This window comes from Ochotona princeps, chromosome 21, assembly GCF_030435755.1.
Source record: "Ochotona princeps isolate mOchPri1 chromosome 21, mOchPri1.hap1, whole genome shotgun sequence".
NCBI lineage: Eukaryota > Metazoa > Chordata > Mammalia > Lagomorpha > Ochotonidae > Ochotona > Ochotona princeps.
This window is the reverse complement of record NC_080852.1, coordinates 15481244-16057959: the sequence shown is the minus strand read 5'-3', so window position 1 is coordinate 16057959 and position 576716 is coordinate 15481244. Positions and strand designations below refer to the sequence as shown.

The 576716-nt window shown below is 40.9% G+C and overlaps 3 protein-coding genes across 5 annotated transcripts; 2 read left to right on the top strand and 1 right to left on the bottom strand.

Moving 5' to 3' along the window:
• Nucleotides 1-105764: 105764 nt before the first annotated feature.
• Nucleotides 105765-395108, top strand: SYNPR (synaptoporin). Of its 3 annotated transcripts, XM_058678721.1 has the most exons (7): nucleotides 105766-106006; nucleotides 106116-106181; nucleotides 276396-276520; nucleotides 341208-341406; nucleotides 386410-386601; nucleotides 393611-393776; nucleotides 394942-395108. In XM_058678721.1, exons 1-7 carry the CDS (start codon nucleotides 105989-105991, stop codon nucleotides 394974-394976), a joined length of 801 nt encoding a protein of 266 aa, XP_058534704.1. In that variant the 5' UTR covers nucleotides 105766-105988; the 3' UTR covers nucleotides 394977-395108. The 3 variants fall into 3 exon arrangements, with proteins under 3 accessions (XP_058534703.1, XP_058534704.1, XP_004581643.2); XM_058678720.1 differs by lacking the exon at nucleotides 394942-395108 and having other exon boundaries at nucleotides 105765-106006; nucleotides 393611-394882; XM_004581586.3 differs by lacking the exons at nucleotides 105766-106006; nucleotides 106116-106181; nucleotides 394942-395108 and adding an exon at nucleotides 235436-235734 and having other exon boundaries at nucleotides 393611-394882.
• A 28375-nt stretch (nucleotides 395109-423483) lies between these two features.
• SNTN (sentan, cilia apical structure protein) lies at nucleotides 423484-440693 on the top strand. Its single transcript, XM_058678400.1, has 4 exons — nucleotides 423484-423593; nucleotides 426056-426090; nucleotides 436615-436754; nucleotides 440535-440693. Exons 1-4 carry the CDS (start codon nucleotides 423484-423486, stop codon nucleotides 440691-440693), a joined length of 444 nt encoding a protein of 147 aa, XP_058534383.1.
• A 53961-nt stretch (nucleotides 440694-494654) lies between these two features.
• Nucleotides 494655-575893, bottom strand: LOC101529182 (cadherin-related family member 3). Its single transcript, XM_058679164.1, has 20 exons — nucleotides 575859-575893; nucleotides 572882-573030; nucleotides 568477-568673; nucleotides 563917-564088; nucleotides 561725-561813; nucleotides 542511-542605; nucleotides 539793-539900; nucleotides 538816-539012; nucleotides 531775-531952; nucleotides 529130-529292; nucleotides 525618-525720; nucleotides 520548-520646; nucleotides 512788-513020; nucleotides 508838-509009; nucleotides 507103-507344; nucleotides 505921-506120; nucleotides 502038-502057; nucleotides 501869-501933; nucleotides 499410-499458; nucleotides 494655-495197 (listed from the first exon to the last, which is right to left on the bottom strand). Exons 1-20 carry the CDS (start codon nucleotides 575891-575893, stop codon nucleotides 495085-495087), a joined length of 2679 nt encoding a protein of 892 aa, XP_058535147.1. The 3' UTR covers nucleotides 494655-495084.
• Between the last annotated feature and the right edge of the window lie 823 nt (nucleotides 575894-576716).

Sequence of the window (576716 nt, the reverse complement as noted above, 5' to 3'; positions counted from 1 at the left end):
TGGGAACCTAAGTAGACAGGTATGTGTGAATAAAGGAAGCTGCAAGAATTTTTTTTTTTGTAATTTCTATGTTACACTGCATTGTAACTCCACTCTTTTGCCTGTCAATCCAGTATGCCCACTTTTCCATAATTCACCTATTTTTCACCCAGGACCAAGACTGATTGCCTAATGTGAATTTAGCAACAAAGTGAAGATGTTACCCACTAAACTCCACCTTATTTGTGTATTTAATTAGTATATTTACTCCATACCTTATTAAAAGGGTAGATACACATTGGAGTGTTCCTTTGGGTGTTTTTGGCTTCTGGACCTTGGTTATGGCTCCTTCCCTGTCTTACTCCCACGATCTCCCTCACAGGCAACTCTCTGACCCATTGATATTGGCTACTCCTCCTGTGGGCTTTCTTCTACTCTTTGTGCATGTATTTTCACTCTCTCAAATAGATAAATCTTATTTATTACTATTTACTAGCTCATTTACTAAACAAATAAATCTTGTCATTTGCATATTGTTATTTATATCTCTGCTTTGAACTCATATCCCTGTAGGGGCAAGAACTTACAACAACATTGAGATACTTATGCACATAACATATCACCACACAGTGGCTCAACAGGCTAACCCTCTGCCTGCAGCACTCACATTCCAAATCAGCACTGTTTCATGTCCTGGCTGTTCCACTTCTGATCCAGCTCCTTGTTTGTGGCCTGAGAAAGCAGTGGAGGATGCATCCATGTGGGAGATCTGGGGGAACCTCCTGACTTTGGATAGCCTCAGCTCCTGCTATTGTGGCTTTTGGGAAGTGAACTAGTGGGTGGAAGATCTCACTCTCTCTTTTTTTACTCTCCCTTCCTCTCTGTCTCTGTAAATCTGCCTTTCAAATAAAAATAAATAAATGTTAAAATAATACTGCCAAATACAAAGATCCAATGGTCTTGCACTAAAAAGAGTTTATATTCTCAGTGGGGTAAATGATCAGCAAACATTTTATATCTCCATCCAAGACCCTATTCCCACATCTTGCTTTAAAGGCCCTTGTATTTGCAAAAGGTCCACATTATATAACCATTGTTCATAATAAAGAGTAATTTCCAAAAAGTGTTTTAATATTCACTATTCCATTTGAGTTTATGAACTAGATCAAAGAAAACAAGGTCTGGAGATAGTACAGATCGTTTTGGATATCAGACAACTGTTGAGTCGCAAAAACATGGAACCAAAACTACGTAATATCTGTAAAAGCAGCAAGACCAGGAATCAGATTCTCGTGGAGGTAGCTGCCTCTCCGGCCACCCAAAGCTATCTGTGTTTCTCAGCGCCAGCTAATAGCACATGGAGAGCTTCGGAAAGCCTTGATGCCAAGTTATACCCTTGATCTTGGAGACAAAAATGAGGCCATCGGTATTTTTTAAAACTCTTTAGGTGTTTAAAAATAAAGCACATTGTTACTTGGCTGCAAGATGGTGGGGAGTTCTGGCTAGAGACAGACCATGAAGCTTAATCAGGGATTTTATCTACACATGACTTACTGAAGAAGATGTGTATTTAAATTTGCATCTTCTGACACTAATTTGGGACTCTTGTGTCAGTCTGGATTCCCCCTGAGAAGCAGACACTAACATAAAATTAGTCATGCAAAAGCTTTAGGAAGAGAGCAAGAATTGACATAAGTATAGAAAGCATATAGATTATGACACACGTCTAAAGGAGAGAGAAAGAAAGGTGGACAAGTGAGGCTGGGTAAGAAGAGCCCTGAACCTCAGTGAGGTTTGAAGAAAGTCTGTGCTAGGCCAGTGAGGAGTCTGTGAACAAAGTGATCTAAGAGTGCTGCTGCAAGCACAGGGGATGTTGGCTTACACAGCTCTGCTGTGCAGTCGATCGGCTCAAACAGCCAGAGAAAGCAGAGCCAGGGGAAGTCACTGAGGCTGTCAGCCTTCCTACAGCAGCCTCTCAGGGAGAACTGTGGGAAACCCACCTTCACACCCACCACCTACTAACTCCACATCCCCAAACCTGCACCTGCCCTTCCTCTGGATTCTTGGCTGGGTCATGCAGATATGGGACTAATCTAGACAGAACTAGAGACTCACTATGGGAACTGTCAGTATCAATTCACAGGCCACAGGCACAGCTTCACTTAAAAAAAATTACGAAGAAGCTTGGCTGTGATGTGTGTTTTCTCTCTAGTGAATAAACACCGAAAGAACAAACACCATCAAGGCTCCAATCAATCTGCCAGGTGATTGTCTTCAGGGATCTGCCATTTAGAAAAACTGGAGAAATTTGAATTTATTCATTCTGTTGTTCACACAAAGCTGTTCAGTAAGTGCTTTTCTGCAAACCAGACACTATGCAATGCCTAGCATGCAGGCAGCAAGATCTGATTCATGTTCTTGTATTTTAGTGAAGGGAGACAGCTTAAAACATAGCAAATGTATAACTAAATAAAATAATTACAACGTGTTACAAATGTTTAAGAAGGACCTCTCTCCACTCCCACCATCAACTCATTACAGTATATAGGTTGGGGAGCTACGAAAGACAGATTGCTAGGGAAAGCCTCAATGAACAGATAGACATTTACACAGAAAGCTGAATTTGGGGGCCAGGGTAGGATGGGGAAAAAAGCAGAGTGTTTCAGATAAAGGGAGAGTCCTCAGTTTGTGCTAAGGGTTGGTGTAAGACTACTGTGCCGGGTAGGGCACACCCAAGCACAGATAACTCTGGGTAGGCAAAAAGTTCATGGAGATCTTGTAAGTCACAGCAAGGAGTTTGTATTTTAAAGCATGTAGGATTGCTTAATGCAGTGGCACTGGTGGGAGTATAGGGGGCATGGACTAATTTATATTTTAAGGGAAACATTTTGGCTGCTCTGTGGCCCATGATAGATGGGAGAAGAGAGGACAGGTAGAAAGCTGACATAGCAGACTTCATCCTGAGATCTCTTGTTGAGTAGATGATCCTGAAAATAGGTAGCACATGAAAGTTTCCATTATTAGTTCCCTGTGGCTTCAGGAACAGCAATTAAGGTTAAGACATCTATTTCACAGTGTGTTGGTAAGTAATATCTAACTTCAGAGTACAAATTAAAAATATTTTCCAACACGATCTACATTTAGTTTTTTACCTTGATTTTTACACTATGACTTGAATTAGATATTTATACTAAAAACCACTTTATAATTCATTATGTATCATTGTTTGCAATGTTTCCATAGCTTTAACTCTCAAACACTGAAAGCCCACTGTGATTCACTAAGTTCCTACCATATATCATGTACTAGATAGTGATATAAAGATAGGTACATATATAAACGGGTACTTCAAAAAGATCATGGAACATTGAATTGGAAACATGAGGCTTTGGGTTAGAACAACAATGAAACTCTGCATTATCATTGCATCATAGTTATAATAATAGTGAATACTAAAATTTAGCTTTAAGAAGCATTATTTCTCATCATGTTCAATTTACAATAAAAGCAGAAGTGCTAATAGAAACATGCTAATGAAAGTATCTGAATAATGAATGAATCAATATAAAATCTCATAAGAAGTATGAGTGTCTTTTGACGCAAATTTTTTTGATACAAAAGTTTTTCTGTTAATGCATGGAAATGCATATTATGATAACATTAAACATGAATTTCAAAATTTTATGAAAACGTGAAGAGCTCTTTTTCTCCTTCCTTCTGTCTCAAATACATGCATACATACAGAAACACAAACAAAAGGGATTTTCAAAAATTATACAGAAAATGCATATCATGAAAAAACCACGAATTTCAAAAATGTTTTGCACCAACATAAACTCGTCTTTTGATTCATTTTTGTGAACTTGCTGAGTACTTTTCATATCTGTTTTCTTTTTCAATTAGGAAACCAAGACTTTGGGAAAAGCATGGTGGCAGGGTGGGTTAAGCCACCACTTAAGACACTGGCAGCCCAAATCATAGTACCAGTTGTTGTCTTGAATCCTCTGCTTCAGATCCACCTTCCTGCTAACGTGACTAGGAAGGAAGTAGATGATGACCCAAGTATTCGGGTATCTCTCATTCACATGAGAGGCCAACAAAATGTGAGGCTCTTGGCTTTGACCTTGCTCCTCCCTAGCTGCTGGGGACAGCTGGGAACTAAACCACCAAATAGAGGAGCATCTCTCAATATCTCTCCTTTTCAATTAACCAAAAAATAAAACAAAATAATGTTTGAAAACTGAATTTGTGCTTAAAAAAGAAAATTTAGGCTTAACTGGTGGAAAACATAAGATGCTGCCACTTACATGAAATAACTAGGATCTGAACTCCCACATTCTACATTTTTTAAAAACTTGTTTTACATCACTAAGCTATAATGCCTGAAGATCTTTCTGCACATCTTGTCTTGAATTCACACAAGACAACCTCTCCTGCAAACGTAGACATAGCACTGCCCTCCTTTGCTCCAATCTGATTCTGTTGCATTAATGAAAAGTCACACTCCTAATGTGGATCTCTGCTTCCGTGAACTGAAATTCAGCATTGGAGATCTTTCTTCTCATCAGATACTGACAGATTTTTCTTTGTCATAGTAAGAAATGAATCTCAATATCCCTTGGGATAGTCCTCAATATTCCATGCCACAGACATGTTCTATGATTCATTTAAAACGTGCTCTATTTCTGCCCTAAATAAAGCTAATTTCCTACATGTAACTCATATTTGTGTCATGCATCACAGCTTGCGAGAATGGTTTTGCTTTGTATCATTTGATCAGCGGGTGGAACAGACAAACAAAGCAGAGGTATCAACCTATTTTAATAGAACACATGCTGAAAAAGAGATGAAATAACTTAAGGAAATCTCTAGATCCAAGAAGGGTAGAGTTACGAAGAGGCCCTAGATAATGGGCCTTTCCACTTCCACAAACACGTAACAGAAAATACGGAAATGGCAAAACTACTCTTATTTACAGTATGTTTATGTTGTTATTGCAAAATGGTGATTTCCTTGATTCTATGCATAAGTTCCAGGAAATGACTGAGAAAGACAGAGAAAATGAAGAAATAATAAGCTACTACGTAGTCAGTCTATAAACCCTTTCTTCACCCTCCCTTCGTCTTTCCCTGAGGCTCAGTTCTGGTCATTTCTCTTTCCCTTCAAGGCTGCTTGTGATATTCATGTGACCTGATTTCTCCTGTACAGTGCTGCGACTGAAGATTACTAGGCTTGGCTTTGCCTGCCTTTGAGATGGCCAAGATGTTCCTTGCAGGGAGTCTTACTTTCAGCAAGAACACGCAATTGTTTTACTGACCCAGCGTGTAGGGAGCTGCCCTGTCATTGACAAAGTCTCCAGCCAGTGCAAGAACTCTCTGCTAACTGGGAATGCCAAGTAGCGAAGCACAAGGCTGTGCAGCAATCCTTCCTCCAATGCTTACTGCCTTGGGCCAGATCCCAGGCATTGCAGCAGAATCTCTGCATTAGACAGTTTCTGGGATTATCCCAGGAAGAACATGACATTATGAAAACACCAAAACAGGAAAGGGCAGAATCTGATTGGCTGGGTTTCCTGAAGTTCAATCTTTGCACACTGATTTCAGCCTACATTCTCTGCAAATATATGAGGAAAATACTCAAGTTCTAGCATGCTGACAGGAAGGGACATTCTAATACCATGGAAAGATCTTGCGGGTATTTCTAGTGAGTCTAATACTTACTAATTGCCTATGAATTGCCAGGCTCATATATTATACTATATGTGATTGCCGCAAATACACCCGAGTCCCCATGAGCCTCTTTTGAGCTGTGGAAGTCCAGTTGACGTACAGCTTTCTCTCACAGCTCCTTCAGGATTTGGTTTAGCTGTCGAGCTGCCATCCCCCAGGTCACATCATTCTCTGCATACCTAACCCCCAAGACATGATCAAGGTGTGACTCTAGAGGGGTTGTGCTTGCCCAAGACAGCTTCCCTAGGTGGCTGTGACTCCAAAGTTCCCTGTAGAGTCAGAGAGGCTGCTATTGGACCTAAGCAGCAAAACAACATTTCCTACTACCCCATTATGCTTCCATGATTTCTCTTCAGTAGGCATTTATCCCAAGTATCCTCGTTAATAAACATACTACCTATTAAACTTGGTCTCAGAGTCTCCAATGAGTGCTCAATCCATGACAAGAAAGATGGACAGAAACCCTGTGATGGGAGGTTACCTTTCTCTGTTTTTTCACCCCACCTCCCAAGCCAAATAATTGTGTACTTGCCCAGCCAGTTTCTCCTCTATGTTCACTTTCTGAAGTGTGTCCTACCATTACCACAAAATACAAGTGATGGAGAGATTGATTAGGGATATTGAGGTCTACTTTTGGTGATTGGAGAATAGTTGAAAAGTGCTGGAAGAGGTTGCTTCCTCCATATTCTGCTAATTGTCCCTCAAATAAATCATTTGCTATGCTGAAGTAGTTGTTCAGGTTCTAGACTGTGTTTTTAGGCCACGACATGACTCTTAATTAACCAGGACTAGGTAAATCACAGCTTCAGTGGGGTTACAATTACAGTAACCTTCAGCATAATACATTATTATTATAATTTTATAGATAACAAGCTGAAATGCCATGACATTTTGCTTCTATGTGACCACGAGTTATTCAAATTTCTAGGGCCTTGTGACTGGTAAAGGCCAAATGAAGGAAAAAACTAAGCTGCTAGGGTTTTTTCCAAATATAAGATCCTGAATTCTTTATAGGATTAGTATTATAAAAGTACTTGTTACCATATTAGTTACAAAACAATGATATGAAGTTAATACATTGATTATCAATATTGCTCCCTTAAACCACACTATTTCCTGTAGCCTGGTGTCCTTGTACTAATTATCATTATTCCATCACAAATTGCCTTCAAACCTCATGACTTATAGTAGCAGATGTTAATAATTTTTGACTGTTCCTGGAATCAGTCGACTCTTAACTAGATAATTTTGGCTTCTCACAATACTACAGTTAGGATGCCATGTAAGGCTGTGGTCATGAAGCTTGACTGCAACTGGAGGCTTCTCTTCCAAAATAGCACACTCTCATGGCTACAACTGTAGCCTTCATTTCTTACCTTCCATAGGACTTACCACTTTACCACTAGAGTATCCTCACTACATGGCAATTGACACCCTCACAAGTGAGCCATCCAAGAGGAAGAACATGGAACAAGCTGTAGACCCTTTGCTGACCAAGCTGAAAAGCCACACACCAGCTCTTCATCCACATTCCATTCAGTGACAAAAGCATAAGTACAGCCCATACTCAAGAGAAATGGATTAAAGCTTCAAATCTTCAAAGGATTTATGGACATAGGTTACAACTTACAGAGCCCTACTCTTGACAGGGCTTAAAATTTGCTACTACGGGTGAGAAGTGCTTTCCTTCCAGGAAATTCAAGCCAGAAAAATGAAAAATGAGATATTTACACATGCATCACATTGGATAGCAGTTTAAAAGTCCTTTTATTCCTTTACCATGGTTGGGTTATTTTAAATATTCAGATAATAAGCATCAGAGGAGGGTAAAGGCTTTTTGCCTGCCCAGAATGTACTCATTTTTTTCTGATTTTTATTTGTGGAAACTCTCATTCATACTACTTATGCCACATGCAACTGGTGATTTCAATCCATTTCTCTTCTAGAAATGAAGGCTGAGCTGCCTTTGAACCTCACCTGCTTCCGATGGTCCTGAGTCTGGAGGGTGTGGTTCAGCTAAGCAGCACTACCAGCGGCAGCTGGTGTCTGCCAGTAAGTGCACCTTTGGAGTCAGAAACCTTCACCATGGGTGGTAGACAGTGCACAGCTATAATCAAAAGCTGTTGGTTTGTACTCACCTCTCCCACCAATGCTATGTGGACTCTGGGTTTCCCTCATCTCGGAAAAAAAGCCAGTAGGGAATATTTCCAGGGTTGTGGAATGCAGCTTAGTAAGTGGCATGCAATGGTGCTTGTACACTGACCTGTTCCAGACACAAAGGATGGTTGGCACTGCCTTTCTAAAAATCATATTTCCTTGAAAGAAGTTTCTTTCCTAGTTAGATTCTCAGTTCTATTTTTAGCACTTTCAAAAGTCACCATCAAGACACTAAAAATTATAATAACTGTGTGAAAGGCAGAATAATGGTCTAACAATGTCAATTTCTGAGTTCCTAAAACCTGTGATTATGTTATAATACAAGAAGATTTAAAGTTGCAAAAAAAGGTTAATTTTGTAATTTTTTTGTAATTTTCTAACCTTAACAAGGGTCCTTAAATATGAAAGAGTGAGGCATGAGATATTTTATAACATGACCCCAGGGACAACAAAGGTGACAATAGATTAATTGTTTGGTCTTTTTCAAAGAAGCTTCTGTATAGCAAAGGAAACAGGCATCTTTGTGCAGAGACAGGTGGCAACACTGTTTTATCAATCAAGGAATTAATATTCCAAAATATAAGGAGCTCAGCAGTAAAGAAATAACCTTATTATAAAGTAAAAATGGTCAAATGATCTAAGCAGATATTTGCCAAACAGACACACAAATGGTTACCATTTATAAGAAGAAATGCTAAATATCACTAATCAGCAGGTAAATGCAAATGAAAACACCAACAGCATATCATCTCACCTCCAAATTGTTACTGTTAAAAGAGGATACAAGCTGTTTCAGCTTGTGCAAGTTACACAGCAACCCAAGAATGCTTTCTTAATGGCAAAAGGAGGTTGATTAGAATACATCCAAGACCCAGTGTGCTGTCTCAATTGTCTAATCCTTACTTTGCAAGTGCCAGGATCTCAGATGGGCACCAGTTCTTGTCCTGGCTGTTCAACTTCCCATCCAGCTCCCCGCTAATTTTGTCCTAGGAAAGCAGCAGAGGATTACCCAAGTCTTTGGGACTCTGCACCCATGCGGGAGACCCAGAAAAAGCTCTTGGGTCCTGGTCAGATTGATTCAACTCTGGCCGTCGAGGCCACTTGTGGCATGAGCTAGCTGATGGGAGATCTTTCTCTCTGTCTCTCCTTATCTTTATAAATCCATCCTTCCAATATAATTAAATTTAAAAAATTAAAAATAACTACAGGAAGATTAAGGAAAACTAAGCACAATAATGATTAGCAAGGGCTTTGCACAGCAGCTGCCTTATGATAAATCCTCCAGAAACATGACCTGCTTTGCTATAGTCCATTCCTGATGGAAACGAAAGAACTGAAGCACTTTAACATGCTAAATGCCTGTGAGATGACGGGCAGAGCATGATCAGAGGCAGTGGGTGAACCCCAGAAAACGAAAGGCAGTGGGCAAAATCAATCAACTCTGACTGCTGGATGATCTACATGGGTCTGACTCAGTTCTGATGAAAGGTTTAGTCATTCACCATGCCATTCTTTCCAGACTTTTCAAAACCTGTGTTTGAAGAACACCCAACTATGTGGTTGTGTACAATGCACAATCATTAAAAATCATTTGTAGCTCTAGGTGCTGGTTTATTGGAACACATCTTACTGATTTCCTGATGTTGATAAAAGAGCCTAAGAGTTCTATCAGGAGTTCGCATAATTTAGTGGATGCTGCAGACCTTTGGCATCACATATTTCAAATTCAGCTCCTGGTGCTGTTTTTGCTTGCTGCCCCCATTTCTTTGTGAATAAAGTGGAGATAATGTAATCTACTGCCCAGAGCACTTTTTAGGACTGACTGTGATGCACACGTGAAAGACTTGAATATCCCCAGGTTGCCTTGGATTGTACTAGTTATTACAAATTACTGGTATGCAAATATGTTACTGAATTCCACAGGTTTGACTGCAGTATTATTTATTTTATACCATTACACCCTATGTCCTGGGGAAAACTCTAAATCAATCCTGAAGTTGTTCCTCCTTATATACAGACAACATAAAGTAATGCTACTGCTGTATCTGTCAAATGGAACACTCAGAAAAATTTATGCTTACAGTTAATTAGAAAGTAAAATTTTCCTGTTATACAAAAATGCCTGATGCCGTCATTTCTTTCTAATGCCGGCCTATCACAGTGCATGATACAACCACCATGTGTTGTGTGATAGTGGTACCATCTCGCACTTTAAATCTCATGAACACTTCATAGGATAGCGCTTAGTAAATAAGTATGGGACAGGTTTGGGGAAGTTGAGGGAGGAGGCAGCAAACAAAACAGATACAGGTGGACCTGCCTGTCCTTCTGTGCACCAGGCAAGACCATCTTCTGGACTCCACCAGTAGAACATGGGCCATCATCCAAGCCCCATAAAAACCTGAAAATGCCAGGCACCAGCCAGGAATTCATACGCACCAGATACTAACTCACACCCACAAATAACCTGCTAATTTTTTCTGACCAACTTACAAATCATCTCCTCCATCTTTAAAGAAAACTGAAACACAGAAAAGCATCAGGAACATTCTACAAGGCACAAGCATAGGCACTTTCTTAGAAAAGACAACAAAAGCACAGGCGGTTACAGTCAAAATAAGCAAACGAGACTACCTGAAACAAAGAAGTTTCTTTACAGAAAGTCAAAAAGGCAACAAATAGAATGAAAGAAAATCTTTGCACACTATATAACAGATAGTGGATAACATTCAAGGACTACAAAGAACGTCAGAAACTCACTAACAGCAAAACAAATAAACAACTATTAAGAAATGGGTAAGGGGGCCTGGCGCAGTAGCCTAGTAGCTGAGGTCCTTTACATGCATGCGCTGGGATTCCATGTGGGCACTGGTCTGTGTCCTGGCTACTCCACTTCCCACCCAGCTCCCTGCTTGTGGCCTGGGAAGGTAGCGCAGGATGGCCCAAAGCCTTTGGACCCTGAGTCCACATGGGAGACCAGAAAGCGGTTCCTAATTCCTGGCTTCAGATTGATTCAGCTACAGATCAGCTCAGCTCCAGCTGTTGCAGACACTTAGGGACCAAACCGGTGGAGAGAGGATCTGCCTCTCCTTCTCTCTGTGGATCTGACTTTTTAATAAAATTAAATAAATCTTTCAAACAAGAGAGAGAGAAATGGATGAAGGACATGAACAGATTTTTTCTAAAGAAGAAATTCAAATGGCTAATGAACATACAAAAAAAAAAAAGCTGGAAGCAGTCACAGTAATTCATTGACATATCCAAAAAAATTTTACCTGTCAAACCCATTCTGTAAAAACAGGAAGATGTGTTCTACAAATGCACAGACATTTAAAAAAGACAAGAAACAGACAGGTCTTCAACTTCTCCACTAAAACCAAATGTTAAAAGAAAACCTCTATGAGGAAATGTCCTGGACACTGGTTTTAACAGTGATTCTTTAATTATGACAACAAAAGGACAAGCAATAAAGCAAAAGCAAATAAGTAGGAGTTAATCAATTTAAAAGTTCACACACATCAACAGAAATATCAAGCAGAAGGCAGTCTATGGAATGGAAGCAAATGTTTGTAAAGTATACATTTAATAATATGTGAAATACATAAAGGGACTACTCAAATCATTAGCCCAAACAAAAGTTTCCAATTTAAAAAATGTGTAAGACTTTATATATTTTGTGCCAAACAACAAAAATACGAATGGCCAACAAGCACATGAAAAAATATTTGGCATTACTAATTGTTAGGAGAACGCCAGGATTTCACTTCCTATCTGTTAGGATGGCCCAGGACTGTCACTGGAATTGTTACAGAATGCTTGCTCTCTAGCACTTCTGTTTGGGAAATGCTGCCCTTTCATGTCTGTATTCTTCGTATCTCTCCCTGATGAAGCAGAGCTAGGTTAATACCTAATGCTTAAAGTCTCCCAACTGACAACCTTTAAAGTTTAGGACGTTTCTTTTCCCAGAACTCTTCATTTTTGAGGACTCTGAATAGAGCATAAACCAAGTGTGAACTGCTTCCAAGACAGAGTTGAGCCATTGGTGAGTTGAACTAAACATATGAATAAGAATGTTCTCATGAATTCGAGGAACTTGACAAATCAATCTCCTGGAAGAAGAAAGGGGAATACTGGTTTTTAGCAACTAGATCACTGGCAATGCTTTGGGGAACGGGAGGGAAAAAAGTTAGATCAACAGCCCCAACATACACTTGGGTGGGAAGAGTTAGTTTTGATATTATACAGCCTATTAGAGAAACTATGAGATATTTCAAAATAAATGGAAGAGTGCAGAAATTTCCAACATATAAAAGTACTTGATCTTTGAGAATATAGAAATGCTAATTATCTTGATTTGATTATTATACATTGTATGCATGTATTAAATTATGCTGCATGCTATAAATGTGTCCACATGTGTTAACAAAGACAACATCTAAGGCAGGGGTTTGTTTCCTAAAGCAATGTACAGCTTTGTAGAAACTGTGCTCCTCACTTCATGCTAACAAAAATAGAAGAAAGTAGTATAACATGGTCTTGAAATGTTAGAAATGTGAATGATGCTCTGGGAATATTTCAACCTGGAAGAAAATTTTAAGCAGGTATAGCTTCTTTTATCCATTCTCAGCTGACTTCATCAACTAGTTAGCAAACAAAATGCTTGTATGTAGCATTTGTTCCAGGCTAGTTAAAGAAACATCAGGAGTGTGTATTCCTAGCCCTTCAAGACTGTATGATGGTAATGTTACATGAAAACAAACATTAAAACAAGAGTTGTTGAATTTAAATATTCTTTTAAAAATATAATTCTAATTAATGCTCAAAGCAAACATTATTTGCTTGGAAATATTTCTTGCTACTTAAAATTTATTTGCTTGACTTCCAGACTTAAGACAACTATGTAAACTCAATTAGAAACCATTTTGGGGTCAGCACAGTGGCTCTACTGGCTAATCCTGCAACTCCAAGCACCAACATCCCATGTGGGCCCCAGTTCTTGTCCCTGCTGTTCCACTTCCCATCCAGCTCCCTGCCAGTGGTCTAGGAAAGCAGTGGAGAATGGCCCAAAGCCTTGGGATCCTGCACTCACATGGGAGACCCAGAAAAAGCTCCTGGCTCTAGGCTTTGGATCGGCTCAGCTCTGGTCATTGCAGCCATTTGGGGAGAGAGCCAGCAAATGGAAAATAGTTCTTCTTGTCTCTCCTTTCTGTAAATCTTCCTTTCCAATAAAAATTTTAAAAAGTTAAAGAAACACTTTCAGAACATCATGGAATATAGAAATATAAGCTCCATCTTATATTTGCCACTAAACTAAATATATAACTTCCATCCATAACATACAAAAGCAGGAGGCATATGTAGAAATGTAACAATGACTGTCATTGACTCAGGAGTCATACCGTTCTAAAGAACTTCATAAAAGTTTAGGAAGGCATGTAGTTTGCTAGAGGGCCCTGGGTAGTGCACAGCAGACATGAAGTCTATGTAAGGAGTAACAGAACCTGCATATATTCAGATCCCAACTTTCATGGCTCCTTACAAGAAAAAATGAATGATATCTAATAGGATGAACCCAACAGAATTACGATCCTAGACACAGCAGATGATAGGAAAGATAACATAAATGGAAAGATTGCAAAAGAACCACAGTTTCAAAACTCTGTTCAATCCCAAACTCTTGCAAGTCAAACAGTATCAGCTCAACTTTAGCCCCAAGCATAAGATCCACAGATCATTATCTGGAGAAACTGAAAAACACCCAACTGTCTATGAAATCTACAATCAGACTACTAGTCGACCAGCTGCAACCATGTATTTGAGTTTCCATTTATTCTTTTACTATGTAACTAAAATAGTCAAAGATCACCAAACATTCGGAAGAAATCATTTAATCTCTCTCTCTCAATCTCACTCTCTCTCTTTCTCTTTCTGTGTGTGTGTGAGAGAGAGACAGAGAGAGAGAGAGCAAACAGATACAAGTAACAGGAATAATACAAAGAGGATAATTCAACTTTAAAAAAAATCTTCAAGTTAATGAGAATAACATGCATCCATTCAACAAAAATTGCCTAGAAAAGAAATAAAAACTCTGATAGTACAAAATTGGTTAAAGGATTCAAACACATCTGCAAGAAAATGTCTCATAAAATTAACAACAATGGCTACACTGGGTGGGCATTTGACACAGCAGGTATGATACTACTTGTGACAACCACACCCGATAACAGAGTACCTAGACTGCAATCCCATTTCAGCTTCCTACTAATACCCAACATGCAAAGCGCCAAGTAAAGATCCAGGTAGGCGGGTCCAGCTCCCAGTTTTGCTCTATAGCCCAAACCCAGCTGTTGTGGGAATCTGAAGTGTGAAAAACTCTACAGACTATATATTCATATTCTCTTTTTCTCTCCTTCAAATAAATGAAATGCAAGATACTTTTATTAAATCAACAGCAGCATCAGGCACAATAGCCTAGTGGCTGAAGTCCTCACCTTGCACGAGCCAGGATCCCATATGGGCGCCAGTTCTAATTCCAGCAGCCCCACTTCCCATTCAGCTTCTGGCCTGTGCTCTGGGAAAGCAGTTGAGGACTGCCCAAAGCCTTGGGACCCTGCACCCATGTGGGTGGCCCAGAAGAAGCTCCTGGCTCCTGGCTTTGGATTGGCTCAGCTCCGGACATTGCGGCTGCTTGAGAAGTGAATCAACAGCGGAAGTGCTTCCTCTCTGTCTCTTCTACTCTTTGTGTATTTCACTTTCCGATAAAAACAAATAAATATTAAAATAAAATAAACAGTAACAAACAATAAAGGGTGAATATTTAGAGGTGCATAATAATAAAGCCAGAAGTATTATCAAGCACTCCCATCAACTGATTGATTAAAATTCTAGAAAAAGAAACTTAAGTATATAAGAGATACTGTCTTGTTTTTTGTTTGCTTGGAAGTTCACTCATTGAACAGGTTTAAGGTAAATCATCTTGAGAAATGATTCTAGAAACACTAAACCAATGACAGAACTTTGAGACAGGAAAGAAAAACTAATACAAGATAATTATGGCAGGTAACAGAGCTCAATCTAGTAGGGAAATTTTGAAAGATTGTGTAGGACACTATATTACCAAAAGAACAGGAAAGCATGGTATCTGATTTTCAATTCTCTTATTCTACTGGTTGAAGGTGCCTAAATATCTAAGGATATTTAGCCAAGTGTGCTTTCTATGGTCAGGAAAAATGTTCCTCCTGTATGCACAGAATCACAAGAGTTCACTATCAGTAGCTTGGTAAATTTCATTGAGAAATCTTTTTAAAGATTTAATTTATTTTTATTGGAAAGTCAGATAGACAGAGAGGAGGAGAAACAGAGAGGAAGATCTCCCCAAGCGACCACAACGGCTGTAGCTGCGCCAATCTGAAGCCAGAAGCCAGGAGCCTCTTCTGGGTCTCCCACACGGGCACAGGTTCCCAAGGATTTGGACCGTCCTTGACTGCTTTCTCAGGCCACAAGCAGCAAGCTGGATGGGAAGCGGGGCTGCCAGGATTAGAACCGGCACCCATAGGCAAGGACTTTACCTGCTAGGCTACTGTACTAGGCCCTGATTGGCAAATCTCATCTTTCATAGTACAGGAAGCTGGCTAAGAAGAGCGCATGGGTAGGATTACTTCCATTTGAAAATTCTGATGAAGGAATCATTCTGTGTCTCCCACCTTCTGCTGGTTCTTGGCATTTCTTTGGCTTTGTCAACACATCAACCCACTCTCCACCTCCATTATCCCATTGCCTTCCCTGCATGTCTGCTCCTTTTTAAAATTTTTTTTAAAGAACACAAGTCATTGGATTTAAGGCTCACACTAATCCAGTAAGACTTCAACTTGATCTTTAATTATATTTGCAAAGACCTTACTTTCAAAGAAGGTTACATTCTGAGGTTCCAGATGGTATTAATGGTAAGGGGACACCATCCAATTACTTTCACAGACATTTTTTTCATGGGCGTGAATGCCAAGGCGTTATGGACCCAAAAATATCAGCACCTGTTACAAAAATCCACCATGGTGGGAGGGTTTAGGGAGGGGTGGGGAGAACCCAAGTACCTATGAAACTGTGTCACATAATACAATGTAATTAATGAATTAAAAATAATAAATAATAAAAAATAAAAAAAGAATAATAGGAGAAAATTCCCAACATTTTAAAAACATGCGTCTCTGATTTAAGAACTAAGTATTTATCATGATGGATGTAAACAGATCCATATAGAGGCAAATCACTGTATTTTAGATCAGGAATAAAGAGAAGATCTTGAGCTGCTCCAAAATGAAAGGGTGGTATCTCATACTATATATATTTATGTATGTGTGTGTTCACATATAACAGGGATCAGAATGAAATCAAGATTCTAATTTACTATATTAAAAGGCTAAGTGTGTGGGTATGGTGGTGCAGTATGTTATGCTATTTTGGGGATGCCTGCAACCCATATCAGAGAGCCTGGAATTGAGTCCCTCTTCTGCTTTCAAGCCAGCTTCCTCAGTCACATGGACTACCAAGACAAATTCCTGGCTCTTGGCTTTTTCTTGACCCAGACCTGGAAATTTCAGGTTTTGGAAAGTAAATCAGCAGATGAAAAATTGATTTCCCTTCTCTCTCTCATCAATGGATGGCCACAGACATGACACTGTAAATTTTAAAAAGGAGGTCGTAAGAGTATTGGTAATTTTTGTTGCCCTCTTGGAATCTAGATCACCTAAAGACAACTCAGCAGGTGCAGCTCATAGATGGGGAACTAAATGGATGGAGAAAGGAACCCAACCAACTCCTACCATTTCTCCCATCCTAGATGAGGCACAAGGTACACCTGTAAAACTGTCCTAAATGCCCAAACTCCTTTTTCTTAAATTTTCACATTTAGACATTGTCCACTGATTTCTTCTTTTGAGAGGTGCAGATTTGGGGTCCATTACATTCTACCCCCTTGCTTTTACCCCTTTCAGTATAATTATACAACAGTCTTTGATTAGCTACACATTGCTGCTTTTATTATGACTATATAAATATTTCTCTCTGCTCAGATGAAGTGCTTTCATTACATTTAATTTTAAGCCACTTTTGCCTCACCCAAACTTTAAACTTACTTCTGTTTTATTGTTCAAAATTTAGGTAAATCTATGAAGTATTTTTACGCCTTCCAATAACACATCAAAACATGTTTCTAGACAATTTTTCAAGTTTCACACCTGGAATCTCCTGCTTTCCATATACTCTTTAAAATGTTTTCAGATTTATTTATTTATTCAATTTATTTATTTAGATGATTTTTACATCGTTAATTAGGGTGATAAGGCTCAAGGGCTACAGGAAGGTGGGTGAGATCACTATTTCCACATTCTCTTGTTTTTTCCTTCCTGTATCTGGGGGAAGAGGTGGGGAGATAAGGCTTCCTCAATGCCTCTGTACCCTGGGTGGAGGACAGCCACCTAACACCACCCCAGGGTCCCCAATACGGGGCATACTCCAAGGATCCTGCTCAAGACGTTTTGATAGTTCAACAGTACACTGTTGCTGCCAATCTTGCCACTTCAATCACGATGAAATCTCTCCAGAATCCAGTGGCTGACATAGTCCACCTTAAAGTCTCCAATTGCCCAGATTTTCACTGTCAACAATTGGCTGGGGTGGTTGATCCATTTTTTTTTTCTGTTCTCTGTGTTCTGTTATGATACCAGGTGTCCCCTCTGCAGACTCCAATGTATTGCCATATCCTCCATGTGCACCTGGATATGCTGTTCACTGCTGCGTCTTAGCCACTGAGGAGGCCCAGCTCTGACACATGCGCTCCACAGTCAGATCATGGAACCTACAACTGTCTTCATGGTTGGGGTTCTGAGTACAGCAGTTCAGTTGGGGGGAATCCCCAAAGAAATTTCATCTGAGTTGATCTCAGACCTGATTCTTGTGTGTGCTTGCCAATACAGGGTCTGGCACATTTATTCCCCTGATCAGCTTATGCACTTGCTGGTGTTTGCAATTGCTGGGTCAGTTATGAATTCAGCCCTGAATTCTACACAGATCAGTGAGTGTTGCAGTGCAGCCCAATCTGGCATACACACATCCAGCCCTCATGCAAACCAGTGGAAGCTGCAGCCTAGTCGGAGTTACCCACAACAATTCCCACCAGGCCCTCTCACTGCCCTGGTTCCTGTGCTCACCAGTATGTACAGCAGACTGCTCTAGTCTGTCCCATATTCCATTCAGCACTCATACATGTTAATGGGCATTAAAGCCTACTCAACCCAACCAGCCCCACTATCCAGCCCACACACATGCCAGTGGGTGCCATTCTCTGTCTAGCCATGCCTGTCCCCAGTCCTGGTTCTCATGCTTACCAGTCGAAGTGAGCAACCTAAGAGGAAGGTGCCCACTGTTTCCCTACTGAGCCCACTCCCAATCCTGGATCTTGCATTATCCAGGTCTTTCTGTATTCTAACTTTACAGGATTTGCCCCCATGCCAGCATCTGCCAGCTAATGCTGTGGCAAAGCCCAACCAATCCACACCCACTCTGGCTTATGCATGAATCTCCTGTTTTCCACATACTCTTGAAGACACTGTTCTTTGAACCCACTGTTTTGTTACAACCTGTACCACCATCTCTCTAGTATACCTTAAACCTTGGGTTGAAGATGCCCTTAGTCCCCACTTCAAGGATTCCCATAAACTGGGCTGGTGATCCCAGGACTTCAGTCCTCTTAGTCAATCATTATATTTTGTCAGAGCAAAGAAAAATAGCATATTAAGGGTTAATTTAAAATATGGTCACAAGACCAACTCACATGCAAAGAGAGAGAGAGAGAAAATAGGTGTTTTCATGTGTGACCACTTGCATTCAAGGATGGGAGAGATTGCTGATGTCCATCTCAACAACTCACATTTGTTAAGTCAATCATTGGGTGTGGCTAGACAAGATTAGCCCGTTCTTAAACTTTTGAATGCATGCAATTAATTTTGTGTATTGGGTTACCATTAGGCGAGTCAAAAAGTGTGATTAGAGGGTAAGCACCTTGCTTCTGAAGTTATTTTAATTCCTACGATAAAAATGAATGAATCCATCCATCATGAAACTTGAAGAGCTATGTTCAGTCACAGTGCTGATGGATTGTTCTACAAATTGTAAGATAGCTGATCTTGTAGAAAACTAATGAGGAAAAAATTACGTAATCCTGTGACAGCAGGAACTTTTCACAAAAAAATTACATAGATGAAATCTCTGAAAATATTAACTGTCTTCAGCTAAAATTTAAAATAATGCCTGTGTTTAAAATAATTCATTATATATATACATTTTCTGCTGGGACATCCTTTTTTCATGTTAATGCTTCAGAAAATGCAGAACTCTAACAGAATAATGAATGGATATACCTGCATTTTAGACATGTCCATTATACTAATTAAAATCTAGTATGGCCACAGCTTTTAATTACTTTCCATCATTGCTGCAGTCAATGTAGCTAGCTTTATTACATGTGATAATGCCTCGCTGGCAATAAATCTTCATAAGACCTAAAAAGAATATCTAATTATGAAATTCCAGGGATGGGCTTTTGTTCATAGATTTTGTAGGAGCAGAATGCATAAGCCAGTTGAAGTTGCTTGCTACTTAATAAGACAAGCAAAAGAAATAAATAAGACTAACGAGAACTTAGGCTTTCACTGTCTTTATTTAAATCTTTTTTTCTTATATTTCAATATATTTTTAATTTATTAATAACACTTGATTGCCTGGATAAAGGAGTCAAGAAATCAATTGAGTCTGGAGAATGAAAGCAAAACTCTGAAGTCTTGAGTTCTAGTTGTAGTTGTGATTCTGTCACTTTCTTGCTGTTCTTAAACCTTAGCTTCAAAGCCTTACATTCTCCAAACCTATTTTCTTCAACTGCATAAAAACGGACTGAGGGTAGCTTCTCTGATGAGAGGAAGACAATAAAAGGGTTTTGCAAATAAATCTCTAAGCAGATAGAAGGAAAGGGACTTACGAAACAATAAATGAAATTACAGAAACCATAAGGCAGACCTGGTGACTCATTCATTTACTCATTTGTATTTATGAAGTGTCCTCTACGAGCTCAGTTCTTTACACGACTGGAGATAAGTGATGAATGAGGCTGACTAAATCCCACTCTGTGGCCCCCAGCCACCATCTTGTAGTCTAGAAGGGGAGACATAAATGAAATAAGCAAACACCTAATAACCCTACAGTAAGTGCCATTGAGGAAAAGACAGGAAGGATACTATGAGATTGAGCTGACATGGTAAATGTCACTAGTATGCAAAACTCATCTTGGAGGGTAGGATGAAGTCTGACCAGCAGTTAAAGGAGTATACAGAAAAGTCCCATTCAGAAAGTCACTCCTGGAAGACCAGTGAGAAGTTGGCTTTGATTCAAAATGTCAAGGCATCCAGTGGAAGACTTAAGAAGGAATGTTTGGATGTGACACCGTGCTTTACAAAGATAACTTTGGTATATATCACACTCTTGAGCTGTGAGGACCCAGGATGGAAAGATCATGGTGCTTGATACAGCTGTTAAGACCTGCACATCTCATATTGGAGGGAAGGAATTCAAGTCCATGCTCCACTTTGCATTCCAGCTTCCTGCTAATGAAAACCCAGAGAGGCAACAGGTGACAACTCAAACCTGCTACATGGGAGGGAGGCCCAAATAGAATTCCAAGTTCCTGGCTTCTGCCTGGCTCAGCTCTGGGTGTTGCAAGCATCTGGGGAGTGGATCAACGGTTGGGAGATGTTGACCTCTCTATTTCCCCTGCCCCTCCTCTTCATCCTCCCTCCTTCTATCATATTCATTCTCATTCTCTCTTTCTCTCTCTCTCTCTCTCTCTCTCTCTCTCTCTCTCTCTTTCCCTGTGTATTTGCCCACATTTCAAATAAAATAAGTTTTAGAAGAATGAAAACAGAGGGGCTGGCACCAATGGCTCAACAGGATAATCCTCTGTCTACAAGCACCAGCATCCCGTATGGGCACTGGTTTGTATCCCAGATGCTCTATTTCAGATCCACCTCTCTGTTTATGGTCTAGGAAAGCAGCAGAGGATGGCCCATGTTTTTGGGACCCTGCAGCTGTGTGGGGGAGTCTGGGAGGAGGCTCCTGGCTTCAGATTGGCTCAGCTCTGGCTATTGTAGCCACCTGGTGAGTGAACCAGTGGATGGATCTTTCTCTATCTACCTGTCTTTCTCTCTAAAAAGCTGCCTTTCAAATAAAAATATTTACAATGAAAAGAACAAACACAAGAAGCTACTGTTGAAGGCCAAAAGAAGAGTGATAACATTTAAAAATTAACACATTAAATGGATGCAATATGTTTTTTAGAAGTGGAACTGACTGAATGTATTACAATTGGAAAGAGGAAAAAGTGAAGCTCCAAGACTTTTAGCTTGAGCAATCAGAGTGTGGTTTCTTTTACTTACAGGAATGGGGAAGCTAAAACAAATGTGTAAGGAAAGAATATATGTTTGTGGAATGGTCATTATGGCATCCAAGTGGAGCCATTAGGGAGGCAACTGGGAATTGGCATGGGTTGGAGAACTATGAAGGTCCTGAGAGAGTACATCCAAGCTTCTAAAACCCACTGGTATTGGTTGGGTGCAAAGCAGCCAATCCTTGCCATTGCTGTGCTGCTATCTTTGACACACCATACCTGTGCCACCATGTGTAGTATTCTTTCCAAGACTGGACATCATTTCGAGTATCCTTATCTATTTCCTCTTGTGTATCCTTATCCAAGTTTCCAGCTCTGTCCAGATACCATGAACCTTGAGCGTAGGATAATTTTCAGTTAAATGCAACATTAATGTGTTTGTAGAAAAGGCAAATGGTAAAGCTAATTTTTTCTTTCTTTTTTTTTATTAAATTCAGAGATAAAGAATGATAGATTTTTGCATAAATCAAATATAAGCTCTGAATATTTACCTTAAAGACATAGGCATAGAATGCAAATTTCAAAAGTTTTTTACTTTGCCCCTTAAGTCTCCATGTTGAAGTGGTAAATAATTAATTGTAACTGTCTGCACTTCTTTGTCTATGGATAGCACTCAGTGACAGTCTGCATATCACTTTCTAATATTATTTCACAACAAATTAAAGAAAACGGGTTTTTGTTGTCATACAGTAAAGTTTTCACATTCCCTTTTCTTTGTGATCCAAGTAACATTGATGCTGTAATTTCATTGGATGCTGTGTTCTATTGGATACTGCTAAGGTCTTAAATGACACAGTAATTTCCTTGAAAGAACTCCAACAGGAGCCAATCTGAATGTGAAACCACATTTCAGCATTTACAATCTCCATGAATTTGAGCTCATTGTTTATTACTTGTCCTTATTGTCTTATTTGTGAAATGGTGATAAGAACCTGATTTTTTAAAAAAAAGGAAATGGAATGTACATAGTTTTAGCATAGTGCTGGGTAGAGCAGTAGGAGGTTGTAGTTATTACTATCATCAGATGGAACCAAAACAGTGCAGTATCAGGGATGCATATCCTACAGTATTAGAATCTCTAGTGAAGAACACAAAATTATCAAGTTAACAGCTATCAATGTAACTTGGGTGCTATTGTGATGGGAATGATGTGGACATAGAATAAGGTAACAAAGGAAGTTTAATATCCAGAAAGTCCAACTTGCACAAAGTTTCTAAAAATTTTCCCCAATGAACTAACTTGATGCATGGCCTACTTCCTGAAAGGCATGAGACATACTGAAATCAAGTATTATTTTCTAGGATTTCACAAGTTGGATGGGTGTCCATATTCATCAAGAAACTCTCATGATCTCAGGGAGACCACACTCACTTTAGATGAGGATAGGGTTGGAAGGAGAAAGAAAAGTGCCCTGATAGCAGCAGCCTATGGAAAGAAATGGCAATGACTTGGTATGAGCTATTGCCCTCTGCACTTAGAAGCACTTGAACATGTGTTCATGCCTCAATGTTACACAGTGGTTTTCTACTCCTACTGTTGTTTTACTCACAGGAGATCTTCAACCATTTACCAATATTTGCTCATCACCTTTTCCATAGCTGACTCCAGACCTCACCACAACTCTGGGACACGGCAAATGTTGGGGAAAGTGAGTCAAAGAGAATACATTCCCTGCTTACCAGTACCAAGCCTATTTGCAGTTGTTTTGTGTTTGCCCTGAGAGCTAGTTTAAATTAATTTGGGACTAGACTAAATGGAAGACCATCAGACGCCAAAGTTATCATTTGCATTTCTGACAGTGCATGAGCAGCTTAAAGCTCCATAACTTGTAAATGTGTGTGTATACAGGTGTCCCTGGGCATATTCTGGAGTGGCTTCCAGGACTGCCTGCAGATACCACAATCTGTGGATGTTCAAGTCTTTTACATAATGTGATGTAAGATTTGCATATACCTTATGCAAATTTATGATACACTTTAAATCACCTCTATATTATTTGTAATATCTAATAAATGCTATGTAAATTATTATTGTATCATATCATTTAGCGACTAGTGATAAGAATAAAAGTCTGTTCAGTTCAATACAGATGCGATTTCTCCCCACCCCACAAATGTTTCTGACTTATGATTAGTTGAATCCTTGGATGTGGAACCCATGGATACAGAGGGCTGATTGTATTTTAAGTTTGCGAAGCACAGCTCTGAATGGCTACAATGCTACTGTGTGGGAGTGTGTAAACAGCATAGCTGTTGTTTCCGCCTGGCTGGATCCTATTCTCTGTCCCACAGGAAGAGACCCTTGGGTGTGCTTTGGGAAATGTGCCTCACCTGCTGGAGGCTGCCTCAGAATGTGTCAATCTAGGACCCCGCTCTCCTCTGAGAAGTGTCTGGACACATATCTCAAGTTTGACCTGATAGACTCTCTCTCCACAGGAATTCAAATATTGAAGTAAGAGATAACTGGACAAGGCCAGCATTATTAGAATAATAGGGTAATCTTCTGCCTGCAATGCCTGCATCCATATGGGTGCCAATTTGAGTCCCGGCTTCTCTACCCAGCCACTCCCAGCTTATGATCTGGGAAACAAGCAGAAGATGGTCCAATTTTTGGAGCATGGAGCACCCATGCAGGGACCCAGAAAAAGCTCCTGGCTCCTGGTTTCAAATCGGCTCAACTCCGGCCATTGCAGCATGTGGAGAGTAAACCAGCAGATTAAAGACCTCTTTGTCTTGCCTCCTGTTACTGTATCATCTTCTTTTTAAACATTAATTAATTCATTTAAAAAAGATATTTGGGGGCATAAATTGTTGATAAAGATCTAGCTCTTCTATGTATAAATCACTGAAGATGTTATAGACTGATTCCCATTACTTAGCAGAAGAGTTACCAACCTTTATCTGTAAATATTCTAACAGTAAATGTAATATTCTTTGTGGTTCATAAAATCCCTGTCTGAAATATTTAACACTGCTACCGTAAATGCAAAACAGCCATGGACAGTGTACAAAAGGGACTGAATGGCTATAGCTCAAGAAAATTCTATTTGTAAATACCATCATCAGGCAAGATACACCACTGGGTCAAGATTTGAAAACCTAGAGCTTCAGAACTTACTTCAGTTCCTCCTGCCATTTCCTAAATAGAGTTTTACAACTTTTTCTCTTTTACTTTGCAAGATCCCTGCGTAGACAAATAAATTACTACCTTGTTTAATGTTATCAGAGTTCATTTCCTTTGCTTGCTAACAAAGAACTATCATTCCACTTTCCTACAATCTTCAAGTATCCATCTATGTGATTATTGCAGCAACAATACCAAGTAGGTACAGTTTCCTTCATGCTGAGAGGAGAAATCTGGGATTTCTTCGTACAATGACAGCTTAATGATAAGCTACAGAACAGAAAATTTGAAATAATCTTGAGCTAGTTCCAGAAACTACATCCTTTCTGTCTTCCAAAGCCAAAATCCTGTCCCCTTCAATATTATGCTCTAGCCTGAGCATGCTCTGCACTTTCACCATCATCCTTCTAATGAGCACTGAGTATAATAAATGTACTTAGCAAATTCTCTCCTAGATCTCTCATAGTCAGATCAACCAGAAATCAGACAACAAATCCTGCGACTAAAAATCGCAACCTAGTCAGACCAGCAACTGGAGAAATAAAATGAGGCACACAGATAATAATGGCAGACATCCATGAGAGAGCATGGCATTAAATAGCTGCAATTAGTGAAAATGAAATGTGGGGCAAGTCTACACTGCTATTAATGAAACTGAGAAATGGAATATTGATGTTTCATACCAATACTGAGAGCTTTCCGGTTAATTACATTCCTGGATAAAATCAGAAAAAATAATGTGACACATTTTTGTTTTCAGAGAACACAGTGATTTTAGTCATTCTCTGAGAAATGGGCTCAGCTCTGCAGCATGCCTGCTCTCTGCAAAACATGGAAGAGCATTCTGTTGACTGTGAAGCCCTGAAATGTGTGGTTCTGATAGGTCCTTTGATAATACATTTATTGAGCACTTGCAATGTGCTTGGCTCAGATCCTTTATAAAGCTCATGTTTGATGAATAAACACACAGACATCTACATCTTGGCACAGAAAAATTATCAGAATAAGATTCCATGTCCTTCCCCATCATTTCTCCCTTACACTGCATAGTTTTATAGTACTTTGGGAGAATGGGAGAATTAAACATTATATATTTAGTTGCTATATGTCTACTTTCTATTTCTCAAAACAGAATGTAAATACTAGGGAAATGTAAAGCTGTGCTTCTTGCTTTGTTTCCAGTACCCACAAAGTTATTGAGGCTCCACTCTCACAAAAGTCCTTTCTCAACAAAGCCTCAGAAACTTTGGTTGGGATCTAGTATTTGAATGTCAACTAATTACGTTATATTTTCTTTAAAGACGAATGAATACCTCTACTTGCTCTGCTCATCATGCAATTCATTGGCCCTCTCAGTCCCAGTGCTGTAGTAACACACCTTTCATGGAGAGGTTTTATTAACCTAAGTAATCAGACAGGGTTTGAGAATGAATATGGAGAAACACAGGTTGTCTCTAAGTGTGTCAAATCTATATTCTGTCACTTTCAGCTTATTCTCTTTCTTTTAAAATTAGAACTGCTTTTTAATGAGTGCCAAGCTGATTAGAGTTAAAACTCTTGTTTTCAATTTAACAACCAAAACAGAAATTATAAAAAAGGAACTGGAAGAATACTGCTTTATCTATAGAAACTCAAATAGCTGGGTCTCTCAATGATTCGAAACAGACATTTGAGATTCAAGCACATTCAATCTTTGAACCTTTGGGTCCACACCTTTCTGCCACCTCCCATCCCTATTTGTACCTCTGCCTCTGATCTAGACCCTTCTGTTTCTTTCTCTGTCATTTCTCTCATCACCTACCTGCAAATTTCTCCTTTTATTGGCCTTTCACTCTCTTTCCTTATTCTCTAATCATCTTTGTTTGCCTCTGCATGCTATGACAAGCCATCCTCATAACCCTCTAGATACTGTATCCTCCAAAGAGGGGGATCTGACTGGCCCTGACTGGCCCTGCCTGAACCTAGTAGCATCCTTGGTCCAATCAAGTATGAGCAGTTACAGGATATAAACAAGACGAGAGTAGCAAGGTGCAATGCAGCAATCCCATAGAGCCTGGGGAGGATTATTTTTCAGAGAAATGAGCATAGGAATTAATATGTGTCTACCTCTTCCAAGTACAAAATTGTGATAAGAATTAATGGATGTATTCTAAATTAATGCTGGTTAATAAACAAAGATTGATGAGAGAAATTCAGCAGTTCAAGTGGAACGATTCTTGCTATGGAAAGTTATTTAAACTTTCAAGAAGTCAGATCACTTCACAGATTTGTAGTCCCAACTTTCTAGAAACACAGCCTCTTAACATCACCGGAAATCAGACAAAGCTCCTATGCTGGCTTTACAGAGCCAGGATCCCATACAAGTACCAGTTCAAGTCCCAGCAGCTCCACTTCTAATCCAGGTTCCTGCTAATGCGCCTGGGGAAGCAGTGGAAAATGGCCCAAGTACTTGAACCCCTGCATCCACGTGGGAGAACAGGATGAATTCTTGGCTCCTAGCTTCATCCAGGTCCAGGTGTAAGGACACTTTGGAGAATGGAGCAATGGATGGAAGGCTTCTTGCTTGTTCTCTCTCCCTCCCCTTATATTTCAAATAAATAAAGTCTTTAAAAAAGTAGAGTCACCTGAGCTAATTCCCACAGACACTTCTCTTTCTTCCAAGTCTCCCATGCAGGTGCAGGGGCCCAAGGTTTTGGGCCATCCTCAACTGCTTTCCCAGGACACAGGCAGGGAGCTGGATCGGAAGCAGAGCTGCTGGGATTAGAACAGGAGCCCATATGGGATCCCAGCATGTGCAAGGTGAGGGTTTTAGCCGCTAGGCTACCACATGGGTGTCCTAGTTATTTATATCTCTCCCAATAAGTTCTTGTGATTTATTAATTGATCATCCATAAGATGATGGATTACTTGTAAACACTTAAGATTGTAAATGTCCATTTTAACACTGTTTTGCTACATGTCATGAGTAATGAAGGTCTAATTTTTAATTGTTTTTTAAGGATTTATTTATTTTTATTACAAAGTCAGCTATACAGAGAGGAGGAGAGACAGAGTGGAAGATCTTTCGTCCGATGATTCACTCCCCAAGTGAGCGTGATGGCCGGTGCTAAGCCGATCCAAAGCCAAGAGCCAGGAACTTCCTCCGGGTCTCCCAAGGCTTTGGGCCATCCTCAACTGCCCTCCCAGGTCACAGGCAGGGAGCTGGATGGGAAGTAGAGCTGCCGGGATTAGAACCAGCACCCATATGGCATATTGGCACGTTCAGGACGAGGACTTTAGCCACTAGGCCACCGTGCTGTGCCCCTAGTTTTCTATTGTAACTCCTTCAGGGTCACACACTAGCACCTGTTCCTTCAAGAAGGTTTCCGATCCCCATTGTCACCACTCCTGCGATGCATTGTAATTTTTGAGCATGTTTGTCAACTTCATGATGATGAAAATTTATTATTTTCACCCTGTTGTGGACTGTACTTGCTAGTTCTACATTTTAGGGGATAGATAATGGAAATGTAGCCTGGCCTGATACGTTCAGATATGGAGACAAAGTGCTGTATGCCACTATGCATACGGACCAAAGATGGACAGCTTCCTAGTAAAGAATTGAATACATCCTATTTTAAAAAAAACTGAGTACATCCTAACAGTATGATGATGGACTCTCTGACATTGTCCATGCCTACATTGCCGGGAAACACTTCAATAGCAGTATGATGGACTTGTGATTGTTCATGAAAGACACCCATTGTAAAACTAGACGGGGATTCAATGAGTTTGTGGGGGGAGGGGAATTTGGGAAGGGCCAAGGGCAACCCCCTAGCCTATGGAACTACATCATAAAACAAAACATTTTTAAATGTAAATAAAAGTAGGGTCCTGGAACTAATGTCACTATATGGAAGAAAAGGTATCCATTTGCTGGTAGGTACCTGTGCGTGGCTGGTAACCTCTTTGCAATCATCTGAGGTCTGAGTGACAGGCTGTGGTTCTCAATGGAGGCCTCTGAGCTGGAGTTCTGGGCTGCTTTGGGAGGAGTTGCCTGCATCATCACAGCTCACAGAAGCATCTGTGCTGCCAGGGCCCCTGAATCCTCCATAAACCATGGCAGCTGAATGCAGGAGCCTATTTTTATTTTCTAGGTAGTCTGAAATTAGATTTGCCGACTTTGCAGCTCCTGTCAGATGTCTCTTTCTCTGAGGAGAGATTTTTCAGTCTTTGAGCAAAGGATGTTCAGCTCCCAAGGACAGTGGTTATCTTCATCACCTCCCAAAGCAGGACTCTCCACAGCATTTTGACTTCTGAGTACGGACCCTGGGGTCTTCTCCAGCTGCTTACCGAGGAAGGGATGAACCACAGTGCCTAGCGTCCTCCTTAAACAGACTGTCAGCAGAACCCTAGGGCTGCAGGTTAAGCCAGCTGTGAAAAGCGAAACAAGCTCTAAACTGAAGGCTGTACTTAGATATGACTATTTAAGTGGTGTCGTGATTATATTCATAGTTATCTGTGCATTTGGCAATGGATATGAAAGTAAAGATGGAAAAGGAGTGGAGATGCTGTCAGTAAGAAGGCATCTTGACTTCGTGTCCCTTTCTTGGAATGCTTTCTTTACTCTTCAATAAAAACTCTGGAGTACCCTCTAAGTTCCCAGCCCTCCCCTAAATTGGGGAAGTAGAAATACAGACAGGCACACGGGTCTGTCTCCAGAGGAAGCCGACTAACAAAACACAGGAGCATTAGACCAGAATGGGTCAAGGAGGTCTATCTGTTCCACCTATCTTCCTTTGTTGTTGGTTTCCATACATTCTTACTGTGGGAGCCCAGATCACAGAAGGGAAAGTAATGGTGTGAGTGGTGGCAGATGGTTGATTGGCATTTCTATGCAGTTTTGTGTTCTATGCAGATTTATCCCACTACTGTCACAGTCAAGACATAAAATAGCTCTACTATAAGGTGTTTATAGTATTTTAGGTAAAATACATCAGCTCATAATATAATATAATATTTAATTTGAAAAATGCACCATGCCAACACACACCAAACAACTGTGGTTCTAAGTTAAACATTGTCATTCACTGAGTTTCTGATCTTGAACAACTCCCTCTGCCTTTATGATGGATAGAACAGTAGTTGACTGAAATTGGCTTGAAGTGCTTATTTGTTTTCTCCAGACAATGTGTTTACATAGATATTTTTAGTTACAAAACTACAGGCATTTTGTATCAGGCAAAGGTATGGTTGTACTCTCTTACTTGTAAAGCATATATTTTAGGACCACCCCTAAACTCCAACATATCATATAATACTGAACTCCACATATCTACATACTATGTTGTTGCCTGTACACACATATGTGTGGTAGAGTTTGATGTATAAATCAGGCACAGTAAGATCAATACTAATAAGTAACAATACAGCAATTTTCAGAATATTCTCACACTTTAATAAAATTGCTGTTATAACTACTCCTGTGCTTTGGGATAATTAATAAGTAAATTGGGATTCCTGAAAACAAGCATTATAAAACAACCCATCTAATAACTGGGAGAGTTACTTCATGACAAGGCAAGGAGCATTATACAGTGTGGATATAATGAACTAAAAGTGCCTGATTCATATCTTGAGCAAGATAATACAGAATGATGTGAGATTCCATCAAGCTACTCAGAATGGCAAACACTTAAAAACTGAGGAATTTATTTCTGGAATTTGCTACTGACTATTTTCAGACTGTAGTTGACAATGGAAACTGCAACCTTGGAAAGCAAAACCATGAATAAAGGGTGACTACTGCTTTACTGTGTGAATGTTATCTTGTACATGCCAACACACTTCTCTTTGTTATGATTTTATGAGTTAAGTTATCTCCATTTCCTCCAAGGAAATAAAAAAGGATTTGTTGTGAGTTTCTATCACTCTGAAGTATTCTCAGAGCAACCAGCCTCCCAGTGCCATTCGTGCTATTCTTTCATGAAATGTGCATATTCTTCACAGAGGTACTGTGCCTGCTGCCTTGTACATGAGACATATCTTCCTGTACAGATTGGATTTTTTTCAAAAGCCCATGAAGAAACAAAAGAGGCTGGCAGAATCTCCTGAGGGACACACAAGTCATTTTTTCAAGGTCAGTGCCCTTCTTCTTTGGCCTAGCTGTCATAGAGGGCAGGAATATGCTCTCCTGATCCTCTCCTGTGGCATCTGTAGAACCCACATGCTGTGCTCAATGCTCCCTGCACCTGCTCCAAGTATTACTGCCAATAATGATGTCCTTAAGGAAATGCACAGGCTGCCTCCAAGGGCCTCTCTAAAAGCAGCCAACCACACTGCTTCTCTCCATCCTTCCTTTTGGATGGTCCAGAGCACAGACTGCTGCTTAAGCAACGGGAGACACCTGGCTACAATGGAAGAAACCTACAGTCAGGAGACCTGGACTGCGGACCCTGCTCTGGCAATCCAACCTTTGCCAAATCACATAGCCAGTCCTGGCCCCCAACCCTTCCCCTGCCTAGGGGAAGCTCATGTCTGAAGCAGTGTTTTATAGCATGCTTAGGATCTGACTTACACAGACATGTGTTTAAATCCCTGCTCCAACACCCATATAAACTTGGGTAGAAAGCTCAATTTTTTTGTTTCAATTCCTAGTACTAATCCACAGCATTGTATAAAGGAAAATCTTACATAAACAAAATCGTTTATTTACTATTTCAAATAAAATAGTTGCAAGAATTTTCCACCAAATTTGGATCTTAAGTTAACTAGATAATCTGATTCAATACTGAAGCTCTATCATGTATACATAATTCATTTGGGGGCATGCTGGGGAGCTACTCAGAAAGAACCATCATCATCTTCCCAAGCATCTGAAGTTGAAGAATGAGGTATGTGTACCCACTGAGCTAAGAGACGTGCTTTGTGAATTAAGAGAGCTCACAAGCAGACTACAACAAAACAATCAACTGTGGAGTGTCAAATATGAATTCAGATTCTCCAGGGCAGAAAAAAAAAAGCAGATACAGATTTGTGATTGCACTACATTGCCTTTGAGTATCTTCTCACGACATATTCCGGGGAAAGATGTGATAATGAGAACCAATACTTACTGGGCATTTATTGTATTCCACACACTCTAAGTAAAATCTCTTTTACTCTATCACCACTGGAAGAAGTTACTGTATTAGCCATCCATTCCAGAGAAGGAATTAGCACACATACTTATGTAATCCTGAAGGGAACAGGAAGTTAAGTAAGTCCCTTAGCACAGCTGGTTATACAAATTACCCAGCACAGTGCTTGGAAATGTAAGGACTTAGTATTTAAGCTGGTTAGCATGCACTATAGTCTAATGGCACCGACTACATAAAATAGTAGCTGTCTGTGCAGAGAACTAGGATAGTCTTTTGATTTTGTGCAGATTCAGAAAAGACTACACTGAAATCAAGCCATGGGAGCTGAACCCTGAAAAAAACAACAGGATTTTCCTATGAAGAAAGTGGGGGGGGGGGTGTTGTAGAACCAAAAGGATAGCAGAAGCAAAAGTAAAAAAGCACAAAGTACAAGACACTATTGGAGAACTGCTAATGGCTTCATGTTGTAAGAGCTAAGCACATGAGGCACCAGGCCAGCCCCAGCTGCTCACAGACCTCTTGGGAATAGCTTGGAAAGAACGTGAAATTTGTCTTGTGGGTCAAGGGCTATATTTGGCTAATAAGTCTTTTATTTGTATTACCTAGATTCTATCCTTTCCAATTGTGCATTTCTATTATTTACAAGTTGATGTTTAAAGCTAAATATCCAACTTTCCAATTTTTCTTTTTCGTTTTCTTAAAAAAAAGAAAAACAAAAGGAGTTCTTGACCCTACTGATTCTCCCTTCAATTTGGCAGTATCTTTTGGCACTGAAACACCACTGGGTCCTTAAGACAGCTTCGTATGTTGCCACCTTTCCTTGTGTGACACTGAGGAAGCTTCTTTCCTTTCCTTTAGCTGTTCTTTTCTTGAATCATATAGACTGGCAATGACAGCTTTGAGCAATGATGAGTAATGGCCACATAGCAGTTTGTCATATATTTATGTCTACCTGTCTGCTGGAGGCAAGGTGCTAAGTTATAACTGTTTTCATTAAGGAAGTCATATTTCGATAGTGGGGTGGTTGGCATACTGGTCACTTTCCCACATACGATTATTTCAAATGAAATTAAATTAGAATTTGAGTTCTTCACTTGTACTAACCACGTTTTAAGCACATATAGCTAGTTTACTGTATTACACAGCACAGATCCAGAAATGCTTCTCATTACACAAAGTTCTATTGGATAATGCTGTTTTGCTATTTCAGTCAGAGATGAAACACAGAGGAATATACAACAAAAGGCACAAGCCACTTGGCTTACATGGTGTTGGGTAGGATGGGAGAAGATGCCTATTGGTTCCAGTATGGAAGAAAACACAAGCAAGCAGAGGAATGATCATTATGATTAGACCAGAGTAGAGTTTGTATTGCCACAGTTCCTGAAACAGAGGTTCATTCTGAAGATGGGTTTGGGCAGTGGGAACCAGAGCAAGAAAGGGCACTCTAGCAATACAATCTGAAGCCACTTTCCACCTCCTACAGCCCTGGGGAAAAAAAACAAGGAGGTCACATTTTGAGTAGTGAGGCCGGCAGATTTACCTCTGGGAATAGCTGGGTGGTTCTACCAACTTTAGAGATGCTCCAAAGTCGCTGTGTGGCCTTGTTCCTAGACCTTCACTCCCCAGGAAGCAACTGGACAACCAACCCTGGCTGGTTTAACCCATTAAGGCCCAGGGAAGCAGAGGAGTAGTCCTCTTCACACACCCTCCTCCCAAAAAGCAGTTGAGCAGCCTCCTCTGAATGGCTCAGTCAACTGAGGCCCCTGAAAGGTAACTGAGTTTCCTTCTCACTTTAACGTGACCCCAAGAAACAGATGAGCAGCCCACCCAGACAGCCCTGGCCCATTGATGTCCTCAGACCTAGATCTCTGGCCCCTATCCCTCTTCAACCTTAAAGGTCCCATTAATAGAGCTGTGCAGCTATCAGAAACTGACAGATACTCCACTGGTGCAACAGAGCATCCCTGTCTTCCCTCATATGAACGGCAGATCATGATGGGTACCCCGCACTCACAGCCTAGTACACCATACTAAGAGATGCCAACAAAGCTGTCCTGCTTAAGGGAACTGCATTCCACCTAGTGCTAAAGTCCCACAGCCTGTTCTGCCTAGACCATTAAGACCTTTTCAGGTAAGATCAGTGTTGATTACATCTGAAGAAGCTACAGGGACAACACACCAACGTATCCACCTACAATGAATGTTGGTGGCATAAACCACCAACAGTCCAACACACATCACCAGCAGAAACTCTATTACTGTCAAAAGCATCCCCATGAAATTAGCAGGAAAAAAAATGGCTCACAAAATTCACAAAAACCAATGAAAAAACACAAAAAGCATGAAAAACAAGGTAGCATAATATTGCCAAAGAACACAGTAAGCTCTTAGTAAAAAAGGCCAAAGAAACAAATCAATGAGCATCCTAATAAAGAATTCAAAAGAAGTATTATAGGGCAACTTAATGAGATACAGACAGAAAATTCTATGGCACTATAAAGCTAATTTATGATACAAATGAGAAATTCAGAAAAAAAAGATAGAGGTGATAAAAATAAAAAAAAAGAGCCAGCTACAAATTAGAAACCTCAGTACATGAAGTTTAAAAGATATGGTTGAGGACCTCAAAAAGAACAGTTGAACAGGGAGAAAAACTAATTTCTGAGGCTGAAGATAGGCCTTTTGAAATAATTGTCAGAAAAAAAGAGCCAAAAAAATTTAAAAGAAAGCAAAATTTATAAGACTTATGACACCATGGCTATCATGAGCATTCAAGATGGAAAACAGAATGGAAAATGCATGGCAAACACATTGAATAAAGCAACTGTTGAAAGCATTCCATGTCTTAGAAAGGATGTGGACATATAGGTCCAGGAACTCCAAATGACCACTAATGTTTTAGAAAGAGACTGTATGGCAAAACAGCAAAGAAAACACATCTAATCACTTATAATGGAATCTTCATCAGATTAACAGCAGACTTCTTGTGTAAAACATTATATGGAAATAGAGAATGAAACAATCTTGAAGGAAAAAAATAACCTCCAATTACACCGTAACCAGCAAAGCTATTCTTTAGAAACAACAAGTTAATAGACTTTCCATGACAAAGAATATCAGCTATTCCTACAGTAAACGCACAGACAAGAGCTGCATCATGTAAATGAAAATACATTTACCTCTCCCCACCTTGTAATTATTCTTATGAATCCCTTACCTTCGGATAACATCTCCGTTTTCAAGACAAAAAGTATGAGTGTATATGTATATAATACCTATGCTTAAGGTAGAGGTGACAAAATATTTGAAAAGCATACTTTTTAAAATGTAAAAATTAAAGAATTACAATTGCCATAATGAAAACATGTGAAATCTCAACAATGGAGCAGATATTAAACAGAGACATAAACAACTATTTAGATTTGCTTTTATTTCTTTTCTGGATTTGATTTGCTGTATGCTAAGTTTCTTAGTTGCTTCTTTTTTAAACTGTATTAAGTAAGTCTATAGCTCTATAATTCATTACTATTCATTACAAATGTTTTACATCTTAAAAGTAGTTGAAAATCATTTGAGCATTCTCATTTTCTAAAAAATACTAATATGCTATTATTTCTTCTTTACATGTATATTAGAATTCACTAAACTACTTAGATCTGTAATTATCTTGGAGGGTAAATTTAAAAAATGGATTTAATTTCCTGAAAATACATGGTACTATTCCAAAATTTAAACTTCACCTGCCAATTTCTGAATTTTGTGGTTTTTTTAAAATAAGTATGCGCAGTTTATCTAAATTGTCAAAATTGTTTTCAATCCTTTATGGACCAGCAGCAGTGGATGGAGCCACCTCTTCCGATGCTGGCATCACAGCACCAGTCTCAGTCCTGGTAGCTCTGCTTCTAAGACAGCTTCCTGCTAATGTACCTGAGAAGATACCAGAAGATGGGTTCACCCATCTGGGCAACCCAGACAGAAATTCAGGCTCCTAGCTTCAGCTGGCCCAGCCACTGTAGCCATTGGGAAATGAACTAGCAGATGAACACACCTCTCTCTCTTTCACATAAATAAGTAAATCTTAAAAACAAAATATGCAACTCAAACAACTGTATAAATAGAAAACAAGCAATCTGGTGTCAAACAAGCAGCAATTCTGAATAATTGTTTCTTTAAAGACAACAAAAAGTCATCAAGAGATATACGAAAAAATGTCAGGGCTGCTATTGTAGTATAGTGGGCAAACCATCAGCCTGCAATATTAGCATCCCATATGGGCATCAGTTCATGTCCCAGTGATTCCACTTCCTATCCAGCTTCCTGACAATGGCTTGGGGTAAACAGCAATTGTCTAGGCCTCAGCCACACACATGGAAGACTTAGGTAAAGTTACTGGCTCATGGCCTCAGCCTGGCTCAGCAGTGGCCACTGTGGCCACTTGGGGAGTGAACCAGTGGATGGAGTATCTCTTTCTCTTTCTCCTTTTATCTCTTGCTCTCCCCCAATACCGTAACTCTTTCAAATAAGTAAATAAGCCTTTATAAAACTGCCAGCAACACTAATCATTAGGGAAATATAAATTTTGACAATGGCTTTACCTTACATCTGTCAGAATGGCTATTGTCCAAAAGATGACAGTTTTAGCAAGGATTCAATTAAACAGGAATCTTTACTCACTATTGGTGACAATGTCAATTTAACATAGTCACTCTCCGATACTGAATGAAGTTTCTTTTTAAAACTATAAGCTGTGGGCCCGGCAGCATGGCCTAGCGGCTAAAAGTCCTCGCCTTGAAAGCCCCGGGATCCCATATGGGTGCCGGTTCTAATCCCGGCAGCTCCAATTCCCATCCAGCTCCCTGCTTGTGGCCTGGGAAAGCAGTCGAGGACGGCCCAATGCATTGGGACCCTGCACCCGCGTGGGAGACCCGGAAGAGGTTCCAGGTTCCCGGCTTCGGATCGGCGCGCACCGGCCCGTTGCAGCTCACTTGGGGAGTGAATCATCGGACGGAAGATCTTCCTCTCTGTCTCTCCTCCTCTCTGTATATCTGGCTGTAATAAAAATGAATAAATCTTTAAAAAAAAAAACTATAAGCTGTATTACTGTATGATTCTCAGTCATAATTGTGAGTACTGATCAAAAGTTGCTAATCTAGTATGTTGAACAGTTGCCTGTACTTTTAGGTTCAACCAGTACTGTTCACAACATGAAAGTAACACAACAAAGTGTCCAAAACCAATGAACAGATAAATAAAATAAGGCAAATACACACAATGGGGTACACTTTAGCATTTAAAGTAAATTGTGTCATTTCAAACAACATGCATAGATCTGGAGCATATTATGCTAAGTGAAATAAGTCACACAGAGAAGATAAACAACATACACAATCCCACCTAATTGTGAGATCGAAAACAATCAAATTCCAAGAACCAGAGGTGAAATAGTGACCAAAGGAAGCAGAGGTGGGGAGAATGGAGATATGATGCTCAAAATATATGAAGCCTGAATAAAGAATTTTTTCTTTAATATTTGTTGCAGAGAATAGTCAATACATTAAATACTAATGCTTTCCTTGTGCTTGCTAGTACATACAAGAATCTGGTCTGGGGACACCTCAGACAAAGTTTCTTTGGGGATCCCCTCAATCGAGCTCCCGGACTCAGAACCCTAACTATGAAAAGACAGAGGACAGAACAAGTCAATCAACCACCTCAGGTTGGCAATGAAAATACTGGGCAAACAGAGACTCTATGATGGACTATGTCAATCAGTGGATTCTTTAATGACCTCATTGTGCTTGGAGTGGTGAGAGTGGCAGCAATTCAGAACTGTTGAACTATCAAAACCACTTGAGCAAGACCCTCAGAGTATGCCCCACATCAGGGACCTGGGGCGGTTGGGAGACTGGATGGGGCTTCTCCCTTAAAATCCCCTTTTACATCAGATATATTAAGGAAACAATACAGAACTAATTGTCTTGCCCATCTTCCTGTAGCGCTTGAACCTTTTTACCCTAATTATGTCAAGATTGTAAAAAAATAATAATTTTTAAAAAATTGTTGCAGAGAATAGTCAATACATTAAATAATAATGTTCTCTGTATCTCGAAATTGCTCAGATAACAAAGCTAAAAAATGTTCTCACCACAAGCATAAGCCTTTGAGATGGTGCATGTTACTTAGGATGATTTACATATTCCACATTGTAATCATTTATCAAAGCATTACTTGGTACTCCATAAAACTGTAGCTACAGTTTATAAACCTAAAATAAAGGGAAAAGATCAACATTGAGGAGTCTTTTTTTTTCTAAATTTTTCTGATATACACACACACAATTACAAGTCACATATATTATAGAATAAACTGATTTTGAAATTCATGAGCTAATCTCAACATCAGAGAAAACATGACAAGTTGCATCCAGTTCAGCTATGCATTCTATGAATGTGTAATTTGATGCTTGAAATATACTTACTAGCTCACTCTAGGTGATATACTATCCTACTGCTGATCTTGGGATTCCATTACATTTTTAATGTTTAAAATTTTAACATATTTCTGATATTTGTTGTGTTACTATATGTCAAAAGGATAATCAAATGTTAATAGTTTCTTCCCACAATCATTTCAAAAACAGCTTAATCCTATTGCTAATTGTCTATTATTTATTTTCATTTGCATTTATTTATTTTCATTTTATTTGAAAGAGATGTATATAGAGCCAATTTCCATCCACTGGCTCACTCCCTCACTGCATGCAAAAGCCAGGGCTGGGCAAGAATGAAGCTAAGAGTCTGGAGTTGAACCTGGAGTTCTTACATGAGTAGTAAAGGTTCAGTAAATTTGAGCCATCACCTTATGCCTCCCAGGGTGTGCACAAGCATGAAGCTAGATAAAAAGGACTGGGGCTGAGACTCAAAACCACACATTCTGAATTCAAATACAGTCATCCCAAACAGCATCTTAAACACTTCACCAAATGCCCACCCCCTAGAATGAATTTTATTTCACAATCAGCTGATGCTCCAAAGATTCATTATAAAGTTAGGAGTTCTGTAGTCAAATAGTTCTTGAATATTTGACTGCAAATAAGAAGTGTAAAGTTGAAGAAGCATGATGGTGTATCAGTTCATAACAGACAGCCAAAAAGACACTCTCCTAACAAACACATTGTAGTCCCAAAACCACATAATAGCCCTTACTCAGACAGCTTCTGCTAAGATACAGATTCTCATTCTCTAGCACAAAATAACTATGGGCTCCTGTGGAAGGAATCCAGAAATTGGAATACTGCTCCAATGATTGTTTTGCAAGGTGTCCTCAGACCTGGATTCTAATTAACACATATATTCCCTTTTATTACAGTTATAAAGGACATCACTCAAGACTTAAAGGAAATGACGTAGGGACTTCACTGATTCGGAGAGCAGAATGAATTCTGAAAGGTACACATATGGAATATAGAATACATATTAGTTATTACTATAGGATATTTGATGCTTGTTACTAAAAGGTACAGACTGCAGCACATACCTTCACTGAATTCTATTTAAATTATATCAGACAACTGAAAAGCACCCAATTCCACAACTAAAAAAATAATTACTTAGAGGATATCAGCTGATTGGTTTTACAAATTAAGAGTTCCTACTTTGAAAAGTGACTTGGCCCTATACACCAGGGAACTTTTAATTTTTCTCTCTGTAGCAACAATTCTTACAGCTAGAAATTTCCCCTAAGGCGATAATCAGAAGTGGGCAAATACTAATGTTTAAATGCAGCAATTTCACTTACTGCACACTTCCACAAAATGAGAAACAAGCAAAATGTATCAGTAAGTGGAACTGTTTTAATAAATGGTCATCTATATACAAGATGTCCTATTATAAAGCAACTACTATGACATTTAAGACAAATACTATTGATGGAGAAAATGTACTATCTACCACTGGAGTGAAGGCTTTAACACTCAAGGAATGCCTAAGGCTTCTAAATTTGCTAGGCAAAACAAGTCTAAACAGGAAACTGGATTTTGCCTATTTATCAAAATCAAAAGTAAGCAGGATTTTGTTAGCGATTTTTTAGGTAGGGGAATATGAACTATAGAGAAAAAATTTAAAGATGTTAAGGCAAACATAGCAGGATATTAAGAAGGAAGGGAATTGAGCTATAAATAGAAGACCAGCCTACTTTCACCAAACTACTGTACACAGACTCTGAAGGCCTTAGCCAGTAGTTCTACATTTGGGGAACAACTTAGAGTTTTCTTAAAATTTCACATGCCCAGGCTCCATTAGACCCATTAAATTAGAATCTTTGGAAAGTAAGATCAGACATCAGATTGTTTTTGTTTTGTTTTGTTTTAAGCTCCTAGATGATGCCAGTGCAAACTCAAGTCTAAGAACCTGATTATGGATCCCACTGACAGCTCACTCCTCACATGGTACAAGCAAAGAGAGGACCCAGATCTCAATGTTTATTTCCTCCTTGTATCAGTCTAGGCCCTCTGTAAGAGCTTTGAAGCAGTGCCTGGAACCCTCCAATTAAAAAACTCATACACTTTCACCATGCTTCAGGTCTATGCACGACAAGAGTGTAAATTTCCTGAGTTATTCCCACTTTCGAAGCCCCCACATCATGAACAGGAAGCTTAAACAGAGCCCAGATTAATCTTCTCAAAAGCATCTGGAAACATCCTGGGGAATCAGGCAAAGCTGAAGTTTCAGCCTGCCTTTGGTGTTACAGCAGCATGGATAAGAAGTCCCCAAATTCCCCATTACCTTAGACTTACCAAACCAGATCACAGCTTCAAGGTGTGTCCTAAGCACATCCACAAGTTTGGAGTTCAACTATTTAAAACTCTAGGATGATGTAACCACTCGTTCCTTGCTTGAGAAGATAATTAGATCTCCTTCATAAGGAGAAACAGCCATGGCATCAGTACAAAGAGATACCGTAAACGTGTCTAAGGAGCAGAGTGGGGAAATGAATGAGAGACAGAAACCATAAACAAGCTTGAAAATTCACTGGAAAGTGATGTCCTTAAGTCCAACAAGCTCCCAGCTCCTTTTCTGGTAAGCACACACCATGCTTTCAAAGTTAGAATTTGTAATCTTTAAAGAATGAGTGCCTCTCCAGCCTGCTCCATCTCAGTTCTCACGACACATCAAAGCCATGCAAAGCCATGCAAAGCCATGTTCACCACATCAATCCCTAAATGATTTTCATGAGTGTTGAACTCCACTGTGGCTTGGTATTTTCAATTCTAGTTTCTCTACAAAGATGGGACACACAACAATAAACAAGGTGCGGAGTTTTCTGCCAACAGTTAAGTTTCTTAACTTTTCTTAAAGGAAACGGAGCACAGATTTGATCCGGTGAGGGAATTATTATTAGCCAACGTTGGCCTGAGAAACAACTTTCCAAATCTGCAGAAATTCATCCGAAGAAATTATGGCATTCACCAACAACAGAGCCTGCAGCCCCATCTGACACGACCCTATCAGAGAAGCAGCTGTTCTTTTCCTGTCCATAGGAGGGCAAGGCAGCGGATCATGAATAACTGCAGCAGGTGCAAGAGGCAAAGAGGGCCGTGTATTGTGCTCTTCTCCTACAAGGCGAGCCCACATCTCCTAGATGAAAATGATTTCACTTGAACATAGGTTCACAGCTAGAAGCAACACTGCTTAAGGAATACCGAGTTTGACATATTTTGTTTTGACTTTTGGTAAACCCATCAGGAAAAAAAAAAGATCAAATCCTCATCATTTTATTTGTTCTTTGTTCAGTAAATAAAATTCAACCTACATGGTTTGCAAAGGCAACACTGAGTCCTCACTAACAGATAGCAAAACACGGATGCATACATAAAAGAACTGAACAAATATTAGCTCAGTGAACCAATGAGACCTATGGTAGACCTACCCTCAGTCTAACCAGTGTGCTGAAGCATCTATACAAGCCAGCACCTGAAATGCTCCTTCCTTGCTGTAAGCAAGACCTGCTGTGTGCTTTGAGCAGAAAAGTTCCTTTCACTAGAGGAATATGTTTAGAAGAAGCAGGTTTTGAGCTGCACCTGGAAGGATAAGAAAATGTACAAATCACCAAGAATAAGAGTACAGAATATTTCAAAATATGAGCAATGACCAACATAAATTGCTATCTCATTAGAGAATCCTTTTAAAGTAGGAAACAAAATTTCACAGCAGATAATTCAGAGAATTTAATTGGAATCTGTACCTGAAATAAAAATAAATTACAAAAGCAAGTGTAAATGATATTTTACATCTTGTCAATGATGATCATTGTCATATTCTCAGTATTAAAATCAATGCACAAAGGTATTTGTGTTTGAAATCTTTTGTACAGCTGCATAATCAAATGACATGCCCTCTTTCACTTTATATTTGACCTTCACTGATGGACCATGAGAAAGAAGGTCATTCCTGGCAAAATATAAGAATTCCATTATTTTCCTCTATGTCATCTTTCTCAATATCAGAATATTGCATCTTTTGCAATGTAGACAGTTCCATATCCAGTCATTTCCTACTGTCTGTGCCTTGCAGAGGGAAGTTAAAGCACCTGACAATCCCATCAAAACCAAGAGACTTGAACAGCAGAGGGATTAATGGAGTTTGTTTCAATTTATAAGATTTTTTTCATTGACCATTTTTCTTGAATGAGACCGTAATGTATTAGTTGCATGCGCTCACAGTCCGGAGCAGAAGGAAATCTCTCACCACACATGGGCACAGAACTGTTGCATGAATGAGTGAACTAAATAAACATGGGCTTTTTGAGACAGGTTTTATAATAACAAGGCAGTGAGATTGTCACCTATTTCCATGCAGGGGATAAATCTGCTTATGCATGCGGTTTTGACTTTGCTTTCTAACAGTGTCACATTTTTTATTATTACTACTATTATCTTAGAATATTCATTATCACCTTCATCATTACTAGGAAAGGCTTTGATAGAAAATACTCAAGATCGCTTCTCGGCCTTTTGGCTAAGATCAAGTGAAAATACTCAAGATAATGATCCCTTGTAGTTGATTTTGATGTTGGAAGAAGTAAGGATGGCAACACTGATAGGTGCTTTAACAACAAGAAGACAGGATTCCTTATTCCTCAGCAGAAAGCCATTGCAGGTGTATGATCACAGAAGTGGGGCTATTCTGCAGGAAGATCTATCCAGCAGTGCAGAGAGGCCCCAAATCTGCACACCGTCAGGCAACTGACAGGATTCATCAACACGTGTACTGCCTTACAGAATGGTTGCCTACAGGGAAAGGCAGTTTCCTCATTTGTCAACACATTGTGTCCCCCTTTGACTTCCAATGCAATGGATGGTGATGCGCACCTTCATATACCTTGCTAGGAGGAGATGCTTTTCAGAGCCATTTGCAAGTTGTAAGCAACCCACACAGAGATAAATGGGATGGACTATTTGAAATAGATTGTCTTCATTCAGTTCCAGCATCATGCCTGAGGGGAGCAGGGTTAACTAACAAGGAAAAAAATCCTCCTCCCTGCTTCCTACCCCTATGAAAACTAGAAATTAATTTTTCATCTTGTGATGATTTCTTTAGGAATTAAAGCAAATGAAAAGGCTAGCTAGACCTTTTGTAGAGGCTAATGGCTTAGCGGAGTGCCTGAGATTAAGATCTGACACTATTAGAGAAACCATCTTTCTAAACCAATTTATGTAATGCAACTTTATGTTTTTCTCTTGAGATCGCTAATGAAGTGAAATTAGACCTTTGTATGGATGTTTTACCCACTACAGTTAGTAAACCCTGTTGGGGGGTGACACTGCAGAAATATGTGTCCCCTTTGTCCACCCTTCAGAAGTAAAGCATCTAGAACCAAAGGCCATTTCACCCTATCTCTGGAGATGGGATAAGACTAATACCCTTCCTCCACCATCCATTCTCCATTCTTGTTCAGGCTTACGGCTATTAACCAGTTTGAAATGAGGCTATTTTCCTAATCACCTGTGGGGCCACCCTTGAGTCGATATTTCATATTCATTAACTAATGAGCAGCTGGGAGGCTGGCAAAAGCTTTCGCAAGGCTGGTTTCTGAGCTAAGTCAATCCACTTCCTTTGATTCTTCTGCCACCTAAATGTGCATTTGGCTCTTTCCTAAAGACTCACTGCTAGACATTGTAGCCTGTGTTAACATTGTCAGGTGCCGTTGTGAGCCCCTGAGTTACGTGTGTTTAGGCTATTGGTGTGTATGAAAATAAAGAGAAGGTTTGTTGCTCAGATTCACAAGGGGCCCTGGAAAGCTTGAAAAGACCTTTTGTTCCCCAGTCTTTATTCTCCTTTCCTTCTCTTTCCCTTTGTTGCTCTGCTGTCTCCTGGCATACTCTCTCCCCTCATTCCTCTATACTTTCTTTATTCCTTCTTCACATTATATTCATCTCTCTTTCTTTCCTCCATCTGTCTAATTAAAATTTTTTTGGATGATCTGTTTATTTCAAGTCTATCCAAACAAGTGAAATGCCAATACCCACCTCTCAGGGCTTTGTAAGACATGAAATAAACAATTCATAAAATGTATGTGGGACATAGACATGGCTACATTACTGCTTTCTTCTCTGAAACTCCATAATCATGCAAAAGAAATAATTTCTGGCCATCTTTCCCCTAAATCACTGTGACAATCAAATTAGTTTATTTTGGGAGAATATTACATATCTGCAAAGTATTTCATTTTATTTGACACTCTGTCTTTCCCCCAGAGATCAACTTAGCTGCTCTTGATCTGAATCTCTGGTCATGTGGCTTGAGAGAACAATTTTAATTGCAAAACTGATCATACTTTGCTTTCCTGTGTGTGAAAGAAAGCATGAACTGTAACTTGAAGATGGTTTTCACAGCGACCATTTGCCACTACTTAACACATCCTTAGGGTGCCCCCTTCTGTTTCCTGAGAGTAATACTGTAGATTATTTTTATTGTAGTCTGAATTCAATTGTAAATTTTTTTTTTTTTTTTTTTGCAAGAGATGTGTGAAGGTAGGGTAGTGTGAACATCAATGCTGGCTAGTTGGAAAAGCCTAGGAGCTCTGGGATTTGCCTTGATGCTCTACGTAGGATCACACCTCTCATACTGCTTGTCAAAGTTCTTGGAAAATATCTTAATGACGTGGACCAGGTCTATAAAGTGATGATGCTGACAGGAAAAAGAAAAAAAAAAGGTATTACAGCCTCCTTGTTGCAGATGAAAAAGCTGAGTAAATTTTCCAGTATTTATAGGTCTTTCCAAATGAGAAGACTCTTAAATCTTTGCTTGTTGAGCATGGGTAGACAGATATTTTATTTCTTAGATATTGTATTTCTTAGAACTCACAGCTAAAACAGGGACTGTCTCACCCAGTTGCCCTCTGGGCTTTCTGCTGGTTTCTTTCTGCTTTCCAGCTCCTTCAGTGCCTCCAACTTCTAAGCTTGCCTGAGACCAGGAGGACTCTAGCAAGACTGCTCTTTCCTTTCCCATTATGAGTTTCTGGAACACACAGTTAGAATGCTCTCCCTACAGACAGGTGTCTGACTCTGAACCTATGTAAGCGGGAGGTGCAAGATGACACAGCAGAAATACAGAAGTGACCTCTGTGTTCAGTTCCTTGGAAAGAGTTCCTGAAAGGATGACCTAACAAGTGACATCTGAGTTACCACAGCATCTGAATGCGAACACCAGAGGGAAGCCCGAGAGTATTTCTCACTTGTGTCTTGAAAAGGACTTTGTGAAAACTATACCCAGCCCCGCCCACTACAGGCCAGCTTTCTAAATAAATAAATAAATAAATAAATAAAATAAACAAAAACCAATTTCTTGATAAATCCAGCCATTAAGGCTAAGGCCAGAGCCAGGGATATATTTTCTAGTTAGTAGCTATAAACTGCTTACCTGGCAACATGCTCCGAGAACTCTCAGAAGAACACAGACCATTATCTAAATCTGAATGATCACTGAAACGTTACCAGATCCTATCAAAGGCTGCTTCTGTTGATTCATCATCAGCTCCAATGTGGCTATAAATAATTATTACTGTTACTATTATCATTACTATGAAAGCAATACATAATTTCACTGTCTCAAAAGCCAATGCAAAGCTTTAAAAACAGCAGTTGAAAGCTTCCCTAATTTCTACCACGTTACCAAGAGACAACAAGTGAGAACTCTTGAAGGTATGCCATTCCAAAATATCTACCTTTGAGTACACAGAAGCATACATGAATGTGTGTTACAAACAGTCACATGCCTTTGTCCCCTCCTCCAATCAGTCACTTCCTAGAATTGACACAATATTTTTTTATCTTGGACATTTTAAAGTCATTACTGGGAGGTAGAGAGGAGACGGGGTGAGGGGAGGCTTACTCTTCCTACCTGGAAATCATAAAAGAAATGTTGATTTATTTAATCCAGAAAAAGAGGGGACTGTTCCCTGTCTTCAACTTTCCTGAGTCTCAATTTGGCCTCCACACCTGACAAGTAGCGGAATGAGACACCCAAGGGCTGCGAGGCCCATGACCTAGGCACAGCCTCTCCAAGGCACAGTTTTCAACCACTTCTACTCTTAGGAGTTCAGTCATCTTCAGGTTTTCAGAGGAGTCAGATTTTCCTGCCATATTTGCATTTACTTAACATTAACTATCCTAAATGTCAAAGAACTGACTTTCTTCCTCCAATCGAGCATTCTGTATTTCCATGTAATTCTACCACGAACAGCATTCACTTTGGATGATAATTCTACTTCACCTATCCTTTGGAAAGAACATGTTTTTCCATGAATTTAAAGGCAGCCAATTGAACTCTACAATCTTGCTTCACTCTATTTCATCTCATCTCTATATTATGATCAGTTAATAACATGACATTTATTAAATGCCCTGTGCAATATTACTAAAATCTATAGTTTTATGTGAATTATAACAGCTATTTTGGAAATTTCCTGTTGTGCAGACAGTATGCCAAGTTTTTAGCCTTCATAAGCATTGATTCTTAAAACAATTTACACATGAGGGGATGAAATTCAGTATTTGCCAAGGCTACAGAGATGTGCAATCCAATTGAAAAACCAAGCTAGTCACATAGGTAACACGTTCCAGAGACCTTTATGATTGTACTAAGAAACAAGTGAAATCAATTTTTTAAACTATTTTGAACTTAATTTGTCTGAACAATGACTATTTCAACAAGAAACATCAATTTTAAAAAGTGATGAGTTGTTTGATTTTTCTGCTTCAAGTCTTGCAGTTCACACTGTTTTACTTAGAGCATGTCTCAATTAGTCCTAATTGAGGACACATGCATTCTGATAGCTTTGCCTCACATTTAGGCCAATGATATCTCCTGGTTTGGGTGTATGCTTCTGCATGGATTAGAAGACAGTGGCCTTGGATTCCACAAGGAGAGGGCATGCAGAAAGCAAACTAAACTGATGATGCAATATTGCTGCTTGCCTCACACTGATGGGTTTCTTAATGCCGAGTTCTGAATCTGGTGCTTTCCACTGGGAAGTCTTGGGGATTGATCCTCCTCACATATCTGACCTCTCATTCTGACCTTGTCTTCTTTGATGAATTCTGGAAAAGTTTCATGCAAGAGTCTGTTTGCAACTATTTTTTTCCTACCAAACAAGGGCCATTTGCAAAGCCTGAGGTCAGGCAGGGTTTAAAACATGTGAGCAACTGTGACACACAGGTCACATCTGAAATGTGGAAACAAAGAGAAACCTCAAGAAAGTTGTCACAAGTCTGGCAGCCACACTCATCCGTTGAAAAGGGAAGAGGTAGCAACACCAAGACCAGAAGTACTCAGCCAGCAAAACAGGGAGACTCAAAATAAAAGGCTGCAGACAGCGTGTCAAGTGAGTGGCATCTGCTCTTGCCGGTGCTCATGGCTGTGCCTGGAGACCATGAGCACATAATTAAGGCCTGGGACAGCCAGTGGTGTTCAACCCCATGGTGCAGCTCAACGAAGTCCCACGCAGTTCATGAGGCTACTGCTCAAAGCTGCATTCAAGAAATTTCACTTCTTTTGGGAAGTCTGTTAACTGAGACATTTCCCCGTTATTTGTAATAAGTCCCTCATTTTAGTGTGTGACTTCATGAGTTTCAGCAACTACTATCACAATCAAGACACTCAGCATCTCCTCCCCAAATTCTTATGTCCTTTTGGTAGCAAACTCTAAAACCCATCATGGTCCCTGGCAATCACTGGTTAGTATTGGGTCATTACAGTTTGCCTACTCCAGAAAGTCCTATAGATTTTTAAAAGATCCAGCCTTTTGACTCAAAGAATGTTTCACTCAGCCTAATAGCTTCCATCCTTGCAGTAGTGTGTATTACCAAAGCCTTCCTTTTCTCTGCTGTATGATATTCCACTGGAGGGACTAGCCACATTTTGTTCATCAAAAGCTGAAAGAAATGTGGAGTGCTTCCAGTGTTTGTAAATTGCAGATAAAGCTGCTTTGTGAGCAAAACCAAGAAGTTTTGTAAAAAAAAATTTTTTTCAGTTCCTCAACTGCACAATATTTTAATTACATGTTCACACATTGAGTTACATAGAGATGTATACACAAACACTCACACAATATTTTAAAAGGATGTGCATCAATAGATGCCCTTTTAAAAAACAATGTGAAATAATTAAAATGTCTCAGTTGTTGCCTATTTTAACTACTAGTCCAGGATCAACAGCAACAAGCCAGGTAAGACTTTGAGTCCATTTACTTCTCCACAAATAATCTTCTCTAGTGAGTGTTCACACACAGCATTAACACAGCCTTGTAAGAGATCTACCCCATTGGTTTCATTACACATCATGCTTGTTTTCTGAGCCCTCTAAACCAGAGCTGAGCTGTTGATTCTTCAGTGACATGAGGATATACAGCCTTTGGTGAGTGGAAAAACTAGGATCCTCTTTTTAAAAGTACTTTATTTTTGCCCAGGAAACCACTGTGACCTTATGCTAGATGTTTGTCACTGAACACAAATCCAGGCATCTTATCTTTCCTAATAGTTAAAAAGAATGACAATGAGCAGTGCTATTATTATAGCTCTTAGACCAGCCATCTGGCTGAGAAAGAGACAAAACAACTTCTTTGGTAATGGATCTCTGTTTTTCTATAGAGGGAAAGCTGGCAATTCAGCTGAAATGAACATGCTTTACCAAATCACCCTTCATGAGTGAAGATTCAGAGCATGGACTCTCCAAGTTTTGGTGGGTTTCTTGACAGCTAGAGATGGTTCTTGAGATTTGCCTCAGCCCACTGATACCCACTGTATTATTTCCTGACTGCTTAATGGTGGAGGAGGAGCAGGTATCACAGAGGAGCATTTTCTTCTCCTTTTGTTTGTTTCTGTAGTCAGGCACTGGGTTCTTGACACACATTTTGGAGCACTGTGAAACTGAAGGTCTGTGATTAGCAATGAATCAGACTTGACCTTATGTGTCTAGAAGAAAAAAGATATCCTCAGTAATAATTGATAATATGTATTGCACATTGGGTGCTTGGCTGATACCATGAAGAACAGCATGTGTGCATTACAATATTTATTACAACAGCAACACCATCAATTAGATATGATTGTACAATCATCTTTATATAGATGAGGGAAGTGAGGCTCACAGAGGTTAACTACATTGGTTAAAATCACACAGCTCACGTAAGGGTATAGCCAGAGAAAGCTGTTACAGAGTTGTATATGAATTCATGCTGTTAGCCATCACATTTCATTGCCTTCCTGAGCTATCCAGCACCCCCACAGCTCTCTTATCTGTACTAACAACTAAATTAATATGGACTATATAGCATATGCTGGACTGGAATGGTTTGGTTTTTATCTTCAGTTTTTATTCCTAGACATAGCCCACACCATGGCTCTCTGTAAAATCCATTTGTTATCACATTTGTATTCACATTTTATTTAACCCTAGATATTACATTTATTTAACCCTAGATATTACATTTTATTTAACCCTAGATATTACATAGATTCTGAGTGATAATTTCTTTATGTTAAAAATCTAAGAAAAAAATCTTCAAACACACAACTGGCATATCTGAAACTAACCATCATGGAGTGAATGCTGGAGCTTAAGGGAGAATAGAGAAAATATAACAAGTATATAGGAGCTTCAATGTGTCACACACCACACAAGCAAAAACAAACTAGATATCAGTGGTGGTTCCATGAAACTAACAGTGATATCGTAACCATCCTTTGAGAAGTACAGGCCTTGCTGTTACCACGACAATATGCTTTTCAAAGCATATGGCTGTCATAAGGTGGCACATGAACTAGGCATATAAAACATCCATTGCCTTCCCGACATCTTAGAGTGCATACCATCATTCCAGTGTTCACAGATGAGAAAAATGATGTCCAGACAAATAAAGAAAGTCAATCCACAGATGCCAAGAGGAGCATAAGGTAGACTCTCATTTCTTTTTCAGATTTTTCCATCTTTTGCTACTTTGCACCAGAGAAAGGTTGTGTCTAACATTTGTGTGTTGGGTTTATTGTTAGGGGAGTGGCAATACTGTTAAGGCAGCTCCCTAAGCATTCTGAAAGATTTATCTGTTTGTGAGATCAGAGACCATTTGGAACTGAAAGTGCTTTAAGTGTGACCTTAATGGGATAATACCAATGTGTGATCTCAATGGAAGAAAGAAAATGGACAGAACAGGGTCATGCAAGGGTAGTCTACACCTACAGATATTTCTGCAAATACAATTCCCACTTAGTCTCACTGAAATTATATCTGGAAAAGTTGCATTCATGTATGAACTAGTTTCTAAAATTGGCTACTAAGAATCCTGTATAGAGCCTAATTTATGCCTAAAAATTCCTTTGAAGGGGGCAGGTATTTGGTCTAGTACTTTAGATGGCCATATCTCACACCAGAGTATCTGGGTTTAATTCCTGCAATAGAAACTAACTCTAGCTTCCTGATAATGCACAGCCCGGTGGCAGATCAAGCACTAGGCCACTGTCACACATAGGGAAGACTGGGATTGAGTTCCTAGTCTCAGATTCAGCAACTCCAGTTTAGAAGTGAATCAACAGATAGGAGAGCACACCCCTGCACACACAGCTTCAAATTAAAAAAGAGAAAGAAAGAAATTCATAAAGGAGAAAAGAAAATTAATAACTCTCCCAAGAGGCCCTTAGCCTGGCTATGCCCCTGATGTAATAATAGGTTAGTATTTCTTTAGCTGAGTACAAAGCAGTGAAGGAATCATACTTGACAATCACTTTCTTTCAGAGTCGTAAGATGCAAAACCCAAGAGAAAAAAACATGCCAAAGTCTCCAACTTTGAGCAGCCATCTGGACCACAGCCATCATTCGTTCTTCCACGTCCCACCACCCTGTCGGCAAATCTGTTGCTTAGGAGCAGAATCAAGTCTGCAAGGCATGCATCCCTAGGGCACCGCTGTGATAGAGCAAGTTGAAGTGTACTCCCACAAGTGCATTAATAAGGATCTTTAGCCCCTTGCAGGGTATAAAAAACAAAGATAGCAAGATGCAACTTTACACCTTTAGTGATGGGGAAGACCTTTTCAAACAGATGTATCTCTCTCTTTTTTAAGATTAATTTTATTTTTATTGGAAATTCAGATTTACAGAGAGAAGGAGAGACAGAGAGGAAGATCTTCCATCTGCTGGTTCACTCCTTAAGAGGCCTCACTGGCAGGAGCTGAGCCAATTTGAGGCCAGAAGCCAGGAGTTTCTTCCAGGTCTCCCATGTGGGTGCAGGGTTCCAAGCCTTTGGGCCATCCTCTACTGTGTTCCCAGGGCATGAGCAAGGAGTTGGAAAGGAAGTGGGGCAGCAGCGATACAAATCAACGCCCATATGGGATCCTGGTGCATGCAAGGCAAGGACTTTAGGCACTAGGCTACTGCACTGGGCCCATATTACTTTCTTATTGGATTGATTTATTTCACTCAGTCAGAAAGTATGTGGTGTAAAGATGCTTGGTTTCATTAAATTGACTTTTTTGATGATCCTCTTTATATTAATTGTTAATAGCGAGATCTGAATTCTGTCAGAAGTCTCATAAGTTTATAAAACTCCTCGGAAGGTAGATTTCAAATGAAAATAAGGCTGGAATTCAACATTCCTGCTCTCCCTCCATCTGCCAGATCCCCTCCACTGTGCAGCTCTGACATGGTCTCCGGGCTCTTCGGGACTTACTTTTTTATGAGCAACATGAATGTTGTGTATCAAATGACTTCTAACTTCCTTTCCAAAAAAGCATTCTATCAGACAACACGATCAAGATGTTGAAGTTTGGATATGCTTTTGAAAAAAACACATTTGAACAAACTACGCTTTTTAAAGTGGAATTTTAAAAAGAGATTCACACATATTTTCTCCCACCTCCTGTTTGTAGAACTGCTTGAGAACAAACAGGTCTCCCAAGTGAAACACAGATGAGCAAAAAGAAAGGGAGGAGATATTTGTGCTTCAAAATAATGATCACTTTGCAGACTATAAGCAATGTTCTGCAAGTGATCCATCAACACAAGGAAGTGAAATGCAGAGAAGATTTAAATTCAGTACTGGGGAGACTTTCCTGGTTCTCAAAGTTGAAAAGCAGAATGAAAAGGTATTTTTGAACATCTCTGTTCTATATTTCCAAAACTCAATTTTTTAGAATATGATCAGATGCTATCATCTATTTCTAGTTTTGATTTGGTCTAGAGATGTTTCATGATCAAACATCTGAGAATTAGGGTCAAGCCCTTTTTTGTTGCAGGACTTCTGAGAGGCTTTGCTGTGTTAATGAACACTGTTAGCATGATGTTAATGAAAAGATCTCAAGAAACTCGATCTTCTAAAATTGATTTGACCACAAAATACTTTCTGAAATAAGTTTTTCAGAACCAAGATACCAGGCATCTGGCACAGCAGTGAAGTTGCAGCATGAAAGACTTGTTTCCCATATTGAAGATATTGGTGCAAATCCTCGTTTCTCCACTTTCGATCTACCTTCCCATTAATCTGTCCCCTGGGAGGCAGAAGGCGATGGCTCAAGCGTTTGAGTCTCTTCTAACCAGGTGAGACCCAGATTGAGTTGTTGCTTCTGGCTTTGGTCTCTTCCAGCCCTGGTTACTATGGGCATTTGGGGAGTGAATTAGCAGATGGAGAGTCTTTCTGTATCTGTCTCTCCATCTCTCCGCCTTTCAAATAAAAAAATGAAAATTATAACATCAAAAAAAAAATAAAGAACCTGTGTTCCTTGGAATAGTTTGGTAAAGTTTGTCTTACTTGTCCAGTATTCGTGATTGAATAAAGTTTGGCTTGTACCATCTAGTCATTGGAATGAAAAATGAGACGTCATGGAGTGGCTAGTTTGAAACATCACTGATTTGGAAGGCCAGTTACCTGTCATTCTCTCCTTCCAATTTACTTGCTGAAGAAATCCAAAGTAACCATTCCAAAAAATAAATCTGATGTTTCCACACACCACCCAGCACCCTTGGCCTGCTGCCTTTAAAAACAAATGAGTTTGTTTTAAAAGAGCTCCCAGGTGCTGAGCGGCCTGACTTCCTCTACTACCCAGCCTTTTTCTACTACCCATCACTCTTCACATCTGCATTAATTTCCTCATGCTGACATTACAAAGTATCACAAACTGAGTGCCTTAAACTAGCAAAGAAAGAAAGAAAGAAAGAAAGAAAGAAAGAAAGAAAGAAAGAAAGAAAGAAAGAATTCTCTTACAATTCCAGAGGCTCCAAGTCCAAAGTCAAAGTGTTGGAAGCTCCATGCTTTTATGAAATCTCTAAAGAAGGGGCCTCCTCCCATGTCCACAGGTGTTCCTTGGTTTGTGGAAACAGTTCCAATCTCTACCTTCACCTTTCTTTGCCTCTCATCCGTTACACTGGTGAAAATCCAGTCAGGAATTTTAGTTCAGCTCTAAGGTTTTAGCGGGTGGTGCTGCGGCACAGCATGCTAAGCTGCTGCTTTAACACAGCACCTTGTACCAGAGTAGCTGCTTTTTCTTTTTTTCTAAGCTAGCTCTCTGCTAACGTGCCTGGAAAGCAGCAGAAGGTGGCTCGAGTACCTGGACTGTTGCTAAGCATGTAGCAGACCAAATGGAGTTTCTGCCTTCTGACTTCAGCCTGGCCCAGTCCTGGATGCTGTAGTAATATGGGGAGTAAAGTAGCAGATAGAAGCTTGCTCTCTCTTGTGTGTTCTCTCTCTCTCTCTCTCGTTTGATAGACCTCCAGAAAAGTTATATTTATCACAAGGAAAGGACTCCTTAGTCGCTTCACTCTGTACATCTTTTTCTCAATATTTTAGCTCCTGTTTTCTTTTCCCTTGTATAGAGCCATCCAAATGTTTCTAAAAATTTATGCAACCATTTCAAAAGCTTTTGCACTAAAAATTTAACTTTTAATTCCATTTTCCCACAAGTTTTTGAAATCCTTCATATTTATTCTAGCCCTGTGGTTCTCAAACTATGCCCACTTAGAGGTGAATTCCCTAGATAATTTGTGAACATCTCTAATCTTCATATTTCCCCCAGATGTTCTTAGACTTTCTGAGATAGAGTAAAAATAATTCTCATTGTAAATAACATCTATGAAAAATTTCTAGGTTTCCTAAAATTTAGAACTTCTTGCTTAACAATTACTAGTTTAGGGAACAAGCTATGCTAAAATTGTTCAGTGGATATTTATAAACACATAGCCACAGGGGAAAAATAGTCAGATGATATCTAAATTTTAAGTGCTTTATTTCATGTATTCACATTTTGCAGTATTAGAGATAAAACTTTTGAATGCGACACAGATGTATTTAAATTCATATGTGAAAAGGCTAAAAAACTAAGACATGAAGTTGGGGATACGGAAAAGTAAGGAAAAGTGTCCTTCAGAAAGGGACAGAATGAAACTGACAGACATACACAGAGAAGCATCAGGCTGTAACAGAGGAGGACAATGGGAACTGGCTCCTGGTTTTCCGACATCAGGAACAAGTCCTTGTGGCAGTGGAGAGTGTTTTCAGATGGAATAATTACACTTAGTTTTGTATTCTTGTCATTCCTGTAACCTAGATCACTTTTAATGAAAGCATAGAACCTAGTGGGCAAGTAAAGTGATAGGAAGGTTGGAAGATAAACAAATCCCATGGAAGGTTTTCCCTCAGCGGCAAATGCCAGGACCCATGGCAGTCTGGTGTGTGCAAATGTTCTAATTCAACATTGACTTTCCTGTAAGCTGTGGTCTAATTTTTCCTGTCACATTATATGATCAAGCTAATTTCCTTAAGAGTAGACTGTCAGTCACAAGCCAGAATATGTGGATTCAGTTTTGCCTTGAATAGCTTGTGAAGGCACTGTCACCAGAGACAATGATTCATAGGAAACAATTATCATTAACAAGATTAAACAATTTCATGAATATCCTTAAATGAATTTATGTACCTCATCTTCTTACTATGGATGTCTCTGAAATAAGCCATCAGTGTTTATTTTTTTTTGTCTCCATCTAAATAAAAGTCACAATGTCCACAACCAAATACAGTGTGAATGAATTAGATCTGTAAGCAACAGGATTCTTAAAACCAAAATAATTCATCAGAAAAGAAAACGGAGACCCAAAGAAAAGAAACATGGTCCATCTCCTATCGTCTGATAACCTAAATATCATCCAATCTCCTATCTTAACTACCACCTAAAACATTTTAGAAAACACTAAAAGAAAAAATTCCATTCAAATATACTCAAATCACAGCGTTAAGTGTGCTGAGCTTCAATGAAGCTAAAATCATAGGAAACCCAAGAGGGTTTTTACATTGCCCATCCCACCCAAAAGATGCCCATGGCCTTCAGTTATTTGGGCAATGTTTGGTTAATTTTATATTTGTTCTCCTGGAAGAATGTTTCAGAGATCTTGGTTTAGAGTTGGCCAAAAGGTGAAAGAACGGTTTCTCTGGTATTTCATGTACACACAGAGAGAGAGAGAGAGAGAGAGAGAGAGAGAGAGAGAGAGAGAGAGAGTCAGCAACTTGCAGAACAAGCATTTATATTCAAAGCAAAGAGAACCTATCTTAATTACTCTCATCCCCAGTGTGTCAGCCTTCTTTGAATTAAAATCACATCAGAATGGGCTCCAGCAGAAGACCTTGCTATTATATAATTGGCTGGAGGTTTAAACAGCTTGGGAAGGAAGACCTAGTCTGCCTCTGGGGTTGGTCTCAGCAAGGACGGGGGCTTCTGAGGCCCATCCTGAGAACTCTCTGGGAGCTGCTGTCCACCCTGGTTCAGGAAGAGTTAGCGTTTCTCATTCCAGGATGCACATGCTCTTCTGATGTTGCAGCTTCTTCATCTACTTTCAAAAGCCACATGTCATCTGCTTTTGTTCTCCAGGAAACATGACCTTTTCTGTATCATTTTTCAAAGGCAGTTTTCCATCTAATGAAATCTGAGCATTCTGGGGATGCTTTGTACTGATTCTTTCAGTTAGGATCAACAAGTGTTTCTCAACTAGTATTCCTCAAGGGGTAATCTTTTGCAAAATGTTCTGCAAATAAGGCAGAAAAGTCTGCTTCCCTCTTAGAAATCACAGTCCATGTTGCAAACACTATGGACTCTTTGAGGCCAGGGAATGTGTCTTTTATAGTTTTATGGTGTCCCTGAGCTCAGCATTCCAGGTTAGTAAGAAATACTGCCTTGAAAGAATAGCTAAGGTTCTGAGAAATTTCTCAGTAAGGTTATAAATCTGCCTTTGATTAACTTACTATTTTTGCCAAAAGCTTCACTTCTGAATTTTTAAATTTCTAAACAGTATGTTTCACGCACAGCACAGAATTTGCAGGTCGCTTTCTTTCCATTTTTCTCTAATCTACATTGTACTTTAAGGAAGGAAGGAAGGAAGTAAACCCTTAAAAGCTCAGTCATTAAAAAAAAAATACTTCTCTGGGATGGCATTGTGGTGTTTCAGGTTAAAATGCCACTCACAATGAACCTGGGAAAGCAGTAGATGACAGCTAACAAGTTGGGCCTCTGCCACTCACATGGGAGACCCACATGGAGTTCCAGGCTCCTGCCTTGGGTTTGGTCCTGCTCTACTTGTTCCAAGCATTTGGGGAGCAAATCAGCAGACTGAAAATCGCTGTCTGAGTCTCTCCCTCTCTATATAATTTTGCCTTTCAAATATGTATACTTGTTTCCCTTTAAAAATGTGCTACTGCTCTGGAAATATAAATATTATTTTATGTCTTAAAGGTCAAGCAAGTGTAAATGATGGAAGAAAGAAATTAGAATGAATCTATCCTTGTGTGCCAGAATCAACTTCAACCACAAAGTCAAGACTTGGATGATTTTCACGCTTACTGAACTAGACTAGTCCTTCTGAATTACTTGAGTGTCCAGGTTAAAATACAGCAATGAACATTTAGCCTACCTGATAAGATGCTCATGAACTACCTCTGAATGTTTGAGTTCAGTTCTCAGCTCCAGGTCTGGCTCCTAACTGCACTTTCCTGATAATGATAAGCCTGGGAGCAGCAGTAACATCTCAAGCTATTGGATTCCTGACACCCATGAAGTGCATCTCATCTGCCTTCTGGTCTCCTGCCTCTGGTCTCAGCTCAGCACCAGCCTCATCATACCTGGACTGTTGCTGATGATATGTTGGAGCTTCTAATTGATCGAGGTGACGCTCTGCTGGCTCTGCCTACAAACCTGAGAGGGCCTCCCTAAGAGGCCGTTGAACTTGAACTGGACAAGTGGGATGCTGGACTCTGTATGGTGTAAACTTTTAATTAGGGAATCTCAACGGAACTTGAGCTGTGGTTATGCATCAAGGTGAAGGAATTCATGATGGGGGAAGGGTTTGGGGTGAAGGGGGGGAATCCCAGTACCTATGAAATTGTGTCATGTAATGCAATGTAATTAATGAATAAATGAATATTAAAAAAAAGAGAAAACTGGTGATTAGTCTTCTAAACTGTTCATCTTCTCTCTTGCTCTCTCTCATTCTCTTTATCTCTCTTTCACCCTTCCTCCTTCTTAGACAAAGAAAAATAATTTTTAAAACAGTAAAAAAAGAAAATATAGCAACAGTCAGCCTTTCACAGTCTGTGGCTCTCTGCCAAACGTTCAGTCAATCCATGGATAACTTCCTTTGCTATTTGGGTCTCCCCACTCTGCCTCCCTCACCTTCTTCCAGAAATGCTGGCTCATCCTTATTTAGGGATGGTTAAATAAACTGCCTAAAAAGCTATTATCCCCCTCCTTATTCACTTAGTTCATTTTTCATGAACCTCTACCTGTGGACTCAGGCATCATTTCTTTCTTAGCAAAGAGGTCTCAGTTCTCTAACCTACACAATCCTAACTTAAACTTCTGCAAGATAACATTCATCACAATTTCAGTAAATAATTATCTAGGTAATTATTGGATCACATCTGCCTCCTGCATGGATTAAAAGCTCTTGCAAGCTCAGACAATGCTTGCCCTGCTTGCCCAAAAACATGTGTTTGGTAGGAGTATGATAATTACTTATTGGCTGAAATTTGGCTTCTTTTTATACTCAAATAGGCTTTGAAAAACTTCAGAGAGCCCATGTTAACTAAATAATTTTTTTCCCAGCAGGACATTGTTCTTACTAAGGCAAAAAGACTCAAATAAATCTAATTATTGAGGTGGATATTTGATACAATGGCTAAGCCATCAATTGCAATGTCCAGTCTTACCTCTGCTTTCCATTCCAGCTTCCTGCTAATACACCAATACTTGATATTCAACCTAATTATGCATAAAATGGTTATACATTTTGCACAAAATAATTATGCACAAAACTGATTATGCATAGGGCTTTGACTTATAATTTTCCTACCACTTTCTCCTGATTTGGGGACTTTGCTAAAATATTGCTTTGGGCAAAATTGATTTGGGAAGTATGATTTCCTAAATACTTTCCTTATTCCTACTGTCTTTCTCATATTTGAAAGATTTACTTACAACAAAGAAGAGACACAGAAAAAGAGATTTTCCATCCTAATTAACTTCTCAAAATCCCATAACAGCTGTGATGGGCCAGATTGAAGCCAGGAGCCAGGAACTCCATTATGGTATTTCACAGGGTTTCTGGGGGCCCAAACACTTGGACTATCTTCTACTGTCTTCTCAAGTGTATTAGCAGGCAGCTAGATTGGAAGTAGAACAGCCTGAACTTGAACTGGTGCTCAGATATTGGATGAATGCCAGCTGAATTCCACTCATTTTAGTCATTTTCCTAAGAAACACTTCAGCCTTTGGTGCGTCCGTCCAGACAAGTTAGTATCAGGAAAGTGGCTGAAGAACAGAAACGACAATGAGAAGAACAGACCACGGTAGCTGTTAGTGGAGAGAATAAGAAGTGCTATCCACACTGATTTTCTGTAACCTTAATTTTTTTTCTTCTTTCCTTCCTTCCTGCATAGCTTCTTGGCTTCCTTCCTTCTTACCTCTCATTTTACTCTTTTTTCCCTCTATTTCTCTTTTCTCCCCCATATTCTCACATGTCTTTCCTTCTGATTTTAGCATATATTTGGTGAGGATTTTAGTTGTCTCTTCTATAATAAGTAATACATTTTTTGTGGGTTCTCCAGTGTTTGTATGTCCTAGGCATATTTCCACTAAAAATGATCACTAAAGATGAATCACTGGCAAACTCACTAAAGTAGTATTTAACTTATACTTCATTGATTTCAATTGCTTGTGAAACAAATTTTATCTTCGGGGCACAGTGCAATAGCCTAGTGACCAAATCTTCACCTTGAATGTGTCCTGGTTGCTCCACTTCCATTTCAGCTCCCTGCTTGTGGCCTGGGAAAGCAGTTGAGGATGGCCCAAAGCCTAGGCATCCTACACCCATACTGGAGACCTGGATGAAGCTCCTGGCTCCTGGCTTTGGATTGGCTCAACTCCAGCTGTTGTGGACATTTGGTGAGTGAATCAGCAGATGGAAGATGTTTCTCTCTGTATATCTGCCTTTCCAATAAAAAATAAATAAATCAAAAAAAATTTAACTGCATTCATACTCTCCTTTTGCCCTGTGTTTTCAATACTAAAAACAATTATCAAGGCAGGAGCTCCTATGGGAGTGAATCAATAAAACTGGGAAAATGCCAACTCACTCAGGAAGCACCTTGATTTCTGTGTTACTGATCATCAGGGAACATCAGGCGTACATTGGAACTTCCCCAATGTTTCAGATCCACACTTTCCATTAAAAGGTTACTCATAAATCATCTAACATTGTGACGTCTAGAATCTTTTGAAGCAGCAGGAATGATTTACCAGAAATAAAGTTAAAATATTAGAATGACATATTGGCATGTTTGCATTAACATGAGGAGTACAGAGAACATGATTTACAGATCACCCCATCCACTATCACATCAATAAATCACAAAGTCCAGCAGGATGGACTTGGCAGGATGGCCACACAGAGGTGCCCTGCACTCACCTCTACAGTCCTCTGGAAGAATCAGAATCACAGATAAAGATGGGAGTTTCCAGATGAACAATTCTCAGAAAATTCAGAAAGGATCAGAAGAGCACAGAGGGTTCAACAAAATCAGGAAAACAGCTCATGTTATGAGTGAGAAATAAAGAGAGATCTGAAAAATAAAGAATTCAAAATGTCAAATAAAAATGCATTTGAAAGCCTCATTGCAGACTACATGAAGCAACGCATGGACTTATTGCTTATTCTTAAGCAATGCATGGACTTCAAGGCAGCTCTTCGGAAATATTCCAGATTGAAAAAAGAAACACAAAAGGGACACCATGCAGAAAAACAACAAAGAAAACTTACTCAAAGGAATTACTGCTGAAAATCTCTGGAATACTAGGAATGATTTGGGCATCCAGGTATAGGAGACCAATAGGATATAAATAACATAACCAGAAAAGACCCTCGTGTATAATATATTACAGTTCAATTACTGAAAGTGCAAAGCAAATTCTGAAACTGAATGAGCCAAATCACAAATAAAGAAACTTTCACTAGACTAACAGCAGGATTTCTCCGCAGAAATCTTACAGGCTAGGAGGAAACTAAATGACATCATATAAATTACATAAGAAAACCTGCAAACCAAGAATACCATACCCAGCAAAGTGATCCTTCAGAAATGAAGGGCAGGTCTGGTGTTGTAGTGCTGTTGGTAAAGCTGCTACCTGTGACATGGGCAAACTGAATGGGCACTGGTTCATGACCTAGTACTCCAATTCTGATCCAGTTCCTTGCTCATGACCTGGGAAAAGAAGTGGAAGATGGTCCAAGCGCTGGGGACCCTGCCACTTGGGAGACCTAGGTGAAACCCTGACTCCTGAATTTAGCCCAGCCCAGCTCTGAGCTCTGGCTATTGTAGCTATCTGGGCAGTGATTCCGGCTATTGTGGCGATCTGGGGAGTGAAGCAATCTCTCTCTCTCTCTCATGACTTTCAAATAAAAACTGAAATCTTAAAAATAGAAAGAAATGAAAGACAAACACAGAAATTTCAAGATGAGCAAAACCAGAATTTATCATCACCAAATTGACCTAACCAGAATGCATAAGGCAGTCCTACTTCCATGTGTAAAAGGAAAATAACTGCCATCACTAAAATACGTGAAAACATAAGCACACTAGAAGAGAAGGTTCACAAAACATACACATAAAGGAAAAATATGTATATAAACAAGCCACCCAACCACAAATAAGAAGAAAGAGAAAGAAAAGAACAAAGGATAATCAAACAACCAGAACAAATTTAGTTAAATGACAGGAGTTAAGAATTTGCTTCTCAGTAAGAACCGTGAATGTAAAGGTTCTAAATTCTCTAACTAAAATCAAAGAATGACAGAATGGATTTTTAAAGAAAAGATGTGCGAGAAACCCATTTCACCATTAAAAAAAAAATCATATATACTGAAAGAGGAAGGACTTAAAGGGAAAAAGGAACATTGGGAGTAGTTATACTTGTATCAGATAAAACAGATGCAAGATCAACTTAGCTATCCACTGACTACTGGGTAGAAAAAGGAAATGCCCACGCCAGGGGAGCCTTAGAGAATGAAACCCTGCTACTTGGAAGGCAATAGAACTGGAGGGCACTGTGGCAAGTAATATAAGTCAGACATAGAAAGACACATAATGCATGGGTTCCATCATGTACAGTAGCTTTAAAAGGTCAACTTAGAGGTAAAGTCATGTTACCAAAGGTTCTAAGGCACACTCAGCAGAAAGAAGCTCCAGGGCTCAACTGCACAACAGAATATGTGCTAAGAAGAACTAGATGAAGAAACTCAACTATCCAGGGGAAAAAATGGATGAGATGAAATTAATTATTCTAATTTAACGAATACATGATTTTTACATGGACTGAAATACTACATTGTGCCCCATAAATATGTGCAATCATTACATGCAAATAACATCCCAAAGAGAGATCATATCATATTATTTATTATTTCTAATACAACTAACAAAGATAAATCAATAGAGGACACCCTGTCCGTTTGCATCATATCTTAACACATTTATCTGGACTAAATCTGTAATAGGAAGCATACTAGTATGTCAAGAGAGGGCAGAAGTTTGGGAGAAAGCTTATTTCAAATCCATTTTTATTTTATGGTACTTTTCTAAACAAGACAAAGAACCATAATTTTCTTAAGTTCTCATTAACATTAAAAAATTCAGGTGCCAAACCCCAAAAAACAAAATGCACTTATTTTTTTATTTTCTACTACTTGAGTTTCACTTTGGTAATCCAACCTCATACTTGGCATTTTTATACATGCTTCTTTCATACCTCAAACTCAATGAGAAGCAAACAACTTACAGTCACTTTTCATCTTCTTCCACTCTATATAGCTTTTTAAAAATTACATTATGCTTCTGGGTGAGGTTTTACACTGCCTTCTTGTATTCTTTAGAATGATGCGATGGTCCTGGAGCAAGGACACCCAAGGTTATAGTCTTTCGCAGAAATAGTCCACTGTTGAATCCTTTCAAGCCCTTACACTCTCTCCATAGGCTAATCCTGCTGTTATTTTGTTATAAGGTTGTTCTCTTCTTTCGTTTTCCATCTGCCTTGGTAGAGGACAAGGACTTTAGAGCGCTCAAGCTGTTTTCAATTTGGGGGAAGGAGAAAAATTAGCCTGCCATTTGAGCTTCCTAGGGTCTGTAATGAAGCACTCCACTGAGAAGTCAGGTTTTGGAAAGTAGCTTGGATCTTTCTTTAGCTGGGGATTTATGAGGACAAATTCCTTCAAATGTGCTATAGTCTTAAAATGGCATGTCATTAAATGATAATTTCATTTAATTTGGGGTAGATTGCCCCAACCCACTGAAGAGCATTTATTGTATTCCTCAATATATGAAGTTATATAGGAGGAATTGTGCATCCATGCTTTCCAGGATCCTTGATGGAAAAAAAAAAATCTAGAAACCTCAATCCTGCTGCCTCCTCTCATTGCCATTCTCATTGCCAGTTAGTATATTCTTTCTAGTCATTTATTTTGGATGCATTCTCATTTTGGTTTTTTGTGTTTTTTTTTTCCAATTAGCTTTTCAATTTCAAGGGTAGGATCCTGTTTACTAGAATTGTAGAGATCAACGTCTTTCAAGGTTGCACTGATTGATAACACCATGCAATAGTGGTCAATGTAATCCATGCCAGGATTGTGATGTCCAGGTTGCTGTGTTATTCTCTGTAGAATGCTAGCAATTTGTTTCCCCAAGTAGATGGGCAAAAGCACCAAGGTGAACGCATTGGCTTTAACATTTACTAAAAACCCACTATGTGTTGTGTATCACTCTAAGTACTTTATATGTTTCAGCATTAAATATCAGAATTATAATCTTCCCTTTTCAGAAGACTGCGCTCAAATCTAATCACTTTATATTCTAACATTCTACTTCCTGTCTCATGTACACTCCAGCAGAAGCAGTTGCTTTTCACGTCACAGGCTTCATCCACTAGCCCTCACATAATCATCTTCTTTGCTTTCCTGAGAGGCTAGTGCCACATGGCACTCCCTCTGCCCGTGTCTGAACTACCTCTGTAAGCTTGCTTTTCATTTTTTGTTCTCTGAATCTGCAAGCATAGCTGTTGAGTCAATTTGTTTTTTCTTTAATAGCTTTGTACTCTTTGATTTATATAATTAACAACTCAATGACTAATTAATAATTCTTTTTAGATTTTTAAAAAAGTTTTTTTTTTTTTGGAAAGTCGGATATACAGAGAGGAGGTAGAAAGAGAGAAGATCTTCCATCTGCTGGTCACTCCCCAAGTGGCCGCAAAAACCAGAGCTGGGCCGATCTGAAGCCAGAAGCTTCTTCCTGGTCTCCCACATGGGCGCAGGGCCTCAAGGCCGTCCTTCACTGCTTTCCCAGGCCACAAGCAGGGAGTTGGGTGGGAAGCATGACAGCCGGGACATGAATTGGTGCCCATACAGTATCCTGGTGCGTGCAAGGTAAGGACTTTAACCACTAGACTGCCGCACCAGGCCGTCTTTTTTTTGATAGGCAGAAAGAGTGATCTTCTGTTTCACCCCCACAAAATGCCCATAACAATGGAGACTGAGCCAATCTGAAGACAGGAGCTGGGAATTCAATTGAGGCCTCTCATGGGGGACACACCCACTAGAGCCACATCTGCTCCCTTGGTAGGAAACTGGAATCAGGCAGCACAAGGGCTCTAATCTCAGCACTCCAGCATGAGTTCCACACCCCATCTGGTGCTTCATTACTATACCAAATGCCATGTTGACTATTCTTCATATTAAATAATCTCAGCTCAAATAGTTAGTATGGTTTCTCTCTCCCCACATAGTTCTAATCAATGCATTAGGACTTTTGATTTGGCCAATAAAAGAAAGATCGGAAAGCCTGTTAGAAAGAATGGTAGAGACATAGACTGAATGTAAATGGAGATTTGGATACCTGAAGTTTGATTTGCCTTTGGTAGCTATAAGTGAAGAGCTGAAGTAGGCACTCAAACAAATGTTGACACTAAAGAGAGAGTTAAAGTTGAAATATAATCTTGGAATTGAGGAATGCAAATGGTATATGCATTCATGGGGCTAGATGACTTCACCTTGCAAAAGAGTGCAAATGGATTAGAAAGCATTTAATCTAGGGAATAAATGAAAGAATAGTCTAGAATTAAGTTCAGTGCTCTTAGATTCATTGTGAGTCCCAAACTGTTACAGGAAAGAATCTTTTTTTTTAAATAATCTTACTTAGTTGATTAGGGTACAAAGGGTCAAGGAAAGTGGGCAACACCATTGTTTCCACACTAATATTTTTCTCCCTGTATCTGGGGTCAGGGGAGAAACAAAGGGAAAAGCCCCACCCAGCCTCCAACCCATCCCAGGTCCCCGGTGCGAGGCACGCTCCGAGGGTTCCAAGAAAGAATCTAACAGATGTTCAGAAACACTAGTCTGATCACTGAGGGCAAAGAATGAAAATGCACTAGTTGGCCCCCTAGCATAGAAGGCAGAAAGGAGTTTGGATAAATTCACCAGAACAGAATAGGAAGCTGTGTGATTTTGGTCCAATTATCCTGTGCTATGTTTACTCCAACCTTAAGTTAAGTAGTAAGTACTCAAGAGATTTACAGATCTGCCTGAACAGAGGACTGTTTCAGCACTTTCCATCTGTCCCTCCCAGTCCCATAATTAGAAGTCAGAAATATTCTTCAGTAAAGTGTATGGGCTCTTAAGTCATCAAAAAACACATTCGAATCCTGGCATTTTCACTCATCATCTATGTACTTGCATTTTCAGGAAAATTTGCTTTCTCTGAGATGCAGTTTCCTTGGTTATGAAGTAGCTAATGGATGTGTGATCCTTCCCCCACCACACACACACACACACGGAATAGCTAAAGTCTCTGCAAAGAGTTTAGCACTGGCCCAAGCACATTGTTGGTGATAATTAATGTTAACTACCATTGTAGTAATCTGCATTACTCAGGTTTTCATTACTACAGTGATGTAAGTCATACCAGCAAATTATGAAGGGAAGAGGTTTAACTTCACAGCTTTGGAGCCTGAGATCTCAAACATCAAGACACAGGCTTGGTGGAAGGCCCCCTGGTGGATGGTAGAGCTTGTAGGGAAGAAGGAGCACAAGGTAAACAAAAGGGCAGAGAGAGTGGATGGGCCATAGCTCAGACGTTCATGAGAATCCTCTTAGGATAACTCTACAGGTCACACAAGAACTACCTTTCCAGTACACCTCCCACCTGCTCCAACCTCCTAAAGATTCCAGCACCTCCCAACAGTTCCACCTAGGGATCAAGACATTGACATGTGGACATGTGGAGGATGCCCAATGTAATATCCAAAGCACAGAATCACAAAAGCAGTAGTAATGGAAGACTGCATCATATGCCTCCAGGCCAGAAACCATGCCCAGTTGTTTCTTGCAAAGCACTGGGCAGAGTGACTCCTTAATACACTTGTTGTGGGCAACGTGAGGTTATCCATTGGGTCCCTGCCATTTTAAATCAGACCTTTCAAGCAACATAATCCTCCTGATAGAACAGCAATGAGCAGCTAGGAACATTACTCTGGAAGAACTAGATCTACTCATGCTGCAGCGTACTGCAGCGTTCCTAAATGATTTATACCTTAGCCAAACTCTGATGGGAAATCTAAAAATAAAATAATACCATGAGAATTTAAAAGGGCTCATCCAGAATAGAGTAAGATTTGAATTTGAGTAAACTGATCTATTTGAAATTTTAAAATTATTTTCAAAGAAAAAATCACCCACTCTGATTTTTAACTCATAGTGAGAAGTATATAAATGACTTACACATCCCAGCGAGCAAAAGAAACAGGCCTTTCAAAATGAGTGCCAAGAAGCTCTTACTGTAGCTGTGTAGTCAGAATTATGTATCTGGCAGAGTAGGGCAAATTTAGGTAGGCAATTTCAAGATATTAACAGTTCAACATGTAAAAATGTATTCCCTGATTACCTAAAACTGAATGTAAACCTGACTCTTCCAGACTGCTTTGTTCCATGCAGTTACTCAGCAATGTTGTATTCCTACCATCCCAACTCTAAACCTCTGTATTCTGCGTATTTCTCAAGAAGAGGAAGACAGACCCTCAAGAATTATGCAGGGAGGTTTGACAGCATGAGTCTGGAAGGGACATGGGTCTCCTCCATTCCATTTCATTGGCTATATTCCCTTAGGATGTCTTTCCTCTTGTATTGCACCTCCATGACTCTGTGGCCTTTATGAATACAATTACTCTCCTTTAACAAAACTTTGCTTGACTTCCTAGACAACAGAGCCCAGAGCTGACTGAAGATGCTTATCACAATGCCTTGCTTATGAGAAGGGTTCAAACATACTTTGTTGAATAAATGAATTTTCCTTTCTCCCCAAAGTCAGTAGAAATTCCTTACCCTCAAAGAATCTATGGTCTCTCAAACTGTTAATATCTTGAAGTCGCCTACTTAAATTCGAATTCAAAGATGATTTGGCTTCCCAACTCAGGCAGATGCTTAACCCCCAAAGTCATAAGCCACTAGAATTAAATGGTGAATTAGCCAATGCTGAGGCAAAGGAGGTGAGCCTGGCAGTAGAGCCGGGTGGGCAGTGTGCCTTTGGAAGGTAAACCTTGAGAAAGGGTTGTTACAGAATCCTGAAACTGACTTTCTCTGCTACCTGGGGCATCATGGGATCTTTCTGCACCTGTTTCACCACTGTCATCTACCACACTCATCAAGGGCTCAGTCAATAGGAATGAAGTTCCAAAGACATGATAGAAATAAGCTTTTCCCTTTTTAAGTTAGTTGCCTTATGTATTTTGTGGAAGTAATGAAAAGCTGAATAACACATGGGAAATTGATTATGATTCAAAACAGAAAGAAATGAGTGTTCTTTTTGTGCAGGAAATGGGTAGAAGATGGGATTGATGTTGACCAGGAGAAGGAGATGGTGGAGGGGAGAGTTCAAATCAACAAGCTGAACTGCGTGTTATTTTAATTTGGGGAAATGTATGTTTTCGATGGTAGGTAAAGGAACATCCAGAAGTTCTGGAAGGAACCACAAAACTTCATACAAAGCTTAAGGAATTTGTATTCACCAAAATATCAAGGAACATGGAATCTGTTGAGCATTCAGATAAAGTAGATGACCTGGAACAAACTCGGGACTCAGCTCCCGTTAAGAAAACACGTTAATCCAAGTACCTATGAAACTGTGTCACATAATACAATGTAATTAATGAATTAAAAATAATAAATAAAAAAAAGAAAACATGTTAAGGAGTTTTGATTTTCTTCCTCAACCAACATAGGACTCTAAAGACACAGAGGCCTCTGGTCGCCATACCCTTGTCCAGCAGAGCCTGCTGGACTTGTCCTTGAGATCGGATTGAAGAGGGCAGCTCCAGGAGAATACATTTCTACTTGTCTTCACCATGGAGCTACTCCACTGCTTCATTATGAACAGGGTGGATTTGCAGGCCAGGATGGTGTCATCTGTTTTTGCCATTAGTCTCTTGGTACGAGATTCTGGACATCCCCAGACGATAGCCATCATTTGTCCTCCTTCTGTGACTCTCACTGTGTTCCTTGGCAGGAGTTTCACCTCTATATTTGCAAGACTCACAGCCATGGGAATGTGAATCGTGGCTTCCACATGTGTGTCATGAACTGCGAAAACAATCCGGGACATGGGTCTTCCTGCGCTGATACAGAACAGATGCCACTGATTTAGAATGTACCTCAGAGATGGCATCACTGAGAGGGTAATCTCCAGGCTGCATCATTGCTGTGGCTCCCACAGGCCACTGCACGGCTCTGACAAGCTAACAACCTCTGAGTGCCACAGTCTGGGAATCAGCCAATGGGTTCTTCACTCTCCTTTTACTCATCAACATGTGGCCATTGGGTGACTCAGTTTCAAAATCTCACCTTTTCATCTATTTTTCAAACTATTCTGGCACTAAGTCTGGCTCTCTCACCAAAAGGCTCTAAGAGGCACATTAGCATGCAGGAATTTTGCTATTGCACCCTTTGGGGATCAAGGTATTTAAAAGGGAAAGGAAAGACCGAGGTAGGGAAGAGAGCACAGTTGGGCTATGATGAGATAGCCTAACAATCCCACAGGAAACTTTGAAACTGGGACAGGCCTTTGTGGTTGTACCCTTTAGCAAGAGGACAGAAATAGCACATATAACCTAGACTAATTATGGTTCAAAAATGTCTTACTGACCACATCTGCATTGCTCCCCAAAAGGCATGCTATTATAAATAATAGGACTCTGTTCATGTGGGGAAGCGGCTTAATAAGCCCAAGATCCAGGAGCCATCAATTGCTAACCTTACCAGGAACTGGAGAAATAGATGCTTCAGTTTAAAAGGGAGGAGTCTGGACTATCTAGATCCAGCCATGAACAACATCTGGGATGAGTGAGGAGGGAAGGAGAGAAGAAAAAATGAGAAACATAAGATCGCTTTTGACAACTTGAAACAAAAACCAGAAGACAGCCACTTCATCAACTATAGATGGATTTTTTCCCACATTAAGAAAAAAAAATCTGCAGGTAGGCCATTCAAGCTGGTATCACATTCCACGCCATCAAAGTCTCGGAATCCCTTTATCTTTTTGAGCCCTCTATATTTAGCATGCAGGCTTTGACCTGATCCTCATGACATAAGAGCTCTATCCACAGGTATTGTGTTCCTATTCAAGGCTGGGAGGAAGGTGAAGGGTAAAAGCCCAGGCAAGCTGTGTCTGTCCTTTTCTAAAACAGTGGAAAAAACAGCTTTCCCAGGAAGAACCCATCAGTATTCTTCCACTCATATGTCATTAGCTAGAAATGGGTCATATGGCTACTCCTAACTCCAGAGGAATCCAAAGAATTGAGAGTTTGCATCTGAACCCATGCTGTCACATACACAATTGGAGTCCTGCTCATAGGGAAGGGACAGAAACTGATATGACACTGGCTAGTCAGCCAGCAGCGTCTGCTTCAGGCAAGCTGGGGTCAGATCACGCAGGATTCCTTCTGCCACAAGAAAGAGTTTGGATTTTACTGTAAATATAATGAATGGACACTGAAGGATTTTAAGAAAGAGAATGATGGGATGTAATTTATTCAGGCAATTGGATCAGCTGGATTCAGGTGCAGTGGGTTATACGTGGGAGGGAAGACAGACGGAAGGCTACTGTGATAGGCCAAGAGCAGAACCATGACTCCTTTGACTAAGACATCCATGCCCTAGGAGTGTATCAGGACTGGCTGAGCCATAGCCTGAGACTGTCACCATGACTAGAGAAACCCATTCTGCATATGACTCCATTGTCCTTGTAAAGGACAGATCACTTATGCCTAAATGTAGCATGAATTCAATCAGCGCTATCAGACCACACTGCCTCTGAGTAGAAAGCTAGATCAAGCAATCAAATTATGTTGTTTTTATCCTTGGGCAGATAACCAGTTACCATCTGCACTTTATGTACCAAACAGCTGATACTGAAAGCCACTATGCCACCACTTGCACCTACAACTTCAAAAAAGGAATTGGATGGATTTCTGAGTCTGGAACCTAAATTAATTGTTGTGAAGCTTTAGTGGGTAGTTTCTTCAATCCCCTTTTTAATCTAGTTAGTTAGCTTTTTTTTCCTGAATTTCATTTCTCCTTTATTTATTTAATCTTCAGTTTACCACACCTTCACAATCTTTGGACTCCTCTCAAAATCTTTTGATGGGTTAAAATATTTATAACTAACAGAAAGAGCAGGTCTTTATCTTTGCTTTAAATCTTTGTTGAACAAACTGATAGGAATTATATCGTTTTAATGACTATTTTCAAAAGATTTATTCTTTTTTATTGGAAAGACAGATATGCAGAGAGGAGGAAATACAGAAAGATCTTCTGTCTACTTGTTCACTCCCAAAGTGGCCAAAGCAGCCAGAAATGAACTGGTCCAAAGCCAGGAGCCTCTTCTGGGTCTCCCAATGTGGGTGCAGTGTCCTGAGGCTTTGGGCCATCCTTGACTGCTTTCCCAGGCCACAATCAGGGAAATGGATGTGAAGTGGAGCAGCTGGGATACGAACCGGCGTTCATATCGGATCCGGGAAGAGGCAAGGCAAGGAGTTAGCCACTAGGCCATCACAAGGGACCCTTAATAACTATCTCAAAACTTGCTTTATATGAGTATTGAATGTTTGATTATTGTTATAGCCCCTGTCTATTTTCTTGCTGGACTATGATTTTTCCTAATCTGACTTGCTGAATTGATTTGCTGAATTAATGGTAGTAGAGCCATTAATCTTTTGACTAAAATATAAATTAAAATATTTTATCTCAAAAAAATAGTTAATTAAATAATAAGGGAGAAAATACTCTTTTCTAAGTTTTTCTGCATGTAAACAAAAAATAGAGATAACTATTTGGCACCACCAAGTGGTTACTCCAGAAATTGCATAGGGGAAACAGCCCAAATTCTAGTTTTACTTTCTTGGTTATTTAAGCTCCTGGCAGAAAATGAGATACTAGCATGATTGCTGCCATCTGAAGGGATGCTATTTGCAGAACTTGGCTACACCATGGGTCCTCTCTTGTTGATTTGAGGGGGAAGAGTTACTGTTTATGTAATGAGGGAAAGGATTGTTTGAGATTTTTACTTGGATTTGACATATTCTTATTCCCTTATGTCAGAAAGAGATAATGAGTCTCCTAAAGTTTCCGTAAATTAACCAAGAGTTTACAGATGGTCAGCAAGACAATCAAGATTTCATCTTTTTGCCCAGTGTTCTGACAAATATGCTATACATCATTGTGGCATGTAAACAGCAGTGGTCAAGGGAGATGTGTCCTTTCAAGCACCCAGTCAGGCTTTTAGGTGTGTAACATTGGGCTGCTCTCACTGTGCTGTTTCATGTCATTCTCTGGCCATTTAGTAACCTCTGTGTGACAGGACTTACACCATATTCTTTGCAGCTTGCAGTGAAGCCAAGTATATCTCAAGCTACTTTGTCTAAGTAGTGTTATCCCATATCTGTGACCTACTTTCCATTTCCATTGTTCCAGTTTTATGTGTATTTCTTGAGATAAGCAGACAAAGATGGAAATACAGAAATTACAAAGTTCAATTCAAGCTATCCCTTCTCAGACTTCCTACATCGGCTTAGTCTAGTAAGCTGACAATTGGATGTGTGCTAATTGATACATGAAGCACAAATCCAAATGATTCTATGTACACATGAATAGCTATCAAAGTCCTGTGACTACCTTGGAAGCCTAGTCCTGAGAACAACTTTTCAGTAAGTGGCAGAAGATGCATTAAGGGATCTGGTCTGTGAAAATAGCACCTGCTCAATTCCAGCTTAATTCAAACAATTAATGACCAGCAAGGTACCCTATAATTAATTCACTACCATTTCCTTAAGCTCAGAAACTTTAACCTTACTAAAGAGTTTCTGAAGATCTGCTACTTATAATTCTTTGTTCTATACTTATGACTATTGTATCAAGAAAGAAACAGCTGTTATATCAGAAATAAGATGGTCTGAACTGGAATCCTAGTGTTATTATTTGTAAGATGGTACCCTAGCACAAAAAAGTCTTCCATATCCATGGCCTTCATTTTCACTAACTACATTTTAGAGTCACTCACACTTAATTTTTACAGACTTCAAAGATCAGCGGTACATGCAGTACTGAGCATGTATGTGATGTACACAAACACACATACATACAAACATACATATTACCTATTCAATAAATTGGAACAAGTCGTACCATTATTATCACTAATATAATTTCCAGAAGGAAAAAAAGGAACAATTGTTAGAGCTGGCAGTGTGGCAGAGTAGGGAAAGCTGCTACCTGCAGCACTGTCACCCCACATGTGCAACTGTTCAAGTCCCAACTGCTATACTTCTGTTCTAACTTCCTACTAATGTGCTTGGGAAAGCAGAGGAGGATGGCCTGGTCCCTGACCCCATGTGAGAGACCCAAATCAATCTCCTGATTCCTGGCTTTGGATCAGGTTAGATCCAGCCATGAAGGCCTTTGGGGGAATAAGCCAACAGATGCAAGATCTCTCTCTCTCTCTCTCTCTCTCTCTCTCTCTCTGTAACTCTATCTTCTTTTCTTTTAAGATTTATTTGTCTTTATTTGAAAGGCAGATTTTACAGAAAGAAGGACATAGAGGGAGGTCTTTATCTAGCAGTTCACTCCATATGGCCACAACGTCCAGAGCCAAGCTGATCCAAAGACAGGAGCCAGGAGCTTCTTCCAGATCTCCCACACAGGTACATTGTCCCAAGGACTTGGTCCATCCTCTACTGCTTTCCCAGGTCACAAGCAGTGAGCTGGATGGAAACAGAGAAAATGGGACATGAACTGGCACCCATATGGGATGCTGGCACCAGAGTAGAAGTTAAGGCTGCTGCACCACCATGCCAACCCATACATACAACCTTGTCTTTCAAATAAACAATATTAAAAATTATAAAAAGCAGTCATTATATTAAATCATAAAAAGGCAATCATTACAAGTAAGTCCTCTCTTTGCAGTTACCCTTGGGCTGAGAGATCATTTGAATGAATGACAGTGATGCTTCTATGTTTAGATATTCCAAGTCATGAAAAAGACTAAATGAGGGTATTTTCCCTCTCAGCATGCTCATGTAGCAGGAGGACTAATTAGGTTTCACTAATGATCTCCTAGGACTCCTTCTGGGATGTGCACACTTGCAACGTTTCTACAATGGAGGAGTTTTAAACAGTGTTAACTGAGAGAATGTACAGATTTGTGCTTTCTTCCTAATATAAGAAATATGACTTACTGAATAGGCATTTAGCTTTCTGCTAGTGCAGATCCTGGTAAGTAGTCAAGATGTAATTTAGTTTCTGCCACCCATAGGAAAAACCTGTATTAAATTTCCAACTCTCAGCTCTAACTCTAACCAAGGATTGTAGCAATCATTTTGAGAGTGACCCAGCAGATGGAAGGTCTTTTATCTCTCTCTCTCTCTCTCTCTCTCTCTCTCTCTCTCTCTCTGCCTATCAAATAGATAAACAAAACTTTAAAAATAAGAGTTGCAATCATATTTATCTGTGTTCTGGAAAATCTACAGTTAATGCAAGCACCTAGGCATTCAGCACACCATTCACCTGAGTAACTTTGAATTTAATTACTTTGAATTTAATTATGAATTAAATTCATAATTAATCCTAATTAATCCTTACAGTATCTCTGTGCTTTTGTGAGTTAGTCATATGTTTGCTGATAAGTACATTAACCTGATCTACCATTATTGTTGAGTATACAGATGCTGAACACCTTTGGAGACTTCTCCAACCTTCTAAGTGTGCACAGCCTCTGGAGGGCCCCCTTGATTTGGTCTAAACATCTCACTTTACAGTCAAAGCTACTTGGCTTATAGGTATAAAATAACTTACCCAGAAATCAGATCAAAGCACCTGGAGCCTCTTTCTCATACTCCCATCTCTTCCACAGAACATTTCTAACTTCTATCTGAAACTGTTCCACTAGTGTTATTATTATTTAGGTTAAATGTATGTTTGAATCTGACTTAGGTTTATTCAGTCAAAATTTAGCCTCATGGAACCAAAAACATAAAGATGGGAACACAGACTGTTGACTACAAGAGGCCGGGAGGAGTGGGAGGGATACAGAGTTTAGATTTAAAATTAGGGGAAAACGAGTGTAGCTTATGGTTTGTGACAAATATACTAACATAGGATGTTAGTATACAGGGAGGTGGGTGTGAGGCATTTCAAAATTGTTGGTACAACTCTGCAATTTGGTGCAACTGTGTTGTTTTATAAATTTTAAACTATTTGAAAACAACAACAACAACAACAAACTTTCTTAAAAGCCTTGTCCTAAGAAGTAGTATCATGAAATCACTGGTGTTAGATACCAGCTTTTTTTTTTCTTTTAGTAATTTTAAACCAATATATAGTTATGGAAATGTCTGAATAAAAATGTATTTGAGTACCCGCCGGAATCTTCTCAGATAACACCCAGAGCATACAGGCTATAGGATGCCCCATCCAGGCGACACTGCACTGCCTTCCTAGAGTAGGAAGGTTCACGTTTTCCTCTTCCCTCCATTGGCTTTGTTGTCCCACTGTACTACAAATGTGGGTACCTGCATTCATGACTCAGAAATGTAATGTAACCTATGAGAAGAAAGATAATTCAAAAAGCTTGTGGGAAATGCGAAGTTGATTTTGATGAAATACTTTTTCAAAGCCATGAGTGACAGCAAGTTTTCAAGAGGCTTGTGGAAAATGCATATTATAAAAAAAATTCTCTGAGTTTCACCATTTTGAGCACCAAAACAAAACTTACTTTAGCATTCCATTTGTTTCCAAACTTGGATGTACCCTAACAAAGCTGCAATATTGCTTGTCCCTAAGGTAAATACGCACAGCATGTCTCAGTTCTGGTCCTTTTCACATGTTTGCTATTTATTCCTTCTGTTTACAGATATCCTGAAGCAAGGATTTTGATCTGCTACAGTAAATAGAGCATGAAAATCAGGTCTGGTTTGCAGTATACCCTAGACATTAACCCTACATCAGCTTCTGCAGGCTTCATCTCACCAGGAAGGAGCAGTGAGTAATTAACTCTTTTTCCCTTTTCACAGTGGCTTGACCTTCAAGAGATTGAGAAACATCATGTAAATGTTCAGAAATAAATATGGCTTGCCACATCAGGAGTCACTGGAGACATTTCTCTGCACATGAATTAAGCATGAATAGCACGGTGAGGAAGAGCAGGCATTTGAACTTTGCCTGGACTGGAGTAAAAACTCTGTATCTCGGCGTCACTAACAGAAACATGGGAATTATAGCAGGAACTTCTGGGGCTGCCGTTGTGGCCCAGTGGAGTAAGCCACCACTGGCAACACTGACATTCCACCTGAGAGAATTGGTTCAAATTCCAGCTGCAAAATGTCTGGTTCACATGGAAGACCTCAACGGAGTTCCTGGCTCCTGGCTTTGGTCTGGCCCAGCCTCTAAAATTGTAGCCATTTGCAAAATAACCCGGTGTATAGAAGACTTCTGTCTCTCTTTCTCATTTGGTTTGCTCTTCAAACAAAATACTTTTAATAAAAGAAACTACTTCATAGAATCATTAAAAGGGATCAACCAGATTCTATGGGTAAAACTCTTAACATCATGCCTGGCATTTCTTAGGAACTTGGCAAATTTAACCATTACTACTATTTTATTGAGGCTAGCAGGCACCTCGGAGGTTCAAAATTGTATGGCCTATGTTTTGTGTAAGATGCTCAGAAGAGGGACAAGCATTTAGAATAGTAGTGAGGATGCCATTAGAGCTGTCTGCTTCCATATCAGAGGGCTTGGTTTGATTCCCAGCTCTACTTTTTTTTAAAGATTTATTTATTATTTTTTATTGCAAAATCAGATATACAGAGAGGAGGAGAGACAGAAAGGAAGATCTTCCATCCAATGATTCACTCCCCAAGTGACCCACAACGGCCAGAGCTGCGCCAATCTGAAGCCAGGAATCCAGAGCCTCTTCTGGGTCTCCCACGTGGGTGCAGGGTCCCAAAGCTCTGGGCTGCTCTCGACTGCTTTCCCAGGCCGCAGGCAGGGAGCTGAATGGGAAGCAGGGCTGCTGGGATTAGAACTGACATCGATATGGGATCTTGGCACCTTCAAGGAGAGAACTTTCAGCCACGGCACCGGGCCCCCAGCTCTACTTCTAATGTGCGCTTGGGAAAGCAACAGATGATAGCTCGAGTACTTGGCTATCTGCCAACAAAGTGAAACTCCTTGATTGTGTTCCTGGCTCCTAACTTCAGCCTGGCTCATGGCCCAGCTCTCGTCATCTTCCTGAATTTCAAGTAAAATGAAAATAAATAAATGACATTTTTACAAAATATGCTCAGAAGGTACCATTTGAAAGGGCATGGAATTAATCATAGTTTCCCGTTAAGGGGGAAAGCAATGTTCCCTTACTGCTTAGTGACTGCTTCTTATCACACAATTAGATTCTTAACTCTTCCATCTCTGGAAATTACTTCCATCATGATAACGTTACTGATTCTTCTCATGGGGACAGTACCACTGTTGAGTTGCCAAACTCTAGGCTCCACCGCAAAAGTGGTCAGCAACCTTCCTACCAAAGGCCAGTGTTTCTCTCCACGGCTCCCAGGGGAAGAGACTCATGCCAAACAAGCAAACGGCTTCACCAGATGCTAAGCCATTCTGCGAAGCAAATGTCACATGTCAGAAAAATAAACAAGAAAGTTCAACTCTTGCACAGATTTCTTTATCAAAGCCAAGATGACTTCAAATAGAAATCGGCTGCGCTATTGGAGCTTTTACACCTGTTCCCCTTATTGTAAGATGAACACATTAGGCTTACTCTGCCATTGTTCTTTTTCATCTTGACTTGTTTTGTCCTTAGCTGAAAAGCTTTATTTCTAACAAACTAACAAACCAGTGCAGAAGGTGAAAAGACAGAGGTCACATGATTATAACTGCAAGCACAATACAGTGGAGGGAAGAAAGAAACAGGGCACTTCATATGCAGAAAGATATGCCAGATTTTAAAGTCATTGAATAGGGTGATTACATATACTTCCCAAAGGCTGTTTCAAATGAGTATTTCAGATTATGGCTTTCATTAGAAATACAGCTGAAAGAATTGAAATGTGATAAAGTAACATTATTTTCTTCATTCAGCACATGAAAAATAATCAAACCTTTTTCAAGGCAGCCTATGGGAAATGACACCAGATGGGCCATCTGGGATCCAGTCCCAGCTATCATATTAAGTGTAGAGACCTGAGCTTGTTACTCTCAGGACCTATGTACATCATATGTAAAATGCAGAAGCAGGGCTTGCTTGTGTCTAATATCCCACATCTGCTATCTGTTATCACCTGAAATGACAATGTGTTCACCCTGGAAGAAAGAGTTGAGATTATTATTTGACTAAATGGGGAAAGGGAAAGGGAAAACATGTTCCAAAGAAACCTTTCCATTTTGACATATTCATGTTTTTTCTTTAAAAAAAATCACCATGTTAAAATTGCTTTAAACTCTCAGATTCTTTTTTCTAAAAATAACTATGCAATGAAACAAGTTTTCATGAACTCAAAATTTTGACATGCTACCCTCTAGTGGTGACTGGGCACTACTTCAATAATTCTACCTGGAAATGCATTCAGTTCTTCTATTCATAATACAAGGAGTAAGGAGAGATTTCATTTAAGTTTTAATTATAGGCAGTCCAGCACAAACGGCAGCTCAAAGAGCTGGGACTATGGATTTCAAATGCATGGTTTCCTACAGTCCTCTCCAAACCAACTACATCAGGCTCATTGAGAAAGAGGCCCCCCAAAACTGTGTGGTTTAACAGAGAACTCGGTGGACTCTTAAGCATGCTGAAACGTGAAATCCACTCTTGCAGCCTCCTGGAAACTTTAACGGAGATTTTAACTTTATCATAAATCTACTGTGTGGCTAGGAAGCTATCCTCTTTCAGCTGCAGAGAGATATAAGTGCAAATTCTATTTTCTTAATCTAAAGGTTTGAAACAGGTGCAGTAAACACACCATTTGTTGTTCCCTGTCAACTCTGGCATGCAGATCACGTTCTTCAGCACAGAATATAAGGCACTCCATGGTCCAGATTCCACATTTCCAGTCATCGGTTCTTCATAGTCCCACAGCCCTCTCTCTCTGCCTCCACTGCATACTGACACCATCATCATCACTATACTCTTTTCAATATCTAACAACCTGTGCAATTAGTTTTTGCATTTTAAAATATGCTACTCATTTTACATGGAATATTCCTGCACCTAGCTTACACTTTCTAGAACATTATTGTTTTCAATGAATACCAACAGAAATGAAGAAGATAACACTGCATAATGTTGAAATAACAATAACAACCAGAAAAAAAAGCGAAAAAGGTTTTCTTTTGCAGTTTAGCCACTTTCCCCAGGTCATCCAGTATAGCTATACAATCTGAATGAAAACAATTATTTTCGCTACACACGATGAGGCTACAGAAATGTTTACACTGGTCATTGCCTCTTCCAAACCTACTGGAAGCCCAGAAGCTGTTTCTATTTTACCTAAGTTTAGACATAATTGAGAAACAGAAGAAAGATAAAATTCAAATTGTCAACTTTATTTCTGACAAAACCTGGTTGGAGAACACAGCTTAGGAGGATGACGAAAAATGTTCCTGATAATATTTTTCCCAACTCCTGGGTCTTGGGTTCCCATCAACAGAAAGGTTAAGTGCTATAGAGCAGATGCACCAACTCAGAACTGCCGTCCAACATTACTTTGGGGTTAAGAGGGACTAAAAGGAGTCATATTTCAATTTTTGCAGTTTTTAGTAGACCAATTGTCCTCCATTTAGAAAATGAGCAAAGCTGTCTCCAGCAAACCCCAGCTGTGTAGGAATTCTGGCACGGCCCCTGTGTGGAAGTGATACATGAGATGAATAGACTTGCTAAGCTTCAGAATGTACTTTTCCGCAGCGAGAGTTTTTTGTTGCTGGAGTGCAGTCTGTTCTGCTCTGAGCTGGCGGGACTGGGTCCATCTGCTGGCTTCTCATACAAGATGCCACTTTGGACAACTAAAGAGGAGATGACACAGCTAAATACAGAAGTAAAACTTCAGTTATTGAAGAAACAAAGAGAGGCTCTTTCACTTTAATGACATTTTTATTAGACAATTATCAAGTCACAGGGTTGAACATTTTGCCTGTATTCTTTTTCAACCAGGAACGTTTGCCAAACTATAGTACCACAACCAGGATGCATACATTGATACATCCCATTGATCTTATTTCAATTTTCCCAGTTTCACTTGTACTTATCTCTACCACCTGTGTTGACACTGTCTCTAAAAGTAAAAATATTGTTGAAATATATATATATGTATTTCAACAGCACTACAGCCAAGACACTGAATCCACCACAACATGGATTTTTCCTGTTTCTCTCTGACAACCTCTTCCACTTTACTCTGGTTGGGATGAATCTGCCTTGAAGATATAAAGGATTCAAACCTATACATTAAATTCCAATCAAGGATAGACAGTCTTTGTAACAAATAACATCAGAGTAATTGTATGTCCAGAAGTAACCCGATCTCCTCGCAACAACTAATTTGCTCTGCATATCTGAATTTTGTTTTTAAAAGTCGTTGCTATGAAAACGAGTATTCTAATAAACACGAAGCTTGCTGTTAATTTTTCCTTTTTTTCCTTGTCACAGGACTCTCACATAGACCAAGTTTGAAAGTCAAAGTACTGAGTTTTGCTTTATTGACAGTGCTTTGGGTGTTAAATCTAAAGATACTTTCACCAGCCCTAGTTTGGTAATTTGATCTCTTCTTGTAAATTTGTGTTTTTCTCTTTTTTTTTTTTTTTTTGCTATCTATGTGCTTATTTATGTAAGGGGAACAGATTCAATGTATTCTGAGTAAAAAGTGTTAAGAACGTGATGATCATTTTTACTCTCTCCTTTGCTCCCAACTTGCCTCTTCCTTTCTTATTTTTCTTCTAAATTTTGTGATGGCATACTTTTAATTCACTTTATCATCTCAACGTTAATCCACCACTAAATAAACAATTCAACAATCGTAAACAGAAAGACCACTGCTCCTCAGGGAGCAATAAACAATAACAATAATCCAACCTCAATATATCAATTTCACTCATGCCCATTACATTTTTTGTATGTATTGGTTACCACAATTTAGAGAGAATTTACAACGTGTCTTTTGTGAACTGTCTTATTTCACTAAGAATAATGGTCTGCAGTGCATTCATTTTGTCACAAAAGACAGGATTTCATTCTTTAAAATTCTTCTCCAACTAGTCAAAAGAATCAAAAGGGACAGAATTCTCCCAAACTCCACTAAATCAGTAAGCATGACACATGACAAATTGAAAAATAAAAGCCATATAAATATCTCAATAGATGCAAAGAAGGCACTTGATGAAATATAACATCCTTTCATGATAATAAAAAAATAAAAAGTTTCAGCAATTTGGGTACAGATGAAACCTGCCTCCACACAATCAAGGCAACGTATGGCATTCCTGTAGCCAGCATCCTACCAAATGGGGAAAAGCCACAGATATTTCCACTAACAACCAGAACAAAGAAGCTTACTTTTAACATTATTTCTCAAGATAGTTCTGGAGGTATTAGCCTGGGTCATTAGGCAAGACAAAGAAATCAATGAAAAAAGACAAATTATTCCTGATTGCAGATGACAAGATCCTCTACATATGGAACCAAAAGACTTCACCAAGAGACTACCGAGACTAAAACAGATTTTCACAACGTGGAAGGAAATAAAGGCAGCAACAATCCATAGTATTGCACACACACACAAACTGTGACATGGCCATCAGCTGCAGGGAGATGCATAAATCTTGATACATATGCAAGATAACGTTTGAACCCACCATCATGAGAATGGGCAGGTGAAAATTCACCCCATCAGTATGGAACATAAACTCCTACTTCTGAAAGCAACACAGAAGCTGAAGTAAAATGAATGAAATCCACAGAAATTTAGAAAAAAGAACGTTAAAATAGCCCATCAGGGAAATTTTCATAACTTAATGAACCTACAGAAGCAACAGAATTCAGTCTCAGCCTAAGATGAGGCCCTGGTTGAAGATTCAAACCATTCAAATCACAGAGGGGAGAGAATTAGTGCCTGGAAAGTAAGAGAATGCAAAAAGAAAGAAAAAATCGCACATGGAGAATAAAAAACAATAGAATTGCCTGAAAAAGACTTAATTATTTCTAAATGCTTAATAAATGAAAACAAGTAGAAAAGACAAAGCATAAAGGAATATAAATAGAACAGATTAGAAAATTGACAGGAATCATTAATTAAAATTTGAAACGTACCAAAAAAATTTTTTAAAGATTTATTTGCTTTTTTATCAGAAAGTCAGATATTCAGAGAGGCAGAGAGATAGAGAGGAAAATCTGTCCACTGATTTACTCCCCAAGTGGCCGCAATAGCCGGAGCTGAGCCAATCCGAAGCCAGGAGCCAGGAGCTTCTTCCAGGTCTTCCACATGAGTGCAGGGTCCCAAGGCTTTGAACTGTCCTCGACTGCTTTCCCAGGCCACAAGCAGGGAGCTGCTGGGATTAGAACCATTGCCCATATGTGATCCCAGTGTGTTCAAGGCGAGGACTTAAGCCACTAGGCTACCACACTGGGCCCCAACTCACGTGTCGCTGCAATGGCTCTTAGCACTAGCACAGGCATGTCCACTCTCAGAGGCCAGGGCGCTGTGTTCTCTTCTCTAACCCTGCTGCCTGCTCTGCTCATCCACTCCAGCGTGGTAGTCAACATCAGTGTGAAAGAGGCACGTGCATCTGTGTGTGGATGACTGACTAGACCCCTCCTGCCATGCAGATACCCTGTTTCTTTTCCATCAGAATTGTGTTATATGCACTCCAGGACATGTGGACTTCACTTACGACCATCTTTCACAGAGCTTTCTGGAATACAGATGCCCTGTCAAATCTGCTCTGCCCACGAGCTCATAGTGAACTAAAAATAGCTTTTGCTGTCTGTATAGCTTTTCTTATTTGTATTCTAAGTAGAATCATTTCGGCAGCCGCAGGAAGCTCTTCCTATTTGCATTTATTTTGTCCAAAGAAAATATATGGTTCACATGACTGCTGTGCTTCAAAGGAATAATCAAAATACAAAATTGCTTGAACTATAAAGACAGGAGCTCCAAAAACCTATCATAAGGAAAAAAAACTGAAGGCACATTTGGAACATACATACAAGATTTTTCTACCATGGTTTGTATCCACTTTCATCACTAAAGCACTACTGGAAAGGAATTCTGAAAATAATAACTTGATTCCTTCCAAAATTTTACTTTTTTGACTGTGTGAACCAGAAACTAAGTCCATGTTGCAGTACTGTTTTCATTTGGGGTAGATAATAAGAACACAGAATATGATACTTTCGAAACTAATACTAGGTATTTGTCTTTCTACTTTCTGAGAAAGACTTTGGATCAACAACACCCTATTAATGAGATGAGAAGACTGTTGAGTCTCATTTAAAAAGCTATGGCTGGCTAACATATTGAGTTAACCAGACTTCTTACCTGGCCTTGATGAAGGCTTGTTGTTAAATGAAATATTATATACTTGGATGGACATTTTTGGTGATAGAAAATACATGGCTTTGATGGCAGTGTAACTGTTAACTAATCTACACAGAAAGTGAAGTAGATTTCATTAACTGGCCCAATTTATAAAAACTTCAGTGCTATCAGTAGGCAATGACTTTCATTTTTTGAACTGCTTCTGTTTGAGTTTTCTATTAAATATTCAGTCCACACAGTTGGTAACAATCGGTCAGTTATATAAGAACGCTTGGTGGAGTGTGTGTGTGTGTGTAAACTATTTCATAAAGAACGTTAGCACCCTCTCCTGGATCTTTTTTTGAGGCTGTAATGACACTATTCTGACCATCTTTACAATAAACAATCTCAATATTTGTGTCATTTGTTTCTAATGAAAGTACAACCTCTGCATCATTTAATTATTATGTATCTCTCAGAAGCACTGATAAGTGCTGGAAATAAACAGCATTTCATTGCCAAACATTATCCACTGGGAGTAGGCTTAAGCAAAAAAATGCTGCTTCTGCATGTCTCAGCATGCATGGCTCCCGTGATTTTAAAGCATACAGAGCAATGCAAAGAGGAAGGGAACACAAGGACACACCAGGAGAGCAGACTGGCACATTTTTCTCCCAGCTGCCAGTGCTTAAGAAAAATGTGCCCCCTTGAATGCTGTCATTAAATTATATTTCTTTACAAAAGCAGACATCTCTAAAACCTGACTCCCCAGAGCCCTCCTTGAGCTTTCGTTAATGCCATCTTATGGGGACAATGAGCGAAATGTGGTTGCACTTGTTTGATGCATTTACTCACACACTCATTCATTCATTTTTCTAGAAATAATTAATGAGCATCTCTACGTACCAGGCACATTTCTAGGTGCTAGACTGACAAGGAAAAGATTCGAGTTCATGAACACAGAGAGACCACATTTGCAACGAGAGGAGAAGTATACAGATAATATGTGAGATGATAATAAAATCTATACAGAAAAGTAAGAGTAAATGAGATTTTTTTTTTTTAAAAAAAAGTGTAGATGCAAAAGTAATGGTATTTTGGCCAGTGGTTAGAAAAGTCCTTTGAATAGACTTACAGATAGTAAAGGTTTTAGAGGTGGGGAAGCTTTTACCTGCCAAAGGCCACTTAGATATACACAATATCATTGGTGAGCCAAACAAAATGTTCAACTTAAAAACTTGTCTCCTATAGATTTATTGCACCTCAACTTCCACCTATGGTTGTGTTGGTAGGGCCAGACCAAAAGACTGTGGGCCTTATCTCATCACGAGCCGGAGAGTCCCCACCCGTGGTAGACCTTGCAGCTGTTTAGAGAAGGTGTACAGCAAGCAGGTAGAGAGAGCAGTGTGTGGGAGCCCTTGAGGCAGTACTCTTCATTTGCTGGAAATCCTCCCAGTGCTATCTAGGGCCTCCGTGTGTCACCACTGTGTGCAAGCCTCCTTAAGCTAAGAAATTCAAAAACTTGGAAGTAATTCTTTAAACCAGCCACTGGTAAGTTCTAAAACTGTAATTTATACACCATCCTTCGCTTCATCATTATTGTCAATGCTAGCAGAGATAACCATGCAGCACGGAACCTGCTAAGTTCAGCAAAAAGTGCACTAACGGAGAAAGGGGAAAATTATGTTTGTCAAGGAAACTGGAATTCTTCTTACAACATTTACATATACAATTGATCACAAGTATTGAATTGAAACTGTCTTCTAGTGCCCAGTGCTATGGCTCAGTGGCTAAATCCTTGCATTACAAGCACCACAGTCCCATATGGGCACCAGTCTGTGTCCTAGCTTCTCAACTTCCCACCCAATTCCCAGTTTATGACCTCAGAAAGCCAACTGAAGATTGCCAAAACCCTTGGACCATGGGGAACAGCCAGAAGAAGTTTCTCGCTCCTGGGTTCAGACCAGCTCAGCTCTGTCCATTGTGCCACTTGGGGAGTGAACCAGCTGTAGGCTCTTTGTCTCTGTCTCTCCTCTCTTGAGATCTGCTTTTCCAAGAAAAATTAATAAATCTTAAAAAGAAAAAGAACTATCTTCCAAATACTTACCAAAAAATTTAATGTGAATAGAAAAGCGTCATTTTATGTGTGGTCTGGAGAAACCCACTTTTCCTCTGCAAACCTCAGATATTGCAAAATGAAGGAATTAAGTAAATTAATATTTTAAAAATTTAAGCCCTCTGGGTAATCCTAGAGCTACACACCTTAAAAAAAAAGATCCTGATTGAACTGTAGATTTATTCTGTTCAGAACAACCAGGAATTTGACTCTCAAGTTTATTTACAGTTCACTTACAAAGTTGAGTAGTTAAGGCCTCTGTCTGTAGATGGAGTGCGACAATCAGTACACTCCATCCATCTTAGGGCTATCTTAAAATGTTGTACCTCAAGAGCATTGCTTTCCCAAACTCCTGACTGCTTGGGATATTTTCAAGAAGCTTCGGGTCTAACCCCATCATCTGAACCACTACTGGTTCCCTTCTTTAGCATGAAGTCTTTTTCCCTCCCTTCATTCCCAAGTCCCATTGGGTCCCCCTTTTCTGGGCCTCAGGGGAAAGTTATTTCCCAGGCTACCCCCAGCGAGTCAGCCTAAATATGATAAGAGGAAAGGTCAGAAGACTATGGGGTACAAGGCACCAGAACAGGAAGGAGAAGGGAACAGAGGAAATATTGCACTCAGCCAATCCTGGCATGAAGAGAAAATGGCCAAAAGCTGGGGCAGAGAAACAGGAATCCAGCCTATGCCTCATGTGGTTTTCTCTGTTCTTGAATTATGTAACAGTGGCTGCCTCACCCACCCTTACAATCTTTCATCGAGATTAAAAACAGCTGGCCAGAGCATTGAAAAGACAGCTATCCGCCCAGAGGGAAAGCGATGTCCCAGAGGCCTTCACCTTGAGAACTGCTAACAACAGTTTCAGCAAGCTCTATTCTAAGAAATGCCACATCACATAAAAAAAAAATTCTCCTTCCTTTTCTTTGCAGAAATTATCAGAATCCCAAAACATGAGAATGCTGATGCTGTAACATAGCAACATTGACTCTGGACAGTATTGTAACCTCTCAGAATCAGGGTTCAATTGTAAAATGAGGATGGGGATAAGCATCTTATACAGTTGCATGGCAGGTGAGATGGTTTCAGTACATGGCAGCAATTACAATCAAGATGAACATGAAGTGACTGGCTACAAGAAGCCTACAGGATATTTCCATTTAAAGGAGTGCTCTCACTGGAAAATAGTGCTCATTTTAGGTAAAGTATATATAAAATAGGAAATACATTAAATGGAGGAAAAGGTTTCAAGAATGAGAATTCCAATATTTCAGATATTATAGCACTGTAGCATTTAGATATTCAACACATTTATAGTGTGTGCTGAAAAACCTTAATCATACTCTTGTCAATAAGTCTTTGTTTATTCCTCAAGAAGGTCTTATAGAATTCTTACTGGAAACAAATCTATTCTGGGGTAAACTTCAAGGCAGTGACAACATAGGAAAATATATGTTTACAATATTTGATTCGTGGCCAGAATCATTGTGCTTATTAGCTACTAGAATCTGCCTAGTTCCTCAGGGTCAAGGGACACTCGCTGTGTCAGCTATCATCAGGTGAATACTGGAACAAATATCGTTTTGATGAAAACTACCTCTATATTTAGAGATCAGATGCCATTGTTGAAATGTAACTATTAACTCTCTATTAGTGAATGAGTTTTTGATCCTTAGTCCTGTTTGTTCCTCTTCCTTTATTCATTTGCTATCTACAGAGGTAGACTCATTAGTAATAACATGTGCACAGTCTACCTCCCCACACCAAAAAGATAGTTAACACAAAATTCTTGGGAAAAAAAATCTAAGTTTTTTTCTGAACACAGTCTTTTGGAAGAAAAAAAAAAGCACTTCATGAAATAGAAAATGAAAAGGAAAATGAAAAAGGCCAGACCATCTGTAAAAACATGTTCAATTCCTCTAATAAGTAAAGATACGGAAAAATCAAGAAATTTAGAGAGAACAGTTTCAGCTAGCAGATTAAAGAAATCCAAAATGAGTGAAAAAGTCTAATGAATGAAGCTGTAGGAAAACAGGCACTTTCATATAAGACAGTGGTCGTGTGATCTTTTTAAAGGTAACTGTCATGATTTTCATCAATATTTGAAAAAAATTGGGGCAGGCACTTGGTTTAGGAGATAAGACGCAAGATAAGAGGTGCACAATCCATATTAAGCTACCTAAGTCAGTTGCCCAACCTGAGTTCCTAACTGTGGCCGCCCATTCCTGGACCTTTGGAATCAACAATGATAGCTCAAATAGTTAAGTCCCTGCCATCCATACGGGAAATCAGCTTTTAGTTCTTAACTCCCAACACCAGATCCCACCCAGCCTCAGCCCTCCCTGACATGTGGAGAACAGATCACTGTGTGGGAACTCCATGTCTGTCATCAACAAATAAACTTTGTTCCAGAACTTACAATGCAAGGATTTATATTGTCAATACCCTTACCCAAATAAATTCTCGAGCACACTGGCAACAATTATTATATTTTGTCACAACAACAGCAGTACAAATGAACAATGTATATGACTGCTGATAAAGAATCATAAACAGTACATATTCACACATGAGAACATTTATAGTACTCTTCTCTCTTAAATTTCTTTTTCATGTGGTGTGTTGAATGCTTTGCTGCAGGGCACAAAGAATGCAGTAGAGTGCAAATAACAAACTATGGTTAGATTTTAGTTTCAAAAACCTGGACCCTGACATAAACAGAATACTTGGAAACCTCCGCATAATTAAGGGAGCCTTAGCTATCTGACACTATGGATTAAAAATGCTCTGTGTTGCAAGAGGGGAAGAAGCTAGAAGAAAAACAGGCACATGCCTTAGAAATGAACCTTCTAGGTAAGTGAATCCAAAGATGGGAGTCCACAGATAATTTTGCCAATGAAAACTTGCTTTTTAGTGAATTGCTCATAAAATGACAAGGATTCCAGTTTTGATAGTTTTCTGGTACAGTGCCAAGAGAGTAGAGCTCTGCGTGGTGTAACTAGAACATGAAGAGAGTCTGCAAGATGGTTTTCCAAAAGCAGGGTGCCGCTAACTTTCCTGTGTCTGAGAAGAACATAAGCTTATCAAGGAGTACACCAGGCTCTGATGGGACTGGGTGAGAGCCATGGATGACCAGCCATGGCTCAGCGGTTGAAGACCGGATGAGATGGCACAACCACCAGGGACAAGATTCAGCCCACGTCCTTATCTTAGTGAGTCTCAGGAGCTGTGGCTCAAGAACTGTGAACTGCAGAGATTAAGGTTCGACTCCCCAACCCCAAGGAGAACAGAATCATAAGATAAAACTAAGTTGCATAAAAGAAATAAAACCAATTAACTGTCTTTTTTATCTGAATTGATGAGTTGAGTTAGCCTGTCACTTCAAACGCAATGGAGTAACATGAAACTATTCAAGATAACAAGGCAAGTAAACACATTCTGATTACCAAAAAAAAAAAAAATCTGAAATGTGAAAAAGGCAAAATGAGTTACAATTTGAATAGTGTACCTTCCACTTTCATTACAAAAGGCAAAAAGGCATGTATTGGGGCCAGTGCAATAGCTCAACTAGCTAATTGTCTGTCTGCAAACAACATCCCATGAGACTGATTTGTGTCCTGGCTGCTCTGCTTCCCATCCAGCTCCCTGCTTGTGGCTTGGGAAAGCAGTGGAACACAGCCCAAAGCCTTGGGACCCTGTACACATGGGAGATGCAGAAGAAGCTCCTAGCTCCTGACTTCAGATTGACTCGCCTCTGGCCAGAGAGGTCATTTGGGGACTGAATATTGGATGGAAGATCTTTCTGCTGCTCCCTCTTTCTGTAAATCTGCCTTTCCAAAAAATGAATGCATCTTAAGAAAAAAAAGGCAAGTGTTCTAAATGTTTGAAAAATCTAAACAACACAATTAACTAATTTTCTATAGAGATTTAAATTATTCATTTCAGATCATTTTATACAGATTTCTTTCAAATCTAACACATGTATAATTTTTATTGTCCATAATAAAATATCCCTTTCATACATATGACATGGTTCATGATGTCTTACACTGAATTAGAATTCTATTTAAGTGGCATCTGTTGTGACAATTTCAGAAGAAAGACTGATAACATGTCTTAAATATTTTTACAGTGTAGCATAAAGCTGCCAAAAGGAATTCATTGTGTTTTCTTTCTCAGTTTTGAAGTGTGTTGCAATGTGCCTTTAAGGAAAACTTGATTCAGTCATTCTGTAAAAGTGGCTATTCAGCTTTTCTCACTACAAATGTACCAGAAAGCTTCCTAAAAATATTTTGATGATTGGAACAATAATGTATGACTTGAAGAACTGAATAATAACATGCATTTTCTTATGCCCCAATGTATGGGCATGTCTGCAGGTAACCAATTTTGAACAAATGACCAGAAAATACATAGGCAAGTCAGAATGGCTCTCTCAAACTCATTCTAGAGTTATCTAAGCACCCAAAACTGTTTGATGAGTTGTCTGTCGGAATTGCATGTGACACATTCTTTCAAATGTCCTAAAACAGATGCCAAGTAAAAACCTCATGAGGGTGGATTCAAATTTTAACAGAAGCCAAAGGCTATTTAGAATCAAATGCAGTAAATAAATAATTCAATTCAATTCAGATAATAAATTTACAGTGAACAAAACATGTCATAAATAAGAAAACAGAATTGCTTTTCAAGCATAAAAGAAACAATGGCATATCTCACCCCCTGCATATTATTTTATGCTTCATAACAATCTGCTTTAAAAAAAAGATTTTTTATTTATTTGAAGGGTGGATTTACAGAAAGAGGAGATTGGTGAGAGGGAGACAAAGCAGGGCAAGAGTTCTTTTATCTGTTGCTTCACTCCCCCAGAGAGCTGAAATGGCCACGGCTGAGCAAAAAGCAAGCCATGGAGTTGGAACTCTGCCAGGACTTCCACATGGTGGCAGGTGCCCAGTACTCAGGCAGTCCTCTGCAACTTTTCCAAAGTGCATCAGCAAAGGAGCTGGATCACAAGCAGGAATCTGGGACAGGAGCAAGGCCTTCAACTAGGATTCCAGGGTCATGGGCGACAGCTTACACAGTATACCACAACATCAGAGCTAGACTACTTTAAAATAATAATTCTGATGAAAAGGTGTAGTCTCTATGAAAACCAAGTGTAACTGACTTACCTTAGCATTTTATACATCATATTTGTTTTAAAAATACAAACTGCGGGATTTTTAAAGTTAGGGAACACTTGAATTGGGCATTTTTGCCACTGCAGATCAAGCTGTATTAACTGGTCATGAAATCATTTTAGCAACTGTCACCCACATTGTGAAAGTTAAAGGCAGGGTCTGGTACAATGGCTCAGTAGCTAAATCCTCACCTTGCGTGCTCTGGGATCACACATGGGTGCCATTTTGTGTCTCAGCTCCTCAGTTTCTCATCCAGCTCCCTGCTTGTGGCCTGGGAAAGCAGTCAAGGATAGCCCAAAGTCTTGGGATCCTGCACCCGCGTGGGAGACCAGAAGAAGTTCCTGGCTCCTGGCTTCAGATCGAATCAGCTCTGGCATTGCAGCCAGTGGGGAATGAAGCAGCCAACAGAAGATTTTTCTCTCTGTAAATTTGCCTTTCCAACAAAAACAAATCTTAAAAAATAATAAATAAATAATTCAATTAGAATGAAGTCAGTAGTGTGGAACCTAATCTAAAGTGGACAGTATTCTTACGATATGAAGAGATTAGGACATAGCCAGGGAGATAGGGAGGACCACAGAAAGACATAAGGAAGAAGGAGCCATTTGCACACCAAGGAGCAGTCACAGCAGAAATCAGCTTTAAGGACACCTTGATCTTGAAATTCTGACCTCCACAACCGTGAGATTCCGTTGTTCAGCCACCCAGTCTGTACCATCTGCTGTGCCAACTCCAGCTAATTTTCCCCTAGTACATAAAAATGGTGACACCCTCTCAAGTTGTGATGACCATGAGTAATGGAAGCCATCCCAAAGCCCAGCTTTAGATGACACAGGCAGTCACCAAAGCATGGGCCCAGCAACCCAGCATCCCTGGCACAGAGTCAAATGGTTCCCAGTGCCACCAGCAAGGCACAGGTCCGGGGCCCACTACACAATGCAGATGGCCTGGCTGAGTTGCGGAAATCACTCTGATGCCAAGGACAAAATCTATATTGAGCTCTGAGTCAGAAAAGGCAGGTGTACAAAATGCCTTCCCATTTATCTGACTCTCTGGTTGTTTATTTAAATAACAAGAAAGTTACAGTAGGTCAGAGTTTGAAAAATTAAACAATGGCCTGGGAGGGATAGAAATATAAATGGAAAAATAGGCTAGCTCTGAAATGTGTTGGGTTGGGTTACTAATGGAGTGAACTGGAGTGAATACACTTAGAATAGAGAGCAGCATTGCACACCATAGCTCATTGGTGCCTGGGGCAATGTGGCCTGAGTATTACTGGATGGGCAGTCTTTTGTAGGAGAAAAACTGGAACTAAAAATCTTCATGAGATGTGCCCATATTTATATGTGTTTGCTCAATGTATCTGAAAATATTTAAAGCCAAAGAGAAGACAGCTGTCAGTCAGTTGGATCACTAGCAGTCATCTCTCCCACTTAGTCACTAGGAATTTTTTTAGCTCAAATATTCTCTAGAAAATTGACACAAAAGCTTAACATCCTTTTTTTTTTCTCCAAGATGCTATTTCTAAAGTGCTTACTACATCCTGGAATTAAGTGAGCACTTTAAATCTATTACCTCACTGAATTTCGTTCCAATCAAAATTATCACATAATAAAGCATTCTAAACTCATTGACTAAGAACAATAATTTACTTAGTTCCGAGATTTACAACAGCAATCAACACGAACATTTGTTTGAGTTCCATGTGGTATCAATTGGGCAACTTTACTGCAGCTAAAGATTCACTTCTAAGATGTCTCACTTATGTGACTAACACATGGTGGCTAGCCGCCAGCTGGGAGCTCAGCCATGGCTAAGGGCAAGTAGCTCTAGTTCCCTTCCATCTGCGTCTCGCCATGAGATTTCACGACTTGGCTACATGACTGGGTTCCTAGAACAAGCATCCCAAGAGATAAGTAAATCCGCTAACACTTTACTGTCCAGAAACTGACATAGTGTATTCTATTGGTGAAGCTGTCACAGAGACCAGATGGAACAGGAAAGGACAACAATCTCTAGCACTTAATGAAAGAAATATCCAAAACTTTGAGAGCCACCTTTCACAATTGCTAATTCTTTCATCAACCACATGATATAGACTATTAATATTTCCCAATCTTACACACCAGGAAACTGGAACAGAGAAAGAATTTCTTGTTTACCTAAAGTAAGTCTGAACAATTTTTTTAGAAGAAAATTTCAATAAAATCACAATCAGTACCAAGAAAAACTTTAGACACTTGTTGTGGGCTGTGGAGCTGATTTACATTCCTTAAGCTGAGCACTCAGGAATCGGGCCTAAGGCAGTAGCACCTAGCCTTTGCAGACTCATTGGTGTCCTATTGTCCTGTTGATGGGCTTGGGGGAAAGAGGAGGTAATATGGTAATAAAGAGGCTTGTGGAGGAGGGCTCGAGGAGACGGGTCCCAGCACTTGTAACACCATCATGGTCTCCGTGTGTCGGTGCTTTTCGCTCGGACATTCGCCGTGCCTACTACGCCGGCTCAGCTAGCCGCGACAGACACTACATTAAGTACATGGAAATTAAGCAACTTCATCCTCAGTATTCAACAGATCAAGCAAGAAATTAATAAAGAAGCTTAAAAAATGTTCTGTAATAAATCAAAATGGAAACACAATGTTCCAAAACATGTTGGATACAGCAAAAGCATTACTAAGAGGAAAGTTTACAGCAACCATGGTCTACATTTGTATGTGTGTTTATGCCTTACAAATAAATTTTAAAGTTATCTCAAGTACTTGGGTCCCTGTCAATGTTGTAGTAGACCCCAGAAGGCTGGCTCTTAGTTTCAGCCTGGGGTAGTCCTGGCTCTTGCAAAAACCGGGGGAGTGCGGTAGCAGATAAAAGATCTCTACGTCTCTCTCTCTCTCTCTCTCTCTCTCTCTCTCTCTCTCTCTCTCTCTGTATCTTTATCTGCTTCTGTCTCTCTGGCATCCAAATAAATGGCAATACATTATATATAAGTATGTGTGTGTGTGCAGCTTATACATACACACATTCAGGTAGGAACCACCTAAGGGATTAAAATTAGGTTCAATATATGCAAATAAAAAATAAGACACAATACATAAAAAGAAAAAATAGCTATACCATTACCCATACAGACATAGAAAAAGCATTTGATAAAATCTCATATTCCTCCACAACAAATATTCTAACCAAATTAGGCATAGAAGCAGCACATATTCAAATAATAAACACCATTTATAGCAATCCAACAACTAACATCATACTGAATAGGGAAAAGCTGAAGATACTGAGGAGATTATTTTAAATGCAAAAATAAAACTATTTCTTAACCCAGAAATCCCACTACTTGTTATACATACAAAAAATAAAATCACTCTGTCAAAGAGAGAAGTTATTACACCACTATTAAATGGCCAAGAAAACAAACTACATGTGTAAAAAAAAATGAACATTTACATAATGGACTACTATTTAACCCTAAAATGTGTGAAGTATTGTTATTTGCAACTACATAGCGATAGAACCAGAGGTCACTGTGTTAGCTGATACAAGCCAAGTACAGAAAGACAAATACCATGTATTCTCACTCGTGGAATCTGCAACAGTTGGCCTTGAGGAAATTAAGAGTATAATGGTCATTATTTAGACGCTGATGAGATTAGGAGAGAGAGCGTAGATGGAAAAGGGTACTAGTGGTTATTCAGTTATAATTAGGAATAAGAAGTTACGATGTTCTACTCCACAGCAGGGTGATTACAGGTAATAATAATATACTGTAAATTTCTCTTTTAAAACATTAGACAAGAGGATTTTGAATGTTTTCACCATAAATACATGTTAAATATTTGAGGAGACAGATATCCTTATCATATTTTGAAGCTATGCCATATATACATGCATAAACATCAAATGATAGCCCATAAGCAATCAAAATTTTTGTTACTTAAAATTAATTTTAATATAGGCATATTCCTGAGAAAGGGTAATAATATTATATGGTAAGAAAAGTAAGCAATGGGAGAACAATTATTGTTTTCTAATAATAAAAATATGGGCTTCCGTATTGTTCAATACACTGGAATGTGATGGCAGCGTGGCACTGTATTTAATAATAGAGTTTCACACTCTGCATTGGCTGGCATCACTATTCAACCACAACATGATGGTATTTGTGGCTGAGTAATCCTTCAGTAAATAATTATTAAATGAGTGAGACTTTCATTCATGTGAAGAAACAATATTTAGACATAGATTCAATGTACACTCATAAATTTAATTCGTATTTGTATTTAACAAAATGTTTTACTTTTTCCCCTTAATTTCTATCAAGCAGCAGCGATATTTTAAACCTAGTTTACAAGTGAAGAATTTGAGTCTAGAAATGCAAAAATTCGTCCAACAGCCAAAATTGGTGAAGATTTCAAACAACGCAAACCAGGCAACACCCAAGCCAAGCAGCAAAGGACGTTGTAACACTCATTACCGACACGAATGGGAACATGACTACGCCTCATCAAACCAAAGATGTGCTCACATCCCCTAAGCTGGATGAGGAAAATTAATTACTTGTGATATCTTTCTCTTTTCTCGTTTTTCATGTATAAATATGCACATATATAAACATATATATATGTATGGTTTTCCTGCCGCTGTTTTCATATCATCACATCCACTATTTCATTTCACCTAACCCAAACCCTATAATCACCAGGGTTTTTACTTTGGTGCCTAGACCCCGGTAGGAGCTCCGTAGATTGACAATAGGAAGAAAACAAAACAAACAAACAAACAAAAAGTGTTGTCATAAATCCCCTTCTTATAATTATGCAACTCCTTCACAGACGGTTTCCCCACTAAACCTAGTAGGCCCAGTGCCTCCGGTCTATAGGGCCTTTAGGGGGTTATCAAGATATTTAAACGTCTTCCAAAATCAAAATTTTAAAAATGAATATTATTCCAGGTGGGTTCTAACCCTCTTTACACCAACACAACCATAACATCGATGCCTTTATTTTGAGTTTGTGGAGATACAGCCCACAAGCCATAGGCTCTTTCAGGATTCTTTAAGAACCAGCGTACAAAGTTACAGAAGCACACAGACTCCTTCAAGGCTTCCAAACATGAAACCGGAGCACCACACGTGTCAGGAAGCTGGCAGAGCGGCTGACATGGGGCTTTCCTCAGAGAATCATAGCAGGCTAGCTCAAGGGCCAAGCGAAGGCGCAGTTGGAGACACTGAGGAATTCTCTCTCTCAAAATGAAGTGGGGAGCAGGCCGCGGGAGCTTTCTTCACAGAGCACACTGTACGGGGGCACAGCGATGTCACCCTAAGGCCTGCCCTCCCGGCCTGGGGGCACCGGAGCGATGGCCAGAGAGAGTCATTCAGAAGCAAAATATTCTGAAGTGAAGCCATTTACAAGGTGCCCATCTGTGGAGCGCATTCCCGACCCGCAACTTCTACTCCATTCCTGTCAGAATGCTGCTAGCGACGGGGCGAGCATGGACCAGGAGGAGGAGGTACCACAGGGAAGACAGGAATTCTAACTGCCGTGGTCTAAGCTTGGGCCAAATATTCTTTCCTAAGTGCTTACCTCTTACTTGAAGAGCATTTTTAAGCGCAGGCACCAACATGGCTTAAGAGAGTGGTGAGGTTTATTGGGGTGGGGAGAGGCATACAGACACACTGGGGCCATGTTCGGGAGACGGTGAAAGCGTCGTGAGGCGGTAAAAGCGGAAAGGGGAGAGATTGTTACCTTTTTTCCCCTCAGAATCCAGGGTCCGTCCGAGGGCAGCAAGAGAGCCAGCAGGTATGAGCCCCAGAGCGCGGAAGTGCGAGCCCCTCCTCAGCTTGGGGCGTGGTTACGTCACCACCCACCCCACACCGTCCCCACCCCTCAGGTCCCAGGTACTGATGGGTAGGCGTCCTTGGACGTCCAGGTGGGCAAAAAGTATTCCACAGGCAGGGCAGGTGTGGCTTCTGAACTAGCTGTTCACCTAGAGCATATCATAACCAATTTTGATTCTAATATGATACTTGGAAGTACAAATTTTAGGTTCAAGACAACTGTAAGTGAACATATAAATGTTTTTGTTTTTAATAGAGTTGAAAGAGCAAGCGAGTCACGATAAAGGTTTCTTGCGAGGGTCTGGGGCATTTTTCTCTACTAAATACATTTCCAAGGAACTGAAGGAGACCAAAATGTACAGGCAAGGTGTCCAGTATCAACAGTTTCAACGAAAATTCTCTGCAACAGCTAATAGGACAGGAATGCTTTCACAAATACATTTTTTTTCCTACATTTGAATCTTAGTTGTTTTTGTACTGTGGAATGGTTACTGTAAAAGTGAGCGCGCAAATTTAAAGGAGCACAGGTGCTAACTCGTGGTTCTACTCGGGAAAACAGTCACAAAAACAGCTAGTGTGAGAGAAACATTAATTACATGACATTCAAACAACAAAAGGAGAGGCTGGCATGATGTTAAGGAAATCCCTGTTTCATGGTGCAGATTGATGATTAAATTAATTGATCATGTGTTTGATTTTGGTCATTTCTATTTACATGAAAATGTTCATGAGGAATATGAATATATGAAAAGTCCAGAGGACCTAATATTAAGCATCCTACATACACTGACCCTAGCAATTTCAGTTTCTAGGAGTGAAATACTTTCAAAGAATACTTTTTGTTATTATCTTAATGTTAGCAACAAATGACTGAGAATTCAGTTGTGTAGTTAAGTATCCCACATGCTTTGTTGTCCAATGGCGCAGAGTCCAGCATCCTACTGTCAGGATGTATTTAATAGTTTGACCGGGAGTCCATCTTTGGTCTGGATGCAGAGATGCATCCTGCAGTATGTCTCCACATCTGGACCAGTCTCTGCTACACTTCTGTACAGCCCCCTAAATACTGCGTCAGAAAACATAAATGTATTTCTTTACTGCTCTTTTGTTACTCCCTGGCAAAAGAAGCAGGGGTAATGGGTCAAGACTCCTATTTTTAGTGTATGTGGTACTAAATTGCTGGAAATTATATTTTTACTTCTATAAATTTTAGTAAAATGAACAGAGCAGAAAAGGTACCAAAGATGTTATTTTGTTTTTATTTACTCATAGTAAGTTCTCCATGGACACATGCTTATAGTATACACACATTAAACAAAAAAAAAAATCTTTAATTGATCTTAAGATACAGGTAAAAGTCAAAAAAGAAAATTGCATTTTCTCTTGTTGAATTTATAGAACATCTAAAGGAAAAAACAATATGTCATTTCACCAGATGAAAAATAAATATTCATGTTTCATTTGTTATTGTACCATTGAGTGTACTAGATCCTTAATGAGGGAAATAATAGAGGGAACAAGGGAATAATAGTGATTTGCTTTTTTTAATCAAACACTCTGTGTCATCTCAGGATTTAATGACTCGTAAGCCCAAAAACTACATATAAAATATATCAGCTGTTTTGAAAACAAAATGAATAGTACTTTACTTAATACAAAAGATGCTGTAAAATAATTAGAAGTAACATTGAAACAAAAGGAGATATATATATATATATACAGAGAGAGAGAACATATACATACCATTTCCTATATCTTATTAGGTAGTGGGGCTACTAGCCAAATAAAATTATCACCAATATTTTACATTCTAGACATGGACCTGAGAGACATATGTTTCTTGGATAATTGTTGGATAATTAGAAGGAACACAACTAGTTCCGATTCTCAAGGATTGTTGGCTTCAAGCATGGCTTTGTTTGCATTTAGTTGCATGAATGTAGATTAATAATTCAACCTACCTATGTTTCAGTTCCAATATTCGTAAAAAGGGCATGATAACTAATTCAAAGTGTTATTAGAAGATTATCAAAATTCCTGGAAAATGAAAAATTTTGAATAAAAACAGTTTACAAGGATGCTTTTGATGATATCTGTTAAACAGTGTTGGGACATAATTATGTTTCTCTCTCTTTCTCTTTCTTTCCCTGTCTCTCTCTTTCAAACATTTGTTTGAAAGGCATTTACACACCAAGAAGGAGATACAGAGACCTTACACTGGTTAACTCTACAGCAGTTGCAATGACCAAAACCATGTGTGAGGAATCCCGTCTGGGTGTCCCATGTGGGTGGTAGGGGCCCAAGCACATGAGCCATCTTCTGCTGCTTTCCAAGGCACATTATGTAGATCTGGGTAGCACCATCCCACTCACCTCCTTTTTCCTTCTTTCCTTCTCTCTGTACCTTCCTTCCTGTTCTCTTTCTAAGCGCTCGTTATTTTAGCCTAAAGTCTATTTCTGGCAAAGAATCTATGTAATTGTACCTTTCTTCTGGGTATTACTTGCCAAGCAGGTGTAAAACTCCAGTGCAATATAATTTAGTAAAAAACTAATTTTAGATTTTATTAGCTCTGTGTGTGTGTGTGTGTGTGTGTGTGTGTTTTCAGCAATGGCTTCATAGTCATCAAGCTGTGCAAATGTGGCTGAGCTGTTGGAGAATGACCCTGGAGTACCAAAGCAGTTAGTTTTGTAATATGTTGTATTTGAGTTCTTTGAATTTGGTTTTTGCTTACAGGTTTCAATTAGAAAAGAATAAGTAAATGAGTTTCTATAAATGTTGAGCAAGATAAAGTTTTCTTCTACCTCATTAGAAGCAAATACAAAAACAATTTTGTCAAAGTGAAACACAAAGTAAAAGATTTTCTGGAGAATAGCTGGAGAATGTAATAAGGTAAACACATTCCGTACAATGTGGCGATTACCTACTTTTATGATGTATATAGTAGATTATACCTGACCATTCTGTCTTCCTTATCTGTAAGCTTTTTACCTATAAATATTTCTTGTGTAAGATGAGAATAAAATGGTTTGTTCTATTATAGAATACCACATTCTTTAGAAGAACATAAAGATTTCTGCTGATTTCCATTAACAATCTTCACAGAAATCAACAAGTTGTATTATATACTCTTTTAAACTGTGGGAAAGTAGGTATATCTCTCCTCCCACCCCCCAAAAAAGGGTATTTTGAATGACTCAACACTTTGTAAACCCTCAAGGTAAAATGTCTCTCAATTGACAAGCTAGAGTTTTAAGGAGAAAAGAATAGAGAAATGAAGACCAAAAGAAGTTGTGGGTCCCAGCACAATGACTCTGGTTAAAGCCTCACCTTGCACACACCAGCATCCCATATGGGTGCTGGTTTCATGTCCCAACTGTTCCACTTCCCATCCAGCTCCCTGATTATGGCCTAGGAAAGCAGTGGAGGATGGCCTAAAGCCTAGGGACATTGGAGCCCCAGAAAAAGCTCCTGGCTCCAGGATACACATCAACTCAGCTCCAGTCATTGCGGCCACTTGGGGAGTGACCCAGTGGACAAAAAAATCTTTTTCTGTCTCTCCTTCTCTCTATAAATCTGCTCCCCTCAGAAAAAAATATATCTTTAAAATAAAACAATGAGACTTTTGAAAAGAATGAGTTTTCGAAAAAAAATTTTTTTAATGCTTATTTTGAGTCACATGACAGTCACTTGGGATTCTAGCAATACAGAACACTTCTTCAGCACTGTTGGCGGTCACTCTAATAGATGTCTGTATGAGCTTTTCTGGTGCTAGATAGTCTTCAGGTGTTTTACTTAAACTTAACACATGTGTTCCTTCATGTAAAGCAATGGGGTAGTAAGACAATTTTCTCTATTTTAAAGACAATGGAAACTAATTGACACAAATGTGACACACCCAAGATCATACAAATAGAAAGTGATAGAACCAGAATATGACAAATTCAGTAAACCTGATTCTAGAACTTGTGCCATTGCTGCTTGTACTACGCTTTTTTTTTTTTTAATGCTGGGGATAAAGACATAGGGAAGAGGCCTCCATTATTTGGGTTCCATTTACTTCATTCGAAAACTGCAATGAGGGGCCCAGTGCGGTAGCCTAGAGGCTAAAGTCCTCATCTTGCATGCCCAGGATCCCCTATGGGTGCTGGTTCTAACCCCGGCAGCCCCACTTCCCATCCAGCTCCCTGCTTGTGGTCTGGGAAAGCAGTCAAGGATGACCCAAAGCCTTGGGACCCTGCACTCACATAGGAGACTCTAAAGAGACTCCTGGCTTCTGGCTTCAGATTGGCTTAGCTCTGGCCATTGCGGCCACTTGGGGAGAGAATCAGCAGACAGAGAATCTTCCTCTGTCTCTCCTCCTCTCTATATCTGACTTATTTTAAAAAATAATAAAATAAACTGCAGTCAGTGGAGTACAATTAACTTCAAGCTGTTGTACTCTGATTCTGCGAAAACATGGGAGTGATCCAAGAACGTCAAAAATGATGAGCAGTTTGGAAAAACACAGCTATTCATGAAAGGTGAAAGCAACTGGAATCATTGAGCCTTGGAGGAGAGTGAGGACCTTCCTGGTAGAGTTCAAGGGTACACACAGAAGAGCTGGAGTAGAATATGGTGCACATTATCCTTCACTAAACAAAAAGTTTTGTTTATATTTCAGCCAACAAAAAATACCTTTCCCTAGAACTTGTGACATTTTCCAATTTGCAATAAATCTGTATATCATCTTCTCCCTGGAAAGTTATGAGAGTAGGAGGAAAACCCTGACTCTGCTATTTGCTCTTCACAAAATCTTAGCTGAGATTTTAAATTTCTCTAAGCCTATGTTTCCTCATTTACATAACGGGAGTAACAGTGGCACATAACTCATGATGCTGATGTGGAAACTAAATGAGTTGTACTTACGGAGGCATTTGGCATTCCATCCCGCAGCAACTTAATCCTTACTGTGTTGAGGGAGTCATTATTGTGACTACTCTTGCTACCACTTTCCCCTGGGGTCAGTGACAAATCCTTCAATGTTGATTTCAGTTCTCTAATTTGCATATGTTCAAGCTTGTTCAAATTTACAAAGATCTGTTTGTTTAAAGTGAAGATGGACACATACATGGGTAAGTTATTTGAAGGCATGAGTTTGCATGGGCTATCCATGTTTGCAATTCCATCAGACATAATCATTAATAAAAAAATACCTTGTTTGAACACTAGGAATTCTAACAGTAAGCCTCTAGAATCTTTATGATACAGTTTTAGGCCAAACATACACATATTCTCATGCACATCACTGCATCCATTTAAGATAGAAACATAAAGGATGGATTTTTTGATGTTTGAGTGAAGAGAAAATGTTGCGTTTATTGTAAAAATATGGGTTTTCAAAATATTCACACTATCTCCCATCCTTGTTAGCAAGGATCTTACTCAAACCACAGATAAATGCAGACATGTTTTGTTCCTCATTTTCTCAGTTGCTCACTCACTCATTAATTTCACCTAAGAAAATTTGAAAACTTGATTAGTGGCATGAGCTGATAATTAAATTTTAGCATTTTGATAGATTTCACCTCATCACTTATTTATTTTAGATTTCCTGATAGATCATGGTGTTTCCTCAACATGATGGTATCACAGATAAAACTGTGAATTACATTTTTCTCTTTTGTCATATACACACAGGAAAATGAAACCCTTAGAATAATAAAATGAAACCACAGAAAATATGTTTTCTTCTATGTTAATTTTTTTAATAATGCCAGTCCTTCTACTGCATCTTGGTATTTTATTGTGGTTTTTGAAGCATTGGTCCAGGACAGCTTCTCTTTAAGATTCAAAATGGTTATTTGTAACTTGATCTTTGTTTATTTGCTTTTGAAGAAAATAATGAACTTGTTAAAGTTTTATTTATTTTTGTTAGAAAGGTAGATTTACAGACGAAAGGAGAGACAGAGAGAAAGATATTCCATGCCCTGGTTCACTCCACAAGTGGCCACAATGGCTGGAGCTGTGCCAATCTGAAGCCAGGAGCCTCCTCTGTGTCTCCCACACAGGTGTAATGTCCCAAGGCTTTGGGCCGTCCTCAACTGCTTTCCCCGGCCACAAGCAGAGAACTGGATGGGAAGTGGAAGATCAAGAACATGAACCAGAGCCCATATTGGTTCCTGGTGCATGCAAGATGAGAATTCAGCCACTGAGCCATTGTGGCTTAAACTATTCCCACCAAAATATGGATAAACTTTGGTGAAGGCATGTTACAGAGCTATTCAAAGAACCTAGCTCACTAGCAGCACATGAGAGGAATTTAATTCTTAGTTGCCACATTACCACGTCTCTGAACCTTGGTACTGCTTGCATTTTCCAGGTAATTCTTTCTTGGGGGATGGGGACTGTCCTCTGCACGGCCAGGATAGTGAACAGCATCTGTGACCTGTATCCTCTGGACACCAGTAGTGTCACTTCATTCTCCAAAGTTGTAATGATCAAAAAAAGTCTAAAAATGCTGCCAAACATCTCTTGTAGAAAGGCGAATCTGAATCATCTTTTGTTGAGAACTACAAACACTGCAGTAAAGGAATTGATTGATTATCAAAGGAAGCCCTCACAATGGTAAGTCTGCAAGTTCTTAGCCCCAAACAAGACACAATGAAAATTACTTGATTTAAGCAATCAATATACATTATTAACATGGATCATTTATGCCCCCACCAAAGTCAACAAGATCACTGAGTCATCCTGGTAGGTTTATTACAGAATGAAAGGAAATTATCTTTCATGATCTTGGAGTAAAAGAGAAAATGTCACTTAGTTGCTGATAGTAACATTGTAGCAGTGTCACCATCATTTTTCTACCCATTCCCACGTAGTTTAGGGGATGCATGTTATCTCTAAGTTTGAATGTAGAGGTTCTAACCCAGAAGTCTACAAAACATTGAACATTGCAACTTTGGTATGTAACTCCGGGTTATTTTGGTGATGCAGCTGTTGGAAGCTCATACATTTCTGGAATGTGAAGAGCATCCTCTGACAATGTGCAATTGTTGTCTAAGCCATTACACTGCCAACTGTCACAATTCTGGCTTTCTTCACACAATGTTTGGAAAACCTGAGAAATATGCCACCGTATTAGTGAAGAATGTTGGGTGTGAAGAGAGACCTGGGGGAATAGGCTCAGTAATCACACTTTATGCCAAGTTCTCAACTCAAATGATATGTAAGTAGACAATATTTTAAATAAATCTCTGCCTGTCTAAAGAGATACAAATGATTAAATGACCTTGGGGGATGTTCTTAGCTTTTCTAAGCCAGGACATATTTCCTATATAGAGGAGATTGTGGTGATGCTTAAATGATATACATAAATCACTTATATAATGCCTGACAAGCAGCAGGAATTGAATTGATATTAACAATAATGGCAGTTGCCATTATTAAACACCTATGAGAAGTATTATACCTCAAAAGCTAGGAAACTGTGATGAACAGAATAAGGACACCATCCCAGAATGCAAGCTCAATGAGGTCAGACAGATGTAGGGTAGCATTTTGGTTCAGCTGCTTTATTAGCTGTGGGAACTCCAGTTCAAACCCATGAGCTTAAGTTACATTACACTGAAATAAAGAAGTTCTAAAATCTTGTGGCTTACTCTCCAAAAATACATTTTATTGCTCAGTTTCCTCTCTATCAACGTGCACCTGCAGCTCTGCTGCGTGTCATTTTGTGAAGGACTCTGGCTACCAAGTATCCTCTGCATAGATTTCATGCTCATCATGGTAGAAGGACATAAGGAAGAGAGAAAAATTACATAAAGATGCTTAAAACCTTCACCAGAAATGTGCAAATTACCTCTGCCTATAATGTATTGAATTGAGCAAACCAAATGGTGACTCTGACTCTGGAACGGCAAGGATTTGTGTAAGAGAGGGGACACTATTAAGCAATAGGATGATGCTACACTCTGCCTCTGATGTGTTCCTTTATGCCTTCATCTTGGCTTCTGTAGAAGCACAAATGCTGAGATGTGAAACTGACACCTGTAAGATTATGAAGTGTCAAATTCTGCCTCCAAATGTGATCTACAAAATCTTACAAGACTCTTTGCGTAAGAACCACATTGTCATTTCACAGATCGCAACAAACTGAGTTCCTAAAGTACCTATATGCAACTTCATCTCGAAGATCATGTACAAAAAGTTCAGGACACACACTAAGTATATGATAATGTTAATTCCCCCGTTGACCCACCTTATCCCTTGTGGTTACATAATCGTTTATTTTTAAAACAACTGTTTGTAATTATTTCATACTCTATGCGCATGTAGGAAGCACAGTAGAACAAAGCTAGCTGACTGCAGATGGTGGAACTAGCTCTGAGGAGTCCCTACTCGGTAAATTTCTAGTTTATCTCTAACAAATTCCATGGGCGGAGGGGACATCTACACTTTCTTACCCACTTTTGACCTGCTATTTCCCCCTCCCACATTGAAACTATTATTTTCTACATTTTTCTCTCATATCTAAATATTAAACCTACCTCCCCCCGACCATGCACACACATATTCAAATACACACAAACTCCAAACCAATTTGGCAAGTCTTTATAGTAAACAGATGGACTGGCTGTGTTGCTGGGAGACCAGCTCATACATGGAACTCAGTCCAAAGGAAGTGAGAAGGAAGGGGACCTATCATCTACTTAATATAGTGGCTATGAGCTCCTGTCCTCCTCCCGTCCCCTGCTTTCTCCCTTGTCTTCTTGACTCATTTTTTAATTCCGTTTTAGCTTCATTGTTTGCTAGTTGTAAAACATCCCATCTCTGAGCCTCGATTTCCTCTTCCATAAAAAAGGAATAATATCACTTACTACGTGAAGTAATGTCTATTAAACATCTACTTAACAGTTTCCACCTAAAAGAAAGAACCCAACTGTTGTAACTTTAGTTAGCAAGGTTTGCCCACTCAGAGGTGGAGTGAGGTGGTGGAGTCAACGCATTAACTTCACTGAGGAAAGAATTTGTAAAATCCTAAGGAAAAAATTGTGAAGGGAGCCCTTAGAGGTGGGGGAGGGGCTGGGGGGCTGGGAGAGGGGGACGTCTGGAACTTATCCAAAAGATCTCAGTAATAACACTCACACCATGAAAAGTACTTGAATTATACTGCCTATTTAGCCCTTTATAAGCTTTTTTACCTTGGCTAATTCAGCCTCAACAATCTGTGTTCTGCTTTATATAGCACAATAACTTGCACCTGCCCTTGCCTTGCAACCATCAGGTCTCATTAAAGGTGAATATGTTTCCCCTGCCTTAGTCCTTTCTAGGCAGGGTAGATTCACCTGGGAACCCCACAGTACCTGCCTTCACTCTCGACCTTATAATCAGGCTACATTGCCATTTTCTCTGCTTGTCCTAGGACAAGAGACAATGCCTTTTTTTGTGTATGTGAGTATCCCAGCAGCTGCCCCTGGGGAACTTTGCATTAAGGTTTGAGTTATGAATGTTTGAGGTCAACAAACAATCTTTTCCTGTGGTGTTCAGAAGTCAGTCAGGATTCATACACACGTGCTCCATATCACTTGTGGGTGTTCTTCTCTGACCCAAGAGCCCTTTTCTACAGGTGGGAAACCATCAAGCTAACAAACCCAACCTATTCTCGGTTAACCGGCAGCTTAAATTTTCCCTGGAGCTGCAAAGCACCGAGCGTGGCGGTGCACCAATGTCTGCAGGTTGTGCCTGGCGCACTCCCTCAGGAGCGCGGGGCTGTCCAATGACAGCCTTCCCCGAGCGGCGTGGGTCTCTCGCCTCCCCTGTTGCCTCTGCACGCGCCCCGCGTCCGCCTCCCGCCCCGCGGCTGGCTCGCCTCGCCTCGCCTCTCCTCGCCTGCTGGACGCGCTGTGTTCCCGGAGCGCACGGCCGGGCGCGGCGGCGTTAGGCAGCTGGCGCTGGGCAGCTGCTTCTCCCAAGTGCCCTGCCGGCGCTTAGTTGCTCCGGGGTCTTGCTCCACCGTCTTTTCCTAGGGGTCTTGTGACCCTGAGAACGGCGGAGTCCATCCAAGTTCATTCTCAGTGGGAACCGGCAACTGAGAAGCCCGAACGAGAGGGCGAGCTATGGATCCCGTGAGTCAGGTAGGAAAGAACTGGGCAGGGCGGTCAGCGCTCTCTCTCGAGCACTCCGGGATTTGGGGAAGGAGCCTCCAGCCCCTTCCTCATGCTGTTTCTTTTTTTCTGTTTCAAGCTGGCCTCAGCGGGCACCTTCCGGGCGCTGAAGGAGCCTCTTGCCTTCCTGCGAGCGCTGGAATTGGTGAGTAATGTTGGGCGGGAGGGGGGCCAAGGCAGTCAAGGATCAGTTGAGGAGAGGTCGGGAGGCGCGATCTCGACTCTGCTCACTCCAGAGCTGCCCCACTGCCACGGTGTCATTCCAAGGTGGTGGGGACAGAGTCTAGAGACTCTGCTTGGAGGCGACAGGCATGTGGAGGGATTTGGCGGGTCCTTAAGAGAGGTGTCGTCTCACCTCAGCGCTCGCGAAAGCTCAGGGGCCCCGTGTTGCTGGCTCTCTCTCCCGGTGGTGGGGAGCGAACCGAAGAAGCTGCCCCAGGACTTGGGAATGTTTACAACTTGAGAGCTTGGGAGGAGGGACCCGTGGAGTGGTTTGAAAGATTGGACCAAGCTTGGAAAGTTGGTCAGCACTGGGATAGCTCTTGGCTGTGGTACGCGGCTGGCCTGGAGCTGCTGCTGAGGTTGACCTAAGGAGTGGGTCTCCTTGCTTCTGTGTTGTAGTTTCTGTGCCACTCCCCTAGCGTTTCTGATACTTAATCCTAGAAACTCAAAAGGCTGTGCCGCGTTTTTCAGTGATTGGGATGAAGGAAACGATATTTCTCCTGTTTGGTTGCTTTAAAAAATAATGATAAAATGAAGCTGTCCTTGGCTATCCCATGGCAATTTGCCCTTGGACGGAGCAGGGAAGCCGAGAAATGGTTACTCACGGGGCCACAGAGTGTTGCCAGTGTTGTTGGTGGAGGTGATGATTATTCGGAGTGAAATCTGCAGGTCACACATCTCTTGCTGGGAGCTCTGGAAGGCAAAGTGAAGCTATTCTGAACAGAAAGTTCAAAGCCCGTCATGTAGCATTAATCACAGGCCCTAATATGGACTTGCTGGGACGTTATGTAAGTGCCTGTCTGTGTTTCCAGGCCTTAGCTCCAAGGGTTGTATCTGGTTTTGCCTGAACAACTGGTGTGTGTTGATATGGATGATCTATGTGATAATCATATTTGTTTTGTTTGTGGTACAAAAATAAAAGTGTGAATATATTAGCTTGATGTATATGAGGGCCCCTTTTGGATCGTTTGGATTGGGGGTTCTCAGCTGGCTATTCATGAATTGTTTTCCTGACAGGCAAGTTAAACAAAGCAAGCTGTGCTCATGTTCCAGGAAACTCTTCAGTTGACAGTGTCACAATTCTGTCCGTGTTCATGCACTTGGCATTTAATAAGCATTTTCTGTGAAATAATGGTGTTTTGGATCAAAACAAAACTGTTGTCACATTGGACTATCTTGAAACAAAGTTCAGTGATCTGACATCATTTTCTGACATAATCTGTCTCACATTGTCAGTTCACTGAAGTATTAGTTGATGTTCAGTCCTATTGGAGCGTTATTGTTTGGCACTATCCATCACATAGCTTCTACTGGGGTATTTCAGAATGTGGTCAAACTGTATGAAAATGCTTAAATGACAGAGTTCTTTTAAAAAATATTTGAGAGGCAGAGTTAGAGGGAGCGACAGATGACAGACACTCAAAGATTTTCCATTCACTGGTTCATTAGCCAGGTTGCCCCAGCAGGGCTGGACCAGGCTGAAGCCAGTTCTTGGTAGTCCTGTTCTACTTTTCCAAGGCACATTAGCAGGGAGCTGGATCAGAAGTGAAGCAACCAAGATTTAAGCCAGTACCCATGAGGGATGCTGGCATCCCAGGTGGTGGCTGTTTACCCAGCTACGTAACAGTGCCAATATGGTAGATGACAGAGTTCTAAGCACCCAAGATGAGTGCCCATGAGGCTGCATTTTAAACAAGCTCTTTGGGTAATTTGTAGGCATGTGAAACTGGAGAGCCACCACCCTAAGCTGTATCAGGTTTCTCCAGATCTCTAAGTGTGCTTGATATTTCAGTGCACACTGCATAAAGTCCTCACACATTTTGAGCCTGAAAAATTAGCTTTCTTTTCTATCGTAAGTGTTATCTCCTTAAGGAGGATTTCACTCATACTTATTTCTTACCCTTCCCTCTAACGCAAACTGAGTGATTGACCCTATTCTTTGGGCCTCCATTTCATTCATTATGTTTTTCCCCCCTGGGATTTTTTTTTCTTACACTGATTTGTATTCTCCTGTAGTTATTCCATTATTTATATCATTTATAATATTGACCATCTTTCACCTCCTTTAGGACACTGAAAAGCTAAGAAAGAGAGGTTTTTTGCTTACAGAGCAGCCAGTAGGCTCTGATTGGTGGTTAAGAGCATGAGTCATGGACAAAGAAAAGCTAAGGGGGCAGCTTAAGTTTGGTTGATCTACACTTGGAAGGAGTGAAATTAGAAACTTGAGAGCAGAGACAGAGAAGGCTAGTTCCTGAAAACATTTAAAGTAGTACATATAGGTAAACAAAATAAAGTTTGCATACAGTGGGTGAAGAACCATGGTGAACTACATTTTTTGGCTAGAGAAGCAGTTTTCTCTCATGGCACTTACTAAATAGTAAATGATTAGCAAAAAGTGTAAATTGGTAATGATGAGCACTAAAAATACTGCCGTTTTTCCTGTTAAAATTTTATGAAACAACAGAGTCTGCAACTTCCCCATCGTCAGGCACTCATCCTTTTGTTCAGATATTTAATTTGTGTGTGTGTGCTATAGAAATAAGAGTGTGTGGAAGGGAATGTGTGCCTTCATCCACTGGGGCTACTATAAGAAAACCTCATGAACTCGGTTGTTGGTAAATGATAGATATTCATTTCTCTTGATTCTGGGAGCTGAGGAAAGTTCAAGAGAAGGTGACAGATAATTAACTGGGTGTCTGCTGAGCACTCTCTTTCTGGCTCAAAAATGGATCCTACTTGCTGTGTGCTTACATGGCAAAAGAAAAGGTCTCCACTTTCTGTGGCACTTAATAGGAAATTTACACCATTTATGGGGCTCTACTCTTGTGGGATAATCACCCCAAAGGCTCAAATCTTAATACCATTACTTTGGTAATTGGATTTCAGCACGTAGATTTGGGAATATTGAGCTGAGATAATTTGAACCATAACAGCATGTTCAAGGATGTCTCAGAAACATCCTCTGGAGTAGAAAGAACTTGAAACAACTAGAGAGTAACAGCAAGGTAATTGAAATTTGAATCCTTTGTGGTGTGGAATATTACACTGCCATTTAAAACAGTGTAGCAGGTTAATGTGTTAATGTAGAGTTCATTGCATGAAATTTTGTTTGGGAATCTAATTAAAATACATCATATCCTATGTATTTTATAAACTTGCTTAATGCATAATCTGTTCTTTGAATCAATATCTCTAATTTATTTAGCCATAGTAAAAGTAACAAAGCATCTTATTTTTTAAAAATAGTATTTTTTCCTTTTTGTTTTAAATCTGTGTTGGCACATTCTTTCTTCCCTGTAAAATTAACATGAGTCTGGATATTTACCTGTATATTTGTGTGAAAACGAAAGTGGAAGACACCAAGTCATTGGCATTATTCAAGACAGCTTTGGTGGGAATGCAATGTCATTGAAAATATTAACTCCCCCAACGATATTTGCTTGGCTTGCATAGTTTTTCAGTACAATAGTTGTGTGTGTGTATGTGTGTGATCTATGTGCACACACAGTAATGCAGAGTTCAATACCATTGACTATAAAAATGATTTTTTTATACCGTGTAATTTGAGGTGAAGGTGATAAACAATGGTAGAGGCATAATCATAGACTTGTCACATGTCAACAGTTGTGCACATGAATAATTCTTTAAAACTAATCGTATTTTATTTCCTATGGACTGATCACAGGAGCTAATTTTACTTCTAAAAGGCATTCTGCTTGTTTGGATTCACAGCCTTAGGAGGAAAATACACTCCATTTGTATGTTCTTTCCTTCCAAAAGACTCATGGATTTAGTACGTTTAATATCGTAATAGTGTAGAGGCCAAGCCTTCCTAGAAAAGCTTTAGCCAATTTCAAAAACTTTGAAGCACTACCTCTGCGTCCTTAATCTCTGCTGAGCTGAGATTAGGGGACTTTTCAATGTCTTTTGGGACAAAATAAGAATTTGGAACACAGCGCTGACCCCAGTGGTCTGCTTCATTTATTCTGTAATGATAAAATAGCAGTGGGAGATCTCACTGGTGATGACAGGAAAACTGAGTTTTTTTGTTCTAAGACTTACTTTAAAAAACTCAGTGTTTTCCCATCTTTAATGGATGAGTCCTAATTTTCTGCTTCTGTACTTTTTCCCTTTCTTTAGAAAATGTTAGCATAGTACTCTTAACAAAATTCTAGCTTTCTACCTGTGGATTCACATGGAATGAAAAATGGACATCTCCAACCATCAATTTGCTGAACATCACATTGTTGCAGGTGGAAGGACCCTGAAGGGACTTAAATTCTGTCAAACTGCTGTTAACTTCATTTGTATAGTGCCCCAGCACAGGACAACAGATCCAAATTCTTCCCATGTGAAACCAACTTCTGGACCAAGTTGCCTGATTCCTTTAGTTATTTGTCATCCATCCCTAATTTTGCTGTCCATTTTTCTGCTGTAACCCTTGGACTTTATGTCTGCATTATGTGTTTCTTTTCTGCTTGTGTTCTTTTCCAGGGTTGTCAGCAGCTCCAGAGATTTGCTACACCTTACACATGAAGTATAGGTTGACTTAATTTAAATGGAGGTACTAGCATTTAGACATCTCTTATTCCTGAATCTGTATTTTGAGCTATAGTTTTCAATAAAACATCAACATCTTTCTTGATATGAATGCAGTTCATAAGTGATCTTAGTGATAACAAAATGGATCATGCTGATGCAGTAGAATAGCTCAGTGTTAGAGCCACCATGTCAGGCCTCTAATGACAGGCATAATAATGAACTTTCATTATGCAGACCCTATATAAGTCATTGTATTGTGGTGCTCTCCACATGTCCATATTGGATCCGTGTGACTTACTTTTCACTAGGACACTTTGGAATGATCATGAAATCAAGGGCAAAACTGTGGAAAATGGCAAAGCCAAGATTTAAACAGCCTCACTTCAAATTGTATTCTATTAAATGCTGCACTATCCTCTGCCTTCAGTGTGGCAGGTACTTGCTGTATCATGACCCTAATCCTCAAAGAAACTTTTAAAAGAGCATGTTATCTACTTTTCGGTATGTATCACATACACACGACATTTTCTGAAAATGCCAAAGATTGACATTGAGAGATGAATTCAGCAGGCATTCATTGTATATGTTTGTATAAGATAACTTTGTCCCTTAAGAATAAGCAAGATTGGAAATTCTAATGTAAAACTTTTAAATGAAGAGCAACAATCTGCCATTGACAGTCTGATGTAATTTAAAACTGTATTCATGTAAATTTAGCTATAATGTTCCAGATTTTCAGTTATTGACAAAAATCACATGCTATGGGAATATGAAGCAAGAAATAGACACTAAAATAGCAAGATCACTTAATGCTGTGTTGAGTTAATTTAGAAAATTGGTGTCTAGCTTCACAAGTATGGGAAAAGAGAGAATAGTGAGGAATGTTTCTTGGGGATTTGAATTCACATTTTATTCTTCTCCCGCTTGGTCTCCTTGGGCAAATTATTTAATTTATTAGGTTTCATTTTTCTCATCTGTAAAATAGAGCCAATAATAGTTCCTACTTTAGACACTTACTGTCATGATTAAATGACTTAATCCAAGTAAAATACCTCAGAGTGCCTGGGCTATAAAATGTTCTCAAAAAAAAAAGATTATAAAAGTGGTGATGAAAATTCTGGAGATTATGAGGATGGTGAAACAGAAGAAACTGTGAATCAATTCTAGGATAATTCAAGTTTTTTCACTACTTCTTGCAAATGAGACTCATTGAAAAACCTTAAAGTAAAAAATCGGCGTTCACACTTCCTCAGACCTTCTTGGACTCTTGCGTGGAGACACTAGACTTACTTTAACCATAGCATGAAATTTCCAGGGACTGCCTCCATGGAATACACTCAATTCAAGCAGCCTTCCAGAGGGGATAGTGTTGAAGCAAAAGGGTAGATATAATGGGACTGTTGCAGGCTCTTGACCCTTGAGGAACTTTTGGTGAGCACTAGAAGAATTTTTCTGGTCTTTCTTAAAGTGTAATCTGTCAATAATTTAAAGGGTTACAGTGTAGCCAAAAAAATCCCTCAGAGAGTAGGTGAGGTCCTCATAGGGTCAGCTAGAGCACTTTCTGGCATAACTATACACTAATGCTCAGATAGAGGTGGTCTTGAGAGCTTCCCAGAGAATGTAGGGAGAATTGTACACTGATGACCAAGTAGACGAAATTTCCTTGGTTCTGTTTCCTAGAGGATTTTCAAATCTTTGTGATATAATATTAGAAGAAAAAATAGTCTTGTGTTCATAGGAAAAAAGTACTAAAAGGTGTCTAAGGGGGATGGATACAGACCAGGAACTTGCTTGAAATCTTCTGCTTTCAAAGGCCTACATTTGATTTTACTCTATATGCAATTAGTTATGTTCACTAAATTAGTTTAGTATTTTCCTTATCTGAACATGAGAGCACTGCCTCTTGCCTATCTTCCAATAACATCAGAGATTAACTATTTTTGTGAAGCTGTTGAATGGGCTCCAAAAGTAACAGATGATTATAATTGTGATGATCCTCTATCTCTGGACAGAAGATGGTTGATAAGTAGAGAATAGGGTAATATATGAACTGTGAGAGCCTACTCTCTTCTCCTTAGGAGACAGAGTCCTACCCAAATCAATAGTCCCTATCCTCTAACCAATATCCTAGTCTTTTTGGATCTTACAAGAAAGAAGGATATTGTTGGTGAAGTTGGTGAATTATCAAAACTTGGAAGGATTGACATTCATCCTTTTTGAACTGTTACACCAAAAGGCGATTTATTTCTCAAAACACAGTCCATGTTTCTTAAATGTTTTGGGGGGTCTAGAGATGGAGGCTTTATAGTCTGGTGGACTTTTTCCACTGTCATTCCCTTTCCTTAATATAATGTCTCCTCCTGTTTTTGTGTAATTTCTCTAAGACAGTGATTTCTGGTTTGCCTTCAGACATCACCACTGAGAAGCAACTCTGCTATGGTTTGTTTATTAGTTTAGGAGTTGAATATCTTCCAAAGGCTCATGCATTGCAGGGTGGTGGAGCACCAAACTTATACTAATGGTATTATAGGTGAAAACTTAACCCAATTGTGATATCTAAAGCTTAGGTCATTGGAAAGTGATTGGATTAGATTCTTTCATTAGGGTAGATTCCCCCATTATTAAAACCTCATGGATTATAGACATAGTCACACGCATTCCATCTTGCCAAATGATGTTATACACCACTTGGGAGATGCAAAAAAATCATCCTAGGCTAAACAAGTGGGGATTACTCTGTTTTGGGTTGTAAACCTTGAACTTAAGTGAATCTCTTGGGACATGCGCATCCCCATATTGGAGTACCTGAGTTTGATTCCTGGATCTGCTATCAAATCCAGCTTCCTGATGGTGACAGCCCAACTATTTGGGTACCTGCCACCTTTGTGGATGACACATAGTGAACTTCAAACTCCTGCCTCTGATACAGCCCAGCCAAGGCTCCTGTGGGCATCTGGGAATGAACAAGTTGGTGCCTTTCAAATACAAAGGAAAAAAAGTCATAAGTTTGGTTTCTATAAGGGTTAAGCAAAATAATGTTAATAAACCCTCCAGAAGTATCTAGTCCATGTTACAACCCTCTGAGAAATTCTTTAAAGTGATAATATATCATTAAAAGATTAAACATTTCCACATATCCCTTTTTAAAATATTTATTTGTGTATTGAAAGAGTGAGAAAGAGGGAGGTCTTCAGTCTGCTGGTTCACTCCCCAAATGGCTGCAGTGGCCGCAGTTGGAGCAGTCTCAAGCCAGGAGCCGTGAGCTTCATCCAGGTCTCTCACATAGGTGCAGGTGCTTAAGCATTTAAGCCATCCTCTGTTGCTTTTCCAGGTACATTAGGAGGAAGCTGGATTAGAACAGCTGGACGTGAACTGGTGCACATGTAGGATGCTCATATTACTGATAGTAGCTTTAACTAATATGCTGTGGTGCATGCCCTAACATTTCTAAATTTTCCAGCTTAGTATAAACCTAAAGTATGAGCAGTGTAGTGTTGTTAATATTGATTCTTTGCATGATCTTCCTATAGTAGAACATTAGCTGTGAGGTAATCATAAACAACACACAAATAGTATTGGTACTACTCTATGCAATCACTGTACTACATGGTATGAATGTATTATTTCAGTGAAACCATTATTTCCCTTATGAAGAGCCAATTAATGCAGATGGGGGATCGAAGGCCTTGAGAAGCCACACTTTTTGCCTTGAGTTGTATAATTAATACGTCATAAAGCTAGAGATTTAACCTACACAAATAGAAGCCAAACTCTGTTCTCTTAATCATTCCTCATGTTTTAAAGTCAAAGGTTTCCACTTTAAAATATGGAAAATATACGTCTGTGGGAAGTGCACATCAAACATACACACAAGGAAATTTCACAATTTGTGGAAAGTGGAATTAAAGGAGAGACTTTTTGGATAAAATATTTAAAATTCATGTATAACTTTTCACAGTATGCATTTTTTTATGTGAGCTTGTCTGGATTTTCCATATGGGCGCAGGATCCCAAGGGCTCAGGCCATTCTCTGCTGGTTTCGCAGGTACGTTAGCAGGGAACTGCGCTGAAAGTGGAGCAGCTGAAACTTGGGCCTGTGCTCATGGGGGATGCTGGCATTGTAAGTGGCAGCTTAACCTGCTGTGCCACATGTGATTGTTTCATTGTTCTCATTCCTAATTCAGTTGCTGTGTTACTCTACTGTGTTGTCAGAGAACAAAGCAATATTTAAATGCCCTCACATTGGCAAGGGGTTCCAAGCCATTATATGGGCCTGCTTTGCTTTGTAAAATACTCTTTGTTCCCTGAGAAAGTTTATTTACCTTGTACATATCTTCCAAAATAAAATCATCTTTGACTAATCCATTGTAGAAAAAAGCGAAATTGTGGGGGTATGCTGCTTCAAATTGATGTAAAGAGATTTGTAGAATTAAAAAGGGTCTGCATATTTACTAAGGTTGCAAATACTTAAATTTCTCTCAGATACTGGGTAAATTATCAAATCAGGTTCTGTCAGAGGGGGATGGAGGTGCAAATGAATTTACCTTGTATATTTGTGTATGTGAGCTGCCATTTCTTGGATATTTTTATTTTGAAGGATCATGTGCCAAGTAAGAAGGCATACCTGCTATGGCTTTAGCAGGAAGTACTCACACATCCATCTGGTCTTTCATGAGACTGCCTGGCTGTGTGTTCGTGGGATGACTGCACCTGCTGATTTTTGCCTGCACCTGGTAGACAGTTGGCATACCTGCTGGAATCCTTTCTGAGGTGGGGCCCAGAAAGGCTGAGAAAGTGAGGGCTCTTTTGGAAAAAAGATAGACAATTTTTAGGCTCAAACCCATAATCTGAGCGATGAAGGAGATCTTAAGAACCATAATAGTTAGAAAGGAGGTTGCAGGATAAAAGGGTGAGTGGAGATTATGATTGTTATTCAAAACGTGCTGGATTTGGAACCAGCTCAGGGTGAGTTCACACAGACCCTGGCTATCCTCATGGCAAAACAACCTCAATGAAACTAAAGTTCTTCAGGGATTTTAGCTACCTTAAAGATGTGTTGAAATGAAGTGAATTCGTGCCTGAGAAACCATGGGCCAATCCTTTTACTTCCATGTCTCTGTTTCTTAAATTCTAAAATGGATATCAATATCTAAAATACAGAGTTATGGAAGAATGAATTCTGTAGATGATCCCCTCAGAGGTCAATTACTGCTGATTGACCATTAATCTAGGAAACCGCAGTTTAGGTATCTGGGGGTGCCTTCCTGTAAGTGCCTAAGACAATTCCTTCAGTGTCCATCCACAGCTGCAGTTGCCCAATGAAATGTGCATGGTGTATTTTCATGTTTCATAGACATTGACTAGAATTTATATAAGAAATGTTGTTGTCAGACCCATAGATTCTCTCTGTGAAGCAATAAAAGGCCGTGCTCATGGATGTGGTCAGTAAAATCACCGAGGGTGATATATATATTTGACATTCATTTTTAAATATAGGCTTCATTGTCCATGTAAGAGTGCATGTTAAATTGATAGTGACATTGCATTCTAGCTTTCCTGGAAGGAAAAGATGTGCTTGTAAGTAAATACAAAATATAAATGTCTCTCTGGCTCCCTCCCTCTTCATCCTCTCTCATGAGATACATGTGTAGGCAGATTGTTGGCTTTTGTGTTTGTGTTTGACTTTAGCTCCACCATTGACAAGATCTATGAACTTGAATGTGATCTCTCTGGAATTCTCATGGGAGTAGAAATAACAACTAGCAACACAAATTGTTACATTAAATGAAGTGACATTTCCAAGAGTAATAGCACACAGGAAATATTCAAACCTCATAGATTTTCCGTCTCCCCTCATCCCTAATAATGTTTTTTACTGTGGAGGAAGAAAAATTTAAAAATTCACTAGAATTTTTTTCTATACAGATTCTTTCTTATATGTGCCAAGTATGCACACATGCACATGCATGCATGTTCTTTAATAAAGATGTTAAGGAGTAGATGTATATAACTGTGGTGCGTTTGAGTAGGTCAGTAAGATTTAGCAGAGGTGGTTATCAGAAAGGAAGAACTTCAACTACAGTGTAAAGTTCTTCATCAGTGTCCTAAGCCTTGGCAAGGTCACCATGGATTTGTGAAAAGCTTTTTTTCTAAAGAAAATAAGATACTCCTTTATTTTTTTAAGAGAGCAAAGGCTCCGTTAATGATAGGTATTCACCATCTAGAAATTATTGGCTATGCTTGAAACACTGCCAATAAGATAGACTTTCACTCAAACCTTCTAAGGATTGTGTAAAACAAACTTGTTCAATGTAAAATAGTTTTTAAGTAACACAGCAGGGATTTCAAGCCTTATGTATGATGTTTACCCTCTGCTATCCCGCTGTGCTACTAAACACAAGTATTTTTGCACTTGTTATTAGGGTGGGGTAGCAATGCTAATCTAATTTGAGCCATTTTTAAGCACCAGTAATACAAGTAAAAAGTGGTAAATAAAAATAACCTAATTCCTTTCTATCGACAGATAATTTTTTAAATAAATTTTACAACTGATTTTAAAATGATTTCTTTTGCTTGAAAGGCAGAGAGATTCAAAGGGAAGAAGAGGGGTGGACTGAGAGAAAGACAGATATTACATTCACCAGCCAATCGCTGTGACAACCTTTGAAGTAAGGAGCTTAGAATTTCATCTAGGCAAGTGCTTGGACCATCTTCCAGTGCTTCTTATAGCTAGGAAGCTGGATCAGAAGCAGAGCATGCGAGATGGAAACTCATGTTCCAAGTGATAAGCCAGCATCACAGGTGGCAACTTCACTCGCTGTGCTACAGTACTTGCCCCCCAGAAGAAACGTTTAGTCATTTATATGAGAATGTGAATTTTATGTGAATGTTTTCCCTACAACTTTGTTAGAGTTGTAAAAGATAACAAAGATTCACAAAAAGAGTGCCTTATGTAACAAAAAGGTATTGTCAGGAATCTAACAGTTTAACATCAGGATGTCTCATTTGCTGGCCTTCCGTGTGGTAAATTGGCTTATAGATCACCACCCTGATATCAGACATGGCGTGACATTCTGTATGTGTATTTTCAAACTTGCTCTTTCTAAACGGCATCAGTTAGATTGAGTCAGGGTCTTTTCCAACTTAAGAATGACCTTACCTTAATGAAGCATATATACAGGAACCCTAATTCCTTGAAAGGTCACATTCCCAATTAAGGAAAGCAAGTCACCATATGAATTTTGGAGAGGGACACAATTCAACCCATATTAAACAGTATTTAAGAGGGGTTTAATAGTGCACCTAGTTTGTGCATCTTCCACTACTGTGAATTCTATTTCTTTGTCACTAGGTACAGTTTCTTTCTCTGTAACCTCAATGGTTACATCTTATTATACTCATGCCTGCCCTACAGGTTGTTTGATCCTGAATTTCAGCAGTTTTCAAATATATATTATGTTATTTACCAGATCTATAGAGAATTTCTGCTTAAAAGGAAGTGATTCTTGAAATTTTAATACTGTTAACTTGAGTTCTAAAGACAGAGATGTTCATCCAAAAGGCTATGTAGTTTCAAGGTATTTGAAAGAATTGCCAGATTGCCCACCAATGAAGTGTTATTAGCGTGAGATGTACATAAACCATCTAAACATTTTTCTGATTTGCTAAGTGAAAGTGATGTCTTGACTGAGTTTGCCCTTCTATAATTTTCCCATGAAATTGCATGATTTTCCTAGGCTGTTCAAATTCTTATTTTGATTTTAAATAAACAGAATGGATTTACAAAGCTATAGCTGACAATTCATGATACTGTCCACGTGGACTTTTACATAAGCTGCTGCCATAATCGTTCTAGGTCATTGTACTGTTCCTCCATTTGGAATTCATTTGCATTATTGTGTTCTGACATGGGCTGAGAGGCACATAGCTGAACCTGGCTCTCTGAATTATTATATAAGAATGCAAGTTATTTTTAGAATGTCAAAGATAGTTGCCATTAAAAATCTTTTAAAATACAATTTTATAACATGCATTTACTTTTCTGTTTATAAGTTTATTTATATTATAGTTTAAATTTATTCATCCTTAATGACTTACTGTTCTGCTTTATTTTAAACAGAACAATCTGATTTTTTTTAAGATTTTATTTTTGTTGCAAAGTCAGATACACAGAAAGGAGGAGGAGAGACAGAGGGAAAGATATCCATTGGCTGACTCATTCCCCAAGCAGCTGCAATAGCGGGAGCTACACCAATCTGAAGCCAGGAGCCAGGAGCTTCTTTTGGGTCTCCCACACGGATGTAGGATCCTAAGGCTTTGGGCTGTCCTCGACTGCTTCCCCAGGCCACAAGCAGGGAGCTGTGTGGGAAAAGGGGCCACCGGGATCAGAACCGGCACCCATATGAGATCCTGGTGTGTACAAGGTGAGGACTTTAGATGCTAGACTACCGTGCAGGGCCCACTGTTCTGCCTTTAAATGAGACTCATAAGCATTGGTTCAGATTCAGACTTAGTTGAAATTGTAGGTCATATGTAAATTTGGATGACATAGACACATGTGCACAAATTAGTAGCATACATGCTTTGAAGATGGATCTGAGGCCTACTATTTTTTGGAGGGAAAGATAGAATGGAGTGCATCATGTGAGAACTCAGAAACATATTTGGCTGTTTATTTTCATTTCATTTGAAGGGAGTTAGGCTGGAAAGAGAAGGAAGTAGACAGAAGAGGAGAACCAAGACTGAATTAGAACAAAGTCAAGAACTTGGACCTCCATCCAACTTTGCCATGTGGTTGCATGATCCATGTACCCAAGCTACCATCTGTTGCCTTCAGAGGTGCACATTACTAAGAAGCTGGGTTGGAAGCAGAGCAGCCAGGACTCTAACCCAGGCATGCTGATACAGGATGTGAGCATCCCAGCAGTGACTTAGCTGTTGTGTCAAACATTTATCTCTATATTTGACTTTTGATTACAGCATACCATGTCAATAAATAAATACAGTAACTACGTAATTCCAAGGGTGCTCTCTTTCTTTTGTCGATCCATTTTCTGACCACACTGGTTATACTGTATATAACGTGGTAGATGTTCTTTGGATTTTCCTCACAGATTACTATTTGGGGCCTCTATGGCCCTTTTTGAACTAAAATAACAATCTCTGACCTTTACTGCATACTTATACTCTAGATCCATTAGCAGTATCTTCTGCATGTTATACCAATGAATTATAATGGCAGTTTTTAAATGTATTCATATTTCTTCTTTGGGCAAAGAACCTAAGATGTAATCCCAGTTCTTCTAATATGCTTAACCTAGTAGTCACATAGAGCAAAAAAATCTGATCCTCTGTCTAAAGTCTGATTTTTTTTAAGAACCAGTTCTTGTTCAGGCAATATACTTCTCATTTGTCTCCATTAGGTTCTGAAGTTTTCTTCGTAGCACCAGGTCAATCTCTGTAAAAAGACAGAGGTGAGGGAGAGAAAGAGACTTATTTGAAATGCAGTTAGAGAGGGAGAAACATAAGAGACATCTTCTGTTCACTCCTCAACTGACCATAATGGCCAGGGCTGGTATGGTCTGAAGCATTATTACAGGAAATTCTGAATCTCCCGTATGTGTGAAGGAGCCTAAATACTTTGGCCGTCCTCTGTTACTTTACCAAGCACATTAGCAGGGAATTGGGTCAGAAGTAGAGTTGCTAGGACTTGAACTGGCACCTGTATGGGAATCCAGAATCACAAATGTCAGCTTTACCCATTACAGTATAATACCAGCTCCACAAAGTACTTCTTAAAACAAAATTTTCTTTTGAATATATTTGATGAAACAACAAATGAAAGAATGGTTTTGATTTTATTTTAGTTTTGATTGTGTTTGTGTAAATCGGAACCACAGTTGCCTAGCAAGTCACAAAATACTGCAAGGGAAGAGCCGGTGCACTCCAAACATAAAGAAAAGGAACTGGAAATGCTAATTGCCTGATATGATCAGCTTACAATTGGATCTGTGCCTTGGTGTATTGTACCACACCCCCTAAAAATGTACCAGTTTTACATATCAATAAAAGCAACTTTCTAAGCCCAGTGAAAAAAGCTCCTAAGAGTCATGGGATTTACTGCTCCCTGCTTTTTCTGTTCAGTGTTTTTTCCATAATGCTTCACCCACCCCCACCTAGTTGTGAAGATGGGAAGATCCTTATCCTTGTAAGTCTTTTTGCTTTATGGCCTTGTTTGGGGGAGATGCTCAGTTTCCCACTTCATGTTGGTTAGCCTGCCTTTGAAAACTCTAGATGATATGTTGAAGGCCATCTGGTCACAAAAGGCTGAGGACAGGATGCAAACTGGTGTGCTGTGGGATAGGCAGCCAGTGTGTTAGGAAACAGAAGACAGGCTGCCAGACACAGCAGCAGTGGCCAGAGGAGGTGGAGCACACTGCACCTGCTCCCACGGGATCAGCTGCCTCTGCTCTGATGAATTGGTCATCAGAAACACAGGCCCTGTATGTCCTGATGCTTCTGCTCTTCTTGAGAAAATAAAAATAAAGGTGTTGATAATGCTAATAAAAGATTTTAGTATCCAAATTTTTTTCCCTTTTTTATTCTTTCATTTTTAAATAAATATCCCTTCATTGAGAAACAAATATTACAGAGAGACAGAGAGTGCCCAATTCCTAATTCACCAAGCTTGGGACTGGATCAGGGCTGAAGACAGGAACCAAGAATATAATCCAAATTACTGGGATGGCAGGGACCCGGTGACTTGAGCCATATTGCTGTTTCACAGAGTCTAGACTAGAAAAGTTGGAATTAGGTGCCAGAGGTGGGCATCAAACCTGGCACTCTGGTGTAGGGCACAGTGTCCTAACAGGAGGCTTTACCACTAGGTTGGGTGCCTAGTCCATATTTCTTCCAGAGCCCTTCCTTTGCAGGATAAAGTAAATGTCTCTGGCTTGTGTCTGATGTGCAGCTGTTTGTTGGAGCTCTGGGAGCTTTTCCTGGTATCCGCAAGGACCTAGCCCAGTTCTTCTTATGCAGGAGGTTCGCAGAATCTGATGAAAGAATGGGAACTACGGTGTCCAGACACTAATTCTAACTAGACTCTTGAGATGATGCAGTCAATGATTCTTGTTTGCCTCCCTTCAGATAACATTCCCTCTCACTTCAGACCTGACAACCAGGAAGCCACAAGACATAAGTAGTGTATGTAGGACCCAAACGCTAATGGGACTGGAGACAGTGGCTGATGTTAGGAAAGAACGCTCTGAGTACCAGCAATACAAAGAAGTGACTTTCTCTATCAACCAGTGTAATTGAAAAGAACTAGATCCTCTAAAAATGTAGCTTAGTTGTTTGTGGTTGAAAGGACCAATGAATAAATGAATCCTAATGGAGGACAGCTCTGAATATTTATCTGTGGAGTAGGACTTTGCAGTAGAATATTCTGCAATAATGGGAATGTTCTGTATGTGGCTATCTTTGAGCAACTGAATTTTTTTGTTTGTTTTATTTACCAAATTGAACAGTGTAACTTTCTGTCAGATTCTAAACTGCAGCAAAAAGCTTATGTGGAAACAGGTTATCATGTGGTAGAAAAGTTCATATCCAAAGTTGTGGTGTCTAAGGGGTTCGTCTAGAGGAGACTGGGAACGTGTGATGACCACGCCAAGAAGAATTGGGGCACAGAGGATGCAAAGGCAAGGTGAACCAATGTTTTCTTTTTTGAGTTTTACTGGGCAACTTTATACCATGATTTTTGCAGGGGGCAAGCAGGCAAGTTAACTATAGAACAGCATACAAGCTGCTTCCCAAATTCACAAGGAATTTGGGAAACAATCAGCAGGTTTCAGGCAATAGGATATACAAACATGAGTTATAGGAACCAATACCAGTAAAGAAACAGATCTAAGTAGAAAAGAAACATAATAAAACTTTGTTTTTACTCAGATAATTTAGGCCACAATCACTGAAAGAGGAAAAGATAGTGAAGATGTTTCACAACTCCCCAGGCACGCTTTGCCAGCAAGGCCGCCTGCAGTCCCAGCAGGATGTCTTTGGGGTCCTCCGGACTCGTGGTCTGGTTTAGGGGGCAGACCTCCAACAATGGTGTGTCAAATTCAGGAGCCCAGAAGCTATTGAAACCTCCCACATGGGTAACCAAAGACTCAAATACTTAAGCCACTATCTGTTGCATCCCCGAGTGCATGTTAGCAGGGAGGAAGATCAGGAGTAGCCAGAAATCAAACCAGGTATTCTGATATGGGATACAAGCACTTCACACAGTGACTTAACTGCTACTCAAAATGTGTGCCACAATTGTCTGATCTTTAAAGTACTAACTTTTTTACAGTTCTTGTTAAACATGTCATTATGGTAGTGGCAATTCGTTTGTTGAACTTCTAGAAATTTGAGTTTCTAAGTTTTTAAAACTTGACCAGTTCTTAGCTTATGTTTTGTGCACTCTATTTGTTTCCATGTTTATACATTTTGTGTATGTGTACAGTCATGTGTTGCTTAGCAGTAGGATATGTTCTCAGAGATGTCCTCTTCGGTGACCTCATGCTGGTGTAGATTTCATCCATATTGAAGATTTGCACAGACAAGTAATTTTCTTCCATGATGAACTTATGTACAGTTTCCAGAAATCTTCCTGCTTTCCTATCGGTCTTGCAGACACAACAATTCTTGAACAGTTTAAACCGCTGACTGATAATTCAATATTCTAGTCAGGTCCTGTGTTTTCTTTCTGCATCTTTTACGGAGCGATTGTCATGATGCTGAGAGGGGCAAGTTTCTGGTGCTGCTGTTCAGTCCACATCATCAGCAGATTTCTCCATTTGTGATACAGGCCCTGCTTGATTTCTTACTAGTCTCATTGCCGTCTATGAAGTAGAAACTTCCTTCACTCTGTTCTTACTCAGGCTCATAGCTTTAGTGGAATGAGATGTGTTTGTGAAGCAATACCCACCACTGATTTTCCACCTCTCTAGTCCTTAATCACGCTTAATTTCATTCCCAGGTCAATCACTTGATGTGGCCTCTTCCTGGCAATGCTAGCAATAGGTTGTGTATAATCTGGGACCATGATGAACAGAACAACATGAGATTAATCAAACGCAGGGGAAATAGGGCAATCAAGGGGCCTGATCAACAAGAGATGTATGAGGCTGCTGCCTGCATAACAGAGTATTGTTTTATAATGAACTTTATAAAATAAATCCAAGGAGTACCATCTAAGACAATGATAAATGATATCAAATACAGAAATAAGTAAGCATAGTCATTTATTATTAGGCAGTATTTAATGTTCATAATTGTATTTCTATTTTTTTAAGATTTGTTTTATTGGAAAGGCAGCTAAACAGAGAAGAGGAGAGACAGAGAGGAAGATCTTCCGTCCGATTATTTACTCCCCAAGTGACCACAGTGTCCAGAGCTGCCCTGATTCAAAGCCAGTAGCCACAAACTTCCTCCAGGTCTCCCTTGCATGTGCAGGGTCCCAAGGCATTGGGCCATCCTCGACTGCTTTCCCAGGCCACAAGCAGGGAGCTGGATGGGAAGCGGGGCTGCGGGGATTAGAACCGGCACCTATATGGGATCCTGGCACGTTCAAGGCGAGGACTTTAGCCACTAGGCTACTGTGCCAGGCCCTACTTTATTTTTTATAAGACTTATTTATTTATTTAAAAGTTGATATCACAGAGAGAAGGAAATACATAAAGTTGGTTCATTCCCCAAGGGACACTGCAGCTGGGACTGGCTGATGCCAGGAGCTGTCTCCCACATAGACAGCAGGCACTCAAGTACTTTCACCATTCTCTGCTGCTTTCCCAGGTGCAATATCAGGCTGCAGAGGGGAAACAGAGCAGCCAGGACTCAAATTGGTGCTTCAACATAATTTGTAGGAATCACAAGCAGAGGCCTAACCTCTGTGCTAACAACCCTGACTGTATATTGTACTTTTATATGACTGGCAGTGTCATAGTTTGGTTTCCACCAGCATCACTTCAAACACATGATTAGCATATAACATTGTAATATTTTAATAGCCCTGGTGTCACTAGACAACAGAAGTTGTTCAGGCCATTATATACTTATGGGATCACTATTTTATATGCAGTCTATTTTTTTAATCAGAATGTTCTTATGCAGTACATGACTGATCACTTGAACTTCTTAAACACTGAATTAAAATAATCAGTTGCAATAACATGTCCAACATGAATCCATATGACAATTGTCAATTTTTAAAATTAATGATTAGCATGAAAATATTCCAGAAGTAGTAATGATTAATTTTCATAATAACGTGCATTCTATTTCAGAAACACAGAAAGCTACAAAGATTGTACAATACTTTGTGGTTCAAAAAAATTGAATAGTTTCATCAAGCAAAAAGTCATGTTGAGATCCCTGTCAATTCTGTGATTAGCAAGGTAGTCAAATAATATTTTTATAATAAGTAGTATCTTTGACATGCTAAAAATACATGTTGCAGAGGAATAGGGCTGTGGTAAGTAAGTTAAAGAGAGAAAGAGCATTACAGCTGCCTCACACATTATTGTCAGCCACATGAACTGGACTCTGGGATGTGAAATGCCATGGGCATCATCACATCCATGCTCCTCAAAAGAAATAAAGCTTTAGAGATTGCAAATTACGATAACTGTATCCCCTACTTTGGAGTCTGTAGAAAAACGTTAGACGAAGTGACCTAAGAAGTAACCTAGGAGGAAATAATCCCAGAGTAGGAGTAAGGAACCAGGAAGTAAAAGGAAACAACTGCAGAAGTGTCTGTGATAGAGTTGTTCACCATGCAGGAGGCTTGTTTTTGGTTGTGAGCCTGCAGAGTAGCTGCCAGAGCTACAGCTCCAAACTCTGCCTTGAGGACACAGGTGGAATAGAAACCACTCTACTCCTACTCTCTGTTGGTCCACTGTAGCCAATAGATGTCAACTCTTGTTTTTATTTACTTTCCCCAAAACAGACTTTGATGTAAAGATTAGCATAGTTTATTTGGTTAGTACCCCAAGAGACACTAGTAAGGGCATGGAAGATGAGACGCACGAGAATGGAAAGAAAGCAATAGGAAGTATGCTATCTAAAATGTGGTACTATATGCACTGGAGTTTAATCCCATATAGTGAGGACGTATGTAAAATTATACATTGTCTGTTTTGTTACCCTCCTGCCCTTGTCTGCAGAAGAAGCATAATATCTGGGCATGTTGACAAATCCAACAATATTTGATAAGGAAGAAAGGAGAGGGGGGGAGGGGAGGGGAGGAGAGGAGAGGAGAATGGGCTTTGGGGAAAGATTTCCCAATCTCTGACACAAACACACAAGAGATATGAAGAAATTAAGTATCATGAAAAGGTGGAGGGAAATAAGATGCAGGAATTGGAAACTCAGTGAAGAGTTTTTCAACATCTTGTTGGGCTCTATTAAATCTCTTCTTTACCTCTCCATGTGTCTGACTTCTAAAGTAACAATATCTGTTCCAAGCCTGATTCAAGTCTCACAGTTCCAACACTGTTTCTCTTGGTTCATTTCTCAAGGGAGGGGAAATGGCTGATTAAGCCTTACCTGCAGCAAGCACAGCTGGGTTCTTACAGCAAGATGTGGGGAAAGAGGCAGAAGTATATAGAACACAAAAGTTAACCAATGTGGGTATGGGGCTTTTAAAAATTGATTTGAAAGGCAGAAAGATAGAGCGAGAGAAAGGCTTACATTTGCTGGCCACTTTCCAATTGCCTGCAACAAATGGGATTGAGCCAAGGCCAAAATAGGGTATCTGGGATTCAATCCATGTGTCCCATATACATGATAGGGACCCAACTACTTTACCTCCCACTACTTCCTCAAACAGCTTGTGGAGTCTGGAGTTGGAACTGGGACTTGAGCCCAGTTACTCCAATGTGATAAGTGGACATCTTTTTAAAAGGATTAATTGATTTTGAAGTACAGGGTCAGATGGATCTTCCACCTGCTGGTTTCTTTACAGATGAGAATGGGATAGGCTGAAGCCAAGGCCCAGAAGGTTCGTTTAGGTCTGCCGTGTGAATGTCAGTGACCTAATACTTGGGTCATCATCAACTGCCCTCCTAGGCCATTAGCAGGGAGCTAGATCACAAAGGGAACAGCTGTGATACAAATTGGCACCCACAGGGGATGCTGATTTTGCAGGTGGTGGTTCTGTTACTGTGCCATGGTGCTTATCTCAAGGATGTGGGCATTGTAACTGCTGGGCCAAACGCCCACCGTGGCTTGGTTGCAGGGAATCTGATGCAAAAGACAACAGCAACATTGTCTTTTCTCACGTGAAAGAACAATTTTCATGCAGATAATTTCAGTGTGCAAAGCAAGATTTATTAGAATGTGAGAGGAGGCTCCTGCCATAGTGACGGGGTTAATAGGGTCGGGGGGAGACGCTCCAAGAGAGGAAAGACAGAAAAAATGGTGGAAGTGGTGTTTTTTATGTACCTTCTCAGGGAAGGGGACTCCTGCACAAAGGCAGGCTGTTTCCATGTCCGAAGGGTATGAATGGATGCTCCCTGCTCCTGTTCTCATGATAAACTGAAATCTCAGGCACCACCTTTTTGCTTCCTTATGATAAAAATTCAGAGAGATGCAAGGTGACACTTTAATCTGGTCAAAGAGCAATGAGACTTCTGCTCTTAAAAGTTTCAGGTAAAACTGGAACTCAAGGAGGTAGAATTCACATCCCAATAGGGGCTCCACCTAGCAGCCCCGTCACTATTCTAAAGTTAAAACAAGAATCCTGGAGGAGCACCTCTTTCCAAAGGAGACAAAAATAGGGGGTAAGCAAGATATAATATTTCCAAAAATTAACTTAATGGGCCCGGCGCAGTGGCCTAGCAGCTAAAGTCCTCGCCTTGAATGTACCAGGATCCCATATGGGTGCCGATTCTAACCCTGCCAGCTCCACTTCCCATCCAGCACCCTGCTTGTGGCCTGGGAAAACAGCTGAGGATGGCCCAAAGCCTTGGGACCCTGCACCCATGTGGGAAACCTGGAGGAGGCTCCTGGCTCCAGGATTCAGATCGGCTCAGCTCTGGCCGTTGCGGCCACTTGCAGAGTGAATCAGCAGATGGAGGATCTTCCTCTCTGTCTCTCCTCCTCTCTCTCTATATATGTCTTTGCAATAAAAATAAACAAATCTTTAAAAAATTAACTTCACGAGAGACCAGAAGGCCCTAACTATCAGCCCATCTGACTCCTCTTTCAGAAATGACATGGTTGCTCTCTGCTAACTCTACCCATTGATAGTTTCTTCAAATGTGAGAAAATGTCAGGTTTGTAAGCAAGAAAGGTCTGAGAAAGTTGGTGAATCACCAAGCTCACCGGCAGTGAGGATAGTGGTTTCACAGTAACAAGAACTAGCATATCTCCATGGGTGGCGACACTTAGCTGGAAGAGTGGCACCCCACTATCTAGCTATCTCCTGTATAACAGGATGAGACACTTCCTTGTTTTGAATGTAGCATTGTTGAAATCATTAATCATTAGAACTGCTTGATGTTAAAATTAGCAACAAATGGTGAGTGGCCTTGATTGCAGATACGTTTTTCATTTACAGTGCTCTAGAGTGATTGGGATCCATTTCAATAACGGTTTCAAGTTTGCCTGCCAGTTTCAGAAGAACTCTTCACATAGGGACTGGAGGGGATACAGTGATGGCAAGGAGGAAATGTAGCCTTCCTCTGAATGATGCTGTTCAAATTATGCTTTGGAGTTGACATTTTATAAAACTGCAAATGCTGCCAGGATTTGAGTTGTGAGTGTGAATTGTAGAAGAGAAACTTCATCACCCATATCCCCTCCATGCCCCTAGTCCATCCTAAGGTAGTGTCGGGATGGGACTACTGATTCAAAAAACTTGAGGTTAAGAAAGAATGTAGCATGGTCTAAGTGTTGGGCAGATCTTCAGGTGTGCTTTAGGATGCCATAACTGTAAGGAACTCTGTTGGAACTTATATCCAGATCCTTTACAAAGTTACCACTCAATACTCCCCTGCCCTGGATGTTAGGAATATTCATTGTCAGACGGGCAGAACCTACCCTTTCTAGGGAGTTACCTTTGATTGAGTGAAAACAGCTTCATTCTGAAGCTCATACCCCATTTCAGAAGTAGCCCACAGCCAGTTACAGGCCAACAAGGAGATAAAAAGTCTAGCTCTCTTGATCTAGGGTGAGATGAACTCGAAGGGGAATACCTGCTGATGTCAGCCTGAAGCTAGCCTCTACCTGACATCTTTCTAGCTACTTCCTGTGTCTCTCTCTGTTTCTGTCTCTTCTCAGTGCACTGTCCCAGCATATGGACAACACTAAATCTTTCAAGTTGTGTCCCTATAGAACCCTGTCAACACAAGGAATGTTCTGTATTTTTAATAGTCGTTATTTTCCTTTAAAAAAAAAAAAACAATTATTTGGGCCTGGCACAATAACTTAAGTGGCTTAAGTCCTCGCCTTGAACACAGCAGGATCCCTATGGGCACTGGTTTTAATCCAGGCAACCTTGCTTCCTATCCAGCTCCCTGCTTGTGGCCTGGAAAAGCAGTTGAGGATGGCCCAAAGCTTTGGAACCCTGCATCCATGTGGTAGACCTGGGGGAGCATCCTGGCTCCTGGTTTCAGATTGGTTTAGCTTCAGTCATTGAGGCTGCTTGAGGAGTGAGTCATTGGATGGAAGATCATCTTCTGTCCCTCCTCCTCTCTGAATATCTGCCTGTCCAATAAAAATAAATCTTTAAAAAAAATTACAATTACTTTGTTTGAAAGTCAGTTACAGAATGAGAAAGAGTTAAATATAGAGAGATCTTCCATTCCCTGATTCATTCCTCAAATGGCCATAACAGCCAGATCTTGCAGATCTTGGCTGGTCTGAAGCTGGGAACCAGGAGCTCCTTCCAGGTCTTCCATGTGGTTGCAGGGACCTGAGGCCTTGAGACTTTCCCAGGTACTTCAGCAGGGACTCTGATTAGAAGTGAAGCAGCTGGGATTTGAACTGGTACCTATAAGGAGTGGCAGAGCCCAAGGTTAAAGATTAGCATGATATGCCACTGTGCTAGCTTCAGGCCCTATTTTTTGTTTAAGTGTATCTTCAAAGGAAGATTTAGAAAATTGGAATGGTTCTGTTATATGCAATGAAGTAGGCTCAGTGAAAAGGTAATAGGATTTCAAAATCTAGGCTTGACTCTTGATTCCCCTACATTTAAACTCTGTGAACATGCACAAAAAACTCACTTTGTGAGTCCCAACTCCTCACTGGAAAAATGGCAATGTTAATATGCTTTATAGACAAAGTCTTTACTATGACACTGCAAGGATACTTTCATGCATTGCTAGAAAATGGACTTAGAGTTTATTTTGATGCAGAAATTATGAAATCTATGCAGGGTTTTCATTGTATGAATTTCCCATCAACTTGTGGGAGACTCCTATTACTGTGCTGTTCTGAAAAAATAAATGTGGACATTTAGATAGTATTTTGGGTGATCTCTAAGTATAAAATGTACTTAGCACTCTCCCCAATGTAAGAACTCTAGTAAGTATTGTGAATTTTGAGCAGAAATAATTAAATATCTGCTTAAAACAGATTTTAAATCATTGGATAATTTAAAAGACAGGTCTAGCTATAGAACAAAATTTCATTTCAAACACCTATTTTAAGTGAAGTTGTAATGATAGAAATGGATGAATAGAGTTTGTAATCTCATATTCACTTGGATGCCCAAACCTCAATATGCTATTTTCAAAAACCATGTTTTGGGCTTTGCCACAGCATCAGCAGCAAGCTCTGGGACTGGGAGCAGATCCTATCAAGCTAGACTGCAGGACCACCTGGAGAGTACAAAACTCAAGACTGAGAATGGGCCCAGTAGGGAAAATGTGGGTACCTCTCTGAAGGGTTGCAACTCCCACTGGTGAACATGAGAACCAGAACCAGGACTTGGTTAGACAAGTGGTGGCACCTGCCGGCATGAGTGTGGGCTGGATACTGGCATCAGTGGGGCTGAGTTAGGCTTCAAGGCCAATTGATGTGTACACAAGCTGAATGAAATGTGGGACAGCCTGGAGCAGTGTGTTGCAAATATCGACAGCACAGGAACCAGGGCTAGAAGCAGGCCTGGTAGGGATTATTGGGAGTCACTCTGACTAGGCTGTGGCTCCTGCTGGTTTATGTGAGGGAAAAATATGTAATGGCCTGGGTTGGGTTGGGTAGCAGCATCCAATGGTTTGTATTAGGGGTGAGGCTGGAGACAGAAATGACCTAGCAATTGTAACTGCCAGTGTGTGCAGACGCTGGTATGGGTAATGGACTGAGCCAGACCCTGCACAGGCAAGCACGCACAAGAGTCAGGTCTGGGATAGTTCAGATAAGGATTCTTCAGGGATTCTCTCAACTGAACTGCAAGACTCAGAACTCCAACCATGGGGAGAGTCACAGAATCTGTGGTTGGACCATGGAGTGCATGTGTCAGAGCAGGTCCTCTTCAGTGGCTTGGATGGAGTGATGGACAGCATTTCCAGATGTACATGGAGGATGTGGCAATCCATTGGAGCCTGCAGAGGACATCTGGTACTGTGGCAGGGGAAGGAGGGCAGAACAGATTGATCAGCTACCCCAACCAATGTCTGGGCCAGTTGAGGCTCTAAGGCGGACTGTGCCAGCCAATGGACCTTGGAAGGATTTCCTCCTCCCTGCAGGGACGGGATCGACAGCACTTGAGAGCTGTTGAGGCCACCTGGGCAGAACCTTCAGAACATGCTCCACACTAAGGACCCTGGGATGACATCCAGTGGCTGTTTCCCATCCCTGGGCACTGAGGCTGTTGGGAGACTGGATGTGCCTTCACCCTTATCTTCCCACTTCCCCCAGATACAGGAAGAAGAAAAAAGAAAATGTGGAAACAGTGGTTTCGACCATTCCCACCCTAAACAATTATGTAAACAGCATCAAAAGAAACAACTGTGTAAACAGCATCAAAAGAAAATTGAAAATGTTTTGTGCTGAAATGTAAGAATACTTGAATCTTCCAATGCTATTCTGTCACAAAAGCAAACGATTTGTAGTTCTGAGGATATGATATGAATCCTCTGAAGATGACATTGAATTTATATAGTTATTTCAAATGTGTAGTGCCTACAAGTCTGTAGTCTCTGTAGAGCTTAGCAGTTACTTGCAGGTGGATGCTTCCAATACTAATTTCTGTCCTTGCTTGTCATTCTTGGATTTTGTGAAGTTCCTATCTTGTCTTTTCTAGTGCTTAAGGGTGCACAGCCAGAGCAGTTTCACTCTTAATATTAAGTAGTCCCACAGGCTTCACCAGAATATGTGCTAAGAACAAGAACTTTGTCAAGTTCACCCCTGCAGCTCCCCAGTAGGCACCCAAATATTTCCTAGATGAATGGAAGTGTGAATAAATGAGTGAGTCATTTTCCCACTTGGAGCACCATTCCTCATAGACATTGGCCTTTCCACCATTTTCTTCCCAGTGAAGTTTTATCAATCCTTATAGGCCCATCTCAAATACTTAAAATATTCTGTTTGAGAGGTCTTCAAAAAGTTCACGGAAATGAATATTATGAAAAAGTTATGATTTTTCAAAATGTGCACAAAACAATCTTTTAATTTCATTTTCGCAGAAACTTTTTTGAAAGATTTATTTATTTTATTACAAAGCCAGATATACAGAGAGGAGGAGAGACAGAGAGGAAGATCTTCCGTCCGATGATTCACTCCCCAAGTGAGCCACAACGGGCCGGTGTGCGCCAATCTGAAGCCGGAAACCAGGAACCTCTTCCAGGTCTCCCACGTGGGTGCAGGGTCCCAAAGCTTTGGGCCGTCCTCGACTGCTTTCCCAGGCCACAAGCAGGGAGCTGGATGGGAAGTGGAGCCGCTGGGATTAGAACCAACGGCCATATGGGATCCCGCCTCGTTCAAGGTGAGGACCTTAGCCACTAGGCCACGCCGCCAGGCCCACAGAAACTTTTTGAAGTGCCCTTCCATTTGAACTTTGAGAAACTTCTGTCTTTTTGATGTGGCTGTGGATTCCTTCTCTTCATTCGTGCCAGTGCTGGTGTTTCCTCATTGAGAGTAGGTTTTCAAGCAAGAAAGCTGGAGAGAGATGGTGAGAGAGGAAAAAAAACCCCTTGTTTGCTGTATAAATACACAGAAGATCTGACTTTGGAAATACCCTGTGATTTTTAAAGGAAACATGTGAAGAAAATGTTCTTGTGGGACTTACTTTCAAGCCTCACAATTTTCACAATCCCCTGCTTGCACATACCCCTGTCTAGCAGGTGATATGAAGCGAGGGCCAGAATTTTTTCATCAAAACTGCTTAACGTGGATTCTGACTCTAACTTATTTTTAAGCCCTTTAGAAAACTGCTTCCATGTCTGACCTTCAGGGAATTGAGGTATATAAGGAACTCGTAACTATCTGCTCATCCCATTTGCCATGTCTTGAAGAGCACATGGTGTGTGAACCATGGAGCTAAGCATGCAAGTTGAATGTAGCTCCTTACATGCAAGTACGTATTTCATCCTATGGTCTTAATCAAATTCAGTCTGAAGTTTATGCTCAGTTATTTCCAGAGTGGATGAGTTTCTTCATCTCATCTGTAAAACCATAGTTCGAAGCACTTGCCATGTAGATTTATTATGACAGTGATGTCTTAATGTACATGTCACATACTGAGAAGACTGATCTCATGCACTGAGGAAAGGAGAACTACTATAAAGACTATTACCCTTTTAAAAATCCATTATTAGTTTGTAAACATGATGCTTTACACTCTCCCAGAGAGAGGTCTTCTGTGTACTGGTCACTCTGCAAATGACCACAATGACCAGAGCTCTGCCAGTCTGAAGCCTGGAATTTCTCCAGGGTCTCCCACATGAGCACAGGGCATTAGTTCTTTCAGAATAGCGCCTTTTGGCTGAAGTTTGCCACTGCAAGATGAAACAGCAGATGCAGCAAGCCATGCAGGGGGGGCTTTATTTGCAGCAGGCCGCAGGACGGGAGCAGAGGCAGAGAGGGAGGTTAAAGAGACGTTTCCTGACATGGTGGCATGAGGGGCTCGAAGGTAGGGAGGAGCAAAACAAAGGAGGACTGAGAAGGGCAGCATGTGAAGGGTGGGGACGCACGTCGGAGTAGGCTTTTCTGTGGCTGGGGTGGGCATCCTGGGTCCATGAGGGATTGGTGGATAGGATTGCTGGAGCCACAGGAGATTGGTAGGTGTGGCAGTGGGTGGGGATTAGAGAGAGTGGCTGCGAGGGATTGGTGGGTAAGGCTGTTAGACACAGTGTCATGAAGTTACAGCTGATTGGTGGGGATGGGTTTATGAGTTTACAGTGGATTGGCAGACAACAAAATTTGAATCTGAATGGCATGCAAATCCTAAGGTACCTGAGACCTAGGGGAAGCAGATTTTTAAAATGGTACTAAGTCCAGAATGGCAGGGGCCTTCAGGACTGGTGTGCGAGCCACCTTTCACATTCCTCCTTTTTATTAGATATGCAAAGGAAACGGGGTGTTGTTCTCCTCCATAGTTTGTTGAAGCTGAGTTTGGGCTTAGACTGTTTTCCAGGCTGTGTTCTCACAGTGGTTGGGGAGCAGTGGGAGGTCTGAAGAGGCTAGTATCCCTGGAGAAGAAGCTAGTTAATGGTACAATTAGAAAAAAAAATGTTTTGCATTTGAGTGTGGATGACATAGAAATGGAGGGAGGGATCACTTATCAGAAGTCCTTTTGAAAAGGTAGCTTGAGTTCTTCCTGAGGCTAGCAGGAATACAGGGGCCAAGCATTTGGGCCATTCTCCCTGCCTTCCCAGGTGCATCAGCAGGGAGCAGGGTTGAAATTGGGGCAGCCAGGACCCCATCTGGCACCAGTATGGGATGCTGGCACCACAGGCAGAGGCTTAGGATGCTGTGTCGCTGCCCCAGCCCTGGTGAGATTCTTTTTTTATACCTGTATAGATGTCTGGTGTTACCTTTTCTTCTTCCATAAAGCAAAATGGTCCTTTTGAGATTTACCAAAATATTACAGTTAATAAATTTGTCACCAGGGAGTAATTCTGGGCAATACAGGACCCCGGCTATACTGTCAACAAAGGCAGTAGAACTGATCCCTCACATAAAACTACCCTAGCTTTATCTTGAGACACTATTTGAATTCTTTAATGAGTGCTTTTGGTTTTCCTCTGCACCTTTTCTTATTCCAAGGACTGTTCACCAAGGCAGTGCATTCCACAGTTAGAGATAACATTTAAATGGCAAATTTTCCTTGGAAAATGTAGCAGCTGGGTTAATTTTGTATTGTGTTGTAAATGGATACCATCCCACTCTCTGCAGATCCTTTTCTGCAAGAGTTTTCCTGTAGGAGAAAGTACTTGGGGACTAGAAACTAAACAGAGAAGTCATCACTGATTGTGGAATTGTGCTACAGCTCCTACAAGCAGTAGAATTTTTTTCCTTGTAAGGATGGCTGAGTTTCTCTGAGCAAAATAAAAATCAGGCCAGAGAAATGGTACAACCTAAAGGGAATTGATCTTTTAAATTGCAGTGCCCATTACGTTGTGGTAAAAGTGTTTCAGGGTGCAAGAGAGATCATGCCAGACACAAGTGTAAGATGTACTAAGGAGTCTGTTAGCCAAGCTTACGGATGGCAGTGCCCACTACTCTAGGAATCACTGCCATGTTTGGCATCACACCTTCCTGATTACTAGCTGCAGGTACTATGTAACCATTCATCTGATGATAGCAGAAATTAGCAAATGAAAAGTCACAGTGGCAATCCAGTATGAAACCCTGAGAGGAACAAATGGCCATTACTGTGAAATCTGTGCAATGAACTGAAGACTTAAATTCTAGCTCCTCCAGCGATATAAATTATCCTAAGAGACGTGCAGTGAACCAGGTGGACACACTTACAAAACTGCACTCACTCACTTGTTTCTGACTTCTCTGCCCATATTCCATTAATGCTAAACTTCGCCTCTCTTGCAACTCTTGAAGGTACACAAATTAGAAATATAAAACATCTTAGTATTTGCTGACTCACCCAGGCAAGGAGCAGCAGATGAGGAAAATAGACATACATGGGCCCTGTTCAGGGGCAACCTGCCCTCAGTCTGTCCATGGGAAGTCAGAGACAAGCAGGTATTAGGGAGTCTGAGAAAGAGAACTGAAGAAGCATGCAGCCCGGAGAGAGAACCCCTCCCTGTCCTGGTTCTTTCTGGGAGAGTGGTTGTGCAAGCGTGCCATACTGCCCCCTCCTCAGGTTCCAGGTACTGATAGGTGAGCCTCTTTTGACTCACAGGTGGACAGGAGTGGTTACAGGGGTGGGGAAGGTGTGGCTTTTCTGAACTAGCTTCCCAAGACCATAATAATAAGATTTTGGTCTTTCAGAGGCTCCCAGCTAAAATTGTGTAAATTTTTAAATATTGCATATGAGAGTCATATGCAAAATATATGCAAAGTACTCAAAATTTCCTTTCTCTTTAGAGTGTAAGTATCACGGTCATCTTTGATTTAAATGAAAGTACTGTGTATCTTTCTCTGGAAGAAAATAGCAGATCTGTCATCAAGATCTGGCTTCTCTGAAAGTTAAATTTTGCCTTAAATTTAACATTAAGTTCACAATTTTACTGTTTAACGATGAGACAAATCAGTACCTTACTAAATACAATCCTAAATGATTTTGAAGTAGTTTTTTGTGAAAACTTAGTAGTTAAAATATTATATACAAGATATTTTGTATATTTGTATATAAAATATTACATGTAACTTATAGGCAAGATCAAAGAGATCTTGATTTTAGTTCTGATCTTCTCATATTAAGCAAATGGAAGAGAAAATTACACCCTGAGCCTCATTTTGCAGACCTGTAAGGTGAGTGAAGTTGGAGAATGATACTAGCTAGCTTAAAAAATGTCCAATGACTTTCTTGCATCCATTGCTTTGAAATTTTATTTATGTAATTGATTATTTACTTAGAGCAAACATTAAGATGGAGAAACACACCTATCTTCCATTTACTGGCTCACCCCTCAAATACCAGCAAGGACTGAACCAGGCTGAAGCCAGGAGCCTGGAACTAAAACCAGATCTTCCATACAGCTGGCAAGTACCCCAGGCTTTGAACCCTCACCTGCTGTCTCCCAAGTGAGCATTAACAGAAAGCTGAAATTAGGAGCCGAGTTGGGACGAGAACACAGGTGCCCTGACCAGGAAGTGAATGATATGGCAGCCTCTTTTTAGAAAAGATTTTATTTTATTGGAAAGGCAGTTTTACAGAGAGAAGGAGGGCCAGAACAAAATCTTCCATCTGCTTGTTCACTCTCCAAATGGCAATAATGGCCAGAGCTGAGCCAATCCAAAGCCAGGAGCCAGAAGCTTCTTCTAAGTCTCTCATGTGGGAGCAGGGCCCCGAGGCTTTGGGTTACCCTCTGTTGCTTTTCCAGGCCACAAACAGGGAGCCGGATGCGGAGTAGAGCAACTGGGACATGAAACAGCACCAGTATCTGAAACTTGCACTTAGAAGAAGAGGATTAGCCAATTGAACCAACACACCATCTCCCACAATGTATATTGTAGCATCTTGTTTGTTTACCAGTCCTATTTGTTTTTATTTTACATGATACAGTTTCATAGACTCCATATTGTTTTCTCCTATGTTATTATAATAGTATAGGCCTTCGGCAACAGTCACAAGTCCATCCTATTGTCAAGATATATTAACAGTTAAACATAGCATTTTAGTTACCAGATCACATACCTGCCCCAGATTTTCCTCTCCATTTATTTTTTCCACTCCACTACTCTGTGTTGTTCAGCTCTGTGCTGAGCCCTACAAGGCAGGGAACTAAAGCCTTCAGGCAGCAACAGTGTGGAAGCAGGCTTGCAAACCATCTCACAAGTGACCTTGAAAGTGCTTCTCTAGCTCCCCATGAGCCTGGGGATGATTGTGGCCCTGGCTCACAGTTTGATTCCATCTTACCAGTTGCCTAGAGCCTGAACCATTCAGGTCAACTATTCCGGAGTTTCCCAACATTCAGGAATGATGTGTGGTGGAAATGATTGTGTGAACTGGCTAATTGGGGGTGGAGGGGCTAGCTTGTTCCATACCAGTTGATAGCCCAAACATTGCTATGTTTTTACACTTTTTCATTTTGCTTTTTATGGTTTAATATGATTTAGAAGACAGAGGGAGAAAGAAAGGGAGAGAGAGAAAAAAAAAGCGGAGAAAGATCTTTCATATGTTGGCTCCATCTTCAAATGATCACAACAGTCAGGGTTAGGCCACTCAGAAGCTGTAAGTCAGAAACTTAATCTTTTTTTGTTTTGTTTTAGCATGTATTTGTTGTTATTAGAAAGGCAGATCAGACTTACGGAGAGGAGAGAGAAAGATCTTCTATTATCTGGTTCACTCCACAGGTAGCCACAAGGACCAGAACTTAGGTGATGCAAACCCAGGAGCCAGGAGCTTCCCCCAGGTCTCCCACATGAGTACATAGTCCTAAGGCTTTGGGCCATCTTCTGCTGTTTTTCCAGGGCACAAGCAGGGAGCTGGATGGGAAGTGGAACAGCCAGGATTAGAACTGCGCTCATATGAGATCGCAGTGCTTGTACGGGAGGATTTAGCCATTGAGCCACTGTACCAGGCCCCAGAAACTCAATCTGAAATCTGTCATATGTGTGGCAGGGACATGCATACTTAAGTCACCATCTTCTGGCTTCCATTAGTAGAAAACTGGATTGGAAATCAGAACCAGAACTTTCACCCAGGCACTCTGATATAGAATATATGGTGTGAGTATCCCAAATGGTATCTTCACTACTGCCTTTCTCTAAAATTCTCTCATAACACAACTTTCCCCCCACCCCCCAGTTTTTAGACTACATAGTGATTGTTAATCACCAGAACTTGTTTGACATACAGACACTTAGGCTCTATCACCTGAAATTTTGATTTAGTACATCAGGGGTAGGGCCCATCTTCATTTTTAGCAAGCATCCCAGAGGTTTGAGAAGCAGGTGCACTCCTCACATGCCACCTGTCTGAAGCCCTGCCCTTAAACTGAGCTGCTAGATACTCTCCAGCATTTCTTACATAACCTAGGTGAGGATTCATCTTGTTTTGCTATGGACCTTTATAACTGTAACACAGGAAGTCCTAATTTCCAAAGATATTTCAGTACTGGACTAAAATGGATTATCTAGCATCTTCCCATCCCAGAACCTGTAGCTGTAACGCCCCTGTGCACTCCAATCCGAGTATTTGTACCAGAATCTAATCCACTGTGAAAGGCCTTGTGTTTGAGCTCTGCGTGCTCAGTGGTTAAATCCTCACCATGCATGCACTAGGATCCCATATGGGTGCCAGTTTGTGTCCCAGCTTTTCCAGTTCTCATCTCGCTTCATGCTTGTGTCCTGGGAAAGCAGTAAAGGCTAGCCCACAGCCTTAGGACCCTGCATTCCTGTGGGAGACCAGGGAGGGGGTGGGGAGTGTAGGGGGAAGCTCTTGGCTCCTGGCCTCAGATTGGTTCAGCTCTAGTCATTACGGCCACTTGGGGAATAAGCCAGCAGATGGAAGATATTCCTGTCTCTCTATCTGTAAATCTATGCCTTTCTAAGAAAAAATAAATACATCTTACAAAAAAAAGACCTTGGTTTTGAATCTTAGGCCATTTGAATGAAAGATGCCAGTTCTCTCTCAAACTTGCTCTGTCATTCAGAGCAAGCTCTCACCTTTTTACAGAGTTTTTGAATTTTCAAAGCACCTTTTCTTTTATAGCAGTTGGTAAGAGTAACATTTGTAGCTTCTTTATCCTTTGTGAGTCCCTGGAGGCAAGAACTGCTCTCTTATTCACCTTATGAATGAGTGTCAGACTGCTTGATTCAAGGTGTCAATTCAAGTTCAGGTGCAGCTCTGAAGAGCAAGCCTTTACAGGAAGGAAGAAAGCATCTCTCTTCAGTGAGGCTTTTCAATACGTTTGCTTTCAGTATGTTTGAATGTAAAACAGTCTCACATCCCTCACTTCTGGAAGATTAAAGAGGCTGCCATTATAAACAGATGGCTTTGCCAAGGCATGTCACTGACTGCTTGTCTGAGAGCTTCTGTTTTTCACAGCAGAGCCCACTGGCAACCCACTAGGGACTTGGACAGATACGGGCATTACCTCTATCAGATTTACCAGTGATGAAAAACAATATTAAATTAGTTTATAGATAGTCCATTGAAATTTGCCAGCGAGTTAATTATAAGGCTGAACATCAAAGTAGCAAGCCATTCAATATGCTTAGTTATGATTTCAAACTGCAAAGACTTCAATCACAGTTCTCTCATGCCTGAAAAGGATTTCTGTGCCCAATTTCATTTGGATTCCATGCAAATGAAAGACGTTGCAGTCAGTGGACAGGTGAATTTAATCATAGGTTTGACATCCCTGTGGTGTAGACTTAGGAAAGAGGAATCAGTTGGGCTGAGGAAGGGCAGCAGGGTTTACTCTTCTTCAACTACCATCATTTTTATTGTATTTCTTCTCCTAAATCATGAGATTTATGCTCTCTACAGCGACAGCACAGTGGCTGGAAGAAGTTGCTGGCTCAGCATGATAGTTGTCATCTACTGAATTCTAGTCTGGGGCGGTGGGCTAGTTGGAAGCATCTCTCTTCAGTGAGTTTTCTCCATATCTTTCCTTCTAGTATGTTTGGATGTCAAGTGACTTGGCAATTTATTCACAGTTGAAACTTGCATTGTAAAATCTTAAGAAAAAAAAGAGAAGAAATGGATCAATTTTATCCACAGGGATATTTATTGGGTTCTTCCTATGAAGTTGATGTGAAGACTTAATCCTTGAACTAGATTTTTTTAGATAATAAATATAAGTGGCTAGAATGTCTCAGTTCTGCTAGAAAGTCTTCTTCACTTTCTAAAATTTCTTCTTTTTTTAAATATTCATTTATTTATTTAAAAATTATATCTATACAGAGGGAGAAACAGATTTCCCATCTGGTGGTTTACTCCACAGATGCTGCAACAGCCAGGGTTAGGCCAGGCTGAAGTCAGGGCCCAGGAGCCACATTTGGCTTTCATACATGGATGGCAGGGCCCAGACACCTGGGACATCTTCTACTTCTCTACGCTATTTTCAGGGAGAGGGATTCAAAGTGGAGCAGTTGCAATGTAAATGGATACTCATATGGTCTACCATCATCACAGGCAGCAGCTTTAATCACTACATCACAATCCCAGCACATCATATTAATTTATTTCTGAGATGTTGTTTTCTGTTGGGACACCATAAAAGGCTTCCAGTAAAAGGGAACATGTGGTATTTGGTCTGGGTTTAAAAACTACAGGATCTTGGGCCCAGTGTGGTAGCCTAAAGACTAAAGTCCTTGCCTTGAATGTGCTGGGAACCCATATGGGCATCAGTTCTAATCCTGGCAATCCACCTCCCTGCCTGTGGCCTGGGAAAGCAATCAAGGACAGCCTAAAGCCTTGGGACCCTGCAGTCTGGGCTCCTGGCTTCGGATCAGCTCAGCTCCAGCCATTGCAGCCACTTGGGGAGTGAGTCGGTGGATGGAAGATCTTCCTCTCTGTCTCTCCTCTTCTCTGTATGTATGACTTTCCAATAAAAATAAAGTAAATCTTTTAAAAAAACAAGGCTACAGGACCTAAACAGCTATAAATAAGAGGAAGGAATGTCAGCTGGTTATAAAAGAAGATTCAATTGAATGGACTCAATTTGCAAGAGAGTAAAGTAAGGGAAATACTGCCTGCTTTTCCTAAGCACATACTTCAAGTAGTTCTAAAAGTTAAGTGTCCTATGTATCTGCTATTTAATGAAACATCCTAGGTCAGATGTGTTGTATCCAATTTACTGAGAAGAATGAGGCCCACGTCACACATCAAGTAGAACCATCAACATTAAAACCTAAACTCCATGTGAAATCCTGATGCTTAACCACTTGTACAGCTTCCATCGGTAATTTTGGCTGGAATAGTGGAAAATAGGGCTGAAAATTAATCATAGACATCACCTGCCTCTAGGGGATTATTTTCAGCTCAAAGGTACTAAGCAAGACATTTTGATGTAACTTAATTCATGTAATGTTTGTGTATTATTCATCTCAGTTTAAGATAGATAAACTGAGAAAGTCACAAAGTTGATAAGAGGTTGTTAAGGAAGCAGTGGACTCTATCTTTAAACCAGTATTCCTACAGGAAAATATTAAGAGCTTATGAGCTGAGAGGCAGGTGGCTTGATTTGAGCTTTTCGATGATTAATTTGGGGTCAGCGCTGGATAGATTGCTGGGATTGCAATTCAGAGCAGAGAGACCAACAGCGGGACTGCTGTGCTAGTCCAAGGGAGCAGATTTACCTAGGTGAGATGTGCTGTCCAGGTGAGCAGTCCTGAAAGCCTATAGTGAACTCACGTAAAGAGCGAAAGGAAATCTTATGAATTACAAGTGTACTCTGGGGTGGCTTGAAATTTAGGTCTCTTTCTGGAGAGAGAGGCTGCCTGTAGTGAGGCCTGCTCCCTGGGCAACAACTTGAGCTAGCTGTTTAGTATGGAGAAAGCCTGATGACCAGACAGTGGGTTGCAGCTGCAGCCACCCAGAATTAGCCTAGCCAGATGGTGATGGGCGGCTGGCTGTTCTCCATGGACCACAGGAGGGAGCACTACACGTTTTACAAGCAAGAGGCACATGCTTTCCTGTGAACAAGTCAGAAAACTCATATCGTGAGTTGATGGTCTCTCAAAGCATTTTCCTCCTATTGCTTCAGTTACATTAATGCAAGTTGATAGTGATGATGAATACTTTCTGCAAGTGGTAATTTTTAATTTTTCACATGAGGTTGTCTGATGAATTCCCTATATATATGCCCTGATTTCCCTAAAATTTATCTAGCAGGTTATAAACTGGAAAATTCTCTGTCATTAAAGTAGTAATAGTATTTATAGCATGGCAGAACAGCCACTGCAATTACCACTTACTCAGTGGACAGAAGGCAGGATGATAAGTAGATATTACAGAGAATAATGATGACTGCTTACATGTATCAGGGACTCTTACACATGGAAGACTATAATGTTAGCATCCCTTGAGATATACAAGAAACGAAAGTGTAACAAAATAATTTGAACCCACAATCCACCTAGTGATCAAGAAATCAAATCCACAGTCTCAGGAAAATGCTAGTTCAGAACTGTGTTGGTCATTTCAGGTTTAGGATGCAATCAGATTATTCTCCAGTCAGAGTAGGTACGAATCTCAATATCTCTTCATCCAGCTAATAACGAGAATGAGCCAATTGCTTCTGTCAATGAATTCATGCAATATGGATGAAAATAATGCTGAACAGAATAAACCAGATATAATAGAGGATATGGAATATGATTCAATTCATTTAATACACATTTGGAAACTATATGTACTTAAAAGTCAGCATAGTAGCTAATTTTTGATAGGAAGAGAGTATCAGGGTACTACGTGTGTTCCCACCACAATCTATATCTACATTCAGGAACTAAGGAGAGAGGTGAGCTCTCATCATGAAGATGAATTGAGCTGTTTTATGCTTTGCCAAACACATGTAATCTATCAAGAAATTAACTCTAAAGGCAATCTGTGAAAGGGACCAAGAGAGACACAGATGGAAAAAGTAGGGCAAACTATATATTGTTAGCAAATTAATTGGACATAAATTGTAAAATGTTCTTCAAACTACCGATGCGACGCATGCTGGCTCTAAAATAGATTTTAGCAGCCCCGTCACCAAGCTCTAACATTACGTTCAAGAAATTTTACAAATCTTGTATCTGTCACAAGACCAGTTGTGTCATTCAAGATGTTCAGTACGAAGTCATTTGAAACATAGCATGCCCTCAGAGATACTGTGCTACTTGCCAAGTGAGAGTTCCTTTTCCCTTTCCCCTTCATTTCCAGGATTTTAGAGGCTCATTCCTTATTGCCCTGATTTATTTTATTGGAAAGATAAATTTACAGAGAGAATGAGAGACAGAGGAAAAAGATCTTCTGTCGGCTGATTCACACTCCAAGTGGCTGCAATGGCTGAAGCTGAGCCGATGCCAGGAACCAGGAACCTCTTTCAGGTCTCCCACATGGGTGCAGGGTCCCAAGGCTTTGGACCATCCTCTACTGCTTTGCCACGTCATAAGCAGGAAACTGTAGCTGCTGGAACATGAACCCACACCCATATGGGATCCTGATGCATGCAAGGTGAGGACTTTAGCCATTTGGCTACCACATTGAGCCTTCCAGGATCATTTAATCAGGTTGCATATTTCAATATGATCAGATGACCTGGCTAACATTCCTGGCCTCAATCTCTTCACTTTGTATTGAATGATATTGGTCTGTATTTAAAGGAAGCAATTTCAAATGCACCAGTAAGACCTGAGAGTCTAATCACCAGGTTGGGCAGAGCAGGCCCCACTTCCCCTAACATGCCTGTTGTTCCTGGAATTGACTCACAGTCACATGCTTTTGAAATGGACAAGGGAATGAGCATAAAAGCAAAATTGCTGGTGACTAAGAATAGTAGCCAATAGTCCTGGGAAGAACACAGTGCTTCAGGGCTTAGCCGCCAAGCTGTAGTCTATGTTTTGTGCTCATGCAGAATAAGCTCTGTCAGCTTGTGGGGTTGGTATGACGTCCAAGGAACTGGGTGGTCACAGCTCTGAGTTTCCCAGGACTTCGGGACTGGTGCTTGAATCCACAGTGGCTAGATAATCCTGCTAAAAGTGTTAGTGGCTTCATTTCGAATACAAATATTAGATGACCAAGCAGTGGTGGTGGCTTTATTTTTTCTAATGAGAGGTCAGGACTTTTTTTTTTTTTTTTTTTGCTGCCATAACCACAGGATTGAAGAAGCTACACTCTAATAACTACACAACAAGGTTTTTGATAGTTTTGACTGCAGTCTGTGTCAAATCCACACAGAGATCTTTCAGCCACAGATTTCATCGCCGAATATTTTCACCAGGCAGGGCCAAGACAGGAGTCAGAAACTGCATCTAGGGCTCCAACATAGATGACAGGGATCTAAACACTTGGGTCACTGGCTACTGCCTTTCAGCAGGAAGCTGACTCACAAATGGATACAGGATATGGTGCCAGGCACTCTGATACGGGCTGTGGGCATCCCAAGTGGCAGTCTACCTACTATGCCACAATGCATGCCCTTGGTGCTGGGATTTAAATACAGGGTCTGTAATTGCTTTTAGAACCAATCTGCTCTGCTAAATTTGACCTGAGTAACCACTGCATTGTCATTATGATGGGAGATAATAGAGTGAGTTTGTTCTTGAGCTGGATAATTGCCCAAATCAGATCAAATCTTTAAAGTGTAATGTGGTATGTTTCTTGTGGGAGGAACTGTGCTCCTTAATGACACACCAGTGACAGCTTCAGATGGATGGTAGAGCAGTTAATAGTGCCCCCTCCCACTCGCTCATATATGGCTTCTCCGTGAACAACAAGAGGTGTCTTCAAGAGATGGTGAAAATGCGTAGTACATAAAATCTACGTGTAGTTTTCAAAAGTTTTTGCACCTAAATTTTGTTTTAATCCCACTTGAGGCCATCATCTGTTTGTTTTTGCCAGAAAGTTCTAACAATTTCCAGTAAGGTTAATGTGTCTTAGAAGCTGTATGAAGGATGGGACCAATTGTTTCATTAGAGCCTGGAATTTGGGGATATAGATCTCACTGTTTCTTTGACTACACACTGGCAGTGCAGTGGTTTCTGGGTGATTCCCCAAGGGAGGTCCTTGCCTTGCTTGCACAGGAACCTGTTCTGTCTTCCCTTTTTCCTAGCTGGCAGTGGCTGTCACAGGCAGGAGGACATGTAACCCCTTGCTTGCAGTACAGGCATCCCTGCAGATATTTGCACATCCACTTGGCTTGGCTGGGCTGCAAGCATGCTATGCTCAGCCTAGTGCTGTCTCAGCTGTGCCTGGTGCTCTCAGGAAGCACAGGGACTCCCTGTGAGCTCAGAAGTGCTGCTTGACCCTTCACAAGCCTTGTCTCCAACAGGTATTCTATGGAATAAGGGCTGCATGGTCTCTTAGTTACATTTTGCTAGAACACATGCTTCCAAGGACCCATCTCTCCAAGGGAGTTTTGTAACTGTGAGGGCCGAGAGCTTCCCTCAAGCTACCTAAAGAAAAAGAAATACAACTCTACCATCTAGGTTCAGATTGCTACTCAGGGCACAGCTGGATCCAGCATTCATCCTGGTCCTCATTGAAGTACGTTGCCTTGCTGCAAACCTCACAAAGACACTGCTCTTTCTCTCCAAGGGCACATTTCAATCCAAAAATAGGGCTGCAACCAAACCAGGAAAAGAGAAGATGGCAAGCATACACAAAGTATTCTTCTATGCTAGTCACTGGTGAGTACTTCACATATTTTAATCTGCTTGATTTCTCCATGAGCCTTATGAAAGAAGAGTGATTATAATTACTGTCCCATTTTAAAGCTAAGGAAATGGAGACACAGAGAGATGAAGTAGCCTGTTTAAGATCACACAGCTTGGGATCATTGTCTAGTTGGTTGCTTTAAGGCACTCAGCAATCAGGTGGTAAATCACGGCTCCCAAGGTTCTTTTCTGGAGTCTTTATTCTCAAAGACCAGGAATAGTCAAAGATGGTACCCCTGGTACGTGGGGACAGCTAAGCATTTGTTGTGGAGACTGTCCTGTGTACTGTGGAATGTGAGCTGGGTCTCTGGCCTGTACTTGCCAAAACAATAGTATGTATCTCGCACACAGCCCCACAACTGTGAGAGCCAGAAATGTCTCCAGATACTGTCACATGTCTCCTGGAAGACAGAACTGTACTCTCGAAGCAACATATGAACACTGAAGCCATTTCAAGAACAGGATTTTTTTTGGATCCTTGAGTTTATCTCCATTTTCTTTTGCTCAATTCAAATCAAGGAGCTTTCAAAGTATCTGAGATCCTTCACTGGTGCCACCCTGCTGCTTTTTTGGGAAAGTTGCCTAGTAGCGATTCCCTACTTCCCCTTACACAGACTTCCAATCCCTACCCAGTGTAGTCCATCAGTGATCTGTTAACTTGAAATCCTCAAAACAAAAAGCCTCAAGTTTAAGACAAGAGAGGCAAAAGATGTGACTTCAAGAAAGAATTTCTTACCTAGTTTCAGGCTCTTCCCTTTTCCATCATGACAGTGACCAACCCTAAGATAGTCATGTCAGAGCAAATAAATCTGCCTGAATTTGATCTTTTCAATCTGATCCATTTTTATCCGTTTGTATTAAAACTGGAAGCAGTTTCTATGTCTATTCCCACTGAATGCAAAGGAGAGTTTATTAAAAGGTAGAATGTTTTAGATTTTCCACACAAATGACATGAACCATGAAGAAGCTATTGTGATGGAGAAATTGGTGACACCTGGTGGTGGGCCACATAATACATCTTGGAGTTAAAACAAGGTTATTATTATTTTAGAATACTTTGCTATTTCAGTCCCGTGCCCTAAAGTATTTTTGGTTCACAGATGCTTTAATGAGCAGGACAGAAGTGTTTAATTGCAAATGATTTGGCTGTGGGATACAGAATAGCTAATAGATTTTTTTTTTCCCTAGCACATAAAAGGTTTGTGAAACAGAAGCAGCAAGCAAAGCTAAATTGACTTGCCCATGATACCTCTCTCAGGAAAGGACTTTGACCCTAGACTTAACAAAGAAAAGTTAGTTCCGGGTGGGTTTATAATGAGGCATCCCACCCCTGCAGAAGAAGGTCAGGACAGGGTTGCTGTGAGAGTCCAGAGAGGTGGGAATGTGAGTCCTGCTTTTCTCCTAGGCATGAAGAGGTTTAGTCGGGAGAGATCAGGTGCATAGAAGAATGGCGAGTATCATAGCTATCTTTTATCAGCTCCTCCAGTGAAGTTCTGCATGAAATTTCCACAAATGGTTTCAGTATGGCAGTGGGTATAAGTGTGCATGGGCAAGCAGACGGTGGTGATTGCAGACCACACCACTGACTGAAGGCCCTGCAAATTCAAGCTCACTGCCTCAGAGGGAAAGTCCATTGCTTGTATCTTCAATCCTGGGTGGATTATAATTTATGTTTCTCAATAAACCCAACCTCTGGTTGGTGAAGCAGGTCTTTTGATTTTTTTTTTTTTTTGGTAGCTGATAAATTGAGTTCCACTGATCTATACTTGTCCAGCCTACTCCAAGTTTAATTCTAGAATGGCAGTGAGTCTCAAATGTGTACCCTGATCACCTAATGTCTGGGATAAGTGGGGACGGCCCACTGCCTTGGGACATCAAGTTCAAATTCAGGGGACAGAGCATAGTCAGGTTGAGTTGGGTGTTTTGGGGATACACCTCCAAGTGCATTGAGCAGGAAGGAGGCCAGGGCCAATAGAAACCCTAAACCTGAAAGGCCTGGAGGCTTCCATTACATTGACTAAGTCAGTGTCCTAGGAGTGGCCATGCCTTGGAGGAAGTCACTAATCAAAGGACCATTTTATTTTTTATTTTTTTTAAAGATTTATTTATTTTATTACAAAGTGAGATATACAGAGAGGAGGAGAGACAGAGAGGAAGATCTTCCGTCCGATGATTCACTCCCCAAGTGAGCCACAATGGCCGGTGCACGCTGATCCGAAGGCAGGAACAAGGAACTTCCTCCAGTCTCCCACGTGGGTGCAGGGTCCCAAAGCTTTGGGTGGTCCTCAACTGCTTTCCCAGGCCACAAGCAGGGAGCTGGATGGGAAGTGGAGCTGCTGGGATTAGAATTGACGGCCATATGGAATCCTGGTGTGTTCAAGGCAAGGACTTTAGCCGCTAGGCCAAGGTGCTGGGCCCGCACACTGTTAATGTCTTAACGTTAGTGTGAAACATTTAGTAAACTTGGGGAACCAACATCAATGGATACATTGGCATCATCTAAAGTTCATATCACACATTAAGGCCTGGCATTTCATAGTTTTTCAATATGGATTTTGTCAGATGCAGGCCATGTGTCCAGCTTCACTGTGTTATGTACATTCATTTAACCACTTTAAAAACCCTCGGTGAAATTCCCAGGCTTCCCTCCCTTCTTCCTTGCAACACTAATCCCTGGAAACCGTTAATATTTTATTGTCTCTATGGCTTCACTTTTTCCAGAATGTAATATGTTTGGAATTATACGATATACAGCCTTTTCAGACTGACTTCCTGCTTCTTAGCATTAAATCTTTAAGGTTCTTCTTGGTTTTGTGGTTTATGGATCGTTTCTTTTTATTACTGAACAATACTTCCTTGTATGGATGTGCTATAAGTTGCCTTTCTACTCAGTTACTGAATGTAAGTTTGTCTAATTGCTTTCAACATTGGGCAGTTAGGAATAGTGACGTTGTTAACACTGGCAGGCAGATTTGTGTGGGTGTAAGTTTTCAATTCCTTTGATTATGCACACAGGGACACAGCTGTTGGATCCTGGTGGGTAAGGTTGGTTTTGTGAGAAGCTGGGAAACTATGTTCCACATGGTGCCGGCATGTAACCCCACCATCAATAAATGACAGTCCTTGTTTCCTCCACGTCCCCATCAGGATTTGGTATTGGCAGTGTTAGGCATTCTAACTACTCTAATTAGGTATGTGGTGGTAGCTCACCCTGATTTCATTTTTTAAATAGATTTATTTATTTTTATTACAATGTCAGATATACAGAGAGGAGGAGAGACAGAGAAGATCTTCCATCTGATGATTCATTCCCAAAGTGAGCATGACGGCCGGTGCTGTGCCAGGAGCCTGGAATTTCCTCTGGGTCTCCCACACGGGTGCAGGAACCCAAGGCTTTGGGTCATCCTTGACTGCTTTCCCAGGCCACAAGCAGGGAGCTGGGTGGGAAGTGGAGCTGCTGGGATTAGAACTGATGCCCATATGGGATCCTGGCGTGTTCAAGGCAAGGACTTTTAGCCACTAGGCCACCATGCCGGGCCCCTGATTTTGTTTTTAAGTTCTTGTGACATTTAAATTTGAACCTATTGACTTGTATTTGCTATCTATGTAATTTCTTTAGTAGGTTGTGTATTCATACCTTTTGCCATTTTTTTTTCTTTCACTATAGAACTTTAAGAGTTCTTTGTAGACTTTGGGTACAGGTATTTCATCAGATATTCATTTAGTGAATGTTCCCATCCTGTAGCTTCTCTTTGTTATGTTTCACCAAATGTACTTTCTTAGTTTTATTAACAGCTATACGTTTCTTTCACAGATTATGCTTTTCTACCTGACATCACCTCCAAATTCAAACTTGCCTAGGTTTTTCTCTTGTGTTATCTTCTAGAAGTATTGCAGTTTATAACTTTACACTTAGGCCAGGATTTGTTTTAGGATGATTTCTGTGAAAATTATTAGGTCTGCACCTAAGATTATTTTTTAAAAATTCTGAATGGAAATCCAGTTGCTCCAATACCACATATTGACATGGTGGCATAGCACCCTAATGTTCCACCTGTGGTTCTGGCATCCCACATGGGCACCAGGTTATATCCTGGCTGCTCCACTTCTGATCTAGGTCTCTGTGTATGGATGGTCTGTGAAAGCAGTGGAGGAGCATGGCCCCCAAGTCGTTGGGTCTGGGACCCTGTACTTGTGGGAGACCCAGTAGAAGCTCTTGGCTCCCAGCTTTAGATTGGTATCTATTTGGGGAGTGAATTTCTTTCTCTTCTCTCTCTCTCTCTTTCTCTCTCTTTCCACCTTCATCTTTCTGTAATTCTGACTTGCAAGTTATATATGTGTATATATATATATATATATGTATGTATATATAGGTATGTATATATATGTATGTATATATATATATATATATATTTTCAAGACAAAAGAAAGCACGATCCTTTCTTCATTGAATTTTTTGTGACTGTATCAAAGATCTGTTGACTGTTAAATCTGTTACCAGGCTCTCTGTTTAATGCTCCATCGATGTCTTTTTCTATACTTTCTTTAATACCACACCTTGGATCATTGTGGATGCTCTTTATAAAGTTGAACAGATTCTTATATGTGAAGTAAATACCACTTGCTAATTATATTAGTCATTCTCCTGCAACATTGTTGACATCAATTTGTCTATGTTCTGTTGAAGATTTAATCTTGGGGCGGGCACTGTTGAGTAGCAAGTTGCTGCCTGCAACACTGGCATCCCATATGGGTGCCAGTTCGTGTTCCACCTGCTTCACTTCTGACCCAGCTCCCTGCTAATGGCCTAAGGACAACAGTGGAGGATGAGCAAGTGTTTGAGCACCTGCCACCCATGTGGGAGACCTAGACGATACTCCTGGCTTCAGCTTGGTTCAGTAATGGCAGTTGCAGCCACTTGGTCAGTGAACCAGGAGATGAAAAACCTCTTTCCGTGTGTCTCTTTTACTGTAACTGTCAAGTAACTAAATCTTTTTTAAAACTACCTTTTATCTTCATGAGAGATATTGGTCAGTAGTTTTTATTCTTGTGCTATCTTCAATAGGATTTTATATCAGAATAACATTGGCTCCCTAAAGTAAGTTGAAAAATGTCCCTTTCTCGTCTGTTTTCTTGCAGACAGAAATGATGTAAAATTGGTGTAGTTTTTCTAAATGTTCGGTATAATTTCTAGTGATACCATCTGGGCCTGAATGTTTCTTTTTTAGGAGCTCTTTGATTACACATTCAATTTCTTCAATGTTTATCAGGCTTGTCCAGATTGTCTGTTTCATGTTGATTGATACTGGGTGGTTTATTTTGGAGGAATTGATCCATTTCTTCAAACCTGTGTAATTTGTGCCTATTAATTTTTTTCTAGATTTCTGTTATTCTTTTGAATTTGCTCTTAAATAATGATAAATGTTATCAATTAAGTCAAACTATGGATGGCCAGGAAGGACCTCTCTGAGTATGTGATGTATGAACTAAGTACTGAAGGAGCCAACCACAGGAAACATAGGAGGAAGAACATTCTGGATAGCACAAGTTTGTACAAAGGCCAAGAGGGAGAGCCAAACCTGGCATTCTGAAGGGAGGATACAAGGCACAATAACAAGACTGGTTGTAGTTGAAGGTGGACAGGAGAGCAGGGGCCACTTAGTGTGGTGCCTCTGGCCTATGGCAGGCTCTCAGAAGCTGGTGTGTTGTGATGGGACAGCTTGTGATGATTGTAAGCAAGGTATCATCCCTGGATTTATATCCCCAACAGAGCTCTGTGCCTATTCCAAGGAGAGCCAAGAGAGCACCAGGAAGACAAGTTATGAGACTTGTAAGTGTTTCATGGCTTTTGGTTCTGATGGAAAGAAGGCAGCACCCAAACATGGCTAGAAAGGAATGTTGCTGACCCTTTCGCCCTACTACCGAACTCCTGCAGTGGAGACCAAGACCATTCCTTCCTGTTGAGCTTGAAATTCAGTGACTTCTTTCTCAGGCCATCTCAGTCCATGAGATTGAAATCCGGTTCAGGCTATCCACCACCATCTCAGCCTGCGAATGGGCTTTTCTTCCTTGGTATGAATTGCTGCTTTGTGCAGGCTCGTGATCACTGCCTAACTTTATTTAGAGGGTGTCTTGAGAAGGCTTCGGCCATTTGTTCTGTCAAAGGTTTGGGCCATTGTTCTGCCTGTTGAGAGATAACAAGGGTACTATTTAATGGGCTACAGATGTCTGGAATGGTGACTCAGGTTCCTGGCAGCAATCCAAGGCAGGAAACCTGCTGTTGCAATTCGTATTCTCTGTGTCTACCCCGGAAACAGCTCGAGCTGTAATTGCAGAGTTTATAGTGATGTAAATGCAGCCAAACCCCAAGTGAAGCTTCACAGATGCACCTCATTAGGAGAGCTCTGGGCCTCACTCGGTGCTGTTCCAAGGCAACTCATTTGCAATCAATTTCAAAGACTCTGGATGGAAAGAATGTTCTTTCCCTATTGTCTAGCTCAGTTGAAAATCTGCCCCTCCTGACATTTTGATAAAAGGTAAGAACCAAAACTCTTGTGTTTAGCGGACTGTGCTTATAATAACAAGCTTGACATTAACGGGGAAAAAATCGAAAACATCAACAGCCAGTTAGAAATGGAATGTGAAGCTTTCCATTGCATCCAGTTGTTAACATCACTTCTTTCTTACCTGTTTTATGATTAGTGAGGACAGATGCCATTGGGCTCCCAAGTCAGAAAGCCCTGGGCAAGTTGTGGAAGTGCTGTGTGTGTTTTGTGTTTTTCTTATTGTGAATACCCAAGAAAAATTTAAGCTTGATCTACTTAATTGTATACTGCCTTGGGAATATAGATAATTGTTTAACATCCATCTCTACAGTATAATTTATACTCTTGTTCAATCTGTTAGGAGCCCAATGCAAAGCAGAGGTATATTCAGGCAAGAGGGTTTCTTTATATGGGATTATTAATGAAAGTGCACGTTATTACAGGGGAACCATCCGGTATCAAGTGCAGGAACCCAGAGGGCAGTAACAGAAGAGCCCTACCCTGAAAGAGGTGGGAAAGAAACCCCTACAGTCCTGAACAAGGCAGGATATGGTCATGGGAGGAGGAGCAAATTGAAGATGAAGAGCCTGGGGAATCAGTACCCTGATCTGATGCTCCCAAATCCCCCTGATCACCTGCTGTACCCTCACTGGGTGACTCCAGTCCATGATGGACCCAGGGAGTCCACTCATAGTCTTCCACCCAGGTTGCCTCCTGGGGAGGACTGAAGAGAGGTGGAGAAGGAGGTGGAGGAGCAAGCTGAATTGCACTGAGAGGTGGCTGTTCTCAAATAGAATGCTCATTTAGAAGTGTTGACTTTGTTGACCTTGGTGCTTCGTGAAACTCAAGCTCTTTTCACACATTTCAAACTCTTTTTGTACATCGATATAATGTCTATAACTAAAGTCATTTGAATCAGTCTTTTTTAAAAAAATGCGTACACAGCTTTTAAATCTTTCAATGATCCTGTTACTGAATATTTTTGTATTTAAAGAGAAAATTTACAGAAATAAAAAGACAAAGATTCTCCTTCCACTGATTTACTCCCCAAATGGTTACTACAGCCAGAGCCGAGCCAGTCCAAAACTGGGCGTCAGAAACTTCTGATCCGCCACATGGTGCAAAGGCCCAGCAACTTGGGCCATCCTGCACTGCTCACCCAAGCCATAAGCTCAAAGTCAGAGGGGAAATGGAGCAGCTGGGACTAGATCTGGCATTCACATGGGGGTGCTGGTGCTTGTAGGTGGAGAATTGGCCTGTTGAGACACCAAGCTGGCCTCATGTTATTGGAATTTTTATCACAGTTGGAAATATACACATTTATTATTGACAGTGTATATATATTTATAGAGACCACTATATAACTAGTTACAATTTTTTACTTTACAATTTTTTATGATTTAAAATCTATAATTTATTTGTTCCTGGCAGTTGAGGGGTCATCTTAATGAACAGTATGATGAAATTCATATTTGATCTCTTTGCCTCTCTACCGTTTTCTCAGCTTACCTATAATAAGCATTCAACTTGGATTAATGAGTTCACTTTTGCTGTGCTGGGTCTGTTCACCTGGTACCTGTCGATGGAGCACCTGTAATTCGAGAGGCTTTTTAATGGTACAGATATAAGGTTAAGTATGTGTTTAAGGTCAGGAATAATTTCGTGGAGCAAAATGTTGCTATGAGGTCTATACTGTGTTTAAAAATATCCATACTTCCAGCTCCCCGGCTGTCAAATGAGAGCAATTGCAGTACTTAGTATTTTCTCATCTTCATTTGGTGTAAGTGGATTGTTTACAAAGTTTCCAGATAGCTGTAAGTAATCCACTTTCTTAGAGAGCTGTCTTAACTGATAACTGTTTCCTTTTCCAAATCACAGGCAGCATGTGCCTCCCATGATTTGATAATAAAGGAAAGCAAACGTTGTGGCTGAACATATTTTCCTATGATTACTTTGGGTAAATTCTAATACTTTGTGGTATTTCAGTAGGAGACAGGTGCCCTCTGGGCCGTGTGAGGTGATTTTAGAAGCTTGCTTATCTTTGGCCTGAACTCCACACATACCCTTTGCTTTGTGAATGTGTTACTGCTGAATCAATCCCTGAATCAGTTGCCACCTTTAATCTTCTTAGGCTTGAACACTGGAGGAGTTTCTAGTTGCGTTTCATTTGCTTTTGCCCAGGAGGTGGCAGGAGCAGAAAGGTTTCAGCTGCCCTTACTATCAGTACCAGGCAATAGGATTTGCCTTAACTGTGTTTCATTTTTGCTTTCTTTTATTTTTGTTCTTTCTTGTGAGGCTAATTTTCTCAAAAAGAATAATATATAGAATTTGTCCAAATCCATTTAAGTTAATCAAAAACTTCAAAGTTGTTCTTAATACCTGGGAATTATATTTCTCAAGTACATGTCTTTTGGGCAAATTTTATACTGAAACCAGGAATAAGAGCTAGCTACTATTCATGATTTTACATTTTAGGGACCCAATCTGTATTTTAAGAAAGGGATCCTTGATAGGAACAAAGTCTTCCCATTTATAATTACACTTTCAAGCAACAAGTAAAATATGGAAGTTAATCCCCCTGAACACACATAGATACAGGCATGCGTATACCACGATCATTTAGTTCTAAGTGAAGGCAGGGGTTTTTCTTGCATATACAGTGTGTGTAGGAAAAGACATCTGTAAGAAACCCAGACATCTGTCATGCTCCAGCATGTTCTACACATTAAACCCATAACACAGCCTGAGTTGAGCTTTGTCATCTGGGAATAGGAAAGGAATAGGAATCACCTCTCTGATTTGGGGCAAATAGGAACCTTGGAGTATGTCATCGTGGCGAGGAGGTGGCGAGAAAAGCTAGATTCCTAAGCTGAGACGACAGAGGTGTCATGCCATCACACCAAGCATCCCCACCGGGCTAGGCCGTGCTGTAAAACCGCATGCCTGTAGCCATCCCGCAAGCAGAGAGAATGCATGCAGCAGAGTGGCTGTAGAAAATCAGCAGGAAGCCGCACGGCATGCCACTGGCCGTCAGAAACCTGAGTGTGCCAGGTGTCTGGAGCAAGTTCCCGGAAAAATGTGTATGGTGGGAAAACCTTGCAGAGATTCCCAGTTTTTTTTTTTTTTTTTTTTTTTTTTTGCACCAAAATCGATTGACATTTAATTCTACTTTTTTGGGGGTGGGGTGGGGAGGTGAACTTTTGGAAGTGCTTTAATCTGTATGTGAGAGGCGGATGGTCTGAGACCAACTGGGCCTTGCTTGCTCTCCTGGCTCAAGTCGGCCCAGCGATGCATGGGTTAAACCGTGCCTGCAGCACAGTCAGCCCCAGAGCCCAGCAGTCCATGGCCTCTGGACCTCACACCTTTCAGAAATCCTTGCTGGTTTGACCACTGGGGATTTGGGGCTCAGTGAAGTTCCATGTAGGTCACACTCTCATTCTCCCGACTGTGTGCCTATTATCAGAGATCATGCTTCATTCCTAAATGTTTTTTTCTCTGCTTAATCCTATTTTTTTTTCAACTGCCCTAAAGTAAACAGTTGTTCCTAATCTTCACTGGTTTTAGGGGAATAAATGTGCCTCGGTGCCTCGAGAGCCTGATTCCGAGTGATTTGTCTAATTGTTCTTGGTGAACTGAACCTGAGAACAGATAAGCTCCATAAATACTGCTGAGTTATTTGTTGTGAGTCTTGCTGTTTTCATCTGCTTGCCTCATCTGGTTTCAGGGCTAATGGTACACTTGACACTCCCTGCCTAATGGGTTTGACAGTTTGAGTTCAAGTTGCAATATTGCATTTATCCAGTAGAGGGCAGGTGTGCTTTTCAAATTAAGAGTCAGCAAACAGGAGTCGTTTTTAGCTTCCTTCACTTTCCCATTAAGTTTCCAAGAAGCAAGAATTCTTGGTTCTTTGTTCCATGAAGGAAATATAAGTCAAGATTTCCTTGGATGAGGATATAGGACATTGAAAATCAGCTGTTTTTACTCTTGCAGGCAACAGAGATCAAACTGGATGGGGACAGTGGGTGATAATTATACTGAAAATGTAATCTGAGATAACAGATTCCTAAAGGTGAATGTGATATTTGTTTCCATTCATCGCAAATTGCTTGCAACGAAATAGTACAGTTATGATACTACTCAGACTATTTACTATTTATTCAATAGTATTTGGTAAAATAATTGTTATGTAGAACAGTGCTGTAATACAGTGAGTTAATGTGCTACTTGTAAGGCTGGCATCCCATATCAGGGGCCCATTTGCATCCTGTATGCTCAGTTTCTGGTCAAATTTCCTAACAATGTTCCTGGGAAAGCTAAAAAAATGACTCAAGTACTTGGGTTTTTGCCAGCCGCTTGTTAGACCCTGATGGAGTTCTTGGCTCGTAACTTCAGGTTAGCCCAACCTGGGCCATTGTAGCCATTTAAGGAGTAAGGTGTGGATGGACAACACCCTTTTCTCTCTGTTTCTCCCTCTCCCCCTGTCAGTCTGCCTCTTAAATAAATAAAATGATTTTAAAGTGAGAAAAAAAGGAAGCTAATTCAGGACAATTGAAGTTGTAGGCTCTGGGGATAGAGTCTAAGGAGACAGATCCCGTCTTCGCTGCCATAGAACTTAAATCCTGGCGGGAGAAGTGTAAAAGAAGTAGCCGAACAAATGCGTGATGGTCACTCTACATAGTAATGGCTGCTGAGGTGGACCTTGCGAAGAAATGTGGAGTGTGATGTCTGAGGATGCCCCATCACAGCTGACCCAGAACAAAGCAGTCATGAAGACCTTGGTTGGAGTTCCAGGCTGAGAAGGAGTGGGGTGGCAACAGAAACTGTGCAGGAACAGACGGAGTGTGGGAAAGCGCTGCCCAGAGAGGGACCTGCAAGTTTCCAGCGAGATGAACAGATGCAAATCTTGAAGGCTTGCAGGCTTCAGCAAGGAACTACTGCTTTGTCCCCAAACAACTGTGGCATTGTCACGTTGGGAGGGACTTTGGGAAATATTTCCTCCAATTGTCCTCCAGTACCTGAAGAGGTCTTTGAGGAGTGTGTCAACTATGGAGATTCTTGCCAAAAAATCTGATGAGGTCAAGGATGAAGTTTGTGGATCCACATCTTGGGGCTCAGATGGTTTATATGCAAGTAGAACAGGGGCTGTATTTGGAGAAAATAACTTTGGAGAAAAATTTGGTTTATCTGTTGGAGCTTGATCTGTGCATACAAGCAAGAGCATTCCAGGCCAGTGCAGTGGGAATATGGGAAATTTATGGCAAGGGAGTTGGTGAACAAATGGAGCAAAGAAACATTGATCAACAAGATGAAGTGGTGATTCAGGCATGTAGGTTTGCAGAAACAATAGAATAACTTTCTTGCTTTCCTTTTTAAAAGTTATCTTTAGTTGGCTGGTTGTAGTTGTCTTTTTGTATAGTGGAGAATATCTTCTAGGTGCTACAACCTGAAAATCAGCTCCACCCCCAGACAGTGCTGCTTGCTGCAGAGTTGACTTCTTTCACGAACACATGGTTATTTTTCATCTTCCAAGTGCAGGTAGTGTAACTGACTTGTGTGCAGTAATGAGCTGAGGAAGTCTGCTTCATTAACTCTTTCTAAATCTCTGTCCTCCCTTCTCTGCATTCATTCAAACATTTATTGGGTAAGTATTTTAAGCACTTATTATGTATAAGATGTGGGTGAAATAGAATCATAAAAAGGCATTCTCAGAAAATGCACCAGCTGTGAAGAAAAACAGAAGCTGGGCTGGCATTGGGAACTCATGGAGGACGAGTTTGTTATTGAGCCAGAAGGGTTGGGGCACCTCGTCAGAGAGGAGGTGGGGTACCATATGCCAACTTCCTCTCCCACAACAGACACCTAGTGGGGCTGCCTAGGACACCGCCTCCATTAGAATCCCTCAATTGGGTTTTGTAGATGCTGTGCTTCAGGTAGCACATCCTGCTCTTTTTTTGACAATCATGATGAATTATAAAGGCTTTGCCCACGCAGTCCCTAGGAGAGATTTGGGCATTAGCCAGGAGTTGGATCATGATGCAGACAGATCAATTGGATGAGTCATGTCCTTATCAGTAACGCCCCTGGCTTGAATCATTGATGACTCCAGTTCCCCTCATTTTAGCTCATAAAACTTAAATTTTACACTACATCCATTTTGGCAAATGAGGTAGGCCACTAAATGCTGAAGGTAGTGATATCATAGCAGTCCAGGCATGGGCGTTTTATTAGGAAGATAACAAATTTTTGTGAGAACTTTAATGCAGAAAAATAAAGGGCTGTGCATTCCTTGTTTCAGGTTTATTTGCTCTTCATGCATTGTATCACCTTTAGGAAAATCAACAGGTGCTTTAAATGTGAAGTAGTTGGCTTTCTTAGGAGGTTGTTTATATGAACCGACAGAACAGTCAGAAGTCAGGCTGTCTGGGAGCAAAGCCCACATCTGACACTTAGTTGTTTTGTTTTTTTTTTTATTAATTATTTAGCATTATGTGACCGTTTCATAGGCTCTGGGAATCCCCCCACCCCTCACCACGCCCCTCCCCCCTGGTGGATTCCTCCACCTTGATGCAGTATTACAGTTCAAATTCCATCAAGATTCTTTCCTTGCAAACATATACCAAGCATAGAGTCCAGCTACTTATTGTCCAGATGGGTTGAACAGTTTCTTGGGGAGACCATTTCTGGTCCAAAGTTAGAGCTGGTAGAATATCATCCCAGTCAATTAAGAGTCCCAATACAACATCAACAGCAATTTGTAACATTATGGAATTGACATGGTTTGCGTAACCAGTATGTTAAAAAAAAAAAAAAAGAAGCATGTTCTAACCACAACCTATGATTTGCTCATTGACATTTCAATTTTAGTTTGTACATAGGACCAGCTGCTATATACCTTAAAATGGCTATAAGGTACCATTCAGCTGTCTTGTGTCTATTTCATTTTAGTATTTAGCCATTTGTTGTGTTGAAGTATAATTTTGCTGATCTTGGCAGATTTTAGGATAATCTAGACTGGCTTGTAACTCTAACAAGACATTTGTCAACAGTTAAGGTGCAGAACATTTTTTTGGGGGGGGGTGTGTGCAGGAAAGTCCCCAACACCATGGTGAAGAGTGACTAATCTTCGTGTCCTACCCAGTGAGGCATTAGCCAATCCATGCCAGCTCTTTCCTGTCAGATTGCAAGCTCTACTTTTTGTTGTTTGTCTATTTATTTTAGGTTTTTTTAGTTTGTATGATTGTTTGTTTGCTATGAGGGGTTTTCGGAGCGATCCTGATGGTCATCGTAAGGGAGAGTGGGGATCCAGAGGTGGAGCCAGGCTCGGACCAGAGAAATCTCTCCTTCCTGGTCCCGATGGACGTCTATTGTTCTTCTGTTTCCGCGGATCACTCAGGGCTTCTGGTTGTTGACACTTAGTTGTAAGAAAGGGTTGCAGGACCTCTCCAGGTCTAAGTTTCCTCGTCTGAAACATGAATATTCATGAGGACAGCCATCTCTTAAGATGCATGCACTAATACTTGCCACAAAAATACTGCACAAGAAGATAAGCTAAAACTCAAAATCTTGAAACATTGACCTGTGCAGTATATAAATCAGGGTCAGCTGGATTACAGGAATCCAGCTGGGCTGGCTGTCTGATGATGAGTGTTGATTTACACGTCCCGCATCCTGCTTGGACCAGCCAAGTTACTCTTTCCATAGCAATAAAGACGTGAAAAGGGCAAGTGGAGGTACACAGGGATTATTAAGAGATAGCCTCAAAATTAGACTGCTATTCTGCCTTGTCCTATTTAAAGTAAGTAACATGATCAAATCTCAAATCAAAAGAAGGGAAATACTCTGTTCTTTGAAGAGGAGCTGTCATGTGGGGAAGGGGAGTAGATAAAGGGAGGAATAAATAATTTAGACAAATAAGCACAACACAGGCTAAAGTGAGTTAATACATTGATATGTGCAACAGTTACAATGCCCATATCTTATACTTGACTGCCTAGGTTAGAGTCCAGCTTGCTCTGCTTCTGATCCAGGTTCCTCATAATGTGTACTGTGGGACTGTTGCCACAGGTGATGGCTAAAGTGCTGCCATTTATGTGGTTCCTGTCATAGATGTGGGAGACTTGGACTGAGCTGACTTTCCCTCCCTGATCATTGTGAGTCTTTGGAGGGTTAACCAGCAGATGGGAGTATGCTTCTGTCTCTAAAATTCTCAACTACGTAGCAATGTACATATATATTAGATAATAGCTAGCCATCGGGTGGGTAGCTAGCTGGCTAGAGAACATGCTTAGGAAAATGCCTGAGACACAATAAATGCTACATCCGTATTTGTTTTTACATTATTCTTTTCCAAATGTCTTATCAATCTAGAAAGTACTACAGGAATACATATTAGTATTTTAAGCCAGAAGTGAGCCTGCCTTATGTACTATTGACATGCATGTTTGTAATAGTCACCTTCAGTACTTTTTTGAATGCCATGTCACTTCTGTTGTTTAATTTGACCCTCATACCAAGGCTAGGTAGCAGGCATGGTGTTGCCTTTTGCAGGTCAGGAGCCATAAGTTAAAAATGCAGAGTGACTTCCCACAGTGTGAGGAGTGCGCATTCTAGAGTTTCACCAAAGTTCAGTGGCTTCAGATCCTGTAGCAATGAGACCAAGACCCTGGTCTTCAAGCTGTTCAGGTTTCCTGAGCTGGGATAACTTCCTCCTGGAAGGCTGCCTTGATCTCCCTGGGGGTCAGTTGCACATGTTCCTTTAAGGCTGTCCATCTGCCTTCCTGGTTCCTGTTGAACCTGTGACCCTGTGCGAGTGTCATGGGAAGCCACATCTTCAGAGTCAAGGCTGTTCGCAGGAATGTGAGGTGGTTGCTCTCCCTGTCATGTTTTGTCTTTGCTCATCCTTGTAGGCTCCGGATTCCCTCCTCCTCCACCCGTCTCACCCAACTCCACAGTGACTAGAACGCCTCATCTCCCCTTCATGTTGCCTCATCTTTCTCCTTTGCAGAACTTCACACACTAGTCATTTGTCTTCACTGCCTTTTTTTTAAATAAAAATCTGTAAATCTGATAACCTCAGTAATGTCTGTCATGTCCAATGTATTTGTAGCAACTGGCACAGTGCCTGGTGAGGAACCTTGGCTTGCAATAGGTCTAACATCCCAAGGGATTGAGAGTGTGTTAATCACTTGGTTCTATTTGGATAATGTCCCTGGAGTTCCTTCCAACTTTGTTCAAGAAATCAGCCCCAACATGGCATTCATCAGGTACTCACTCTTATAAGCATGGTGCTAAGTGCGTTACAAACATGATTTTGCTCAGTCCTCACAATAGCCTTTTCACTGATCTGTTTTCATTGCCTGTGGACAAAGGAATAAGAATATGGGTTAAACCATTTGCTTCACATGAGATGGCAGGACCATCCTCCCCTCAATTCCAAAATTCACTGTTTGCCTGTCTGGCTTAAAAGAGCCAAACAGCTTCATTTCAGGTACACAGTAGGTTCTGAATGAATGTTTACTAAACATGAAATATATTTACCCCGATACAAACCAGTAAGTGTCTTTAGAAAAGCAGAAAAAATGAGTTTCCAAATAGATTTAGGAGCAAAACAAAGCAAGGAATCAGTGGATGTGAGGCATGCTGAGATCAAGCATTCCAATGCAAAGTTAAGCAAACCGGGCTCTAGAATCAAAATAATGGGTTGCAATGTGGACTCTGCCTGCGTGAAGTTGTCTGAGACATTTATCTTCTCCTAGCCTTTAATTAGTGAAAAATGGGAGTACACCCCAAGACTTGTTATGATGTTAAAATGAGTTAATGTGGGGGAAAAATCCTTAGAATAATGCTTTTAGTGTGAAGAATGGTGAGTGCTCTATAAACGTTATTACAAATCTTGTTTTTTAAAGATTTACTTGTAGTTTTTTGAACGAGTTCCAAAGACAAAAAGGGTGAAATACATCATCTATCTGCGGATTCACTCCCCGTTGGGCTGTAATTCTAGAGCCAGGTCAGGCCAAAACCGAGTGCCCGGAGCTGCTTCTGTGTTTTCCACATGGGTACAAAGGACCAAGGACTAACCCAGGCATGTCAGCAGGGAGCCGGATCAGAAGTCTAGCAGCCTGGACTACTCGAACCAATGCCTCTATGGAGTGGCAATGTTGAAGTCAGAGGTTTAACCTATTATGCCACAGTGCCAGCCCCCATTATTTGCAAGTTTTTTCTTTTTAAGATTTATTTTTTTTTTCTTGGAAAGTCAGATTTACAGAGTGAAGGAGAAACAGAGAAAGCCGTTCCATCCCCTGGTTGAATCCCCCAAGTAGTCGCAACAACCAGAGTTGAGCCAATCTGAAGCCAGGAACCAGGAGCCAGGAGCTTTTTCTGGGTCTCCCATGCAGATGCAGGGTCCCAAGACCTTGGGGCTGTGCTCAATTGCTTTCCCAGGCCACAAGCAGGGAGCTGGATGGGAAGCTGAGCAGCCAGGATATGAACCGGCACCTACATGGGATCCTGGGCATGTAATCAAGGCAAGGATTTAGCCACTAGGCTACTGTACTGGCCCCACTATTTGCAAATCTGGATGCCTTGGCCCAAGTGCTAACCATAAGTGCCCTCGTTTCTCATGTCTCTGGGACTGGAGTTGGGTTTCTTGGCTTTGGCAGTTTTTCGGTCTGTGCTCTCACTTTGCCCTGCCTTTACCTGTATTGGAGCACTGCCCTCCGCTCTCACACCTTCACTGCCTAAGAACCAGATATCACTCACACTATAGGCAGCCTCTGGCCGTGGTCTCAGGACTCGCTCGGAACCTCCAAGGCTTTGCGGCGCCCACACATTGGTCTGGCTTTTGCCTTTCAATGATGCTGCTTGGCTTCCATCTCAGCCACCATGGCTCTTGAGTGTCTGTGAATGTTGCTTTACTCCATTTCCTCTGATCTTAGGGATAATGGGATAAAGCATTTGCTCTGAGTTCCTTTCCACTCTGCCTGTATCCTCAAGATCCCCATGGCCTGCCCTCAGTTATACAGCACGGATGTGTGTGCTGGGACGGGGGTGAGGAGACTCATGGGAATTTTATGCAGTGATTAACTTCAAGACTGAAACGATTGAACAACCCTGTCCACGTGTCATCTTGAAGATTTTTCAAATGCTAATTCCTTGGCCCCTTACTCAGATTCAGCGTAAGGCTTAAGAGCTAACCAGCAGATGGCAAATCTTTCTCACTCTGTCCCTCCTTTTCTCTTTAAATTTACCTTTCCAATAAAAATATTTTTGAACATATATATAAATTTAATTCAGTATTAAATGTTTAAAAGTTTTTGTATCATTTATTTGAAAGTAGAGTTAGAGTGATAAGGAGATCTTACGTCCACTAGCTCACTCCCCAAATAGTTGCAATGGCCAGGACTAGGCCAGGATGAAGCCAGGAACCAGGAACTTCACCCTGATCTCCACATGGGTACAGGGGTCCAAGTTCTTGGGCTATCCTTGACTCCTTTCCCAGGTGCATTATTAGGAAATTGGATCAGAAGTGGACCAGCCAGGACTTGAACTGGCACCCATATGAGATGTTGGTATGGCTCAATCCATTATGCCACAATTCCAGCCTTTATATTTACGTTAAATATCCAGCATCTAATACTAACCTTAAATTAATCTTTAAATATTAAATTAATATTTTACTGACAACAAATTTTCAGAATTTGATTGTTGTTAACATACATTTTCCATGTGTTTACTCAAAATATGTGAATTAAACTTTTACTGAATATCAAACACTGTGCTAGGCTCTTGGGCAGAATAAGTCAGAGGAATGTCCTACCCCTCTGGGTACCTCTTGGCGGATGGCCTTAGAAAAAGAAACCTCAACACAGCATTTTTAGATCATGTTGATACATCTGGTCACATCTACCAAACCAGGGAACTTCTGAGCCTGTGAGGGTTTGGATGTGAATTAGATTTCTAATTTTAGCAGAAGAGCAATTGAGTTCCCCCTCCTTGTCAACTCAACAGCTCTATTGTTAGGAGGAGTCAATGAAGAATTGTTTGTATGTTGCAACAGAAACCAATGTCAAATTGCAGTGTGTTTCCAAGAAAGAACAGGCAACGTGCCCTGATGCTTTGAGATGCTGCTTAGAATTCCAGATTCACGACTTGTGCCTCTCCAGAGAAATGCTCCTCCTGTTTGAAGTCTGGGCCTCTCCTCTGCTTCAGTCGCTTTAAACAGTACCTTGTGCCTACAAGTTTTTTTGAAGGCTGCTTTCTAAGGAGACCATGTAAGCAACGGCTCTGCAGTGCACTAGCCAATCGTGTGAGGGGTTCCTGCCAATAGACCAGGCTTAGAGTCCAAACTCTGGCTTCTTCCCTCCATTGTCTGTGATTTCTGTCAAGTTTTTTTTTTTCTTCTGAGCTGCAGTGGGATAATAATAATAATATAATAACCAGTGTCTTTGGTTGCAAGCCACAGAAAATGAGTTTGGCCAATAGAAGAGGAAACAGAGAATTTATTTGAAAGTTAAGAAGGTGCAAAAGTTCCAGTGGCTCATGAAATAGCAATTAATAACTGTATACAAAGCTGATCACATCTTTGTCTCCCAGCCATTACATCTCTTCTGAAAAAAAATATATATACATATATATACATACACACACATTGACTGTCAGATTTGTTCTGCTGCATTTGTTCTGCTTGATGATTTACTTCTTAGAATGTAAACTCTATGAAGAGTCACATGTATTTGCTGAAATATCAATGATATGTAATGGGCAATCAAGTATCAGAATAAACCAATGAAGGCATTGGACTGCCCCTCCTGGAGTGTGCAGCTCCATTCTTGTGCCTCATCTCTTTGAAATGTACATGTCTCCAGGACCATCAGCAGCCTATGACACATTCTATGCCCATTCCTTGACTAGGGGCAAGCAAACATCTGTTACAATCACAGCATAAGGCTGTGTACAGTCAAGCATCTGTGATTACCTGAAAGTAGCTTAGAGTAATCTCATCAGGAGAAGGCTGAAAGGTCGTCGAGCCAAAGTAACAGGTGTTCAGCTCATGTAACTTCCTTTTAGGATTATTATGGTGCTGATATGAAATCATGTAAAACCATACCACCTAATATATATATATATACATATATATATATAGGCAACTATAGTTGCCGTTATAATTAACGTAAGATGTTAATTGACTTGGACATTATGTATCTCTTTCTAAGCATCCACACTACCACACAACCACACAAAAAGATTCCATTATTTTATAAAATAAGAAATCGGAGCTTGTGAGGAAGCTCCAGAAAAAATGGCTAATGTTATTCTGTTTCATCCCCTTTTTTGTAGACTAGCTGAGATGGTACTAATACTTGCTCATAGGTGATTCTTTAACATTGGAAACAGAAGGAATTCATTTGCCTTTGCCATTAAATTTGGGTTTTAATGATATGGCTGTGGCCCATAAAACGGGAGATATGATTATGCCTGTTCTTTCAGGCAGGAGCGTTTAAGAGCTGGCACATGCCATTCTGCTCCTGCCGTTAGAACCAGAGATGCTCCCAATGGCCAATCCATGGTCACAGTGCATCCCTGACTGTAAAGAACACTGCAGCATCTGATGGGTATAGAACATGCATGAGAAGTAAACCTTCATTTTTAAAAAGCTGGCTGAATTTGTTTGCATCTGCAGTACAATTGAGCCTATCCAGACCCAGTCAGGGAGCCCTGCTTTTCTTTAGCTCTTACTGGTGAAGCACCCACTATAAGTGAGAGCTGCCGTGGTAGTAAGCAGGTTCCAAGAGATAAATACAACAGCTCTCTTTCTAGTCTAGATACATAGGATGTACTGATTAAAAAGGAAAATTAAGTGCCTCCTGTGTTGCCAAACCTGACACCTAGCCCCAGGAAGAGAGAGTGAACAAGTCGACTTACCTTTCTCATTAGAGACCTTATGTTCCAGTGAGACTTACACTGAATAATCACACAAAATGACTCCAGAGTCACAATTGTGATGAATACTCCAAAGAGAAAAGGGGACCTAACTTAGTTTTGACGAAGGAGGCAGCAAGGGAAAGCTTCCATAAGGTGGTGACTTTTAGACTGACATCCACATAATGAGCTGAGATTACCCAGCCACTAGCATGAGGAGTCAATATAATGATTCAACTCTCTGAAATATAGTCCCTTGATTCCAAAATGGCTCCATACCTTCAGCCTCTTACTCCATAAATTGTAAGACAGAATTTCATGGAGAGCAGAAGTCATTACCTGCACGATTCTTGAAAAAATAGAAAATGAACTGCAGTAGAATTATTTTAAAAAAGCCTTGTGCAGAGAGAATGAATAGTAGGCAGTCTAACATTGGAGTATTTCTGTCAAATTCATATGCAAATAATCGGCAAATGCAACTTTTGCTTTTTATACTATTCAAAGTAATAACTGTGTGTGCGTGACTATTGAAAGCCAATAGCAACCCCCATAATTATTACTTGCCTTATTACTGTCTTATATAACAATTTAAAATTTTTAACATCGCACAGCATGTATAGTTTTGTAGGAAAATCATCCTTTTAATGTTTAGATAATTAACCATTTTCTTCAAAGAAAAAGTTGAGAGCTAATTGTAACTTAATGTTTTATTGTGCTTCCCAGTTTATGCGTTTTTTCCTTTGAGTGTTAAAGCCAGCATTATGTCTTTTGCTTTTATCTGTTTTTTGAAGCACTATTTAATTTTACTTTATTTGAAATGCAGAGATACAGCGAGGCAGGCAGGAATCTTCCTTGTGCTGATTCACTGTCCAAATGCCCACATCAGCGAGGGCTGGGCCAGGCCAAAGTCCAGTCACAGAAATTCAATACAGGGTCCCCACGTGAGAGGCAGGAACTCCTGTACTTGAACTCTGTTATATCCCACCTCTCATGGCACACCTTAGTGGGAAGCTGTATCAGAAGCAGAGCCAGGCTTTGAATCCAAGTCTCCAGTATGGAATATTTTTCCTTTTTTTCAAATTTGATAACTGATTTTATCTGGGACTTTATAAGGCTTTCAAGGTCGGCAGCTTGTGTGTAGTTGAACAACAAAGTGGAATTCATTCTTTTGCCAATTGATTTAGAGACAGATAAAAGCTGTTTATAGCCCGGAAGTTGAGATGTGAGTCTCATTTTCCTTATCTATAAGATAAACAAGGGTTTCTGACTCATGGGGACACTGTAGGAATTATACAGGGTCAGCTGCTGTGTATTGATGCGAATACTCCACTACTCCATTTAAATATCGCTGAATGCCAACTCTGGGGTGCTATGTAGGTACTTAGAATAGGACCCTGCATGAGGCAATCTTTGCCTTTTTGAGATGTGCAAATTGCAAGGTAACAGTAGAAGTGCCATACAGCTCCAAACTCCTTTGTATTAACCTCTTGTCTCTCTTCACTGCCTGTATCAAGTGTGGAAATTTGTCAGGATGTTGAGGAGAAGTGTTAAATATGAAAAGAAATTCATCGCCAGCACCTAATTACTTTTATTGTTACTAATATCCCTGCAGCTACAGATACTCTGGTTTGTAAAAATGAGAAAATATTAGCAAGTAATTATGGATAAAAAATATTATTGGAATTCACATCAGCGAAAGTTTTCCTGTAGTAAGTCCCTATTTTTCATGTGCTTATTCTTCCAAAAAGGGTAACCACTGATGTGACATGTAAGACACAGCCTGCTAAAGCTAATGAAGTTTCATACATGGAATAGAAATGAGTTCATTGTCCTATTCTGAGTGAGTTATGCATTCCTGTTAATCATTACAAGATCTCAGTTCACTAGGACATTGATTATGCTTTAAGAATCAATGGGCGATACATAGATAGTGCAACTTATAGGTGCAAGAGCTTGGTGTCCAGCGGCAAATACCAAGATAGGTGTATAAATGGATGGCTTGTAAGTACGTGTAAAAGGAAGCAGGCACATGAGAAGGAAAAATCGGTTTCACAAATTCTGAAAAAGAAAATAAGGTTTGGGATAAGTGCAGTGTGGTTCATCATGTTCATCTTCTGTCTGTAGCACCAGCATCCCACATCAGCAACAGTCCTGGCTGTGCCAGTTCTGATGCAGCTGCTTGCCTATAGGCTGGGGGAGCTGAGGATGGCTAAAGTCCTGTGGTCCCTGTGCCCGTGTGGGAGGCCTCCAAGAAGCTTCTGGCTCCTGACTTTGACTCAGTCCAGCTCCAGCTGTTGTGGCCATCTGGGGAGTGAACCAGAAGATGGAGGTTATTCGCTCTCTCTGTTTCTGTCCCTATCTAAGTCTCTCTGTAAATCTGCCTTTCAAATAAAAAAATAATCTTTATGAGACTTAAATCAGAAAAGCACACTTTAAACAGGTGTATCAGGATGTCTTGGGGGGAAGTCACTTCAGGTATTCTTGTTTTCAATATGAATAAGAAAAGTAAGCTAAACAAGCACAGTGCCAGTGAATTCTTGATTACTGGAACTGTCCAGTATAAATTATGGGCTGACATTCATCAGGGTTTAGATACTCTGTCCTTGGTCCTGATCCATCCACTGCTACCAGTGACTTGTTCTAAGATCTCTAGGGGGGGCGTCTGTCTAGGAAAAATCTGAGTCACCTGAGAACATGGAACAAATAGTTACTCTAATCTGTAATGTGCATGAGATGAGAGCTGGGATGTTCTGTTTAAAGAGCTGCCCTCCTCAATTTTGTACATGAAATAAGGTTGGAGGATGAACAAATACAGTGGGTGGCTGCATTGTGACCTCATGTGGCCTGACTGAACTGAAACTAAGGTTATGCAAATTATTTTAGAAATAAATGAAACTATCCACCTTGGAGAATCTGAAGGCAATCTGGCAAAGTGCATGAAGGGAGAGATGTCACTTAAGATGAGGGGCTGTTAGCTGCCTGTGAAGTCAACATGTGGTAACGGAGAGGGCACCTTAGGGAACCAGGTGTTTTGGAGAGAGTGGGGAACAGGTAGAGTTCTACATTCCCTTCCAGAAAGGAAGCTCTAACTAGACCAGCTTTGCTATTGCTACCTCTTTTCACATTCGAGGCAGCTGCATAAAGATTCATAGGGGGAAATTTCATTTTAAATTTGATTGATTAAAATTTAACATGGGGAAGCAGAGTTGCAAAATCACTGACAGGAGTGGCAGTCTTACCATTTGCTGTCAAAAATATCATGGGTGTATGTTTCCTTAAAAAAATACACTGAAAGAAAAGAGAGGCGTATTTTGTGCTACTCTCATTCAGTTGAGTTTAAGAAATGCTATTACCCACAGCAAAGAAGGCCTGTGTTCATTCAAAGGAGACATATATATCAAAGGATATAAATGTGTGGGCACACATGCATATGTGTGTGTGCAGTCGTGCATGTATAATTGGAAGGACAAATAGTCTTTTATTAAAGTTTTCATTCAACTGCAGAGCAGTGCCAAAATTTTAACCATCGGCACATTTGTGTGATGAGTCTATTTACAGATGGATGCTTCATCTTCTCGTTATTTCTTACATAAACAGGTGAGCAAGTGTTCTGCAAAAAATCTTTTTATATCTCAGTTTCTCGTTTCCTTTGTTGTGGCAACAGCTCCTTGCTATTTCAAATGATGTTGAATATTGTCTGTACAATTTATAAATATTTGCATTTGGTAATTATATCAATAAAAGACTTGGAAGACTGAATTCTGCTGGATCTATTTTATTTTCTGCAGAAGAGACAGAATCTTAATTAGCTTTATTTCTGGTACTCATTAACCCCTGTATAGTCTCTGATTATGTACTGAATTCAAGTAGAATCTAAATGTTTTCAAGTCTTTCTTGAGATAAAGCTGATGGATATTTTCCCATAGCTTTTCCTTGTTTTCCCCTTAAAATACTATTTTTTTTTGTAAATGCTTATTTTTCTCTAAATGAAAGGCAGAGAGAGAAGGAAAGTGAAAGAGAACCTCCATCTATTGGTTCAATGTCCAGAAATCCAGAACTCCATCAGAGTCTCCCATGGGAGTCTCCAATGAGAGGAGCCCATGCCCTTGAGTCATCCTCAGTTGCCTCTGGCATAGAGTAGCAGGAATCTGGATCAGAAGTAGGGTAGTCTGGACGGCAACTAGCACTCCTTGCGAACTTAAATAAAGGCGAGGGTGGTAAGAGGAGTATTTGTGATTTTAGGCAAACTTACATGATTTTTTAAAATTGATTTTGTTTTTATTCGAAAGACAAAGCTATATATGTAGAGAGGTAAAGAGATCATCCGTCCACTAGCTCACTCCCCACATGGCTGGAGTGGCAGAGCTGGGTCAGTCCAAAGGCAGGAGCCAGCAGCTTCTTCCAGGTCTCCTGTATGAGTGCAGGGGCCCAAGGACTTGAAACATCTGCTTCAGCTTTCCCAGACCATAATTAGGGAGCTGGATAGGAAGTGGAGCAGCCCAGATACAAACTGGTGCCCATATGGAATGCCGGTTGCTCGGGCAAAAGCTAAGCCTACTACATCACAGTGCTGACCCCTAGGTTATCTTAATAGAGCTGTAAGTAAGTAACTTCACCATGCTATGAAAAGAAAAAGCCTTGTCTTGGAGAACATGAATAGAAAAGACCGTTCTCAGAAACTTTCTAGGTCAGAACTTGAAGGATATGCATTTATATGGATAGCAGTTCATTCATAGTCATTCATTAAGCACTTTTTTTTAAAATGCTGTTTACTCCTGTTAAGAATGCAGAGCAAATGAAAGGTAGTTCCATCTTATTGGCAGCTCATTAACCTAGTTTCAGGAGTAGGAGATGAGTAGTTTTATGTATAAGAAACTTACTTTTATAATTTTAAAGTGTTATGATGAATGTCACGTTGGAGTCCAATCATAACTATGCCACGTGTTGTGGTTCACAGTCACAACTCATCACACCTCATTCTGAAACTGAAAAACAAAACTCCAAGCCACAACATGTTAAGAAACTTGCTCCAGTGTTACCCAGTTATGGCAACAGATAGAGTGGTGATTACATGATCTAATAAATGGTAAGCAATGGGCACTGTGCTTGGCACTGTGCTTGGTGACAGTAACGATGCTGTATATCTCTTAGAGCAACCTAATGAGCTAGTTGCCCAGTTTAATCCCAATATTGCAACTGAAGAAAGTTTCAGAGAAAATAAGTGACTTGGTTGGGGACACCAGGTATTCCCATGGAAAAGGAGGAAGTAGGATCAATGCTGCTATTTAAGTCTCATCAACTCTGTGATTTGGGATTTGATTTTCAGAAGGCTGGTAGACTCACAAATTTCTGCAAGGAATGTCATTGCTAAGAATGGTTGCCGAAGGCTTGGGTTGCCGGACTATTTTGAAGAGACATGATGATGATGGTGGATTAAGGTGAAGGTTCAATAGAATCAGCTTGCATCTTGTTAAACGCATTCCAGTGTGGTTAAATGGATGTTATCAGAAACCAGAAGCCAGTTTGAACAGTGGAGGATTTTTTTTTAAAAGAAGAGATGAGCTGAGTGATATCCAAAAGGAAGGATTTCCAGAACTTAGGGACAGTCTACTTGACAATAAAGACAGTTTCCATGATTCAAGAGCAATGGCGATGCTAAACACTGTTTCATTCATTGATAAATGCCTTGCCTAGCAGTGCTTCCTTCCCTGCATGTGCTCAAGAAGTAATTTGGAAACAGATGAATGAATGACTTCGTTCAAGCGTCGGGCCTGAGTGACCTGTGCTAAGGCAGGTAGATAGCACAGAATTAGTAGTAAGAGGGAAAGGATTTTGCATATGCTAAAAATAGAAACACAGCAGACCTCAGGTTAAGCCTGGACTCTAAACATAGGAGCAGAAACAAGGGAAGGGCAGCAAGAAGATCCAGAAGACATAAAGGCCTAGTCTCCAAGGAAGGAAACTATCTCCCAAAGGAGGCAACAATGATGGTATCCAGTGCTACTGATAGCAACAGAGAAGTGGACTGAGAAAACAGTCCTTGGGTTTGATATGGCATTGCTTTAGGTCAGAGGGCAGAACTTGTGTGTGAGTCACATGTCTCTTAATATTTGGACACGTAGCCTCCTACAGTAAAGTACATGTCGACAAAGTTCATCTACTTTTCTGTCCAAACCAATAGTGCTGAGACAAACAACAGTCTTTCCTAGTTTTTCACTGTATACTTAAGATTTTTCAACCGTGAGAATGAGTGGAATGTATTCAGTTGCCACCATGGGAAAATGTTCATTCAAAATTCATGCACTCAAGTTGGGGAGAGCAGACACTTAGACTCCATGGCAGATGAATGAGACAGGCTCCATCTTCTGGGTGATCATTTCTGTAGAAGTTTCTAGGTTGACCCAAAGACAAGACCGTTTTCCCATTCAACCTCATTTTAATTGGTCTCAAAAAAAAATTGATAGTTCTAACAAGGATTCTTGATGTAATTTCCTGAGAAAATGAAGGATTCTTGTTGTTAGATGTTCAACCAACATTTGATGAGGAGGGGTCTTTTTTTTTGGAAGGCAGAGTTAGAGAGAGAGGCGGTGGGAGAGATTTTTTGATCGGCTTGTTCCCTCCTCACATGTTTACACCTGCTGCAGTCTGAAGCCAGGATCTAGGAACTTCTGTATCTTCCGTGAGGTAGCAGGGGTCAAAGCTCCTGAACTTCTGCTGCTTTCCCAGGCATGTAAGTAGGGAGCTGGATTGGAAGTGGAATTGCTGTTATGGTGAGATATTTGAAATTTAACCTCCTGCTTATTTGGTAAGATATAAGACGATAGTATTGACTATGGTTACACTGCTGTGTTGTAGATCTCACAGTGTATTTTTTCCTGTTGGACTGAATCTTTTTACCTTTTGATGAATGGCTCCCTACTCTCTTTTCATCCAGTAGTAATCATTGTTTTATTCTCTACTTCTTACGAATTTAATTTGTCTGAATCCCACAAATAAGGAGATAATGTGTTTTTTTCTTTGAGGAATTATTTAATCTATTATTCCTCAAGATTTTTCTTGCAGTCATAAATGATAGGTTTTCCTTCTTTAAGACTGGATAGCATTCCATTTTATTTATCCTTTAGCCATTGATAGACACTTAGGTTGCTATTTCTTTTTACATTTTTTTTAAGATTTATTTTTTTTGAAATTCAGACTTTTTAGAGAGAAGGAGAAATAGAAAGATCTTCCACCCACTGGTTTTATTCCCCCAAGGATCCCCAGTGACTAGAGCTGAGCCCATCTGAAGCCAGGAGCCAGGAGCTTCTTCTGGGTCTCCCATGTGGATGCAGGGTCCCATGACTTTGGGCCATTCTCTACTACTTTCCCAGGCCATAACTGTGTAACTGGATGTGAAATAGAGCATCTGGCATGCAAACCAGTGCTCATATGGGATCCTGGTTCTTGCAAGGTGAGGATTTAGGCATTGAACCAATGTGCCAGGCCTTATTTTAAAATTTCTTAAAAACTAATTTATTTGATATGCAGATGGACAGAGAGCAAGGGTGAACTTCAAGCTGTTGATTCACTCCCCATGTGCATGCCATGACCCCTAGCCCACGACCAAAGCTGGCAGGCTGGAATTCAGCCTAGGGTAACAGGAACCCTTTCATATGTCTCATCACTACTTCTTCCAGGTTTTGCACTGGCAGGACCCTGGGGTCAGGAACAGTAGCTGCAACTTAAACCCAGATAGTCTAACATGATATACGAATTTCTTAACCAATGATTTAACTTCTAGGCCAAATGTCTTTGTTTTTTACAGTAAATGGAAGTAACTTCTGTATTCATGGAATATATTCAGAGAATAGTGTACCCTCCATTTCACATTGACATACCAATACCCTCAAAATATAACTGTTGGTGGCTGGTGCAGTGGCTCCACAGGCTAAGCCTCTGCCTGCAGTGCCAGCATCCCATATGGGTGCCAGTCCATGTCCCAGCTGCTCCACTTCCAATCCAACTCCCTATTTATGGATTGGAAAAGCAGTGGAGAGTGGCTCAAGTTCTTGAGACCCAGAAGAAGCTTCTGGCTTCAAATCAGCTCAGCTCCGGCTGTTGCAGCCATTTGGGAAGCAAACCAGCAGATGGACGATTTCTCTCTCTCTATTTCATCTGTGTCTCTCCTTCTCTCTGCGAATTTGCCTTTCAAACAAAAATAAATCTTTTCTTCCAAAAAATATGAATGTATTTGAAAGTTAAGAAGTGGTTAAGTTGCAAGGCAGCCTTTGTTGTGGGGACCTAAACCAGTCCTTGTAGTTTTGTAAGAAGGGGAAGAGAGGCGAAGCATGTGAAGAAGTAACAACAGGAAAATCTTCTGCAAACCAAGAGGGAGACCACAGGAGCAACCAAGCACACCAACCACCTGACCCAGGACTTCCAGCCTCCAAAATCCTGGACAGGCTTCTGTGGTGCAAGTCACACGTTGTACGGCATTTCTTTGGCAGTAGCGGCAAGCCAGTCGTATCTGTCAGACCAGGGCATGGAATGAAAGTGGAAAGCACAGTACTCAATATAGGCAAGATAGATGCCAGAGTATAAATGTGTGAAAAACAGTGTAATTTTAGAAATTCAGACAAAATCTTATTGCCGAGTAACTTAACCTAAGAAACATCAAAACATTTGTTTTTTTGCTTTCCCTAAATCTTTTTTTTTTTTTTGCAATGAATGGGCCAATTAAAAACTTTGTTACTTAGACAACTGATGTTCAATCTAAGATTTAATCTCTTTCCAACTTGTTGCCTTTTTTGTTGTCATTTGAAAAATCATTACCCTGTGGTGTGAAAGTGAAGGAGGGAGACAGTATTGCTCCCAAAGTCTTCCAGGTCATCTGTTTTGGTCTGATTATGCCTGGGATCATCAACCATCATCTGGTTTTGTATTTTACTAATGGTGTTCAAGCCCCTTTTGACCATTTTTGTTTGTTGAGGTGTGAGATTCTGAGACTGATTTGGCCTAACAACAACTAGGAAGGGTCCTCTTGCCAACCTGTGGAAGTTACAGATACAGAAACTCACAGCCTCTTGGAGTCCCCGACTTGCTCCAAGATTGCTTTGTGAAGAGGTCTGTGGAGTTAACTCATTTGAATCTGTCTAGAGCAGAGAAGAACATACAAAATCTATCTGTGCACATTGTTCTTGTGAACTACCTGTATTATCTGGCACTTTGAAAAGTTCAAACGAAGGATAAGTGACCAGACTGATGGATGAGAAGTGTAAGTGATGGTAAGTGTGTAGGGGGACATTTGTCCCCATTATGGAGTCAGCCTTCCCCAGTTCTAGCCCGACAGACCAATGATAATTTAAAATACTTGGAAAAGTTTCATTTAGAAAATCAGACCCTTGAGAGCATTCTGAAAGGATTGCCTTCACCTCTGAGAGTTATTTAATCCTTTGATCAGCTTTGAGGTTAGTTGTTTTTTTTCTTTCCCCAAAATATATTGACAAACTGTCTAGGGTGCCAAGAATGAATCTACTGGATAATTCCTTTTAATAGAACTTTGTAATCTCAACTTCTGTAGAGGTCCAAAGGATGGAATTCTTGCCCATCCATAAACATTATCCTTGGACTTAACTGGCAGTTGCACACTGTGGCATTTCAAATGGACAAATAACATGTTGCCTTTTATCTATGATTTATGGGCATAGCTGGAAGTTTCTAGGCCAGAGGTAAAACTTCATGATGGAACTTTCAGCACTTTGTGAGCACAGAATCAGCTTATCTTCTGCTCCTCACCAGTTTTTGATTAGAGAAGAAAGTAAGTGGGATTTAATATTTTATCCCATCAGGTTTGGCTATGAATTCATGAATGAGTGCCTCTTCGAAACTTAAAGTGCTGACTTAGAGAAAGACTCGCATAAATACTTACACAGAACATTCGGAAGCTCATAAAATGGCCTCTAAACTCCATGTTGAATTCAAATTTAAATATTCCTATTTATATTGTGTAATCAAAGCAGTTTTAGTCCCTGCATTTTCAAGGGCTTCAGAGTTTCCAGTTATACTTCTTCGATATTTTGATTACAGTTTGTGAGAATGTAAGAGTGTACTATCAGTTTGACTAAGATTTCCAATTTCTAGCTAACTTGTGTTCAAAATAGGCCCTCTGAAATGAAGTTTAGCAGCAATTATTTAATGTTGTAAAAATCAATACTATCCATCATAGATTTGCTCATGTCTGAAATTTCAGACATGAATGTGTGGTGGGTCCACCAAGCACTTCAGTATCTGGAGGCATCTGAGAATGAACATGTTCTTAAGGAGCTCTAGATTTCGATCTTAAAACCTGGGTCTGTAGTGTCCTCCTGTCAGGAAACACTTCCCACCACCTAATTCAACAAGTCCAAATCTAGAGGTGAGCCATTTGTTTCCCTTTTGTTCTCTTTCCCTTTTCTTATTTCATCAGCAAGTTCCACAAATATTACTTGTTGAATATGTTGCAAATCATTCTTCTTTCCATCTTCGCTACCCCTTCTGTATTCTAAGTCATCACCACCTTTCAAAAGCGCTTCTGCAGCAGTCTCCTAACTTGAACTTTCCAATTCTGCCACTTCGAGAACCCATTCTCCACACCACTGCTGAAATGATCTTGTCACAATTTTAATCGGTTCACATCGCAAGCCTGTCAAATTCTCTAATGGCTTGACCCTTTCACTTAGGATGAAATACAACCTCTCTCACAGCCTACAAGACCTCACGTTATGTAACTGTTTACCCTTCTTTCTAGATCGTTGCAGTCATCTATCTGAGTCACTTACTCTCCTACCATCCTGAGCATCTCCTGTTTCTGTTAAGGAGGAAAACTTCTACCCCAGGGTCTTTGCACTTGCTCCTCCCATCCTGCCTTGCACCTGCTTTCCCCCAAGGTCATCACTTGATTGAATCTTTCTCCACATTCAGGGATTTAGCTTAAGGACCAGGTTACGCCAAGTTACTCAGTTGCTATATCTAAAATGTTATTTCTATCTTCATTTTTCTATATATCTCTTTTGGATTTATTCAATTTATCAAAGAATAGAAGGAAAAGCAGTTTATGCCTAAATATTTTAACAAGATTCCCCCATTTTGTTACCAACTTTATAGCTAGTGGCACTCAAGCCTCCTGAAGTGAAAACAAATAAGGTTTACAATTCTAGGTTTAAAAGACAACTTGCTCCTTCCTGTGTTACAAGTCAGTTTAAGGTAAGAAGAGCAGTCTTACTTTGTACTTATCAGGTTTAAGTGAAACTGGCAGCCTGGAAAGGTACAATGAAATAGCTTTAGGACAATAGCAGATTTCAGTAGGGGAATACCAACCTATCATCTTTTGTGAAATCCTGAAGTTTTAGTCAGTCTCAAAGTTTACTAAAAATGTAATTAAAAAAAAGAATCAACCAACAAGGATGAAGTAGAATAAGACAGATGCATTGTAAATGTTTAAAAAAAAATCTCTACCTGTTTCATAAAGGCAATGTTTGGGAAAATTAGGATCTGCACTGTTGTTAAACAAAAGTGTCAATTATGTTTTTTTTTTTAGCAGAGCACTCAATTATTGTGATACTCTGTGTGTCATGATTTTTTTCCTCCTCCTCGTCGAGTTGAATTTTCAATGAAACAATTCATATGGCGAGGTAGCAGGTGATGGTTCAAGTACGTGAATCCCTGCCACCCTTATGGTTGCTGGTTTTGGCCTGTTCCTTGACCTGGTTATTGCGGGTGTTTGGAGAGTGAATTGATAGATGGAAAAGTGTCTGTTTCTTCCCTCTTTGTTGTTTTGCCTTTAAAGTGGAAGAAAATAAACATTCACACACACATACACACACACACACACACACACACACACACACACACACACACAAAAAGCAGTCATTAAGTACATGAAAAGATCCTAAACACCATTAGCAACTGGGAAAATGAAAGTCAAAACTTCAATGAGACAACACTGTGCACCCATCAGGATAGGTATAACATAACAATAACAATTGCTGGCAAAAATTGGGAGAAATCTGAAACCTTTGTACACTTCTGGTAGGAATATGAAATAGCACAGCCACTGTAGATAAATTGGCAGCTCTCAAAAGTTTAAACTTGAAGTTACCTGTATATGACCTGGAAATTCACACTTACGCTTATACTAAAAGAAATGAAAAAAAAATCCACAAGAAAAAAACTAGACAGATATTCACAGCAACATATTTGTAATACTAGCTAAAAAGTGGAAACAACCCTGAATCCAACTGACAAAAAGATAAACACTGTATAATATATCCGTATAATAGACTATATTGTGGCCATAAAAAGGAATAATTTACTTATGCAAACTACAACACAGGGGCCTGTCGTGGTAGCCTAGGAGCTTGGGTCCTCATCTTGAACATGCCAGGATCCCATATGGGTGCCGGTTTGTATCCAGCTCCCTGCTTGTGGCCTGGGAAAGTAGTTGAGGACGGCCCAAAGTCTTGGGACCCTGCATCCACATGGGAAACCTGGACGAGGCTTCTAGCTCCTGGCTTCAGATTAGCTCAGCTCCAGCTGTTGCAGCCACTTGGGGAGTGAATCATTAGATGCAAGATATTTCTCTCTGTCTTTCCTCCTCTCTGTGTATCTGACTTTGCAATGGAAATAGATAACTCTTTTAAAAAATGATCAAAACTACAGCACAGATGAGACTTGACAAAACAATGCTGTGTCCAAGAATCCAACCAGAAAAACATCATATATTAAATCATTTCATGGAAATTAAATATGTATAAGAATAAGTGGACATGAGGTTTTGTTTCCCTAGCAGGACATTTAACAGATAAACTATAGTAAGAAGTTGTATGGGGCTGGGCCATGGCATAGCCGTATAATCATCCACTGGCATTCCATATGGGTGCTGGTTCAAGTCTTGGCTGCTTCACTTCCCATCCAGTCCTCTGCTTTGTGATGCCCTAGGTGAGTTCTGACTCTTCCAGGGGCTTTTTTATTGCTCAGAAGTCACCAAAGTCCCGGTTTCCTGTAAAGCCCTGTAATAACATTTCTGACCAGCTGGACAGGAGGGAGGAGGGGGTTAAAGTTCCACTTAACATGGTGGATTTGAAATTCTAGATTTTTCACTGGTACAGGTTAAAATAGAGCCCCAACTATTCTCAGCAATATTGGACTGCTGCAGACTAGCTGTTTTCTGCAAGTTTTTAATCTTTCTAGTTTGTTTTTGCCTTGGCCTTTGCAGAAAGCAAATTTTTTGTTGGATCTTTGTCTGTCTGAATGTCTTGGTTATTTCACATTGCTGGCTTTAAGAACATACTGGAAACACGTCACTATGTCTTTTCTGCAGTGCCCAGGTTCATACTGGCCTTCCTTTTCTTTCCCTTCAGAATCTCATGTTTGTCTACATAGAATTTCCAGGGTTTGTAGTTCCACTTAGCAGGAAATGATAAAAACTACATGTCTGTCTGTCTGTGTATGCCACAAATGTCATTTTTTAGTTTTTAATTAATTTTATGGCATGTTTCCATATGCTGTGGGATTTCCCCCTCAATCCTCCTCAAATATCCTCCCCCCATTTGTTTCCCTCTATATTATTATAACAGTATAGTCCTTCAAAAACAGTCATACATCCATCATTCTGCTATTTGAGTGTATCCTGACATTGTAGGTACAGACATTATTACCCATTATTACAAACAGTTATTACCCATTATAGATGTTAATACCCATTGTCCACTCTCATTCTGAGGAATGCCCACAACTTGATATTCAATGGTGTGAATTTAAGGAGAGTTTTTGTGAGAGCAAAGTTATTCACTATACTGCAAAGGTCTTTCACAAGTCTTCCCTTTGAAGAAAATAACTCATAACCTGCATGTCACATTAATAGCACCTCTAGCTTGTCTCCCTGCTGCCACTAATTTATAGTTTTCTAAAAATCATCTAGAGAATTTATACATGATGTACTGGCTGGGTAATAGGGGTAAGTGGTTAGACTTTATTAAGGGTCACATAGGAAAACTATCCATTATTCCTTGTTTGGGGAAACATGTTGCAGTGTTTGCTCTTTTAATGTGGGAAGCAGCCAACAGGTCTTTATGTTGCATGTACTTTATATTAGGCATTGTACTGAAAGAGCTGAAATAGAGGTCTTAGCTTCACAGAACTAAAGGTCTGACACGGATTGTCAAAACGAGGAGACGCAATACAAGTTGCTAATCTTGTCAACAACTTACTGGATATCTGCTCAGTTATAGTCTGGGAATTTTGAGTAGCTGGCTGTTCAATTGCCTGTATTGCATATGTCTTATCGTAATTAGGTACTGCAGTTAATATGAATTATCTTGGTATTATGTAGTTGGCATAGACAGGGGGCTTACTATAAAAGAAACTTCATGATGCCCAGCAGCACATACCTCATGCAGTTCTCTGCTGTTCATCCTTATTTTGTGTGCAAAAATGTTTATAAAGAAGAAAAAAGCCCTGGAGAATGCACATGCTAAATGGGCAAGGAGGATTTGAACTCCTGTTCCATTTGACTTTATAGCCTCTGCCGTAACTACCGAGCCTCACTGTCTTACTTCAGAAATGAAGAAATACGATTCTTCCACCCTGTAGGAGACCATGTGTTCCCTTGCTGCCTGCTGGCTTCAATGACATGGGTAGTACCCAGTTCTGGAGTAATGACAAGGTGTCTGCCTTCCTGGTTTAAGGAGCTTTGTTTGAGTCGTTTAGATAGCATTCTTAACGTTTCTGGAATCTGTTTTGTGTTTGTTTAATTATAATATAGTCTGGCACTTTGACATTTAATTTTCTTGTTTGGCTGTAATTATCTTCTACAAGAGTAAGAGCAGAGTTGGATTGTATTTACTTCCTTTCTTCCTTCCTTCCTTTCTCCCCCCACCTCCAATCCCTTCTTAACATGCAAATTCAGCTGTGACTCAATCTATCCCAAGGAGCCCCAGGTCTGGGTCAATGACCTCACATCAGCTTTCAAGGATGTATCTGTGCTTCAGGCTGGCCTGGTGGGATCCAGAGGCTGGTTGTGGAGCCGACTGCAGCTTGTCTCTATGCTGGGTCAGCACCTGAGGGTGGGCCACAGCACCTCCTGGCTCCCTGGCTGTCTTAATGGTATGTCTTAGGTCAGAGAGCCTGGTCTGGACAGTAGGAACCCTGGTAACTGGCCTCTGCTCTCTGTTCTGGATGATTAGGATTGTTTGAAAGAAAGGGCAGAGAATTCTACCTCTCTGGAGTCAGGTTATGTTGGGCATGCAGTAAGATGGGAACCTTTGCCTGTGGTTGGGCCTGCATTGTTAGGTCTGGCCTTTGGGAGCACTCTTTGATCCCTCATTCGTTACCCCACTCTTACTATTCAGGTAATTCTGCTGGTAATTGCATGGAGGACCTTTTGGACATGAATAGCGTCTACAATGGAACTCCACCTGGTTACTGCCTTGCACTGGAACTCCACCAGGACCTGTGGCATTTGCTGTCTCCGCACCCTTTTCTCCTTCAACATCAAGCTCCAGTCTCTCATCTCCCACACTGCAAAGTTACTTCCTGGGTTTATTCTTCTTTATGGTAGTCTGGTATACAAATGTCTTCCTTGGTGTCATTCCTATTGATGAAGCCATATCTGTTCCTTACATTGAACCATTTTACTGTTCCCAAACCCTCACTTCGATGACCTTCTTCGATGACCCGCAGGCAGGTGTCCACGGTATGAGGTTGCCGCTCTCTGCACCTGGCTGGTGGTGCTGCATTGAGGAACAGGGTTGACTGGGGCTTGCTGCAGCAGCTATGGCTCCTCCTGGGGTATGATGGTAACTAGGCTGGTGGCATTACACCACAATTTCTTTATCCAGTCATCAGACATCTGGGCTGAATCCGTTTCTCAGTTATTGTGCATTGAGGGATACAGATGATTGTTCAGTATGATGATTTCATTTCCTTTGGGTAAATTTCCAGGAATGGAATAGCTAGGTCATATGATAAATCCATTTGTAATTTTTCTAAGGGCTCTCTATTCTTATACTGTCTTCTACAGTAGTTGTACTATTTTACATTCTTACCAGGAGTTGATGATGGTACCTTTTGCCCTCACATCTTGCCAGCACTTGCTATTTCTTATTTTTGGATGATAGTCATTCCAACAGGGGTGAGTTGAAAGCTTGTGGTGGTTTTTACTTGCATTTTCATGGTGACCAGTAATCCTGAGAATCTTTCCCTTGGTGTATGCTGTTCTTTCACAAAAGTCTGTTCATATTCTTAGCCCATTTCTTAACTGAATTTTTTGTTGAGTTTTGTGAGCTCCTTATATGTCCTGAACATTAGTACTTTATCAGATACATAGTTTTTAAGTAATTCCATCCATCCTGTTTGTTGCCTTTCACTGTGTTGAGTGTCTCCTTTGCTGCACAGAAGCTTTTCAATGTAATCCTATTTGTCTGTTTTGCCTTTGTAGTCTGTGCTTCTGGGGTCTTATCCAAGAAGTCTTTGCCAATGCCAGCCCAAATATCTTATTTTATATTCTCAAAGCAATGAATTGATATGTGCTCACATGATACAGGTTCCCATAAATGGGGAAGGAAGAAAGAGGAATGGAATAATGAAAAATGCCTTTTATTACATATTTTTGAATGGTCGTCGTGTTCACCTTCTAATTTGACTTGATGGGTCTTCTTCCCAGGAGATTCTGTCTTTAGACTACATTTGGACTTTGACTTTTATCAAAGCATATTTAGAAAGAACAGAGTGATGGTCTTTAAGGAGAAATAGATGAAAGAATATATTTAATTGACTCAATTTTTGTGCATACTACATTATGAAATTTTTTGTCAAGTGGATGGGATGTGAGTTAGGGCCTGAGTTTACATATCCAACCAAATTGAGGTCAGTGGAGGAACAGAGAATTCTTAGGCTTGACATGACTGAGGCACAATTCAAGTCTTAGAATTAGATGAACTTGCCTCTCAGGTTGGATCTACTGAAGATGGATGTTAGTAGCCCTGGGTTTACTTCATCCCAGCTTAGATCAAGAACAGGAAGGATGTTTCTTCTACTAGGAGTTTCTGTCAACTCTATGGGACTAATAGTCTTTCGTTCTGATTGGCTAGCTATATCATGTCTCTGTCCATAAGTCCCTCACTGTGGTTAGCAGTTATGACATACCACTGGCCAGGTGGGTGCTTGCCCTTACCTCCACCCCTATGTCAAAACACCCCATCTGCCAGCGTGCAATTGTGTGGATTGAGAATTCAACTGGAGTGACTTCCGAATGGATAACCAGCATGCTGCTACTACAAAATACATAAACGAATGTTAGGCAAAAACATCTGAGATCTACTATCCTTTCAGAGTAGCAAAGATTCTGCCTCTGTCCCTCATATTGGTCCCTCATATTGGGCAAATTATTTCTGTTTTCTTCTCCTCACTATTCATACATGTGAAATGCTGCTGATTTTTCTGATTTTGTGGGATTGTTGTAATGATAGTTATAAACGTGTCCATAAATGTTCTTTGGATCATAGGAAGCACTTGCTAATTTAGAGCTCATTACAGTCATTACAAGCATATTCTGGTTTCTGTGCTGGCATTTCAACAAGTATTATCTCACTTCAGTTAGGAACCTAACAATGATAACTTCTGCCATTTCATGGAATTTTTAAAAAATCATTCTTGCATCACAAAGAGAACATTGTGTGATATTTCAGCATTTTCCATCCTTCCACAGAAACTGGGAACAGGGAAATTGATCTCTCTCTAAAGATAATAAACAAATGTGTTTTATAGCTCCGGTTTGAATCTTAATCAAAATATCGAACAGAAATAGAATTCCCATCAGGCTTTCTCTTGAGTGTACATTTAGCAAGACTAGCAAGAATACATTCTTCAAATGCTACACGGGTGGTTGTTAAACAGATCAAAGGCAGGAAACTCCGGAAAGATGACTGAAATTCAAGTGCAATTGCTTTTGATGTGAGTAACTGGGAGGTTAGAGACAAATGAGACCAAACACCTAAAAGAAAGGGAAATGAGCTGACCCTAAATGAGATGATGGCATCATTACTGATGACTTCACTACTGTGGGAGTACCATGCCAGCAGCAGGTGGGAAGAAGCAGGGCATGCTCTTAGTGTTACAACCCAAAAGCCTTGGGTGTGTACTGTTTGTGAACTTGGACAAAATGTGTTTATGCCCAAGACTTGAGCTTTGCCATTCCTTCACGGTTTTTTTCGTCATGTTCTTGCTCCAGCTAGAATTTTTGTTTTCACTTATAAATGCACTTCTTCCCAGGGCCTTCTTCTGCACTACTCCCTAGATAAGTGCTCATTCCTAACTCATTCTGGGTACTCAGCTAAGACCTGCTCAAAAGTCACTGCTGGAGTTCATTAATCTTTCATGGCTTACTCTACTCCTCCAGGACCTTTTGTTCATTTGGACTGTGAGTTCCATAGAACCACGAGTCCTATGTGCTGTGTTCACAATTGTCCTTCCAGTGCCATGCAGATAGTTACAAGACATGGTAAACTTCCAATATTTTTGCATGTATTAATGAATGACCATTAAAATAAGTTTTGCCTGGTTTCACCTTTCTCAATAATAAAATTTCAACCTGTTTATGCAGGAAGATATTTGGAGACTGTTCTTCCATGATTTCTGTCCATCTTGAGTCCAGTGCTTGCCAGGCTTGTGATCCAATGGAACACCTGTCTCGCCTCATCCTTCCCAGTGGCCTCCCTGGGGTCCACAAACCCTAGGCTGATCAAGAAGCTATTGAATGAGCATGAGATTTCTGTAAAACTTATGTTACTGTGTCTTAGTGATCTTAAATTTCATAGCAATCATTTATTTTGGTTTCATGAGAACATTTGTGTCTGCTAGTTGAGTAATGAATGCCTCCTGAAGATCAACTTTGTGCTTTTGGATGGAGGAATTTTCTTCTGTCTGAATCTGCAGAAAGTCTCTTTCATAAGATCAGCTGTACCAGTAGCACCACTGGCATCCAGTATCATATCATAAACCGCATACTAAATTAAGAGCATCAGCAATAATTGCTACTGCATATGAGGATACATGTGCCCATCGAACACAAATGATGGTTCTTTGAAAAGTTTATGGCAATGAAATTAAAGGATAAATTTGGGTGCAAAAACAATTGAAATCCATAAAACAATATTCCTCAAAAGAATGTCATGGAAAATGGGTATTGTGAAAAAATATGTGAAATTAAAAATTTTTCTACACCAATGTAAACTTTCATTCTCCAGCTGTTTTTTGAAGTACATATAAAGTATACCCTTTTAATTCTCAAGAAAACTCCATAATATGATCACAGTTATCTCTCATATGGAAAATGGAGACAAGGAAATTTCATATTGTCTGAGATGGTACAGGAAGATAGATGCAGAGCTGAAGTGTGAACTTACAGGACTGGGCTGATCTGCGTTCTCCACACCTGGTCTCAGCCAAAAGGCCTAGAGCCCATTGGTCTGTGTTCTCAACTCCTCCTACCCCATTTGCTTTAGGAAAGTAAAGCTTATGGCAGTGATTTTGCGTGCTCAGAGTTTCATAGTTAGTATGTGGCAAAGGAGGAACAATAGTTACATGTGTCTAGGTGTAGCACTTGGGTTTTTAATATATTTAATTTATTTTTTATTGGAAGGTAGATTTACAGAAAGGAGAGACAGATCTGTTCTTTCATTCACTCCCCAAGTGGCCACAATGGCCAGAGCTGAGTCAAACCAAAGACAGGAGCCCATAGCTGCCTCCAGGTCTCCCTTGTGGGTGCAGGTTCCCAAGGCTTTGGGCCATCCTCAGCTGCTTTCCCATGCCACATGCAGAGAGCTGGATGGGAAGTGGAGTGGGCAGGACACGAACCGACACCCACAGGAATCCCTGTGTGTACAAGGCGATGATTTAGCCACTGAGAAATAGTGCCTGCAGCCTCATCTGAGGATATTCATTCTCAGCCGATGGGAGCAGTGAACCAAGGCTGCTATGTATAAACTGATATTCTAAGTAGTCCCAACTACAATAGGACCCAAAAAGGGACTATCAATAATTAACATTTGTGTAATGATGACTTTGCTGTGGATAAGACATGAGAGAATGAATCAGAGAGTAGAATATTTTGTTGTCCAATTTTAGTAACAGGTTTTCAGAAGTGATACTGCCCTCTGCTTAAAAGAAAAAAAAATCAAATAGATTCTCACATCACACCGTTACACACAAAGACTGCAAATTGCCATTTTCCCATCTCATGGTTGCACAGTAAGAGGGATGACATTTACCAAAAAAAGGACTTGTAAGATAAGGCTATGTCCGACCCTTGAAAAATGATCTTGTGTGTGTATATGGCAGTTCGTGTTATTTTGAAAATCTGCTCTTTCTTGTCCACTTGAGTATCATCTCGGGAAAAGAGCTACAACCTCATGGGGCTGTGGTAAGAATCCAGAGAGATAATGTGCGGGAAGGAAATTTGAAAACTATAAAGTGCTGAGCAAATAGAAAGCAGTATTATCATTATCATTGCTCCAACTCAGCTACAGCCCAGATTCTGATGGCTTAGCCATAATAACCCAAGGGAAACCATTTTCTTTTGCTGCAGGGAACTTGATGAAAAAAAGCTTCTATTCTTGTCTCACATGAAAGAATTTTTGTACAATGTCAGTAAGGAAAGCAAGATATATTAACAATATTAATGACGGAAACCTCCTGTTGTAGCATTAGGAGAGGGGCTCCAAGAGAGGACGATCTGATAAAATGGGGAAAGTGGTGTCTTTGAAGAATACTTTTGAGAGAAAAAGCTAGAACAGAGGCTAAGAATTGCAGGCTGGAATTATAATATGGTTGGTCTAGCTTGTACGGAATTAAACGGTCATTGGAAGGCAGTGCCTACAATCTCCTCTTCCCATCTTCAGGATTAGCTGAAATCTCAGGCACTGTTGGGCTTTCCCATGAGAGATGAAATTCACTTGCCAATAAGGGCTTCATCTAACTGCCCAGTTGCTATTCTTACAGTAAAAACCAGAAGCTAAGAGAAGCAAGATTCTACACTGCCCTCTCCCACCCCGTGCCCCTACTTTCAACCCTGCAGAAAATTTCACTTGAGGCCATAACCCTAACTACCCTTGTGCTTTTGGTGGGAGGAAATGACTCATGGTTCCTAAGAAACCTAAATACTCATTGGAAAGGTAACTTGATATTTCACAGGATCCATGTACCAATGTTTATTTTACCTCTTCCCCTACTGGTGACCATCCAGTTGTTTCAGGGTTTCTTCCTCCCGCCCCCCCCCATGGTATAGATAAAACTAAAATAAAATGTAATTCATCTCCTTATACAGACATATGTGAGTGTTACTCTAAGGTAAATACTAAGAAGTGTAATTATTGAATCACAAAGCTTCAAAGTAGCTGCTCATTATACATTCACTCTTTCATTAGAGTTAGACTAAGACTGCTTTTGTCTGTTACTGTTGTGGCATAGGTTAAGACTTAATATTTATTTCCTAGGTGCCGACATGGCTTACACAAGTGGTAAGGTTTATTCAGAAGGTGCAGAATACACACAGGCGCCATCCTGGGGGGCAGAATGGGCCAGCAAGAGAAAGAGTGAGGGAGAGAGAGGTGGCTACCTTCTGTCCTGTGTCCCTGCTGTAAGGAGAGGAAGGACAGCATGCTTCCCTCGGCATGGGCTTTTGGGGGGCTTGAAAGGGGGAGTGGTTTTATGTTACTACACCCCTCAGGTGCCATTGTAAGCGTCCTTTGACTCACGGGTGTGCAGAAAGGGTTACTTAGGCAGGGAAAGTATAACTTCCAAACTAGTGACCTTGAATTTGCTGCCTGTCTAAGACCATATCATTCTCACAAACTATGGCCAAATTTGAAATGTGATAATGTAATAATGGTGCTTTCTTCCTGTCTCAGGGCTCATATTCTTTGTTTATTTGCCCATGAAATACTTTTGTAATTAATTTGTGTTCTTTGTATATTTTGGTTTCTAATTTTTTGTCTGATATATACATATATGTATACTTTATATATTGTATGATATAATTTATATATCACATAATTATATATTATATATAATATAACATATATATTATAAATCCTTTCTAAGCAGATACATTCATATCATTTTATCAGAATTTAATTTCCCTGAGAATAGGAGTTTTATATCAATATGTTTTCCCAATATAAAAGTGTTAACACATAGTAAGTGCTATATATAATATTATATAATTATAAATAAAATAATATCTAATAAAAACCTAAGCTATAAAGTATATATTGTATATTTTATTATATAGTATTACAATATTATCTATAATATTTATATTAGAGCAATCAAATGACTTCTCTAATAAGACAGATCTTATTCCTATCTTTGATGATACCTTTTGTTAGGTAGTATCCCTGGACAAATCTTTTAACTTTTATTTGCCCGAGTTTCCTAACCTTATCCCATGTTTGCAATTCTGTTTTTTTGCTCACTCTTTCTTAATTTTTTTTATTTTGGATGCTAGCATTAACTCTACTCATCCCGACCCAGAATTTAATGTAAATTAAATTTCAAGTTGACCCTTTTCAAAAGATAATTATGAGAAAAGCAGGAAAACCCTATTCACAGTGAGATTCTCCCAGTTTGTCTCCTGAGGGCATTATGAACTGAAACTTTAAATGTACTTAACACTTGTTTTTTTGAAAGGCAGAAAGAGAAAAAAATGAGGTAAACATAGGGAGTGAGAGATTTCTCATCTGCTGATGCATTGTCTAAATGCCAGCAGTAATTGGGGCTGCGCCAGGTGGAAGGCAAGGGCCAGGAACTCAATCCAGGCATGCCATGCGGTGGCAGGGATCCAAGTGTTTGACCCATCACCGCTGCCTCTCAGGGGTCCCATTAGCAGGAAGCTAGAATCCAGAGCATAGGAAGCACTCAGATGGATTAAGATGCAGGAAACCCAAACATCATCTAAACTGATTCACTAAACACCGTCTTCTATACTTAACTTTTGTTCCAGCTTTCTGAAATTAGGGAAATTGTATCCCCATTTTTTTGGGCTTAAGGAAAAAGATAACCAATATATCAGACAACTCTCAAACTTTCTGGATAAGAGGGACTATGGAGCTTTTTTTTAAAGAAAAAAAAAAAAAAAAAAAAAACGCTTCCTTGATTTCCCTGGATAGCACATAGGCTGACTTGCTCTGGGCCCCCGTCATCATATAGCCTCAGAAAACCGAAACACTGAAAATCACTTCTCCAGATTTTAGTCTGAGACAATTATAAGCATGTTTTAAGAAACAATAATGTCATAGATAATCGCGCTTTAAAGTTTCCTTCTGCTAAAAGCAAATGTTAACCGGCAAAGCAATTGTAAGCGTTAGTATCAAGAGAAGTTTACAGTTATACTTATGGGACATAATTTAAGGAAGAAAAAGCTTCTGTAAAAATAGATGCAGCTCTGAAGATATACTTAATTATGCTTCTACTAGTCTGTATGATTGTATGAAAAGGAGTTCACTCTCACCATCAACCTGCAGTGGATTTGACTGCCTTGGATCCTAACCACTGCTTATCAAACAGCGTCTGTACTTGGGGGAGCTAAACATATGCTGGTTGCAGTTGCTAACTCGGGCTTCCTTGTTAGGAGAGAGTTGTTAGATGACTATTCTTTGCCTAACCCACGTATTTTTGGAGATACCAATAGTCAGTGCAGCTTACAGGATACTTCTTGAGTCTGTCCAATTATTTCCTTATACTAAATTTCAAGAAATAGACATGAGCCTGTCAGTGACTCTCGTTTTTTGGGGGGGTGGGGATATATCCTGTTATTTCACACATTATTCACATGGAAAGGTTGCACATATTTTCAGTGCTGTTGGCAAAATATGTGTGATAGTAATAGCAAGAATGAAAGATGAAGCATCTGGGCCGAGTTGTTGCTGTGTGCTAGGTACTATGCCAAGCACTTAATTTTCTTGTCTGGGTCTCAGTACAACCTTCTGAATTCATTCTTCTGGATTATGCTTTATTCAGATGCAGATGAGGAATTTCAGGCAGGCAGAGAGGCTAAGTACATCGCTTAAGGTCACACAGCTCATGTGCTAAAGCTCTTTCCCCATTACATATGAAGTAATGATAGCAAGCATTACATGTTTAATGTATTGCCAAGTATTATACATATGCATATTGCATACACTGTGTATACATCTTTTTTTTTTTCCAAAAAGAGTTATTTGTTTATTGGAAAGTCAGATTTACAGAGACAGGGAGAGACAGAAAGATCTGCCATCTGCTGATTTACTCCACAACTGGCCACAATGGTCAGAGCTGAGCTGTTCCAGAGCCAGGAGCCAGGAGCTTCTTTTAGGTCTCCCTTGTGGGTGCAGGGTCCCAAGGCTTTGGGCTGTCCTCTACTGCTTTCCCATCTGGGACAAGATCCAACACCCATTTGGGATTCCAGCATTTGCAAAGTGAGGATTTAGCCTTTGAGACATCGCACTAGGCTGCCATCCCTTTTAATAGATATGTTTTTTCACTCAAAGTTTACCTGAATTGTACTTTAAATTGCCTGGGTAGAGTTTTCTCATTTAGTGATCCAAAATCTTCCCTTGGGATTTGTTCATTGCAAAAATAAACATTTTAATGGTTTCAATTATAAAAATTCTAGAAATACATCCAAATCCTAGATCCATCCAAAGTCCAACTCTGTTCTATGAATCTCTCATAATCTCAGTTTTCTCATCGCTTGTGAAGACTGCATGAATAAGAATGGGTAAAACATTTGGATGAGTTCCTGACTTGTAGTGAACAGGCTAATCAGGTTAACCATTATATAATGCTAACCTAATCAAAACCACACAAGTGTGACCACCCTTCTGTCACTGAACTCCTGATCAGACAGGGGCCAGCTGTCCCTTCTTGCACACCCTCCTGGGTGATTGCACCTGCACATTGCATGGTTCCTTACTTGATGTCAGCTCTATCATTAATGAATTCTGGAGTTGGTGTGAGGTTTCTGTGAAAGGCCTTTTTCATTGCCCTTCAAGTGAGTGATTCATCCATATCACAGGGCTATTTGAGATTCTACTTCTTGGAAAAGCTGTCAGCCTAAAAATGAAATTTCGAGAGCTCCCTTTCTGACAAAACAAGGTTTGAGAGAAGTGAAAACCCCAGAAGAAAATGATAAAAATCAACTCTGCAAGGAAGTCAATATCCCCTGGCTATAGCACAAAAGGGAGCGGAAAAGCTTCCAACCCCCTCCCCGAGACATCCTAAAACAGTAACCTACTGAGAAATGATATTAGCTCAGGATTGCCTCTTTCAGCCAACATCTTCAGTTCCCAGAATTAACTATTTTTTCTCCTTTAACATATCAAGAACACTACTGAGCAGGCATCTGGGCTGTCAGGTCTTCAAGTGAAAAGCTGTGTGGTGGAGGCCCAAGTGCTCCCTCAAGCACAGAGACCACAAACACTCAAAATCTGATGTAGAGGCAAAAATAAAACTGAAACATTTCATGTCTGCATGTTGTTTCCTGTGCGAAACTTTTGCCTGTAATTTCTGGCTCCTCATGTTTTGGCATAATATGGAACAGACCGGTGCCTTAAAGACACTAACAGTAAAAATGTGGTGGAGCAGGGATTTTTTTCCAGATGGGAGGAGTTTCTAGAAGGTCTAAAGCCTTCTGTCAGAGGGGCAGAAGTGTCCCACTGAGAACAAGATAGCTGGAGGCTGTCTGGGTGGTGTTGTTTGTGGAGACCTAGAGCTAACCATTTAAATCTTCCATAAAATTAGATCTACAAAATTAGAGCTGATTTAAATTAGTAGTAAACCAAAAAAAAAGTAGTAGACTTTTTAAGTGTGGCAGAACCCTTAATATTAGTTGGAATTTTGAAATATTAAATAGATAAAAATGGTGCTGCTATGGTCAAATAGAATTTGGGGCCAGAGCTGTAGCTATGTAGCCTTCCTCTGTCTTAATCTTTTATTTCCTTTTCTTTCCCCAACCCCTTCCCCTGCGTTCTTCTATTTGGAAGTTTCTGAGTCACCTTTGAGGAATTTCTGGACTTAGGTTACAGTTTAAAAATCGGTGTCATTCCTAAAGTTTTGAAAGTTCAAAAGATCTGGGACATCAAAAGCCAGGTCAATACTAGGCCATCTAGCATGCCACAGAAGAAAAACGATCCAGTTTGAAATCAGGAAGATTTGGGATTCAGTGTGCGGTTTGCCACGGAATATTTGCACCATTTTGAACAAGCCGTTATGTTCTCTATAAAAATGTTCTACTCCTCTGAAAAATAGGGAAGGTAGTGGCTTGCTCAAAAGAAAGGATAATATCCCATGAAATTGTTAGAATATATTAGTTTGCCTTTCTTTTGTGCATTAAATTTTTTCTAGAAATTAAAACCATTGCTGAAATAGGCTCAGATAGCGTCAGCAGAGAAATCATTTCAGGCTGTGTTACGTACTCATGGCATAATGGAATAAGTCTCCAATTATACTTGGAGGAGAAAGAAACTGTACTGTTCTGAGGTGTGTTTGATGAAAAAAGGGGTAAGAGAAAAGAGAATCATGGGGTATGCAATGATCAAGTGTTGACAGCATGGATCATTCAATATTAGTTATTCTTGGTCTTGTGTAAACAGTCTTCCACATTAAAGACTTTTTAAGCCAACAGATAACAAATTGGCCATATAAATAGGGTAATGAGAGAAGCTCCTTTGCTTTCATAGTCTAAAGTGCAGAATTTTGAGTTGCTTGTGAGACAAATGAGACCTTAGTCTCCACTAACAAAATCATAGTGTCTAGAACAAAGAAATATGCCCTCTTTATTCTCTGTGAGTTCAGACATGGAGAAATATATATATATACACACACACACATACACACATATATATACATATATATATATAATTTATTTTTATTGAAAAGTCGGATATATATAGAGAGAGGAGGAGAGACAGAGAGGAAGATCTTCCATCTGCTGATTCACTCTCCAAGTGGGTGCAATGGCTGGAACAGAGCTGTTTCAAATCCAGGAGCCAGGAGCTTCCTTCAGGTCTCCCACATGGGTGCAGGGTCCCAAAGCTTTGAGCGATCCTCCACTGCTTTCCCAGGCCACAAGCAGGGAGCTGGATGAGAAGTAGGGCTGCTGGGATTAGAACTGGTTCCCCTATGGGATCCCTGTACATGCAGGGCTAGGACTTTAGCTGCTAGGCTACCATGCTGGACCCGGAGAATGATTTGAATCTTCGACTTGGAAGAATGTTTTCATAGGAATATATTTATGTGGTATAACTAAATGATGAAGGAATGAGACCCACATTCAAGGACTAGTGTTTCAGGAAACTGAATATGCTCAACTGGAGGAAGGTGGGGAGACCTGGCTTGCAGCTGTTTTCGGATATCTGGGGAGAAATTGCCTCTTTCCGGGTTCTCTTGGTACGAGCTACAAAACTGATAGCACAGGAGGACAGTTCCTGAAAAATCAGTTTCAGCTCACAACAGTGACAGGAAGGATGAAGGCTAAATCTTAGAAACAGGCAGAAACCAAAACTGTCATTGTGCTAGAAGGAAGCAAGAACAAGGGCGATTGCTGAACTTTAATCGTTTAAGAATCAGGGTCATGGAAGAAACTTCACATTAGATGAACCTGAGCCCTGATGCCTGTTGTCATGAGGGGCACCTTAACCCATTCAGGCTCCTTTCACAAAATGCCAGAAATAGGAGGTTTCAGAATGGTAGGGATGTCTTCCTACAGTTCTGGGGGTTATGAAGTTCGAGGTCAAGGTGCCAGGGGTTTTGGTGTGTGGTGAGGATGTGTTCCTCACAGGACATGACTTTGTGCTGTGTCCTGGCATGGTAGCAGGAAGGCAACTCTTCAGGACCTTTTCTGGGAGGCGCACAGCTAGCATTTGGGAAGGTTTTTCTCTTGATCTAATCACTTCCCAAAGCGCATTCTCAAGATCACTGGACATTAGGTATCCACATATGAGTGTGACGGATACAGACATTCAGACCACAGCAAGGGATATGTGAACCTGACTTGACATCAACTGGATTATTGTGCCAATGCTTTACGCACTCTGAGGTAACAAAATTACACCTCCCCAGTTTGGTGTACATTTTAAAAATGTTATTTCCCGCGTGACTTGCTTTACTGATCGCGTAAGGAAGAAGAAAAATCTTGCCAGCTCCCGCTCCAGACCTGGATAGTCTAGTCCTTCTCTATTTTTGCTTATTCTTTTGTGATTATGACATTTCCATGAGGAGAAAAATGACTAAGCTTATTGTTCAACGCAAATGGACATGGGGTACAGCCCCTTGGTGAGTGAACCCCAAGGTATTCTGTTCAGGAATAGAGCAAGCTCAACCAAATTCAGTAGAGCCACCCTTAGAGATATAGGGGAAACATTGCTAATATTGCTGTGAAGACAAGGTTTGTGGTTCTTTCATGGGTTTTTTTTTGTTTGTTGTCTTAGTATATTAGTTATGCAGTGTAAAAGTTGTATTTACTGCTGTCAAACAGATGAACCCTCCCCCCTAAAATAAAAGAATAGTGGGAATTTATTAGTCCATGGAATTCCCATAGGCCAGGAATCTAGAGATAGCCTAGCTGGAGGATGTAACATGGTATTTTACATGAGATGTCAGTCTCCTGAAGACCTGGGTGATCTACTTCCAAAACGGTGACTCACATGATGGTTGAAACTGTTAGCAGCAGAAGCCTCGTTTCCTTACCACCTGACATTTTCCACGAGGCTGCTAGTGTGTGTGTCACACGACAGGGCAGCCAACATTCCCTGCTGCTAGAGATTTTTCAAGAAAGATCCAGGAGGAAACCTTCTTGGTGGCTTCTTTGAGACAACCTGGGATGCTGTGCCCTATCGCTGCCAAGGCATTCTGTTCATTTGATGCCAGTTACTTAGCTCACCCTTAGGAGGAGGGTAATTAGACCCCATTCGAAGGTGGAAGTGTCAAAGCACTTGTAGATATGTGTTGGAAGCACCACAAGTAAGTACTAGATTAACTCATCACTGTACTGGACACAATAGGGTAGAGGGAACTTCCCCAAATAAGGGTGTTATAAGAAAGGAAGAGGGGAGACCATTGTAAGTCAGGAATTAAATCCGTAAGTCAATAAGAGTAGGTTCTGGGTGTGGAAAAGCAATACCAAGACAGAACTGCTTGATATCAGTGATGGCAGATACTGTGAGGTTGTGCAGAAGGAAAATGAGGTTCTGTGATACAGTAATCAATGTCAGGGTCAGGGTGGGCTGCTACAACTAGATGTGTTGCAAAACCAAAGAGGTTTAAGGATGATGATGACTAAGAAGAAGCCCTACTCTTCTTAAGAAGAGGAAGAGGGTTTACAAGACCTACAGGGCTTTGAAGCCTGTAATGTAGGTGGGTAGAAGAAAAGAGATGGAGATGAAATCTGTGCACTCACAAAGGTATTCTCAAGAAAGCTATGAAGAGAGCTCTAAGTGAGATGGCAAGGAAAGCTCCAGATAAGATAATTGGATTTGCTGATGAGTACCCTGCAGGGGTGTGTGTGTGTGTGTACATACTCCACAGGCTGGCCCAGAATCAAGTTAATGCTTGATGAGAGCCATTTAGTTAAGAGGAGGTGATTTCTATGGTCAATTAGAAGTAAGAAGAAAAGGACAGTGATGACCGTTATGTTTACTGCCAAGTAAGGTGTTGCTCCAAAGTGCTACTCTATTCTTCAGCCCGTAGTGTCAGGCTTTGCTACCTTCTGTGCTGTCGTAGGGAAACCAGCCTAAAGGCTAAGACTAAAGGGGAAGGAAGAAAATGAAAGAAAATACCATTTGTGTGCAAGCTCACACCAGTGATGCGTGGAGGTTTGGAGAGCACTGGTTAGGATCCCTTCAGAGACCCATTCACTGGGCCAGAGAAGAAAGTGATCAAAAGATAAACCCCTTCTAAATCAGAAGATAGGAGGAGACTTCAAAAAGTTGAAGAGAAGTAGAATTAAATGAAAGGTTTGTTTTGGGAATGAGCTTTGTGCTTTCTGCCTGGCCCAGCCCTGGCTGCTGTAGGCATTTGAACAGCGAGCCAGCTGATGGAGATGTGTGTCTCTCTCCATCCCTTGCTTCCCTGGCTTCTTTGTTTTCTATCTCTCTCTGTCACTTTGCCTTTCGTGTAAACAAACACACACAACTCTTTATTATTATTATTATTATTGGGAAGTCAGATTTACAGAGAGAAGGAGAGACAGAGAGAAAGATCTTCCATCCGCTGATTCACTCCCCAAGTGGTCACAGTGGCCAGAGCTGAGCTGATCTGAAGTCAGGATCTTCCTCTGGGTCTCCCATGCAGGTGCAGAGTCCCAAGGCTTTGGGCCATCCTCCACTGCCTTTCCCAGGACACAGACAGGGAGCTAGAAGGGAAGTGGAGCAGCTAGGATATAAACCACCGCCCACATGGGATCCCACCGCATACTAGGAGAGGATTTTAGCCACCAGGCTATGACACTAGGCATTTGTTTTAAAAAGTATATTTTTACACTATGATGTCTGCAATGCACGTATGGTTATTCCAGGGTCCATGATAATAGTGAGGAGGAAAATTGTGGAAATCTGTCTTTTAATTTTTTTGTCTGCATTCACCTCTCTCTCTTTTTAATGAGAGACTGTCTTTCTAACAACAAAAAAATGAATAGATCTTAAAAAAAATAAAGGCTGATCTTTATATGTTTGTGAGTATAGCCATGGAGGTTTCCACTCCTTTTGGTGTCTTCAGGGCAGGGGGAGAGGACAGGACCATGAGCTGTGATGTGGACAAAAGGAAAAGAAAACACGTGGAGTCCCAAGGCATAGGCCCACTCAGCCACCGGTCCCTTGATTCTGCTATTTCTTGAGGCTGGTGTACTCTTCCCTCACCCTGGAGAGTCTAGCTCTCTTTTATTAACTGACTGAGCTCAGTTCAAAGACACTATTTCAGAGAACCCCAACCCTCAATCACTCCCTAGCTTTTTATTCTATCCACAGGATTTCACCCCTGAATTAGTTTTGTGTTAGTTTAGACACATGAAGACACAATATCGCCACTCAGCAGAGTGCAAGCTCAGCTGGGGCCAAGACCCTATCTTGTTTTAATGGCTTTCTCTGCAGTGCCATGCGCAGTGGCAGCTCAAGAAATGCAGGATGACATCAGAAAGTTTGTGGACAAATGGACTGAAAAAAAAATTGACATTTATTTTGGTGCAAAAAAAATTGACATCCATATATACAAGCAGTCTTCAGAAATTCATTGGAAACTCATGTTATTTCTGCAAAAATACACTTATCTTTGAATTCCATTTTCGATGCGTTTTCTGAAGTAGCATCTTATTTGGGGGGGGGGGGGATGCTGTTGAGTTAATGTAATGTGTAGGTACAAAGCGCTGCAGAGGCTCGTGTCACAGAGATCTGGATTGCCTTGGACCTTAAAGGAAACCTCTCTAGAGGAAACAGCTTCAGATAAGACAGACTTTGGCCACAGAAGAGAGCATACAGTCAACATCTCTTTACACATACACACACATATACACATACATTCATGCACACACATACACTTCACACAGCAATTCCATGAAGTAGACACATTTGTTTATGCCAGCACTGTTAAAGAAGCCCAGACACACATACCCAGAGGCAAAACTCATTGTGTCCAAGGTCATATCAGTGATAGCGTAGAGAGTGGAGACTTGAAATTGGAGCCTCTAGTATGAAAGCTCACACCTTTCACCATCACACTAATGGAAGAAGACAGGGAAATAGCATATTCAAAGCCCCAGGATGTTGAGAAGCTGGAAGGCATCCAGAAGGCATTAGGCATTGAGATCAAAAACAGGGTAGCCAGGGATGAAACGAGGCAATAAGAAAGAACTGGATTAAGGAACACCTCATTGGAAGGTCTTGGAGATGTCTTTCACTGACCTCAGCTCACATGCTGCAGAAGATACACATCAGTACCACTGTGCCTAGAGGAAGGATTCCATTTCTGATGACCAAGTCCCCGTTTGTCAGTTGGTAGTGGTTAGAAAGGTGTTCTTGGCAGCTGTCTTACCTCCCACCACAAAAACACTGAGCCCAGGTGTTCAGAGCCTGGTTTGTTTTATTTTCTGAAGTAAAGGCAACAGAACATTAGCTTTTATCCTGGAATAGATGGTTTGTCCAGCTGTAGATGCTGTCGAAAGGAAGCTGAATGTTAATTAGATGTCAACAGTAATTATGGTGATTATGTTTTTTGAATAGCTATTGGGAATAGCTGGATCCGCATCTAGAGTGTGATGTGAATGACATTTCAACAGTTTTTAAAGGGAAAAAAACAGCAGACTGTTACTAAGGAAATTACTGTGAGTAGGATTATAGTAAAATAGATTTCTTAACAAGAAAAAAATTAGCAATGATAATAGTCTAACATGAAGTGTATGGTCTATATTGGAGGGAAACCATGAAAAAAAGTTTGTATAGCAGGAATCCTTATTTAAAAGGAAATCAATTATCTTAAATCTTTGCCTCAAGGTTTTACTGGAATGCTTTTTGCTATATCTTTGTAATTTTCCTTAGAACTAGGTCAGACTACAGTTTTTATAACCCCTTCATTTTAATGATATTTTAATTACATACTCTTATCTCCCATGAGGACCCAAGTACTGCAATAACCTGTATGGTCAGCTACTTGATATAATAACTGAATTTTATTTTCAAATAGAAATAATAATTTGGGGTATCAATATGTAAGTCAGATATCTGTCATATTTTTATAATGAAGCAATTCTTTCTATAAAATATTATCACTTGTTTTTTTAAGGCATCTGCCAAATGTGATTAAACATTTTACATGGATACCAGGAATAAGACAAGATTAGCATACTCTCTAGAGCTGTAACTTAAAAAAAAATCTACATGGAGTAGGTATTTGGACTAGCAATTAAGATGCTGGATAAAATACTTAGCTCTCCCATAATAGTACCTGGTCCAGCCCCAGCTCCGGATCCCAATTCCAGCTTCCTGCTACTGCACAACCTGGGAGGCAGCAGTGCTGGCTCAAGGAGATGGGTCCCTGCCATCTGTGTGGGGGTCCTGGATTGTGGTCCAGGCTCTCAGCATCTGCTCCGTGGGCTGCTGTAAACATTTCAACTGTTGATCAGCCAATAGGAATTCTGTTGCTTTCTTTGTCTTTCAAATAATACAGATCTATAACAGGAAGAGGTATTGCATTAACTCTTTATAATCAGAAATGCAAGCCAACAGTGCAGGTGAATGTGCAATGATTTAGGTGGTCATTTATTTAACAAGTATTTGTTGAGCACCCATCAGGTAGCACACATCATGAGAGCTGAGAAGGGTACAGCAGTCCACACCTTTAACTGGTGACATTCCTAAGGAGCAGGGCATAATCTTGGTGGGACTAGTGGCTCCCTACCTGTCAAGGAGATCCCCGTCCTTCCCTTTCACCAGTTGAGAAGTGAGCTGGACCTGCAGTGAGGAAGCATAGCCTCCTTGCAGTAGCCATCTGTAGAAAGTGACTTTAGAATTCAACAGGAAAATGTGAAATGATGAAACACATGGTCTAACAGAAGAGATACACAAAGCTATAAATCCCATAGAAAGTGCTCTGTGGGGGAAGGGAATGCTGAGAGAAGGCAACAAAGACAGCAGTTACAAAGGAGAGAGAGAGAGAGAGAGAGAGAGAGAGAGAGAGAGAGAGATATGAGTACTTTAATCCTTCAGGAAAACCATGCCATGTGGGCCGTGGCTTAGAAACGGCAAGGAAATCAAGACTGACAGCAGAAAGAGCAGCTGGAGACCTTGGCAGACCTGTGGGCAAGAGTTGGGCTGCTTGTGCTGGCATACAGAAGAGCATAAGCAGACTTGAAAAGAGCATCCAGAAACAAGCCACAAACCCTTGTTTGCAGTAGCTTAAATGCTGTATGACCAGGGCACATTCTCTAGTGCCTTCAACAGTGAAAGCAATCACAGCCACAGCGTTCATGAACTTAACTCTAGTCAGGTGCTTGATCAACACTTATGTCATCTTCAGATCGCCGTGAATTAGGCATACTCACTGTAACCTCCTGCTTACACATAGGAAAGTGAAGATCAGTGATGTTGACTTCTTGCCCACGGCTGCATTACTGTAGGTAGCAGAGCTGAGATTTGGGCATTGGCAGCCCAATTCCAGAGCCAGTGTTCTCCTGGGAAATAACTGTTCAAGAACAATAAGGAGATGAGTATGAAAGCCATGTCTTAAAGTATCTGGGTTAGAAATGAAGTGTTTTTTTCTTTTACCTTCTATATCCCTCATACTTGTTGGACCCAATAGGTAATTGGTTTCTGTTTCATTGAAAAAACATGGGCTTTGAATAAGAAAAAGAAATGAGGAATAAAGCAAATAATTATCACACAAACTTGGACTATGGATACACTGCATTTTTTACACCAGATAGTATGTTACTCTTCAGGGTGCTAGATGCTCAGTTTTGTGTTATTTTTTGTCCTCTCAACACCTGAGGAAGTAAATAATCATAAAATGAATTCAATGTTTGAGGCTTAAAAAGGTTGTCTTTCTGTCCAAGCATGTTCAGTTAGTATCGTCCAGACAAGGATGGTTTGATGGTTTCCGTACAGCACACTGTGCCTCCTAGAAGGAAAGGGGAGGCCCCAGCACTGCAGCCTAGAGGCTAAAGTCCTCACCTTGTGCAGGCCGGGATCCCCTATGGGTGCCAGTTCTAATCCTGGTAGCACTGCTCCCCATCTAGCTCCTTGCTTGTGGCCTGGGAAAGCAGCGGAGAACAGCCCATGGCCTTGCAACCATGGGAAAGAAGGGAATATTTACTGCTTGTAGAATGTGGAGTTGGACAGCCTTAAAAATGGGCTTTGTTAAAACAACAGAAAAGTTTTTGCTTTACATACTTATCTTCTCTCTCAATAGTAGGACGGTGTTCTGTTAACTTTTGTGGCCCACGTTGAGCTCCAGCCATCACTGTTAGAAGTCAGGACCAGAACATAAGTTTCATTCTAAATATTTTTTTTCTCAGTCTAGACATTTTAATTGCAAATACAAATGATGTGATGCCCTTTGGGTTGTCACATACTGGTCCATGTTGAATAATTGAGAGTCTAGGGAGTGTCACCTTACCTCTGAACCTTTTTGAAATATCTGGTACCTTGTGCTGATGGCCCACTTGTACGGTCCCAGGAGCTTATAATTGGAGGACTGACAATATCTAGCAAAGCACAGTTAACATTATTCATGCTCTTACTGTCATCTGGTGGTAAGGCTTTTACCTAGTTGTTTCCATTGCATATTGATTTTCCATGGAGAAATCACCTGAACAGCTTAGAACCATGGCAGTGATCAGCATTGAACCATACACAAGGGGAGGCTTTGCAGAGTAGTAATTCTGTGTTCAGTTGATTTCTTTACCCAGTGATGAAGTGGCTAAGCAAAGTAGTATAGTGATTATACCAACCAAGCTTACTCAGCTTGGTTCAAATAATCCTATCTATACGACACTGATGTTTCTTTGCATCAGTTTTCTTATCTACCAGATGGAGATAACACTATGGTGAGATATTTCATGTGAAGTGTTCAGGGACCTATGATGTAATATGTACTCAGTTCTTATTTGTCAGCATTAATAACCTACAAGTATAACCTTTTTTATTATTATTTATTATTTTTAATTCATTAATTACATTGTATTATGTGACACAGTTTTTAATTGGCAAGCTTGCATAATTTTCAAATGTCTTTGCTCAAGAGGGAAAAAAGAAATTATGCAAAAATTTCTTTGAAAGTTGAGTACAGAAGTGCACTTTGGTCCAACTGAGGAGGAAATCAAGAGTACTCAGAATTAGAATGTGACCTAGAGCAAGTGTCTTTTTTTTCCCAACCAAGATTCTGCCTTCAACATCACCATGTTGATAACAAGGTCTTTCAAGAGGATATGGCATCTAAGGCCATTTATGGGGCATTGGAATGTCTACTTGCATTGGCCTCAACAAAAATGGTAGACATACTAACAACATCTTTTATTTTATTCAACTTTTAAAATATATCTCTAAATATGTGCCAGTAATTTTACACATTTATGGTGTACAGATTGAATTTCATCACACATAAAGATTTCTGATCGAGTCAAGGTAATTGACACACTCACTGCATCAGACATGAATAATTTCTCTGTGCTGAGAATATCAGTATTTGGAATAATTCACAGGTGTCTTTAGAAAACATAGCTGTATCGGTCAGTATGAAGACATGTAATCCTCACCAAAAGTCAACAGAAATCTGCAGGTTTTAATTTGACTTTTCCTTAGCTGCTGCATTATTCAAGGCTCTCCAGAGAAACCAAAACAATAGAAAAGAGATGAGAGTGGAATTGTTATGGGAATCAGCGTAGCTGATTACTGAAGCTGAGGCATTTCCTGATGTGCCTCCTTCAGCCAGGGAAATCAATGGTATGACTCAGACCAAGCCTGAAGCCTGAGAGTCAGGGGAACCCAGCATGCAACTCTCAGGTGGAGGTTGAAAGCTCACAAAGCTGAGGCCATCTGGTGCAAATTCTGGAGTTCCTAATTCAGAGACCCTGGAGACTGGAAACCATGCCTGAGCGCACCTTTCCTTTGCCCTTTTTGTTCTATCTGGATCTGAGGCTTATTGAATGGGACCCACTCATGTGCCGAAAGGGTGGTTCTTCCTTACTTAATTCACTGGCACAAATGCCAATCTCTTCCAGAAGCACCCTCAGACACCCAGAAAAGAATGCTTTCCACCACTCAGACATACATACCTCAAGTCAATACCTAAAGTAACGCTCACAGCTTTCCAAAGGGCATCTTCCTGCTCCACGCTAACTCTGACCTCTGTTCTGTGAGAGGCCTCTCAGACCCCAACAGCCTCTCCAAGGACTTCCTCTCTCATCTCACCCACTTAGCCCAAGTGACCCTTGTGTTGCTACAGATAAATCAGTCTGTAGGTGAAGAGTCTTAAAGTCTTTTTAAAAGTGTTTATGCTGTATTCTGCTTGCTAATAGAATAAGGCTTAACATAAGTGCAACCATTTTAGAATAGCCGCCATGTTAGATATAAGTTTCTGTTTCCCCAAAATGAATTAAGTAGTATAAGAAAGAGGAAATTGTTAGTTGTGGTTTTGAAATAGGCCGTCAGAGTAAAACTAGCCAATAGCAGAAAAAGGTCAAGTTGTTTGTGTAAGTTTATGGTATGTGGTTTTGGGACAATAAAAACCCTGGAGAAATGTTGTTCGGGGCAGCAGCAGCTACCAGGAGTACTGGGGCGTTGCTGCCCATTCGTGAATGAAATAAACCTTTTGCTGTTGCATCCTTCGGCTGGTGTGTGCTGCTTCACCGAGCGACCTCACGTCCCGTTCAGAAGGCCAGGAGGCCAGGACGAGGAATTTGGCCTCGGTCTTAACATAGGGTGTGTTTTTCCTCCTTCTAATAAAGACATAGCAAAAACCAATATCCCTCATTCACTCCCCAACGCTTTTCAAAAGTTCTCAAAAGTTCTTTCTTCTCTCAGCAAAAATTATTCTGTACTGAAAGTCATGGCTTTCAAAACCGTTGTTTCTGTTCTGAGCATCAAGAACATATTTTGAATTCAGCATCCCTGGACATTGGTATTTTTGTCTTCTTTACATTTCTGTATTACCAGCATAGTTCTCCTTGGGGCAATGCCGTGCCTCTGATTGACAGGGAGAATAGGAAGAAAAACACAAGAGCAAATGCTTTGATCATATCTTGCTGTATTACATCCGTTCACTCTGAGTCCTACTTTAAAATGTCAGCTGACTCCTGTCTTTGACTTGTCGCTTTTGGTGATGCTGGACACTACTGTCTTACCCATATGGAGACATAAAAAGGACAATGGTGGGAAAGATCTGCAGAAATTTATGTTCTTATCATAATGTTTCCTGTGAGTTTCCATAATTTAAATATTGCTCCTAAAATACAAGTAATGAATATTATACCATATTCTCACCTAGTCTCACCGACAATCCTATGAAGTAGATATTATATTTGCCCCATTTAAAAAATTATATATTCAATAAGCAGAAAGACAGAAAGAGATATCTTCCATCTGCTATTAAACTCCCTGGTTGCCCTTAATAGCTGGAGTTGAGCCAGGCCAAAGCCAGGAGCCAGCAACTCAGTGCAGGGCTAACTTGTGGGTAGCAGGTATCTAAATACTGGAACACATGTCTGTGTCTTAGAATGGACATTAGCAGGTTGCTGGATTAGGAATGGAACTAGGACTCAGACCCAAGCGTTCTAGTATAAACACAGATGTCCCAAGTAATTTCTTAACTACTAAACACCCATTATTAGATATAAGGAAACTAACATTTGGAGAAGTTGAGGCCATAATTGCTGGAATTTATATTGAATACGATTCCTGTTAGATACTACTGTAACCCTTTGAAGTTAGACATACCCATGAAATGTGAGAAGTGATCAGTACCACATCTCATGGAGGTGCTCAGAGACAATGGATTGTCCACTATGCTCTCTTCTTCTGGGCCTCAACCATGTTCAAAGGAAGAGAACTACATTCATGAGCAGAATCACAAGCATTCCTGGTAAACAGGTAGCAACATGTGAGAAAGCAAGCTTAGTTTCAAGGCACTGAATTTTTTAGGAGCTGTCAGGCCAGGTGTGATGGAAAAAGCAAACTGGCTGAAACTTGCTATCAAATAGAAATGGAACATGCTGCTGTCTTCCCCATAATCCCTCTGGACACTGGCTGTACTTTATGCAGCACTTGTATCTTCTCAATAATGTCATGTTTACAGTTTGTATTTTTTGGTGATTCTCCAGATTGGCAGACTCTCATCTCCAGCCTCCTCTGCACCCATGGCACTGTGTGTGACCATAACCCACCTATGAAATGCATCCCTGCTAGACTTTACTTCAGAGATGAGCAATTCAAGGAAAGGGCTTAATGTGGGACCCATTTCATGGCTGAGGGGCAGCATGAGTCCTAAGCTCTGAGGAGGACAGTGACAGCAGGGATGAGCATCTGGTGCAGGATGCGGCAATGTTGACAGGCACTCCCTCAGTGGTGCCAGTGGTTGGGACAGCAGTGTTTCTTGTTGGTAGGCTATCTTTAGAGCATTATTCCTGGAAATTTGGCATCAGGCCCGGTTCTCTAAGGCTCTCAGCGTCTGTAAGCTACCCACTATCCTTTAATGAACTTTTTTTTTTTCCTGCTTAATCAGCTACACTCAGCTTCTGCCTTTTCAAGTAAGCAGGTTCGCTGATGCAGTGTGGAAGCTGAGTCAGAAAGTTTCAAGCCAGATCCTGGGAGAAGCGGAACAATAAATGGCTCATCTGAAGGTGTGTGAGTGGGTGGGAAATTAAAATCTGAGATCAAAAGGGAGTAAGGCTTGAAAAGGAGATGAGCTTCAGGTCCACCTAGAACAAACATGTGTGGGCATCATCCCTTGAGCAACCCAGAATCCTGCTAAAGCGCGTCGTTCAGTTACTCAGCAGATGTTTGGAGAGCACATACTGCATGCCTGGCCCAAAACTTAGGCAGTTGGGAATATAATGGTGCAAAAAAAGGCATAAACTCAGCCCTCATGTTGTTGACAATCTGATGTAGGGAGGAAACTTAGAGTAATTAAATCATCACCGTAATGAACAAATGTATAATTTCACATGCAATTTGCATTCTAAGTGCATAATATGACCAAACACATGAGGTCAGGGAGCTTTTCCAGAGGAAATTATTCTAGAGATGAGGTGTCCAGGGCAAGCAAAGGAGGATATGGCAGAGAGAGCAGAGGAATATTCATGGAGGTATGAGCAGTATATGCCAGGGCTCTGAATAAAGAGAGAAATGGTTATTCAAAGAACTGTGAAGCTGATATCCCTGAAGTAAAGGAAACAGTTAAGAATGGAGTGAGGTAAGGCTGTAGCGGTACTGGGAAGTCACAAATAAGCACAGGATCTTGAAAACCTATTAATAATTTTAATCTGGTTTCTAAAATCTATAAGAGGCTATTGAAGAGTTCCAAGCTATGATATAATCCTGTAATACAGGTATTCTAAAATGCCAGGTAAAACATAATGGAAAAAATGGATAGGGCCAGGAAACAGAATGAATCCAGGGAAGTGAATTAAATGCTTACTGCAATAGTCTAGGCAATGGTGGCTTGCTAGATCTTTATGGAGTAATATCAGGAATTTTGGAAAGGACTACAGTGAGTAGAGAGATATTAAAGATGAAGAATGTGAATGATTCTGTCTTTTGTCACTTGGAGAATTTAAACCAACCACCACTGGTATAACTTCAGGTTAGGTGGCAGAAAACTGAGGACAGTGTCTCCAGTCATTTACCTAGTGAGACTGAAGTATCTCTCAAGTATTACAGCTAAGACAAGCTGACAGTTGAATATGAGAGTCAAAGCTCCCAGAGAGAATTTTGTGCAAGAGACATGTTGCGATTGATCTGAAAAGCCGAAACTGCTAAAGCTAGAATCTGATCAAATCCACACTAATAAATCCAAGCTGGAAACAGCCATCCATTTATTCAGTGAAGTTTGAGTGAGTCTATACCTTCTAGCAAGCACTTGGGACAGACTCAAATAGGAGACACTGACCTAGAAGAGCTTAGGGTAGTATAGCTAAAAGCGATAACGGTCATCATACAAACATCATAAAGTTGATGGAGGTATGTGTGCTGCATTTGTTTAAAAGGTACATTGTGTAGGGTTGAGGAAGAAAGATTAGTTCCTGTCCAGAAAGAGGAGACAGCAACACCAAGACATAGGGGCAGAGAAGAGTGTATGATTATTAAGAAGTCTCCCATATTAATTGTGACCGTAACAGGAGAGTTGGAAGTTGGGCAGTCAGCAAAGGCAAGGCTACAGACTTAGGCAGATAACTGCTACCAGCAGTACTACACAGATTTGAATTTTTTTAAATATTTATTTGTTTTTATTGGAAAGGCATATTTACAGAGAGAAGGAGCAACAGAGATAAAAATTTTCCATCACTGGCTTATTCCCCAAGTGGCCACAATGGCCGCAAGTAAGCTCATCTGAAGCCAGGAGCTTCTTCTGGATCTCCCATGCAGGTGCAGGGTCCCAAGGCTTTGGGCCATTCTCAACTGCTTTCCCAGGTCACAAGCAGGGAGCTGGATGGGAAGCGGGGCCGCAATGACACAAACCGGTGCCCCAAAGACACAAACCAGCGCCCCTCTGGGATCCCGATGCATGCAAGGCGAGGAGTTTAACCTCTAGGCTACTGCACCAGGCCTACAGATTTGAACTTTAACTTGACAATTGTTAGTAGTTGCTAAAGCATTTCATGCAATGAAAGGATCAGATTTGTGTTTCTGACAGATAAATTGTAGAAATGTGCTGGGATGGTTTTCACAGGAGAATAAGAAGTACCATTCATGATTCAAAATCACTATCTACATCCTTTTAAGCAGGTAGATTTTGTATTTATTGATGCCTTTAGGGTTCTTAGTGTTCATGTCATTATCTTATCTCACTTTAAGCACAGCACTTGGAAAAAACTCCATTATACATGATTCTTTTCATGGCTAAATTAGATAACAATCACAAAATGGCATTGCTTGCTCACTTACTGGAAACCATAAAATAACCTTTCCCATTAAATAACCATTTCCTTTCATAAGGCAAGCTTGGAACAAAGTACAGTGTGTCTTTAATCTCTCTTTATTGGCATGTATTATTGTCCATCCTGTTCTGTAGGTGATTAGACCTGTGGTGGTCTCTTATGTTCTGAGTGTAGATTACTGGATCTGTGATAAACTTGGTAGGCTCTCCTGTTCTCGCTGTGGGTGATTGGACTTGTTATATAGCCTCTTCAGGATCTGATTGTAGGTGACTTAATTTGTTCTGCTGTGGGTCATTGGACCTTTGGTGGTCCCTTGTGTTCTGAGTGTAGATTACTGGATCTGTGATAAACTTGGCAGTCTCTCTCTCTTGTTTTGACTAAAGGTGACTGGACCTTACCTTTTGCTACGATTTGCCATTCAGAGAGCCAAGTAGAATGCTGAGGTAAAAATGTCATATTGTTTTTCTTTTTGGGGGAGGGTAGTATTAATTTTGTAAATAAATAAGAAAGAATTCTGAGAGAATTTGTAAAGGTTTATTTACTACATGTGAAAAGCAAGATAGGGAATTTAGTTCTACTTATTAATGTGAGTAATATAGACAAATTCAAGAAAATATCCATGGAACAGATATAGCCTCCTAGACCAGTTCATCTGAGAATGGTTAGGCTAAACCAGAGCTTTACTGAGCAAGGCTAAGGGTGCTTTTGGCTCTCTCTGTTCGCATCGCCATCAGCTATTTTACTAACTGTAGATAGCCCTAAGATGCTGGCAGTTGCAGAGAATGGTTGCTGATTTGGGAAGTGGCTCTGGAAAGAAAGATGCCCCAACTGTGTTTGCGCCATTGTCCAGATGCTTAAGGCTTTACTGCCCTGGAAAGATAATGAGCTGTTGAACACTGAACAAAGAAATGATCTGTTAAAAGCTAGGAGCTGCAGAAATCTTCAAAGAAGGGGCTTTTCTCCATTTATTTTCTTATCAACAATTGGAGGTGAGAATAAAAAGCCTCAAGAGGTTGTACGTTTCATCTGTGTCTGAAATAAAACAAAGACTGCTTCATTTGTTCTTTTTGAGGCAGTAACTTAGGTATCTTGATTGACAACCTCTGTTTTGAAGCCAATGTTGTGAATAAAATGATTAGTATGCGGGAAGAAAAGCCAAGAAGGCTTGTAGTGATTTAATAATAGCTTTCTGCCAGCTTGATATCTGAAAGCTTAACAATCTAGTTCATAGTAATTAGTTTGTTTCTTTCCTTGAAAACATAAAATATTAAACATCTCTTTGAAAAGCGCACGCACATAGGGACTCTCAGATGGATTCTTCATTCCTTGGCGTTTTATTAGAATGTGAATCAAGCTCCTCAGCTTGGGTTCCAAGGCTGTTGAATCTGAAGAAATGTGAGAAAAGACTTCGCACAGCGAATGGGCCAAACGCCTTCTGCAACTCAAACAATGACAAGGAGATGTGGCAGTGCTGCACACCTATCTTTATAATTTTAATTGAGAAATAGTGTAAATATTCAAATGTGTTTGCAGACCCTTGAGCATCTACCTTCACCGATCAAAAGAGGGGAGAACTGATTTACCGAATAACTTGGGTCAGTCAAGATCAAATACACTGGTTACTATTTTGTGTTTATTTAGCTGGAAAAAATTACTTGGGATTGTGTTACGTAGTCTGCGTCTGATAGCCAACTATAAATAGAAACTATGATTCTTGGGGCTTTCAAAGTCTTTAATTATGATCACTATATTTTGTGCATGCAATTAAGTTAATTACCCGTGATGTTTGTGACTGAGCCTTTTCTTCAACTGTATATTGTACATTTTGAAACTTTGCACTTTTGAACTACAATACCTATTGTACTTTGAGCTCTAATCAGTGCAATATTTACTGAGCTCACAGTATGTACTGCCACTGGCTTTGACTGGCTCACAAGATCCAATTGCTGAATTTTCAAGAATCTTATGAGTCACTTAGTGTGTTCCCTTAAAATGAAAATTAAAACATAACATTTTAAGTTATATTTAGTATCATAAGCACTTAAAACTCACCATTCATTATTTTACTTTTTATTGTTATTGTACTCTTGAAGTTGTTAATCTGTATTTTGCCTGTGTGAAAACAATACACCACAGCTTGCTACTACCTGTTTTTTTCCCCAACAGTGCTCTTGTTGAAGGCATGTTGGTAACTCTGTGTAGGTAAGAGTATTCCCACTACCTAAATTTGCAAATGCTACACAACAGATTATTGCTGGTCACCTAGTATCAGAGATGGGCAAATTATGATCCAAGAATCAAACCCCATCTCAGGAAACTAAAATGGTTTTTAAAACTGTCTAAAAATAAAAATAAATACAGGAAACAATGTATGACACGCATTTTTCTGTGAAGAGCTTGTGGGTTGAAAATAGGTTATCCTCTCTGAAACTCAGGTTACAATTGGGTCCCCTGGATAACTGTGTTGCACTATAGATGGGACCCTTTATGGGGATTTGGGTTTTTAAGAAGAATCAATGCAATTATTATGGGACTATGTTTTGTTACAGCTGAAGTGCAGCCACTTGTCCTTACTCCTTTTTGACATGCTATGCAAGTATTCATTTGATCTTGGACGTCCAGGTTCTAAAAATATGAGCCAAATAAACTTCTTTCCTTGATAAATTTCCCTATCTCAAATATTCTGTTAGAGAAAAAAAAAACAGACTCAGATGTTTTAAGTTTTCAGGCCACAGAGTTTCTGTTGTAACAAACTGAGAGTGCAAACAAAATGTAGGCAAATGGGCTTAGCTGTGTTTCAGTAAGAATTTAGTCAAACTCATAGCGAGGGGCCTGATTTGGCCTCAGAGCCACAGTTCTTCAACCAGGGCTGTATGCTATAAACAGAAGTTTATAAAGAGTTTTTAAAGAGTCCACGTAATCAATAAATAATAATAGAGATAATAGTTTTTAGATCTAGACGATGCCTTTAAGGAATTAAAACTATCAATGACCTCTCACTGCAGCAAACTACAGCACAGCTCATTTGAATCATTTTGCAGTGGCATTAAATGGAAAATTCCATCTCTGAAGGCACTTTGGTAAATCATGTGATAGCAGCTGCAAAATGAAGTTCAGAGTCCTTGAAAGTTGCTTGGTTCCCAAAGTTGCACAAGTAACTCTGAAAGAGCCAATGAAAGTTGCAAGCAAGACATATATTCTTAATCAACCCTTTGCTCTTTCAAGCAATCTAAAATCAAAGGTTTCAGTTAATACATATTTCACTTTCTAAGGTTGTTTTTTGTTGAATTGAGCTCTCATGGCTATTTGTAGCAAGGAAGTTATCATTTTATTCTATTTCATTCTATTTGTGTGAATAGGTCTACATGTAGTCTTCTATGCACGCCTGTATACAGACCATGTAGCACAATGACTAAAGCACAGTTGTTAACACTATGCTGTTTCTACCCACTGACCTGGCAAGTCTGTTCAGATTTTAGCCTATGAGCCTCTAAGTATTGCATGAACAGAGCCTTCATGGTCTATGTGCATTTTTATCCTCATCTTTAAGTTTTGTAATTGTGAGTTCTCTTTCATGCGCTTTCCCAGAAGGTCAATCCTCTCTCCCTTGTCAGATGAATTCTCCTTGATTGAGAGTCTCTTGGAGAGGCGGGCATATCCTGTCCCTTGCAGGCTTTGCCAAGTGACCAGACAAGGTGAGCAGTGGAGAACCTTCTGCATGTGTACTTTGCCTGCCTGAATTTAGTGCTTGGCCCTACCCCTGCATTACTGTGTGAACCTGAGCTGACTGCTTCATTGTATCAGCCTCAAAACTGCTTCAACAATCCAAAGTGAAGTGGAGTTAGACACAAGTTAATATCCCTCATACCTCAGATGCTATAATACTGGAGACTTAGAGGTAGAAAATGTTCCACACATGCCAGTACTGCCTGCCTACTCTTCATCAAATGAAGAAATATGTTCTGAAAAAGAGAAGTTTATCTGAAAAAGAGAAACTCAGCAGAAAGATTGTGGAAGTCGTTGTGTCATATCAGGACTTAAAGCTGTTTAATTTGGTCTGCATGATATGAAGTATTTTTTAAAAATTTATTTGGCAGGGCTCAGCACAGGTACCCTAGTGGCTAAAGTCCTCATCTTATTTGCACCGGTTCATATCCAGGGCTCCACTTGCCATCCAGCTCCCTGCTTGTGACCTGGTAAAGCAGTGGAAGATGGCCCAGAGCCTTGGGATCCTGCACTGATGTGGGAGATCAGAAAGAAGCTCCTGGCTTCAGATTGGCTCAGCTCTGGTCATTGTGACCACTTGGGGAGTGAACCAGAAGATGGAAGATCTTTCTGTCTCTCCTTGTCTCTTGTAAATGTTTTTCAAATAAAAAAATAAATCAATTAAAAATATTTGGCAATAGTTCAAAATCAGAAAATGTTATATAAAAATTTAGACCCTCAATTTTTCTTGGAAAAGATTTAGTGTTCTTCATCTTGCATATTTCTTAGGCACAGTAGCATTTAGAGCTGAGAACACCTACCCCCATACAGTGGGTGAGGGGAGTTCAGAGTACCTATATCTTGAACACAGACCATAGAAGGTAATCCGTGAAAAGCATGTGACATATGAGGGATTCTTTCTTCTTTCTTAACAAAGAAGAGTGAAAATATAATTTTAGACATCAATTCACAAGCAATACCAAGAGCAGATTCATCTTCTTTGTTGAAAGTAGTCCATTTGGTGAGATTCCAATTTCTTCTGATAATACTTTTCATAGGGAAATAGCTATGATGGTTTGTGTGAAATTTTAAGGCCTTCTCTACTTAGGAATACATTTAACAAAAAAAGTACAAGACTTTTATGGGCAAAAGAAATTGCAAAACCTTATTAAAGCATTGGAAAGAAGACAAGAAAAATGGTTAGAAATAATATGCTCATGGATGAGAAGACACAACATTGTAAAGATGTAAATTTTCCCCTCAGTTAATGCATAGTCAGTACAATTCTAGGGAAAAACATGTGCCAAAAATGTTCAGATATTCTGGTAAGTGAATTGTCTATTTTATTTATAGGAATAAAATCTAAGAATGGACAAGATAATTTTGAAACAGAAAATAACTCAGAAGTGTCATTAAACATGAGACTAGCAGCAAGAAAATCATAAATAAATAAAGTTGTTCCTATTGGTTCAGTAGTAATCAGTTACACAAGGGAATCAGAATAGACAGCTGGAAAATACAGCTTACACATACGGACATTGATGTATCTGACACAGCAAATCAACAGAGAATGGATGAACTGTTATATAGGATTCTGAAAATTAGCTTAATTTATGGTAGATGAAAGCAAAGAAGCTATTTCCTGGGTGCTCATTTTCTATTGCTGTGTGATGAATTACAATTCTCTTACAGACTTAGTGCAATCCCTCTTTATTATATCCCACATTTACTTCTATGTTAATTACTTTTCTTTCTTAATTTTAATGTTCTTTATAATGTTGTTTACATAGTTGAGAGGGGGTGAACACCCATGTGGACATCTGTTAGGGTGGAGAGAGTCGGGTATGGAGGAAAATGTATGGGACATAGGTTTCAAAAAATTTTTCTCTTCTCCTGTGACGGCAGGGGTGGTTGAGGGGGGCGCTCCTTTCTGTCAGACTACATTAGCACCTGGGGATGGGGGACAGTCATTTGGTGATATCTTAGAGACCCTGATGTGGGGATGAGTGTTCGTATTTCTAACAAGTTGCTGGTTTCATTGCTCCAGGTTTCAGAAAATCTTTCCAAGATCTGTTGGTTGACAAACTTTACTTTAGCGCATTCACAGACCCAGGAACATACTGCAAGGCTTGGCCAGGAGAATTGTCCAACCTGTTCAGCTTTCCATCCTCTGGTTGATGTCCCCCCCATTGGCCTAGAAGAGCTTGCTGTTTTGACCCCTGTGTGCATCTGGGCCTGCTGCACAATCATCAGCAACAGTCCTGATACATGCCCAGTCCTGATTCCTGCACTCCAGGGAAGGAGTCACCTCGGTTCTGTGCTCAGTCTGGATATGAGGCTGCAATCTCATCAGAGCTTTGGAGTCTAGGCTCAGTCTCTGTTGTTGGTAGAATTCAGTTCCTTGCAATTTCAAGAATGTGGCCCTAAGCTGCCTCTCATGGGTCTTACCTTCCTCTGCCACATAATACTGTTTGCTCTTTTAAAATCATTGTTGCTTTTCACTCTCTTATATAACTTTTTTTTTAAGAGCTCACATTATTAGGATGAATCCTGGATGACTTCCCTTTTGATTATTTCTAGTCAAACGCTTAGGGACTTCAATTTCATTTGCAAAATTCTCACCCTTCTGTAAGTAATGTAGTCTAAGCTCTGGAATGTTGTGACATCCTCTTCAAAGCTCACATTCACCAAGGCAAAGATAGTGTAGACCAGGAGGCAGGAAACTAATGGACCCCCTTAGAATTCTATTCTTGGCACCTGTTGTGTAAAGTTGAGCAGAGATGTCAATAGAGCAGTATACCTTATCAGGGTCCCTAGTATACTTTATCATTGTCCTCAACTGCTGTCTACATTGCATTGTTTTTCCTTTTTTTTTTTAAAGATGTATTTATTTTATTGAACAGGCAGATTTACTGAAAGACAGAAAGATCTTCCCTTGGCTGGTTCACTCCCCAAATGACTGCAACAGCCGGAGCTGGGCGAGTCAAGCCAGAAGCTTCTTCCCAGTCTCCCACGGGACTGACTAAAGCAGCCGGGGTATGAACTGGCTCCTATGTGACACTTCAGTATGGGCCATGTTGTCTTAGCCATCTCCTTAACCGTAAGAACAAACACCCACCTCTATTGCAGTTTGTTACAGTTATTGTGCTAGTACCTTGAGTATTACTGTTTTATTCATACAAGATTCATATTATCCAGGAACTACTTATTATTTTTTTTAAGAAAGAAACAAGTTTGAGTTGCCTGATGTTAATGCAATAGTAAGTCTCTCAGGATAGGTTTGCAATTTTTTTTTCTTTTTTAAAAATTTATTTATTTTTATTACAAAGTCAGATATACAGAGAGGAGGAGAGACAGAGAGGAAGATCTTCCGTCCGATGATTCACTCCCCAAGTGAGCCGCAACGGCCGGTGCTGCACCAATCCAAAGCCAGGAACCAGGAACCTCTTCTGGGTCTCCCACACGGGCACAGGGTCCCAAAGCTTTGGGCCATCCTCCACTGCTTCCCAGGCCACAAGCAGGGAGCTGGATGGGAAGTGGAGCAGCCAGGATTAGAACCGGCGGCCGTATGGGATCCTGGCATGTTCAAGGCGAGGACTTTTAGCCTCTAGGCCACTGCGCCGGGCCTGCAATTTCTTTCTTAGACAACAAAATACACACAGCATTAACTATCTCATTGACAATATGGGGCACACTTAGGGGAAGAGGAGCTGTTTGTGAATTATACATATAAACCACATGCTTAGGCAACAGAGTTTTCTCTCCTATTCTTCCTTAGACTCAAGCCAAACCTTATGGTTATATTCCCTAGCCAATGAGAGAAGAACATCCTAAGGAGGAAGAAGTTGTTTAATGGACAGTATCTCTCTTGTTCAAATTAAGTTAGCAGGGTGGGGGCAGGTGGTAGAGAAAGGAATCCAGGCCACTTTCAACACAGTGGCCTTTCCTGCGAGATAACATATCCCATCTCGAGTTCAGCAGTGCCTTCCAGGTAGCAGGATCAAGGAAAGGGGAGAGGAAGCCAGGCTTTGTCATTCTCTGCTGTTGCTGTCCAAAATGAACTATTACATCACAATGAAATCCTGTTTTCACAAAATACTTCATAATATAAGACAAATATGGTTATGATGTGATTATCAAGGAAGGGGGCATGGTTAAGTTTATTGAGAAGTGACATAATGGGAAAGAAAAATATTAATTGACATAGAGAAAAGATGGGAAAGATGATCTCTTTAAGATTTATTTATTTTTATTGGAAACACAGAGTTACAGAGAGGAGAGAGAGCCTGAGAAAGAGAGAGAGAAAGACTGAGAAAAAAGAGAGAATCTTCCACCTGCTAGTTCATTCTCCATATGGCTACAAGTGCCAGAGCTGAGTTGTTCAAAAGCCAGGAACCAGGAACTTCTTGGTCCCCAACATTGGTTCAGGGCTTCCAGGCTTGGCACCATCCTCCACTGCTTTCCCAGGATATAAGCAGGGAGCTGGATCAGAAGCAGAGCCGCTGGGACTTGAACTGGCATCCACATTGGATGCCAGCACTACAGAGAGAGGCTTAGCCTACCACTGCATGGTACCAGCCTCAGATAAACTCTTAAATAAAAGATTAGCCATCTGAGCAAAGATTCAGTAAACTTTATACATTTCTGTATTTTTTAGACAGTAGTAGACATTATTTACAAGAAGTGGTAAGATACAAGGCAAATTTAGTTTCATTTATTATGAGCATAAGTACTATAAATTATTGATGGCAAAAAGTATATGAATGTAGCTGACAGTCTCAAAAGGACTCCTCACATTTGCAAATGTCTCAGTTTACTCTTCTGGAAATGACAATGTTAGAAGTTCCAGTTTTAAGCTCTCACAGTAAGCCAAGCACACTTGCAAATTCTTGGTAGAATGTATTTTAACTTCAGGTTCTGGTATCAATCTAAGTTGAAGGTGAGACAATCTCTTATCCATGTGACTTTGGGCAGGTTACTTACTGAGCTCACTTACTTAGTAAACCTCAGTGTTTGCATCTTTGAAATGGGGATGAGAAATGACAGGTACCGTCCTGAAGTTATTGTACTTCATGTACTCATGGAAATAGACTACTTAAAGTTTGTGGGCAAATGGTAAGTGCTTACTAAAATCACTCTAGAAGTACATGGAGGAGCATGTTAAGGCTTGGAGGAGCTGAGGCTGCCTCTAAGGCCCTATGTCTGTAAATGGGGAAACATTCAAACCTTGTTGCCTCAAACACCAAGTGTTTTACTATTCCACGAGGAATTGCTATCGTTGTCAAGTCACATGAGTCCATGAGTAGTTGTCTTGGGCTGAACAGCTTTGGGGTTGACTTCAACATTGAAATTAAACCAATTTTTAAATAACTCAAACTATATCAAGCCTGCTAGGTCTGCCAAAATAAGAATTTTTCTTGGATATTTTCATCTTGATGGCTGCATTTCTTGACAAAATCAAACAACCGAAGTGTACCCCCAAATTTTGCAGCTCAGAAGACAAAAATATCTCATTCTATGTTTGAAAGGGAGAGTTATATAATGTGGCAAGTTGGCAAGTGTTGTATTTAGGAAAAATATTTTACAAAACCCAAAGAGACAATAAGATTTATAAGAATCTGTTAACCTTGATTTTATTTTGTGCTTTTTTTTAAGCTAACACTGAGCTGTGTGTTGATAGAGAAGATAAACCATTTCTTGTTACACTTCAGCTTGTCTGAAAGTCATTTACTTCTGGTTACATTTCAGAAGACAATCTTTCAGGGAATTGTATAAAGGAATGTATTCACATTAATCATTTCCCCAGCATATAAAGTGTGGATGTATGTGTCAGTTAGAGTGAGCAGGAGACTGGACTTCCAAAGAAAAGTTAAGTCTTTGGAGCAGAGACGTTGGCTGATTGGTTGAAGAACTCTCCTGGTGGTAAATCACGTGGAACAAAGGCTTGCAAGCCCTAAGGACAGGGATCTTCCCCCACCACAGCCACTGGTTAACTCCTCAATGAACTTCATGCTTCCCCCACCCCCACCAACCTATCTTGGCCTTGTTCTCCCACCTGTAAAATCAAAAGGGATAGATAACAAACCAAGGCTCCCCCCAAACTGATGAATTCCTGAAATTCTCCTGGAGAAAGATCAAGGGATTCTTGGACTCAGTTCCAGACACTTTGTAGCAGAATGCTTGGATGGATGGTTTAAGAAGGTGTAGATTCTGGGCCCAGTGCGGTAGTCTAATGGCTACAGTCCTCATCTTGCATACACTGGGATCCCATATGGGCACCGGTTCTAATTCTGGTGGTCCCACTTCCCATCCAGCTCCCTGCCTGTGGCTTGGGAAAACAGTCAAGGACAGCCCAAAGCCTTTGGACCCTGCGCCCATGTGGGAGACCCAGAGGAGCTCCAGGCTACTGACTTTGGATGGGCTCAGCTCAAGCTGTTGCAGCCGCTTAGGGAGTGAATAAGCAGATGGAAGATCTTCCTGTTTCTGTCCTTCTCTCTGTATATCTGACTTTCCAATAAAAATAAAATAAATCTTTAAAAAGAAGTTATAGATTCCATAAGCTCATTGACTCATTTTTTAAAATTTAAACAGAAACCCCAAGATATACTTATTTATAAAGTAAATAACATGGAATTTCATGTGATATTTTTGATAGCTGTGAGCTGTGTAATGTTCAAATTGGGATAAACACATACTTCTTAAAATCTCAGGTTATCATCATTCCATTTTTGCAAATGATGAAATTTGGATCGAGGCTAAGTTGGCCAATGTATAAAATTCATAAAAAAATACAGGATTAAAAATCACTATTAAAAGACCAATGGCTGGTGCTCTTTGTATTGCATTATTACCTTTCCTAACTGCAAACAATTTAAATATCTAACAGTCAGGGGAACATTTAAATTAATTACTGTATATTGACCTTATGACATGTTAGGCAGCTATTAGAAGCTTGATTTACAACATGATTATGACTCAGTCAGCTATTTGCATACATCTTGTTTCAATTATTGTTGCATAAGGAGCACATAAAACAGCGCTTAAAACACTGGGCATTAGCTCGACATGATATCCTAGAGGCCAAAGTCCTTGCCTTGTATCAGCCAGGATACCACTTCCAATCCAGCTCCCTGCTGTGGCCTGATAAAAGCAGTAGAGGTTGGCTCAAGGATTTGGGACCCTACACCCGCATAGGAGAACTGGAAGAAGCTCCTGACTCCTGGCTTCAGATCAGGTCAGCTTCAGCCATTGGGGAGTGAACTAGTGGATTTAAGATTTTTCTCTCTGGCTCTTCTTGTTTCTGTAAATCTGCATTTCCAATTAAAATAAAATGAATCTTTTTTTAAAATGGGCATTTATTAAAGCTCATTTGTCTGTTTACAAAAGGGGATCTGTTAATCAGCTGGACTTGCTTGCAGGTTATTCAGTCAGCTGTTGTGCCAGCCAGATGCTGACTGATCTTGGATAGCCACCCTAACATTAGCAGTGGCCAACTGACTGTGCTGGTGTGACGTGGGTCATGAGTGACCCAGCAGGTTAACCCAGTCTTACCTATATGGTGGCTTGGAAAGGTTCCAATAAAAATGAAACTTCAAGTCAACTTGAAATCTTGGCTCAGAGGGGGTCCTTCATTTCTGCTTGCATTCCGTCAGCCAGACATAGGTATGCTAAGACTCTGAATTCAGAGAATTGGGAAATCAACTCCGCTTGTTGTATTTAAAATTATGGTGAGTGTGGACACAGAAAAAGAGATAATCGGGTCTTCTCCATCACATATGTGAACAAGAACTAGAAGGCATATATGAATGTAAACATTGATGTTGGCAAATTATGCCTATATATTTTCTCCTTTATTATTTCATGCAGGTGGATATAGCTCTGGTGCAGTAAATAACAGATGAAAGAAGAAGCAATAAGAGGGTCTGTGGTAACAAAGGGTAAAACCTTTGTTACTTAGTATAGTGAAAGGGTTGTATCAATAATTTGCATATCATTAACCAGTTTAGCCTCCTGTTCTGTAAGTGCAGGTAAGTGGGAGACAAAGGAAAGAATTTTATATTGTCAAAACTGAGCAGGTCTCTAAAATATATTCTGTGGCCTTGAATCACGAATGGAATTTCACTGTGAGATACCCAGTCGTTCTTAGCACTTCATGCACTCCGTATATTACCAAGACTGGCACAACCGCGGGGCTGTAATACTTTAGCAATCTCCAGAACCTGTAGGAAACTATTGTTTAGCAGCCAGGACTTCTGCACATTGAAATTTTACCCTTTTAGGAAGCAATTTTTTAGTTTTTTAAAAAGAATCAGACTTGTTTTGAATAGCAGTTGTTCTTGAACAGTATAAATTGTTCATGTCCTTGTCTCTTAAAATAGAGTTGATAGAAAACATTTTAACAGTTTTGACACTATTGTTCTTTGCCATAACGCAGAACATCCTCGGAGCCTGTGGAGCAAAACAGGATTTCTTGGCCCTTACATAAAATATGCGATGCTTTCCGTTTTTTTTTTTTTTTTTTTTTTTTTTTTTCATGTCCTGTGTGCTGTCTTTGTGTCTCTCTCTTCCCCAGGGGAGTCTGAACGTGCCTGCCTCTGATCGTCTGTTCCATCTTACTTGGTTTCTTCTAATATTCTGCCAACTTAGAAAAACCAACCCTGTTATGGTTATTTGTAAAGTAAGAGTAATGGCTCTGAGTTGAAGGCTGGGTAACCACAGGACTGAGGGAGGTATACAACCTTTAGCATGTGGACTTTAGCTTGGTGATGTGTCCTTTCAATGATTATTGATTGGTTCTTGCTGTATCCAGAGACAAACAGCAGCCCGATGCTTGCAAATCCACAGGCTTGGCAAATTGTAAGGTGTGAAAGAGATCTGAATAGGAATAGTACAAGAAATGCATAAAAATACATTCTAGATTGGCAGGCTGGGCTTGGGACATAAAGCATTCTATGATCTTACTGTGCTAATAGTTTGATCCCCATATCCATTATGCAGTTTTACTTCTACAGTTTATTTTAGAGTACAGGGTGAATCTGTGTGCTCATTCTATGCTTTCCTTCATCCGCCACTACACTGAGGATATAAACACACAGTGACAGAAATCTTGCACTCGTGTAATTATTTTTTAAGATTTATTTCTGTTGGTAAGACAGTTTTACAGAGAGAAGGAGAGACAGAGAGAAATAGACAGAGAGAAAGACAGTCCACCCACTGTTTCATTCTCCAAGTGACCACAATGACCAGAGCTGAGTCAATCCAAAACCAGGAACCAGGAACTTCCTCCAGGTCTCCCACGTGGGTGCAGGGTCCCAAGGCTTTGTGTCGTCCTCTGCTGCTTTCCTGGGCCATAAACAGGAAAGTAGAACATTGAGACACAAACCAGCGCCCATATGGAATGCCAGTGCTTAGGAGTAGAAGATTAAACAGTAGAGCCATCATGCCAGGGTCCAAGAAATTCTATTATGTTTAAAAGAAAAAATATAAATACATAATTGTAGAGAATTAAAACAGTGTTATGAAACTGATTAGTCACTTTGGATGGATATAAGGTGAAGGCAGAAAAAGCCCCATTAGGCCTTAACAACCCTTATTGAAAGGTGACTTTTAATATCCAAGTAAGATAATTTTTTTAGCTTTATTAAGGCACTGATAGAACCTAAGTTCTCCAAAGCAGTAAATTACAAAATGGTGTGGAGGAACACATTGACTAAAAGAAAGAATCCTTTGCTGTTTGAGAAACCTGTATTACAATTTTAATTGAACTAGAATTTGTTTAACCTCAATTTTCTTTTCTGGCAACTGGAGCTAGTATCTGGCTTGTATTGTTATGTGACTAAAATAAGTGATGTATCACACATAAGCATGGAAAAGTAAGTATTTTACAAATACCAGCATCTTTCCTCTTTTCTTCTTCATGAATAGATTGACAATTGAGTTGGGTTTTGAAGGATGATTAGGAGTTCACACAGCAAACCACAAATTTCCAGCAAGGGGGAGTGGCTTTTTCAGAAAAGCCAGAGACAAAGATTGGGAAGATAATTGTTGAAAGCTTCTAGTCCTTTCCCAGCAGAGTACTGAGTGCTTCCTTCTTTATCTTTAATAATATCAGCTCACTGGTGTGGTGGATTTGTCAATTGATCTGTGCCATCTCGCTACAAAAGCATATTACTTGAGTTCCTATTTCAGTCCAATAGTGACATGGCATTTCTCATGATACAAGGGGCAGAGAAGTCACTGGGAATCAGTAACAGTGAAAAAACCAATAGGATCTTTAAAAATGTCAAAGAGGTTAAAGACATTTCTTCTACAACCATACGCCCAGGTTAAAACAGGTGGAATTGTTAAAAAAAAAAAAAACAAAACCCTCAGTATCTCCTTAGTTAGGATAGTTCTAGTCTTGTATTCAGTCGGTAATGATTGGGCACTTTCCATTTGTAAAATGCTGGAATAAGTGAGGGAAACAGGAGAGGCATTGCTTTGACACCTAGAGAGTGAAGTCTATAATGGAGCAAAGGCAATTTACATGGTCTTGGAAGAGCAGGCAGTCATGGCTGTCTGAGCAGAGGAATGAAAGTGTTCTGTGTGAGAACAGCCTCAGAAAGGACCACAGCTCCAAAGCATGTCACTGGCAAGAGAAGACGGAGCTCTTGCATAAATCACCAAGCCCAGCAAGCATCAAGAAAAAAACAACAATAAAACAAAGCTCTGAAGTAGAGCCAGAACCAACCTGATTGTTCCTTGGTGCCCTCATTTGGAAAGTCATGGTTTCCTTCTGTTTTTATTTCCTTCCCTGCTGTGACTTAGTCTTTCAGAGGCACCTGCTCTGTTACAACAGTCACTGAGGAGGCTGCGCTCGACATCACTGCAGAACTCACAACCTGTTACAGCATCCCTGGGAAGGGATCTCCACCTTCCCGGCCTGCAGAGTTTAGGCTGTCGAGTGGGACAGCAAGAAAATAGCAGAGATTTAACAACTACAGTAACTAGTAAGGGGAAGGGAGCTGGAAGATGAGTTGTACCCACTTTCTGCACCCCATGTGCAGTACCCCTGCACTGTGTGAACACTGGCTGCAGGATCACCTCCGTGAGACCAAACTGCAGTTATCTCCCATGGTCCTCTGCTACTATCACACCCTTGTCGACTTTCTTCCTTTCTCTGAAATCCTCACTCCCTTTTATCACTTTCCAAGTCAACTACTTTTGTGTATGTGCTTATCTCATGAGGAAGTTAAGGATTGGATAACCTAAGACAGACAGCTTAAGCCTGCAGGGAATGGTACCCAGGGAGCAGAGCTGATGAACTCACAAGGGCAGCACTGTGGATGACCTGAGGCAACACAGCAGAATCTGATTCTACAAAATGGTTCAAGGGAGAGTTAAGTTGGTCTTTAACTTTTAAATTTTTTTAAAAAAATGTGTATCTTGTTTAATTTTCATTTTTACAAAAATTTTTTGAGAGAGGTTTCATCTGCTGCCTCATTCCTCACATACCTCCTATGGCTGAGCCTAAGCCATGAGTCAAGAATTAAATCCAAGTCTCCTACATGAACGGCAAGAGCCCAGTTCCGTGAGCCCTCGCCACTCCCTGCTATGGTCTACAGTAGCAGGCAGCTGGAAACCAGGAATGGAGCTTAGAGTTGATATGACACAGGATCTAAGGCAGTCTGATGTGAGACATGGAGTCCTTCACTGCTAAGCTAAAGGGCCACCTTTCTATGGTTGTGTCTTAAAGAACACTGTGCTAATCCTTAGACAGTGCTTCAGAAGGGGGCTGCCACAAAAACACCAACCACTGTTACTGCTCTCACTACTTTTCATTTAGTTCCTTCCCGTTATTTTTTTCTGGGAGAGTGTGTTTCATACAGAATAAAGGAGGAAGCGTGGGCTCAAGGACTCACTGGTTATGCTTACGTCCTGTGACACCCATTCCAGCAGCCTCCTCTTTCTCCTCTGAGCCTTGGGGGAACATGGAGCTCACTTTATGTGACAAAGTATGGTGGCCTCATTGAGGGTGTCTTCGTATAATGAATATCTTCCTGCACTATGCAGAGGTTCCCGGTCCAGTTCCCTTCCACAGCTTGAATTTAGAAATCTCCCTACTTTCCTAGCTTCTGCTTCACTAGGCCTGGATTGGAAACTGGTCATCTCTGTTTTTATTCAAAGCTGCTCAGGTGATTCAGACCTGTTGTCAGGTTGGAGACTCTTGTTGCTGCTTAACTTTGATACCCAGGATCCCCATCACAGAGCAGTGTGGTGCCCTAACAGAGAAGGTGGACTTTTGAACTCTTTCTGAGCAGTCTGAGGCTTACTCACACTGCAGATGGTATTGCAGTCCCTCGCAAGGCAGCTTCTCTCTCTACACCAAGACCAAAAGGAGCTGATGTGCAGTGCTCTTGCAGTTGAGATTGGTGACATTCTGGAAATACCAGGATATCCTTCTTGAGACTGACTCTCCAGTTGTTTAAGAAGGTACCAACATTCTAAGGAAGACATTGCAGAAAGATTCTTTTTAAAAAATACGTGTAGGGTTAAGGGAGAAAAGACTGAGTTCCCTCTGCCTGAGTGCACATGGCATTTTGAATTGTTCTCCACAGGCTCACAGGAATAAGTAATCAACGCCTGAAGAAAACAGTTTCATCTTATGTTTATGAAGGGAGACAGTGAACACAGAAACTAGCCCCAAATCCATTTAGTCTTGCAAATTTTAATTCAAAAATTTTTTATTAGCTGCCTCATGCTACCATCACAGCTGCCCTGTGCAATAACTTGAGGCACAGCATGTATTTTTGTAGCCCTAAAGCCATATATTTGGGGGAAGTAAAGGGGGAATTAGCAATATAAGAAGCATTAGCCAAGTGGATTATGCCACACCACAGGAATCCAGAGACATCTTCAACATAAGGTCTCTCCCAAATGCCCACCATGAGCAGCACTGGGCCAAGTGCAAGCCAGAAGTCTGGTACTTAGTTAGGTGAGTAGCAGGGACATGCATATCAGCAAGAAGCCATAACGCAGAATCAGGACTGGATGCAAGGCATTCTGACATGGGAGTGGAGAAAAGTTTTCAGGACAAGTGTAATGGTGCAACATGTTCAGCCATGTTTGGGGGTAACCATGTGGTATTAGGGATTAGGGTCCTGTTTGAATTCCAGAGACTGCTTCCAGTCCACCTTGCTCTTACTATACCCTGGGAGGCAGCAGACCAATGTTGACTCAAGTTCTTGGGTTAGTGACACCCACCTGGGAAGGTTCGTTGGTGTTCTGGCTTCACGGCTTCGAATGGTCATTCCTGACTGTTGCAAGTATTTGAGGGAGTGACCCACTAGATGAAAGATCTGTCTCCTTCACTCTTAATCTGTCTCTTAAGTGGATGAAAATAAACACACGTTTTAAAGAATATTGTTAAATAAACGCTTGAAGAAAAGTTTTCATAAAGATATCATAAGCCCTCAAGTTAGAATATTGCTCCAAATCTGCTTTGAGCCAACTTGTTGCATGGCGTCGTTTGATTTGTCCATTAGATTGGAGCTGGAGGATGGGTGGGGAGCAGCACAGGGAGAGTGTTTTCAGCCAGATCTGTAATCATGTTAGGCATGACTAGACTGCTTGGAGTTCCATGAGAACACTCAAATGTTATAAATTTCATATTTTGTGAAATACGTCCTCTTTACTAACTACGCCTTATTTTTTTTAAGAGCTGTAATTTTGTCCAGATTTTGCAGACATATTTGTTTAACAGAGGTTGTAACTTGATTTGCTGTGAGAGAAAGAAAAGCCAGGCAGTTTCTGTGCAGGTGTTGGATGCCCAACTCTGTTTTGCTGTAAGCATTAGCAGAAGGAGCCTGCATGACACACGTGCCGTTCTGTCATCAAGCTCCTCTGAATGTTTTTATACAACTCAGGGCTATCATTACCATTTTTCAGATGAGGAAAATGACGTTTAGCAAGGCTAAAGGACATGGAATAATCTGGAAGGCATCATGTTATGGGAAAGAAGGTATAGAAAGACAAGTACTGAATGATCTCCCTTTTAGATATCATCTAAGACAAAATTGATTTCATAGAAGTAGAGAATAAAATAGTAGTTACCAAAAGATAGGATGGGATGGAGGAAGCCAGGACTGTGCAAGTGCTAGCCAAAGGATATACTAATTAAATAGGAGGAATAAATTCAATAGAGCTACTTTATACCAATTGACTATATAGTTTAAAAAGGTAAGAACATGTTGTATTCCTGAAAGCTGCCAGAGGAGCGGATGTTAGTGTTGTTGCCAGAAATATAACTAGGTAAGGTACTGTATTTGTTAAATAGCTCAGTATAATCATTCTACAGTGTTTACAATTTTCAAAAATGTCATGCTCTATGTTGTAAATACATAAATTTACCTGTCGATGTAAGAAGCCAAAAGAAAGGCTAGGAGAGACCCATACAGATACACAATTGGCAGTGACACCTTCCCTCATAGGAAAAGTATCAGTGAAAAGTCATGTAGCTTTGGATCTAAGTTCCAATTCATTTCTCAATATGCTGAGCCAGATTGTTGAAAATGGTCTTCATGTTTTGCTTCTCTCCCTCTTATTACAGCACTAACAAGTTTCATGTAAAAACCAGACCTCAGGGATTCTTTCTGATATAGAACCCCAATCCTCAATCATAATAACAGCTATTCATTTCTGGTTCCACGCTAGGCTTTAAAAAACTATTTGATAGGAATAGCCAAACTCTTAAGTCATCGATTTTCTGAGTGAGCTTTCCCTATTATCAGTATGATAGGTGAAACACAAAGAAATTGACCTTTGATATTCCTGATTAGAATTATGATTGTGAATCCAGAAAAACTCATTTTAATATTTTCTCAAAGACTCACTTAGTATCTACTATATAGACAAACAGTGTGTGCTATGCAAGACTGCGGAGTCGTCCAGTGGTTTGTGCTGAGATCAGCTTTAAAAAAGATTTTTTTTTTATTTGAAAGGCGGAGTCAGAGGGAGAGAGGAAGAGACAGCAGTGTGAGGGCAAGAGAGAGAGACTGAGCTTCCGCTCACTGGTTCTCTTCCCGAATGGCTGCTACAGCTGGGGCTGGGCCATGCTGAAACCAAGAGCTTTGAAATCTGTCTCTCCCACATGGGAACAGGTGCCCAAGTACTTGATCTGTATTCTGCTACTTTTCCAGGAACATTTGCAGGTACCTGCAACAGGACTAGAACATCTGACTCGAACCTGTGCAGATGCGGGATGCTAGTAATTACAGGCAGGGGCTTCCACTGCTGCACCACATCACTGGCCACCTCCATCAGAGCAGTAGTGGTAGTTGCGACTGAAATGTAGCCAAGCTTTTGATGTACAGCAGGTGTAAGCTCAAAATGCAGCAAGATCTGCCATATCCAGCTGCCCACATTTTTTTTTAATGTTTGTTTGTTTTAGAGATGGGATAGCTAAAGCTCTCATTTGCTGGTTAACTTCCCAAACTCCCACAATGGTTGGATCTGGGCCAGGCAGAAACTGGAAGCAGAGAACTCATTCCAGATCTCTCACATGAGTGGCAGAGACCCAATGACAGAAGGCATCACTTGCTGTCTCCCACGTTAGCAGGATAAGCTTCAAAACAACATTGTAAGAACATGTATTTTGTCTGTAACTTTCAGCTGGGAATCAGAAGCAGCACTATGACATGAACTTGGGTATTTTGATTCAGATGGCAGCCCTGCTACCAACATCTTAACTGCTTGGCTAAATGCCCTGCCCTTAGCTCCCTACATGATACTCCCTATATCAGAAACGAGTTGTAATCACCAGAAATTATTTGGTTGAAATGTATCCTAGCTTTTGATTTCCAGCATGCATAAGCTTTAATGGCAGCCGGAGAGGCACTGTCCAGCTGTGTACCTTGTACGTGCTCAGCTTGCACACATTAGTAAGGCTTTATAATGTGGGGAGCACAACCAGACTTCAGAATCTGACATTCCGGGTTCAAGCCCTCATTCTAACATTATCCCTCACAACTCGGGCGACTTATTAAACTGCTTTAACCTTCAGCTTTCTCATTTGTAAAATGACAATGCAGATTCAGGACATAGAGTTGGCTGATAACAGCCAGGAATAAAGATGGGCATCACTCTTGATATCAGAAAAGTCTATGGCAGGAAATCACAGTGCCCCCATGTTTCTATTAGGTTACTGCTTCTCTACAATTTGCCATTGTTCTTAAATGTGGATGTGTTGAGAAAACTGGAAAAAAGGGGAGAAAACTCTGGAGTATGCTGATTGAAGTGGAGAAGGGGTATGGATCCTTGGTTTCCTCGGGAATTCTTTACACTGTTGTCCTATCTACATTGTGTGCTGTGAAGCGTCTCCATCAAATCCCTGGTGTTGAGATTACAGACTGTGATTTAAAGGTTATACTCAGTCTTACATTGTAGGCTAGATGATTGGTTTGTTGGAGCTGACTACCTGTGTTCTAGTACCTGCCAAACTTTCATGGAAGTATTTGATGGTCTTATGTTGCAGTCTAAAAGTTGTGAGCCAAGCTAATATGTTCACATGGATCCTTATAATTAAGAAATTTATCATAGTAATTCACCATTTATTCAATAATTTAGCAAGAAAATATTGAGCACTATTTGTATCTCAGACCCTGATAGGTTCATGGCTTGTACAATGCTCAGAATAATCCTAAGTTCCTTTTGAGAGATAACTGTTCCATCTTTCTCAACACTGTATCCACAGAATTGATTGTGTACCTAGTATACAGCACATATTTCATAAACAACAATAGATCTGAGATTTTAGGCTAATGAATGATGGCCATTTACATTCAGCAGATAAACAGAACTCACGTGGATTAGAATTGTTCTTCCTTATTTGAAATAGGAGTCCTGAAGTAGGCTTTAGCTGTGATATATAATACCTACATCCTGTTCTTTTTTGGGATGCTGATGGAATTTTTAAGGGGACTTAGCCTTTCCTTCCTGATTTAAAATACTTGATTAGGAGAAAAATGAAAGCCTAAGGGTAATCAGGCTTTGAAGCTCATCATTTGGGGCCAGAGTAGTGACGGGGGTAAAGCTGTCTGCAACACTAACATTCCATGTGGGTGGTGGTTCATGTCCTGGCTGCTCTGTTTCTGATCCAGCTACCTGCCAATGGCTTGAGAAGCAGCAGAGGGTGGCCCAAGTGCTTCGACTCCTGCTACCCACATGGGAAACCAGAAGAAGCTCCCAGCTTCAGTCTGTTCCGTTGCAAGCCATTGTGATCATCTGGGGAGTGAATCAGTAGATGGAGGATCTCTTTCTCTCCATCACCCCATCTGTAACTCTGACTTTCAAATAAATAAACAAATCTTATTTTCCAGAGGTTCAGGGTCCATGGAGGGACAATTATAAATCCATGATTTGGCCATCCCAAGTGTCAGAATGATGCAGTTCTCTGCAGACCTGCTCTTTAGGCTGAGTGGCAGGGAGTATCACTCTGTGGATGGATGGATGGATGGATGGACAGACAGACATAATATTCATTATGCACATAAATATTGCTGAGTATTCATAAGAACCCAATTTTGTAGATGAGGGCATGTGATATGTTGCTAGTGAGGTACAGAACTAGACATTGAATCCACCTGTTATGTATGAATCAGGTCCCAGCTGACACATTAGATGACTTAAGGAAGCTTTGAAAAGGAATGAATTACAAAAGCGGTGGGCAAAATTTTAAAACAACACAAAGGGATATTGCAAGGGCTGGACTGTGAGGGTAGTAACTGATAGGAGATACAGTCACTCCAGGCCTGATGGTTCAAGGTGAAAGACGAGACTACAGAGACCCAGACACAAAGATAAAGGTGGGGAAAAATGGTTCTATGGTATAAAGAAGGCTTCTTGAAACCACCCGTGGCCTTCTCTAGACGAACCACCATAGGACAACTGAGGCAGAGCAAGGGAATAAATACCACGCCCTCCTTCTCCTCTCCCCTTGGCCTCTCCTCTCCTGGCAGTGCCTCCTTTTGCATTGCCTCAGAGAACAGGTGCTTGCTGATGCAGTCATTCAGTGAGCTTCATGGGTTGCAGAGTGAAGGGACAGTGGTTCTAGAGGGATGGAGGGAAGTTGCACAGCACAATATCTGCTGAAGGGGAACATTCCCACCATGTGATTTTGTCTGTCCAACTCTCCGCCAGGAGTCCTAGCTGGGCTGCTTTGTGCTAGGTGCTTTGTTCTATTATGTGGGTACAGCGCTGAGCCAATTATTATCCTGTGCTTAGAAAGCTTTGACTTGTGGTCTTCAGGGAGTGCCTCTGGAACATCTTTGACCTGCTGCTTACTGTGTCATTACTTCTTTCACTTCCTAGGCATGGGTGTATTTCACTCAAATATGCTAACTTTTCTCAGTCTTGGCGCCCTATGCTTAGGAGCTACTGAAGGAAGCCAATGATCTAAAAGTGTTCAAGAGATACCGACTTTAAAAAAAATCAAATTAGATCTTTGAAAATAAAAACAGCTGGAGAAAAAAAAAAACACTCTTTTGTACCAGGGGAATAAAAGACAATAGACCTAGAAAGTTCTGTCTTGACTGTACTCTGCTCACAGCAGAATTAATTGGATCTTACCCGTGTTAGTAGCTATGCTCCATCAGAGTAGGAAAGGCCCCATTAAAGATATCAAGGCCATCCCATAAGTGGGTTAGATGTAAGTGCTCTCATTGCTACAGCTTGATAGAGTTGAAGTTGCTCATGGAGCAGAAGTGAGGAATCTTTGCTAATTCCCTCACTCATTATTAGTCTGACCAGAGTACGCTTGTCTTTGATTACACCCCTTCTCCCGGTGGAGAGATTCTTGCAGCTCTGGAATTTTCCTCTCAGGCTTTGCGCAGTGCTTAAAGTGAGGCATGCCACTGCCCAACCGTGGAGCAAACAGGCCTGAAAGGATCCCTTTTTTGGAGGCCAGATGTTTAGGAATAGAATCTATCAAGACCAAGAAGGGAAGACAAGTTGCAATTTGCACCTCTTTTCACCAAATAAGAGGATTCTCAATGAAACTGTTCGATCTACTTTGACAACAGGATCCTAGGCTATCTAGCATTATCTATACCTATAAGGCAACGATGTACTAAATGGCAAAATGTTGGACTTGTGACCATCGTAGAAGGACTATTCTACTGTAACATCAAGGGAGGAAGCCAGTGTGCAGGGTGGAAGTGGGAATTCCTATGCCTGGGGAGCTATATCATGAAAATCATAATTAAAGAAGCTACAAAGAAAAGAACACTTGCTTTACTGGGAAGTATGACCTCTGAAGGGGAGAAAAGCCTCTCTGTTCTGGAAAAAAATAATATTTTGAATTGATCTGAAGGCCATGCTCCACTAAAAGATCAGAGTTGAAGATGTGGTCATGTTAAAATTAGCAATGCTAATGAAGGTTTCGTGGAATCACAGATAATTTTAATCCACTTAACCTTGTCTATAAATGCTCCACTTAGAAAACACTGTAGTTCTATTTTTAATAGTCTAATCATGGGTATGTGTTATTTTTAAGACAGTAGCAATAATGCTTATATAATGCCAAGAATAATCAAAACAATGGCATATTGCTCAATTTTTTGTCAGTTCTAGTTTTGTGACACTGTGGTAGCCAACTAATGAATTGTCATATAAATTGGAAAATAAGGATTGTCTAAGTCATTAACTGACATAACCTTTTGTCCTTTAATGACAAACTGAAAACTCTCTGAATATCACCTTCTCTGTGTGGGCCTAGGCATACAGAACACTGGAACCCAAATTTTTATAAAACAAAGGATCAGGAGCCCGATGCGATAGCCTAGTAGCTAAATCCTCACTTTTCAACCCTTGGGATTCCCATATGGGTGCTGGCTCATGTCCCAGCTGTTCCACTTCTATCCAGCTCCCTGCTTGTAGCCTGGGAAAGCAATTGAGGATGACCCAAAGCCTTGGGACTCTGCGTCCACATGGGAGATCTTGAAGAAGCTCCTGGTTTCTGGCACTGGATCAGCTCAGCTCTAGCCATTAAAGCCACTTGGGCAGTGAACCAGCAGATAGAATATCTTTCTGTCTGTCTCTCCTTCTCTCTGTAAATCTGACTTTCTAACAACAACAATAATAATAATAAAAGATCAGTATGGTTCACATAAGGAACCCTCTACCATCCTTATAGTGGCCTTTGTGTTAAGAGATACTGACATTGCAAACCTTCCAGAATGTTCTATAATGAAGAGTAAAAGCAGGCTGCCTTCACTTATATAAATGATATTAATTGCTTTTGTTCATTGGTTCTGTATTTCCTGCTTAATGTGTTTTGATAATGATTCATCGATTGCGTTAGTTTTTAAGTTAGAAAATGGCTACTCTGTACCTACTATGAGGCAGATACTTTCCTGAATATGGAGCTTATGGTGTTGAGTAAAACAAGCAAGGTTCTTGTTTTTATAAAAGTTATTTCTTAGTAAAAGGGAGATACAATTACATGAACAATAAACGGCAAGGATATATTAGGAAGTAAAAATATATAAAAGTAGAAATTACAATCAGTACAACAACAAAAAATATAAGGTAATGAGAGAGTGAGTGAGTGGAAAAGGAGGATTGTTTTCAGTTTAGGTAGTCAGGAAAGATGGACTGTAAAATTCAGAAAGCAGGACCACTAAATGAATGTCAAAGGAGAATGTTCCAAGCAGAGGGAACAGCAGGTGCAAATGCATAGAAAGCTAGCATGGCTGAAAGGTGAGGAAGAAGAGTACTGAAGCCAGCCAGACGAATTCATATGGAGGTGGGAGCCCCATCACATAAAGCTTTGGTTTTGCTCCAAGAATATTGGACATTGATTATAGATTTCTTGTCAAATAAGGAAGCGATTTAACATACTTTAAAAGATTCAGCATTAATCACATATGGGCGATGATTTATAGAAGTGAAAGTGAAAGCAGCAAGATCTATTGCAAGTCTGTGCCATGAAAGGTGGTGGCAGCTGTGTGCACCAGTGGAGAAGAAGTGTGAATGCATGAGGAGGCAAAAGTTCACCAGAAGATTAAATTCTATCTATTAGCATAAGAACCTTATCTGGTTAAAGTTGAGCAAGAAATCTCTTTAGAACTCAGTCCACTGAAATCCTTCCATGCAATGAAACATGAGAAAAAACTCAGACACATGTGGAACACCACAGCATTATAGAAGACAGCTTCCTAGCAAACACAAGCCTGGGCCTTACACTTCCTTTCTTCCCAGGTGTTCAACGATATATGTGAATTCATACAGCATCTGTAAGTAGTGGACGGGGACACTGACAGTTGGGTAGACCCTCCCCAGTTAGGAACTCACAGTGGCCAAGATGTGAACCTTCAAAAGTAACACCTGAGGGGCTGTTATAGGGTGCACATCTGTCTATGGATTAATCATACTGTTACACTAATTTGATAAAGGTATGAACACCACTATATCTCAGAGAGGCCTAAAGCTCAGACATTAAAACCCCACTAGGTTTGAATTTTGGCTTGACAAATTATTGACAGCATCCCTTGGGGATGAGTCATTTAAATCTTACAGTAATTTTGTTGTTGTGTGAGGACCCAATAAGGTGAAATAGCAAAATACACTGAGAATAGTCTCAGGTGTGAAGTCAAAGCGTTTGAGCAATGCACACTATTATTATGTAGAAGACATATTCCAAACCCATGAGAACCACTCCCTAGCCATGCGGAAGGTACCGTGCCGGGTGATTCTCACCTTTGATGACCATGCTGGCAGATGCAATGACCTTGAGCACAAAAAGTGCACTCCTCTGGCCAGCCTTTCATTCAGGGATGGTATCAGTGCATTCTGAGGGCTCACTGACATGCCCTGCAGCTCTCAACTTCCCAGCCCAACTTTTTTCTTCCCCCAGTATCGACTGTGCTCACTTGCTTGATTTACTTCTCTGAGTAACTCCTTGAATACACTGACTTTTTGACAAGCGGATCAGGGATGGACTAGGAGAGTCTGGAAGGAAAAGGTTCTTATGAGAATTGCAAAGAGGCCAAGCAGTACATAGAAGTAACCTGAAGGCTTATAAATTAACAGCAAGTAGATCAAATGCAGAGGCCGAGATGGAAGCTGGAGCTCCCTGAACCCACTGTGCAGAAGTGCAGCTTTGTAAACACTGCTGTGGCTTTTCCTCATCTCTTGCTCACGCCTCCCTGCCAGTAGTTCTATGAGGTGTCGGTATGTCCATTTAGAAGAAAGCAAGCTGAGGCTAAAAAGCTTTAGGAGCTCCCAACTCACGGGACTTGGTAGTGGAAAGTCAGGATTAGAATCCAGGTTACTTCATTGTGGTTAGCTAGTTGGTTTGCTTGGTTTCTTCTCCTGTTCTCCCCTCCCTGGCCCAGTTTATAATATGTGTAAAGGAAAAGGAAGAAAACAGAATGAGAGAGAGAATGAACTGTCATGATATAAGGGAGAGACAGACTAACAGGGACTTGAAGAAAGATGAGAGGCCGAGTCCAAATTAATACCTACCTGTGGAAATCATGGTTAACCTGTGTGAGTTTCAGTGGGGCCATCAGCAGCTGCACAGATGCCGAAGCAGAGCACCTGCACCAGCCTCCTGACTGGGGATTTTAATGACGGATCCCCACTGCGGATGGGCACTGAACGGATGAAGTAGGCAGGTGTCTTCCCTCTGGGTAGTGGTGCAGATCCCTCAGAATGCCAGGATGAGGAGCATGTGGCACCTGCAGGCAGGCTTTCCCTGACATGGTGCCAATGCCATGAAAACCTGCCCCAGGGTGCAGCGATTTCAGCTTCTTGCCTTAACTGAATCCAGTGTTGAAAAAGAAAGCAGATGCAGATCTTGGTTCAACCTCTAAAAGCTTTTTAATTTTGAGATCTTGGAAAAGGCCTTTAGGAACTGTGCTGTGATGAACCCAAGTTGTTGTTTGTCGTGCTACACAAGCCACCTCCTGAAATGCCCGTCTTCCACTTCCATCACATAAATGATTATTTATGGATGGGTTATGAATTTCCCCATTGGGGAACAAGCATTACATCTGTGCATTTCCATAAAAACAAGGACATTTAAAGAAAAAATATCAACATTCATATAATCTATGCAAATCTATTCAAAGGGATTGTATAAAACTACTGCTTCTCCCTGCACCCTCGAATGCAGAAATCTGGCTTTTTAAAAAATCTCTTCATGTGTTTTTGAGCTCTGTGGTTGAGGGAGGAGGGGGCTCACAAGTCAGGGGGAGATGAGCCACTGTTCACGACACAGGCTGCCTTTGCAAGGCAGTCCTGCACTTGCAGTTGTGAGCAGAGAGCCAGGTGTGGGAGTGCACCATGGTAGGAGCCAGCTCCCCACAAAGCAGGCAGCATTTCACCAGAGGGAAGTATCAGGTTCCTGTACTCGGCTGTGGGCTGTCACTGTCTACTAATATGACCGTTTTGCTGTCTCTCTGCAAATAAGGCAGAAGCTGCTACCTGATTGGTATAGCAGGCATCTCACTTTCCCTCCGCATTGATTTTCTTGTTCTCCTTTGCTTCACAAAAAGAGGGACAAGTGGCTGCTACTGTGGACACAGAAGCTTTATTTTTAGTATGAGACAACCTCTATTTTCTTTCAGGAGAGGGAAGTTGGATTATCAATTCTTTTGTAAATGTGTATGGTGATATTTGCTCCGGTGAGTTTTTAATCTATCTTGATTTATGCTGGCTGTGTGTGTGTGTGTGTGTGTGTACGCGTGTGCTTAGGTACGCCTCAGCTATACACTTTTTCTTTCCTTCCAAATAACATTTTTGGAATGTTTCAGGATGTTTTAACTTTTTTTTTTTTTTTTGCTTTCTCGCATTCATGAGTTTAAATGCAAGAGGCTGTGTTAGTTGACAATGTGATGTTTGGTTTTTACAACATATACTGAATTTCTTTTAACATAGTAAGGCAATGCTTAAGGATATTTATTTGCTTTGTAGAAATGTAATATCATTCTACCCCACCCTCAAGAGTGTATTCATTGCACTGCAACTTGCTTACTATTTTAAACTTTTTTCATCAGTGCCAGAGTGAGAATGTTTAAACTTCAAAACTGTCTACCAAATATTGTATTCTGTGTTCAAAAATGCATGCTGTTTTGCAAGAACTCATATCAAAGTAGAATAAATGGGATGCATCTTTACAATAACTGGGTTTAGCAGAAGTATTTGGACTATTAAAATAAATCTCCAACATTTCGTGGAAAGACTGACTTACAAGTGGCTGTTGCTGCTCTCCTGCCTTCGTTTTTGCACTGTGCATTTATGCCACCATCTGTCAAATACCCACCCGTAGCTTTTACATTTCTATAGCTGAAGCTAATCAGGAGAAAAATTGATGTTATTAAATTCAAACAAATGCAAAAATAAATGTCTGGTCACGACTGCTAATAATGATTTTTAATTGCATTACCTGGTTAACTGATTGGTCTGTTTTTCAGGAGTCAAAGATGCTCTGAATTCTATGTTGTTCATGCAGAAGTCTGGGAGAAAGTATATTAATGTAATTATCCCAGGCAGAGATGATAAGATGATTAACTAATTGCTCTAATGGAAACAATCTGACACTTTAATCTTTTCTTTTTGTTACACAAAGAATCTGTATAGTCCTTTTCATGGGGGAAATGAACAAGAGAATATAAAAAAAAAAAGCTAAAGGCACAAGAAAATGTGAAGGGGACGTCTATATATTTTTCAGAGACTTTAAAAGTAAAATTTGGACTATCATGCATGCCTTGAGCTCTGAGATATAGGTTCTGTTCCACAGCAGCAATTTTTCATATTCCGAACTGGTGTAATGGCTGTTCATAGAAACAGTGATGTGTGTATGGGAAAGTTGCAAAGCTCATGGACACTGCCTCTGGTTAATGCCATGACTCATGTACCCTGCAAACACTGGGATAGAGCTGTCTGTGCTGACAAATAGAACAAGTTTTGATTAATCTAATGCAATCTATCAATGGACAAGTCCTCTCAACCTATAAAAAATGAGCATATTGCCTTGTTTCTGGTCACAGGGTGACCCAATAATACCCATTGATGTTTGTGTACCTAGGCTGGAGCCAAGTGCTTCTGAGCAGATTGTTGGAAAAGCAAGCACAACTTTTATGTTTGGGAGCTGCCAGCTACTCCCCAGTGAATACATCAGCAGTTCTTCCACCTGTACAGATGATCCAACACCTCTTTTCTGTCATTGCCATTGTTCCAGGCTGGATATGTAGTTACTAGTTATTAATGGAGTTATCATCTGAGGCTATTCAGTAGTATAAATGAATGAACTTTGAAGGTGTGGCATCCTGCTTACAGCACAGGTAGGGCTGTCACACTCAGAGCAGGGGAGAGACTACAGGGCCTCTGCATCCATGACAGGTCAAGAGTTTTTGACTTAGTGACAATGTATGTGTTCCTTGGTAGTATCACTCCAAAAAAGTCCAAAATGACATAGCTAAAAAAATCTGTTGTAATCTATTTTGGGGAATACAAAATAATCTGTGCCATGTGGAAGAAAATTAATTGAGAGGTTTAAAAAAATTCTTTTCCCACAGTGCATTATCTGTTTTGTTTAGCAAAATGAAGAATGTGATAATCATTCCCGTTTAATAAATACTGGTATATGCCTTGCACTGGCTAACCATTTATGTGGTTTGTTTCCTTGAATCCTCCAAACAGTTCTCTGAGGGAAGGCACAAGGCCTTCCCATTTTACAGACGGGTGCTGGGTGCAGGGCAAGTATGACCTTGCCTGCGGCAACACAAGGATGAAGGTGAGAATCAGGCAGGTTCATTCCAGAGTTAGGTTTCAATTCATCAGAACAGTTGAAACTCTTAGACAAGATTGTTTTGGAGCGATTTCTAATAATGCATGGTATTTCTGTTATTTTTTTCCTCCCCCTGCCACTGACTAACCACCTTCTTCTCAGACTGCGCCTTTGTGACTCTTAGCTAATTACGTGTTTAAAACTGGAGAATGTGTGCTTTATTTCCATCCAATTTGTGCAGCTCACAGATGTGGATGTGAGGAAAGTGGGCCAGTCTTAGGAAATGTATATGCAGACGTGGCTAAAGGAAGGTAGCTTTTATAATTAATGCAAATAAATCTATTCCTTTGGCTTTCAATCTTTTGAACATAAAGTCAAAGCAAAAATGCCACAATGGCTTAGAAATATCAATATCCTAAGGTATCTGGTTCGTCATTAAAGCAAAATATAAAAAGCCATTCCAACTGAATTGATTTATTTGTGGAGAACTTTATAGAATTCTCAGGTTTCTTTTAATCACCCCCACCATGATTTTTCTTTCTGTTCTCTGGATAGCTGGAAAGGGGCTGAGGTGGCACTTCAGTTAGACTGTGGACAACCATCTGTGTCACCTGGGTAATTTAAAAAAATGAACACAGATGCTGACAAACATGTGGCGAGGCATGGCCAAGTGGCAATTTGGAATCTCCAAACATTCCTTTGCTTCTGTACACCAAATGCAATCACTACCCACTTGAGCCAGTAAAATTCACATGAATTTTACAAGGGGGAAAATGCATCTGACATAGAATCAATATGTTTGAAATTTTTCCTCAAAAGGCAGTTTACAGGCTGGTGGCAGGACACCCCAGTCTTGAGCTGAGACTGTGAAATGGTGCATTTCTCTTCTCTGCCATGAGAGAAAAATTATGAAAGAGGATCATGAGTGATGAAATTGCTTGTAGAAAATAGATTCTGGCTTGGGAATACCCTTGCTATATTGTCTTCCTGAAAACCAGAGGGATCTGGAAAAAAAGAATAAGACCCACCTACCAAATTGGGAATGCTAGCAGTTGGGTTTTGAAGTATTAAAACACTGAGGTTTCAATGTGATTTGTTGTGTCTAGTAAATGTTTGCTTTTAAAGTAGCATCTGCAGACACCCAGGTAATACAGCAGGGTTCAGAGCACAACACACAATAAAATAATTCCTAAATTGATAGTCATTTCTGCTGGAGAAAATCTTGGCAGTTTGTTGATTTGACTTTCTTTTCTTGTTCTTATAAAAAGAGTCATTGTAACCAGGTGGTTTAATCAGAAAGTACAGAACTAGAGCTAGTACTGATAAAGAAATATAGTTCAATTTGCTGTTTCTAACAGCATTTTTTGAGATTTAAGAATACAGAAAGGCACCAAATGAGAGCTAGCTTTAATGACATTTGTTGTGCTCAGCCTAGGACTTATCAAATAATAGGGTATGCCTTAAAACTAATCTTAGACATAATTTTCTAAATTCATCATGTTTTAGTCTTTAGCAAGAAGACACCACATTCTTCCAAGAGGTGATCCAATCCCAAATAAATAGTATGAGATTTGTACTTGATCTTACCTGTCTGTCTTTCTACACTTTGTTTGGCTATGTGTGTTAATGCATGTATTCAAACATACTGAACATCAAATGCTTTAAAATGCTCTAAGCGGTATAAACAGTAGCTGGTATTAAGATATAGTGAGTGTTGGACTGGTCTTCAATTCATCTTCAGACATCCTAGGAAAGACAGGCTGGTGTTCTTATGTGTACAAAAGAAAAACCAATCATTGAGTTATTTTGAGCATGAAAGCAGCGTGTGAAGCCCTAAGAGGCTTGGGGTCATCAGTGTGCCTTTAAATGTTTAAAGATTAGGTGAGTTGAAAATGGAAACACCTCAATCTCTCTACTCTGCAGACTAATGGATCTACATAATTAATATATTTTGTAGAGATCATTTTTTATCTCTGATTCAAGCCAAAAGTACTAATGGAAAATTGTGCAGGGGTCACTTAGAACACATTTCACTACAGTTCTGGCAAAGTTTATTCCTAGCTCTGGGAAGTCTGTTCACTGGGTGTGGACTGGCCAGCACGAACAGAGATGCATGTCATTGTGATCCTTTGGGGGAATGCTTTGTTGGGCATAGAAGGAATCTATTGATATCCCCATGTGGCTTTGGAAGCCATTTCCATAGGATATTTAAATTATCCCAAGTTCTATATATTGTGTCAGTGTAGATTTCCAGCAAATATGAAAAATAGTTGAGCCTTGGCTTTACTTCTGATAAAATATGGGCTTAAGAATATTTGTGTCGAATATGAATTGTTGCCACCCAGACATTTTATATTGGCCTCCATTTCCCAATCATAAACACATGTGTCTGCATTTCTCTAAATTGGCACTGTTAATATCTTAAAATTTTTCTATATTATTGTTTTTGTCACATGATTACATTATCATTATTTTTTGATGACACAAGCACTGAGATTTCCATTACCCTCTCCCTACATTCCCTCCCCCAACACTAAGATCCCCTATATTATTACTATAGTATAGTTCTTCATAAACAGTCACATGTTCTTCATCGTGGGCATGGACAATGGGAGAGTCCAGCATCCTGTTGTCAAGACGTAGTAAACAGTTTCACAGGAAGTCCATCTTTGATTTGTAAGTAGAGATGCATACTGCATTGTATCTTCACATCTGGATATGATAGTCTCCATTACACAGTTTCTATACATCCCCTTAAAAGAAAAGCCATAAAAGAAAATTGGCAGGAAGAATAAGAATTAAAAATGCCATGAAGTTAAATATCATGCTACTGAATTACTAATATGTCGCTGAAAAATGAAAAAGAAAATGAAGAACCTTCTTGAAGAAAATGATGCTACTGTATGATCTATGAGTCAGTGAAGAATCTAATGAGAAAAAAAGTGTTTTGAAGAAATAAAACTAAAAACAAAACATTAATCCATGAGTTATAGTTTCCGCTTATCTTTGTTGATGAGATGTGTCTCGTGTAGGCAACAATTAGATAGGTTTTGTGTTTTTAATCCAGTCTGCTAACCTGTGATGTTTGATTGATGAGTTTAACCCATTTACATTCAGGGTTAATATAAATAAGTGATAACTTAGTCCTGTCATTTAGCAATCGGTTGTTCATTGATTTAGTCTTCTGTTATTTTACTGAGATGTTCCTCACATTTGCCTATGGTTTTGGTGGATGCAATTCCTTTTCTCTGTCAAGAGAACATTTTTAAGTATCTTTTATAGTGCAGGTTTGAAAGAGATGTATTCTTTCATCTTTTCTTTACTGTGGAAGAATTTTATTTCATTTTCAAAGACAAAGGAAAGCTTTGCTGGGTATGTTATTCTGGGCCAACAATTTTTTCCTTTTAGAATCTGGAATATGCCAGTCAATTCTCTTCTGACCTGTAGAGATACCTGTGAGAGTTTGGCTGTGAATTTAATTGCCATTCCTCTATATGTCAACTAATCTTTTTCACATGCACATCTTTTCCTTGTGTTCAATTGAAGCAAGCTTGATTATCATGTATCATGATGATGATCACTTTTGGTCAAGCCTGTTGAGAGTTCTGTACCCCTCCTGGAATTTGTTTTTCAATTCTTTCTTTAGGGAAAATTTCCTTTGTTATTTCATTAAATATATTTTTAAACCCAGCTTCTCTTTTTATACCTTTTGGGACTCCCATTACTCTTATATTTGGCCTTTTAATAGTATCTCTTAATTGCAATCTTTATTTCAAATAATATGGCTTAATTTTGTTTCAGTGTTACTATATCCTGTGTGACATACTCCTTAAATTCCTTGAATGCTAGCATGTGCTTCTCATTGTTGATAAGAAGCTTTATAATGAGTTTTCTGAATTCTGTATCCCCCATTTTCTGAATGTATTCCTCAGTTAAGTCTGAGGTTAGCAAAGGCTTTTTGCTCCTTTGCAGGGGAACTTGAGTGATATTCATTGTGCCTTTGTCTCTTCTTTTGCTCTTGGTCATTGTACTTCTGGTTACCAGAGTCTTCTACATGTGGCAGATTTCTAAGCTGTGTCACCTACAGGTCTACAATTTGATTTTACTTATTGTAGTTGGTACATGGTTGGTTGTTTACAGTCATTTGTGCCATTCCCTCCAGCGAGTTTCAGATCTGGGCTCTTACATATGACTTCCGCCACGGTCTCCATAGACCCAGCTCCTAGCTCACCACTCTCAACCTCCTGTGATCCTGTGCTGAGGCTGCACTGTTGTCTGTACAGCCTTTCTCCTACTTCCAGTTGGAGCAGGTCCCAGGATTAGGGAGATACTAGGTGTCCTAAATAACTAGGTAGTTGGTGGTACTTATCTTGCCGGAACCTGCTAGGTATTAGATCTGAGAGCCACACTGACCTATTTTGAGTTGGAAGATGCCAAAATTTGTATTATTTTCCTGTGGGACCAGTACAATTCACTGAGCTCAGTGAGTTCAGTCCCAGCACTGCACATGAGGAGCTCATTGTTGTCCCAACAGTCTCAAAGCCTTTGTCACATTGTACAGAATGGCACCTGGTATGCTGCTTGTGGAGTTTTTGATCTGCTGGCTATTTGGTCTGGGGCCTAACAGGAGCTATTTTGGGTAGAACCTGTAGGATGCCACATTGTTGCAGTTCACTGACCCAGGTATGAGTTCATGCCCAGCTTAGTGCATGCAGAGTTCTGTTTCATAGCCTTTGCCTCCCTACTCAAAATGGTATCCAATTCAGCTCTAGTGGGGGTACGGGCTGTAAAATCCACCATGTTCCCAAACCGCCTGTTTGGGATCTGCTGCTTTTTCTCTACTCCTGGTCCAATCAAACAGACCAGCAGTACAGGCAGTTCTTTGTCTGGGTTCACCCCTTGAGTTCCTGGTGAATTCCCCACCTGGTTGCTGGTGGAGTTCTGGCTGCAAATGGAGTTCAGATCACTGCTCGCTGGGTTATCTGGTCACTGCAACACCACACCGTTGTCTTTGCTGCTTTCCCATGTCTGTCAGTCTGCAGGTACCCTCTGCAACTGTTATGTCCTCTCCTATTTCCCACCATTAACATTTTGACCCAGATAATGCATTTGGTGAGAATTCATTGTATTGCAGGTTGTTTAACAGCATTCTTAACCTCTCCCCACTAGGTGTCAGCAGCAGTCTCCCTCCCCCAAGTTGTAAGAACTAATGTCACCTCCAGACTTTACTGTCCTGTGGAGAATCACAACACATTTTCCCACTGAATTTATGTCCTTCTTCCTTCTGGATAACTCGGCCGCATGGTTAATCCTAGAGATTTTGGTTATTTCCCTAAAATAGGCTGGCACACAACTTGTCTAATGAAGATAAGTAAGGCATGTCCAAGTCTTTACCGTGTACTCTGTTCAAGGCTTTGCCACATTCAATTAGCTTATGTTATCTCATTTGATTCTAGCAATCAAGTGAAGCAATATTAAGATATTATGACCTTTATCAGATGAGTAAATGGCATTTACAAAAGTTCTATGCTGGAATTATTGAAGCTAATAATGGATAGAACTTGCATTCATATTCATACATCCTGATTGGGGAGGGAAAAAACTCTACTGTTCAGTTTTATTTGTAAAAGTATGTTTGGTGGAAAACAAGGGTGAGTATGTTTAAAGCCCTTGTTTTCTTTCTTTTTTAAATTTTGACTTTTATGGTACAGTTTCATAGGATCAGGGATTTTCCTGCCCCTTTCCCAAATTCCCAATCCCCCAACTGTATTTCCTCATATTACTACAATAGTATAGTCCTTTATAAGCAGTCACAAGTCCATCAGTCTGTTATTTAAGTGTGTCCTGAATTGCTGGTACAGACAATGTCAGAGTCCAGCATCCTACTGTCTAGATATGTCCAACAGTTTCATTGAGAGTCCATCTTTGATTTGGACAAAGAGATGCATACTGCATTGTATCTTCACATATGAATATGATAGTCTGTATTACGCTGTCACTATATATTATCCCAAATGAGAAGCCACAAAACAAAGCCAACAACAGGTACATAGTTAAAACAAAAAATTTACATCACCATGGAGTCGAAACGCATGCCACTGAATAACCAATGTATGGTTGAAGAAATGAAAAAGAAAACACAAAAGTCTGTTGAGTAAAATGAAGCCACTGTACAATCCATGAGCCAGTGATGAATTTGACAAGAGAAAAGAAACTATGTGGGAGAAATGAAAATAAAAACAAAAACATCAAAATACATGTGATGCAGCAAAAACAGTATCGAAAGGATTATTGATTTTACAGTTTGCCTGAAGGCTGCCTTATATCAGAGAGAACATATAGTATGTGTCCTTTAGGGATTGACTTATTTCACAGAGCATAATGGTCTTTAGTTGGGACCATCTAGTTTTCAATGGTGTAATTTCATTCTTTTTAATGGCTGAGTAATACTCCATGGAGTAGATGTACCACAGTTTCTTTAACCACTCCTCTTTGGACAGGCATCTGGGTTGTTTCCATGTCTTTGCTATTACAGATTGTGCTGCTGTAAATATAGGATTACAGAGCCCCTTCTCATGCATTTTTCATTTCCTGGTACAATCACTATGGAAATCAATATGGAAAGTGCTTCAAGAATTGCAAATAAACCTATCATATGACCCAGCTATCCCACTTCTAGAAATATAGCCATGTTTTCTTTTTAAGGGCATTTTGGACATTATTGGCAGCAGAACAGTGGATGGAGTACTGGAGGAATATACATCTGACTTATGTGTTAAACACATAAAAATGTTTACTGAGTGGTTTTGAATTGTCTACTTGGGAGTCTCACAATGGTTCAGGGGCTGTAGAGTGACACAGTGGAAAGCCCTAGAGCTCTCAAGCACAATGTACAGGGCTCAGAATTTGATGTTACATGCATTTGCTGTATGAATCAGTACTTGACAGGAACAGATGATCTTCTCAGACTGGCTAACCTCTTGCTGCTGACTAGAAAGCTCAATACCTTTAGGCCAGAAAGCTGATGCTCAACAGATGAGTTCGCTTGCCCAAGACCATAATGTACATGCATTGTATCCAGAAGACAACAGCAAAACTCAATGGCCTTCCAACCCAGTGAACTAAAGAACCATTTCAGAGGGAGGATGACCAAAGAATGAGTTGGAAATGTACCCAAAAGGCATGTGTTTGAATCATAAGTAGATGATTAGAAGCCTGAGGTAGGCTCTCTCCTTTTCATTGGGTGCAACCAAACATCTTTGGTGATTTGGCATACTTCAGCATTATTGAAGAGTATAGTGACTTAGGCAGTACTTCAACAATCTCAGAAAAGTAGCAGACATGGGACTGTCATTAAAAGCAGGTGGAAGGTTGTGATGGTGCTCATCATACATGCTCCAGAGAGAATAGAGTTGGAGTCTTCCTAGGAGAGGGAATTCACTGTGCATTGGTTCATATCTTTGGCCTCCTGATGAGCTGTTCAAAGAGTTTGCAACTCCTAAGACCCATGCTTCGTCTGCCCTCTCTAGGCTTCAGTCTGTTTATGTATAAAATAGAAACAGTGGGGTCCCTTCCCAGAGTTATAGAAAAGATTGCTGTTGCCAGTGATATGGGAAGGAAGGCTCTGGAGACCGAGAAGACATAGGTGATATCCTTATTATTATTTTCTTCCCTTTGTAGTCACAGTCCACTTTGTTACTGCTCCTCATTCCACAGTGCCCGAGGTTGCAGGAAATGATTTCCCTAATATGTCAGGACTAAAAGGACCACCAATATTAAAACAGTCATTAAAACAGTCACTCCCCTTTCAAGGAAGGATTTTTTCCTATGTTATGCATTAAGAGACAGCATCATCTCTAAAGAATAAGTATAATGATACCAAATGTGATGCAGTTAAAACCATTCTCTAGGGTCACCTGATCTTGAGGAACATCCCTGAATTTTCCTTTCTAGTCCCTTTCACTTGCGTCCATCCTGGCAGATGCCTCTAGAAACAGGACCTAGAACCTTGCCCATCTTCTACAAACCCTGTGTGACCTGAACCCCTCCTCCCTCCACAGGGTCCCTGGGACTCCTCAGGGAATTGACAAATGGTAATTTGCTCCTCCCAGAAGGCTATAGCTCAAGGAAAGCTTATTGCTGCCTCTCCTGGCCTCCCCATTAGGTGCTGCTGTGGGAAATTCAAAGACTTCGCATTGCATTCGTGTTTTATTTACCTCAGAGCCATTTCTTACACATTTGGTCAGGAAATTCAGTTAGCTCACATTTTTTTTGTAGAAACAGGGTCTGCTACCAGCCCTGCTTCTGGCTTCTTCCCTCAGCTTACCTCTTGTCTGGAGTCCTTTGAAGGACTCCTCCCTCCAGGGCTGCCCTAGAGCAGACCTGTGATAGAACTGCTTCCCTTATCCTGCTATCTCCACACTCAAAGGAATGTTACTCATGCATTTTTTTCTAGAAATCTTTTTTCAGGAAGGCAAGAATACTTTCAAATCCACTCACTCACTCATTCATTTATACATAATACTGGGAGGGATGTAGCACTAGGAATGCTGATAAAGATGCCCTCCTCCTATCTCTGGGTTCAAGTCCTGAATCCACTACAGATTCTGGCTTTCTGTTCATAAACACCCTACAGAGTAGCAGTTGATGCTCAAATATTTGAGATTCTGCCACTGACCTTGAATCCCATATTTAATTCCCAGATCTTAGCTTCAGCCTAGTGCAACCCTGACTAGTATAGCCATTTGCATAGTAAATCAATAATCTGTCTCTCTTCCTTTCAATTAAATACAGTTATTATGTTAAGTGTTCCTACTGTATTTCCTGAGCAGTGACTTTGTGCCAGGCACTGTGTTAAGATTTGGGATATGAGATTTAGTAAAATGTGCATTGCATATTCTCATATGATTTGCTTTCTCATGGAGAGAAAGTCAATTTAAAAATCCTGCAAAAGTGATTTAATTATTATTGTAGTAAGCACTAAAAATAAAAGCTAAGCCATCCTGGATACTAATTATGTGACAGGCACCGCTCCAAGTGTTTTATGCATATTAATTCACTTAATCCTTGGAAGAACTCTTTGAGGGAGTTAAGAAAAAGGAGTAGAGTCAATAAACTCTGAAGGACATGGAATTCTTTAGTAAATTCAGGAATATTGGAATAAGAGTGACATTGTAGGAAAATTGTTAAGAGTTCCCATAGCTGCCATTCATGCAGTACCTACTATTTAGCATTCACTTAGCTTTACACCTCAAAGGTCTTTACCCTGTACAGAAGCCCAAGATGATTGTGGTGATTAATCTAAAAAGGAAAAAAAATAGATGTGAAGAACCTGCACCCTTTATCCAAAGTTGCATATTTTATGGTATGTGACTCTAAGACCAGAGCTTAGGTGTATTTGATCCATGTCCAGCTCTTGCCCACTATTTTAACCTGTGAGAAGGTAATATAAAACATGGTTTACCTTGTCCATATCCTGAAAGATACTGGTAGGTAGAATAAATGGGAGAAGGGATCATTTTAATATCTGTCTGAGTACAAGCCACAGTGGTCCTTTCTGCAGGCAAAATGGAACTTGGTGGGAAGTGGAAGTGCTGAATCTGTAGCCTTTAAATATATTTCAAGGAAAGCAGCCAGCTGCTTCTACAACTTTCTATTTGAAAAGGCAGCTGGGGAGAAGAGCATTAGCCACACCAGGGAGCTGACTGGTAAAGAAAACACTTGAGTGCCTGGGATCCATGTTGAGCTGATCCCCCAGCCACAGTTAAGGAGCTAAGGTGTAGAGCAGAAGAAAAGACCAAGTGTCCAACCCTGGTGCTGATGGAGAATGGCCATTGTTTGACCTGCGCAGATTTCCTTAGTCTCCTCCATGGAGGTGGCCTTAGCCTCCCCACAGAAGAGCCTGGGACTATTGAGAGGAAGATTCTGGAAAGTCATGGAATAGTGTTTGGTCTCTGAACCACCTACACCAGAATCACGTGGGATTTAGTATTTTAAATGATGTCTCAAAAGCAGACTTTTCAGAATGGCAGTAAATGGCATTTATTGCCAATGCAATAGAAGATCATGTCACTGGAAATTTATGTGGCATACTAAACTATAAGTGGGTTTGGAAATTGAAGCAAGGACAGTGCATGAGGGTTATGTAATGTATTTTGAAACATAATCTTGGCTACAGGGATTTAACAACATGCATGTCACCAGTCTGCAGTGGGACAGACACTTGTGGGAAGTTGTCCCCACAGAAGCCCTTTTTGTGTGAAAGAATGTTATGGCTCTTGTGCATGGTTGCAGCTTTGGCAGTCATTTTAAAGCACGGTTCTTGTTACCAAGCACACATGAATGAGCTCTCTCCATGCAATCCTGGCTTTATTATTTTTTTTATTAGAAATTGGTGGTAGTGACTCCATTTTGATTGTGATAAGTTTTACAACACTATTAGAACAATCATTAAATCAGATTTAATTATTCTATCTAATTACCTTTTAGAAGCAACTATCACCACCATGGACTCAGCCCTATTTTTATTCCTGTTCCTCACTGACTGCCCACCTTTTGAGGGATCCACATTATTTAAATCTCAGCTTTTCTTATCAACAAAATAAGGAAAAAAATTCTCATTTTGGGGAGTTGAAGGAGCTGCTATGATGTTCTGGATAGTGCATACAAATACGTGGCATACAGCATTGTACTACATAAATCATAACTATTCTTATTGGCTAGTAAATAGAATGAAATTTCACAGTCATTGCCCTCCAATTATCTGTATTATCAAAGCCACAGTCATGAAATTAGAGATTAGTTGCTATCTATAGAAATCCACTTTAAATCTTTTTGAAGTAATGCTTAATTTAATTTAGCATATACATTTTGTTATTTTATTTATTCACTTATGCAAGACATGTTGATGACTGTTCTGCCAAATGCCAGGAACTTTCCCAAGCCCTAAGGATGTAGTAGTCTCCTGTGCAACTTCCGTGCAACTTGGCAGGGTGGGGAAGATGAAGCAAGTTTAGTTAGTTACTACAGAGAAATAAAACCATAAAGGATATGGGCCATTCTTGTACATTCATAATTAAATTAATTGATTGGAACCATGAATTGATGAGGAAAAGCTTACAGAAAAGTTTTGGAAGTATAATATCCATTTTCATCTTTGTTGGATTGTAGGGTTTTCTCTATCTAGGTTTGCTTTAAAATGGAGTCACCCTATTGGAAAATTTTAAAAGGATTCAGTGCTTGAAGACCAACACTTGATGACTACCTCTTGCGTCCTCCCACAGTGTGATGATAGCAGGTTTATGGCACTTACCATTTGACAAAGTCAGGCGTCGTCTGACATGATGCTAGCAGACTCCTGAAATAGATGAGTTGTCTTTTCTATCAAGTGATGGAAGCAGTGGCTCAGCTCTTGTAGGGGATGGTGCAAGGACAACGTATGTTGCCCCCTCCAAGTTCAGGATGGGCTGCAGACCTCCCTGAAATGCCTGACATTAAAAAACAGTAACAACAAAAAAAGATGAGGGATTCAGTTACCAGGGAAGTGAAGGCATCTATATGACGTAAAGTTATGAATTGTCTGGACTTGTTTGGGTTATTTTAGGTTCAAACCTTTATCTAAATATGATGGTGTTGAGAATGAAAAGAGAATAAATGATATAAAAACAAATGAAATTTCTGAGTCATGGATCATCAACTCAAAGACAACTTTATCTTCATAGATATAAATCTGGTTAGGCCATTATGGAATTTTCTGAAACCTACTTATTTTTTCAGCCTGAACTTTTAAAGCATTTACTCCGAATAAGCACTCTCTTAATACTTTTTGATTTAAACTTATGACCAATTTTGTTCTTAGTGGCTCAAAATTGAAATGATAAACCAGGGAATTCTGCCAGTTAACCATCCAATACGTACATTGAAAAGAGAAAATCCTGGGGCTGGTGTCTTGACATAGCAAGTAACACTACTACCTATAATACTGGCATCTGTTTTGGGGACCAGTTTGCATCCCAGATGCCCCACTTCTGATTAAACTCTTTGCTAAAGCCTGGGAAAGGCAGTGGAAGATGGCCCAAGGGGTTGGACCCCTACCATGTACATGGAGACTTGGAAGAAGTTGCTGACTCCTGGCTTCAGCCTGGCTCAGTGCCAGCCATTATGGTCATCTGGGCACTCAACCAGCAGATTGTTGGTACTTACTTCTGTCTCTTTCTCTCTCCCCTCCTCTTTGTCTCTCCCTATCTCTGTGTAACTCTTACAAGTAAATAAATAAAATAGAAAATCTTTCCTTATTTTTTTGTGCACCAGTGCACAAATATTGTGATGATCTAATAATACAAATGTTAGAAGAAATAGCACTTTTTGTTATAGGTTAACTCTTTAAGAATAGTCAAAACACAACTGGACTCCAGCTGACCTGTGTCCACCCATGGATTCTAAAACGACTTCATTGTCTTCTAGTTTCATTTCATTGAGCTTACAATGTACATTATATATTGTTCAAATTCTGATTGAAATAATTTCTAGAATAACAATAACATAATGTAATAAGTGGTCTCTCTGTCTCACACACATACACACACACACACCACATATACAAAAGCATAATTACATTATCTTCCTCAGCTCTGTAAGGAATATGATATTAAGAAAACGGTAGGAAGCATCCAAAGATGTTTGGCAATTCTGAGAGCCGTACAAACAGCTGAAGGGGTAGTGCAAATGGATTTCTAATGAATATGGTCCCTAAGTTCTGACAGGGCAGATGCTTTTCCAGTAATGCATCAATGCAAGTATAATTTAATATTGTCGATTAAAAAGAAATTTATTCACAAATAATATAACATGACCAAAGGGCAATTTTCCCTGCAATCCTAATTTTAATATGATAACATTCTGAAATTTTCTTTGCAGCTTTGTTCTCTTAGATTCTCAAAGATAAGAGTTATGGTTCATCTTGAGTTAGCTGTAATGTTGGCTACATGCACGTGGGTTGAATCCAGAGATAATAGCCTCTCAGGACCAGCATTGTGGCACAGTAGGTAATCGAACTGCCTGAGATGTCACATCTTGTATAGGCATTGATTCATGTCTCGGCTGTCCAGTTCTTGGATCCTGCTCCTTGCTAATAACTTTGGAAATGCATCAGAGAAGCCCAAATATTTGACCTCTGCCTCCCATGTGGAAAACCTGGAAGAAACTCCTAGCTCCTGTCTTGGGTTTGACATAGCTCTGGCCATTGTGACCATGCAGGGAGGGAACCAGGAAATGGAAAACCTCTCTCTCTTTTTACTTCTAGCTTTCAAACAAATAAGTATCTAAAAAGAAAATAAAATTTTAAAAATTGAATAACAACCTTTCAATAACAAGGTCAGAAAAGCATAATACTACTATGGATGTTCTTTTTTTATTTTTGAAGGATGTATTTATTTTTATTGGAAAGTCAGATATACAGAGAGAGGAGGAGAGACAGAGGGAAAGATCTTCTATCTGCTGAATCATTCCCCAAGTGACCACAACATCCGCACCTGAGCCAATCCAAAGCCAGGAGCCAGGAGCCTCCTCTGGGTCCCCCACACAGGTACAGGATCCCAAGGCTTTGTTCTGTCCTTGACTGCCTTCCCAGGCCACAAGCAGGGAGCTGGAAGGGAAGCAGGGCTGCCAGAATATGAACCAGCACCCATATGGGATCCTGGTGAGTGCAAGGCAAGGACTTTAGCTGCTAGGCTACCGCACTGGGCCCTCTGGATGTTCTTTACAAGTTCTTGATCATTACAATGGTTGGATTAATGGTTGTTCTTTAGTTGATGAATTTTAAAAAGCTATACCCATAATATGCTGAGTATCAGAGAATATTTATGCTGCCAAGACCTCCTCATCTATTGTCTCCTGGAGTGTATTACCAGGAAGCTGGAACAGAAGCAGAGTCACAGCTCCCAGTCACTCTGATACGGAAGGCGGATGTTCCAAGCCACAGGATAAGCTACCACCAAGCCTGCTTCTAAAGCCACTCTTGACCTGGTCATTGTCGTTTTGGGTTTTCCTTTTTCCTTTATCTCAGTATCCTTGAACTCAAATTCAGCTTGGAATAATTGTGCACTTCCCCTCAAATGAGGCAAGAGCACACACAGTACCAGTGAAAAGTACCTGTATTTTAAAATCTCTGTGGGAGGATACAGGTTACTAATGGACCAGTGAAAAGTACCTGTGTTTTAAAATCTCAGTGGGAGGATACAGGTTACTAATGGACCCTTCAACACTGCCCTCTGCTGGACTGTCTTGTGGGCTGTGCAGCTGTGTGTGAAGGGAGAGCCAGCTGTTGGTTCCCGGGGTTTGTTTCTCATTAGGGGTGGGATAGGCCTTAACCTTCTAAGCTGTTTATTTTGTGCAGCTTTCCTTAAGCACCTCTTGGGAGTTCTCTGAGGATAAAATCTATGCTCAGAGCCCTCTTGTTCTCTTTCTCCCAAGAGAAGAATGAAATTCCTCAGTCCAGTGCTTTCTCTTTAAATGAATTCTGACTTCACAAGAAAAGTTTGAGTTCAGCTAGTTGTATGTATGTTTTAAATTCTAGCAATGTCATTGTGTAAAATTTTTTTTCTCTTTTCAAATATTTATTTTTATTGGAAACGCAGACTTACAGAGAGGAGATAGAGAAAGATCTTTGTCTGCTGGTTCACTCCCCAAGTAGCCACAATGGACAGAGCTGAGCTGATCTGGTGCTAGGAGCCAGGAACTTCCTCCAGGTCCTGTTAGTGGGTGCAGGGTCCCAAAGCTTTGGGCCATCCTCCACTGCTTTCCCAGGCCACAAGCAGGGAGCTGGACGGGATATGGAGCAGCTGGGACATGAACTGGTACCCACATGGGATCCTATCACGTGCAAGTCGAATATTCAGCCACTGAGTCATTGGTCCAGGCCTGGAATTTTCGTTTGTACTTTGATTATTTTTAGATTATTTCTGTCGTCCTTTGTAAGTCCTTCACAGGCCACTTGTTCCCTCTGCCCCCACGTGAGACCTTCAGGGAATGTTTTTCTAACGACCTTACTTAACACTGGGCATAAAAAGTATTTTAATGAATATTTTTGTGATATATCTTGGAGCTGCTAAATTAAATTTAGTCAAAATCCATTTCAAGAGATCTGCAAGCACTTCAACATGTAACAGACCAACTATTATCTTGGAAACAGGAAAAAGTAAAAATTTGAACATTAAGAAAGTCATCAAGCCTATTTAATGAAGGATCTAAAGTCTCAATGATGAAAACCCTGATTTCTGTCACCTATGAGAGAGACGCTCCACTGAAGAACTGTATAAACCCACAGAACTCAAACCATTCTATGGATGCGTTGTTTAGCAAGCTTTGTTCCAGGAAGGGAGAAGGCTACTTTTTGTGTGTAGCCTCACGTCTTAGGTGTCAGTTTTACATACGTACCTTGCTCTTGGCTAATGCTTTGCTCATTCCTGGTATCTTCAGATACGAAAAATCTGACACTGACTTGCTCCTTCTGACTTGTTCACACTTGTTGAGATTTTCTAACCCAAGATCTAGGAAACATTTTCACCTTTGAAGAGCCTCAATTCATTTCTTCCTTCCTTTATTTCCTCCTCATTCCAGTGAAGCATGTACCGTTTGTGAAATATGGAAATTCAAGACACTAATTATTTTTTTTTTTTGCTTTTGACATGAGCTAAGGCAACTTACCACTTTTGAAGTCTCATGAAATGTAATTCTATGCTGGATGTATGTGAGTTTACTTTGATGGTATTGTACTCTGCTTCTCATTCTTGATAATCTTAGTTTTACCACTTAACAACCTATTGTAACATTGAGTGACTTGAAATCGTATCACCTACATAACATGATTCTGTGGCTAAACAGTACTGATTGAGCTCAACTTGCTAATACATATTTGGGCCTTGATTGCACTTGCTCATGTGTTGATAATCATTTTCTGATTCATTGGATAGCTTTCTTTCCAGAGTTAGCTATCTGTTAACCAGGAAAATAGTGATGAGTTGGCCGCTTAAGTGTCATCATCTCATATTGTCTTGGCTCCCTGTAGGTTCAAAGTTGGTGATCAGATTGTAAGAGCTTTGACATTTACAGTTGGAACCCTCAGATTATTGCTTTCATTCCATTCTGTTGGTGTAAGCAAGTCACGAGGCCATCCCATATATTCAAGAGTTGGAGAAATTAACTACACTTCTTGATGGGAGTTGCTGTTGCAGTTTTATGACCTAGCCAGTCCTCAAACCAGTGTCTCCAGAAGTCTGATCTCACTTGTCCTCAGCAGCACACATGCTTAATTATCTCCATCCCACCTGAATTTAGACCTGTTTAAGAAGCCCATTGCTTCCCCTTTCTACTAACTCTTCTCTGACAAGGTAACTGTCGTTTTCCCTGGTTCTTACCTCAGATTTTCAGGTTCATGTTACATCTTCCTCCCTCCCTTTCATTTTTAACCAAATACCGAAGTCTGAGAGTCCTTTTGAAGTGCCTTCAGTCACAATTCCCCCACAATCTACTGTCCTTCAGCTTCTTCTCTCATTACTCTTCTACTCCTAGCATTTAGCACGTTATCTCCTGAGTGATCTTACTTACCTCACCTATCTCCTGGTTAAGAATTTTCTGTAGTACCCCAGTATGCACTACACAAAAAACAAGCCTCACTATACACCACGTTTTATAATTTGACCCAACTCATCTGTTCAAATTTGCTTGTACTAGCTACCGATTTGGATTTTCACAGCTCTGAATGATACGCTTCATCACCTATAAGCACTGTATTGCCTGTATTTTAGACTTGTAAACTCAAAACTCTCCTCTTCAGAGTGAAAGGGCCACAGTCTTTGTTTTGTTTTTTGATATTTCTATCACTCCTTTATGTATGTAGGCATCATTACATATTTTACCATGCAATTGATGTTTCATGTTAAGTTACTCAAATAGTCATGCATTCAAGTGCTGTGTCCTCCAGCAAAGTGTGGCCACCTTGAATTTCAGAAAACATATCAGATATTCATTTTGCAATCTTCAGACCTTACTGGAGACAATATGGGCAAAATAAATGTTAAATGAAAACTTATTGCATTGGATTAAATTTCTAATTTCATGAAGTCATCACCTTTTTAGAGGTATTTTTTTTTCATCTTTTGAGAAGCAGAAAGGCTCTGTAATTTTTCTGTTTTCCTGTGATTTTTCACAGTCACACAACCTAATACTTTTGGAGGGGGCAGGATGGAAATACGAGTTTCTAAATTCTGATATAATTTGGTGTGTTTTACTTGCTTTCCAGAGTATGTTAATGCTTCCGAATGATTTCTACTATGCTAATGCAGGAAACTGTTGTGTTCCTTCATTCAGTGAAGTCATCCTTGACACTTCCGTCATCTTCCAGCAGTTCATCATGGAACGCTGTCAAGCTTGTGTCCAAAATATCCCTCTCTGTGTCTACTTCTGTCTTCTCTTTAGTTCTCTTTTCCTTAGTTGATTCCAAATTTGCATAAAAATTCCACTCTTTTCACTAGAGTGATCACTTCCAAAATCAAGTGTACTCACCCAGCTCCCCAGCTTAACAAGTTCCAGTTAATTCCCATTGATTTTTTTTTTTCCTGTAAGTCAATGAACTTAACCATAGCTCTAGATCTTGTAGCATCTAGCCACCTGCTGGCTCTTTGGATCACCTCGTTCTATAATTTCGCTTAATTGTGGCTTCATCTGGCTTGGTCAATCAAATACACTCACTCTACCCTCTCACTGAGTCTTTATATAGAGCATGTCCTCTGCTAGAATACGCTTTCCTCCCTGACTACCCTTTAGCCACTTTTATACATCCTTCGTACAATGCAAATTATTTTGGTGGTTACTTAATCAGTGTCTGTCTCCTCCATCTAACTATAAGCTCCTTGAAATCATAAAACCTCTCTATTGATTTTTTTCTTCTCAGTGAATTTACTAAGCATATCAGTGTTTAGTTGCATGAAGTACTCAATAAGTACTTGAATAAGAGAATCAGTGAACACACAAATGAATGCAGGAAGGAAAAACCATCTATGTTCCTGTCACATGCTCATGTACAAACACCTGTTCATTAGGAAAGACAGTTACACATGTTTGAGTAGAGAGAGACCTGGAAAAGCTTCAAAATGAAGAGAATGATTTCACTTAAAGGAAGAGCAGGACTGTATCGTATTTCTGCTGTAGTAAATTGACATGAACTTCAGGTCTAAAATAACACAAACTTATCTGTCAGTTTTAGAAGTCTTTAGTCCTAAAATTCAAGATATCAGTAAGGCTGTGTTTCTTCTGGAGACTTAGGAGGGATTTTGTTTTCCTTTGCCCTTTCCAGCTTCTAAAGGCTGCCTTTGTTTCTTAGCTCATAACCCCTTCTTCCAATTTCTATTACCTGCTTGGGCCCAACCAGATCGTCCAGAATCATCTCCTTATCTTGGGGGTCCTTATTTCTTTTACAAAGACCCATCTACTGTGTAAGGTGATTACGTAGAAGATTAGGACGTACTTATTTTGGGAAGCTACATTACGAAGAGCAAGGTGGTGATCTAGGAAGAATTTCAAAGAGAAAGTTACACTTGAACTCCTTAAAACACAAAATTGTAGAAAGGACTCCAGAAAAAACTAACAGCATAGGTGAGCTCTTACAGGCAAACAATGACAAGATTGCTTTGGGGGATAAGTTGTAAATAGTTGGTTGTTCACTGCAGTCACTGAGAGGGTACACAAGGGACCTGAAGATGGAAGTGCTTGTGTGCCATGCTAAGGAAACTAGACTTCAGCCATCAGGCCATGGAGCACCACTGAATGGTCAAAAGTGGGGAAACTGAGGCAACAGAGTCAAACATGCATGCTGGAAAGACAACTCTTGCTTCATTATGGAACTTGGATCTCATGGGGTAAATTGGAAAGAAGGTACAGCTGCTCAGCGACTGACCACAGTAACAGCAGCACTTGGGGCAAGTAATAGTTGTGACCTTGACTGAAACCTTAGAGGGTTAATAAAGAAGAATTCACAACTATGAAAAACCTTAAGAATATAGAATCAGGGCCCAGTGTGGTAGCCTAATGGCTAAAGTCCTTGCCTTCCACACCCCGGGATCCCATATGGGCGCCAGTTCTAATCCCAGTGGCCCCACTTCCAATCCAGCTCCCTGCCTTTGTCCTGGGAAAGCAGTGGAGGCCAGCCCAGAGCCTTAGGACCCTGCACCTGCATGGGAGACTCCTGGCTCCTGGCTTCAGATCAACTCAGTTTGGCCATTTTGGCTACTTGGGGAATGAATGAGTGGACAGAAGATCTTCCTCTCTTTCTCTATTCCTCTCTGTATATCTGACTTTCTAATAAAAATAAATAAATCTTAAAAAATGTAGAATCAACAAAGCTAAATGATTGAATCTGATATTAGAAGAAATGCCAAGATGATTCTCAAGTTTGTTGCTGTATCTTTCCTTTTTGCCTTTCTTTTCTGTTGTTTTTCTTTCTTTCTTTTTTTAACTTTGGTTAAACAGTAGTACCATGGGTCAGAAATTCTCAAAATACTTCATAAATGGGTTTGTTGTTTCATTTCCAGTTTTTCATTGGAATTGCCACATTAAGAAATGGGGACATTGTAATAGCTATAATCATTAAATTATCTGCTTCCTACAAGGCAAGCACTACATTACCCTCTCTTTCTGCTTCCCTCTAGCATTCGTCTGCCAGTTTTTCCCAGGGAATATAAATACATACCCCAACAAGAGCCAAACACAGCAACTTCCTCATTTGACTTGAGCAAGTCTGACACCTTCTTTTGTCCTTATTTTGATCTTTCTCTGGACTTGAGTCAAAATTTTCTTCTAATCTTCTTTCTGCAAATCATTGATTCTGTTAGGTAATTGGATCCCATCCCAACAGCTACCAAATGCAGTGGTGAGACTGGGTGGAATCCAAAGGAGCCTGAGTAGCTGCGCATTCTGACACCAAGATGCCTCTGTTAGAGTGCTTCGAGAGAGGGATGGAGTTCAAGAGAGAGTCTCTTTGCATGTGACGGAGCATCAGTTTAGATATTCTAGGAAACCCAGGGCTTCCACACGTATTCCTTAGCATGTTTCCATATTTTGAGTTCAGTTTCTCCATCTGTATAACATGGGTAATGCCTCGCGTGCAGGTATCTTGGGAAGCTCGCTTGAGATGATGAATGCAAAGCACATTTTTGTGCTTTACCCCAGTGGGATAATATGTGCCTTCACATTTTACGTGGGTGACTTTTGTCTAGCACTGGGTTCTACTTCCTTCCTTCTAGGGACCCATCGAAACCACACATGTTGGGCTTCTGTGGCCATTTTGCTAAGATGTGTGTCACCCTCTTTAAAGTGAAAGAAGGGTTACAGTTCCATGAGTTGAACAAATTAATATTAAGTGCCAACCTCAAATTATGCGTAAGGCTCCACTTGATACTGGTTCTGTCATATCAACCTTTATTTACCTTCATCAAAGAACCATTCTCTCCAATCCCTTCCTATTGAGCTCGCTTGTGTTGTCTGTCTGAGGAGGCTTAGCTTACTCTGAGTGTCTGCCCTCGTAGAGAAGACTAATCTACAGAAATAAGTAAGAGATGGCCCAATCAGTTCTTAGTTGCTTCAATTTGTACTTAACTTTTTCCACTTTTCTTCCTAGTTCCTCCAATTACTACTGTCTTCCTTCACCTCCATGCATCATTTACTCTCACGTCTTCACTTATGATGGTTAAAAGCCTGCATTGTAGACCCTCAGTCTCCCTCCTTTACACCTCAGCACCATTCCCAGCAGCCCCAGCAAATGTCTCCTTGTTCTCTCTGAAGGAAACATTATCCTTCAAAAGAGAGCTATTTTTAAAATTTTGTGGGAGAAGGAAATGACAAGATAAACTTATTTGGGTGAAAAAATTTTGAAATCCATGCAAAGGTTCTTCTAGCATCATGAAAAATGCACATTATGGGAAAAAAACTATATATGTATTTCAAATTTTTGTCACCAACATAAATCCATGATTTCATTTTTCCACAAAACTTTCAAAATCCTTCCATATTCATTAAACATACGTTGTCGAGCAACTATTGTAAATATTTGCAAAGCATGGTCCTCCCCCAGGTCTATCCCAGGCATTCCATTTTTCTGTAGTCCATGCAGTGCTTTCCTGTAGAATTCTGTCACTACTTTTGGAATAATTGTGTTTGGTTACCATGAAGATGATCCTTGATATATGTCAGCCATAATAGATGTGTTAAGAAGCAATGTACTGCATTTTGGTTTTTTTAATAGCTGAGTAGTATTCCATGGAGTAGATGAACCATAGCTTTCTGATCCAGTCTTCTGCTGATGGGCATTTCGGTTGCTTCCATGTTTTTGCAATTACTGATTGTGCTGCTATGAGCATAGGGGTGCATGTTGGCTTCTCATAAAACAGGTGTTTTGGGTATATTCCTAGGAGTGCTATTGCTGGATCATACGGTATGTCAATTTTGAGTTGTTTGAATGTTCTCCATACTGATTTCCATAGAGGCTGTACCAACCTGCAGCCCTACCAGCAGTGGAGTAGGGTTCCCTTTTCCCCACAACCTCGCCAACAAGTGTTGTTGGTGCTTTTATTCATGTGGGCCAGTCTTACTGGCGTTAGGTGGTACCTCATTGATGTTTTAATTTGGATTTCCCTTATTGCCAGGGAACTTGAGCATTTTTTCATATGTTTATTTGCCATTTGGGTTTCTTCTTTTGTGAAGTGTTTGCCCATTTCCCGTGCCCATTTCTTGAGTGGCTTGTTTGTTTTGACATTTTGGTTGTTTTGTGGCCAAATGGGCCAAACTGGAAACCATAATGCTAAGGGAAATGAGCCAATATCAAAAGGTCAGATGCCACATGTTTGCGTTAATTTAAGAGGATATGATGTTATGTAAAACATGTTACTTTATGTACATTATGTTATATGTTGTGTATAAACTAAAACTGAATTGACAATGAGGTGATCACAGAAGATGGTTAAGAAATCGCAATTGTTTTTAACATAGTGGTTACTCAATACTATAACTATTAATTACACAACGAAGTTAATTGTTGCTGAGGGTATGTTGGAGCCTTCAATTGATCGGGTTGATAATCTGATGGTTCTGCCCTCGGACCGGACAGGGTCTCCCCAAGAAGCTGAGGAACTAGACTGGACTATAAGATGTTGGACTCTATGTTTAGTTTATGCTTGCAAAGAGGAAATTTCAACAGTACTTGATCAGTGGATATGCAACAAGGTGGAATATTCCACATGGGGGGGAGGGCGGGGGGAAGGGTGGGGTGATTCCCAGTTCCAATGAAACTGTATCACATAATACAATGTAATCAATGAATAAAAAAAAAAGAAAAAAAAAGAAGCAATGTAGGGCAATAGTGAGGATGGCTATACTAATTTAATTCTTGACATCAACACAGGAATTGTGTCTTGCAGTTTTTAGCTATGATGCAGTGCTAGCTACTGTCGGTATCTGGTCGAATAAATTAGTGAATGAGACCTCTATCTCAGTTTTTGTTTCAAAAATTTTAAGTGGGATAAGTTCAATTTGGGAGCTAGAAGGTAACAGTTTTGAATGCTCTGTCTTTTGGAGACAGAATCGTTAGACAGCTCCGTGCTTGAGTGGATGTGATAATATTTATATCTGAACTTATACTTGTGGTCTATAGGAATTACATTTAATGTTAGTACTCAAAAATTAAAATCAACATATTAACTCTTGCTATTATTACTCAAAGTAAAATGAGTTTGTGACATCCTAAGTAATTTGATATATTTTATGACCTCTTGGATTTAATCAATAAAAAATTATTATTGGAATATGGTGGAGAGTCTTATCTTGTTATCTAGGAGATAATGTCCTTTATAAGGAATGCATAGTCCTTTAGGCTATGGTGATCTTTCATCTCATTAAAACATAATGAGAAAAAGCCACTTTCCATAATGAGGCAGCACTAACTGGATCTTTTGTGTAATCAATAAAAGATTATTAAGAAAGAAAAATTTTGATAAGGAATATCTTTTAAGTCCTATAGTATTTTAATAGTGGAACACAGTAGGTAATTTTCCAGGAAACTTTAAGATTTTTTTTTAACATTTAAAGAGCATGAAAACTCTATTATGTATTTTAAAAGAAAAATTTACATTGAATATTGTCTCTCTCCTTGTTTCTTTCCCCCTACACTCTTATGTAGATTACTTTATAATGTCATCCCAAATGTTTCAAATATTTTTAATTCATTTGAAAGACAGAGAGCATCCTCCTGCTGGTATCTTCTATAATGGCCCCAAGGCCACGGTTGAAACCAGGAGTTTCTTCCGGGTCTCCCACGTGGGATCAGGGGCCCAAACATTTGGGTCATCTTCCATTGCTTTTCCAAGTGCATTAGCAGGGAACTTGCTTGAAAGTGGAGCAGCCGGGACACGAACCAGGGCCATGTGAGATGCTAGCAAAACAGGCAGCAGTTTATCCATTATACCCCAACATTAGTCACAGTATCATCTGAGTTTTTAAAAATTTTTTTTATAATAGAAATTTTTAAGCGTATGGAAAGAAGCACAGTAATATAATGAGTACCCACTGCCTCATTGTGTAACACCAACACTAATGAACTTCCCACATATACATTTCCTCTGAATAAAAGGATATGTGTCTCTCAAAAATATTTAAAAGAACATAATATTGGGGCCAGAATGGTGGCTCAACAGGCCGCTACCTGCAAGCACTAGCATCCCATCTGGATGGCAGATTGTGTCCCGGCTGCTCCACTTCTCATTCAGCTCCCTGCTTTTAACCTGGGAAAGTGGCAGAAGAAGGAGCAGATGGAAAGTCTTTCTCTCTGTCTCTCTTCTCTGTAAATATGCCTTACCAATAAAAAAATAAATAAATCTTTTAAAAAACCATAATATTGTATCATGTGTGAAGAATATCTATAATATGTTATCACATATTGACATGTTTCCAAAAATCTCATGATTCTCATGATTCTTGTGTAGTTTTCTTGAGTCTGAGTCTTCGAAACATTCACATGCTATGGTTTTTAAATGGTTGAATGTCTTTGAAAACCTTTCAGTCTGTAAGCGCCATTCCTTCGGCTCTTTCAGCCCCTGTATCTCTGCCTGTGTCTCTTCCCTGCTTGGCTGCTTTGGTTACTTTGTGTACTTTGTAGTCTTGCACTGTACTTGAATAAAGGACATGTTTCTCCTGCAGAGTTTCTCATGGGGTGGTGCTATCCTCTTACACGTTTTCTCCAATACTATTTTTTTTCAAGTTGGCAGTTATGCATAGAGACTTGTTCAAGTTCAGTGTAGTGTTTCTGTTTTCCCCTATTTGTTGAGAATATGTCCGACTTGGCGTGATATTCTTCCATGAGAGGTGCACAGTATCTGCTGTCTTCTCTCTCTCAGTCACCGGTGCTCACATTTGCTGCTTCCTTAATGGTCAGGCCATTGACTGCATAGCTTAAACAAATGAACAATTATTTCTCAGAGTTCTGAATAACTGAACTATATGTTCGGGGAACTAATGAGGTGATTGTCTTCCGAGGTCTCTTTCTCAGGATGTACATCACCAGCATCAACTCTTCACATGACTTTTTCTCATTGCACACACCATGGAGTGTGAGAACACACTCTCTGCTGTAGGAGCAATGCCCCAGCTTTGTAAGCTCATGTAGCCTTAATTACTTCCTTAGACGCCCCTTCTGCAAATAATGTCAAACTAGAGGCTAAGGCTTCATTTAGGAACTGGGGGAGCATGTTTCATCCATAGCAGATTGTCAAGTCTTATCCTCTAGAGTTTGGACACGTGTTGGTGGTACTCTTAAAGAAAATACAAGAAACAACAATTTTCCATATCAATTTTTAGACAGAATTAATTCCAAAAAAATCCTCTACTGGTGACCAGTTGGATGTTCATGTTCAGTCGTTCTCTTTAGTAGACTTAGAAACTCATGAATTTACACTATTGTTTTCTTTTGCCTCAGATGAATTAGCTAAGTCATGGTTTGCCTTGCTCTGAACTGGGGAAAATGATGGGCTATTTCATGGGACAATAAAGTTTCAATGAGTTAACTTCTAATCACTCCTTAATGTGTTGGAGGACTGCTAAGCAGAGTAGACCGCTTGACTCCTACCACTGTTCATAGGACCTTGGGTTTTCATTAAGGTAAACATAAAATTTTTAATGAATTTTATTTATTTGAAAGATAGGCAGAGGGCTTGGTACAATGGCTCAATGGCTAAATCCTTGCTTTGCAAGTGCTGGGATGCCTTAAGGATGCCAGTTTGTGTCCTGGCTGCTCCATTTCCCACCTAGCTCTCTGCTTATGACTGGGATATTAGTCGAGGATGGCCCAAAGCCTTGGGCACCTATCTCCACATAGGAGACCCAGAAGAAGCTCCTGACTCCTAGTTTCTGATCAGCTTAGCTCCAGGCGTTGTGGAAGATCTGCCTCTCTGTTTCTACTTCCCTCTGTAAATCTGATTTTCCAATAAAAATGAATCTTTTCTTTTAATAGGAAAGACAAGCAGACACAGAGAAAAAGAGAGACAGATTTCCCAACTACTGGTTAATTCTATTAATGCCTGCATTAGCTAAGGCTGGGTCAGGCCACATCCAGGAGCTGATAACTCAACCTAGGTATCTCTAGTATATGTCCGGAATTTAAGTATTTGAGCCATCATCTGCTGTTTCCAAGGTTGTACATTAGCAGGAAGCCGAAAGAGGAAGGGGGCAGCAGGATTTGAACCTAGGTATTCCAATATGGGAATGTAGGCATTCCAAGCAGGTAACATCTTAACATTCAATGCCTACCCAGATATTTTTAAAAAGTAAAAAGAGGGGTAATGAAACTTCTCTGTTTAATGACTTTCTAGTAAAAACAAGTTGAATGCAGCTGATTAGGTTTTGGGTCATATTTTTTTTTCCAAATGACTCCATGCTATTTTAAAATGTTTTATGGGCATAAACACAACTCTGGTTGGTAAAATTCTAAAATATTAAAGCAAATATGCCAAATACACTGAATCCTACCAAAACAGAATCCCAACTAATGTCTATACTGAAAAGTAAAATGAGGGCAAAATGGAGAGTTTTGGCTTACCTTCAGTCTGGAAAAAAAAAAAAAACTATTATCATGAAAGTGTAGCTTCTGGCAAAGAATAATGCATGCCGTCATGGTCAATGTCTATTGTTGACATGCAGAGCTTGCCTACGTGCCATTAGTGTAGTTTGCTCTGTTTTTTAATCAAGCAAAAGTATGCTGTTATCTGTCATCAGTGAACTTCTGCAATGCTATATGATATGGTTATAGTGGGTGAGAAAATTTTGGAACTCTGTATCATAGATTTACCTAGAAAAAATTCAAGTGTAAAGGCACTACCATGGGCAAGAAGTGAATGCACAAGACTGGCTTATCAGATGTCAGAGCGATGGCATCAGCTCTAAGGGAGAAGCCTTGGTGAATTTTCATTTTATCCTGTTACTCAGATATGAGAGAACTGCGCTTGGTAACTTTGAAAGAAATTATCCTTATTTAATCTAATGAAAGAGAAGTTGCACTTTTTTACTAAGGTAATGATCGAGGCTGTATTTCAGCCATGAGTTCCCATGGTGTATTTTGAAATACTTTGACATTTATTAAAGTGCTTTTGGTAATAGTTTTAAAATAAACAGATCAAAAGGTATAATGCATTCTTAGTCTCTATAACTATAAATAATGTGAAAGTGCTACTGAAAATAATTCCAAAGGCAGTAGGTTTCTTAAACTTAACATTTTTCATCCAAATGAAAGGTTAAAATAGTACAGCCATCAAAAGGCAGGCTTCAACTTAATTTGCTTGTTACCCACAGGTTGCCTAAGTTTTCATTTTTTTTCTTTTCTTAATCTTTAATTTTATTTTTAATAATATTTACATAGTTGAGAGTGCTATTGCACATGTGAGCCTCTGATTACGGTAGGACAGTCAGGTATGGAAGAAGGTAGGTATGAGAAACGTTTCAATTTTTCCCCTGTGTCGGCAGGGGAAGAGGGGACAGGGGCTGTTCCTTGCTGTCAAACTACATCAGTCCCACAGATGCGAGCACACAGTTCCCCAGCCTGATGTGGTCTACTCCCTGCTCTGACACTCACTGGTGGGTACTGCAGCCTAGCCTAGCCGGGCATGCCCCCATCATCAGCTTTTGTGTGTCCCAGCAGGTCATGTACAGAGCATTTTCAGTCCAGCCCAAGTCTCCCGTGTGGGTGGGTGCCTTGACCTGACCCAGACATATCCATTAGTTTCCCACCTTTAAACCACTCCATCTCTGTTCCCTCACTTACCTGTGAGTGCAGTGGCTGGGTCCATGGAAGCCCCCAAAAGTCATCTCTCCCCCGTCAAACATACCCTGAGTCATTTCCACGACAGTACATCTCTAGACATCTTTTCCTGGGCAGTCTGCCACTCCGGAGTCTGGGGCTCATTGGGAGGGAGGAGGTCCTGGCCCCAGTTGTTCCCCTGCATTCCCTACGTATCTTTAAAAGTGTGTGGGTGTGTGTGTGTGTGTGTGTGTGTGTGTGTAAGGTAACTGCCTACACACGGCTTTAGTTAACACAAAGTTGGTATTAACCAGGCCCAGAATCCCACTAGCTACTGGCTGCTTTTCTCCCAGCAGTGTAATACTTACCTAGGCACAAGGCAACCTAGACAGTTGCCTATAGCTGGAGTAAGTTTGCAATATTAAAGGGGAAAAATTCAGTTAGAAAAATTGTATATGCTTGTTAGAAAAAACTGAAGTAAAGTAAAAATAATTAAAAACAGAAGCTGATTTCAAATTATACTGCTCAGTGGTCACAACTAATAATACTACAGTGCTATCTTTATTTTTTAATCTTTTTAATCTCTGCTAAAAATGTGCATTATATATGTGCATATGTGTAAATGCTTCCTTTTAGAAAAATATAATATATGTAGGTTACAGTTAGCAATATACATTTTTATTTTGCTTTCTCAGATTATACAACTTTTATGCTGTTCTTCATTCTTTTTAATGTATAAAATTTCATTTATTGTATGCCTCATAATTATTTTTAATAGGCATAAAGATTGTTTTCTGATTGTTTTTACTCTTTCTGCCATATGTTTAGAGTGTTTTTTTTTCCTGGGACTTATGTGGGAAAACACAATTTAACAGAAATTTAAACATCGGTTCAAGTCCCTGATGTGCAGGCATGGGGCCGTTGTGTAGGGAAAAGGGACTAACATGATGGTGAATGGGCTTGCCTTTGGGAAACACTGTGCATGCTTGTTGCATTCCTGTGATCCTTCTCCAGTCAGTTCCTCTGAGATACTGGAGAAAGAATGGTTCTCCACAATCATTTCCCAACCAGTTCCTTGTCAATTCCCTTAATCCCTTACCCAGCTCCTTTATAGAACTCAGGGAATCTCACTGTTCATTTGCGAGACTTCCATACCGCGAAGGGCATCACGGACACAGGAGTCATTTTGTGAACATGAGGCAAAGACCACAGAGCTAAAGAGATGTCGGCCTAGATGTTGTAATATCAGGGCTTGTCTGACTCTAGAGTTCCTGATATGTGTAAAAAACCAGCAAACTCCTAGATTGGAAGCCAACCTCTACTACCTGCAGCTAAATATTTGACCATCTGATTCAGTCCCCAAGCTGCAGGTTTAAGGAAAGAAGAATGACGAACTAGTGTTGCACTGCTGTAGTTATCACTTGCAATGCCAGCATCACATAAGAGCAAGTCAGCTTCCTGATATGCCACTTCCTTTCCAGCTCCCTGCTAATATGCCTAGAAGGCAGTGGAAGATTGCTTAAGTATTTGGGCACCTGCCACCCCTGTGGGAGACCTGGATGGAATTCTTGGCTCCTGGCTGTAGCTAGGCTCAGAGCTGGCTGTTGTAGCCATCTGGGGAGTGAACCAGATGGAAGATTTCTCTCCCTATATCTGTAATGTAGGCTCTGTCTTTCTTGTTGGCTCCTGTTGCTCTTTCAAATACACAAATACATCCTTTAAGAAAAAAAGAATGGAAACTTCTTTTGCCAAGAAACTAATCTGGAGTTTTCTTTTCTGCAGTGCCTTGTTAAAATTCCCCAGTGTAGTGTCTGAAGGGCCAGGCCTGGGAGGCTGTTTTTATCCCTGGGAAGATTACATACCTATAACAAACAATGCAGCTAACAGGATCCAGCATCCAATTTTTGACAGATGACATGAAATGGAATGTAGTGTGGAAGGTACTGGAGCCATTTAAGGAAGCGGAGGGTTAGGGAAAACCATACAGCCCTATGGGGGAAAGCTTTGTAACAGTAGGTTTCAGTGCCTTTAAATTCAATTCAATTCTATTGTGGTCCAGGGACAACTGGCAGTTTTTATATTCACATAAAGGTTGTAGCTGAGTTCTTACAGGGTTGCTTACGAAAAGTCTCTTGTTCAAAGTGTCATATGCCTATTCGATTACCATAAACTGAAGAGAATGCCCAATCAATTTCCTTTTTTTTAAAAAAAAAAAATACCAATAGGAGAAAAAAACCCTAAAGAATTAGACAACGATCAGTAGAAATGAAACAGGAAAGTTTAGAGCTGTTCATTCATTTCTCAGGTACTTCCAGTTTCCTAAGTGGAGTATGAGGGATGCTGCCCCACATCAAAGGCTCTTTCTTCACCAGAGAAATGCTCTGACAGTGAGTGTTCTTTGCTTTCAGGGCTACAATTGAGACAATCAACTCCAATGTACAGCTACAGTCCCAAAACATTCTGAGGGAGTACTAGGAACAAATTGTCAGCCCAAGACAGAACAAAGGGAGAAATGCATGGGAGGGTTTCATCAGAGGAGAGTGGAGGGGAATGGGGATTGCCCTTCTGAAACTGTAACCTTTAACCTGTAAAATGTTGACTGACAGGACCCAAGGGAAAAAAAAACTCAGGACTCCTGTCTGTGAGTGTCTGATGCTTAGGAGGCAGGACCTATCAAATATAATTGGCAGCATCTACTCATGTCAGCTCTGCTAATGTTCCTATCATGTCATGCTGTAATTCGGCGGCTGCTGGTCTGTGTTTGATGCAAAACAAAGGTGTGCTTCTGAAGCAGAGCACACGGCCATCAGTCAGTACCCGTTTGGATCATCAGGACTTTGTCGTACACATGCTTCCTTGAGCCCTTCATTGGCTTCCTAAGTATTGGTGTTGACAGACAATGCTTTCACGGAAAAGCCCATAATTGATACTTCCTTAGTCCTCCAAATCCATTCCCCTGAAGCAGTAGCCAAGAGAAAAATAAACTTTAGAGAAAGGCACATCTGAGTTCAAACCATGAGCTCCTCACTTGCCAAGAACCATGCATCTTTGGTCAGGTGTTTGCACATCCATTCCCTCCTCTGTCAGTAAGAACTTAGGTTTCTGGTGCAGAAGGTTGTAAGGGATGATTAAAGAAGGCAAGGCAAACAATGTAGTTAGGGAAGAGACTGTCATAGAAAAGCAAATGTAATTATTGTATCACCGTCACAGCTCACAATCTGGTTACTCAACACCAAAATGTTCTTTTTCAGCCACTGCTCATCTTCTCTTGCCAGTTTATTCATTGAAATCTTGACTCACTTGATAAAATCTATGAGTTATCTACAACCTTTTGGCACAATGATGAATACAAGCATGTCACAGACATGGTCCTGTTGGCAAAGGATTTGTCGCCTGCGGAGGGAAGAAGATGCTGTCTCATTGTCCAGCATCTAGTCACATCCTCTGCCAACTCAGAGTGTATACTGTTCTCAGCGTGCCCTTTCTGAACTGAATACTTGGCAATGTAGCTCCACATTGGGAAACCAGATAGCCTTGTGATAACTGGGTTTCTTCACAATGACAGACTAATTCTGCAAGGGTCAGAGACTGAGTATGCCTGGCTTTGGGGAGCACAGATTTTGTTTGCAAATACCGAGCCTTGTTATCATAGAATGAAATCAAACCAAAATTAGGCTGAAATGAGTAGAGGTGGCTGGATCCAGTGCAGGGACTGTAGGTTTTGGATTCCTGCTAGACTAGACCCGCCATTGTTTCTGCCTGCTTCTTAAATTCTTCCCACAGTGGCGTAAGTCCTCCAGTTGTCCCAACTGCGCAGTGCAAATTTGCCTCACTTGTTTCAGTGTGAATCTAGGTCTTGGCTGTCTCTGCCAACAATATACTTGTCAGCACTCCAACCTGGATAATCAGTCATACTCTCCTGGTTTGTGCTTAGTGCCCATTGTTCCAGAAAGTGATGTCTCTTCCTTTCACTTTTATTACACTTGCCTCTTGCATGCTGTAGTCACTGTTACAATATCACGGTGCCAAATTCATCCACATTTCTAGATCCCCAAATAAGCCCCAAGTTCCTGGATAGTGAGGGAGAGGCCAGTATCTTTACTAATTTATATATCCCATTTATTTTATTTTTCATATCAACTAACATCTAAGGAACACCTACTTCAAACGCTGCAAGGTAATGGCAGAGATTCCACAGTGAGCACAACGTGTTATTTCTCCTCAGGCAAGACGTCAAATGAAACATAAACAAGTGAATCGATAATATCAAACAAACAGATACGCTTCAAATCATGTTAAAGACAAATAAAAACTGGAATAATGCAGAGCAAGATGAGGGTGAGATAGGAGGAGGAACCTGGTTTGCACAGTGTAATAAGGATTTCTTAATTAAGAAATGAGAGAGGAAGGCATTTGGCACAGGGTTTTAGATGTCGGTGGGGATGGCAGTGTCCCATATTGAAGTATCCAGGTAAACTCCCAGCTCTGCTTCTGGTTCCAGCTTCCTGCTGGTATGCAACCTGGATGGCAGTGATGGGACCTCAAGGACCTGGCTGCCTGACACCAAGGTGGGGAATCCAGATTGAGGAGTTCTATGTTTCTCATTTTGGACTCAGTCTAGACTGTTGCAGACATTTGGGGGAGTAAATTTTGACCTCCCTTTGTGTCTTTAAAAAAATAGACAATTTTAAAAAGGGGGGGAAATGGAAAGGGCATCCCCCCCCTCCATGTGAGACATACAGGGAAGGAAGTGTCAGGAGAGAGGAAGCACGAAGGACCTGCAGCTGGATGTCCTGTTGTGTGGAGGGAGCAGAAGACATTGGCACAAGGGGCAGAAGACCCGAGACGAGGTGGTCACGGGGAGTATTAGCAAGTTGTTTCACGAAGATAGCGCTAGTACCCACTGCAGCCCCTAGAAGGTGGTAAATGTGGCCTCAGAGATTGAGATTTGTCTTACTGTGTTTCCCCAAAATATGCACCGAGAAAAGAGCATCAGTCAATAGGTTTATGCGGGAGGCAGTGACAGAAGATGCAAGTGAGGCAGGGAATGAGGAAAACCCAGCCAAGGGGGTGAGTGAGTAGGTTGTCCTTGCACCACTGGAGCTCCATCCCAATGGACAGCCTCTAAAAAGCCACCAACAGGCAAAGACATGGGAGTCTTTAGCCGAGTTCCTTCCCACTCTCAGCGGCAGTTGCCACTATATTAACTCTGGGGGATTTATACCTTGTCCTGGTCTTCAGCTAAGCAAACCCGTAAGAAAGTACTTGGTAGGCAGATTCAGATATGTGAGGAAGGGAGCCTTGTGTATGTGATGAAGCTGCAGGTGGCCTCCAGGGTGACCTGAGAAGAGGCACGCAGTACATTAACAGCCTCTGATAAAGTTACCAAATGATGAATAAATAATTGAGAGAATAAATGCATTAAAAAGTGAATTATTGAGCCTGGCACGGTACCCTAGCACCTAAAGTCCTCGCCTTGCATGTGCCAGGATCTCATATGGATGCTGGTTTTAATCCCAGCGGCCTCCACTTCCCATCCAGCTCCCTGCTTGTTACCTGGGAAAGCAGTGGAGGATGACCCAAAGCCTTGCGACTCTGTATCTGCGTAGGAGACCCAGAAGAAACTCCTGCCTCCTAGCTTCGAATCAGCTGAACTCCAGCCATTGTGATCACTTTGGGAGTAAAACAGGGGACGGAAGATCTTCCTCTCTATCTCTCCTCTGTATATCTGACTTTCCAATAAAAAGAAATGAATCTTTTTTAAAAAAAAAAAAGTGAATTATTGTCCCAGATGGATAAGGAGTAGAAGAAATAAATCCAAAGAGATTGAAGGTTCTTGTCCCAGGGGAGCTATTCAGTGTCAAAGATATGCTAGAACACAGAAGATAGTGCAAATTTTCTCTGCCCAGTTCAAGTCCAGAGGCATGCTGTTAGTAGCTGGCCGTTGGCTGTGGTGGAAACATTTATACTTTGATAAATGAAAAGTGCCATGAATCACAACATTGGCCCCAGAAGATCTAGTCTGTGGCACACACACAGCTCAATGGTAAGATGAGTGCTATAACTGAATCCAAATTTCCCAGTTCTTTCCTTGTCAGCTGTTTCTTCCAAGGCCTTTTTACACCTGTCATGCCTGGATTTGTCCCAGACCTCAGAGAGAGTCCCTCCATGACTTCTTTCAGACTGAGGATCCAACAAAAGCTATTTATCAGCTGCTTTCCTGTCCTCCTCCAATCTATTGCTTTCAACGGTGACTTGCAAATTAACCAGGAGGATTAATAGCATCCTGCATTGATAGTTCCTCGTGTAGTTCAATTAGTTATGAGCAGGGAGCCGCTTGCCTCCTCTCCAGGGGAAAGCTTTGGTGTGATTAACTGTGCAAAGCCACCAATCCTGCTTTGGGTGATTATAGTTGAAGAATGCTTATTAAGCCAGAAAATGCAGGGTAATGTTTCTCATCCCTTTCACCCGAATGCATTTCTAACCAAACTGTCTACCAGGGAACTCTGGGCTGACAAATTTGACCCTTTCATGGGTCACTTTTTGTTGTTGGGAATAGAGCCATAGATCACCCATGGCAGTGGTGAAATGAGAGTTCGTTGTAGATTTATTTTGACGTCTGGAACAGAAGACAAGTGAATGTGCCAGTGGTTGTGACACTGCTGATCATGGAATGTGCTGGGGATCAGGGTCTTGCTTTATTTGAGAATTGGGAGCTTAAGGTAACATGGGAACACACTGCTTCTGTAATTCCATTTCAGGGGGCAAAGGAATTTAAGCACCTGGGTTAGACACTCAATGGCAAGAAATATGAGTTATCTCCTGACTAGAAAGGACAAAATGGCTGAGAGCAAAAGTACAGAGCCTACAGTTTGGAGACAGTGGCACACACATGCATGCCCACAAACAACGCAGTGTTGGTACTTCCCATCCTGTTCCTTGGTTTCTCTTGCTAGCCCTTTTTATTTAACACCATGCACACCTCCCTCCACCCCCCACATGTGTTCCCACAATGTCCCCTAGGCTTTTCCCCTTCCTTTGCCTTCCAGAACACATTCCTAGATTTCCTGGTTTCAGGAAAGAAACTTATTCCATCTCCCTTGTTTGCCTTAGGAATGGGAATTAGTTGTGTAGAGACAAGCATCTCCAAGATGTAGTAGTCTTCCTCTTGCTGATATTAATTACCCCAGAGAGCACTAATTGTCAGGCTGCAGAAGGCTCTATCTGCTGTCTTTCAAGGTCTGCCTTTGAAATTCTTCCATCTCCTCCAGGGTGAAAATAGGGAGGGAGGACAAGGCACTTTTTTTCGCTTTGGCATAAAGCTTGCTGGTATGTTAGTAAGATGCTTAAAAGAAAGATGCTTAAGAGAAAGGAGCCTCAGGTCCTTAAAGCACCCATGCCTCATCTCTTGGAAAAACATAGTAGATCATTTGGCAGCCAGCTTCTTCAACCTACATGGTTAAAAACTGTTCTTGCAATTCTAGAGCTAATTAGTAGAACACTGACTTAGAGAATCTGTAGACCAGGATCCTAGTTCCAACTCCGCTTTTAAGTGAACTGGGGCAAGAAGCTTTTTCCTCTCCAATTATTTTCCCCAGAGTAGTAGTAATAGCAGCAGGAGGGAGGAGGGTAAGAGGAAACAAAAGGAGGAAAGAGATGATACTTGGATGTTTGTTGAGGACTGTGAATCCGACACTCTCTATATGATCTTTCAGGTAACAAGCATAGTACTCATTTGACATGAATACTATAACTGAACCCCTTTCAGCACCTGCTAGCTATTCTTGAATTTGTTGAGCTTTCCCCCATAAGGATGTCGTATAAGCTGATCCTGCTGCCCAGAGCACTTTGTGCACTCCTACACTTATTCTTTTCAGGACTTCTTATTCTGCTTCCAGGGTTCAGCTCAGAGAACAGACACCGTGGCACCATGGGTTAAACTAACTGCTTCTTGGGGTGACAGTATGCTATGTTATAGTGCTGGTTCACATCCCTCCCAAATTTCATTTCTGTGCCACATCTGGAGAATCTTTCTACCTCTCAACCATTAAAAAGAATCTAACCCCTCCCCACACTGTGTCTTGATGTCTTGATATATTCTAATTTGGGGATGAATCCTGTAACTGATTTCACTCTCTCAAATATGAAATCAACCATTCCTGTAATAAGTTATTCACTCAGCAGGATCTGCCTCTCCTGGTGCTATACAGACATTATCTGTTTAATCCTCACCAAACCCTTGTGAATTTGATATCAGTCATGCGGTGTGATTTCTCTTTAATCAGTGAGGTCTGTGGGGATGGGAAGAATTTAACTAGAGAGCACAAAATACATTTAACTCAAGTACAATGCCTTTTTTTTCAGAGCTCAAATGAAGCTAAAGGAAAAAAAAACATCTGTGTGTGATTTCAGCAGCCAGATGTCTCTTTTCAATGCATTTAATTTTTTGAACTAGTTAAGTACATAATTGTCTTTTCATCTGAGGTTTCTTATGTGGTGTTGTTAAAGCACACTAAGATGAAAAACTGGGACAGGTGATATAGCATGGCAGATTAAGCCACGTCCTGCAATATTGCATCCCATATGGATGCTGATTCATGCTGCTCCACTTCTGATCTAGTTCCCTGCTAGTGTGCCAGGAGAAGCAGCAGAAGATGGCCCAATTACTTGGGCACCTGCATCCACATGGGAGACCCAGGTGGAGCTTCTGGCTCCTGGCTTCGGCTTGGCCAGCCTTGGCCAGCCTTGGCCACTACAACCATTTGGGGAGTGGGCCAGTGGATGGGAGACCTTTCTGTCTTTTCTTCTAGCTTTGTAGCTCTAGCTTTCAAATATATAAATAAATTGTGAAGAAAAAAATACACAAAAACCAAGATACTTTGTATAGTTACTAAATGCTAAAATTAGCAAGGTTTATTTTTATGCTGTCCAAACTTAATTTGGTACATTGTAATGTCCCAAGGAATTTTCTAAATGCAAGTTTTAGAAGGAACTATGTTATTCAGCCATATTTTCAATAAATGAATGTTAAGCTGCATACACACACACCTCTCACAAGTCTGTCATCACAAGAAAATATAATTATGTGTATTAGGTGCTGGACAGAATACCTGGTCCACAGTAGGCACTTTAAAATAGCCTCACTGTGTTTTCTGGGTTAGTCAGCTTTTCATTGTTACACCTAAAATACCTTTGAAGAGCTTCTTGGGACAGAAGAAAGTTTATTTCAGCTCACAGTTAAAGGTTCACAGTATGAGTCTGTGCAGCCCCACTGATCAGAGCGGATTTGGTAGAGGCAGAACACAAGGGAACATCCCTGTTAGGGCAGGATTTTTCTGAATTTAGCCAAATTTTAAAAATGATTTATGTATTTTGCTGAAAGGGCAGATTTATAGAGAGGAGAGACGAAGATCTTTCATCTGCTGGTTCACTCCCCAAATGGCTGTAATGACTGCAGCTTAGGTGATCTGTAGCCAGGAGCCTCCTCCCTGTTTCCCACATGGCACAGGGTTCCAAGGCTTAGAGACATCCCCGACTGCTTTCCCAGGCTACAAGCACTGAGGTAGATGGGAAATGGAACAGCTGGACACAAACTGGTGTCCATATGGGATGCTGGCACTTACAGGCAGAGAATTGACCAACTGAATCATTGTGCTGACCCCTGAATCTAGCCAAATAATCATGTGAGTGAAACTTGGCAGTCGCCCAGTTCCTATCTTTAGCCAACCCTGCCTTCCTGCAGTGAGAGTAAGTCTCTCTGTAAGACTTCCCTAATTCCTGCTCATAATTTTCAGAGCATAGTTCAAAGATTTGCACTCTACGCAGGATAGGTTATGACACCAGCTGGTCACCAGCAGAAACCTTTAATAGCTGACGTAGAAATAGCAGCCAATAGGGCTCTGCGCTGTGGACTAGCAGCTAAAGTCCTCGCCTTCAACGCCTTGGGATCCCATATGGGTGCCGGTTCTAATCCCAGCAGCTCCACTTCCCATCCAGCTCCCTGCTTGTGGCCTGGGAAAGCAGTCAAGAATGGCCCAATACCTTGGGACCCTGTACCTGTGTGGGAGACCAGGAAGAGGTTCCTGGTTTCTGGCTTCGGATTGGCGCAGCACCGGCCTTTGCACTCACTTGGGGAATGAATCATTGGATGAAAGATATTCCTCTCCATCTCTCCTCCTCTCTGTATATCTGACTTTGTAATAAAAAATAAATAAATCTTAAAAAAAAAACCGAAATAGCAGCTGACACAAAGATGCAACCACCGGCGTGGCTTTAAGCAGTAATTGAAGGAGGTTTTACACTCTGCACATTATTTTTCACCTTCCAGATATTCACAAAATTTCAGCCTAGAATTCTTGAACCATACTTTTCTAAAAAAATTGCTCTGTAGTATTCTGAATGAGAAAAACATGCTTTTTCATTCTCTAAGATGGTGATGGTGCATCACCTGTAACCCACATTAACTATGCACTTGTGCCTGATAATTATAGTAATTTAATATTCTAAATTTAGAACAAAGCATCTTTTGTTTTTAATTGATATGTAATATTTATACGTGTTTATGGGGTAACGTTTTGACATATACCTATATGCATTGTCTAATAATCGCATCATGTGTCACGTATGCCCACAAACATTGATCTTTTGTTTATGGGAAGAAATACTCATACACCTCTCTTCGGTTATACTCCCATGTTCATTGCTGCATTATTCACATTAGCCAATGGGTGGACTCCAGGAGGTGTTCAACAGCAGATAAGCACATAAAGAAAACCAGACTCAGTGGAGTCATGAGGATTTATAAAAATAGTGACATCCTGTCACTTGGGGCGACTTAAAATATATTTACTACGCACAATAAAACCAAACAAAAAGCAGCAGCCACGTGCATACTCCAAATTCTCCCTACTTGGAAATACTCACCAATAACCAAACCGTACATTGCAGTCAACATCTTCACAGGATTGTGTCTCCAAACAGCCCTTTGGACCCTGAAGTAATTGTCCATCCTAGTTTTCCATGATGCTCCAAGCAGTCTTTTTCTTTTAAGCACCGCCTCCCTGGATCCTGCCAACTTTCCACCATTTCTCTTTCAGCTTGAACCACAAACGATTCTGCCTTTCAGAGTGACCACACCTCTCTCGCCTCAGGCATTGAGCCCGACATTTTATTGCATTAAGTCTACATCATCCCAATACTTACCCTCTCTTGTGTTTCTTGTGTCTCCCCAGCTTTTTGCAATCTTTGCATTTGCAACATGTGGTGGCTACTCTGGAGGCCTGCGGCTGAGTGTAGACTGCGTCAACAAGACGGAGAGTAACCTGAGCATCGACATCGCCTTTGCCTACCCGTTCAGGTAGGACACGGTGGCCCAGTGCCTTCCTCTCACTGACAGTGTATTTCCTTACTTTGTGGTTTCTCACACACACACACACACAAAGATGTATTCTCCCAGAGACTTGAGAGTAAACAGAATAGAGTCTGTGTAAAGCCATGAAATGCTCAAATGCCCATCTGTTGCCACCTTCGACCCCACCGCCCACTGGGAAGTTTTATGACTCATATTTGAATCCTGATCTGACCATCCTCAAAACCAGGTGCTGCATGTGGCCCAGCATTGGAGGATCTCAACGTGGAGACCTCAGTTGCATGATCTCTTCTTTCCCTGAGATTTGCTAATGTTACGGTTTCCCAAATCTAAGATTGTACATCACCTTTAACCTCATAGTAACTATGTGTCTGATAATGTGTGTAAGTATATTAATATTTAATATTACTTCTATGTGCCAAACACTGTGCTTAGCCAATCTCCTGTCTGAGTTCATTAAGTCATCGCAGTGTCCGTACGTGGAGTACCATTACTAGCGTCATTGACTAATGGGGAATCTACAGCTCAGATACCATCATGCCATCATGCCAGAGAATGTCCATCTGTGCCTCCAGGAGAACCAAGAGTTCACATTGCTACTGCTCTACTTCAGTTGCTTAGGTTAACTCTTACAACATCTTTATAACTTCAGTGTAAGACCCAATACTTTTTCTAGGCATCCTGTTTTTCACGATGAGAGCTAGATGCCTACCAGGACTTGTCCCAAATCTGACATCTTGTTATTCTGATTCATATATTCAAAGTAAATGCAGTTAATTCAGGTCTTAAGTAGTTTATTTATGTAAAATATCCCCAAATACTTGCCACCAAGCAACTAGTATGATCTTTGAGGAAAATAAATTCTTAGCAGCTTACCACACTGTTTACCAGTATCCTCTCTTGTTCATTTCAATTTAACAAGCATTTATAGAGTTATTTATCTTGTGCAAGGCATTACATGGTCCTATAGTTAAAAACAGAAGTAAAAATTAGCTCTAAAATAGTTTGTCAACAAATAAGTACTTTAAAAATACTTTCTCTATTAATTAAACCTTGCTGTATATACTGAAAAAAATTCCTATGAAACTAGAGAAAATTGATTCCATTAAAATGGAAGAGAATAAGCAAGTGAGTAGAGGGTAGTGTCAGAGCTTCACTTGTAAAAGTTATCCCTTTCAAAACTCTGTACAAAACAGATGTGAGTCCTGGAGAAAGTTGAAGGGAGGATGGGAGCTTGAAGTACCTACTTACTCCTCCTCATCACTCTCACTAGCACACGCATCCCCACCCCACTCCTGCATCCCCCCTCCATACTGCCCCTGCAGCATCTCTTGAAATCAAGTCGCCATTCTGTAAGAAAGTGTGGAGCCTGCCAGCCCTCTTCTCACCATGTCTGTAGCACATCTATCATGTACTATCAGGAAGTCAGGATCAGCATGTCTCCTCCCTTGGACACAGTGCGTCTTTCTCCTACTCCTGTCTATCCTGGAGACTCTCACAGTAATAGAAAGGGGATGTGCTTTGCTAGAGTTGCAGTTTAAAGTTTATATTATCCTCCTAGAACATATCTTAGTTAGAAGCTAAATTTATACTGATTGTTATGAAGGCATTTTCTTCACAAGCTGCAGAGTTAGCAGGATGTTATTTTCTCTTAAAATGTCCCAAGCCGTTGCCACTGCTTTCATGATAATTTCAAGAATAACAGCATTCATCTCTTTCTCACTCCCCTGTTTATTGCAATCCCAGGGAAGACAATCAACTGAAACACCCCTTCCTTTGAACAAAAACCAATTAGTTTACAAATGACAAACCAAAGAAAGTCACAGAACTTATCATATCTACTTAGCCACCATATAAAGTGGATATTTTTGTTCATACTTAGATCAAAGTTGCCACAAAACAAAATATATCATTTACTATAGAAAAAATTGGTCACTTACCTTTTTTTAATATTAACATGAGGAACTGCTTTCTCATCTGCTCTGTGCTGTCTTTGAAACTTGCTTGAAGATGGGCAGGAAGGTAATTCTGTATTCAGTATTTTTAGCACTTCCTTTATACATTGAAATGTGGAGCAGGCACTCTCATTGCAAGGTATTTCATGTGTGTAGAAGCCTGCCTGAGTCACAGGAATGATGGGAAGGGTCTAAATTGAGAATTTAGGGGACTATGGTAACAGTTTTCCAAGCAAAGGCTAACTTTGAAGGGCCAAAGAGATGAATGAATGAATACACTCTTAAATGCTTACTGTAAGGGTGTAATGTGCCAAACACTGTACTAGACATTTCCAAATACAGTGTATCATGTGACTGTTTAAGACTCTATGAAGGACATTACTATTATACTGATTGGTAAAACTGAGAGAAATTTGATAACATCATGCAAAACATAAAATTTGAAAGTTTGGGTTTCATATTTCTATCAATTTGAGTAAAACTAAAAGGAAAGCAATATTCCAGTTGAACTATGGTGAGCAGAGAAACAATGAATGATGGAGAGAAGTAATGCAACTGGAAAGGTCATTTTCAATCAGATGTAGGAGAACCAGAGTGACTAAATGATTGAATAGGAAGGGGCTAAAGGTAATAAAGAATATTAAGGAAAGCATTTCAAAGTGGAGAGACTAAAGGTGGATTGAATCAGCATTTGAGGTACTTGAAAGAAGCTTGAGGAATTTTCTGTCGGGCAAATTTATATTACATTCCATGAAAAAAATGAAAAGATAAAACCTGAGAATGCAGCGTTAGGAGTACTTATGAAATGCATGAGATCTGTTCTCTTATTAACAATTTTTTTTAAAGAAAGAAAACAAAGTCCCAGCCTAGCATGGTACCTAGTGGCTAGAGTCCTCGCCTTGCATGCACCTGAATCCCATGTGGGTGCCAGTTCATGTCATGGTGACCCTGCTTCCCATCCAGCTCCCTGCTTGTGGCCTGGGAAGGTAGTGGAGGACGACCCATAGCCTTGGGTCCCTGCACTGCATAGGAGACCTGGAAGAGGTTCCAGGCTCCTGGCTTCGGATTGGAGCAGCTCCAGCTATTGCAGCCACTTGGGGAGTGAATTATCAAACAGAAGATCTTCCTCTCTGTCTCTCCTCCTCTTTGTATATCTGACTTTGCAATGAGAATAAAGAAATATTTAAAAAGAAACAGAGAAAAAGAGGAAGAGAGGAAGGGAAGGAAGGGAGGGAGGAAGGAAGGGAGGTAGGTAGGTAGGTGGGCCGGTCCCTTTGAGAAAGAGAGGTTCCAAGAGACAGAAGAGCCAAAGCCTAATTCTGGGGACAACCCACAGTTACAAAACACAGAGAGGAAGGTTTTCTGACAGATCAAGGAGATTCAAATAGGAGAGTTTGTAAAGTGCAGTTTTCATGGGAGATGAGCAAATTCCACACGTTAGCATTCAGTAGTCTTGAGTACTTCAAAGAAATAAAGGTGTGAAACCAAGAAAAGGTTATTGAGTATAGCTCGTTAAAGGTCTCATGAAATACTCCAGTAGGAAAGAAAGCATGCCAAGCTGCTAGAGCCTAAGAAGTAGAAATAAGTATTGCTTTACCTCAGAAAATAAAATGCAAATTCAAAAGACAGTACTCAAGCAAGTCTGAAATGATAATTATGGGGAAAAAAGACAAGTTTGTTAGTGATCTTTTTTTTTTTTAAGATATAATTGTGGGCCTGGCACAATAGCCAAGTAGCTAAAGTTCTTTCCTTGAACATGCCGGGATCCCATATTGGCACTGGTTCTAATCCTGGTGGCACTGCTTCCCATCCAACTCCCTGCCTGAGGCCTGGTAAAGCAGTTGAGGACATCCCAAAGCCTTGGGACCCTGCACCCGTGTGGGAGACCCACAAGAAACCCCCGGGCTTCGGATTGGCTGGACTCCAGCCATTGTGGTCACTTGGGGAGTGAATCAGTGGATGGAAGATCTTCCTCTCTCTCCTCTCTGTAAATGTGACTTTCCAATAAAAATTTTTTTTAAATACATATTTATTTATTTTACTAGAAAGTCAGGATTAAAGAGAGGGAGAGATCTTCCATCTGCTGGTTCACTTTCAAAATGCCATTATGGCCAGAGATATAAGGTCTAAAACCAGGAACCCGGAGCCTCTTCCAGGTTTCCTATGTGGATATAGTGCCCCAAGGACCTGAGCCATATTCTCCTGCCTTCCCAGGCCACTAGCAGGGAACTGGTTCAGAAGTAGAGTAGTTAGGATACAAACTACTACCCCTATGGGTTGCTGGCACTACAGGCAGAGTATTAGCTTGTTATACCATGGTGCCAACTGCAACCGATTACTGATCTTCCTATATAGGTAAGGTATTCAGTTCTTTCTTCTTTAAGTAGTGTGATGACTAGGTGACTGATAAAGCTAAGTTGGACAAATAAGCCAATTATATAGATCTTTCCAGTGTTTTAATATATTTCCCTAGTTGAGAACTGAACAAAGAAAATCAGACACATGATAAGGAAATGAGTTAAGATTGTGTTTTTGAGCAACACTTGCAATGCAGATTGAAACACAGCATCCCATGTTGAAGTGCCTTGGTCCACTTCCTACCTCTGGCTTCTGAACTCAGGTTCCCGCTAAGGCAGTGCAGGGGAGGCAGTGGTGATGGCTCAAGTAATTGGGTCCCCTCTCCCCACATGAGAGATCTTGGATTGAGCTCCTGGGTCCCAGTTCTGAGTCAGCCCAGTCCCAACCCATGTGTGTATTTAGGCAGTAAAGAAGCTGACAGGAAATCTTTTTTTCTCTCCTTCTGAATTAAACAAAAATAATAATGTGGACATAAAATTAGTTGTCATGTCGCTTCCATGTTTTGATATCACACCGGGCATAAAAAAAGGAAAAGATGGATATAGTGTTGGGGATATTTTTGGCTTTGAGATTGGCAGTCATAATTTTAGATAATTAGAAACTAGTTTTTGATTAATTTGTCCACAAAAATAAGCAAAGAGAATGAGAATAAAATATTTAAAAAGATATTGTCTAATTTCTTGAAATATTAGAAAATCAAAATCAGGAGATCAGTTTATATATTGTGAAGCATCTATATTATGAAATATTAGGCAACCAACCATTAAAAATAATTTTCTCAAATATTTTAAGATGTGTGAAATACTGTCAATATTATGTTACGTGGTACAGCAGGATACAAGACTATATACTCCCTGCTACTATTGAAGAGATTCCTCTAATCATATGAATATGTTGATCAGTAGACAGAGCAGGCAAGAAATGTTGAAAGGTTAATGTCCAGCATAGCAGCCCTCAACCAATCACACATGTGAGCTGGGAAAGAAATATTGCAACTTCCTCAACTATAAAGTTTGTTTTGTACTAGCCCATAGTTACCCTTCTGATTTTCATTTTTTTTATTACTTTCTTCTTTTCCTGGAGATACATCCTCCAAATTCCAGTTGCACTCAACGCTTGACCACAGGGTCTAGAAATCCAGATGTAAGACACTGGCATTGCATTAGAAAATGATCATAGAAGAAAGTATATGGCTAATTTTTTTCATTGATTAGTCAATGGATAGAATAGATTGCTATTTTCTTTCCCTCTAAATAATGACACATAATATGGTTCATACAAATGCAAGACAAATGTGGCTGGAAATCAATACCTGTCATTTAAAACATCCCCCTTTTTGGTTTTCAGTCCAAATGTCATGTATGAATACATAATTAGGTTTATGCATCTTTTATGCATCTTAATGTGTATGGCAGGACTCTGCCACTGGGCAGTTATATGCTTGCATGTCCTTCAGCCTCAGTTTTCAGAGTTTCAGAAAAGCAGATAATTCTTGGCTGTTGAAGGTTGTCATCAACCACTGGAATGGAATTTGTGTAACACATAGTCTGTTTAGATTTTGCTAAGTTCATCCCAAACATACTCTTGCCTTGATGTAAAGCATGCCATCTTCCTGTGGGATGTGTAAAGTATGCAAATTAAATTATAAATATCATAGCCAGTGCATAAAATACAATTTATTTCATGTTGTGATAGTGCGAGTACATTAAATATTCTCTGCACCCTTATCCACATTTTGCAGATATTCTAAAGTAAATTTGTATGCCTTTTATATTGTTAGTCTGCTGAAGCAACATAGTATAGCTAGAAATTTAGAGACAGAATATTTGCATTCAAATCTCTACTCATCTGATCAGTAGCTGAGGAATGTTGAGGAAGTTTGTACCAGTTCTATTCCTTATTTGTGGAATATCAACTACTTCACAATATTATGGTAATTATTATATGAAACATATATGTAAAATGCTTAATGCAAGATCTGGCATTCAATAAATTTTCTTTTGGTATGATATATTTTCTTTTATAATCAAGTAAGGATACTTAAACTCAAGTGCAAAAAGTACAATCATTCTAATTAGTAAATTTATACTTGAGAGAATAAATATCTACTTTATTATATTTAAAAGTGGGTCCTTATGCATATCTCTTTTCTCTCCCCTTCCTCCCTCTCCTTGTATTTCCCTCCCTCCTTTCCTCCATTCTCCTTCCCTTTCATCTCCTCTCTCCCCGTATATACAAACATTAAAAAGTGTAAGTATTTAACTGTCTTATGCTAACTACTTTTAACTCTTGAATCTTCAAAGATGGGAATTCAGAGGGTCTTTTGTGTGGAGGCCAAAATTAAGCTGCAACTGCTTCCCTGAGCTCTGGTTGGCTGGACACTGTTTGCTTCCTCGTGGCTCTAGCATCTTGCTCCATCACTCACCCACTTCTCCTTGAATGTGGGTCTGGATAGAAATAGATGCCTGGAAAGCTGTGGTGGGTTGCCCATTATCTCATAATGCCAACTCTGGTTGGATGGCAAAAGCATATTTTCCCTAAGATTCATTCTGAAGAGCAGTAGTGAGCAACATTTTTTAAAAGCCATAAAACCACTTTGGGAAAATTAAGAGTGTAAAGGGCTACAGGTTTTTTTTTTTTTAATCGGTATTTCTTGTGTTTGGGAAATGCTGTATTTGCAGTCACAGGCTTGCATTTATAGTTGTTCATTATCGAATTTTACTCTTTATGGCTAAAATTTCATAAACTTTATATAACCACAGTATCTCATGTTAATGCTGTGTCTTAAACTATATTTTGTGTGTAATGAGGTCTGTTGACTCTATGCGGCAGAGAACTGGAGTTATTTGAAAGTCATGTGCCAGAGCATCAACAGGGAATTGGTAAACAATTCTTGGCTTCTTGTCCAAGCTTTGTTAGTGGATGGGCAGAAAGACACAGCCCAGGGATTCTGGGTTTGTGACTTCCAAAGATCCTTATTACAGAGAGAAAATAGTGATTGTTCGATGTAGGTGATTCAAGGAAATTGTGTAGTTTGCAACCTGGCACATGTCAGGTGTTTATATAATGAATTCTATCATTACTGCTGTTACAATTATTTGTAATGGAGTCCTGTGTAAGAAATGGGTAACAGAATTCAGCTTTAACGCCTTCCCTCCAGTTGGTACCTACATCTACCACCCAGTACTCTGTATTATGTGTGGGGATGGGGGAGGGTAGTATTCCATCACTTTTTCTTGTGTTAGGCAGTGTTGGTCAAGAGGGGAGAAAGCATCCATATTTGATGCTCCTGCCTTCTCCTGATACTGGCTTGCAGGCACCCTTGGGGCCACTAGTTTTTCAGTTCAGCATGAGTGCATCAATTTGGACAAAATAGTCAGGCAGGCAGCTAATTTCTCTTAAATGATGAATCTGCATGATACCACTGAGACGTGTTTGTCAGTGCATTTTTTGAGGACCAGGAAGCAATAGGAAATTTATGAAGTGGTTGATAATTACATTTTCTGAGATATGGTTTTAAACAAATCATTGCCTATTGTATCAGGCAGTCTATGTAGAAAAAGAGAGCTCATGGCAGATGGTTCAATTAAAAGGAATTAAGGTAGAGGTGAGGTACATAGAGCTTGGATGGTTAGGCCAGGAGGCAATCCAGGGATTAGCAAATGTCGGAAACCGCTCTTGAGATTAGAACAGGAGTTGGAAAAGTGCAGCCTTAATGCTAGTCATCTGCCTGTTTCTATACAGCACCCAAGGTAAAGAATGGCTCATACGTTTTGCAATAATTATATTTAATTCTTTTTAAATGTGTTTTTGAGAGGCAAAGAGAAAGTGATAGAAAGACAAAAACAGACCTCATCTCTGGGTCTACTCCCCAAATGCCCGTAACAGCTGGGCTTTCTCAAACGCTTGTCTTGCTTAGCTAAAATCTGAACAGGCCTTTAAAACCTGGGACTGGGGCACTTACAATGAACGTAGGTTCTGTCATCAAGGCTATTATTTCTGTGGAGCTCCCACTAGGAGGTGACAAATGGCAGAGATTAAGTCGATATGTGTTGAGTGGGCTTTGTGTGTAGTTGGTGGGTCTCACTGCATGTAATTTTATAGAACAAGCAGGGGTGAATGTGGGCAGATGAACCTCATCAACTGAACGAGACTTAGACCCTAGAGGAATGTAAATGTTTCTTTCTTCATGGTTATAAAAATAAGTTCTACTTCTACTTTAGATTGGCTTTCTTTCCTAGAACAGGACAGAAAGAGAGAGGGAGGGAGCGAGGGAGAAAAGATTGACTTGAGTTGTCTGAAAAAGTACAAAGAAATCCAACTATAATAATAGCTGAGAAAATAAGAGGGAGGTACCCTATTTGTCCATTATGTCATTTGCCTTTGAAATGCTAGCCCATGTCATGTGCCCGTAAATTTCTACCACCAAGTTCTCTTCATCAGATGCCCGCAAGTTTCACAGTACACATTACAAAGTCAAACTGGTGTAATTTTACCAGTAAAGAACTGTGATCCCCCTCCTTCCCCAACCCCGACTCCTCCCTGACAGAATGTCACTTTGTGTGAGCCGGAGGTTGAATTGGATTCTCCAGTATTACAGGTCAGAAGAAAAGAAATCAAGTAGTACTAAAGAGACTTGTTTGCCAGATGTTCTAGTATCCAAAATCGAGACATACACGTGTCAATCCTGGGGTGTCCCAGGGTGACACCTGTAAGTCCAGGAATCACATGCCTAATTTCCATTCCAGGATCTTGCTGTGGGAAGTCACAGGACCTGACTCCTGGGGTTCAGAAGCTCCCTCCTGCAACATGTAATGCAAAGATATTTTTAAAAAAGATTTAATTTATTTTTTACTTGAAAGGCAGATGTTACAGAGAGAGAGAGTGAGAGACAGAAATCTTCCATCTGTTGATTTACTCCTCAGATGGCTACAATGACCAGAGTTAAGACAATCTGAAGCCAGGAGACAGGAGCCTCCTCTGCTTCTCCCATGTGGTTGCAAGGGCCCAATGACCTGAGCCTTTGCTTTCCCAGGCCATAAGCAGGGAGCCTTATTGGAAATGAGCAGCCAGGATACAAACCAGTGCTCACATGGGACACCAGCGCTTCAGAGAATTAGCCTACCTTGCCTCTGTGCTGGCCCCTATAGAGAGCTTTTTTTAAAAATGCAGATTCTAAGATCATACGGCAGATGTACTAAGTCAACATCATTGTAGGTGAAGTCCAGGACTGGCATTTTTATAAGCATCCAAAAAAAATCCTAAACACACAGAGAAGCTGAATAATTCCTGACCTGAAGAGCATTGGGTAGAGCTTCAGTATGCAGTAGCCTGAAGTTTTGTGTTTAAACATGGATAGTTTAAAAAAATGTATTGGGTTACATTGCCTTATTTGCTATACTTAACAATGAAAAAGAAATGGGTGTTTTTATTTTCTGTTATGGCACTATTAATCAGAAAAATTGGCAAAAATAAGATATAGTTTCAATATAGTAGTAATAGGTAAACTATGACAATTTTACTTCTCCTGTGATGGTCTTTTGTGCATTATCCCCTAAAAATATGGAAATTTGTATTTTTCCCTTAAGCCAAGTAAATCAGAAGAGTGGGAATGATAGCCTGTTAGTATACTGTTACTCTATGTGTATCATAGATTCTCATAATAGTTGACAATTGACTATGGGCATTGTCTTCTTGTTATTACCAAAGCACTATACCAAGTGGGTAGCATATAATTTTTGTTCCTCTCATCATGTATCAGCACACAGCTTTATAGAAGGACACAGAGCTAAGAATTATCAACCTTGAAAACCTACACAAATTTCCCATCTTCCCTAAGTGTCTTAAAGGCATTGTTTAACACTGCCCCCAACTCTTTTCCATCAACATACAGTGATGAACATAAAAATGATCATGGAGCTAATGATCATGGAGATAACAGTCATCAACATCAGTATCATCAAATAAAGCCAATATGGAGAGTTGCACCATCTATCAGGGACTGTGTAAAGCACATCACATTTATTATACACCTTAGTGATAATGATATCCCTGAAATAGCTACTTTAACTGAGAAGACTAAACTCACTAGAGTTAAATGAATTGCCTAAGTTTACAAAACTAAAAAGTACAAGGCAGACGTTGAACATGTGGCCCAGGCTCAGTCCAAAGACCATGCTGAGGTCCACACTTCAAGGGCAGCAGAGATATACTTGAATAGGTCAGTTTCAACAGTTGCAGAATTCCTTCCTTACTCCGAAATGTATAGCCTACTCCCCATAGCAGGCAAGCCAGGGAGCCAGGAGATATTTAGGGAACAGTTCTCTGGGGACTTCATGGTCTTTAGGGCTCAGGTTAGTGCCCCTACCTTTTTTTTTCCCCACTCAATTTCTTGAGTCCAGGGATAAACCATGAAAGACAAATAGTTCCAGGCTAAAGCTAATGATTGCCTTTTTTGAACCAGCAAGAATTTGAAATAAATAAGCTGCTACTGATTCAGTTTGTAGAATTTAGTGTATTTCATTTCTAAAGATTCTGTGCCAAAGAAATGGCAGCTGTCACTTGTGATTGGCTGTTAAGGAGACATATAAATGATAGGATATATTAAGATAAAGTTATTTCATAGGCCAAGTACTAGAGAAGGTTCTCATTCTCCCAGCAAAGAGGTGGACTGTGGAAGACAGTGGGAGTTGAGTGGAGAGGCTCACTATCTTTCAGGGAATGGCGAGCATCTTTGATCATAATGAATAGTCTTTAGGCCTTTTCATTTTGTATCTTTTCTTTCTGTTTGAAATGTACCAACTATTCAGCAAAATAACAACCAGCTCAGTTGAAAAACGGGCAAAGAATCTGAATGGACACTTGTTAGAAAAAGAAATACAAATACCACCAAAGGCGTGAAGAAATGGTCAGTGTCATTAGCCATCAGGGAAATGCAATGTATCATCTCAGTGTACTTCAAATGCCTAGTATGAAAAAGAAAAAAAGTAACAAACTCTGGCAAGTGTTGGGAGATAAGGGAAAAGGTGCTGGTGGAAAAGTGACTAAATACAACCTCTATTGAAAACAAAATGGAGATTCCCTATGAAGAAATAGATCTACCATGGGGCAAAAAATTTTAAAGTTGAACATGTTTGTGCTTCTTCACAACTAAATCATTGAAAGATCCATTTTTTTTCACTTGCTTGCCCCAACCTCAGTCAATTTATTAAATCAGTATTCCTCAGTGAATTCCTGAAAGAGTTGCCCACACTTTCAATATGGGACAAGATGAGGTGCTTAATAATGAGGGGAATTTAAAAATGAAAATGGAACAGGCTCTCTTTTCATAGAACTTTTTTCCTTTTAAAGAATAGCTCAATACTGATAAAGATACATAAGGTAACATGGCTCACTTGCAGCTCACAGCCAATGCTGGTTTATAAATGAACTTATACTAATTTCCCTGAATTCCTTACTCAATATGACAGTTACACAGAATCACATGGCAGATAATTAGAACTGAGGTCCTGTTAGTCTTCACTAATGAGAAGAAAGTCTATAATACATTCTCTTAATTAACAATTTAATATTTACATGGTGTGACAGAATTGTGAGAATTCATAAGTCAATTTACATCATAGTGTTCATCTTAACAAATCTCATTAAAGAATGGCATTAAAGAGTCTACTACTAGTTACAAAGAGAATTAATTCTGAATCCTTGTTCTCTCATAGATACAAAAATTTCATGAAAGAATTTGTCTTCATGATTAATTTGCAAGAATCTATTCTTATTTTTTTATCTAAGTTATTGCCAAAATGAGAAGCAAATGATTTCCTGTATCTTTCTGTGAGGCAAGATAGCAGTTGTCAAGAGGGAGCAATTGCCATCAATACTCCATGAAATATGATTTTTTTCAGTAGAAGCTGTCTCTGACATGAATTTTCCCACTTCTAAATCTAAAATTACTGCTCTGGTTAGAATGAACTTTAGATTTGAATTCAGCCCCACTGTGGAGTGACTGTTCTCTAAAGGATGATGAAGTTTAATGATTGCTTTGTACAAATCAAAAAAAGTAAAGCATAAATATTCCATATTGGAAACAAAGAGCACCATAGAAGAAAATGAATGTAAATGCCTTACATTGTGCAAGACTAAATGAAAATGTAACGTGAATTCCTTCTCAAGTCAGATTCATCCCTGAGGACAGATGACTGTTTCTATAGTTTTAAAAATCACTTCAATTTTCAACCAAATGCCGTGAACCAGATAAACACCGTCTCTGGAACTTTTTTATTGTGCATTCAGGAAGAAAAATGCAGACAGTAAAGGAAAATGAGCACACTAGCTCTTTTTTCAAAGTCTCACTGTATATCAGCCGGAATCCTAGAGAAGTGTTACAGTTGCAAACCCTCCTCCATTTCCTTGTTAGGTCATCAAATGCTTTCCAAATGTGTGAAGGGTAGGATGTATCAGACCCTCACCATGTATCAGTCCAGCTCTGCCACATGTATGTTCTTGGAGTCCCACCCATTTTTGCTAAGTAGACAGTTATTAGAGAATTATTAATGCGTAAGTGGTTACTTGCCCAAAGAGACACTAATTCATTCACTTAGCATATTTTTGGATGCTCACTCTGTGCAGGAACTGTTCTTGGTGCTGGAGATCCAGTGAGGACTACAGAGATGGGGACTTTTTCAGTTGTAATGAAGGGAAGGAACAATAAACAGGCAAGAGAATAAGACTGTTAGGTAACAGTAGGTACATATATCAGGACCAAATAATAGGAAGAGGTTAGGTAGAGAGATCTCTCTGAAGAGGGGATGCTTGAACTGAGACCCAAGTGATTTGGACTGAACTAAACTAATTGTGTGAAGATCTGGAAATGACATTCAAACTGAGGAGCAGGGGCAGGAAGGGTTCTAGGATAAAGGAACTGAAGAGTAGTGTGATGAAAAGGAGTATTGGTAGATGCAGAATATTGCATACTTAGGCAGGCAAGGGTCAGTATCTGAGAGGGCCTCCTCTGCCCTGTAAAGCTCTTGAATTTTTATTCTAAATTAAATGAACACCCTTTGCTTAAAACTAGGAGAGAGACTTGATGTTATTTGTACGTGTTGTTCAAATTATGTTAGTTGCAGTGTGAAAAAAAAATACTTTTCTGTGAACATGGAGACCCATTCAAGGGCTGTTAAAAGTGATTTAGTCATGAGATGGTGGTGGCTTAATTTGGGATTTTGTAGTTGATATCAAGAAAAGTAGAAAGATTTAGAATATATTTAGAGGGCTATACACAGAAGTGGTTGAAAGCATATGTGGCAGAAAAAGTAAGGCAATGGCAGAAGCAGCACTGGGGACCAAAGAACCAGGGGATGGCAATGGGAGGTTGGTGGGACATCGACCAGTTGTTCTATTTGCGATACGTAAAGTTACGATATTTTTCATATGCATTTTGGTGGGGTTTTTTTGGTTATGTGATTAATGATCTGTTATATAAAGTTGCTCAAGACCCATCAGAATCTTTGTGGAATTTGCACTGAGAAACTAGATGGAGCATAAGGAAAGAGAATTGCACATTTCCACAATCCCAAGGCCACAGGGGCCATGAAGAGCACTTTATATGCTAAAATTATAAGGGCGAAAAAACAAGCAAAAAAGGAAGCCAGCTGGAAGGAGTAGCAGACAGAGCAACAAAGGCATCTGAAAACCAGCATATTGAGAGAAGGGAAGTTAGTCGCTCCCTCGGGTTACCACTGTCTCTTACTGTCTAGTTCTCTCCATATGGGCTTCCCCAGAAATGTGCTCTTTTCTGGAGATAAGCTAAATGAGAATGTTTCTTTCTAATAAATTGATTCAATTGATGTAAGTATGTAAGCACACGGAAACTCACAAAGATCTTTAAGGCAGATTCATTGTCCACAAGGAGTTCACAGGCTAGTGAAGGACGCAGATAAAAATGCAAGAAATATTAGGAAGTTCAAAACGGAGTGCCAAAGATGTTACCACACTATTTACCATGGTGATTTCATTTTCTTTTGTAATCAAATAAAACATAAAATGTGTGTATTAACCATTGGAATACATGTGACAATTTCTATAAGAAAATATATGTCCTTATTTATATAAAGACATTGAACTTCTTAATCTTGTTCATGGTTTCTGGTCTATGTGCTTACCAACTAGATTACTTATTACTTAATATTCTTAAATGACTAAACTCACCTTGGTAACTTGAGTGTGTAGTTTAACCTATGCTAAGCAATAATGTCTTTGAAATAATGAAAAAAAAGAGTAGTTTTATATGTTCCTAAAAACACTCATAACCTCTAGGTCTTGCTTGTACCAAAATCTAGAAAGTGCAGGGTTATTTTGGACATGGCTGTTTAACTTAGCAATTATGCAATATTGGGCAAGTCCATCTCTTTTTTTCCTTTGGCAATAAGTTGAATATGGTATACTCATCATAAGAAGTGATTCCAGATCAAGTAAGCCAAGTATATAAAAATGCTTTTGTAAGAAGTGCTCAACAAATGACAACATTTACTATACATGCAAATGTGTGCTTGCCATGATCAGATATTAGATTCCTAACATGAGTGCAAACTTTGGAAATCCTGACATTTAAAAAAAGTGATTTTTCCCCCTTTAATTTATTTTAGAATGTTCCAGCTCTTTCTTCTTCATTTATCAGAGCCAGGAATTCGAATCAGGTTCATTCATCGTTTTTGTGTCATTTCCAATTATTACCAGCAAAGCGGCCTTACCTTCTTATGTTCCTTAAGAGGTCCCCAAAGAACAAAACTTCTTTTGCCAAACAAGTTGACAACTGTAAAACAGATGATACACTGTTGTACCTAGCGTGGTATGAACAAGCATTTAGTCTCACTGTTGACTAGAATGTTTATTCAAGATAATCTCTCTCTCCTAATTTGGAAAGTAAAGCCAATTCTTATTTTTAAAGATATTTGTGAAACACAGGGAAATAATGACAATTAATTGCTTAACAAACCTATGGTACACAGTAAGCTGTGTATGAATGTTAGCCACTATGATTAGGAGAGAAATGAGCACTACTGTTCATATTTGTGGTGTATCTGTTTTGAATCTATACTTCTAAATACCATTTTGCCTACCATGTAGGATAATTATGAAAATTAGAGTAATCACAGATAAACACTTGAGTGGCACAGGGCTTAATAAATGTGAACCTTTTCCACTGCCATCTCTTTTTTTAAAAAAAAAATCTTAGTACTTATTATTTGAAGTCTTACTTGGGGTAAAGAAGGGTGTGGTGACTTTAAGAGCCCTTAATTGCAGAATATTGTTTAATAAGCATGGATGGTGTGTATTGTGATCTGTTTGAAACACTTAAAATTTTAGCAGAATGTTAGAAAATAAATGCTCAAAGCAGAATTATAAGCTTAATAGGAAAGATTAGCATTTGACTTAAGTAAGGAACCTGAACCAGAAATATCTAGACTTGTGGTATTTCACACATGTGACTACTGAGCACATATGACCAGTCTGCATGGAAGCATTCTGTAAAGTCTTATACATATAACAGATTGTAAAGACGTGGTACAGAAAAAAGATTACTAAAATCTTAATGATTTATGTTAATTATACATTACAGGAGTCATAGTTTTGAATATACTGGTTTAAATGTTACCAAATTAATTTCACCTATTGCTTTTAGATATTTCAATGGGTTTATTCAAAATTTTAAATTACACAAGTGGTTCCCTCTAGTGGCTTGTATTCTATTCCTATTGGATTGTGATAATGTAGTACATTTACTGTTTGAGGTTTTTTTAATTGTTTTTTAAAGGTTTATTTATTTTTATTAGAAGGTCAGATGCACACAGTGAAGGAGAGACAGAGAGGAAGATCTTCCATTCACTGGTTCACTCCCCAAGTAGCTGCAATGGTCGGATCTGAGCCAATCCAAAGTCAGCAGCCAAGAGCTTCTTCCGGTCTCCCACACAGGTGCAGAGACCCAAGGCTTTGGGCCATGCTCCACTGCCTTCCCAGGCCACGAGCAGGGAGCCAGAAGGAAGTGGAGCAGCCAGGATATGAACCATCACCCATATGGGATCCCAGGCGTGCAAGGCGAGGACTTTAGCCTTTAGGCTACTGCATGGAATCCTGTGCTTGTTTTTTTTTTTTTTTTTTTTTTTCTGATTTGTGTGTTTTATTTTATTTTTTTCTTCATTAATTACATTGTATTATGTGATACAGTTACATAGGTACTTGGGTTCTCCCCACCCCTCCCCATACCCTCCCACCATGGTGGATTCCTCCACCTTGTTGCATGAACACAGCTCAAGTTCAGTTGAGATTCCCCCATTGCAAGCGTATACCAAACATAGAGTAAGAGAACCTCACATTCACAAAAAGTCCTTATGCCTTCCCCATTATCAGCATGTACCACCACCATGTACACCTGTTACAATTAAGGAACATACATTGCCACATCATCACCCAAAGTCCATCAGGTGACATCAGGTCTCACTCTTGCTGATGCACATTGTGTTTCAGCAAACCAATAATGATATATGCCAAACACACTGTCATAGAGTGTCCACTCTGCTTACTCTCTGTTTAACCCCAACTCACTACCTCTGGCAGCCACTGATCTGCTAGCTGTGTCCTGGCCTTTTCCCACTGTGTCATTTGGTTGGAATCTTGCACTAAATATCTTCTTCAGACTGGCCTCTTTCACCTTTAGGTATATCCTTCCAATCTCTTTTCATGACCTGATGGCTATCTCAACTGAGCACTGATTCATATTTGATTATCTGGACACTCCACAGTTTTATTCATCTACTACATGCCAGTCTTGAGAATTAAAAATGGAGCAACTTTAAACATTCATGCACATATTTTTGTGCAGACATAAGCTTTCAGCTCCTTTGGGAGGATGCCAAGGAGCGTGATTGCTGGATCATCAGTGATAAGAGGGTGATTTTGTTTTTTTTTTTTTTTTCCCCCTCTCTGCTTTGTTTTTTAATTACCAAATGAATTAGATTTTTTTTCTGGACTAATGATGACAGAGTACAATGTGATTTTTTAAATTAACTTTTTTGAAAGATTTATTTATTTATTTATTTATTTATTTAAAGATTTTTTTATTATTGGTAAGCCGGATATACACAGAGGAGGAGAGATAGAGAGGAAGATCTTCCATCCGATGTTTCACTCCCCAAGAGAGCCGCAACGGGCCGGTGCGCGCCGATCCGAAGCCGGGAACCTGGAACCTCTTCCGGGTCTCCCACGCGGGTGCAGGGTCCCAAAGCTTTGGGCCGTCCTCAACTGCTTTGCCAGGCCACAAGCAGGGAGCTGGATGGGAAGTGGAGCAGCCGGGATTAGAACCGGCACCCATATAGGATCCCGGGGCGTTCAAGGCGAGGACTTTAGCCTCTAGGCCACGCCGCCGGGCCCTATTTATTTATTTTTAATTGGAGAGGTAGATTTTCAGAGAAAACCAGCACATTGTCTTCCAAAATGACTGAGCCATTTTACATCCCACCAGAAGCAGCAGAGGCCCTTGCCAGTGTTGGCCAGCATCGGGGGCCACTCTTGTGAGCAGGCAAGAGCAGTGACATCTCTGTGACTTTATTTCACATCTGCCTGATGATGTGTGGTGCGCAGCCTCTTTTCATATGCTTACTTGGTGTATGTGTATCTTCCGTGGTGGGGGATCTGTTAAGATCATCAGCCCATGTTGTAAGGGGGATGTTTGCTTTCTCATTGTTGAGTCTTAGGAGTTCCTTGTGTGTTTTTGCTGAAAACCCTTTACCAGACGTTTCTTTTGCAAATGTGTTTTCATTCTCTTGACAACGTAGGCATTTTGTAGCTCAAATGTTGTCAAAATAATGTGGCTTCTCCTATGGCAAATTCTCAAAAATGGCCTTTCAGAACACAAATTAGTAACAAAGCTCTTTCAGAATTTTAATTACAACTTTTTAATACCATTTTCTGTCTGTTGAAGCTGCTTTCCAAATACACTGTTTTGCAACATTCCACAATTTTAAGAAAGTAGAGTTTATCTTACTAGAAATATATTATTGTGTAACCTAAAAGATTCAAGGAATTGCTTCTCCTGAATTGGAACAGTGACAGTGACTCCCCAAATCAACCAACATGTACAGAATGTTATGTGTGTTTGTTTATATAAACATACATAATCTTAAAGAATAATCAGTGGCTCAGACTACATGAAGAGTAAAAATAATCATCGTGGATTATTTATATGTTAATAGCATCTTGGTTACTTCATGAGTAACCAAATATTGATTTTAATAATACCATCATGCCAAGTAAAAATGTAGATTATTTAAGATTACTATGTCCTATACAGTATCCAATATTTATGGGTCGAAAGAATTTTTAGAAATAAACATAATATGCACATTTCCAAATCACTATTAAATATACAGTCTAACCTTTTAGTGAGCTGTTTTTCAGTGCTGAAACAAAAATGATTTTTAAAAGATTTATTTATTTACTTAAAAGAATTAGGGAGACACACAAAAAGAGAGAGAGAGGTATCTTCCATCTATTGCTTCATTCCCCAAATGACTGCAGTGGCCAGGTCTGGGTTGATCTGAAGGCAAGATCCAGGAGTTTCTTCCAGGTTTCCTGTGTGGGTGCAGTGGACCAAGCAGTTAGACCATCCTCCTCTGCTTTCCCAAGAACAGTAACAGGGAATTGGATCAAAAGTGGGGTAGCTGGGACTTGTGCTGGTGCCCAAGTAAAATGCTGGTGGCACAGGTGGCAGATTTAAGTGCTATGCTATCATGTTTGCACTGGAAAAAGATATTGTACTAATAATGCTTAAAAGTCTTATATTCATGCTTTATTCCATATGTCCATCTGAGTTTAGCTTTTGGAGAACATTACAAGGTAAAGAATCTTGGCCAGCAAAAAATAATTTTGCCTCAGAAAGATGTTTCAAACAATATTCCCAAAACATTCTGTGAACCCAAAAATGACTATTTTTGCAAACATTAGTACCAATTTGCTTCAGCCTGGAATCAGTTATTACAAAATGGAAATAGCAAAATACTGCTTCTTCTATTTACCTCTATGTTCTTCCTTAACTCTGCACAGTTGATTTATTATTATGATTAATATTCTAATTATACATATTAATAAGACAGTGTAATCATTTGAAGCATGTATGCAACATGGGAAGCTCCAAAGAGGATAGTTAGCATTTTTAAGTCATTAAACATTCTTTTTGGGATTATTAAGCAATAAAAAGTTAAAAGTTTATAACATCTATGCTTTAAATTTATAAGCCAGTTATTTTTCCCAAGTTAATTTTTAAGTCAGTCATTTGCCTCTGGAGAGTAATGTGCGTTGGGTTCAAGGCTAGCATACTGAAAAAGTTCCATGTCCTTCCTAAGGTGTTACGTATTTGCAATAAGTGACACAAAAGCAATATAACAAATAAAAAGAAATTGTTACCCCAACCTGACAATTCTTCTAACAATGTTTCGTGGCCAATGCTTAAGTAACAGTTTTTAACAAGTGAGCAGAAGATAGGAGACTTACACAGACATTCTGAAAGCTGCTTTGGGAGCCATCAAAGGCTAACAGTCAGGATTCTGAATGTTATCCAATGCATCCGCACATGTCAGATCCTTTTATTACTAACAGGAGTGTGTTCTGTTCTTACATGCATTAGCCATAATGGTGTTTCTGTGAAGTGCATCTGGAAGGGTGTGGGGACAGACCAGAAAGAAAGCAAGCTAAAGAACTTTCTGAGATGATATTGAGAAACAAAAGTTGGAGAAAGGCAGATAGTGTAATTAGATTGTGTGCCTGTGAGATAATAACTGAATAATGGACAGAAAGTGTACAGAAAGGTGATAACACAACAGCTCCCTGACCCCTGACTCTAGGCACTGACCATATTTTAGACAAATACTTTCACGTTTAAAGGCAGTATTAGTCTCATTAAAAAATAGTATGACCAATGCCCAGAAGGCTGGGTATTATGTTGAGCCAATTGAAATTGATACATGGTTCAAAACTGGGGAAAATACCAGTATCTAACTTTATGTGATTCTATATCTAACCAGCTCAAAGACACCCAACTAGCACATTTGGGAATGCAAATTTCAGTTTTAACTCTTCCCTGGATCTACACACTATTTCCCCCCCCCACTTGGCATTCTTCTCCACAACTAAATCAAGAATGCTGGAGGACAGAGAAACTGTTTCCTTGGAGAAGATGGCATGGGTAGTCCCTCATTCTAGCCTGGATGATGGATCAATCCAAAATCCTTCTGGACCAAGGATGAGAGTGAAGACAAACCAGAATTCACCATTTCACTGTATAGGTTCTGTGTGTGCTGTTTGTACCTTGAAAGTCATCTTTCAAGCAATTTATGGGTATAAGTCTGCCAACTGATATAGTTAAGGCTACTTCTATCAAAGTATGAGTATATTATAATGCATTCCTATACAATAGTACACATTTTGATCACCATTGAACCTAAGATAGCATTTTATTAGTTGTGTTGTTTTTAAGCAAATTATTCCATTCCTATTGGCTGTAAGTCAAAAGCAACAATTTTTTTGGAAAGATCTATTTTTATTTATTTGAAATTAAGAGTTACTGAGACAGAGTTCTAATATCCACCAGTTCATTCATCAAATGGTTGCAACCACAACAGTTGTGACAAGACAAAACCAGAAGTGTAGTTTATACCAGGTCTTCCACATGGATGCAGGGATCCAAGCTTGGGGGCTGCTTTTTCTCTGGAGGGACTTCTTCCAGGTCTGCCACATGGATGCAGAGGCCCAAGGACTTGGGCTAGCCTCTGCTGCTTTCGCAGTCCATAAGTAGGGAGTGCGACAGGAGGTACAGCTTGCAGGACCAGCGTCAGCACCCATATCAGACACTGATACTGCAAGGTGGAGGATTAGCCTGTACAACCACCGTGCCAGCCCCAACATTAGTGTTTTATAAAGCTCTTCTTTGCGGAAACTCCTTTTGGTTTCTGCATTTTCAAGTCTCCTAAGATTTCATTCTAGGAGTTAAAACTTCTACTCATCAACAAGTGCAGCTTAGATTGTCATCCTTCCTGGGTATTAAAGAACTTACTTCTTTATACTTTATTGTTACTTAACTTTGGGCCCTCCTCTCTTACCTCTGCCCCTTTTCCTCTTCCCTCCCTCCTTCCTTTGTGTCTTCTATTCCTACTGTCTTCTTCCTTCTGTCTGTTGCTCTTGCTGTGTGTGAGCGTGCGCGCATGCGTGTGTATGTGTGTGTCTTTTTTCTTCTCCCTCATTCATTTGTAGAGCACATCTGTGAAAGGAACCTGTGATAGGACTTGGACTCCAGTCCCTGGAAAGGCCACGGGAATGGCCTAAGATGGCTGGTACAGGACATGGGGCTTTTTCCACAGCTGCAATTCCTGTCTCTGAGCAATGCACCTAAAAAGTTCATCAACTGCATGCCATAAAACTTCACTGATATCTTTTCTCAGATATTTTTAGAAAAGGGGTTGTGTCCCCTATCCCAGGACAGATTTCTCCAGAGTGATACTGGTGAAACATTAATTTTGTGAAATATTCTTCAAAGAAACAATTCAAATGTTATCAATAAATACCTTTACCAGTCCACTTTACCAGTACATTGCAACATTACAACAGTAATGGCTCTAACAAGTCTTGCAATACAGAAATCCAATTTTTTTTCTGAGTAACCTAGTATTACCCAAACACATTTGATCATAGAAATTTTCTTAAAATATTATAATTGGGTCTGGCATGATGGCTCAGTGGCTGAATACTCACCTTGCATGTGCAGGGGTCACATGCAGTGTCAGTTTATGTCCTGGCTGCTCTATTTCCCATTCAGCTCTGTGCTTGTGGCCTGGGAGAGCAGTTTTGGGACCCTGCACCCCTGTGGGAGACCCAGAAGAGGTTCCTGGATTCAGATTAGCTCAACTCTGGCTGTTGCAGCCACTTTGAGAATGAACCGGTGGATGGAAGATCTTTCTCTGTATCTCCTTCTCTCTGGAAATCTGTATTTCCAATAAAAATAGGTAAATTTTTAAATAAAGTATTACATCCACAAATATCTTCCATAGAATGCGCTTTGAGAAATTCAAGTTATACCTTAGCAAATTTTCATTCACAGTGCAAAAAAAAAACTTTTTTGTGCGGATCAATAAGAAATAAACATTAGAATCACTGGGCTGCTTTTGCTATGAGTCTGTAAGCACTGGGCTGTAAGATGTTTGAGATCCTAATGAACCAACTATAAGGACAATACAAACCCAAGTAACAGCATTATGCAAACAACACCAATGAGAAAGAAGGGCTATTCAACCCAACAGTGCAAAAGGCATAAATCGACCCAGGCCACCACTACAAGCTCTGTGAAGAGCTGTCCTCCACAATCCTGGGATCCTCACTAACAGCTGCTGAAAACATGCCCAGAAGTTTGAGGAAAAACTAGACATTTGCTTAATCTCTAAGTATATGTGCCTAGGCATATATGTTATTATGAGAAAAATAACATAGTTGACATGATTGCCAACATCCCCACATTTCCTCTACAGCTTTTATTTCCCACAAAGATATAACCTTGGTGTAACACTAACAAAGAAGAAATACCCAAATTGAGAGACAGAGATATTCTGTGATCAGAAGCGTCATAGTTGTCAATATTAGGAAGAACTGTCATAGGACATTGGAAGGTTAAGGGGCCTCACTACTAAATGCATTGTGGGCCACTGGATCAGTTCTGGATTGGATAATAGAAAAAGTGGTGACATTCACATAAATCCTTTAGGTCAGTTAAAAACATTTATGACAGGATGAAATCAGTTTAAAATATTTTTTAAAGAAAAGAGGAAGCACAGGATCCAGACACCAGCAGTGACTTGTGGAGAACTGGGCTGTGAGTATGAAGCACATATTTCATTTTAAATTATCTACAGTCTGGGTAAAGGAAGACATGAGGGAAATTAACTTTACTAAATAGTTTACTTAACCTACGGTATCTGAAATATTAATACTATGACATGTGATCAATGTAAAAAAGTGTGATTTTTTTAAACATACTTTTTTGTGACATCTTTAAAATCCAAATCTTGATTCAGATCAGCCACTTTACAAATACTCACTAGATACAAGTCACTAGGCGCTGTCCTATAACAGTACAGGTCCCACCACTGCCAGGACATATTCTCTATACATTTGTCATTTCTGCTTTTTTCCTAGGAGTCTTTTGTTCCTTCCTGCCATCCACCCACTGCTCCTGCCTTCACTCATCCACACACTTCTGACGATCGATAGAATGCAGGTCTCATTTTGTACACAAAGCTTGACAATTCCTGTCTTCCCAGGCTCACATTCTCAAGGGGGGGATGACCCACTTCAGCAGCAGCTATAGTTAAACCTATAAGACTCAAGAAGTGGTAAGTGCTGTGATGATAAAAACACAAGTAGGAAAGCTGTCTTAGATATGCTGGATGCAGACTTGCAACTTCAAATGTGTGCCTTCATTGAGCAGCTTACAATGAAAGAAAGACTTGACAATGAAACATACAACTCTGCACCTCAGTCCTCAGAAAAGTGGCTTCCTACCAATTCCAGATAGAAAAATGCCGAGTCAAAGAATAAGTAAGGCTGGCCTGCCTGAGGTCATGTGACTTATGCCTGGCCATTCACCATGATGAAGAGTAGGGTGGAATACAGAAATTCCTGGCTGATTCGGTGGGTTCAGTCACAGCCTGTGATGCCAGTATTTCAGATGAGCATCCATGTAAGTCCCAGTTGCTGCACTTCTAATCCAGTCCTTGACAAATTGCCTGAGAAAGCAGTGGGAAAAAATGGCTCAAGCACTTGGGTCTCTGCCACCTGGTTGCTGGCTTCAGCCTGGTGTAGCCATGGCAGCTAAAACCATTTGATAAATGAAGCAATGGATAGAATCTAACTCTGCCTTCTGAAATAAGAACAAAAAAATTTAAAAAGAAGTAATATAACTATTCTGATTGGTTAGCTTGGACCACTGATCAACCAATCACAAATCAAAAGATGGCAGCTACCAGTTGCAACCAGGGAAGTAGAAACAACCTCACCCCTCCTACTCCAGCTCTTAAAAGGAGAGGTGGTGAACGGGTGCTCAGCAGCAAGACATAAAAATCTTTCACTACCTGTTTTTGAAATTTCCAAAAGAAACCAGGTCTATTGTGACTTTCTGGGAAAATCCGCATCATTTCCCTGGGGAATTCATGCCGTAGTCTTTAACAGGGAGAAAAATAAATGGCATAGAGCTGCGAAAGGGTGAGGCTCGTATGAAGTCCCAGCTCCTGCAAGATTAGCTCTCTGGCTCTGGAAGCACCATGAATCTCTCAGCTCAGTGGTCTGGATGTGAATTACGAAGGCGATATATGTTATATGTATTATATGTCATATATTACATTATAATATATATTATACATTTTATATGAGAAATACATACATATGATTTTATGTTGAAAACACCTTATTTGAAAATAAGCATTTTTAGGATAATTCCTCTGTCCTCATAATAAATCTGACTTCCTTTTTTGGAATGTTAATTTTCAGTTTCTCTGCATACTCCTTGATTTTTCCAAGATTTCCTTTGGGTATCAGAGGGAAAGTAAAATCAGAACATATTCCCAGCAAGAGGAATCACAAACCCGTCAGTCATGGATAGCTAAGAACAATTAGTTTATTCAGAAGTTTTAAGCTCCAGCTGAATTTATATTCCTGAGAAAGATAATTTTGGGCAGACTGTGAAGACTCTAGTTTTTAAAATTACACAACGTAATCTGAAGCAAAAACAAAACAAAACAAAACCTTGGCATCCTATCTGTGAAATCATTTCTATAAAGTTTTCATTAGTGAAAGTAATTTCAGTATGACAGCTGCATTGTCACATAGGCTATTTCACGAAATTGTTTATGTAAGATAGAAATTTTTGTTGATCTCCTTGTCGACCTTTCCTCTTCCTTCGCTTTTTGCCTCCTCTCCCTCCCTTTTGCGAAATATTTGGCAGTGATGGTTCTTTGCAACGCCTACATTGAAGAGTGAGTGGAGGCAGATATTGGCCCAGCCGGTAGGATGCCCCTGGTGATGTCAGTGATTGGTTCGAGTCCTATATCTCCAGTTCCTACTGGTGCACATCCTTGGAGGCAGTAGTTGATAGCCCAGTCCTCCAGTCACTACCACCTGCACGGAGACCAGATTGAGCCCCTGACTCTCGGCTTCAGCCTGACCTAGTAAGAGATCTGCCTATCACTCTCACCCTGGCTCTCTGTCTTTCTCCCTTTCAAATGAATAATGCAATTAAAGTAGTAGGAGCAGAGTTGACAGTCTGTGTGGCAGTGGATGGGGAGGTGCACAATAAACAAGGGTAGACAAAAATTAATTTGAAAGGATTCTGTGCCACAAGGATTAAAGTGATAGGGCCCCAAACAGAAAAACAAATGTTTGCAAAATAAGTTACTCAAAGAGGCAGGATTTGCATCCAAAGCCAGGACTTCATCACTGCCTGTGGCTCTCTCCAGTCTTCAGTTTCAACACATACTTTTGAGAGCAGAAAACAGCAGGGGATTGAATAGCAGTCCTCTGCTTTTGTTCATTTGCTAGTTAGTTAATACAGGCAACGCCTGCTCAGCCATGGACAACTGCACTTGACCCTGTTTTTTTCACGTCAGGAGCCACAGTGTTCAGAACAACCAGGACTCCAGCTAAAGAAAGCACAAATATGAAAAAGCAACCTGTGAGATTAAGGATATCTCAGTAGAAATAAATGGGAAAGTTTCTGAATTATATAGCCCACTGAAAGCTTTTGACAAGAATTCAGGAAAGAGTTGATCGAGTTTTCATTTTTTGTATCCCTGAAATTTGAATAATTATCTACATCTGGTGAATTTAACATATATAAGTTGATTTTTTTCTCTAGAGATTGAATTTTGTTTAGTCTCCTAATAATAGTGCACGAAGCTCCCTGAGTCTTTAAAAGATCTGATTAAGAATAGTTACTCATTTAAATATTTCCCAATCACAGATGTTTAGGTTCTGGGGTTCAAGAAAAGAGGAGGAGACTCCCTGTCTCCTGTTCATCAGAGTCTGAAATATTTCAGAGAAGCTAAATAGCAAATAGCTAAAATCAGCAAAACTGAAAGTGTGTGTGTTATTCTGCAGTGGTGGGAGAATGCTTATTGGAATGCAGATTCCTAGGTATATCCCCATCTCTCCCGATTCTGGTATATGAGAGGTGAGTCCAACATTCTGGGTGTTGACTAAGTTCACACCTTGAGTGAAGCCAGTGTCCTTCCAGTCCTGGGAACCAGGAAGGCCTGCATGTGAGACTGAAGCTCTGGTCCACTGGCAGGGTTCTGAGGGTGCTCTGAGGAGCCCCTCATAAGACTGTGACCCCTAAATACCCCCTTGTGAGCTGGCAGGTTCTCTTTGGAACAGACCTTATAGGAAACAAGCAGAGGAATTCGGATGCAGTGCTGTATATCCCCCCGTGTCCAGTCCAGCAGGAGAATTCTTCCTATCTCTTAATTGTGACTTTACAACAAATCCTCTGTCTCCACGTTTACACGCAATTGAAGTGGAGGCTTCCTTTTGTGTCTTTGTTTTGCCAAGGGGGTGGAGGCATTTGTCTCAGCTGCTCTTCTTGGAACTTAGATTCCTCTGATGTGCATATTTTTAGTCCAAGGAGGTAAGAGAAAGGAAACTAGGACAAACTGGTGCTTTCAAGGCTTGCCACATGGACTTGGACGGGGATATGTCAGGCCCACAAAGATGAGCCAGCAGGTTCTTTGTTGGTCTCTCTGAGCCAGGACCTTTCATCATCAGTGGCCTCATCCAAACAGCTTTTCTTAAAGAATAAAGCATGTTACCAGGGCCTTAGAAGCAGCTGGTAATTAATGGCTCTTGAGTGAACTTGTGTACTATTTAAAAGCACCAAGTAAAAGAAAAGCATACCAGCTTTCTGTGTTTGAGCTAGACCTTGCAGCCCTGGGGGAACTTGTTTTTTATTCTATAGCCTCCTATTTTTTTCCCTTCATCTTTAAAATTACAGAAGTATTACACACCCTTAGTAAAATATTCAAATAATAAAAATATTCTTCATCGCTTCCTCTAAACCTGTGTGAACATGACTGCGTATACACATACCTACATGTGAGTAATTAAGACTTTTGAAATGATAAATGAGAGAAACACAATTCAGAATTTGTGTTAAAGTGAAATAGATGAGTGTCAGGAGTGGCTTGATGCACGAGTTCCAACTGGGTAGTGTCTTTCTATCCTTCTCTCTTGGCACCCCCCGTTTCTGTGTCACTGCTTCATTTGTTTCTACTCAATGACCTTTCTCGACGTGCTGAGGAAGTTAGGGGTCTGCAGCCTTGGGTTCACTCCAGATTTGAGGCATGATAAAGTCCCCTCAACATGCATTAATGAAGAAGCCCATGTCCCCATTCCAGAAACTATATTCCCTGACATGGTAGAAGGATATTAAGATGGTTACTCAAATGATCCTAAAATATATTTTGCCGTACGTTCTACAGGTGAGGCCCCAGGCAATCAAAAAGTCCTTGACCAAAGAGGTAGGAAGCAGAGTTGGAGCGAGAGATGTGATGATGGGAGGAAGGCCCAGGAGACGAGATGTAAGGGAGACTCAGCTGCTTACTGCTGAATTTGAAGGCGGAGGAAGGGGCCAGTGGTCATGGAGTGTGTGTCCTCTGGAGGCTAGGACAGGCGGGGCAATGGAATGTTGACAGATGCTGGAGATGTGCGTCGCATTTCTGGACCACAGAGTGATGAGATAACACATTTGTGTTCTTAGCCACTGAGGTTGTGATAATTTGCTCTAACCAAAGGATACAGGGCTCAAAAATCATACTAGTTTCCTCTTCAAATGTACATTTTTTAAGGTTTATTTTCATTGGAAAGTTAGATACACAAAGATGAGGAGACAGAGAGGAAAATCTTCCATTCGATGATTCACTCCCCCAGTGACCGCAATGGCTGGAGCTGCGCTCATCTGAAGCCAGGATCCAGGAGCTTCTTCCAGGTCTCCCAGGTGGATGCAGGGTCCCAAAGCTTTGGACTGTCCTCAACTGCTTTCCCAGGCCACAAGCAGGGAGCTGGAATGGAAAGTGGGGCCACCTGGATTAGAACCAATGCCCATATGGGATCCCGGTGCATGCAAGGTGAGGACTTAAGCCACTAGGCCACCAGGCTGGGCCCCACGTTGTAAATTTTAGAAGTCAATAAGGGATGCTGATTTGGCCTAGCAGGCATCGCGCTGATTGGAATTAGAGTGTTCTAGACTCTAGCTTCCTGTTAACACAGATGCTGGGAGGCAGAAGCTGATGACTGAAGTAGTTGGGTCCCTGCTACTCACATGCAAACTCATGGCTGAGTTCCCAGTGTCTGCCTTCTGCTCGCTCAGTCTTGGCCATGGTGGGCATGTAGGGAGAGAACCAGAACCAGCAAAGGAGCCTTCTCGCTCTCCACCTGTCAGAGGAAAGGGCAACAACTTTAAAATAGATCAACAAAAACCCTTAGAAAGTTCTGTGTAGCCTGTGTTGGCTTTTAAACCAACCTCCTTACTGGTCTCCACAGTTAGCACAATAGGATGGTAACTTTCTAAGTCTGAATCGTCTGACAGGAAATGGGTATAAGAAACATTGTTGGACAGTTGCCTCCATAGAATCACATAATTTTGAAGGGAAAGAGAAAAAAATTTTTAAAAGGAAAGATCCTGTGAGAATATATACAAATTCTACCTGCACCTACACACACAGGCAGTTTGTTTATTAGCTTTTAACGTGGTTTCTTTAACACAAATTGTTGTTCCATAACTTAATCTTCTGGAATAATGTCTCTGGGAGATATTTACATTTTGATTCCCATAGATCCTGCCCTGCTCCTGTTGAGTGCGTGGCATTCCAACGGACGGAAGGAAAAGAAAAAGAGAAGGAAAGGGAAAGAACGAATAGAGGGAAAAAAGCATGAAAGGCAGAACAGAATGTAATGTTGACAAATGAGGAAATACTAGAAGCCAGCAGGACATCTTGCTAAAATTAAACCTTTATATTTAATTCATACACCCAGCCGGAAATGCTCATGGTTTGCTCAGTGTTGACTCCAGTGGCAATAAGGTGTCACTTCCCGCTCTCAACTCCCACCACCCTGCCATGGTTTCAGGTGGAACAGCAAATGCAGTGAGCAACATTCCAAGCAGAAACCTAGGAGACTGCTTCTTTGATTTCTTTTTTTTTTTTCTTCCCCTTTTTAATTTTTGTTTTATTATACGGTTTTGGTATAGGGCTTCTACCTATCGCCTCCTTTTCCTCCCTGCCTCTTTTCCCTCTTCCCTAATTATTTGTTTTTGGTCTACAGAACACTAAAATTTTTCCAATAAGAACAGAGCACAGCATGGAAAGCTGTAGAGAACAGAGCAACTGTATGAAATGTCTACCTGTGTGGTACCTGGAGCAGACGGTAAAATCCCTCTCCTTTCATCATTGGCTACTGCTACCACGTCTGCTGGACTTCTCATTCATCCAGATGGATCCAGTATTACTTAGTCCTCCCATGCCCAAAACAAATGCCAATTCTCTTCCTCCTACCCTAGGAAAAACTTCCAGGCAGAATCTAATTGATTTTACTAAGAACAATTTAAACATTCTGCAGAATGAGGTTATTAAGAGTAAGTAATGGAGTGAGGAGTTTGACCCATGTTACAGAGCATCAGCTAACCAAGAACTGCCAGTTTCCAAATTAGCATTGTTTAGTTTAGCTTCTTCCCTGAAATTCTGCTGAATAACAGTCTCCTCTTAGGGTGCCTGAGATGTGTTCTTTTGATGGCCTTTGCTCTCCTTGTTTTCTCAGTGCATTTAAATTGGATCAAGGGTCCAAGTTTGGCAGCCTTCCTAGTCTTCTCTCAAGAAAGCTTGTGATGTATGTTTAATGCTTTTTCTCTGTTACAGAGAAAAATGTCAGTAATTCTGAGTGGCAGGCCCAATGGTCAAGGCCTCTGGGATTATGTAAATCTCATGGTCACAGGCATTATTCCACATTCAAATATTTACAAAGCATGCTTTGAATAGGTTAATGATTTGGAGTTTTAAAAACAATATGCTTTTGTTAAATTTTTCCCTTCTCCCATTTCATTCCTTTTCCCCTTATCAATATCTCTTTCATTTCTGTTTTCTGCTTTGGGCTCTCTTCTATGAATTTAAGATAGTTCAGACTTTTCATTGAATTTCTCATCTTGCAGGTTTTTTTTTTGTTTTTTTTTTTTTTTTTGGTAAGATCTTCCATCCAATGATTCACTTCCCAAGTGAGCCGCAACAGGCGGTGCTGCACCGATCCGAAGCCGGGAACCAGGAACCTCTTCCAGGTCTCCCATGCGGGTGCAGGGTCCCTAAGGCTTTGGGTCATCCTCGACTGCTTTCCCAGGCCACAAGCAGGGAGCATGGTGGGAGGTGGAGCAGCCGGGATTAGAACCAGCACCCATATGGGATCCCGGGGCATTCAAGGCGAGGACCTTACCCGCTAGGCCACTGCACCGGGCCCTGAGAGTTCTTTCTTTGAACCTATGTAATTGTTAGCTGACTCACTAGAGGAACCAGTGAACCTCTTCCAGGTCTCCCATGCGGGTGCAGGGTCCCAAAGCTTTGGGCCATCCTCGACTGCTTTCCCAGGCCACAAGCAGGGAGCTGGATGGGAAGTGGAGCAGCCGGGATTAGAACCAGCACCCATATGGGATCCCGGGGCATTGAAGGCGAGGACTTTAGCTGCTAGGCCACGCCACTGGGCCGAAAGGCAAATTTATAAAGAAAGGAGATAGATCTTCCACCCACTGGCCCATTCTTCAAACAGCCACAAGGGCCACAGCTGGACTGGTCCAAAGTCAGGAGCTTGGAACCAATCCCAGGTCTCCCACATGGGTACACAGACCCAATGACTTGTAACATCATTTGCTTTTTTCCCAGGTACATTAGCAGGTAGCTGCATCAGCAGTGGAGCAGCTAGGACTCAAACTGGTGACCAGGTGGAAACTGGCACCGCAGACCCCTTTGGCACAGCACTGGCCCCTAGAAGAAATAATCTTTATGAGTTAGATGAGATGCTATATTGATTTTGCAATGCAGCAAATAAAGCCATCAGGTGTCTGAGGTGTAGGATAGTCTAAATTCAAACCCCTGTCTGCTTCACACCCCAAGATCATGGCCTTTCCTTCCCTTTGTAACTCAGTTATTCAGTTTATCTTCTCAGTGCAAAATTTCAAAGGTAATACCAACTGCCTTCGAGCTTAGCTCTATTTTCTGTCAGATTTTTTCCTTCTTTTTAATAGCCATTTCATGTGTTTTTGCCTTTCCAAGTAATAGAAAAGTAACTTTTCATGTTTTCATTAGAATCTTTGATGTGTTAAAATATTCTTGTCTCTCCTTATCTCAAATTTTAATATATATTCATGAAGTCTTTGAATACTATTGTATACCACATGTCACTTAAACTGTCTTGCAAAAATCTGTAAAAACTAGACAGGTTTTTTGGGTGCAAGTGAACATTCTAACTCAACAGGAACATAAATTGTGGACTCTGGTCTATCTTTGTGTGATACGGATTGAAATTCCCAAGATGAAACTGCTAGTCCTAGATGTGTTACAGAACAGAGACTAAACTGGAGTGTTTGTATTTACCAAGGACAACATAGCACAGGCATTGTAAGCACACGCAGACAGCTTTAGAAGATGTGCCTTTATCTATCTGATGCAGGTCAGAAGGAACAGAGGTAATGGCATGTTAGGGCTCCAGCTAGGTGTAATTGGCCCCAAATCCATTGATCCTAGTCATTGCTATTGACCAGATAACATTTTCTGCCCTTGAGGATTCAAAATATGAATGAATTATAGCATGGCATAGCAAATGTGCCATCACTGCACCTACAGGGTGAAATGATTTTCTGGTGAAGGTTGTGGTGGATGAGAAGCATCATGACGATAACCGCTTACCTAGACTGACTGCATGTGTGCAACCCTGGTCCAGGTTATGTCTATGGACCATATATATACAGAGGGAGCGTTTTTTTCTCCCTTGAAACACACTGCTAACTCCATACACTTAGACCTCCACTGTTTGACATTTTTCTTCATAGCTCTACTACATGCCAACTAGGGCAAGTTACCCCAACCTCTGAATATTCAGTTAAGACATTTTGACTGCTAACTATATACCTAACCATGTGCTAAGTGCCCATGCTCATAACAACTTTCTGAAGAAGGAATTATTTATTACTATTGAATAACAAACCTCAAAAGAATGAGCAACCTGCTCAAAATCACAAAGGGTATAGCCAGAAATGGATCTCAATCTACCCTTAGCCGGGAGCCAGTACCCTCTCATAAGGCATTGGTGCCTCCAGAACAGGTCAGTTTCAACTTTCATAAAAGTGGCATGATGGACCCAGCATAGGAGGCTAGTGGCTAAATCCTTGCAATCATAGGGTTTTGCCCTAAGAACCTAATCCAATGTAACCTCTTCCCAAAGGCCTCATTTTAGACACCAAGTTTGTATTATGTTTAGTAGACTAATGCTAATGGATTAAGGGTGGAAACATAAGACTTTGGAAAACAAGTTTTAAACATATGGGCCTTTAGCGGAGGGCACTCATGCTAATCCAAATCAGGACACTTTCCAAGGCTTTTCAAGTATCACTTAGAGTGACTGAAGGCGCTGTCTGTAGAATAATTTGTGTAAACATTTTGAAAGTCAGTCTCCAATGCGATCCTGTTTTTTCTGTCTTATCGGTGTCCTGGCATGGGGTCCATGCCATCAGAATGGAAGGGTGGGGAGAAAGAGATGGAGAGAAGCCAGATCATCCTTAGTTCCCTGGGCCACTGGTATAGACTGGAGCTGTTCCACTTACAGCAAAGAGAGGAAACTGTTAGGATGCAATGGAGACTTTGTAGAAATTTAGAATTTTTCCCAGATTCCAACCAGTGAACTGTTTCTATGTAACTGCACATAGTACTGAGAAAATGGATACAGACGATCACTATGTGAACTCGGAATACACAATGACAAGAGACAGGGAACTAAAATAGTGATACCCCCACTTACTGTGTCCTGTGCATCAACATATTCACACACTTCAAGGACTGCAGCAACTCACAGTATGCAGTATGTCCCTATTCCATGCACACTGATGGTTCTAAATCACAACAAGATACCTGTTTTTATGTGTCTGCCTTCCAAATAAGTAAGGAAATTAAATAAGAAAGAAGGGAATCTATTTAAAGGAAGATGTCAAGTGAATAGAAGCATCAGTGGTACATGGATGTGACATCACTAAGAAAAGTAAGAGAATGCCAAGTTTAGAAACACTTGATTAGACAGGACAGGAAATGGAGTTGGGAGGCCAAGCTGGCAGGTTAGAGTTTGGTTACCTTCCACACAATCTTGTATGATCGCTGGGGCACAGTGCCCCTGGCATTATCAACTGTATGCTCAGTGCTATGGCTGGGGGTATTCAGCAGGATTTGGAATCCAATCCCATCTTGGATGTGTTCATAGTGTAAACCTTATTCCTGGTCCCACCAAGGCAGAAATGCAAATGTGAAAACTGCTATCAGAAAGTTCCAGGCAGGCCTGAGAAGAGAAGCCTTTCTTTGCCCCGAAGCTTCTTGGCAGAAACGGAGAATCTGAATAGAGGCTCAAAGAGTGGGTGAGACTTCAAGGGCTGGAGCTAAAGCAACCAGACTGGGGAGACAGCTGGAACAAAGGCAGGCAGAACAGAAGCAGTAAGTAGGGTATGGGGCACTGCAGAATAAAAAGGGGAGGAAGGGATGTAGACTTCCATGGAAAATATGCGCAATACCTCCTCCTACCCTGCTTAATCCCCTGGCATCATCTCAAAGCTAATACTGATGATAGTGCCCGGGTCCCCATGGAGAAGAGTTCTAAGGAGCCATCTCTACTTTCAGAATCACCAGACCAAGTTCTCCCTTTTCTTGCCTTACAGAAAATATCCAGAAAACACAGTTGCATCATTTCCATCACAAACAGGTAGGCAGCAAGCAATAGCTGCCCTAGATTAGCAAGAAAGGCTTCGGGAGAGGGGGTCTTTTTCTCTCCTGGAGTGAAACCCTGGAACCTGGAGGCATGTTATTTGGTCCAGGCCCTGAGGAGCTCTGCGGACAGTGGGCTGCTCTCTATCAGCACTCAAAATCCAGGGCAATTTGCCCTCCAAATCAAGCAGGGTCCTGCCCATCCATCAAGGTTCCAGCCCCTTTTAACTCCAGGGGCAGCAGATCCTTGAGGGGAGATTTCCTTGGATGGTCAAGAGAGCATGCCTCCCTGCCCCTTCTGCCTGCTGTGGCAGCCTAGCAAGCTTCTGGCAAGTAGTGAGTGGTCTTGGCTTAGCATCTTGCTACCATTTCGCCATACCGTGTCCTGTGCATCAAGAGCACAGCCTCAGTGTCTATTTTTCAAAGTTGATATGATTTAATGGGGCATTTTATCTTCTGAATGTACTTCAGAGTTAATATCCTACTTAATTTTATCAAAGGTCTGTCTCTTGAGTTACAGCATGGAGCAGAAAATTCTAGGGAGGCCATTATGCTATTAAATAATGCATGGAGAAGCGAACCTCTCCTCCCAGTAGGACAGAAGCTCCTGCTGGCCCCTCGCCTCCTTCCCACATGCTAATATCTGATTTTTGAGGAAAGAACTTGGAAGATAACTACAGGATAGAAATGCTCACTCACTCTCTCCCCCACCTCCTCTTCTCCCTCCCTCCTTCTAAATCAAAAAGCAATCCTTGAAGAGTGTCTCCCTCTTGATCTCCCTTCATCATTAACATCTCATTTTAAATGAAAATGTGCTTCACCGAATGTTAATGACTGTTATGCAATCTCAATTTGGAGTCAAGTAAACTTTAGGGAATACTGAGTTAAAGCAAAGTTAAGCACATATATTTACTGAGGTCATGTGCAAACCTTTCATAGGTGACTCTGCCCTATTAATATTCCAGAAAGGCACATAATCTGCAGTTCTCAAATCTGATTTTTCCATTACAATGCACCTCCTTTTTGATGCAGCATTTTAAGAGATGTAAGTCCATCAACTAATGTTAAACTGGCAAAAAAAAAATAAAATAAAATAAAAAGAGGTCTCTACAGCAGATGCTAAATATCCGCACTAAGACTACAACTCCCAGGGCAGTTACTTTAACAACCTGAAAAACCACCAGGTTTTGCCACTGGGCTATGTAAACATAGTGTTCTATGTAAACATAGAACTTTTACTTCAATGTTCTATGTAAACATAGAACTTTTACTGTATCAATATGCATAAAGATATAATATTGCATTTATTTCATTCTCACAACATGACATTATTCTTTCCTGCAAGCATTTAAACATTTCTGGGTATTGATCGAGTCCCACCCAACTTTGCTCACCCCCGTCTGACCAGTGGGTGAAGGCTGGCTGAGGGCTGGTCTAATGCTCTTACTTGTAAAGCTGAAATATAATTCTGTTTTCATTTGCACTTCAGATGGCTAGGGTTATCAGTTATCTCTTTCTCTAATGATTTGAGAAATAACTGATTCACAGAACTGGCAGGTGCTATGCGTTAGCTATTAGTTTGAAAGTCTCCCAAGTGGCCTTGTCTTGAAGGATTAATTCTCAGGCAGGCACTGATGGGAGGTGCTGGAATCCTTAGGTTCATGGGTCCTAGGGGCATGCCCACAGAAGATATTTATTCCAAGAGTTTTAGCTATAGATACCTGACCATTCTCAGCTTCCAGCTTTGCCACGTAACCAGTCTCTATATTACTCTGCCATTGTCCTCTGCGACCCTCACTAGATGCCAAGCCAATGGGACCAGCTGATGTTGGACTGGAACTTACTTGCTGTAGGCATTTGATCAACACGTTGAAATACAGAAAGCACATTGAATACAGAAACCCAGACAGAAATCAAACTACTGCTTTTGTTCATGGAAAATTTATGGGTGGAAAACCTATGGGCTTCCTGTCTGGAATTGCCAATCACAGTGACCTACCTACAATGGTCAACATCAGGTTTAATCACAGGCAGGCCCAAGCCCAGGACTCACATTTGGAATCACCCCATCATCCTGCTTCTATATTCACAGGGAACCACACAAAGTACAGTAAAATGTCTGTGAAACTAAATGATTGTCGCTGAATATCTGTGACATCTCCAGCCCCAAAGTATAGGAGTCAAGTGAAACCACAATGTGACAAAGCAGAAAACTAAGAAATGCAAATTCCAACAGACTCTAATTGCAATCCATAGGAATTATGCCTTGCCAGAGAAGAACAGAACAAACAATTAACTAAGGGGATTTGTTCCAACAGCTACAAAAGAGCAAGGTAAGGATTTAAGCTGAGGGGACTAAATTGTAGAAGCCAGTCTTGCTTCCAGGACATTGGCGAGGAGGCCCCTTTGACACAGAACAATCTGGGGCCAGTGGATCCTATCCATCTGCAGCTGTTCAATCAGGTTCTTGGCACATTCAGGTGAGGAGAGTGCAATGCTCTTGAGGTTGAGACAGGCATGCAACGTGGGAAGGAGAGATGCCTCACTTAAAGACATAGTACATTGCTACTGGTCCATCAGTGGGGAGGGGCAGTTCAGAAGCATCACAGGGATGCTGTCTGCATCCCTATACCTCACACTTCCCAATTATAAGGGCCAGTGAGTACTCCCTACCCTGGATATAATGACACAAAATAGCAGGTGAAAACAACCCAAGAGACAGATGGAATGGGGGGAGAAAAAGTAGAAAATGTTTCCTGCTTTTTGAAGAAGGTAGCCCCCCTAAACCCTTTCAGTTTTCTCTGGGCCTCAGCAGTCATGCAGTCCATTCTGCCTTTTTGCTCTTCCACAAAGTAGGGTAAGGAACCCCCTCTTTTTCAGTTATTATGCTTCCCAGCTGTTTTAAGGCTGTGGTAAGCTGGACCACTCCCCAAAGCCTCCTGTCTAACTTCACTCCCAACTTCTCTGTGTATAGTAATGAGTGGTAATACCCCCACATGATGGTTAATGGAATTGTTCCAAAGACTAGTATGGAGTAATTTAAGTGGATGTGCTTAGCCAAGCAGCAGACACAAAGCATGCATGTGATTAATAGTACAGGAGCTGGTAGTGCAAGGTCCTGCCAGAAGTTTCACTTGACTTTGACTGCCTCTGTTTGCCTCAGGGGAACAAGTTTCAGAGCAGATGCTCACTCACAAGGTCAGGGTGATGTGGAGTGGTGGTGGCACTGAGATTCTTTAAGCTTGTGCTACAGGTCTTAAATAAAACACAGTTTCAAACTCCACTTTTCAAGATTTAATGTACATGAAGGACTAGACATGGTATCAGCTTGCCTATTGGCAGGGCAGGTGTTGGACGCAGTGGTTAATACATTGCCTGGGATATTCACATCCCTGTAGCACAGTGCCTGCCTTAATTCTCACCTACTCTATTTCTAGTCCAGACTCCCGCCAACGTGTGCCTTCAGACATAGCAGATGGCGGCTCAAATATGTGGATTCTGCCACATCCACGTTGGAGACCCATACTGAGCTCTGGGCTCCTAACTGTATTGACCCATCCGTGATTATAGCCAGTATTGGGGAAATAAATCAGCAGATGAAAAATTTCTACTCTCTCCCTCCCCATATTTCAAATACATGACAAAGAAGATCACTGGTACAAACTGCTTTGTAGGAGAAAGTCCTTGTCACTCTGCTGGACTTAAAGGGGATAGTTTTCACCTTAAGCTGTATTTGTGTGATGAGCAAACTTTGAGGAAGTCTGGAACATTTTGGATTTTTTAAAACTTTTTTATTCAGTCGTTTTCATTTATCAGAAACCAGGGAGGAAGAAGAATGAGTGCTTCCAGCTACTGGTTCACTTTGTAGACCCCAGCTGCAGCCAAAGCTGAGCCAGACTGAAGCCTAGAGCCTGGAACTCGACCTGAGTCTCCCACATGGGTGGCAGGGGCCCCAAGACTTAAATCATCACTGCAGCCTCCCAGGTTCTCTATTAGCAGGAAGCAGGAGCAGAAGCAGAGTAGCTAAGACTCCTAACCCTCACTTGTCCTGGTTGTACCTAAAAAGGGAATATTAATGGAAATGGAAAGGGGTATACAAAATGAAGGAGATGCTCTAAGGAGCCCAAAGCAGTGAGGGAGTAGAGACAGGTACACGGTGAACCATAAAACTGGATGACCATGTCTCAGGCATCCACAAAACAGTCAAATGGGTTGTAAGCAAATGTGCATTTCTTTTACAGTACCACCATAATGGAGTACCACAATCTTGCACCTTAAAACTGCTAAAACTCATTGTCTCACTGTTCTGAAAGCTCCAAGTCTAAATCAAATCTCCATCTCTGCTGTCTTTAGGGAGGTCTCCCTGTGTGTGTGCATTGACTTGGCTCTCTTCTTATAAGGACACCAGACCCACTGGCTTGATAATCCACCCTACTCTGTTGTGATTTCATCTAGACTAGCTATATCTGCAATGACCCTAGTTCTACATGCATTCTCATGTATTGGGAGCTAAGTCTGAGCCTTATCTTTTTAGAACAAACATTGTGATCTCTACTAGCAACTAGGGACACAGTCATTGAGCCTGAATCATTATCTGTGGCCCCAATTAATTTCAGAAGTAGCCTTTGCACAATGAGCACTGTGAGCCCACACAGGGACATGGGTCTGGAGGCCCCTGTGTTCTCTATATGTACACCTTCCTAACTGGGGATCCCTAGGCTGGGCTGCCATTCAGGTTCTCCTGCTGGAGAAACAAGTTAGCATTGTATTCCTACTGAAGTCTCCTCTCCCTTGTCCTACCTACTTGGGAATGTGGGATCACCATGCCCCTTTGCAGTGTGTCCACCAGCAGGGTTTAACGATGGAGTGGTTGACAATGTCTTTCTCCCCAGCCATGATGGGAAGCAGTAGCCTTCCTCTGTTTCCCTCCACTGTTGTCCAACGGAAGACTTACATCAACACTGTCTATATTGTGACTTGAGACAAGTGGAAGGGGACACTGGCTGATTATCAAACAAAGCCATCTTTTTGAAAAACTGGAAATTGTTTCTTTTTAAATGCCTTTCTTCCTTTCAATGTACATGTTATGGCTGGAGATGAAATTCACGTCCCTAGGTACATAGCATTTTGTGTTCCAAACAATATTGCTTCCTAATGCCTTAGAGATTCCTAGCATGCAAGAGGCATTTCACACAAAACTCCTGTATGTATAACTGAACAGTTTTTCTGACTTGCTCTATCAGACTTATTGTCCTGCTCAGATTAATTCAGAGCACTTTTTCCTTTACTAAAATTAAGAAAGTTCACCACACTGTGTAGGCAGGAGAAGAGAAGTTATGGGGGAAAAAAAAAAGAACGTATCTGTTTTCAAGGCATCTGAGAACAAGTTACAGGTTTCTGTCCTTGTTGCTATCTCCAGCTGGAGAAAACAAAGCCTACCAGCTAGTTAAAGCAGCTAGTTTTAACCCAGATTCAAATACCAGTGAGAAGCACATGGTCCCCAATCCAGGCAACAGTCAGTTGTCACTGGTTTCCACTGATGGCCATAAGATGCAGATATTGGGCCTTGGACATGTTAAACACAGACCAACAAGGTTTGACATCCTTATGTCCTCAGGCCCGTCCGAAGCAATTTAGGCCACTGCCCAAGAAAGCATAAACCTGAGAATCTAATACACCATGCTGAGAGAAAATAAGCTATCTTCTATAGGTCAGGCTTAATTTTGCAAACTGCATTTGCTGGAGATAATTGGTCACCAGACATTTGCAGGAAGATTAGTCCACTTGAAGTTCCATTTCTTCCCCTGAAATCTTCCCCAATCCTTCCAGCATTAAATTAATATCCCCTGCTCTGTACTCCCATTGCACTTGACCTGCACCTCAATAACAGCACTTGTCACAGTCTCTCTGGCATTGCAGCTATTTCTGCATGTCTTATCTCTCCCTTCTAGATTCTAGGCCGTTTAAGGAACAAGAATATATCAATCGTTTTTGTTTTTCCAGTATCTAGGTCAGAGTGTGGTATGTCCACAGTCAGTACGTATTGAAGAACTGAAGGAGGGGAATGAATGAAAAACTTGTGCTTTTATCAAATGTCATTACCTCCTGTCATACAAAGTCTCAAATCTTTTGAGAAAGAATCAGGAATATTTCGGCGATTCTGGAATGTAAAAGAAAATTCTGGAATCTTAAGAAAATTAGGGATGAGTCTGGAAACTAACAAAGTTGATATGCATATGCACTTCAGTGCCCCTTCTTGCTATGGAGGATTTGACAATGAGCAGGAGTGTAGAGGTAGACTTTGTATCACTACAAGTTCTTCAGGTTGCACAGTCATTTCCTTTAGGCAACAAAAGCAGAGAAGGAATCTAATGGAGGGATGTAGGAAAGTGAAAGCAAAAGCAGACTGGACTTCAAACAGCACCATGAAGGCAGCTCAGGGTTCGCACACAGTGAAAGCTAATGAATGGTTTCTAGGCACATAGTTCAATCTGTGCATTGTTACCAGGTTTTGTTGTTGCTGTTGCTTTACTTAGCTGTCTATCTTCACTCCTACATCATGTCACTCAAGGCTCAAAATCTAGAACAATATTATTGGTTAAAGTTAGATCATGAACCCATCACTTGGATGGGTAATTGCTGTTTTTATCCTGCGCCCCACCTGTGAGGGGTGCTCGGGTTGCCTGGCCCAGGGCCTGAGACCCACATGAGAGATGGGGTTCATGAGCCCTGGGGGCAGGGAATCGGGAGGGCTCAGCTCACCTGGCCCTCGTCCTTGAACCTACCTGTGAGCAAAGAGAACAGAGCAAATTCAACAACTACCCCAGCAAACAAGGACAGCATGGTGAATGGAGACTTGAGGTTGAGTATGCCAGCCAATGGACATTGGGTGGGTTGCCTCACCCTTGATCAGAATATGCTCCTACATCAGGACTCAGGGTTGATATTGGGTGGTGGTTCCCTATCGCTGGGTACTGGGACATTTGGGAGGCTGGTTGTGGCTTCTCCCTTTATCTCCCCTTCCCACAGAGACAAGACGAATTAGAGAATTTGGAAACAATAATACTAAAAAACCAGACACATAATCACATCTCTTGAAGTAATTACACAAAGTCAAGGTGTTATCTTTAAGAGAATGGAACATGGGTGCTTAGCAAATAAAATAACTAGTGCCCATGGTAACTTCACCTTGGAAAATATCCAAATTACAGTATTAGCTTAAGAACTAAAACCCTCTTATTGCTAATAGTAAAGATGAAATCCTAAAGTCTTATTCAAGCAGATTGGACTTGAAACTCAAACACAAGGCATGTGGACATGCACTATCAAATAGCTTGTCTGCTACTTATGTTTTCCAGGTATTTTAGGCCTTTTGTTCCCTGTTCACTTACTGGAAAAGCTATCTTTTTAAGACAAAAAAAGAGTCCACATTAATGTTTGGAAGAAGTTATCAAGAACTAAGCCTGAAATGAGAGTTGAGAAAAAACACTCACTGGGGTCAGTGCAGTGGCTAAAGTCCTCACCTTGCATGCACCAGGATCCCAAATGGGTGCCGGTTCTAATCCCAGTGCCCCCGCTTCCCATCTAGCTCACTGCCTGTGGTCTGGGAAAACAGTCGAGGATGGCCTAAAGCCTTGGGACCCTGCACCCACATGTGAGACCTGGAAGAGGCTCCCGGCTCCAAATTGGCTCAGCTACAGCCATTGCGGCCACTTGGGGAGTGAACCAGCAGATGGAAGATCTTTCTCTTTGTATCTCCTTCTCTCTGTATAGCTGCCTTTCCAATAAAAAAATTTTAAATAAAATTTTAAAAATAAACACTGAATTTGATAACATAGGGATAAAGAACCAATTTACAGTTAAAGGGAATCTGAATAAGCTCAGTTAGTTTTGTTAAAGAGAATTTGAGAAATTATTTTATTAAATGCATTCAGTATCTCACTTTTATTAGCATGTGAGAAACATGTTTTGGCAACAGATAATTGTATGTCAGTACTAATAGAGTAAGCTTAAGAAGCTTACTCCATTTTCACATTCATTTCTCATTTAACATTTGTGAAGACCCTGTGAAAGTAGGTACTCTCGCTATTAGCAAACAGAGATCAGAGAAATTAAGTAGTATGCCCAAGGTTACCAAATTAATAAGTAGCAGAACTAAATAGTTATGTGGAAAATATGGTGCCTATACAAACATACAATTACAGACATGATTATTGGTGTAGTGATTATCCCATGAAATACAGAGTTCATTTACTCTTACATAGAGAAGGTCCTGCATAACTACATAATAAAGGCAGAAATCAATTATGTGGTTTACAAATGACTTCCATACGGATGGGAAAAGAAGATCCACATACAGGGACTCTTACATAGAACACAATGACTTGTTCTCCTCTGACTCTAGAAATTGACTCAGTTGCAAGAATTAATTTCACTGACACATCTATTCTCATCTACATCTTCATGTTAATGGACACTGTGAAATATACTTCTGTGGTGTTGAAAAAAATTAGAGTAAGATGGACAGAGAAGTTTTGCCATGAAGATCAGGTTCTAGGTTACAGGAAGCAACTGATACTAGCATTGAAGGAGATAAAGGAATTCACAAACAATAGAACCCAGAGGGAGTAAGCTGAATTAGATTAATTCAAATACACTGTGAAGGAACAGGGGTGAGCAGGACAGCCAGAGAAGTGACTGCTGCTGTCAGACACCACCAGGGAACAGCAGGTGAGCAGGGCAGCTAGAAGCTAACTACTGCTGCAACAGGGCTTAGAATCTTGCGGTCATGAATCTGAGGCAGACGGTCTTTGGTTTAGGGTATTTTCCATCCCTAGGTATTTGCTGAGGATTTCCACTAGGGGCTTCTTTCTTTTCAGAGGCCCAGGTGACCTGCACAATACCTGTGAGATGAACTGAGAGACTAGAAACAATTTACACTACTTTCCACTGAGTGAACACGAATGTGCGACACATGAATAGAAAAATGTCCTTTCCACAAATGATGCGCCAACAACTTGCAAAAGAAAAACAGATAACACTTAAACCCCTATTATCCACAAAAATTAATTCAAATGTGATTGTATAAACTGAGCTGAAACTAGAAAGTACCTTAGATAAAAACAATAAAATGATACATTGTAATGCTCTTGGACTGGGCAATGATTAAGACATGCAATGAGGAAAGTAGTTAAACTGGATTCAATCAAAATTTTTAAATATTTCTGTGCTTTGAAGACACTATCAAGAAAGCAAAAGGACAACCCACACAATGGGAGATATGTTTTGCAACTCATCTACACAAAATGTTAGCTTCTATCTAACATGTCAAGATTTTTTAAGTGGGATAATCACTAAACAAGAATCTGAAAAAGTTTTCAGAGAACTACAAGTAGCCAAAAAAGCACATTAAATGCTGCTCAACATCATCAGTCATTAAGGAAATGGAAATAAAAATTACAATAAAATCCAAATCCTCCAAGATGACTAAAGTTAAAATTGTACCCAGTGAGTTTTAACAAGGATGTTAAAGATATGAATTTTTTCTTAGATTGCTAGTGGGATTGTAAGACAGTAAAGGCACTTTGGAAATCAGTTTCACAATTCCTTTAACTGTTAAGCATATGATTATGTTACTATTAAATCATACAATCTAGTATTTCCACACCTGGGTGAGAGGAATGAAAACATATCTACACAGAAACTATGCATAAAGGTCCCTAACAGCAACAATGTATAATTGATGATCAATATAAAAAAGCCAAATGTCTCTCCACTGATGAGTGAATTTTATGTGGTATACATGTACAATGGGTTATTTTTCAACAATATACATGAATAAGTACTGACATGTCTGAGAATATGGATGTTCATTGAGACCATGCCTAATTAAAGAAGTCAGTAACAAATAGCCACATGTTGAGTGATTCCATTAATATGAAATATCCAGAGCATGTGAACCCATAAAACCAAGCTAGCAGCACCCAGGGAGTACAGGATGGATTCATGAGGTGTGGCCCTCATCGACAGAAAGCTTCCTATGAGGCTAATGAACATTTTCTGAAATTGGATAGCAGTATAGGCCACTCTATGAATATGTTCTTGGATGTATAAAACCCACTGAAATTCGTATTTTGCAAGCTTCAGGTTTTTTTTTTTAAATTTTAGATCTCACATATAAGGGAAAACCTGAAATATTTATCTTTCTGTATCTGACTGACTTCATTCAACTTCGTATTTCTCCAGTGTCGTTCAATTGGTTGCAAATGACATGGTTTCATTCTATCTGATTTATAGCTAAATAATATTCCTTTACATCTATGTGTATATATCACATTCTTCATCCTTCATCTGATATTGGATACCGTAGTTGATTCCACATTTTTGGGTGCTATGATTAGCACTAGTATAAACATGGTAGTACAGGGATCTCTTATACAACAAGTTCCTGTCCTTAGATACAAATTCAGTAGAGGATTGCTGGTGATTTCTGTTTTTGTTTTTTGTTTTTTTTTTTTTAAGTGATAACAGCTTAGATATAATTTAAGTAAGAAACACCAAGATCAGGCATCATCTGAGATAGTAAATTTATGTAGGATGACTTATAGTTTCTCAACCGTGTAACTTCCAGACATTTCTATAGCTTTGTGTACGATCTAAACTTTTAGCCATTTTCCCAACCCCATCTTTTACCCATTTTCCCATATCTCTTCTGCCCTGAAGCTTTTATTCTTCCTTCATGAATTAATTCAGACTTCAACTATATTGCAAAAATCTTATTGTCCCTTCACTGAAGCTCAGCTTTGTTCATTTGATGGCCCACACTTGCCATTTATTCCTCCCAGCACACCTCCCATCCCCCGGCAATCATCTGTTTCTATGCTAATGTCTCAGTAGTGTGTAAGCTACTTAAAGTGTTTATCTTTGTGTTTGAGGATTGGCGCAGTGCCCATTAACACTTCTAATGGCACTTGGAAATGTTTACTAACTGAATAAATAAATAAATGAAGGCATATAGACAGAAAACCAAACAAAGCCTGTGTCCTAGAGGAATGATTATATATTGGTTAGAGCATTTTCTGATCACAGAAAATGTATTGAATTGAAACATTCAATACTTTTCTATTTCCGTTCAAATCACCTGCAGAAATCAAGCTGCCATGATTATGTATTTGTCTTCTAAGTATGAGCTGCTAACTTAGTTCTCAAGTGTCCCAGGACAAACACAGTTCCCTAAGAAAGACATGGAATTCAGGCTGCCACATGGAATACACTTGCAAAATCGATAACCTAGATTACAAGTTCCTAACCCACTGTATTGCAGTGCCTTGGCCAATACAGCCAAAATACGTCAAGATTTGAATCACGGATCTATTACGATAGAAATTTTTTTACCCAGAAATTGCCCTTACAAAACAGGATTTCCCTGTTCTACAGTGTAAGTTGTAGCAAGAAGAAATGATGAAATGCAGAAAGATGCCCACTCTAGCGGCAAAAGTGAGAGTATGTGTGGAGAATTAAAGAGGCCAGTAGGGCTAGTGCATGATGAGTGTTACACAACAGTTCTGCATAGTTAATATCTTTATACACAGAACTCTTAGCCATAATTCATTCCCTTCGCCTGACAGTATGAGAGGTCTTAAGAAGTTCATGGAAAATGCATAGTATGGAAAAACAGTACCTGAATTTCCAAAACATTTTTTCCAAACATTTTTAAATCCAAGTAAACTTACCTTTTAATTCCATTTTCCACAAACTTCTTGCAGCAACCTCACAGTTTGCAAGGTCGCTTTGCCATAGTCTCAAAGAGCACGTATTTCCCCACCCAGTGATTGTGGGTTTAACAGACACTTGGTTAGTGGAAAGACAGAAGCGATCATATCAGACTGTCATTTCCCACAAAGTCAAAGTGGAAACTGAGTATGTCTGCTTACATTCCTGCACCCGCACCTTCCACTGGAGTTGTGAAATTGCATCAGGCAGAGTCCCTGTAGCCCACCAGTACACAAAACAACAATGTGTAGTAATGCTTTAAAATCATTACCATAGTAATTATTAATTGATAGCATCTTTTTCTCAGTTCTCATCCTATATATTATTATCTATGTTTCATATGTACTTTGTTCATATAATTTACAGTCGCCAAAGCATTTCTGGAAATAGCTGCTTGTCCTTCAAGTCATAACTAAAAATAACTGGGGTCCAGCTAATTCCATTTGGAAAACACAACCCTAATCTAACCAGGTGCCTGATTCATTTTCATTATTTTTTAGCTGGAGGAAAGCAAAGCAAAAAGCTTTTGCAACTTTTCAGCAGGATGTCTGTCATTCATTTCTGTTTCGTAGATTATGTTTTCAGGGATATAATAAAAACTTCAAACACACACAAAACACTCTGGCCTGCATTTATATTTTGACATGTTAGCATGACAGTACCAGCCACTCAAGAAATGGGGGATTCCTCAACAAGTAAAACCCACCAAGGGAAGTGTGAAGTTATTTTCATAAATAAACTTGATTCGTGCGCATTTTTGCAAATTAGGGTTCCTATGCAAAAGTTCTCCAAAAAAAAAAAAAGTTGAGTACGTCCACAAAATGCAGCAAGTTATGTAGATTCACAGAAGATTTTTGGCTACAGTGACTGTTTCCTAAGAAATGAACTTTTACAAACTCCAGAGAGCCACATAAACTGTGCCCCTGACCACAGCCTGCCAATTAGGCAGCCATCCTTGTGGCCCTTGCCCCCAAGATGGAGGCAAGACCTAAGTTGTGTTTTTCTACTGGAGATGGGAGGGAAGTTGGACTCTGATATTCTTGGCTACAGAACTGGCCAAAATGTTTGAGGTTTTTACCTTGTCTACCACAATTAAGAGTGAGTAAAAGCCAAAGAGGCAGGCAACATTTTTTGGTATGGAGGAGGGTCTATGACCAATATTCTGAGCTCTTGGTCTGTAGTATGGATGATATGAGTCTTGGGACTGATGCAGTAGCCTAGCAGCTAAAGTCCTCACCTTGCATGTGCCAGGATCCCATTTGGGCTAAAGTTCATGTCCCAGATGTCCCACTTCCCATCCAGCTCCCTGCTCGTGGCCTGGGAAAGCAGTAAAAAAATGGGCCAAAGCCTTGGGAACCTGCACTCGCATAGGAGACCTGGAAGAAGCTCTTGGCTCCGAATGGGCTCAGCTCAGGCCATTGCGGCCAATTGTGGAGTGAACCATTGGACAGATCTTTCTCTCTGTCTCTCCTCGTCTCTGTATGTCTTTCCAATAAAAATAAATAAATCTTTTAAAAAGATGAGTCTTATTTGAAATGTCACAGAAGAAATTGTTATTTGTGCACTGAAGAATGGAGGCTGGCTGCTAGGTAAGCTTCCCTTAACATGATTTCCTATTAAATTTGACTGAAGATTCCAACCTGCTGCTGATTCTGCTGCAGGACACTAGACCAGCGCAGTCCATCCTACTGATACCTGCATTCTATCTGACCCACTCAGTTTTTTATAGCTGACATTCTCAATTTGTTGCACAGATTTCAGAAGGAAATCCTTATTTTCTGTTCAATGAAGGAACCAAATTTACTGAGCACTGAATTCTACTCATTATATTTATCATTCTTCCAAACTTTTTTCCTTTGCACACTCTCACCTACCTTGGTTTGTATTACATGACTCAACATTAAGTCTGAATACTGCACAGGTTGTACTTGTAATTTCTTTTACAAGATTTAGAAGTACAGACAAGCTAAACCAGAAAATGTGGAACTACGTATACTTTCAATGGAAAAAAAGAAGCTTTTGAATCACACAACCTATCCAATGTCCTGAGAGAGCACTTGAAATGAAAACAGTATGCTTAAAGCAACCAAGATAGGAAAGAAAATAAAAGAGGAAGTGCATTTTATGATACTTTTGAGGCGCCATTGAGTATTTCTGCAGCCGATGCCTGTTCAAAGTTTTATACAAGCATCTGTTTTGATCAGAGACGTGCCAGGCATTTGAAAACTAAGTCACAGCCTTCTCAGTCAGTAAATATTTTGAACCCTATTAGGTGCTAGGGCCACAGTTATGAACTAGGATCTTTCTCACTGTTTTTCTTCATTCTTTCCTCTGGAGTGAGCCCATTACCCTGGAGTAGGATACAGTATGCGTGCCGTGCCTTAGCTCCTTCAAGACCACACATAGAACTTAGTGATTGCTCAGATGTAGACCTATTTAAACCTGAAAACCTGAAGAACTGTCCAAAAACGAAGAACAGGTTCCAGGGAAGAAGTGTATCAGATGCCCACCCCATAGGAGATGCTAAGAAAAAGAGCCCTTGTTCTCCTGTTGCCAGTTCCCCATCTTTTAGCCTCCATCTGTGCTCCCCTGCAAAAATGAGTGAGAGCATGGAGAGGTGATGACGGCACCGTGTGATCGCCACATAGGAACATCTGTGTCTCACCACTCTTTCTGAACCTCTCACCTAAGAGATTAAGGAAAGCTCACAGTTTGAGTCAGACATGGACAAATAGCTGGAGAGGAATATCAAAGGAATACTATGCTCATCTTGGAGACAAACACCTTTTATTTGGTATTTACCAAGGACAGGTGACTGGCAAACACATCAGCTGTTTGATAGGGACAAACAAAAGCTATGAGCTTAAGGGGGCAACCTGCACACATTAGGTACTCGTCAAGTATCTGAGTGAAAGGAAATCTTGTGGAAAATGATGAGGCATTTCTGATTGACAGAAAATGAGCAAAAGCAGAGTGAAATAATCTGAAGTCAAGATCATCATCTGATGCAGCAGTGCCCAACATTCAAGTTTCAGACCCTTCTACATTCTCTAAGTTCTTTAAAACAATGACCAAGGATGACTAAGGTTTTTTTTTATTTGTCTGATTATATATATCCTATTAGATACCAAAACTGATTGTTATAAAATACACATTCCATTAATTAAGCATCAGAATAAAGGTTTCATCCCACATATAACTTCAGCAATGCTCTACTAGATACTTGTGAAAGTGAAAACGACAATAGGTTAGAATTATTATGAAAAAAAATTCAGTCTCATGAACCACTTGAAAGACATCTCTAAAGGTTTCTGAATCACAGTTAAAGAATCTCTGGTCTGGACTGTTCAAAAGGACTAAGAATTTAAGGGAAACTAAGCAGAATTACCTACAATAGTTAATTGTAGCATATGTTCACATGCTTTAAGCCTGGATATTAAATTATCATAGGGGTAGGCTGTTAAATTTACTGCTGTTCACTTCTGTTTATTCTGTGAATTAAGTGAAAAATCAATAGGTAGATAGATCTTAATCTACTATCAAAAGAGCTTGTTATTATTTTGTAGGTTTTATTTTTCTGAAATCTTTCCAGTAAGTGCATACCATTTTTCTTTTCAAGACCCTTGATTCTTCTGTGAATAGGCTGGTATTGCTGGTCTTATTAAAAATTCCAATGTTTTCTCCTTTGCTAAATATTGCATAAGACTGTCCTGCATTGGAGAAGGGTCCCAGCTGGGGTGATTTAGTTGAATACACAATTTCAGGACAATGGTTTAGCAAGCAGGAGGCAGTGGAAGTACTTTTAACAGGAAGTAGACTTTAGAATGAGTGAGGAAGGAAACCAGCTCACTCCTATTCCTGGACAGTTTGAAGGACTAAACAAATCAGCTTGGCTTCAAAGTTGTCACCAATTACTTAAAAATTCTTTTCTAGGAGCACCATGGGTTAGCCCTGAGGCCACCATTGAATTCCCACCAAAATTAAGGCAACAGAAAAGCTATCTCCCCTGGCCAACTTTCCAAGGATTCATTTTACAGTTTTCTCTTCTGAGACATTAGTATTGTGCTTGACTAAAGTAGACCAAGTTCTCCCTACAGAGCAGGGCAAAGGAGCATGCGTGCATGCAAACACACACACACACACACACACACACCCTAGATGCTTACACACAACCAAGTAAGCAAGTAGGGACCAAAATATTTGCGGTCAACTATCTGTTGCGGTCAGTTTCAGGTCAGTTGGTTATTTGGCAAAATGATTTCTCAGCCAAGAGATATTTAACAAATAAAGTTTATCATCTGCCCACCTATCTGAAAATGTGCAGTTTCTTTGTTGCTGGTTCTCAGGGATCCAGAGCCGGCAGAAAAGAAGTGGAGGAAGGTAAAGGAGGAATGCTGTACTGGACAGTAGGAATTTCAGTGAATCAATTATGTTTGGCTTCCTTTAGGTTCAACTTCAGCTTCCTCAGTTGTGAAAAAGTGGCAATGACTGACTGACCTATCAGGGCTGTTGGAAAGACTAAAGGCAACTGGGGCAGGCAGCGTGGCACAGTGGGTTAAGATGACACTTGGTGTACTCACATCAATAACGTGTTAATTTGACTCCCAGCTACCACCCTGTTTACAAACTCAAGTTCCTGTCACAAATCAGATTCAGACAGAATTCATGAGTCCTGACTCCAGCTTGGCATAACCCTAAATGTTACAGCCATTGTAGAATGAACCAGTGGATGCAAGATACTCTCTCTGCTCTCCTTTCTCTGGCTTTCAAATAGAAATATAAGTATTTTAACAAAAAACCTACAGAAAATGTAAAATTTGAAATACACAGTGCAGTGACTGACCAAAGTATATAAACAATCCCTGCCAGAAATGATCACAACTATTGTTAATGTCCACATTTCCCTAAAACTCTAGCCTCTGTACTTGGCCAATTCCTGTTAAGCTTAAAAATTTCACCTAAATATAACCACCTCTAGGAAACTTCTCTGACCCACTGGATTAGGTCAGGGCATCTGATTACCCCAGCTTTCACCCTCATTGTCATAGATTTAGAATATTTTTCAGTTGCATTCCTTTTCTTAGTTTCTAATTTCAAAGGTTTTATTCTATCTGCATACTAATCACCATGGAACCTGTCACCCCTGGCAGCAAGAGGTAAGTGGATGGTCCAGCACCTACCTGAATAAATAAAATAGGGTACTGTTTCAGAGACCCAGTCCACACAGTAAGACAGCCTCAATACTGAGGTGTTCCTTAAAGACACACAGTCTGGGGGAAACCTCTGGCTGTTCAGAGCTCCTTGTTGAGCTTCTGCAGGTCAGCCCATGGTTAGAAGGATGGCTTTCATTTTTACTCCTGTCACTGTGGCACTCCGAGCCTCCAGGCAAGGCTTCTCTGGGCCACAAGGAAGCTGCTGCTTCAAGGAGCTATAGAGTAATGACAGGTACCCTGACGTAGCAAGCAGCAGGGAGCTTGAATTGTGATTCACCGCATGACTCCAGTAGAGTGCCTTCACCTCCCCAAGCCTTACTGCCTCTGGTGGAAAAGTAAGCCATCTCTTGCTAGAATTCTCCAAAAGTGAGAGCAGGAATAGGCAAGAGTCTTCTAAGAATCTGATAAGCTTTATTCATTGGCCTCATTCCTTCCTTCCTTCCTTTCTTCATTAACCTGGTGTTTATTGACTTTTACTGAAAATCAGAAATGGTAGGTACTCAGTAATATAGAGGCAGGGGCTAGTGCTGTGGTACAGCTAGTTAAGACACCATCTGCAGTACCAACATCTCATATGGGTGCTGGTTGGAGTCCTGGCTGCTCCACTTCCAATACAACTTCCTGCTAATGTGCTTGGGAAAGTAGTTGAAGGTAGCCCAATGCTCTGGGTCCCTATACCCACATCAGAGTCCCTTAAAGAAGCTCCAGGCTTCTGGTTTCAGTCTAGGCACAGCCCTAGCCATCACAATCATTTAGTGAGTCTAAAGACCAGTGGATGATAAAGCTTTTTCCCTCTGTCTTTTTCGGTAACTGTGCCTTTCAAATAAATAATCTGTTTTTTAAAAAATAAAGAGGTGGATACATCGAGTCCCTGCCTTTGTGCTGATTACAGTCTAGTTGGAAAGACAATCAAAGCATGGATTTCCAAGTCAACAGGACATTTCAGACAGTGACAAGGTGAAAGGGCAATAAATGGAACAAAGTGTTGGAGTGTAACTAGGAAGGCATGGGAAGCACACTGTGCATTGGACCAGGTGGCACAGTGAGGCCCCTCAGAGCAGGTGATGGCCCGGTGCCATAGCCCAGTGGCTAGAGTCCTCACCTTACATGCGCCAGAATCCCATATGCGCACTGGTTCTAATCCCGGGTGCTCCATTTCCCATCCAGCTCCCTGCTTGTGGCCTGGGAAAGCAGTGGAGAACGGCCCAAAACCCTGGGACCCTGCATCCACATGGGAGACCCGGAAGAAGCTCCTTGCTTTGGATCGGCTCAGCTCCAGCCACTGCAGCCACTTGGGAAGTAAACCAGCGGATGGAAGATCCTTCTCCATCTCTCATTCTTTCTAATTCTGACTTTACAATAGAACAAACAAATAAATAAATCTTAAAATAAAAACAGAAAAGAGCAGGTGACACTTGAGACCTTAGGGAAAGCCTGAAGTTGACCATGGGCCATGTCAGGGCTGGTTGCAGGGGGGAATGTTGTTCCAGGAAAATAAAGCAGTACAAAAACAGAAAACAAGGGGTCAAGAGTCAGGTTCTTTTCGCCCCCATGTGCCCCATCAATGGGCCTGCCGGCAAAACCAGGCTGTTAGGGGAGAGTTTTACACAGAGGAGTAACCTATTCTGATTTATATTTTTAAACCGCTTCTGGTTCCTGTGCAGAAAATGAATTCTTACATGTCAGGTTCCAAATGCAACTTGAAAATAGTATGATTAATTCCTTAGTCACTGGAAAAGCACTGAAAACATGGCTGACATTATATTTGCTGACAGCAAAGGGCATTTTTTTTCTAGCCCAAGCGGGTAAATATGTTAAGCAGTTCCTAGTTAACGAAAATGAACAGTGTTTCCTGGAGTTGCATTTTCCCCCCAGAAAGGATGGTGATTTTAATAACTGAAGAATTGCACATTTACAATTCAAGAGGCTCTTGACATGGCAATAGCTTTTCAGCTGCTTAAAGGAAATTGCATGTTATTCTATATGCACGAACACTTACTATTTATTTCAGTATAATCAGTATATATATTGAATTTTCTACCGAGCAAGAGTTAGGTTCTGTATCTTGAGCATTCAGAAGGCTAGAAATCATTTGAAGAATGAAACGATAGCAAACAGAAAATGACCAAATATCTGCTGGCTTTTTTTTGACAGTCATGTAGTTCTATAACCTTGTCTTTTTAGGTCTTTGTACATTTAATTTATTTTATTTCTTATTTTTAAAACCCCAATGCTTTCTTGAGGCTCAAGAGTCAAGATCACACAGCTGGTGACAGCTGGAACTGCTTTTCAATGTCTTTCCATTAAGGAAAAAAGAAGGACTCAGATGTTGTTTCATTGGGCATAAAATGTTGGAAACAACATCTCGCTGATCTGAATACTCTTCCTCATGCGGCCCCAAGGTCTGACAGTAGACGGGGTAATTGGCAGGAAAGATGACTACCACTGTTCTCTGGTGCTCAATCCACACTCCAAATGGCAGGCCATCTCAGTCACAGTTTTGTTGCGTTACTCCCAAGACATCAGTGTGCTTTTGAGTGTTGTGTCTTTTAGCCCAATTCTTCGCATTGTCTATTCATGAAACATTTCTATACAAACCAAACCAAATGAATAGGTAAGCAGTTGTCAATTGAATCTTTAAGGTTTCACAAAAGCAGCAGCAAGAACAAAAATAACTGTAAAGCTGTTTTTGCTTCACAATTCACTTGGGTAGAATATCACAGTTCAGTGAAGAAATATGGGGAAGAAATTTTCCCCAAAATATGCAAATAATGACCTCGTTATCTATTTTAATTTGGCAATGGAATGGCAATCTGAGTTCTCTATTCCTCAAGTTCTATTTGAAGAAACCAAAATTAATAGATCACAGTTTAGTGAGCCTAGAAATGCCTCTTGGCAAGCCATTCGGGGGACTTTAGAGTTTCATGTCTCTAAATTCAACTCTGAGCCTTGCTCTGGACTCATCTGTATCATTTCTTCTTCATGCCTTTGGAGTCTATGCTTTTGTTTTGAAATGTCTGTCGACACAATTACAAACCGCAGTGTGTGAGAATGTAAAATTTGAAATCATTTTTCTTAATAGCACAGCTATTTTTCTTAATAGCATTTTTCTTAAGAGTTGGGTGTCAGAAAGCCTGTTTTCCCTTGAATAAAGGGATAAAATCTCTTTCCAGGCTGAGGAAATGGGAACAACATGCCAGCGTAGGAGAAGCGGGTACAGTGATTTACCCCCTTATCTTTGCATGAACACAGTTAAGAATATAGAAAAGAATATTGCTTATAATAACCTTGATCATGCGTTCTGTCCCCTAGCTCAGTCCCTTGTGCTTATTAGTCTCCTTTAAAAATACTAGTTCTCCAATAGCAAAGTAGAAGGGACAAAAAGAATGGAAAGTTCCTCCTGTGGAGACAATGAACTATACTTGTGTTTAAGAGCTGATAACATTATCCCCTCCCTCATTTTGGCTTCAGTTTCCTTTAAAAGAAAATATTTGGGCTCATGCATTGTATCACTGGAAGCTTTGAAACTATGATTCAACCAAGGTTAGGATAGAAGTGTCTGGAAAAATGATTCTGGCGACTTCAACAGTGCCATTTAGCTGAAGATCAGAAAGCTGGAGAGCATGGCTTAGGCATAGCAATGAGAGCACAGATACCAACATCTGAGTGTACACTGACCTTCATGAGAACAGTCAGCAGCATCAGAGTCCCTGAGGCTCTTAGAAGGATGTCAGTGCCCTGAGTAGTTACATGCTTCTGTTTGCTTTGATATTGGAGGGAGAGTAGCAATGACCCTTTGCTTCAAGAGAATTGTTGCAGGTCCAGTTATCCTTCTGGATGTCTAAGGAACAGATATTGTGTTTCCAATAAACTCTATTCCCACTTGTAAGATAAAAACTTCAACCTTGCTACTTTCTTAAGCAACTTGAGCCCAACTGCCAAATCTACCCCTGGTTTCTCATCACAGTGGTGTATTTCCCAGGTCTGTTCATGCAACATGAGGCTCTCTTGCCTTTTCTGTCCCCAAACAGATGCTAACCATGAGGCTGTGTCTCTTGTCAGGCATAATCTCTTGTCAGATTTTGAATACAAAATAAAAACTTATCTTGCAAGGTGCTGGTAGCAGAAAGGAAAACCTTGTTCTAATGAAAACAAGTCTTCAGCACTCATTTGAAATCCACCAGGAAGCCAAGAAAGTTGTAGAACAAATGACCACAAGTCCAATATATTCTTTCCATGACCTCAATCCTGATGAAAGGTTAATGTGACTAGTCAGAGGGCCAGCTGATAGAAGGAAATTGGAAAAACTAGCAGTGGTGTAAGAGATTAGCAAATATGTGATTTGTAAGATCACTAACAGTATATCTATTATTATGCAGAAGATTAAGAGCAGATTTAAGTGAGCTAATCTATCAACACATTTGGTGCCTGACCTAGCATATCCTCAATAAATGTTCTGTGATTGGCATTCAGTAGTAGGGGAAGTAGAATTGCCATTTACCATGCTTCAGGTACAGTAAGAACCAGAACAAGTGACAAATAGAGTTTTCCTTCTTGACTTCTTTGGTAATTTTGGTTCCTGTTACCCATGACTCACTCCCTTCCTATTTGCAGGTGTCTGCTGGCTAGCTGATGGGGCTCAGTAAGTCACAGTTGAGGGGGGCAGGATTTGAGCACAGAGCTTGCAAGATCAAGAAATGGGATTCAGGCCATTAGAAGAACAAGTCAGAGTTGGGTGTCAGGAAGCCTGGTTTCCTCATTTGCCTTTTCTCTGGCAAATGAGGAAACCATCTTTAATGATTTAATCTTTAATGATTCTTTCAAGATGACGGAATTCCAACTTCCTCGTCTATAAATGGAGAGGGACAAAAGAATCAACATGGGGCATATGAAAGTGAATGTGAACTCCCATTATAGTTGTTTCTGTTATGGGCCATCTAAGCTGAGTAAGTAGAGGTGTGTGGGAAGCGTGTGCACATGCGTCTATAAATGTACACACAGATACTCTAGTTACACATATACACATACACATGGTAAACAAGTCAAAAGCTGATCTAATACTAGACAGTCCCCAACACTCCATACTGGGACGGCTGAGAAAAAAAATGAAGCAACAGCACTGAAGTCCTTGCCAATTGTCAAGCAAGACTGAAACAGGTCCAACTGAAGGCGATCAGGTAAAGACGTGATCAGCACCAGAATTTAGTGACAGCTACTTTCTGCCTTCCTTATGCCCTTCCTTTCGTCCCCATTTGTGAGCCATATCAGTGCTCACAGGACATGGCGTTCCTGTATTACACTAAGCCACCCACAAATGTATGAGATTTAATTCCATTTTCTTTGACTCTGCTGATAGATTATTAAAGTCTTTTTTTTACCAGATGACCATAATAGTATGCTGCTACCTAAAGAGGAATTTCTAGACACGAGGTAGTGATTTGCCCTTGGCTTGATTCTGCAGCAAATGTTACATTAACCCAGGACAAGGTTTTTAGTAACTGTGTTGATTGGTTGGTTGGTTGGTGAACTGGGATTTGATTTTATTATAGCTAGGCACTTTGTACAAAGCCAATTCATAGAACTCAAGGAGTAACAAGACGAATATTAAAATAATCTGATTTGGCTGAAATTGTCAGTCAAGTCCAAATTAAGAAAATCCACACTAAATGAAAGTTCAGCTCAAAGGGAGCTTTAGTGGGAGTGCTCCAGGGCGAGGTTCATTGGTCCAACACAGACAGAGGGCCAGGGAAGTCACACCAGGGAACATGAATTAGTGCTTTTATACCCAGGTCGAAACAGGAACTGGGGCCTACCAGGGGAAAGAACTTTTCCCTGTATGGTAATGTGAGTGCAGATAAGCTCCCTTTGGCCTGGTCAGACCCACACATCACTCCCGGGCCAGGCAGGTGCTTCTGGGTATTGTATAGCATTAGCCATTTTGATGGCATCAGCCTTTCCCTCCTCCCATCTTTCTTCCTGGGGAACACTCTTCCTCCACTCCAGTGGGCCTTACAGTCAACCTACCGTTACATGAAATGACAGGGAAAAGCTGGCTTGGTTACTTGTGTACCAACACGCAACTGGATACTCATCATAACTTTTAAAGCAGAGGGACAGAAATGCTCAGTGGCTCCTCCTCATCTGCTTGCATTTGCAAAGCATCACAGTCATCCATAGGCCACACAGCCACAGGCAAGCCTATGGTCTGCCCAAAGCCCCAGTTTCCCTGTCTGTAAGAGAGTAACAGTGACAGTAACCTGTCTAAGAAAGTTGTTATAACCATTAAGGGAGATACAAGTGCCCAAGATCCTAGCTCGATGTCTGAAGGCACAAGAAAGTTGTTATTAATAAACATCATTTTTAATAAAGCAAACAAGTTCCAGCTTCGCCAAAGGAATAGCTACATTTAATACTTCTTTCCAGGTCCCACAAATGGATAAAAACCATGGGTGCACAGCAATTCCTTTCGCTTAATTGAAGCACCAGTGAAATGCTTTAAATTGCTCAAGTGTTGGTTTAAAAAAAAAAGTTAAAAGAAAGAGCAATCCTAAAATGGAGGCCTTTCATTGATAGACACAGTGCAGTGAAAACCAGCAAAATTCAATTACCCCTTGATTGGGTCAGGCCAGTCAAGAAGGAAATTATACTTTGAAATCAACAAATTGGATTTGGTCCCTTCTACAGCCTCAGCAATTGCTCCCTTGCTGGCTGTGCAAAGGATCAGAGGTGGCCCAGTCTGCCTCCAGATTCTGTTGACAGACACGCTCCATCTGCAGAGAACAGTTTCTAAAGGAATGCTATTTGCTTCCCAAGTTATTATGGCTGCAAAACACATGCTGGCTGTAAACTCTCTCCAGCCAAAATACGTGTTTACTTATACATATACACAACTACTGATTAAAAGGTTTTCTACATGTATATCATCTATGCTATCAAATTGCATGCAAACTGCTTAACGCTGTGATTGATCACACTGATACTGTTTGAAGCTTCCATGCTCTTCCTCAGGGATTAGAAGCTCATTCACAGCTTCATTTCCCCAGTGTCTCTTTGTCCTGATTCTACTCGTATAATGCCTGGTGTGATAAATACCCACCACAGATCACTGTTAGTGTAAGCACAGCTCATCTCTTTTTGAACTTATACACATTAGCCAATTAATAATTCCTGGAAGTCAACACTGAATGAGAGGTGGGCAACCAGTGCTTGCTGGCTGTTTGGCAACCAAGCCATTCTCATGTCTGTTCCCTTCTCAGCACACACAGACTGCAGCCCCAGTTTGGGTGCATCATTCAAAGGAACCAGCATGCTGGATGCACACAAAGCCCCAGATATATCCTTAGCATCTGTGCACATCTCCACATCAATTCCACAGGCAAAAATGTTTTTTGTTTTACCAGTGGATGCCAAGAACAGTTTTCCAGTCTTTATCTAGAGGTCATACAGTCCCACAATGGGAGCTGAGTTACCCAGAGCTAACTCTGCATCCCCTCCTGTTCCTCCCCACGCCCCTTTCCCACAATCCACCAGCTTCCCTAACCAAATCGTGTTTCCTCCTTGTGCTTCACTCCTTGCCCCATGCAGAGGGTTCAACCCTTCAAGCATGCTCTCTCTCTATTGTCTCGTAGTTTTCCTGAGAAAAAATTTTCACACCACCCATCTCACCGACACATCTGACATAGACAAGTCAGCAACTTGCATTATATTCACCAAATATCCATCACGACAGTCTGTTCTAGAACATCCTCATCATCTCCATAAGAAATCCCATACCCCTGGTGCTGGCATTGTGACACAGTGTGCTACGCTGCCACTTGCAACACCAGCATCCCCATGTGGATGCTGGTTTGTGTCCTGGCTACTCTTCTTCCAATCCAGTTCCCTGTTTATGGCATGGGGAAAGCAGTGGAGGATGATCCAATAGTGTGTGCCTCTGCTTCCCAAGTGGGAGAGTGGGTTGATTCTCTAGGTTTCTGCCTGGCTCAGCACCAGCCATCACAGCTCTCTGAGGAAGGAACCAGCAGCTGGAAGATGCTACCTGTTTATCTTTGTCTCTAATAAACAAGTAAATTTAAGAAAAAAAAAAGGAAAAAAGACATCCAGGCATCCTACACCTGGCCACTTATTATGGCCACTTCTCCCATACCATGCCTCCACCCTCTGCTAGACAAACAGTAATCTCTGCTTTAGACTGAAACAGATTTACCTATTCTGATCGTTTCATATAGACAGAATCATACTACGTGTGGTTTCTTGCAATTGTCTTCATTCACTTAGGACATATTCAGAGTTCATCCATGATGTAGCATATTGTAAAACTTCACAAAGGTATTGGCAAATATGATTCTGCCATAGGGATATACCATATTTCATTCATTCTTTGACAGACATCTGGTACTTCTACTTTGGGGCTATTATGAATAGTGCAGTGATGAACAGTCTTGCGTAAATTGTGTTTTCCTTTAAGTCTGTGGTTGAAAGGCACAGAGACAAAGAGATGCTCTGAATCAGCTGCTGCTGATTCATGGCCCGAATGCGTTCAGCAGCCAGGACTGGATCAGCTTGAAGCTGGGAGTGCAGCTGGCACTAGAAACTCAATTCAGGCCTCCCACATGGTTATCAGCAAGCCAGCTACTTGAGCCATCACCCTGTTTTCCAGCATCTGCATTAATAGGAAGTTAGACTCCTGAGTCAGAGCTAGGCTTTGACTGTGACATGGAGCAAGGACATCTTAACCAATGTTTAAGCCCAAGGTCAACTGCTTGACCCTGCTACTAGTCTTTATAGAGTCGAAAGATTATCATTTCTCCAAGATAATCAGATATAAGTAAAATTGCTGGATATATGTAAAGTATTATCCATTGACAAAATTTCAAGCCTGATTTCCAAAGTGCCTGCACCATTTTACATTGCAAATACCAGTATGTAAAATTGTCAAATGTGAAAGTTCCAACTCCTCTGACCTTTCAACAACTTGATAATACAATTGTGTAATATTTCTTTTTTTTTCTTATTATAGTCTTAGTGATATCTCATTCTACTGCCTTCCTTCACTTTTTATTTGGGTGATACTGACTTGTTTCTAAAGCTGTGACCTAGCAATCATTTCCATAAGGAAGCTTCATCTTGACCGAGCCATCCTAAACTAGCTTAGGCTTCTCTTAGAAAAATCTGTCCTTGTTGCCTGAACCCCAAGGCAACCTAGGAGGACACATTTCATTTGTTAAAGTGGTTTCCCAAGCCACTGTGTGAACTATATTTAAAATCTATCAAAAGGGAGAGAGCATTGTGGTATGGTGAGTTAACACTTGGGCCACCTGCCTACAGAAATGCCAGTTCATGTCCCTGCTACTCTACGTCTGATCCAGCAATTGAATCCTGGGAAGCAGCAGATGATGGCTTAAGTGCTTGAGACCGACACCCAATTGGGAGATCTAGATGAAGCTTTATGGTTTTGGCTTCTGTTTGGTCTAACCAAATCATTTAGGGAATAAACCAATGGATGATAGAGTTCTCTATCACTCTAAAACTCTGTCTTTCCAACAGGTGAAAATGAACATGTTTTAAGGGAATTATTGTTGTTTGAAAAGCAGAGTTGCAGGGAGAAAGAAACACAAGAGAAATCTCCCATGCCTTGGTTCTCTGGCAGGTGCTAGGACAGTTCAAAGCAAGGAGCTTCCTCTGGATCTCACGTGTGGGTGGGTGCAGGGGCCCAAAGCCTTGGGCCATCTTTTACTGCTTTCTCACACATTAACAGAGAGCTGGTTCAAGAGTGGAGCAGCCAGGACTCAAATTGATGCCCATATTGGATGCCAGCACTTCTAGTGCCATGCCATGGCATCAATCCTGAAAATAAATATTTTAAAAAATATATTAAATGAGGGGGCTGGCACTTTGGCATAGCAAGTTAAGCCTCTGCCTACAGCATCCCATAAGGGTGCCAGTTGGAGTCCCAGCAGTTCCACATCTGATCCAACTCCCTACTAGTGGCCTGGGAAGGCAGTGGAGGAGGACCTATGTGTTTGGGCTGTTGTACTCATGTGGTAGGCCTGAAAGAGGTTCCTGGCTTCAAACCAGCCTGGTTCTGGCCACTGCAGCAATTGGGGCATGAACCAGCAGATGGAAGCTCTCTTGTTTTTCTCTCTATGTAACTCTAGCTTTCAAATAAAATCAAATTTTTAAAATATATATGTCAAACAAATATTACAATATGAGGAAAATGTATTAGCTGGAAATCACATGCAGAGTAACAACTGGCTTGACCACATTTTAAATTGTTGTTCTTCAGTATTCCTATAGACTAAACTGTTAAGGAGTATTTTAGCATCTCTGACAAGGACAAGAAATGGGCTCTGTGACATAAGTATAACAAATGTTTCCATTTTCCTGAATTTATTGAAGTTGTACAGTTATGTCAGGGTTTTTTTTTAATCCTTTGTAAGGAAAGTCAATAACCATGAGCACAATCAAATGAACTACATAAATAGTTCTTTCTTAAATCAAGCAGAAAATGAAAAAGAACATGCTTTTGAGAACTAAGAAACTTAAGGAAACCAAGTTTTCCCACCTGATCTGTCTGCTAGGCCAATCTCCTAGAGATGTCAGTTCAGTTCTTTAGGGATGGAGCTCAGGAATACACATTTTTTTAAGATTTATTTATTTCATTACAAAGTCAGATATACAGAGAGGAGAGGCAGAGAGGAAGATCTTCCATCCGATGATTCACTCCCCAAGTGAGCCGCAACGGGCCGGTGCTGCGCCGATCCCAAGCCGGGAACCAGGAACCTCTTCTGGGTCTCCCACGCAGATGCAGGGTCCCAGTGCATTGGGCCGTCCTCGACTGCTTTCCCAGGCCACAAGCAGGGAGCTGGATGGGAAGTGGAGCAGCTGGGACATGAACTGGTGCCCATATGGGATCCAGACGCATGCAAGGTGAGGACTTAAGCCACTAGGCTACCGCGCTGGGACCCAGAGTGGGATTTTTCACTTCTGCATAATATTCTACTAACCAATGAGGACATGAACTTGGAATAAATATTTAATCAAAGTTAAGTTAATGGGCCACTGGCACTGGAGTTACTAGAGGCCTTTTTAAAAATGTGTATTCCTGAGCCCGGCGCCGTGGCCTAGCGGCTAAAGTCCTCACCTTGCATGCACCTGGATCCCATATGCGCGCTGGCTCTAATCCCGGCTGCTCCACTTCCCATCCAGCTCCCTGCTTGTGGCCTGGGAAAGCAGTCGAGGACGGCCCAAAGCCTTGGGACCCTGCATCCATGTGGGAGATCCAGAGGCGGCTCCTGGCTCTGGCTTTGGATCAGCTCAGCTCCAGCCATTGCAGCCACTTGGGGAGTAAACTAGTGGATAGAAGATCTTTCTCTCTGTCTCTCCTCAGTGTAAATCTGACTTTCCAATCAAAACAAGTAAATCTTAAAAATAATCCCACTCTGGAATCTGATACAAGTATAAATCTCTGACCCAATATTTATCCATGATGTGGCTCAAGAAATTTCAAATATGTTAGTTATAATGACTGTTTTTTTACCCTTTTAGTATTAGTCAAATCATAAGAGGTTGTACACAACAAATCTGTTGTCGAGAGATCAGATTTGACTAAGAAAAATACTTTTACATTTACCAAATTCATCAGTAGTTTTATCATCACTGCTAAGCTCTGATTTCCAGACAGTATTTTATTGATGTAAGTAAACCTGATTCGTGCCTATTTTTCAGTGCCTCCCTAAGAACACCTTTTGGAGAATTCTGGCTGCTGTAACACTGAATTACAGTTTACCACTTACCATTGCTTCAATAGGGATACTATATAAGCTATACCACATCTTTCTTAGGTGTCATTTCCTGAAGCGAAAGTACTGCTCAAGTATGTTACTTATTTCTGTCAAGTAATATACCTAGCCTGATAATGGAACGCTCTCCAAATATAGGACATCTAAAAGTTCAACTGAAACAGGATCGATGAGCGCAAGTGTATGGCCCCATAGCCAAGCCCTACTTGGAACACGCCTGACTTACATCAGAGGATGGGCTTGAGCTTCTAGTTAGAGTGCACCTTGTGAGGCAGCAAATGATGGTTCAACAGCAACCCGTGTGAAGATCAAAATTGAACTAGAGGTTGGTAACTTTCCCCAAGCTCATCTCCAGATGTTATAGGAATTTCAAGAGTAAACTAGTGAATATGACGTTTCTTTGTTTCTTCCTTTCAAATAAGCAAAATGAGAAATTATTCAAGTACCTTAGGAAGATACTTGAATTTTTAAAACTAGGATATAGAAGTCATCTTACAGAATTAAGAGTTTCCATTTGCTTATCCAGGCACTGAGTGTCTGTCAAATGTCAGGCTGTGGGGATGCACGAAGCAGAAAAGCAAGATTCCCCACTATTGTGGAGACAGGCTAACTACTGAGGGAGTAGTGAGACCAATAAATAAATAATAAAGGAATCAAATATGTTACCAGGACAACTGCACCAGACAGTGAGGGCTCCATGTGAAATTCAACAGTGATATGATGACAAACTCTCAAAGCAAAGAAGAGCCTTTTTATCAACACCCAGGAAAAAGTTCTTCTAGGAGATGTTTGAGCTGATGCCTAAATGTCAAGGAGTCAGACATGGGCAAAGAGCCAGCCAGGCATAGAGTGACTTGGGAAAGAGTGATAGTCTATGGCAAGACCCTAATACTACAACTAATGAACAGAAATCAGGGCCCCATATGATTGGAACAAGCTGATAAAGGATAAAGTAATGCAGGGAGATGTTGGGGACACAGCTGGGAGAACAGGATAGAAGTCCTAGTAGAAAATGCTTGGAGAACTCAAGAAGGAGGATTCTAAAGGCTAATCCAGCACCATTTCCGGTTCCCTCTCCCCTTTCCCTTAGGATGACCCGCTCTTATGAAATCCAACTGAATGGTGTTAACAGCAATTTTTCTTTCATGTTTCCAGCTATAACCTATAAACTCCTCACTAATCTGTCATGTTAGCATACCATAAAATTCCCAAGTCACATCTCACTTTGTTACAGGTGTGGAGAACATCTGACCGCTGTGTTTCTTAAGGCCTGCAAAATCATTTGATCTGGGCCTGCCAAGGCACTTGTAATTCGATGAATCTATACCAGACTTTTAAGTTGATAACTGTGTATGGCCTTTGATTGATACTATAAATATCCAAATGGGCCTTAGCATCCAAGGATCCTTGGTCCCTGCTAGGAGCTGGACATCATCAATACTGTCTACTTTGCTCTCTATGTCAGTTATGAGAGTGTCTCTTTCCATCTGCCAATGCAGGTTGCACCAGGTGACGTTTGAGGTGCCTACCTGCGAGGGAAAGGCACGGCAGAAGCTGGCATTGATTGGCGATTCCTCATCTTCGGCAGAGTTCTTCGTCACTGTGGCTGTCTTTGCCTTCCTCTACTCTCTGGCCGCCACTGTCGTGTACATTTTCTTCCAGAACAAATACCGAGAAAACAACCGGGGTCCATTCATAGTAAGTGATTCTCTTTTTGAAACAAATTTTTTTTGTCTCTCTTCTAATTTCTTTTTAATAATGCTTGAGCAACTCTAGAGTGACCTGAACCCTTGGAGCAGCTATTCAAGATAAAATCATATTCCTTTTCATCTAAAAACTCTTGGATCTCTAGCAAAAAATATGATGTCTATCAGTTACTTGTGCCCCTGCAAAGGCAAACTATTGTTAAGACTTGTTAGAAACCTCTAAAACTAATTAGTAGAAATCTATTTGGCTCAAGGAAAGACTTGGGAAGCTTGCTGCTGGATTTATTCCAGCTCTGTGCAGTAAGTCACCCATTTTTCTCACTGTTTGTATGAACTGAAACTGGTGTTTTTTTTATTATTCATTGATTACATTGTATTATGTGATACAGTTTCGTTGGAACTGGGAATCACCCCACCCCTTCCCCTGCCCTCTCCCCCATGTGGAATATTCCACCTTGTTGCATATCCACTGATCAAGTACAGTTGAGATTCCCTCTTTGCAAGCATAAACTAAACATAGAGTCCATCATCTTATAGTCCCCATGTATCTACTCATTCTCATCTGCCTGCACTGTCAGCCAACCTCACCTCCCCTTCTCTAGCTCCACTCTCTGTTGCCTTATACAGTGGTCTCAAAACTCACAAGGCTAACACCAGGATGACCCAGCACCTCCACATACAGACACTCGTACATCTAGGGGGACCACGGCAGTTCTCAAAGGGGTACATGGCATGGATCATTTTAAGGAAATATTAAATATTTAAACCTTCTCATGTATGCATGTATGTATGCCTAAAAAGTATCATCCCAGGAATGTTTGATCTGAAAATATCTTGCTGTCTTGCTCTTACAAAAGTATTCTTTTCTAGCATCCAAAAATCTTACAATGAAATGAAGTGTGTGTATTTATGGAAGATAAAATATTTGACGCTCTCAACACAATGACCTTTAGAAATATGGGTCTTAATACTGACCAAAATGAGTGACTGTAATGTACTTTTAGAGCTACAACGAACTTTCCAGTGCTTCACTTTCACCAAAAGTCCTAATTGATTGGACAGTCGATTTGTCACTTAAAGAAACTGATTTTTATGATAGGTTACTATTTGGTCTTGGACCTGTAACTCAGAAAGAAATTAATGATATCGCTACAGCAAAACCTCATCCTTTTTGGTGTACTCATTCATTTGAGCAAACTTTCTCAGCATTTGTCTATAAAATGAGAAATAGAAATAAATTCATGCTAAATCATATGGTCTTCTGGAAATAAGTAATATTAGTCCCAATTACATATCTTTTGAAGGAAAATACTTCATTGGTGTAACAAAGCTTTAAAATTTTTACTTTTGATGAATTGTTAAGATAATACATTTTTTGATTAAGATATTTGTTCATTAATAATATTTCTAAAGATCACAATACCCAGAATGTTTTAATACATGAAGCCTTAGGATCGTAAGTAGTTAAAAAATAACTTTGTATACAATTTTGCTAAAAACATAATATTGTGATTGATAATATATTTTCCAGAAAAAAACCTATTCTATTAGGCTATAACTCTGTGAGGAGAGTGTAATGGAAACATAAGTGTAATGAAAACACAAGTCATGTAAAATTTCTAATTGTTTCATAGCTTGTTCATTACTTTTAAGGAATAAATGAATCAAGTAATAATTCCATTGGGTACATCTTAAAATTTATACCTTAGCTGTATTTTCAATAGCAATACTCAGAATATTCCAGAAAAAAATCTTTGCAACTATGTAAACATTTAATGCAAGCAAAATAACATGTTGATTTACCATAAGTAGGATGAATGCATTTGAGGCTGGTTGGGGTTGGCATGGGGAGAGGGAGGCAATTGATCTAGCCATTAAGGTGACTGCATCCCCTGTCAGAGTGTCTGGATTCAAAACTCGGGTAGCTTCTGAGTCTGGCTTCCTGCTAAAGTGTCTCCTGGCATAAGGTGGAGATGGCACAAGCAGTTGGGTCCCTACTACCCAAATGGGAGATTTAAAACTGAGTCCCCAGTTCCCAGCTCCACACTCCTACCTCCCCAACCTTGCAGGCATTTGACAGATGAACTAGAGGATGAGAATGCCTTCTATTTACCAATGTCTAACCTAACCTTTAGATGATTATGATCTAATCAATGAATCACTCTTTAAGGGTAACTGGGAGAAGTCCGACTCTAGAAAGGACAAGAGGGAAATTCAGTTTTGCACTACTTTGGGAAAGCAGTAATAATGAAGCACAACTTGAACCTTTGTGAAAAATACCTGTATTTTTCTTATCAAATTAGAGCTGAGTCATAGTGGATTTAAAATATCTGTAATAGTCACCTAACTTGACCTAATCCCTCCCACATTGACCAGTTGACAAGAGATGGCCAAATGTGTAGTACAAATAGGTAAACAAAAGAGAGCCACCAAGAAAATATGCACATATTCCTGCAGACAAGACAAAGTGCTCAAGTCTGAGGAACTAGCCCGACTTTCAGAAAGAAGCAGTTGGCACAGCTTGTTAGCCCACAAATCAGGGAAAGATCTCTGTTATTATATAAAACCACACTGTACCCATATGAAGCCATCTAGTAAAAACCTATGACTTTGTGTAAATAGTCTTTCTCATCAAATAGGATTTACTGAAACCCTCAATTGTGTAATACACTGGATAGATTTTGGTTTAATACATCATGGGGAAAGGGAGGGAGGCAAGAAAAAAAAATGGAAAGGCTCCTAGATGAAACTTTTGTGATCCTAAGAAAACCAATGGGCTCATTGCTCAGCAGGTAAGAGTTCATTTTAAAGTGAGTTTGGGGCCCAGTGGCGTGGCCTAGAGGCTAAAGTCCTTGCCTTGAACGCCCTGGGATCCCATATGGGCGCCGGTTCTAATCCCGGCAGCTCCACTTGCCATCCAGCTCCCTGCTTGTGGCCTGGGAAAGCAGTCGAGGACGGCCCAATGCTTTGGGACCCTGCACCCGCGTGGGAGACCCGGAGGACGCTCCTGGCTCTGGCTTTGGATCGACGCACATCGGCTGTGGCGGCTCACTTGGGGAGTGAATCATCAGATGGAAGATCTTCCTCTCTGTCTCTCCTCCTCTCTGTATATCTGACTTTGTAATAAAAAAAAAATTTATTAAAGTGAGTTTGAGTCCCAGCAGCCACAGAAGCAGATGCCTGTGGGAGACGAACAGGGTGCCACCGTGACTGCTAATACCAGGTTCCACCATGACAGGGCCACAACTTGCATATTGACAGTGTGTTATTAAACTAGTGAGCAAACTCACCAGATAGGCAAGATAATCCTTAAGAAAACTTTTAAAATTAGCTTTATATAAATTTTACTTTTGATGATGTTTAGATGATTGATTACAGTGGGAAGGGTCACAATTACGGTAAGGTAGGTAAGACCATTTTTTCCAAATTTACTTTTTCTTCTTGTGTCTGGAGGAAGAGGGGGAGATGGTGAGGTGGGAGGGAGAAAGCTGCACCCAGCCTCCCAACCTTCTCAGCACCCAGGGATGGGGAATGGCCAATTGATGTCATCCCAGGGTCCCTAATGTGGTACATACTCCAAGGGTTCTGCTTAAGTGGTTTTGATAGTTCTGAAATGCTATTGATTTCATTGCTCCTAGGATGAGGAAATCCTTCCAAGGTCCATTGGCTGACATAGTCCACCTAAGAATCTCCATTCACCTGATATTTGCTGTCAAAATTTGGCTGGGGTAGTTGATCAATTTGTTCTGCCCTCCTTCCTCTGTTATGGTACCAAATGTCCTCTGCAATCTCCAATGGACTGCCATATCCTCCATGTGCAACTGGGTATGCCATCTAAGCAGCTGGGTGCTGCTCCATCTAAGTCACTGAGGAGGACCAACTCTGACACATGCACTCCACGGTCAGACCACAGATCCTATGATTCTCCCCATGGTTGGGGTTCCAAGTCCAGCAGTTCAGTTGAGGTGATCCCTAACGAAACCTCATCTGAGGTGTTCCCAGACATGATTCTTGTGTGCGCTTGTCAGTACAAGGTCAGGCTCAATCTGTTACCCACATCAGCCTATGCACACACTGGTATTTGCAATCGCTGGGTCAGTTCTGTTTCCAGCCTCATCTTTTATGTCAACCAACCGTCTTTTATGCCAGCCCAACCCTGCCCACCACACACTTGGCCCTCAGGTACGCCAACAGGAGCTGCAGCCTAGTTGGAGTGATCCCGTTAACCCCCACTAGGCCTGCCCCCAGATCTGGTTTCTGTGCTTGCCAGTATGTGCAGCAGGCTGGTCCAATATGTTCCACATCCCATTCAGGTTGTATACACATCAACTGGTGTTGAAGCCTAGTTCAGCTCAACTGACCCCACTATCCAGCCCACACTCATACCGGCCGGTACAACCACCTGTTTGGCCAGGCCCACTCTCAGCACTGGTTCCCATGTTCACCAGTGGATGTTCCAACTCAGAGAGGTGCCCAGTTTCCCTATTGGACCTACTCCCAGTCCAAGATCTTGCATTCTCCAAGTGGTTCTGCAGTCTAGCTTGACAGAATTTGTCCCCAGTCCCAGCATTTCCCAGCTAATGCCACAGCAAAGCCCAATCAACCAGCACTTACTCTGGCTCATGCATGTACCAGTAGGTATAGTTGGTTATACCAGCCTGGCTCTCTCCCTAACCCAGTTCACATGCAGGCCAACAGATGTTGTAACCCTGTCTGGCCTGGCCTGCCCCCCAATCCCAGCTCTCATGCTGAACAATGGGAGCAGTGGTCCCACAGAGGAGGCCCCCACACCCTGCCTCAACGGGCTCACCCCCCTCCACCTGTTTAGCATGGCCTGCTTCACCCTGGCATTTACCTGCAGGTGCTGTAGCCTGATCTGGCCCAATCAGTCCCCAGTTCCAGTTCTTGTTTGTGGGTGCTACAGCCTAACCCAGCCCAACCCAGCCCAGCCAGGCCCCAGTTCCAGCCCTAATGTGAACTGGTTGGTGGTGTGCTCCATTTCGGCCTGTCATGCACCCCATCCTGGTTCTCCTACTGCCAATGCGTATTATGAATTGGCCCAACCTGCCATGCCCCCAAACTTGAGCCACATATATGCTGGCAGATACCATAACCTGGTTTGGTCAGGGCTGTTCCCAGCCTTGGTTCTTACACTCACCTGCAGGGACTGCATCCTGACAGAGAAATTCCCCAAGCTCCTCTGTCAGGCCTCCTCCCAGGCCTCCTCCCTTGCACACTGATGGGTCCTTGGCCCAGACTGACTTAGTCCACTTCCTGTCCTGGTAGAAACAGTAGTCCTGCCCAACTGGCCCACACCCAACCTAAGGTTCTTACTGTTGAGTGTTACAGCCAAGTCACACCTGGTCCACTCCCAGACAAAGCTCTCACGTGGTTCAGTGGGAGCTAAGTCCTAGCCCAGCCTGTCCTATACCCACCCTGGTTTTTATAAGCACCAGTAGTAAGGTGCTGGAGTCAAACCAATCTGGCACACACCACACCCTGTCCACACCCATGCTGAGAGACACTGCAGTCGTGTTTAGCCCATATCGCTGTCCCCATTCCGGCTCTTGCACTCACCAGTGGGAACTACCACCCAACCAAGGCATTACCTTAGCTCCCCATCCATGCCTGTTTCCAGCCACAGATCTTTTGCGTGCCAGTGGTTGCACTGACCCAACTGATAATCATTACTTAACAACTTTGTTCTAGTTTCCATTTATTCTTTGCTGTTTCATTTTTTTAATCACAATTTTTAAAACTTCTACCTGATTTCTCCAAGTTAAACTTCAGCCTGAACAGACAAAGTTACTATATCATGCTGACAAACTAATCCAAGCAGTTTGAAGCCGGTATTCCTTCTAAGCTAGTTGAAATCCAAGAATTAACAAATTCCCATCTCAATATAGATCTTAGAGGACCAAATATTATACATCCTGTACTAATGAAATTACTGCAGAGGGAAGCAAGAAAGATGATGAGAACATTAATATAAACTAATGTCGACAAGGGTGATAATAATGTCAACAGTAACTGAACTAGTAAATGTTGAGGTGACATACATAATATTCTCAACAACCTTATTTTATATAGTTATTATATTTATAGAAGTGAAAAGGAAAAGAAGCTTGGAGACATCACTGACTCTTACGTTGTATCATTAGCAACAGGTAGAGGGCCTAGAGTTGAGTCCCAAATTTGGGGCCAATAAGCCATCAACATGTGAAGTTCTAAGATCCCAACATGTAACAGGCTGCTGAATGAGGGACTAGAGACAGTAAGACAGACTGGTTCATACACCTGCCCAGCTTCTAAAGTGGTCTTGAGGTGAACACCAAACTCCAGAACCATTGCATTTGCAGTTGTGAAATGACTGCATGAATGCATGATACTGAAACAGCTAGAAGGTCTGCATGTACTTTCTCTCTCTTGCACAAAGGTACCAATGGGAGCAGACAAGCTTTGACTAGAGCCAGGTTCACTGTGTTTTACAACATCAGTGATGAGAAAGATTGTTTGATAGACAGTTGAAGCCATTGTGAGCAGTTTTACATGCACTGGAACCAAGCCTATCAATGCCTGTTTTTAAAAATATCTTTCTATAGAACAAACATGACAAGAACATCCACCGTTAACAATAACAAGAGTATTTGAATATGCTTTTAAGTAACATGCTTGTAAGTGACCATAAATGACACGGGAAATCGGGTCAAAAGAATCAACCAAATACTGTGCCTCACCACATTACAGTATAGATATAAACCAAGACCGGTTCTCAAAGCAGAAATGGCCACCTGCATGGTACGTTGTTGTGGAATTTAAATGTCACATCTGGTTGTATCATTTTGTCATGTTCCTTGAAGTAAAATCTCCAATGTAGATTTATGCGATAAGGCTTTCTGAGTTCTTCTCAAATCTTGTGTCAAAAAACAGAGGCTTTTTAGGGTACTTTTTCATATTATTATTATGCAAAGTAGATTTAAAAGAGTAACTCAATCTTACAAGGCTGACAAAATTCTCAGAATGAATGCAGCAAACACCTCCCATCTTTTGATGGATTCTTGCTATAAGGAATTTGACGGAAATTAACTATGAGAATTTCAGTAGCCACTTTACAATTATGTGAGAGAGGCTGGCATGGTAGCACAGCAGGTCACACTGCTTTTGTGGAACTCCCTCGTGTCCAGCCCACTACAGAGTGCCTCATTTGAGTCCCAGCAACTCCACTTAACCTACAGCTTCCAGCTAATGCATCTGAGAACCAGTGGATGAAGACCCAAGTACTTGGGTATGTAAAACCCCTCTGGGAGGTGTGGGCAGACCCCCTGGCTCCTGCAGGATTTGGAGAGTGAAGCAGCACACGGAAGAATGCTCCCCTTCCATCTTTGTGTGCCAGCCTGCCTCTCACATCTTAAACAGATTTCGTGGGGAAAAGGGGCTGTGCTATTCAAACCCTGCCTTTTCTATCAGTGAAACCAAAATGGCCAAAGGTAGTTTATACAACAAGGAGTGTATACTCATTGCAGGCACACAGTGGTCTCTTGGCTCAGATTTGCTTTTTGCCCAGTGCATGCCAAATGTCTTCATGGCTCCCGAGTCGGCCTCAAAACAGTCCTGAGAGAGAAGCAAAGCAAGGAGGCCACATTCTACAGATCCAAATTAATCCTACATTATCGAGCACCAGATGTTGGGAAATGAGTCCATGGCTGCAGTCAGAGAAGTTAATGATAGAACAAGGAGTCACACTGTTAAGCCTGTGGATCTTAAAAGGTAGTGGCTAAAATACGGAGTCCTGGATTTTTGACCCTCTGTGTGACTTTTTGCTATAAAGAGAATTAAAACCCACAAAACACTTTGCCCTGAAAAAGGTAGACAGTGAGTGACAAATTAACAGCATCTAATTGTAACACCATTATTGCCATTATTTTTACTTATTCTCCTACCTCAGTATAGGCAGTACCTTAGTTCTGCAAAGGTAAATTGCAGGCACCTTCCTTTAATTCACTGAGGCTTCACGCTTCTACTTTCTGCTGGTCCCTGAATCTATTCCAAGTGCCATCTGCTCCTCCCATGTCCCCCAAGGATGCAGCTTGACTAAGGGCCACTTCTAACCTCAGTCACTAGATGGAGGCATCCAATGAACCTTTCTGTTCCTCTGAGGGGTCTTAAGGGCAACTAGAAGGGAGACTTGTAAACACCCCAGACTGCAGTCAGGCTGTCCATATTGAAGCACGGGCTGAGGCCATCACCAAGGAGGAAAACAGGAGACAAGTACAGAGCTGGATACCCAAAGAATGACCGTCAGCTGTCCCTCTACTTGGGTGTAACCAGAGGTGGAAATAAGATGTCACAGACTCTGAGTTCTTCGGAAATTGCCAGGAAATCTGTCTCTCCTCATCCCTTCCCCCTCTATGATGCCTTCATCTTTTTTTTTTTTTCTGCTTTCTCTTCTCTCTCTCATCCTATCAGGTCCATTTCTGACTATATCGCATGTTAGCATATTAGAAAGTGTCTTTATGTGAGCATACAACACAAATACACAGGTGAATTAAAACCATCCAGTGTGGCGCGGAAGGTTAGTGATCCTTGAAACCTGCCTTCAGGTAGTTTCCTTGAGGGAGAAGCATGTTTCCCCTGGGGAAGGGAAGGGCCTTCTGCCTCTTCCACACCTCTACTGGGGTGGACTTATTCTAAACACAATTCCTGGACAGCCAGAGTTTGATGGTAAAAATAACATCATTTTCAGCCCTGAAAGTACTTATCTTGCTTACTATAGGAAAACCTGTCAGAATCACTTATTTGACATTTCTCCAGCCTACCACCTATATGATTTATTAGATTTTTGCATTCTCAACCTCTTTTTCAGCTTCTTCATGATTAGGTAATTTTTCTCACAGATTTTTGCTTTTATTGGAAAGACAGATATACAGAAAAGGACATACACTGAGAAAGATTCCATCCACTGATTCACTCCCCAAGTGGCCACAATGGCCAGAGTTGGTCCATCTGAAGCCAGGAGTCAGCAGCATCCTCCCAGTCTCCCACATGGTGCAGGGCCCTAAGGCTTTGGGCCATCCTCTACTACTTTCCCAGGACACAAATAGGGAAATGGATGGGAAGTGGAACAGCCAGGACACAAACTGGCACCTATATGGGATCCCAGTTCATATAAGGCGAGGATTTAACCACTAGGCCATCACACATGGCCCAGATAAACTGTTAATCACAATTCAAATGGAGATTAATTCCCTCCATACTTGGTACCATGTTTCTCCATTTGCTAGTTAAACCCAGAGAAGAGCTGTGGTCCAATAGCTGTTATAAAGGCAGTGAACTGTTTAAAGTATTGAGAAGTCTGCCAGAGTTCACAGCTGCCTTGGGGAGGATCATGGCAAATGTGTGTCCTGGCCCCATTCATTTTAGACAGAGTTCCTCTATGCCAGGAAACTCTTCACCCCAACAGAAAGTGAGTTTTTGACTAACAGAAACTTGGCAAAACTCCAAGTGTGTCTTCATTGTCTTTCCTTTTTCATCTAAAACAAAATCAAGTATGAAATGTGCTCACTCCCTGGCTCAGCACACCAGGGGAGACCACACTCCCTTTCCTGAATAAAACCGTGGGTTGAGGTTGTTCTTTGCTTGATTGTTTTTTGTTTGGAAGACAGGAGATATTCCATCACCGGCTCAGTGCCCAGTGGCCCACAACAGCATGGGGCTGGGCAAGGCACAGAACAGGAGTCAGTAACTCAATCTGGTCTCTTAAGTAAGTCACACAGATCTGAGACAACACCTGCTGTCCCACGAGCGTGCATTAGCAGCAAGATGGAATCCCAAATGGAGCTGGAACCCCAACCCAGGCGTTCCTACATGGAATGTGGGTGTGGCAAGCAGTGTCTAACAGCTGCATCCACTGCCAACTCCAGGAGTGATCTCCATTCCTGGCTAGGAGGTTGGCAGTGATAACCCCACAGCCCATCGTAGTCCACTTGTGCTTTTACAACAAAATACTTGAGGCTGGATCATTAACAGAGAGCATTAGCTTATTTCCCTACATTCCTGGAGGCTTAGCAAGTCCAAGTTCAAGGCAACAGCAGATTCTGTAGTCTGGTGAGAGTTGCTCCCTTCTTCCCTGTTACTGCATCTCCCGGAATGTTGTGAAAGGCAGAAGTGCCAGAGAGCTGAACACATGTGATGTTTCTTTTATAAAATCAATCACATCAGTGGTGGGCCCCAATCTCATGAAGGAGGAGCCCTCAAAACCCAATTACCTCCTAAAGTCTCGCCTTAATACTGTCACTCAGCCACTGCCTGAATTTTGGGAGGCTAGTGGAAGGATGCTATGGTTTCAATTTGTGCTCATCAAAAATCCATGTGGTGCCAAAGTGCTAGTACAAATTGGTGGCGATTAGGCCCTGAGGACTTCTCTGTGGATGGAGTTAGAGCCCAATAAAAAGGGGCTTTGCAGTGTTTAGCTCCCCTGACCTTCATCCTTCCTCCAGAACATGCAATAAAGTGCCACCCCAGAGGCAGAGAACAGCCCTCACTGAACCACAGACCCTGCTGTTACCTTGGCTGTGGGCTGTACAGGCTTCCTCGCTGTGAGAAGACACATTTCTGTGCTTGCTGAATTATCCAGTCTCACCTATCAGCTTTAACAGCACAAATGGACTAAGACACTCTCCCCTTTGGGTTATTGGGCCATGTCTGGAGGCGTGTTTCATTTTCATTACCAGGATGCTTTACTGGTATCCTCAAACTGGGGCGTGGGATGGCATTAAAGACCTTCCAGTGAGCAACAATGCACAAGATTCTCCATGTCCAGGTAAAAATGGTCTGATTTACAGCAACAGTCAGCAGCTACTGAACACCTGCTATGTGTCGGGTGCTGCCACAGGCTTTTTAAATCCTTTTTTCCCTCTTAAAATCCTTAAGATAACATTCTGACTTTGGTATGTCAATTTAACTCCCATTGTTCAGATACAGAAACTGAGGCTGAGGACATTAGGCTTGTCTCAGGCTACTTGCTTCAGAGGCAACTCAAACCTGTCTGGTTTAAGCGCAGAAGTTGCTTCATTCTTCTTTGAATGATCCTACTAGTGGAGAATGCCCTACCTCTCACTGTGTTCACTTCTCCAAGTTCGCCGACCTCACTGCTGGCTCCTGCCCACCACAAGCTCTCTGTCCTGTGTGCTCCCTGTCTTAGCTGCCTCTCAGTGGGCTTACAAGCTCTCGCCCTCATGCTTCCCGCCCTTGTCTTTCTCTTACACACACACACACACACACACACACACACACACATATATCTTCCCACCTGTCTGAACTTTTCAGCCTTGTAGATTCTTACTCCAAAACTCTTTTTTTTGATGTTGCTGACATCCTGTAATTAGGAATGGCACTAATCCCAATCTTGACCAATTCTGATATTGCGCATCCTCAGAAAACATTTGTCTTCTCCAGGAAGGCCTCATGGGCTTTCACAGTGCTCTTCACACTGTCTAATTAGGGGATTTGAGCACATGGAGTATTTCCAAGCAACTTGGGGCATCAGCTTATCCTCACATCAACCAAAAATACTTTTGAAAGACTCTAAAACATGGCACAGAATTCAAAAGGTGTGTGGGGGGGCGGGGAGGGAATATTCTACTATTCAACTCAGAGCTAGCCACAGATTTTATATCTGTCTTCCAAATGGCTGTAGCAGCCATGTGGGGAGTGAACCAGCAGATAGAAGATCTTTTTCTCAGTCTCTGCTTTTCTCTATAAAATTGCCTTTCCAACAAAAATTAGTGTGTGTGTTGTATTATTCTTTTTTTTGGTAGTGTCCTCAGAATCTATTGATTTTTACATTGTGTTTTTTCAACCAAACAAAAGCTGATGTAGTATTTCCTTTTTAATAATAAGACAAAGCTCCTCCTTGGGGTCAAGAAGAATTTTCATGGCTGTTTAGGTTACACTGGGTTCCCAGCCCTGTCCTTGGCATGAAGGGCACTGAACTGGATAAACAGCCTCACACTAACAGCTTTATTCCTCTTACCCTCCCGTGCAGCGTGTCATGGAGAGGGTAGAAGACATTACCACCTGTGTGGCCATGGGTACCCTCTGAAGCCTCCCTGTACTTCAGTTTCTTCACTTGTGAACTAGAGAATGCCTCCTCTCTATGGAGTTGTCAGGTTGAATGAGTTATGATATGCAAAGCCACAAAAGCACCACTAGGCACCCAGTAGGTATGCATTTATACAATTCCTTGTTTTTGCCATCCTGATGATTATCTATCCTGATGTCCATCCTGTGTTTTCTGTGTCACTGCTCTTTCTTAAATCTCAGTGGACTGACTGGCTGGCTGGAAGACAAGTTAATGAATACAAACCCTTCGCGTCATGAGAAGGGTTGTCAAAAAGCTTCTTGCTATACTGATAACATAGTATAAGTTAGTGTGTTACAGGTAAACAGAATTAGTTCTCCTGTGGACGATCTCTCTGTCCCATTATGCTCTACTGCACTCCATGGCAGGCTTAGCACTCAGATTTCAAGCTTTAGTGACAAGCAGGAATGGGTCTGACTCCATCAAACTGGCAAGGCTCCCTAAACAGGAGCTGAATCCCTCAGAGAAGAGCAGTCAGAGAATAGCAAGAAGTCAGAATAGCAGAAGAATGAAGAACAGTGATGCAGGAAGAAATCGTGCAAGTTGACCATTGGACACTCTAAGAAACTGGCCCCAGACTTTCACCTTCTCCTCTCCATTGTTTTAAAAGGATAAGATCTTCCCCATGCCATCTCCTAACATGGAGGGGGAAAAGTCACCTTAGTATGGGCTCACATATTTCTCTCAATGCAGAACAATCCCACACTGAGAAACACACCTTCAGCTTTACTTGGGCACTCCACAGTTTACAAATGTCTTGCTCTAATACCCACAGTTCATTAAGCATTCACATAATTGGCACCAGATCCAGAGTTTGGATATTTTTTTTCTCAAGTCTCTTAGCACTTTCTCCCAGCTGGGCATCTTCATTTCCAATGCTTATTAGCAACATAGTAATCAAAACCACAGAGCTCTGTAAGAATAGGGCTTCAAAATTTGCTCTGGGAACAGGTAATAAGTGACTCCAAGTAAAATTGCTTGGATACCTTATGAGAAAACTGGTTATTGAAAACATCTGAAAGCTTGGCTGAGGCATGATCTAAGAACTACAACAATAGATTCTGCATATTGGTCTGAAATACATTAAGAAATATCCAAATCAATTCATGTACTGTCTCAATAAATGAATAGCTAAGGCAGAATTGCAATGAATTTTTAATATGTAGTCTAGTGGGGTCCACTAGCCAATTGGTTAGCTGCACATATGGATAGAAAATGATATAGACAATTAATAATCTGGAAATAATAAGATAAGAAAAGGAAAGTTACTACAGTACCAAAACAACTTGAAAAAATTGCCATCAGTGCTGCAGGAAATCAAGTTTAAATACCATTTTTTCAGCTGCTGCTTATTGTGCATTTTTCACAGATCAACAATTTCACAAATGCTTTTAAGGCAGTTACTGCTCTCCCTATTTTACAGATGTAGAATCAGATTTGCTGGGGCTAGGTGATATCTTTAAAGATATATTTATATTGAAAGTGTTATATAGAGAGGGACGGAGAAAAGAGAGGAGAGAAAGAAGATGGAGAAATAGGGAGAAAGGAGAGGACAGAGAGAAGAAAGCAGTCTTTCCATCCACTGGTTCATTCCAATGGCCACATGACTAAGGATGAGCCAGGCCTAAGCCAGGAGCTTCAACTCGGTGTCTCAAGTGGATGGTAGGGGCCCAAACTCTTGGATCATCTTCTGCTGTCTTTCCCAGGCCCTACAGAGGGAGCTGGATCAGGAGAATAGCTAGGACACAAACTGACACCCACAGAGAATGCTGGCAGGGCAGGCTTCAGCTTTGCCTATAACACCCCAACACCAGCTCTAAGCTTAATTGACTTGTATAAATGCTACACAGTGATATGGAGCCAGAGGCAAGCACCTTACACCATGGTGCTCTCCTTAACACCTCCTTTTAGGTTGGGAATAGACAAACTGAAAGTCAAGAATTTCAACTCTTTGGGTACCTGCTACTAAAAGAGATGCAAAGTCTACCATGGCATGAAGTGCAGATATCCTCACCACGTTGACTTCAATGCTGCAGCTGACAGTCTAATCAGTAAGACACATCATACAAAGGAAGTATGTCTACAATTACCCATTACTGGAGAGACCATGTACGAATCAACAGTACTGTTAGCAGCTGCTAACAGTTTGGGTCATCAAAGACAACTTCACGAGTCCATGACAAAGAATAGAAAACTAGTTGGATGTCAAAAAGGAATTTCTGATCCAAGTAATAATGGCTTGAGCAAGAATGAGAGGAGGAAAATGTTACAGCGAGTACTTTTTTGGTTGCTCCATTACCCATGAACTTTTTAAATAATGAAGCTGAGCAAGAGGTAAAGATCTTAGCGAGGACAGACAGAGTTGTAGATAGTCTTAGTTAAGAAAAAAAATGAGCACCTGAATTCAGCCATCTCTCACACACACTTTAAACTTTCTAAGCTCTTGAGTTTCCCTATTTTATTTCTACCTTGATTTGGGTTTTCTGACACTTGCCAAATGCAATAGAAGCAGGTCTCAAAACATCAGTAAAAAAATGAAATCAAAGGATGTTTATTTTGCTGCAGAAATATAATTGAATTCCATACTTATTTTTACAATATGCATTTCCTTAGTTCTTAAAGCCATCTTTGCATATTGACTTATATAATTCCTACCTTTTCTGCAAAATGGTACAAGAACGCACACAAATAGTTATTATGAAGATTAGATAACCAATGTCTATTATAACAGTTAGGACATAGAAGAAGTAAAGTGAAATAATTTGGATTGTACTTTCATAATCACTGTTTGACTCTACTTGTTTTCATTTGTAATACTTACATAATACTCTAGTATAGTGAGGAAGCAAAATTGTCATTCCAATCTCTTATCAAACTTTGAATTTTACAGGACTTTGAGTATGTTTTAGTCTAAGCAGTAAGTCTGTACTTAAATCTTCACATTTAAAATTTTTCTTTACAAAGTCAGTTTTCCTCTTGGTTTTAAAGGCTGAATTTTTATTTTCGAACCTATATAGCTCATTTGAGTGAAAAATCTGAATTTCAAGTTTCTATCCACCCTAGGCCCTAAGAATTTATGCCATTTTAAAAGCAATCTCCTAAAAAGACCTATAAAGAGAATTTACTTCCAAGAAAGGAAAAATAAATAAAATAAAAACAACTTGTTCTGAGGTACCTGCCACCAAAACCTTTACTTTGAAACCTGAGATACCAAGGATACATCAAAAATTTAACTCAAGCTGTGCTTAAGTATGCAGAAAGTCAGGCTTTAATTACCAGGGAGAAATCCCCAAGACAGGCATTAATCTGCACAGCAGCATAAGTTTTGCCCCAGCACTGGGCTCTGTACGCTGTGAGCTCTGGCATTAGGCTTTCACACTGGGACTTAGGAAATGAACTTCAAGACTATTCCCAGCTCCTCTGACCAGAAATGGAAGTAAATGCAAACATCCAAATATTCTATGTGATGTAAAGAAACATAATGGAATACTTGAAAAGTGTCCTCACGGGGTGTCTCCAGGGCCTGAAGTTGGGAATGCAGCAGCCCAGCAGATGGTCAGGGAGTGGAGCCACTACTGCCTACTGCAGGTGGCCTCAGGGGGCTGCCGCATACATCTGGTGGCTCCTTTTAAGCCCTCAATTAAGCCATCTCCCACAGCGTGCCTTGACTTTTCAAAACTGTTGAATCAGGATTGAAAAAAAAAGGAAAACACGAAACAAAACAACGTGACATATGCCTGGTAAGGCCATACACTGGTGACAGAGTCCCTTCTGAGCCCTCATGTCCTAAGGACCGTCACAATACAGGAAGCAGGGTGGGCAAGGAACTGTGGAAAAGAATTGATCCTGTCTGCTCCCGTTTGGGGACATTCACTGAAGTAGTTCTTTATGTTCATCTACGGACAGTGATGTTCTTTCCACTGGCCATGTCTGACTTATAGGCTAGAAATGAACCTCCGACTCCTAAACCATGACCTTTACTACCCTTCAGAATCATCTCCTACTTTCTTTATATTCCATGTTTTAGCCAAACTAGATCATGTACTCTTCCCTAAGTGTGCTGTATGAATTTCTATCTCTAAATGGCTTTTGAGCCTCTATTTGCTACCAGGTCATTCCTCCTGCATCTCAGCCTATCAGCCTATCTCAGGCTGCATCCTCAAAGACATACCTCAAATATTGTTTGCCCTCATGAAGCATTTCCTCACTCTCTGTATCATTCCTGATATTATATCAATTCCCCCTTCCAAAAAAAACTCCATGGCATTTCCAGAAAAATCTTTATGTGGAAACCTTCACTGCTTGTGCTTAAGTTGGCTCTGGTTTTGTCTGATTCTCCCCCTACTAGATATCAAATATCTCAAAGTCAAGGACTATTGTATTTTTTTGAAAGTACTATTTTTGAAGATTTCTTTAATTTTATTAGAAAGTCAGATTTGCAGAGAGACGGAACAGAGAGAAAGATTCTCCATCCACTGGTTCACTCCCCAAGTGGCTGTAATGGCCAGAGTTGAGCTGATCCAAAGTCAGGAGCCTCTTCCACGTCTGTCATGTAGGTGCAGGGTCCCAAGGTTTTGGGCCATCCTCAACTGCTTTCCCAGATTACAAGCAGGGAGGTGGATGGCAAGTGGAGCAGCTGGGACATGAACCAGCACCTATATGGGATCCCAGTGCATGCAAGGTGAGGATTTAGCCACTATGCTATGACACTGGGCCCAAAGAATATTGTACTTCTAACACAGACAGAGCTCCGTACAGCTACAACAATATTGAAAATGAAATTAATGGCCTTCCATGATTATTAAGAATAATGCCTGAGTTATGATCAGCTATTCAACCGCATTTATTGAGTTCATACTGTGTGGCAAGAATTGTGTGTAGAACTGGCTATGCATAACAAATAGAAAAGAACTAAAAATAAATAGTATGTGCATATATGCTCTTCAAAATCTGAGTCCATAGACATGGGAGGCACTGTCTGTGACTGCTACATTTTTAGCATTAGGATTTTGAAAGATCCCAAATTGCATCAATGTGATTAAGACAAACATTCCCAAAATGGGCATAACAGCCCTTCCCATTTCCATGATCCTAGGACAGTGCAACAGTTTATTTTCTGCTGATGTGTTCATTCCCTATCCTGAAAAAAAAAAAAAAGAAAAGAAAAAGCCTCTTGAAGGTATGATTAAATCTTCTATCCCAGAAGGATCAGATAACTAGACAGCCCAACACACAGGAGACATTCCAGAAGTACTTCCTAAAGGGATAAGCTCCAGAAGCAGGTCCAGGTTCAATTCCTGGTTCCAGCTGTGCTTTTACAGATCCTGGGAGGCAGGTAGGATGACATGTGTAGTTATGTTCTTACTCTCGCCGGAGGACCTGGACCGAGTTCCTGATTCCCGATTTTGCCCTCTACCCAGCTCCTGCCATTGTGGGCATTTGAGGTGTGAGCCCATATGTAGCTAGGGTAATTACCCACCCTCTCTTGCCCTCTCTAACTCCCTCTCTATGTCCCTCCTCCCTCTGTCGCTTCCTTTCTCTCTCCAAAAAAGTGTGTGTGTGTGTGTGTGTGTGTGTGTACAAGGTGAGACAATCCAGACTCACTTGACTTTCAGTTTGACATGGTCACACATTTGGGTGTTAACAATGTATACTAGGATGGATGTTGAGTTACAAAATGTACTTTTAGTTGTAGTTCAATGTAAAAACTTTCTACCTATTATCCCCAATTGCTCAAACAGGCTTTCCTAGTCATCAAAATCCCAACTATCCTTTTTTGTATACCTTCTTCACAACCTCTTTTTGCCATGAGATTATTTAAAGTCTTCCCTCCTGACTTAGGCATTGTTCTCACAACAAAGATCTTTGCCTGCTGGTTTAGGCCAGCCCCAGTCACCTAAGTTGTAGTCTCTCCATCCTCTTTTGCTCTCTCACTTAATAAGTTATCTCTCCCAAACAGAAATACTTTCCTCCCCCAAGGCTCATGAATTAGGGAAGGAGGTCAAATATTAAACATTATCTCATCACTCTTGTCTAGAAATACAGCATCCTTATTGGTCTGAGCAAGTGGGACATAGGAACCTATTTTTCCTGTCTAAAATTGAACAACAGCTAAGTAGAAGGGACAGATTTAAATTAGAAAGGCTATATTAAATCAGCCAAAGTCAAAGCTGATTTCACTCCAGGAATGGTAAGCATGAAAAGGTATAATTGTAATAACTTGATATTCTGCTGCCTTTATGCATATTCACTTTATGAACTTAGACCTCCAGATGCCTCCTGGGCCCGCTTTCCTATTTTTACTAAGTATTCAGAATGAGGCTGTTCCCAAAGGTATGAAAGAGCAAGAAGGCTTTTCCTTTCTGCTGGATTTTCATGTACTTTAAGAGTGCTGTAATAAGTAGGAGCTCCCCTGGAAGCTTAGCAACAAAAAGTTTGGCAATTAGGGGGACAATACATCTACTGGGAGGGGGAATATTTTTTAATTATGGAGTCTAATCATCATCTATGGATCTGTTTGCATTCACCCAGGAGCTTGGGCAAAGGAAAAAAGGGGAATGATTTCAGAGAAATCCCTGAGGATTCAGCTATCCAAAGCCCAGGGGTAGAAGTGGGTCCTAGCTGCATCAGTGGAGCTCCTAGAGTGGCAACATCAAACCAGAGGGGTGGATAGGAGAGTTGGGCGTCAGTCCAGAGCAAACTTGCCCTAGTCAGTCATTGTCACTACCAATCTTGAAGCTCTGCTCTAAGCTCTCCCACAATCAACCACCCAAAAAAGCCAACCAAGATACGATGATCCCTGAGAGTCCAATTTGTATGTGCTCTCTCCTCGCATCCCCAAGATAAAATTAACTCAGTGAACCCCTTAGTTACTTCAATCTTTACAGATATAACAGAAAAAGGAATAAGAGTGATAGAATAGCTTGGAAATCATTGTTTTCTGCACCCTCAGATCTATCAAAGAAGGCCCAAGAGAACTTGACCATTGCTCAGGGTCATACAGCCAGTTCACAAAACTTCCACTGTTGGTTAACATGCCCAGATCCACCAAGGAGTAACACAGGTCTCAGACTCACCTAACTCTATCAGTCCAATTAAGGGCAGAGGGTGGTGAAAGGTGGCTGTGGATTGGGCCGTGAATTTTCTTCTCATCATTACACCAAAACAATAGCTGACTGGGGGGACAGGTTAATCTGTTGCAAAGAATATTTACTTTCAAGAAACACAAGGTTTCAAGCTACCAGGTGGGCTTATAGGTAGGCAAAGCTATTAGGTGAATGTCAGGGCTTTTTCCCCCCCTTTTAAAATCTGGACCTTTCTTTCCCAGCTGTGGGTGGTGGAACCTAAAATATTTATGTGGCTTTATAAGGACTATTTAACATTTACAGGCACCTGGCATTTGCCAAAGTGCTTAACAGAAGTGTTTATTAACAAGAAAAAAACTGCTAGTCAATCTGCCCAGTGGCATTTGGGGAGTAAATTCCTTTGGAGCTAGAGAGAGTGTTTGAGGAAACAAAGTGGGGACCAATGATTCAGCATGAATTCCACAGTGTAATTTTTCCAAGTGTGTAATCTTGAAATCCAAGCCATTCCCCAGGTGACTAGAAACTGTTCCAGGAATTGTGAAGGACTGTATAAATTATCACACATGTTATTACACATTAAGCCTTTATGAAGCATTAACAGGGCTTTGAGGATGAAGGTTTCATAAAACTCCAACCCAGGACCCACCACGGTAGCCTAGTGGCTAAAGTCCTTGCCTTGCATGCACTGGAATCCCATTTGGGTGCTGGTTCATGTCCCTGTGGCCCCGCTTCCCATCCAGCTTCCTGCTTGTGGCCTGGGAAAGCAACTGGGATGACCCAAAGCCTTGCAACCCTGCACCCACATGAGAGACCACATGAGAGACCTGGAAGAGATTCCTGGCTCCTGGCTTCGGATCGGTGCAGTCTAGCTGTTGCAGCTGCTTGGGGAGTGAATCATCAGATGGAAGATCTTTCTCTCCTCCTCTCTGTATATCTGACTGTCCAATACAAATAAATTAAAAAGAAAAAAATAAACTCCAGCCCAAGTTGTCAGTTGGATATTCCTGCCATGGTACCTTGGGTCTGGACTAAAGAACCAGTAGTTCTCATCTGGGGAGGAGAGAAGCATCTGAAACAGGAAGGTGTGCAGACTGGCAGTGGCTGGGGACACTTTTAGTCATCATTCTTCAGGTGACACTACTAGGGTCCAGGGAAGCTGCCAGCAGGACACCCTAACACAGTAATTGTTACTGGCGCCAGGGTGGAGGAACCCATCTTGAGACCACATTTTGAATTCATGCTTTTGTGTCATGTATCAGTCATCTTACTTATCACAAGATCTTTGAGTGCAAAAACCACATTTCATGACTTATTTGTATCTCAACACCAACTCATATACATAACTCGGCACATAGGGGTGAGGGAGTTAAGATGCTATCCCATCCCTCAGGAAGCCCATAATATCAGAGGTAGAGAAAAAACGGACAATGAAAGGCTAAAACGTGTCAGTCTGACTGGGACCGGTGTTATAGTGTGATGGGTTTAGCCATCCATGATTCTGTGATGCCAGAATCACATGTAGAAATTGGTTTGAGTCCTGGATGCTTCATTCCTGATCCAGCTCCCTGCTCATGTATCCAGGAAAATAGTGGAAGATACCCTAAGTCTTTGGGCCCTTTGCCACCCCTGTGAGAAATGTAGAAGCAGCCCCTGACTGCTGGCTTTGGCATGGCTCAACCCTGGCCCTTGTGATCATATAAGGGACTGAACCAGAAGATAGAAGATCTTTCTCTGTCTCTCCCTCTCTCAAACTTTGCCTTTCAGATAAATACATCTTTGAAATAAAAACAAGTTTAATCGTATAAAAGTTACATTGTCATCCAGACATACTCTTTGAAAGTAATAGTCAACGTTTACCAAATACTTCAAATGGTGAAGATAGAACAAGTCAGCAGGCCGACCTCACACAAACCACATTCATGGTCAGTCCTAGCTCTGCAGTCAGCAGATTCTACCTCCAACAACATAGAGAATGTTAGTTGTTAAGTTTGTGGGAGCTGGAGAAGTTTAACAATGTATGTCACATAGCAAAAGGTCCATGTGTTCAAACAATTTAAAAGATGAAACCCTATCATCTGCAACAACATGGATGTGCTGAAGAGTGGCTCAACTATTGCTCCGCAGATTGATGAGACCCTATCATTTTGGACCCGGTGCCACTCCAGCACCTGCTTCCCTTTCCCACAGCTCACAAATTTCATGCCATTTCAGTTGCCCACCAATATGCTTAATCTTACGACATGTACCTGACAAACTCATCCACCAACCCCTTGCAGCCCCCCTAATCCCATCAACCTACCAATCCCTTATGGCTCTGACAATCTTATCCACCAATCCCTCATGGCCCTGTTACGACCTCCCAGACTACAAAATAGTCACACTCCGGTGTGTGTGTCTTCCCTTGGGGCGCTGTTCCCCCCCCCCGCCACCCCCCTATCCAGCTCTTCCCCTGTCCTCCATCTTGCCCCTTCCATTGCAGCCCCCTTCTGCCATCATGGCAGGAGACATCCTCTTCTCTCTCCCTCCCTTTGCCTCCGCTTCCGTCCTTATCCTGCTGGAATAAAAGACCTCCTAGGTACCTCGCTGCATCTGGTATGTTGGCTTATTGCAACAAACTTATCCTGAAAAAGGACTAACAGCTGCGCAAAAGAGCCAACATCTGAATAACATTACTTATGCTTAATAAAATAAGCCAAACATGGAAAAACCAACACTATATTGAGACATGTGGAATCTAAAAAAAAATGGCATGATAGAAGTTGACAGTACAATATTGATTATCACAGTAAGAAGATCGAAGGGCAGATTGATTACTGGGTACAATGCTACTGTTAGCTGAGAGGAACAAGTTCTGATGTCCTATGGCACAGCAGTGTGAATACAGCTAACACACGGTTACCCAAAAATGGTTAAAAGAGTCAATTGTAAATGTACTCACTCTAAGGAAATAACAAAATTCTAAATTGATGTCTAGGCTAATTAACCTGATTTGGTCATTATACAGTGTATACATGAAAGGAAACATCAGTGTATCCCACAATTACATTAAATTATATGTTAATTAAAACTTTGGAAAGAACCCCTTCTACCAAATATGTATATGTATGTATGTGTGTATATGTATATATATATAAGTTTTTGAAGAACTGGGACTTCACTGAAAGTTAGCTACTATACAATGCATTCACTAAATAAATCAAAATGTACATGATTTATTCTTTTCATGCCCAACCTCTGCCAACAACCATTTTCTCCTCTTCTTCTTGAGTCTCCATCCATCAGCCTCCCCAGAGTTCCAGATTTTCCCTTCTTCCATGGTCCCCTTGCATCTCTTTTTTATCAAAGGACAAGGTGTAGTACCAGCCTGAATCTCCACACTCATTAGCCCTACTCCATGACTAAGGCAACCTCCCCACCAAGGAAACACTTTGAGATTCAAAATAAAACGAACTGGGCTGGTGGCATAGTGGTATAGCGGGCTAATCTTCCACTATGTGACCCCAGGGTTACAGGGAATTCGAAGCAAAATACTGGCAGCAACCTTGTTTCTTGTCTCACAGCAAAGAAGGATTTTCTTGAGGACAATTCCAGTTTGCAAAGCACAATTTATTTAGGAAAGGAAGAAAAAGAGCTCCTGCCATCATGGCAGGAGGGGGTTCCAAGGGAGCAAAGACCCGAGAAAATGTAAGAGAGAAAGAAATCTCCTGCCATGATGGCAGGAGGGAAAATCCAAGGAAAGAAACATTCCAAGGAAATGTAGGAAATGTAGGTGTCTTTTATGCACCATCACAGAGAGGGGATTCAAGGAGTTACCCAAAGAGCAGAAAGAAAAACAAAAAACAAACAAGCAAAAAACCAAAGAACCTCATTCTCAATGGGCAGCAATGTGTACCAGCAGGTCACTCAGAACAAAAGGGTGAGGCTGGGGGCTTCCTTCCCCCACCTTGATGATAAGCTGAAAACTAAGTTTACTCAGAGTGAATATTATCATCAAGCCCACAGAAACAGTAGAGGTCTGGGCCTCCTGTTCGCTGGGTGGGCAGAAAGAATGTTCTTCGCCAGCAAATTTGCTTTGCTAGGGTTCAACGACAAAGCCCTACTGTGGAAACTCGCACAAGCAAGAAATAAATAAGATCTTCACTGACAGGTTTCTCTAAACAGATTTTGGAAGAAAGACATTTAAGCTTCAAATTAGCATATTTTTCCTTTAATAGTAACCTCTGAATCAGTAAGAATTAACTGTGTATCATCTTTGAAACAGTTATTTCAAAAAGAAACACGAACTTCTTTGTGATCCCAAATGTTTTTGTTTTATACTGTCAGATGTTATAGACAGTAGAGTTTCTATCCTCAGTTAGAAAACCTCATTTATTTTACAGTCTGTTCTGGCATGACTGCTACAAGGAATTTTCCAACTAAGACTGCAATGTACTATTTCTTCCCACATTGAAGAAGATCTTCCAGCAACCAAAACCATAACTATCCATTTCCCTTGTATAGAATTTCAAATTTTATGACTTTGGGAATTTAAGAACAAGTGGAACCTTCACAATAAAATTTTCCTGCTATATAGTATTTTCCACAATGCTTGAAACATAAGATGATAATTTGTACAAGGATAGGTTAACTGCTGTTAATTTTAAGAGGTACTTGGCCATTTTCGTTATGCACAGTTAGGAAGGGACTTCTCCGTTAGAATGATTTTCCAAGTCTGAAGCAGCAAATGTCAGGTTTTCAGAAAATAGTGCCTGTTGCCAGCAGCATATCAAGCCAATCTACAGTACTCCACACAAAGGAATTATCTAATTTTATAAAATTATGGGTAAGCATATCAACCAGGACAAATAAGCTTTTAACCCGAGGCAATCCATGTAGACATTACTCTCTTGCTCAACACTATCTCTTAACTAATGAAACCAGCTGGACCAGTTTATCATCGCTGGTCTACACTGACAGGTGGCACATGTCACTGAAAAGGCTCACTGGTGAGAACTAAATGTAAGGTGTAACGATGCAAAGCCTGGTCCAATCTGGGCCTGTTGGCAATTTGTGAAACAGATGGCTATGCAAATACAATTCTCATATTCAACTGTAAGGTAAACTGTGAACCAGAGAGCAGCAGGTGGCTGGGAAAATGCAAAGCTTAAATGTTGTCTGCATGTTTACATTTAGATCTTTGAGACTGAAATATTCCTAATTGAATTCAACAAACAGTTGACTTGAGAAATCATTCTGTGCAAAATACTACCCTTGGCTCCAAGGCCCAGAGCAAGTATAGTTAGAACTCCGGCTTCAGGGATGTGTGCTTCACTCTGCCAGGGTCCATACTGAAAAGAAAACCAATGGCTACTGTTAGAAGAAATGAGCAGCAAGGGATTGAGTTGATCCAAGAAGAGAAACTATGAAACTTGATGGAGGGGGAGTGAGGTCCAAAGTAGAAACAGAGATTGATTTCAAAAGATATAGAGCTTGAGGATGGAAGGGTGTGGGAGATGGGCAGGGAAGTGAATACTCATGATGTGTAGCAAGGTGGAGGAAAGGTAGGGCATGCCAACTGCAGGTTTACAAACCATAAGTGATTTTTAACTGCTTCCTCCAACAATAATAAATAAGTACCCAAGGTGGATTTTTCTACAGACTTATGTGCAATTGAAGTTTTGAGTAGTAGAGAACTATTAGCAAATCTACATTTTAGTAACTTTGTGCTAGCATTAAATGATATACCAGCAAAGAGGCCAGGAGGGGAAATGATTTGGAGGTGATTGTAATTGTCTAAAGAAAAGAACAAAATCTAACTTACCACCTACTCTCTTATGAGCACTTACTGTTAGCTGGGCATGGAACTAAGTATCCCCCATGTATATCACTCAAAGCCCAAAGAAATCCCATGAACTGTGTAGCTTTTGTTCTATTTCAACTAAGAACCAAAGTAAATAATGTGCCTGGTTGCTGTTTGAGCCAGATGTGCAGCCAGATGTCTGATCCAGGTCCTGAACTAGCAATCACCACTTCACACTATACAGAGAGCAAATCAGAGGGCAGGGAAGGGAGGAGCCTACAAAAGCTTGGGTCATTTCAGCACATCACAAGAGTGTTTATTCAGATGCACACAGATGGGAGATTTAATTTCAGCCAAGGTAAATTGGAACAGAGGACAATCATGTGTGTGGATAGTAGCCAAGGGTTGGAGTGTGGATGTGAAATGAGATGTCATGAGAATAGAAGAGAATGTGAGAAGGAAGATGGAGAAGAAAAGCCATCACTTTGATAGGGATAAACAGGAAGGAACTCTACAGTAGAACTCAAGAACTTAAAAAGTGGTAATACTGGCTATCAGAAGATCCCCTTGGAGGGGGCTGCCATTGAGGTGCAGCAGGCTAATCATCAACCTTGTGGTGTTGGCATTCTATACGGGCAATGGCTGTTCCACTTCTGATTCAGTGTCTTGCTTATTGCCTGGGAAAGCAGCGGAGGATGGCCCCAGTCCTTGGGCCTCTGCTCCTATGTGGAAGACCCAGAAGAAGCTCCTGGTTCATGGCTTCAAATCACCACACCTCTGGCAGTTGAGGCCATTTGGGGAGAGAGCCAGTGGATGGAAGACCACCTCTTTCTCTACTCTTTAAAAAGTTACTTGGAAGGCAGATTTTACAAAGTCTCCTCTGAAAAAATTTTGAAATTGATAAATGAAAAGTTTCCCTTAATGATCTCTAACCCAAGAAAAGATGTGGGATACAGCAGTACTTACTTCTTCATGTTCGCTTTTTTTAAGATTTATTTATTTTTATTGGAAAGTCAGATTTACAGAGAGACAGAGAACGATCTTCCATCTGCTGGTTCACTTTCCTAGTGGCCGCAACAGCCGTAACTGAGCCAATCCAAAGTCAAACACAGAAACCCTCCCCACCTCATCCCACCCCCCACCTCTCTGCAGGGCTCCCATACAGGTGCAGGGCTCCAAAGCTTTGGGCCGTCCTCTACTTCTTTCCCAGGCCACAGCAGGGAGCTGCCTGGGAAGTGGGGCAGCCAGGCTATGAACTGAGTCCCATATGGGATCCTGATGCATTAGCCACTAGGCTACCATGCCAGGGAGCCCCTCATGTTCACCGTTAAGAGAGGAATTGGACCTAGATGAAGTGACCATCCAGGAACCTGACATGTTTGCCTCTCCTTAATTTGTAGAGCTCTGTAAGTTGGGTCCAGCAATCGCACAGTTACCTGCTGGAGTATGTTACTGGTAAAAATCCCAAAGAATTCAGCTTGTCAGGGTTCAGTTCCCTGTAAATGTAACCATCATCTTGCCCATCTGGAATCTGGGTATTGCTTCTGACACTTTCTGCTAACAGTCAAGTCAAACCCTTCAAACACTATCAAATCCATGCTATTATCACCTCTTCCTTGAAGCCAACTGTACTGCACTAATTCAGGCTATCATCACCTCTGGTTGAAAATACAACTGCAGTTAGCTACTCTTCTCTTCCTCTCCACCCCTAAATTTGCTGAGAATAAATGTATTGTTGTCTTCACATGTTTGATGGATGCCAAAAGGTCAAGAACCACCGTTGAAGTTGTTGCAGCAAACAAGACTTTCATTTTTGCTAGACTTACAACTCCATCAACTAATTCCCATTCCAGAACTCTCATTTGTACTCTATTTGTCCCTACAGCTCTTCCCCAGGCTTGGACATATTTGGCTTTTTTCTTCTATTCTGGTCTTTTCTTAAAATATGCCTTCTAACTAAGGTGTGCCAGACCCCTTTCTCTAGAATCTCAGCCTCCACTGGCCTAACACACACAGTTTGTGTCTGTATTTCCATTTCCTCCTCTTATTCACCACTATCTAAATGATTTTGTATTAGTTTGTTTGTTCTTACTTGTCCCCTAAATGAGTAATTCCATTATGAGTGCAGAGACTTTTGCCTGCTTTTACCCATTACTAAAATACAACTTTAGAAATGAGCCGGACATGTGTTAGAGGATGAATGATTAAGTAATGTGTCCTGTTTCTTTCTGGTGTTTTTATTTCTTATTGTACTGGGTTAACTGATTAATTGTCCCAGTGCTTACTTGAAGTGCCTAAGTCATTTCAATTTCTTTTTGAGATTGGTTCCTCACATATAGTTACCATAAAGAAAAAAATAGCTCCGCATACCAGTACCAACAAAAACTGTCACTGGTCATTTAGACAAAGATAGTCTGATGTTTCTTCTTAGTTGTGAATGCCTATCACTGGGAGGAAAGATTCTTCTATTATGAAAGTATTGAAAATGAATTACGAATTTTCATTTGAAAGGTCTCCTCACTCATGCTTATAAATAGCTATTATATGACCCAATTGGGCTAAAAGCTCTCTAATGGTTGAAGTATTATAGTTAGAAACAAAAAAGTTGGCAACTATTTGAAAAAGTTCTCTACTTCATTACTTTTTTACAAGCCAAGTTCATCCAAACTTCATTAGACAGCAACTCACAGTTTTGAGAAAGCTCTGCTTATCTCGCAGAAAATATGTGTGCATTGGTAAAATATAGGTGATTCAGCAAACACAGCAGGACCTCTGGGAATGACTGGCATGATCGCCTTTCTTTGCCAAAGCGCATGGAATTAAGTACCCTGAAGCAACTCACACTGCGTCTCCGAAAAACACTTTAATAACTGTTCTCTTCTCATAGTAGTGTAGATCAAAGCAGCCATGCCTGTGGGTGTTAAATGGCAGTGTAGATTTCCCAGCATAGCAGGGAGAAACACTGACAAAAGCCAGGCACACAAGCAGGACAAATTTGTCATTCAGGAGGGCAGCTGGCTGCTGCCTTGCCAAGAAGCAAAAGCAGTAACCTAATATACATATCATCCTCGATTAACATGGTGGATAACTGAGACTTAGTTGCCACTCCATCACCCTCTGAAAGTTACCGGATTTTTCCAACTGCAGTAAATGAATTGGCACGCAGCATACCCAGCCTAACTTCGAAAAAGACTTTGCTTCAGAATTCATTGCTATTTCTTTAAAAAAAAAAAGTTTCTATTGGAAAGGAAGATCAAATATACAGAAAGGAGGAGAGATGGAAGGACCTTCTATCTGCTGGTTCACTCCCCAGTGGCCACAAGAACTGGAGCTGAGCTGATCAAAAGCCAGGAGCTTCTTCTGGGTCTTCCAGATGGGTACAGGGCCCAAGGCACTGAGTGATCCTCTACTGCTTTCCCAGGCCATAACAGGAAGCTGGATGGAAAGTGGAACAGCCAGGACTTGAACTAGTGCCCAAATAAGATCCCAGTGCTTACAAGGTAAGGATTTAGCCAATGAGCCATCATGCCAGGCCCAATTCATTGCTTCTTACACAGTTAATACTGGTTGGGTGTTGGTCATATGGCCATTATCTAATGCATGTTTCCTATATTGCATCACATTGAATCCATGTGATAGTTTTGTGAGATGGCCTTATGAGTTTAGGGATTTCCAACTAAGGGATCATACCTTAAGTCAATAATTGCAGAACTAATTTCACAGTTATAGTTTAAATGTCTATGCTGAACTGCCACTCTAAAAGGTAGAAACCAAAGAGATGGGGAAAATGGCAAAGAACCCCCACGGGGTGTTTCTACCATTGTCCTGAATGCAGCCAGAAAAGCTACTCACTGAACTAGAAAACTGACCCAGCCACCCTGTGTTCCAGATTGACACTTCATAAATTGTTTCCAGGGAGCACAAGGTGAAGAACCATTATTTTTAAATCTTTAGGAAAGGAAGGATGAGGGGATTGTCACTCAAAAACCAACCAAATGAACAAATCTATGACCACTGTACATCAATGAAATAGTGAATATATTGCCTGTTCACTTGATACATGGTCAAAGACTTGTATTTACTCAAGAAGAAAAAAGAAAAAGAAAAACAAAACAAAAACAAAACTAGTACATATACAAGAAAAGTGCCTAGGAGGAAAACAAATCCAACCCACCATAAGAACAGAAACATAAGCCATTTCTCAGCTCTCGCATGAATCTTACAGTAAGATAGTCTCTTTGACAGACATCGACAGGAACAGAGGACTCCATTGATTGGTTCATTGCACAGATGCTCACAACATGAATATGTAGACCAGGCTTAAGCTAGGAGCTGGGAATTCATGCCAGGTTTCCCACACGGGTGGCTAACAGCCCAGTTACTAGAGCTGCTTCCCAGTGTCTACAACAGAATGCTGGAACCAGTATCAAATCCAGATCCTCTGTTGTGGAGTAAAAGCATCATAAACTTTAAGGCCAGACAGACTTCTAAAGATGTGCCAACTTCGTACAATCGTCTTAAAACAAGCAACAACTTAATGCATGCACAAAAGGCCAAGATGCTACCTGCTACAGGAAACTTCACAAGTTTAGCAAAGCTCATTTTCACATGTGGTGATTATCTTCCCATAACAAAAATTTAGAACTTATTGTTACTTGTTATTGAACTCACATACATTTCCAAAACATTTTAAAATATCTTTGCTGTTACAAGTGTGACTTTCTTTCTTATTTAAGTCAGGTTTAAACCATTACTTTAACCGGTGCCATTAGTTTTCACATCGTCTCAAACTCTTCCAACCACAGCCAGTTGTTGGGACATATTTGTTCCCTAGTATTTTTCCAATACAGACAATCCTGTTTGCCTTGTACTTGGTGAGAATGGCTCATAAAATATTGGAACCACAGTATTGCACACTTACTCCCTGAGTGGGATGTAACCTTCTCTCTGCTTTGAAACCTAACTCCTCTTTGACTTCATATTAGGTGTGGTGAACATTTTTAAAAGTGGAATGGAATTCTGAGCACCAGGTAACAGGGGGGCAGCACTGCAAAAATGACACAAGATTATTTCATCTCCAACACATTTCTGTATGTTTCTGCAAGAGCAGGTCCCCTGTGACAAAGAATAACTTGTTTAGAACCTTTCCTTTTTAGCAGTTCATTTCTTCTGCTCATCAACAGGACACACTGTGGAATTTAATGAGATCTCATAATAACAGATTTTAATATTGCAGAGGTCAAATGATGCCACCATAAAACCACTCATGACCAGATTCTAATAATATTCTAGCTAAGTGCCTATAATTGAACTTTATCTGGTAATGTTCTTTGTAATTCCCCAAACTCCAGCTCCATGTGTTTCTTTAAGCAGCCAATGGAGTGTGTGGAAACAGTCTACATACATACATATGCTTAAAAAATTTTTTTTCATCTAGAATTCATTAATTCTAATGCTGAGATATGTGTTTCAGGAGTTGTAATATAATGGCACAATCCCAATGAGGCACACATCTTGGAAAATCCTCACTGGCTGAGGACCCAGAGTCAAGTCAGATTTCATTAGTGCCCTGCTTTGCCACCTGCTAGCTAGAGGACCCTGGGAGCATAACTGGACCTCTGACTCTGTATCTTCCCCTGCACATTGTTGACAATGCACATGCACTTCAAAGAATTCATGAAAAACTGGAGTTAAAAGTTTATTTGGCACAAAAAGAACCACTTTGTCATTTATGTGTAGTTTTTCATAATATGCATTTCTATGGACTTTTCGAAGTCCCTATTACATCATCAGTAATTAAATCAGAATTGAAGTAGTTAATGTTACTCATGCCAACACTTAGTGAAGCACCTGCCATATAAGATTTACCCTAGTATTTTAAATGAGTGTTTTTGAAAAAAAGAAAAATTTATTTATAAGTTGAACTGGAAGCCCCAGTTGTAGGCAACTAGCTAGGTTGCCTTGTACCTAGGCAAGTGCTACACAGCTGGGAGAAAAGCAGCCAATAGCTGGTGGGCATCCTGGGCCTGCTTAATGACAAATTTGTGTTAACTATACCAGTGTGCCAGCATAGCTGCCTATTGATTTTTTTTAATGAATGTCAGGGGGATCTGGTGCCACAGGATCCCAGCCCGGCTTGGGCTGGCCCACACTAATGCCATTTGGCACGTGGTACCGCATGTGTTCCTGGGCACACGGACTGTGGATTGACCAGGGAAAGGGACAAAGGGAAAGGTGGGAGGAAGAACCACTGAGAAAGTATGTTGCAGGTGAGAAATGACTTCTGAGGGACTTCCATTGACAAGGCCACTGTACTTGCTCATTGTGGAATGCATGTGTCAGAACTGAGTATCCTCAGTGGCTCAGATAGAGCATTGGACAGCATATCCAGATGCATGTGGAGGATATGGTGGTCCACTGGAGCCTGCAGAGGACATCTGGTACCACAGCAGAGGACAGAGGGCAGAATGAATTGGTCAACTTCCCCAGCCATATGTTGACAGCAAATATCTGGGCAAATGGAGAGTCTGAAATAGACTATGTCAGCCAATGGACTTTGGAAGGATTTCCTCATCCTTGGAGTGGCCAAGATCAACATTTCAGAACTATGAAAACCACTTGAGCAGAACCCTTACAGCATGCTCCATATCAGGGACCCTGGGATGACATCAGGTTGCCGTTCCACATCCCAGATACTGAGGTGGTTGGGAGGGTGGGTGTGACTTCTCCCCTTATCTCCTCCCTTCCCCAGATACAGAAAGAAAAAATAAAATTTAGAAACAGTGGTCTCACCCAATTTCCCTTAACCCTTGACTCTTCCTACCTTAACCAACTAGATAAACATCATCAAAAAACTAAATAGTATTAAAAATAGAAAGTTGAACTGGACAAGTGAGACCTTCACAAGTCTGGGAAAGCTGTTTTGAGCGTGGGACAGTAGGTAGCAGCAAGTGCTGGAAACTACTGCAAAGTTTGGCAGTTAAGAGATTTCTTCACAAGCTAAGATCTGTTTCTCAAAATTTTTCCCTAGACCATTAGCACTGGCATCACTTGGAAACTTACTAGAAATACATAATCCCAGAGCCTACTGCAGACTCACTGGGTCAGAATCTGCTTTTCAGCAAGATGTCTAGAAGCTTCATGACACATGAAGTAGAGAATCCCACTTCCGAGATACATCTCGCTTCTCTGAACATTTCAATCTGCCACTGTAGTCCCTATCACACATCTGCACCTACAAAATAGCCCTGGGGAAAGGATACCAGTACTCAGGAAAAGTCCCACTGAGAAAGTACTGTGATGGCACAATTCCAGCAGTTATGTCCTAGAATACAAGTGACAAAAATAAGTAAAGTGAGCAACATAAAGCCTGAATGTTTATACCTAGGCAGAATAAAAATAACAAAGATTCATTCCTTCCTGATTAAAATGAAAATCAAGAAATTGCGGCATATAGATTTGGGCACAAGTTCCTGGTTCTCTCAGGTTTACAAACAGCCTGAACACTCTTACAAGGCAGCGTCATTTCAGTGACACATACCTCCTTGTGTTTTCCTATCACACATTCCAAGTAGCATCATCAACATGACATGAACACAACATTCTGTGACTTACACTATGCGCACCCACATATTGCAGAGGAGCAGAAACACACACTCCTTACCTTATCCTCAGCTTTCTACTTTCTTGTGCCAGCCTACCTTCTGTCCTTAGGCACCTGCTCAAGTTGCGCCTGTTAGAGACACAGAAGCTTTGATCTGGAATAAACTTGTGGAAAATAGGGACTGAGAGTAGAAGAGAAGAACTAACGGTGAAAATAATAGTTTCTATCATTTATTAGGTGCCTACCTATAAGTCTTGTCCCCACAAAATTATCCATTCCTTTCTAATCCCTGTAAGTTATTAATTATCTTCTCTTTAACCAGAGCAAATTATAGCCGATTAGCTCCAATAAATTGGCAAATGCTATGTTGCCAAGAGGTGGCATAACTGACACTCGAACCCAGGTCCTTCTTTGAGAGTGAAGACATTTACAAAGCTAGCAATCACCTTTTGGAAAAATGGCTCCTAATTTGTAAATTTAAATGCAGTATTTGCCCTCACTTTTGCTTCATATGAGTTGGGAAGTGGCAAAGGAATAGTTTGATGTCAGGCTGATTTTGAGCTGAGGATGCGAAAGCACAACATAATTTCCTCTTTGGTATTTTAGAAGTTCTTCATTTTAACCATCTGTTGCAGGCTGACAGATGGGTTGATACATGACAGAATAATGGGTCTTCAATTCTAGGAAGGCATAAGGAAGGCTTGAAAAATAGCAGCTCTTTTCATGAACCTAACTGTGTTAATGACACTTGCTCATTTGCAAAAAAAAAAAAAAAGGTTAGGTGCAATGGAGTGTGAAATATAATCTTTCTCCTAAACATTCCCTTTATAACTGCCAGAGATCATGTCCAGTAAAGGACTGATTCCCAAATCATAAAAGAATTTGCCAATCACTTCAAGGGCATGTGGAGGGGGAAAAGCAGATATAAATAAAAATAAAAATAATAAAAAACTAATTTCTAACAAACTTTCCTTCTTATTCTCCAGTCATTAGTCTCTTTTCTTATACAAAGTCAGTTATTAGCTTCTTTTCTCTTTCATGTTGTTTAGGAAGCCTATTTTTTTTTTGAAATTGACATGTTTTTTCCCTGTCTCCAAACATCAAGTCTCTTTTTTTCAGTGAATAAATGTAAGATCCTAACAACTGGCACTTGGCTGGAGGCTAAGCGTACAAGTGACAAAGTCTAAACCCCAAGGAACAGGCAGGAATGCATCACTGTGATTAAGGCACTCACTGACGTCTCAGGGACTCATTCTCAGGCACAACTGTTCACATGGTCCTATAAGTCTTTACACCAATACCCAAGTTCTTTTCCAATGATACTTTGCAACACTTGGATGTTTGGGTTTTACCCAACAGGTTTTGGACTCCATCTGCAAAGCCCCAGGGACTCAACACTTTAGACTGAGTTGGTAATACACTGGCCATATTTATGTAACCTCAGCAGAATGTTCCTATTTTCAAAAGAATGCCAGAATAGCTTGGGGGTGGGGGTGGGGAGGGATTAGACAGCTCTTTCAGCTGAAATCATATTCAACGGTATCTAGTCATGGCCACATCAAGTCATGTCACTTGAATATTGAATTCTCATTCCGTCAACATCGCCACAGCTGTTCAGGCAGACGTGAACATTTTTTACTTGTCTTGCTTAACATTTTTATTCAGCGTTAATCCTCACAACAGCTTTCTATTCCTTCTATAGAAGAAAACACTTCTATTCCATGTTACTGATATAAACACTCAAGTCCAGAGAATTTTTAAAACTAAGGTTGATTTAAATGTGTAATTTCTAGCCAAGCATATCAAATCTTTCATGTCTTATGTGGGAGATACCAGTAGTGCAGAACAGTAAGTTAATAATGAGGTGATGTTTTCAAAGCAGTATCTGACAGCCTGAATTTAGCTCAGCAGTTCCTTCCCACTCTGATATTATGTAATTCTGGGGGAGGAAAATGTGCATTTTTCTCTCATTTCAGGAAAGATGAAGGCAAAAGAACATGGACCAGGGTTCAGAAAGAAGCTGACTGTTTTAGAAGGTGGCACCTGAGAGGCCTGCCAGCATTACTTGAAATCATTTCCCATGCAACATGCCTGTTTCCACATAAGCTGATAGCAGAGAAACTAAAAGCTACTTAGGCAAATTAAGGAATCACTTTAGATTATCAAATACTTTCCATGTTGCTACTGTCTGCTATTGTATTTGGATCCATGTGTCTGTGAGATAAACAAATATATATATCCAAATATAAACAAATATATATATACTATATATATAGTATATATCCAACATCCAACATGTGTGTGTAGGAGTTTGAGAGGTAGTTGTACACACATGATGAGAAAACACTGCTGTCTAGAGGACCTGTGAGGATGCAGTTTCACCCTGGCTGCTCCCAGCACACATCTTTCCACTGTGTCTCATGCAAATCCCCCTTCTTCCAGATGCTTCATCTCGACAAAATGCTGAACATCTGGTGTTTTCCAGATAAGCTGATAATGCCCAGATGTTGTGTGACAAGTCAACAAGGCTGGTAGTTAATTATCTAAATCTCCACATTTTCACCTTCCTTGTGCAAATGGCAGCCCCAAAATATTTTGCAAGCTTTAAAAAAATGTAATAATGAGAAGGATTGCTATAATGTTAAATAATTATCCCCCTATTTCTAGATCCATCTTTGACAAACTCTACAAATAGGATATTCTTCCAAGTTATTGTTAAAGCATCTCATCTCTGGACTAGGCTTGTTACTTAATTCTGAATTTATGAAATCAATTACTTTTTTTTTAATGGTGCTCTTCCCTCTATAGGCTAACAACTTGCCTAGAGACACTTTGTAACACTGGTTACTTCCCTGAACTTGCAACTTTCTGGGATCCAAAGAGGAAGGAATATTCCACCAAGATTTGCATGTGTCAATACATCCATCCTAAATCTCTCTACCCTCTGGACTCACATTGTTTACTGCTTAACTTATTCAGAGAGTGACTTCAAAGTGGACAGGTGCAGACAGCTGATAACCTCAAGCATCTGTGTGAGCCACCACACCCCTAAAAATCCAATCTTCTCCTGCTTACACTGATAGTTGCCTCTGCTAGCAGTGTAACCCAAGCAATAATCCTGACTGATCCAGTATCGATACACACCCTTTTTAGGCATAGAGCCAAAATCTAGAGGAGTACAAAACCTGCTCTAGGGGCCAATTCACAGGCATTTCAGATAAACTATTTCATGCTACACTTATTTAACCTGAGTCTTTTAACAATCATCCCAAGTCCAAATATGTATATAACCTACATGCAGCTAGACCTGTGTAGCTTTTTCTGTCTCAAGTGAGTCAGTGCTATTCGTGCATTTGTATTCAAAACATCAGATTCCACCCCCCAACACACACACAGTTGTTACACCAATTGCCATTACATTTTTCTGTTACTATTTAAGATCCTTCCCTTCTACCGGCAGGACTATTACAGCTATGTCTATTCTTATTTACTACTTTATTCCCAGAACCTGACACTATAAGGTTTTCAGTAGTTATTTTCTGGATAAATGAATGAAATCACCTGACTCATGTGACCATCCGATCTACTACATGATATGTACATCCACACTGATGCCTTTTTGCTTATATAGAGTGGAATTTTCCTGTTATCAGGACTAATTTTAACAATGAACTTTCAAGGGCTAGACTAAGCATTTTAGTGCATTCATGTTTTTATTTTGGGCAGAAACTTTATTAAATACTATCATTATTGCCCTTTTGAAGCTAAGGAAACAGACTAAACAAGTTTCCAGTGCTCAGACAAACCTGAAATTTGAACCTAGGGTTACCCAATTCCTAGGACTATGGATTTAACCACTTTGACGTCGTCTTTTCTCAAAGTCTGTAATAAGGACTTTCTCACACACAGTCTGAATATTAAGTGAAATTGTGTATATAAAAGACTTAGCACAGTACCTGGCCCATAGTCAGACCTGACTGAATAGCATTCTACTGACAGTAAGTCTTACCAACATGCTTAATGTTGAACAGTTATTAATTTGACGTTACTATTAACTTGTGGAAAATGTGGTGTTATTTGTAATGAAAATCATCAATTGAAAACCAAATTGAGTAGCCAAGTGTGTTTTTAACATATAACTTACACTGGCATTGCAAAAAGCTAGTGAAGACCTTGCATCTATTTGGAGCTTGCAAGAAATACCTCCCTCTTGCACCAAGATTACAAGATTAGTTGCTATGACTGGGCTAACAGAATAAAGGCAAAAGACCTTTATCTGTAAGGTTTACATTCTCTCTCTCTCTCTCTCTCTCTCTCTCACACACACACACACACACACACACACACACAGACACCCACACTTAAAGAATCAGGAGCTCATAGTCCCACAGCTGAGCAATCACAAATTAACTGAGAAAAGTTCTCTGGAAATGATCAAGAAACAAGAAAAGTACAGTTTGTCAATTGCAAGTTTAACTTCAAGGAAAAAAATTTAAATCCTACATTGATTGTCAAGCATAAGCCAGATCCCTCACACATCAAACAAAATCACTGATTAATTCCAAGCTCTTAAGAAGAACATCAACATGCAAAGTATTAAACTCCAACTAGTTGACAGTGTTGTAACAATTTTGTTTCTCACCATTCTAGCACAAAACAACCTAGATGTTACAGAGAATATCCAAGCATAAACCATTTGTGTACTGGAGCAGTCCTTTGGCTGCTATACTCTTGCTCTTACAGCATTTTTAAAATAGCACCTTGACTATAGTGGAAACATGTTCAATGTTGAACAGAAGACCTAGGAGAAGGATGGACTCAACTCAGATGGATGAACAAGTCAACGAGTCTTGCAGCCACACAGAGAAGAGTTTGAGGCCCAGCCCTTCTCTGTAATTAACTGCTGCAACATGGCCATTTCTAATTTGTGAAATAAAAAAAAAAAAAACCTAAGAACTGCTTCAAATCATTGTCTTGTCAAACGAAATGAGATCAAACAGGTAAAGCAGTTAGCATCACACCTCAAATGATGGATTCCCCCACTCAAGCTGGGATGGGATCTACATTGGAATTTCACTTTCCAATGAGGAACACTTCAGCCACAACTGAAGTTTAACAATTTAGAAACTCTGCAATCTCCTGTAAATCATTTGATCTTTCTGTAACTCAATTTCCTCATCCATGAAATCAGATAAATAAGTCATTTCAGAATGTTATAGTGAGAACTCAATAAATAATATATGGAATGCATACTGTCTGATTCTTAGTAACTGTTCCATAAATGATAGTCATAAATATTAATATCAACACTTAACTTCTGTTATGAGTCAATAAAATCATGGTCCTCTAAAAGCAACAGAGTGCTTGTAAAATAGATTCAGCACAGAGACTCTCAAGCAAAACTTTATAGCTTCAAATCCTGGCATTTTATCTTTCCAACTGGGTATCAGTAACTTAACCCTGCCTGTAAGATGGCATAATAGTACCTACCTCAACAGCACTGTTGAGTAATTAAATAAGCAAAATATGTGTAAAGAATGAATAGGTGCTCCCTAAGTGTTAAGAGACTCTCATCACCATCACATTATCATCATCAACACATCATCACCTTCAAGGGAAAACTTCAGGATACAAAATGGTCCCCAATGTGGCACTGGTGGGGGCCTGTTGCCACACCCAACTGCTTGGGCTCTGCCACTCTGCTTCTGCTTGTGGTCAGATAAAACAAATCAGCAGGACCCACAGTTCTATGGCTAGGTTCTCCTCTTCAGCTCCAGGTGAACTCCACTTCCCACCTGGCCACTGGTAGAGCTCTTGTTGCTGGAACCTCCTGGCAATTAGAACTGGGGCAACCCAGACTTACTTTAGATGGGTCTTCAACTTCTTACCTCTCATTTTCTTATCTGTAAAATGAATCTAATTGTCTTCACCCTCATGTGGCTATTAGGAAGATCAACTGATCAAAAATGGTAGGCACCTTCTGGAAGGTAGATGTCAGCATGGTTAGTACTTCAAGTGGAATAAACAAAACCAACAGTGAGCACAACAGTAAGCTGTTCCATTAGCCTCTGCTAGGCCCGTCTCCATTCCTGTGCCAACCCCTCCACTGAGCTCCCTTCTTACTGCCTGGTTTCTATATTTCATTCTGGTGTTCCTAGACGCTAAATTAGCAAAGTCAGTCCACTGGCACTGAAGATAAGCTCTTTGGACTGTTAACTCTCTGGCATAGATTCTTGATGTAAGTATCAACAACAGAGAAAAGTCGCAAAGCTATCAATTGGTTTCAACAGATAGAACAGTCGTTAGACCCAAGTACAAAACAGCCGTTAGACTCAGGTATAGTACTGGCAATATTTGTTAATAGGTATAGAAGTAATCATTTGTGTTTCGCAATATCAGACAGGGATGGAGACAGGTTCTTCTAGTTCTGAAATGCACAGTTCATTCTCACCGAAAAATGAGTTTCTCTTGTGTATGCCAAAGTGATCCAGGGTAGCAGCTTTATTACATTAATGAAATGGCATTCATTTAAAAGTGAGTTTGCTAACACTTACTTAAGAGAAATGAAGGCAACAGAATACTCCCACCAAACTAAATGGAAATCAACCGCCTCAGCCAGCAATAAGCCAGGCTGCTCCTTGAGCCAAGGAAGCTGTTTCATGGTTCAGTGGACAAATATTTCACCCACTGCAGTAATACAGCCAGGTCACATGTCAAAAGTTCTTTTAGAATGAGACCAGTAACTCAGCATGCATTTATAATGAGCCACTTAATGAGTCATGGGTAAATAAATCATTTCCCTTTCTAGGATGCAATTTTCTCCTATGTGATATGGGGCCAATAGTACCTACTGACGCTGTAGTAGGGGCTACCAACATCACCATCATGGGAGCATTTAGGAAGAACTGTAGTACCTTCTGAGTAGCAGCTTTTTTCATCCTAATAACACAAGCAATACCAGCAGAAGCCACCCTCACAGGGTTCACGTGTGCACCATGAGAACCTTGTATTTTTCCTGGTGCAGCTATCTGGGCCCCTTGCTAGCATGCACCAACTCAAGTCACTTCCCAAGTGCCAGCATGTACTCCTGATATGGAAGATGGTCTTAGGCAGACCTTTAACAGGCCACAAATAACAGCAAGAAGAAGGGTATCCCATAGTCAGTTTAACTTCCAGTTTTCTAATTAGGCCACACCTCTGTTCCATTAAGAACAGTCATGAATCTCCCATTTTAACAACGATCCTGTATTCTAAAGCCTTGGGTAAAATCTTCAGAGTTTTGCTCTCACTTAGAAGAAAAATCACAAATATAAATGCTGTCACTGGGAATGTATTAGTTTAACATTTACAAGATGTGTAATTTCTAAGATCAACTTGCTTATATATATGAAGCATAATTTGTTTTAAGTGAAATATTAAATACAAGAAGTGGAAATAAAAATTAAGTAGTAGTAAATGAACAGAAGTTTAGAGAACATTGAGTTATCTGTTTAAAAGCATCTTTTCCTCCAAATTCTCAGCAGGCTTCTGACATGCCACAGTATTCAAACCAGAGGTTAATCATAATTAAAGTATTTAACCTGCATAGGCTGAAGTCCCCTTTAGTAGAACAGGGGAAATGGATGTAAGTCATAAAGTTAGTGATGTTTGTAGGAGCTTGGCCAAATGCTTGCACTAACGACTCATTGGTCAAGGCCAGTAATCTTTAGTTCAGGGAGGCATCTCTTCTACTTAGAGCCCGGAAGCTGACCTGCATGGGCCACAGCTTGGAATTCCTGCCCTTGGGATCCCAGGTAGGTGTGGCCAGCAGGCAGGCTCCATGGGAAGTGGGAGAGTGAACAGAAAATGGGGTCAAGTATTTATCCTCACTTCCTTCTCTGCCCAAGAGAACAAGGTCAGACATGAATCCATAAATTATGAAGTTCCTGGCAAAAATATTTCTTAGCTAGAATTTCTGACATGATCTGCTCATCTAGGCACTTTGCTTAACTACTGATAGCTGGCTTCAACATATTTTGAAACCTTTTGGTGCAAAACTCCCACTTGAGATGATGTGTATTGAATATAAACAACCCGATCATACAACCATATTATAATGAGAATGAATAATAAATGATTTAAAATACACCGAGATTACCAAAACAAGATGAAAATCATCTCAAATTCAACCATCACTCCGTAAATCTTCTCCAGTGCTCCATACACAAATATACATTTAACACAACTGGAACATTTTGTGTATGGATCCATTCATACTTTCCCTCATTCTCCCAATCACTAAATGCTCATGACACCTTCCTTGCGAGACACAGCAACGAACAAATTGACAACGTCCTACCCCAGGGAGCTGGCATTGTGCTGGGAGAAACAGATGAACCAGCAGGCACAGATTCAAATTGTGGAAAGGGAAAAGCAGAATAAGGGAATAGAGATATGGGTGTATAAGGTACACTGAAGACTGAATACCAGGGAAACCCATCTGGGAACATGATCATTAGTGGGGACCTGTTAAGGTGACAAAGCGGGTCAGGTCTGGGAGAGACAGGGAAGACGAAAGAGCAGAGGGCACAGCCCAGGGCAGGCACGTGTGTGGCCTGGAACCATGTACTGTTCCCCTGCTACTTCCATTTCACAAACACTTCCTCTTACCGTCATTCATTTAATAACTAATTTACTAAGCACCTACTATGCGTCAGGCACCATTCTATGCACATGCTGGGCAGGCAATAATGAACACCTCAGACAAAATACTGTCCATAATCTACTCACATTTTAGTTGGAGGTGATAAAGAATTAAGAAGCAATTAAATGTACAGCATACCACTTGACAAAAAAAGAACTTGAAAATTTTCAAAAGTGAAATTAAGAATATTCAAATTGAGAACAGAATTTAGCTCAGATGCCATTTATTCATGGTTGGCAAGAAAGCATCTGAAGACAATAAAATAAGGACGAAAGGGAGTGGCCTGTGTCTGACTACTGAGAAAAGGATGTCTTCAATGCCACCTCAGATTTGTATGTGTTCCTAATTACAAGGAGGCCTAGAGGTGGGATGGGTGAAGAGAAACAAGGTAAGAACTGAAGTTAAAGCAGTACAAGAGCAGCCACATCATTATTGCACGTGAAGCTGTATGAGGCCTTCAGATTTTATTTTCTGGAAGGATGGAGTCATTGGTCATTTTTGAGCAAAGCAGTGCAGGTGCAGGTTCATACTTGTGTTCTACTCGGCCCACTGTCTCAGGAGTAAATCAGTGTCAGTAGTGTTCTACCATGTTATTTTTCATGACTGCACATTAATGTTCCATTGCCAGACCTACAGCTGGTTTCCTCCAACTTTTTCAATTATTTTTAAATGGTGCCATTTACAATCTTGTTCAAAGTCTCCATCTTTCAGTTGCTAGATATAAGTCACTTAAGACAGAGCTACAGGCATGAGAGTTCTACTTCACAGCACCATGCTATTTATTATTGTGGCTTTATTGCTTGTTTTACTGATAGACCCTCACTATTTGGCACAATGATAAGGATTTTATTTGTGAAATCTTACCAGGCAGATTCTATGTCAGTTTATTGAGAGGTAAGCTGAGGCTGCAGGAAATCTAGCAAATTGTCAAAAGCCACACAGCTAGAAAGTGTCAAATAAGGTCTGCATGATCACTAACCTGAGCTTTGAACGCCTATAAAAGATAACCTACTATGATATATGGATCCCTCTTTAACAGAACACGAGACATGAAGTGAGGTCAACTTCCAAAAACATCTTTAATCCTATAGATCCTTGACTTTAAACATGTTAATTTACAGAAAATTATATCAACTCCAGCTTTTAAAAAAAATGTTTAGTTTACTAGTTTTAAACAAACATGAGAAGCAGTGTAGAACAGCCACGCACACAGCCCTGGCAGCAGACCTTCAGGCTCGGCATCTTGGTTTGTTTGCTTCCTAACTCATGGCTTTGCACACTGTGTAACTTCTTTATGTCTGTTTCCTCAACTGTGAACTGAGAACAGGATCAGCATCTTTCTCATGGTGTTGTTGTCAAGACTGAGGTCAGACACATGAACGTGGAGTAATACTTAGCATTTAGGAACTGATCAGTAAATGTGATGTGTGATTACTATTTCAATAATAAAACCTGAAAATTTTGACCTAGTTTTCTCCAACTCCCCACTGAATTACCTCCTAGAACTCTATTCTTAGTTCCCATCTAAGTGACTTTTTAAGCCTGTTTCTAAGGATGATGATCGAACAATGACAGTCACTCTCATACTTGGAATTTTAACCGTTGAGCTCCAGCAAATACATAAAAGTCAAAGAGACAACAGAGAGAAATGGTCAGTGGGAGATGGGAGTTATGTGATTCTGATTAGACATTGTGCAATATAAAATATATTGAAACATGATACCCCATAAACAAGTTAGAATTTCATGTCAATTCAGTTTTTGTTAATTAAGATGCAAAGATCCATACTAGGTAGTTTTACTCCTCTAAAACCTTGCTTAATATCCAGCATATGGGCCCGGCGGCGTGGCCTAGCGGCTAAAGTCCTCACCTTGAATGCGCCGGGATCCCATATGGGCGCCGGTTCTAATCCTGGCAGCTCCACTTCCCATCCAGCTCCCTGCTTGTGGCCTGGGAAAGCAGTCAAGGACGGCCCAAGGCTTTGGGACCCTGCACCCGCGTGGGAGACCCGGAAGAGGTTCCTGGTTCCCGGCTTGGGATCGGCACAGCACCGGCCCGTTGCGGCTCACTTGGGAAGTGAACCATCGGATGGAAGATCTTCCTCTCTGTCTCTCCTCTCTGTATATCCGGCTTTCCAATAACAATAAAAAAAATCTTCAAAAAAAATTCAGCATATTACTGTTTGAATGAATGCATAAATAAATAAATGAAACAAGGTACTATGTTACACATGAGCAGAAAACTGACCTTAGTCTGGCTTATTTGGAACTGTTCCTCCACTGTCCAATTCAAATTCAGACACCTGATCTTCTATTAATACTTAATAATGAAACAACTGCAGGTAACTATCTTTTCTTGTTTGTCTATACTTCCACCTCACATCAGAAAGCACTCAAGATGGCATACAAGATGGGATTTATTAGAAATGAAGAGGAAGGGCAAAGGAACCAAAGATGGGCATATACAGCAACATGCAGAATAGGGTTAAAATGCCCATACCAACTCCTTCCATGGTCCAGAGTCAACACAATGTAACCAGTGAGCTGAACAATCCATAGCCACGCCTCCTAGCAGTGGAGCCTCTTGACCATTCACTGGGAACCAAGCCTAGCACATGCTAGGCACAACAGCACCATTACAGCATAGACTTTCTACCACGCAGTTCATGACATTCAAATACCAAGTCAATCAGTGACACCACACAGATGGAAGCTAGAGCAAGTCCTAGTCATCGTGCTGTTAAGAAACACATGCACACTTCCTACTTGAGGCCTTTCAAAATCAAAGAGCAGCCCACTTCTGCTGAGGTATCAAAATTAATACCCTCCTTTGCAGCCCGCTGACAGTAGCACAGAACATGTATTCAGGAGTTGAGCATCAACACGGTCGACCTGGAGAATTGTCCTGAGAACTGGACAGTGAGTTTTCACCTGTCACTCCCTCTGCATCCTTAGGGAGGGAATGAGTTTTGCGGATGGTGCTCTCTGAAAATAGTCCTTGCCTCACATCACCGAGATTCTGTATAACATAAATCTAGAAACTTCTCTCTTCTGAACAAGCAGGGAGTCCGTGGTCAAAAACATCTGAAATCCTATTTTGGCTCTGTCTGCCACTTGCTATGTTTTATATGTCTGGGTCTCATTTCCCTCATCTTTAAAGGGGGCATGATAATATAATAGGATTAAAATTAAGAGAACTTTTACATAAAATTTATCATGTGCCATAGGCATTTGGAACATTAATAGCTATTATTGTTTCCCTTTAAACTCAGCTCCAAGCATTAACAGGATAACACGTAGGTTTGTAAATTAAGCAGCATTGACAGCCAGGAGTGTTTAACAATTAGCACACCTTGAGATAGAGGTTCGTAACCAAATGCCAACCCTGTTCAGTCGCAGATAATTTGTCGCACTGCTTTCTCAGTTTGTCACCTAACAGGATGATGATACCAAGTTTATTGCAGGAATGCTATGGGAAGTCAAATGAGGGATATTAGTGTGCTCAAATTATCCCTGGAACATAGTAAGCACTCAATAAACACTACCATTATTTATGTAATGTAAATGCCACAGACCTTTAGTTTATTTTTTTAATATTATAGAATCTTCACATTTTCCAAAAGGCCTAAGCAAGTATTTGTGTAAACGCAAGCATTTGTCCTGAGTACTGATGTTTCCCTTTGCTGTTTTATCTCACGTTTTTGCAGGACTTCATAGTCACTGTAGTCTTTTCCTTCCTGTGGCTGGTGGGATCATCAGCTTGGGCAAAAGGACTGTCTGATGTCAAAGTCGCTACAGACCCCAACGAAGTCTTGTTACTGATGTCAGCTTGCAAACAGCCCTCCAACAAATGCATGGCTGTCCACAGCCCTGTCATGTCCAGCTTGAACACTTCCGTGGTAAGTAGGCTTTCCCTCCCAAATCTTTAGAAAGTGAAACCTGTGAGACTGGCAGCTCCAAAATAATCTTGGAAATTTCTGCCTTGAAAACTGGACCCATCAAAAAAGTACTATCTCACTCCAGGTACAATGCGATGGTTGGTCTTCATTATTTTTTTTAATTGTGATAAGACATAGGCTTTAATACCACCAATGACAGAGTTCTTAATAAGAACACAGCAGGTACTGGCAGCTGCTGTTTAGATGACAGGCAAGTCAAAATTCTCAGCCAGAAGCAAATATAAAATCTGAGCCTTAAGCCTGAAGACTGTCAGAAAAGTTAAAAGGACAACTTGATAGCATAAAAGATTCCTGGGAAGAAAACATTAAGCCACATGCAGAATACGCCTTACTGATTAAAGAAAGACACATAAACCTAGTAGGAGACAAAAATCAGCACAGTTCATGTTGTTAAAAAATACTTGTAATAGTTATGGTGATGCATTTTTATCTTCCCAGTACTCCCTACTGGATTACTTGATAATTTTAGAAGGTCTACCATGTGAGCTGAACAAAGTCAGATTATCATCAACAAGTATCTAGCTGTAATAGTAAGAGCATGTGACCACAGAGACACCAGATCAGATTGTGAATATATACGTGTTGGTGTGGTATTTGTTTTATCCCAAAGAGAGAAGCTGTGTCCAAGAAGCTATGATGGCAGGAAAAAGCAGCAGTTAACAACAAATAGAAGGCTCAACCATTTTGGGTGCAGGAACAGCAATCTTCAGAAAACCCCCAAAATACTCATCTTTGCTTCTAGGTTAACCTGTGTTTCTACAGCTTTCTGAAATTCACTTTGGGAAGGAAGTTAAGAAAGGGAAAAAGATAGCTACTCTGCTCGTGAGGATTTGACTTAATCCCGCCTTGATGAGCTGCTAGCTATGGAAATGAAGCATATACTAGGAGATGATGGTAATGTTGATTAATAGCTTAAGGTACATATCAGTGTATGTAATTATTACTCCATAATTTGTTTCTAGACCATTTTTAATTATAAACCCATTGTCACCCTAATCTCAACGTATAAGAAGACAAAGACAAAATTGCCTGGTGTATCCCTTAGGCTAAAAACTCAGTATTTTATCAGACACGGTATATTACTTTTAGTTTAACTTCTGAAATCTCTAATACATTTTAATGAAAACAAGAATTATGTGTGAAAAACAATGTTATGTGTTTCCTAAAATCAAAAACAGAGCTATATGAAAACCAGTTAATGTGATGTGTGTGAAAGAATGCATCTGACAGCTTGGAGGTATCTAAGGCCCTGAAGAGCCCTTTAGTTCCCTGAGATAGAACACTTTCCAATTCGTCAAAATAAAATACTTTACTGGTAAGATCTGTTTGTTACACCTCAAATCTGATACCAATGTCTGCATGCATTATATCTGGATTGCTAGGAAGACAGACTATGATTTCATCAGGGCAAACAGTTCTTTGAAAAGCTATCGGTGATCTCATAGATTCCATCTCAAGAAACAGGCTTGTAAATTAATCAACTACAGAGCAGAACCAGGGTTTTAGGTTGAGGTACCAAAGAAAAAGCTGTTCAAGCTGCCCCAATGGGAAGCAAGCTTCACCTAGCCTTGCATTACTCTGCTCAAGAGCAAAGTTCTAGGAATTGGCTCTGCAAAACAATCAGGGGGAAAGTGTTTTAGTAAGCCAAAACACAACTTTTTTGTTTTTCATTAATTTTTTTTGTTTCAACTTGTGGAACCAGCTTATACAAACACAAAATAATTGGAAAAAATGATTGAAATGTGTCCTCCCCCAGGGCAGAAGCCTGAGCCAGGCATAGGAATCCTTCAGGAAATGGGACAGTTCTCACTTTTCATCCTTCTGTACTTCTCCATGCCTGTCTCTTGGTGACAACATTCCTTTGTCAGATACTATATTACCTCTTTCTCTAAACACAGAAGAGAGCTACTCTAGTTTGTAATAGAGTGTTTCTTCTTAAAAAGACATCTTGTACTCAGCTAGAATCACTAAGGTCCAATCCCAACTTTCTAAAAGAGAGGAGCTCACTCACCCACCTAAGGTCACCTGTTGACCTTGGCTTGTCAATTGTGGCTGAGAAGTTTGGGGAGTCACGTGTTCAAAACAGAACCCAAAGAACTCACCTATTGAGCAACAGTTTGGAGAAGGAGCCAGAATATACCACTATAGGTGACCAAGTGGATGGGCCAAGAGCTAGTAACTCCATTTTCTACTCTTGATAATAAAAGTATTCTCTTCAAAGTGCTCTGTAAGTTCACAACAGCAGTCAAATGTACATGAGCTAATCAGACTCTACAAACACAGGCAGCTGAGTTCCAGGGACTTGGTAAAACCCTCCAAAAAGTCAGACGTGCCAGAGCTGCAGCCAAACTCTCCTGTCACTCCAAATACTTAATGGCACAGTTCTGGACTTGAACCAGCTTGGCGGCAGCATTCAAAATCATTTTCAGTTGCCATAAGACAAATTTAACTCTCTAAACTTTGGTTTAATCGCCTGAAAGTAGAGGTAACTATAGAACAGACATTAAGACTATTGAAAGGACTCAGTAAAATAAACTATGAAATCCCTTGCCATGGTGCCCACCACAAGGCCAAAGGGCCACACATATCAACCAGAAGCTGCTACTAAAATGTTCTTAAAAACAATGTTTCCAAAAGATTTTATATTTTGGAAAGGCAGAGTTACAAAGTGAAGAAGAGATGAGATGAGAGCGTAAGCGAGCTTCCTTTCGCTGGTACCCAAATGGCAGCAACAGCCAGGGCTGGGTCAGACCAAAGCCAGCAGCAAGGAGCTTTTTCCTGGTCTTCCATGTGGATGCAGAGCAAAGTACTCTGAACATATGCTGCTGCTTTCCTAGGTGTATCAGCAGAGAGTTGAATGGGAAGTAAAGCAGCAAGGATGTGCATCAGTACCCATGAGGGATGCCCCAAGCTACAAGCAGCAGCTTTGCCTGGCACACCACAGTGCCAACCCCAAAAATGTACTCATTTCCTTGAATGTCACAGTGTTAGATTCCAGAGAGAAATGGAGAGAAGTTTTTAGGCTCTCAATCTTTCTTCCAAAGATTTCCTGAACAGAACTATTTTATGTTTAATTGCTGATGCTATTTCTCCAGGTTCACTTCATGCACGTTAACATCTATTTTTTGGCTCATGTATTTCACCTACCCCTTATTTCCTCAGTTATATGCAGTTTTTCCCCTCTTTCTGTTGTCCTCGCATTGAAGTTTGACTTTAAATCCTTCTTGCAACTAAATGGCAAGAGCCCATGTGCCCTTCAAAAGTGGCAATGTAGAAATTTCTGCTCCTTCTGTATTGACCATAGTGTGAGAAATCACTGCTTCTTAAATACACTCACTGGAATACTTTGTCCATCCTTCTATTTCTCAGTTGCATTTACCAGATTCCTGGGTTCCTCTTGCAGCTGTTGTTCTGAAATGCAAGTAGCATTAGGAGAAACAGAGAAAGTATGAAATAAGAAATAAATTCTGAGCCCAGTCATCTCTTCATAACTGAAAAGACTGCTTCAACATTCTCACTCATGTTAGTATATATGTATGAAGCCAAAATTTAATTAGGATCACCTATAATGGGAACTGTGCACAGTTCAAAAGTTCTGTATGTAAATTGTAGTTTTGTCTGTGATGAACTTGTTCATTTTGCTCAAGCAACTGTTAAACCTTGTTTATGTTTTGTATCCCCCTCTGCATGCAGTCTATGGATGCTCAATGAGTGTTAAAGCAAAGAGGAAAAGAGGAAGGATGGAATAGATAAGGACAAATAGAAAGAGGAAAGGCTGTCTAGATAAGCCAGTGTTCAGTTCAGTTGATAAGAACGCTTGTCTTTTTGTAAACATAAAAGCAAAACTGAGGACTCCTTTGTACAAGGTCTCAGAGCAGGCCACGAAGAGTCCAGAGCCTATGGAAATTACTCCAAGACTCAAAGTCAGTGAACTCTCATCTGCCTGCTAAAATATTGATATACTTTGGGGCCTGGTACGATGGCACAGTAAACCAAGCCTCCACCTGCAGCACCAGCATGCCAAAGGGGCACCAGTTCGTGTCCCAGCTGCTCTTCTTCCAGTCTACTTCTCTGCTTATGCCCTGGGTAAGCATCACAAGATGGTTCAAGTGCTGTGCCCCTACATCCAGGTAGTTCCTGGCCCCTGGCTTTGGATCAGCCCAGCTCAAGATATTTTGGTTATCGGGGAGTGAATCAGTAGATCAAAGATCCCTCTATTGCTCCTTCTTTCTATAATTCTGACTTTCAAATAAAAAAAAAAACACAATGTTTAAAACATATTATGCACTTTGGTAAATAGCCCCTGCTCTGGGTCCTGCATCTTGAATATATAAGTATTCCCAACAGGGCATTCCCCATACTACTACTATGTCCAGAAACCAACAGATAAATTTTAACCCATGAAGGGACCTTCTAGTGCCTGCTCCAGAGCCATAGCCATTACTCAAGTCTGGTTTGAATATTCTTTCTCATTCTAGAAGGGTGGTTAAATATGCTTTGTATCATATTTCTGTTATTCTGTCTCCAACAGGGAGCTGTTAATTTAGACTAAATATCTATTGCTTTTAAGAAAAAAGAAAAAGTAACAAATGCTGGTAAAGGATGCAAAGGGAAATTCTTCTACATTTTGGTGAGAATGTGTGTGAGTACAGCCATATGGAGAATGGCATGGAGATTTCTGAAAGGACCATATGATCCAGCCATCTCAGCACTGAGTATACATCCAAAAGAAAGCAAAATGAGGAGGTTGGAAAGACACCAGCTTTGCCATGTTCATTGCCACACTATTAACAATACATGAAATAGGAACTCAACGTAGGTGTGCATGGATAGACGAATGCACAAAATGAGACACACATGGAATATTTGCTCACAAAAAGAAAATCCTGTGTGTTTAATTTTTAAGTACTTTTCTTAGTATTATACTTGTACATTCTTAAGAGGTGTTGTGCAGTATTTTAAGACTTGCATGCAGCATAACCTGATCAGATCAGGTAATGAGCATTTCTGCTCTTCCATCTTTTCGTTAGATGGGTAGCCTTGCGGCTCCTCTTTCATTTATGCATGTGATACATCACGCGTTACTGTAACTATCGCCACCCCACTGTGCTGTGGAATAGTGCAACCTTTTGTGCCTGTGTGTTCAGTGCCTGAAAGCCAACCTCCCTCCTTCCTTCCCAGCTCCTAGTGATTCTTATTCCAAGTTTAGATTGACTTTTTAAACTTCTTAAGCTCAACATATGAGAGACATTATGTGGTATTTGTCTTTCTGAAATCTTGTCATTTATAGCAACAGGGATGGCACTGGTGGACATTATGTTAAGGGAAATAAGCCAGGCACAGAAAACTAAATAGGACATATTCTCACTCATAAAGAGAAGCAAAGCAAGTTGGCCTCAGGGAAGCATAAAGTAGAACAGTGTTTACACTTACTGGGAAAAGGAATGAGAAAAGGGGTTTGGCAATTGGGTACAAAAATATGCTTACATACGAGGAAAAAGTTCTAGGGTTCTATGGAACATTAAGGTGACTACAGTTAAGAGTAGTTTATTGTGAGTTTGCAAGCAACTCAAATGAGGACTTAAAATGTTCCCAGCACAAAGAAATGACAGAGAAGATGGATATGTTAATCACACTGATTTGATCACTCCACATTGTTTACATGTATCAAAATAACACACTGTGCCACATAAACATGTGTGCACAACTATGTGTCAATTAGAAATAATGAAAATAAATGGAAGGCTATTAAAATAGACACTTTGTAGCTATTTCCCATGCTAGCCACCAGCTTGGGTCATGGCTACAGAATAAATCATGTCACGAGGGCCTCTGTTTCAACCTGCTGCATGTGGAATTACTCTGCGTCCATCCAACACTTAAAGAAGCTAGGAAGGAACTTCTGGGAAAGTTCTAAGAGCAATATAGATAGGAAAATCTCATTCCCTTTCTTAAAAGAAACATGTCATTCCTCTCTGGAATTGATACTTATGCCATAGTCTGTTTACAGGGTTCATCTCCAACATCACAGGCAAGAAAGTACAACTCATTAAAGATTCGAGCTCCATGTACAGGGGCACTTTACAAAATACATGGAAAGGTCAATTTTAAAAATATTACTTGACTCTGGTACCCAAAACTCTGATATCCATGCCTAGCTCTTTCATAACATGCATTTCCATGAACTTCTCAAGAGCCTCCACGTATGTGTTTCCACGTATGTGCTTATCTGTATATTATCCGAACCATTCCTTGCCCAGTATTTATTTAAATTGACTTGTAATATTATTATTACAGTAGGCAGAAAGATAGCATACTTGCCATAAAGATGGATCAACCTTCCCTCCCCATCCTAATTGGAGCCCCACATGGGGGTGCATCCCTTTCAACCATGTAAGCAATATTAAAAATTAGATTAAAATATTTTAAATTGAAAAAAGATGTGACCTTATAAATAACATTATATATTATAGTTTATAATAATTCCATTGTGGTATATATAAATGTACTATACTAAAATAAAAATACTCAGCCCTCTCCTATCTGAAGGTAATCTTACACAGTAGGAGGAATCTCTCATTTGGGAAGATAAACATGGCTTAGGTAGCAACCCAAACCATTTTACTACTTAACTTATTTGATCTGCGAACAAATTATTTTCCATACTGAACCTCTGTTTTCATACCGAACTGTGGGTATAACATAGCACTTTTCTCTGATTCTTGTTCTTAAACTCAGTGAACTGATATGTAAAGTCTTCTATGCCACTTCTGCTTTGCAGTAGCATTCGATAAACCCACACATTCTAAATGAAAAAAGCAGTTCCAAACGAACTGTCCATTGAGTAACAAGTGTGCTTTTGATTATGGAGGCTTTCTCTGGAATTGAGGTTAATTTTCTTAGGTCCCAGTCTAATCTGTTGATTCATCTTGTTAATTCGCTCCTCCAGGTCTTTGGATTCTTGAACTTCATCCTCTGGGCTGGAAACATATGGTTTGTTTTCAAGGAGACCGGCTGGCATTCCTCCGGGCAACGCTATCTTTCTGACCCCATGGAGAAACACTCCAGCAGCTACAGTCAAGGTGGTTACAACCAAGACAGCTATGGATCCAGTGGTGGGTATAGCCAGCAGGCCAATCTGGGGCCATCTGCAGATGAGTTTGGCCAACAACCTGCTGGTCCCACTTCCTTTACTAATCAGATTTAACAAACAGCATTTGTATTCTGGAGATAGGGTCACCACTTTCCATTTTAGTGGCAGAAGAATTTTTTTAAAGAGTTCTGATCAATTATTAATGCAGAGTGTTGCATATAAATCAGAGATCTGTGGTCTTCCTCATTAAGGCAGAAAGGCCTGGGTGGTGATAAATGGTACTTAGAGGTGAGATGACATAAGGAAATATATTATTCATCATAGAGAGCTAATTGGAGAGAATACCTTGTTATATACACAGATACTTTTATGGTCGTTTTGTATGTGGTAGAGATAGTAAAAGCATTTTGTAGCTTAAATTCTCTAGTATGTAATATGCATAAAGCAAATTAAATAACACTAAGGTTTCCTATGCATTTTCATGCAAAAGGTGTTTTAAATGATTCCTAGAAGATAATTTGGTGTCGCGCAATATGCATGCATTATTTGTTAGGTTTAGGCCCTGCAGCATTGTGCATCTCTAAATATTTGTTTCAGACAGTTACTCTATTTTTTTTTACTTGATAAATCAATGCGTTGATGATTTAATGCATGAATAAGTGTTTTCTCACACAATGAACATTTGAAGTATGTTTATTAAAATTTTCCAGTTTGCACCATGAATTTGTTAAATGGATGTTTAAGGAAATATATTCACTACTTTGTATTCTTTACAAATTGTCTCTCTGGCTTTATCAAGTTTTGAATGCACTGTAGCTAAAGTTTGGGAGATTTTGTCCTATTAGTAGAAATACAATGATTTATATAAATATGTATTAAATGCCCACTATTTATTCTATTTACTTAGCTAAGTGTTTACACTCTCGTAACTTTCTATGGTGTTTTTGTGGATTTTATTCTGGGACCATAAAATTGAAGGTCCAGGAATTGTTCATGTTGTTGTAGTGCTATTTCTTAGAATGATGGAAATACAGATGCAAACAGCGTGGTCAGCACAACGCTGTGAGGAAGCATTAATCCAGGAAGGATATTGTATAAAATCTACACTACCAGCCAAACCTCTAAATTCTATTTATTTATAAAGCTAACCTTTCTATATCTAATTATTAAAAATTCTCAACTTACAGCTCAACATACTTATCCTGATTTGAATATGACCTAGGAATTAAAGATGGTTTCTCTATATCCCAAAGAGGGTTTTCATAAAATATTCCTGAGAAAGTATTCATTAAGAAAATGCGAACCTTCACCTCTTGGTTTTAACTGAGTTGAACCCAGGGTCCAAGTAAGGAAAACCAAGCATCTGTGTTGCCAGAATAAAGTCATTATCTATGTATAAACTCTGTGGGATCTGTAATGTTGGAAGCATTGTAGCACAAAACAGTCTTGTGTCTTAGATGATATCTGAGTTTCTTGATCTTGTTGGATAGACCTGTATTGTGATATCTATTTGACATTAATAAAGTGATTGCATACAATATTGACTGGACCATGGGGAATTACAACAATGGAACCTGATTGGCCTTAACAAGAAAAAAAAAAAGGAGATATACAGTGGTTTCCATCTCTTTTCCCATCTTTGTTTCCTAACCCTACTCTTATTCATTCAACCATTCAAGACCTCTGTGCACCCACTGCTATGCAGGTAACCAGGGATGTAAGAGCAAAAGCACAGTCAGGTCCTGTGTGTCAGGGAACTTCAGACTTGAGGACTGAGCACAATTTAGTAGGACAGGGTGGGAGTGGAAGTGGTCCGAGCAGAGCACAGCTGGGCAAAGCTGTCCGCCAACAACAGGCAGGTTTCATATACAAAATAACTCAAATGTAATAAGCAGGGCTCATTTTTCAAGAGATGAGACAATGATGGACAAGTGCCCAGGGGAAACTTGCTCAGAGGCCATGACCCGAACTACCACCTCCATCGTAAAGAAGCTAATGGAAAGCATTAAAGGATTTTCTTAAGGAGAGGAAGGAAATGAGATGATCAGCATTTTCAAAAGATTTCAGTGACTGAGAATTGGAAAGAGGAGAAATGAGCAGCCTGCGGATGAGGAAATACATCTAAGTGCCTAGCATCTTCCAGGCAGTTGGCCCACAGTGGGAGAGGAAGACCAGGATGAGCTCTCCCTGCTCCCATCCTGGGATAGTGGCTTCCTTAAGCACTGTCCTGGAAGAGGGCAGGACCTCTGCATCACAGACTGTCATGAGCTCTCAGCTAGAGAAATCCTTATAACCAGCCATGATTTTTACCAGCCTTAGCAGTTCCAAAGAACACAGATGGTCTGATACACGCAGAGACATTGCATCCACTGTTAGCCACAACTTGCAATAGATAACTGCCATAATCCAAATGGGAATCTAACTAAACTTGTCTTTAGTGTGGTTTCAAGAAAAGAGCAGTGGACTTGGTCTTTTAGATGAAGGGAACTGATCTATGCAGCAGGTGACCTGTGGATTCAACCAGCCCTGTTTTAGAATAGTTTCTCTTCTCACCAGCTGAATTTTTGGGTGTGACTTCACTTTGTTGATTCTTCCCCTGGTGGGAGGTCAAGGGTTAGGGCAACAAGGATGGGCTCTGAGACGCTCTGCTGGCTCTGCCTTCAAACCTGAGAGGGCCTCCCTAAGAGGCCGTTGGACTTGACTGGACAGTGGGATGCTGGACTCTGTATGGTGCGAGCTTGTCATTAGGGAATCCAAACGGAACTTGAGCTGTGGTTATGCATCAAGGTGAAGGAATTCACCATGGGGGAAGGGTTTGGGGTGAAGGGGGGAGAATCCCAGTACCTATGAAATTGTGTCATGTAACACAATGTAATTAATGAATAAATGAGTAGGAAAAAAAAAAGGATGGGCTCTGAGATCTGCTGCTGGGTTAAAATGCCAGAGCTGTCATTTCCTCAACACTCCTCTTTCACCATCATCAGTAACCCCTGGAGTGACTGGGCTGTGTTCCTGTTGTTCCCTTCTATCCTTCTTTCTTTCCTTTCTCATTCTTCCATTTAATTTTCTGTTTAGCCCTGAAAATTTCATAGCCACAATCAATAGGCAAGTGCAGCCTGCACACATAGGTGAGTTAATATGCCCAGAGATCACCTTCAGCTACTGGGGTATCAGCAGGTCAGTAAATGCTTCTGGTAAGGTACTTCTCCATTGAGTTGTGCATCTATACAGTGGAGACAGTGGTAATATCTGCCTCATAAAACTAGTATCCAGACAATCAATGAGTAAGTCAGATAAGGAAGGTCAAACATTCTGGCTCAGATCTGAATTTGAAGTCTCTCAACATCAGAGCTGACAAGGAGTTGGCAGCAAGTGGTTTTCTTAGCAACCAACTCCAAAAGACAGACATGGAGGAGTGGGGAGAGCAAAGCAGGTAAGGGGTGAGTTTCAAAAACAGTATGCTTGAACTGTTGCTGCTAAGGGCAGTAAGAAATCAATTCTATTAGCATCTCTGAGTGTATTCAATTACTAACCCTAGGGCCAAAATGATTGAGTCCTCTAAGGGTGTGGTCATTTTCCCATACTTCCAGATTGTACACGGGCCTGGAAACAAAGCAGACTGCTGGGTCTTTTGATCAACAGCCTTGAGCACTAACACTACCAGGCAGAAGGCTAGGGGATAGATGAGCCTAAGTTTCATTACCGTCTGCTGATCCTCCCAACTTGTCTTAGAAGGTGGATGTGTAAGGGAGGCTGCTGACAGCATGAACTGCAACTTTTGCAAAATCCGTGGCTAAAGTTAGAGGTTGGCTAAAGAAAAGTATAATAGCACAAAAAAATTACTTTTATCACCAAGTTTACACAATGAAATTATAGCTGACCTCACATCATGCCCCAATAACTCCCCTGCTCATGCATGGGAAAGGTTAATTAATTATATAGTACTTGGCAGGCACAGTGATTTGGTGTAATAGTTTGCTTTGTCACTAAAATGAGTAGCCTAATGAGATTATAAAGGAAAAAGGTCTCAATATAGAATGAAGGCAGTTTGGGAGGTTCAGGGTCCAAAACTGGGTGGTCCTATGGGATGGGCATCTAAAGACAGTGACAGACGCTGCAGTGAACGCAAAAGAAGGATTACATGGAGAGCCAAGTAGCACGCAAAGGCACTGCTCCAACTCACACCTTTACAACCAATTCTACAACAACTACCTTCTGGGGACACAACCCCCAAAGGCCTCAAGACATTTCACTAGGTCCACCAACTACATATCCCAAACATCATGACTGGCCACGGGTTCCCCCCTTAACCTTTTTGTTGTTAATGCAAGTCCGTGGAAACCAAGTCTTCAACACATGGTCTGTTGGGTAACACCCAAGTTAATATTGAAACCATACCAATTGCTATTGGATGCTGAGGATCTATGCACACTTCTCATGTTAACTTGAATTTTCACAAGCCTAACTGCTGTGTTAAAGTTAGCAAAATTCGTAGTATCTTTCTTTAAAGATTTATTGTATTTTTATTGGAAACTCAGAGGAGAAGAAACAGAGAGGAAGATCTTCCACCAATTAATTCACTCCCCAAGTGGCTACAATGGCCAGAGCTGTGCCTATCTAAAGCCAGGAGCCTCATCCGGGTCTCCCATGCGGGTACAGGGTTCCAAGGCTTTGGGCTGTCCTCAACTGCTTTCCCAGGCCACAAGCAGGTAGCTGGATGGGAAGCAAGACTGCTGGGATTAGAACCGATGCCCATATGGGATCCTGGTGAACGCATGGCAAGGACTTTAGCTGCTAGGCTACAGCGCCGGGCCCAAAATTCCTAGTATTTTTGGAGCTCACACTCAATGTAGCAAGAGCCAAGTTAAGGCAAGTAAATCAACCACATATATCACAATAAATTTGGATAAATGTTCTGAAAGAAATGAGCTTGGACAGGAGTGGGGGAAAGAATGGGATAAAGTGAATGATCAGTGAAAGCCCATCTGAAGAGGTAACTTTCAACCTGAGAAGGGAAGACTAGATAGGAAACAGTCAATTCTGGGCAGAACAATCCAGACACAGGGAAGACCTCACTAAAGCGGGAAACCATGCAGCACCTCCCATGAGTTACCAGAAGAAAGCTCATAGGACTGGGACATACAAGGAGAAGATGTGGAAAGAGTTTGAAAGAGCCAAATATGGAGGAATCTTGGAGGTCACGGTAGGTGTCCATTCCAAATGAACTGAGAAGTCACTAGGCAGGTGAACAGGGAAATGATATGATGGAATTGTCACTTTGAGAAGATCTCTGTTCATTTCCCGACATTGAGATTGTATTACAGTTATATAAAAAGTCCCCTATGAATGAAGAGCTCCTGGGACTCTGTGTCTCGTTTCTGCAACATTTTATAAATGAAGATACAGAAAATAGATTTATTATCTACTTGCTGAGTTCATTCAACAGCTATTCATTGAGCTCCTATCACATGCCACACTCTGTTAGTGGTGCCACGGACAGAGATTTGCAGAAGGCAGGAATTATCCAGGAGCTCATGAACTATATGATCCTGTGTTAGAACATACATAGATTCAAACAATAATAAATGTTAGCAAAGAAACAAAACAGGATGAAGACCTGAAGGAAGGCTGGGCAAGGGATGAAAAGCCAGACATCAGGAGTGAGAACACAGCAGCCTCAATTCGTTGAAGTGCTGTGTTGGTACTTGCCAACACAGTAGAAGAACTGTAGTGTTTTAAATATTGGTTTGGGGAAATTTCAAAGAGTGGAGAAAGAGTGTTCACACAGAGCCTTTTGTGTTGTTCAAAAGTCATAACATCTGTGATTGCATTTAATCCTTTGTGTTCGCACAAAGAGGTAGATGCCATTGGCTCCAGTTGAATTAAGCGTGTCCTAAATCAAGCTCCCCTAAAGCACAGTGAGACAAGAATTCCAAGACAAGTTGAAATCTTAAAGAAGTGATCCACAGAATAAAGTGAAGGTAATTACCCATCTTTCTGTGGAGAGGGTTAGGGTTTAGCAAACTAAATGAAGAACATGGAACATACTGTGAAATACCAGACAGTTAACAACACTGAAGAGCTGCTGGGCTATCTATACATCCAATCCTGCTACATGATGGCTGTTCTAGAAGGATGTTAACATTTTCTAAGCATCCTGTGAATGGATTACAGCCAATAAAGTCTAGCCAACATCACAGGTTTTGAAAGTTGGGAGTCATTAGGCCAGCATGCACACAGTGATGGAAAGAGGACATGACTGAACCACTAATAGTGCCAACCCCACTGATGTTCAGCAATGTTACATAGCAATATCAACTTGATGCCAAGAAGATTAGAACTTATGAGCCCCACGTGCTAGCCTAGTGGCTAAAGTCCTTGCCTTGAATGCACCAGGATCCCATATGGGCACCAGGTCATGTCCCAGCTGCTCCACTTCCCTCTAGCTCACTTGTAGCCTAGGAAAACAGTAGAGGAGGTCCCTAAGCCTTGTAATCCTGAACCTTTGTGGGAGACCCAGAGGAAGCTCCTGGCTCCTGGCTTTGGATCAACTCATCTTTGGCCACTGTAGCCACTTGGAGAATGAATGAGCGGACACAAGAAAACTAGAACGTTAGGTTTGGTGCTTTTTGTTTTGTTTTGTTTGACACTAGGATATTTATATTTCCTAAATTCCCTGTCTTCTTAATACAGCAATGTGACTTCAAGACCAATATGCCATTGACTTTATATAGATGCCCAAAGGTACGATCTTTACTAACAACTATACAATAATACATATCATTTATTGTGTACTTAAAATCTGTCAGCCCTTAAGCTAAGCACTTGGCATTTAAACATACAGAATTGTGTTACTGGTACTAACATTACTCCTATGTAATAGTTTATGGAAGCAAACTTCAGAGAGGTCAGATAATGATGTAATACTTGAGAGCATCTTCAGTAACAGAAGTGGTTCTTCATGCTACCATCTACTGGGTATGTATTCTGTGCACAGAGTCATAGTTTTTTTTTAATTTACTTATTTGGTTTATTTAGAAGGCAGGGATATATCTCCCATTCTCTGGCTCAAATGCCTTTGATGGCTGGGGCTGGAGCCAGAGGAGGAACCCAAGCCTCCCATGTGGGTGTCAGGGGCCCAGCTCATACAGCCACAACCTGCTCTCCTCCAGAGAATGAATAAGCATGAAGCTGACATTGGGAACCGAAACTTCTATGAAAACACTCACCCTTGTTAAATGCTTTATATCCATATTGCTACATAAAACTCATTGGAAATCCAAGATGATATCTATTTTTATAGGTATGAGCAAATAAGTAATACAAATTCATACAGATGAAGGTACCTGCTCAGTCATTGAGCTGGCATGGGGCAAAACCCACTGGATACAGAAACCCCCATCTCCCTTCATCCCAGTCTCCTTGCTCCCAGCTTCGTTTCTTGACTACAACAGCACTGCTTCGCTTTGCTGTTACTGTTCTACCCCATCTTGAGTCTGATAATCAACAAAAGGCCCAGACCACAGATACACAGAGTCCCCCAAAACTGGAAGCACAGCTTTTGTCAGATCATTTGCCAGGATGAATCAAGTTAGACTCCATTTCCTAAGTTAATTCAATTGTTGAGATTGTTAGAAGTCTACCTAAATTAACTATGATTTCTGAACAAGCCTGAATGGGGTCTGAGACTTTACTGGGTTTTAGAGCTTCAGAACCCTTTTAGCAGCAAGTTCTTCTAAAAATGGCTCTGGATCCTCTAATCCCACCTGGAGACTCTCCTCTGTGAATAATACATGTACACACAAGACTTCTAAAAGCCAAGATGAGAACAAAGCAAACTTGAACTGCTTTCATCAAAGTCCCGTGTTTCTACAGAAAATGTTTTCAGCCTAGTTGCACATTTTCTTATATGGCCAGGTGTCCACCATCTGTACTCTGGCTTGCTGAACCAATCACCTGAAGGCAATTGTAATAAATCAAAGGGATTTCCTCCTTGCCTAAAAGGAGTTTGCTTTGAGTTTATTCATATATGGATTGTTCGGACTCTCGGGTGCAAAATGATATATTTGCATTCACTGGCTCACTTGAGGGTACTTCAACACATTCATGTAAAATAGAATTGAGATATAGGTATTCTGGTGCAAAAACTTTTGAAACCATGAATATGAGATACCTCCCAAAATGTTTGTGTATAACATGCATATTATGAAAAAACAATGCAAGGCATTAAAAACATTTGAATCAAAATACATTTGACCTTAATATCAAGTTCCATGAATTTCTGAACATTTCTTCCTATGAACTTAAAACCATTTCCCCACTTACTAGCTACAGTTTTGTGTAACATGCTACCTAATGTCATGCCAATTTAGTCAACACAATAAAAAACAGACTCAATAGTTTTTCTTAGTACCAACTTTTTTCTTTCTTTTTCTATGAACTCACATTTCTCTTGCATGTTTTCTCCTGGAATGCCCACCTTGGCATTGAGTCTGTTGTAACTCATATCCTCTCCCAGCATTTGGGATATTCTGTAGGGGCCAGGTTGCTGTAAGCATTATTGGTCTTTCTGTAAGTCCCTGTTCATCTCGCATTATAGATGCTCTCAAGCCTTCTGTTGAAATTTCAGTTAGTTTTGATCAATGTTTCCACACAATTCAACAGCACGGGGCCTCATGCTCTCTCCAGGATGCATCTTCAGACACTGGTAGATTTTATTAGTTTTACAATGTAAATTAGTCATATAAATTACTAGCAGCCAAGTGTAAATAGGAGCTTAGAGTCAGATACACAGTTATTCCAGCCTGGCTATGCTGGAAACCAGGTCTCATTGGAAGCAACAGTGTGCAATTGTGAAAAACGATCTCATCATCTTTCAGCCTCCAACTCCTCGTCCTTAGGAGAGAGAACGATCTTTCTCTATCAACTCAAGAGGCCACACATCCAGCAGCCCAGCCCTACTCAATGCAAATTTGTTACGTTATGGTTCTGTATGCAGGTAACACTAAGCTAAAGCAGAGGATCAGCAGAGCCAGCTTGCTTCTGGAGGCGCTAGGGGAGAATCCATTTCTTCATGCTTTTCAGACTTTAGGAGCCGCCTCTACGGCCTGGCTCATGCCCCTGTTTCTCCACATAGAAGCAGATAGAGCAGGTGGAACTCTCACATGGCATCTCTCCAACCTCCTCCCTTCAGTATTCCCTTCCCAGGTTCAGGGACCTTGGTGGTTCCATTAAGCCTACTTGAACAGCCCAGAATAAATTCTCAACCTTAGGTCAACTGACCCTCAACTTTATTTCCAGTCACAGCCTTATTTCCCTTAAGTCATGGGATCTGCATCTCGAATGTGATTAGGGTATAGTCATTTTGGCGAAGGCATTTGTTTTTGTCTACCACACTTCCCTATCAGGAAAGGATAAAGTGATAAAAATAAATTTTGTAGGTCTGTATCAAGCACTTAGTAGCTGATAATGGATTATTAAAAGTTATTTTTCCCAGTCTACAATATTAATTTTGCCCTTAGACATGCACGTGGATTATAGCGAAAGTGTGCTGTGTGGGTGACTTTTCCATGATCACATATTGAGGTAACATTGACAATATTCCTAATCGTCAACATCCAATTCCCTGTTGAAGTGTGTAAATAAAAGTATTTTGTAGAATACATCATTGAGCACATCATCAATTATATTCAGTTGAGCACATGCCTAGAGAAATACTTGTTTAGGGCACAAGCCCTGCATCAGTGTTTTGATAGTCCAATTGGAGAGATTACACGTAAACCTTAAGTTACATGTATGTCCCTTTATTGTCGTTTATGTCTCTCCCCAACCAATGCTATGGAAGCTGGAGCTGCACATCTGTATCCTCAGTGGCTGGAATATACTAAGTACACAAATAATGGTTGAGAATGCAACAAGATACATTATATTGTAGATTGTTCACGGAATATGCAAACCATGATACCATAGGCAATGGAACACATTACCTAGCCATAAAGGAAAAGTATGAACGTTCCTTTGGCAGGTTGCCACATGGTATCAAATACCCTGACACGATGCATGCTTCCTGTGCTGTGAAGCCTATAATCTGTCTCTCACTTGGCTCACTTCTTTTACATTCCTCCTTGTTACTCTGTATGGGCTGAGAAAACAATACAGCAAAATAAGCTACTTCGGACTTTAAATGCAGAGAACACGGTGAGCTGTAAATGCAGGGAAGGAATTTTCTTTGATGTTCCTTCATTTACCTGCAGATCAGATCCACCAAAGAGGAACACATCCACCTGCAGATCTTCTAAGTGAACTTTTATTACCAACGAAGATTACACACGTATCACAAAGACTGAAAATTAAACACCATCCCTAGAGATGTGTCTCAATCCATTGCCTGTTCTTTATGATCACTTGTGTCCTCTAAAAGTCATTTACTATCCTTCTAAATTTCACAAGTTTTCTGTGCCCTACAAAGTACACTTAAGTCCCAATCATACAACCCCTCTTCAAGTCGCATATCTTGTGCGGCACCCATACACATAAGCACGATAGCAAATCTGCATTACTTTTCTTCTGTTCATCTACACATTCTGCATTTTGGTTTGAGGAAATTCACTCCCCAAGCTTTCAGGGAGTTAAGTATGAACTTCCCAGCACCTATTTGTAAATCACAATATCCCAAGGCCACCATAGAAGTGTCTCCATAAGTCTACACTTGTGCATTAAGGAGTAGTCATTGTATCAATCCTCTCCCTCTACCCCACCCCAAGTAAAAAACAAACAAAGTTCAAGTTTATAAACACAGAGGGTACAAAACAACTAAGATGTAATTGAGGCTGCCTAGAAGGGTAGGAATTTACCTAAGCTAAACAGGATCATACAAGGCTCAAAATTAGGAAGTCCTCTTACCAGGACAAGCATTCTTAATCCATCTGTTTGATATAAGCCCCAACACACATACACAACTAAACTCAAGACTTTACAAAACAAATTTTATCTTCACCACATACGACATCTTGTGTGTTTTGCTTTCTTCATCCCTGGCTCATTCTATCACAATTTTTTTTTAAACTGCTTGTCTTTCCAATGTTTAGTTCACATATTTGAAGGGTCTACCAGGATCTGATCTATTAGAGGGCTCAGTCTCCCATGACACAAAGTGTTTTGGCCCCCAGATCAGGCGTATGATCAAATGGGAAGAGCAAAGCTTTACGCCTACAATCAAGTGGTATGACCAGTCCCTTGTACCTTCACATCCTTTGCCCTAAAAAGCACTGTGGGCCCAGCAGATTCCTCATTTGCTGAGTAAAGAATAACTAGAGCATTTGTTCCACAATGACATGATGTATTTACTTTAAAGGCAGAGTTACAGACTGAAGAGGACACACACACACACACACATACGAGACAGAGAGAAAGAGACAGATCTATCTGTTGGTTCACTTCTCAGTGGCTACAATGGCTGGGGCTAGGCAAGGCTGAAGTCAGGAGCCAGGAACTCCATGCTCCTTTCCCACACGGGTGGCATGATTTCAAGTACTTGGACCAGCTTCTGCTGCTTTCCTAGGTGCAATAGCAACAAGCTGGATAGGAAATAAAGCAATTGAGACTCAAACTGGCAAGCCAGCTGGGATGTCAACATTACAAGCTGTGGCTTAACCCTACTGCAGTACAACACCAGGTCTAGTCCTCAATTCCTTACAGATTCTTCAAGAGATGTTTGATTAAGATGTAAGCATACAGCAACCCCTGACTTTTCATGTGAAGGTGTCATTGCCCTGCAAGACAGATCTGGAAATGAGTAGCAGAAAAATCTTCCTCTTCATGTATGAAAACAGCACATTAACACACACTATATATCTATGATACTAAAATAATTTTAGGAGGCCATTAGCAAAAAAATGTCTAAGACTGTTGCTTAGAAGGTGTTCATTGAAAATAGGTTGACACACACTGATAATCTCTTTTTGTCTATTACGTAATTGGCAGCTCACTGTCCCAGTACACACTATTCCAAGAAGCAGAATGTGGGCCGGGTGAGAACTTGGCGTTGGCTTTCAATTCGTAGCCTGATTTCTGGCCCTACAACTTACCAGCTGTGAAAAACTGACCAAGTTTCTTTCTGTACAAACATGTGCTTAGTTATGAGATATTAGAATAATTACCTCATAGGAAACTGAATGTTGAATCAATGCAGGGATCAAAAAGTTCACACAAAATGCACATTATATTTTAGTACCATTTTTCATGTTAAAGTCCCCTAGTACACATCAAGCACTTCTAATAGTGCCTGGCCCATGGAGAGAGCTCTACTGGGTTGTCTACGTCATGATTTTCCACTAGTGTTTATATATCAGAAGTATTCCTTTTAATGCCTGCATACTACTCCCTTGAGTGTACATGCCATAATTTATTTAGACCAGGGGTTAACAAACTATGGCTTGCAAACCAGTTGCAGCCAACCATCTGTTTTTATTAATCAAATTAGTTGAAACAAAGTCCTGGCCACTTGTCTGCATACTGTAAATGACTGCTTTCACACATGGTACAGACTATGGGACTCACTGTGACATATTTATTATCTGACCCTGTATACCAAACGTTTGTCAGCTGCTGATTTGGTCAATCCTCTGTTCAAGAGCCCTTGAACTGTGAGATCAATCTTCTACCACAACTAACATCACAGCAGTACCATTGAACTCACACCGCTTGAGTGCATTAAAAATATATTTAAACTCTCAGGAGGAGTTTTCTTGGTTCAAAAGATATATGCGCCCTTCATGACACATATTGCCTTTCCTGTTATTCAATGAATGGTGTCTCCTCCAGAATTCGGATGTACAATCATAACCTCCAGCGTGATCACACTTGGAGATAGTGGAATTCTATTTAAAGATAGTTAGGTCCCATCAGGCCACTAGGATGGGGCCCTAACATAATGAACTGGGAGTCCTTATAAGGACCACCACACTGTCTCCCCCAGAGCACAAAGGTCAGGCCTCACGAGATCAGCACAGGAAGGTGGTCATCAGCAAGGCAGGAACAGAACGCTGACAACCATATTTCCTGGAGTCTCAACCTTCAATCTATAGCCTTTCAAACTGACCAAGTTACTTAAAAAATTACTTTATTGGAAAGGCATATATACAGAGAGAAGGAGAGATGGAGAGAAATGTCCGTCTTCTGGGCCACTCCTAAAGTGGCTGCAATGGCCAAAGCTGAGCTGATCTGAAGCCAGGAGCCTGGAGCATCTTCCAGGTCTCCTACCAGGGTACAGGGTTCCAAGGCTTTGGGCTGTCCTCTATTGTTTTCCCAAGCTACAAGCAGGGAGCTGGATGGGAAGAGGGGCAGCCAGGATACAAACTGGTCCCCATATGGGAAGCTGGCTGGCAGGTGCAAGGCAAGGATTTAGCCACTTGGCTATAGTGCCAGACCCAAAGTTTTATTTCTGTTTTTGTTTTTTAATGTTTAAGCTACTCAGCCTGTGGTATTTTGTTATGGCAATCCTACAAAACTAACCCACCTTCCCTCGGCATTTTGCCAATAACAATCACAGCAGACTTGAGTTACAAGAACCTCCACTCTTTTCCCTCACAGAATTGTTCTCTCCGTTTTTGGTGTTGTCTGATACATTACAAAATGGGGGGGATGGCTTACTGCTGAAGTACACATATTTTATGAGATTTAATAACCAGGGCCTTTATCTAAAGCCAACAAAACCTTTAGCAATTGACATGTAATATACTAAAAGTTAAAACTAAAGCCTTGCAACAGATCATGTGGGATACTTGATGTTACCCCTTTTTTGCACATCAGGAAACGGAAGCACAGAGAAGTCCCACTGGGCAAGACCTGAAGTGTGGTAGCACTGTGGGTAACACAACTGATCCTGGAATTAACCCGAGTGTGAATACTTCACTATGTGGTCTTGGGAAAGGAGCTCAACATCTCTATGCCTCAGTTTCCCTTTCTGTTGAATAAAAATGATCGTTCTCATCCTGGGATTTGGGAAAACAGATGTAGACATATCAGTTTTAAGTAGCTAAACCGCAGCTTGAATCTAGATTTGCCTAATCCAGAATAGAGGCTGCTAAAAATTTGTTATTTCCCTTTGTGACGATGTGAATGTTTAGTTTTATGTTTTCAAGATGAATGCTGTGCCTTTCCTCGTTCTTGGAGGCCTCCAGGAACGATGCCAGCTCCACCCACTGGTACAGAAGCTGGCCCCTGAGCCACATACCTCAACTTCCTTGCTCACTGCCGATTCGAGAACATGAGGCCCATCAGGGTAAGCACCAGCAAGGAGATGTGAAATCTATTTAATCCTTCTAGGGTTTCAGATCATCCCCACATAAAATACAGTTAGCACAGCATTAGGTTTTAGGAAGACTCATGTAAAACAAGATTTAAAAATATGCTTTATCCACACATAAATTTGCTGCCTCCATTCATCTTTTGAACGGAGCTGGCTCTCCTCACATTAACAGGCTCTCTGCCAACTCAATCAACCCATGTCGGTTGAATTCCTATGTGCTCAACACTAAAACACCGTGTCCCAGTGTACAAAAATTGGCGTACAATCCATCCACAAATTTAAAATCTAATACAGTGTTATCCAGTATGCATTTCTACAATGTTAACAACACTCCCTATCTCTAGTCTCCTATAGGTTAGCCACTAGCAATATTAAAATACAACATTTGGAATGTTACCGCTGAGGAACTGAGTTTTTAGTTTCAGTTAATTTAAATGGCAATCTAAACTGTCCCCTTGCAGCTAGTGGCTACCATATTGCCACTGCAGCTCTACTGGCCAACCTAGATTTTGTGCTCATTTGCAAGACCTGAGGAAGGACTATGTGCACAGCAGGCATATATGTAACACCTGGGGAAATAAAGTGCGGTGCTCTGGTACCCTTGCAAATACCCTTGCTTGGACGGACGAACTTTCCAGGCCATAATTGGCTTACATGATCCAGTTGAATACATATGTAAGGGAATCAAACCAATTCGGAAACAAGAGTGACAAGACTCCCCATTCTCTGTGTTACCTATACTAAACAAATGCTTCTGTATCTTATAATGATTTCAAATTAGACATAACCATCTGAAATTTAAGTGACTTACCATTTCAGACTTCCTTAGCAAACTCACAAGTCCTAACAACGATTTCCTATGGCAGGAGTTGGCTGAAGCAGTCATGCTTCTGGCCCTGCTAACCGGGGCCTATCTACCTTCTTCCAGGCTGTTGTGTCACGAGCATTCCCATCACCATCATCCTGTCGGCTACCGTCCAACATGGACCAAGGCCTGTAATAGCTACTCTAAAGCATCACTGAACTTCAGTCTCTTCTTGGGAAGCCGTGCATCTGTGCATAGACCAACACACTGCTCAGATCTCCTACTTCAATGCCTTTGAAACACTGATTTGGAGGTTTTCCTTTGGCTGATCCCCTTATTCTTCTTCCAAGATCCACAAAGTCAGCCAAGGCAGGTAGGCAGAGGGAGCTTGTGTGTCCTTCTCTGTGAACTCAGAACATGTCACACTCTGCTGTCACCATTTACCTCCCTCTCTCCTGGGCTCCACATGAGTTCCAGAGGCATCTCATTCGCCCTAATATGCCTAGACCCTAGTATGAGGTCTGATGAATCAGTTCTGAAACCTCAAACCTGCAGCCCAGGCTTTCTGCACAGAACAGGACAATCTACCAAGAAGTTTGATCCTGCGCACTGCTAAATGTTGCCATCATAGCCCTTGCTGCCCTTCAATCTGCACTCATCTTCTTCCCACTGAGCCAGTCACCCTCTTGCTTTTTCTACCTCTAAACCTCTAGTGATTCCATAATTATCTAAGTGAGCCATCGAAAGCAACAAGCAATGGATCACTTTGGTTCTTCTGCATCCCCATATCCTGTAGGACATACGAAACATTTTCTTATTCTCCCTAACTCTCCCACCATCATTGATGCAAATGCCTTCATTATGAGCTTCACCACAAGTCACTGATGTCAGCAATCTCCAGTCAAGTTTCCCACCGGTTCTCAATGTATCCTCGGCTCTCTTTGCAAGCACATCTGTATCCTTTCCGGGACTCCCTACTTCCCTTGGATGTATCCTATCCTTCCACACCTGGCAGAGTGAGCTTCTCAGGGCCTCCTTGCGGGTTCCCGTGGCCTCCTTTCCCTGTCTCAAAACTTGGCACATGCCATTTCCACTGCCAGAAATGCCCTTCACCCAGCATAAATGGTTGCACCCACATAAATGGTTGCATTCTTCCAGATCCAGCTTAGAGCCACAGAAGTCTGACTACCCAACCTGAAACCATCACCCATCTCATCTTGTCACTCTGTGCTACACCATGACAACGTGTCAGTCCCTTATCAAAACCTGTACTTTTTAATGTTTATCTGCCATCTTCATTGAAATATAAGCAGAAAAGGTGGGGACCTTGTCTGTAGCCTGAATCTGTTAAGACAGTGCCTAGCACACCTTTGTCATTCAGTCCATGTTTGTAAAGTGCCATTTGACTCTCAGTAAATGAGCAGAAATGAAAATATATGCAGCAATAATCTATTCTATTTAATTCACCCATAAACCAATGGATCTAAACCGTTTCTCCTAAAAGAATGGCTATTGGGCAGGGAGGGGAGAGTTGGGGAGAAAATTTAGTTATGTGAAGAAATGGAAGTTCCAGCTGATCAATAGTGCCAATGCTAGTGATGTGGAGCTACCTGGGGCATCAGTTAATCTTTATCAGAGTCTTATTTTTAAAGCCACTGTGCTCTCTGAAACCTACAAAGGACTTAGACCTTCAAATTGGTAGTGGGATTTGCTCAGGCAGACATGCCCTGGAACAATTTATCATCCTGACAGGTGCGAAGCAGCTGACAGAAACTTACCAATGCTCAGTTTTTCTAAGTCAGATCTCAGCAGGACATTTGTGTTAAGAAAATTAAACACCCTCTCCCAACAGATTCAAGGTATTCATCTCTTACGGGCCCAAGATTGGATCTTGCCATTGATAACTTGATTTTCTTTATTTGTGTCTGTCCAATTTCAAACATGCCATAGAAAAGACGTATTACCAACTCTTCAGTTTTAAAAGGACAATGTCATCAACTCAGTTTTTTTTTTTTTTAATCTACACACACTATGGAGGGAATATGGTCCAAAATGGAGAACTACGGGTTTAAAACATAAATGATACTGGTATTCTGGGAATCCAAACTTCTCCAGATTAAATCACATTCCCTTAAAGCACCAACAGAAATTCAATGCATTATTTTACTTTATTCCTTCAGTAAAGATTAGTCTCCAGCTCTTATATGAAATCATGGAAAAAGTTTCCAGTGGATTTAAAAAGATACCTCCTAAAGAACTGAACTGAGAAAGACTGAGGGTTCTGCACTCCACTTGTTGGGGGAACAAGGGGAACACAATTCACAGGAGCAAGTTGAAAATAAAAGAGCAACAAACAGACTAATTATCAAGTCAGAGAAGGAGACAGCCAAGAACTCTAAGACAACAAAAGCCAGGGTTCAACAGCTCCCAATTATGGGCCAAGTTGTCCTGTGCCTTCTTCTACTCCCAGAATACAGCCAATGCCTCATTAGAAAGCAGCCAGGAGGTGCACAACTTCTCAAACACTCCTAGTTAGAAGGAGACATAAGAGAATCGTGGCTTTCTTATGTCTCCATCAGATATCTAACTTTATTGCCATGGATTTATGTCTTGCTTTATTCTGCACCTCGCCCCCTGAAGAATTTATAACAATCATGATTCTATATGGAAACCACTCATGGAATTTTTGTCAGGAGAAAAACTGGCATTATAACTAATTCATAGTAAGTTGAAAAGAACTGGATATTGAATGAAACTTGGGCAGACCTGCATAGCAATGGGAAGATAATTTTCCACCATCTACCTTTTTCAGGCATTTTGTTTTAAAACTGTGTTGTTTATTTTTTTAAAATTAGAAGTCTGAACATATACAGATCAACCCTTTTTAAGGACTTTGTACGTAATCCTCCAAATAAGTATCAATGCAAATGAGCAAAGTTTTTAGTCAGGTTGGAAAATTTCTTCCACCCTTCAATCAAAATTCCATAGACGGGGTTGAGCATTTTTGCCTGATGTCTCTACCCTGTGGACATTAATAATTCTAAAGCAAGAACCCAGGGATTAGTCAAAGCGATTCCAAACCCTCTTAGTGAGTGGTGGATTACTAACAGGAACAAAGCCTAAAATTCTGTTTCATTTTCTGGGCTAATTGGTGGAATAACAAGCACCAATTTTACATATAGGGGTGTGCTGGCTGTGACACTGCAATTCCATGGATGTTTTATTCATAAGAGAAAGCCCGGTTTGTTTCAGTGATCATCAGGACCAATCACTCCCTCTTAAACAATGTCAGCAAGGCCTGCAGAACAGTCATCAATGGAAAACCAAAGGTTCTCCTTTTTTGCCAATTAAATTGTAAGATAATCAAATCCTGGGCCTATAGAATGTTGTAAATCCTTATTTAGAAATTGAATGCCTTCTACATCAGTCATACATTTAATTGTGTTCAGCCATCAGTTGGCAACTTCACTTTGTGGTCTGATGACAAAACCATGGTCTTTCCAAGCTGCTTTTCCAAATCCCAACTCAAGAGATGAAATGAACCTGGCAAATGAACCCTCTGCATTGTGTTGACAGCCATGAGCCCCAACGCCTGCTGTCTCTGAATAATAAATCAGAATTATTTCCATTAAAAATAGATAAAGCACCAAAAAAGATGCTACATAAAATATGCAATATAGGCATAGGCAGGTCTAATTCTGCTATGTGCTAATTCATGGAAGCCAGATTCTCTCTACTCATCTGTGGGGGTGTGTTCACTATGACTTTTAGTACAAGTTTAGTAGCAAGACTCTCTTACAAGACCATCTCAAAACATATGAGACTTCAACAGCATGGACATACAGAAAAGGGTTGACGTAATGTGGATATTATTATTAGATATTATTATTAGATTATTATTAGAGTGACAGAAGGCATAGACAGAAAGAAAGTAGAGATAGGTAGATAATTAGATATAACAGAGCATAAATACATAGGCTACATAGTTATAAACAGAACTAGCATATGTGCAGGGATAGAATTCCATAGTTTAATCCATAAATATTAAACACAATAAAAGTACCATTATTGGCAAAGAAACATTGTGGGATGGTACAAACTGTGCCACTGTCACATTAGAAAACGTGATCCTGGGCCAATATGTGATCTCTGAACCTGTTCATGACTATATGGCAACTATTTAAACAAGCTAATATTCCTGCCATTATATAAGAAACTCTACTTCAAAACAGAATAAGCCAACTTCTCCTATTTCTCCTCCTAAATACAATTGTAATCCCTAGGTATTACGAGGAAACAGAAGGTAACAGGCAGAGAAAAGAAGGCAAATTGGCAAGGAACATCAAGATTCAAGTAACTATGGAAAAATGAGGGGCCTGGGTTTCCTTTCTGCCCTACATGACCACCAACCTGAATACTGATGAAGCCAGCCACAAAAACACCAATGCCAACAGACAAGTCATTGTGAAAACACATGGGCAGCTGAGCAAAGTCAATGCTTTCAGAATACAAACTCTACTAAAACTAACCATCATTACGCATGTTTATGAACCTCTCTGGCACACTAGCAAAAATCATGGATGGGCCTACTTCCATTCTTTCCAACCTGCGGAGAGGGTGCCTGGCCACACATCAGAGCACAGCCAAAGAAGGTTAAGAGAAAGAGGTCAGGGCTTCTCACTTCCAACTGCAATAACAGATCATACATACTATGGTATTGCTGATGCTTAGGGGGCCTGCACCTCCATCCTACGAGAAAGTGGTAAAGCACTCCTTCTTACTTCCAGCTGATATGATCTGAGAGGAGACCAAGCAATCAGACGGAACTTATACCATTCCTCTGAAGAAATGAGACCCAATTTCAACAATAGTGTCAGGTTTGAGAGCACACAGGGAGCATGATCAAGGCAGAGAAACATCTGTGCAAACCTAATACACAGCTGGAATTCTCAGTCTCACTTGGAGGTAACAAGGAGATAGCCTTCCTCTCCACCATCCAGATTATCAATGGAATCCAACTGAAGAGTCTAGAATTCTTCCTACAACTGACAATAGGGAGGCAAAATCTGCCCCCATTCATTTATTGGGGAAATATAAAGAAAGTTAACTAAAATAGACAATTTAAAAGGATTGAAAACCTTAAAATACCAAAATATTCAAATCTCATTTATAAATCACCCATGACACCCTGAACCAGAAAGATCTTGAACTATGTGCGAACATGTTTTCACAATTATAAACATACTCAATAGCTATTTAAAAATAAATCCTCAATGAGGGAATAAGTTGGCCAATGAGGATAGGAAGGTGTAGCACTGAGTAGACACCAGAGAGTGACGAGAGAAAAAGTAGGTGCTGCGCAGAGCTGGAGGAGGAAAATCAACAGACCAAGTGAGCGGAGTTTGCAGGAGGTTTGTGGAGGGAAGGTGGAGCTGCATGGACAAGGGAAAAAATTGCTGAAAATACCTGAGGTTGCAGCCTATAGTCCAAGAGTGGGCGTGCGAAAGGTGAGGCACAGGAATGCAACCCAACTTATAGGTAACCTACAGGTCTGTGCATCTGGAGTTCACACAAAGGGAGACTGAGCAGGTGGAATCTAAAGCTGCATAATATTACTATGATATATATGTTATATATATCATAACATATATATGATGATGATTTCTTCTTGCTAAATGGATCCCTTGATCATTATATGGTGTCCTTTTTTCATCTCTTTTAATGCTTTTCACATAGAAGTGTATATTATCTGACATAAGAATGGTTATGCCAGCTTATTTTTCTTTCCATTAACCTGGAATATCCTTTTCCGACCTTTTACTTTCAGTTTCCACCTACCTTCCTTGGTGAGGTGTGTCTCCTTACAAACAAACAAACAAAAAAGGTTTTGTTTGTGATCCAGTCTAGTAATCAATGACATTTGATTGATGAGAGATCACGAATAGCCAAAGCCACCTTGAATAAAAATAAAGCCGGGGAACCTCAATTTCAAATCTTAAAACATATTACAGGGCAGTGGTAATCAAAACATTCTGATACTGGCACAGAAACAGAGAGGAAGATCAATGGAACAGAGCAGAAACCCCAGAAGTGAACGCAGGATAAAGGACTGTCTCATCAACAAATCTTGGGACAATTGGAGAGCTGCATGTAGAGATAAGAAGCAAACCCCTTTTACTGCATACAAAAATTAAATCTAAATGGAACAAGGACCTAAATATACACCTAGAAACAAACGAACAAAAAACCTAGGAAGCACGCTACAGATAGAAGTGTGGACAAAGACTCCTAGAAAAGTCACCAAAAACACACGTGGTCAAAGGAAAAATAAACAAATGGGACTACATCAAACCAAAAAGCTTCTGTAAGCAAAGCAAACTGTTAAAGCAAAAAGGCAACCAACAGAATTAGAGAAAATCTTTGCACACTACATGACAGATAGACCAATATCCAGGACTTACAAAGAGCTCCAGAAGCACAACAGCAAAACAAACAAACCAATTAGGAAATGGGTGAAGGAAATGAGCAGACATTTTTCAGAAGAACAAATTCAAATGGCTAACCGACATATGAAAAATAGTCAGGCTCCAGGCTCCCTTGCATGCACCAGAATCCCCTATGAGTACTGGTTTATGTCCCAGCTATTCCACTTCCCTTCAAGCTACCACTTGTAGCCTGAGAAAGCAACAGAACACAGCCCAAAGCCTTGGGACCCTGCACCATGTGGGAAACCAAGGGGAGGCTCCTAGCTTTGGATGAGCTCAGCTCCAGCCATTGTAGCCACTTAGCAAGTGAACCAGTGGACAGAAGATCTTTCCGTCTCTCCTCTCTGTAAATCTGCCTTTCCAATAAAAATAAACCTTTTTACAAACTGATCATTTAAAAATAAATAAATAAAATAAACACATACAGGGACCTAGTGTGATGGCTCAATTGGCTAGTCCTCCCCTTTTAAGCAGCTTAACCCAGTCACAATGGCCATCACCCAAACATCAGAAAATAATAAATGCTGGTAAGAATGAGAGGGAGAAGGGGAAGTGCCTGCTCTCAGTGTACCCTAATACACTACTGGTGAGAATATAAACTAGTTCAACCGTTATGGAAGATTCCTTCAAGACTTGAAAATAGATCTACCATATGACCACCTGTTCAACTCCTGGGAATTTACCCCAAATGAAGGCACCTGATGGTGTGGTGGTAACAATCACTCAAGCTTGTACAGCTTTCTACAATGATGGCAACATACAGCTGGAGAAAAGGCAACTAAAATTATACTGCACAACAGGTACTCCTCAGTTCGTGTGTGAATATAGATACTTACGTAGAGATCAGGTACAGAGTATCACAGAGAGGACAGGGGTCAGGATGAGGAAGCAATCACTATTGGCATCTGTTCATCAATTTGATCACAGTGTAAAAGTGAATAACAGCGTTAGTGGGAAATAAGAGGAAGACAGAACAGGCGATTCCCCTAGGCTAGGGACCAAGGGCACAACCAAACCTGGACAGGACTGTGTTTAGTTTTGCTTTAACTTGAGAGGCAGGCACCAACAGAAAAAAAGAGATAGCTCCTATCTCCTGGTTCGCTTTCTAAATGACCACCATGACAGAAACTAAGCCAGCTCAAAGCCAAGAAGGATACCAAGAATCTTAGTGAAAGAGATGAACCCCAAAACAAAAAAATGCATTTCTGATCTACAGTATATCTGACTTTGCAATAAAAATAAATAAATCTTTAAAAAAAGAACTACCATCACTTGTGCAATGTCTATTGGAATTTAAGATACAGGTTTCTCAAAACTTAAAAATAGTCTTGTCTGAGAACAGGTGTTTGATGGTTAAGATTCCAGTAGAAATGCTTATGTCCCATGTTGGAGTACTTGTATTTGAGGTACAGCTCTGATTGCAATGACTTCCTGAAAACGTACACCCTAAAATTTAGCCATGATGGCTAGAACCCTGCCAGTCACAACTTGCATCTCTCAGTAACAAAGTAGATGTGACAAGTGGTAGCTTACCAAAGCATGGAAAGGGAATAAAAAATGTAAAGCAGAAAAACCTTGAGTTTCTTTCATGTATTATGGCTAAGGGAAGATCTAGTTGTATAAATTCTTACTCTTCTTTGCACCTGCTTGCCACTTTGGCAAGGTCAACAAATCAATGAGGAGTGTCAGCACCAGCAGCTACAAGGACACCACGTTCCAAAGGCTAGATGATATCACCTGACTATGTAAAACAGCCTTTGCAGGAAAGACATTTTCTGCTCTTCTTCTACTGCAGGTAAGAGTTGGCTATAGGATAAGAGAATTAGATTAGCCTTTGAAAAGAAAAATCAATACCATGCCCCAACGCCCCAAGCCTAATTTTGCAGTTGATTTAACAGAATTTGTGGCAACAGAATCCAAGAACTCAAAAACTAAATTATTTCTATCAAGTTCCATTACATAGGAAAGAGGCATCTTTACTAATAGAGTTAAGTCCATACTTAGCTAGAGAATTAAGTTCCCAAGACAAAGGTGTATTCTTGCCTTGAGGAAGCAAAGGATGGTACTCAAGAAGAGGAGAGCTCGAGTAAGCAAGGAGGAAGCAGTATTCTTTCCTTAGTTGGGAAATCACAGAGGTGTTTGCTATGATCAATGTTTATATATGTACTTCTTCGATGGAAGCCTCCTATTGGTCATTTAAGCTTGTTAACTGCATTCTTTAAATGAATTCACTTGGAAAAAAATTAACAAACATTACTGAGATTCAGTTTGTAGATGGCTACATCCATATGACTACCTCCAAGATCCGGTATCAAAGTATCTCATTTTTCCAGAAAATCCCTTATACTACTTTACAGCAAATGATCTTTTCAGTGGCAACCACTATTTTAACTTCTGTTCCCATTAGTTTACTTCAAGAAAATTAATCCTGCATGAATACTCTGTCTGAAATTTTCCTGCAACACAATGTCTTCACGTTTATTCATATTGTTGCATGTATCAGTAACTTGTTCTTTTTTTCTGTGAAGTGTCCAGCAGAATATAACCATTGTTCAACAAGCACAGGATAAGGTCCTCACTGTCATTAGTCATCCACATGATTAACAGGAAGAAAACGACACTGTGATAGACGAGTCAAGCTCCAAAAGATTGGCAAATAGAAGGTCTTCAAAAGACTATTTGAAAATTTCTAGAAATTTAGACATCACCTACCCTATTATTGAGCATTCCACATCTGAACATATACCAAATAGAAACTAGTACATAAACAAAAATTGCAGAAAATTTTAATAAAAGCTCTAATTCATAACACTCCAAATATTCATTAGTTGAATAATAAGACATAAAGAATGATTTATATAGTCAAGAATTCCCTCAAACATTACATCTTGCAACTTTGTCATCACTTAACAAGGTAACCTCTCATGGGGGATTCTATTTCATTCTTAGGGAGACAGCACTGGACACTATGTGTATGCCCCAACAGACACAAACCCGCTTTTCCAATGACTATCACATCTAGACTCTGAGTCACACGCTTTCATTAGGTGCCCAATCTCCAACACTTCCTGAGTAACCACTAGACCCTGAACACAAGAATCACAGATGAAGAAGCTGTGGTCCCTGATGACAAGACAAGGAACAGCTTGGCATGTGCAGTCAGAAACACAGTTTTCTTACTAATCTGCAAACCTGCTCACCAAAAAGCAGTGGAAGCACTCAGTGAGAAGGTACATGTGAAGTGCCCATGACATCTGATACTCTCGAGTTTTCTGATCAACACTTATTATTTTCACATGTTCTCAGTCTACTGAGGCGAGAAGGCAAATTGTAACTGATTGTAAATATGAGACAGAGGTGCTGCCTCAAAGCTAAAACATGCTCTGCCAATATCGAGCAAGAGAAGAGGCTAATTTGGGTTAGAAAATTCTATTCAGATTTCTTTTAAGGTTTCTAGAGAGTTGCTGTAATGGGTTGGTTGAGGATACAAGAATCACAGCCCTAACTTTACTGATCACGTGGTACAGGAAGGGGCTGCACGAGGCTGGTAAAAGGAGCACTGAGATTCAAATGCAACAGATCTAGGCTCATGTATTTGTTAGCCATAGGGTTTTGGACAAGTAACTTAACTCCATCAAGTTTCAATTTCTTCATTTTTCAACTAGGACAACGCTTGCTTCTAATGATTACTGAGGACCAAAGGAAACATTTCTCAAATACCTAGCACCATACTATCTGCTAAATGCATAAATGTTAACAACCACGTTCACTAACTCAGAGTCCACATATTCAGGTACTTGCCGTGCGGTAAATGGTCACAAAATGTCCAACCTAGTAGCCCTTTCAAAGGCCCTGTCAAGAATCTACTAGTTTTCAGGCAGGAAAACAGACACATATGAAAAGCTTTTCATTAATATTCCTAGGGGTTCTGTGACTCTCAAAAATTCGCAGCTGAGTGTATTAGTCCAAATTTCATGACTTTAACAAAAACATCCGACGGGAGCCTCCTGGGGAAAGAAAGGACTCCTTTCAGCTTACGGTTTGGAGGACCACAGCATCGGTGTCGCAGTAATACGGCATCTGGGTGTAGCCTGGTTATGGTGGATGAGGCAGCAGTGACCAGGCGGCGTTGCATTCGGAGACAGAAAACCCAGCCACGACTCGACTGAAATACACAAACCTCTCCAGAGCTCCACCCTCTAAGGCCACGCCCCGCTCCACGATGCAAAAGACCGCCCAGCAGCCTCTCCTCTCAGGTTCCAATCATTAGCCCAAGACCCCAGCCTTAATCAGTAAACCATCAAGACATGTGAACTTCAACAGCTGCGTTAGTCTGGAGCTGCGAAATCCTAGTCAACTCACAATACCGAACTTGTAGATGCTGTAAGAACTTTGTAGTAGAAAAAGATCATAAGTCAAACCTTTCACCCAAAGCAAAATCCCTTACACTCTCACTCGTAACAACCGCTAATGAATTTGGCTGAAGAGGAAGTACAGCAGAGGACGCACGTGTCGGAGCACACCTGCCACAGCAGTTCTTTCTCATTCTCTTAACTAATTAAGCCTTAAGTGCAGCCCTCTGGTATGCCACCCACAAATTTGTCTTTCTCTAAACTGATATCTAAAGCACTGTCCTCACATTGCCAAAGGGCCAGGTTGTTTTGGGGGTGTTTTAGAATGCTTTGCTTGTATAGTTTGAAACTGTGTGCGAATAGCCTATAGCATCTGGGATGCTGTAAGATTTTAGTATCACAAAAAAATAGTGCCATGGGCCCAGCGCAATAGCATAGCGGTTAAGGTCCTCGCTTTGAACGTGTCGGGATCCCATATGGGTGCCAGTTCTAATCTCAGTGGCCTCACTTCCCATCCAGCTCCCTGCCTGTGGCCTGGGAAAGCAGTCGAGGAAAGCACAAAGCTTTGGGACCCTGCACCCGCGTTGGAGACCCGGAGGAGGCTCCTGGCTCCTGGCTTTGAATTGGCTTAGCTCCAGCCGTTACTTCCTCCTCTCTGCATATCTGCCTTTCCAATAAAAATAAGTAAATCTTTAAAAAATATATTGTGCCTTATCACCTGAAATGTCTGGAGAACCCCATGAAGCTTTCTGAAAATGCCAGCACTAAATCAATTCTGATTCACCGTATAAAGGTGAAATGGTCATTTTTCCTCTCGATTATTGTTTGTAGCTGTTGTCCATAGTTCCCACCAACCTAGAGTCTTTCTGCTTTTTACTTGTTAAACTTCTTATTCGGTGAAGTATTATCCCTTTGTACTAGAATATTTAAAATGTGTTATTTCAGAAACTAAGGGGAAAAAAAGGCAGACGGAAGGAGGGCAGGAGAGAGGGGAAGGAGAGGAAGAGAAGGGAGGAGGAAGAGAATATCACCACATCCTTAAAAGTGTGCCTACAAACCACACTAAAACTGTTAAACGCTAATTAAAATTTTACACATTTTAAATAGATTTAAAAATCTGGGCCCTATGTGGTAGCCTAGCAGCTGAAGTCTTCGCCTTGCAAGTACCAGGATTCCATATGGGCGCTGGTTCTAACCCGGCAGCCCCACTTCCCATCCAGTTCCCTGCTTGTGGCCTGGGAAAGCAGTCAAGGACGGCCCAAAGCCTTGGGACCCTGCACCCGCGCAGGAGACTTGGAGGAGGCTCCTGGCTTCAAATCAGCACAGCTGTTGCAGCCACGTGGAGAGTGAATCATTGGAGGGAAGATCTTCCTCTCTGTCTCTCCTCCTCTAACTTTCCAATAAAAATAAATCTTAAAAAAAAATTCTATTATCAAAAAAGGCCTTCCAATTCCCAGATGGTTTCTTGTCCATTTGTTTGCCCCTCTCGTCCTTGTTCTTCTCTGCCCTTCTTTGTCCCAAGAAGCTGATTCCTGCAGCCCCATACCCTAACCTACTTTGTTGTTGCTTTCTTGATTGGCTGAGCCAAAAGGAGTTATCTCAGAGCAGGGGTCTCAGAGCACAGCATGCTCCTTTCCCACTTCTCTGCCTCACCCTCCTTTTTAGTAGTTTTGGGGTCTCCCTCTAGCCACTGCTTCTCCTAGAAGAAGCTCGTACTGGCCTCCACAGAGCAAGCGCTCTCTTCGCTCCTTGGGATCAAAGTGGGTAATGGCTTCCCACTGCCACGCATCACAGCAAGTCTTACCACCTGTGCTGACTTTCCTAGGTACCCACTAGGAATCACTTCAGGAGTGACTCCACTGCCATTTGAGTTGGGTCTGTGTGTCCTTCCAGGACTCTGACATCGCGGTTCTAACATGATCTTCTCCATGACTATGACTTATTGATTGCTTTCCATGTATCACACCTGAGCTGAGTGCTTCTCCAAAAATGTAGATGAGAAGTACGTTTTACCACTTTCAAAGATCTTTTTTTAAAGATTTATTTTTATTTTTATTGCAAAGTCAGATATACAGAGAGGAGGAGAGACAGAGAGGAAGATCTTCCGTCCGATGATTCACTCCCCAACTGAGTGCAATGGCTGGTACTGAGCTAATTCGAAGCCAGGAGTCAGGCGCTCTTCCAGGTCTCCCACGCGAGTGCAGGGTCCCAAGGCTTTGGGCCGTCCTCGACTGCTTTCCCAGGCCACAGGCAGGGAGCTGGATGGGAAGTAGGGCTGCTGAGATTAGAACTGGCGCCCATATGGGATCCCGGGGCTTTCAAGGCAAGGACTTTAGCCGCTAGGCCACCGCGCCAGGCCCCACTTTCAAAGATCTTATCCAAGGTAATATAACAAGTGGCAGTGTCAGAATCACACAGCCCATACGTGGAATTCTTATTAAAAATCCAGATTCTGGACCTGGCGCTGTTTTAAAAAAAACCCAGCTTCCAGGAAATCTGTCTAATGTCTCTTTCTCAGGACACCAGCTCTAGCTTTCACCTTGAGTGAGATGGACTTAGAGTTGCCACTTGAAGAGTACATGCAATGGACAAGCCACGAAAACTCTAACCAGAATGGGAAATGACCATCAATGAAACAACCATGTGTTCTCTCTGCTACAAACTGAAATTTAAAAAAAATACAGGATGAGGAAATCGGTGAAGAGTTAGAAAAAGAGAAAAATGAAGGTTATCAAGAGAAACATGCAATGACCACAAGAGCTGGTCAGACTGATGGTAGAACAGTGACCAGTATTGTAGCAATAAGACAGCAGTGTCCCTGGATCCAACCCCTAGCCTGAATAATGACCGTTCTTACCTTCTATTGAGATTTTCATCTCCTCCCACCCATCAGCTCCCCTATGACATAAGCAATTATGGGACATATCATCCCTGATCCGACACATTTAATTGGATTGATACATCTCCCAGTTTTTAATAGAAAGAATGCTAAGCCACCAAGAGTGAAATTGCCACCTCTACGGTCTTCCAGCATTTACCATGTTCACTCTTTAACACATTACTCACACTGACACTGGGATGAGTGCTCCAAAATATAAATCCAACCTCCTTGCTTCAGCCATTAACCTCTGGGCTTAAAAGCCATATATAATTTTCCACCCTTTAGACATAGAGTGATTATGTTAAGCCATGGCCTACTAGTTCCTGCATAATCTAGCCAGCATGCCTCCTTTCCAAACTCTGACTAAGCCACAGAGTCTCTTGACTCCTTTGATCCAGGCACCATGGCCTTCTGCTAGCCCCTCCTGATAGCCATAACTCCCACCCCCTCTCTCTCCACCCTCCCACCCCCATGCCTCACAGGGCTTTTTCTAGGAGTAATTCCCCCTGCCCACTGTAATGATGCCTCGCTCTTTCACCTAGCTCACTCCTACTCACCATCAAGCACTCTTCCCCAGGGAAATCTCACTGATGCCAGCCTCAGGCATCAGTCCTGCATGGTGAAGCAGTGACTTCTTCTGTGAATATTTCATTAATGTCCCATGAAACTCCCTGTACATCAAGATCTGTGTTGAATTTTGTTCGTTGTTGTGTCCTGACACATACCCTGGCCCACAGCAGAAACTCAAATACTGAATGCATGAATTGAAGGCATGAATAGCACAGGGGGAAAGTTCTTGTGAAAATGCCATTGCCGAGTTGTCATGGAGTGAACGACAACAGTAACAGTAGCCAAGTAACTGTTTGTTATCAGAGGCACACATACAAGAGACCAGAGTATGGGTGGCTGCATGCACAGTACTCAGGACCAAGCACTCCACTTAGGAGGACAGTCCAGTCCTTCTGTACCTGCAACATCCACTGCAGCATCCAGGAAGATGCCAAAAAGGTCAGTGCCAGTTGCTCCTTCTCTTTCAAGTTTCATTTAAGCTGCTGGTGTACACTCAAAGATCTCATGTCAGTAGTTTGATAGGTAAGAAATTGCAATTGTTGTGCCTATTACCCACTCCTAATACAGCTTTAAATTGAATTGGAAAAGCAAAGAGAACCAACCTCCATCTTTGACTGCAAACTGAAAGGATAATGCAATTAATACAAACATCTTCGATTGCCTTTTGAGAAATGTTTCTGGATCAAAATTACTGATGCTTGGGTGGTATTCGACATTCTTTTGAAATATCCATGAAAGTGAGAAATTATTTTATATTATCTAAGTATGTGAAATGAGATCTAAGAAATGAAAAAAATGTTCTTTTTTTGTAATCCCACTTAAAAAAAAACCTTGAGTTCGTTTAAAAGTGGGGCTTTTTGTTGTTGTTGTTGTTGTTCAGTGTTGCTGTTTTTGACACCTAACAAGTGCTAAGTTTTTTGCTAGGCAAGGAACAGGAGATATAAAGATAAGAGGCCTAATTCTTGCTTCTTACAGGCTGCAGAGACTAATGGAGGTTTCAGAAAGTTAGTCACAGCTATAAAAAAAAACAACATGTCTGAGATCATAAGGGCACCTGGTACGAAAAGGCAAGAGGGCACATCTGTTTATCCTATGAAGGAGAAATTGACAGCACAGAGGCTTAGAAGATCAATAAAATGTTACCAAGAAGGTCATAAAGGGCCCAAAATACAACAGAGCCTAATCTCCTTATTTGACAAGTGAAAAAAGTAAAGGCCTCCAAGGCAATGATTCCTTTACCAGTTGATGCTGAAACCAGGACCTGTAGCCAAGAATTTGTCTTCAGGAGTTGTCAAGGGTGTGACCAAGTCCTCTTGCTCTTATTGGCTCTCCTCAAAAACAATTCCAGCCATCGCAGACTGAAGAGTCTAAGTTTGCTTTTCTGTTTATAAGGAAGCAAAATTCACTTTTCTATCTTCAGTGTGGCCTCTTTCTGATCCATTTCTGATACAGCAGGTGAAATAACTTCCCCAAGTGGATATCTGATGATGTCATTCCTATGACCCTTGACACAACAACTAAAATCTTTCATGAAGTTTCCAAGGTTCAACACCTTCTGCCCCTCGCTCTTAACTTCAGCCTTTGCCAAGGTTCCAGCTACTCTGCAAACCCTTTTTGATTTTTCAGTCACGTCATACCTTCACCTCCATCAGAACTGCAACACATGTTCTTCCCTATGCTTAAAATTCTCTCTCTCTCTCTTTCTCTCTCTCTCTCTCTCTCTCTCTCCCTTTCTATCTCTCTGTAACCTGGCCTTCCAAATAAAAATAAAATAAATCTTTAAAAAATATTCTTCCTCCTGCATGTACTGACTCATTAGGCTCAGGGAAATGCCATTACAGTAACAGCAGATAAAGTTCCTCTTTCTCTGCTCTCCCTAGCTGCTCTGGCATTACTCTTTATGGGATTACCTGTTTATACCTGTCTTCTACACTAGACTCTAACACCTGTCTTCTACCTCATATACATGTCTTCTGCACTAGACTCTAAGCCCCAAGAGGCCAAGAACGTGTCTCTGTCATTCCCTGATGCCTAACCCACCTGCCAGCTAGTACCTAGATTTCTGGTTAAGCAGACTGAGGAATTAGCACAAACCAACCTCAAAATCTCGGAGTTTAACAGGACAAGGTTTTCTTCCTGCTTCAGGTGACAATCCCAAGCAGAGCTGATGTTTGCACCATGCAGCCAATTACTGTCACACATCAGTGGGAGCCCTGTCACTTCCAATGTTTAGCTTCCAACATCTTCCTAATGAGCCCCACCTTAGTCAAATGGAAAAGAGAAAGCGCATGAAAGTATTACAAAGGAGGTGTTCACTTCACTTCTGCTTCTTTCCCTACATAATGCCAGGAAAGACTGGACATGTGCGCTATCTAGCCAGCCATGGTCAAGTACTTCTATATTACATGGTAAGGGCACAAGGAATTCTAGCACACAAATGGTTGTTCCACCACAATACTCTGTGGAAGTTTATTTTAAAAAAAAGTCCATTCTATGTATTTGAAAGGCAGAGTTACACTGAATGGAAGAGATAGAAAGAAAAAGGTCTTCCATCTGCTGATTCACTCCCAAATTGGCAATTTTGCTAGGCCTGGCAGAAGCCAGGAGCTTCTTCCTGGTCTCCACATGGTTGTAGGAGCCCAACTGGGGCACTCGGACCATCCTTCACTGCTTTTCCAGGTCATTAATAAGGAGCTGTATGGGAAGTGGAGAAGCCTGGACTGGAACCTACACCCATATGAGATGCTGATACTGCAGCAAGCAGCTTAACTGGCTGTATCAAAGCCAGCCCAGAAGTTTATTTTTTTAATATTTTTGAATCATTTTATCACTCTGCTGTGGTTGCTGATGTCAGTACCCAAACTCCCAGAATCATTATATTTCTTTCATTTTTTTGGCAGCATTTCAATATCCAAACAACTCACTTCAATAAAAGGTAAGGCATGGAGCAATGGGAATATGTGTGTTTCTGCTCTACTATGACAGAATATCAAAGGTTAAACATAATAGGATATGGCAGAATGCTGGAGTACAACAGAACTTGTACATAAGTCATCAAACATTCATGATATCCTTTGGAAAGAATTGAGAACCGAGCTCTAGAGATCAAACTATCTTGCCCCCAAAAAACAAAAGAAAAACACTGCATTAAAAGCAAAGCTAAGGTGAACCATAGATCCCCTTGACTCCTAGTTCAGTTCATTCCACAATGTCCAGTTACTTCTCCAGGGTCAACATGCTCAGGACGCTCATAGAAAGATCATGAGGATAAGACTCAATGGCTGTTCAGCAGCACTCAGCACATGATAAACTCCAAGGGCTTCTATTCATTAGGAGAGAACACAGCATGGCCAGCTCTCAGAGCAGAATTATTTACTCTAAGAACTTCATTGCTTTGATAAAATGTCTTCAGAACCAGCAGCATTGCCATGGAAATACCAATGCAAGGGGGGGAAAATCTCTCCTATACTTGAACCATGATCTTATTCCAAAATACATGACTTCACACATTTCCAGGGCCACAACCATGGCTGGGCATTATTAAGCTATAGCTGTTTTTCTTTCTGGGAGGCTGGTTAACTTCAGAACAGAGTCTTTATATTTTTATTTAAATAAATTTCTATCTAGATAAAAGTATTATTTTTACCCTCCACAATGCAACAAACCAATGATTTCCATTTCAAAATTTTGCACAATTAAGAACAGGCATGTAGTTTCACAGGTAAGATGCTCATACCCTACATTGGAAAACTGGGGTTAAAAATCACACATCTGGTTCCTAACATTAGTTTTCTATTCATTCACATCCTGGGAGGCATCAATGATGGCTCAAGTGGTCTGATCCTACCACCCACAAGGAAGACCAGCTTTGGCCTCAACTCAGTCCTAGTCCTTTGCAGGCATTTGAATAACGAAACAGTGGTGTAAATTCTTTCTTTCTTTCTTTCTTTCTTTCTTTCTTTCTTTCTTTCTTTCTTTCTTCCTTTCTTTCTTTCTTTCTTTCTTTTTCTTTCTTTCTTTCTCTCTTCCTCTCTTCCTCTCTTCCTCTCTTCCTTCCTTCCTTCCTTCCTTCCTTCCTTCCTTCCTTTCTTTTTCTTCCTATCTACCTGTCCTCCCCTAGCCTATTCTTCCCCAAATAAGCAAAATTTTAAAAAATAATGCAATTTGATGCACTCTTGAAAGTGTTTCATCATACTTTTACCACAGTTTCTTCCTCCAGGAGGTTGAGAGGAGACTGTAACTATCACTACCACTGCCCACCCTCCCGTACACACATTCCACTCCTAACACCAGACCCATGGACTCCTGCAGCTTAAGAAGCCATGCTTCCTTCTCTCATAATGTAACTCGTTCAATAGTAAGCAATTTTAGATATTACTCACTGAAATCAGACATGGGAGGTCACAAACTAGAAATCAATATGCAGGTAGATGTTGTGGCACTGTAGGTTCAGCTGTTGACTGGGGAGAGTGAATACTCTCTTAGAATGACCAAAATCAAATTCAAACTTCTGATTCAGCTTCCTGCTAATGTGCCTGGGAGGCAGCAAATGATGAGCCAAGTACTTGGCTTCATGTTACCCACGGGGAAGAACCAGATAATGTTCCTGGCCCCAGACTTCTGCCTGACCCAGCTCTGGACATTTTGCCCATTTGAAGTACAAACTTGCAAATGAAATACAGATTTCTCTCCCTCCCTCCCTCCCTCCTTTCCTTTCTTTCTCTCTCTCATAGACACATACATAAACACATACACATACTCTATCATTACGCCTTTGAAACAAACAGATGTTTAAAAAGAAAAGAAATCGATATGAACCCACATTTTCTCTACTGATTATTGAAACAACAGGGATCTTGGGTGAATATATAGTTGCCTAAAATAACCAGGATATTTTTCCTGTGGAAAAGTTTGAAAAAATATTACACTAATGGGAAAATTATTAGCCTAGAAAGTAGAATGAGGATCTAATTTTTGGCTCTACCATAATCACCAATGTGAACCTGGGCAAGTGCATATATATTCATTTCTTCATTCACAAAGATAACTAATGTTAGGAAAAGTTCTAAATACAAGTGATTCTAATGCTCTGCTGTATAAAGTCAGAGTGGTATTTATATAACACCAAAGTGTTATCAACTCACTAACCCAAGTGATTAATATTTAGTGTTTTATGTCCCTGGGTAGGTAAGCAGAAAGAGCAAGAACAATTTTGAAATCCAAGTCATCTCAGATCAGCATATGCATACTGGACTTGGCAAAGCATTAGGAGCCGGAAATGAATGCACACATAAATCAGGTCTTGTCACTCCCCTTAGGGAAATATGTTTTAGAGCTATGCTGTCCACTGCAGTAGCTACAGATCATTTCAATGTAATCACAGTGAGCTGGAATTGAGATGTCCAGAATTTAAGAGATTTAGCGGGAGAAAGCATAAACTATTTCAATAATTTGTTTACATTATTATACACTGAAATGACAATATGTCTGTATTCAGTGAAATGCATTATTAAAATTTATTTTCTTTTTACTTTTAATGAGGCTGTCAGAACATTTAAAATTATCATTATGGCTCATATTGTGTTTATTTTTGAAAGCATTTCTCTAAAAGATAATTTAGACATTTAAATAGTGTGCTTCGATATGAGGGCTATGAAAAGGTTACAGAACAAGAGAAGCCAAATAAGAGTAAATGACCTCATCTAGGGGTTTAGGAAAGAAGCCCACAGAATCCATTGCCCAAGAAATAACACCAAGAGGACTGTCAAACAGAGCGAGGAATGAAACTGGTTGTCTAACACTGAATATATGACACAACTGGGGTCAGCTTCCTCATCTACAAAGTAGGGAAGATACAGCTATCTCACAGAACTGGCATTTGAATGAGTTGAATCATGCACATCCATCCCATGAGGAACCGCAGAGCAGAGTATAAACTCCATAGTTGCTTATTTCTGTCAGCCTCCAGATGTCAAGCACAAAGTCAGGGACTGCTCTTTTGCTGTTATCCGTTGTTCAATATCCAGAACTAGCATAGGGTCTGGCAATCAATACTAGTTGACAAATACTTGTTGAGTGCACCAACAATTCAATGGCAGCAGAGGTGAGAAACAAGCTAGGGAACAGCAGCTGGGGATAACACAGAGTGGCCTAGATTAATGACCTCCCTGCTATCTCCATTCCAGATGCAAAAGAGAAACAATAATCTCTTGTATTTTTAATCACATGCATCCCTTTAGAATATGCTTTCCCATCCTGGTCATTACTCTGGGAGCAGACAGAAAAGGATTTATGAGACAGCCTGCTAGGTTTATTAGGGAAGGAACCAAATCACAATAATGGGAAACTATAAAGTCTTGCAAAATATCATCAGTGTTGTTAGGATAAACAGAGCTCCTTATTGGCTTTATTTTTAATATTTTCTAGTTCTGTCTTTATCGTGACCATATGTGATGTTATCGTTGGTGAGAAGTGATGCTGAGGTCTGTTTTTAGAAAAGATGGAGGAGAAGGTTGAGAAGTCAGCTAGCCCAGATGGAGTCCCTTTCAGAGTGGTCAAATTTGAAGATCTGAATTCAACAGAGGATTGGAAAATGGCTAGATTCCACAACCACTCTGGACATGCCTACACAAGGAGATACTCTAACGTGGACAATCTTCCTATGTGCTTTGATTTCACAGGGACTTTTATGTCCTTCCTTTGAGACTTTCGAGCAACACAATCTAAAGAGGTACCAGTCCTCTGTGAATTAGCTAACAATGTTGTAAACTTAAAATAGTATCTACACATCTGTATTTTACAAAGCATTGAATAAGATGTTTGAAAGGAATCTGGTATGCAGCCAGCAAATCATCTTTTTCTTAAAATTATTTTATTTGTTCATCTATCCATCCATTTTGAAAGACAGAGATGAATACACAGAGTAAGATCTACCATTTATTCGTGCACCTCCCAAATGCCAAAAAAAAAATCAAGATTAGGCAAGGTGAAAGTTACATGTCTGGAAGTCAGTTCTGATTTCCCACATGGTAACAAGCATATAGTTACTTGAGCCAGCATCTGCCGCACTAATCAGTGCGCACTGGCAGGAAGCTTGAATCAGAAGCAGTGCTAGTACTCAAGCCCAGACATTCTAATAACAGATGTGGGTACCCAACCTTAACTGCTACACCAAACACCTGCCACAAAATTCATTTTTCAGGTCATTATGTTCCACAGTATCATGGTTCAAAATGGAAACTAGGGCCCAGCATAGTAGCGAAGTAGCTAAAGTCCTCACCTTGAATGAGCCAGGGGATCCTATACGGGTACCAATTCTAATCCTGGCAGACGCACTTCCCATCCAGCTCCCCACTTGTGCCCTGGGAAGGCAGTGGAGGGAGGCCCAAAGCTTTGGGACCCTGCACCCACTTGGGAGACCCAGAAGAAGCTCCTGGCTCCTGGTTTCAGATTGGCTCACCTCCAGCCATTGTGGCTTCTTGGGGAGTGAATCACCAGACAGAAGATCTTCCTCTCTGACTCTTCCTTCTGTATATCTGCCTTTCCAATAAAAAAAATAAATAAATCTTCCTAAAAAAATGGAAAGTGACTGAAGCACAGCTTACCACCCCTTCAACCACACATACTCCTTAAAAGGCAGATGATTAGCTAAAAGGAATATAACCATCTCTTTGCATCCTGATGTGTAGTAAAATATTAGGCAATTGAAGAAACCCTCAGTCCTAACTCCTGAGTGTAGCAGAGGTGGACAGAAGGAAAAACTAAGGATGGAGGGAAAAAGAGAACCAAACAGAGCATTCTGCGAGGCTGGAGTTTTAGGATGAAACAAGTTGCTCACAGACAAGCAGGCAAATTATAAGCTAAAAATTAACATAAGTGTGAGAATTGGAAATGAAGGAAGCAATTAAGGAGTAAGAAGTACAGCACATAGGTTGTGCAGTCATCTATTAACAGATATTTATTAAGTGTTTCCCGTGTGGTAGGCATTATCATAATTATTGAGAATTCACAGAAAACAAGACAGGCAAAAGAAATCCCATCTTCATGAGGCTTATGTTATTAACATTTCCAATGTAAGCTCTGCCTCTTATAAATAGTGCATCCTCAGTAGCATCATACCCTTTCTTTATCTTTTCAAATTGGTAAAATGATGGAGAAACATTGTGTCCCTGCATTGGAAGAATCAATAGAGACGACATCAACTAGTCCCAAATTGTTCCATGGGCATAATGGAATTCCTATCAACATACCAGCAACAATTTTTGCAGGTGGAAAAGCTGATTCTAACTTTCACATGAAAATAGGTAGGCCCTGAAATAACCCAAAAATGTTTGAAAAAAGAAAAGGCAAGATCACACCTCAATGCTATGGTTTTATGTGTAATTAAAGTAATCAAGGCTGTGTGGCATTGGCAGAGGAACAGACATATAGATCAATGAGAGAGAACAGGGCCAGAAACAGGATCATGCATATATTCTTGCTGATTTTGGATATATGCGCAAAGGCAATTTAACATAGAAGGATATGTTATAACATTTGGTGCTGCAGCAATATCTTATCTATCATAAATAAATTTAAAAATAAAATAAACTTTAACTTAAATTCTACATATTAATCCAAAAATCCCTCAAATTGATCAGAGATTTAAATATGCAACATAAAATATAAAATTGTTAGGGAAAAACACAGAACAAAACCTTTCCCTAAAAAGAAAAAAATGATAAATTAGACTTCATCAAAATTAGAAATTTTTCTCCACAGAAAAAATCTAGTAAGAGGTTAAAACAATCATTTACAGAATGGGAAAGAAAACTTTCAGACTCCTTAATCTTCAAAGAACTAATATCTGAATAAATAGGAAGCTCTAAATATCAGAATGTTTTTAAAATTCAATTAGAAGATGGGCATAAACCATGAAAAGATCAAAGCGGATGTTTTATCAAGTAGGATGTCAAGTAGTAATGAACTACATGAAATTATGCTCAGCATCATTAGACATCAGGAAACACAAATTAAAAACACAGAAACTTTTAACTATACATCTATCACAATGGCTAAACTTCAAAAACTGATATCAACAAAAACTGGCAAATGTGGGATTAAAACTGCAACACCCATGCACTGCTGATGGAACTGTAAAGTGATTTACCTACCGAAAAAAACAGAAAGAGACTTGTATGACTTGTCAATTCTCCTCTAAGGCATTTCTTTCAGGGATGCAAAATATTATGTAACAGGGCTCGGCAACGTGGCCTAGTGGCTAAGGTCCTCACCTTGATCCCATATGGCCGCTGGTTCTAATCCCGGCAGCTCCACTTCCTCTCTATCTCTCCTCCTCTCAGTAGATCTGACTTTGTAATAAAAATAAAATAAATCTTTAAAAAAATATATTATGTAACAATAAATTGGACACAAATGTTCATAGTCATGTTATTTGTAATACCCAAAAACCATTAGCAGCTTGTCCAGTCAAATATACCAGATATTGATATACCAGAACATTGATATCCTGAAATGTTACTTTAGCCATGAAAAGCAACTACTGACACAGGCAAAAACTCGGATGAATCCCAGGAATCATGCTGAGTGTGTTTGAGGCGTGGGGGGGGAGGAATGCCAATCACATAGGTTCAGAACCCCATTAATATAATGTTCATAAAACTGCATCACTATTAAGATGAGCAGAATAGTGATTGGCAGTAATTAGTGATGAAGGGCCAAAGGATAAGCCATGGCTATAAAGGGGTAACAGGAAGTAGGCTTGTATTGACAGAACACTTTTGCCTAATGTTATCAAATTGCATACTGAATGAAATCATGCAGAATTCTATACACACATACAACCCGTGGAGAAATAACTGATAAAATCGAGAGGTTCTGTGGCTTGTGCCAATGCCTATTAACTGACTCCGCTGTTGCGCTAAAGCCATGCAAGGCACTACCACTGAGGGAACCTGGGTGAAGTCTATGTGAGACACCTTTGCAACTTCGTGTAAATCTGTAATTATCTGCAAATGCAGAATCAAAAAACACAACACAGTTTGGGGCAAGTATGCTGCCAGAGTAGGTTAAGCTGTGTTAATTCCAGTCTTGGCTATTCTGTTTCCAATTCTGCTCGCTCCAAGTACATCTGAGAAAGCAAAAGATGGCCCAAGTACTTGGGTCCCTGTCACTCATATGAAAGACTTGGATGGAATTCCTGGATCCCAGTCAAGCTGACTGCTGCAGCCACTTGGGAAGTAAAACCAAGGCGTGTAATCTACTCCTTCCTCCCTCCCTCCCTGTCTCTCTCTCCCTCTTCCTTCCTTTCTCTCTCTCTCTCTCTCTCTCTCTCACACAAACACACACTACCCTTCTCCTTTTCTCTCACCCTTTCTCTTACCTTCCCCTCCCCTCTTTCTATTGCTCCGTCTTTGCAATAAGTAAATTTTTGTTGACAACATAATAATATTTGGGCCCGGCGGCGTGGCCTAGCGGCTAAAGTCCTCGCCTCGAACGCCCCGGGATCCCATATGGGCGCTGGTTCTAATCCCGGCAGCTCCACTTCCCATCCAGCTCCCTGCTTGTGGCCTGGGAAGGCAGTCGAGGACGGCCCAATACATTGGGACACTGCACCCGCGTGGGAGACCCGGAAGAGGTTCCTGGCATCGGATCGGCGCGCATCGGCCCATTGCGGCTCACTTGGGGAGTGAATCATCGGATGGAAGATCTTTCTCTCTGTCTCTCCTCCTCTCTCTGTATATCTGACTTTGTAATTAAAAAAAAAAAACATAATAATATTTTACATAACAGTATGATTTTAGAAACTTTTTGGAAAACGTAATTGAAAGATCAGTTTGGGTGCAACATTTTTTGAAATATACGCACAGTTTTAATATCACATAAAAAATCCTATGATGTTATGAGGATTGAATATGCAATGTATACCAAGAATCCAGCACATAGCAGATGCTAGATAAATGACAACTCTATCAGATTGCCACTTCCACTTATGTTCTTGACTTGCTTTAGCTTACAGCAGCTGAGCAGCTCAGTGGGAACTCCTGAGAGGTAAATAAAAGCATTCTCTTGTGCAAGACTGAAAATTCTGAATGGTTTAAGCTCCAGAACAAACGGAAGCTGACAAGGCATTTGGGGTGTGGAGGGGACACATACTTCCTTCTGCAATAGGGAGAGATGCCAACATAAGGACTATAATCAACCTGCTTCAGAAGGTGTTTGTATACAGAAAAATGATCACATCTGGGGCAGGTGCAGGTCACCCTGAAGATGCCTGTATTCAATACTGAAGTACCTGGTTTGCATCCCAGCATCTCCACTTCAGATGCAGCTTCCTACCAGTGTGCACCCTTGAAAGCAGAACATGGAAGCTTAGGTCCCTGCAAGTAATGGGAAAGACCCAGATGGAGTTCCAGCTTGTTTACTTTGGTCTGACTCCAGTCCAGGGTCAGGCATTTGGTGAGTAAACCAGTGAACAGAAGATCTCTTGGTCTCTATGCCTTTCAAAGTTGAAACAAATTAAAATAAATCAATGTATTTTTAAGTGTCACATCATAATTCCATGAAGGCCATACTCAGAGATACTGTCAAAGGAAGGAGATCCACACACCCTCTCCCTTCACTCATTCTTCTTGACTCTTGTCCCTTCACACAAAATCACATGCTTAAACTCAACATACAAATCCAGATACTTCTGCACACCTTGTAAGTCTCACATGATCTAGCCCCTGCCTGCCTTTCCTAGTCAAAGGCCCATCATCCCGCTTTCAACTGCAGGTATGACTGCCTTCCTGCATCTCCTCCACAGTGCCAGGCCCCTCCTGACCCAACCCTTCCAAGGTGCTGCTACCTGAGCCCAGAATCCTCACAAAAACCCAAATCCCACCCTGAAGTCTGGCTCTTCACCCTGTTGGTCTTAGCCTAGATTATAGCCCATTCCTTTCCTAAGATTTATTTTATTTTTATTGGAAAGTCAGATTTACAGAGAGGAGATACAGAGAGAAAGTTTACTCTCCAAGTGGCTGCAACAGCTGGAGCCGTGCCATCTAAAGCCAGGAGCTTCTTCTGGGTCTCCCAAGCAGGTTCAGGGTCCCAAGGCTTTGGGTCGTCCTCCATTGCCTTCCCAGGCCACAAGCAAGGAGCTGGAAGGGAAGAGGAGCAGCTCGGACACAAACTGACGGCCATATGGGATTCCGACACATGCAAGGCAAGGACTTCAGCCGCTAGGCTACTGCACCGGGCTCCGATTTTAGTCTATTCCTAGAGTTATTCAAGATTACCTACATTGTTTTATTCCCAAATCTGGCAAGAAAAAAGTAATTTTCTATATTTGTACCTTCTTCACGATGTATATCACAAGTTGAAATATATATATATATGTATATATATATATATAACTTATGCAGAGAGAAAAATAATCAAATCTCAAGAAGCATGAATATGCATTTATATATGCACACATACATTCACTTCTGATTATTCCTTGTTTCTCCTCAGGTTGAGGGAGGAGACCACAGCTGTTTCTGTCCTCTCAGTGTGTTGATCTCCTTAAAGAAGTACCAGGCGCACAGTAAATGAAAATTGCTCTGTCTGTTGATCATCCTTTGAACCTATGGTTGTTGTACATTTGCCAGGTTAAAACATGTAATATTTTGTCTTCCTTTCTTCTCCTTCATTTGTTCACTCAATAGCATGCAGGAGCACCTATTCTGTACCATTTGTGTTGGTCACTGGGCATATAACTTTTTAAAAAGGCAGTCGGGGGAAGAATAAACATTTAAGGACTGCAGACTGTAAATTCTAGCCTATATAAGAGAATACAAAGCACAGGACTATAGTTCTACATGTCCAAGGAACTTAAATCAGAGAAATCAATGGTAGATCACTGTGTAAGGTCACAAACCAGACAGCACTTGTCTTATCATTCTCCTTTATCATACTGACCTAGGTAAATGCCGTGTCTGATCAAGAAATAAATTAAAGAGGAAAACATTAGCACACAGGTAACTGGCAGCTTGGGATGCCTCTTATCTAAGTTCAGGGTTCTACACCAAGCCTGCTTCAAAGTCCAGCTTCCAGCTGATGCACCCCCAGGAGGCAGGAGGTGACAGATCAAAGAGTTAGATCCATATCATTCATGTGCAAGACACTCTGTAAATACCCGGAAAAGCCTATACTGGGTCAGTCAGAAGCCAAACGCCTGGAACTTCATCCAGGATTTCCATATCGGTGGTAGGAACCCAAACACTTGGGAACTCAAATACTCAGACCTTCTGCTGCCTTCCAAAGCACATTAACAGGATGCTAAACCAATGCTGGAGCCACTGGAACTCAAGCTAGCATCGCAGTACGAGATGCTGGATTCAAGTAGGGGCTTAATTCATGGTGCCAGAGTAATGGCCCCTAAGGAAGAATTAATTCTAATCCAGAATGTAATCTATGCGTGTTTCTTTTCTCACAGCTCTAAAGAAGGGCTCAGAACTGGAAAAATCCATTGCCACTGCTGCTCTGGTTTTCAAAAACTCTTCCGACCCTGATGGTAAACTTGGAAAAGCTACTGCTAAAAATCTGCTACAAACCCAATTCAGCAATTTCATAGAGGTAAGAGAACTGACATGCTTGAAGTAAAAGGAGTCACACCACAATGGCTGGCCCCAAGAACCAAAACTCTGCTTCTCCACTCCTGTCCCGTAGCTCCATTTGACAAATGTCTATTGAACACCTACTGAGTCTATAAATGCCACTGACCTAAAGGCAGGAACCTAACCCACCTAGAAGTGTATTTCTCAAGCTCCATTTACTTGAATGCCACATTCATTATTTTCACCACATCTGCCTATCCCCTGAATTATTGTTTTCTTGGAACCTTTTCTTCACATTTTCTTCTACACTTATATATTTTATAAGGACACTCTGTTACCCTTCTAAAAGTAAAAATCAACTGGTAAAATTTAGAGATGATAGTAAAAAATAGATATATGACTATCCATTCTTATTTCACTATTCTTACATACATCACCTAAAATTGGATTACATTCTACCACCAGCATATTTTAGGCTTTGGGAAATTGTAACCTGGGGAAAACATGAAAGAAAAGTAGATCTCACACAAGCTCCAAGTTGCCAATATTTACTGATGAGTAGAGCAAGAAAAAAAACTAAGAGATAGTCTCTGGGTGTTCTGAGATTTTCAAAAGATAACTATTCCATACATTTAGTCACACATATACACATACACACATACAGGGGTATATTGTCATATAAGAGGTCACTTACCAGGGACAACTGTGACTATAATCATTGATGGTTACTTTTTTTGTGAATATACTATGATACAAAAGAAATGATTGGAAAGCAATATTCAAAAAAGTTATTTCTCTTTGGAAAACTGAATAAAAGTTGTTTCCATTTGTCTTTTATGCTTTGTTTTCTTGTTTTGTAAGATTTGTTTATTTCAAAGTCAAACTACAGAGAGATAATGAGGAAGAGAGAGAGTAAGACTGAGAGAGAGGAGATTTTCCATCCACTGATTCCTTCTCTAGACAGTTGTTACAGCCAGGAACCAGGAGCTTCTTCTGGGTCTCACACTAGGGTAGCAGGGGTCCAAGCACTTGGGCCATCTTCTGCTGCTTTCCATTAGAGGGAATTTGGATCAGAAATGAAGAAGCCAAGACACAAACCAATGCCAATACAGGATGCCAGTATCGTAGGCGGCAGCTTTCTGGTGACACCACAATGCCAGCTCTTCACAATTTTTATTTCTAAATACATTAAATGTACTATACTTTAAGAACATTCTTGAAGAAGGTACTTTTAAAATATTTGTTTATTTAACAAGAAAGCAGAGTTGTGGGGCAGAAGGGAGCAGAGGAGACATAGGAAGTGATCTTCTACCCACTGGTTCACTCCTCAAATAGCTGCACCAGCCATAGCTGAGCTGATCCAAAGCCAGGATTCAAGAGCGTTCTTCTGGTTCTCCCACATGGTTATAGGGTCCCATGGACTTGGGCCATTCTCCACTGCTTTCCCAAGCTATGGCCAGGGAGCTGGATTGGGACGTAGAGCAGCTAGGTCCTGAACCAGCAATTATATGGGATACTAGTACTGCAGCTGGAGGATTAGATCAACCAGTTACATCACCACATCAACCTTGAAATTATTTCCATCCATAAGCATCAGGCAGAATTTGACAAGAGATAAAAAGTCTGGAGGCAGGGAGAGGCCCTATAAAAAGGGTGTAAATAAACGCTGTATCTTAGCCTGCATCAGAAGCCAGAGGGAACAGCATATGCCAGAGAGAAAAGGCTCTGTCCTCTGTGAAAGAACGCTCCACAAGTAACACAGATGACAACAGGACGGAATGGATCTGTCATCTGCATACAACCTACTACCCCAAGTCAGTAGAATTACATTCACCTTCACGTCCCTGAGTGTAGGCTAAACCCAAGCAAAGCAGCTATCTTGGAATGTCTGTGGCTGCACACCTAGGCCTCCATGCCATCCTGTTCCCTGTGTGAGATGATGACAGGCACCAAAATCATAATTTCACGAAGTTCAAGGGGGAGAGTTCACCTTCCTTAGGACATTCTCAGGATCACTTGTGATGTTTAGCTTCACTTAGTAAACACGTGGTGTTGAATCGCTGCCATGCCACTCTGTGAGCATCCCTGGGTGACAGAGGCCACTTCACTCCTAACTGGGCTTTCTCCTAAATCCCCATGGAGAGCTCTTCAGAAACTGAGCTATGTCTTTCGACTGAGGCTTGAGTCTGAACTGGGAAGACCCTCCCCTTCTCATGAGCCTAAATGTACTTTTTAATGTCAGCCCTCATAAAACTAGCACCTAAAGGAAGTTCTTAGAAGATACAAGAAGAGGGCCCGGCGGCGTGGCCTAGTGGCTAAAGTCCTCGCTTTGAACGCCCCGGGATCCCATATGGGCGCCGGTTCTAATCCCAGCAGCTCCACTTCCCATCCAGCTCCCTGCCTGTGGCCTGGGAAAGCAGTTGAGGATGGCCCAAAGCTTTGGGACCCTGCACCCACGTGGGAGACCCGGAAGAGGTTCCAGGTTCCTGGCTTCGGATTGGCGCGCTTTGGCCCGTTGCAGCTCACTTGGGGAGTGAAACATCGGATGAAAGATCTTCCTCTCTGTATATCCGGCTTTCAAATAATAATAAATCTTTAAAAAAAAAAAAAAGAAGAAGAAGAAGAAGATACAAGAAGAGCTGGCTATGTGCCAGAAGACCAGAGCTCAGCTGGTTCTGTGCTTTTACAATAGCGGAAGAAAGAGCTCCACCTATCGGTGACCCTGGAACTGACAATGCACCATCATCCAGTTAGTGAAGTGATTCTAGCTATCTAGGGAGGAGCTGGAGAACTCCCTGTGCCCCCAGGAAATGGCTGAACTACTGAGGAGGAGCAGCCAAGGAAAACAAGACAGAATCCAAGCTTGTAAGAGGAATGAACCATCGCTACTAAAACAGCTTTGCCGTGGCTATGATGGCTTTCACAGCTAGCACATGCATGAGATTTGGGGCTGAACAACATCCAAACACAGCTCTGCATACTAGTGAACCAAAACATCAGCCTTTTGAATGTTGCCAGGGAAGTTAGTTCACAAGCTGAGTTCGAAATGGGAAAGTGTCTCCACTTAGGTACTGTTCAAATGTTTCTCCTTCAATCTATTTATAAGGACTATGAACTTAGATTTAATTTATGAGTAAACTAAATGCTGAACTTTGAATCTTTGAATAATCCGAGGCATGCTTTCTTTTAACATAATTTATTCCATATTCCTAGATAATACTATGGTTCAGGTGAAAAAATCGCAACTACCTCCCATAACAAAAAGATTATATTTTAAAAATTGGAAAACACAACATTATCCATGTTGAAAGACATGCAGGATAGCTTAGCAGTTAACTGCAGAATCAGACAGACAAGACTATTTGGGTCCACATAAACATCGGCTAAATTTGGACAAGCCCATTAATTCTTCCTGGGCTCTTTGATGCTGCACTGCATAGTGAAGATGACAGAACAGGTTCAGTGTGGTCACTGTGAAGGTTAAGTGAGACAACCCATTAGCAGCTTTAAGACCATGTTGAGCTTGTAGTACTGCTGGCATCTGGTACATATTGTCTGAACAAATAGACACAAGAAGCTCCACACCTCCAGTCACAGAGCAAAACTGAGGAGATGTTAATGATGTTGTTTTGATCACTACGTATGACATACATGTATTGAAGCATCATACTGCAGTCTATGAACATGTATAATTATCATTCATTTTTAAAATTAAAATAATAAATGTATTATTGCTTGTTATATTTAAGTACAGGTTGACATAACATATTGAGTTTTCATTTATTTTTTATTTTCACAGGGACAAGAAACCAAGTACAAATACAGAGAAATCCTTGCTGAACTTGATGAGCAAACAGAAAATAAACTTGACTTTGAGGACTTCATGATCTTACTCTTGAGCATCACTGTCATGTCAGATTTACTACAAAATATATGGAGTGTAAAAACCATGAAATAGAGCAGCTTTAAGGATATAGTTATAAAATAAGCAAAAGACATTGTCAAAAGATTTTTTTTCCATCTTATTTTTGAGTACTTGAATCTGCATATCATACACTCGTGATAATTTTGATTGCTAATATTCAAACCCAACATAACATCTGCTTTGCTCTTCAGGAATGTTTGAACATATGATCTCCCAACACATTACCAAATGGTGGATGTGATACCACAGAATACTAAATTGCTTATGCTGAAACAATAATGGCAATTGCTGACTAGAGCATCCATTCATATGCTCACTGAATGGTATTTGTTGAGCCTCTGTTTGATGGACCTGCTGAAGATACAATCATGAACTGGCTACTCCTTCCCTTTTCTCAGACATGCTTGGTAAAACCTAGTGGAAGTAGTGAACATTAAACAATGTTTTAATCAAACACACATACAGAGAAATTATAATTTTGATAAGGGTTATAGGATCCTAAAAAAGATGATCACCTGCTGTGTCCCTGAAAGGCAATGAAACAATTCAGCGGTTCTAGGCCTAGCAAAGTGGGCTTGTCCACAAAGGGGCACATGGAAACCTTTCAGGGTATGCAACTGTCTTCTGCGCTGATTGTGGTGACAGACGTAGGTCTGTGTGCATTTGTCAAACTCTCAGATCTGCAGAGAATTATGTCTGATTAAACATGACTTAAATCCAGTATCTTTGCAACCTCTGACCATGATTTAACCAACAACAGGAGATGATGATCTACAAGAAGCTGTACCCTGGAACAGGAATCTGGGATTACAGTTAAGACATCTGTGTCCTATATTAAAGTGCCCATGTTGCAGCCTTGTCTAAACCATGACTCCAGGTTCCTGCTAATACAGATCCTGGGAGGCAACAGTTACAGCTCATTTATAAATGATCATATCCCAAAGACAGACTTATTCACACAGGCCTGGGGCAGGAGTTCTCGGTGAGGCAGTTCAGCTGACACTGAAGGGCAGTCAAGAGCTCCTGCAGGGGCCATTGCTCAACAGTGACAGCCACAAGCCTTTGTTACCCAATGGCTTTCACAAATACCATTTCACTCTTTATAAAGCACAAGGAATTCTCCCATTTTCCAGCTGCTGCAGCAGAGACAGAGAGGAGCTAAGTGATGGTCCAAGTAATCAACTCCAAAGTCAGAATCCCAGCCCAAGATAAAAAAAGAGAGAGAGAGTTGCCAAAGGAGAGAGCAAAGGAAAGATCACATCTTACAGTCCCATTCTCTTACTGTGTTAGTAACAAGATTTCCAGTCTCCTAACATTTATTGTACTTCTACTGCAGGCAGTTGCTAAGACAAAGATATGAGGAAAGAAGAAACTGGCTTTCAAAACATGTAATAGGGTTATGCCATTCATCAGGCATAGTTTTTCTCCTGCCCAACACACAGGTAGACTGTGAAAGCACTCCCCCTCTTTCTTTGAACTGAGTGGTCCATGCTTTGGCCAGTGACATCAGAGCTGAAGTGATATGAGCTGCTTGCAGCCAGAAGCTTGCAGAGTCAAGCCAGGTAACTGGCAACATGCCCTACTGGAGTTCACACCATCCGCCTGAGTTTTGCAAGGGGCCAATTTGGAACCAAAGCCCAGACAAACCATTACGGACAATCTGCTAAACAGAGGTACAAGTCCTATGGCTTCAACTGACATTGTTAAAATAAATTTTGTTCATTGCACAATTACTCTAACACCCACCCCAGGTGCCTCTCCCATTTGATATTTTCTTCCCAGCCCTATTAGAGTAAAATCTAAATACCACGGAAAGTCAGCAAAGAGACCATCACATTCATGATGGTGAAGTGTTACTTCATCCTGTAGTGTCCAGGATCCACCAAAACCCAACACGTTGGCCCTCCCCATTTCCTGTAGCCCAGGCAAGACTAAAACCATGCAAAGGAAAGCCCCAGATTCTATGTTCTAGCACTACTCTTACTAGAGTGGGAAAGCAGCAGAGGGTGACCCAAAGCCTTGGGGCCCTGTCCTAGCTTTGGATGGGCTCAGCTCCAGCTGTTGTAGCCAGTTGGGGAGTTAACCAGTGGCCTGAAGATCTTCCTCTCTGTCTCTCCTTCTCTCTGTATATCTGCCTTTCCAACAAAAATAAATAAATCTTTAAAAAATGAGTCAAATGCATTTTCCAGAAGATACCAAATTCGTGTACTTAACCAAAAAGATGTGATTGAAAGAAAACTTTTGGGCCCGGCGGCATGGCCTAGCAGCTAAAGTCCTCGCCTTGAATACCCCGGGATCCCATATGGGCGCCGGTTCTAATCCCGGCTGCTCCACTTCCCATCCAGCTCCCTGCTTGTGTCCTGGGAAAGCAGTTGAGGACGGCCCAAGGCTTTGGGACCCTGCACCCATGTGGGAGACCTGGAAGAGGTTCCTGTTACCCGGCATCGGATCGGCGCACACCGGCCTGTTGCAGCTCACTTGGGGAGTGAAAAATCGGATGGAAGATCTTCTTCTCTGTCTCTCCTCCTCTCTGTATATCTGACTTTGTAATAAAAATAAATCTTTAAAAAAAAAAGAAAGAAAACTTTTAATTTTTCTCTTATTTTTTTGAATTTATTGAATGAACACAGGATTCATATTTTATTCAAGGCCTTGTTTTGGGAGTGTTACAATTAATAAATCATTTAATTCCTACAATAGCCCTGTGACATAACTATTATTACTGCTATTGTTGTTATATTCTTGTTGATATGACTATTACTAATTAATATTTTATGGATGAGGAAACTAAAGTGCAGAGGTTCCAATTTTCCCCAAGGCACACCAAGACAGGTTAGAAAGTTCTCTGCCATCCCCAAATGCATTGTTAACTTGGTTTTAATATTAGATTTCATTGTGAGCAATAATATTATAAAGTCAACCAAAATAGCTGTGCATACTTCAGGCGCTGTGAGGAGATAGCAGTACCAGCTGGACCCTGGAGAACCATTTGGCATTCCTCAAATAGAACTCTGTAGGCTGTTCTCCCTCAGAGCCCTTTGTGTCTCAGTTGCAAGTTGCTGAAAATGGCAACCTTGGTGACCAATGAAAAGGTCGAATTCACACCTTTCAAAGAAGGGGGAAAAGAGAGAGGCTGTCCAATGGCATAAGGCAGCTACTTGGAACCCTTCCAATTTTCTGGGCTCCCAATAAGAAATTTCCAGAAACCCATCCCAGATGGAAAGTCACACTCCTCAGAGGGGGATGTAAATTACAGATCCTATTTTAGCCTGATGCAAAGGATGAAAAGCGAGCCAAGCACGTGTACATGGTGAAGCACCGGTGACAGAGAGATTAATGAGATGGATGCTGAGACACATATCATGAAAGTCCCCATTTCTTGGTTCTACTTCCTGGACTGCAACTTCTACAACGGCGCCATCTTGGAAATGCTACAGCTTTTTGCAGGTGAGATTATGATGGAAATATATCTTGAGAGAAATTCTACTCCAATTACCTACATATAAACACATACACAAGGGGCATATCAAAACGTTTTTGGCACATACAACTAAAAGACAAGCTCATTCTGATGCCAACAAGTGTTGAAATGCACACAGAAAGGATCTTCCTAAAAGTTCAAGGAAAATGTGTATTATAGAAAAACCATGCAGAGCTTTGCTACATTTTATGTACAAAAAATAAACATCATTTACTTCTGTATTCCACAATCTTTTTGAAGTACTTTGGCACAAAGGAAAAGAGGTATGTTTGTATTTATCAACAGGTGCTAGGGCACAAATCGAAAAGAAAGAACACCCAAGCAAGCAATATACATGAAATACTAGAAACTCATTGCAGTGAAACTGAGGTTTCCTTATTGTCTTCCAAATTAGTTGGTTTCTTTCCCTTGCCTCTCTCTGCATGCAGTCACTATTCTTCATTATTTCTTTTAATCTTTCTACCTACTAATCTCTATCCATCTCCATCTACTGACCAGTTATTTCTGCATCTTGAAACAAAGTCTCAGTGTCTCTGTGGCTGACCTGACTTTTCTTTTATATGCTCAACGGTCACTTCATAGTTTCTCAGAAGTCCCAGTTCCATCCTCAGGAGTAAGAATCTGGGTGGCTGAGTATGAGAAGCAATGCACCTGTTGCACTTGTCTGTGGACAAGAGGGCAGGTGATATGGTCCTCTAGGGAGGGATCAGGGGAACTGGCTCTACAGAGAAGACAGAGCAGGTTCAAAGCAGGAAGGAAGCAGCAGAGGAAGAAATGATTGAGGAACATGTAAGAATCTCTAAAAGAGATTCCTCAGTGGACTAAAATATCAGTGTTACTTGCTTCTCAGCAACAGTGCTTTGATGGGACAATATCACTGGTTTTTTCCATATGAAATCTTTCATGCATTGTTAGTATATCAAAGAAGCAAACCTGAGTTTCCCTGAGTGGTGGTTCCAGGAAAAATCTGGTTTTAGCCCAGATATTTGTATCCAAGAGATGTGGCACCCTTGCCATTTGGTGAGCATGACAGAAACACAGCATTCCCAGAATCCTTACTTTTCTCTCTTCAGCATCTAAAACTGGGTCTGAGCATGAGGTCAGGATTTGTGCTTGATCTTTGTAAGAAAAACTTGGACCAAAACCAATGGCAGTCCTGTTCACAGCCTAACTTTGGTGCTGGTGGAGGTAACTAGAGCTGTTGAGTCACCACTCAGCTGAGTAAAGTCACAGTACCCCAGCCCACTGGCAAGCAGAAGCAACACCCCTAAGGAAGACTGACCCAAGACATTTGTTGTACCAGTATCCTTTTTTGTAATTTTTAAACAGGACACATCTTTGATCCTTAAGGGGGCAGAAATGGTAAATAACCAAATTCAAGAAGTAATATGGTGTAACACGAGATTTTAAGCATGGCCTTTGCTTCACACATTGGGGAGCATCATGCATCCCTGTTGCAACATCTCAACCCTTCTATTTACAATCCCAAACCTACAGAACAGGAACTATCACAATTTCTTCATATTCATTTGGTGATGAAACATGACTTTTAATTATTGATCATTTGTGGTCTTTATTTGTCCCACTTATTTCTCCCACTTTATTTCTCCCACTGTGGAAGCCAGAATGCGAGGCTGAGAGATCTGCAGCATGAGAAAAGTCATTGAGCAGCAGAAGGGAACACCAGAAAGACCTGAACCCTGGTACCAGATCTGCCACCCCGAATTGTGTGGCTCCTGGCAAAGTCTCCATCTTCGCTGAGCAAATGTCAGATTTTTTTCATATCCGAAGTTGGAATCAATAAGGAGCCTACTTTCTTAAGGAAGCTTCAAGAGGCAGATAAGCAGCTCAAGCATGGAAGGTAGACATGCACTCACGGCTGATGTCTGTTCTGATTTGTTTAATTCTACATAAATTGTTAGGATCATTATTTTAACTAATAGCAGTTCCTTGTAGAATATCTTCTACCTTCAAGTGTTGCCATGTGGTCTATTACTTAATTCCCTACACAGCCTTAGGAGACTGGTATTATTATCTCAATTTCACTAAAGAGAAGGAAGGGAAGGGAAGAGTGGATGCCTTACTCTGGGTCATAGAGCTGTAAGTGCAGGATCACAGCCAGGGGCTGTAACCCAGGCTTGTTTTCCATCACAGCCCAACTGCTTTCTTTAACAGCATGAATGGAAGTAATACTATCAAGAGAGTTTCTCTGTTATTCAAGCTTATACCTAATTGCAACTAATTATTCTTTAAAATGAGGAATCTGAGGAATAGTCAGGAGCAATAGTATTTCAAATGCCCAGAGCCAGAGAATTAAGAAGGCTTTTTTTTAATGCAATAACCGTATAATATATTTTCCCTTCTTGCCTCATTCTCATTTAGCTTAGTTTGCCAGGGAACTATTCCTCTGCGGAAAAGACAATGAAATTTTTAAGCCTGTGTGGCCTAAAGCCTGTGGCTTTCCATAAACAAGGTGTAAATAATGACAGGCAGGCCATGGAAGCTGGGAACAGAGGGCAGAAGGACTGGGGCATCTTCCCAGCTCTGCCACGTATGGAGGTAGACAGAGGGCAGTCTTATTCCTAGCTCTGCACCTGCTCCCCCAACTCTGGCTTTCAGGTCCTTCTGTGGTAAAGGGGAATCTTAAGATCATATATTCCTTAAAATGCCTTCCCATTTGGATTCTCATGTGTCAACCAAGATTTTTTTTTTTTAAGATTTTATTATATCCGGAAAGCCGGATATACAGAGAGGAGGAGAGACAGAGAGGAAGATCTTCCATCCGATGATTCACTCCCCAAGTGAGCCGCAACAGGCCGGTACACGCCGATCCAATGCCGGGACCTGGAACCTCTTCCAGGTCTCCCACGCGGGTGCAGGGTCCCAAAGCTTTGGGCCGTCCTCAACTGCTTTCCCAGGCCACAAGCAGGGAGCTGGATGGGAAGTGGAGCTGCCGGGATTAGAACCAGCGCCCATATGGGATCCCGGGGCTTTCAAGGCGAGGACTTTAGCCGCTAGGCCACGCCGCCGGGCCCCAAGATTTTTTTTTTAGGTTTTAACAACGTAACACTGTGCATATAAAGTCTAATCACATAAAATCAAAATCAGGGCAGGTGTTTGATTTCACAGTCAGGGAGCTTGCATCCTACTCAGGGTACCTGAGTTTGGGTACCTGATTGTGCTCTTGATGCCAGCTTTTTGCTTATGAGTAGGGATGGCTCCTGTCACAGAATGTCCATCATTCACATGGGAGATCTGCATGGAGGTTCCAAAGCCATTTTTTCAGCCCTGGATCATGCCCTGGCTGTTGCAGACATTTGGAGAGCAAATCAGCGGAACGGCTAGCAGTTTACACATCTATCGCTTTCTCTCTGCCTCTTAAACAATGATTTTCAAAAACCTGTCTCTTCTGCTCCTACTCACTATATGTTTCATGTGAGTTGTCTGTGGGATAAACCCAGTACAAAGAAGGTAAGGGACCAATAACCAATAAAGTCCTTGGGGTTAAAAAAAAAAAAAAGAAGTGATTCTGGAGGGAAGAGAAACTGACTAAACTCTCAGTACTTTGTGCAGTATGATTAGTATAACATTTCATCTGGCCAGCTAGCCAGGCAAGAGTTCCGGATGTCATCATCAGCAGTCTCAACCCCTGGAATAGGGATTCAGTAGGTATTTACTAAATATGAAATAAATGAATGAATGAGTTCTCAAATAGAAGGAGTAGAGAAAGAAATGTTAAAATACATGCTTGGAAAAAGGCCAATGACATACTGAAGGAAGCAAATCCAGGTGTGCTTTGAGTAGCAGGTGAGTGGGCTGACCTCAGACACGATGGTTTTCAGAGGAACCTGGGAGTGAAGAGGGGCACACAGTTTCATATATACCAGCTCCAGGTTAGCTCAGCACCAACAAACACAAAACAGCAGGAGAAGGTAGCACTCTATCATTTCTGGGTTAATGAAGTCCACTTCAACAGAGAAGCCCAGAATGCAGAGTCACTGCCAGCCATGAATAATAGGGGAAACAGCCAACTGGTTCTCAAGCCCTCCGGCTTCTCCATAGCATGTCTGTACAGGTAAGACAGAACCGATCTGAAAGTACCCGACTGACCCCTATGTTTAAAGTAACTTTGTTAGCTTCATGGGCTTCTCAGTCCAGTTTCTTGTGCCTTTACCTGAAGGGTAAATTTTGGCCTAAAGCAGACTTGCAGACTACAGCAAGCACAAGTTAGTCCAGGGAAATTTCTGGACTTCTCACAGGCACAGACTTCAACAGCAGGGTGAGTCCTGACCTGCTTGCATGGCCACGGCTCCTCAAATGGCCTGAAAGCATCTGGATCTAGCTGTGGCCTCCAAAAATTTTCTTTCTCCCTCTTTCTCTCTCTCTCAAGATTAATGATTTTTATTGGAAAGGCAGATTTACAGAGGGAAGGAGATACAGAGAGAAAGATCTTCCATCCGCTGCTTCACTCCCCAAGTGGTCACAGTGACCGGAGCTGAAGCTGATCCAATCCAAAGCCAGGGGTCTCTTCCGCATCTTCCACATGGATGCAGGGTCCCAAGGTTTTGGGCATCCCATACTGCTTTCCCAAGCCACTAGCAGGGAGCTAGAAGGGAAGTGGAGCAGCCACAACACAAACCAGCACCCATATGGGATCCTGGCAGGTGCAAGACAAGGACTTTAGCCACTAGGCTATTGCACCTGGCCCCAAAAAGCTCTCTGAAGCAAAGAAGGCTGTAGGTACACTGGGCATTCTTTAATTTCAGTAATGAAATTAAAGGTGATAAAAAGACAACCACAGGTTTCTAAAGGATCTTTTGACTTCTGTGACACTTTGTACTTTAAGGAAAGTTGGTGATTTCCCTTCCAAAAAGGCATGGGCCAAATAGTGAAGACATGAAATCGCACAGCAGAGTGGCTTATTGCTGATGAGCTGTTCTTAGATTTCCCTGTATCTTGCTTGCTCTCTGAAATTAAGAAGAGAGGAGAGAAAACAAATGTATAACCCTTTTCATCTCCAGGGTCAGTGTCCAGGCACGAACAGGAGTATCCTGCAACTGGAGACACGTGACAGAATGAAAAGAAAAGGGAGGCTTTTGTTTGCCCTGAGAGGTCACACACAGAACTAACCTGATCACCATCTTATCTCTGATCTTTGTTTTCAATACTCTGAGCTTATCTGAGTAGGATACAGAAGCCCTGGAACAAACAGTTATCACAAGAGTTAGACAAGTCATTCCGGGAGCTCTTCTGCATTTTATGTCATAATAACCTTATACTCATGGGTATACCCGCAACAGACATATACCTAGCAAGTTTTCTGCATGGTCTATGTCAAAATTATATAAGTTGTTACATATGTTAATAAGAAAATCTATGTTGCAATGATACAGGACCAAGTCACTACCTTCCAATAATGAACCCTGAACACACATGACCTAAACTCTCCAATCAAAAGACATAGACTGTCAGTCTAGATCAAAAATCAAGACCCAATTATCTGCTGCCTAGAAGAAACGCATCTCACCAACAAAGATAGACACAGACTGAAAGTGAAAGGATGGAAAAAGATATTTCATGCCAATGGACAGGAAAAATGAGCATGTAAAGCCATTCTATCTATATCAGACAAAGGCGGCACTCACATAAAAACCACCAAAAGAGATGAAGGAGGTATTACATAATGACCCATGGATTAATTCAACAGGATGATTATAATAAATGCATATTTACCCAATGCCAGGGCACCTGGCTATGTGAAACAGTTTTTCATAGATTTAAGGAGATACACAGACTCTAACACCATGATAGTGGGGGGCATCAATACTCCCCTACTACCAATGGACACATTGGCAAGGCAGAAACTCAATGAAGAAACAACAGAGCTAATCTAGATCACTGGAACTAACTGATATCTACAGAATATTTCATCCCACAGGTACAGAATATGCATTCTTTTCAGCAGTTCATGGAACCTTCTCCAGTATAGACCACATGACAGGCCATACAACAAGCCTCAACTAAAAAAAAATTAAAATCATATCATAATTTGAATGCCAATTCTATACCAAATGAAACTAATGCCTACCCCACATATGAAGAGCACACAGCAAGACCACAAGTCTTTATAGGAAGTGTGGCAGAGGAAGAACTATATTATTGTAAAAAATGTATAAAATGGGATAAAAATGGTCGCAGGGGAAGAATATGGAGAGAGAAAAGAAAGGAAAAGGAAGGAATTCCTATCCCTACAAAATGTAACTTGGAAAATAGTAATAATAAAAATTGAAAAAAAAGAGAAAAAAGAAAACATGGGCAGAGTACGAACATGGGCCTCCCACAAGCACAATGTGGATTATGAAGCTCCAACAGAGTAGATAAAGTTGCATGTCTTCCTAATATATTTGAACCTAGAATCCTCATTAGATAGATCATCCTAAAGAATTAGCAACTGCTATAGTTTGGCTGTTACTTTGGGTATCCCTTAAGGCTCAGTGCAGAAGTTTTGTGTCCAATCCGGTACTCTTGGTAGGTGGAAGAAGCTTCATGAGTTGGCCTTAGGTCACTAGAAGCATACCCTCGGAAGGCAGTTCTTCCCAGAGGATTGTCATAAAGGTCCAGGTTTACACACAGTAATTTCTCTGTTATTGGCTTGAGATATGACCTCTTTCTCCAACACGTGATCCTTCCATTACTTTTAAATGCCCTTATTAGAAGCCAAACCAATAGTGCTATCCAGTCTTGAACTTGAACCTCCAAACTTGTGAGCTGAATCAATCTTTCCTCTTTATAAATGTCAGTTTTCTGGGCCCGGTGGCATGGCCTAGCAGCTAAAGTCCTCGCCTTGAACGCCCCGGGATCCCATATGGGCGCCGGTTCTAATCCCGGCTGCTCCACTTCCCACCATGCTTCATGCTTGTGGCCTGGGAAAGCAGTCGAGGACGGCCCAAAGCTTTGGGACCCTGCACCCGCGTGGGAGACCCGGAAGAGGTTCCTGGTTCCCAGCATCGGATCGGCGTGTACCGGCCTGTTGCGGCTCACTTGGGGAGTGAATCATCGGATGGAAGATCTTCCTCTCTGTCTCTCCTCCTCTCTGTATATCTGACTGTAATAAAATAAATAAATCTTTTAAAAATAAGTAAATAAATAAATGTCAGTTTTCTTGAGTATATGGTTGCAATAATGCAAGATGACACTAAGTAATGTCGCACATAACAAACTCTGAGTCCAGGTGAGTCATCAATACACTATTCACAATGGGCCACGCGGTCCATATTTTTGGCTTGGCAGGTTATATAGCCTCTGACACAGTTGCTCAACTTCATTTGCTATATCCTGAGAGCACTTACAGATAATATCAAAATACCCATGGCTGTGTAAAAACTTTATTTAAAAATCCAAGCGATGAGCCAGATTTGGCCCAGGAACAATGGTTTAGGTTTCTGTATGGTTTTTTTTTTTTTTTCTACAGACCCATTAGGCTTGAGGATCCTAAGGCGTGACTATGGTTTTCCTGAACATCAGGTAGGTTGGATCCTGAGCCAAGCCTTTCTTCATTCCACTGCATGTGCGACCACAGTCAAGTGTTTCAGATCACTGGGCCTTCTCTCCAAGCAAGGCCATCTCAGGCAGCCCTCGCAACAGCCTGTGCATCCTATTTTGCCCACAGCCACTCTGCTGAAGAAAAGCAACAGAGCCTAAATTTAATTATTCTGCTGCGGAAATAAAAATAGTACTGCCTGATGCCAAGAATTTTCCATGTCATGAAAAGAGAAAAATAAATAGTAGCTCAAAATAAACAAGTCCTACCCACCCTCATGGGGGCTCTTAGAGAGGTGTGAAGACTGGAAGGGGGATGTGAGTAGGAGGTCAGATGGCAAGACTTAGCTCCAGCTGCTTTATTTTCAGGCTTGAAGACATAAGGCAATAGTTTCTCCTGATGCACTCATTTAGCCTGCATTTGTTAGCCACACTGTGATGGGCTGTCAAGCATTCATTTCTTCACTCAGTAAAAATACACTGGATGCATACTTTGTGCCAGACACTGTGCTAGACAGAACTGGCTATATAAGACCTAGTGCAAAACAAAAGTTGCGGGCTGCTTGTTTAACTATCATTAAACATGTCCGTGTAGTGACAGCAGAGTATTAAACCAAGTAAGGGGCCTTTTGGAGTGCTGTGAAAAACCTAAGCCACACAATCATCACAGGAGTTAGGTGCTGGTATTGCAAAGATATGTGTGAGGCTCCAAAAAAGGATTTGCATCTACCCACTAGAAAACTATAGTCCAAAAAAGAAGATACATGCAATAAAAGATCCATCTGGGCATCACGCCACTTTTTGCAATTCCCTTAAGACTTTCATGCAAATAAGGCACTAGAGAGCTTCAATATGAAACAGCTGGAACCTGTGTCACTTTAGTGGGGTCCAAGCAAAGACTGCTAGAGCCACTTTATCTGGAAGCTCAGAGACCTGGGCATCTTGGCCAGTGACTTCTATGGGGCTTCACCTGGTCTTTGTCCTGCTCATAGTGTGCACTGACCCCAGACTTCCCCTGCTGTGTTGAGCCATGGCCTCTACTTAGTCTCCTCCCTTCCTACTCCTCCATTCCCCCACCACTCCTAACACTGGAAACACTTTCTAATTGATGAATTCTGAGAACAGAGCTGCACTGTGGGGTCTGATTTTGAGAAACCAAACCTAAGACACATATACAACATGAAATTTACAGGACAATGTATCCACTACATGTGTCTCCCCCAGAATTCATATGTTGATATCCTTAGCCCCCAAGGTGATAATACTGGCAAACAGGATCTTCTAGATCTGATAATGTTGTGGAAGTGGAGATGGATTTCCTGTTAGCAGCCCCAATGCCCTTATATGAAACAGGAGACAGGTGGCTTCTCTCTCAGTCTTAGGAAGATGCAATGAAAAGATGGCCACCCGCAAACCAGGAAGAAGACCCCCATCAGACACAGAAATTATAGTTGCCTTAATCTTAGGCTTACTAACCTCCAGAAGAGCAAGAATAAATGTGACTGAAGCTACCCAGTCCATGCTAGTCAATCTGAACTATGACTCAAGACAGGTACAAAATGAGAAGTGGCAGAGATGCTAAGAAACAACAGGTTCCTTCTGAGATGGGGAACAGGAATTCTAGTTGAAGGCAGCGTCACGGGGTGGGGAGACTGTTGGATGAGCTAACATTTTCCCCAGATTTTGACCACAGGACATTACTGTAAAAGTTTGACCTGAAAGGTGTAAGTAACAGCAGAGGTTGTGCTTATTAGCCATTTGTCTCTCCATATATTCTTTGTTCTTTTTTACACAGCTCTACCACTGGGAAGTTTGACCTCTATGAACTACACCAACAAAGCAATCTTGCTTCTTGGCATCTGCTTAGAGCAAGCCAATAGTTTTAGGGATGGCAGGATGGTGCAGCATCATCAGTACATAAGGGTAGATAAAAGGAAGGATGGATGCAGTAGCACAAAATAGTGCTATAAGGTGGCCTGACCTTGACTTTCTGGTACATATTTGGGTAGAAATATTTGTTCACTCTCTTGTGATAATTTTCAGGTTCTCATTTAGTTCTAAGTTTCAGATGTTCCATTACAGAGAATAATTAATAGAGCCATATTCTTTCCCACAAAATTGGACCTACAAACTATTTTGTATTGTTGGTACAAAACAGAATGCTGACAGGACAACACAGTTGCAAAAACAAACAAAAAAATAATAAGGAAACTATGAGAAGAATTTCACAGAATAAACATCATTAGAAAGAAAGAATGGCTAAGCTAAAATAAATATTTCCTGTTAAGCCTGCTTTGTATTTCAAATCACAGGGTAGCATGACTAGATAGCCCATCGTGACAAAAAGCCTGCAATGCATTTTTCTTATTGACTTCTGGCCAACCTGCTTCAGGTTGCATGTCACTGTATTTGACAGCCCATTTCTACAGGCTCAGAAAAGATGGCATGAGGCCCTACCCAAAGAAACATTTGACTCAAGGGCCAATTCCACTGCACATTACCTCCAAGTGTGTATGCTGTCAAGGTCTCCACACGACACAAACTGGCTAATTAACAAGACAACAAAGAGATGATGTGTAAAACACAGACAGGGTAGCAGAACCCATCTGCAAGGAGTCTTCAGGCACTCTGGACCTAACAGCTTCCAACCCTATCAAATTATTTTTATAAGCCATTTTTTCTATGTATCTTTAGCTTTAAGCAGGAGTCAAGTCATTCTGGAAGTTTCTCACAGACTTCCTTTCTATCACACCAAGAGTATCAGTTTGTTGTTTCAATTATCTGATATCCACCCACCACTTCCTATAACTATGATATCATGTTTCTTTGGAAAACGGACCAGGTGATTCACCAAAAAACAGATGAGTTTACTATGCTGAATGGGGAGTGGGGTACAAGAACAGATAGGCATCTAATTCAGGATGAAGACTCAATGCTGCAAGTGTTAAGGAAGGCTTGAGCCTTTTTCTTCCGCAAGGGTTCTTATTAAGCTGTTGGACCGCATACTTGGAGAGAGCTGCCAGAGAATGCAGGCAATAGGAAAGCAGCCAGAGCTGTGAGAAGCAGACAGCTGGATTCCTTGCAACGTGGCACCTGCACCTGGTTTGTATTTCACTGGAGGGCATCAACTCCAAAAGCCAGACATCCCCTCAAGCTCTCCATGAAGTAAGCCAGTTAGTCGTTTTTTGGTTTAGACCAGTTCAAGCCTGAAATGTTGCTCTTCTAGACTCTTTCAGTCACTGAGTCTGTCCCTAACATTTTGAATAATCTGTTTTGGTTTTGGATTGGGGAAAAGGGGCAGTGCAGGATGGAGGGGGGGGAGGGGATCCACTATCAGATCGTTGATTTTCTTTTTACTCAAAGTCGGGCAGAAATTAGCAAGTGTTCCATAAATATGAACGGTAAGCAACCAAAAAATTGGGGTTCCAGGATAAGATCTTGAGAATTCCTAGTTCCTCAATAATATTAATAATAAGGAGGATAAGAGGGAGGGGGAGAGCTACCATTTATTGTGCATTTCGCTGCTAAGACTTTTAGAAGCTTTTTCTCATTACATCATAGGAGCTACCACCGCAAGCATGTGTTAAACCACAACTGTCAGAAATCAGAGACTGAGAGATTTCATGTGTCTTGCCCAAAGTCATGCTGCAAGAACCAGGATTTCTTCATCACAGACTGCATTACCACACACCTTCCCCTGAGACTTTCTTCCACTGCTCCGTTTTCCTGGGTGAAACTCCTTATCCTGACTTGCCACTCTTGACTCTGTCTTGCTTGCACTCTACCATATTAAGGAAACAGGACTAAACTCATTTCCCAGTTTTACCACCCCAGGCCAAATCTGGCCCCTAATGGATCATGCAGTTTCATGCCAGACTGAGAAGAAAAGCAGCTTTTGTTCAGAATCACTTTGGGGGCTGAGAAATTCAGTGACTGCAGAGGCCCAAGTACTTGGGCCATCCTCCTTTGCTTTCCAAGGTACATCAGCAAGGAGCCAGATTGGAAGTAGAGCAGCAGGGTCTTGACCTGGCCCTCTTATGGAATGCTGTCACTTCAGACAGAGCCTCAACATGCTAAGCCTTAGCGCCTGCCCCATAGTTGGGCATTCTTCTAGTTGTGCAGCAGCTCTCCTGGAGAGTGTTTTTCCTTCCATATTGTAATCAGCCTTGTTAGGAGCTGACATCTGACACAGAAGGTGGCTCTTAAGATCTCCCAAGATTAAAGAATTAATGTTCATTTGTAAGAAAAATGGTATTTTAAAAAAGGAATGGTATTGTGAGGGCAACGTGCACCACAATGTTCAATGCAGCACAATCAACAATTGCAAAAACATGGAAACAACCTAAATGCCCATTAACAGAGGACTGGATAAAACAATTGTGGTTCATCTAAACTATTTTTTTTAAAATGAAATAAAATTCTTTGTGGCCAAATGGGCCAAATTAGAGACCATTATGCTAAGTGAAATGAGCCAATCCCAAAAGGTCAGATATCATATGTTTGCTCTAAGTAAGACGACGTGATGTCAAACCTAAGGATATCACATGTAAATTTTACCTTATGTCACTTCCTAGATACTTGTACCTTTTATAATAAGATCTTGTGATGTAATTCATTAATCAACCATCCATAAGAGACTGATTGTTTATAATCACCTGAGATTGTTAATATCCCTTTTATCGCTGTTATTGCTACTGCCCGTAAACGATGAGGATCTAGTTCTCACTGTACCTTCATTCATGCCTTGGAACACACGCTGATAATTATTCCTATGCAAAGATGCTGGACACTCTTTTTCACTACCCTAACACCACACTGATACCTCTGTTATATGTTCGTTAACCTCATGTGGATAAAGGTTCAATATCCTTTTTCTTTTTTTTTTCTTTGCCCCATGATCCTCAAGGGGATACATCATGGAAATGTAACAGAAAGTAATATGTTCATAGGTGAAACAGAGAGAAATAAGTCTTGATGCATGTACTACAAGAATGGACTCACAATGAAATGACTGACACCCCAGTGGCAACATGATGGACTTACGAAAATTCATCAAAGACACCCACTGTAAGACTGCAGGGGAGAACAAAAGGGAGGGGAGGAAGGTTGGCAAGGGAGAAGGGAGACCCCGGTGCCAACCAAACTGTACCAACTGTATCAACTAAACTGTATTAACTAATATTTAAAAAGGAATGGTATTGTGAGTAGTTTTTGAAAAGCCTCACCTTTTAGGATACATAGCAAACCTGTAAGGAACAGATGGAATAATGTGTGGGATACACTTCGAAATAAGAATCAGGGAAGTAGATGAAGACAAAATCCTTCCCAAGTTGGTAATTGCTGAAGCTAAGTGATAAGTGCATGGGAGTTCACTCTCATTTTCTGATGATTTTATGTATGAAATCTTCCATTACAACTATTTGTCAAATATCTCCTGAGAATAGTAACTCTGCACACACATCCACAAGGCAGGAAGTTATGCACATGAACACCACATGTAAATCAGGCAGCCCCACATTTTATCCCTAATTAGACTGTTAAGCAGCTTTTCACTTCTTCTCTCTGAACTTCAGTTTGCTTATCTGCTTAAAAATGGGGGAAAGTGGATTCAATCGTTTCTGTAAAAGTGTCTGAACTTCAGGTCACTGGGCTGGGACCTTTCAACCTTTCATCAGCTCATCTGTGCACTGCTGAGAACTCCCTCTATCTATCAGCTGTGGCAGGAGAGGGACTGAGCTTAACATCTGCCCACAATTCAACCAAAGGGGCATGCAGCTATTCTGTGCGCCCTGTTCTGCTGGACTTCCTATGGGAAAGTGAACCAAGCTCTCCATGACCAAGAAGCTGCTGTTTCCTTCTTACACCCACTGAAAGGTCACTTGTGTGTGTAGACCCAACTCAATAAGGCCTTCTATACCTACTGTGGCATATACACCCCTTTTCATTCAACCCTTAGCTCTTACACTTTCATGTCTGCAGTATGTCAACTCACACCCTCCCTCCAAAGTTCATGTATCATCCTAAGATGAAAGATCCATTTTGAGGGGAAAAAAATACTTTCCCTGACCTTGAAAATGCAATTAATGAAAAAGGATGACCAAAAAAATAAAGAAAAGCACCTCTATCTAAACAACAATCTAGTAGTATATAGTGGTTGCTGGGGTTTTAAGGGATGGGGGGAGACAAACAAACACATGCTCAATGTGGAAAACGAAAAATTCAAACAAAGAAGCAAAAGAGCATCCCAAAGTTCACTGCTTGGAAATAATTATCGTTAGCAGTGTGAGACTACAAGCATGTAGGTCTCCCAGGAGAATGGCTCCTTTCAGGGCTGGGGCAGGAATGAGCCGGGCACATCTTACACCAGGAGAAAGGGTCAGCTAACTAGGCTCCCAGGCATCAAATAACTCAGGAAAGGAATGACCTGTGAGCAATTGCATATGTGGACTCACACTGAAGATAGACAAATATATAAATTTAGGCATATTTATATACTACATATATGTATGAAAATACATATATACTATATGTGTTACATATATTCATGTGGTGTATGTGTTTGTGTATGTATGTATATATAGTTAATCAAACATTTGAACTGACAATAGCTTTCAAGAAAACCCTATGTTAATTTGTTTCGGATTTTCATACATTTAGTATACTGATATTCAACAGATTTCACAAGGGTCTCACATTACCCTCTTGAAAATGACTTTCTAGAGAGAATCAAAATGTCAGAATAGGGTAAGGACATGTTTAAGCAGATGGAGAAACATTAGCCAGTGTGAAGCAGAGAGGGCACTTTCAAGGAAATAGGAGAGGACAGAATGACAGCAGAGGAGCACCTGGAGACTAACCAACACAGGAAAACAGCAGACAAAATGATGTGGTGCTGCAATGACCAATACCCAAGTGGAATTCAGCAAGTGGCAATCTGAACTACACCTGTAGCCGGAACTCCACTAGCAACAAGGTGGGAAGGGACATTCACCGGGAGCTCAGAAGATGAACCCAGACAAAGAACTGGGTCTGGTCTGTTTGATTTGACTAGGAGCAGAAACAGAGTGGCAGATCCCAGATGGGAGATGTGGGAACAGGGTGGATTTCACAACCCAGTCTGCCCCATAGAGCCAAATCAGGCACCATTTTGTATAGGGAGGCAAAGGCTTTGGGATAAGCCTGCACTTGCACTGAGCTGGGAGTGAACTCATTTCTGGCTCAGTGAACTGCAACATGGCATCCTACAGGTTCCACCCAAGATAGGTCCAAGTAGTCCTCAGACACGACATTTTGTACAGTGTGGCAAAGGTATTAAGACTGCAAGGATAACAGTAAGCTGCACATTCACTGAGCTGGGAGTGAACACACTGAGATCAGTGAATTGCACTGGTCCCACAGGGAAAATAATGCCAACTTTGGCATCATATAAGTCAAAATAGGTCCATGTGGCCCTCAGACCTAACAACCAACAAGTTCTGTCAAGATCAGCACCACCAACAACCTAGCTATATACAAAATCTGGATTCTCCCTAAGCCTAAGACCTGCTCCAACCAGAAGTGAGAGAAAGATTGTACAGACAACAATGCAGTCTCAACACAGTATCACAGGAGGTGAGAGTAGTGAACCAGGAGCTGGGACTACAGAGACCACTGGGGAATGCCTAACACAGGAACCCAGACTCAGAACTCACTGGAGAGAGTAGCACAAGTGACTGTAAACAAAGAGCCATGTACTAACTGCAGTAACTAAAATTGAATTATAGACCTGTGGATGACACAGCTTAGAAACCTGCCCCAAGAAGAAGAATCTGATAACCAGAAGTACAATGACCAAGAGCAAAAGAAGAGACAAAGGCACAATGAATATTACTGAAGACTCCCCTGCAGAGGAACAAAACCCTTTGCCAACCTCAAAGTTAACTGAGGAAGACATCAAGAAAATGGGGGATACAGAATTCAAAATTCTTGTTATAAAATTCTTATCAACAAGAAGAAGCACGTAAAGCAGGCATTCAAGGAATTTAAGGAATATGTCACAGAGAATACGAATCAGAAGAAAGTTGACATATCAGAAATTAAGAAAACAGTGGAGCAAATTAAAAGTACAATGGAGAGTCTTCCAAAATACAATCAATGAAGCAGAAGAATCACAGAATTGGAAGATATTCCCTGTCACCAGGGGAAAACAAACAAAAACCTGGAAGCAGAGCTGGGTCAAGGTAAAAAAAAAAAGTATTCAAGAACTGAAAAACACTATTAAAAAAACAAATAAAAGAGCCATGGGAGTTCCAGAAGGTGCAGAAAGAGAAGCTGGGATTAAAGGTGTATTCAATGAAATAATAAAAGAAAATTTCCCTAATCTAGAGAAAGAATTGGAAAACAATATCCAGGATGGGCAGAGAACTCCCAACAGGGTTGACCAAAAGCGTTCTTCACCACGACATATGATAATCAAGCTCTCTTCAATTGAACATAAGGAAAAGATCCTTAAATAGGCATGAGAAAAACATCAATTGACATATAAAGGAATGCCGATTAAATTCACAGGAAACCTCTCACAGGAAACTCAACAGGCAAGAAGAGAATGGAGCAACATATTCCAGATTCTAAAAGCAAAAAATTGTCAGCTAAGAATAACAAACCCAGCAAACTTTCCTTTGTCTTTGAAAATGAAATAAAATTCTTCCACAGTAAAGAAAAGTTTAAAAGAATATGCCTCTTCTAAACTTGCCCTACAAATGATAAAAATGATCTCTTGACAGAGAAGAGGAATAGCACCTACCAAAGCCAAAGGCAAATGTGAAAAACATCCCAGTAAAATAACAACAGAAGACTACATCAACCCATTGTTAATCAACCCATTGCTAAAATGACAGGGCCAAATTACCACTCATTCATATTAAGCCTGAATGTAAATGTCTTAAACACATCAGTCAAACATCATAGATTAGTACACTGTATTAAAAAAAAAAATAAAACCCATCTATTTGTTACCTACAGCAGACATATCTCACCAACAAAGATCAGCAGAAACTACAGCTCATGGATTTTGATGTGTTTTTTTTTTATTTAGTTTCATCTCTTCAAAATACTTCCTCATTAAATTCTTCAACGACTCATGGATCATTCAGTAGCATCATTTTCTTCAAGAAGGTTCTTGATTTTCCTTTTCATTTCTTCAGCAACACATTAGTCATTCAGAAGCATGTTATTTAATCTCAAAGTGTTTTTAATTTCTTCTTTTCTTCCTATAGTTAATTTTTTTGTGGCTTTTCATTTAAGGGGCTGTACAGTAAGTGTAATGGAGACTATCATATCCAGATGTGAGGATACTACACAGTATGTATCTGTACTTCCAGATCAAAGATGGACTCCCAATGAAACTGTTAACTATATCTTCACAATAGGATGCTGGACTCTCTGCCATTGACCATGCAAGCAATGATGGACATATGACTGTGTGTGAAGAACTATACTATAGTAATAATATAGGGGAACTTAGTGTGGAGGGGAGAAGGCAATGGAAATCCCAGGGCCTATGGAACTGTATCATAAAATGATACTAATAATAAAAAAAAGTAAAAAACAAAAATGACTTTCTACTTGAGCACACTGTTTCCTGCTTCTGTAGCTAAATATCTGAGACTGGATGATTCATCAAGTACAGAATTAATTTGCTTCTCGATTCTGTAGGCAAGGAAATCCAAGGGCATGGCTCCAGCTTCTACCCAGTGTCTAGTGTCTGCTAATGGCCCTCTTGCTGCACCATCACAGGCACAGCAAACCAGCTCATTCATTTTCCTCTTTGAAAGCCCCCAGTGTCAGCATGGCACAGTAACCTAAGTCATCACCTACAACACTAGGATCCCATATGAGGGCTGCTTCGAGTCTCGGCCGCTGTACTTCAGATCCAACTATCTTCTAAGGTGCCTAGAAAGAAATGGAAGATGGCCCAAGCACTTGGGTCCCTGGCACCCATGTGGGAAATCTGGGTGGAGTTCCAGGTTATTGGAACCCAGGTTCTAGTGTTTGGATTCAAGTTCCAAGTGTTCATGAATGCGTCTTCCTGCTAACATACACCCTGAGAGGCAGCCGTGATAGATCAAACAGTGCTCCCAGCTTGGAGAGGGAACCAGTGGCTGGGAGAGTGAAAGACTTCTTCTCCCTCCCTTTCTCTGCCTCCCTTCTTCCCTGTGTCTTCCAAATAATTTGTTTTTAAGGAGGCTGAATGTCAGGCTGCAGAAAACATTCATAATAGTACATATGACAATAGAAGGGAATTGTGCCTAGAATATATATTTTAAAAAAACTTCTGAGAATTACATAAGAAAGCAAGATAACACATTTTTGAAAAAGGACAAAATATCTGACTGCACATTTCACTAAAGAAGATATATAGCCAGAGGTTACACATATGAACAAATACTTGTTCTTGTTAACCACTCCAAAATTGTTTCATCCCAGGACTCAGGTCCTTATAGTTGCTGAAATAATCATTCTTGAATTGCTTGGAAGGGCCAACTGCCTCATTAGCCTCCCATGCCCTGTTCGAGCTTTCTGATAAAACTTGCTGTCTGACTTCATCATTCAGATCAAACAAGCTGAGCATAGAACAGCGTTTCCATGCAGATTTATCACTGAAGACATCTAGCAAATTCAACACATTTAAGTGTCCATAGTCTCAAATTGAATCTGAAACAATTCTGGCTTCTTTTGGATGGGTGGTTGGGGCTAACTCTGACCTGAGACTCTAAGCTAGAATTCGCCCACTGTATCTCCTTAGCAATTGTGCCAGCTCTTGTCCTTGGAGATTGGAGCCTGCTTATGGAAATTGTATTTTTGCCTCTTGTAAATATGCAGACTCATACTCCAAACCTCTCATTTGTGATTCTATAATAGAGAGGAAAAAATAAGCTTAGAGGAAGAACGACAATATTCTCATTTCTGAACTTAATTTAAAACTGACTTAATTCATCCTGAGCCACATCCAAGAATAAAAACAATTTCCCATTAGCTACCAGTTAGAACAAACCTCTCATCAAGAAGAGAACAATGGTAAGAGGAATCTGATTAGCTCCACCGGATGGATTGTTTCGAGGCCACCTTGGGGCACCGGTGGGGCTGCCCATATGAGAAATTTTGGACAAACCGTTTTCTCTCCCTATATGCTTACATAATAACATTATCTAACATAACTTAGAACTTCTTATATACTGGTAACAGTGTTAAACTTCACTCATGACTCCTCTAAAGGCATCTGACCTGGCCTTAGTTCCGCTATGTAGATTAAGGAGCAGAAAGCAAAACAAAATGGCAGCTAAGATGCTCTAATGATTGCCTTGAACATCAAGCAAGGTCAATAGCTTATTCCCACAGCAGGTCTGAGTAAACCTAAAGGAGCCAGGTGGGAGACCCAGGTGCATGGTTTTACTGAAACACTAATGAAAGACAGGTCCAAGGTAGCAGAAAGGCAAGAGTTGGTCATGTCATCCCTCCCAAACCCTGAGTAACTTTGGCAAGGAGAGAGACTTATCACGTAGGGGATAGGGAAGGACTTTAACTTGGATGTTGGTACAGTCCCACCATGATAGCCACCAGAGCTAGACTAAGCCCCAAGACCACTGTTCCCTGGCTTTATCTAGTAGGCCAGAAGACAATCCCTAACACTTCTTATTGAATTTCTGGCAGACAACAAAGTAAGATGCAAAGTCCTGAGGGGGCGGAGTGTGGGAAAGATAAAGTATGCCTCACAACTCAGAGCATGTAGACAATTGATTAGGAGAGGACAATGAGAAATCTCCAAGGTGTAAAACCACAACCATCTATAGTTCTGTGAGAACTTTCCAGGAATTCAGGGCAAAGATCCAGAAGCTGCTAAGTTAGAAATGCCCAGGCCAGGAATTCCCTAATTCTCAAACTTAGCTAACAGATCAAAGAGAGGTACCTGCTAGAAGAACACACTGTTTACTGATAGACCATCTCCCTTTGCTATTAGCATGTAAATCATATCCTAGTTCATTATGCTTACCTGACCCTCAGCCTTTAAAAGCATGATACTCTCCATAAACTTGGGCTAGTGACCATCAGTCAGTAGCCCTGTGTATGATTATCGGCTCCATGCACCAAGACCACTCTCCTGGACAGCAGACAGGATAATTTTTTTTTTAAAGCTCAATATGTTGTGGTCTTAGGCAGCTAGTTCAGGAAGCTTTCTGAACTTCCAAGCTAGTCAGCTAGTTCACAAGCTTGGAAGCCACAACCACCCAACCCCACCCATGTAGTCCTTTCTGCCCACCTGTGTTACTCACCTATCATCACCTGGAATCTGAGGGAGCAGTATTACGTTCTTGTGTAACCACTCCTCTCACAAACCCCCCTAGAAGCCCTTGAGAGTGAGGGGCTTGCTCTCTTGGTCACATGCTTCCATCACTTTTGCACTCCAACTCTTGGCCTCCCCAGTACCTGCTTGCTCTCTGGCTTCCTCTGGACAGACTCCAAGGACAGGTAGCCCCTGAACATGGCCCCGGTATGTCTGTATTCCTCACCCTCTGTTCACTGTTTGGGTGAGTCAATGAAGATGCAAATGCTAAGATGCTTTGTATTTCTAATTTGTGTACTTTCAAGAGGTCCAGGAGGGGTGAGGCCTAGCAGTAATGGCATGTGGGCAGAGAAGCCAGGAAAGGTGAATGTCTGCAGCGTTGTAAGTGTGTCCAGGTTGTTTGCTGCACACCTCTTAGGATAATTTATATTGTTGGGAAAGCCGGAACATAGGTCTTTCAGTTTAATGGATTTCGTGGTAACAACCATTTGTTCCTCTCAGGATTTTGATCCAGACTGGGTTGCCATGTCATTTGCTAATTTTTAGTGGGCCATGCCATCACCAAGCTTGGTTAATAAAGATTCCTTAATGTATCCTAGACTTGTCTGGCCTGATCTCTCTGGCACCCTGCAACAAATAAACAATGAGAAATCATTTTAAAATATAAATCACTAAACGTGTACAGTCAGCAACATGACATATATGCCGACCTGGAAAGGGAGTCCTTAAAGATGTGAGGAGTCTGAGATTAGAAATCTAGCATCATACTGCTTAGGTGAATTTGAATCACACATGTACTTCCTTCTCTTCCAGATGGCCTATTCAAATTACCTAACCTTTCTTTACCAGTCTCTCATCCATAAAATGTGATAATAACATTACTTATCTCCTAAAGTAGCCATCAGCTTAAGTGAACTAAGTCTGACACACAAAGAAAAATAACACATGTTTTCCTCATATGTAGGTGTTAGCCCTTTTTGGTTTTAGCTCCTTTCAATTTGTTACCAAAAACCCAAAACACCAGATGGAGCAAATCATGCAGGAAGTTTTAATCCAGCAGGGAGGATGGTCATGGGGGATGGGGGAGAAGACAGAGAGAGGAAGAGAAAGGAAGAGAAAGAGAGGTCTCCTGCCACAGTGACAGGAGGGGGCTCCAAGGGAAGATGGAGAGAGACAGAGCAAGAGACAAAAAGAAGGCAAGAAAAAGGGTAGACACACATGTAGGATCATGCTTTTATGGCTGGGGGAAGGTAACATGGGGTTCTGAGGGATTGGTGGCTAGGTTCATGTGTGGGTCACAGGGGATTAGTAGATGCCATGGTAGGCAGGTACTAGTGGGAGGAGCCACAGGGGATTGGAGGATAGGGCTGTCAGGTATGATGACATAGGGAAATGGTTACAAAGTTACAGCAGATTGGCGGAGAACACGGTTGGCAGAAAAATGGTGCCAAGTCCAAAATAACAGGTGTCTTATCCATCTTCAGGATAGGTGTTGGAGTCACCCCTCACCATGGGAACCAAGAAAAACTCAATCTGAACAGAGAATGGTGTTTAATAGCAGCTGGGAAGAGGGAGAGGGAGAGGGAGTCTGGATAATAAATACCCAGTCAGGCAGAAGGCATCAGATCCTCATGTTACACAGCACAGTGGGGAGATCAGAGTTTACAGCCTACTGGATGCTGCCTGGGTACATGGGCACTTCAAGTCTCCAATCACAGAATGATGTCAAAGAAGGGAATACCAATGATCCTGTTTTGATCAGTACAATTGTGTTCTTGTATTGACATATCACATTATAATCCATTAATATGTGCAACTATTTTTTGACAAAAATGCTTAAAAGAAGACCAAAATAAGTAATTCCATGTAAAATGGCACAGGGCTTGGCATTGTAAAATAACACACCTGCAAATATGCCAAATGTTACGAGTACTCATGGTTGAAATCACTAAACAGTGATTTTTAACTTTGTCATTTAAATGTTCAAATTGAAACGTTTCCATTATGCCACAGCTATTTTCATTTGCTTCCTTTTTGTACTCAGGAGGGAAGTTTTTAAAACTCTGGATCTTTAGTGTTCCACCAAAGTCTCCCAAACAAAAACCCGAGCCACTCACTGCACCCTCATGAGGAATGCCTTTGCTAAGAGAACAGCCTCTGTGTGCCTCACAGAATGTAAATTCCTCTTTTCCCAAGCTGGCAGCAAGCAGAGAGTGTTCAACCAAAGATCCAGTAAAAAAAAAATTCAATCCTCAAATCGCAAATGGCAAGTATTTGGCAATATGAAAACAAGAAGCAATAAATGTGAATAACTCCCAGGTATTTGATCTCATCAAGTCCCCAAGGTGCCATGAGAACAGGGAGTATGTCCTATCGCATTATGATTTATAATTGGATGTTAGAGTCTGTTCAGTAATAGGTCTTCTAACATGGCTGGGAACTAATCATGAGTCTATATCTTGTTCAGTTGCTGGGAACATTGCCAAACAGGACTCTGTCTGAGGCAGACTTCTATGTCTATAAGCAAGGGGCCAGCTGGGGTCCAGAGGACGTTCACCCCAGTACTTTTCTTGTAGAGGAAAAGATTTGGGGAAAAGACAACTGATTATTCAAAGTAAAAGCTGTTGTCTTGCTAAACAGCCCTAGGATTCAGATGAAGCCAATGAAGCAGAGACTCATCTGTGTTTCTTCTGAGATGATGGATGAGAAAATCAGCTGCATGCAACCAGGAAAACAACTGGGAAAAGAGCTTAACATGTTTCCTACGGGCAAGAGTCTGCTGCAGCCATGTAACTGTTGGTGCTGGGAAATCCAACATGTGGAAGCAAAACAAGGATGCTGTTCTGGGAACCTGTTCTCTGAAATAGTGGTTAAACATTTCCTTCCAGGCATACTCTCCCTCCCCCTTCCTCCAGTTCTTTCCACCAGGGCCTGAGAGGGCTGGGGAAGATGAACAGCACCCATGTGACTTGAACTCAGTTCCTTGAACTCTAGGAACTCCACTTTCCCCACCTGTCCCAGAAGACCTACTGTGCAGCCCATCTGTGAGGATTCCAGATTCAGTGTGCATATCTTAAAACCTGACCCGAGGCCAGTGTCATGACCCAGAAACTTAATGCCACAGCATGTAATGCTGGCATCTCACATTGGAGTGTCATTGCAAGTCCTGGTGATTCTACTTGTGATCCACTTCCCTGCTCGTGTGCCTCAGAGAGCAATAGGTGATAATCCAGGTGCTTGGGCCCATGTCACATAAAGAGGAAACTCAAATGGACTTCCCAGGGGCTCCTGGTATCCAACTCTTTCAGCCACTTAGAGAACAAACCATCAGGTAGATCTCTCTCCCTTGTGTTTGTGTGTTTGTGTGTATGTGTGTACATGTGTGTCCATCTGTCTTTCAAACAAATACATAAATAGAACTTGGCACTTCACAGGTCCTATGAGGCTAGAAAGGACAGGAAAAAAGCAAATTGCTGCTCACTTGTCAAACGTTATTTTGCACCAACTATGGGTGAATTTGGCCCTGGTTCCTGGGAGAAGGAGGAGAGACATGCCTAAGGACTTTGCCTAAAGTCTAGCTTTGGCTCTATCACAGCAACAACAGAATCAGTCACAGAACTCATCATGATCAGGCTAAGGTACCAGCTTCAGTGGTATAAGATAGCTCTCCATTTCTATTTTCATTCAGTTTACCTTATCTCACCTGCCAAACGTCATCTCTTAACTGGGTGGGAGGTCCATCTTCATCACCACTGAGTCTTCTCCAAGCCCAACTTTAGAATGCAGACTTCAATGTGGTTTCCCTGGAGTTAGCAACTATTTGTTTACTACAACAAAATATCCAAGGCAGCTCTGTCAAGGACAGAGGCTTGTTTTGGCCCTTAGGTCTGAAGGTTCACAATCCCACATCTGCCAAGCTGTACTATTTTGACGTCTAGCAACAACACTGCAGAGTCCCAAGGTGACACAAAGCATCACATGGCAAGAGATAGGAGGTATGTCCGTGTCTATGTGATCCCTTAAAAAACCACCAGTATTTACTCACAGAGGATCTACCTTGGTGACCCAATTTCATTGCCCACCCAAGACTTCACCTCCTAACACCATAACCAGATTACATTTCCACCTTCTTAGTGTCATTCACCTTTTAGAGGCCAGATTTTTAATACGTAGTGGGTGACATCCAGCAACCAAATTAACATGCAAACCCTAGCAGCCTCTGTCTTGCCATGCCGCATGGTCACAGACAGGCTTCTCTCTGTCACAGCTGGCAATGGTCCCTCTTCACTCTCAGTAGCTCTTGGATTGAATGGACACAAAACCACCTACTGAGACAGAAATACCTGGATTTTGAGTCCTCCCCTCTCTCACATTTTGCTGCTTTGTGAGGACCTGCTCTATACCTTGTGAGAGTCCTATTGTTTCTTACCTTCCAACTCCAAGCTCCACCTGATTTGAGACAGCCCCTTCTAAGCAAGAGGATAGCAAACTTTTCTTGTCAAAGACCAGAGAGGAGCTCTTTCAGCTTTGTGCGTCATGCCATCTGTCACTATGGTTCAACTCCATTGTCGAGCTGCAACAGTCCTCAACAGTGTGTACATGAATGTTTCTGAGGGATACTGCACTTATTGACCCTAGAAATCCATTTTCACGAAATTTTCACGTCACAAAATATTATGCTTCTGTTGATCCTTCTAAAACCATTCTAGTGTCCAAGCCATAGGAAAACAACTAAATAAAACAAACAGCAAGAAAATAGATAAAAGGAAACATTAGCAAGACATCCAAACACCAGTCTACCTCTGGTAGATAAAGGCATTTGTTCATTCATTCGTTTGTTTAATAAGTCCCTGTAGTGTGACCTTTCACTACCCCTGGTTGTCTGGGGCCAAGCAGTTTCTCAGGATGTGTGATTGTTAGTACTGAAGAATCCCAGATCAATAGCAACAGTAGTTCCCTAACCTGACAGTGAGGTTCATGAGCAAAATACAAAACAAAATCTTTGTATTTATGAAACTGGCATGCCTTTTGGGAAAGCAAATGTGTGGGTGAACCCACAGCTCCTGTCCTTGGCTTGGGATACATATGTGCCCTCACTCACATGCACCAAGCCCAGGGCATGGGGGAAATGCTTGCAGGAAAAAGCCCTAAAGTATCACTTCTTACAGATGGTTCTACAGCACAATGAACTGCCTGGCACTGGTTCTAAAAGTTAAAGGTCAAGTTTAAGTTCAAAAAGCTCTCTGGGGCAAAGTGACAGAATAATCATCAACCATACCCACCCACGCACCCAGCCTCCAGGACAAAACTAGGCCTAGGGAGCAGAGCATGGCTTCCAGAGTCACCACCGAGCCTGTTGTACATCTAAAGATTCCTGTTGCATGAGAAAATTTAAATACCCTAAAATCATGTTATATAAAAATTTTCAGGTATTTTTTTTAACGCCAGACACAGCCCTGACAACAGGCTATGGTTTGTTTTTTTACAGATTTAGACATCTGTTTGAAAGATAGGGTTACAGATAGGGAGAGTTAGAAAGAAAAAGAGAAAGAGAGAAATCTTCCATCTGCTGGTTTACTCCCCCAAATGTCCACAACGACCCAATGACCTGAATCAGACCAAAGCCAAGAGCTAGGAACTTCTTCCTGGTCCCCTGTTTGGGTGCACGGTCCCAAACAGTTGAGCCATCCTCTACTGTTTTCCCTTGTGCTGCAGCAAGGAACTGGAGAAGAATTGGAGTAGCTGGGACTCAAACCAGCACCCACATGGGATACCAGCACTGCAGGCAACAGCTTACAGCTTAACCCTTTATGCCACAGCACCCACCCTATGCTAAGCTATTTCACTTGTTCAATCCTGTTGGTTCAATATCTTCATCATATCTTCATTCCTTCACTATAGTTTCATGAGAAAAGTCTGTAACTCTGGGGGACTTTAGAAATGTTCCTTAAGCAAAAAGAAAGGCTCTTCTCTCCCTCTTACTGCCCATTTCCCTCTACCCTTGACCCCTGCTATTAGAGTTTGATAAATTAAGACAGCCCCACCAGAGTCCCTGGGAGCCTAGTCAGGATATTCCTTAATTAGGAACAGCTCCCACTTTGGGGACAGGAACAAGACCCCATGCCATAGCAGTGAGTGAGGCAGTATCTAAACCCCATCTTAGACCTCCCCTGCAGTCATGCAGCTTTGAGCAATGCACAACCTGTACCACCATACAGAATCACCCTGAGATAAATGCCCGGTCCTTCAAGAAAGCAATCAGACCGTTTTCTGGAAACTGAAAAATAAAGAACAGAGTGAGCAACAATACTCTAGACTCTGTGCTCATCATAGGAGTCTACATCCAAGCTGCTCCTCTCTAAACCCTAGGCAGTAAGTTGCTCCTTAACACATGAAATCTGCATCACAATCGCTGACTCTTACTGAAGTCTCACTTGCAGGCAGTGTCTGCAGAGCAGCAGCAGATTGAGTTGTTTGTTTGTTTGTTTGTTTGTTTTTGGAAAGGCAGCCAGGCAGAAAGCTCAAGACAAAAAGTCTTCAAGCACATAATATTGACAGCGCTGGGTTAAGCATTCAGCAGCCACTGGGGCAGGGCACAACACAAAGAGTACTCCCTAAAGGAATTTCAAAGACAGGCTTGTGTGGGTCTGGCTGTGGGGTGTGATTGAAGGAACCCCTAGAATAAGTGTGTTCAAACACTCCCATCCTCCCTCCCTCAGCTGAGAAGTGTTCATCAGGGATGGCTCACAAAGTCCCCTGAATAAGCAGCCTGACAATGCCACGTGACAGCTGGTAGTCAGGTTGCCATGCCAACAAGATAAGCCCCCTATTAGAGTTTTGTTTACACCTCTGAGTAGCACTTAGTTATGGATGAGGCTGAAAAATTGGACCCATCAACTCCCCATCCACCTGCAAGCAGCTTCTCTGGGTGGTAGAATTACCTGGACCCCAGTGAAATAGAATCTAGGGCAGGGAACCGAGGTGTGGAGGAATCCGAGTGGAGGAGTAGAGATTTCAGTGAAGTGCCCTATTTCATTGTCCTGGACATTCACATGCTTGGAATGTCTATTTTGTGTTTGAAATTCTGTGTTGATATTATTAAGTGCATTTTAAAGAACAAGAAACTGAGGGCTCGGCACAATAGCATAGCGGCTAAAGTCCTCGCCTTGAACGCCCCGGGATCCCATATGGGTGCCGGTTCTAGTCCCAGCAGCTCTACTTCCCATCCAGCTCCCAGCTTGTGGCCTGGGAAAGCAGTTGAGGATGGCCCAAAGCCTTGGGATCCTGCACCCATGTGGAAGACCCAGAAGAGGCATTCCGGAAGACCCGGAAGAGGCTCCTGGCTTCAGATCAGCATAGCTCCAGTTGTTGTGGCCAGTTGGGGAGTGAACCATCACATGGAAGATCGTCTTCTCTGTCTCTTCTCTCTGTATATCTGTCTGTTAAAAAAAAAAAAAAACAAACAAAAAAAAAACAAGACACAGGGCAATATGCTCCAAATCACAACCATGACTCAAACTGTATCTACATAGTGTAGAGGTTCATAGGACAGCTAAGTGGTTAAAAACCTGAAGGTAAGGAACAATGACAGGCATATGGCACAGCAGTTAACAGGCCACGTGGAACACCTGCATTTCAAGTGGGAGTACCTGGTTTAAGTTCCAGATCCTCTGGTTCTGATCCAGCATCCTTTTAAAATGAATGATTCAGGATACAGCCAATGATGGCTCAATTATGAGGTCCCTACCACTAACGTGGGAGACCCAGATTGAGTTCTAGGCTATGGCTCTGCCCAGCCTTGGCTGTTACAGAAATTTGGGAAACAAACCAGCAAATGAAAATTTTTCCCTCCCTTCTCTCTTTCTCAAATAAAATTTAAAATAAATAATTAAAAAAAATAATCTGGAATCTGAAGCCAAAGCAGATCAACATTCTAATTCCAGTCCCCTGGTTGGTGGGATGATTCAAGTAGTTAGTTTGGGAAGCTGTCCTAGAAATGTGGGCAGTGGAGTGAAATGAGATAGGAAATGGAAGGAGAACCAACAGAGCATTATTAAACAAGTTATCAGTACAGGTCAGTAGTTCAATGTGCTGGGCACATAATCTCAACTGAGAACAGAGGAGGCTAAGTCTATATCCACCAGCTCCTTGCCTGTCACTGTTTAGAGACAGTGATCGGATTAGCACAGTGGTGCCACTCACTCACTCTGGGCTTGCTCCCACAGCCTGAACAATCTCTCAAGCAGAGGTCTGTAGCTATTCACTGCAAACCATCATTCTGTGGTTAGAGGTGACCGCTAGCAAGTTGCACGTGGGGTGCCACCAGCCTCTGCTGCAAATCTGAGGCTGGAACTTGGTTCTCAGAAAGAAGCAAAGAAGAGAGACCTGTTTTAATTAATTGTTTCTTTTTTAATAGTTCCTTGGGAGCAATAATGTCTCCATAAGTCTGTCTACTTCAGTTTTGACCCAGTATGCCTTGTTAATCAGTACTTGCACACATGCAATCCTTTCCCTGAACCGCATAGTGGAGTGATCTGGCAAACCAATGGCTCCCATTAGTCCCCACTTCCAGGGCACCTTTGGGTTTTTTTGATTGAGGAAGAATACAACCAGTGTTCAAATCCTCAGTGTGCCCCAAAGTAACCATGGCCTAGTCACATGATCCTACAAATCTCAGTTTCCTTATCTATGAAATGGGAATGATGGCTGCCTACCAGATGAAGCACTTTCTACATCCCTGCTGAAAGAAGTCTTCAAAAACTCCACAGAGAGGGGATGAGTATTTGGCCTAGCAATTAAGACACCCACATCCCATATTGGGATGTCTCGGCTTAAGTCCCAGCTCTGCTGGTGATTCCAGCTTCCTGCTAATGCTGTTCCTTGATGCCTCAAGCCACCAGGGCTCTGTCAACCACATGAGATACCTGCATTGAGTTCCTGGCTTTCAGCTTCAGCTGGGGCCAACCAGTCATTGGCAGCACTAGGAAGTAAACCAGCAAATGGTGCTCACTTGTTTCTCTCTCTCTCTCTCTCTCTCTCCCTGTCTCTCTCTGTCATATTCCTTCTCTCTGTGTAACTCTCAAATGAATATTTTTAATTTTTAATATCATGGAAGCACATATTCTGCAAAAAAAATTAATGAACACATTTCCAAAACTTTCGGCAATAAAGTAAACTTCTCTTTTAACTCCATTTCCCAAAAACTTGCGGAAATGTACTATACCCTGTGATGGAACTAGGAAATGAAAGAATGAGTAAGATATTTGTTTCGTGTTCTAATATGGAAAACAAACAACTAAGCCAACATTACAATATAAAGACATAGGGCATCAGACAAGCAAGGCAATGTGGGAAGAGCACCCATGAAGGGAGTGGCACAGATTTGGTCTTAGAGGTGCCTTACAGATAGCTCCAATTTCAAAGCTCTGAACTCCACTAACATTTCAGCTAAAAAAAAAAAAAAAATGCCCTTTGGGCTGCTCTCTCTGGTACCTGAGATCAGCAGGCATGTCTGGCCAGGTGCATTCTTAGAAGCCAGTCCTGGCTCAGGGATCTGTTGACACACTTTGCTGGGCCTTTCCAGGACTAGGAGGCAGCCAGGAAGCTCCCACACATCCCAACCTGCTCTGTCCTCATCAATCAGATTCAGATAGGCAGTACAAGCTGACAACTCCCCTAGACTTTTCCAATACCCTACCAACTTCCTTTTGCACAGCCATTTCCACCAGAAAAATCCTTCCACACTGACTCCTGCCATGATGGCTGCTTCTCATGGAACCCACACTCTGTTGAAGAATCAAGATTACAGTGATGTCTTACAGGTGACATTCTTAGAACTTGGACACTGATAAACACAGAGAAGGGATAAAAGCAGAGTCCAGCCGAATAGCCTGGTTTCTTTTAGCCAGAAGCAGATGGGTTCACTGGGAAAGGAACTGGCAGAGAAAAACTCATATTGCTGTTCACTAAGGTCCAAGGCATTCACAATTCACATGAAACTTTGTCACATAAAACAATCATTCTCCCAAATCCTCAAAAGCTACCAAAACCATTTAGAGCAGCACACATTAGCTAGGCATCAACAATTTGGCCAGCCAACCAGTCATACCACAAAGAATACAGGTGGCATCTGAGTTGCCCCTGGGACCTCAAGCCTTTAAGAGGCTGGGGATGCTCCAAAAGAATAGAGTTGGATGAATGTCCATCACTGCTTACCACCATACTCACTGTTATTTTAAACAGCAACAAATGCATTATTGTCACCTAATGCTAAAAGTCAGAAATAAGTCTCATAGAGTTAAACCTATGGTAGCAGCAAAACCGTGTGAACTTCAGAGGGGCACCTGTCCCTTCCTTTTCTGTGTTAGAGAGATTACTTAATGGCTTTGCTCATGGTCGCCACCCAGCAACAACCTCACTCCTACCTCTTTTTCCTAGTTTCTTCTCTAACTACAACCCTACTGCCTCCCTCTCATGCTGCTAAAGAGCCCTGTGATGACATCTGTGCCAGTCAGATAATCCAGGATTATCTCCCCATCTCAAGATGCTTAGCTTACTCTTATCTGCAAAGAAGTTTCTGCCAAGAAAGGTAAGAGAGTCATGGACTCCAGTGATTAGTATCTGACTATCCTTGGGTAACCACTATTCCACCTCCTGCTCTCCCAAGGACAAATCCCTGGAGAACAGTTGTTATTTATGGAACAGGCAAGCCATAGAATGAGATACATAACCAAAGACAGGGATGACTTCTACAGAAGTCAATTGCCAGTGACATTTTCAATTTCAAGGATATCTTCAGCTCCAGTTTAAGTTACTGTGTTAAGATGCAATATTCGGCCCCCTCCCCCTTTCCTTCCTGCCTGTGATCTACTGGAGAAGCTATTTTGGGTGAAATACAAGCCCTCTGGATAGCACAGGGACATACATAAGAAGCACTTTCGAGCCTAGCCTCACATGCTAATCACCATTCTGAAGTTACTCCTGAATAGATTAAAATCTACCTCTTCCAAAAAATCACCACCCTCACTAGGGAGGACTGTGGTCCCATGGAGTAGTTCTTCATGAAGGGGTAAAGCTGGGTTGCTGTGGACTCCCAGAAACCCTTGCAGTTCCCTGGCTCAGTCCCTCCCTGGCACTGACAGAAAACCTCTCCATAACTGACAACTTTCTGATTTTATGGTAAACCTAGGAGAGCAAGGATGCCCTGATCTTCTCCTGACACCTGGTCAAAATGAATAGTCTCTCTTGGACCACTGGCTTGGAAGAAAGCTGGCTTCAGGAGCATGGGATAGACTGGGGCCATTTTTTTAAAGTTATCTCCTCCTTGGCTTCTAGGAGGGAGTCTGATTCTAGAATTTTCTATACCTCAAGAATGTTGTGTCATTAGAGGCAAAGTCAACAACAATGAAATGAGGCCAGAGGTCACAAAGGGTCTCTGATCAAATTCCTTGGAAGCAAATACTAAGGTAAGAATCCATGGCTGATGGATTTAATAAGGAAGTACATCCAAGAGAAACTGGTAGCAGAAGAGGTCAACTTGAGAAAGGAAAGGGGAAAGATTGACATGGTGCAGCATCGTGCAAAGTTGCACTCTTGGATGGATTCCACAGAGTTCCAGGGCTTCCAGTGTTTTTCTCACTGAAAGCAAGGGAGGAGGGTCTTCAAAATTCTCCAATACTCAGTCATTGTCTCAGAGCAACCTTCGCAGGAGAAAACAGCACCTAGCACCATCAAGGTCCTCAATAAATACTTAGTGCATAAAGCAATTAATGTCACAATTACCATCACTATGTCATTATTGTTGGAACACTGGGTAATTACATGGTTATGTAAAGCAGCTAGTACAGTGCCTGACCCACCCAGGCCCTGTGGGAAGGCATGCACCCCTTCTCTGTATGATTGCAAACATGTGCCCTGCACATGTGCCAAAGGCATCATCACCAGTAAATGGTTTGCTTTTGTCAAAATACTTGAAACACATGCTGTCATTTCAAAACCCTGAGCAATGTTTTTACTTCCATTTCTCTGCTGCCAAACACAGTGTGATGAGAACAAGAGTGAAGACAAAACTGGGCATCTTACACAGGGATTTGCCTGGAATAGATAAGAATGATATGGGGTGGGGGAGGAAGACTGAGAGGCCAATGAAAATACAAATATTTGGGGACTATTGACGTGGAAAGCTCAGCTCTGACCAGCCAATCATCTCAGAAATAGTCTAGGCCTGGAGTTACCCAAACCAGAATTCAAGATGCTCCACTGTTTATCTCTGGGTGAATGGCTTCATCCTCTAGGTCTGGGTTTTCTCATTTGTAAAATGAGGATAACAATAGGAGTTTTCTCCAAAGATTCTCTAGGATTCGTCTGAGGGATGAAGGAGTTGAGAAATAACAAACTGCTTTGAATATGCTTTAATAAGACTACGCTGTTGCCACTGTTGCTGTCATTGTTTGACTTTTAGTCATTCTTTGTTCATTTATTCAGTCAATTAATGCTGACACAATGACATGTGCCACAGTGGGCTTACAAAATACAGTGGAAATAGTGCAGACAAACACAGTTAACTCTGATTACAATCAAACACGCACTGTGTTACAGACTGGCTTCTTTTGCAATTGCTTTTTATACATTGACACTGTGAGTAGTTTTTGAAGTCAGTCCTTCTGTCATCCTTGGTAGACAGCCAGCCATCTGAGGTGTTAAGCCACTCACACAAGGTCACACAACCAAGTGGTAGAGTAAGGGTCTAACTCATGCACCCTGGGTATAGAGCTCCTCTTTTAAAAACCAGGGGGCAGAGTGCTCCCACAGAAAGGACTCTGGATGTTAAGCTGGTCTTCAGGATGTAACATGAAGCTGACAACCAGTCTCTAGCCTCGCGTTCAGGGACAATATTACAGCACTCAACAATGGGGGGGAGGATAACAAATTAGTCTCCTCTTGGATCAAAGCTGTGGCAATCTAATTGAGAGCTGGGAGGAGCGTGATTGCTTGATTTGAGCAAGATGAATGACTGCTCATCTTCATTTCAGAAAGCATCGTTTCCTATCAGCAACTCAGCTCTAAAGAAGGCACATCCTTTTCCCCCAGAAATCATCAAACACTGATTCCCCACACTCCTCCAACCCCCACGCCCAGTCAATTGCAATTAAAGGCCACCTTTCTTTTGAAGGTGAGTCTTAAAGACTGATGTTTCTTTTCAAATCCCCAACATCAAAGGCCAATGATCAGGGGAATTATAAATATCAATATTTCTGAAGAGGACAGATGGAGAAAAATATCCATGCAATTACAACAAAATCTGATAGAGAAATGTTTCCAATTTTTAACGAGTTGGTGTATTTCAAATATTAACAGCTATTAATAGAGGGGATGTTGAGAGCAGAAAGATCCCAGACTCAGTATGTTCACCTATATGTGTACCTGTATGTGTATGTAGAGGAGAATTTTCCACTAAGGAAAATACTATTCTCAGAATCCATATTTGCATATTTTGTGGTTTATCTATTTGTGTATTTATTTGATAGCTTGAGAGCAAAAGAGAAAGAAACACACATACATATACAAGAAAGAGAAAGAGATCTTCCATCTGTGGATTTACCACCCAAATGATCACAGACTGAATCCAGGAGTCCAGGATTCCAGCTGGGTCTCCCACATGGTGTCAGGGACCCAAATACTTAGAATATCATGCATTGCCTTTCCATAACACATGAACAGAATGCTGGATCAGAAACAAAGTATCCAGCACTTGAACTGGCATTTGAAGAGGTGTGAATTTCCCAAAGTGGTGGCTTACCCAGCGGTGCCACAGCACTCACCTCTCAATTCACATTCGTATTAATCCCAAGGACCCATCCAGGTCTCTCCCATGAGTTTATACCTTTCTCTCTATCCCCTTCCATTAAAACCGAGACGTTCAGACATATGATAAGAAATAAAGACAGAACACCTGGGACTAACAGGGAGCTGTCAATCTTATCAAGAAGGAAAAACTCCATGCTAGAATATGGGGAACAAGAAATGGTGAGATCAAATCTGCTTAGATGTTTATATACTCTGAAACACACAGCCAAACTTAACTGGGCACAAGCCTTCAAATAATTCAAAGCTATTTTTTACAAGAGCAAAGAACTAACTCCTGCTATAGTTTCTACCTAGATTCTGGCAAAATTCAATCATGGGACGAGAGGAAAGAGCAAAGGGAAGGGTTGGAGCCACTGTATTGTGGGTAAGGGGCAAAGATCAAGTTACCATGTAGGAAAACCATAAAGGAAGGCCCAGAATATAAGACATACTACAGACTAGTTAGGGGCTATTTTGAGATTTTACACAGGAGAGCATAAAGATTTGAATCTTAATAAGGACACTAGTACATGGAGTGGGTGGAGGAGGGAGTGGAAGAATGAAGTGGGAAGTAGGAGGATCTGCTGGGAACTGGGACAGGAACATAGAAAAGCAATGCTGACTGCCAGCATTAGCTGGCTGCGTTAAAGACAGACAAAGTCCGATGAATGTAAAAAATGGACCCAACAGGTCTTAGCAATAGTTGGTTGTGAGTACAGAAATCAGTGGAGGACTCATAGGTGATACACAGGTAATTTGGGCAAATGAGAGGATGACTGATTTACTAAAGTGGCACATGTGGGACAAGAGGAGACTGACTGGGAGATGTGAGTGTTACGCCTCCGCTCAAACTATATTTCAAGCTTCACAGTATCCAGGTGGCTTCAGAACAAAGATTTTGAAGAGAGACTGAAAATACAAAGCCCTGGCTTCAAATTATGATTCTTCCATTTACAAGCTCTGCGTCCTTGGATAAGTTATTAAATCTGCCTTAAGTCATTAAGTTTTCCCTTCTGTAAACCGAACTAATCATAGTACTCAAACTTGTGAAGTCAAGGAGACCTAATTACTTACATAAAGCAGTTAAAATCTGGCACATTGAAATATTCTCTACTCATTTTAGTCCTTGACATAACTACACTACTATTGATTGTAAAATCAAGATGCATAGTTAGTTATGCCTTAAATTATTGGCCTTTAAATGAACTCGGTAGTTTCAACACTGCAGGTAGAGACAGACATTTCAGATCTTGCTATGAGCTACAGTTCAAACACCAGGTCTTCTCCAATCCTCCTGCTGGCCAGCATTCCCTCCCTGCTGACCCTTCGCAGCATCATTTAAAGAGTACTTCAAAACTCCCAGAAGAAATTACAGACAGGAAGCTCCCCAGTGGCATTCTCTGTTTTAGATGTGACACCAAAAGCATAAGTAATAAGAGTTAACAAGTAACTATTATCTCCTTATTATAAACGAGAAAATCAAGATTGTGAGACCCTGCTGCCCAATAGGGCAACTTTACTTTAAATCTAATTTTAATTAAAATTTTAGGTCTTCAGTTAAGCTAGCCATACTTTTTAAAAAGATGTATTTATTTACTTGCAAAGGAGAGAAACAGAGAGGCAAGGAAGGTGTGAGTCAAGCCAAAGCCAGCACCAAGGATCTCACCTGGGTCTCCCACAATGGGGGCAGGGAGGGGAGTAGTAAGAGCCCAAGAACTTGAACCATCTGCTGACTTACCAGATACACCAGCAGAAGGTGCATGGGAAGAAGCAGAGATGCTGGGCTACAACCCACTGTCAGATATGGAATGCCAGCATCACAAGTAACGGTTTAACCCACTGTACCACAACCCTCATCTTGAAATTTAAAACACATAACTAATGACTACCATACCAAACAACAAAGACTCAATGTATTCTCACCATTGCAGAAAGTTTCCATGTGTAGCAAGACTCTAATTAGTGAAATAAGTTATTAAAGATTCTATGACTAAAAAGAATTTAAGCTTATCCCAGGTCTACCTGATATGAAGAACCTCTCAAGGAGAACCCATATGTTCTCCTTAGGACTATGCATGTGTTTCCTATGTCCTATTTAGTTCTGCGAAGTGTGGAGTTCACACACATAGGAAATGGTTCTTTCCAGGCCACAGCTGAGGAGGATGCATGGTGCCATTCCTTCCTGAAGGCTCTAGGGTGAACACATCCCTTGCCTTCTCCTGATGCGTCAGCCAGCAACACCATTCTGCCTCATCAAAATCTGGAACCTCCGCTGAGTCCTCCTCTTGCTGTTACCTCCCTGATTTTACAACTTTCTTCCACTCACAGAACACTTGGCCCACCTACAAAGTCCAGAAGACGTTACCTGTCCCAAGGTCAAAGAGCCATCTTCATTCCAGCTGTAACTTTTCCTCCTTTCTGCCTCCTCAGCTGCCACATTCTCAAGTTCCAGTGATGAGAGAAAATGGATATTAGTGGGTGCCACTTGTTGTCTCCCTCAGACAACTCTGAAGGGCCTCCATGCCCTAATCCTGCCTGGCTTTCAACCTACCTGAGAATTCTTCTTATATTCTTCAGCCTCTAGCCAAACAAAAATGCTCACCAGTACTCTCCATACCTTTACAGGGTGCCAGGGAGATCAGGCCAGACAAGTCTAGGATACATTAAGGAATCTTTATTAACCAAGCTTGGTGATGGCATGGCCCACTAAAAATTAGCAAATGACATGGCAACCCAGTCTGGATCAAAATCCTGAGAGGAACAAATGGTTGTTACCACGAAATCCATCCATTAAACTGAAAGACCTATGTTCCGGCTTTCCCAACAATATAAATTATCCTAAGAGGTGTGCAGCAAACAACCTGGACACACTTACAACGCTGCAGACATTCACCTTTCCTGGCTTCTCTGCCCACATGCCATTACTGCTAGGCCTCACCCCTCCTGGACCTCTTGAAAGTACACAAATTAGAAATACAAAGCATCTTAGCATTTGCATCTTCATTGACTCACCCAAACAGTGAACAGAGGGTGAGGAATACAGACATACCGGGGCCATGTTCAGGGGCTACCTGTCCTTGGAGTCTGTCCAGAGGAAGCCAGAGAGCAAGCAGGTACTGGGGAGGCCAAGAGTTGGAGTGCAAAAGTGATGGAAGCATGTGACCAAGAGAGCAAGCCCCTCACTCTCAAGGGCTTCTAGGGGGGTTTGTGAGAGGAGTGGTTACACAAGAACATAATACTGCTCCCTCAGATTCCAGGTGATGATAGGTGAGTAACACAGGTGGGCAGAAAGGACTACATGGGTGGGGTTGGGTGGTTGTGGCTTCCAAGCCTGTGAACTAGCTGACTAGCTTGGAAGTTCAGAAAGCTTCCTGAACTAGCTGCCTAAGACCACGACACATTGAGCTAGTATAATTAAAGCAACTTCTGCACCTTTGGATCCTGGAGTAAGGAGGATAGTTGGCAAGACTTATTCTCCATGCCTTTGGTTTTAGATATCCCTTTCTCCAGAAACTGCATTCTGAAGCCCCATTCACATTTCAATTTAGGCACACAATTTGCTAATTCCAAAAATTCTATACAAATACAACCATGGGTATCATCTTCTTGATGACATAAAAGTATACCTGAGGTCATCCCAGTGCCAGATAGATGTAATAAGTCAAGGGTGTGACACTTAGCTATGGTTCCAAAGATACTTCCAGCCACATCTAGATTTTCTCTGTGGAAACTCTGAGATACATCCATGAAAGTGAATCAAAGTGTGAACACTGGAGTCAGATGGCCAGAGCTTTAGCTTTCAAGAATAGAATATCTTGGGCCTGGCGGCGTGGCCTAGCGGCTAAAGTCCTCGCCTCGAATGCCCCGGGATCCCATATGGGCGCCAGTTCTAATCCCAGCAGCTCCACTTTCCATCCAGCTCCCTGCTTGTGGCCTGGGAAAGCAGTTGAGGATGGCCCAATGCATTGGGACACTGCACCCACGTGGGAGACCCGGAAGAGGTTCCAGGTTCCTGGCTTCGGATCGGCGCGCTTTGGCCCGTTGCAGCTCACTTGGGGAGTGAATCATCGGACGGAAGATCTTCCTCTCTGTCTCTCCTCCTCTCTGTATATCTGGCTGTAATAAAATGAATAAATCTTTAAAAAAAAAAAGAATAGAATATCTTTCCGTTCTCTGCTAGATGTGTGTGGCCATATGAGGCCATTTATTTCATTTGGCTCCACTTTGACTTCATTCATTTTAATATTCCCAAACAAAATGAACCCTACTACCCATGTTCTTCATCCTTTCATTTTCCTCCTGTCCTTATCAGGGTCTTTACTGAGTATGAGTGGGCAGAGCAGCCAGAAGGGTCTGAGAATGCTGTGTCCCAACCACACCAAGGACATTGGGCTAGTGACGCATGAATACAAAGGAAATTTGGGACCTTATTAAGAAAGACCAATGGAAAACAGAACCACAATTCCCAGGGTGATTTATTTCAAGTCATTTAAGGTAAGACATGTCAAAGTGAACAGAACACATCTGGGAGAATGTGTCTCAGGGCAAATTAACCACCAAGGAGAGAAAGCCAATGACCTCACCTGCTATGTAACTAAAAATTGGGAACCCATACAACATTACGGGGATGAAAACAACATTTTAGTTTTTTAGATTTACTAAGCATGTTACCTGACATCACAGGGTAGGGGTAGGGGAGGAATATCTCTTTGATATCCCTTTTTCAAAAGCAATTTTGACTCAACACAATTTTTGCCATATATGGTAACTTTAAACACTAACTCCCACAAAGGATATGGCTTTGTGTTAAGTCCCATAACATTTCCAGCCTCAAAAACGATTCATATTACATGAGTTTCTTGAAAGACTCTCCGATTCCAATCCAAACAACTTCCATTAAATTCTGGTATTCGCACTTGCTTTCACACAATTCGCACCTTGGGTTAAGGCATAGCTGCTTTTCCCAGGCTCATTTCAGCGGCTTTCAGCACTGTGGGCCACAGCTCCAAAGAGCTTAGGGTCAGACAGGCTTGCAGGTTTAATTATTAAAGCCGCAATTATACAATGGAGAAGAGTGAAATTGGAAACAAATCCAGGAGTTGATGGAGGAGTAAGTTTGAGAGGAGTCTTGGGAACCTGAAGGACCAAGCAGAGACACAATCTTCTCTCCAGCAAGAGGTTACATAAGCAAATGGAAGTAACACAGTGTGCTAAATCAACCAAAGACAAATTGCATTTTTTTTTTTTTTAGTTTCTGCTTTTTTTTTTTTAATTTTATGGGGCAATTCTATAGGTCCTGGGATTTCCCCACCCTCCCAAATTCCCACCCCTACTGATTTTCCCCATACTATTACAACAGTATAGTCCTTCATGATGTCATGATTCCATCAGCCTGTTATTTAAAAGTGCCTGTAATAGTTCCTAATGATTCTCTGTATGTCCAGGTATCTGTTGTTACATTTCCTTGCTCTTCTCTGACGCTATTGACGCACATCTTCTCCTTCCTGTTTTTGATTAGTTGGACTAGTAAGGAGTCTATGTTGTTGGTTTTCTCAAAGAACCAGCTCTTTGATTCATTGATCTTATGTATAACTCTTCTGGTCTCTATTTGGCTTATTTCCTCCCTTATTTTGATTATTTCTTTTTTCCTACTAATCTTGTAATTACTTTTCTGTTGTTTATGTATGGCTAACTCATTTACTTGGTACTTTCTAATTTCTTGACATAAGCATTGATTGAAATGAACTTTCTTAACACTGTCTTGACTGTGTCCCTTACGTTTTGATATGTTGTATTGATGCCTTCATTTGCTTCAAGCAATTTTTAAACTTCCCCTTCGATTTCCTCTCTAACTCACTGCTCATTTAGTAACATATTATTCAGGTCCATGTGCTTCCATGACTTCCTGGGTACTTTGACTTCTTGCTCAACAACACTGGCCATGAGGGAAATGCAAAACAAAACCACAATGAGCTCACCTCACTCCTGTCAGATTGGCTAAAACCCTAAACCAGAACAACAGATGCTGATGAGGATGTGGAAAAAGGGGAACCACACCATTGGTAGGAGTGTATGTTACTGCAGCCATTGTGGAAAACAGTACAGAGATGTCTTTAAAAACCCTAAGTAAACTTCCATGTGATCTAGCAATGCCAGTACTGGGCATCTACCAAAAGCACATGAACTCATACCTGTACCATCAATGTTTATAGCAATAACCATTGTGAACACTGTTCACAATAGCCACAATACAGACTCAAAGTGTCCATCATCAGATGAGTGATAAAGCCCATTGGCTTGGGCTGTTGCCAGAGAATCAGCCTAAAGCCAGCTGAGAGCTTGCATTGATCACCAAAAGCTTCATTTGATTTGTGACAAGAAGGGTAGAGTTCCCTACAAAATCAGTCTCCTGGAGAGCCAGGTTGCCAAAGCTTCTACGGCAAAGGTTAGGGGAGGGCCCAGGAGATAGGAAATGAGAAGAAAGAAGGCTCTTTTGCTCAAGCCACTCACATCATCAGAGTATGTGTTTGAAAATCAGGCTCAGATTGGCTTCATGCTGTCTTTGTGGTGGTGTGGTCCCACCTGAATGCAACATTACAAGAACTTTCATTCAGTGTCCTCTAAAAAACGGGCTCAGAGAGTCAAGTGATTCAGATTCTCTACCCTGTTCTTGTGCCCCTCTTGCTCACTTGTGCTGTCTTGGTTACCTATACTTCGATACACACTTAGCTAATGCTGAAGCAAGAACAATTTTGATTGCTTTTAAATGCAAAGGTCATGCCATTTCTCCCAACCATTCCTTTGCAAATGACAGCAGGCCCCTTGGGGCCCTCCCCTGGCTCTCTCCATCTTCTTTCCATCTCCTCCCTGGACCTAGCCTCACTCTCCCTCTCTCTCCCCGCACAGACATGCCAACTCATTCTTGCTGTTATTTTTGCCAAAAGGTGCCTCTCTTCCAGCACCTACTTCATCTTGACCCAGTTTACTCTTCTCATCCTTAAGGAACCCCTCATACTAAGTCTGTTGCCTTTCCCAGCAGCCTTCATTGAACCCATACCTCAGAGCACGGAGCACCACTGTCACTACATGCCTGTCTACAACATTCACTGCCTATCTCCTTCAACCAGCACTGCCCAACAGAATGATAATGCAAGTTATGGATGTGATTTTGAATGTTATCACAGCCACATTTTTAAAAACAAGAAATAGCAGGTTAGATCCATTTTCTTAGCACATTTTACTGAACTCCACAGCCAACATTGCCACTTCAATGTCATTAACATTAAAGATGACTAAAGGTTCATTTTACACTCCTCTGTTCACACACTCATCCAAATCCTGTGTACACTTTGCACTTGGAGCACAGCTCCAATTGGACTAGCAATATTTCAAGCACTCAGGCATGTCCAGTGACACTGCCTTGCTGGAGACAGTGAGCACATAATTCTTACAGTTGTATCCACAACACCAGACTATGCCTGGATGGGAGCAACAGCCAAGTAAGTCTTTGGCTTAAATATTAATCAAAGAATTTTGCACAGAGAAAGAAATAGAGAAACAGGCAGAAGTGATTGGCCCAGGGTCACAGCCGTAATTAATGACAAACCACTTCTAATCTGTAACTGGGGCCTCCAAATGAAGCTGTCCACCCCCTGCATCTCTTGGAAACTCTTGTTAAATGGTTCTCAGTTCAATCTGCCACTAGCCCACCATGTAAACGTGTTCCCCAAGATCAGCCCCAACCAACGTTATTAAAATCTTTACCTTGACAGATAGAAGAAAAAGTTTGACTTTGGGAAAAAAAGTTTTCTTTCAATTACCTTGTAAATCCTATGGATTGATAAGTGCTATGCTAGCAGCATTAACAGGCTGTGTGCTGACTGCCTTGGAAGCTATTTGAAGCCTTTGTGCAGCTACTGTGTTATCAGTGCAGATTTCCGTCAGGGATCAGCCTTTAATTTCTCCAGGCGATGCTGCAGAATGACTCAGGCTTGCGTGGATGAGAGGCAGGTCGGTCAGGATCTGTGGGTGCAGGTGAGATAGCAGGGAACATGGTTAGCATCTCCCTTGCCTCGCCTTCATTTACCTCCAAAAGTCAGACTGAGGTTAAGAAAAAGCATGCTGTGTCTCGGCAGGTCTCATTGTAAATGGGCGGGGGGGGGGGGGGAGCAACTGCCAAAAAAGTTGGAAGGTAGGGGTGCCAAAATCATAGGCTTGCCCTGATTTGGACATATGAGGAATTCTTCCAAAAATTCTAGGAAATGCATATTATAGAAAACTGTGCTTAAATTTCTAACAATTTTGCACAAAAGTCAAATAATCTTTTAATTCATGTTTTCCCTTGAAATTTCTGAAGCACACTTGCAGAGCAAAATAGTATCACAATCTGGATCCGTGTCATATGTAAATTAAGTCCCCACCTGCACTGCCAGCATCCCATATGGGTCCTGCTTTGAGTTCTGGCTGCTCCACTTCCAATCCAGGTCCTTGCTAAGGTGCCTGGGAAGAGAAGTGAAATGGCCCAGGTCCTTAGACCACTGTTCCCACGTGAGAACTGTGGGGGAACTGAAAGAAGTTCCTAACTCCACCAGGATGATATCCAACCACCAGTTAAGCCTGGAAGAATACCAAAAGTCAATGAGGAATGAGGCCTGGCTGTCTTCCCATTAGCTAGCTTTTGGCCTAGATGGAAAATACAAGCATTCACTTGCTTTCTGGTTAAAAAAAAAAAATTATTCACCCTTTCCTTGTTTCTTTCATTCACTTGATGCATATCCACCATATTAGAGCAAAATGTACGATCTTGCAAGGTGACAGAGAAGAGCAAGCCATGGGAAACAGGCAATTTGGCCCTACAACTGTCAGGCTGCCATTTCTCACCTAAATGCCTTTGGCTGTTTATCCAATGAATTACACCTGTGCCACATGGGCTTCTTCAGACTCGGCATCCTTCAGCAGAAAAGCTGTTAGGATGCCCCAAGAAGCCTTAACTTTGGAAATCATGTGCGGAGAGGATGCATTCTATGGATGAGATAAAAACAATCCAAATCTATCTGGGAAAGAGAGAATGAATACAATGCTATGGATCTGTGTGGGGATCCAGCATTTACATAAAGAGTTAGAATGCTCATGTGGCTTATAAAAACCATAACGTTAATGATTCATTATAACAGGTATTAGTGATGGTGTTTATTATTATAATAAACATAATTAGTGACTTTCTTCCAATACTGTGTGTCAGATATTTTGTTAATCATTTGCTCTAAATTGATGGGGACTTCCATAATAAATTTTTTTTTACTTTTTTTTATTAATTATTATGCATTATGTGACAGTTTCATAGGCTCTGGGAATCCCCCCACCCCTCCCCACGCCCCTCCCCCCTGGTGGATTCCTCCACCTTGGTGCAGTATTACAGTTCAAATTCAATCAAGATTCTTTCCTTGCAAACATATACCAAACATAGAGTCCAGCTACTGATTGTCCAGCTGGGTTGAACAGTTTCTTGGGGAGACCATTTCTGGTCCAAAGTTAGAGCTGGTAGAATATCATCCCAGTCAATTAAGAGTCCCAATATAACATTAACAGCAATTTGTAACATTATTCCATACTAAATTTTTACAATTAAAAGTACAAAAGGGGCCCGGCACGATAGCATAGTGGTTAAAGTCCTTGCCTTGCACGCCCCGGAATCCCATATGGTCGCCGGTTCTAATCCCGGCAGCCCCGCTTCCCATCCAGCTCCCTGCCTGTGGCCTGGGAAGGCAGTCAAGGGCAGCCCAAAGCGTTGGGACCCTGCACCCACGTTGGAGACCCGGAAGAAGCTCCTGGCTCCTGGCTTTAGATTGGCTCAGCTCCAGTCATTGCAGCCACTTGGGGAATGAATCAGCAGACGGAAGATCTTTCTGTCTCTCCTCCTTTCTGTATATCTGCCTTTCTAATAAAAAAAAAAAGTACAAAAGAACAGGAACCAGGGCAGAGGCCAGGCCTGGTGGGGGTTATTGTGGGTCGCTCCGACTAGGCCACAGCTTCCACTGGTTTATGAGGGCCAAGTGTGTGCTGGACAGATTCAGGCTGGACTGCAACACCCATTGGTTCCAGCGGAAGACAGAACTGACCCAGAAATTGCAACCAGCAGCTTATTGGGGGCAATGGACTGTACCAGGCCCTGTACTTGCCAAGTACACACAAGAATCTGGTCTGGGATCACCTCAGACAAAGTTTCTTTGGGGATTTCCCCAATCGAACTGCCGGACTCAGAACCCTAATCATGAAAAGTCAGAGCACAGAACAAATCAATCAACTATCCCAGCCATATGTTGGCAGTGAAAGACAGGGCAAATGGAGACTCTAAGATGGACTGTCAATCAGTGGATTCTTCAGCGACTTCACCGTGCTTGGAACGGTAAGACTGGCAGCAATTCATAACTATGGAACTATCAAAACCACTTGAGCAAGACCCTCAGAACATGTCTCACATCGGGGATCTGGGATGGGTGGGAAACTAGGTGGGGCTTCTCCTTTTATTTTCTCCCTTACCCCAGATACAGGAAAAAAAATGATGAGGAAATCATAGTCTTACTCACTTTCCTGTAGCCCTTGACTTTGTGCCCTAATTAACTGGTAAACATTATCAAAAATAAAGAAAAAAATAGTTAAAAAAAAGTACAAAAGAGATAAAGAGCTCTGTTGAATGTCTTTGTCCTCAAACTGTCCCTATTATCAGATAGGTATCTTTCAAGATGCTACATAATATTACATAAAAAACTGTGTAAGCCTGATATTACTGTTCACTATAGTAAACACAAACTGAATTTGTTTTAAGTCAGATGAAGTGTCTAGGCTGATGCAACAACTATTCGTAGCAGTAACAATGCTTGCAATATATTAAGAGCATAATAAAACTGCCAATCTTTCCTATTTAAAGTCATCCACAGAGAGCTTAGGTGATGAGCTAACAAAATGATGTGCTGCTAATTACATTCCTAGGAAATTTCCAGCCAAAAGGCACCATTTTGCTTTTTCCAAACAAAAGTAAGTAGTTTATTATGAGGAAGGAGAATAATTTTGGAGCTGCATTCAATGCAAGGCACCCATATTGAATGGTAGCTCTTGTGCATGTATCTTAGTTCTCAATACTTTGGTTTTCAGCTAGTAAGACTGTTTGGTCCATCAAAGCTTCTTAATGGAAAAAGAAAAACTTTATTTTCTTAATTGCATAGCTCATATTTCATACTGTCAATTAGAATTCCTGTTTCAATGGAATAATGATAACCATTATTATTGTTTACAAAAGAAAGAGCTATTTGGTAGATAGTGAGTTCCCAATCTTTAGAGTATTCAAGAAGGTCCCAGGAATGTTAAAAGGAAACTCAACTCAGTCACTTCACAGACAAGAATTTCAGTAGGAAGATTTAGGAGGTCATTTACTTCTTAAGCATTTTTTTCAGTTGTTTTCTTGGTCTAAGCACTATGGCGTGGGGATTTTTGGTGGGTCACATTTCCTGTCTTCAAGTAAATGCTTCAACTCAAATTCTACAATTTCATCTCAGTAAAATATGTACAGAATCTGTCTTTATCTCCATTTGAATGTTTTCTTTCTTTTCAATTATCTTAAAAATATATTCATGTCCTTATTTTTTACATATAGAGAAAAATGTAGGAAGATTGCAGCTCACTTTTCCTCCTGGTTTCAGTTATTGCTGCAGAACAAACCAGAGGCCTGGATAATAGCAGCAATTTATGATTATAGATTAAATACCTATGGGCCACATAAAGGTGGGCTGATCTAAGTTGACCCCAGTCGGGCAGCTCAGCTCATCTGGACTAGATGCCTGTGTCTGCACATGGGCTTTGGTCCTGTGCTTGGTTAAGCTGGGGGCACCTTCAGATGGTATATATTTAAGAACTGAACAGTGTCACTGAAAAATAGCAACATTTTGTTCTCCGTTCTGAACCAGAAGAAAATATTAGGAGCAACTTAGAAGACTCATAACACACCAAAATGAAGAAAAGGATTTCATTCTGGGATGTTACGCTCACTGGACCTTACCTCCTCTCAAGACAGATTAGGACATTCGTCATGTCTCCCTGATTCCCAAAAACCATGGATGCACTGACAGCATCTGAGATAAGGCACCTCTGTCCCCAGAACCAGCAAACCAAAGGAAGCTCTGTCTTCTTGACAGATCTAATGGCCTGCCTCACTCCATCAACTCACAAGGCAGAAATGGCAGGCTCCTACCCTTTGGAAGGGCCATAACAGCTCATGTGAGCCTTATGGGAGAGAAAATAAATAACAAGAAACCCAAGAGACTGAGAGTATAGGGAAACCGGTAACCATAAAAAAGAAAAATCAAATATTGAGAGCAGATTCTACTGAGCTGCAGCTGTCAGAGGAAGCAGACAACCACTTCAAGCAAATGACTTAGATCCTTGAGAAATACACACCTGTGCACAGCTTCCTCACACACATGTGCATACATACATCTTCCGAAAAATAGGATTTTAAAATTCTAAACCTCAGTAGACAGAACTGGCATCGTATGTTAGTGGGTTAAGCCACCACCTGCACTGCCGACGTGCCATGTGAACACCTGTTAAAGTCCTGAGCTCAGCACCTCCACTCTAGCTCTTCGCTAATGCAGCTGGGAAGGTAGCAAAAGTGAGTGCTTAGGCCCCTGTCATCCACATGGAAGCTCGGGATGGAGCTCTGAGCTTTGGTTTGCCCCAGCCCTTGCCATTCTGGCCATTTGGGGAGGTGAACCAGTGGGTGAAAGACCTTTCCATATCTCACTATAGTTCTGCCTTTCAAACAAATATACCTTTGTTAAAAATCAAGAGATAAGCTGAAACTGAAGGTGATCACTGGCTAGACTCAAATGTGTAGCCTGGATGATGGAGTGAAAAGAAATCTCTAAAACTGCAGAGAAAAACAGTGTGATGGGTAGGAAACCATGAGTTAGAATGGTTAGTTTCTAAATATGAGCAACCTAAAAATGAGTTTCACAAGAAGGTAAGAGAAACAAGTTGTACAAACTGAGGAAGAAAATATCTCCCACAGCAGAGGCTTGAACTGAGATCCCACCTGAAAGAAGAGCCTTCCTTAGATTTCTTACAAAATGTTGTTACTTGAGAAACAAAGTGTTAAGAAGGAGAGAGAAAACCTTAAATTATCACCACCAGGTAATCCTGACCTAGTTCACTAAAGAGTAAAAGTTGGTAAGGGGACTTTGCCTGTTAGTTGAGACGTCACATCCCCTATCAGTCCCCATTCTGGCTCCTGACTCCAGATTCCTGCTCATGAAGACCCTGGTCCATAGCAGAATTGGCTCAAGTACCTGGGCTCCTGCCAGGAACACCAGAGCTGAACCAAGCTGGGGAGTTACTCAGCAGATGAAAGCTCACTCATTCAACCATGCTCTCAACAAAGAAAGTTCTAACAAAAGAAATGTGGGTACAAGGTTAGAATATCCAAAGCATCATGAAAGCAAAATATGTATATATATTTATATTTTTATATATATCATTGTTATCTTCTGCTGTCACCTCCCCTAATGTTCTCTAACAAGGTATCAGTACGAACAGTTCTTAAGATTTCTCACAACCCCATAACCACATGGTAATACCAATACAGACATTTATGTAGTTTATTTTTAATTTGTTCATATTCATAAAAATTTTATAGCCTACTCAATTTTATCATTAATATATAGCTTTCATAATATACATACCTAATTCTTTTTAATAGCCACATAAAAACTAATTCCAACTAATCCCATTAATAAATTTTATTCAAATGTTACCTAGAATAACCATGTAATTAAATCATGTTGGTCTTTTACAGCAATGTCTACAAAGACATTCCAATTAGTCAAACTGCCAAGCCAAAGACATTTATGTTTCTTGATTAAAAGCCTTGAAAAACTGGCACCGAGTAAGCGCTTAATACATACTTGTTAAACAAACTAAAATAATTGTATTTTATGCCAAATTATTGTGCTGATCTACCAAATATACAGTGTTGAGGTCTTTGTAAATTACACTATTGGATTGAATAGGACCCTAAAAAACATACATTCATGACCTAATCCCCACAACCTGCCAACATGACTTGAAACAAAGAGACTAAAGATGGTATTAAGTTGAGGATCTTGACAAGGAATTATCCAGGGTGTCATTTCCAGAGTGATGCGAAGGCAGTTTGACACACAAAAGAGAACATGAGAGCCAATGGAGATGCAGAACTGACAGGTGCAGCCCCAAGCCCAGTGGTGCAGCAGCAGTGACCAGCGACTGGGAGAAGTAAGAAGCAGATCCCAGGGCCTTGAGAGGCGTACTGTGAACACCTCCCTTTCAGGCTCCAAAGGAGATTTATGTTGTTGTTAAGATACAAAATGTATGGGGATCTATCTCTATGATAGCCTTGGGAAACTCTACGGTCACCATTAAGTCAGAGGAACAGAAAAGAGCAGCTAGTGGTTTCAGAGGCAAGTTAATTGTGACATAAAGAGGGCTTGGCAGCGTGGCCTAGTGGCTAAGGTCCTTGCCTTGATCCCATATGGCCGCTGGTTCTAATCCCGGCAGCTCCACTTCCTCTCTATCTCTCCTCCTCTCAGTATATCTGACTTTGTAATAAAAATAAAAATAAATCTTAAAAAAAAAATTATGACACAAAGAGAAGGTGAATTCAAGTCCTGTCCTGAGCGCAGCTCCCTCAAGAGCCTTCCCGGCATCCCCTCTACTCTCCACAGTCACAGTCCCGACATCTTCTCTTGACGTGTCTGAAGCTAAGATCCAAAACGACTAAACAAGTTGAAACAAAGATTTTTGTTTTGAAAACAAATATCAACTTACTGATTGTGTTTTCTTTTCTTTTGGCACAGGCAGATCGAACACAAATCGAACCAATCCAGACTTTGAAAAGAAAGTTTGCAAGTGCCTTTTTTCTTTCCCCCTTATAAGACCAGGTGGTGGCAGATGGAGACACACACATGGATATCCATCAAATCATAATTGATCCACAGAGAGCCTCGCTGGAGAGAAGACAGCATTTCCCAGACAATTTGGTCTCTCCCCTGGTGAAGAATTAGCATGCCATCTGGAAAAAGGCAATATACTACTTTCACAATGTAAGTCTAATTATTAACCAATTCCAACTTAGATTGGCCTAGAACCACAAAACAATCACTCCTGTATACCCACATCCCAAATCCCTTCTCTCACAGTCACCAACTTTGAGTTGATGAAACTAACCCTATCTTACATTTACATGGCACCCACAGTTGAGAAAGAACTGCCAACTGTAAGATCTCAGTTGTTTCTCTTGGCAAAACTGCAAGATAGAAATGGACCACATTTACCACATTTGCATTTCCCAGAAGAAAAACTGAACTTTGCATGCAATAGTTGCCTAGTCAAAAGCCCACACTTCAAATCCACTTACGTCAATCCTACAATACACATACCACAATGCCTCCTGAAGACTGACCAATTAAGGGAAACATATTTTGAAATGAGCCTGGGAAACCATGTGTCCCTAGCATGAAAAGAAAAAATGCAAGTCCATGTGCTAAGGGCATAAAAATCAACTCACTTGGGACCCAGTGCAATAGCCTAGCCGCTAACATCCTCACCTTGAACGTGCTGGGATCTCAAATGGGCATCGGTTCTAATCCTGGCAGCTCCACTTCCCATCCAGCTTCCTGCTTGCAACCTGGGAAAGCAGTTGAAGACAGCCCAACATCTTGGGACCCTGCCCCTGCTTGGGAGACCTGGAAGAAATTCCTGGCTTCTGGCTTCGGATCAGCGCAGCACTGGCCATTGTGGTCACCTGGGGAGTGAATCATCAAATGGAAGATCTTCCTCTCTGTCTCTCCTCCTCTCTGTATATCTGACTTTCCAATAAAAACAAATCTTTTTAAAAAATCAACTTACTTGATCATTCAATCCTCCCGTATCTTCAAATTCAAATGTATGTTCATATCTCATAGTGATTTCATTTTAACTTTGGAGGATTTTGGCTATTTTCCTTAAAAAAAAAAAACAAACAACAACAACAAAAAAAAAACAGAGTGGTGGGGAATGACAGGACAGCAGAGTGGCTAAATCCTCACCTTACAGACACCAGAATCCCACATGGGCACCAGTTCATGTCCCAACTTGCTCCACTTCCCATCCAGTTCCCTGTTTATGGCCAGGGAAAACATTCGAGGATGGTCCAAAGCCTTGGGACCCTGCACCCATGTGGGAGACCCAGAAGAAGCTCCTGGCTCCTGGCTCCAGATTGGCTCCGCTCTAGCCATTGCCAAAGCTTGGGGAGTGGACCAGTGGATGGAAGGTCTTTCTCTCTGTAAATCTGACTTTCCAATAAAAATAAATCTTTGAAGCAAAAAAAAAACAAGGAAAGGGAGGAATGAGGAAGAATGATTCCTAGCTAAGCTGCATTTTGGATCACATGTGGATTTGTCCTCTCCTAGAAGCAGAACCTCTAGGCTCCCACTGTCATGCACCACAAGATAACCAACGAAGTCATCAGAGAACCCATATGTATTTTAAAATTTGTCTCAGTGCACACCTCTCCAACAACTTAATTCTGACATCTCTTTGTCAAGTCATTAATAAGTAAAAAGTTTTCAGGTAGCCATTCTCCACAGAGCTATAAAAAGAAAAAAGTAAGATCAATTGCACTATTGAAAAACCCTACATTTTTTATGACTATCAGTAGCCAAAATGTTTGTTTCTAATGATAACTTCTATTTCTATTTCATGGGTCATAGGGTAATGAACAATCAATTAAAGACAAGAGGTCTAAATTCATAGATTCAAATTCATTTATTCTCTGAAACAATGAAGTCCTCACTGGGTCCAGCCTGTGCTAGGGCCATTGCAGCAAGCAGAACAAAGTCTTTGGTATGATGACTTGGACGTTTTTTGGGCAAAGTAACACAATAAAGCCATGTCTATTTATTCTCTAATTTTCAGCAAAACACATTTAGGCACTCAAAGTTCACTACTGTTGTCTTTCCCCACAGCCCTAAACAGGAAGGTCACAGAACAAAAGTTATGAACAGTCACAACACAGTTGACCTCATAATGGTAATCTAATCTTAGGTAGTCAAGTCAAAATGCCTGTGGCAGTCACACATACACAAAACAGTCATCACTCAGGGACATGGGAAAATCCTATCATTGCATGGGCATTTTTAAGGATACAGACTCCTTAAGCATCTGAAAGCATCTTAGGCATCTGGGAGCAGGTAGATGTTTGCCACAGACTCCTGCTGGTGCCTCAGTGGCTTCTTCCACTTTCTTGCACCTGTTCTGCTGTTAAATTCATATACATTCCCAGACACTGTGAGAAGGAAAACATGAAACACAGAGAAAGAGAATTCATAATGAACTTGCAGAGTATTTATTCAGTCACCATGTGTTTACTGACTATTTGGTCTAAAGCCAGCATGGTGACAAGTTTATCTTTTCAAATCTCACTTTCTTACTGAGGGAGACACCAACAGAAAACTAGACACAGCAAGTGATTTCAAGTACATTAACATTTGCCCCTTCTAGGGAAATCTTTTGTGGGAAGGAAGGATTCTGTACCTTGGCTGTGGTAGTAGTTATGTAAATCCATATAGATTAAGCATAACAGAACTACACAGAGATACTTTTAAAAATTAGAGTGCATAGAAACAGATGAAATCTGAGAAATTCTGTGTTCAATGATATAGTTAATTGCACCAATGTCAATTTCCTAGTTTGGGCAATGTACTACGTAGTTTATTTTGGAACTTGAGAACTGATTCCTGTGTCACACATGAAACATCCAGGTTCAAATCAATCTGGATGCATCGGTGCAAACACAGGGTCGACACCACCTCTCATACTGAAGAGTAGAATCAGGCACTGCATCAACATAAAGTGACTGCAACGGGTTCTTGCATTTATGAAATCATACACATGCTCATTTTAACATAAGGACCTTGATCCCAGTCTCTATGGATGCAATTATCAGCTAGAAACACAGTATTAAGAACAAGGGTCCCTGTGTTAAAGTGATTGCCTTCTAATCCTCACCATTAGAGAGAGACATCTTCCACCCTCTGGTCATTCCACAGATGGCTTACAATGGCTAGGTCTGGGCTAAGCTGGAACCAAAGGCTAAGAGCATCATCTGGGTCTCCCATGTGGGTTGCAAGGACCCAAACCCTTGGGTCATCTTCTGTTGCTTTGCCCAGGCCATTAGTAGGGAGTCAAATCAGAGGAGGAACAGCAGGACAGAAACAGATGCCTCCTGGGGATGCTGGCGTAACAGGCAACGCATTTACCTGCTATGACACACTGCCAGCTCCTGATCCTGACACTTCCCTCTTACTAACCTATGACTTTGGGAGAGCTAACTTGTCCTATCAGTTTTTCAATTTATAAAATGAAGATAGTAATAATTACCACCTTAATACAAGAGAATAAAGAACGCTTGTAAAAGCATTTCTATCATAAGAATTCAATATTTGCAGTGGTTTTACACTAGAAATTTTCTTTAAAATATCTCATAATGTCTACCATGCATAGTTAAATATTATTCAAAGGAGCCAAAAGGTGAAAGCAAAGCAACTCTACATTTATGAATAAACGAATAAACAAAATACTATCTATACACACAGTGAAATTTTATTAGCCTTAGAAAGCAAGGAAATTCTGACACTTGCTGTAACATGGATAAACCTTGAAAACATAATGTATGTAAAAGAAACCACATAAAAGTACTTATGATTTTATTTACAGAAAGTACCTACAGTACTGAGATTTATAGGCAGAAAATAGAACAGTAGTTGCAAGGAGTCAGGGAAGAGAGGAATGGGGGAGTCAAGGCTTAACTGGTACTGAGTTTTAGTTGAAACAGATGCAAACGTTCTGAAGGTGAATAGTGGTAATATGTGAACAACTATTTATTGCACATAATGCCACAGAACTGTAAATGCAACTTAAATGATTATTGATTTTAAAACACCATTTTATCTCATTTAACACAATCACAAGATAGATTAATAATTATAAAGTTCTTAACAATATGCCTGGTACCTTAAATGAACTAATTTTTAATTAAATACACATCTTTTATAATTTTTTAAGGAAACAAAAGATGGCATACAGTGATTTTTATTATATCCAATAATAATAGCAAAGTAGAAAAAGAACCAGGAGAATGATCTCCAGGAAAAAGCAAGCTTCTCTACTGATTTTCCATCAGGAGACCTGGGAGAAGATCTTCTATCCTTAGCAGGTATCCTGTGTATGCCCACAGACCTATGAGACCTTAATTCTCTGTCCCTAACAGTTACACCAATGTTTTACTTTCCTTGAGAGAAAAACAGTTACATGAGAAAAGATCCCATAGTCCTCTCTGAGCCTCTGATTGAATGTATATAAAATAAAGACAATAATGGTCATAATAATACAGAAATGTAATGCAATCATCACAATGAGGATTAAATGAAAAAATGGAATATGTAGCATGGGTACTCATCACTTACACAATGCCTCTATTCTTTTCATGAATTCTTGGGACACTAGCACTCACAGGAAACTTATCAATCAGATTAGGATCTAAGTAGCAGGTTTTTTTTTTTTTTAAACACAATTCAATATTTTTGAAACAGGTGGCTTCAGGAAAGGTCTGGCAGTCAGGAATAAAGCTTCAATAATTTTATGCCAAGACACCCGAGGCTGTCAGGAGATGATTTGTGGTGAAGTATCATAAGCTGTTGCAGTGCCCGTGAGCCCTGTGCAACTAATTCCCCCACACTGAGTGACATTTTGGAAGATGACTTTTACATTTATTACATTTTTGCTTAAACTTTGCAATCACCTCCCATGAAGCAGATTAAACCCACAGGCTAATGCCCACTTTTCAGCTGGGATAAAGGAGACTTGAGAAATTTAAACTCACACATGAACTTCGTCCAAGTTCACACAGAGGGTTAATGGTTAGGTCAGCACTCAACCCCCGGTCTTGTAACTCTATAGCCAGGGCTTCAACAGCACCTCTGTCATCTTCCTCTCTTCCTTGGGGGAAAAGTGCATACAAAAAGCAAAAAGCCTACAGGATATTTTGCAAAATGGAAGTATAGTCAGCACTGTAATTTCAGAGTTCACTGATAAGACAGTACTTCCAAAAGCTCACTGAAAAATGGAATTCAAAGATAAATTTGAGCAGGTATTCAGTTCAGCATCCCATATCATAGTACCTGGGTTCAAACCCTTGCTCTGGCTCCTGCATATCCTGAAAGGCAAGGGTAATTGCCCAAGTCATTGGTTCCTTAGGAAAAGTGGATTGTGTTCTTGACTCCTAGCTACAGCCCTAGCCACTGCAGACGTGTGGCATGTGAAACAACTAATGGGATCTCCCCTTTCCTACTCCCTTTCCCTTTCAGATAAACTTTGAGAAAAAAAGTTTTGAATACGTTTAGACACAAAAAATATTTGAATCTGTAAATATTTTTAATAGTATGCATTGCCCATGAACTTTATGAAGTACACTTGTGTACCCTTAGATCAGGTATTGCAAATCTATGAACCACAGCCTGAAGATGCCGTGGCTGACTGAAGATGAGCACAACCTCTTTGGCATTAACCCTTAAGAGGTAATGCAAGGTGGGGACTCCAGCCACTAGGCAATACATAAATCTTTTTTAAACAAAAGTAAGGTGCAGGCATTTCTCATTGAATAAAAGAGGACTCACACAGCTTTCATGGCACAGAGGAGATACTGTGTCAGTTACCAATCCCAGGCCTCAAAGCACTGTCTTGTTTTGCCTTGCTTGCTTTGCAACTTGCCCTGAGAGATAGAAACTGCTACATGTGATGAATCTTGTTAGAAACGTTACAAAAAGAGGCCCTAACATTACATGAAGAGGGATGTGGGACCTAGCTGACCCCAACTTGCAACTGTCCCTGCCAAGCTGTCAGACTTACGCATGCAACCACTTTGGAGCCACAGCCCAAAACCAGCAAGCAGCTGAATATCACTGCAGTAACATTTGTGATAGCCCATAAAGCATAGGAATTGCCCATGAGGCAGTCACTCCAATTCCTGACCCAGGACCTTGTGAAAATAAAAGTAAATGCTTGTTATTCTAAGCTCTAAGTCCTGGGCAAGTTTGTTATACAACAACATAAAACCTAGAGAGGTGTTTTATTTGGCACACAATATAGGGTTCAATGAAACTAGTTAACAGCTATTTAAAAATGAGCACTGTTCATGGACCAATTTAAATTCCCACCTTATTTTGAAGCACCAGAATGTCACCAGTACCAGCCCTTATTCCCATATGGCAGTAATGCGGATGAGCTGCATGTGGCCAGGCACCCCAAGCATCAGCTGGCACTGATGCATGAAATTCCTGTTGCATTTAGTTTCTGCCTGTCATTTACTTACTCTGCCTGGTCCTAAAAAGGTTTGCTTCAGGACAGAATCTCACTTTCTAAACCATCCTAAGTGTTTCACACAGTTTAGTATCCAAAAAGGCAGAGTGGGTGTAAGTCGAAAGGTTTTCCAGCAACATACCTGGATCAACAGCTTCTCCATCAAACACAGTCTCAAATACAATAGTTTCCTTTCCAAAAGAAAAAAAGCAATTAGCAATAAAGACATCATGATAAACCTGATGTTAACACGTGTTGAATACTTTGCCTAGATGATTTCGTATAAGTGACTCCTCTTTTCCATCTATACATAGCTAGCAGCCAGAGAATAAAACCCTTCATGCCATTAGTACCTTTTTGCAACCTCATACCCTACATCACCAGCTGCCTTTGCTCTCCAAGAATCAGGTTCTTTTTGTTTTAGTCTGCTTTGTTTATTTACTTGAGAGTCAAGACTGCGCAAATGAGATGGGTACACAGAGGGAAAAAAGGGGGAGAGAGAAATCCTGTATTGCGTCAACTTCTAAATATCTACAGCAAGTAGTGTGGCTGAATCTGGGATCCAGAAACTCAGTTCAGGTCTCCCAGATGACTGATAGAAACCCAACCACTTCAGCCAACACCTGCTGTCTCCCACAATCTGCATCAGTGGGAAGCTGGAGTCAGAAACTGGAGCCAGCAGTTGAATCCAGGCACTGGCATGTGGGTTAGGACATCCTAAGTGATGCTTAACTGGTAGGCCACGCCCTAGTCCTTTTGGCTTTGCTTTTTTTTTTTTTAATGAAATCCTTCCTTCCTTTTTTTTTTTTTTTTTTTTTTTAAGATTTTCTCATTTATTTGAAAGGCAGAGTTACAGAGAAAGAAGGATAAACAGCGGCAGAAAGTTTTCATCCTCTAATTGACTCCCGAGAGAGCTGCAATGGGCTAGGCTGGCCCAGCCTGAAGCCAGCAGCCAGGAACCCCATCTGGGACTCCCACATGGATGGCAGAGGCTCAAGTTCCTGGGCATCGGCTGCTGTTTCTCCAGGCGCTTTAGCAGGAAACTGGATCAGAAGCAGAAATGCTCGCACTCGAATCAGCATACTGACATGGAATCCTGGTGTCACAGGCAGTGGCTTAATGCACTGTGCCACAATGCCAGCTCATTGGTGGAATAAGTTTTTAGAAAGTCTGTTTTGGACACATCATAAATATGAATCCTTACATATACATACTTTGGTACATGTAAAAGAACAGAAGGCAATGACTTCATTAGTTAAACATTTCTCAACTCTTAGTGTTGGGATCACTTAGCTCCTTTTCTTGATGTGACACCCCTTATTTTAAATATGAAATATTAAAAGCTGGATTGCCCATCTCCTATTTGCATAATGAAATTCTAACTCAGTACCTCAGAAGGCCACTGCATTTAGAGCTAGAGCCTTTAAAGCTGTAAGGCAAAGGTCATATGGGAGGGCCCAGTACAATGATGGGCATAGAAGAGATGAAGACACTGAAGACCCAGACCCAGGCAACACGTAGGGACACATGAAGGGAAGTTATCAGCAAGCCAGACAGTCTCTAAAGAAACTGGCTCTGGTAAAATCCTGAACTTGGAATTCTAGAACTGTGGGATAGAAAAGTCCATGATTTCAGCCACCCCAGCCATGGTATATGTTAAGACAAGATCCTACAAATTAATATGACAGATTAACTGGCATAATTTTCCTGAAGACACAGGCAGGGGAAGGAAGGGTCAAAAGCTAGCCATGGAGCAATGTCATGAACAGTCATGACCCAGACAGGAATCCAAGCTAGTTAGGAAAGCAAAAGAAGCAAGAGATGAAGACCAAAATCATTCTACCTGCTTCCGCCCCACATTTTTTTTTCCCTGGAGCCAGTGTTACTCATACAGTTGTGTGACTTGGCCAATGAACATATTTCAGCCATTTCAATGTGGTCTACAGACTCAACAGTTTAGAAACACCAGCTGTTAAGATTCGCCAGGAATGGGTCTGGTGGTGTGGCCTAGCAGCTAAAGTCCTAGCCTTGAACGCCAGGATCCCATTTGGGCGCTGGTTCTAATCCCGGCAACTCCACTTCCCATCCAGCTCCCCACTTGTGGCCTGGGAAAGCAGTTGAGGACAGCCCAAAGCTTTGGGACCCTGCACCCGCAGGTCCTGGTTCCCGGCTTGCACACACTTGGGGAGTGAATCATCGGACGGAAGATCTTCCTCTCTGTATGTCTGACTTTTAGATAAAATAAAAATCAATCTTGAAAAAAAAAAAAAAGAATCGCCAGGACTGAAAATATATTCAAGCCTATCTCATGTATACTCTGTTGTCAAATACAATTTGTATTTTTAAGTAATGTGGGATATTATAAATGGATTTCCATTCATTTGAAGTTTTTTCTGAATACACATTTAACACTTGACACACATTTTGACCTAGCCAAATTTTAAAACTGGATGTGACATTCCAACTTTGTAATACATACAAATTCAAAAGTGGATGTCCTCTGCATGTGTTTTTATGAAAGAACCTTCTGTTGGGCAACAGTTACAGGGAAAATGTAGTTCTCGTTCTTTCAATATTGAACAGTCATAAAAATGTACTTACTGTTAATTCTTCCAACTTTTTATTTCTGCTTATTTTAATAGTCGTTTCCTTTTGGCTTGCATCTCCTGTCCAAGAGAAATATATAAGACTACAGACATCTGGCAAGCGGCAATTTAAAGATTATGCAAATCAAACATGACTTTGTGACAATTAACAATCTGTATCTTACCTGCAATATAATTCATCTCTCTGCAAAAAAAAAAAAAAAAAGATTGGCAAGATATCAGCTTCATTGCAACAACATAGGGGAAAACAATTTCATACAATAGTGAATTAATGACTATTATTCCAGCTTCTCTACCCCAGAAAATAAAGAATGGTTGTATGGGAAAAATAAAAGTCTTTGCTAACTAGCACTATTGCTTTCATTTCACTATGAATACTTGGGTGCAATAAACAAAAGAAAGAAAACCATCACCAAATCCATTTTAAAGTCATGATATTCTTCAACCTGAAGAAATTTTGTTTTCATTGCTGGTAGAATTTATTTCGAATTCACATTTAGAGCTTACAATTTCAGGTTGTATAATACATAGTCTTGTGTCTTCGTGAAATCAGTAATCTCATTTTTTCCCCAATTTATGTGTTTTTGTTCCATCATCCTTAGTTATTTTAAAGGTGGAGTTACTGGGCCCGGCGGCGTGGCCTAGCGGCTAAAGTCCTAGCCTTGAACACCCCGGGATCCCATATGGGCTCCGGTTCTAATCCCAGCAGCTCCACTTCCCATCCAGCTCCCTGCTTGTGGCCTGGGAAAGCAGTCGAAGACGGCCCAAAGCTTTGGGACCCTGCACCCACGTGGGAGACCCAGAGGAGGTTCCTGGTTCCCGGCATCGGATTGGCGCGTACCGGCCCGTTGCGGCCACTTGGGGAGTGAAACATCGGATGGAAGATCTTCCTCTCTGTCTCTCCTCCTCTCTGTATATCCAGCTTTCTAATAATAATAATAATAATAATAATAATAATAATAATAAGGGTGGAGTTACAATGACAGAGAGAAGAGAGAGAGAGAGAGAGAGAGAGAGAGAGCTCTCCCATCCATGGTTTCTCTCTTTAAATGGCTATAACTGCTGTGGGCTAGGCAAGACTGAAGCTGGGAGCCTGAACTGAACTGGAGCAGCTAGGACTCAAACTGGCTCTCATGCGGGATTTCAGTGTCACCAGCAGCAGCTTAACCACTGCACCAAAATGCCAGCCACCTACTGCTTATTTATATATATAGATAGCAATGTGATTTTGCTTTGGGTTTATTATGTTCTCCATATGATTTTTTTAAATTATATTTATTTTTGCTGGTAGTTGATTAGAGTGGTAAGTGGTGAGATTACCACTTCCACATTTTTTTTCCTTTCTGTATCTGGGGGAGACAAGCACATAAAAGTGAGGGGAGCAGCTGCAGGTGCTTTCAATTGCTTTGGCCTCTCTTGCCAGGTTCAGACAGATTCTAACGCAGCCAAATATCTGAAACGGACACTGACATTGATTACCGGCCCTTGGCTTGTTCGCAAGTTTGTCGAACACCTGTCCATGAAATAGCTTGCCTCAAAATATTATAGGGAGCTGTTCTCTTGTTTCTTCAAAAATTTATTGTTTAAACATATTCTCAAAGCAGGCGTTTGCCAAGAGATAAAAAACATATTGGAATGTCTGGGTTTGGGGTAACTTACAAGAAGTCATCTGCTCAAAGTACTTAATGCATTCAAACGTAACTTCATCAGAGCGGGTTTTTGGTTCAGCAGTGAAGATGTTTGCATCCCACACTCTGGTTCCTGACTCCAGCTTCCTGCCAGTGTAGCACTTGGGAGGTAATAGTGATGGCTGAAGTAGCAGGGTTCACGACACCCACCTGCACAGAAGGATCAGGAGTCTAGCTCCTGGCATTGGCCTGGCTGAGCCCCAGCCCTTGCAAGCATGTGGAGAATGAATGAGTAGAGCAAGAGTACAGGAGCTTGCTTTCTCTCTCTCTCTCTCTTTTTTTTTTTTTTTATTGGAAAGGCAGATGCACAGGGAGGAGGAGAGACAGAGAAGATCTTCCGTCCAATGATTCACTTCCCAAGTGGCCACAACAGCCGGTGCTGCACCAATCCAATGCCAAGAGCCAGGAACTTCTTCCCAGGTCTCCCACATGGGTGCAGGGTCCCAATGCTCTGAGCCATCGTGGATTGCTTTCCCAAGCTACAGCAGGGAGCTGGACTGGAAGTGGAGTTGCTGGGATTAGAACCTGCGTTCAAGGCAAGGATCTTAACTGCTACGGTATTGCACCAGGCCCTCTCTTTTTCTCTTAAATGAATAAATAAATACAATTGCAAAAGAAATACTATCATAGAAAATCTGCTTCAGATATTCTAAGGTAGAAACCACTAATATATTATTTTTCCATGTTTTTTTTTACCTTTTTATATATACTTTTTTAAGGATTTATTTATTTTATTTGAAAGGCAGATTAACAGAGAAAAAGAGAGACGGAGAGATCTGCCATCTGCTGGTTCACTCTTCAAATGGCTGAAATAGCTTGAGCTGAACCAATCCAAAGACAGGAGCTGAGAGCTTCTTCTGGGTTCTCCTTGTAGGGGTAGGGGCCCAAGGACTTGAGAAGCCCTCTGCTGCTTTGTTAGGCCATAAACAAGGAACTGGCTCAGAGGTGGAACATGTGGTACTAGAACCAGTGCTTATATGGGATGCCAGTGCTGTGGGCAGGTCCCAATGCTCGTTGGGCCACCACACTAGCCCTAAATGTCATTTATTTTTACATCCTTAACATTTTTAACTGACATGAATTTGTAGCTATTTGTGGCATCTCATGTGAAGTTTTGGTATGTGTGTGTGTACTGTAACATCTACTTAAGATGAACACCTTTTATTGTTTTATATTGAAAGCATTCTAAATATTTTCTTCTAATTTTTTAAAGAAAATACATAACCAATTATCATTACCTATAGTCACATCATCGTTCTTTTTCTAAAGGTTTATTTATTTGAAAAGCAGAACAACAGGGAGAGAGAGAGAGAGAATGAGATCCTCCATCTTCTGCTTGGTTCATTCTCCAAATGCTGGCCAGGGCTGAATCTAGCAGCCACAAATCCCATCTGGGTCTCCCAAGTGGGTGGCAGAGAAACCTGCACTTGTGCCATGCTCTGCAGCCTTCCCAGGTACACTAGCAGGGATATGGGGGCCTAAACTGTAAAACAGCAGCCTAAGGTGGTGACTGCTTAAGGGTGTCACTGCTTAAGGGAGTCCCAACTGATCTACTTCCAAGCTCCTGGATTTTACTTTGCCCAACCTTCACTAATGGGGGCAGGGAGGATGAACCAGCTGCTAAAAGATCTCTCCTTGTTGTAACTCTGCCCTTCAAATAAGTAAAAATCAGCATAAATAAATATATAAATCATTTAAAAAAAAACAAGGAACTGTTTCAGAATTCAGTCATATCTAGAACCAGCACAGTGTTTGTTGGGCTGCCTGTGTTACAAACAGCAACATAACTCACCATGCCACAAGGATGGCCCCACTCAACTGTGCTTTAAAGAAAACTCCACAACTGCTCCTGAAATACAGTTAAGTTTGGAATCATTCACAAAAGGGGCCACTGACTTATATCTCAAGTACTTTACTCTTTGTCCCTCAAAAGCAAATGTAGAGGGCCAGTGCAATGGCTCAAATAGCTGATCCTCCACCTACAAGCATTGGCATCTCTCAGATGCTCCGATTTGTGTCCCGGCTGTTCTACTTCTGATGCAGCTCCCTGCTTATGGCCTGGGAAAACAGTGGAGGATGGCTCAAAATCTCGAGAACCTGCACCCACATGGGAGACCTGGAAGAGGCTTCTAGCTTCAGATCAGTTTAGCTCCAGCCATTCTGATCATGTGGGGAGTGAACCAATAGGTAAAAGACCTTTCTCTCTGTTTCTTCTTCTCTGTGTAAATCTGCCTTCCCAATAAAAATAAATGAACCTTTTTTTTTAAAAGAAGCAAATATAGGTAGAAGTCAATAAATAAAATCCCTAAAACCAACTGATTTTAACTCTTTATATCAGAAGCTTAGAAATATCACCTACTTGGCATGAGGCTTGGAAACTTCCTTAGCCGTGCTCTGGCAGCATTCCTTAACATTGCCACATCTCCAAAGTAGGAAACCTACCCAGGAAACCAGCCCAGCACAAAACAGAGCCATCAGAGTGAAGATGAAAGGGATGTACCAGTCACTGGATTTGTACGTGTTGATAGCTGTGTACACAATGGTCAGACCTTTCCTGTGCTGGTTCAGAGAAATCAATTCAAAGCAAATAGAGGGCATCAGTTCATATTTTCCAAGAGCATCTGTTCACATACTTTCCATATTTTCAAAACAATGATTCTACTTCAAGGGATATGAGACAATAAAACACACTAACTATGAAATCTATAGAACACAGTTCAATCTCCGGTGTCTCAGAAATTAAATGATGGAGTGGAGCAAATTGGCATAGCAAGATAATCCTCCACTATGTGGCACCAGCAACACCTATGGGCACCAGTCCATGTTCCAGCTGCTCTATTTCCACTCCAGTTCTCTGCTTATGACCTGGGAAAGTAAAGGAGGATACCTCAAGGCCTTGGAACTCTACACTCAATGTGGGAGACCAGGAAAAGGAGGCTCCTGGCTCCCAGCTTCAGATCAGCTTAGGTCTGGCCAATGCAGCAATTTGGGGAGTGAACCAGTAGGTGGAAGATCTCCCCTCCCCATCTCTTCTTTCTCTGTAAAATCTTAAATTAAAAATTTTTAAAAAAAGAATTATACAGAGGTTCTGCTTATCTATTTTTAATTATGAAATACTGAAGCATCTGTTCTAGTGTACAGGGTTGAGATTAGAAGAAATGATGGATTTAAGTCAGAAAGTACAGGGCCTGGTATGCAGTAGGTGCTCATTCCTGTGAGTACCATGACTCCCAGCAGATATTCTCAAAGTGCCCATTTGTTGAGATTACTACTTGATAGAATGTATTGAGTAGTGGGCTTTTCCAGTGGGCAGCACTTTCTGGTCACTGACTTATTTAGCTGCTTACAAGTTCTTTACGTATTTCTTGCAATTACCTCAAACTCTTTCTCACCCATACACTTTATACTTACTGATGCATAAGCTGAGATGTGGCCCAGTGTTGAGAAGGGGTAGTACACAGGGAGAAAAGAATATGGGTGCAGGTGCTACCCTTATAGAATTTTCCCACACAGACCCAAATGAAATTCTGTAACTCTTTACTTCAGAACTGGTTGAAGAAAGTGGCGTCCTGGCTCTTGTCACATAAACGTCTATAACAGCGGTGCCTGTCCTGGGCTGGACTGATTTGCCATATTTCAGGTTGTCATCAATGATATGCACCACGAGATGGTACTGACGCCGCCGATCAGCTCCAGATTCAAAGCGAAAAGGATTCTTTACAATTAATCTTGGTGTATTTGAGCCCCGAGTTGGGTCAAATCCAAAATGATGATTCTCATTTCCTGTAAATGGGTTATTTGAAAAATCCAAGCTATTTTAAAATATGCTGAGTGGTTTCTTCAAGCTACCTTCAATTGCTATTAAAACACAGCAAACGTAAAAAGAAAAAATTTCTATTCTTTCTGGATTCACATATCTATATATGGCTTACAGCAATACTGAGGTAAAAATCAGCACCAGATTCAGCTGACTATGAAAAGGAATGCTTTAATTGTGCAGATCATGAATCCAGTCTCTATAAAGCATCAGCAAGCTTCATACTATTTTGCAATGATTCTCTCTAATTGCTTCTCCTCCCCTCATCTTCTACTCAGAGCAATTTGATTCCTACCTTTAACTGAGTCTAGATCAATATGAAATGAGCCGGTGAGACCACAAATATCTATTAGCCTCTACTAAGTTCAAGTCCTCTATCACCCTAGAGACATTTTTGTCAACAAGATGGCTACATTTCCCATCTTCACTAGTTAGCAAGTGAAGCAGAAATTAAAACAGCCTTTATAACATATTACAAATGTGTTTACTGATTTCAATGCTCCCAGTCTTTCAGGCAGGTAACAGCACTCCTGAACTCCATACTTTAAATAAGTTTCCTTATAATGCTGTTTTTTGATACACATATTCTTTTATAAAACCTAACACCATTTATAATTTTATAATTGTCAGTGTTACTACTACTTTATTGAATAAGTTCCACAAACACAAATTTGTATCCTATTTCTGTGTACAACTATGCTGACAGTACCTGATATATAGTTAGTCCGTATAAATGTTTTCCTTAGAGGAAAAATGCTTGCTGAACTTCATATGGTTCGGCATAAATACAACAACACAACTACAGGCATCTATCCTAATGATAATAGTGTCAAATAGAAAGGTGCTTGCCATTTTGGCCAAAACCATGGATAACAGCCTTGGTTCCTTGGAAAGTAAACATCACAGATCCAAACCCTTTGTTGTCCAATCATTTGTGAAACAGCTGATACATCATCAGAAAATAAATTAAATTAGAAACATCCAAATGAACAGGATGCCTTGGGGTGGGTGTTTGGCTTATCAGGTAAGCTGACCATATCCCACACTGGAGCACCTGAATTCGATTCCCAGCTCTATCTCTGACTAACATGCATCCCTGGAGGCAGCAGGGATGGCTCAAATAATTGGGTATCCATTTATGGCCCATGTGAGGAACTGAACTGTGTTCTTGGCTACTGGCTTTGGTCACAGCCTGGCTTACCCATTCCAGGTATTTAGGGAGCAAACCTGAAACTGAGAGCGATTTCACTTCTCTCTCTATAATAAGTATATACATATAAATACAAGCGAATAATTTTTTTCAAAAATAAAAGGCTACCTTCAGAAAACTTAATGGCTATGGATATAAAATAGTTTAACCTTTACCATTGTTTTCATAGTTAAATATCATGTTTAACACAGTATAATTAATGTTGATTTGACAGTGCTTGTGGTTAATGGAAATAATAAGATCATTCACCAGAAACTATCTCAAAGCGCATTTCAAAATCATGCGAATCTCTGTCATGGCAGTTTAGATTGAAGCCATTGACGTTTGTCCCGGCGATCACGTTGTCAAAAATAACTGCCTTAAACAGATAGGGTGTGCAGACAGGTGCTTCATCGTTCTCATCTTGGATGTCAACAGTGACCTGTCAATGATGAGGGAAGAAAAAAACATCACATTCACATCATGTGACTATTTATACACACAATCAGAAAGCAGCATCTCAGTAAGAGACACAGATCATTTGGAATTATTACGCAAAATGTCTAGGATTTTGTATTTGCAGAAATATCCCTACAGATTTGGACTCTGGCTGTCAATCAAGTCACTGGCTTATTATTCATGGGTCAATGGTGACATTCAGTGCAGCCATTAGGGAGAGCTTTGGGCTCATTAGAAGAGTCTGCAGAAAGCTCACAAATTATGTAAATCATAAGAAAAGAAGAGCTGAAGAAGGATGTCTCTAAAGATTGTAATCTCTTGAAACTTTAAGTATCTGTGTTTAATGGCAAGCATAGCTTGACTTTTCTTTCTTTTAGTGTCTAGTCTGTACTATTCTTTCAAAAAACAATACATTTTTAAGGTTACAATAGAATCACTGCCAAGTATACTTTTCCCTTAATTAGAGGCTATACCTTCATTAACTGAAAATACCATAAACCATCAAGCACAGATATACACAGGAAAAGATAAAAATATCAAAGATTTGAAAATGTCAGCAACCAAATACTAGTCAGTCTAGAAAGGTTATCTGCCCAGCTCTTAGATGACTAACAACTTTCTCAACAATTTTCCCAGGAGAGGCCGTGATATATCTATATTTGCCAGTATTATCACTTTAGAATATTTTCTGGAACATTTTAACAACATAGCTAAATTCTTTTGGAATAGTGGATTCTTTAAATGCTACTTCTGCACAATGAATACAGTTAAGTGTACCATTTATGTCAGATCACTTTCTGTGATAAACAGATTTTTTAAAAGACATTTCTGTGATATCATGAAAACTAAATTGAAGGCGTGCTCAGAGAACTTCTTTTCTGAGCCACTCTCTTGTTTCCCTTTCACATGCTTAACACATGTTCTTAAGCAAGTGCATGTCTTCAGAGACTACATGCATTTGGTTCTACAATTTGTTTATCTGCATAAATGATATTGTGCTATAGGTATTTCCTACTTTATACTTCTCTCACCCAGAGTCATGTTTTTTCCATGTCACTCTACAACTGGTTCACTATTTCTTCTTGATTCTTAGTATTCCATAGGATGCATCTAGTAATGCAGGGTACTTATTCAATCCCTTAATGACAAATATATGGATTGCTTCCAACTTCTCTTATGCACTGCAAAAAGCGCTTAAACTAAGTCCCATTTGGACAGAGATATGATAAAAATCACATGAGCATTGGAGAATAATACTTGAGCAAAGATTCTGAAATACAAACATTCTTGGTATGTTAGAGAAACAGAGAAATCTGAGGTTGGATTGGAAGCCAGGGCCAGACTATACACAGCACCACAGACCTCACACATGACCCTGGAGGTTAGCCAGGTGTTGTGTGAAGTCAAGAGGGAGCTGCAAGGAAGGGGATGATTAACCATTTTAACGGAATCACTGAGGCTCCTGAACAATTGACTACAAGGGGCACAAGCAACAAGGGAGTTCCAGAGATGAGACTGCCACACTAGCCCAGGCAAGTGGTGCTGGTGAGACAATCAAGGTTTTTGCAGTAAATGAGTGGGAAACAGACGAATGCAAGATACATTTTAAAAGTAGAAATCACAGAATTACCTTCCAGATTAGAGATCTAATTTAGTGATCACAGCAGTGATCAAGTATCCAGACTTAATCCCTCTACTTCATCTGGCTGGGTGAGGTTAGATAAGCCACTCAACTTCTAAACCTTGGAAGTGAAATTCTTTGATCTGTACAAATGACTATCAGTAACCACCTCATAGAATCAAAGTGAAGGCAGTATGAGATAGTAAATAGTGTGTGTCATAGTACTTGGCACTATATTGGTTAACAAAGAGTGAATGATGAGGATGATGGCAATGATGAAGACAACAATGACAGTCTTTAACTTTGATGTTTAAAATGTTGTCTCTTATTTCAACTTGAAAGTTGATTTTTCTTTATATCATTAGTTTTGTACCTGATATACACAATTTTACTTTTCAAATGTTAACATTTTTCAAACTGCCTGAAGGCATGTGTTAGCATGGTAGCATAACACATAATTACTATACATAATTACTCAATAAATATTCATTAAAATATAGAAGGAACAAAGTTCTGTTTTATCATTAGGCAAAACATAAACTCTTGTTGTAAGAAGAGTCATTGAGAGTTTTTTATTATCCTTATTATCCAATCTGTTGTTCCTTCTTCCTGTTTGTAGTAAGTGGATGATAACTGCATCTTACACTGTTTGGGGAGATCATAAATGACTGCAGGGAAAAGTGCCACAGCTGCACAGATGTGAAGGTAACACTTGTGGTTATTATTGTTTTTAAATGTTTATTTTTTATCTGCTTGGAAAGCAAAGCATCAGGAAGCAAAAGAAAGAGTTTTCAACTCACTGGTTCACTCCCAAAATGCTTGCAACAACCAGGGCTGAGACAGGCTGAAGACAAAGGCCCAGACCTCCATGTGAGTCTCGCATGTGGGTGCAGGGTCCTGAGTACTTGAATGACTGTCCACTGCTGGATGTTAAGAAAGCAGCCAGGACTGGATCAAGCACTCTCCTAGGGGATGGTGTCTAAGCCCAATGCACAACGGCACCCATCCCCTGAAGTCATTTTCAGACAACAAAGCTACAAAATTCTGTCCTCATGACTGTATGGAAGTCGCTGTCAAAGTCATTCTGATTGTGGGTGTACACAGATCTAAAGTTTTCATCACAATGATACATTCAGGAATGCTAATAACCATGTGAGCATTCAGCCAGGGGTTCTGCTCAGCAGGAGGAAATGCACAATGAATCATCACACCAGATGAGGGCCTAATACCTCTCCCACCCTCCTGCTGTCTCTTCTCCAATGACTAAAGCTTGCAGTCACTAATAACCCAAACCACATCATCAACACAGCAGTATTCAATCTTGACGTCTTTTTCAACAGTCCTTTGACATTACTGAGGAAATTTAGAGGCCCACACTGCCCCCACTTTGATACCAAAAGAAGGCAGAATAACTAATTCCCTTCAATGTAAAAGTCAATGAGAAGCCTAACTGAATGTAGTTCTATGGCCCTTGTGATTATACTCAGGAGGGTTTCCTAAGCTCTGTGTATCCATCTCCTCATTGGCAGCAGAAGTGGTTATGATATTGCCAATCTAAACAAATATGTGTGTGTGTAGCTTGCCTGAAGGGTGTGAAATGATAATTATGTATCTGCATCTATCTTATCTGTGTGTAACAGTCATGAGGACAGGATTATGTAATGTGGTTTTCCCAAGATCACACCTGCCAGACAGATCTTTACCCTGGGCATCGGTGGTGGTTTGTCCTATAGACATATATGAGTCCTATCAACAGTACAGAATGGCACCACTTGCAATTATCATTCATTTACTACAAATGAGAAAAGGGAAAAACAAATTGAACCATAACACATTTCTGATAACTCCGTTCTTAGACAAAACATTTGTTTGGCCTAGAATAGGAACTGAACGATAAGTAAGTGTGGAGTGTGTATTTGCCATTATTATAAGTTTACTAATTTAACGAGAATTAGTCCTTAGTTCCTTCTTTTCAATCAAGCTTCAACTTTCCTACTGAACATATGCAATGTTATAGAAGGCTTGGAAAGTTGGAGAAAGCTGCCACATTCTCTATTCTCCAGTGTGGTTACTGCCTAACCATTCCAATTGTAGCATATCTGAACATAGCAGATTGTGCCTGTTGCGTCTCCCTGCTTACCACGGTGGTCCCTGTGCGAGGATGAACTCGGTCACAATCCACAGCCTCCACAGTGAGGTTATACTGCTTCATGGTCTCATAGTCTGGCTGCGTGGTAAGTTCAATCACCCCCGACAGAGGGTGAATCCAGAATCTCTGCATACCCTGGATGTCTCCACTGGTTATCTGGTAGGTCACACAGTTGAATGGGTAGTCTTCATCAAAGGCCATCACTCTCCCAACTTTGTGGAAAGCTGCCAAGCACATTTTATAAGGTTCACTCTTGTCATGCAGATGCATCACTCTGAACAGCTTAACCTACCTTTGCTTGTCAGATGGCATTACAATTTCTCAAAGGTTCAGGCCGAATTCTTTGGGGCATTAACATGTCTTGAAGCTCCAAATTCTACCAACGGAAGACAGATTTAGAGGGAGTTCTCCACCATTTTAAACATGGCATGAGTCAAATTGTTTGACTTTAAAATAAATTTATACTACTAAGAAATCTTAGCCTTAGGATAAGATTAGCTTCAGATGATAATTCACAGCATACATTCTAAGACTAGACTGCCTAGGCTCCCAGTCTCGGCTGTGTCAGGCACGAGTATAATGCATTGCAAAGTTCCATAACTGCTCTAGCATTCATATTCTTCATTGGTAAATGAGAAACAGCAACATGGGTATCTAGTCACATAGAAGACTGAATGAGGTAACTTACTTAAAGCATTTAGAATACTGCTTGGTATGCATTAAACAGAAAACAAAAATTAGCTATTACCATATTATCTCATTTAATCATTGCAATGGTCTATGATAAACGTGCTATTAATGCCTTCACTTTACAGATAAGGAAATTTGATCCAGCAGAGCTATATAAGTTGCCAAAGGTCACAGAGCTAGAACTAGTAGAGAGGATTCAAAACTAATTCTAAAGCCACATTTTAAAAATTACTTTGTTCTAATTCTAGTCTATAGAACTCCTCACCAATCTTCCAGAACAAAACTGGTATGACAAACTGGTTGCATCAAAAGGCCAAAATTCTTTATCCTTCTGCATTCATGTTTCATTTGTTAGAAATTTATAGGGCCCTTTGCCTATGACCTGGGACCCAGCCTCACAGCTTATTTTACAAACCTGGTACAAGCAGAGTCTTAAATTGCATTATTAGACTCGCCTGATTGTTGCAACTCTCCTTTGCCCCCAAGAACATGCCCAGACCAGCCTGCTGGAACATAAGGAAAGAGTCAAGCTATCCCCAGTCATCCTAGTCAAAGCCAGGACAGATCAGCTAAAGATCAGCCAAGTCTCATAACTGTGAGCAAACCCAGACAAGCCAGTTCCCAGAGCCACAAGCTAAACAAACATCTGCTGTTGTGTTACTCTAATTGGGTTGGGAGGAGGTTTTGCACAGTACGCTCACACTGCAGAACTGGTACAATAGGTTTATCTTTCAATCATTTTCTGCCTGAATTAAATACTGTATCTCCTCCATTTAGTAAAATGTTACCTTACAATGGCTAGTTCACCAACGTATGTACAGAATATTTTGGTGGCTAATCATCAAGAAGGAAATACATAATGAAAAGGCCATTTTACATGCGGTCCCTGTCACTTTCTACCTCCCACAGGTTCCTTTCTCTCTTCGCATCCTCTTTTGATCAAAGTTCATCAGTGTCTGATGATGTGCTGTGAAACAAACAATGAAGACAATGCACAACACTGAGAACAGAAAAGCCACCTTTGTGAAAAGAACATGTTTCAAAGAGCCCAACTTATTGCATGCATAAAAGCATCATTATTAAGAGAAAGGAGCTACAAGTAACACAAGACCACACAGAAGACTTCACAGAGGAAATTTTCATTTGGGCACATACTCCTGGAAAAAGATAATGTCATTTTTACATTTAACACCTGGTTAATGGGATGCTCGCTCTTCTGTAGGTATAAAATTAACCTTCCAATAAAAATTAAAAGCTACCTTGAGCATTTTTAACTGAAGTTTAAAATGGAATCATTCTGCAGAACTGTAATTATGCCCAACTCTTCATCAAAAATTACTAGAATTGAGATGTATCTTCCCCTGTGACTTGAAACCCAGTAAAACTTAGTTTCCATGTATTCTCTGCTAGTTGTATTTTCTGGTAGTTGCCTTTTTGTTGTGGCTGATGCCCCTCAAGTTTTGTGTGTGTGTGTGTTTTCAATTCATCACAGACTATTGGGAGAGGGGGGAAATCTATTTAAAATACTACAGATTCACTGAAATTTATACGGGGGGAAAAAAACAAGTTATTCACAAGACAGATCCAAATCCCTGATGCTAATCAACACATCCTGAGGGATAAATCAGGTTTGTTTTTTAAAAATTTACTTATTTACTGGAAAAGCAGAGTGAAATAAACAGAGGGAGGGAAGAGGGAGATAACAAGGGTGGGGGGAGTTGGAGAGAGAGATAAAGAATGAGTCTGATACCTAATTCCCTAAATGGCTGCAACAACAGAACTAAGCCAAGTGGAAGAGCTAGAAACCCTTTCTAAGAATGTCAAACACTTCCAGTGGATTATATGGCCCCAAGAACTTGAACTGTCATCTCCTGCCTCTCCAGCACATTAGCAGGAGGCTTGTTTAGAAGTGGTAGAACTGAGACAAGAACTATCACTCCAACATGTAACATGGTTGTCCCTTGCAGCTGCTTTAACCCACTGCGATCTCAGTGCCAGCCTTTAACATATTTTTTCCAATGTTCTTAAGGTCCATACACTAAATATTTGATTTTCTGAGAGGAGCTTGCTTTCAGAATAGTTATAGCTTTCCAGTTTTCCTTTTTAAGCCAAACTACTTCCAAGCTGTGAAGCTCTTGTCTAATTGGAAACTGCTAAGAAACAAAAAACCTTTTAACTTCATTCACTCTGTTTACTCTTGTGGAGAATGTTCCCTCCCCCCAAAAAATGTTTTTTAAAAGTCAAGAAAAGTGCTGATATTGTACGTGACAGACACTCAATAAATACTGGTAGTTTTTGGTATCACTGGCAATGAAATAATGTCTATTTTAAGTCATGAACTTCATATTATGAGTGTACTTCTAAGACCTCATAGAAATGGAGTAAAAAATTAAGTTTTCTTTGGTATAAAAATTATTAAATTCACATATTGTTTTTCATAATATTGGTTTTCTTTTATTTTTTAAAGACTTATTTATTTTTATTGGAAAGGCAGATATACAGAGAGGAGGAGAGACAGAGAGGAAGATCTTCCATCCGATAATTCACTCCCCAAGTGGCCGCAAAGGCTGTAATTGAGCCAATCCGAAGCCAGGAAGTCCAGAGCCTCTTCCAGGTCTCCCATGCAGGTGCAGGGTCCCAAGGCTTTGGGTCATCCTCGACTGCTTTCCCAGGCCACAAGCAGGGAGCTGGATGGGAAGCGGAATTTCCGAAGCTAGTTCGGAATTAGAACTAGCACCCATATGGGATCCCGGTGCATGTAAGGCGAGGACTTTAGCCACTAGGCTATCACACCAGGCCACAATAATGGTTTTCCATGAACATTTTAAAGTACTCTTATACATATAACTATCAGTTAATGTTCATCTAGATTAGACAGTTACTGCCATCTTCATTTCACAGAGGATAATTTAAAAGTAGACCAAGATTACATGGCTTGCCTAAAGTTGTTTGACTAGAACTCACAAAAACAGATTTCAATCCAGATCTGTTGAACTCTTAACATTCATTACCTTTATGCTATATCACAAAACTCCCTTTGAAGACTTAGAAGTCTTCCAGGAAAACAAGTAACCAGAACACTATTTGTGAAATGGTAGACATAGGAATGGTCCAGTTATCTCTTTGGACAAATTGTCAGAAATCATTTTCAAATTTCTGTGACTGGGCAAGGGCTATGGCATGCACATTCAGCCTCTGCCTACTATTCCCGCTTCACATACAGGCACTACTTCAAGTCCTAGCTACTCTACTTCCAATCCAGCTACCTGTTGATGGCCTGTAAAAGTGCAGAATGGCCACTGCAGCCATTTGAGGAATGAACCAGCAGATGAGACGATCTCTCCCTTTGACCCTGACTTTCATGTGAAAATAAATAAATGTTTAAAAAAACCTGTTGCCAACCAAGCAAAGCAACCTGAAATTGCTAACAGAAGTCTACATTACCCATCATCTCTGCAACTGTGTGACGAGCTGTGTGATCATACAAACACATTCCTCTCTCCTATCCCAAAGAGTTCACATCAAAGTGTTTGACTCTTTACAGCCCTTTCAAATCAACAGAGCTGTGACTGACAATGCTACATCCTTGTTGACTAGATTACACTATGCTTGAACACTAGCTGTGTCCAATATGTTTGGATGTTTTTACCTTCAAAACAAAAACATTTTTAGGACAAGTTCAATTAGTTGGAAAAAAACTGACATGAATCACTTCACTCTTCAGTTTTAAAAGGCAAAATTATACAGAGGGTATAAGGATCTGTGGTTCCAGGGGTTAGGAAAGAGGCAAGGTAAACAGAGCACAAAAGATTCTCCAGGCAGTTAAGCAACCCTCTATGAAACTAGCATAGTGGAGACATGCAAGTTGAATCATCTGAATCTATAGAATGGACAAGACCAAGATTGAATTTAGTATAATCTAACTAAGGACCTTTGGATGAAAATAATGCATAAATTCAGGTTGAGTAATTAAAACAAATTTGTCATTTTGGGGTTAGGGAGCAGACACTGCTAATAGGGGAAACTGTATGTGCAGACACAGATGGTAAATTAGAAATCTCTGTACCTACCTCTCAATTTTGCTGTAAGTCTTAGCTACTGTTAAAAATAAAATACCTTTTTTAAAAAAATGCCCATCTCTATTTTGAATTCTTGAATGATAGTTGTTAATTGTTAAAGCTGTTAAATTCCTTCAATAACTTGATGATGGCTGGAGTGTTTTTTTCCCATTGGGACCCTCACAGTTAATTCTCAGATTCTCCACTCTCAATTTACAATTTAGGAGTCAGAGATGATGAGTTAATTGCGAAAGATTTAACTTCTGCTCATCATAGACAACCACACTGTTTACCATCCATGAGAACCAGGAGACTTAAGGGAAACAACAAGCTATCGTAATGAGGCTCTGTGAACAAAAGATTACAGTCATGTACCAGCTGACCTTTGGTCAACAACAGAAGGCGTCACAGTGATGGTCCCATGAGATTGCATCACTGCTATGATTTGAACTCAGTTTGGTTCTTGAACAGCCAAGTCATAAATTAGTGGTGCTAAGTGAGTAAAAACATAACCCAATTATAGTGCCTAGGAGGTGAGACTTGCCCTTAGATCACTGGGGTGTGTGCTCACAAAAGCTATTCTTGTGAGAGTCCCAGCCACTCTTCTCTGTTTCTACTTCTCCTCAAATTCCTCCAATCCCATCTGCTGCCATGCCAGATGTCAAAACAACAGGGCCACCTGATCCTGAACATTATTCTCCAGAACCATGTATCAAAATAAATATCTTTCCTTCTTTAAGTAGTCCACGTCAAATATTTAATTGTAAAAAATAGAAAAAAGAAAGAACATCAGTGATACTGGAGCCACCTTAGCTTACATAAGCACACTCCATGAAATTCCCACAGCATGATTACCTAATGGGAAATTTTTCAGAATCTATAACCCATTATTAAGTGATATATGACTATAAGGGATGGAGGATACGTGGTGTAGCAGGTAAAGTCACCACTTGCAACCCATAAAGATACCAGTATATGTGTCTTAGTTGCTCCAATTCCAATCTAGCTCTCTACCAGTGATTTGGGAAAGCTATGAAAGATGGCCCAAGTATTTGGGTCCCTTTACTTACGCAGGAGATTCAGATGAAACTCCTGGATCCTGGATTTGGGACTGGCCCAACCCTGGCCAAGGTGGCCACTTGTGAAATGAACCTGCAGATGGAATATCTCTCTTCCTCTCTACATATGTGTGTGTATCTAACATATTTTTAAGTATTTATGACTATACTAAAAAGTCAACATTAAGTACTTACACAGTGGAAAAAACAGCTCGTGGAGTTTGAAGAGTCTAGGATCCTATATACAATAAGTGTAATTTATATTGAACTATCCTGCAATTTCTGCTCATGCACTAAAACATGCAGTTAGATTTTATACTAGGATCAGAAAATAAACAGATTGCTTTTTATTTTACAGAGATATTAGGAAATTTACAAAAAGCTGCCTACTGAGGCAAATGAAGGATTTAAATCCAACTACATGGGCTTTAGATTTACCATGCTGCCCTAAGAACAAGTGTCTGATAATGAGTTGTCTGTCAAAAGAATAAACTGGCTCAAATTAGTGTGGGTCCCACCCACTGGTATGCTTGCAAATATTTAACATGCTCTCTGAAATCTAAATTGTGTGTATTTTTCTTATTTGTGTATATGAACATACACACAAGAACTATATACATTAATTTTAAATTTTAATAAAGATATGTAGCATTATATATATGCTACAAAATACACGTTACTCTTTATTGTAAACTCCAATGTTGTAGTTAATTTTCACAGAATGCTTTCACTGGTTTCCACCAAACTATCATCCATTAAAACACTATGATTGCCATTGATGAATTAGAGCAATTGCAACTGAATACTACTTGATATTTTCTTTTATGTGAATAAGTGAAAGGAAAACCATGTCAGAACTTACAACATTTGTCAATGATAAGAATGGCTTCTTTGCTGAATTACACAATAGTTTTTGATTGCTGAAGGACTATGTATTTCTATAAATTTTTGTGCCATTCACAATAATAGTCTCAAGCACAGAGATTTTCATCAGCATTACTAACATTTTCTCTGTAATCTTTTAACTTAAGGAAACAACAAATCAAGCTCAATACCTCCATAATTTCCCATTTCAAGCTACCGACACAACATCAACAAGTTGAAAAAGTGGACAACAGCCCAACTTTCTAATTCTAGCATTTCACCCTGCAGATCCGTTAGAACTAAATAACTGAAGAGTACAGGAAAAATCTAACAGAATTTTTTTTAAAATATACTTTTAGCATTCATTTTATTTCAATAAATTACATAAATAAGCTATCTAACTTTTTATTAATCGTGTCTATCACTAATAATCAAGTCATAAAGCCCTCAAAAATTAGGTCTAATACACTAATGTGATTTGACTACAGTATACAACATTTTCCCTCCACCCCTTGAAGTATGTAAGTCAGATCTGTATGATTGATTATCCATAGACACCGATGAGGGGTGCATGTGTTCTTCCTCTGAATGATGGACGACAAGCCTCACCTCTGCTCTTACAAACTTAATGCTCCCTGGTCTTTGCTAACAGACACACCCAAATTCTCTAATTCATGTCTGAGATAAAACACTGACCAAAACTGACTCAGGATCTTATATTTTGTGCCCGTTGTTCCTGGCATTTAAATTGCATGGACAAGGCCTGTACTGTCCCACTCCTTCTTTATATTTGGGCTTAGTTTAGAGTCAAAGGGTAGGGGTGGGGGAAGATAAAATTAATAGTGTGTATTTGCCCATGACAAAAGTCTAGGTCTGACATCAAATTTCAAGGGAGACCTGGCAGAATCATCAGGATAGTTGAGGTGAGGGTATTACTGATGAAAATTAGGTCGGTCTCTGAACGCTCACTCATCTGCATGAGTTCTGTAGACTTTCAGTTTTTCCCATTGACCACTCACCTGAGATCTAGCAGGTGTTTCTCTGTGCATGCTTTAGCTACCTGGGGGCAAGGATCTCTTACCTCCTGATGTTTCTGGCACCAAGAAGGAGTAGTGCGTAGCTTTAAACACAGGGCTGAAATCATTGGTCGGAGTAATCACCACAATGATGGTCACAGTGACTGTAAAACAGTGAATAAATGTGTTGCGGTTGCAGCTTTACTGTTTGATTCTATTTAATAAGGCTAAATGTGCCCCCCGCCCGAACCAGGAATTAGCTTAGTAGAGGATTTTCAAACTACAACCGGAAACTCTCTATTCCAAAATTATTCCTGCTCCCAGATTTTGTGTTCTCTAAGAATCAAAAGAAATTGTAGTGCTAGCCAAAACCAGTCGAAGAACATATCATCAGAGCATGCCATGCTTTTTTTGGTGAAACAGAGATATGTGTAAGTATATATGTGTGTATGTGTACTTTTCTCTTATATATAAATGTCTTATCACATATTTTATACAAACTAGATGACTATGGTTTTCATGGGTACAGTCTTCACCTTTAGAAGAGCTTGTTAGGGTATCACACACAACCTGTTTCTAATATACATACCCCAGGGAACATCAGAGAGGGACTCAAAAAACTGAAGCTCTAGCTTTGACTTTCCCATGCACTCTGGGGCCTTGAACCAGTTTTATTTCTCTTTTCTTCATCAATAAAGAAACAGTAAATCAGTACCAATCTCATATATCACATTATGAATTTGAGAACCTAATGAGATCATATCCAAGAAGGGTTTTGTTTTCTAATTTTTGAAAAGACAGACATTTCTCCCATCCACTGGTTCACTCTCTAATACCAAGAATGGCAGGACTGGGTTAGGCCAAAGCCTGAAGGAAAAAACTCAATGTGAATCTTCCATGTGAGTGGCAGAGACCCAAGTACTTGACCCATCATCTACTGCCTACCAGAGTACAGATCAAGACGATGCCGGAAACAGCAGCAGAGTTGAGACTCAAATCCAGTCACTCCGATAATGAATCACGAAACCCAAGCAGTGTCTTAACTTTTTTTAAATTTTTATTTTCATGATACAGCTCCACAGGATCAGGGTTTACCCCTTCCACTGTTTTCTCCCATATTGTTACAATAGTATAGTTCTTCAGCAACAGTCACCAGTCCATCATTTTGCTAGTTAAGTGTATCATGACATTGTAGGTATAGATGATGGTAGAAAGCCCAGCATCCTATTGTTAAGACATATTTAACAGTTTCATTGGGAGTCTTTTATTCAAAAATATAGATGCATACAGCAACATATCTTCACTTCTTGGTATGGTATTCTGTTATACACTTCCTCTACATAAATAAGTGTATATATTTGTTTACTGATTATTTATCTTGTATTTTTCATGAAGCTTCCCTTATATCAGAGAACATGTGATATCTGTTCTTAACTTCTGCATCCAACATACATCTCCAATAAATAATTTCAAGGGATAAAAGGTTAAGTTAAATTTTCCACCTCAGCCAGATATTTGTATACCATATATTATAGGAAAGAAACTATATTTCAGAACAACAAATTAGCATATCAGAAACTTGACTAAAAAATAAGGTGGTGTTCAAACACGGATGCAGCAACAAGACAGTTTGGGGTATTTTTTTTTTTTTCAAAAAATAATTAGCATTAAGTGTATAAGTCACAAGCTTGTCATTACTATGACTGTTTTGATTTTACAGAGGAGATAAGTGAGGTTGAGTTAAGCTCCTGACCAAATGTCACAAAGTCGTTGACTCTCAAAAGGTATCCATGACCCCCTTCCCCCAAGAAAGGTTAAGAAGTGCTGTTCCGCAAAGGCAGGTGATTTATGCTAAAGCCTGTATTTTCTCTTCAATAAATATCTTACATATTGAAAAGCAGATACCATTTACAACCCTGCCATACTGTGATCTTTTATTGCATTCATGAAGACTCAAAATTGTACTAATTAGCTGACCTATAAAAATAGACAGAGCCGCACATGGGGTGTTACAAGCACCCTTTATGAGCAGCTGTGAGTGTGATGGGATTTGTTTCCTAGACGGGATCCAGATTTACTACCAAGAGATATTTTCCCCTTTCCATTTTGGGGAAAGGCTCAAATAGGGTGAGAAAGGCAGATTTCTTTCTAATTAAACCCTCAGATCGAGCATTTGCAAGAAAATGTATCTGCCCTGAAAGGTCAGTTGGAGTAGAGAAAATATATGTAAGGACACTTTAGGGCCTTTTTTCAGGCCTGTTTTGCTGTCCTTGCAATCACCTCCTCAGATAGTTAGATCCTCTGAGTCTACACATTAGCTTTGTAAATTCAGACCCATTAAAACTCTTCTTCAGTGAATCAGGAGATTTACAGTGTTCTAGAGGAATTGATCATAGTTCAGTATTTGACTGCAAACATGCCTTCACTGCATTCTTCCACTTCCATAAAAGACAAAGCTCTCCTTCCTGCTTCTCCCACATGAAGCTTCAGAACCTTTCCCAAAGATCCAGATAACCACCACCAACGATTCAGAGTTCTCACAGAAGACACACAAACCCTGCCGCTATTCTAGAACCTCCCTTACCACACACTGCCATTCTACTGATAACTTTGCATTTGCCACCCAAATGCCCACATTTTAATGCCAACATCAGACATCTTTAATGCTAACCATCTGCTGGGTTACTTATTATTATGCTTTCCAGAGACAACATACTGTTGACACTAATGACAGATGTAGCCAGGAGACTATTATTTTCACAAATAACTTCTATAGCTAACAAATTCAACAAATAGTTTTAAATGACCCCTCAGGGCACTTCACGCATGTTCAATAAGCAGGCAGAAGCAGATGTCAGGTGGTTGACTTAGTTCACCTCCTACCAGGTATTTCACTGTGTGTCCACAACACACAATTCAGAATGTTCTGTAATTAGCAAAGCTGTGGCTGTTACATCCAAAAATGTCAAGGTGTTAAAGCTTATGCACTCTGGGTGGAATTAACTTCAATGTACCCAAAGCCTATTCTACTATATGCTGACTCAAAGTGATGTGACAGTTTCAAGACCAAATGGCAAAGAGGGGTAACCATACTCCAAAATTTCATGAAAGGGATGAACTGCAAAAATTTGTCCTAGTAATGGCTCCATCTATACTAGGAGAAATAATTCAAATAAAATGCTTAAAGGCACATAATTACCTATATGCTTAGACTACATGATTCCTAACAGCTGGCTATCTCCAGTTAAGATATATTGGGTATGACTAGGCATGAAGCCACTCAAGTGTCAAGCATAACTGTTGGGTCCACACATTCCTTGTCTCTTCTTGCTCCCAGAATTGCTAGTCAGAGCTGCGTTCAAAAGTTTTATATTGTTGAAGGTACTGCTTAGATGTAAGAGCAACTTCCAACATTAAAGGAAACTTTCAACATAGTTCTACCTAATTCTCTCCATCATCTGATTAACTTAACAAACATGTCCCAGATGTGACACAGCTTTACATTTTAAAATCTAAAGTAAAACGCCTAAAGAACTGACAGTCACTGTTTCTTGAAAAGCCTATCAAAATTACTGATATGTAAATGCAAATTGAAACCAGAGTAAGATATCTCATTCTAGTTTTATAAAAATGGCTATTAACAAAAAGTACAAATGCTGATAGGAATGTGAAGAAAACAGAAACCCAACACACCTCTGGTCAGAATGTAAGTTAGTATAGCTATTACAGAATATAGCATGGAGCTTCCACAAAAAAAAACTGAAAAAAAATTATCACTTGACATAGTTATCACATTTCTGGATAAATATATATAATTTATTTATTCATTTAAATCATATATAATTTCCAAAGACAATTAAATCATCTTTTTATACTCTCTTATTCATTGCAGCACTATTGACAGTGGCCAAAATATTAAATCAACCTAGGTGCTCACTGATGAATGAACAGAGAACTGGATATAATGCAATACCATTCAGCTAAAAAAGGAATAAAATTCTGTCAAATGCAGCAAAACAGATGGAACTGGAGCTCATTATGGTAAAATAAGCCAGATATAGAAAGACAAATCCACATACTTACATCCATATATGGCAGCTTTGCAAAGTTAATCTGAAGCCTCTAGCTTTGTGACAGGTTAAGCCACCACTCCCCAAGTCCTTGCTGCTCCACTTTCCTGTTCATGTGCCCAGGAAGGCAGCAGACAGCCCAGATGCTCGGGTCCTGGCCATCCAAACAGGACACCACAATGGAGTCCCTGGCTTCTGGTTGTCACCTGACCTACACCTGGTTTTTGCAAACGTTTGTTGAACCTACAAGTGGAAGATGTCTCTCTCTCGCTCTCTGTCTCTCCCCCTACCAGTCCCTCTCTGTCAGTCTGCCTTTCAAACAAATAAGTCTTTTTTAAAAGTCGGTCTTAACACAGAATAATGCTTACTTGAGATACATAGGGAAAGGGAAGACAGAAGGTGACTGAAAAACAGGTACTCTACTTCACTCAAATAATTTAGATACTGGGGGGGGGGGGGGCGGGAAATTAGATACCGACAATTGTTAAAACTACAGCAGTATAATTTACTTGACAACAAGTTAATTTACTTGACAACAAGTTAAAACAAAACACTACAGAAGTTGAACATCTTCTCATTGGATTACTGTTTATAGTCTTTGTTTAAACTCCTATATTAAAGTCTTTATTTAATGGAGCATTAAGTCTTGGATTATAATGTTAATTATAAATGTTCTCTCAAATACAAAACATTAAGTTAAAGAAAGGATATGAGAACTTGTATTTACTAAATTTTGTCTGTCAATCTCAAACTGCTATAGTCCACTAATGAAAAATTCAAAAGAAAAAAAACACCAGGTGCCCAAACACAGTTAGGTTGGAGAGGAAGATCTACCGTTCCACAGTCCAGTGTGGAAACAACAGCTCATAATCTCATGCCACATACTCTAGGTGTAACTAGAAAGGGGGAGTTTAAAGACACCAATGATACAGAAATGATAAGGATATGACAATGCTAATGACCTGATTTAACCAGTTCATACACCCTACAAACACACACCCACAAGAAATGCACAAGCACTATGCATTATTCAAACTAAGTAAGTAAAACCTTTTAGAAGATCACCTGTATGAGAGGGATGCGAGTCATCAAACACTGAAACCACCAGCTCATAGATGTGACCAGCTGCAATCATCTCTGGGTCCTCATAATCCACATCTCTGGAAACCTTACAGAACAGAAAGAGTGTTTGGCTATTTTCATCTCATTGAGATATAATCTATCGAACAAGAACAAAGGGGCATCTTGGATTTCCTTACAAAGCAGCAAATTTTTGGACATAGTATCCTAACACAGCAGAAGGAAAACATACTCTGTCTTCACTGAGTGAGAATTGTGTAACCTAACGCCAAATATTTAAAAAGAAAATATTTCAAACATACCTATAAATAATTAAGCACTACAAAGATGTAAATGAGAGGCCCATGTTGTGACCCAGCATGTTAAGCTGCTGCCTTTTGATGCCACCATCTTTTATGGATGCTCATTCAAGTCTCAGCTGCTCCACTTGCAATACGGGTCCCTGCTAATGTTCTTCGGGATAACTACTGGCAATGACCAGAGTGCTTGGCCCTGTGGGCGACTCAGACGGATTTTTAAGGTCCTGCCTTGGCCGGAACAGCCATTTGAGGAGTGAATCAGTGTATGGAAGACCTCACTTCCTTGCCATTTCTTGCTCTGAGTAACTCAACCTTTCAAATACATATACCTTTTTTTAAACAGTGTGAATTATTCTCATTACGATAAGTCACTCACCATTTTCTAAATATTTATTGTTAACTAGGTGCCAGGTGCATTTTTAGGCACTAGGAACATCGTAAAACCGAGAACTCATTTTGATAATTAAAGATGCTCTGAATTGACTAGCATTACTGGAATTTCAGTTTCTAAAAATTGGGATGGATCAATGGAAGACCAACAACCCAGATGTCTGAGAACAACACTTTTTTTTAAATTTAATGTTAAACTTAGATTCATTCATTCATTCATCCAATCACCAACTATATTAAATACCTATCATTCAACAAACATAGGGGCTTGGGAATAGAAATATGAGTCCATCAGAAGCTTATAGTTAGTAAAATCAACAATTAAATAGGCAGGTGTAATAAAGCCCAAAAATTGTTTTGAATAGGATATATAACTTCTAATGTCTTTAGCAGAGAAAATTAAGTCAGTTATAATAGTCAAAGGAAACTCTTAGTAGTGATGTTTTATACTCAGAAGATAATAACAGAAACATAAAAATTAGAGGTGACTGATAGATCACAATAGTTCTTGATATATAAAATAAACATGTGTGAAGTTGCAAATCCTTTAAGATTTATCTATTTTTTTTTAAGATTTATTTTATTTTTATTACAAAGTCAGATGTACTGAGAGGAGGAGAGATAGAGAGGAAGTGGAGCTGCAGGGATTAGAACCAGCGGCCATATGGGATCAAGGCAAGAACCTTAGCCACTAGGCCACATTGCCGAGCCCAGATTTATCTATTTTTCTTGGAAAGGTAGAGTCACAGAGAGGAGAGACAAAGATCTTCCATCTGCTGGTTCACTCCCCAAATGGCTACAATAGCTGGAGCTAGCCAGTCTGAAGCCAAGATCCAGGAGTTTCTTCTGGGTCTCACACATGAGTACAGGGGCCCAAAACATTGGGCCATCCTCGACTGCTTTCCCAAGTCACAAGCAGGGAGCTAGAAGGGAAATGGAGCAGCCAGGATATGAACTGGAACGCATATGGGATCCCGGAGCATGCAAGGCAAGGACTTAAGCCACTAGGCTACCACACCGGGTCCAAAGCTACAAATCTTAGATAGTATAGTTAAAGCATATGGGTGCCAGTTCATGTCCCGGCTTCTCCATTTCCCATCCAGATCCCTGCTTGTGGCCTGGGAAAGCAGTTGAGCATACCCCAAAGCCTTGGCACCCTTCACCCGCATGGGAGACCAGGAGGAAGTTCCTGGCTCCTGGCCTCAGATTAGCTCAGTTCCAGCCAGCCATTGCGACCACATGCAGAGTGAACCAGCAGGCAGATTTTTCTCTCCGTATCTCCTCTCTATAAGCCTGCCTTTCCAATAAAAATAAATAAGTCTTTAACAAAAAATAGCATATTTACAAACCTCCATTTTCACCCAAGCTCCATTTCATACAGTGAAAGTTGCCACTGAATTTCAAACTGAGCATCAACCCAGAAAACTCTCAGCTCAAAGCCTGACCTTCCAAATGTCACAACCTATGCAAAAGCTCAGCCTGAAGCTTGTGCAGCATGTCAAGAAAGTCCGGGTGGAGAGCGAGAAAGAAAAGTCACCCATAAGTTGTAAACCACATACCTGATTAAGGGGGGATTTGCTCAGTGTTAATTTGGATTACAGAGCAATTATGTCAACCAACCAGGGGTTGGAACATTGAAAGGAAGATCTGTGGGTTGGAAAAAAGAATACCTGGGGTCTGGCATGGTAGCCTAGTGGCGAAAGTCCTCATCTTGCACGCACCAGAGTCCCATATGGGCACCAGTTCATATCAGGACTGCTTCACTTCCTATTCAACTTACTTCTTTTTTTTTTTAAAGGTTTATTTATTTTTATTGGAAAGGTGGATATACATAGAGGAGGAGAGACAGAGAGGACGATCTTCCATCCGATGATTCACTCCCCAAGTGAGCCGCAACGGGCCGGTGCGCACCAATCCTGAGCCGGGAACCAGGAACCTCTTCCGGGTCTCCCACACGGGTGCAGGGTCCCAATGCATTGGGCCATCCTCAACTGCTTTCCCAGGCCACAAGCAGGGAGCTGGATGGGAAGTGGAGCTGCCAGGATTAGAACCGGCGCCCATATGGGATCCCGGGGCTTTCAAGGCAAGGACTTTAGCCACTAGGCCACGCCACTGGGCCCTCAACTTCCTTCTTACGGACTGGGAAAGCAGTCAAGGACGGCCCAAAGCCTTGGGATCATGCACCCAGGTGGTAGACCTGGAGGAAGCTACTGACTCCTGGTTTTGGATAGGCTCAGCTCCAGCTGTTGCGGCCACTTGGGGACTGAACCAACAGATGAAAAAATCTTCCTCTCCTCCTCTCTGCATATCTGCCTTTCCAATAAAAATAAATAAAGCTTTTTTTAAAAAAGAAGATTTAAAAAAGATATTTTCCAAGGCCAAAGTCCTATTTTGGGAAAGGGAGAAAACGAATATTTACTGAGTCCATCCTCTGCCCAAAATCCAGCATTGCAAGATGCTGATGAGCTCAGAAGTCACATCCAATGCCGGAAGAACAGCCATTTCACTGGAATATTCTCACAGTCTCACCTCTAAGGAAATCAACGTGATTTTTAATCCTCAGGTTCATTTCTCCAACTCAATAGGCAGCACATGGTTTGGAGCTCACTACAGAAACAATAGAATGCTGGCAGGCAGCACAATCATGAAAGACTTGTCCAAATGCCTTCCATCAGAGATGCCACAGAAGCCCAGGCTTACTCTCTCCCGGGTCAGAGCTCCTCTCGCTGAACTCTTTATGGCCACAAAATTGCTCCATCTCCGTGGCAAGGCCCCTCCTCCCCCGCAGTGACCGCTACTGATGCTCACCTGGATGAAATTGTCAGCATTTGGCACTTGCTCGAAGATTCGTCCAGAGCCCAGCGGGCCTGAGACAGGAGCGTAATGGATCGTATCCGGAGGCTCATCCAGATCATGGCACCTGAGCTTTGCCACCACTGTGCCCTTCGCAATCACTTCCTTGCCTGTGTACCTGTTTTTTTGTTTTTTTGTTTTTAAGAAAATTAAAAACTACTTTAGATAAATACTCTTTTAAAATGTAATTCTCTTCTCAGGAATGTCTGCAAGTTTAGAAAATGCCTGCCTATGGATGCTTGTCCATGCGGGAGCACCTAGATGACGTTTAGAGCACCATCTAGGAAGACATTTCCCAGTCTATGAATTCAGTACAATTCTTCTCTGCTGGGAGGGTCCTGTGCTGGCAGCCAATGGTGCACTTGCTTGGAAAGCAGTTCATCAAGGTCATCAGCTCAGTGACGAAGATCTGAGTCGGCATCAGCTCATTCTCTTGGACTGTTAAGGCCTGAGCATCCAGTGGTGCAGTACAGGAGAGAACCCTCACCGCTCCACAGTTACCACGGACTTCTGGCCAATCCGTGGATTCACTCATCTCTTTTCTGTGCTCCCTGTGTTTTGGATGCTCATTCTTAAGATGTCAATCTCTAGCTCTGGTTCATCTTTCCAAGACTGATACAGCCACCATGCATTAGGAAGCTTCCTAGGAAGGTTCTCAGCCTCACACCTTTTTTCTCTTAGCAATTGAAGCATAGCAGTTAGGACTTAAAGTCTTCATGTATTTTTTAAATGTTTTTTATATGGATACATCTTATCTCCCTGGCAAGGTAACACACATACCTTTACAGTGAATGAGCTGAATGTAACAAATACTTATCCTGTCCCACCAAGGAGTGAGGCCTGAAGTTATTTTACTCTCATTCTTCTGGGGAAAGGAGAATGAGAAAGGATAACATTTACCTAGTGCATGCCAAGCCCCAAACTAAAGAAACTCTAAGCACAGGTTGTGTTTGATCACAATGTGTGGCATTTAGCAAGGCTTGGTTTTATTTTTTATTAGACAGGAATTGGAAAAATCATATTCGATATTATATCCAGGAATCCATTTGGCCTAAAAGGAAGAATACCAGGTAACAAGCCTATGTGCCTGCTCTGACTCCTGACTCCAACTTTCTGCTAATTAAGACCTGAGAGGCAGCTGAGACAGCTCAAGTAAGTAGGTTCCTGACAGCTGGATAGCATTTTGGCTCCCAGCTTCAGCAGCAGGAAGCAGCTGGGGAGTAAACCTAGAGATGGGGCGCCCTCTCCCTCCGTCCCTTCCTCCTTCCCTCCCTCTTTCTCTTTTCATACTCTCTCCCTCTTCTTTCTCTCTCTCTCTCTGGATCTCCCTCTTTCCTCCTCCTCTCCTTCTACCCCTCCTTCTTTCTCTCTCTTAAATAAAAGATGTTAACCTATTTATTGTAATGGATTTCAGTTAGCAAGCTATAGAATTGTAACAGTAGCACTTATTTACATGCTTATTTTATACTTATATCAGATGCTCAGTGCTGTGCTCAGAATGCCGCATGCATTTTCCCGTTGAGTCCTCACAATCATCTATAAGTACTATCATTACCCCATTTTGTGAAGAAACACACTGAACATCAAAGAGCTTAAGTCAATTACTCAGGATCACACTGATAATAAGTGATAGAACCCAGATTTCACAGCAAGCCTGTGATCAGAAAACTCAAGTCTACTCTCATCTACTCTCAGATTGTGAAAATACAGTGTTCAACCATGAACTGGCTAGAAGGCTATTTCTGGGGCCCAGCACAGTAGCCTAGTGATTAAAGTCCTCATCTTTAATGGGCCAGGATCCCATATGCGTGCCAGTTCATGTCCCGGCTGTTCCACTTCCCATCCAGATCCCTGCCTGTGGCCTGGAAAAGCAGTCCAGCATGGCCCAAAGTCTTGGGACCCTGCACACCCATGGGAGACCCAGGAGAAGCTCCTGGCTCCTGGCTTTGGATCGGCTCCACTCCAGCCATTGCAGCCACTTAAGGAGTGTACCAGCAGATGAAAGATCTTTCTGCCTTTCCTCTCTAAAAGCCTGACTTTCCAATAGAAAGAAAGAAAGAAAGAAAGAAAAGAAAGAAAGAAAGAAAGAAAGAAAGAAAGAAAGAAAGAAAGGCAGGCTATTTCTGAGGACTAGAATATGAGGCCTACTAACAGTACAATTTGAGAGGCTGTCATGTGGTGCAGTAAGTGAAGTTGCAGTTTGCAAGCCCAGCATCCCATATTGAAGTTCCAGTTCCAATCCTGGCTCCAATCTCACTCCCCTTTAATGCCCCCGGGAAGGCAACCCTTGACAACCATGTAGAAGTCCTGGCTGAAGGGAATGACCCAGCACATAGAAGCTCTCTCTCTCTCTCTCCCTCCATCTCTGTGGCTCTACCTTTCAAATAAGTAAATAAGTCTTAAAATTAAATAAAATCCATGGAAGTAAGTGATGTGTATGAAGAACATATCCTCTTAAAACAGAGAGTGGGGTAAGAGAGTAAGAGAGACAGAGTCGGCCTGATAATGAATCACATGTCCAGTTGGGCCAATATATACCTCAGTATCTCTAAGCTCAACCTGCTCTGAATTCTTGCTCATGCCCTGCTGTCTCTACTCACCTAATCAGATACTGATCACAGAAAGGGGAGTTGTCGTTAATGCCGTGGATATAGGCAGTCACTGTAATTGCTGCACATCTCCGGTCACGGTCACAAGCCTTAACAGAGAACCACTGAACACTTGCAAAACCAGTTTGCTCCACGTCCAGACGGGCAGCTGTAACCAGAGTTCCGTGCTCTGTAACAAAACAGCACATTTTGCTCAAGATGGTGCACCCATTTTTTTTTTTACTTTATTATATATGTAGCAAAAGAAAACATGAATTACAAATTATCATTAGAACTAATGAAGTGATTCAAAGTACAGTCACAGTGTCTAATCATTTGTCACCAAAATATACTTATTAATGATTTTATTTTAGCTGGTAAAAAATTAAAATATTTTGGCTTAAAGAAATAGAGAAGATTTTCTAGAAGAAACTGTAAGGTTAGGTCTTGGAACATATAAAAGAATGATGGTGAATAGATGGAGATCTTTCCCCATAGACAAAGCCCTGCAGGAGGCACTATGCTATTTGAATTTAGAATGCACAATAAACTACAGCAATTAAAACAGCATGGTATTCGGGCCCAGCCTGGTGGCCTAGTGGCTAAAGTCCTTGCCTTGAAAGCCCCGGGATCCCATACGGGCACCGGTTCTAATCCTGGCAGCTCCACTTCCCATCCAGCTCCCTGCTTGTGGCCTGGGAAAGCAGTTGAGGATGGCCCAAAGCCTTGGGACCCTGCACCCGCGTGGGAGACCCAGAAGAGGTTCCAGGTTCCTGGCTTCGGATCGGCGCAGCACCGGCCCGTTGCGGCTCACTTGGGGAGTGAATCATCGGACGGAAGATCATCCTCTCTGTCTCTCCTCCTCTATGTATATCTGGCTGAAATAAAATGAATAAATCTTTAAAAGAAAAAAAAAACAGCATGGTTTCGGCATAAAAGCAGATCCATACACCAATGGAACAGAAAGACCCTAGAACTAAACTCACACATCTATAGCAAACTGATCTTTAACAAAGGTGCTAAGGATGTATTTCAAAATAAAAATCCTTTTTAATAAATGGTGCTGAGGTTCGGGCCTTGGGATTCGGGGGCAAGTGCCGCTCCTCACAGTGTGGCGACTGTAGGGGGTGCCCCTGCCGGGTCAGACCCAATGCTGGGGGCTCACGCCAAAGACACTGCCGCAAGGCAGTGAACGAGTCCTCGGCCTCCCCCAGGGCAGCCAGTGCACCATGTGGTGCCAGGCTCTGCCTGCTGGCCGTCCAGCCAGGGAGCTCTGGGGTATTGGTTGTCTGAATCGCTGCTTAGGTAGCTACTTGAGTCAAGGACGCTAAGTCACACTGTCTAAGGCAGAAGCCAGGACAAGTGAGGGACTGAGATAAGCTGAGTCAGAGCAACCACTGGCAGGCACATGATCTACGGCTAGGAACAGGCCCAGTTGGGGAGGCATGGGGACACCTTAACTGGGTTGAGGTTCCCACCAAGGGGCACGTGTGCTGGAATGGGGGATGCATTCTATCTAGGAAACAGTTGTAGTCACCCGAGGCACTAGTGTGGGCTGGGATTGGATGCACCAGGCCAGTTCAGATCCCAACACCATCTGGTGTCATGGAGAACCAGAGGGTAGATGTGGGACTGATTAGGCTGGGTCTCACTCCCCTCTTGAGCCATGCGTGAGCTGTATGTGGGTATGGACGAGCCATGGCCGGGCTGAAACATCCAACAACAAGAACCAGAATGAGGTGAAAGCCAGCCAGGAAAAGCCACTGTTCCTGCTAGGACAGGAGGTAAACTGGGTAGGGTTGGCTCAAGGACCCCCTGGCATGCGCAAAATCTGGCATTGGGAGGGGTTCTGATGGAGGCGCCTGGGTAACTCCTCTGGCAGGACACAGTCCCTGCAGGTCAGCACAAGAAGCATGATAGGAAACAGCCCAGAATAGGCCATGGAAAGTTTCCCACTGGCACACATTCAGCATGGGTCAGGAGCAGACCAGGCTGAATCAGTTCATGTCACCCACTGGTAAATCCGATCACCAGATCAGAGTGTGGGATGAGCCGGTTTTGGTCGCAACAAAACAAGTACACATTATGGAATGCCAGGGTGTGGTTGCCTGTACTGGATATGAATGCAGCATCCAACCAGCACACGTGAGATCCAGGAAGGGAGGGGCAGAACCGGCAGGGGGATTAAGGGGCTGGTTCCCTCGCTGGACAGCTACTCCCGCTGGAGAGCGTGGGCTGGGATAGAGACACACCAGACTAAGCAAGGCTACATCACCTGTGCGCTGCATGTGGATTAGACCAGGGAAAAGCCAGGCTGGGCTGATTATTCCTGTGGGTGCAAGCATAAATTAGAGTGGGTGCGGGATGTATGGGCATAGCCGCAGAAGCTGGCACTGGGGACTAATTCTGTCAAGTCAAACCACAGAACCACCTAAAGAGTGCATAAACCGGGACTGAGAGACCTGAGAGGGAAAAAGTGGGTTCCCCCTTCTTGGGTCACTATTCCCGTGGGAGGGCATGAAAACTAGGACGGGAGCTGGGATGGCTAGATAGAGAGGCACTCAACAACATCCGTGAGGGCTGGATGGTTGAGTTGGTTAGACAGAACTAAGCTTTAATACCCATTGACAAGTACAAGAGCCAAATGGGATGGGGGACAGACTGGTCTTCTGCTACACATACTGGCAAACCAGGGTAGGGGGCGGGCCTGGTGGGGGTTATTGTGGGTCGCCCCAACTAGGCTGCAGCTCCCACTGGTTGATGCAAGGGCCGAACCAGACTGGACTGCAACACCCATTAGATCCAGTGCAACTCAGGACCGAAAACAGAACCAACCCAGCAATTGCAACCACCAGCTGATCGGGGTGATGGACTGTGCCGGGCCCTGTGCTTGCTAGAACATGCAAGAAACTAGCCTGGGAATACCTCAAAGTTTCTTTGGAGATCTCCCCAATCGAACTGCTGGACTCAGAACTCCAATCAAGAAAAGACAGAAGACATAGCAGATCAATCATTCATCTCAGCTATATGTTGGAAGCGAAATATGGGGCACATGGAGACTTTATAATGGACCATATCAATCAGTGGATGACCTCATCGAGCGAAACTGGCAGCGATTCATAACCGGAGAACTATTAACACCACTCAAGCACATATCTCAGAGCATGCCCCACATCCGGGACTCGGGGTGGGCGGGAAACCGGGTGGGGCTTCTCCCTCAATATCCCCCTTTACCTCAGATACATGATGGAAACAATATGGACATAATAGTATTACCCACTTCCCTATCCCCCTGAACCTTTTTTTTTTCTTTTTCTTTCTTTAACTGTAATTAACTATGTAAAGATTGTCAACAACAACACAATAAAATAGATTATAAAAAAAAAGACTATGTATAATTTTTGGTATTTTTTTTTTACAAAGTATTGCATTAAAAAAAATTTTTTAGCCAAAAATCAGAACATTTAGATTAAGGTGGCATTTGTCTGTATTGCCCAAATCTACAATGACTATGTACTTATCTTATGAGGGAAAAATAAAATATTCAATGCACTATGGCTCAAAAAAAAAAATAAAAAAATAAATGGTGCTGAAAAATTATAAATCTTCATGAAGAAGAAAGCAACTAGACTCCTATCTCTCACCATTTACTAAAATCAGCTCAAAATGTGTAAAAGACCTCAATGTAAGGCCTGAAACTTTTAAACTATTAGAAGAAAACATATCAAAATGCTTCAGAACCGTTGAACTTGACTGGACAATAAGATGATGGACTCTATGTTTGGTATATGCTTGCAATGGGGGAATCTCAACTGAACTTGAACTGTGGTTATGCAACAAGGTGGAGGAATCCACCATGGTGGGAGGGTTTGGGGAGGGGTGGGGAGAATCCAAGTACCTATGAAACTGTGTTACATAATACAATGTAATTAATGAATTAAAAATAATAATAATAATAAATGCTTCAGAACACTAGAATAGAGGAAAAGTTCAAGGATCAGCCCCTAAAAGCACAGGAAATAAAAGCAAAAGTAGACCAATCAATTTCATCAAATGAAAGAGCCTTTACACAGCAAAGGAAATAATCAACAGATCTAAGATACTGTCCACAGAATCAAACAAAGTATTTTCAAGCCCTACAGACAAGGAGCCAATATTCATATCACATAAAGAAGCTGAACAACTTAAAAAGTAGAGAGAGGTACCCAGCACCATGTGGCTGAATCCTTGCCTTGCACGTGCCGGGATCCCATATGGGTTCCCATTCACATCCTAGCTGCTCCACTTCCCTTCCAGCTCCCTGCTTGTGGCCTGGGAAAGCAGTCAAGGACAGCCCAAAGCCTTGGGACCCTGTACTTGTGTGGGAAACCAGGAGGAAATTCCTGACTCCTGGCTTCGGATCAACTCAGCTCTGGCTGTTGCAGCCACCTGGGGAGTAAACCAGTGGATGACATATCTTTTTCTCTGTCTCCCCTTCTCTCTGTTAATCTGCCTTCCAATAAAAATATTTTTTTAAAAATGCAGAGAAATAGAGAAGGAGAGGGAAGAAGGGAAGAAATAAGGGAGGGAGGAATGAAGAAATATCTAATTTTAAAAGGGAAAACACATTTAAACAGAGATTTCTCAAAGAAAGACATAAACAAGTACATGAAAAAGTGTTCAACATCACTATTGATCAGGCAAACATAAACAAAAACCATGATGAAATATTGCCTCAATCCCGTAAGAATTGGTTAGTTCAAGAAAGCAAGAAATACCAAGCATTATAAAGAGTATGTAGGGGTTGGTGCTATAACACAGCATTCTAAGCCTCAAACTTTGATTCTGGCATCCCCTATGGACTCTGGTTCATGTTCCAGCTGCTCCACTTCCAATCTAGCCCCCTACTTATGGCCTGAGAAGGCAGCAGAGACCTTGGGCCTCTGTACCCATGTGAGAGACCTGGAAGAAGCTCCTAATCTCCAGACTGGCCCAGCTCCATCCATTGCAGCCTTTGGGGGAGGGAATCAGAGGATGAAAAATTGATCATTCTCTCCTTCTTTTTCTCCCTCTTCCTCTCTGTAACTCTGGTTTTAAGTAAAATAAATGTTTTAAAAACAGAGTATGTTTACACTGATTGAACATTAACACTGTATACATTACATACTGTATACATGCAAACACATTACTCCATAAATATGTCCGCTTTTCTATGTTCACTTATGAAATAAAAAAGTTGAATAAAATGTGATACTGGATCTTGACTCACTGTGCTTCCTTTCATACCCACAACCACTCATTCACTCTACATTTATTAAGGAGCACTTCTGGCAGCATAGTGGCAGCAACTATGCTAAATTCCACAACAAAGTAAAGTCTTGGCATATATGGCATTTACACAATGAGCTGGGAGACAAAAACTAAGCAAGTACAGAAAAAAATAAGCAAAATCCAAGTAGATAATTTAAGATAATAAGGACTGTGTTGTGATGAAAAGAAAAACATCTAGGGCAGATCCTAAAACATCTAGGGCAGAAGTTTTAGCAAAGCAGCCTAACTGTTGAATTGCAATGGTTTGGATAAAGAGAAACAAGGAACACGAGAAGGTTGGATAGCAGACAGCGGTCAGGGAGAAGGGAGAAAACAGAGATGAGGTCAGCGGTCAGGGCTGCATTCCAAGAACAACAGATAATCTCGGGACGACTTTGGACTGGGGGAGGATCTGATTCCATTTGACTTGTACTTAAATTCTTTCTAGTGGTTCTGAGGAGCCTCCTGGAGAGGGTAGGAGTGAAAGCAGCAGGCCAGGGAAAAAGACGTCCGCAGTCATCAGGTAAGGGGGCTGGGAATGATAGTGTCCTGGTTAGAACTTAACATTTAGGTGCAGGTTTTCTATTTGGGAGGTCATTTAGGGCATTGTGGCATGGGGAAAGTGAGGAAAGGAAGGGAAACTTGGGAGAAAGTATACCAATTGGGAAGCTATTTTGTTTAACATGTAAGTATCAAGTTAAGACAGTTACATTCAACATCAGAAGAACTGGGTTCGATTCCCAGGTCTAGCTCCTGACTCTAGTTTCCTACTAATGCAGACCTGAGGAAGCATGGTGATGGCTCAAATAACGGGGTTTCTGTCTGCTATATGGAAACCTATACTGAGTACCCAGCTCCCAGCTTCAGCCTTACCTGGCCATGGTCACTGTGGATATTTAATGAGTGACCAACAGACAGGGTCTCTCTCTCTCTCTCTCTTCTCCCTTCCCCACTTCCACCCCACCCCCCAAGCTCTCTCCTCCTTCTTTCAAATAAGCATTTTTAAATTACATCATCCAGTAACTTAAAACTATGCACAAGTGAAGCACAGATCTCTGGGGAACTGTGGAAACCAGTGTAGGTCCCACATTCAACATGGCTCCACGCCAGCCACATTGAGATGGAGCATTTGTCTGCACAGCATCTCCCTTCATTCCCTGAAAGCTGAAAGCCAGGTAAGGATTTCTCTAACCTGATATGTAGAGCAGACAGGGAGGGACTGCATTAAATCCCAAATAATGCATCAAGCAAAGAAACACAGATGTTGACCATTGGAAGTCAGGCCTGAAGAGGCAGGACTGAGGCAGGACTGGGGCTTTGACAGCCTCTGCAGCCACATCTAATCTGGCTCACGTGCTCAACATGACCTGATTGCTTCCCTACTCAGCCCAGGAAGAAGGCATAGATACCTGTAAACTGACCCATCTCTTGCCTCAGCCACAGCTGATTGGCTAAGGAGTGAATGACTGAAACTAGAAAGTCCAATCGGGATCACTTTCACAAACATTTAGCCTTGAAGCAGAGAGAAGAGCTGGCTTAACTCCAACAAGACAGAAGAATGGGTAGAGGATTAACACAGCCACTGAACAGCAGCTATGACAAGGACCCCGTAGTTCAGGAAGAAACAAAGAACTGTGTCTTCCTGAAAGTTATTCAAGAAGTAGCTTCTGGAAATGAAGACCCATCTGTGCAGGAGATATGAGCAGATGATGGCAACAGCATAGAATAAGGACTGCACTTCACTGAGAATAACTCTCAACTTACCCTTGTCCACTTTAAAGTAAGCATTCCAGGGATCTAGTTCAAAAGTTAAGTCTCCCAGGTTATCGTCATCAGTTGCCTTGCATCTTCCAACTGTTTTCCCAATTGGAACTTCTTCATCCAGTGTAAAGTTGACTTGATGGTGCAGAGTTGAGTTGATGGAAATAATACTTGAGATAGCATTTTCAGTCCTGAATAAACTAGTTTTCAAAGAAGAGATTATTAGAATGGCATTGGCTTGTTGAGTTTCGTTTCCTACACCATCTAGTGGCAAAGGAGCATGAGGTTAGAGAAAACAATAATGAAAGTGGAAACTGTGACCATGTATTAATAGCTAACCCACTTATTAAGCCCTTATCTACAATACGGATTGAATACAAAGCACTTTTAATGTATCCATTGTTCCTCACAGCAAGTAGGAGATGGGTATAATTACTACTCCCATCATACAGATGTGAAAACTGAGGCTTTAAGAAATCAAATGATCCTCAGAGTTAAATATCCAAGTGGAAGAGAGAGGATTTGAAGCTAAGCTTTTCCAGAGCCTGTGTATTTCAACACTGCTCTTATCCTTCTGTGGCCAAAAACAGTTTGGTAAACTTGCTGTCCCTCAGTACGGTGCGATAAGCTCCCTGGTGATAATACTAGCCAAATCTCCCTTGAGGGTAAGGAGAGAAACCCAGCATGTCGGGCAGTAAGAGCATCTTGCATTAATAACTAATTCTGTTGCAATTTCAATTTTAGACCTTTAAACTATTTTGCTTTCAGTCTCTCAGAAAGTCTTTTCTTGTGAATTTTATACCTTAAATGGTTGTTTACATCTTGCTTGCTTTTTTCCCATCTTAGCAAAAAAAAAAAAAAGAGGGGGGAGGACTAAAAAGAAAAAGAAAATAGAAAATGTATTCCATAATGATTTGAGAAACTGCATCTTCAAAATCACTGTCAAGGCCAACTTGAAATATTAGATTCCATCTCCTTACCTGCATGTCAGAATGGGGTCTTTGTTGTTGACATTAACAAGGAAAACCTTCAGATTTCCAGCAGCGAACAGTCCTCCAAGATCAACCACTTTAATAACCAGTGAAAAGCTGAAAGTGAAGCCACAAGAAAGACTGGCTGAGATTTTCTAGTAACCAACAGGCATTTACAGAAATCCAATCTATAGGGTTTAACTGGCCGTTTAAAACAATGGATTCAGATAGTTAAAATGTCAGTCAAAACCATTATTTTCACAGTTGGAAATAGCTAACACTTTTTTGAGAATCAAATTAGTCAAATCAGTTGAAAGGACAGGCAAGAATTCAAAAATCTGTGAATCCCTATTAATTGTCAAAAGCCAAGAGAGTTGCTTAGAATGCTGTAGCAAAGACAGACGATGGGTGACTCTTGAGTTCTCACCTTTTATGCAATGACTTTTTTTATCTTGAAAACTGACAAATACAAATGAAAAGGTGTTAAGAACACTTCAAAAACAACTTAATGACCATGGGGAAATGGTTGGGTGGTTAGGTGACTAAAGATTTTTTAATTTAGCAATTCTGTATAGCTCAAAAGAGTGGAGTCCTGGAAGTGAAGAAACAAAGTTTACTCCTCGAATGATGCATGTTCGCATCCAAATAAGCAACTGCACATGTTCAATTCTTCCAAATGGCTGAGATTGCCCAGTTTTTAGCACTAAAATGCCACATCCCAGGAAATTCCTCAATCTTCCACAAACCAGGAATCCTCCCTGAAGTTGGGGTTGGAGGTGATTTCCATTTTAACTTGAAATGTCCTGAATAAGACCATGAAAAACCGTTTTCCTCTTAGGTATTCTAAAAAGAAAAACAATTCCAACTTTCCCCTTAATTCACAATCTTTCCTACCAACAATGGATTCTTTAGGAAGCAACCCTTGATCAAAAGCACGAAGGTAATCCACTTCTCAAAATAAAGACATTTTTCAAATACTGCTAAAGCCCTAACTACGGACATGACAGGGACCCAGGGTGGGCAAGACCCAAAGCCCTGACGAGTTCAGATTAACTTGGTCCAGCTGAACCCTGGAAAGCTACTACAAAAATGTAAGGAGGCGATGCCCTCTTTTCACGTCTTCATTGGTATTTGAACAAGCACTTCCACAACTCCTGCGCCTCCTTTGTTGGGAGGAATTGATAAGACTCAGTGAGGCTCTCACAATTTCTTTTACTCCCACTCACAGATCTGCTTGCTGACCCTGGGATGCTCTGGAGTTCAGGAACCCAAGCAAAGGTGTATTCTGGGTAAACAGTAAAAAACCCACTTGGGCTGAAATACTCCATGCTCTGCAAACAGAACTTCCCTTTTCCAATGTTAGCAGCACTGATTTCAGAGTTACTAAGAGGCTTACCTGTCCAAAAAACTTAATTTCTTAAAGTCTAATGGATAATTTTCACTTTCATTTTTAAACAAATTTTAAGATCTGTAAATATCTGGAACACACATCATCATTCTTCCATGAGCAAGTCAAAAAGAAAAGATAAAAAAACTGTGATGAATATAATCTTTTAGCCCCAAGGAACTCCAAGAATTATTTGACATCACATATATGAGTGTAGGCTCATGAGAAAGCAGACAGCGGTTTTGATAATTTCAACTCCAACATCATATAAAGAGAATGCAATTTTTTTCATGCACTAATATCCTTCTGCTTACTTTATAATGATCCCATTTTTAACTGAATGTCTTCTACTGAGAGGTCTGAAATGATGTGTGGAAAACCTTTTTGTTTTGTGGCTTCACTTCTAAAGACGCTAACCGTTAAGAAAGATATCACCCTCAATTCTCTGAACAGGGAAGACAGTCATAAGATTCAGAATGGCATTGATCGGAATGACTGAAAGACACATTTTCTTGTGAAGCACTTTGATGAAGAACACAAGATGGAAAAGGGTGATCATAAAAGTCATCATAAAAATAAAAATAGGGCCTGACATGGTAGCCTACCAGCTCAAGTCCTCACGTTACACCTGCTGGGATCCCACATGGGCACCGGTTCTAATCCCGGCAGCCCCACTTCCCTTCCAGCTCCCTGCTTGTGGTCTGGGAAAGCAGTTGAGGATGGTCCAAGGCCTTGGGACCCTGCACCCATGTGGGAGACCTGGAGGAAGTTCCAGGCTCCTGCTTCAAATCAGCTCAGTTTCATCCGTTGCAGCTGCTTGGGGAGTCAATCAGCGGACCGAAGATCTTCCTCTCTGTCTCTCCTCCTCTCTATACATTTGACTTTCCAATAAAAATACACAAATCTTTAAAAAATAAATTAATAAAAATAATAACTTTGGCCAATGACTCCCCTCCTGACAGAGAGAAGAAGAAAATGTGTGTATGTGTGTGTATTAACTATACAAAGATGCTGGTTCACAATGCAAATGAGTTCTATATCATAGGTATCCAGAAAACCCACCCACTTGCACTGTAGGATGCAAACACCACCCCTGGAGTCCCATGATGCTTCACTCTGAGGGAAGGGGAGGGATACAGACTGCTCCATCACCGTGCCTGGCACCTAAACCAGTAGTGCTGAGATTCTAGGTGAACCAAAGATTTCATTTTGAGGCCATGTCCCAAGCACTGTCATTTTAGGAACACATGAAGACCAGATAGGCAGAAATAATCACAAAGAGGAAAAACACAAGGCAAAGGACTGACATTTCAAGTAAAAGTACAGTAGCAAGTGTTTACCTTCTGGCTTTACTCTCAAAATCAAAAGCTGCGGCTGTGGAAACAGTTCCAGTGCTGTCAATCATGAAGCCAACGCCCTCCGGGGAAATGAAGTACTGTGTATGGGACAGTAAAGAGAAGGCAAAACATTGCAGAGATCTCAATTTGTTCCCTGGCAAGATTCAACAGCTCCAAGAACTGTACCTGAAAGCTTTCTATGCTCTGGGGCTGCACCCTTCCCTTCCCCATACACAACGGGTGCTGCTGGGTGATGTTCACCGATCATGATGACGATCATGATGAAGAAGAAGAAATCGTACTCCATTCAACAGAGTTCAGGCCAACCTACCCTTAAATATTCCTAGTGAATTTTGCTGATCTCTTATAGACAGGTTATCCAAACACTTCTCACAGCATTTCTCCAAAGTCAAAATTAAATAAAAATAAAGTGAGTGACATCTAGAGAAACATGCTGTTTAAAGTTTTCGTTTGTTCTTAATTATTTGAGACAGAGCGCTCCCATTTCCCAAGTGCTCACCACGGCCACGGGTCAAAGCCAGAACTGAGAACAAAATCCCAGTCTCCCATGGGGAGGAAAACCCCACAGGAGTTCAGGAAGCCAATTACATGAGACCTGACTGCTGCCCGTCTGCAGATCTGCAGTTGGGACAACGCTGGGGATGGCAGCCAGAAGCTGGTGCTGAGCTGGGCACTCCACACCGGGACACGGATGTCTTTCCTGTTAGGCTACATTGCCACTTCTACTTTTTCTTTTTTTATTACTATTTATTTTTTCATTTTTATCTTAGAAAAATGGCAGCCTGAGTATTTCGTGAGAACTCAGGAAACCTTTTGTTGTTTATTAACAGTAAGCACGGCCTGTTTCTTTGGAGAGGTAAGGAAAACCAGGGAATTGAAAAAAATGAAACCTTGGGGCACCTGTGCATGTGAGTTTATATGTGCAAATACAAGCAATGTTTTACCAAGTTGTTCTCTTAATGTGTCGCTGACTTTCATTCTTAACAACTTCAGTAGTGTTAAAATATGTCAACTACATTGGCTTTTAATTCTTACAATGTCTACTTCACAGATATTGATGTCTCCCTGTCTACAGGAGGCCTAGAAAATTCAAGTGGATCTAGAAAAAACAGTGGCTTGGCTCCAGGTGCCAGCTGAGTTTTCAGTCACTTTCCATTTTCCCTCTGTTCTCCACCTTCCCCACCCCACTCCTCCCGTGGGCATCCCAAAGGCAAATTCCTTACTGAAAAGGCCACGTGAGGTCACGGTTTCTAATGTAGATGAGAATCAAATGATTAGGAAAAAGCCAGGGCAAAAATTCATGAGAGGATTAACATCAGGAGTTAATTATATGAAGTGCTACTGACTTAATAATTGTGTGGTCCCAGTGATCATTTAACAGAGAAGATTAAACCCAAAAGGATTGCAAAGCAAACTAAAAATCATTTGGAGAAATTAGTGCCCTTTAAATTTATCGATTTTCTGATGAATCATCGTGTTCTGATTAATTTTAATTTATACCATCCCTTTGTACACATCCCCAATAAGATACAATTGGTTTCTGCTTCTTTTGTGAACATTATAGAATATTAGCATTCAGGAACCACAAGCAAATCTATCACACATACTTAGTGTTAGGGCAAACACAAGAATAACAATGCCTGTTTTATAGGGGCAGAAGGGTGGTGAATGTCAGTTAAATTACCCAACAGCTCTCATATCCACTAGATCTGGTAATATATAAACACATATGATTTTTTCAAGACAATTATGTTTGCAGTCATTCCAAAATGTGTACTTCCACATTCAACTTCATGGTTATATAGTTGTTAAGAACAATACATATTAGGAAGCTACATTTTTATAAGGTTTAATTTTTCATAAAATGAAGTACTCTTTTAAAAAAAAATTGATAGCACTGATATGAACAACTCACATCCATGTGCAGGGAAGGGTGGGGGATGCTGGTTGCTAGGCAGCGAAGGCCTTCCCTGGGCAAGCCACCTCAACAAAAGAGCCCCTGAAAAGGAAAACAGACTCAAGAATGAGAAAATTAATTCTCTCTAGGGACAAGAAGCTTAGAATCATTTTTTTTGCCTTTTTTATTTTTCTGTTCCCCTCTTTATCATGATGCCATAGCTAGTGCAGAATTATTTCTGCCATAAAGATAATTTACTAATTATTTATTTTATTAGTATTTTATTTAATATTGTTTATTATAGTGATTATTTGTTAATAACCATCTCTTAATCACCAGGTCAGAGACAGAAGTAGAGACTACAAGGGGGCACAGGTGCCAGTGAGACCGCAGGACAGGCTTCTCCCCGGCACGCCCTCTGTTTCTCTCTTGGAAAGCTTATTTGCACTCAGAGAGAGGCTCAGGAATTGCAAATGCCAGAGCCTGAACTTCGGACAGTTACAAGCTGATGGTTCAATTTCAAAAATGAGTCAGAGGCAGACTCTTCAAAGCTCAGGCCAGCGGACTGTCCCAGACCACCCCACGTAGAAGAGGGGAGCAGCCCCCCGGGCTGCAGTTAGGGGATTTGAAACTCACACCGGCATGGAAAACCGCCCAGCCAACTAAGCTAGCATTGGTGCAATGTGACAAAGAGGGGAACTGTCAGGAATTCTTGTCTTCTCAAGGTTTAACACACTTTCTTCCCAGGGCTGTAGAAGACCTGTGCTTTGGTCTGGGCTGTCAGGGGAAACTTCACGGCAGAGTGCTAATCTGAGGAAAAAGGGAAAGTCTTGCCAAGCCCCATTAGGAGAAACTATAACACCATTAATTATGCTAAGCTGACCAGTGGGCAAGTGTTTACACAGCCCAAGAGCTACATCCTGCTGGGTAGTAAGGAGCTGAAACCAGCAAGCCTGGTCCACAGAAGCCAGTTTTGCAGTTAACCAAGTTTCAAAGCACACAGTGGATGTCTTGCTAATATTCTGGTCCTACATGTGTCCCTAAGAGAATACTTGTTTTTCTGCTTGCTCTGAGACTTGTGTAGACTTAAAGAACCTGACAAAACAGACACCTTTCTGAATTTTCAGACTGCCACAAGACCAAAACACAGCAAGGAACATTGAGGGGCCCCTGCAGCACACAGCCCAGTGCTTGAAAAGCAGAGATACAGTCACCGCATTTGCGGTCTTTTGTGCTCTAAGCATGCAGAAAGGAACAGCTGAGCCAGAGCACTTTTTGTGCTGGAAGTCTGATAGGAACTGCGCTGGTCCTCAAACACCTGGACACCTCCCATCCAATGCTTTCTACCACCACCTGGCATCTGGGCTCAGCATTTTTTCCTAAATTAGCACTCTTAACCTTTCAAAAGACTCTTTGAGATAGGTAGACTTTCTAGCCCCATTTTGCAGGCAAGGATGTCAAGGCTTACAATGTCAATGGAATGTTCCAAGGCCTCAAATCTAGTAAATGGCTTCACTGAAACTAAAACGCAGGGTTCTCTCACCACAGAGATGTTATATCACTGTATCACAAGGTTCTTTCACATTAGACGCTTTTTACTGGGGCCGGGTGCAGTAGCTTAGTGGCTAGAGTCCTCGCCTTGCACGTGCCAGGATCCCATATGGGTGCTGATTCAAACCCCAGTGGCCCCACTTCCCATCCAGCTCCCTGCCTGTGGCCTGAGAAAGCAGTTGAGGATGGACCAAAGCCTTGGGACTCTGCACTCACATGGAAGACCCAGAGCAAGTTCCAGGCTCCTGGCTTTGGATCAGCACAGCTTCCGTTGCAGCTGCTTGGAGAGTGAATCAAGGGACAGATCTTCCTCTCTATATATCTGACTTGACCATTAAAAAAATAATAAGCCTTCTTTTTAAAAAAGAAGCTCTCTACCTTTTCCCTCAGTATTTAAGCACTCTTTTTTTTTAAATGTATTTATTTTTATTGGAAAGGCCAATATACAGGAAGAAGGACAGACAGACATCTTCTGTCCACTAGTTCATTCCCCAAGTGACCGAAATGGCCAGAGCAAAGCCAATCAGAAGTCAGGAACCTGGAGCCTCTTTTGGGTTTCCCAAGCAAGGTGCAGGGTCCCAAAAGCTTGGGACCATCCTTCTCTGCTTTCCCAGGCCAGAAGCAGGGAGCTGGACGGAAAGCAGAGCAGCCAGGACACGAACTGGCTCCCATGTGACCAATCCCAGCACATTCAAGGCAAGGACTTAGCCACTGAGCCATTGCATCAGGCCCATGCTCTGTCTTTCGAAGCAGTAAGGATCACTTTCCACCGTGCACCTTTTCTACACTGTTGCCATCCCCATTCTCCCCAGAGCAGAGCCTCCTTACATTTCTCATTGGAGAGTGCTCCAAACAGCTTATGGTCAGGGAGTTAACACTAGGGCATCCTCACCCCATCCTAGAGTGACTGGTCCAAGTCCCAGATACTTAGTGTCCAACCCAACTTTCTGCCAGTGCACATCCTAGGAATGAACAGGTGATGATGGCTCAAATACTTGGGTCCCTGCCACCCAGGAGGGAGATCTGGCAGGAGTTCTGGGCTCCTGGCACTGGCCTAGGCTAGCCTTGGCTGCAGTGGACCTTTGGGAAGACCTCTCTGTGTATCTCACTCTCTCTGTACCTTTCAAATAAGAAAAGAAGTTCATGGAAAACAAATGGATTCCAAAGATAATTTTGTCTTATTGCAAAAAATTTTTTGAAACATATAGTTTTCTCATAGTATTTATTCCATAAGCCTTTTTTAAAACCCATTGTGCATTGTCCCACAGCATGCTGAAGTTGGAGATCTTGCACTGCTTGACTATGTCTAATCCAATGGTTCAACCCAGTGGCCTTGGTCTCTGGCTTGTGTCTGAGGGATTCCCCAGAAACAGATGAACATGAAACTAACATGAAGCTGTAAATGAGATGATTCAGTAAGTGCTTCTGGAACACTGTGGAGAAGGGCTGAGAAGAGACTGAGGCCACAAGAAAATACCTCTCCAAGGCCCATGGAGGTCCCTTGTGTGTTACCTCACGGAACCTTAGGAGCAGGCATTACGCCTCAGAGCTGTCCCCACTCAAGGACACTTGAAGAAAGACTTGCATGCTCACTCCCTGGCTGAGGGCTTAACACCAGGGAGAAAAACTGCCAGCATACCCTTCCAACCCACAAGAAATATCTAAGAACAGTCCCCTTCTGGGCTGACAGACGCAAATGCTCTTAGGAGTAGACTATACCAGTATCACAGGGATCTGGGACAAGAACAAGTGGTACCCAATGCCACCTCTAAGTCTTCCTTACAGAAGCTGACATCACTGTTGGGCTAGAATCACACAACAATGCAGACCTGGTGGCTTTTCAAGAGGCCAGTCACCTTACATGGGAGTAACATTTACTTCTGTACTGTGTCCTTTGATGGCTGAGAGCAAACAGACTTCATTTTAACTCTGAATTGATTGAGCCAGGCTTCCCTTGCTAATGGAGAGAAGAGATGCACTCAGGCTGGCAAAGCGCCCCGTCCCATTGGTGATGCCTGGCCCTAAGCAAAGGAGGAAGCAATCACAGTACTGCGAGTGAGGGGGGCTGTCGAAGGCTCCTTCAGAATGCCTAGGGAATGTTTCCTTTACTCACTGATGCCTGGGTCCTCCCAGACATTCTCATTGGTTGGCCTGAGGACGGGCCTTGGCATCCACTGATTCAGTCATCGCAGTCAAAGTAAAGCATCAGAGTCATTCAACATGAACTACAGTACCATTCCCAAGCTGTCCCTGGAAACATTTTCAGGAATGCCTTAAAATAATGACAAATCTTCCTGAAAATAAATATTGGATTATAATGCCTGTCTCAGTCTCATAATTTTCCAAATATGAACAACTGAACATTTCTATCTGTTTAACCTTGTCTTGTGGGGCCTTCAACACAGTATCAACTCTGAATAGGCTAACCACTGATGAATCTTCGCCTTGGATGAATAAACATAAATTACTGATCTCATTTCACACACACTGTTTTAATCATTACAATCAAACATATATCTCTGTAAAATAATAGCTTTTACCTGAAGCTAGCATGGCCAGAATGTATACATTTGCAATGTCTAAGGCCAAAACTAAAAACAAAAACAAAAATTGACTGCACGATGCTTTGGAATTTATTTGCTTGTTGCAAGCTGATTTAGAAATTCATGGCTTACCAACTACGGTGAATCACAAGCTTGTCTGCCACCTTGTGGAGCAAATCACAAATTGCACCCTTGAAATAAACACTGCCCTGAAAGTATTTACTAAAAATCATATTGTTTTCTCCAATCATCAGACTTTCCTGAGCACAATTAAAGACATTTTCTAGATAATTAAAGTTTTCTTAAAATTGGTTATTTCGAGAAAAACTGGTTTTTAGCTTGAATAATTCAGCTAATGGTCTCCATTCTCAGTCACTGGACTAGAGTATGCCTAAACTAAATCACATTTCCTCCAAGGCCAGAACCTTCCAAGAAACATGTCGTATGATACAAACTTCATCCATGGTTGTCTGGGTGTCACCAAATAATAAAGTGTTCAGATGAAGTTAGGACAAATCAGGTGTTGGAAGTAACTCAAACATGAATCTTTCAAGTGATTCTACAAATATTTCCTGGTGGTCTACCATGAATCAAGAACACAGCCCCCTGCCTGTTTATGTGAAAGAAAAACACAGAGCATGCAATTGAGAAACAGTGTCCCTATGTGCACGAATCAAATGGATCAAAGCACATTACACCTTTATAGGGGATGGACAGCAAGAGAGGGAGAAAGGGGGCAGAGAATGAACGGAAAGAAGGGAGGAAGGATAGAGGGAAGGAGGAAAGATGTTCCGTTTGTAACAGTCTTGTTGCAGATACAGTGGTTTGTCAAACTTTATTGTAAAAATCTGTCCAGAAAATTGATAGGGATTGTATGCTACTACATTCAAGATGGTGTGACTACTTTGAAACTTGCTTTAGATGAAGTAAGCTGAACATCTTTTCACTGGATGATCGTCTGTAGCCTTTGCTCCTGTTCTTGCTGGATTGCACTCCTTTTACATTCCAACTGCTGAACTCCATTTAGCAGAACCATTAAGTATTTGATATAAGGTTTGTTCAAAATATGTTTTCTAGGGGCCGGCATTGTGGCATTAGTACATTAAGCCTGCAATGCCAGCAACCCTTATGGGCACACGTTTGAGACCTGGCCACTCCACTAGCTATCCAGCTCCCTGCTAATGTGGAAGTAGTGGAAGATGGCCCAAGTGCTTGGGTCCCTGCCATCCACAGGGAAGAGCAGGAAGAAGCTCCTGGCTCCTGCCACTGTCTTAGCCCAGCTCCAGCTGTTTGGGGAATAATCAACAGATGGAAGATGTCTGTCTGTCTGTCTGTCTCTCTCTCTCTCTCTCCTATGTAACTCTTTCAAATAAATAAAACAAACTTCTAAAACACATTATCTGGAAAAAAAAGTTTTTAAACAAAATATAAAAAGATAAATTTCATATCATCTGTACCACCCAAAATGGAGTGACAGTAAATGAACAAGAGAATGTTTTTGTTTCTTTTGGCTCGTGGTTCCTGATGTTGGAGGGGCTAACCACTGCTGAGCCTTTTTCACTCCATGAACAAGATTAAAGTACGAATTGCTCCACAGCCCCCTGCAGAAGCTATCGTCAATGCAGGCTGCATGTTCTGCCCCCTGCAGCAACCCCAGGAAGTCTGTGACCCCTGGCACCAGGACGAAGGCTCCTTCCTACGTGCCCCCGGGGATCCAGGGTCTTCATCAGTGAGGGCCCCTGTGTCCTCCACCTCTTCTCATCATGCTCCCTTCTCCTCCCACACTTGTCTGAACAGTCTGTCTCCCTCTATGAGAGGCAGCCATTTCACACCTCCTCTATCGAAATCCCCGCCAGCTTTCCTCCACTCTCAGCTGCCACCCTTTCTTCCTGCTTCACAGAGAGAAGTAACGCAAGCTAACCCATCCACCGGCGACCTCTATGTTGAAAACAGCCATCTTGAAATTTTCAAACTTGCCCCCTATACAATTCCTTATTCCCACCCCTGCCTAGGTTTGCCCCGTAACCCTTGGCAGCAGGTGATAGACTGAAGTATGTGGCTGACCCTCCTGCTGCTAGAATAGAGGCTCCAGAGGACCGGGATTCTTATTCACTGCCGATAAATAAATAATAAATAGATAAATAAATAATAAATAAATAGTTATTGAATGGATGGGACAATGAGCCTGCAACCACTATTTCTTTTTCTTTTTAAATTTATTCATTTTTATTGGAAATTCAGGTTTAGAGAGAAGGACAGACAGAGAGAAAGATCTTCCATCTGCTGGTTCACTCCCCAAGTGGCCACAATGACCAGAGCTACACTGATCCAAAGCCAGGAACCAGGAGCTTCTTCTGGGTCTCCCACGTGGGTGCAAGGTCCCAAGGCTTTGGGCCGTCCTCTACTGTATTCCCAGTTCACAAGCAGGGAGTTGGAAGGGAGGTGGAGCAGCCAAACTGGCACTTATATGGGATCCCGGCACATGCAAGCCAAGAACTTTTAACCGCTAGGCTACCGCTCCAGACCTGCAACCACTATTTCTACCTACCTTTTTTGCATACATATTCTATTCCCTGTCTTCTTTCCTATTTCTATAGGCAAACAAACTGTATGTCTGATGTCAAGCCTTCCACACATTCCCTGGATGCCAACACCTGCTGTCTTATTTGAGGACATTACCTTCAGAACATGGGTGTGTAGCAGGCACCTGGTGCGATGGCTAAGTCGTGTTCTGGGACATCCGTATCTCTTATGAGCTGCTATGCTCCCAGTTCAGCTTCCTGCTAAAGCACACATAGGGAGGGTCCCTTGCCACCCACACGGGAGACATGGAAGCAGGTCAAGGCTCTTGGCTTCAGCCTGGCTCAGTCCTGGCTGTTGTAGGCATTTGGGATGAACAAGCAGATGAAAGATCTCTCTCTCTCTCCTTCTCTCTTTTTCTCTCACTCTCGCTCTCTATACACGCTCTCTTTCCATGCCCACTTCCTTCCTTTTCTTCTCCTCTTTCAAAAAAAGAAAAAAAAAAAGAAGGAAAAGAAATGAACAAAAATGTAACGCATATATGTATACATGCAAGCTGCTAAAGTGTCTAAGGAGAGACATTTATGACCCTAAAGTGCACAAATGAAATAGAAGGGAATGTTGCCATGCCAGAAGAATGGACAGCTCTGTGAGAGGACAGAGAAATATCAATGACAGACTCAACTGCTACAAATATGGCTGTTCACGCTTCATTGTTCACTTCTTTTAACTGTTCTTTTTCACCACAAAACGCAAGCAAAAAAAAAAAAAAAATACGCAAATTCCACTAACTTCCCACTAGCCCATTTCCTTCCATTCTAGGCCAGGCCTCCTTCACCTCTCACTTGGACTACCGCAATCAGCCCCGAGTGACTCATTCTCCCAGCCTGTCGCTGGCACCTCTATCTGCTTCCTCCAAACTTCCCCACTCACTCCTGGAGGGTTCTGCTGGTCTGTTGGTGTCACCCTTAAATACTTCGCTTGCCTCCTCCCAGTATCTTTTTGACACAGAAGCTAGCTCGCTCTTTTCAAAACAGAGATTTTGCTACTTATACCTTTACTCAAAAACTTCTGAGAGGATTCTACTTTTACCCAAAGTGTCAAGTTCCAAGGGCCTCTAGGATCTGAATGCTGGCTACAATCCCAGCAGTGGTTTTGGCTAACTTTTTAAAAAATTATTTATTTTATGATACAGTTCCATAGACTCAGGGAATTCCCTTCCCCAACTTCTCCCCTCCCACCGATTTCCTCTAGATCATCACAATGGTATAGTCTCTCAACTACAGTCGTAAGTTCATCCATCTGCTATTTAAGTGTGTCATGACATCATTGGTATAGACAATGGCAGAAAGTCCAGCATCCTATTGTCAAAAAAGGTTTATAATTTCGTTAGGTGTCCCTCTTTGATTCGGGTGCAGAGAGGCATACTACTTTTTTTTTATCAGTTGAAAATAAAAAAAAAAAAACATGATTTGGAACAAATTACTGGCTTAGCCATGGATGTGGGTGACTTCAGCAAAACAAAGCAAAATGAAATGAAACAAAATCATGTCAGTTCTGAGGCATACTGCTTTGTACCTTCACTCTCAATGTGAGAGTCTATCATACAGCTCCTCTAGATGACCATATGAACACGCATGTTCACCTCTGCATTAAATGGCTTTTCGTAACTCTTCCATTCTTGCTCCTCAGTCACATTAGTGTTTGGATAGGGCCTTCCAGCCTGTTTCTTCCTCAGGGCATTTGCACCTGCTGTTGTCTTTGTCTATAACTCTGCCCCAAGATACACAGCCCCGCCTTTCACTTAATTCAAGTCTCTATGCAGCGAGGCCTTCTTTACCCTCCCTACAGAAAGCAATACACGCCACCATCCTCGCTCCCTGTAACTCCGTGCTTTTGCCTTCCCTCCCCACACACACCATGGACTACCTGAATAATGTGGCTTCTTTGTTGTTAACCAGTTTTCAGTTGTCCTGGCTAGACCATCAAGTCCCTGAGTCCACTTTACTTGTGCAGTGTTGTACGTGGTGATGTATTCCTACCACCTAACACTGCAGACTCACATCAGGTACTCAGTAACTACTCAGACAGTGCATACACTGAAGAGGTGCCAAAAAGCAGTTTTAACTTTGTTTTTCAGCAAATAGCTGCCCAAATTTTTGCAAGTCATAATTGATATTGAAACATTTTAAGCTCTTTTCTTAGAAAGTATCTTACTTGAAGGCCTTTCTTGCTGATTTTTAAATTTTATTTAACTACATCTCAGAAACCAGGGTACTATGATAAGCATCCAATCTGTGCTGTTAGGGAGTTTATAATGTCATATTCTACATAATGGCCAAATGTGATCAGTATTATGAAAAGGCAAATTTCTCTGAAAAGGCAAATTTCTCTAACTAACAATATTTCACACTAAAAGCTAATTGTTGTTGAACCACTTCTACAAGTAGGTCTACAGATATTTTCAAGGCAATAAGAGACTTAATCATTGGCCAAATTAACAAAATGATAAGGATGTTGAGCTCAAGTAAATATTCTGTCTATAGAGGGGAGAGTAAAGGAAGATTTGGCAAAATCAGATAGCAAATTCAGTTGAGTAGACTCCCTGTAGTTAGAAGTTTTTGTTTTTTTCAATGTTAAGGTCACCCTGAGCCCAGATCCCTATTCTGAATCCAGGTAGTCTTAGCCTGCACTCCTCCCAACCATAATTTTTGGGGTAAAGCACATGACCTAGGCCTAAGCCAATCAGTTCACTACATTCTACTTTGCTGCAATGAATGGCTGAAGGCCAGGGTATGTCCTAATCACAGCTACCTCCATGACTTTCAGGACGTAGCTTTGAATGGGATTCCACTCCTGAAACTGAAATTCCTGCCACCAGTTTGTTTCCAAAGAAGAAGAAAAAAGGACAGACTGCGAGCCATAGATGTAAAAGTAAAACACATCCCACTTGCACCATGAGAATCCACAACTCAGATGGCCTAGAAACCATGTTCACCCTGGATGTTTCAGCTGCTCTGACAACAAGCCTCATCTGCACCAAGTTTTCTCTTTCACTACAACCCCAGGAGTCCTAACATATTCTCTGAATAATTAAGGCTCTTGAAAAGAAAAAAAATTGACTTCCATTTATCAATTTTGCCTGCAAAGGAAATGTAACAATGACCTGACCTGATACTTTCAACAGCTGAATACAGCTTTTCTTTTTGGAGGTGTGTTTCTCCTCACATGTAAATCTCATGAAAGTTGCTATTCAGGCAATATGGGTCTCTTCTCTAACATAATTACACTTAAAAACAACCCATTAAAGCCACAATTACCACACCAATATACAATGTGAAAAATTTACATATTCTGATTTTGAACTCAGTAGACTCATCTTTTTCTCCCCTTTAATGTTTGTTTTACAGCCAAGTTATAAAATAGGACTGTATAATTAAAATCCCCAGACCATTAATGATAAGCTGTGCTACAGTGTAATAGTTGAGTCTTTTGATGATTCCATCACTAATTATGCCTCCCAGAATCTCCAACTATCACTTTCCCATAAAAATCTGATCATCATCTTCCTTCTATCAATATACCTTACTGAAAAAAAAACTACTCCTTATCTTTGTATATAATCTGTGGCCTCTATTGATTCATTACATCTGTTTTATTAAAGAAGATAAATTATAGACCCATATGAGAAGTAGATTTATATTTCTCATTCATTGGTATATCTTTCTCTTTCAAGGGCTAACCATGAAATTATTTCTTCTTAGAACTTCCAAATTCTTCCAAAAAGTTATTAGAAAGTTGACTTAGCTGATTACTTTGGGATACTTCAAAAAGTTGGTGGAAAAAAAACAGAAGGAAAAGCTAAGTTTATTTTGGTCCAAAAGCATGAACACATGGATAGTTTTTCATTAAATGCATCTTCCATGAACTTTTTGCAGTTCCCTTGTATCTGCATAAAGAAAAATAAAAGTGTATGGAACACACAAACTGCAACTACGAATGTGAAGATTTATATTCTAAGGTTGTCACTAATTTGGGGGCAATTTGAATGAAGTAACATTTTATCATGATATGGAGATGTGAAAGTTTATTTCATGAAAACAGCACTACTGCATCTCAACCACATCTTTCATTATCCTCTGACTCTTCTAATCTGGCCAAGCCCGACTCAGCAGCTTGTCCCAAAAACCTGAACTTACTTGTATGAGGTGCTAACAGACTGTCTTCACAGTCTAAGATAGCACACACTACTTCAAAAGGTGCCTGCTGGGGATAGCCTGATTTCACCATCAGAAACAAAGAGCCACAATAAAGAGCAAGATAATTTCCTTCTATTACTTCTGGTACATGAGTCAGAGGCATCTGTATTGCCTTAAAAGTGGGATTTTTTTTCAAGAAGAATTTAACTGGGGTAATATTAAGATTTCCAAACAGACTTTTCATGTGATAAAGCAATAAGGAAAGATGCTTGCAACCACCTTATCTCAAATCAGAAAGGGCAAGAAGACCACACGGGCAAGGTGTGGAGTGTGGTTTACAGTATGGGTGATGGAGTGGGAGAAGCAGAGTCCAGGTAGAATTGAGAAGACCGAGTGAGACATCTGAAAGACGGGGAAAAGAATTAGACCATCTAGGGAATCCCATTACCTCTCTATGGGAAGAGAGGAGGGTACAGTCATTTTTAATCATCCCAATTTGCAACCAAGACATCAATAACCTGGCCTATCTGCTCATTCACTAGCTATGCATATTTCATCCTCTGTTTCAACTAATAAGCTACCTCAGCTTTTCCTAGATTGCTATGCGTAAGCATCTCTTTATCCATCCTTTTATTTGTTAAACCCATGTGAACTATTATATTTAAAGTGGGTCTGCATGGGTACGGAGCTGTCATCGGGGCCTGAGCCAGGGACACAGCCCAGGTACTCTTACACAGGCTACAGTGCCCACCTCTCTTTTCTCTTTTAATTGAGCATTGCATATGATTCCATTTTATATCCTCTCTTAGCATTAGTTATATTAATTTTTATGTGTTCTATTTATTGCCTCACAATGTCCAATAACATCCTTAACTAATTCAAGTGCAGCTTCAAAAAGCACTGTATCACTTCATAGTGTATAGTTTACAACAGAATGTTCTTATTCTGTCCCTACCCCCATTTATTTTATACATATGCCATAATTATCAACATCTTGTTACTTTTAAATAAAGTTGCCTTTTAGATCAATTAAAAATAGATGTACACATATTTTACTTTCATTCATCCTTCTCTGAAACACTTCCTCCTTTCAGTGTACCGACACAAGTTCCTCATCAGTTTCTACTTCTTTGATAAACTTTACTCCATTTATGAAAGTTCCTTTAACTTTTTTCAGGGACAATACCTAGAATGAATTTTCTCAGTCTGTGTCTATCTGAAGAAGTCTTCAGTACTCATTTGCTTTTTCTAAAATTGAAGTATATTTGACAATTACATATATATTTAAAGAATGCAATTTTGTAATTGAATATAACCTCATTGTGTACAAAGTTATTGGCTTTTTTTCCTCAACACTTCAACTATTGCATTCAAATAGTTGTTTGTTTACAGAGTTTCTGGTGAGAAATTGGCTATACCTCCTATAGTTGTTCCTCTATGGATAACATGTTTTCTCCTTTCAAGGCTTTTTGCTTTTCTTTGTTTTGCATTTTTGCTTGTTTACTTAACTGAATATTAGATGTCTAGGGACATGGGTGTTTATGTCTACACATGCATGAATACATGTGTATAAACATGAGACAAGGTTCAGGCAGTCATGAACCCCGGAGAACTGGCCTTCATTGTAGAGAAAATCCTGACTTTCTTCTTCTCTCAGAGACGCAAGCAGATCCTTCTTGCATCTTCATGATGAGAAACTCAGGAAACTACAGGTGGTCAAATGCTTGAAATGACCAATAGTATCCGGGAGTTTCCTAATCTCAAGCTAGTTCAAACTGAGCACCCATTCATCAAGACTACTGGGGAGTCTTCCTAGCAGTCTATGTTTCCAGAAGCTTCTTCCCCAGAGAAGCTTCTGTGACTGTGCCTCTCAGGTTTCACTTATCTCCATATTCTGGGGTGGCAATTTACCACGACAGATTCAACAAAAGTTGTTTTATTCCATTTTGTTCACCTTTTACATGCTGTAAGAAATAAATACAAATTTTTCTATAGCTCACAATACTGCTTGAACTGTCACGTCAGGTACTCTTAATATGTGCAGGAGCAATGCTGCTATAGCATAAAAAAGTCTTAGTCTCAAAACTCAGGTGGGTCTAAATATGAATGAAATCCAGTCTGATTTCACTAATGTTTAAACAGCAATTACTTTATTGGCTATGCCTCAACTAGAATTTCATCTTTCATCATTCTAACAACCCCAGGGTTAGGACACATCATATCAATTTTACAGCATGATCCAATGCAATCATTCTGCCCTAAGAAATGTTAGACATTTACTTGAAATGCTAACAATGTTGTATTCGTTGAATATACTACAGCAATTATTGAGGATGAATCTGAATTAACATGGCTCTATTAGATAATTCTAAAAGGCATTTATATGCTATGTATTGTGAAGTCATATCCTTTGGTCATAAGAGCTCTCATTTCTCTCATAGATCTCTGACGAAACTTGCATTTTGTGGAATGCACATTGGGAATTTGTAATATGACAGGATATATGCAAAATTTAGAGAAAACATGGACATGAATTTGAATCCCAAATACACTATTTACTCTTTAGGTATATTTACTTAGTCTCTATTTGCCTTGTATTCCTCTTCTATAAATTAAAGACATAGTATTTTAATTTATCAACTCTGTAGGAACTATCAGCATACAATAGCTCCTCCTTCAGTGATTAGGAATTCAACGATGACTAAAATATGCATCTGTGTATAACAAACACTTAGTTATTAATAAATACTACAGTTACTGTTATTACTATCATAAGTGTAAGTCAATTTCTAAAATATGGCAATCTTTCTCCACATTGGAATCAGTGTTTCTCTCAATCAGTACAAAGGCTCAGACAAAGGTGGTTACCCAGTCCTGGGTTTTTGAATAACACAGCTGGTCGAATCAATTGTGTCACCAGGATGTGTGTAGGAGTGTGTTTAAACGTACATTTCCACAGTCTTTGTCACACTGAAATGTCATCCCTTGTTGTGTAAAACTTGCAAAAAACAATGCATGGGCCTTCCAAATACGGCCCAGAAACTGACTGTTTCCTGAGAAAAGTATGGGACCAGAGCCAGAAGCATTCAATCCGTAGAAAAAAACATTTGGGAATCTTTCATTTGAAATGAATTATTTGTGTTAATTGGCTAGTAACTCATTTTTGATTGCATGTTGTAATCACAGCTAAATGCTGTTGGGTTGTAACACATTTTCCCCCTACAATGTCAACATGAGGGGTGAGCTGCCATAGGGATCACAGAGGAAGCAACTATAATGTAGCTGACTCCTGTGTGGCTAGAGTTGCTCAGTTAGTGTGGTGTTCAATGCTATAATCTTGAACGCATTGATCTGGAGCAATGTGCATGATTAGGTGGCTTAATTGTACATTGTAAAGGAAGCTGTGACCTTTCCAGTCCCATCCCAAATGTGTTGTTGCGCTACTGGGAGGACTAAGTGACGAATGTAGCAGAGAGGGGAATGTGACAACAACAGTGTTTCTTTGTTCAACTACTCAAATGTATTCAACACTTAAAATTGTTATTCACTGTTTTGTACTGTACCTGAGAGGCAGGGTAACAGAAAAAGACAAAACTCTAAATTTCTCATTCATTCCCCAAATATTTACAAAATCTAGGACTTGGCCTGGACAGATCCAGAACCAGGAGACTCAATCTACACCTCCTGAGTGTGTGACAGGAACTCAACCACTTAGTCCATCACCTGCTGCTTACTGAGAAGCTGACGTTACAAGCCAAAGCTGAAGTTTAAACCCGGCACTCCAGGATGGAACATAATAGCCATTTTAACCCTCTAGGCCAACTGTCCATTCCAACTGTTTGAGAATGCTTGTGAACAATGCCTCAGCTGTTAATGATAATCTACAACTTAAAATTGTAGAAGATTCAAGTTGCAGAAAACAAGGATCTGATCGTAATAATCAACTAATTTTAAATGTTGAAAGTCCATCACCAATATGTATGATTTACTTATTTTAGACAGTTTGTTCAAGCAAGACATTATTAAAAATATTTTATTCTGTTGTCTATGAGTTACCAGTTATGGTCCTGATAGATTATATTTCCCGTCTTCCTCACACCTTCTAGGGTGATGTAAGATTTCTCTGCTCTCTCTCCCCATTTCCAAGTATCATGGGCCTTACAAGTACATTAGGTTTTATAATTCTTTGATGTAGATCATAAGCAATCTGACTCATATCACTGGTTACTTCACAATATCTTATTGCATGAAATACAGGCTGTTTGGGGTTGAGATAATATTACTGTTTTTCGGATTGACATCATTTCATAACAGCCACATCGATCACAACAACAACAACAACAACATCAACAACAAATTGTAGTACCCTGATAAAATAATGTGCCACTGAGAAAGCAACACATGCTTAACTAAATGGAAACACAAAAGTCTTTTGGCATATGGGGGAATCAGGAGTAATCCTAACAACCTCTTAACAGGAGGTCATACGCATAGAGCAGGGAGGGGACCCCAGAGTGGAGCAGGCGGACAGGAGGAGGCTTTTATCCCAACCCTGAAGACTCCCAGATCCTCACCAAGGTCTATCAGTATGAGCACCGAGGACTACATATCTACTGCCAAGGAGACCATGGGGAAATGGAGTGCCTTTGGAGACCAAGAACTCTGAGATCACCCACCTCCATTTGGATCTACCACATGGGATGGAAGAAGCCCAAATCCTACCTTAGAGGATCCAAGGTCATCAGAACAACAACCAGGATCCCTGAGCGGTCCGCAGAAACAGAAGAACAGTAAATTTCCTTCGGGACTAGGGAGAGGAGCTTTCTCTGGTCCTTGTCTGCTTCCAATTTTGGGTCCCCACCCCCTCTCGTAATAACCATCAGGAGCACTCCAGAAACCCCTCACAACAAACAAACAAACAAACAAACAAAACTAGAATAGACAGACAGAGAACAACAAGGAAAGCTTAGAAACAGACAGGAAACGGTCAGCGGGGATACACTTATAACTCACTGGGTGGGACACAAAGATTAGTTACTCCTCACCGGGGTATGGAAGATTTCTCTGCACACCCCTCCTAAACATGCTCACCTAAACTGTTGACATATATCCTGTTAGAATTATAGAGTTAGACCACCTGAAAAACAGCCAGGTTCAGCGAAAACGTGCTTCAATGCTATAAACTGCTAAACACTAAAATTAAAATAGGCATGAGACAGCTGAATAGCAATCTAAGCCATTTTAAGGCATATAGAACACGGTTGAATATAAACCAAAACTGAAATGTCAATGAAGAAGTCACAGGTTGTGGTTGAGAACTTGCATTTTACTATTAACATATTGGTTAATCAATACCATGTCAATTAATGCCACAATGTTGTAAATGGTTGGTAATATTTTGTTGGGGCTTTTAATTGATTGGGATGATACTCTGCTGGCTCTACCTTCAGACCAGAGATGGTCTCACCAAGAAACCATTGAACTTACCAGGACAATAAGATGCTGGACTTTATGCTTGGTAAATACCTCCAATGAAAGAATGTCAACTGAATTTGAACTATGGAAATGCAACAAGGTGGAGCAATCCGCTGTGGGGGGAGGGTTTGGGGAGGGGTAGGGGAATCCCAGCGCATAAAAAATGTATCACATAATGCAATGTAATTAATTTTAAAAAAATGAAATGCAATAAAAATATGTTTAAAAAATAATAAAAAAAATTTGAGTGAGGAAAAGAGAAAAAAAGTAAAAGAATAAAATAAAATAAAATAAAATATTTTATTCTTACCTAGCAATCCATTGGCTACTATCATTATAACCCATTAACATCACAGCCACGCTCTGTCACCAAACTCTAGGGCATTAATATTACTCTTATCATTGGCGAGACGTTTCACAGCTTAAAAACTACTTCAACATTCACTGTTTTATTGGATTCTAATGACAGCAAACACTAGATGAGAAGACAAAGCAGGTATCATTTTCCCAATTTTACACTTACAAACAGCAAAGCAGAAATACTCAGTAATTTGCGGCAATGAAATCAAAGACATAAACTCACATCTCCTGGCATTAAGTCCACACTTTCCTCCTACTCTGGGTCAGTCGGAAGCCTGTGTGTGAGACTTTAAGTTGTGAAACACAACTTAATTCTGCCTACAACTGGGATTGCTCCTTTGTGTGGTGGGCAGCCAAGATCCACAGGAATTAAATGCAATGCTTTGGCATCTTGTGTTAAAAGTTACCTAAGGATTAGCCAGAGCCTGCCTGCACAGATTAGAATGTGCTAGAAGGGAAGCGATTCCCCACACAAGCCAGACCTCAATCATTTCCCCCTGCAATGTCCTAGTTATTAAGGTACAAGGTGTGTTTGAAATCTGAATGGCAGGTGTGACTGACATGGCTGTCTCCATGCCTTTAGAGTTGAATGCAATCGCACATAAAACCACTAAGCAGCATTGATGTTCTCTCTCCCAAAATATAAATTACCTCCAAAACAGCATCCTCTGGGTCCTTGGCGGCTGCTCTGTAAATGACCGTGCCCGGGGCAGTGTCTTCAAGGATATAAATCTCAGTAACTGCCAGAAAGCATACAGTGGATGTAACTGAATGAACACCAACAACGTAAGTGCCCAAATCCCTCATCCGGTCCTGGATTTTACATAAAACTGAAAAGTATGGCACCTGCTCAGCAAGGATATGTTTTTAAGGTAACCACCACTACGCCAATGATGACGGTAACAATAACAACTTATCCAGTGTCTGTGTCCAGTGCTGAGCAGACATTGATACATTTTCATGAGATTTTATTCTTTTATTGGAAGGCAAAGTGACAGAGAAAGAGAAAAAAAGAGAAGTATTCCATCTACTGGTTCACTCCCCAAATGCTTCAACTCCCAGGTCTGGACCAGGCCACGAGCCAAGAATCCATCCAGGTGTGATAGCCAGAAGCTGGATCAGAACTGGAGCAGCCTAGACTCTAACCAGCACTCCAATGTAGAACGGCAGCTATGCAAGCAGTGGCTTAACCTACTTTGCCACAATACCAGCCCTAGAATGTACAAACAACGTTAAGCATTTTCTGCAAGCTTCTTAACTGCTAAAGACAACATCACTGGTGACTTTATTATTATTTCCCTTTTAATGAGGTTTATAAAGTTTGAATAACTAATTCAGGGCTATCCTCATAATACATTAATATTGTCCAATCATTTTATTCATTTTCTGTTAACTCTTCCCTCCTTCAACATGTTTTCAAACTTCGTTAATCAAGCCACTCTTTTGGGAGATCCGAAATTCTGGAGTGGTGCAAGATCCTTGAGAGTACAAGGGAATCGCTTCTCGGCCTTTTGGCTAAGATCAAGTGAGAGTACAAGGGAAAACCTATAGTCCCATTTGATCAGGGGAGCAGGATGTGTGGGCACATGGAGATGCACCCAGTATGCTTAGGTTGTAGTAAGGACAGTGGATGATCCATGGAGTATCCACGACGCTCTAGTGCTGGACTCTGCGTTCAGAAAGTCAGAGAAACAATCTGACCTTGGATCTGCCCAGGAGTTTATCATCTGTATGTGTGAAACTGCAACTGAGCACGGGTTGTGTGCCTGGCCCCCTGCCATGGGAGTCTGGCTCATCAAGACAAGACTAAATATGCAGCTCAGCCAGTCAGGAAACTGAAAGCTCAGTCAGGAAACTGAAACTTACTCGGACCAAGCAACTTGTTCCCAACATCTGAACCTCAGAGAACAAGGATCATCTACATGGAACCCTTTCAAAACATGTGACTACACTGAAAAAGCAGAAATGAGAAATAAGAGAGAAACAAACACATCCATACATGGCAAAAAACCAGCAGACCAAGACAGAGCATTAAGACATAGCCCCTGTCCTCAGCAATCTTTAAGTTTAATGATATAAACATGCTGTTAACTAAATAATGACAAAATTAAATTCTATATGACTTCCATCCTTTCTATTTCTGCACAACACAGGTTAAGGAATGCTTGTTTCGGGGCCAGGTGCCGTGGCCTTCCGGCTAAAGTCCTTGCCTTGAATGCCCCGGGATCCCACATGGGCACCGGTTCTAATCTCAGCAGCCCTGCTTCCCATCCAGCTCCCTGCTTGTGGCCTGGGAAAGCAGTCAAGGATGGCCCAAAGCCTTAGGATCCTGCATCCGCGTGGGAGACCCAGAAAAGGATCTGGGCTCCTGGCTTCAGATCGGCTCAGCGCCAGCCGTTGCAGCTGCTTAGGGAGTGAATCATTGGACAGAATATCTTCTTCTCTGTCTCTCCTCCTCTCTGTATATATCTGACTTTGCAATAAAAATAAATATTTTTTTTTAAAAAAAGGAATGCTTGTTTCTGAAGCTGGCTCATTGGTAAAATAACAGAAGAACACAAACAAATGATTTTGAGCACTGAGCAAGCTACTTTAACCTTTCTCTACCTGATTATCTGTACACTGGAAACAGACTAGAACTGACCTCCAGAGCTCTGAGTATGAAATGAAATAATGCATTGTTCTTGTACGATGTTTAACGCACACAGTTAGTACCCAGTAAGGGCCCCCATCCATCCCTACTGCTGATACAATTGCTTTCCTTATCACTACCACAACCATGACTCTATGTGGATGTTTCCATCCACTGGAGCCTTCTAACAGTGAGAGGAGAGCCTTCATACCTTGGTCTTCCCGGGCAAGCGATCCAGTGAAAGCAGGTGGCTCATTCACATCTGCAATCTGGATTGAAATGGTCTGCAACGCTGTGGCCCCCTGCGTGTCTCGGGCATGGATCATCAGGGAATACAAGGACACCACCTCAAAGTCCAGCTTGGGGACTCCAGTGGTGAATAACTAAATGCGAAAGAAAAAAAATGACTAACTTCATACAGTCGTACATGCAGGATTCTTGAGCTCTAGTTCCAAGATTAATACACACTTTTAAAAGATACAAAAATCATGTACTTATTAAGAGCCTTCATGACTAAGGAATTCACTGATATTATATCAAATGCTTTCCCCATTCTCCTCTCCAGCTTCCAGTGGTCCTTCCTAAAACCTTCTATCAATCCCCTTTTCCATCTTAATTTGTCAAGCACTTCATTCTGTCCTTTCGCAAGGGGGTGCATTTCACAGGTGTAGAAATGGAGACTCGCAGCGATTAAGTTCCCTGATCGTGTTCTCACACATAGAAACAGAATGCACCTGGACTCCATTTGAGTTCATTCTCACCCTCTCGATTGTAAACCTGACCTGCCCAGGACCTGACATGGGTGGAAAGGCAGAAAATGCCCTCTTGTCCCTCCTCTGATCAGTCACCACACACCTCATTGGGGTTTTTTAAAATTGCTCTGTCCATGACACTCCTAGGTTTAGGAGTGAAGAGAAAGGAATCTAAGCTCCAGTTGAGAATGAAATGGCTCCAAGATGTTGGCCTCGGACTTGGATTCCTTAATCATTACGTGAAAGCCATTAAAACTCTGTATGCCTCACATTCTTTCCATTTCTGCACAATACTGAGGGGTTAGAGAACGCTTATTTCTGAAGCTGGCTTAAGACCAACACTTTATCAAGCGGCAGCATTTTGCACAGGAGAGGTATGAATACCTGTCTTTTGATGTTCCATGCCGAAACATGAACCCCTTGTCAATCATAACGTTGAACTCTAAGGCAAAACTTGCAGCTAACATGCATTATCAACAGCAAGTGTTTAATATCAGATACATCATTTCACTGCAAAAACGACACTACTTTTAGTAGGCTTAGTATGCCTATTTGACAAAAGAGGAATAAAGAATAGAGAGATCATTCATCAAGGAATAAAAAGAGGATGTGAACACAAATTTAACACCACAATCCATGCTCTTAATCACACTGCTCTCACCTAATGAGTTTGCCTTTCAGTAAGAGGATCAATAACTCTATTTTATTTTTTTATTCTTTTTAAATTTTTTTTCAAGTTTTATTTGTATTTTTTTATTGGAAAGGCAGATATACAGAGAGAACAAGATGCACACAGAGACAGAGATCTGTCTGCTAGTTTACTCCCCAAAGCTAAGCTGATCTGAAACCAGGAGCAAGGAACTTCTTCCAGGTCCCCCACGCAGGGTGCAGTGTCCCAAGAGTTTGGGCCGTCCTCAGCTGCTTTCCCAGGCCACAGGCAAGGAGCTGGATGGGAAGTGGAGGAGCTGGGACAGAACCAACTCCCATATACTGGCACCTGAGTGAGATCCCAGCAGATGCAAGCCAAGGATTTAACCACCAGGCTATCTCTTGGGCCCAGATCAGTAACTCTTAAAAAAAAAAAAAGTCTATCTTGGCAGCCTAACACAATTACAAGGTAATATTTGTTGAGTACTTTCAATGTTACATATCCCTTTCATCCAATCAATTTAATCCATCAAAACAAATCTATAGGTAAATATTTTTATGAGTCTTTCACAAATGAGATAACTGAAGCTTAGATTATATAGTGGAGCTCAAAATGCATAGTGCAAGGAGAGAGAGAACCTGAATCTGACCCTTATCCATCAGTCTCCGCACTGCTGCTAGCAGCAACACCCAAGTGCGGCAGAAATTATATTTAAAATCAAACCTTCTGGACTCTGTTCTGACCTGTTTTTCTATTCTTCACACACTAAGGATTCCTGATAAGTTAATTCAACACAATGGCCTGATTTGAAAAACTCAGCCAAGGAGCACAACCCAGACCCCAGGCTGTCCCCTCCTGGCCAGGAGCAGCACGGGGGCAGCGACGGTCTCCCTCTCACTCCCTCGTATCTTCTGTCGCACCAGGTTCCACACCAGTTTTCAACAAGTGTTTGCTCAACTAATGAAAGTGAATATTCTCTGCTTCTTCCTTTGAAAGAAATGTGGTTTAAATCTCTGGTTGGATGTGCCCATCCATGCAACAGGAGTGCGCATACGGAAGATAATTGGGGTTCATTTCGCATCCTGCCTATGCATGCTCATTTATGTTGCTCAATGACAGGTAGCAATTTGCAGATCACATAACTACAGCATACCTTGTCTCATTTCCATTGACTGAGCTCTCTAATCAGTTCACTTTGAGCTTTTGCTATTTTTTTCCTGTTGCTTCCCTTGGAGAGACTTTGGCATCGGTCTGACAGTGATGGTGCTGTGGTCTGACTGCTGCACGGTCATTCCTCCTAAGCTCAATCAGTTTTTGGTAACCAAAACAAGCTAATAAGGTGCAAGGAAGGAACTTCAACGGAGAGTAACGATATGCTAAAGACCACACAGAACAGATTATTCCTCTTTCTACCATAATCTGGCAGAAGTGGATGCTAACTCATTTCATTCAGACCTTATCTGCAGGTGCATTTCCATGCTATTACTCTTTCATAATTAAACTTGTTCTAAAACTATCTAGCACTCATCTGTTATGTCATCACATAGCTATGCCTGTGATAATACAACCACCTCTTATTATTTTTATCTATAATCTGGCAACAACCGTAGGAATGCTGAAGTCAAAACGCATATATTATAGCAACAGCCATAGTGTGCTAATTGTTTGCTGCGAAGCCGCCAAGAACATGATGCTATGCATGCATTACCTCACAGGACATTCTTCTTAACCTCCGAGCTAGGTGATACTGTTGTTGATCTCATCATACAGGAAGGAAAACCAAAGCACAGCGAAATCAAAGAACTCGCCCATGATCATGCGGCTACCAGCTGAAGAGTCACAGTCAAAAAGGGGGTTTGTCAGACCTCTGACTCTGTGATCAGAGCACCTGTGCTCACGACCACCTCCACAACAAACAAACAAGACAATAAGAACTGAACACCCTTTGCTGCAGCTTACAATCTACAACAACAACAACAAAAAAATCTAAGAAAGAGATTGCGATAGCATTTGACACCCAACTGAAGTTGGCAGCACACTGAAAAGTCTGAGGGCAGTCATCACGGACAAGAGTCTTCAGGAAATCACTCTCCCCCTAAATGATCTCCTTGCCGCGTCACAGCTAGAGCAGTTCTCTTCAAATGTAAGCACGCCTCTTCTCTGAAATACTCCTCAGGCCTTCCTCAGATGTGGAAGGTTTATGACTCCTGGGCTCTGTCCTTTTCTGTATCCATCTCCTTTGCCGTCCCTTCTACCAACAAAGTCCATTTCTCCACCCTATGGCTTGGATATTTGAGTTGCTTTAGCCCATGACATATGAGCATATGTGTTTCTGAAGTCATGGTATTGCAATTTTCCTTTTGTTCTCTTCCTTTTGCCTATTTTAAAAAGGGCATGGGCCCAGCGCAGTAGCCTAGTGACTAAAGTCCTTACCTTCCACGCACTGGGATCCCATATGGGCACCAGTTTCTGTCCTAGCAGCCCCACCTCCCATGCAGCCTCCTGCTTATGGCCTAGTAAAATACTTGAGGATGGTCCAAAGCCTTGGGACCCTGCACCTGCGTGGGAGACCAGAAGGAGGCTCCAGGCTCCTGGCTTCAGATATGCTCAGCTTCAGGCATTGCAACTACTTGGGGAGTGAATCAGCAGATGGCAGCTATTTCTCTATGTCTCCTCCTCTGTGCATATCTGACTTTCCAATAAAAATAAATAAATCTTTTAAAAAAAAAAGAAGAAGAAGAAACAGTAAGTTGGAAAGATACTAAGCTAGGTCACTAAACCACATACTGCTCTTAAGGACTTTATTATTCTTGTCCCAGCAAGCAGCAGAAGAATCAAGTTCATGGTGATTTCTTTCTCCCACTCTCAGAACTCAATGCAGAGCAGCCCATGTGAATGCCACGCTACATACTCGCTCGCTCGCTCGCTCGCTCTCCATGTCATTTCCTGCTGAGGCCATCTCAGGTACGTCTACCTGGGTCTTGTCCTCTGCTTTCTGTTCAATTTCCCTCCATGCTGCAAACTGTTTTTCATGCTGCTGTTTCTCAGGGAAGCTTGACTAGATCAATTGTCTCCTTTGGTGTTCTTATATACCTGGCAGCCTTCATGTCACAGCTATTATCACACTTACTAATTTGTACTTGTATGCATGCTCAGTTGATTAATATGTTTTCCATGAACCTGTAAAGGTTATGAGGGTAATGTGTAAAATAAGTGGTCCTTGATGTCTCCAAGGATTTCTAGTGTCTGACACAGAATAGGGTCCCAGTGAATGTCTGCAAACTTGTCCTTAGTGGAAGGGAAAACGAGGCCGACTCAGTTCTGAGCCCTGATAGTACTAAGTGATAACACTGTTTGGCTGCATACTTACTCCCCACTGGTGCGTGGAACTACGCGACAGCACAAATGGATGGGCTGCAGGATTGGCATTAATGATCACTGGATCTCCAAGCAGCAAAGCATGAGGTGAGACAGACACGGTGATTTTAGCGACTTGTGTGTGTTCCGAGGCATTTTCCGGAAGAGGGCTGGCGACCTCAGTGGTAAGATTTATAAAAGCTAGAACATCTTAAGGAGAACAAAATTTGATTTTTTTTAATGACGATTTTTGTAAAGACTTTCCAATCTTATTTTGAAACCATCAAAGTAAAAATGCAATATACACTTAATATTTGTTTCAACCTCAGAAAGCTTAAAAATCAGTTGACTTGGCTTAGGAGGGTCATGGAGAACTCTGAAGGGTCGGAGAACTTACCCTCCTTGCAAGCTACAAGTTAGTTTTCCACACTTTTCATTAAACACCTCAGGCTTCTGGGTCAGAGAGAAGCACGGCATTATTCAGGGCACAACAACCAGCATGACCTTGTGGGGCACGGGTGGGGGTTAGGGGTGGGGGGGTGGTCCAGGTGAATGCTGGGCAGGCATATGCATTTGTATCACAATGAACAAACCCTGAGCTTAGAAAACAAACAATAGGTGTTTTGACCTTTACCCTTGAGGGAGAACATCAACTTTTTATACTGCATGGTAAACAATTTTCTACTCCAAGGGCAGACAATATCTACAGTTATTTGAACTTTTCTCTTTTTTTATGATTTACTTATTATTATTATTGGAAGCTCAGATATACAGAGAGGAGAAGAGACGAAAAGAAAGATCTTCCAACTGATGATTCACTCAGCAAGTGAGAAGCTGGATGGGAAGCGAGGCTGTCAGGATTAGAATCAGCACCCATAGGGATCACAGTGCATAGAAGGCAAGGACTTTAGCCAATCAGCTACTGGGCTGAGCCAAAAAAGAAATGCTAGTAACCAATGCTTTTAAGTATAGACCTGTGTGGGCCCGGCGGCGTGGCCTAGCGGCTAAAGTCCTCGCCTTGAAAGCCCCGGGATCCCATATGGGCGCCGGTTCTAATCCCGGCAGCTCCACTTCCCATCCAGCTCCCTGCTTGTGGCCTGGGAAAGCAGTCGAGGACGGCCCAATGCACTGGGACACTGCACCCGCATGGGAGACCTGGAAGAGGTTCCTGGTTCCCGGCTTCGGATCGGCGCAGCACCGGCCGTTGCGGCTCACTTGGGGAGTGAAACATCGGATGGAAGATCTTCCTCTCTGTCTCTTCTCCTCTCTGTATATCCGGCTTTCCAATAATAATAATAAAATCTTAAAAAAAAGTATAGACCTGTGTTCACAGAACGCTGGAAATTCATCCACATCTGTGAATCTATGTGCAAGAGGAAACTTGGAAAAGGGCTGATTGTGCTCCGTTAGTGGAGGATCCCACAATACCTGACAGCTAGGTGCAGGACATGAGGGAGTGCTGGGGACCATGGTAAAACCGAAAGCTGGCTCCCAGCTAACAGGCTAGTAGCAAATACTCAGCTACTATAGGAAGGTAAGCTGGGTTCACATATTATTTTTTATGATGATCCTGAAGCAGAAATTTTTATGTGAAATCTTCCAATATCCAAAATATCCAAAACCTCTTGTGGACAATTTATGATTCAAGGTTTAATATACAAGTCTTTGTGATCACGGTACCTTCCCTGCCAGGGAGGCTCTCCTCCATCCCAGGGTACAGAGGCATTTAGGAGGCTGGGTGTGGCTTCTCTCCTTGTCTCCCCTCTCCCCCCAGATACAGGAAGGAAAAAAAGCGAATGTGGAAATGGTGGTCTCACCCACCTTCTTGTAGCCCTTGACCCTAATCACCCAAATCAACTATGTAAAAATCATCAAAAATAAAAATAATTAATAATTTTTAAAAAGTCTTCACCCAGGGCTCGGCATTGTGATATATCTGGACAATTTGACACCTGTAATGCCAGCATCCCATACACGTGCAGGTTTGTGTCTCAGCTGTATCGCTGCTGATCCAGCTCCCTGTTCATAGCTGGGAAAGGCAACAGAAAATGGCCCAAGTATTTGGATCCCTGCCACCCATGTGGGAGATCTGGAAGAAGCTCTTGACTTCAGCCTGGCCCAGCCCTGGCTATTGTGGCCGTCTGGCCAACCAACAGGTGGAAGATCTCTCTCTGTTTCCCTGCAACTCTAACTTACAAACAAACAAATTTTTTTTTTAAATAAAAGGACAGCTTAGCACCTCTGCAGCATCAACCCAATTCACTCTTCATCCTCAAGCCCGTTCTGCTTAATACATAAAGAAATAAATCTTTATACAAACAGAAAATAGAACAAATTAAACTGAAATTTGATTTTATTAGATCCTTGCTTTTACCAAATGCTCCACCTGCTGAGCTGATCTGATCAACTCACTTGTAATTTAAATCTCAAAAGAAAAATAAAAGCAAGTACATACACAGTATAGCAGATTTTAATATTTTTTTAAAAATTCTTTCTAAGTGTATAGACTAACTCTGTCCAATATGTAATCTGAAATGCTCTGGTAATCAAAAATTTTAAAAGATTTTTAAAGCAGGTGAAAATAATTTTAATATTTTATTTAATGCAATGTATTTAATATGTTACCACTCCAATACACTGTCAACATTTTAAAATGTTAATAACAGCTTTTTAATCTCTTATTCACACAAAAAAGTTTAATCCAGCATGTGTTTTATATTTACAGCATGTCCTAACACAGACTAGCTGCAATCAAGTGCTTAAAAGCAACAGGTAGGGCCCAGCGCAGTAGCCTAGCTATAAAGTCCTCGCCTTGCACTGGGATCCCATATGGGCGCCGGCTCTAATTCCAGCAGCCCCATTTCCTTTCTAGTCCCCTGCCTGTGGCCTCGGAAAACAGTGGAGGACGGCCCAAAGCCTTGGGACCCTGCACCCGCGTGGGAGACCCAGAAGAGGCTCCTGGCTCCTGGCTCTGGACTGACTCAGCTCCAGCTATTGCAGCCACTTGGAGAGTGAATTATCAGATGGAAGATCTTCCTCTCTGTCTCTTCTCTGTATATCTGTTTTTCCAGTAAAAATAAATAAATCTTTTTTTTAAAAAAAGCGATAGGAGTGCAGCCTCATAGTGAACATGCCAGTTAGAAGCATCCACCCCACATCACAGTGCCCGGCTCCTGACTCCAGGTTCTTTCTGACGCTGACCCTGGAAGGTGACCATGACAGCTCACTGGCTGCTGCTTTCCCAAGATTCCCATCAAAGAGTCGGCAGCTATTTTCCCCGCTGTCATCTGTGCAGGTAAGAATGTGTGGCCTGAAACAAAGATTGTTCTAAGATATAGCCCCAGAGCACTTGCTAGTTTCAACAACTGATGCTTAGAAGTTATTGAAGATGGGGCTCGGCAGCATGGCCTAGTGGCTAAGGTCCTCGCCTTGATCCCATATGGCCGCTGGTTCTAATCCCAGCAGCTCCACTTCCTCTCTATCTCTCCTCCTCTCAGTATATCTGACTTTGTAATAAAAATAAAATAAATCTTTAAAAAAAAAAAAGAAATTATTGAAGAAAGCAAAAGCAAACCAAGTGGTAGACGCCCAGGTAATTATTTCATAGCAACAAAACAGAACACTCACTGGCGGTGGCAACCAACAGCAAAAGCACCTGAAGTGCAAGCATGATGTCCTTGAGGGCCTCCTGCCTCTTCAGAATGCCCCACTCTCCCCAGCGCCTCTGCTGACTGCTGGGGAGTTGACTCACAACAGAAAGACACTTCTTGAAAGAAACACCCTGTTCCTAGGCGCCTGTGTACACATCCCCATGACAACACCACTCTTGCTGACCGATGTGCAAAGCACCACCTTCTTTCTCTCAAAAGGACCAAACTCCAGCAAGGGGGGTTCACCTGAGCCACATGAAGACACCCCCAATGCCTATTTACACCCTGCATTTTCAAACAAGTTCCCTTTTAAATGGATTGCAGGCAATGGGGCGTAGTAAGTAAAGCCACTGCCTGCAGCACTGGCATCCTGTATGGTCGCCACCTTGAGTCCCGGCTGCTCCACTCCCGATCCAACTCCTTGCTAATGAGCCTAGGAAGGCAGCAGAGAATGGCCTAAGTGCTTGGGTCCCTGCATCCACATGGGAGATCCACATGGGAGATCCTGGCTCCTGGTTTGGGCCTGACCCAGCCCTGGCTGTTGTGATCATCTGGGGAGTAAACCAGTAGATGGAAGACCTTCCTCTGTCTCTCCCTCTCTCTCTGTAATTCTACCTTTCAAATATACATATATATATATATATATATTTTTTTTTTTTTTTTTTTTTTTTTTTAATAAAAACGACTGCATGCCACTAAAGCACATTCTCTTCCCTTCCCTGTTTGTCACACCCAAGTTTGGAAACAAGATGCAGAAGCTCAACTTACCAAGTTTGCAGAGGCCTTCCAAGTCACCAGGTGTTGTTAGTATGCAATTAGAGATAAGACGCAAAATAAACGACACGAATTGGCTAAGAGTCAACTGAGTCTTCTGCAGTTCAGTCACAGCTCTGGGAGGGCCAGCAGCTTGAAGATGGCTGGTGAGAGAAGTAAGTAGCAAGCTAACTGTGGTCCACAGATCACGTTTAAGTGCACAAGGTTTCTTTAAAGCGTAAAGTTCAATAGCATTGGATTGGCCCAGCACTTTGCAGCCTGAGAGTTCCCACCCCTCCCTGGTACACCCTGCAGTTTCTCTCCTGTCCCTACTTGGTTCCTGTGGGCACTCCATTGACAACCTCTGATTTAAAGGTTCCAATCAATTGCTGCTTCCATGGGAGTTGGCTGTTGTTATGGTTACCTACATAGGATTTGGTAACCTCTGAGGTATCTAACAGAAGGATAACCTGAAGAACAGACTTGACTTGGCCTTGCTCCAGCTGACTTTTTGGGTTTTCAGATGATGCTTACAAATGTCCTGGGAGGGTTCACGTGGAGGTAGCTTCAAGCCATGCACTGAGAAACACTGAGAAACATAGTTGAAAAGCGTGCTCATGAAAAACTAGACTCTTGAACTGGCACCCTTCCCTCTAGCTGACCTGTGCCCTCTTAGCTAACCACAGCAATCTCAAACTAAGACGGAACACTCAACCCCCCAAGCCTGCTGTCTTCTCTCCACTCACCTCCCGATGCCAGTTCATTCCTATATTATACTTCTTAGATACCAGGGTGGCTGTCTGGCATAACCGTTGAGACTCAGTTTAGGACTCCTACAACCCACACTGGAGTATGTAGGTTCAAGTCCTGCCTCTGCTCACCATTCCAGGTTCCTGCTAATAAGCACCTTCAGAAGCAGCAGGTGATGGCTCAAGTACTTGAGCTCCAACCGCCCATGTGAGAGACTCAGATTGAATTCCTGGCTTCTGGCTTCAGCTGAGCCCAAACCTAGCTATTATGGGCTTCCGAGAATTAACCAGCACATAGATGAGTGCTCTCTGTTTCACTTAACAGACACATAGATAGGGACCATTGCGGTAGCTCAGCAAGCTAATCTTCCACCTATCAATGCCAGTATCCCATTTGGGTGCCGGTTCTAAGTCTCAGCTGCTCCACTTTCAACCTAGCTCCTTGTTTATCACCTGGGAAGGCAGCAGAGGATGTCCCAAGTGCTCAGTAACAGCCATTGTGGCCATCTGGGAAGTGAACCATAAGGTGGAAGCTCTTTGTCTCTCTCTCTCTCTCTCTGGAAATCTGCCTTTCAAGTAAAAATAAATAAATATTTTAGATATATATTTTGAGTTTACACACTTCTATCTCATACTCCTAACCATCACTATCTCTAGGCTGGACAAAGGGCTCTTCCCTTGTGATCTATATTATGCCCTACATTGGCCTTCTATCTGCCCCACACCTACTCAATCTTTGCTCTAATGGCTTTTCATTTTTCTAACAGCACCTCAGATATTAGTGTAATCTGCCTCCTCTTTAACATTAAATGTCTCACTTCAAATGCCGCCACTTTAGGCAGTGGTTCAACGGGCTAATCCTCTACCTGCAGCACCAGTATCCCATATAGGGATTGGGATATAGGAATCCCATATAGTTCCAGCTGCTCCACTTCCAGTTCAGCTCCCTGCTTATGGAATGGGAAGGCAGTAGAAGATGGCCTAAGTCTTGGGCCCCTGCCCTCAGTTGGCAGACCTGGAAGAAGCTCCTGACTCCAGGCTTCAGATCAACTCAGCTCTGATTGCTACAACCATTCAGGGAGTGAGAACCAACAGATTAAAAATCTCCCTCTATCTCTCCTCTCTGTAACTCTTCCTTTCAAATAAAAATAAATCCTTTTTAAAAAGTCACCTCCTGGATCTGGCGTGATAGCGTAGTGGTTAAAGTCCTCGCCTTGCACACGCCAGGATCCCATATGGTCGCCGGTTCTATTCCCGGCAGCTCCACTTCCCCTCCATCTCCCTGCTTGTAGCCTGGGAAGGCAGTCAAAGATGGCCCAATGTTTTGGGACCCTGCACCCACGTGGGAGACCTGGAAGAGCTCCTGGCTCCTGACTTCAGCTTGGCTCAGCTCCAGTCGCTGCGGCCGCTTGGGGAGTGAACCATCATACAGAAGATCTCCCTCTCTGTCTCTCCTCCTCTCTGTATATCTGAGTTCGCAATAAAAATACATAAATCATTAAAAAAAAGTCACTTCCTTAAGATGACTTTTTGACATCTTTTAGCCTGATCACTTTTTATCACATTTCTGTATTTTTTTTTTCCATAGCATTAAAACAACTCATTTGTTTGTTAACAAGTCTGGGATCTGTGTCCTCTTAGAGAACAGCAATTCCTGCACAGGGAGTTTAACATTATCCTCACTGATGAATCCCATTGCCCAAATAAATATCTATGTACCAGTTCATTTAAAACCCTTCAATAGAGTCCAGAGTGATGGCTCAGTTAACTAACCCTCGCCCCTTAAAGCATTAGGATTGCCTATAGGTGATTACTGTTACGTCCCGGCTGCTCCACTTCTCATCCAACTCCCTGCTTATGGCCTGGAAAGCAGCGATCCCAAAGCCTTGGAACCCTGTACCCACATGGGACACCGAAGGCTGGGGGGGAGGGAAAGGATGGTGAACCAGTGCCTGGAAGACCTTTCTGTCTCTCCTGCTCTCTGTAAAACTGCCTTTCCAACAAAAAATAAATATCTTTAAATAAATAAATAAAACCCTCAAAAACTTCCCGTGGTGGGCCATAAACCAGACCTATACCGTAGCCGAGCACCTCGATGTACCGCCCCCACCCTCATAATTACGAGCCGGGACATTCGTCCCATGTATCCCAGGACATAACCAGTTGTTGAATCAATACTCACTTAAGTTTTACCACGGCCAAGCCAGGTAGACATTTTGTCAGTGACTTCAGGACACAGTTACCTCACACTCTCGCCTACGCATACGTACACGCGCATACGCACGCATACGCACGAATACGCACGCATACGCACGCATACGCACGCATACGCACGCATACGCACGCATACGCACGCATACGCACACGCACATACGCACGCATACGTGTGTACGTACCCGTACGTAGGTGTACGCGTGTACGTATAACTCATTTCCATATTCTGATTATACCAGCAACGCCCCCCCCCCACCTAAGTCAGGCTAATAAATTCCTATTAACTTATAGGAATCATATGTGTAAGCTTGGTGCTTTGCCAACCCCCCAAAACAAGACTCTTACACAATATTAGGAACTTAAGATATGAAACTAAGTCAACTATGACTTTTACTGAAACCAACCCTAGCCCACCTCTCAGTTAAGAACAATGGAATTTACTGCAAAAGTTTACAGAAAATCGGACCCGGTGGCGTGGCCTAGCGGCTAAATTCCTCGCCTTGAAAGCCCCGGGATCCCATATGGGAGCCGGTTCTAATCCCAGCAGCTCCACTTCCCATCTAGCTCCCTGCTTGTGGCCTGGGAAAGCAGTCGAGGACGGCCCAAAGCTTTGGGACCCTGTGCCCGCGTGGGAGACCTGGAAGAGGTTCCAGGTTCCCGGCTTCGGATCGGCGCACCGGCCCGTTGCGGCTCATTTGGGGAGTGAACCATCGGACGGAAGATCTTCCTGTCTCTCTCCTCCTCTGTGTATATCTGCCTTTCCATTAAAAAAAAAAATTAAAATCTTAGTTTCCTAAGGCTGATTTTCTGTAAACTTTTTTTTTTTTTTAAGATTTATTATTATTGGAAAGCTGGATATACAGAGAGGAGGAGAGACAGAGAGGAAG

Coding starts and splice junctions, on each gene's coding strand:
- LOC101529182 (XM_058679164.1), bottom strand. CDS start 575,893: ATGCGCGTGTACGTATGCGTAGGCGAGAGTGTGAG. Junction 542,606..561,724: donor CAGAGGATGCTGTTTTGGAG/GTAATTTATATT, acceptor TCCCATACACAG/TACTTCATTTCCCCGGAGGG. Junction 539,013..539,792: donor GACCCCATTCTGACATGCAG/GTAAGGAGATGG, acceptor TTTGAAAACTAG/TTTATTCAGGACTGAAAATG.
- SYNPR (XM_058678720.1), top strand. Junction 106,182..276,395: donor TCCTGCGAGCGCTGGAATTG/GTGAGTAATGTT, acceptor GTGTCTCCCCAG/CTTTTTGCAATCTTTGCATT. Junction 341,407..386,409: donor ACAACCGGGGTCCATTCATA/GTAAGTGATTCT, acceptor ACGTTTTTGCAG/GACTTCATAGTCACTGTAGT.
- SNTN (XM_058678400.1), top strand. CDS start 423,484: ATGGGTGGCTGCATGCACAGTACTCAGGACCAAGCACTCCACTTAGGA. Junction 426,091..436,614: donor ACAACTCACTTCAATAAAAG/GTAAGGCATGGA, acceptor CTTTTCTCACAG/CTCTAAAGAAGGGCTCAGAA. Junction 436,755..440,534: donor AATTCAGCAATTTCATAGAG/GTAAGAGAACTG, acceptor TTATTTTCACAG/GGACAAGAAACCAAGTACAA.